The sequence below is a fragment of the Sciurus vulgaris genome (genome assembly GCF_902686455.1).
Source record: "Sciurus vulgaris genome assembly, chromosome: 7".
Taxonomy (NCBI): Eukaryota; Metazoa; Chordata; class Mammalia; order Rodentia; family Sciuridae; genus Sciurus; species Sciurus vulgaris.
In genome coordinates, this window is record NC_136467.1 from 22512312 (window position 1) to 23089027 (window position 576716).

The following is a 576716-nucleotide window of genomic DNA, read 5'->3' on the forward strand; positions in this document are numbered from 1 at the left end:
AAATGGCAGTCAACTGTATGGGATGAAGCCAGCATCCACATGGAAAGGACACATGTTGCTGTTCCAGGCACAGCCTCAGCTGAGGTCTCAGTTAAGAGCCAGCAACTATCACTGGAAATACACATGAACAAACCTCAGATGACTCTAGCCCCAGCTTTCAAGTCACCGTGGCAGATACAATCCCACATAGAGAAGCTCATGCTACCAAGTCCTGCCCAAGTTGCCAATTCTTTGGCAAAGTAAATGTTTTCAGCCAATGAGTTTTGTGGTGGTGTGTCAGTGGTAAGAAATAACTGGAACAGGTTTTGTGTACGTGTGTTTATTTAAAATCATATGATAGAAAATTGTATTTTTACCTTTTTCATTTTAATTTGTAAAGCTCTGATTTCTTTTTTTCTGTGGTTAAGGGTTTGGAACCATACAATGTGATATATATTTCCTTCAAAATCCAGTAAGACACCCTGTGGTATTGCATGCATGAAACCCTTCCATTTCACTTTAGAGGGCATGTGGTTGTTATGCTTACACAGATTACTGGAGCCCTAGAAACTTCATGAAGGTGGATGGCCCCTGCATGTTTGTTTTGGAAAGGGCCGTTTATCTATCATCTATCAGCATGCATATGGCTTATGACATTCTCTAGGGTATTTGTTGCATCCTGCAAGGAGTATAATACAATCAGAATAATAGAGGATTGATGTTCCATGCAATGAATAGACAACCAAAGTCACTGATACACAACCAGAATTGAAATATAGTCTGGGAAAAAAACAAAGATAGTGAAGGCATATTACCATTCTTGCAAGGTAAAGACAAACTTAATAGCTTCATACCAGGGCTTGTATTGAGTTACTCCTGCAAAAAAGGACATTTCTTCTGGAGTCACCCCTAAGTAAGTTTATAATAACTCATTATCATTCTCCAAAAGCCATTAGTTTGTTGTACACAGGCAGTGTTAGTTTACTAGGACCGCCATAACTACCACAGCCTGGGGGCTTAACCAACTGATTTTTTTCCACACAGTTCTGAAGGCTGGAAGTTCAGGAACAAGTTGTCAGCAGGTTTGGGTGTCTTCTGAGGCCTGTTTCCTTGGCTTGCATTTGATTGCCGCATGACCTTTTCTCTGTGCATCCCTGGTGTATCTTTGTGCATCCAAATATTCCTGTCTTATGAAGATAGCAGCAGTTTGGATTGGGGCCTCTCCTAATAGCTTCATTCAACTTAATCACCTCTTTAAAGGCCTTATCTCCAAATAGGCACATTCTAAGCTCCTAGGGGTTAGGGCTCCAACAAGAATTTTAGGAGGATGCAACTCAACTCATTAATATGGGTCAAGCGGGTGAGTTGAGTGTGGTCGTGATGGTAACCACCAACTCTGGATTGTGCAAGTCTGTGATGGGGCACCATGCAAATGTGGTATTGTTTTACTTTTCTGTTTTGGTAGATTTCTGCTTGACTTTTCCTACTTCCTAGTTTCAACTCTGTGAATTAGGGGGTCAGTAGGGTGATTCTTCTAAATAAGTCTGTTTCTATCAACTATGCTTTCAGAAAAGGGACATGGAATGAAAGTCAATCTCAAAAATGTGATGCTAACTCACAATAAGGGGGTGGGGGACAGAAGAATAGAAGTTCATTGGATTAGACAGAGGGGGATGCAGGGAAAGGAGGGGTATGGGAACAGGAAAGATAGTAGAATGAATAAGACATGACTTCAATATGATTCTATATGAACATATGAAGAGTATAACTCCACATCATGTACAACAACAGGAATGGGAAGTTATACTTCATGAATGTATAATATGTCAAAATACACTCTAATTTCATGTATATTTAAAAACAAAAAAAATTTTTAAAAAAAGAAACAAGAGGCATGGAGTGCCTCCCAGGAGTGATTTGGTCTGAATTGCACATTAAATCACTTGTTTATTTTTGTTTACCATATTTCAGTGTACTTTGGCTATTTTTTCAATCTTTCAGAATGACTTTGTGTCTGTTTTGCAATATACAGGATAGAGTTGGATTTGCCTTTGAGATGTAGTCTAAAAATCTTTTTTTAAATACGTGAATACCCATTTATGTTTATTGATATTGACATGTTTGGCTGGGATAATATTTTATGATACTTTACTTTTTTACAAAATCGTAACTATTAACTGAACTTTTCTCCTTCAGGTTAGAATTTTTAATAAGTAATATGTTTTAACATTGGATATAAGTACTGTAACATATAAACACATTTACTATTAAATTATATCTACTTTGAATTATCTTCAGTAAATTGTCAGGAGCATCCTGGAAACTCCTTTCCTCTTCAGGTGGGTATTGAATCCTTGCCAATGGGAATATTCAGCCTCAGTTAGGAAGTGGTTGTAATTAAAAAAAAAAAAAGAAAAGGAAAGAAATAAAGTCAGAATGTATCCTGATGTGCATGTTAGGGTATGTGTGTAGGCATGGGTGTGTGTGGTGGGAGGATAGAGAAAGAGAAGGGAAGAGATATTTCTAGCATTTAAAAAATTATATGATCAATTTAATAATAATTTTTGTGTGCGTGTGTGTGTGTGGTACGAGGGATTGAACCCAAGGGCACTTAACCACTGATCCACATCCCCAGCCCTTTTTATTTTTTATTTTGAGACAGGTCTCACTAAGTTGCTTACAGCCTCACTAAGTACCCAAGGCTGGTTTTGAACCTATGATCCTCCTGTTTCTGCCTCCTGAGCTGCTGGGATTATGAGGTGTGTCACTACTTCCAGCTTTAAGTAATAATTTTTTGAGTAAATGATTTTATAGCATTTGCTGATCCAACTTAGCTTCGACAACGAGCACCTATATATGTGTTAAGTGATATTTTATAATTCATATAGCCTTCTATTTTCTACTTTAAAAATAATCATTGTCATCAGTAGAAGAAGGGGTTGGGGGGATTGGGGGAGGGAGGAGTGGAGGCACTGAGGAATGAAACTGACCAAATTATGTTATATGCGTGTATGAATATGTAGCAATGAATCCCACTGTTACGTGTAATTATAATGCACTAATTAAAAATAAATAAATAACTATGGGCAAAAAGTAATTACGGTCTCAAGACTTTATAAGCCTGTATATCTTTTCTAAATCAGAAAAGTATGAGAAAGAACCAGTACAGTAAATCCACTTTCAACAGGTGGTAATACAAAATAAGAAAGGAGATGCCAATGTCAGGATTTTGAGAAACACCACGTGAACATGAAATTTGGGGTTGCTTGGTCTTTATTAACATTTGCATCTAGGGAGAGTTTCACAACATTAAGTCAGGAGATCGAGTACACTCAGGGTTTTGACTAACTTGGTGTAATTATTACTAACATTGCCTGGATAGGCGACTGCGACTTAATTGCAAGTGGAATCATCTGTCCTGCACTCCTGAGGCCCCCCTGGTGGCCTAGGGGTGTTATTCCAGCTCCTCTGGGACTAAATGCACTCATGTCTTGCTCCACATCCACTCCTTTGACTTCAACATACTTCTCAACAAGAAACACAATCGAATTTTACTCCTCCTTGATTAAATGGAGTTATAGTTGCAAAAATGAAAATCCAATGACCAATTTTAGTTTTAAAGCTAGAAAAGGAAAAAGATGTTATTATCAAAAAAATGAATTTGGAAAGAATTCTTTTAAACAGAGCTAGGGTGAAGTATTTTGGAAAGCAATGTGTTCTATTTGTATGCATATTTGTGTATAAAAAGTGTCCTCCCTCTGGGGCAGGGAGGTGGGGGCTGATGACGTTGCCTCTTGTGAGCTTCTGGTCTACATTGCAGATGCTGGAGGTGACAGAACTCAGTGGCTCTTCCGTTCAGACCCAGGTCTTATTCCAGTTTAGGCTTCTCTTTCTCTTCTTCCATACCTAGAAATACAAGTAAAGTTCTTTATTTGGGCATCAGATTAAACTATGATTAGGTATGTCAAAACTACTCACAAAAACTCTCACCTCCCCCCCTCTTCTCCCCATCCACCCTCCTGTAGACTGTTCCTCCTTTTTCTCCTGAGAAGGAAAGTCATTTACAACTTTTCCCAGAAACATCCTCAGTAACCTCTTTCCACACCCTTTCCCTGAATCAGGACACAACACCTCTGGGACACAGCCAGCTCTCTCACTTCTGTGGGTGAGGACCACAAGTTGGTTCTTGATCCATTGAGTTTGCATGGAAACCCCGCCAGTCTGCTTCTTAATCAGGCTCTGCTAACAGAAGCCATGCAGCTGATGCAATTCAAATGGACTTCATTTATTTTTACTTTAGTCCTGTCCCTTCCCAAGGCAAGGACTCTGGATTTCTAAGAGTTAAGATGTTAAAAAATATATTTAGTTTTATATTTTAAAAAGCTCATAGGGGCTTATTAGCCACAAGAACTATTAATATCCATGCCCTTATATACTTTTTTAAAGACATTTTTGCAATGCTAGGGATGGAACCCACAGCCTCATGCTTCCCGTCACTAAGCTACACCCCCAGCCCCAAGTCCTCCCTGTATTCAACCTGCTGCTGATAGTTCTGGGTTTGTCTGCTCTTCCTCCTGTAGGACTTGTGTATACTAGACTAGTATGATCTGCCTTTTGTCTTGGGTGAATAGTCAGCAACCTTTCATTTTCCTAGAGATAAATATGTTTGAGTCATTCTTGTAAATTGTAATTAACTTTTTTCTTTTGCTTCTCGTTATTTTTTTCTCATGTTACCAAATTCTCAGAGACTTTTTGCAAGTTGTTTTCAATAGCAATGATGGAATGAAATAATTCAAAACACTGCTTTTCAGGTTTGATTAGTATTCTTTTATAAATTGCTAGCTCTCTGAGGGCAAAGCCTTTGACTGTTTTATTCCTGATTGTATCTCTAGCACCTAACACAGTGTCTGCCTCATAGTAGATACTTAATTAATCTTTATTAAATAAAGAAATAGCACTCATAGAGAAGGTCTTGGTAGACCAGACCTGCAGGAAAGCAGTAGAACATGGGTCCCCACAATATAATAAATCATAAAGCCCCAGAGGTCATATAGACTATATTGGCCCCAGGGTCTCAGTATTTCCCCTGCCATTTCTCTTTGAAAGGGGAAAGTATATCTTATGCCTGTTCCACCATTGTGTCTTAGAAGCAGGTAGTTTCTTGTTTGTTTTCATAGGTTCCCATGCAGGTGGAGAACAATTTTGCTTCAGGATGACTCATACTTCAACTCCCAGCTCCTAGTAGATGTTTTGTGGGGTCAGGAGGAGATAGTGGGTTGTGGGTAAATGCTGGAGTCCTCAATAGTCTTTTGTGTTTGGTTCTCATAGCTAAGGAACTACAGCACTGTTTCCAAAGTACTTCTCATAATATTATGGAAAACCTCAGTTTGAAGAATAAGGACATCCAAAGGGAGGAGGAATAGGGCTGAAGGCAAGAAGATAGGACAGGGTTTTGTTTCTGATAGCCAAGGCAAAGGCCAGGAACAACAGATTCCATTCAAACTGCACACAAGATTTGAGTCCCAACTTCTGGCCCACATTCTCTCTCCATGGAGAAGGTACTGGGGACTAATAAGAGCTTGCTTTCTAATGTCTGTTTCCTCCAAAGCATTCTCCTGCTGATGTGGCAGCATGGTGGGATCTTCAGAAGCGGAAGAGGAGAACAGGGAGCCCTCTCTGATCTAGAGAGGGAAAATGGCTCTCCTCCTATTTCAGTTTGGCAGCTGTGAGATAGAGGCGAAAATGAGAGAAGTTTAGAAGATGCAGATGTAGAGTTTGCCCCAAAAGCAGAAAGAAACCTGCTGTAAAGCTGATTCTGGCTACAGATGCAAGACACAGGGGACAAGGCTTCTTGAGGGAGGCATTCATAGGGAAGTCCCCAGGCTGGAACAGGGGCTCCACCCGCGGGCAGTACTTTGACATTGCCAGCCTGCTGGGCCCCATGAGAAATGACCTGGATGGGCAGCTGGAGAAGAAAGGGGAGGGGGTTCTGCACACTCAGGCTGCCCTTTCCAATTCATACATTGAAGTCCTGACCCTCTTCTCTGATGGTCTGGCCAACAGTACAGAGGCCAATCTGTCTTTTGAGTATTTTTTTTTTTTTTTACCTGCAGAAACACTGCCAGCCTGGTCTCACAGGTACAGAGACAAGAAATGAAGGGCCCAAGTCATTGGTCAAGATGGTTCAGGGACTGCCTCCTGGATTCCAGAGGGTGGGGCTGTAGCCCAGAACTCAGCAGGTGGAGCTGCTGTTAGGCAAGGAATGCAGGGCCATGTCCCCTTCCCTGTGACCAGAGGACAGAGCATCCAACCAAAGACGATTATTCTCAAGCTTTCAAATCTGTTGGATTTCCCCTTTGCTTTCAGACTTTTCTTGGGAACCAAGGGGCCTTCTTTCCCCTGCCATTTCTCTTTGAAAGGGGAAAGTGTATCTTATGCCTGTCCCACCATTGTGTCTTAGAAGCAGGTAGTTTCTTGTTTGGTTTCATAGGTTCCCATGCAGGTGGAGAACAATTTTGCTTCAGGATGACTCATACTTCAAGTTTCATCCATGCCTGATTGATATCATATTTAAGATGAGATTTTGGATTTAAAAGTTGACATTGCAAAGACTTTGGTGGCTATTGGGATGAGGTGAATGTATTTTGCATATGGGAAGGACATAAATTTGTATGTTGAATTCTGAACCCCTGGAGTCTCAGAATGTGATCTTATTTGTTACAGGGTCTTCACAAAATTAAAATGAAGTCATCAGGGTGGGCCCTCATCAAATATGACTGGTGTCCTCAGAGAAAGGGGAAGTTGGAGAACTCTCTCACATACAGGGAGAACACAAGTAAAGGAGGATGGATAACTCTAAGCCCCTGAGACGCCAGGAACAGATCCTTCCCTCACACATCTAACGAGGAACCAGTTCTGCCCAAAGCTTGATTTTTGGACTTTCAGTCTCTAGATATGTGAGCTGATGAATTTCTGTTGTTAAGCCAACCGGTTTGTGGGACTTTGTTCCCACTTCCTTAGCAAACTAAACAACTTCCACAAAACCACCTTGAGTTGCTTTATTATAGAAAGAGTTATTATAGACTCGATTCTTAATTTAGCCTATTTTAAGGGCTTTTAAAAATTCATATTTCCTATCAGCTCAGCCTGTTTTGCTTTCATATAGGCAAGGTCTGTGGTTCTGAGTGAAGTCTCTGAGCTCTCACATGTCTGGATTTCCAAAACATGGCGGCATGCTCACGGTTCCCTAGAAATAACACGGAACTGAACCTCAGCTAGAAGATGTCAGCTCTGCTGCCAACTATTTTGGTGGGTTCCTCTATTTTGGTATGACCCTCGGGGGCTTTAAGCTTTCTGGGCCTCAGCTGCCTTTGGTAAAAGGAAAATGTTGGTTTAGATGATTCCTACTCTCCTCTCAGCAACAAGATTACTCAATACTGCAGTAATTGGACAAAACTAAGTCAAGGAAGTCAAGTCACAAAAACTGTTATGGAAGAAGGGAAGGGGGCTGCTCAAGGGCAGCGATCCTTCTTCTTGGGGGATTCTGTAATAACTGGTGTGTGGTGATCATGGTGCACTGTACTCCATTGTATTCAACACGCGGATGCACACACACACACACACCAGTCTTCAACCAGCATTTTCAAAAATCAACCACTGACAGAGCCAGGAAACTAAGGGGACTAAGTAAAGTGCCAGATGAGAATGAGGGAAAATTAGAGCACCATCTAAATAGGACACTTAATTTTGATTCTTGTTTGACAGAAGGGAATAGTGGGCTTGCTATTCCTAGATCTTAAAATATTTGATAGGAAGCTGAAGTCTGGCCTTTACATGAAGTCTCCTGATTTTTAAATATTGATTCCAAACCCAAAATTCCACTATATAGGCCTAATGAAACTCCTCAGTGGGTGAAATTTAGGGGCAGGTGATCACCGTGTGACCCCTGTTGTAAATGGGAAGATACCTACTTGACACAGAACATTATCCTCAATGTAATCAACTAGATAGATGTAGACAGGATTAATCTCAAACCTGAGATGAGTTATAAAAAGTTAGTCAGCTTCACTTGAATTCCTTAAGAAAGTAGTATAGACAATTAAATTGAACAGACCATTTGAAAAATCCGTAGTTTCACTATTTATTTTTAACTCCTTATTCAAAGTTGCTAAAAGCAGCTAGATTGGACATGTATCTAGATTGGACATACATCACTCCTGGTTTTCAGGCCAACTTCCCATACAAGTATTAGATCAATGGCCAAATGACTGTCTGAACCAGGCAAATCAAGAGGACATAGACAGTCATAAATATTTCCTATCTTGGGCTATTAGCTTAAATCTAAATACAGTTTTTCCTCCAAGAATCTGAAGAAAGCTTAATTTTGTTTTCAAAATATTTTCTGTTAACTAAATATAAGTTAACAGAGAAAGATTACTATTCCCATCAAACAGAGGGAACACTATTAAAAGGTTGATTCCTGATTCCCCAAACTGTGGACTGAACTGAATAAAAAATTTTGAGATATTTTCAGTGGACTAATCATCAAACCCAAAAGCTGCTGAGAAAGTAAATCCTCGGTTTCCCTGGGTCATTTAGGATTGGCTACCACCTTGACACATACAACCTTAAAAGATCCACACACAAAGAAACGCCTGAATCAATAACTGCGATCACTGTGCTTTATTTGTCTGTTAGAGGGAGTTCCTGGCATAGAGTAGAGTACTCAATATTTGTGGAGCAGAATCCAGTTACTGGTGATCTCCAGAATGTTGCAATTGTTGGAGATGTCCAGAGCTTTCTAGAACCCCCACACCATCTTGCCCTTGGAGGGATTTTCATGCAGGATTCAAATCACTACATGTCTGTCACTTTTTCCATCTTCCAATGTTTATGTTAAATCACATATAATTTGGACAGGTTTTGCACAGCTTGGACAAGATTATATGTCTTGTCTAGATGGAGGCTCTGCCATAAATGGAAACAAAAGAGAAATCACATCATGGGTTAGGAGAGCTTTTGCAGCAATATGGTGTCACCCGTTACAAGTCTGTACCTCTTTGCCATCTTTGAACCTTAAAGAGGACAGCCACTGGGGAGCTGGCCACGGGCATTTGGAGGTGCTTGAGAGTTCTAACCACACAGTGGTGAGACCCCTCTGAGGTCATCACACCCACACAAAGATGACATGGAAAGGGGATAACCAGGGGACTTTTAACAAGACCCCCTGGCTACATTTAATAACTTATCTATTAAATTTGGGGTCCTTTCTGCTAAGACAGTATTTGGTTAATCAGAGCAAACGTCTCTAATTTTTTTCCTGTTAACACTATGTTTTTCCCTATAAAATTTTATAGATTTGGAGGTTTTACTAGCTAATAAGACTGAATGAGTAGTAAACCTTTCAGGTAAAACCTCCAACAGCTCCTAAATTAATACTGTAATTATCAAAATGAGAGCTTCAGAAGAGATTTTCCCCCAGTCTCTGCAACGCTTCCGTGGGCAGCACTCTGGTGACTCATGCTCCCCCCAAAATACTTACTTTTCTGGGTATCCCAGATATAGTTGTTCAGAACTTCTCCCAGCAGGTACAGAAAGTTCATTAAGATGGTTGTCGACCCAAAGAAGATGATTCTGGCTCCCTGGCCAATGTGTTCCAGGAAGGGGTACACCCACATGCCGGTGACATGATGCACCCAGCACACCCTGCAGTGGAGATGCAGAAGAGACAGAGAGCAGTCACTCTCATGGCAGACTTCAGAGCTGCCAGATCACAAGAACACATGTCCCCATCTAAGTGTTCTTCAGCAGCTGCCAGTCACAAGTTTGGCTTCTGATCCTTGGGAGTGACCAGAAACTTGGTTGTTGGTGGTTTTAACCTTTTACTTTGAAATAAATTTAGACTCTCACACGAGGTGCAAATATGGGGCAGAAAATTCCCATCTGTTCCACTCTCAGCTGGTCGACATCTTGTATAATTCTTGGGCCATCAATGTATCTAAGAAATCAACCTTGGTACACCAGTATTAGCAAAACCACGGATTTATTTGGAATTCCCCAGTGTTTCCATTAATGTCCTTTTTCTGTTCCAGGACCCACTCCAGGATCCCGCCTTTCATTTAAAGGCATGTCTCCTTAGTCTCTGCTCTGGCAGCTCCTCAGCCTCTCCCTGTCTTTGATGACACTTACAGCTCTTGGTCAGGTATTTGCAACTGTTGTACAATCTTTTTAATCTCTTCTTTATATAACGAAACAATGTAGCATGAGGCAAGGCACTGTAATGAGATCTAGGTGGGAATGCGCAGGCATCCTGCCAGACCACCTTCCAGCTCGACATGAATGTGAGCCACCCACGCTGGCAGAACCATCCCGCAGCCTAGCAGACACCAGGCTCCCTGATCCTTGATTTTCAGGTCCCACATTCGTCTCATCCCCACCCCCCATTTTACATATGTACTTGTAATCATTCTATTTGTGTTCTGGAGATATTTTTGGCTCAGTGGGAACAGCAACATCATCAATTGCCACTGCTTTCAAAGTTTAGTTAGACTATTTGAGCCATTGGCTTGGTCCTGACATGACTACTCATAGCTGTTTTTCAAAAACATTCATTACTCTATCAAATGTTGTCAATTTTGAAGACCAAATAAAATATGAATAACTTTAGTATACTGGGAATAAAATTACTTTTTAAACTTCTGTGTTCTGGGGTCATTTCCTCATTTTCCATGATTTTACTCTTTAATGAGTGTACTTACATATACATTACCTACACATAAATTCCTTTGAGGAAGGAAATCTGGGGTCTTAGAGTTTGCACTATTAATGAAGATGACCCTCATTCCCCATGGAAGTCAAAATTCATTTTGGGGTGGTAGTAAAACTCTCTTACTTTTTAACTGTAGAAAGTATATATGTGCATAGCTAAAATCATGCATGTACATACATGTATATGTATATAAACACATGCATGTAAACAGATAAACAATCTATCTGTGGTATCAGAACTTCAGGGCACAGCAATTCCACTCTTAGATATGCAGCAAAATAATAGAAGTCAGGAGCTCTAACACATGTTTGTACCCATTGTTCATATCGGACAGAAGGTTAAAACAATCCAAGTGTACATCAACAGATGAATGAATAAATATGACTTTGGATATGCCGGCAATGGAATATTATTTAACCATAAAAGAGGAATGAAATTTTGATAATGTTATGACATGAAAGAACCTTGAAAACATGCTAAATGGATTAAGCCAGATATGGGGCAGATGTATGTTTCCGCTTATATGACACCTCTAGAATAGGCAAATTCAGAGACAGAAACTACAATGGAGATTACCAGGGACTGAGGGGAGTGAAGAATAGGGAGTTTATGTTGGAGATGATGAAAAAGTTCTGGGTATAGACAGTGGTGATGATTACATGGCAGTTTAAATGTATTTAATAACAGCTGTACATCTACAAATGATCAAAATAAATATTGTGTGATGTATTACCACAATAAAACATTTCATGGGGTAGAGATTAGGGGGAAAGTCTAAAAGGGTTCTTTGCTTGGAGGAGGCAGTCATGAAAGAAAGGTGGAGAAATTGTGCCTTAGGAAGAACAGGCAGTCATTCAGTCATTGAGTCCATCCAGGTCAGCTTAAATCATGTCAAAACTCAAGAGTTGTTGTTGTTGTTGTTTTTAATTTAAAATGAGGGCATGCTAGCAATTTTTGTTTCTTTTAAAGCTAAAGCATTTATGAGACTCAGTAGAAATTAAAATGTCAGAGCTAACCTGTGGGCTTCTGATACATCATGTTTGTTCATAGATCAGAGGCAGTTTTATCTTCCTAATCTTGTATTAACTAATGTTGTGTACCCATCAAGTGGCTTATTAATTTCCACAGAGATAATATGCAATATTCCCCAAATTTAATACCATAAAGCTGTAATTGATTTTTTTTGTAAATCAATTTATGAAAGTATAATATGACTCACAGTAAAACTGTTTCCTCAATCAGGCAAATGGGGACTGATTCAAATTATAAATGCTAATTGTACTTTTTATACTTGTTCCTGGTGCTCAACTCACTTTTGGAAGAATGAGCTCTCATTTGCAGCTTTTGGGGTCCTCTCTGATGCCAGGTCTGAGGTCTATTCTTCAGACCCTATTGTCAATGTACTTTTTCTTATTTGTATGGAATCTTCCTATAATACCAACTAGTATGACACCAATAACCATATCCTAGCCAGCCTTAGATGACTCCTAAGTTTACCCCTCCAGCCTGGATCTCTTTCCTGGACCTCAGAGTTCCACGCCCCACTGCACGGCTCCCTGGGATGTTTCGACATGCTGTTAGCAGCATTTCCAACCTAATCCTTCCATGTCATCATCTTCCCTGCATCTGATTCTGGCACACACCCTGACCTCATCACTCAATGACAAATGTGCCTATTCCACATCTTTCTCTTCCCAGGTTGATGGCCGCTACATTATTCCAGTAGTAGCCTGGAGCAGAAAACATGGAGGCATCTTTGTCTTGTTTTTTTTTTTTTCTCACAACCCACACCCAATCCATCCTTAGATCCTATTGGCACCACTTTCCAAATATTGTCATCGCTTGATATCACAGGGGACTGGCTCTAGGAATCCCACAGAGACCCAATTCTGCAGATGCAAAGTTTCATGTGAAGTGGCATGATGTTTGCAGATCATCTCTGCGTACCCTTCTGTATTCTTTAAATCATCCCCTGATTACCTATAATACTTAATACAATGGAAATGCTATTCCACAGGTTGTTACACTGTATTGTTTAGGAAGTAATGACAAGGAAAGAGGTCTGTGCATGTTCAGAATAGATGCAATTTTCCCCAAATACTTTTGATCTGTGATTAGTGAATCAACGATACAGAGGGCCAACTGTATGTCCAACGTATCACCTTCCCACCATTGCCCTCACCATCCCTTGGGTTCAAGCCATCGCTGCTTCTCCCAGGAAACACTGTGGTACCCTCCATCTCTGCTTTTACCCTCCCTACCACCATTCCACAGTCCAGCTGCACTGGAGCAGCCAGACAGGTCTGGATTCAGTGCGTGCGGGCCATGCTGCTACTCTGCTCAACTCTTGCTTCCTCTCCCACTTAGAGAAAAGCCAGGTCCCTGGATGGTTCTCAAGGCCAGACCTAAGCTTGCTTGGAACTTTCCTAACCTATTCTGGCTCTTGCTCGCTCCATTCCTGCCACACCCACTTCTTGGCCTCCCGTGAGCACACTTAGCCCTGTCTCTGTCTTGTCACTGCCTGGAAAGCTACAGGGCTCCTCCTCCTCCCTGTCCCCCAACATCCCTAGTGCTCTCTTGGGTCTTATAGGTGTTCACCCAAATGCCCCCTTCTCAATGAGGGCTTCCCTGGACACTGTGCCTTAAACATTGCGACCACTCTCCTGAAGCTCTCTATTCTCCAGCCCTTTATTTTTCTCCCCTTTATCGATTGACTTGTCTGGTTATTGTCTGCACCTTGAGCCCAGACGTTTTGTCTTTTGTGTTCACTGCTGTATGCCATGGCCCTTGCACCAGTGTCTGGCATGTGGGATGCACTAAAAAATTATTTGTTGCATTAATAACTGAATAAAGGAACATCAACTGCAACATCTGTGTACTGAGTTTACTATGAAGCAGGCTCTTAAAATATCTTTAAAATAATCCAAAACAAATACAAAGTAACCAACCCAAATCTCTATGCTTTTTGTCACTCCATTTGATTTACGTCAGGGGTAGGCAAACCTTTTCTACGAAGGACCAGATCGTAAATGTTCTTAGCGTTGTAGGCCACTATATGGTCTCTGCCACAAGTAAAGTCTGCCACTGCAGTGCAAAAGCAGTCACAGATAATAGCTAAACAAATGCAGGCCCATGTATCCCAATAATTTTATTTATGGATATTGAAATTTGAATTTTCATATCATGAAATCATCTTCTTTTGTTTTTTTTTTTTTTTTTTTTTGACCATTTAAAAATGTGAAAACAACTCTTAATGGTTTTTGTGTGTGTCATAACACACGCGCACACACACACGATCGGGTGGATTTGGCCCATGGGCTGTCATTTATTAACCCCTAGTTTAGGAGGGTTTTTTTGTGTTTCACTAAACTCCTTTGTGTACATCATGTCATCTAGTCCTCTCAGCAATCCTATGTGTAGCATATCATTCTCATTTTTCACAGTCTCTGATGTGAAAATCAGAGACTATGAAGAATATGTCAAAATTGCCAATGCAAATGTAAAATTCTCAGGTTTGCATCCCGCACAAAGGGCAGTGAACAGCTATTCTGATATGGTGCTTTAATTATCTCCTTTATCTATACCAGCCCCCTACAAAGTACAGGTATCCCTATTTCATAGATAAAGAAACTGAGACCAGACGAAAGAACTTGTCTAAAAAACTGGCAAAGCCAGGAAAGAAATGCACATTTAATTTCTTGTTTTCTGTGTGTACTTGCTTCCCATGAGGAGGCACTTAATACTGCTGCCAAAATGGAAGTAAGAGTTTCTTTCTTAATTTTTTAAAGTTTTTCTGATCTGGGAGTTCATCAAACCATCTCAGATATGGAAGTCCTACGACCTGGGGCTTCACCTGGATCGGTGTGAGGAAGCATCCACTTGTCCTGACAGGCCTCGCTTTCATCATTTGCTTCCGTGATATGATCAGGGTTCAATTCTCTGCACCACGATGACTCACGCCCTTGCTCATTTATTTGTGGAGAGTTCTTAGTTCTTGGTTGACTTTCAATTTCTATCTCATTATAAAGTCTTCTTGTCTTGGTGCCTAAATAAATCACACTTAAGGTAATGGTTCCAAATTTAATTTTAGCCTCAGAAATCAATAACCAGTGTGTGTGTGCGTGTGTGTGTGTGTTTGTGTTTGTGAGAGTGTACGTGCTCAAATATGCACATATTTATACCATGAGACTTCCGAATTATCTATTTTATCAAATGTACCTTCAATTCCATTCACTTTAATGTATGATTTTTAAAAATAACACTTATCCATGTTTCAACTGAGTACTTTGCTAGCAGGGCTACAGAAGTACATGAGATGGACATAACTTCTATCCTCTTAACTTATAGTCTAATGAGGGATCCAGCTGTTAAAGGAGCATTTACAAGTATAGTCAAAATTAAGACAGGTTAAGTGTAGGGGTGCCGTGCACAGGACTGTACCCTGCTTTTTCTTTTAATCTTCCACTTACCATTAGGCTTTCTCTTGTATATTCAACTTCCTTTCAAACTGTTTTCTCATAAATATAAAAATAAGAGCATGTAAAATATAAATATGAAAAAATGTTTGAGAGTTGAATATACACTTTTTACAATGGTTAATATACAACTTCTTACAATGATTTCATGAAATATGAAAAAATGATAAATATGTTCAAATGTCTTTCATTAAAGTGCAACCACAACATCTCCACTGGTGTCAGAAATACTGCTCTGTCGTCCTCTGCAAAGACAAACTTCTCCGAACAGTGGCCCACACTGACTCTGCCTCCTCGCTCTGCACTCACTCCTCCACCCACAACCATCTGGCTCCTTTTCGCCAGTTCCCTTTGTGAGTCCACCCTTCACTACCCCACCAGTAAATGTGGAACTTCCTTAAGGTTGGGTTTCTAACCCGTTTCTCATGTTGTGCATTCTCAGGAGATGAGCTCATTTATGACCACTGCAGAATTCCAATAAATAGATGGCTATTTCACAAATTTGCACCCTGACCCAGATTTCTTCTCTATTTCAGAAAAGATTTTCAACAGTCCTCAAAACACATCGTTCAGTACACCTTAAAGATACCTCAGATTCAATAAATCTAAAGCCAAGGCATGTTTTTCCCCAGACCTCGGGCGTTTCTTATCTCTGAGAATGGTACCACAGTTCCTTCAGTGCAACACAAACACCTGGAATCACCTTTGAAACCTTCCTCTTCTTCATCACATATAGTCAACCCACCATCTTGTCTCATTAAGGTTATCTCACACATCTCTCCAATATATTGATTTTTTTCCATCTCCATCACCATAATCTTAATTTGCATTACAATTATCTTTATCCGGAGAACTGCAATAGTCTAACTTGTCTGTCTCTACTCCTCCTTTTGCCCCCTTTCTATTCATTATCATGGCTGCCACAGTGATTTTTCCAAAACAGAAATCTGAACACATGATATGACTGCCATTGCTTTTTGTTAAAGATGACAAAGTCTGGAGTACCCTTTAGAACGTGGTTGCTGCCTGTCCACGTTGCCCTCTCTCAAGCTTTCTGCTCCTCTTTGTATTCCTGTTACACTAGCTTTCATTTGGTTCCTTGATTTTGCTATGTTTCCCGTCATGTGAATTTTCACATGTTCCCCTTTCTGCTTATGCTATTAGTTACCCAACCCCATAAACTAGTTATTATATTTATATTTTATATCTAAGCTCATCTCTTATAATTGTTAGCACTTCTGTTAGCACTGTTAGCATTTGTGAGGAAAAATTCCTTGATCGACCAGATAAGGATAGATTTTTACAAACTTTTATAGACCTGCAGATCTGTTTTATTTTCAAGGTTCTTTTATAGGTATTTAAATTTGAATGATTTTTATTTGAGCATTTATCCCTTCTAGAGTACAAGTTCTATGGGGCGAGATGTGTCTACTTGTACTTTTCCTGGTATCTTTAGTGCTCGCCACATGCCTGTCATATAGTAGAAAAATGAGCAAGTGAATAAAGTAGTATTTAAGCTATGATGTGGAGATGAGTAAAAGTTGAGCGATAGAAGCAAAGAACCTTCTTGCCAACAGGAACAGCAAGTCCAAAAAGATCCAAGAAAAGGGAATGCTCCGAGATGTTCAAGAAGACATTTTTGTTGAGATGAAGGGAGACAGCACAGGAGGAACAGGCGAGTACCAAACTGTGGATGGCTTTTTAAAAGAATTGTAGACTCTGTCTTAGTGTGGACAACAGAAAGTCTTTGAAGCACATTAAATACATTTAAAATAGAGATTGGCCTAGAAACCAATTTTATCAGAAATGGTGGTGGCTGGACAGGAATGGTAACATTGGGAATGAAAATTATTGGATAAATTTAAGAGATATGTAGACCAACCAGTGTCTATCAAACTACAGTTCAGAAGCATTGGCATGCTGGGGATGATCATGAGAGTCAGTTAAATCTTTAGGAAGTTTGTAAGCTGGTTGACTGGCAGCTTGGATTCAGCCACCATGGGACTATTTACACCAAAGACATGGGCAAACACTATGGATCAGGTGTCCCCTCCCCTGACCCCCAACGTACTGGTTGTTAAGCATTTTCCAGTAACCACAGGTTACAAGCATTTAAAAAATATTTGAGAAAATAGAACAGAAAACATCAGAGGACCCTGCATATAATGACAAAACTGTTTTGCAAAATTTCTATTTCAGATATGTGAACATGATGCATGAACACATACTCACATGCATGCTGGCTGGGTCACAACACAAAAGATGTTTCTTTAATTCATAGTAAAATAAATTAACAGGCACTGATTTAGGAAACAGAATTTAGAGAACTTGATGATTGATTGGATTTGGGCAGTGAGAGAAGTGAGATGAGTCAGGGATTAATCACAGATTCCTGGCCCGATTAGCTGGGTGGAGGGTGCTACCATTTCCTGAGATAGGGAGTGCTGGGAGAGAGCCGCTCTCAGGGGATCATGAGTTCCGTCTGGACATGTGGAGCCCAAAGTCTCTGCAAGATATCCAAGTGGAGATGTCCCGAAGGCAGATAGCAACTTGCACCTGAGGTACAGGGCAAGGACTGATGTGACAGTGCAGGTATTGAGTTCACTGGCAAAAAGATGGTGGTGGAAACCGTCTGAACGGATGGAGATCAACTGGATAAGAGTGTAGAGGTATGAAGAAACTGGGCCCAGGAGAGAACCCGGAAAAAATGTCAAGATTGAAAGGGTTGCTTAGAGAAAGGAGGCTAAAAGGAAGACCAGGAAATGTGGGTTAGGGACATGGAAGCAAGATGGAAAAGTGCCATTTCTTGAAGCCAGTGGACAAATGGTTCATAGATAAGAGTAGACATTCTCCTTAGCACAGAAACTTTAAGAATTAAGAGAATTATCAGAAACCTGGCTTTTGGCCTATAAAGTACAAGTAAGACTTTGTCAGATTTCAAGTGATATATGTATCATTCATATCTACTTTGAATATTGACTGGGTAAAAGTGATAAATAGTACATAAATAATTGACCTTGACAAATTCAGTACTTCTCTTTTTCACATAGTCAAATTCATCTGATCACTCCTATCATGAATTGTGATAGTCCCGGGAGCCCTTGAGGAGCTGTAGTGAGGCAGATGTATCATCCCTTCCTTTTCTGGCTATTACACTTATTTATTCTGGAAAGACACAGTACCTATCTGACCACTGAGAACCTTTCAGTGTTGAAATTATTTTAAAGAGGATTAAAATATTTCTTTACAATTCACATTTAGATAAGGACCTAGGTTATTTTAGAGTTAGGCTATTAGCTCATCAGATACAGAGGATATAAACATACAATAGTAGCTAATAGCCAACTATACTGAATGCTTAGTGACAGGCACTTGCTAAACGCCTTATGTGAGCAATTCTTTGGAGAAGGTACCATTTCACAGATGAGGACTCTGAGACCCAGAGTGATTAAGTCATGGACATGCACACTTTAGCAATTAAGTGCTCAGTCTGTATACCAGGCTTCTCTGCTGCACCAAAGGCTAGATTGTGATGGATGGGAACAGAGCCCTGGAAAGCTTTTAATGTGCTCAGAACCAAAAACGATCTAAGTATGAAATCTCTCTATAACGTTTTTCTTTCTTCCTAATGACTATAAAAGTAATTCAAACTCATTACAGAAAATGTGAGAGATGCAGAAATGTTGCAAAATGCAAGATAAATCACGTTTGGTGAAGTTTTAACACAAGACTGAATGTCTTATAAAACTCAGGGACCAGATTTTATAACTTCCCCTGAGGAGAGGGGAAACCACTGCAGGGATAAAGTAATGAACACTTCTGTCAGAGAAAACAGGAACTTACCTCTTAGAAATGATCACATGATGTGACTGCATTTAACCTACTGGAATTTACTACATTGCATGACAGTAAGTGAGCCTGTGTCCTGGGTGGGACAGATGAAGTGCATCAACTTCTCATCTCCTGGGTCTCTGGGCATCTCTCATGGTACCTCCAACCTGATGCCTGAAGGTTTTTTCAAGGGCAGATGTGACTTTTGGCTTAAATGCTGGCTTTAGACCTGGCAGTCTCTTTAGATCTGATGTCTATTTTAGGGTTATTTGAAAGGTCTCTTGGACTGCCCCCTGAGTATTGATGGCGTGGAGTCTTGGTCTGGCTACATTTTATGGGAATATGCATTCCTACTGGAATTTCTAGAGTTCATGAATACATGCATTTACTTAACAATTTTTCTTTTTCTAAATGCTGGGTTTTAAACCAAGCACCTGGTAAGCATGTGCTCTACTACTCAGCTGCACTCCTGGCCCCAATAAATATTTCTTGATTCTTGACTTTGTGTCAAGTGGGGTGAGCAGCAGTGGGGACGAATGTAATGGGTTTGCCAAGACTCCCAGGGACTAGGACAGGGGACATTTGCTTTGATGGAAGTAGGGCTCAAAAAGTTCTCCCAGCTGAAGTACACAGTAATGTCAGAAAATTAATGAATTAATTCACAGGCTAATGCCAAACAGAGAAATCCAATCTGAAGCAGTTTTGAAATAATTCTCTGGTTCAGTTACAGACATACTTTTAGAAATCTATTTTTCATATACTGTGGGTTTAAGAGAGTTTTTTCAAGATAATATTTTAAGACATAATCATACTTTAATATTCATCAAAGATGACCCACTTTTTTTTTTTTTTTTTCAATGGAACTAGCCCAACAGACCCTGGGGGACAGCTATTGACAGGGCAGGCTTTGGGGGTATGTGTCCTATGTAGTTACACAAAGCACTGTGGCCAGAAAGGTCCCATTCTTGGTTGAATGATCGGGTGTGACCCTCTTGAAATTCTTTAATTTTTGAACAAGGGATCCCACATTCCTGTTTTGCCCTGGGTCCCAACAATTATGTAGTTCGTCTTGTCTCTAGAACTGTGTCATCTATCCTTTAGTAACTTCTAGCTGATCCACACATTTGTTAGGCTACCTTGGATATTAATTAACTTCTCTGAGCCTCAATTTCCCATTTAGTAAACTGGCATAAGCAATATTGTCTAACTTAGAGATGTGACTATCAGGTAGTATAAAGTTTTTAGCATAAAAAACTTACATCAGAGAAAAGAAAAAAAAAAAAAAAAAAAACCAAGCAAATGAAACAAACAAAAACCCTTCCCACTGCTTTCTTAAGCAGAAATATAGACTATTTTCCTGTACTTCTCACATGCAAGAATATTTTCAAGGTTCCAAGTCCCTCCACCCATCCCTGGGGAAAGAGGCAAATTGTACGTGCCTCCCAGAATGAATTCCTGTAATGAGGTAATGAGGGAATGTATTCCTTTCCTGATTCTAAATCACAAATATCAGAGTGATTTATCCAGTAAGGCAGACTTCGGAATAATCAGCTTCAGAATATTTTCCTTTAACACATCTCCTGGCATGTGTCTATGCTGGTTGCAAATGATTTGTTTCCATTGAGGTCTACTCTCTACAGTCTACCTGGTTTTATGTGATGTTTTCCTGGAAATAATTCAATTTGAATTTCCCATAATAAAAACCATGACTATTTTTTCTTAACTTGAATAATTTGGAATTTCTCAAAGTGCACAGGTGCCAAGCATTAACTTGACATATTGAACACCACGGGGAGTATGTGTACTTTTAGAAGAGAGGTGGGGACTCAGCAAGGGACCATTATGGCCCAAGTGATCATCGGAGTTGGCTGCAGCAGGAAGAAGCTACGCATTTACCCTGGAAGGGAAGGAGAAAGACTGTCATCCTACATTCCACAACAGAAAGTCATAATTGTCCAAATTTTGCAAAAATTATCTCCAGCATCTCTCTAGCATCTTCTCTGTCTCCCCCTCCACTAGGTGCTTATATTTAGGACTGTAAACAAAGCTCTGGTTATCCCTGTCACGACTGTATCGTCCTTGACCCTGCCTCCTCTGTGGTCTACCCATCTTTCTCTCTCATTGCCAACTTCCTTAATAAAGAGATCGTTTTCCCGACATTCCTTGAAGCCCTGCTTTTGTGCCAGTGCCCCATGTCAAACTGTAGCAAGGCCTTCTCTGTGACATCTGACATGTATGTCTTCTGGGTGCTACTTCTACCACTGTAAGACATTTCTTTCATTTTTTCATTCGGCAGGGAAGTATCAGGCCGGGAAGGTGGCAGATGTGGAAGGAGCAGCCTGTGAAGCCGCTGTGGTCCCTGACTTTGAGACGAGGTCCAGTCAAGCAGCAACACAGTCCATTTACACCATCATGGAAGTGTGCCCTCACTCGCATGAGGGATAGTAGAAAGATGAGTCACAGTGTTCCTTGTTAATTTTAATTCTTATCAGGATTAGAAATGATTATAAAAATTTCTCAAATGCTTATATTAAAAAAAGAAGAATCTCCCTGCCCCACAAATGGCAGCTCTTAGTCTCCTCCCTGTGCCCTGACCTGACCACCAGAGGAAGCCATGTTCAACTCTTTCAGCTGTTTCTTCAGGTTTTTTCTTACTTATGTAATTCACTTTTTAAAAACTGAGGTATGATTGACATATAAGGTGTATATTATTTAATGCATACATGTCACTGGGTCTGAAGGTAAATATGCACCTATGAGAACATCACCATAAACCATTGTCTGTAAGTTTCCTCTGCGTTCTTTGTGTGGGAGGAACATTTAACATAAGATGTATCCTCTCAACAAAGTTTTCAGGATTGTCATGGTTTGGACCTTAAAGCTCATGTGCACAAGGCTTGATCCCAGATACAGCAGTGTTGGGAGGTGGAGCTTCTGGGACGTGACCAGATCATGAGGACTCTGATCTCATGAATGGATTAATCCATTTATGGCATCATAGTTTCATGAGTGTCAAGGAGGGGCTTTGTCATAAGATCAAGCTCTCTCTCCTAACTTCCTGGCTGCCATGAGGTGAGCCATTTGCTTATCATATATTTCCCACCATCCACCATCACATACCGCCTCACCACGGGCCTAAGAGCAACTGGGCCAACTGGACATGGATGGAACCTTGAGCCCAAATAAACCTTACCTCCTTCAAGCTGATTTTTCTCAAGAATTTTCTCACAGTGATGGAAAGCAGAGTAACACATGTACAATAAGGGATCACTAACTACAGGCACTAAGCTGTAGGGTAGATTTCTAGGACTTGCGCACTTTCCATGACTGAAACATTGGACACTGTGACCAACACCTCCCAGAGTCCCTTCCTCCCAGTCCCAGGTGTCAACCATTCCACTCCGTTTCTATGAAGTTAATAATTTTAAATTCCTGATATAAGTGGGATCAGGTGGTCTGCTGATTTCACTTAGAACAATGTTCTCCAGGTTCATCCATGATTTAGCAAATGAAAGGACCTCCTTTTTTAAAGGCTGAATAATATTTCATTGTTAGCATATGCCATCTTTTATTTATCCCCTCATCTGTTGATGGACGTTTAGGTTGTTTCCAAGACCTTGCTCTTGTGAATGCTGCTGCAATGAACATGGGAATGCAGATATCTCTTTGAGATTCTGATTTCAGTTTTTTTGACTATATCCCCAGAAGTGGGATTGCTAGATTCTATGATAGTTCACTTCTTATTTTTTGAGGATCCTGCATACTTTTTTCCAGAATGGCTGCACTAAGTGGCATTCCTACCCAGAGTGAACAAGGCTATCCTGTACATCCTCACCAGAATTTATCTTTTGTTTTTTGATAATAGTCATCCTAAGAGGTGGGAGGTAATATCTTGATGTAGCTTAAATTTGCATTTTCCTGATGATTAGCAAAGGTGAACACCTTTTCGCACACCTGTTAACCATTTGTGTGTCTTTTTTGAAGATCTATCTATTCAGATCTTTTACTCATTTTAAAATCAGGCTATTCTTTTTTTTTTTTTTTCTTTTTTTGCTATTGAGTTGTATGAGTTCTTTATATAGTTTGAATATTAACCCTTTATCAGAAAATGATTTGTAAATATTTTCTCACATTCCATAGGCCTTTTTGATTTGCTGATGGTTTCCTCTTCTGTGTAGATGAAATACCATTTGTCAATTTTTGCTTTTGGTGTCACATCCAAGAAATCACCGCCAAGGTCAATGTCAAGAGTTTTTCCCTGTGTTCCTCAAGACATTTTAGAGTTTCAGGGCTTACATGTAAGTCACGAGTCCATTTTGGGTTGACTTTTCTGTATGGTGTAAGATTGGGATTCTTTTTCATGTGGACGCCCAGTTTTTCCAACACATTCACTGAAGAGACCATCCTTTCCCCATTGTGTACTATCGTCCCCTGACACTCCCTGCCCCCTACATCCCTGGCACTTGCCAAAGATTTGTTTACTGTAAATGTGTAGACTCACTTCTGGCCTTTCTATTCAGTTCCACTGGTTGAGATATCTGTTTTATGTCAGTACCATACTGTTTTGAGTGCTGTAGTTTTGTATATGGTTTGAAATGGGGAAGTGTGATGCTTCCTGTTTTGTTTTTCTTATTCAGGACTACTTTGGCTATTTGTTGTCTCTTGTAGTTCATTATAAAACTTTAGGACTTTTTCTTTTTTCCAATTTCTTTACAAAAAAAGTCACTGGTATTTTGACAGAGATTGCATCAGATCTGTAGATCACTTTGCATAGTAGATCATTTTACCATATTGAGTCTTCAAACTTCTTTCTATTTGTGTTTCTCAATTTCTTTTGTTAACACTTTATAGCTTTTTGTGTACAAGTTTTTCAGATCCTCAGTTAAACTTCTTCCTAAGTATTTTTTAAATTAAATTAATTAGTATTAAAAAATACTTAGGAAGAAATTAATCAAATTATTAATTTAATGCTAATTAATTTTTTATTGCTAATGGAATTGTCTTCCTGATTCCCCTTTCAGATAGTTCAACATTAATGTAAAGAAATAATGATTTTTACAGGTTGATTTTTTAATCCTGCTGTTTTATTGAATTTAACAGTGCAAAAGGTTTTTTTTTTTTTGGTGGGGGCGCCTTTTAGGTTTTGTACATATATGATTATGTTATCTGCAAGCAGATAATTTCACTTCTTTCTTTCTAATTTGAATACTTTAGAATTCATCTTCTTGCCTAAATGTTCTGACTAGAATTTTCACTACTAGGTTAGTGGTGACAGTGGGCATCCTAGTCAAGTTCCTGATCTTAGAGGAAAGAAAAGCTTTCAGTTTTTCACTGGTGAGAATGATATTATCTGTGAGCTTTTCATAGATGGTTCTTATTGTATGAAGGTATGTTACTTCAATACTTAGTTCATTCAGAGTTTAATGTTTTTAAATCATGAAAGTTGAATCCTGCCAAATGCTTTATCTGCCTCTATTGAGACGATTATACAATTTTTGTCTTGTCATTAACATGGTGTGTCACATTAGTGATTTGTAAATGTGACCACTACCCTTGTATCCCAGGGGTAAATCAACTTGGTCATGATGTATGATTCTTTAAGGTGCTATTGTGTTCATTTGGATATCATTTTGTTGAGGATTTTTGCATCTATGTTCACCAGGGATATTAGCCTGTTGTTTTCTTCTCTTGAGGTATCTTTGTCTGGCTTTAGTATCAGAATGAAGCTGGCCTCATAAAATGGTTTTGGAATTCTTCCCTTCTCCTTTTTTGGCAGAGTTTAAAAGGCTGTTATTAATTCTTCTTTAAATGTTAGGTAGAATTCACCTGTGAAGCCAGATGGTCCTTGACTTCTTTGTTAGGAGATTTTTGATTACTGCATCTGTCTCCTTGATTGTTATTGGGCTATTCAAGCTTTTAGTTTCTTCTTAAATTCAGTTGCAATGGTTTTAATGCTAATAGGAATTTATCCATTTCATGTAGGTTTCTGCATAATTGCTCATGCATAATTGTTGATTATAATCCCTTACACACTTTTAAAAAATTTATTTCATGGCATCAACTGTAACATATCTTCTTTCATTTCTGATTTTACTTGAGTTTTCTCTCCTCAGGTAGTCTAGCTAGGGTTTGTTGATATTTGTTAATCCTTTAAAATATTAACTCTTAGTTTTATCCATCTTTCCCATCCCTTTCTATTTTATTTATTTGTGCTCTAATATTTATTATTTCTTTCCTTTTGCTCACTTTGAATTCAGTTTCTTTTCCTTCTTCTAGTTTCTGCAAGTATAAAGTTAGGTAGACTGAGGCATGTGTATGATGCCAGGGACTGAATCTAGGGCCTTGTTTCTGTAAGCATGTGCTCTACCACTGAGCTACACTCCCTTTCTTTCTTGCTTCCTCTTTTTTTCCATGTGGTGCTAATTTTTGCAAACTTCTGTCTTAGGATTGTTTTTGCTTCATTTTATAAGGTTTGGCATGTTGTATTTACATTTTCATTTGTCTCAAGGTATTTTCTAATTTCCCTTTTGGTTTCCTTTTTGACCTAGTGGTTGTTCAAGATTGTGCTGTTTACTTTCTATATGTTTGTGAATTTTCTAATGTTATTGATATCTAGTTTCATTCCCACTGTGGTCAGAAAAGACACCTGGGATGAAGTCAGTCTTCTTAAAATTTTTAAGACATGTGATCTATTTTGGAGAATTTTCCATGTGTGCTTGAGAAGCATGTGTATTCTGCTGTTGGATGGAATGTTCTGTACCTGCCTGTAGATCTACTTGGTCCATAGTGCTCAAGGCTGCTATTTCCTTACTGCTTTCCTGTCTGAATAATCTGCTCGTTATTGAAAATGGGGTAGTGAAGTGTCCTCTATTGTTATTGTGTTGCTGTTTATCTTTCCCATTAGGTCTGACAATGTTTGCTTTATATGATGTTAGGTATATAACATTTTAGCTGCTATATCTTTCTGATGAATGACCCCGGTTTGTCTCTTATAAATAGATTTTTTTAAAAAAAATTTATTATTTTTTTAGTTGTCAACTCATCTTTTATTTTTTTATTTATATGTGGTGCTGAGGATTGAACCCAGGGCCTCCCACACACCAGGCAAGCACTCTGCCACTGAGCCACAACTTCAGCCCCTTATAAACAGATTTCAACTTAAAGTCTATTTTGTCTGACAGAAGTATAACTCACCCTGCTCTTTTTTGACAATGATTTACTTGGAATATCTATTTCCACCTCTTCACTTTCAAGGGGTGTCAATTCTAAGGTGAGTTTCTTGTAGACATCATATAGTTGGACTTGTTTTCTTTATTCATTTAGCCAATCTATGTCTTTTGATTGGTGAGTTTGAGTTTGATCTATTTAAAAAATAATTCCTGATAGGTAAGGACTTGATACTGCCATTTTGTTGACAGCTGTCTCTGTTTTATAATTCTCTTGTTCCTCTCCTGCCACCTCTTCATAGTTTGATGATTTCCTTTTGCTTAGTATGCTCTTATTGTTTTCTCATTATTATTATCATTTTGTATCCACTATAGGTTTTATTCCTTTGTGATGGCCATGAATCTTGCTTCAAACTTCAATCACGTATGAAAATTCTAGACTTCTACTGACCTCCTTTATGCTATTAACAGCAGAGTTTTGTCTGTTTACATGTATGTCAATATTAGATTTTTTTGTGGTTATAGTTATTTTTAACACATTTGCTTTGTGACTTGTATGCTAGTGAGATTTGTTCTTCCATATGCTTTTGTGTTGCTGTTTATTGTTTGTTTCAATTTGAATAACCCCCTTTACCATTCTCTGTAAAGTGGATCTTGTAGTGATGAACTCCCTCTGTTTTTCTGCATGGGGAAAGACTTTTACTTATTCATTTGAAAGGCAATTTTGTCCAGTATGGTATTCTTGGTTGGCAGTTTTCTCCTTACAGTATTTCACATATATCATCCCTCTCTCTCCTTCCTGCAAAGTGTCTGCTAAGTCCATTGATAGTCTGGAGTAGGGGATGCGTGCAGAAAACTCCTTATAAACAATGATTTGGTTTTCTCTTGCTGCTTAAATTTTTTCTCTTTGACTTTGATTTTTTTGTGTAGACCCCTTCAGTTTCCATCTAATGAGAAACATTTGAGTTTTGTGAATCTGAAAATATATTTCTCTCCCTAGACTTGGAAGTTTTCAGTCATATTTCTTGAAGCGATCTTTCCACCCCTTTCCCTCTCTCTCTTCTGAAACTCCCATTCTGTATGTTATTTCCCTCCATGCCCTTTATATCCTGTAGAGATCTTTACTCTTCCTTCTTCTATCTTTTTCATCCTTTGACTTGGGGATTAAGTTCCAATGACCCGTCTTCAGGTCTGTGAATTCTTTCTTTTACCTGATCAGGTATTCCTGACCTCTTTCCTTATTCTGAAGCATGCTTTGACGGAAATGCTATAGTTACACCAGCCTAACTTGGATTTATGCTACTGTGCTATAGGTTCTCCATCCCTCTATTCTTGCCCTTTGCCTTTAAATTTAAAGCAAGTTTCTTGTAAATGACACATATTTCAGCCTTACATTTTATCTACAATAATAATCTTTGACTTTTGATTGCTATATTTACACCACCTACATTTAAAGTGATTATTTATGTAGTCAGATTAATAAATACCATGTTTATAATTTTTTCCATTTGTTATATTTGGTTTTCATTTCTTTTTTTTTTTTTAATTTCCTGACCACTTTTCTGATTTCTCTGGTTTTAACTGAGCATTGTATATAAGTTGAATTCCTCTTTTCTCTTAGAATACTTCTTTTTTTCTAGAAGTACTTCTTTTTATAATTTTTCTGGTCTGTTCTTTGAGATAGGATATATACATATTTACATACATATATATATATATTTATAATTATTGTCTACTGTTGTACAGTAAGCCTACTAAGTCTAAGTCCATTCTTCAAATAAGACTATATCTCTCCATAGATAGTTCAGGAACCTAAACCAAGATGTTTTAATTGCTTCCTTTCATCTCTTTTAACATCACTGTCATTAATTTCACTATCCAAACACTATAATACCAAAGATTATTATTATTAAATGACACTTCTCTACTAATTAAGAATAAAAAATAAAATATTTTACCTTTATTTATTCCTTCTTAAATGCTCTTCCTTTTAAATTTTTAAATTTAAAAATCTAAGTTTTTGAATTCTGTGATTTCCCTACTCCTAAAGAACATCTTTCAACATTTATTCTAGGACAGGTCTGTGAATGATGAATTCCTTCAGCTTTTGTTTTTATGAGAGAATCTTTTTTTTTCCTTTTTTTATTATTGTAAACAAATGGGATACATGTTGTTTCTCTGTACATGGAGTCAAGGCATACCATTTGTGTAATCATAAATTTACATAGGGTAATGTTGTTTGATTCATTCTGTTATTTTTTCCCTTCCCCCCACCCTTCCCACCCCTCTTCTCCCTCTATACAGTCCTTCCTTCCCCCATTCTTGCCCCCCTCCCTAACCCTAACCCTAACCCTAACGCCTCCAACCCCCCATTATGTGTCATCACCCGCTTATCAGAGAGATCATTTGACCTTTGTTTTCCTTCTTTTGTAAGATAATTTCCCTGAGTATAGAATTCTATTTTGGGGTGGTGGTTTCCCCTAACACTTGTAGTATTTTACTCCATACTCCTTTTGGGTGCATGCTTTCTGATGAGAAGCATGCTATCATTCACATAACCCTCAGTCTTCGAAAAATAAAAGGTATTTTCTCCTCCTCAGAATTCTTTTAAGATGTTTTTGACCTTGGTTTTTGTAGTTTGAATACAAAATATGTAGATTTTTTGGTGCTTAACCTGTTTGGTGTTCTCTGAACTTCCTGGATCTGGATCTGTGGTTTGGTGTCTGTCATTAATTTTGGAAAGTCTTGGCCATTTCGGTTTCAAATATTACTTCTTTGTTCTCTTTCCTCTTTTTATGGTATTTACATCTTGTGTATATTATACCTTTTCAAATTGTCCCCACAGTTCTTGGATTCTGTTATATCTTTTTCATTCTTTTTTCTCTTTGCATTTCAGTTGAGAAATTTTTGTTGATGTATCATCAAACTCACAGATTCTGTCCTTGGCTGTATCTGGTCTACTGATAAGCCCATCAAAGTCATTCTTCCATTCTGTTACAGTGCTTATGATTTGTAGCATTTCTTTTTTTTTTTTTTTAGAGTTTTCATCTCTGTTCTTGCATGTTGTCACTTTTACCATTAAGGTCTTCACATACTAATTGCAATTATTTTAAATTCCTTGTCTGATAACTTGAAATCTGTGCCATATCTGGTTCTGATGCTTGCTTTGTTTCTTCAGACTATACTCTTTTTCTTGCCTATTAAGATTTGCATTTTTTTTTTGTTGTTGAAAGCTAATGTATAGCTGGTACTAGTAACCAATAAATAAACTTTTAGTGTTAGATTTTATATTGCATTTTTACAACTTGTTGGGGGCTGTGCCATGTTGGCGGCACCGGGATGGCGCCTGATCACATCCACAGTGAGGAGGTTAATTGACATAAGCAAACTTAGGTGATTTTCTGGTCCACGCACACAATGTATGCACATGTGTTCTCCAGCACTAATTGCCTGCTCTGAGCGTCTTGCCTAATCTTTGCGTAAGAGGTGTGGCCCTGCTCTCCACCTCCTGGAGGTGATATAAGCGTAGGCAGAGCGAGACAGAGGGATGGACAGCACCCATTAGCAGAAAAGCAGTAGAAGAAGACTCAAACACGAAAGCAGCTAGGAAACGCGCGACGGCAGCTAGTAGGGAAAAACGGCACAGCAGCTAGCAGGCAGCGGCGGAGGGCAGATCGCAGAACGGAGAACTGAGACGCATCACTAAAACACCTTAGGTAAACGTACCCTTAGTTCACAGGATGCAGGACTTTAAGGCATAGCAACTCTCTTCCTCTGGGCTCTAAGCAAAGTCTGTCCTTCTCTCAAGTTCTCTCTTAAGCAAAGTCTCTCTCTCTCTCCTCTCAAAGCAAGTAAACCTCATTTCCTCTATCCTCTATAAACAAGCAAGAAAGCAGTGCACTAAAGAGAAAGATAGAAATGCCTCAGTTTCCACTCCACCACCCATAAGACCCGTGCAAGTTGTTGCTGCAAGCGGTGACAAATATCCATGGATTTTGGAACCGCAAAGAGCCAGCGACACAACTGGGACTGTTTTTCATATTTGCGATAGACCTAGTGCTAGAGGATTCGACTAACATTAGAGTCTTTGCTTTTCTTTTCCCTTTTGTTTCCCTAGAGCTCCTTTTTAAATAGAATTGGTGTCTTGCAGCTCTCTCTCCATTGTCATCTGTTATTATTGTGCTGAAGCTCTGTTCATGTGACAGTAGGTGTGAAGAAAAAGATGTGTTATACATCATATTATTAAATCTTAGTCTTCTAATGGGCCTGTGTCTGTGCTATGAGACAGGTTGACTTAGAGATGCACAGCTGCACTTCCCCAAGTGCATAATGTTTTGGTAAAGTCTTTTCCCCTTCCAATAAGGTTTTTGTTGTTGAGAATGCACTGCATGTATTTCAAAATAATTACTTTTTCATTACACTTGCCAAAAAGCAAAACAATTTTGCTTGAGTTTCAACTGTAGCAGTCATTCATTCTTGAGTCTTTATTAGCTAGCACAACCATCTTGTAGTGAGCACTACATATACATTTGTGGCGCAGGTGAATCAGTGAGTGAAGCTAAGTCCATAAAGAAGATGGTTTAGAATAAACATTACGCAGTGCTTTGACTCAATACTGGTGACTGCAGTAGGCAACTCCTATTTTCTGTCCATTAGAAGAAAATATGTAAATGGGAAAACAGTGATGCCTGGCACACTCTAGAAACAATGGAAGACCTTCCTTCTTCCAAGACTGAGGTGGCTCACTGTTAGCTGTCTGGACATGGAAGAACTACGGGCCTAGCTCTTCCTCCCACATGCTATGTTTCTGCTCCTAGCCACTTATGTTACCCACTGGAAGTTCTCTTCTAGAATCTAATTCTCCCCAGTTTCTAGTCCTGCTGTCTGCTGTCCTTCAAGCTCTCCCTTTCCCTGATCTCAATCTTGTTGCTCCATAGGGCAAGTCCACATTCTCCCATCCTCTACCCTAGAGGTGGATGGGTCCCTCCTGACAACTTCCAGCTGGAAACCTTCGACCCTTAATTTAGTTTAAATTTCTTTTTCAATCCTTTCTCCTTTCCATTATTGCCTCACTGGCCATATGCATTCCTAAATTTCTATTAATTCCTACTGTCTGATAAAGGGATTTTATCTTTTTTAAAATATGTATATAATAGAAATTTTATATAACCCCATGGATATTGTACCCACCTAGCTCATTTGTACTGAAGGCTAAACCTATAAGGGAAAGCCACACAACATCTCATAGAAATTTCACAGACGGAGTAGCTAAAATAGAAGCACTATATACCTAAAAGGTCATAGGTGTTTTAGGACCTCCCAGTCTATAAGAAAGAGAAAGGTAAATTAAAATGAAGAATTATAGTCTTTACTCTCTTGCTGAGTAAGTGGAAGAAATGATATACATAAAGTTGAGCAACAGAATGATGTTTAGCCTCAGTACAATTTTCTCTTGAATGGAGGACCTATTTGAATGACTGGTACTAACTGACTCTACTGTTGACATCAGTGAGAACAAGGCAGGCTGTATAATGAAGTCTGCATACACTTCTATGAACTCAAATAATCAATTCATAACCAAAGAGAGGTCACACTCACCAGAATGCATTTATTTTAGATAATTAAGACAATGAGTAAATCCAAGGGTTGAGCCACTGGGAAAAATGAACACAACATGAACTCCACAAAAATTCATTTGTAATCCTCAATGTTATCCTTACACCTTAAACGATTGAGCTGTTTTTCTTCCATCATTTTCCATTGTGCTGTTAGTGTACAATCACAAACTTGTTTTCAGCTCTGATGAAACAACTGCACTTGTCATTTAATGTTATTTATCCCTACAGCAACAATGTGGGACAGGTGAATTAAGTTATTAAAATGCAAGAAGATCAAAGGGACACTAACACTGCTTAGTGGGCAGCTGCTTAAAGGAAAACCTGAGTAGACATCATGGCTTCCCCAGTGTGGCACCCAGAGACCAGCTTCCTGACTATGCTGGCATGAACAATATTCCATTTCCTTTCGTTAAGCAATGACACTGAGTATTCGGGTACTGTCTATGCTATAAAAGTGAATAACAAAAGAAGGACTGCTACCATGGAAACCTACCTGATGGCCTTTGTGGAGAGCTCCTTGTTACTTGAATTCTAGCAAACTCCACACAATAAAGGGCCGATCAACGTTAGGCATAATGCTTCTATACAAGAGCACTGATTATTAACTTTAATGAATGCCTTGAACATTGCAATCTGAAGCAGCATTATTTTTGTCCAACCTCATTATTAGATAAGCACAGGGGAACTTGCACTAAGATCTACTTTGGATTGCAAGGCAAGAGTCAATTCAAGGCTATCTCGTACTATTGGTCTCGTATAAAAACAAACTATATGGTTGGTTTAAAGATGCATGCACTTAGAAATAAAGTATTAAAAGCAAAGCAAGAAGGCAGATCATTGCCAACTATATTGTAATAGATCAAGCTCACTGAATTTGTATAGGTCAGCTATTTCTTCTACACAGAGGAAAACTCATTTAAAGACTCAGTGTATGTTGATTTAACTGTACCTGGTTTTTCTATGTGTGACTACCTTAAAGAAGGATTTATTTGGTCAAGTCTAGGCAATATTCATTTTAAGTCTATGTGCTGATTTAAAACTCTGATTTTTTTCCATCATTTAATAATTTTTAAAAGTGCACTTAGTCAAAAAGTTAACCAAGTTAACAAAAAGGTCTTTGCACTTAATGGGAGGTAGGCATATCAATAGTAATTCTTTTTTTATAATTTATCTTTTAAATTTTTACAGACTGCATTTTGATTCATTGTACACAAATGGGGTACATCATTTCATTTTTATGGTTATGCACAGTGTAGATTCATACCATTTGTGTAATCATACATGTATATAGGGTAATGATGTCTGTCTCATTCCACCATTTTTCATAACCCCCCTCCATCCCATTTCCTTCTACATAATCTAAAGTTCCCCCTTTCTTCTCTCACTCCCCAACCCCACTCCCATTATATATCATTCTGCACATATGAGGGAAAACATTCTTTGATTTTTTTGGGGTTGGCTTATTTCACTTAGCATGATATTTTCTAATTCCATCCATTTATTTGCAAATGCCATAATATTATTCCTCTGTATAGCTGAATAATATTCCATTGTGTATATATACCACAGTTTCTTTATCCATTCATCTGTTGAAGGATATCTAGGTTGGTCCACAATCTAGCTATTGTGAACTGAGCTGCTGTAAACATTGATGTGGCTGTGTTACTGTAGTATGCTGACTTTAAGTCCTTTGGGTATAAACCAAGGAGTGGGAAAACTGGGTCAAAAGGTGGGTCCATTCCAAGTTTTCTGAAGATTTTCCACATTGCTTTCACTTTCACCCTCTGATGTCAATTCAAACAGCCTATTTCTACTGCTACATTATATTTGAAGTCCTTGCTGTCTCCTGATCTTTTCTACCTGTGAATATTGGGTGAAGAGCCTTTTGCCTCTTTCCAGAGATGGTACAGTGGTGAGGGTGTTATGGGAGTTGGTGTTATTGCACCTGACACCAACTCAGTGTCAGGGAAGGTTTCTTGAGGAATTGACAGCTGACCTGACACTGCAAAACAAAGAATGGTAATGAGACCTGAGGGGTAGGGACAAGGCTCAGGCAGAGAGAGGACTACAAAACTCATAAGTCTTTACAAGAGGAGCTACAGGTAGATGAGGAGAGTCATGATATGTGGAATTTTGAGCCTGCTCCTGCTAGCTATATATTACATTACTGCAGAGCATTATACTGTGATATCCAAATAGAGCCAGGCTCCTTCTGTGATATGGAACTCCTGTTTCCAGCGCTCTTTCTGTCTTTTAACATGTGAGCATTTTATACCTTTAAAATTCCAACTTTAGCGAATCAGTGCAAACTACCTAGGTATGATGAATGGACAAGCAAAATGTGGTATATCTACACAATGGAATTATTATTCAACTCTAAAACTACAGCACGGATGGACCTTGAAAACACTGTGCTAAGTGAAAGAAGCCAGTTAGAAAAGGCTACATGTTCCATGAATTCCAGAATAGACAGATTCATATAGACCAGAAGTAGATTAGTCATTGCCAGAGGCTAGGGGAGGCAGGAATAGAGAGTAACTGCCTAAAGGGTTTTAAGATTCTCCTGGAAATGACAAAATATCTGGAATTAAAGAGTAGTGATAGTTGCACAGCCTCACATATATTCTCAAAACCACTGGATGGTACACTTTAACAGGGTGAAATTTATAGTAAGTAACTCTTATCTCTGTATAAAAAAAATCAAGGTAGAGTTATAGATAGAACAAGTTTGGCAATAAATTGGTAACTGTTGAAATCAGATGACAGGGGTTCATTATACAATTTCTTCCTGAAAATACAAAACAAACAAAACCCCACCTGTCTCACCCACTTTCCTTCTTACATTTCAGTCATTTCCTGTCAGAAAGAAAATAGAAGCTAGAAGAAAACAACTCACTCAGCTGGCCGTCATCAGACCTTAACATTCCTGCACACCTTCTCCTCATTCATTTATTTTTCCATTTAGCTCGTGCTTCAAGCTACACATTCTGCTAAAAGGTGGAGATACAGTGAGGAATGGAAGCAGCAGTCCCTACCCCCAGGACTTTACTGACTGGAAGGAAAACAGACATTTAAGAGTAATTCCAAGAGTAGTTATGGGGAAGAAGAAACATAGACCTAAATAGAGAGGAAATGAGGGAAATTTTCATGGGAATAGGTGAAGTTTAAGGTAAACATGAAAATATGGGAGGGAGTTGTCAGTGAAGGGGGTGGCTTGGAAATGGAGTGAGTGACAGGTGAGGGACAAACATGTATGAATGTCTTGCAGGAAGAAGGAATATGGGATGTTCGCCAGTTAGGGTTTACAAGTGGCTATATACATGTATATAGAATAGACTTATTATGAGGAATTGGCTCAGTGATGATGGAGACTGAGAAGTCCCATCATCTACTGTTTAGAATCTAAAGGTGAAAAAAAGTGTTGATGTCATTCCAGTCCAGTCCCAGAGGCCCAGGAACCAGGGGGCTGGTGGTATAATCATGGTCTGAGTCCAGAGGCTATAGAACCAGGAGCTTGGATGTCTGTGGGCAGAAGATGGACATTCCAGTTTCAGCAGAGACTGCAAATTTGCCTTTCCTTCACCTGTTTTATTTAAGCTTTCAATAGACTGCACAATGCCCACCTGTACCGGTGAGGGTGATCTTCTCTATTCAGTCTGCAAATTCAAGTGCCAACTTCTTCCAAAAACACTCTCATAGACACAATCGGAAATACTGTTTTACCAGCTACCTGGGCATCCCTTAGTCCAGATTCGCAACCACAGGATGTCCAGGGATGGAAAGAAGTTAAATGTGGCTGAATGATAAAGGGCAGGTGGACAAGGTCAAGGGACCAGGCAGCACCAGCAGGCAGGGGATCACCTGGGGCTAGGAATTTCAGCAGTGGAAAGCTCTCCAGATGCTCAAGGTGTTCCACCCCTAGTTCTTTCCCATCTCTGTGAGTGTGGCAAACGAAAGCATCAAGAAGAACCAAGATACATTCTCTTTTTTTTTTTTGGTGCTGGAGATCGAACCCAGGTAGGGTTAGAGTTAGGGTTAGGGAGGGGGGCAAGTATGGAGGAAGGAAGGACTGTATAGAGGGTAAAGAGGGGTGGGAGGGGTGGGGGGAAGGGAAAAAATAACAGAATGAATCAAACAACATTACTCTATGTAAATTTATGATTACACAAATGGTATGCCTTTACGCCATGTACAAACAGAGAAACAACATGTATCCCATTTGTTTACAATAAAAAAAAAAAAAAAAAAGAACCAAGAACCACTGCTCTTTCCCTCAACTGTGGTTCAGGTATGAGCAAAACTGCCTGTGCTCAGGGCAATACCCTCTGTGCCTCACTGCCCAAAGCAATAGAATGCCATGGCAGGTGTGGGAAGGAAGGTGCCTATGCAGATGAAGAACCCAGAACAAGGGAGTTCCCCACCACCCAAGATTCCTGTTCAACACAGGAATCTTGCATGGTGATGAGATTAGTGAAGTCTGGTAGCATGCCTTCTACAGTGAGATTCCTGTTGCTCCTGAGGAACACTGTGTTTACCTTACCAAGCTCCTCTCAACCTCAAGGTCACTTGTCACAGACCTATTCAGCACCTTCTGTCACCCACCTGCATGTGCTGCTATTCCTGCCATGCTGTTTGTAGGCTTCTGCTCATATGCTGCTGGCGTTAGAGACTGGGTGATGGTGGCACCCCACAGTGTCTTTCTATGAGGGCTGTGCCTGACTCATGCCATCCTATATTTAGACCCAACTAGTCCAAAGATGGTGAGAAGAGGCTGCAGTGTCACTACCACAGGAGAGAAGAAAATTTTACATGATGCAAAGAAGAAGTGGGGCCTCCATGACCTGGGTGTCAAACAGGAGTACCCTCCTCCCTGGGATAGGCAGTGGGTTCTCTGTCAGTCAGGTGATCAGCTCTAGTAAAAAGGTCATGGATCCAGCTTTTTTTTGTTATCTGGGTTTTTTTTTGGTTGCCTTTCCCAGATACGGAATGGGTGGCATTTATGAGAGTGCTTCCAGCCAACCACAAGCTGTGATGCTTACACTGGAAAGGACATACATGCCAACATAGCACACGCCAGCTGGTCTGATAGCACGACCACGTGTTCTGGTAATACTGACTTTAGAACATGAACAGACGCCACAGCCCTGGAGCCAACCACAGGGAAAATCAAGGATATTTCTCTTAGAATGCAGATAGTGTGTCTGGCTGCTATCTTGACCTTCTACCAGGGGCCAAGCAGGACTGATGAGTTTGGACTGTTAATTACCCACTGCAGATACTTTTAAAAGGATGACTGGCAGATACACTGCCCTTTTGCATGAGTTAGTTTTGCAAATGGAAGTTTGCCTGAAAGATTTGAGTGTGTATGAATACTATTTTTAAGGGAAGAAAAAAAAAAAAGAATCAAAATATACCATCTATTAGAAGAACATTAAAAAATCCTACATTAAAAAATCTTAATCTGAAATTGAAAAGATGTTTTCTGAACAAGGTCAAAAAATAATTGACAAGATGAATTTAACCTTGATGGAATTATTAAATTCAAGGAAGGACGACTTTAAAATGTCTTCTGATATTATAGCAGGTTGTTCTCTAACAAAATGAAGCTTGCTTTGGATTTCTTCACATTAAGATCAGAGACCAGTGTGGCATGGTGGCAACACCCGTAACCCTGGCTACATGCTTGGCTGAGGCAGGAGGATCGCCAGGAAAAGGCCAAAAAAATTGAAAAGGGCCAGGGTGTAGCTCAGTGGTAGAGTCCTCCTGGGTTCAGTCCCCAGGAATGAAGGGAAAAAAAAAAAAAAAAAAAAAAAAAAAAGAGTAGAGACCAGCAGTTTCTAGAACAAAACCCAAGGAATGTTACAAAGAAGTTTATAAGAAGTTTAACCCAGTCAAAATGGTGTTCAGTGGCAAAGGTAACAAAAAGGAAGTTTCAAAGATGAGAAAAAGAAGAAAAATCTACTGGAACATTTAACATTTAATCCTGTCATAGTCACAAATAAGGCAATGGTAGTCTGCTCAGAAGGAGAGGTTTAAAAAAAAAGTTTGCCTGACAATTTTTTTGCAAGCTATTACTCCTCTAGGGAATGGACAGATCTCAACAGAGTCCTAATGGCAGTTCTTGGAACTTCTCTAGAGGCTGGCAAGAATTTATGAATGAATTGTCACTTCTTTCTTGCAGTCCTCCAGAGAAGCTAGAGGACATAGCTTATCCAAGTCTAAGAACTCCATTTTCTTTCATATCCAATGTTTTTTTCTAGCAGAATATCAAGGGGCTAAGTGACTCACTATCATTTGAAAATAGTTTGTATTTGTACCTGTAAATTTATGCATCGTTTTAACTTACATAGGATTTTTGTACGTAATTCTCAGATCATAAGGATGACTTACACATTTTGTTTTTCTACTGTCATGTGAGAATATCACAGCCCAGGGAGACGTGCAAGGATAAAAGAAAAGTGCTACCAAAACAGAAAAATCCCAGAAACCTCAGACTGGAAAAAGCAAACTATTGAAGTTTTAAATAGAAGGACTGACATGATAGAATTTGCATTTAAAAAACAAACTCTCGGGCCAAGAAGTGGAAAATAGATGGGAGCAGTGTAAGAATGCTTGCTAAGAGGGCCAGAACACAGGGAGGGTGGGAAGAAGTGACCACAGAAAACCTGGGAGCACAGGAAGAGGGCAGAACAACTACCCACCCCCTCGGCCACCAAGAAACCTGCAGATGGACATTGTGGAATGGTAAAATGAAGGTGGAGGAGGGTCAAAGGTCATGCTCCAGGTGCACTGAACTCCATTGACTTGCTGAGGGTTGTCTCCCCTTCCTCTGCCTGGGGCTCTATCCTATTCATAGGGCTTTCTCCTATTCACCCACAAAGGGACAAGTTACAATGTCACTTTCTCTGAGAAGCTTTTCATGACCCTGTAAATCAGGTGAGAGAACCTTCCTCTGGGCTTTCAGAGCTCCACCCACTTCTTCTTTTATAAACAAGTCTTTATCAACTCTAATTACTGCTTATTTCCCTGTGTCCTTCAATAGTGTGGAAGCTTCTAGGTCAGAGCCAAAGCTTTTCCCATTGTTTATCTCCCCCACCTGCACAAGGCCTTACACATGGTAGGCACTCAACAGATATTTATTTGAGAAAGTCAATGAACTTTGTCCTTGATCAACAAGTTCCTAAATATTTCAGAATAAGAGATTTAGAATATTATGATAATAATAATCAAGATGCTTCTCTTACTTAGAAAACTATTGGGAAATGTATAAATCTAAATTTTACATGGTGATTTTAGACCAAGTTTCTCTTGCCATTTCCATTAACCTCAAACAAATGGTTTTTGGCTTTAGATTCTATTGACTCTAGGAGTATAAACTCAACTCTGGTGCAGATATCTCCTCATCTGAATTGTTTATTTTCAATCAGTTTTTATTCTGTCTCCTGGGAGCCCAGCACTGCTTGGTGCTCTGGGAGAGACCAGTGCCTGGGAACTGTTTTCTTCCTGGTTATTGCTGGGTTCCCTAAACCACATAAAGAATTTTGTCCTAATCCCTAGAAACAATGAGAAATCCACACTCTGTAGCAAAGGAGTGATATGCTTATATTTGTTTTTATAAGATCATTTAGTGATCCTGTAAATAGATAGGGTGGAAGGGGGATGCTAGTTTTATGCAGTGGTTTAGGACAGAGATAACTGAGCTTGGATCATGTTGCCCATGGAAGTAGAGCACAGAACGAGGGTTCTAAAAGTATCCTGCAGGTACAGAAGCCAGAAACTGGTAAGCCACTGCCTGCTGTATACCCAAGAGAGATTGAGAGGGTCTCCTAGACTTCTGGTATGGGTAGCAGGGTAGGTGATGGTGGCGGGGTATGCAGGTTTGGAGGTAAGATGGGAAATCAGGTATGACATGAGGTTAGCTTGCAGTTGCTCAGTGGGTGGATATGGAATAGGCTCAGGAGAGTGGCTGGCTGAAGGTCTGGGATGAAGGTATTACAAACATTGAGGGGACTGGTTGGACCACGGAGAATCGGTAGAAACAGAAAAGGAATCCGGTACTGGGTCCCCAAAAACTCCAATATGGAGGTTTAGGTAGAGGTGGAAGAACCATCAAAGGAAGCTAAGGATATCATCATGGGAACTGGGGGAGGTGAAGAGTAGGGAGATTGAGATTGTTATATTACCGAAGTCAGGGAAGAGAGTGTTTGGGAAAGGGAGCATAAAATAGTCACTGAGAAGAGGCCTCAAAGCATTCCATGACTTCCTTAAGACAGAAGTCACTGGTGATATCAGCAAAGGTTTTTCTAAAGTAATGAAAGCTTAAGCCACATTGGAGTGGGTTAATAATAATATTACAGTACATACTCTGTGCACTAGGTATTATCCTACATGCCTTATGTATACTAAAGATGAACATTATTTTAATGATCATGATGACCTTATGAAATAGGTACTATTAGTGTCCCACTTCACTGATGAGAACATTAAGGCACAGAGAGGTTAGATGACTTTGCTCAAGGTCATATGGCAGAAACAGAATTCAGACATGGGTTAATTTTTTAAACCACTACATTATCCTGTCTCTTAAATGTGTGAGAGTAGAGACAATTTAAACAACTCCTGGGAGTAACTTGGCTGAGTAGGAAGTGGGGTAGTTGTTGGATTTCCAAGGGGATGGTCTTGGAAAAGCAATTTTTGTAAGGTGAACTTGAGGACTAAACTCTGTGTGTGTGTGTGTGTGCGCGCGTGTGTGTGTGTATATAAAACATTGAAATCTCTCTCTCTCTCTCTCTCTCTCTCTCTCTCTCTCTCTCTCTCTCTCTCTCTCTCTCTCTATATATATATATATATATATATATATATATATATCTCAGTTGGAAGGATCCAGGAGTGAGACTTAAGTTATAGAAGAATGAAATGATGATTGACAGATGAGGTCCCAGAGAGCTAGGAGGAGACAGGGCCAGCTCACAGAGGGAAGGGCTGCCTGTTGAAAGGTGAGGAAATGCATCTCCTGGGTGAGGAAAGGGTAGGTGCAGAGAGAATGTTTGAAGTCTGGTTTTCTCTGTGGCATAAAAGGCCAGGCCGTCCATTGTAAGGAGTGGGAGAACGAGGTGGAGGTAGACGAGAGTGGACAGAGATATTCACGTGGAAAAATTGCCAAGCAGCATCAAGGACATGCACAGCATCAACTTGGTAATCTGAGAAGACTGAGGGAGAAGAAGGAATGGCATGGTTACGGGTTGGAGCTGGGAGTGTGGAAGGACCATAACCATATAGAAAATGACTTCGGGGTCTCCAGGTATTCCCAGAATATCTGAGAACCAACTCATGTGGGTAGGAGAAGATGAACTCCAACTGACAAATCCTGGGAATTGAGATGGATTGGAGACATAGGCCTTTCCTGTGTGGAAGCCTACTGACCCTGTGCCCCAGCTGATTCTCTGAGTGGCCCAGCACAAGCCACGTCTCAGTGGCTAAGCCCTCAACAGTGCAGATAGACTTCTTGTTAAAAGAATGAGAAAACAACACACTCTCAACAAAGTGCTTATGAAAACAAGCAGATTGGAACAATGGGAAAGCAGTGACATTCTCGACTCTCAGGGGGAAATCAGAGTTCTGGAAATAGCTTAATATATGAACCATAGGAAAATTTCAGAAAACTCTTTAGCATTCTCAATAAGGGTGCAAAGATAGAAATCCCATGAAGGGGGGACAAAACCCATAAGAAGAGCAGAGGAAAAAATGGAATAAATTAGTTTGGTGGGGAAGAGAGATAGAAAGAAAATGGGTCTCTCTCACAGAGCCTCTGCAGACATTTGGGATTTTGTGGCCTAGAAGGAAGGAAAGATCCTTTCATTTCCTGAGCATCCCTACATTCCCATGACGCAGGAGTTCTTTTCTGTTTTGTAGGTGGTACAAATGAGGCTAGGGAAGGATAAGTAATATGCTCAAAGGCCCAAGGAAGAGGAAAACTGATCAAGGAGCCTCTGAATTCAATGGTCTGAACTTCTGCTCCCAGAATAAGTCCCACAGGTTCATGAAGGAAGACATGCAGAAAGCGCTGAGTCTAGGCTTCCCAGAGATTGAGTATTCTTAGAGTATAAACGGAACTATAGTAATGGCCACTGTACTGTCATTACGTGGTGGGCATTGTATACCCATTTTTCAGATTCTCACAGCAATCCTGCCTGAGAAGGATTTGATTTCTTTTTTCCTCAAATAGGGAAACTGAGGCACACAGAGATTAAATGATTTGCTCAAGTATATTAGTTTGATACTGCTGCTATAACTTACTGCACCAACTTCATGGCTTAAATTGACATAAACTTAAAAGTCTGTAGATTAGATGTCTAACTTCAGAGGAAAACTCTCTTCTGTGCCTTTCTTGCCTTCTAGAGATGGCCCATGTCCCTTGCTCATGGCTTCTTTCTCTCCCTTCAAAGCCAGCAATGGAGGTCTGAGTCCTTTCCACCTTATGTCTGTCAGAACAGTCTGTTCTTCCATATCATGTCTCGTTCTAACCATGGCTATGAAAGGTTCTTCACCTCTAAGGGCTCCTGTGGTCCTCTTGGCCAATGCAGGATAATCTTCCCTACCCCAGGTCCTTCAAGATCACACCTCAAGGTCCTTTTGCTATGTACCATGTATGGTAACATTCACATTTTCTGATGATTGGGGTGTGGCTATCTCTGGGGGGTAGGGTGGGCATTATTTTGTCTTCCATATCAAGGTTAAATATGATAAAGGGGCTAGGTCCAGAGTTTATTGACTGCATCATGAAGTCCTGTTGACTGCACCGTCAACCACCCCCCATTTCTACCATCGGAGGCCAAGCCCCTTTGTCTCTCACCAGGATTACTTCTATAGCCTTCCATCTCTTCCCCTGTTCCACCCCTGTTATGGTTTAGATATTAGGTGTTCTCCAAAGTTCATGTTTGAGATAATGCAAGAGCACTCAGAGGTGAAATGATTGGATTGAGAGCCTTAACCTAATCAGTGAATTAATCCTCTGTTGGAGATTCACTGAGTGGTAACTGAAGGCAGGTAGGGTGTGGCTGGAGGAGGTGGGCAGTGGGGGCACGCTTTTGGACTATATATTTTGTGTCTGTGAGTGGAGTCTCTCTCTGCTTCTTGATCATCATGTGAGCTGCTTCCTTCTGCCACACTCCTTCGTCATGATGTTCTGCCTAACCTTGAGCCCTGAGGAGTGGAGTCACCTATCTAAGGACTAAGGCCTTTGAAACGTGAGCCCTCAAATAAGCTTTTCCTCCTCTAAAATTGTTCTTATGAGGTCTTTTAGTCACAGCCATGAAAAAACTGACTAAATCAATTCCTTACCCCAATCCACTTTTAACAAAGTAGCCAAGTGATGCTTTAAAAACATCTTGGGTCACGTAAACTTTCTGTTCACATCTTCCAAGAACTCTAGATTTCATTCTGAATTAAGCACAAAGTTCTTAAAATGACTCACGAGGCCCTCTGTGATCATCTCCAACCCCAGGAGTCTCTGTTCACTTTCCCTCCAACACACTGGCCCTCTGCTTTCCTCAAACTCACAAGGCTTGTTGCTGGAGGCCTGAGTGGAGGGGACGTTGCTTCTTCATTCCACCACCACTCCAGAGCCTTGAGGGGAGGGGATGGCCCGGTTCTGAGATGTCTCTCCCCTGTCTGGAGGTCTGAGAGGAGAAATGAGAAGAGAATAAATGTCTTCTGACTTCAGTACCTGTTGTCCTACAAGTGGCTGCCTCTACTGCTCTGGCTAATCTCAACTTCTTGCTGATCAATGCAGCAAAGCTGCAGTCCAAATGTCCACTTTTGCTTGGGACGCATGTGTGAGATTTGCCGGAGTCTCCGAAGGGCTTCTCCACTGCAGAGTTTCCTGATGCAGGGAATATGGTGGCTGGCTCCACATCTTGCACACTGCTCAGCTTCTGCTCATGGCAGCACACCAGAGTTTCTTATTGCTGGAAAACTCTTCTTGGGTGAGCTATCAAGACAGCTCAGTGGCAAAGCTTCCTCTGTGTCAAGTCAAACCCACAAGAAACTCATTTACCTTTGAGACCTGCAACCATGAGATCATGGGCTGCTCTACCTGTCTCTCTGTCCACATGCCACAGTGTTTTGGTGCACTTTTCCTGTACAGCTATGAGACATAAGAAAGATGGAAAAGTGTGCTTCTTGAATGGATTCCTACCACGGATTCTGTTGGAGCCTCTCAGGCTTGTCTTTGGTGAGCATGGAAGACACTTCATGTCTCTCTTTTTCTCATGTTGCTTCTTTCCACTCCCTAATGGCTCCCCCAGACCATAAATCCAAGCCTGCAAAGACCCTCTCCCCCTTTCCCAGTCAGGCCGGAGAGATTGAGGATGGGGAGATGGTCATGAGGAAGAGCATGGGTGACTCTGGTGATGGGCAAGGGAACAGAGTCCTTTGGTTGTCTCTTACAAACCCCAAGAAAGGCGTCTCTCTTCAGAATGTGACATGCTTAGAACTTGCTCTTTCAGCCTGGGCCCAGTTCTCCAAAGTCAGAAAAAATCAGGGAAACTTTCAAAAACTAGTACAGACATAAAAGTCAACAGGTAGGCAGTTATGGTGGAGTAAAAGGTTCAAGCTGAGCAGAGGAAAATGTCATCTCTGGTCAAAGAACAATTACATGTGGGCCAGGTATGTTTAACTGGTGAAGGAGCATCCAAGTAAATGGGAGGACTTTAATGTGGCCTAAAATTTCATTTTCTTTAAAAATTTTACTCACTCATGACTAAAAATTCTTAGACTTTTAAATCTGAGTGCACTCTTATTTTTGTTTTTGAGAATTTCTTTGTGTTTTAGATAATACATGTAAACAGAAATAATGCATGTTTCCAATAGAAACTTGAGAAAATAGAGACATTTCAATAAGAAAACAATAATAATCCACAATTGCATGGCCTGAAGATAATCAAGCTTGGGGCAGATAAAATTATGAGACAATTTAGGATTGCATCACAAAGGAAAGATCATATTTCATTCTGATTTTGCTCCATTTCCTATAGTGGAAAGTTATCTTATGAATGTATTTGAGATAATGGGGTTTGGAATATGGTATTCATCTAATACCATTAGGACCTTGAGACAATAAAAAATGATATTTTCAAGTCTTGTAGAGAAAGTGAAGAGTGAGTTAGTGAAATATATAAAGAGAAATGGAACTTACAGCATCATAACTAATATTCTCAAATCCTTGAAAAGAAAACATTAGGTGCTCATACTACTGTTTGTTGTGGAGATTCTTAGAAGTGATAATATCATGTATAGGAACTTTTTACCATGAGCTAAGCATTTTTCTCTAGGTTCTACATACAGTCACTGAGTCCTTACAACTGCTCTGTGAGGGGCACACTATCCTTCTCCCTATCTATATCTGATTGAGCTTAAAAAGGTGAAGTGGAGGGGCCAGAATTTCAACCTAGGAAATGGGCTTTAACTCCTAGACTTGGCTGTTTCTGCTGTTTCATTAAAACACAACAAAACCAAAAACCTATATAATACTTTCATCCATAGAGTTACTCTTCATACTGGAAGAGGCAGGCAAGGGAATTGCTAATAATGTAGATTCTGAGCCACACATCTACAGTTCTGGCAGAGCCTAGTGGCTCGTCCTGATTGAGTCAGATAACCTCTCTGAGCTTTAGCTCCCTTCTTTGTGAAATGGGCAAGAATTGCCCATCTCAAATGTCTCCTGGGGGAATCTTAATATAATATTTGAAAAGCACTTGGCATGTTGTCTGCCTCAGAAGAATGGTACCTACTATGAACCTTGATAATTAGTATCACATTAATGACCCAGGGGACCTCTGTATTGTATGCAGCATGAGATTATAAGGATTCTCTCATTTATAAGGGGGAATCTTACAAATAGTATCTGGGAGGTGATGATGGAGGAGAAGTATCCAGGAAAAGAGTTAAGAGCTCTCCACAAAGTGAACAGAAGGATGTTGGTGTCTGAAACATTTGGGCAAGTGGAGGAAGCAGCCTGGTGGATAGGCAGAAGTGGTCATGAGAGGACCTGGGATGGACATGGATGTTAAGCTTGGGAGGTCTGAGACAAGGTTGGGACATGGAGCCATTGAGAGTGGGAACTCAGTGGGCGCATCACTGAGGGAAATCCAGGCATCTCTCCAGGCTTTCTCAAGTCCCCCTTTCCAAAACTAGGAAGAGGATAGCTTCAGATGGGGAGGAGAGAGAGAGCCAGTTAGTGTCTGAGGAAAGGAGTGGACGTGTTGGCCAACAGCCCCAAGATACAGGTTCAGCTCAACCCTGCTCAGGACGGTAAAGGAGACCTACTTATTTTTTAATTAGCACATGATAAGAAGAATGTTTCTTTTTTTCGTCTTGACATGAGGTTCCCAAATGTCCAGTTCCAACACTGGGATGCTATCCAAAGATTTTATATCCAGAAACTTCCTCTGTTGTGTTACTGGTATGTGAGTCCTGAGATAGTCTAGAAGGAAGCAAAAAGCCAGTGCCTTTTTGATAACAATTCAGTCTTTGGGTTTATATAATGTGACATGACGTGAGAGGCATTGTTCAGCTCTTGGCATGGCTATGAATGCCTGGGGCAGAACACCAAAGGAAAATGCCTACTTTGAAAGCTTTCTCAGAACAAATCTGAGGGAATTCTCTGGTTAATGCAAACACACGACCAAACAAGTACCGGTTTGCTGAGGGAGTACACGGAGCTGGCAAGCCTCACTTGGCACAAGAGCGTGAGTAATGCTTCACTGTAATGAGGGATCTTGGGGGTCTATAATGAGGATTGCGTGGTATTTCCCCCGTGCCTCTTTGGAATGTGGGCTGATTGTACACACAGTCGAAGAAAGGCCATCAGAAAGAACATAGTCCTGAAACCTCTGGGGCTTTACAAAATAATTCAATAGCATAAGAGTGAACACTCAGAAACATACCACGGTTCCCAGAGAGAAAAAACTGCCTGTTCCTTTGGTGAGCACATGCAAGTGCAGCGGCATGAGCCTGTATTTGGGGTGGAGGTGGAGGTATGAGAAGGTGATTTTCAAGCTAGTGCTAAAGGCAGTTCTAGGTATGTTTTGGCTTTTGTAGCATCCTCGCAATGGCAGTAGCTCCCCTACTTGATTCTTCAGAAAGGTAACAGTCACTGAATACCAAGTTCATTTGTAAAAAGCATGGATGTTCATTTCCAAGACATAAAATTAGTCACATTTCTTTTGGACTTTTTCTCTTAGATGAAGTCAATACTTAAGGTATTGCATGCAGAAAAACAAAACGAATAAACAACAACAACAACAACAAACCCAACTCTGAAAGTGATTAGGACTCTTTCCTGGTGCTTGCAAATGGTCCTTTACTAGGTAAGGGAGTGGCAAATGGATGAACTTCAGTGCCTGTTGGTTCTGGGGTCCACTGTCTGGATGCCCCACATGGACCCAGCCACATGGTAAGACTTCCTGGCAGCAATTTCTCTTTCTGCTCAGATCTGTAGCATTATGTGATTGTTTATGCAAAGTATGTGAAGTCCTGGACTGACTGTACTTGATTTTATATTTCTAAGCTGGCCAAAGCACAATGCTCCACGGAGACTGGGCCTCCCAAGAGCTCCGGGCTCTTGGCGGGATTAAGTACAGTGGTGGGGTGTTTGGAAGAACATTATCCAGTCCTTCAGGCTTAAAGGAGGGGATGGTGACCCAGAACTCAGGACAAAAGAGTCCCAAGGGACAGATATGCTGGTGGGAAGGATAGCCAAGTCAAGAGAAGTATGTGTGTGTTGATATATGGAAGAAGATGAGGAATTATAAAGAGAAATAAGGAATCCTTTATGTTAAGATAATTTTTGAAGTATTAAAACATGATAAAACTGAAATTAATGTGAAGTAAACTTGCCAGGCAAAATCTCTTATCAGATAAATTTGTTACTTTCGTTATGCCCAACAGACCTCATGGAGAGTTCTTGTGGCTGATCCCCAACATTCAACACCCAAATGACTAAATGCGTTCTATATGTAATAGCTAATTCTGGAACAGGTTTTAAACACATTCAGAAAAATGTATATTTTTCACCCACTTCCTATTAAAGTTGCTGCTCTAAGAGGTCATTTCTTCTGTTCTCATTTCATGTTTGTTGCAACTTCTCCACCCCCACCCCCAACAAAAGCGACAACAAAAAATCCCAAGCTAAAAAGCCCTTAAGCCATAAAATTGGTGTCCAAGAAAAACATTTAGTTTGAAAAAGAGTTGAAAAATGTAGCCTTGGAAGAACCACTGCTTACATGGGATTGTTCAACAAATTCCTGCTGTGTGAGGTTTGGCATATACTTTCTAAAAATATAAGCATCTGGGGAAACGAGACAAAGCCCAGGTCTTGGACCAAATGAGGCACACAGTGTGAATCTGTTAGTGATTATATTCATAATGCAATATGTGCCCAAATTTAGCAGTGCAAAATCTAATACAATATGAAGGCCCAGCAGGCACGGTCCTTACCATAATATATAGCCCACAGAGAAGGTGCATATGGCCGTGAGTCCGCAGCTCCTGCTGGGATACTGATGGTGCGATGTCCTCATCTCGATTAATATAAACGGCAAAACCGTTGTGTGCTGGAAAAGAACAGAGACTAGGTGACACGGATTCTTATCATCGCCTTTCTACAGTTGTTTTTTCTTTCTTTCTTTTTTCTCTAAAGGAAAATGAGCAGTGTAAATTCCCAGGAAAGAGCCAGAGTAGAAAACAGTGTATACAACTTGCCAGACAGGGAGAACAGACTTGATAACATGTACTGAAGCAACTGCTCCATTTTTCTCCTGTATCTTAACTTTTGAAACTTTATTTTATTTGATGTCCGTGATAGGAAATTTTGATACCATAGAAAGATGTAGAGCAAAGAGAACTGGAACACAAGAAAGGAATAAGAATAACCAGAGCTAACATTTTGGGGGGAATGTGTTAGTTTTTTCCTCCTTGGTCATATTATTTATAAATCTTTTAGATCATACTGTGCATGCAATTTAGTTTTAGATTTTTATCACAATATTGTAGCATGAGATTTTTTGTTATTCTATTTTGGAAATTCTTCTAGACCACCAGCCCTGACCATAGCTGCTTAAAACTCTATTATGTGGATGTACTAAAATTTTTTTAACCAATTCCTGTCCTTGGGCATCAAGCAGTAAAAGGTTTCCAATTTTTCATTTATTAGAAATGTCATGATCAATTTTTTTTATAGAACTCTCTGTCTGAAGGTCTAAATGTGAAATTATTTCCTTGGAGTTAAAGTCTATAAAGATTTTAAGGATACTGATACATACTGCCAAATTATGTGTATATCAGCATTGGATTAGAAAACAATGTCAAATTTGCTTCCAGAAAGGTTATGCCAGTTTATACCAATAGTGCATGGATTTATATACCATGTATGAAGGCAGAATCCCAAGAAGTTGAGTGGAACGTCCCCTTGTTTTTTCTGATCCAGTGGTTACACTACGGACTATGCACAAGGGACCAGGATGGAGATGAAATGTATTTACCCAAAAGGTTAGAAGGAAATTCAAGTTCTTAAATCCCTCTGAGATCCAAAACATTCTTGGTACTGGAATCTGGTAGAGAGACATAAAGGTCTAAGACCTTCTTAGATAAAAGTGGGTCAGGATATATCCTTACTCGTCAACTCTGGAGTTTCTTAAAAGTGCAAAGACGGCAGAAATGATTGAAAACTGATCTGTCAGCAGGTTTGCATTTTACTCAGTACCTCCTGAACAGCCATGGATGAATCTTCTGCGTAGGCCACGTTGTTTGCATATTCAAGGAAAAGGTAGGGAATTCAATGTCCTGATTTTCAACGAAGCCAGGTGGCAGATAGGTGTTGGTAGGTCAAAGACATGTTGGGGATATCAGGGTGAGCATCTTGGAAGCCACTTATTGTTTATGTTCATAGGCAAAATAGAAAGAAATGATTTTGAAAGAAATATTAGAACAGTGTACATTTTTATTTGTTTGGTCTCAACATTCTCCTCTAGATAACTGTTCTAAGTGCCAATTCATTAGTAAGTAGAGTGGCATTCTAAGGATATCAGGAGAGTGATCCCACAGTTGGGTAGCTTTATGTTTCTTCATCTTTTATCTTCTTTACTATTATTATTGTTTTGAAACAGTATAATTACCTCTGTAGGGAAGCAGGCAAAATGCACATGTGTGCTAACACAGAAAAAATAAATGCATTTTAAAAAACCATTCTATTGGATTTTTATTATAATCAAGTTACCTCAGATGACACTGGTATGGAATTTCACCAACAGTTTGAGATGGCAACAATAGTTTCACTGTGTAAAATTAAAAATACAGCTAGCAATAAGGTCATATCTTATCAAACCTCACATAGAAAAAAAACCCTTGCAATGAAGACAATGTTGATTCTGAAAACCCATGTGGGTTATAAATGACAATCATATTAGTTTGCGCTCATTCATATTAAGACATTTCTTAGTTCAACCCCTTCATTCATTGATCCAAAATGAATAGAAATGAACCCATTTTTCTACAAACTTATATTAGTTCAAGTGACCAACCTAAATATGCTTCGTTACCCAGTGGTTATTATTTTATCCAGTCTACTGGCTGACAATCAGATAGCACATGGTTAGGATATGCTTTCACGATGGCAGGCAGAAAAAAATCTATCTTAAAAAAGGTAAATCTTTCTAGATCACTTCACCCTTGAAATTGTTGACACTAAAAAGGAGCAACTTGCTCTATCAGTGACATAAACACCAGCAAGGTCTTTTTGTGGCTAAGTGGTAAATCTCAGGGGAAAGTTTGTCCATACCATTCTTATCATTCAGAATTTTCATGCACAAAAGAGTGTTTATCTCCCCTCTAAACATTTATAATGCAAATCATATTTACTTCTAAATAGCATATACTAGCGAGTCAACACAGTGCCAAAGATTTATTGTAAGCGATGCCCTAATACAAAGTTTTATGAACTAAAAAAGTGGTAAAATTTTATAGATGGACTTTTTGAATTCTAAGCAACCATCAATAGCTTAGCTATAACTCCAAATCTGCAGTAGCAAGAGGGATAGTTATTTTAGAACTTCAGGTATGAGGAATCCAGTTTGAATCCATTCCCAGGCAATATTGCTTCAAAAACTTAAGACCCAGTGGAGAAATGGTCAGTTCCATTTAAGACCATCAGCTCCACAAGAATGGGAATCTTATGTTTTGTTCAGTGAGGCATCTGCAGTACTTAGAAAAGACCTGGGCACATAGAAGGAACATGATAAATATTTGTTGAGATTATTTAATATCCTGAACACTCTCCTAAGTGAGTATTATTAACTCCATTCTTCGGATGAAAAGAAAAGCTCAGAGAGGTTAATTATTTTGCCTAAGATCACTCAGCGAGTAGGTCCAGAGAGAGGGAGGGTTCAAAACCAGTTCTGTTTTGAATCTGCCTCCAAATTCCATGTTTTTTTGGGGGGGGGTGCTTTAGAATCATATTTTTAAATACAGCAGAGTTGAATAATCTTAGAATCAATAAGTGTGTGCATAATTGAAGATAACGTACATTGTTTCCCAATAGACCAGAACTATTTTTTGGTTGGGGCTCAGAAGGAACAAAATGGTCTTCACTCTAACAACATGAATTTTCCTCACTCTTACTTCCTGTGGCATATTCTAATCCAAATAATCATAAACGACGAAGTCGGCTACCATAAAGTCAGAATACCCTAGTGGTCTGATGCCTGGAGGTGGAATCAAGAAGCACCTGTTTCCTGACACAATACTACTTAAAGCCTAAGAGTGTTCAATAAACAGAGAAGGATACAAAATCTGGTCACCAGTGGGGGCTCCTAAGACCTGGACTGGATTGTTCTTTGGGTAGTCGTTGCTATGGTTTGGGTGTGGCTTATCCCCAAGGGACTCTATTGGGAAGCTTGGTCCTGGGAGTACAGGTGGACCTTTAAGAGATGGAGGCTTGTGAGAGGCCCTTAGGTCACTGGAGGTACACCCTTGGAAGGGCTGTAGGACCTCAGGCTGTCTTTCTCTTTCTCTCTAAAACTTTTTTTTCCAATAGGAGAATGGTACTCCTGTACTATAGGGAAATAATTTCTTCCTTGGAGACAAAACCAGGTTTTGAATATGAGGTGTGACCAGCCTTGTTGGTAACAGAGCTGGAACCTAGAGTCCACTTTTGTGCATTGACAGGACCTGGCCTCGGGGGGTGTTCTCAGAATAATGGGTGCATCCGATCACCAGGCCAGCTTGCTTTTGCTTTCCTGTCTGTCAGGACATCTAGGTATCCCTAAGGATATCAGGACATCTGATATCTGATATCCCTAAGACAACTAATGACCAAAAAACACAAGGATGGCTGTGTAGGCGTGCATAGCGCGTGCATACGTGTGCATGAGTGTCAGTGTGTACCTGTGTTCTTGGGGACACCCAGGCTGCAGGCAGGCTGGAGACGCGACAGGGCCTCCCTGAGAAGATGGGGTGAGGAAGGGTCTCTATGAGGTACACCACGAACAGAAATATTATGAAAACCTGTCTCAGGATACGAAGAGTTGTATACTCCGGATTCTAACTTGGATGCTTGCTTCCCAACCCCCCTTTTCCTTTCCTTCATTCTATTAAAAATGAGAAATCTGTATTTGGAAATAAAGTAGGAAGAAATTTCCCAGTTTTGAAAATCGGGCCCATTGCATTAGCAAAGTAAGATTTAAAGTGATATTACAGGAAGCAGGGAAGTCACAAAACGCTGGTTGATTCCGATCTTGGGCAAAGTTCTGGGCTCCCCATACAAGTGTAACCACTTGATGAGTTCCGGAAGACACCACATGGGGTGGGGGCCTGGGGAGAATTGGGTGGATCTTCCCTTGGGACAACCATAAACTTAGCATCTGTTGGTGAGGCATTCTCCTCTTCCAGGGAGCCAGAGATGACATCCAGGCATCTAGGAAACCAAACTGATACAGGCTCAGTTGCAAACCTAAATTTTTACTTCTGAAAATATGACCAAATGTTTTATCCTGAAGCTGCTGTTATTAATTCCACTAATAGGTCAGTTCAATTCTGCCACTCCCTCCCTAGGACAGATGTTTCAGTGTCCTGAGTGACAGGGAGCTACCAGTCTCAAACACCATAGTTTCCTTTTCTCCAGAAGTTCAACGGAATCTCCTCTTGTCATAGGACTCCCTCTCCTAAAGGCTGAGGTGCCAGTTTTTTTTTTTTTTTTTTTTTTTTTTTTTTTTTTTTTTTTGGTGATATGGTGGAGAATCTCTCTAGAAAGTTCCAGAACATTTTTGATGATGCCTTTTTGGTGTGGTGTTGGGTGTCTGTGCCTGCCAGCTGCCAAACTGGAGTGAGTTACTTTTACACAGGAGCAGCCTCCTGTTCAAACTGAAGTTAGAAACTGTGACCCAGGGTCAAAAGCTTAGGTTCGGATGGAACCAACATGCATTGTGTGTCTGTGTGTTGCAGGCACTTCCCAATCTTTTTATGGCCTCAGTACTAAATTTGGAATTCATTCAGCTCTAACATTAGTCCCAACAACTATTAAGATATGGCTTTATAATTAGGCCAAATAAATCAAATAACATTACACATTAAACAAAGACACATATATCTTTGCAATTAAGAGCAAACTATGTGTCACAGAAACAGTTACACTAGGACAGTGACATGGTTCACTGGGCTATTATTTTTGCACTTAAAGAGCATTTTTGAACATGACTGGAGGGCAGTAAACACCTCTTGCTAAACCTTCCTAATGACTGTGGCCATGAAGTGCCAAGGGGCTGTGGCACCATTGGGAGTCTCCAGTGTGGTGTGTATTTTCTCTTTATTTTTCAGTCCTGCATCCTGAGGCTACCGAATAAGGAATTGTTTTTGTGAATGGGATGCTAGAAATGCCCCCTGTTGCATCCTAAAATGTAACAGTGGTTTTTAAGGGACCTCTTTTGTTCACTTCTTCCATGACATTTGACAATTAGCATTTGTCCTTTTCACAGACTAGCCAAGACAATCAGACAACGTGGTGGGCTCTAGGCAGATGGTGGACATGCAAGGGCCCAAGGGACCTGCTATGCTTGGGTGGGTCAAGGAAAGACTGCACACAGCAGGGGACATCTGAACTCTGTTTTTACCTGTGACTGGGGATTGACAAGCAGAATAAAGCAGAAGGGAAGGAGTTCATGCATCAGGACAAGAAGAAGTCAAAGTGAGCGATGGTCCACCATGGAGATGTGGCCCATGAGAGAGCCTGAAGGGTGAAGTCTGGCTGGGTGAGGTGACCAGATGCCAAATCACCAAAGGGCCCTGGTGTGCACTTTGCCAAACTGCCTCCTCCGTGGCTTACATTTCTGCCACATTAAGGTGTACAGAGGTAAGAGAAACAGATTTGGATATTAACAGTGGAGGGGAGGTGGGGTGGAGGACCCAGCAGGGAGAGGAGGATCTACCTGCCACGGGGCTCCCCTCTCTGGTCTTCTGTTCAAGGACAGGGCTCTGTGCGCCCCACAATTTTCTTCAGGCCTGTTCTCCAATCTTAAATCTTATGTACTTTCTCAGACTGCTCACCTACAATTTTTCCCTCTTTATTCTTTTTTCTCCATTAATAAGCACCAAAATACTGAAAACAATGTATGAGGAAAAATACAAAAAAATGTGCATCTTTGGGAATACCTATTACAGGCACACATGGGAGTGGGACTTTTCATCCCTCTGCATTGACAATGCTTTTCCCATTAGTAATTGATGCACGTAAATGTAGAATAAATAAGAGCTACAATTTACTTGGTTCATATGTGCTGTTTCTACTTGAAACTTTCAAGAATTATATTTAATTCTCGTCTTTACACAGTAGTTATTTGTACCTCTATTTTATGCATGAGGAAATAGAGGAACAGGGGATTGACTGGCAAAGGTAGTGTCAAACTACTAAATGGTGCAGTCAGCATTTGACTTCAAATCTACTCCAGAAACCGTGCTCCAACTGAGATGCATTGCTTCCCAAGCTCCTTTGTACATTCATTTAATAAATACTGTACTTATTGGACTTGTACTACGGTATCATTCACTATCCCAGGTAACTTAAAATCTACACCAGAACAAAGATTCTTGCCCCTAAGGAACTACTCTTCTTGGAAATGCATTTCAATGAGCCTAATACAAATGTGGAGTCTCTCACTTTTGAAAAGACCCAATTCACTAGGGTTGCATGTATGAGATTCTATAGTAAAAGCAGCTCACTCAATACATGCAAATAATGATTAAGATTATTTTGTGTGATCTCTTTTCTGCATGCCGGCAATGGTACTAAGCACTTTACATGGATTAAAACTCATTTAATTCTTACAATCATCTTTTGAGGTATATTTGATGGTTATTTTTATCATCATCATCATTGATTCCATTTTATAGAAAATGAAGCAAAGAGAAAGTAAGAAAATTGCTCAGGTTTATCCAACTGGAAGGTGGTGGATTTGTGCTCAGACTGCCACAGTTCAGCTGAGATGGCCCTTTGAACCTTGTTGCAACGTTGCTGATGGAACTCGGGGAGAATATGAGCTTAGAGGATTGGTGGGTGGAAGATCCTATCAGGGCAACTCTCCTCTCATAGTGGAGCTTGAGACCAGGAGCCAGGAGTCTTTCCTCATACCCTGACCCTGCCCTGCTGCCATTCAGATTGGCAAGATTCCAGTTGCAGAAGGTTGAATGGCCTCTACTTCATTTTGAAGCCAATCTTCATGCTCAAGCTGGAGGGCAAATCCCCTGGGTGCTGAGGACTTCATATAAGGAGAGGGGAAGGAGTGAGAGAGTAACAGCTAGTCACGGTCACAGAGAAGCACACTCTGGGATTTGTGCAACCTTTTTTGTTTCCGATGGCCTACTCTCCTTAAAAGTATTGTGCAAGCATTTTGTGGGGTGAAGAGTAGAGGGGGGGAAGGAACTGCAATGCTAGATAAAGCGGAGGTGGAAGGTGAGGAAAAAGGGACATTGAACTGGGTGTTCCCATAGTCAGTAACATCTGAAAGCATTGGAATATTTTCTTTTTTCTAATTATTTTCTTATTTATCTTTTAATTATTCACAGACTGCATTTTGATTCATTGTACACAAATGGGGTGCATCATTTCTGTTCTATGTTTGTACACAATGTAGATTCACACCATTTGTGTAATCATACATGTACATAGGGTAATGATGTCTCTCTCATTCCACGATTTTTCATACCCCCTCCCTCTCAATCCCTCCTTAAACCTCAGGAGAAAATGACAAGTTTAGGGAGAAATTATAGAAAAACGGAACTCATTATTAGGAGAACTCTGGAATTAAAAAAAAAAAAAGAAACTAGGATTTTAATGCTAATCACCTATTTCTCAGAAATTATTTTTCTCAGTAATTCATGCATTCAGATATATCAGCACCCTCCAATGTTAAGGGATGGCTCTAAAAACACAATCCTGATCATTTGGTTGCCTTCTTTAATGTATTCCAACTACGTTCAACTCATTTCTTGGCATTGCCTTCAAAGGCCCTGCTAGGAGAGTCAACCTATTTTTCCAGATTAATCTTATGTCACTCTGCACTGATAACTGGTCTTGTTTTGCTGAAAGACCTCAAGTTTTCATGCCTCTGTTCCTGTTCTACTCTGAGTGGAATCCCTTGACACTTGGGCTTTTCTCTTGGTGTATACTTGAAGTCATTTCTGCCCATCAGAGAGCTTTGCTCACCTCTCTTTCTCCATCTTTACAGTTAGCGGGGCCACTGAGGGGTCTAGTTCTGACCAGTGGGTCTCATATTAACAGAAGAGATGTGAACCCTTGAAGATCAGTGTGTTCAAAGGCTGCTCTAAGTTCACTTTCTTCTCTGCCATACTGACCTGGAGCCATGTGTTGCCGTGGAACCATGGATGGAAATGGTCGGATTCCTGCGTCACCACCTGGAGGGGAGCTACCCTGACAATCAACTGGATCACAGCAGGGAGAGTTCAGGGTTAATCTGTTACCTCAAAATAAACTGGCAAATAAGATTCCATATGGTCAAGCCTGTCCCTGAAAAAAATTCCTTATTTTTACTTGTGTTCCCACTACATACCATACTACATACATGGCACTGAAAGGTTTTACATGTGTCTGTAGCTATATAAAAGGTAGAGTAAAGTGCCTCATAATGCTGGCTCCAGTTAGCCTGAGGAAAGGTGACCCTAATGCATTGAAGGCACTGTAAAGAGAAGAAGCAAACCAAACTGACCATGATATGCTCGGCTTTTGTTGAACGAACGTATTAATCTGAATTTCCCTTAAGCAAATCTTATTTTTCCATTAGCTTTTATTAGAAAAAAAAAAAAAAGCCCCTGTAATGGAAGGGGAATAAAAAATTAGTTCCTGAATGCAATGTCAACTAAATTTAAAAAATACATTTATCTTTAAGAGACAAAAATGATAAATGTCCATTACAGAAAGGAAGAGAGCTATTTTGACTCAAATCATATTCATATGGGAATAAGTCACCAAATTAAAGCTGCATATTCACAAAATATGTAGAGGCATTAGTTATTTGGAGTGAAAATGGTAACACACTTCCATGAACTTTTATAATGTCACCATCAGAGTTCTCTGTCACAGTATAGAAGCAAATTTGAATGGTTCTAAAAATGCTTCTTCACTGAGTCTTCAGATACAATGATTTCAAATAGTTTTAATTTACTCTTGTTTGTGATAAAATAAATGTTATTTTGATTGATTGGCAAACGTCTACTAGCAGCAATAAGAGCAATTAGGTTTGACATGGAGACATTATAAAATCTATAACCCAAACCTTTAAAGCCTGATTTGAAATGTCAAATTTGACTTATGAGAACCAGTTATAATCCTGCTTCATGCAAAAAGCATTAGGTTAATCTGGAGCAAAGTACTGTTGCCAAGCGTGCACTGGCATAATTAATCAGGGATATTTCAGAAACGAATCATCTCCAAGAAGTTATTGATTTGCTGTCACGACAAGTTTTTCTTATGGGCTGTGATGGTACTCTGGAGCTGGGATGCACTGGCATGTATTTTTCAGTGACTAAGCCTTGATCTGTCCTCCTGGATTCTTGCCTTCGATGCACTGACATCTGCAAACACTCACATTTGACAGCCTCATGCCTGAGTGTGGTGGCTTCCAAATTGATTAGGATTAGTTCAGAGGGGTTTTGGACTAGTTTGAGTATAATCGAAAGCAGAAAGCCATGAATCTCAAGAGAATGACATGCACCCTGCAAATGACGATGTATTAATAGAGAAATGTGCATGTGCATACAGAGTCAGGCATGTGTATACACAAATGCTCACCAATGTATACAAACACCCGTGCAAGCACAGACATCCATGCAAATACACACCCATGTAAAAATATAAAATCACTCAGTCATGCACACCCATGCAATTACATACCCATGAAAAGAAAATTTGCAAGTACATGAAAAAACACAAACACACACTCATGCACACACACAAATACACATCTATGCAGTCTCTCAGGTACACACGCATGTATACATACACAAGCATATATCCATGTATACCTATGCAAATATACCCACAAGTATACATCATGCATATATACACAAACACACATGTGAACACATGAAGCACACGCTGATGCACACTCACAAACTAACATACTTATGGAATTGAGAAGATTTCAGTTTTAATCTCCAAGGTCATCTCTATCACCTATTAAACAAAATTTAAGCTCTTAGAGAAGCACTATTTTAAACACAAAAAGCAGCTATAACTTATTTTTTTCACAATAATTCTATGACATAAAAGACTCAGAAGAATCCTTAAAGCACAAAGCAGTCAGATGTTCTCCCAAAGATTAGAGAAGAAAGTCAAGAGAGAAGACACAGTTTAACTCACAAGTCAAAACTTTTTCTCCCTAGGCTTTGGTTTTGCAAACAGAAAGTGACAGACTTTCAACCTATAGCAATGTCAATGGTTACAAAAGTGTGGACGGGCAGATCGTCTGTAATGGACTGAAAAAGGCCTCTGGGCAAAGGAAAACAACTCTGTTACCCTACTACATCCAATTCCAATGCCTTTCTCAGTCTCTTCAAGATGTATTTCCCTGCTCCTTCCATACCTTGCTTAAGCTGCCCTGATGATTGTGTGGTCAGTGTCTAGCCCAAATCAATGGGGACTCTAATGGGGACAAGGGCTCTGCTCATGAGTGAATGTAGGGTGAGAACGGGACCAGGAAGTCATTCACCATTAGCTGGTTATGCAACTTGGAACCAGCTGGAGCTCCTACGGATCTCAGGTTCCTCATCTTAAGAGCCTGCAGCACAGAACAGGAGGGGTCCTGTACAAGTTTTGAAAATTTGTGCCCACATCCTTGATGATACTTTTCTGTAGAGTTTATATCTGCCTTTCCTTCCTCATTCCCTCACTGTGTAAACTTTCAGGTTAAGCACAATATATATACTGAAAAGAGCACAAATAATCAGTATTCAGAAGATCAATGAATAATCACAAAGTGAACTCACTTCCATAAATATGGATCCATGGACCGAAAGAGCCTTAAAAGTTCCCCAGGATATACCCTCAGATCCTTTCTTGTCACCACTAATCTCCCCCCACCGAGTTAATCACAATTCTGACTTCAAAATCAGTTTTGTCTGCTCTTAAGAGTCACAGAAGTGAGCCACACAGCACATATTCTTTTGTGTCTTGCTGCTTTTGCTCAGCATCATGTTTGTGAGACTCCCCTGCATTGCAGTGTGGAGTTGCAGGTTTTCATTGCTGAGTAGCATGACTTTGTTTGGACATGACACAATGTACTCATTCATCCTGTCAATGGCACTGACATTCTTTCTAGTTTGGTGCATTTAGAATGCTGTTGCATCTCTTCCTGTGCTTTCTTCTTTGGGTGAACATGTTTGCATTTTTCTCAGGCACATGCTGGGAAGAGGAATTGCGAGGTCATAGGCCATGATCCCAGGTATTTGGCTTTAGTAGATAACGTCAGAGTTTTGCAAATGATCGGACCAATTTACCCTCCCTCTGGCAGTGTGAATTTCACTTATTTTGCACCCTTGCCAACACTTAGTTTTGTCTTTTCATTTCAGTGGTTGTCATACTTGTCCTTTACATTATGGCATTTCTAACTTACACTACCTTTTTACATACTACTCTATGTCAGGTTCTCTAGGAAGCAGAATCGGAGAGGGAATCAGCATGCAGAAGTTTCTTAGGGAGGGTTCTTAGGACCAACACCTTTGGAAGTGAAGGAGGTGTGATCAGCTCAGGAAGTGGACCCATGAGGCAGATGACCCTATCAGGAGCTTCGAAGTGCAGTGGTCCTTCAAGGTGGCCCCAGATTGGGATAAGTGAATCAGGTCTTCATACCCCAGGGTGAACCAGTTTTGGGACATGGGCCACCACAGGAAAGGGAGCCTGCCCTTCAGCAAGGCAGCTCTTTCCAGAAGACAGGTGGTCCAGGAGGGGCCTTAGAGCAGAGGGCAGAAACCTGCATGCAGTACTCCCAGCTGCTGGGGAACTAAGTCCTTCAGTGCCCAAATATGACACCTAAGGTAGGTCACATCACCCACCAAACACAGTTAACACCAAACCAGGTGACACAGTCACTCTGAACTTCTCCTTGTAAAATCCAAACTCCAATGAATGGACTCTGACCATTCCTATTTGCTCTGTGGGGACAGGGGCTTGCCTGTGTGGCAGTGCACTTAGGAGGGGTGGCTGGAGGGAGACAGCCTCTGAGCTCCATGAGGCCACACTACCCAGCTCTAGTTCGATTTCTCTTTATGGCCTTGTTTTGCCATTTTTTTTGTGCACAAACCAGTATTTTAAACAATTTTATTTCCCTAGCCGTATATATTGTCCTAGTCCTCCCCATTTTAATATCATTAATCAAAGATATGTATTTGATCTCAGCTTCAAATCAGCATAGGACTAACAGTATTCTGACATTGTGCTCACAGAGTTCAGATGAATCAAGGAAAACTGACATTTTCATTAGCCTTGGTAGCCTGATGGGGGCAGAGACAAATTTAATAAATTACATATTAATAAAAAATAGTTGTATATATTGGGATACTTTTTCTGAAGCTCAAGCACAGCCGTGGATCCATCCCATCTCGACCTTGGTTGATCCCTAGGAGTCAGGTCCCCATTCTGTGATCACTTAGGTAAACAGAAACATCTCCACATGGGTAGGCATGGGAGGAATGCATGTCTCCTCTCCAGGAGGCCTCCTCATTAGCAGAGGCTGGACCTTTGAGAACGGTGGTCAGGGCATGCTCTCAGCCTGTCTTCAGCCTGCCTGCCTGTCTTCAGTCCCTTGCTCCAGGCATATCTCACTAACCCCATATCCTCTTGCTTTCATGGTCATGAATCAAGTCGTCTGGGAGCCACTCAGGGACTGAGCAGGATGAGGTCAGGGCTCACTTAAATCCTTGAGAACCTTTTCAGCTTCAAGAATCAGAAAGGACACGCTGGTAAGTGGAGAATGAGATACAATGGGGGTGGGGTGGTGGGGAGGGAGAGAAGAATGGGGAAACTTTAGATTATGTAGAAGGAAATGAGAGGGAGGGGGTATAAAAAATGGTGGAATGAGACAGATGTCATTACCCTATGTACATGTTTGAGTTCACGAATGGTATGACTCTACATCGTGCACAACCAGAGAAACGAAATGATGTACCTCATTTGTGTAAAATGAATCAAAATGCAGTCCGTAAAAAATTAAAAGATAAATAAAAAAAAAAAAAAAGAATCAGAAAGGACAAAGGGAAAAAGGTCCAAAGAAAGATTACTATTCAAAAGGTCTAAAATGCAGAACACTATGGTTTGGGTGAACTAGAGTAACAGCCAGTCCCTAGAATACTGGGGCTAGGAATAGGTGATTTGAGGAATATAGAAAAGCTACATGCTGTGCTGTAAAAGGAGAGGCAGCTTCTGGGTTATGAAAGTGAAATGGACTAAAAGCAGAAATTGACTCAATATATGTCTTGATAAATGTGTTAATGTGATCAAAGAATAAGGAATGACTAAAGAAAGCTAGGTTGCATTAGGAATGTCAGGTGTCAGCCATAGCAATGTAGAGAGGCCCTAAGAGCTTAAGAGAGACCCTGCTCGAAATAAAATATAAAAAGGGCTGGGGTTGTGGTTCAGTGGTTAAGTGCCCTGGTTTCAATCCCCGGAAAAAAAAAAAAAAAAAAAAAAAAAAAAAAAGACAAAAAGAAAAAAATCAGGTGTCCTTATACTTCCAGGCACATAAACCAGCAAACAAGTCCTTCTCCAATGGTCTCAGAGGACCTTTTTCTCTGGCCTCAAAACACCAGTGGCCACTGCTCTGGTGAGGAAGAAGCCAATGTGGCTTCTAGGATTTGAACAAAGATGTTGGGCTCCTTCAGATCCTTGTGCAAGGACTGTTTTACAAATGTAGGTGAGGATAGGAGAGGGAAGCGGGGAGAAGACTCTGACAAGAGCTGGGTCACTTTTTTGATTTGTGGGCATGCTCCTTGTAGTCCAGTTCTTTCATTTCTGCTTAGATTGAGGCTTGATCATATTACTGCCCTTCATCAATTTTTTTTTTCATTTTTGCTGACGTATAATTGGCAAATAGAAACTGAGTTGGTGTACAGCTTGATATTTTCATATAAATGTACATTGGGAAACGATTACCATAATCTATCTCATTAACATACCCGTCACGGCTGTGTGTGTGTGAGTGTGTGTAACACTGGAGGTTGACCCTTTTAGCAAATTTCAAGTAGACAATGATTAATTCTTAACAGACCCTTTCAGGGGATTTCTGTTTAACACCTGCAGCAAATTCACCATATTCTCATTCTCATTTCCTTTTAATTCATCACCTATGGAACCTTACAGATAAACAGGATTCTAAATTGCAGGAACAAAGAGAAATGTCACTGAATGATATTTAGATGCCCTAGTGTGGTGAGGGCTAAAGATTAATGAAGCAAATGAAATGCACATTGTAAGGCCTGACTTCACGGTCTCTCAAGGACAGCCAGGAAGGAGCAGGTTCCTGGGACTTCCAAATAGTAAATAGGTGCTTGGTGCTTTTTTCTTTTTTGGTGAGAGGGAATGGGTGAGGATTCTGTAGACTCACTGTATGTGCAGAAGGCATGACCTATGGACTTTGTCATTTTCAGTTCACAAGGAGCACCAGGGGGCACTTAATTCTTTCTATCAGGGTCCCTCTCAGAAATCTTTCTCCTCAGAATGAGGTATATTGTGTTCGGCTCTTGCCAAACCTAAATTGCATCCATGTTAAAGAGGAAAGAGGCTTTAGCACATTCCTTTGGGGAATGGAAACAATTTATTTTGTTTGTTTCTAATGGAGAGGTTCAGCTGCAAAATCACACTGTGAGGTCTGAGAATCTGGGCTGAGGACCTTCAGGCAGCCAGAGGGAGAGCAGGGGAGAGGGAGAGCAGAGGGACAGGGAGATATCAGGTGAGTGGAAACAGCAGGAGCGGCCAGTCACAAAGGCAACGGGCGAAATACAGTTCTTGGATTTACACCAGGAAACACCTTTAGCCAAATATTACATGAGGAGAAGTTGCTTTCGTGACTATTATTTAAAAAAGAAATGAGGTTTTTTGTTTTCAAATTAAAACCTTCCCCCTGTTCCCTACAGCCCAGTGACCAACTACAGTATCTTTCTTTGGGTGCTGTGGGGGTGGTTTTGTTTATCATTTTTCCCTCCTTGTGGCTCCCCTTCTTCCAAAGAGTTAAGGAAAAATGCAAATGACCTGAATGATCATAAATGAAATTTTGGAAAGACTTTCAGATTCCCCCACATGAACAGGGTGATGAGAAACATAAGCACGATTTCTCATCCGCTGGTTCCCTCTGAAAGCTTATTCTGTAATATAATTTATTTCCAGAGGGTGGGCTTGCTCTCCTAACAAGAGTGCAGCATTGTCACTGCAAGGCAGCAAGCATCAGGACATGGCCTCAAGGTTAACATGGGTGGCATAAATAAAAAAAGAAGACACATCTTTCTCAGAGTTCCCAAGCCGGCAATAAGACTGCTGTGTGTTCAGTGATATATGACATCTTTTTATTTTCAGCAGAGAGAAGTATGCTTTAAGTCTTCAAAATATTGTTTGATTGCTTTACAGAAACCAATCAATAACACACAGGTAAAGTTTTCTGCAGGGCACATAAATCCTAGCCTGGGGAGACCAGCTGTTGCAAGGTTCTGGATGGGTTCCAGTTTCCAACTGGGGAGTCTCAAGGAAATGATCCTGAATCTGGGGCTTTGTTTAGATTTCAATGGAACATAATCGGGCGACATCTGGTCCCCCACCTTGTGCTGGCTTGGCCACACTTCATCTGCCATGGCTCTGGGCACCTCCTGCAGGGCTTCCTGTGAGTGCCAAGCACCAGTGCCCTGCCCGTCATCAGCTGCCAATCAGTTTCTCACAGTGGGGGACAAAAAGAGAACTTGGGGCCTTGACGTTGCCTGCTGAGAAGGACTCATAAAAATGATCTTAAAATGCAATTTGGGTCCCACTGCCCCACAAGTTACTGGACACCAGACAAAAGAGAATTACAAAAATAACTCTGAGGGGAGGAAAAGCTAGCAGAAGAGAATAGGACAGGCACTGGAAACGAGCAGAGCGGGCGCAGGGTAATGAGGGTGGAAAAGGGGGAAAGAAGTAATGAGAAAAGGCTAACAATAGTCGAAACTACAAGGAAACACACACACTCACACTAACACACAGTGGCCGTCACATGAAACACCGTTTCCACAGACTGAATTAGCAGACTTTTAAAATAAAAATATTCAGTGACGCAAGGATGAAGGGAAAAGCACATGTTTGTGAACACTGGACACGGAACATCCACAACCAGCTTTGAAAGCAAGTATCTTATCAAAAGGTGCTAAGCCCCTTTCCAAGAATCCTAATTCAATTTCTGTGCATCAATGCTGAAGAAGTAGTAATCAGCCAAAATAAAAGAGACAAACACAAGATAAACACATCCTGCTCAGCTGGGTTTTCCCTAATGCCACTTAAAACAAGCTTAAAGATCTACAAGTAGGGAATGATGTTTTAAAGCTAAGGTATAGCTGCTCAATGGAATATTATACGACCATTAAAAGATATTAAGAAAAATACTCATTTTTCATATTTAGACATCAAAGAACATCGGAGGATACTTATATTATCATATTTACTTTTATAGATCTTATTCATAAAACACTCTAAAAGGAACAAATCATAATGTTTACAGTATATTCCTCCTTTTGTTTCTGTTTCTAAATTTTTCAAAATGTTCTTAAATTTGTGTGTATTCCGTTCTCATTAAAGATAAAAAAATTTAAAAGAATACATTAAAGAAAATGTGGCATGTATCTAAGAAAATATGAGTAAAATTTTTTTTTTTAAAAAGAAAACAGAAACATGAGGAAACAGATCAGGATAATAAAAAATGAGAGGATCAGTTAAGAGAAAGAGTAAAGCAAGCCAATTTCAGATACCAGAAAAAGAAAAAAGAAAAGATGAAGCGAAGTGGAGGGAGATGGTAAGTGGTAACAAAGGAAGAAAACCCAGTGAGGTACCAGGACACACAGAAGAGTAATGGGAAGCTCTCAAGTAAAAGTGGCATAGCTTCGTGTTGGATCCATTTTGCTTTGCTAGGGGACCATTTTGACACGCTTGGTTACCATAAGCAACATCCAGGTGAGCCATGAGAATCTACAATACCAAAAGCCCCAGCCAATGGGCTGACCTGTGGGATGGGCTGAGCTGATTTCCCTTCTTTAAAACACATTCACAGCCAAAGGACCCATTACGAGTTTCAAGTCAGTCCGCTGGGACACAAGTGACCTAACAGATATTCCTTGTGGCTTTCCCCTGCCAATCGATTAGTATCCTCCTGCTTATCTCTGGCGTTGGTTTTAGGAATATTTCAGCCTCGCCATGCAGGTGTGTTCGAGGAGGACTGTGAAGGGGCTGGGAAGAAATGAGAAAGGATGGCGATAACCACAGGTACCGAAAACTCGAAAACATGACCACGACTGTTAGAGTAGCGCAAATGGTCTCATCTGTGGTCCCCCATAGGATTTTCCATCCCCGATTGGCCCTCTGGGAATCTAATGGAGATCTTACTGGTTACTTGTTTCTAAGATCTTCCACTTGCTAAGCTGTAAATCGTTTTGTAAAAAACGAGCCTCCCATTTTCAGTTCTGTTTAGGTGTATATTGGCTCTTTCTGCCTTTGTTGAAGCCTGTGTAAAATCCCTTCCACCATCTTAGGAACCTAGAAGAACCCCTACTCCTGAAAATCCACATATTATCAAGTAGTACGTTAATGTGATTCTTGGCAGCAGTTTCCTTCATTTGAAGGCAATGGCTTCTCAGAATTTTCTTATTTTCTCTCTCTGTTCCCCTTTTTCCTTGCAGTTGAAAAAACTGATGAGATAAAATAGAGCCCTTCTTGTTTTCCAGCTGCTGCTTAAACATAAGGCAGAGCTGTGAGCATTTCAGCGTTTCTCCCACAGCAAATAATTCTTCCTGCCTCTTACTTGCAGATGGAGACTTCAATTTTCCAAAGGAAAAAAGCACCTTGAAAATGATGTCACCCTGTTCTAACAACATGAAGTATTTACTGTTTCCTATGCTACATGGATTATGAGACCCATTTAACCCTCCCCTGGCACAGATTAAATTTTCAAGTGGATTTAATATAGAGATGTTTTTGCTAAGTAATATTAGGAAAACACTTCCTCTTGCAAATTCTTAGGCTGCCTTCTGTTACTTGTTCCATTGAACATCCCGAGCTACGACTGCTGAAAGTCTCTTAGCAGCTGCACCTGGAACCTGTCATGCAATCCATTTTTCAACCGTAGGGTAAGTTCAATACTCCTCCTCATAACTCACATGTTTTCTGAAAGATAATCATTAAGAGAAACTGACCATAAAGTAACCATTTGCTTATTCCAGAATCTAAGATTTTCTTCCCTGGAGGCAATGAAAACTCTTTTAAGTCAATTCATCAGGGGTATGTGCTGTATGGTGGTGATTCTGGTTGGACTCAAACTTTTTTTTTAAAAAAGCTTTGCATGGAAGACAGGTAAGGGTTATCATCTGTGTAGGTTTTCTGAATTTTATTATCTGTATTTTCCCTCTAATAAATTCTGATATTTAACCAAAGCTCCTTTTCAGGGGGAAGCTTTGACCTGCTGAGGCGGAGGCCACTAGTATTCACGAGCTTCCCTCAAATCCAGCCCCTCACAGGCTACTGGGCTTTCCTTCCTCCTTGCTCTCTCTTCTGGAACACCAGATGTCTGTGGGTGACAGTGAGGTCCTCAAGTCATCTCTAGGCTGTTTGCTTCTATGTTTGATACTCAGACTCTCTTTCCTTTTTAATTTCTCTTCCTCCTTCCTTCAGCTAAGGTTTCAAAGAGTAGAAACCAAAGAGAAAGATGTTCTTTTTGTTTGCTAATTTGAATGAGCAAAAGGAAACACGGGGCCACCTTGGGGTTTCTCTGAGCAGGATATACTCAGTAATGAAATGGAAGTTCTTGCAGGAGTGAGATGGGAAGCACAGTTGGAGGGGGAGCCTCTGAAGTTAGTCTTGGATTGGAATTCTAGCTTTGTATTCGTTAGCTTTGTGAGCTTGGGCCAGATATTTAATGTACTTGAGCCTTAGTCCACCCAGCTATAGAATGTGGTTAAGAAAGAACGTCCACCTGATGGTGTTGAATGGGAGTAAATCAGACTCTGCATATAAAGCATTCCTCACAGTAACTGGCACAAGTAAGCACTCCGTGTTTGTGTCCTCATCATTCATCACTCCTGTAGCCTCCCCCTGGTTTCCCCTGGTAACCACAGCACCCCATAGACTCCTCAGTGAGCTTGAGATAAAGTGGAACTAACGGACCCATATAAGGAATCTGTGATTGTGGATGAATGAATGAATGAATGGATGGATGAAATTTCAATTATTAAAAACTGAGCGCAGAGCACAACCTCACTGTCTCTCCTATATGACTATGGTCCAAAAACTCTATAGAAATTTTTCATTTGACCTCCTGGTCATGATCCAAATCTTATGATACTGAAACTTTAAGCAGCTCAAATGCCCTAAGCCTGGAACTAAATTATGATCAGCTCTTTTTTACTCTCTCTCTTTTTTTTAATTAAAATATTTTTTATTTTTACAGACTGCATTTTGATTCATTGTACACAAATGGGGTACAACTTTTCATTTCTATGGTTGTACACGATGTAGATTCACACCATTCATGTAATCATACGTATACATAGGGTAATACTGTCTGTTTCATTCTACTATCTTTCTATCTTCCACCCTCTCCCACCCTTTTCCTCTACACCATCCAAAGTTCCTTCATTCTTCTCTCCCCGCCTCCATTGTATATTGTCATGCACTTATCAGAGAAAACATTCGGCCTTTGGTTTTTTGGGCTTGGCCCATTTCACTTAGCATGATATTTTCCAGCTTCATCCATTTACCAGCAATGCCACCATTTTATTCTTCTATATGGGTGAGCAATATTCCCTTGTGTATATATACCACAGTTTCTTTATCCATTAATTAATTGAAGGGCATTTAGGTTGGTTCCACAATCCAGCTATTGTGAATTGAGCTGCTATAATCATTAATGTGGCTGCATCATTGTAGTGGACTGATTAAAATCCCAATGACGTTTCTCATAGAAATAGAAAAAGCAATCATGAAATTTGTATGGAAGAACAAAAGACCCAGAATAGCCAAAGCAATTCTGGGCAGGAAGAGTGATGCAGGAGGGATCACAATACCAGACCTTAAGCTACTACAGAGCAACAGTAACAAAAATGGCATGGTATTGGCACCTGTACCAGTGGTACAGGATAGAAGACATGGAGACATATCCACATAAATACAGTTATCTCATACTAGACAAAGATGCCAAAAACTTACAATGGAGAAAAGATAGCCTCTTCAACAAATGGTGCTGGCAAAACTGGAAATCCATATGCAGTAAAATGAAATTAAACCCCTATCTCTCACCCTGTACAAGCCTCAACTTGAAATGGATCGAGGATCTAGGAATTAGACCTGAGACCCTTCACCAAATAGAAGAAAAAGTAGGTCAAATCTCCATCACGTTGGCTTAGGACCAGACTTCCTTAACAAGACTCCCATAGCTCAAGAAATAAAAGCAAGAATCAATAAATGGGATAGATTCAAACTAAAACATTTTTTTTTTCTCAGCACAGGAAACAATCAATAATGTGAAAAGAGAGCCTACAGAATGGGAGAAAATCTTTTCCACGTTTCAGATTCAGAGCACTAATCTCCAAAGTTTATAAAGAACTTAAAAAACTTGACACCCAAAATACAAAGAACCCAATCAATAAATGGGCTAAGGAACTGGGTAGACACTTCACAGAAGAAGATATACAGATGATCAACAAACATATGAAAAAGAGCTCATCATCCCCAGTAATTAGAGAAATGCAAATTAAATCACCCAAAGATTTCATCTAACTCCAATTGGAATGGCTATTATCAAGAACACAAGCAATAAGTGTTGGCATGGATGTGGGAGAAAAGGCACATTCATACATTGCTGGTGCAGTTGCAAATTGGTGCAGCCACTCTGGAAAGTAGTATGGTGATTCCTCAGAAAGCTTGAAATGGACCCACCATTTGACCCAGCTATCCCACTCCTTGGTTTATACCCAAAGGACTATCTCTCTTTTTTTAGTGCTCCCTTTCATAAGCCAAGCAATTGCTCCAATGAGATACTGAAGGCCATTTGGCCAGGTGGGGACAGAAGGCAAATACCCATGGATCCTACTAGCCTATATTATCCAGTCTAAACTTTTGGGTCTTAAATTTAAGATCTTTTCCTCAACTGTTTTGAAAATATCACTTAAGCTTTCATTTATCAACTCTATAGTATTTCTTAGCCTCAGTTATGCCAATCTCTCTCCTGTTCTTCCTCCATCCTACTGATATGCTCCTCCTTGATTTTCTCTACCAATCAAGATCATGAAATACCTGCAGGATAAGAAGCATGTAAGAGAAGAAAAAACTTTAAAAACAAAGGTTTTTATGAGTTCTTGCAAAGGGGAATGAGTAAGAATGGAAGGCATTTCTCTCTTTAATGTTAGAAATGGCTAAGAAGAAATCTCTGGATTGGGATCACATTTAATTCAGCCTCACTGAGTCAGGGCAAGCATTACTTCTGTTGATGATTTGAGTCATCATGTGCTGGTGCTTGTTCACAATTCAGAAGGGGCTGAATGAACGTAAGCTTATTGGAATCTCTAGATTCACTACTCTAGAAAACAACAGACCCCAAAAGATTTTTGTCTTTACTTAGATGAGGAAACTTATGGCTCACCTTCTCTGGCATTTACACAGAAAAGGTTCAGTCAAGTGGGAAATATCTTTGCCTTTGTCTTTAGAGAAACTTAAATTCAAATACTACTGATGCAACAAAAGTTGGAGAACCCTTAGCTTTTCTCATTCTTGGTTTCCTCATCTGTCAACGGGGATAATAATACTGTTCTTATGGGACTGTCATGAGGATTAAATTCTGTAAACCTATGACTTGCCATGTAACAGGCACTCAGTACTACTATTTTCCTTTTTCTTCTCTTCCTCTTCATTAACATTTGAAATTCAAATTGGAAAAGGTACAACCCACTGCACTTGGATACACTTAACTTTGAGAGCTGGCAGGAGTGATGAACAGTTACTAGGATCCAGCCTCTCGGTAAAGTGCATGCTCTTAGAACTGTTTCCATTTTCCACAGACATCACTGGGTGTAAGTGAGAACTAGAACTCATGAAGAGTTACCATGGCCCATGCCAATGATTTGGGCTATGGAATCAAGAGAGCTTGTGCATGTGTGAGGAGCTGGGACAGGGCTTATCTGCGTCTCCATGATACTTAGCACAGTGTCTGCCAGACAAGCCCAGATACAAAGGTCAGTGTGTTGGCAAGCCAAAGCAGCAGATTAAAAAACCCCAGCAAAGGCCTAGGGCAAATAACATAAAACATGGCAATTTTATTTCTTTGCTGAGCCATTTAGAGCTGGAAATGTTGGGAGAATTGAAAAACAAACCAACAAACAAACCAACCCCCTCCAAACACAAAAACACCCCCCCAAAAAAATCCCCACCAAAACCAAACTAAACCAAACCCAAACAAAATCAAACAAAGCAGACAGAAAGCCTTTTGCAAAAATGTAGAATCTAACTGTAATAATTAATGCACAAATACACACATAGACACTCCATGTGTTTCCACTGAGATGTCCCAAGATTCATGAGTGTTTTATTTTTGCTAATGAAATTACTTTTTAAAGGTTTTCTCAATTCTTTGGGGAGGCCAGCAAATAAAGGTTCCTTCCCTCCCACCCTCCCTCCCTCCCTCCCTCCCTGGAAATATTCAAGATCACTCTACTTAGATAACAATCCATTTCACACTTTATTTAATTTTAGTGACTCAGGTTGCTATTGACTCCAGAACGGATGGGACCCCAGGATCTTGGAGCACTCCCTGAAAGCCATCAGGCATGGACCAAGGCCGTGGGAGATGCCAGCTGCCTTTGCAACTGACACAGCGACTTCAGCAAAACTGTCATAGAGGCTTTGTCATAATTCTTTCCAAAATAGCCCTCCATCATCAGCGAGTCAGAGGATGGCTTCAATATGCACGTTCCGTGACTCTAGCTGTATTCTTTTGGGGGAAATAAGTCTCAAGGTTAAAATGTTTCCAAAGTCAATTATATTATTTAGGATTTCCAGTTGCTTCCCTCTCATTGTCTGAAAATGAAAAAAGTTAAATGAGAATGGCTTTAATTTTCCCATCCATTACTGACATCTTAATAAGCAATTATGGTCAGAGAAAGTAAATATGACCCCCACTAAATCTGCTCTTTTAAAAAAATGATGCTGTCTTTTCTTCTTCTGATATTCCAATACACAGAGAATGCTGAACAGGGCAAGAAGCTGCTGCCAACTACTGATGGAGGCAAACTCCATGTCGCATATACTTGGGGAGAAGGAGATACTGTATTGGTAGTATATTTTTATTTCACTGGGACCTCTTTCCCATTCCATTCCAGCTAACTGTTCCATTTTTGTCTGCTTGGCACCCATGGAAGATTTTGTTTGGATTAAGGGTTCAATAACTAAAGAAGAACGTGAAAATTGCTGGGTAAGAAAAATGTCTAAACCTATCAAAATGAAATTTATTCATTTCTTTTTGGTGCTGGGGATTGAACTCAGGTCTTCACGCGTGCCAGGCAAGCGCTCTACTGCTGGGTCACCTCCCAAGTCTTCCAAATGAAGACAAAGTCTTCCAAATGATGGCAAATGAAGATCCACTCTTGAGTTTTAAGAAGCTCATTAGCATAAATATGCATTAAAAATACCAGCTGTAGAAATCAGTGTATGGTGTACCCAAATAGCCATACAAAGGAAAGCCACAAAATGATGGGTGGAGGTAATTTGTAGGTATCATTCATCCTATATGTTCCATTAAAAAAGTCCTCATCTCTTTAGGTTGTTCCCATATCATCTGTTTCCCAGCCACTTGTTTTCCCTGCTTTCCTCCAAGCATTAATAACTATGGACAAATGCTGTCTAAATTGAGCAATCTACTTCTAGTTGCTTAGTTATTTATTTCATAACACTTTATTATGTCCTATATTCTTGATTACTTTTCAATTGCTTTCCCTTTACCTACTTGAGATGTTTATTTGACTTATAAACTTTACATATTTACTGAAGCACCTAAGCCACCTTGTATAGAGGAAGATTCTAAAACCATACAATAATACAGAATACAAATAACTCAATTAATAAATGGGATAAGGAAATGAGCAGGCACTTCACAGAAGAAGATCTATAAGCAATCAACAGAAATATGAAAAAATGTTCATTATCTCTAGTAATAAGAGAAATACAAATCAAAACTACCCTAAGATTTCATTTCACCCCAATTAGAATGTCTGTTATCAAGAATACAAGCAACAATAGGAATTGGTGAGGATGTGGGGAAAAAGGTACACTCATACATTGCTGGTGTGGATGCAAATTGGAGCAGCCACTCTGGAAAGCAGTATGAAGATTCCTTAGAAAACTTGGAATGGACCCATCTTTTGACCCAGCTATCCCACTCCTTGGCCTATACTCAAAGGACTTAAAATCACCATACTATAGTGACGCAGCCACGTCAATGTTCATAGCTGCTCAATCCACAATAGCCAGATTGTGGAACCAATCTAGATGCCTTTCAATAGATGAATGAATAAAGAGACTGTGGTCTATATACGCAATGGGATATTATTCCCATTGGAATTATGGCAATTGCAGGTAAATGGATGGAGTTGGAGAATATCATTCTAAGTGAAATAAGCCAATCCCAAAAAACCAAAGGCCAAATGATTTCTCTGATAAGTGGATGATGATACATAATGGGAGGTGTGGGGGAAGCAAGAATGGAGGAAGGATGAATTGTATAGAGGAAAATGAGGGGTGGAGAGGGATGGTGGGAAGAAAAAACAATAGAACATCATTACCCTATGTACATGTATGATTACACAAATGGTGTGACTCTACTTCGTGTACAACCAGAGAAACGAAAGTTGTACTCCATTTGTGTACAATGAATCAAAATTAAAAAAAGAAAATCATGACATTAGGCATCTCTGAAGGATAAACAAACAAATAAACATGTTTTTCAACTATTCCCTGTGATTTTTGAAAGATTAATTATTTGTATCAAAATAGCATATCTCAAAAGTTAACACCACAGTTAGAATAGCTAATATCAAAAAGACCCAAAATACCAAGTGCTGGTGAGGCTGTGGAGAAGAGGGAAGCTTGCACAGAGTGGGAGCAAGTGTAAACTAGGAAGCCGTTAAGAGAAACAGGATGGAAGTGCCTTGAAACATTTAAAATAGAAATAGAACTACCGTATGACCCAGCAATCCCACTGCCAGGTACATATCCAAAGGAGGAGACACCTGTACTTGCTTCCCACACCACTGCAGCCCTGGTCTTAGCAGCCAAGAACTGGAAACTACCCCAGGGTCCATCAGCTGATGAGTGGATAAAGACAATGTGGCCTATGTAGACAATGGAACACGATTCAGTCAGAAAAAAAGAATAAAGTCCTAACATTTGTGACAACATGGATGAAACTGGAGATCACTGTTATGTGAAATAAGTTAGGCGCAGAAAGATATGTACCACATGATCTTACTCACATGTGGAATAATGGCGGTTGTCAGGGCCTGGGGAGGATGGCATCAAGAATGTGATGAGGAAAGGCTGATCCGTGGGCACTGAGCTACAGCCAGACAGGAGCAAGGAGCTTGGGGTGCTGTTCACAGTAGGGTGACTATACATGCCAATAATGAACGGTGCATTTCTAAAAGCCAGGAGAAGGAATTTTGAAAAGTTTTCACCACAAAGAAATAGTAAATGTTTGAGGAGATAAACAGGCTTAACCTGACTTGAACTTTAAGCAATGTACACGTGTATTGAACATGGCACTGTGCCCCATCAATAGGTCTAATTTTGTTTTTGTGTAGCAGTTATAAAAAAATTAAAGAGGACAGAACAACAGGATTTCTAGAAGCATAATATAATCTTGGTGAAAGGATGAGCATCAGCATCATGCCTGGAAGCGTGATTAGGGAAGTTGGTATAAACCAGTGTGTCCTACCACAAGCCTTTGAAATTCCCATAAGGGTGTGAATGCTCTCCAGGATGATCTGCGTAAACACACCCTTACACACACATTGTCTGAAACTATTTATGACCTCTGATCCATCCATTCAGGAACATTGTGGGATGATTCTGCATTTATGGACTGAATTGTATTCCCCCAAATTCATATGTTCAAGTCCTAACCAGCCAATACGCCCATATTCTGAGACAGAGCCTTTAAAAATGGGAAATGAGAGCAAGATGAGGTCATGAGGGTAGGATCCTAATCAAATAGGACTGCTGTCCTTCCGAGAGGATGAAGAGATCATGCTCTCACAACACAAGGACACAACAAGAAGGCACCATATGCAAGCCAAAGAGAGAGGTCTCAGGAGACCCCAACCTGCTGACACCTTGATCTTGGGCTCTAGAACTGTGGGAAAGCTGGTTTCTGTGGTTTAAGCCATGCATTCTCATATTTCATTAGGATAGTCATAGCAAGATTGTAGACTCCTGGATGGAAAAAAACATTTTCATATAGTGAGAAAAGTGTGGTTGGATTGTTGTTGCTCACAGAAGATCACTGGCTGTTCTACACATGAATTATTCTGCATTGTGAGGCAACTGAAAGGCTATTCTATTCAGTTGCACTTTGATAAGATTTTAGAATCAGATTTGGAGAACAGGAAGAGCTCACTTTTAAATTCCTCACAAGGCATCACAACAACTTCAATAATATCTTCCTAAGAAAATAAAACTAGATTTCTTGAGGTCTAAAACCGTACATATCTAAGTTAGCAAGTTAAACTGGGATTAAAAAGAGAAAACAAGAGAATCAACTCAATAATGCATGAGTCCATTTCTTTATAAAGGGAGGGAAGAAAAAGAAAAGCTTCCAAGAGTTTCTACTTCAGTTTGTGTTTATGCATAAAGTGAACAGGCACACTACCAAGATGGCTAGAACTTGGCCTCAAGGCAGGTCTAACTGTTCAGGTGCCTGGGGAAGATTTCCACTTCAATAACTGCCATTGTTTTAAATTTCCCATGATGCCTCTGAGACGTCCACCTGGGTGAAAATTTCCACCTATCCTTGGGCCGCTTTCAATGCCACTCCCTGTTTCATGCAAATTCCAGGGAAACTGAAACACCAGGAGGACCTTGCATATTAAGCACTAAGTCACAGTGCAAGGTGGCTTTCCTTTGATTTTCCCCAGTTCTCACTGTAATCACCAAGAACTGCTATTGCTATTGATTATTACTTTTGTTTACTGTGCCTGCTCCAACAGACTCAGGTAAGGCAGGAACCTACCACTTTCAAAAGGTATTTTCTCCCTGCACAGAAGGGAGCAAGCCTTTGAAGAAGAACATGGTCAGTGGGAGCCCAGTTCAAAGCACTCCCTGATGGTTAGGAAGCCAGAGAAGACTTCAAAAAGGGAAAGGGTCAGTCTTTGATGAATCTAAAAATTCAAAAGAGTTTCTGCTCCCTACCTAACAGGGAGATTCTTCCATACTGAGCTACAGGGAGAGGAGGTGGCATCTACCATAATCCATGAGATTTAATGTCAACAAGGGACCAGGAACTTCAGAACAGAGGACTCAGTGTTGCTGGGGAAGTTTTTGTTTCATTTTAAGAATCTGAAACAGTTTGAAATATTTACTTGAATTGCACATTATGACAGATTGAAAATGACTCTCTCTGTTGAAACATTTAGACTTTCTTTGAAAATACTGAGGACTTCATAGAATAACTACAGTAAATGCATCATCAATCAACATTAGTTCATGGCCACATATCCTTTTGTTGGGGAATAATTTGTTCATAGTCCTGGTGTGAAACAGTATGAATTAGAGATGGCAGAAGTATAGAATTCACTTCCTCACATGGTTGAGGATCCATTAAGTGCAGAATTTGTCCCAGGATACCAACCTGAAATTTGGAAAATGTATTATCACAGAATAACAATGGGATAAGTAAATATTGGTTAAAGTAGTTTGGTTAGTGTGACATTTGGAATACTTTGGACAAAACAGGCATGATCTATGGGTGGTAAGCCCCAAGAATATAACTCTATTGTTTTTATAAGAAAATCCTATGGAATTTTTAGTTCTGAGCATGAAATAAATTTTGGGAATGAGACCCCATTCAGTACTTAGGGAGTGTCTATGGTGCTTACCAGGTGTGACAGATTGTTGAGATGTTTCTCAATGATTCCAGATTCCTGGTATTCATGCCCTCATTTGAGGATTAGCCAGCCCAGTTACTTGCTTCTAATCTACAGTATGTGATAAAAAGTTGACGAGATGTTGCTTCTTCGATTAGGATAGATAGACTGTGAGTTTCATCTTGTCAGCAGGTTTCCTCCCTTACTGGCAAGGTGCCATGAAGCAAGGTGCTATGTTGGGAAGGTCCTCAAGACAAGACCTTAGGGCATCCTCTGGCCAACAGCCCGTGAGAAACTGAGTCCCATTGACAGACATGCACACTTGGAAGCAGATTTTTATCACTTCAATCCTCCAGATAAGTCCTTCCAATTTGACTGCCACTTTGTACCTTAAGAGGCCCTATTGTAGATTAGTTATGTATTGTAGCTAAGTTATGTCTGGACTCCTGACTCACAGAAGCTGTGAGATGATAAATGTGTTGTTTTAAGCTGCTAAATCTGCTAAGGAACAGTAGGAAAGAAGTGAGTATAGACTCAACTAATCATTCTAACCTTATCTATATGTGTTTTGGTTAGCCCATTGGGTCAACAAGACCTTTAATGTTGTTTCAGAATAATTTTATTTACCTTCTTAGATGTCTAGAAAATTAAGAAATGTATTCCCAAATCTCTCCATTCTTATCAAATCCCCTCAACTCTCCTGAGTTCCATCTCTGCAGTTGTGGAGTATTTGTTGGGTTCCTGTACTGTTAGTCAGATGACCCAGATGGTAAGACCCCACTAAGGTCTGGTGGAAGGTATTCAAATAGATGTCTGGCTTGGTCTCCAAGAGAGAACAAAGTGATATGGAAAAGGAATAGATTGGCATGAAGGCTCCAAAGAGAGAGTTCCGTATGGGGGAACAGAGTTTTGATGCAGCTTTGGAGATGGGGAGGTGGAGAACAGAAATGGAGAGCAGATGTAATTTGAACAATAGTTTCCTTTCTTCAAGGCAAACCAAAGGAAGAGCAGGTTGCCTTTCTTATCCAGTCTGCGTACACAGATAACGAAGGAAGAAGGAAGAACAATGGAATGAATTATTAGCTAGAGACCAGGATGGGACTCAAAAAAGGCCAAAAAAGTACAGATTTAAAGTGTAGTGCCTTCTGAGGCTGGGGGAGACATGTGGGCCCACAAAACCAGAAAAAAGGGATTGGAATGAGGGATAATTTATTTATTCATTCGGTGAATATTATTAAGCACCTATAGCATGCATCACAATGCTACTTTCATGGATATTATGGTCCATTCATCTCAGGTCCTAGTCATGGTGCTGCCTCAGGCAAAATCTGAAGAGTTCACTCCAGTTTGCAAATAGTCTCTCAAGATAAGAACTCCGGAGACTTCCATGAAACATTTAGGAAAGTATATGTGCTAGTTTCTTAGGCTGTGCCATGATCTGGATGCCTCCTTCAAAATTCACATAGAAATTTAACTGCCTTGTTAACATTAAAGGCTGGGACCTTCAGGAGGGAATTAGGTCAAGAGGGCTCTGTCCTCATGAATGGATTAACACTGCTCTCTAGGGACCACATTAGTGATTTCAGGAGCATGGTCCAATAAGAGGATGAGTTTGGCTAGTTTCCTCTCCATCAGAGGTCCCTTGTCCTTCCTCCATGTCACCATGCAGCACAAGGTGAGGATGTTGTGCTCTTGGATATCACAGCCTCTAGAACTGTGAGCCAAATAAACTTCTTTTGTTGATAAACTATCCATTTTTGGCATTCTATTACAGTGGCAGAAGCTGGACTAAGTCAGGCTGCTATAAAGAATGCCACAAATTGGGTGGTTTAAAACAATAAAAATGTGTTCTGTCACAGTTTCTGTCACAGGACAGAAACATGAAATTAAGGTGTTGGCAGGGCTTCAGTCCTTCCCGAGGCTTGAGGGGAAGGATCTATGCTTGTCCCTGGCAGTCTTGGCTAGTAGCTGCATCTCTCCAACCTCTGCCTTGTGGTCACAGGGTATTCATTTCTCCAGAGTGTGTCCAGTTTCCCTCTGCTGTTCTCACATAATGTCATTTGCGATGGCATTTGGTGCTCACTCCAACAATCCAGGGTCAGCTCCTCTTAAAATCCTTAATCATAGCGTTTTGCTGTATCAGTCGATAATCACTCTTTTGTCATAATAGGTCATATTCACAGGTTCTGGAGATTGACATGTGGATACTTTTTTGTTGTTAAAAATATTTACACTTTGATATAATAATATAGACATGGAATACATCTTATTCTATTAGAGTCCCAGATTCAGAATGATTAAAATATGCAAGTATTTGTAAAACTATGTTCACACTTTAATATAGACTACTCATAGGAAGTCTTTTGAGATTTATAACCCCTTCTTTGGCATTTTAGTAAGCCCATTCTCAAACCAGAGTACCTGGCTTGAAAACATTGAAAACAGATAAATCAAGTAATTCTTAAAGGGATGGAAAAGTAAGGGATACAAAGACACAAAGAATTGCTTCCTTTTCCAGAGCCAGCCAGGTGAAGAAGACATAGGTGGTAATTATGGAGAGGAGTCACTGAGCCCAGGACCTGTGAACACAGGGTTCACAGAGTGCTGAGCCAGGACAGGGAACCATGCCAGGAGTCATCCTGTGGGGCTGCTTATGTGGCCTGCTTTCTCTGGATAGCCAGTGCTTTTGGAGAAGCCCATGCTCACAGTTTCCTTTTTCTAGACTTTTTATGCATGACTTGCCATGCTATGTGACTCTGATCCCGCTTTCCTGGTCAAAGTCAGGTGGATATAGAACCAGTACTTGACCCAAAGATGGCCTTCTGTAGGCGGGCAGAGCCCTGTGGAGACCTGTTTGTTGTTGCACTGGGGGTGCAAGACATGGATCACGACTGGTGACCCTACTCACTTTCTTTTAGAGGCTTTGAACATGAGACACACAGAGCATCAGAAAACACCAGGATGGGCTGAAGCAAAAGACACAAGAAGAAGTTCCATGAAGACAGTAGAAGCTCCGAGTGAATCAAAGCTATGCAGTGGAGAGGTGGTCTACAACACAGCAGAAACCAGAAGCTCAGGGCCACAGGAAGTCCAATCTAGAAGAGGAGCAGAATGGAAGAGCCCAGGTCTGAGCTTGGTAGGCTACCAAAACTGCTGTTGGGTTTCCAGAACTATTGTCAGATGGAAGGAGCCCTGATCAGTCCTGGCCTTAACAATGACTCATGCTCACTTCTCTATGAGGTCTGGCCATCAGGCTACCTGGTGGAGTCTGTTTTTCTTACTACCCATGTGTCCTCCTACCACATCCATATTGAAACCCAAGTTTATTTCTTTCTTACAACTTGAAAGAACTTAAAATTTGGGCTGCATACTCCATATTGATGTCAATAAATAATGACTGATGATTCCATCAGTATGATACAGACGGTGTACTGAGGAAATAGCTTCAAACAAACCTTTCATCCCCGCAAAAGATGTACAAATCAAAGAACAACTCTGTACTTGGAAGTGACTTTAGGAAGTTCTTCAGCTGTGGTCATTAGCATCTGTGGTGAAAATACTGTAAAAACTGCAAATTATTTTTAGATGACAAATTACTTTGTGGCAAACTTACCCTAATTTTAATGTATTCACAGTGCATAATTGTATTTACTTTTAATAAACACTACCAGCCCCTCTTACAAACCAAAATTAAATATAAATGGGGGCTGGTCATTTCATTTCCCCTTAAAGAATGAACGTGCCCTATGCTGAAAATTAGCATTAGATGATAGGTTGTTCTTTTCCACATGTTTTGGCAAAGTTAAATTTTTAAGTGTTGTCATAATTTCAGATCTATTATGTCCTTGACATGTGCTGTGCCTCCAAATCACCCGTGGAACTTAAAAAAATACAGAGTTGTTATGCTTTGACCTGGGACATGCTGATTAAGGAGGAATCCACTCATGGGCTGGACAGGAAGTGGAGGAGGAAGTGCACCTATTTTTTGCATTATTCAACTCACAGAGTTTGACTGCAGGCTCAGGGATGAGCTGGCCTTGCACATTAGCACAGCCGCTCTGTGGGTGGGAGGTGCCCGCCCCTTTGATTTTCATCAATGATTGCTCTCTGTTTGCAGTAGTTACCCAGAAAAGCTGTTCTCCGAGGGTGGAGGTGGGGGTGTGGATCTCCTCCCACCATGCTCCACAAAACCTTCCAGGCCTGACAAGTAACTGAGAGATGGTCTTTAAGGGAACAAGCTGTGGCTTGGTATCTATAATTATATCCTAAATTTCAGGGCATTGGAGACAGCTCCAAGAAAACACTGTGCATTCAAAAATATGTGAGGAAGTACTGCCCTTATATGTGCCACAGTGGTGTACTCTACGCAAGCGGAGGCTCACTCTATTTCCATACTGGCACTTGGTATCTTCCCTTCCCTTGACACTTACATGCCATATTGGTATGGACTGAGAGCAGGTATTTTCCGCTACTGAAGCATTAGTCCTACAGGTAATATTTTCAAGGCTTATGCAAACTCCCCTGACGTGAGATACTCCCAGAAGACCACAGAGAGGTACTTTTGAGATAGACGCTGCAAGGCGCAGTTTGCCAGCAGGAGAACCCACTGTAGTCATTAGCAACTTCACCTAGGAAGAAGCAAGAGCCTTGCAGACAATATGCAGCAAGGATCTTGTGTTTAATGTGAGGAAAACCCAGAGGAAGATGGAAAGATCAAGAACTCTTGAATCAGATCAACCCAGGTTCAAATCCAGACCTACCATTTACCAGTAGTCTGATTCTGGGGGAGTCATTGAATATATCTTTAGGCAGCCAGGAGTAACGCTTACATGTTCCAGAGAAAGGCTGCCTGGATTTAGAGCCCGGCTCTCGTTTACCATATAGTCCTTATGTAAGTTTCTTAACCTCTCTGTGCATCCGTTTCCCTCCTATAAAATGGGAATAACAATAGTAGTTAGAAATTAACTTTATCCAAAGAAAGGTCTTGCCATTAACCTTGGCTACTAGGAGGTGCTCTCTAGACCCTTGGGATGCCCTGGGTAATAGGAGTATCTTGATTTGCCTTGGGGTTTTGACAACCAGACAGCTTAACAATGTGATTTATGATGGAGGCTTTGGACCATTGCTATCATTTGGACCTTAAATGTTCGGGAAAAGCCCATGTGTTGAAAGCTTGGGAGCCAGTTTATGGAGTTATTGGGAGATAGTGGCACCTTTAGGGCGAGGGACCTAGTTAAGTGAGGTTAGGTTATGGGGTTGTCCTTGAAGGGGTGGTCTCATCCTGCCTCTCTCATTTTGCTTCCCAGCTGCCCTATGGTGGGCATTTATGCTTCACCGTGCACTCCCCACCAGGACATTCTATCTTGCCACAGGCCCAGTGGCAACGGAGACAGCTGACCATGGGCTGAAACCTCTGAAATCATGAGCCAAAATCAATCTTTCCCTGCTTTTAAGTCGATTATCTCAAATATTCTGTCACAGTGGAGAGAGCTGACTGACATAGTCATCTGTATCAGTCCTGCCTCTGGAGAGGAATGGATACTGAAAGTCAGCCGTGTGGGCAGTCCATGGTCAAGTCCTCAAAACCCTGGACACCAGAGCTCAGGTAAGCTCCCTGGCTGACAGTACTCCATGGAGAAAGGACAACTCCAAGTCCCACATTTGGACCCGTCTAGACTCTTCCCTGGGCTGACTTTAATTAGCACCCTTTTCCTGTAATAAACCATAACCACGAGTATACCAGGTTTCGGTGAGTTCTGTGAGTCCTTCTTGCAGATTTTTAAGACTTTATGTGATTTTGGGAACCCCTGAACCAGCAACTGGTGTCAGAAGAAGTGAAAAGTGAAGATGTTCTATGTCAACAGTGTTCCTCTAATTTCAAAGGTGGCTAATTCTTGAGGTTCACTGAAAACCCTGTGCCTTCCTTCCTTATGTGGTTATTGAGAGAATTATATAAGTTTTAACATGTAAAACAGAACGGAACATGGTATGTAAGTTGCCTGGTATATGTTAGCTATTACTTTATGAACTTCACACACCAACATTTACTAATCGTTTTTGCTATTTAGTACTGACTGGGTGGCAGTTGAATAGCCTCAGGTGAATCATCTCACAGCTAACTCTGGAGAGAAAACTGAATGAAATGTAGAGAGTTTCAATAACTTCCTCAGCTAAGTTACTTAGTACGCAAAGTCAGGACTTGAACCCTGATCTTTGTGACCCGAACACAGGCTCCTATGTCCTTAAAGCCTGTGCACTAGCTGATAAGCTACACTGTCTTGTAAAATACCCCTGTTGAAGGCATTCATCAACTGCGCTCTCTCAAGTTTACAGACAATGTTTGCAAGCTTCCAAAATGTTCAAGAGATGAGAATAACAGCTATCAGATTATTCTGGTTGTTTTTCTTGCAGGAAAGAAACCTTTAAAAATGCTACTTTTGGAAAAATCTGGAAGAAGATCCCACATTGGGCTTGCTTCGTTGGCTGAGAACACCCTCATCCCAAACTTGTTTATTTCTTTTCAAAGCAATTATCATTCTGTAGAACTGTAGCTTCTGGAGGGGCAATATTTTTCCTTGATTGGATTTTGTACTGACATATGAAACGAATAAACATTTTAGTCTCTGAATTAGAGTGTATCAAACTCCATTATAGTATCAATAAAATGAAAGAAGCAGTAAATTTAGTGGAGAGCCTCAGGGGAAAAAATTCAAATCACCGTGAAACTCCCATATTCTCCAAATCTTCACTGGAAGTTTGTGTGTGTGTGTGTTTACTACTTTTATATAAATAGATGCCATTTCCTTACACTTTGCTGCTGCACACATTGAAATGTTGTACAGAAAAATGACTGACAAGTCCTGCGACTCTTCTCCTTTGATGGATTACACTAATTATTTATGTCCCCATGGCGCTACCTCTCCCCAACACCCGGCACATCTTTCCTTTCTCCTTCCCTAACTTGTTCATTTCAACCCCCCTCACCAGTTTCTTAAAAAATCTGACTTCTTTTTCTTTCAAGGGTACATTTTGTACTTATGAAAATGTATTATATTAATAGCAATGCTTCGAGTTGTGATAATTCCTCAAATTTCAAGCTGCCTGGTTGCTATGGACACATTTTTTTCACTAGGTTCATCTTTGGGGTGCTCATTCACTTTGAAGAAAACTAAAGGGCTGTTGTAAACCCTGAGTGACCTTTCTGTGATTTAACTGGCAAGGAATGGGTAAGGGCTGGTGCATTTAACTGTCCCCAAATTTCACTACAGATCCTTTGTTTCATTCTGTTTATGTAGTTTTTTTTTCTTTTTAAACCCAGACTCTGGATAGTGACAATACTTATCATGAAAACAGATTTAATAATACCTTTCTGTCTTCCTTGAAAGGTTGTTGTGAGCATTGAATAATATAATGTATGTGAGAGCAAGTGTTTTGCCAACTGTCCTATAAAATGCAAGAGATTATTATAATATTCAGATGAGTCATGTACAGTATTTGGATGAATAACCCAGAGTTCTTGTTCTTTAAGTGGCTTTGGGAGGTATGATTCCCCATTCCCCCACTACAAGTGACAATGACTGCTGATCCTTCACGATGCTAATTCAGTAGTGGTCTTGTTGCAGATTTGTTTCTTCTTTCAGGGTTGGACAATTAGATTAGTGTCTGGGTGTATTTCCTTCATAGCATATTTATTAAATGTAATGATTTCCTGGAGAGTGAATGAAGTTCAAAGCTCAGGCTGCAAGAAAGTCTCCAGTGATAACATGAGTTAGGGTTTGGGAGTCTCCAGCTGAGAGTGTTCATTTGTCAAAAAAGGAGAATTAAATTGTACACGAGATCAATCACAGAATGGACATCCAGATCCCGAACTCACGTCCCCACATCTCCCATCCTGCACAGGTAGAGCTCAGGGAAGTCAGCTCTGCAGCCTGTACCTTGATGCCCATGGTGGTCTTGCGCATGTCGAGTTAGCCACTGAGGACAAAAGCTGCCTTTTCTCCATATTTCCTACTGCTGCAACCACACGGCATGTGTGTACTTAGCAGTGACATTATTAAAGCCCAGGGCCATATGATATATTCCCACATGGTCCAAGGCCAGTCACCCAGTGTGCTGTGAATTCATGGAGTCCCTGTCAAAACATCCTGGCTCCCGAGGTGTCCACGTGCCTTATCATCTTACCTGGCCATCCAGAAGGTCAAGCTCTTGACTGGAAGCCTGTCCCCACTTCAGCCACTGCCCTGCTGGACCCCAGGCAGGAAAAGCACTGTCCCAGGCCATGCTATTAGAAGCTCCACACCTCACCCTCCTTCTCTGAGAAGGGAACTGCCCTGTCCCCCTGTCCTTCTGATTTTGCTCATTTTCTACAGAAAATCCTCCTTACCTCCTTCAGGAACATTTTCTCTACCATATCAATACCACAGAATGTATAAATTCTATCATTTTACCTCATAATACTCTACTAACTGATGCTAGGTGGGATTCTCTCAACTGTCAGCAATTGTTTGAGGGCAGGTGCTGTTTTATTCAGTTTTGAGCTACTAATACTAACCAGAGAAAAGAAACAGGTTTCAACTTATGGGACACCTGTCATGGTATGAGAGGACCTGGCTGGAGCCCTGAAGAGAGAAGGATTTTGATGCCAAAACTAGGCATAGCAGGGAGGAGTGCTATGATTGATTAGTTATGTCTGTGTTGGGAGCAGGAGGGTTGACCTCAGGTATGAACGTCATGTATGTATCCTTACTATGCAGCCTTAAGACTTCCCCATGCATGGATGGGGAGTGCTTTCTCCTTCAAAATGAATGAACATTGAGGGTTCACAGAGGAGACTGGCAAACACAAATTGCAAATGCTTGTTTCTGTTTTTTTCCCCCTTAATATCAGCTCTGTCCAGAAAATCTCTGTCCATTAAGCTTATCTTTTCTCCTAGACCACAGGGGATTTCTTTTCCTGCTCTACCCTCAGAGGAAGAGCAATACTTCTGAACCATAGTCACGGGGCAATAAAAATTCCTTTTTCTTCTTAAGCAAACCATAGAAAGTCTCCTTACTCCACTCTCTTACATCAATATTTTTTTTTAAATTGTATCTGGACACAATATCTTTATTTTATTTATTTTTATGTGGTGCTGAGGATTGAACCCATTGCCTCACACATGCTAGGCAAGTGCTCTACCACTAAGCCACAACCCGACCCCTTACGTCATTACTTTAACGATACATATGTTATCACTGCCTATTGCCAAATAAAATGTACAAGTTAATCTGGGGGGGGGGTGACTTAATCTGAGATACATGAAAGAAGAGATGTCACCTGGTCTAAAGATTCCTGGCATTTTGTAGTCTAGGATACTTTATCTGGTTAGTTTTAACTGGCAGGTCATTCAAAGAAAGATAAGGCTAGGATTCTAAGCAGGTGTATAGTTAAGGGGAAGCACCTTGCCAATTCCAAGAATGCACAGGTTTCTTTTTTGGGAAACTCTTATCAGTGTTATTTTTGAGATTTCACTTAGCATGGCAAGAACATCACTCCCGATGACCCATCCTGGAATGGTTTTTTGAATTGCTTTAGCCAAACTAAGTATTCTAGATATATATCCAACTCTGCAGTCAGTAAGGTATTGGTATCTATCTATATAAGCAACTGTAAATGTTCACACAAAATCAACTTCTTGATTATGAAGTACTGAGAAGAAGCCGGACCTAGGATTATTCTAAGAGGGAAATGGAATGAATTTGTACAGGCCCTGTAGAGTCCTGAACGCCCCCCGCCCAGCCCAGCCTCAGGGACCAACTCCATCTGCCCACAAACTTTATGTAGATCTAGGATGGAAATAATGCTGGCAGTACCCCACAATTCTCGAGTGTCATCCATCTAGGACATCAGATAGGCATGAGGCCCAGGGATAACATTCTGCCTACCACAGACCATACACCCTCGTGTAAGAGAGACATGCACCCCGGGACAAATGCTAGCTTCTTCCCAGGGACATATTCTCAGCCATCATGTCATATAGAGCTCTTGCAGAGGTGCATAACACTTCGAAACTGGTAAGAAGTGGAAGTATGCTGTAACTAGTTAACGGGTGCTAAGTTTACCTTTCTGGCATTTTTGTAATTTTAAAAAAGTTTAATTTTACCTGCAGGTGCTATCATTCAGAGATTTCTTGGGCACACAGTGACTCAACACACATATTTAGGATTCTCCTAAGCCATCCTTCCAATGGCACCAGGTCACTAACTCTAAAGCACATGAAAGCAGTGGCATGCACCTTTATACCCATCGACATCCCATCGACATGGGAGGCTGAGGCAGGAGAGCTACCAGTTCAAGGCCAGCCTGGACAAGGTAGTGAGACCCTGTCTCAAAATAAAATGAAAAGCGCTGAGATGCAGCTCAGCAGTAGGGTGTCTGGGTTTAATTCCCAGTGCTGAAAACAAACAAACAAACAAACAAACAACAACAACAAAAACAAAACAAATAGCTTTTAGTGATGATTGAATATTAGAATAATAATATTTTATAATCATCATCATTATAGATGTATTATCATGTCCTTGCAGGTGAACTTGGTCATGATGTGTGATTTCAGTTCTATTTTCTGGTATTACATAACAACCCTGCCACTAAGTCTGAAGAGTCTTTTCCCATACTGGTGACTGGAATCCCGTGTTCTGTCTGAGAGGCGGCTGCTTTCGCATTTGAGGACCGTCCCTTCTCCTGGACTAAATTCCCCCCACCCCCACTGCTATCACTTGTGCTCCTTCCAAACTGGCTCCTCTGCTTGTCCCTTTTACTCTGCAGGAAGAGAGATGCTGAACAGATCAAAACCTACCCGTGTGATCGGGAATCTGTGGTTTAAACACTCTGTGCTTTAGTTTCTCATCTACATAAGTCAGAGAGGATGACGGGACCTACCTGCTAGGGCTGTCCTAAGGATTAAATGAGTCAATATTTGCCAATTCCTTAGAACAGTGCCTGACGCACAATCAGCACGGTGGCAATACTTGTTAAATAAAATGGGATGAAATGAAATAGAAAGCCCTTGCAGCAGGGCTGCATGGAAATAAGCTCTTGCCCTCTTTCTTTCTGTTCCTTTGTCTCTTCATGGCTCAGTGGGGAAGTGGCAGGACGGTGGCAGCCCAAGTGGGGTTTGCACTTGCGGAACAAGCTGTCAAACAAGTCTAGTTGAGTGGGGGAGGCAGTCTGAGGGGTGAAAGGCTCCAGGAGACTCTAAAATAGTTCAGTCTGCTTGAAGAGGGCCAGGGATTTCACGGAGGGATCTGGGCCAGTTCTGGGCTAAAATAGTGTTTCTGAAGTAGGACCAGGGCTACTTGAGCCTTCAGGGCTCTCTTGAGCTTTTCTTAAAAGTGACTTTAATATTTTCTTTGCACCTAGCACAAGACAGGCTTTAGAGGCTGTGTGGTTGTTGCTATTATATTGTTTCATCTTACTTTTTTAATGTTCTCTGAGGGTAGACAGAGGTTCTCTAGGAAGCTCTGCAAATACCAGGTCAATGTCTGTAAAGGAAAATCTACAGAAATCTGAGTGATTTTTCCAATAAGCTAAGAGCAAATAGGAATGTGTATCATTCACCTGAGCAGTAAGTAACTCTTGGTGGAATTCTTGAAATGAGATACTCAGAGTCTGCATCTAGTCTAGAGCCATGGAAAGATGAGTACCAAGGAGAAGCACTGAGAAACTCCATTAGCAATTTTCCCTTTGAAACTAATCATACAAAATGTGGGGCTTGAATGGTGCTTGCCTGGTTTTCATTTTTTAAAATAATTCCATTTTTATTGTATTTTGTAAAAATTTTGGTTCATGACAGATGGGAGATAAAAAAATACTAAAAAATACTAAACATACTAATAACCAAACTTGAAAACAAACACTCCCTCACCACTGAGAGTGTTAAGTGTGAGAAAAATTCTATCAGTCACTGGTCTAGTGGCAGGAATTAGACAAAGTGGCCAAATCTGTGATTCCATAATTTCATGACCCTGGGGAGCAAGGGGAATCTGTGGTTTACATTAATATAAAAACATGAATTTGATAAGGGAAATTTTTAAGTCTCAGTTTCTTTCTTACCAGGTAAAGGATAAGGTCAAGGGATTCATTTATAGCATAAAACTGTATGGCCACATAATTCCTTACCTTGGGCTTGCAGTGTCCAGTTTAAATCTCAATCACAACTCTGTCACTTTCTACCTAACTGACCTCAGAGATGCAGACCCCCATTTAACATCTATAAACTGTCATCATCTATAACGTGTGAAAGTAATATTTATCTCCTAGGGTTGCTCTGAAGCTGGGGTACGCAGTACTTGTATATCTTCATTACTTTCCAGGCTCAGAGTAATGTGGAACAGTACTACATGTGTTCATTTAATTCTTACAATGATCCTCTGCGGTAGTAAATGGTTTCTGACTATTTTGCAGATGAAGAAACTGAGGCACAGAGGTGTGAAGTGACTTGCCCAAAGTCAGTCAGGAAGCAATGAGACTGGGATTGAAACCCAGAGGGTCTGGCTGTAGAGTCTGTAATATAAGTCCTTATGTCACACTCTTCTCATTGGTAGTTTGATACATGGTTGCTCCTTCCTCATTTAATCTCTTTGCCATCACGGGCGATTTAGGTAGTGGCTCAGTTCTACCTGGAACCCCCTGTGTTACATACACCCAATAATAGGGAGACTTTCTTCCTCTAATTGCCCACCTGCTGAAACATTTCAGAAGTTCTCTTCAGGCAAAACACCCTGAGCCAGATATGGTTAATACACCCAAACCTGGAGTCCAGTGTGTAAACTCCATTGCTTATCTGGTCAACACAGAGGTCACCGTTGGCCAGCTTCTCACTTCATGTATTTGATCATACATTTGTTCAACACTCGAGTTTAAGACATAGACTGTGCGTTAGGTGTTGTGCTAGGACAGAGGAAAGATGAAGATGTAACGGCACACAGAGAAGTGGGTGACATTTACCTAGTAAGATGGACCTATAAATGTGATGTGAAGGTGAGAAAACGAGGAGACAAGATCATGGGTAAAAGAGGTGGGGAGGAGAAGGCGGTCCTCTCTACATTCCTTAGGCACTGCTTACCCGAGCCCAGCACACGGCGGCTCCTCAGCTCTTCCACAAGCAGCCCTATCTGAGGATCTACCTCTGAGGTCACACCCTCAGTCTCTCTCAACAAAGGAAAAGAGCACAGCTTTTTTGAGTAGTGGTGTACATGTAGGTTCTTGGGGTCCCTAAGTTTTTATCATTGATATCTACTGAAAGAGATTCAAAGGGCTTGAACTTCTGTTGGGAGATTCCTCTAGACTAGATTACATGTCCCCTACATTTCAGTGAGTGTGTCTTTTCCTTCTTCAGCATCTACCTCAAATGTCATTTCAAATACACATCCTCCCTGAATCACTGCCGACCCCACTCTGAGCAGAATCATCTGGTCCCCCTTGAGGGTTGCAGCTATATTTACGCAGACTGTTGGCAAAGCCCTATGATGCTCTAAGTTCTTTCAGAAATGCATAGATATCTAGAATTTCTGCCTGCGAGTGGATGCATCTTCTCATCTTTGTGTTGCAGTGCCTAGTGTAACACAGACCCTGGATGACTGAGTTGCTCTTCCCTTGCCCTCCTGTCCTTTCCTGTGTCTGAATGGAAGAAGAAAGGGAAGTTGTAGCTGGTCCTTCTCCATTTCAAATACGAGCTAGTCATGGGGCATTTGCGGGGTCTCCAAGTGGTAATCTTATCTCTTGCTTTTCTCTTTTAGGGACAATGTTCTCTGGTAACAAACTCTATGTGAACAACAAAGCTTTTGCCCCAGAATCTATCTTCCCCAGTGTTAAAATGCTGAGCAATCTCACTCATTACAGTATTTTTTTCAAGGGTTTTTCTAGGGCCAAATGATGCTTGCTAGAGTGTTTACTTCCAAACCCAAAGCTCATGACTACTTACTCTCTTCTTTGCAAATTAAACACAGATTTTAAAGAGCTGGCAATCTCAGGACCTCAGAGAATGGAGAATTCCCACGCTCAGATCCAAAGGATGAATTATGATTGGCTTAGAGCTTGACATATGACCTGGTTCTAACAAATGAGATAAAGCAGGAGGTTGGCTGGGGGAAGGGCTCCTCTTCCAGATTAAAACAACAACAACAACAACAACAACATACAAGTGCCACAGCAGGAAGAAAGTCTTTTCTCCTATGGCTTCTCTTCTGTTGGAACACTGTTATAAGAAAATAATACCGGGAATAACAAGGACCATTTTGTAACCACAGGAAAATGACTGAGGATAAAAGGCCAACATATCACGATGAGAAACCTAGACAAACTTCGGTCTTTGGTGGCACTATTGAGCAACTAAAATAATACCAGCAACACTAACCCTTTGATCTCTTCCTGTGTGAGAAAACAAACTCCTAACTCTCTAGCCATTGGCCGGCAGTTGTCTGCAACTTGCAGCCAGAAGTTCCCTGGTTGATGTGCTTGTGGAAGTTCTTTTTCCTGACTGCCTCATGAACCTGGATCACCTCTTTTTTTCTTTTCCCACATTTTGAAACCCTCGTCTTCATTCAAAGTCAAATTCGATAAGAATAGAAAGTAGTTTTCCAGAGCTAGAGGTAACCTTACATATGATCTACTCAAAAGATGAAGAAACCAAGTGCACGAGAAGCTCAAAGCCTTGGCCCATACACACATACCGGGCACTGGTGCTGGCACCCAGCTTTTGGATTCCTAACCTGAGAGGCCCAATACACTGGAAAGCTGTGAGTTTACTGTACAGCAGTGCAGGCCCACATACCATAGGTTCCTTATAAAGGTTTATCAAATGAATAAATGTAGCCCCACGACATTATAAGCTCCCCAAGGCAAGACTTCCTTATCATTTTGTCCTCAGAGGCCAGCAAAGCACACAACACTCAGGAGATGCTCAAAAATATGTGCCGGATGGAGGAGTGAGTGGGAATTACTAACGGTGCATGATGCCATATTTAAGGCTTCAGGGTTTAGTCAGTTGAAGGTACTGAAATTCAAAGCACTGGATTATTAACGTCAGGGTGGGGACAGTGTACAAGAAGTCAAACTCTTACACTCTGGAGCCAGGCAGTTGGGCTTAGTTCCAGGTCCACCCCATAGGAACAGCAGCATGGTTATGGTAAGTTATTTGCCCAGTCTGAGCCCCAATTTCCTTAAGTGCAAAAGCAAGGATTAGTGACAGTACCTCCTTTCGTGAGGATATTATTATGATTGTCTATTTTCTTGGCAAATATACAATTTCTCCAGGAGGCATGAAAAGGTATGTGCTTCTGAACAGATATTTAGGCTGACTTGATGCAAATGAGTGTCACTCAGGGGTGTTTTTGTGGTTTAGGTGGCTCATTTTTAGTTTGAGGAGGGAAAAAGCTAAGCAGATGGCCCAGTGACACAAAGGACGGGAGCCTACTGTTGCTAGAGGTTGTAAAAGTGGAACCCCGTGGCTGCCAGCTTGGCTGAACTTCAAATGAGTCCCACAAAGAGTGTCACTGGCTCAAAAGGGAGCAGGCGCTGGGTGTGAGGCTCTCTAAAGTGCAATGGGCAACAGGGCAACATCGCTCCTTTCAGGGCAGCCTGACTCAGCGCTGGGTCCCGGCCACAGGCTGTACGGGAAGAGGGGGTCAGGAAATCGCAGGCAGTGCCCCTCATGGAGGGAAGCCAGAGACCGAATCCTTTGAAAACCCCTGACTCCAGAACAAGGACAAATTACCAACAGATGGCATGAGTCACAGAAGCGGAGTCCCAATGAGGCATCCGCAAACGCACGGCAGAGGCCCTGCCCTGCTGGGCGAGCCGGACAGACGCAGGTCCTGGCCCAGATGGCTGCGAAGGTCACCAGGAGGGACACCAGCCGGATGCACTCCACTCCTGAGAAAAGCACAGCCTGTGAAGGCCACCGAGGCTTCCAGGAGCAAATCAACCCAGATGTCCTGGGCAGGTAAAACCTCACACTTCGGGACTTACTACCTACAAGAAAATAAAAAAGGGATGTGGTTCAGGAAGTGCTGACCCCAAATACTTTACACCAAAGGTATCTGAGAAAATGGAGGAAGCAGGAAGGTCATCCTAACCCCCTAGCCTCTTCTACTCTGAAGCAGATCATAATCTGAGGTTGGGTTTTCTGACCTATCTTGAAGCAGGTGAGAAGAATCTTAGTGGAGAGGTGCCCTCCCTATTTCCAAAGCAAAAGCACATTCTTTGTAGACAGGGTGAAGAAGTAGCTGTTTCCTCCAACTGATTATAGTTAGATTATAATCTTTTACCCATTCATATCTCACAACTATCCACTCTTTACACCTAATGTAAAAAATTATACAGATTTACCTGTTTCTTTCATTTTCCTTATGAAGGCTCTTATGACATGAAAAACTTACATACATTTGGATGTTTTTTTCTTGTTAATATGTGTCTGCTATGGGGGCTTCAGCCATGAACCTAGAGTCTCCCTTCAGTGCAAAAGTATCAGAGGGTAAGGGAATAAGACAAGGGGCCTGGGAATACAGCATGCCAGGGAGGCATTTTGCAGAAAAAGGCCACCATTTTCCACCATTTTCCATTCTAGAAGCTGATTTGATATACTTCCTTTCTCACACTCAGATTTAGCTTCCAGTCAGAAAAATCTGGTAGACATGGACCTTTCTCACCTATTTTCCTGATTACTAAACATGGCCACACGCAAAGTGAAAAGCTATCTATACAAACTTTAGATTTCTTTTTTCTTCTTCTACCACCACAGAGATACATAAGCCATAACCTCAGAGACACTGGTAATGAGAAGAAATACTAAATTCTCCTGGGTGGAAAAAGAGAGTTCTCATGGAATGAAGCCCTTACAGCGTCCTGTGAGAAAAAGTCTGTCTTCTGGGTTCCCACAGCACCTCCAGGCACCTACCTCCTCACACTGTCCGCATTGTCCAGGACCTCTCCCCAACCACTACCACTGCCAGAATGTCACCGCATCATCCACCTTAAATCCCCCGTGTCTAGCACATGGTTAACTCTTGGTGGGCCCTCAGTTAATAACTGATGCATACATGCTGGGCTATTTAGTGACAATCAACTCTGCCCCACCTGGTAGAATATTTAAGCTCAGGGAGAATCATCCCTTTGCCAAACCCCAGTCAATCAGATTGAAATTCATTTTATTCTCATTCCCAACTGGTTTTTGCTCCTATTATGTGTCATGCAATATTCAACACCAGTGACTGAGTCACAAAAGACTACTTTCTGGATGAAAGATCTATGCTTTTCTCTCCCAACACCATTGTTAATGTTTGGTTTAGGTCTTGTATTCTAATTCCAATCTATTCTCCCTGATAAAAGAATCCTAATCAGGATCTGAGTAATAACTCACCCTCTTCCCAAAAAAGCATGTGAAAACCTCTTTTTTAAAAAAATTAAAGGACTCAGCCAGGTAATACTGGCTGGCTGAATTCTTTTGTCCCCTTAGTATTTATTTCTCCAGCAATTAAGCCTTTTCTTTCCATATAAAGACAACTCCTAGTCAGTCTCAATCAATATTTCTTCTCTTCTGAAACAAAGCTGTCCTGAAAGGACTTTGATGCTCCGGACCAGGTGGGGGAAGTCTGAAGGGTTTTCTCTTTTCTTAGGGAAAGCCCCTTAGGGGTACTCATGGCATTACCATTAATCACTGTAATCTACCTTTGAAAGAAGCCAATTGACAAAGCTACAGGAGTCAACCTCATGGTTATAGTTCTGAGCAAATTTACTTTTTCTTCTTTTATAAATGTGTGTGTGATGAAAAGATCACAAAAAGAAATCTTTCACCTTTGAAAAGGCTAATTGCCTAGTGGTTTATTTAACAGTGGGAAAAAAAAAATGGTCAAAGTCCAAATCTCTCTCTCCTCACAGTGACACTGTCCACCCCACCAGAATGGCAGGAGTTGTGTGTGTGTGTGTGTATGTGTGTGTGTGTGTGTGTGCTGGCGTGGATGTCTTTGTAGTTTTCAGAATATCTTTACCCACCCATCAAGCACCAAGGACAGATGCCAGTCAGGCTACCCAGCAGTGTCTAACTCAAAATGGAATCATTTTTTAGTTATTTAACATCTCAGTAAACTAGGCACATGATGAGAAAAAGTGACAGTTATCCACACGTGACATGGCAAAGTTAAGGCGCTTCCTCAACTACTCAGAGTCCATCTTTACTTTCTCATCAAACCGTCTACCATTCCCAAATTTCCTGGACTCTGATTTAAGCAAAACAAATTAATCACCCCAGGAGTTGGTTCTGAAACTTAAGAAATTCTAGATTTAAAATTTTAGGTTTAAATGTTAAGATTGAAGAAATGGTGGCTGGGCCATGCAGAGACACCCCTATGGTCCATGTCCCTGGTGATTGTCGTCTAAATCACTACGTGTCTAACAACTTCTGGGCTGCAGAAGATGGAGCTCGGTGTTCAGGAATGGACCTGGGAGTCCAGGAATGAGCTGTGGACACCTCCTCATCCGGGTGGCAGCATCTCCTTGTGCTTCTGGCCTCCAAGCCTGTGGACTGCTCCTTTTGCATTTTGGTTACCATCGTTTGGCTCAGAGAGACCAGCAGGGGCAAGGGGGGCTCCTAGAGCAGAAGAAAGAGGAGGCATGGCCAGCACGTGACTCCACAGAACACCATCTGAAGTTTCCAGGCTCATTTGCTCTGCACATAAATATCCACTGATGTGCGACGTTTTGGATTAGAAATCAAGGGAGCTCAAAGGGTGCCACAGAATGAGACAGCAGCAAGGCAGAACAGAACACAGAAGGACCCTGGGAAGCAGACAATCCTGAGAACAAAATGAAATCAGGAAGCTGGTCTTACTCCATGAAGGGGAAAGAGTGACAACTGACTTAGTGGATGTGGTGACAAACTATGCAACCTACTCAAGACATTTGCCCTTTTAGAAAAGATCACAAAAAAGTCAATTTTTATCTCAAAGGAAAGACATGATTACCTAGATTTTAGAAGGTAGAGGCGTACTGGCAAAGGAGGTATCTGGGGACAGTGGGGTATTTCCCTTCCATCTATTGCCACTAAGGACAGCTGTCCTGCACACACGTATTTGGTGGTGGTACCCTCACTGCCTGCTTGGTGGTTTGGTGGAGGGAAAGGTCTACTGATGAGGAAATGCCACCCTGAGCTGCTCAGTCTAAGCCCAACAGTGTCTGCAGTGCCCATTCCTGGTCCCTCATATAACCTGATCTTCTTAGCCCCTCTCCTACCATACCCTTAATTCTCTCTAAGGCCCAGGAAAAGATGGAATCTCACGCAACGCTGGAAATTAAGAGCTGTGTACTAACTGCTAGTGTTTATGTGAAAATTCCATTAAGCACAGAGAAAGACTTTGAACTGCACTGCTTTTCAAAGTGCCTCCCCAATCAATCCTTTACATCGTTGCTGACATTATCTTTCAAATCCACAAATTATACCTATATAAAATGTTTCAAAGGCATCAAAGGCTCCTGAATGCGTTCATGATTAAGTTGAGACTCCCCGATCCTGGCACCCAAGGCCTTCCCAGTCTGGTGTCTGACTGTATCTCCTTTCATCTTCCACCAGTATGCCACACAGCCAGCGCTATAGGCACATCAAAGAACTCTCAGCTTATTCAGTATTCTGGGCTTTTCTTCTATCATCTATACCTGTGCTATCAAATCCAGTAGCCACTAGACATATGTGGCTAATGAGCACTTGAAACATGGTTGATCCAAACTGACAAGTGTTGTAGATGTCAAATATATACCACATTTCAAAGATTCTGTATAAAAGAATGTGACAGGTCTCATTAATGATTTAAAAATGTCAATTACCTATTAGATGATAATATTTAGGATTTACTGAATGAAATATAATATATGGTTAAAATTAATCCCATGCATTTCTTCCCACCTTTGTTTAATCTTGCTTACATTTGTGACTTGCGTTGTATTTCTGTTGGACAGTGCTGGTCTGCCCACTATGCCCCTGCCTTCAGTCCAGAGAGCCCTTCTGCAACTTGTCCAGGACATCACCTCTCTGTGTCCCATCAGGTCCAGCTGAAGCATCTGACATTATGCCTTCGATGGTAATCACCTCTTCAGGTGTTGGCCTCCTTCCCTCGATTGAGCTCCTTGAAGGCAGACACCCTTTCTCTAGTATTTCTGCATTAGGCACTGCCATTCCATGAATGTCCCTTCATTAAATAAGTGCCCTTTCAAACCTGAACATTGGTGATAGTCATTCATTTATTCTCTTAACACATCTTTAATGAGCTCTTATTCTGCACTGACAGCTATAAAAATGAAATATTATAACCCATTATATTTGTATAATTTATTTCATTTGACACAGTACTATTATGTCCAGAAACTTTTAAGAAACATCTACAGGGTGGGAGTTCCTTAGTTTTTAGTCCTGTTATTTTAAATGAGGAAACTAAAGCCCAAGAAGTTTAAGTGACTTTCCCAAGGTCATGCATATGTGATGTGACAAGGCCAACACTAATTCGAGAATGGGAGATGTGAAAGTTAATTGCCTATTTAAGGAACAACCAACATATCTGGATGGTTGACATGAAGGGCAACAAGATATAAAGCTGGACATAAGCTGAGGAGTTAAACTTTCTCCTGCTGGTTAAGATTTCTCAGATTTAGACATCCCCTTGCCATCTTCAAGAGATTTCACATATTTCAGAACAAACTGAAGCATTATTTACTTAGTATTAAAAATGGATTCTTTTTTTTTTACATTTTTTAAAATTTTATTTATTTATTTTTTCATTATATATTTATTTATTTATTTATTTTTTATTGTAAACAAATGGGATACATGTTGTTTCTCTGTACATGGCGTAAAGGCATACCATTTGTGTAATCATAAATTTACATAGAGTAATGTTGTTTGATTCATTCTGTTATTTTTTCCCTTCCCCCCACCCCTCCCACCCCTCTTTACCCTCTATACAGTACTTCCTTCCTCCATACTTGCCCCCCTCCCTAACCCTAACTCTAACCCTAACACTAACCCTTCCCTCCCCCCCATTATGTGTCATCCTCCACTTATTAGCGATATCATTCATCCTTTGGCTTTTAGAGATTGGCTTATCTCACTTAGCATGATATTCTCCAATTTCATCCATTTGCCTGCAAATGCCATAATTTTGTCATTCTTTATGGCTGAGTAATATTCCATTGTATATATATACCACAGTTTCTTTATCCACTCATCAACTGAAGGGCATCTAGGTTGGTTCCACAGTCTGGCTATTGTGAATTGAGCAGCTATGAACATTGATGTGGCTGTATGTCTGTAGTATGCTGATTTTAAGTCCTTTGGGTATAGGCCAAGGAGTGGGATAGCTGGGTCAAATGGTGGTTCCATTCCAAGTTTTCTAAGGAATCTCCACACTGCTTTCCAGAGTGGCTGCACTAATTTGCAGCCCCACCAGCAATGTATGAGTGTACCTTTCTCCCCACATCCTCGCCAACACCTGTTGTTGCTCCTATTCTTGATAATAGCCATTCTAATTGGGGTGAGATGGAATCTTAGGGTGGTTTTGATTTGCATTTCTCTTATTACTAGAGATGTTGAGCATTTTTCCATATGTTTGTTGATTGCTTGTAGATCTTCTTCTGTGAAGTGTCTATTCATTTCCTTAGCCCATTTGTTGACTGGATTATTTGAATTCTTGGAGTACAGTTTTTTGAGTTCTTTATAGATTCTGGAGATTAGTGCTCTATCTGAAGTATGATTGGCAAAGATATTCTCCCACTCTGTAGGCTCTTTCTTCGCATTGCTGATAGTTTCCTTTGCTGAGAGAAAGCTTTTTAGTTTGAATCTATCCCAGTGGTTGATTCTAGCTTTTATTTCTTGTGCTATGGAGTCCTGTTAAGGAAGTCTGATTCTAGACCAACAAGGTGAAGATTTGGACCTACTTTTTCTTCTATAATCTGCAGGGTCTCTGGTCTGATTCCGAGGTCCTTAATCCATTTTGAGTTTAGTTTCGTGCATGGTGAGAGATATGGGTTTAGTTTCATTCTGTTGCATATGGATTTCCAATTCTCCCAGCACCATTTGTTGAAGAGGCTATCATTTCTCCATTGCATATTTTTGGCACCTTTGTCTAGTATGAGAAAATTGTATTTATTTGGATTTGTGTCCGTGTCCTCTATTCTGTACCATTGATCTACCTTTCTATTTTGATACCAATACCATGCCGTTTTTGTTACTATTGCTTTGTAGTAGAGTTGAAGATCTGGTATTGCAATACCCCCTGTTTCACTCTTCCTGCTAAGGATTGCTTTAGCTATTCTGGGTTTCTTATTCTTCCAGATGAATTTCGTAATTGCTTGCTCTATTTCTGTAAGGTACGTCATTGGGATTTTAATTGGAATTGCATTGAATTTGTATAGCACTTTAGGTAGTATGGCCATTTTGACAATATTAATTCTTCCTATCCAAGAACATGGAAGATCTTTCCATCTTCTAAGGTGTTCTTTAATTTCTTTCTTTAGTGTTGTATAGTTCTCATTGTAGAGGTCTTTCACCTCTTTTGTGAGATTGATTCCCAAGTATTTTATTTTTTTCGAGGCTATTGTGAATGGGGTAGTTTTCCTAATTTCTCTTTCTGAAGATTCATCACTTATGTATAAAAATGCGTTGGATTTATGGGCATTGATCTTGTAACCTGCTACTTTACTGAATTCACTTATGAGTTCTAAGAGTTTTCTGGTGGAATTTTCAGGTTCCTCTAAATATATAATCATGTCATCAGCAAACAGGGATAGTTTGAGTTCTTCTTTTCCAATTCGTATCCCTTTAATTTCTTTGGTTTGTCTAATTGCTCTGGCCAGAGTCTCAAGAACGATATTGAATAGAAGTGGTGAAAGAGGGCATCCCTGCCTTGTTCCAGTTTTTAGGCGGAATGCTTTCAGTTTTTCACCATTTAGAATGATATTAGCCATGGACTTCGCATAAATGGCCTTTACAATGTTAAGGAATGTTCCCACTATCCCTATTTTTTCTAGTGTTTTGAGCATGAAGGGGTGCTGTATTTTATCAAATGCTTTTTCTCCATCTATTGAAATAATCATGTGGTTCTTGACTTTAAGTCTATTAATATGGTGAATTACGTTTATTGATTTCCTGATGTTGAACCAACCTTGCATCCCTGGGATGAAACCCACTTGATCATGGTGCACTATCTTTTTAATATGTTTTTGTATGCGATTTGCTAAAATTTTGTTGAGAATTTTTGCGTCGATGTTCATTAAGGATATTGGTCTGAAATTTTCTTTCCTTGATGAGTCTCTGTCTGGTTTAGGTATCAGTATGATATTGGCTTCATAGAATGAGTTTGGGAGGGTGTTCCCTCCTCTTCTATTTTATGGAATACTTTGAGAAGTATTGGAATGAGCTCTTCTTTAAAGGTTTTGTAGAACTCGGCTGAGAACCCATCTGGTCCCGGACTTTTCTTTGTTGGTAGGTTTTTGATGACTTCTTCTATTTCAGTACTTGAAATTGGTCTATTTAAATTATTTATGTCCTCCTCATTCAATTTAGGCAATTCATATATCTCTAGAAACCTGTTGATGTCTTCGAAATTTTCTATTTTGTTGGAGTATAGATTTTCAAAATAGCTTCTAATTATTTTTGTATTTCAATCCTGTCTGTTGTGATATTTCCTTGTTCATTCCAAATTTTAGTGATTTGGGTTTTCTCTCGTCTTCTCTTTGTTAGTGTGGCTAAAGGTTTATCAATTTTGTTTATTTTTTTGAAGAACCAACTAAGATCTCAATAACACAATCAATAATTTAGACTTAACGGACACTTATAGAATATACCATCCAACCAAGAGCGAATACACTTTCTTCTCAGCAGCACATGGATCCTTCTCTAAAATAAACCATATATTAGGCCACAAAGCTAATGTTAGCAAATACAAGAAGATAGAGACACTAGCATGTATTCTATCAGATCATAATGGATTGAAGTTAGAAATAAATGAAAGAGTAAAACACAGAAACTATTCCAACATCTGGAGATTAAACAATATGCTATTATATGATGAATGGATAACAGAAGATATTAGGAAGGAACTTAAAAAATTCTTAGAGGTAAATGAGAACAAAGAAACATCATATCAAAATCTCTGGGACACTATGAAAGCAATACTTAGAGGGAAATTTATTTCATGGAGCGCATTTAATAAAAGAAGTAAAACTCAACAAATAAACGACCTAACACTACAGCTCAAAGCCCTAGAAAAAGAAGAACAGACCAGCACCAAAAGTAGTAGATGACAGGAAATAGTTAAACTCAGAGCTGAAATCAATGAAATTGAAACAAAAGAAACAATACAAAAAATTGACAAAATAAAAATGGATTCTATACTGATCCACTTAATATTCTTATTAGCCTAAGCAATAATATCCAAAATTGATATACACATATTATTAAAATACAATAATATAATGATAAGTTATTTATTAATACATAACATTTTTAGTATATATAATTAACAAGTAACATTAAGTATAATATTACTTCAATATATATATACTTATATTTTTCCTAATACATAGTAAAATAAACATAGAAGTAAAAAAACATTCTCCACTATGCCCTTAAAACCATTTCACCATCGCTAGGAAGAGCCAGGCCAGTCACTGGGAAACCGCTGTGGACAATGGGGATCCACTACAAGATGTTCACGAAGTGACATAATCTGGTTAGTGTTTTAGATTTCTAGAAACTGATCACCTAGCCTTCAGTTGAAAGGAAAGAAGGCAATGGGCTAAAAGCTCTAGTTAATAGTAAGTTTAGGGAAGCTCTGAGAGCTTAGAATCACATCGTAAATAAAAGAACCCTTAGATTAGGCAGTGTCCTACAGAGTCTGATGTAATGTCCTTTGCTATCTCAGAACGACGAAGTCTTATAGGTGGGGCAGACTGCACATCAAATACTCTTGTACCATATAAACCAGTAAAGTTCTTTGATTGTAGTAGAAGATCATTTTTCTAAAAAGTTCAAATAATACCAGAAACATCCAAATCAAATTATTACAAAAGACCTAAACAAAATCAATCAAATGATCATCATTTTTTTAGTTGAAATAAGAACGATGAATTGGCAATGTCATGGTGGCTGGACCCATTGAAGACACAACTAAACAGTGACATCATCTCAGTCTCCCGGTGAATGAGGGCGCTGTAGTATTAATGACCATTTACATGTGCTGGGGAATTTTAGAACTTTAAGTTGTCAATGTGAACATGCACCTAACATCATAAAACATATCCTTCCCCAATTCCCAACAAGCTGCACTTATCTGTTTGTCATTGAACCCGAGAGAAGGTGGACGAGAACTGATAAAGAGTGTCAGGGATGCTGCACTGGGATCCCAACCGCCATGACTGAGCTGTGGACTCTCCCTTCACAGAATCTACCAGGTGATACAAGTGGAACACAATCACCCAACAAGCTGGTGACAGGGCCACCGTTAGGACTTGAGTCTCTTCAGGCTGATTTCTTTTTGGAGCCAAAGGTTTTCAAATAGCAGTGGTGAGGGAAATTGTAGGAATCACAGCTGCTGTTTTCAAAGAGCCTTAGGCCACATCTGAGGGTCTCTGGAATCAGGCCTTGCTCCTATTGGAGGGCTGGACCCTCTTAGGGTCACATTATGCTTCTGTGGCTGATCCTTCAGATCCTTCTTCTGGCCTCAAATCTAGTTTTCTATTATGGCACTGGTATGATCTAACACTACCAAAACGGTCTTTGCCAGACATCCCTCCAAGCCACGTGCCACACGGTCACAAAAGCCACTTTTGCCTTTTACAGGAATAAGAAATGAACTCTTAGATGAAGAGTGTGTTGGTGTTTCATACTTGACATCTCGAAAATGGAAAGAACACATTTTTAAAAAGCTAGCTCCACACCTACACAAAAAGGCAAATGAAGGTTACTTTTGTTTTCCTTGTTCCCCAGACCACACCCACCTTGGGAACAATTAATCATACTGGTGACAATCATTTATTTGGTGCTGAACTTCCGACCATCCCAAGTCCAAGCCCCTGGACCCCTCTCATTTGCACCAGTGAAGGTGGTTCAGATGTCCCTAATAGCTACTCAGATCCTCTTTCTGGAAGCTCAGCTGTCCTCTCCTTCCAGGGGCTTGTGGCTGGTTGAAGCTTCAGCCTCCTACGTGCTTTCCTGGTTCGGGTGCCAGGGCACCTGCTCCACTCTCATGGTGGTCATGAGAGCAGCAGCCTTACCCAGCCCCCAGTGAAGGGAAAGCCTGACTAGTCAGGTTTTGTATCACTTAACTCCATCTTTAACTTGGCACAGTTGATAAGACCAGAGGTGGCTGTTTCACTCAAGACTAGTCCAGTCTATATGTAAACGGGCCTGGTGTAAAAAATAAAATAAGAGCCCATGAGATTCCACTGGGGGCGGAAAGTAGTCACAGCAGGTCCTAAGGAGGTCACAGGAACACCAAAGCCAAGGGACAGGGCAGAGGTTCTCAGAGTGTGTTCCAAGGCATCTTGGGGTTCTCTGGAGGTAGCACAGGGCTCGATGCAGGGACGAGCATCCTAAATAGAAGACGCTACCTAAAGAATTTCGTTGCTTTAAGTGTTTGAAATCCCTAAGGAAAAGGCAAAGATAAAACCTGGGGAGGTTGAGGAACCTAGATGACAGACAGATAAAGGAGATGGAGCAGGCCAGGGAGAAGAGCTGAGTCACATTAGTACAGAGCAGAGTGGAGATGCTTCTGTTCCTCCTGCAGCTGATTTTTCTGTGGCCCCAGAAAAGTCCTTCTGGCTTGTGCTGGCTCCCTTTGAGGGTGTATCCCTACAACAGAGAGCTTCTGGCCTGCCCCAGTTCCTCCAAGACCTGGTCACTTAAGACAGCTGTGTCTTAGGTTCTTCATTTAAAGAACCTTATTAAAAGAACTTTAGAACACATGAGGATTCTCCATGTGAAAACACTGTAGCCCAAAGAGATCCCAGCTCTTCTGGCTAATCAAAGGCCATGACTTCTATGTGGTTGCTGAGATATTTTAGTCCCTAAAAATTGGCCTGTTTGGTGTTTGCTTTATTTTACATTTTTTGTTTTGCTTTGGTTTCTTTCAACTTTACAATCTCTTGGATCAAAGGGTAGAATTTTCCAGGTTCCAGGCTGGAAGACAGATACAAGGAAACCATCCACTGTTGTTTTCTAAAACCTTCTTCCCAATGTTACCTGGGCCAAATAGGGTAAAGGAGGGGCAGGGGACAGAGGCATCGGGGCAGCCATGATGGCGCCTCTCACTGGGCATCCACCCCACTGGCAGGGCCCTGGCCACGCCTGGCAGGTTCCCACTGCACCTCAACACTTCACCCCTACCTCATCCGCAACAGGCGCTGAGTAAGCATTTGTTGACAGGCTGACTGACTGACTGGCTACAGGTGAAATTCTTGTTTTCTGAGACACACTTCCTACCTCTGAGAATTCCAGTATCTTTGCCAAGATTCTTAATGATAGAAGTTTAGACCGTGAATTCTCTTTTTTTAGAGCATTAGGTTACCTATGGAAATAAGATGTCTGGTGGCCTGCCCTGACATCCCAATTCCCTGGGAGGAAATGAGAATGAGTTACCCCTGGGTCACTCTATTAATATTTCAATGGCCACCTAAGTTAAGCAGGTTTCTATATAATTTTCATAAAATTATGCTAATTCTGAGGCCCGAGCATTTCAAATTCAATAAAAGTTAACTGCCTATATTTTCACTTCTGAAAACCCATGCTGGGATAAAAGTGGGGTAAAAATATTCACAGCAGTTAACAGAGTTATTTGAGCAATTATCTAATGCAAAGAAAAAGATCTCTTGAATGTAAAAGTTGAGGAGCAGGGGATCTATAACTTCCAGGTGAGACTAAGCAGGTGTGAAGCACTTCTGTGAGACAAACGAGCAAGTAAATGTTGAAACATAAGTCAGAAGATGATCAGCTCCTCTACAGTACCAGTTCCTGGGATCAGGATGCTACATGGGCTCTTTGCCAACAGGCAGCTTTCTCTTAAAGAGATCTGGAGCAAATTAAGACAGCAGCAACAACAACAAAAAACTAATAAAATCTATTCCTTTAACTATGGATGTTCTCTTAAAAAAAAAAATAATAATAATCCCAGCAGCTCTGGAGGCTGAGGCAAGAGGATTGCAAGTAAAATGTTCAAAACCAGCCTGAGCAACTTAGCAGGGCCCTAGCAACTTAGCCAGACACTGTCTCAGAATTAAAAAAAAATAAAAAGAGCTGGGGATGTGGCTCAGTGGGTAAGCTCCCTTAGGTTTAAAACCCAGTACCACAAATGTAAAAAAAAAAAAAAAAAAAAAAAAAGTAAACAAAAAAAAAAAGAACTGGGTATGTAGCTCAGTGATAGGTAATCGTGGGTTCAATCCCCTATAGCATAAAAGCAAACAAACATACAAACTTTATGTCTTACTGACTATAAGATGTTTGCAAAAACCGATATGCCAAAAGAGTCTAGCTATATTTCCTTAAAATACATATAAATTTCCATCGATTGGGATAAAAGCAAGGAAAAATGGGACAAAGGCAAGGAAAAAAACAAGAGAAAGTTTCCTGAAGTTTGGGAGAAGTCAGTGAAGTCGACCAATTTTTGAAGTTTGGGGGAAGTAAGTGAAGTTGACCAATTTTAAGTATTTTCCGATATCCAAGACATAAGCAAAAGGCCCATTTTTACTAGATGCATAGGTAAAAAAATCTTCCTAATTATGAACTCATTTGTTTTTACTTTTGGGCAAGTAAACCTAATGTTATCAATACGAAGATGCAGGAAAACATTTTGTGTAGTTTTAGAACCTTTACTCTTATTGACTTCATGGTAACCATGTTGATTTAAGCAGTTTTAAATTTTGACTTATGGTCTTCACTTTTAATTTAGAAGAGGCGAAAATAAATGAGAATCCATGTCATAGTCTTTAGAAGTGTTTGATTACTCAAGGGCAATTATTAAGTAACTGGCAGGGCAAAAGTGACTTCCATTCAGTCATTTATTCATTCAACAGCATTTACTGAGTTCCCCTTATGTTAGAATTATTTGAGACCAAGAAGCACGAGCCAGATGTATTTGCTGCCTCCCAACTCCTTTCCTTATGGGATGCCAAAGACATAAACTCGATTAACTACAAGAAAGACACAGAGCACCCAAAGGTCTAGGAATGAATAAAACATGGTTAGGGATTTAGGGATAAATGACTGGGAAAGGTTATATTTCAGCATGAAGGACCAAGGGGATTTGAACAGGTGGAGGCAGGAGGAAGGCTCCATTACCAGTGAGAGACAAGGGCAAAGGTACTAGGAAAATCAAGGCAGCTGGGAAATGCTCATGTTTGCCAAGAACATGGTACAGATAAAGGATGGTGTTGGAATGAAGTATGAACAAATCTACTGGCCCCCAACTGGAAGACTTTTGGATGCCATCCTGGGGAGTCTTAACTTTATTTAGTAAGTGTGAACGGGCAGTTGTTAAAGGGTCTTGAGTCAGAGAATGGGTTAAGCAATGTGGTTTCAGAAGATTAATGTGGCAACAGTACAAATCAGATCAGAAGGGAAAATGGACAGCAAGGAGCCCAGCTGGGAGAACGGTCCTGCAGTCTAAGAGGCAGGGACTGAGGACATGTGGGATGGGAAGAATGAGAAGGAAACACAGAGATCAAACATGCTACAGACTAGCCCAGGACGTCAGGGAGGAAGGGAAAGGGAACTAGTATTTATTGAGGATCCACTGCATGTGACTCGCAATACTAAATATACAGGAGGAACACAAGACCTGCTTGGTTTGGTGTCATCTGAGTTTATGTTTTTTTTTTTTTTTTATTTGGACATGGAAAAATTATCATGACCATTTTTATTCTTTCAGCCTAGTCTGGTTTGGATATGTTACACCATGATGTTTCATTTTATTTTTTGCAATGCTGGGGACTGAACCCATACAATCGTGTTTTTATATAATTTTCCTCGTTTATTTCTCAAGACAATCTTCCAGTTTACACATGAAGAAGCTGATGATTTGCGAGATGATTTACCTAATGGCATGTAGCTAGTGGGAGGCTGCATCTGGATCTTAATCCAGATTGATACAGTTCCCAAACCCATGGACGTTCGACTATCTCCTGCTTAATGGTAGGCTGTGAAGGGAATAGTATAGTGTTATGGTTTAGATATGAGAAGTCCTCCAAAAGCCCATGGGTGAGACAATGTAAGAAGGTTCAGAGGTGAAATAATTGGGCTATGAGAACCTTAACTGAATCAATGCATTAATCCTCTGACAGGGATTAACTTGGTGGGAACTGCAGGCAGGTAGGCTATGGCTGGAGAAGGTAGGTCACTATGGGGATGCCTTTGGGGTTTATATTGTGTCCTTGTTGAGAGGAGTATTCTTTCTATCTCTGCTTCCTGGTATGACGTCCTGAGCTGCTTTCCTCCACCACACTCTTCTGCCATGATGTTCTACTTCACCTAGGGTCTTAAGGAATGGAGCCAGCTGTCTATGGACTGAGACCTCTGAAACTGTGAGCCCCAAAATAAACTTTTCCTCCTTTAAAATTGTTTGTGTCAGGTCTTTTGGTCACAGTAGTGAAAAAGCTGACTAAAACAGGTGGGTAAGTTCATTAAAATAAATAGGGATGTCATGGAAAGCAAAGGAAGGTAAAAGACACTGTGTTCTGGTTTGGATATGTGGTCTATAAGGCGCCGGAAGCGGAGTCACACTCTCGTTACATATCTGTGAGCCTTCCAAATCAACAGATGCAGGAGTTGAAACCCTGGGACTGAATGGCATTGCCAGGCATGAGACCATAGGACAAAGGTCACAGCTCAGTTGCCTGTGGTGGCCAGGCAGGTCACACAAATGAGCAGGGGACAGGCAGGAGACACTAGGAAGAGATACCTGAGCATGACCTGAATTTTCTCTGGAAATGATTTGCAATTTTAGATAGAAATAAGATAGTTTTTATAATAGTAGCCTATTTCTAATTAAAGCTGGTGACTAGAGTAATTTAATTTTAAAGAAATCACAATTTATTTATTAAAATAGTTATTCTGTTAGAATGCTCATTAATAGAAGAAAAAATTATAAATTGTAATGATTCAGTTTCTGTGTACCTTTTCATCCTAGGAGTGACTTCAAATGAAATTTTTTTTAATGAAATTGGATTTTAACAAAATTATTAGTTTCATACACGTAAGATAACAGCATACTTTTAAGGAGGCATTCTTACTATCCTAAAAACAAATGTAATTCAGATACTATTCTCATAAACATGTAGTGGGGGTGGGAAGAGAGTTAGTACCACATATAAATAAATAAATAAAGGTTCATCAACAACTTTAAAAAAAAGACAGGGGAATGGAGAGGGGGAAAGCATTTTAAAAATCAATACCCCCAAATTTCAAATTCATTTATATTAGAGAAAATTAATTTATTAGTGAGAGCTTTAGTTACAAAAATACCAACCACTTGATCTTTGCTTCACATTTTCAACTGAAAGGTGATAAGCCCTGTAGCTTTCATGGGCCTAAACCGGGGATTCTCAAACTTTGCTCATCATCAAAATTACCTGGACTTATTACCTGAAGGATCTGGGACAGCACAGATTGCCGGGCCACACCTTGGAACTTACTAATTTGGGATGTCTGGGATGGGTTGAGAATGCCTCTACTCAGTGGCCAGGAGATGCCAACGCTGCTGACCTGGGGACCATACTTTGAGAAATGCTGATCTACACACCAGGGGTATGCAAGACAGAGGCTGGCTGGCTTTTGCCATTTTCAGAATTACTGTGGAGCACAAACATCCACTAAGGCTCTGTTTTCTCATGGCACTCTGGAAAATGATTCAACGACATGGCTTCAAACAGAGGTCCAACTTTTTGCCTCATTGTCTGTGTTCTGAATCCAACCTAGTTTAATATTTTGGAAAATGTTACCCTTTTCTGTACTGAGCAAAGTAAATATTTTGTCAGTTGTTAAGGATGAGCTGCAGAGTAAGACCTAAGGATGTATCCAAATTCAGCAGGAAGGCATGGAGCTGCTTTGGAACTTTTTACAGATTGTGATTTGTAATGTATTTCAGGAGCCAGCAGAAATACCAACCACTTGATCTATTAAGAAAAGGCTGAATGAACCTTTTCACAGCAGAATATTTTTTTCCACACCAACTCTCATTATACTTGGCAAAGAAAGGAGAAAAGGGAGAGAAAATGCTTCTCTGTCGATAGGATTTCATATGAACATTGTTCTCATATGAAGAACTTAGGAGCAGAGAGTTTGAAAATTGGAAGAATTTTTTAGCAATCCTTCTGCTTTGACGATTGACAAAACTAAGACCCAGGGAAGGTCAATGTCATTTGCCAGGGAACCAGATGGTGGCAGAGCTGTTGCTGAACTCACAGGCTCTTGACTCCTGGGTCAATACTTTTCTTACCACAACATACCACTTCCCATGTGAAACAAATCATAATGAATTGATTTAAAAACAAACAAATCCCCAAATTCTACCAATAATGTATTTTATGCTGTACTTTCCTTGAAAATTCCTAAACCAGTTGGGGGAACAGAGAGAAGGGAGTCCTGGAGGGGCCTTTACCAACCTTCCTTGCTGAGAACCTCCTAGCTTCTTTCACTATGATGATTTGGGTCTCTTGAATGTACTATGTAGGCTAAGAAATGTAGAAATATTATAGTGAAATTCAGATTTTGTTAAGGAACTATCTGGGGGAACTCTAGGGCTTAAATGTGTCCCCGGAATTCCTGTGTTGGAAACATAATCCTTAAAGTCATATACTGATGGTATTTGGAGACGGGCTTTTGAAGGTAATTGGGACCAGAGAGCATCATCAGGGTGAGATTCACGTGGTACTATTAATGATTTCAGAAGAAGAGGAAGAAAGGCCAGAGTCAACACACTTGCTCTGTCTTGCCATGTGATACCCTCTGCCATGTTATGATGCAGCACAAGGCGCTCGCCAGTTCCAACATCAGCCTCTGGACCATGCATTGAACAAACCCCTATTCTTTGTAAATTACTCAGTCTGTGATATTGAGTTGTAGGAACAGAAAATGGACTAAGACAAGGAGGATACACAGGGGGCAAGTGATTTTAGACATGGACAGTTTTACATATTTTAAATATCAATGAAAAATCAATGGTCTCAGGAGTTGAGGAACTTCTGGGTTGTTCACAACCTATCAAATGGTACAACTAAAGCCTGACCACAGAGCTTTGGGCCTGTAACATGTTGCTACTTCTACCTTATCTTTCTGTCTACTGTAGTACGGTGTATGAGTTAAGCCAGACGATTACATGCTTCACTATGAGTCTAGATCCAAATATATTGAATCTATTCAGCATCAAGAAAGAAATACAGTAATCACAGCAGGTAATATTTTTGGAGTGCTAGGCCGGTGCTGTTCTAAGCACTTCACATGGACCACTGGATCTGATCAGTCATATCACTGAGGAAGATAGAATATTAGGAAGTAGAAAATGGGAATTTGGGTTGAAACGAAAACAAAATGCATGAAATAACAACGACAACAAAACCTATGCTATTTTCCTAGGACATGCTACTGTCTATTAAGTTGATGATCCTAACTTTCCTATGTACATATATGAATACACTGGCAGTGAATTTCCATATCATGTACAACCACAAGACTGGTATCCTAACTAGAATAAGATATACTCCATGTTTGTATAAATGTGTCAAAATATATTCTACTGTCATATATAACTAAAAAGAATAAATAAAAATAATGTGATGATCCAAGTTAGGGATTTAGAAGAGTTGTTCACCCACAGAGCACACTAAATATTAACTATTATCACATGTTTCTCTATTTCTTTCTGTGAAACATAATAAAAAGTTTGGATCTAGATAAAAGTTATGAGCCACATAAGATTCAAATACAGGTAATATTCTCAGGAACCAGCTGCCACTAGTGGAGACCACAGGTCACAGTGTGTTTGGACTAAAATGCTCTTAAAGGCCGAAAGCTACGCCAGAGACCACACTTCTGTTTTTCTGAATGGAAAAACAGAATTGAACAGATTTGTATTGGGCCTTTGATGTCAGGAGCTCAGAGGGTGGATTCAACATGTCCTTGTCAATCTTTATCACATTCAAGTTGGAAGGGGGAGAGAATAAGTATGTCATAAGGGGAGAGCTTGCAAAGACAAAACTAATCACTCAAGCCAGTGGTGAGGACTCACTTCTTTAATAAATGCCTCATCCACTAGCTAAATAAAGGTATATCACCATTCATTAAGATGAAGCAAGAACAAGAATTCTCACTAAGGCACCCATGGCAAGTAAACTGCTTGTAAATTACCTACAATGCTTACTGGTGCTTGCACACTAGTGAGAAACTTGGGATCTCCACATCAGGTCAGCCCTGCTGTCATTAATTTCCTCTCCAAACTGGAAGTGAGAAAGTAGTCACTCTGTTTCGTTACAAAGGGATAAACTGCAATCAGTGAGTAAAAGATGCATGAAGGTAGGTTTCAGCTCTAGATTAAAAACTTTGAAAAAAATGCAAGTATCCAACCATGAATGTGCTGCCTACTAGGATGCTGTGTGTTCTGCAGATGCAGATGATCAAGGAGAGGCTCAGTAAACACTCATAGGGTGAACAGTGATTGGCATGACAATTTTCATTGTCATCATAATCATTATTAGTATTCTACCTGGTAGATACAGGCATCTGTGAGAGTTGAAAATGGTTCCACCAAGAGAGGTCAAATGGCAGCCAAGAGTTACTCTTAGGTCAAACTTGAGTTTGAATCCAGGTTCTGTTTCTGTGTGAGTCAGCTTTCTATTGCTGTGAGAAAACGCCTGAGAAAAACAACTTAAAGGTACAAATATTTATTATGGCTGATAGTATCAGAGTTTCAGTCCACTTGGTTCTATTGTTTCTGAGACTTTGGTGAGGTAGAACATCATGACATGGTGCATGTGGAGGACCAAAGCTGCTCACCACATGGCAGCAAAGAAGCAGAGAGAAAATGTGGAAAAGAAAGAGCCCAGGGATTCGCTACCAGCTCCCAGGACACACCTCCAATGACCTGACCTACTTCTTGAAAGTAGGCCCCACTCCAGCAGTTTCCACCACCATCCAATAGTGCAATAAATTATGAACCACTGATGGATTAATCTGCTGATGAGGTCAAAGTCCTCATGACCCAATTACCTCCCCAAAGCCCCACCTCTGAACATTGCTGCATTGGGGACCCAGAATTCAAACCATGAGCATCTGGGTGACACTCCATATCCGAACTACAACAGTTACTTACTAGTGACTCAGAGTTGTCAATTAAGCCTTTCTACACCTCAGTTTCTGTGCCTGTCCATTAGAGAAGATACCAAATGCTACCAAGTTCATTTATTCATGAATGAATGAATTCATTTATTCTAGGTCCTTATGAGGCATTTGCTGTGGTCTTGAGCACTTTAAAGGGAGTTGAGTGTTGGATGAGTGAGCCAAGATCTTTATTTTCCATACATTAACATTTTGATGCATGCAGTGATTCAGGAAATATGCAAGTAAACATGAATATAATGAATGGACTAAATATTTATGCAGATAGTAATTAATGCTGTAAATAAAATAAGACATGATGCTCAGCTATCCAGGATCATCAAAGATGACTTATCTTACAAGGTGACATAGAAATTACAACCTAAAAGAAGAGAAAGGATCAACTTTGGAATGCTCTGGAAGGGAAGCATTAAAGGTGCCAAGATCACCCTTGTCCTCCCAGTTGGACAGTGTGTGCCAAGTGGGATGGAGTGAGATTTCAAGATGAAGTTGGTGGTGAGGATTAAAGGGGACAAGGTAGGATGATCTGCAGCAGAGTTCATGGCAGAAGGGAGGCCAAGTGTTCCACAAAAGGAGTATTAACTCATAATTCACATTTTAAAATGCCCATAATGTATTGAGGCCCCTGTGTAGTCAGGGCAGCAGAGACCACTACTAATCTACCCTCTGCTATCCCAATATGACCAGGCCTTGCCACAGGGATACGTCTCCATGTCTCTCTGCTAATCTAACGTCCTCAGCCTAAACCCAGCATGATTTGTATTTTAACCACTGGAGAATACAGGATATAGAAGTGGAAATTAATTTGGTCTGTCTGTGCTATCAATTTTTTCATATCACAGTAGGAAGTCAGCTCAGGGTTTCTTGGAGCAGCCTTGGAAGCCTTGAGGAGTGGAGAGTGAGAGGGTAAGAGGGCAGGACTCAACCACTGGCCCCTATTTCAACCAGGAGTTGTATGGGTATCTGTTTCATGTTTTATTTTTCACTGGACGCCTGAGTTGTGTTGCTAAAAATAATCCCGAAGTTTGAAAATCAGCAAATGACTCCTGTTTTATAGACAAGGAAACTGAATCTCAAAGCCTGGGACTGGGATCATCTTTTGACTTATTTGATAATTTTCCCATATGTTTTGCTACATAAAAATATCTATTCTGATCTTAACGGCTATGGACATTGTCTCTGTACAACTCGGTGTTGATCAGTAGGTACTGCCCTTTGTACAAATTAACATCTGAGCTCTGATGTCCTGGAAAGTACTCCTTGTGTTTAGTTTTGACGAACAAACACAAGGCTTGTTTTTGGTGTCCTGAAGTTCACAGAAGTTTCCTCAAAACCAGAAGTTTCAGGTAGGGTCTAGGAGTGAGATTTGAGGGAAAAGGAATAAAGCAGCAATTTCTAAAAGTATTGTAAAAGGCTGGATTACCCTTTCCTCTCTGAGGGGAAACTAAAGCCCAAAGAAAACTTCAGGATTAGAGGTTAGAAAGTAGCAGAGTTTTAGGAAGACGATAAAAGACTGATATTTCAAAATGTTGAGACTGAATAAGGGCTCCTCCAGGACCCCTTTTTAAAGCTACCTCATATAATAGAAATAGCTCCTGTTGTGTTCAAACTCCAGTTAGGGTGTGGGTACCACCTGGCTGTTTTAAAATATTAAGAAGCAAGTTTAGAGGAAGAAAGAAATTGGCAAAGATTTGTAAAGTCAAAGGTTATACGTGTGCTTCAGGGCCAGGAAGTTGGGCAGATTTGGGTCACATGGGAGCAAGTTTCCTATATGGAAAAGAGCAGTAACAACAGAGAAAATATGCTCTTTTTTTCTCCTTTTGACCATGGAAAGCAATACTGGTGGATAGGAAAAGGCAAGCTAAGACATTTCTCAGATTAAAGGATGGTAGTCTCGGATCAGTTACCCTTCCTTCATCACTTAAAGCTGGCAGCTAAAGCAGGTGACAGCAGCATTTTCATCAGGCTGTAAATTTTCAGAAGGTCAAGGTATGCTCAGAAGAAGGCTAAAAGGTTTTTTTTCAAAGGAGAATAAAGGAGATCTAAACACCCGCAACTAGTTAGAAAAAACAAACTGCAAATAAGGTCACTAGTAATCAATGAAAGTTAATATTTTCAATCTCTATAGCTTTCACTCACATTGCTAAAGAGAAGTAAGTGAATTCACAAATGAGAAGACACAATGAGTACCATGCAGATGAGAAACACTCACTCACATTAAAGTCAGAGATGCCCTTCCTCCTGGATTTCAGACTGCAGGGAAATGTGATGTCATGCACAGCAGGGAGGGTTGGAAAGTAGTTTGGTAGTAGTGAGCCCAAAACATGGTCACACCATGCCACCAGCAATTTCATTCCCAGGAATCTCTTAAATAATCAAAAATATGTAAAAAGCTGTATCCATAAAGATGTTTGCTCTAACAGTGTTTGAAAGAGTACAGCGTGAAATTTCAATTCAACTGGATGAGTGAGGACTGAACACCTACCAGGAGCTCAGTGTAATAAGGCAAAGTTCCATCCCTCGATAATTTATAACCACCATTTAATGCCTGCATGCTCTGGAATATTCTGCAACCATTGGAAAGAAGGCTATGGAGACACTGAGATGAAAATACATGTGATACATTAAATTTAGAAAGCTGAGCACAAGCATGTTTACCACTATGTTTTAAGGGGAAAAGCAAAGGAAGAAGCCCAGAAGGAAAAAAAACCCAAATGGTAACAATGATGGAATGATGGGTCATGTTTTCTTTTTCTTTATTTTCCTATGATGTGGTTCTACTGCCTTCTAAATAAAGAACAATAATAAAAAACGAGAAGAGAAACAGGGAAAAATAAATCAGTGACTAAATGAAAATGAAGCTTATGAAGACAGTAACAAGTATACCTAGGAGTTTTTATTTATATAAAAATTGCAGCTGGAAGCAGTGGTGCATGTCTATAATTCCAGCGATTGCAACAGGGGAGGCTGAGGCAGAAGGATTGCAAATTTGAGGCTAGCCTCAGCAACTTAGCAAATCCCTAAGCAATTTACTAAGATGAAATCCTGTCTCAAAATTAAAAAAACATAAAAAAGGACTGGGGATGGGGCTCAGTGGTAATGTGTCCCTGGGTTTAATTCCCAATATAGCTCCCCCCCGACCGAATTCTTTTCATTTTATGTATTTTGCAATTGGTTAATAGAAATCATTTGTTAATTTCATAAACTAGTTTATTTTAGATGAAATATTATGAGGCTTCTAAACCAGAGTAACTGAACCCCACTCATGGAGGTCCTAAGAATCTCACATAAATAAAAGTCACTCTGAAGCATGACCTTAAGTTCTGTATCTAAAAATGATTTACACTAGAAAACTAAGAGTAAAATGGATCACTGAAAAAGAAATGAATCACTGGCTTGAAAGGACATGAAACGAAGATCTACCAATATTTTGGAGAAAATGTCTTGTCACAGGCTAAACTTCACTCCAAAGGTTTGGGATTGAAGAACAGGTAAAAGAATTTTGGTGTCCTAGCCAAAATGGAAACCTGGTGTCCTCTGGTAAGGAACTTCTGCAGGTGCTGGGGCCATGAGGGAGAAAAGGCCAAACTAGACTGAGGCAGGAGATGCCAAATCCAAGGGCAAAGAAAATCCAGTGTGGGGGAGAATTTCAGGAATTCTGAGTCCCCCAAATTAATTGCTCCTATTAACTTGGCTCTTCTCAAGAGACCTGAAGATCCTGAATTCAACTAAGACTGTGACTCAAAAATCCACATGATTAAACTCTGCAGAATCATTTTGTTTTGCTTTGTTTTTTGATACTTCTGTTTTGGAGGCTACATAAAGGCCTTCCTGCATGGCCACTAAAAAGTTCCTGCTTTATTTTTGCCTCAAATCAAGCACATGTGGACTTGAGCTTGTCATTTTATCTTTATACTCTCCAGTGTCACCATCCCTCCTTCATGAGCAGATGATTCCAGGGATCTCAGATGCCTTTAATTAACTGGTACCATAGGTGCTATGAGATGTTAGAACTACAGTCTGGATATTAAATAGGACATTTTTGCATTCTACCTAATCTAGTTTAGATAATCAATTCCCAATTCCCAGTATCACACTCAGGGCCTGATACCTGAAATCCACTCCCTGGGATCAATTTCCTTATCAAACATAGTTCTCGACTGCAGCAACAGAAACTGATGCTGGGCATCATTAAAACAACAACAAAGCAAAATTATTGAAAGACTAAGGGGCTTACAGAACTAAATGGAGTCTGAAGAATGGGTTCTCCCAAAGCATCAGCAGCAGGAGGTCTGGAAGTGTGGATGTGGGAATCAAGCAAAGATCTCACCCACGAGCAGGCTCAAGTCTGATGTTAGAAAGAAATTATGTAAAATTAATAAGAAGTATAAAAACATCGGATTCAAACATGTAGTACTGTGTAAGAGAAACGCCACTGTTGACTTCTCTAACTGGCTTTGCTGCCAAGAGTCATATAACCCTGCCTGAGCTGATTTCATTACTGATAAAGCCATCTGTCAAATGAAGCACCAGATCAGAGGTGCTTTAAATGATTGCTCTCTTTTGGCTTGCTGCTTGTGACCTCTTCCCCACCCCATCCAACCCCCAAGAACCTGGGGACAACATTGGTGGGGAAGCACAAACCACTCCTGCTAAAACTCAACGCAGCCCCAGAATCCTGCCCCACGTAGAGCGCTAGACATCTACTACCCATCAGCTGGAGTCTGCACGTAAGAGGAATCAATTTGCCATTCCTGGTCTGTACTCTATTGTTCTGCTTTCACAGGATGGGATGAATCAGAAAAGCTAAGACATCCTAACAGCACCAGGCAAAGTCTTTTCTGAAAAGAATCTCCAAGACCAGCTCTGGCCCTGCTGCTAAACATCAATTCCACTTGTACAATCTCCTTGGTAACAGAGTACAATGAGTGATGCTCAGTCAGCCTGAAAGTTCTGTGGGATAATTCAAACACATTTGAGGAGCTCTCAGCACGGTGTTCTTCATTCAGTTCTTGCAGGCCTTGCCTTTTGTCCTCCATTCTCCCTGCCCACACACCTGATGACTCTCCCATTGATATTCTGCTGGAATCCTCCAAATGGAACATAATGGAACCTGGAGAAACCCAGAAAAGCCCTGGATCCAATTTGGCTGGTCTTAATAATCAAAAGAGTTTGGAAACAATCATGACAGAACTTTGTATAATTCAAATAAGGATAAGCCAAGGCAGAAAGAGTCTACCAAAGGAAACATTTTTAAAAATGAAACAGGAGTCTTGGCAGTTTCTCTCTTCCAAACCTAACATTTCATCTCACCAAAAAAGATGTGTGTGTAAGGGTCAGACATGGTTACCTATGTCAGAAAGACTCAATATCACTGAGCCTTAGAGCAGGGATCTGCAGGCTACAGCCCAGGCACCAAACCTAGCCTGACACCTGCTTTTGAAATTAAAATTTTATTCACACATTCACTCCTTTGATTATGTACCATCCAAGGCTACTTAGACAGCGTAAGAGTTGGGCAGTGGCTACATGGCTGGCAAAGATTAAAATATTTAATATCTGACCTTTTATAGAAAAATTTGCTTAGCATTATTAATTTCTTTCTTTCTCGTGTAGAGAAGTTCATAAAAGGAAGGCTAGGTGAAGAGGGTTATCAGAGAAGGGACTGCTTTGACTCCTGGAATGTGGCTCTCATCTCTAAGTTACATGGTGACCACAACGGCTGCAGGGACGCTAATCTCCAAATCTAAAAGGGGAAAAGTAAGAGTTTAGTGGGACTCTTCATTCTCCTCCATGATGAGTCAGCTGCCATTAAACAGCCCTCCTGGTTATTCCATAAAACACTCACACATCTATTTCATTTGTTAGTACTTAGCCATTTGCCATAACTAGCTGCAGGGGGTAGAGGAAAATAGAGTTCTGTTGTTGTGGGTTTATTCCCGGCATCAGTATATTCCCCTAAGAGTAAGAATCAGTTGCTGTAAAGAAAGGAGAGAGTGGATGCTGTTAGACCAGCATAGTCTTTGCTACATAATGCTATTTTGTGACATGGTGAGTACCGGGATTCACAGGTAATCCACCTTTTTCCATTTTGGGATGGAAATTTTTAAAGAATAATGAATTTGCATCCTGACATCATAATTACAACTTCTTTCCTCTACTAACATTCATAGTACTGGATATGCATATTAGCCAGTTACATATCAGTGATTGAATTCATTCCTTCAACAGGATTCACAGGGCACCTACCACATCCTAGGCACAGGGTGAGGCCAAGGGATGTAAAGTACAGTGACCCCCTAATCGCTGCCCTCCAGGAGTTCCAACTCAACATGGAAGACAGAGAAGCAAGTATGTACTGGCTCTTTAGGGTGAGATGGTTTCTGGGGAGTGCACACTGGTACATTATGGAAAGTCCATCAAAAGGCTTGAGTTGACTGCTGAAGAACCAGGTGGGAGGAGGTTGCAGGGTAAAGAAGGGGAGCACAGGAATTGCAATATGAGGGAGCAGCACGTGCAGAGACATGCACGTGAGAGAGCGTGAGCATGTGTTGCATGGGGAGCACAGCTATGCAGGGAGGAGGGATAGAGATCAAATAGGCAGAAACCATACCCAAACGAAAGGCACCTTGGCATCAAGATGCCGGATTTCGCAGTAGAATGATATGACCAACATGTTTCACAAGGATCATTCTAGTCACAGTGGGGAGGGTTTGGGTGGGATGAGCAGGCAGGAAGACAGGAGAGGAAACTTCTATTTACCCCATCACGTATTTTTCGCTCATGCTTAAATTAAAGCAGGATCTTGTATTGTTCCTCAAAAAGAGCCATTCACTGGACAGGTAATTAGTAAAGAGACGTGGGTAACAATAACCTGAACTTCATTTACTCCTCGCAGCTGGGCTTTGAAGCCCCCTGTTTCACTTGGGGTGAACGGAGGTTCAGAAAGGTGAAGTGGCTTGTCTGGAATCACAGGCAATGGGTGGCAGAACGGGGCTCACCTTCAGGTCTAAGGCTCCTTCTGGGGCACATTCCAGTCTCAACCTGTCACCCTAAATCCAGACCAGGCAGTCCTTTTTGCATGTTTTGGCAGTGACATATCTTAGTGGCACTGAACATACATGGAGGCTTTTCCCTTCTGTTTCTCTCTCAAGGGTACTTTATTAGGCTTTGGCAAAGTCTCTTAATAGGAAAAATCAAGCATATATTTCATTGTTCTTTTGTTCAGTGCCATGGCAGTTGTTCAAACACACACGAAAAATCTACTTCTCCAACTTTCTATTTGATTATAGTCCATCTTTCATCATTTATGTGAAGAGCCATAAGAATTTTCAAGATGGCCTTGCTAAAAGTCTCAAGGCAACTACATTTAATATTTTTATGGTTTTAGTTGTTCTCGTACATATCTGTCTTTTCAGAAAGAACTTTCCAGATACCTGTTTTTCTCCCTTGACCTCTGTGTTTGAATTAGAAGCTGCCTCTCATTTACGGTGCTGCCCAAGTCAAAACACGTAAAACCCTGGGTTGTGATTGTCAGTTTCCTTCTCTTTTCCTCAGCTAGGTGGTAAGACCCTTGATCAGTGACAGGGTCAGGTTAGCCCATCATACCCACACATTCTGCATCTGGGGATTCAATACCCCAAGGATTAAAAAGGACTGGGAGTGTAGCTCAGTCATATAGCACATGCTCAGCATGTGCTACATTCTGGGTTCCATCCTCAGTGCCAAAATTACATATCAGAAAAAATATATGCCTCAGTACTGAACAGGTATTCACTTCTTTTCCTTATCATTATTCTTTTAAAAACAGAATAGAACATCTATTTGTATAGAATTTATATTGTATTACATATTATAAGTAATGTAGAGACATTAAAGTCTCTGAGTGGATGTGCACAGGTTATGTGCAAATACTGTTCTATTTTATGTAAAGGACATGAGTTTCCACAGATTTTGGCATTCCTGGGGAGTCATGAAACCCTCTGCCCCATTCTGAGGGACAAGTGTATCTATTTATCATGACATGGCCAGAGTCTGGCACAGTGATTGGCACTCGGACTACTGTCCACAATAATGAGTTGTAGATTAATTAATAAACCTCAGTGACAGTGCAACTGAACACACACAATTATGGGTATGCACCAGAATCCCAAGAGCATTCAAAGAATTTTTACTTTCTTGCAATTTTACTGCAAAAAATTAAAAGCTATGGGAACCACCTTGGGTTGTGGTGGTTAGAGGGTCTACACAGGGTCCATTTTGATATTTGGTAAGACTTAGGATCACAAGCCTTTTTAAGAAGCTCAGCCTGAGAAGACTGTCTTTCAATTCCACTTTTTCCAAATCACATCTCCCACTGGAAGCTCAGGTTTCGTGGGTTAAGTCTACGTTGGTTTAAAAGCAGAGAGTCTTTCTGCTTTCTTAAGTTGCTATCTTAAGGAACCAGAAATCATGATGGGCACATATGCCTCAAACTCCACTTTGCTTTCTATTCTTCTTTAAAATATTTTTTATTCCTATTTATGTTTAACTTTTAAAAAATTATTTTAGTTGTCCAAATGTATGGGGAAGTGTGATAATTCAATATAATGCTTTATGTAACGATTGCATCAGCTGCCCAGCTGGGCACAGTGGCACTTGCTGTAATCCCAGCTACTGGGGAGGCTGAGGCAGGAGGATGGCATGTTTAAGGTCAGCCTGGGCAATTTAGTGAGACCCTGTCTCAAAACTAAAAAAAAAAAAAAAAAAGGCAAACAAGGGCTGGAGATGTAGCTCAGCGTCAAAGCACCCCTGGAATCAGTCCCCAGTACAAAAAAATTAAATCAAATTAAATTTTAAAAATTGCCTAACTATGCTGGTGCTTCCCAAAGGAAAAGGCTCTAAGTTCGTTGTGAACAGGACCAAGGAGCTCTCGTCACAGATGAACACTTTCAACACTCTTCACCATTATACAGCTTGCCTTTCTTCCTCGAAGATGCCCTACAGCACCAAGTTTTTATTTTGTGATTTAGTTTTAAGTCCCAAATGCGGTATAGCTATCAAGGAAGGACACGTTGTCACTAACAGATCAAAATTCATCACCTGGTCAGTCACTTGCTCAAAACCTGCCTGGAAGCCATTGTCCTCCAACCTGTTTAATTCATGCCCTGCCCAGTCTCCTCCCTTGTAAAATAGCTCCTCCACTTGGCCTTTTGTGCCCTCTTTTTGCTTTGTTTAGCTCAGTCTCTTCCCTTCTTCTCCTGCTAAGGAGCTAACAACCCAAACACCTTCAGAGCCCAGGGACCCAGCGGGTAGATGTGCAACAGGGAGAAACAGAAAAGTCAGACAAGGCCTGTACCCGCAGAGTGCCCTCGATCCTGAGGGTTCCACTGGTTTCCTGGCATTTGTGCACTCCTGCCCATCCCAAGGCTGTGGGAGGGGGCTGGCTGGATTTGGAGCATGCAATACTGCTGAGCTTCAAAGACTGCAGTGTTGCTGTAGATTCCTGAGAAGGCAGAGAAAGAAAGAAGAATGGGCTGGAACTGGTAGGCAGGGTGATGGTCTTCAAGGAGAGATGGGATCCGTTTCATCAGTATGGTTACCTGAGTTCCCCAAGCCAGCATGGTTTTGCTTTTTGGGGGACATTCAGCAATGAGTCATGACATTTTTGGTTGTCACAAGCTTTGGGCAGGGGATGGTATTACTACTGGGCCAAGCCGGGCTGATGTTAAGCAGCCTGCAATGCACAGGATAGTTCCCCACCATGAAGAATTATCCAGTCCCAAATATGCAACAGTGCTGGGGCTGGGAAATCCCGGGTTAGACAAAGGACATTCTGAACAGTAAGAAAGGGTCAAATGTAGATATTAACTTACTGCTGGACTTGAGAAACAATTCCTACCACATCTCATCAACTTCTGCTTTACTCAGTATTTGCTTATGAAGCACATAGAAAGATATTTCACATGCAAAATTCACTCGATCTTGGTATAAAGTATAAACTAGAGAGACTGGATTAGTCCACACTGGTAATCGCTCTCTCAGCATCCTGCATTCTGTGACTTCTTCACAGCACCAGTCTCAACAAACACTGGTGTGATTTTTATTTATTATGTCTCCCTGGGAGACTGGGAGCCTCCCAGGACCAGGGACTGGTCTCATGTACTTCCTGTTTACTGCAGTGCCCAGCGTGGTGTCCTGGGGTGGGGCAACAGGAATGGAGATGAGACAAGGGACTGTAGAGTCAAACTGCCTGGGTTTAATTCTACGTGCCACTGCTAACTCACTGTGTGACCTCACTGTGTGTCATCTGCTTTTCACCCAGACTCAGTTTCCTTATCCCTAGGTGGGGGATTTATAGTGCCTGCCTTGGAGGCATAATTAAATAAGTTGACACGTGCCAAAGGTTCAACACTTGCCATGTGGCACTTGACAGGGACACATTCTGAAAAATGTATCATTAGGCAATTTTGTCATTGCAAACATCATATCATGTACTTACAGGGACCTAGATGGAGTAGCCCTACTACACACCTAAACTACATGGTATTTATGTATACCAATGCCACAACCCATTGCTTCTAGACTACCAACTCATATATAACATTACACTGCGGAACCCTGTACACAATTCTAACCCAATAGCAAGCATTTATATATACAAACATATATAAACATAGAAAAGGTACAGTAAGAATACTAGAAAATAGGAACTTTTTAGCTCCATTACAATTGCCTGGGACCACAATTGCATTTGTGGTCCATCATTGATCAAAATGTATGGTGCATAATTATAAATATTTGTGGATGAGTGAAGTGTTTAAAAAAAAAAGAGCTAAAAATCTCTCTGCACATTTTTAAATTGGAAAGGGAAAAAACCCATAAAATGCCTTGGTTTTACCTTTGGGGTCTTTAGAAACTGAAGTGCTCTTTGTGATGTAAAGAACATGGAAATATGTTTGTTAACATTTATCTGTAAAAGGCATTGAAAGCTGTAATTGGATACACCTTTTGCCATATTGATTTTACTTCATAATAAATGTTCTATCCAGCTTCTCTGCTGTGTCCAGTTCTCTCCCTATATTTATTGCTACAGGTTAATTTCATTTTTATTGTCTCCTGATAAAAACTGATTTATGGCACTATGCTAAGTCAACCTGAAAAGGAGCTGAAGAGTTGTCTGTGGTTGAATACTAGCAGTCTTCTTCCTGTTATGAAGAGCTACTTTAGGCCACAGTTTTTACCGTCTTTTGTACCACAGGGCTTTTTCAAGCACACAAAATGTTCACATTTTAATTGTTCTGTAATTGACACTTTCTGAAAATCTTCATCTCCTGTTCCTTCCAGTTCCTGATCCCTCACTACTTTTGGTTTTTCCTTTATTTCCTATGTGTGTATCTCATGGATGTCCCCAGGGGGCCGGAAGTGGGATTTCAAATCATTCATTCGTATGTACAATGATTCACTTGACACCCAAGAAAAATTTACTAAGCACCAGTATACTCTAAGCTCTGCTCCTAGCTTCTGGGATATAGCAGCTAACACCTGGTGAGGCCCTGCCCTCCCAAGAGAACATTCTTAAGTGTGGAGGGAGACAGGTAACATTATTATAAAGGAATTCAACTGTATCAGTTTCATATGGCTGTTATAACAAATTGCTATGAATCTGATGGCTTAAAACAACACAGACTTATCACCTTACTGTCCATCTTACGAAGTGTTAACAAGAGAATCTGTTTCTTTGCCTCTCCAGCATCTTGAGGGCCCTTGAATCATGACCCCTTTGCCATTTTCAGAACCATCAAGGACCAATCACTAAATCTTCCCACTCTGACTGCCCCATTCATTCCTGAGATCACACTAGGCCGATCTGGATCATCAGGATAATTTTATTCAAAATTGGTTGATTAGCAATCTGTATTCCATCCAAAATCTTAATTCCCACTTTGCCATGCAATACAACATATTCAAGGGTCTTGGAGATCAGGAGAGCGCCTCTCGGGGCCGTTACTCTACCTTCTACAATGATATGATGGAAAGTATAATTTTAGTATCCTGCTCAATACCTACATAGATATTTAATGAATTCATGTATACACGTGCTTCTTGTCAAATGATCAGAGAAAGAGCTGTTTCCTTTATTGCAGGACCAGCAGGGGTGAGGTGGCTTCCAGGTTAACTACAAGTCCCCCCAGTGCAGAGAGATGCAGGAGCCCCAGCTGTGCCAGGCTCTGGAGGAGCAGCCCCTGGTCTTCCTCTTGCTTATTCCTAGGCAGGACAGCTGTGGCCAGCGTTTCCTCCCCTCCTCTCAGCAGCTCCTTTCCTACAGCTTCCCCAAGAGCTTGCCCACCTTGGCTGCAGCAATTTTCCCACATTACAAAAAGAGGATTCTTTTTTAAAGATCCTAGATAATTTTCTAGGTAAGGACACAGAGTGTTAAAATAGTTGGGGAAAATACCTAAAATGGTTCAGAAAGGTTTCCGACGAGTGAAGTGTGAGATTCGAGATTGTATGGGGTTTTGGATGAAGAAAGAGGATGGCAAGATTAATTTTTAACTTCTGCAGTGTTTCTTCATCTTTAATGCAACTATTTTGTGTGGTGCATGAGAAGCAGATCAAGCCTCCTCACTAAATTATAGCCTTCTGTTCCTAAAAAGGTTTCATAAGAATTAAGCCTTGAATAGGCTATCTTTTCTCCAGTGAATGTTTTTGGCACCTTTGTCTAGTATAACAATTTATGTGGGTTTGTTTCTGTGTCTTCTATTCTGTATTGGTCTATGTGTCTGTTTTGGTGCCAACACCATGCTGTTTTTGTTACTATGGCTCTGTAGTATAGTTTAAGGTCTGGTATTGTGATGAAGCCTCCTGCTTCACTCTTCTTGCTAAGGATTGCTTTGGCTATTCTGAGTCTCTTATTTTTCCAAATTAATTTCATGATTGCCTTCTCTAGTTCTATGAAGAATCTTATTGGGATTTTAATAGGAATTGCATTTTTAAATCTATATAATGCTTTCAGTAGTATGGCTATGTCGACAATATTAATTCTGCCTATTTAAGAACATGGGAGGTCTTTCCATCTTCTAAGGTCTTCTTCAATTTATTTCTTTAGTGTTCTGTAGTTTTCATTGTAGAGATCTTTCACCCCTTTTGTTAGATTGATTCCCAAGTATTTTTTTAAGGCTATTGTGAATGGGGTAGTTTTCTTAATTTCTCTTTTAGTAGATTCATGACTGATGTATAGGAATGTGTTTGATTTATGGGTGTTGATTTTTTTATCCTGCTACTTTGCTGAATTCATTTATTAGTTCTAGAAGTTTTCTCGTGAAATTTTTTGGATCTTCTAGAATCATGTCATTGGTGAATAGTGATAATTTGAGTTCTTCTTTTCCTACTCATATCCCTTTAACTTTTTTGTCCTAATTGCTCTGGCTAGATTTTCAAGGACAATATTGAATAGAAGCAGTGAAACAGGCCGTCCTTGTCTTGTTTCAGTTTTTAAAGGGAATCCTTTAATTTTTCTCCATTTAGAATTATGTTGGTCATGGGTTTTGCATAGACAGCTTTTATAATGTTCAGCTATGTTCCTTCTATCTCTAGTTTTTCTAGTGTTCAGAACATGAAAGGGTGCTGTATTTTGTCAAATGCTTCTTCTGCATCTATTGAGATGAACGTAGGATTCTTGTCTTTAGTGTATTGATGTGATGAATTATGTTTATTGATTTCCATATGCTGAATCAATCTTGCATCCCTAGGATGAACACAACTTAATCATGGTGCACTATCTTTTTAATATGTTTTTGTATGCAATCTGCCAGAATTTTTGCATCTATGTTCAATAGGGATATTGGTTCTGAAGTTTTCTTTCCTTGATATGTCTTTGTCTGGTTTTGGTATCAGGGTGATAAAAAGAGTTTTGAAGGGTTCTCTCCTTTTCTATTTCATGGAATAATTTGAGGAGTGTTGGTGTTAATGCTTCTTTGAAGATCATGTAGAACTTGGCTGAGAATCTGTCTGGTCCTGGGCTTTTCATGATAGCCTATTCAACAACTGGTGCTGGGAAAATTGGAAACCCATATGCAACAAAATGAAATGAAACCCCTATCTTTCTGCATGAAATTCAATTCAAAATGGATGAAGGACTTAAGCACTAGAACTGAGACCCTGTGCCTAATAGAAGAAAAAGTAGGCCCAAATCTTAACCATGTTGGCCTAGGATCTGACTTGCTTAACAAGACTCCTGAAGCACAAGAAGTAAAATTGAGAATCAATAAATGGGATGGATTCAAACTAAAAAGCTTCCTCTCAGCAAAGAAAACAATCAATAGCATGAAGAGAGAGCCTACAGAATGGGAGAAAATCTTTATTTACCACATGCACCTCAGATAGAGCATTAATCTCCAGGATAAATAAAGAACTCAAAAAACTTAACACCAAAAAAACCAAATAACACAATCAATAAATGGGCTAAAGAACTAAAAAGACATTTCACAGAATAAGAAATACAATTGATCAACAAATATATGAAAAAAATGTTCAACATATCTAGCAATTAGAGAAATGCAAATCAAAACTACTCTTGAGATTTCATTTACTCTAGTCAGAATGACAATTATCAAAAATACAAACAACAATCAATAAGTGTTGGTGAGGATGTGGGAAAAAAGGTACACTTATACATTGCTGGTGGGACTGCAAATTGGTGAAACCACTCTGAAAAGCAGTATGGAGATACCTCAGAAAACCTGGAATAGAACCACTATTTGACCCAGCTATCCCACTCCTTGCTTTATACCCAAAAGACTTAAAATCAGCATACTGCAGCAATGCAGCCACATCAATGTTCATGGCAGGTCAACTCACAATAGCTAAACTATGGAACCAACCTAGGTGCCCTTCAACAGATGAATGGATAAAGAGAATGTGGTCTATATACACAATGAAATATTACTAAGCCTTAAAGAAGAATGAAATTATGGCACTTGCAGGTAAATGGATGACACTAGAGTGATATTTGCTAATCAAAATAAGCTAATCCTAAAAAACCAAAGGCTGAATGTTTTCTCTGATACGTGGATGCTTATTTACAATAGGGTGGCTAGGGAAGACGAGAGGTACTTTGTATTAGTCTGAGGGGAATGAAGGGAGGAGAGGGGTGTGGGGGTAGCAAAGATAGAATGAATTGGACATTATTACCCTATGTACATATATATGGCTACATGACCCGTGTGATTCTATATCATGTGCAACCAGAATGAGAAATTACACTCTGTTTATATATGATGTGACAAAGTGCATTCCACTGTCGTGTATAACTAATTAGAACAAATTAAAAAATAAAAGGGTAAAGGTAAAGGAAATAAACTAGGTTAATACTATATGGGAAAACAAATCACTGACTGATATCAATAATGATATAAATATAAAAATCCTACATAAAATATGAATAAATTAATTCCAGTTAAGAAAAAAAATTAAGCCTCGACAATCTAACAAAACCTAGCATCACTGACCCGCCTGTCCCTGATTATATAACACAGTTGGCTGCACGTGTCGCTTCGCCTCACTTATCTGCAGCCATCTCGTTCACCGCGGATTCTTGGCTGTGTTCCTCATGCAACTGTAAGCGCTCAGCAGGAAAGGGAAGGGGTCCATCACTCTTGTCTTGCTTGTACTTGGGGTACAACAGCTTTAGAGTTCTTTGGCCAGAAATTGCAGAGTTAGATTATTTCATAGAGTGTTGCTTGAAAATACTGTAGAAAAGAATTTTTTATTTCCTAGTTGGTTTTTACCTGTGCAGCAAGATATGGGCAGAATCCGTCAGAAAGATTTTGATGTTCACTTTCACTCACGAAGGCCAGCCGTATGCATGCGAAAGCATTGCGATGCACACGTCAGCCGGCCTTCTCTAGAAAGCCTTCTTGTTTCATTTCATATTGAGTTAGATCTTATTAGAAATTACCCTTCCTTTGGACATTTTCATTTTGCTATAGGATGGCCACTAAATCTTCTCACTCTGTCTCTGACAGAAGATCTCTGACCTACAATGTAGTAAAGCAAATCTGAAGCATCCTAAGCAAATCTGAAGCATCCTAAATTAAAGACATGATTCTGCTGACTGAAATTCAAGAGAATAAACTTTCCAGGCAATATGAATGTCTACATTCCTGTTAGTTTTGTTTGTAGAAAAATGAGTTGTGAAAAACTAGAGATGTATTTTCTTTGATTCTTTTCTAATTTTCCCTTAAATCCATTCTCAGGATTAAATGTCAGCACAAACTCATTTATTTTTTACTCTATGGCCAAGAACATTAATAGCCTGAGTTTTCATTCTGCTCTGAGAATCCAAAGAACTGGTCTCACCTCTGTTCTACTGACTGGAGAATCCAACTAATTACACCTCATACACAGATTTGAAGGAGTATAGTGGTGTGTGTGTGTGTGTGTGTGTGCGCGCGCGCGTGCATACAGTGCAGTAATTACAAGAAATCTAAATTGAAATGTTGCTACATGTAGTTAACAATGTTCACTCGGATAACTGCTTTTTGTAAACAGTTTCTTACAAAGTTGTAGCCTGCTGCTATGGAAGCAATGACATTAACAGAAATAACAGTGGTGCCACAAATCTTCAGGGATTTTCTTTTTAATGGAAAGGAAAATTCTAAACTAAAAATACACTTTTTATTTGCAACTATGGGAATACAAACACCAGAAAAACACGAGAGGTCTGTGTAATTGGGACATGGAAGGTATTCTATCTGGTGGTTTTAGAGAAAGGACAGTCATAGGATGGAATCTAAGTCTTAGGTCATTACAAGTGGAGCCAAAGACAAAACAGCTGTATGTACAAAAGAGGAGACATGTTGGAGGGGGTGACAACCTCCCCCACTTGTTCCTGAATATACCAATTTTATGCTGCCCACCCTAATATCTCATGAGTTTATATGATTTATGACATCATGAACCCTGACTCCATAGGGGCAGACAACCACCCACCACAGAGGTATAGTTTTCTATCTTAATCATGAACTGTCAATCTTAATGACATTTATTTTACAGAGTCCATTTAAAGTTGTTCAGGTTTAAAAGTACTGAAATAGAAGAGAAATACCATCTCTTTTATCTCAACTCAAAATATCAATACTGCTTGGACTTCTGAAGCCACATTATTAAGCTCAGTGGCCTCTTTCATTCAAATTGGCCTCTATTAGCACTATCAGCAAAGACCATGAAATGGTTTTCTGCATGCTTGAACTTAATGATCTTATTATACTAGTTGTAAATTACTTATACCAAAATGCTGATTCATAAACTTGGTTACATAAACATTTTTTTTTTTTCAAATAAGAAGCTCTATCCTGTTTTTTCTTTTGGTTTGGTTTTCAAATCTTTAGAGGAAATGCTACTTTTCATATTTATATCCTCTATAAGGCTATAGAGATTTGCACTACAGAAGCAGAGACTTGTCTGTGCTTTTCTTGTCTAATACATATTTGAAAAGAAGACCATAACCTCTAGAATCTGAAAAAGGGTTGGCTTTGTACCTTGCTGTTAGTAGGCATACAGGAGCATCTTTTGCTTACAAAGTTAAGAATGAGTAAAACGAGGATGTTTTCATTCACTTAAAAACTTTTTCATCAGTTAATTGACTTTAGAAAAATATTTATTATTCCAGATTTTTTTAAGTGGGATAATATTATGGTTAAAGATTAAAAACTACCTTGAGAAAGAAAAAAACAAAACAAAACCCTGTCACTTAAAATAGAGCCCAAGTGACCCCAGACCAACATTCCATCAGTGTTGCACTGAGAAGTTGCTTGCTGGCCACTTACAATGAACAGTGAATGACCCAGTTTTAATTTCTGTACTTAAAGCCAGGTCACACATGTGACCGTCAGCCTCCCCTGACCTTTTGGATCTGATGCTACAACTATACAAACACCACAGAGGGAGCAGACACTGAAAAAGAAAGAGAAGTTATGGGACAATAGAGCCATGATAGCGTGGTCACTGAGAGAAGCTCAAGAACTAAATAGACATAGATGATTTCTAATGATCTGAAGAATGAAATTACGTAATAGTTAAACTGTGTTTCCACTGGCAAGTTCATCAGAAGTTGCTTCCTCAAGCACTTTGGCTATCCATAAATTCTCATGATTGATTCTTTTTATTCCCCCTGCAATCTGTATTTTATTAAAAAGCAAAATAACAAAAAAAATAAAAATAAATAAAAAACCCTCCAGCTTAGGGAATTCTTTGTTGTTGGCTGAAAGTCCTCATGCCTGCCCTGGGGTATTCTAACAGCACATTAATGCAATATTACATTAATCAATGGCACCACAGACATATACTATTTTAAAAGAAAACAACTGCAAAATTCACATCTGTGCTGTATGGGCACGTGTGATTCTGACTTGGCAAAATGTCACATTCCAAATTCAGCTATCCTGAAACAAATCCAATTTGTGCACTTTATGTCAACAATAGAAAACACTGATTGAGCAAAGGTAATGTTCTTATGCATTCATCATTTATCACCGGAATGTATAATGTGAAAAGAATGAGACACAGAGCCAGAAAAGCATTCCTTTAAAATTAATTAGCAAGCTTTTAAAGATCCTTATCAAAAGGATGCATGCAAGCAAAGCTGTATAAATCACCCCATGGAACAGCTCTGTGGCTATGAGAGGGGCCAAGCCACAATCACTGCAGCTTTCGATCCATGCCAGACTGTCACCCTCATATAGCTGTTTTTTTATCCAGAAGGGGATTGGAAGAGATTATCTGGATAATTTGTGGAAAGCGGATTTCACGTTTTACTACTCAAGCCTCAGTTCATGGCTGGTGTGCTCTGGGAATGAGTCACAGACAGACTTATTTTCCAGGGAGGCCAATTTACCTGCCCTACTGCACTGGCCTACGCAGGAGTTTGGTGAGCTACATGGGTACATGAAGAGCACCAAAAACTTTGGCCAAAGAGCCTTGCACACAGTGCTTCAGACAGAAGTCTGGTGAGCCACACCTGGTGAAACCAATGGTAATGTGTTACCAGAACCAGAACAAGAACCCACAGGCAAAGAATACTGTCAGAGGGTACATGGCCTGATTTTCATTATAGGACACCCTTTTTCTACTAAATAGACTGGACGATTTGAACTTCCTGGAAATAATTCCTTCTGCTTTCCCTTGTCTTTGTCTCAAAACGTGTATTTCTCTATCTCCTGGATCTCCTTTTGGCTCCACGGCAGACATATTCTCCACCATTCTAAGGATAGTCCTTCTACCCCTGCTCTCACTTTGTATTGTCCACATTGTTCAGGATCGCCTTCTACTGACTGCCTCTAAGGGAGATTAAAGATGGGCTATAAATTCTTTGTCACTCCTCCCATGGAGTGGTGGCATCTAGCTCCTTTCTCCTGGAGAATGAGCTGGGCTCAAGGACTTGAATGACCAGGAGGTGCAGCGGAAGTGCAAAGCTGGGCTTTTGAGACTAGGTCTTCAAAGCCTTGTAGTTTTGGCAAGGCCCCCTGGAATACTGTTCTGGGAGCTATGAGCTGCCAATAAGAAGTCAGACTACACTGCTGAAGACACGGTGGGTGCCCTGGTCAACAGTTTCACCTGAACACAGCCTTCCAGCTGTCCCCATCAAGGCCCACGTCAGCCAAAGACCACAGTACTGATAACACGTGGAACAGAAGGACCCCCACCTGAGCACTGTCCCAATTCCAGATCTACACAATCCTGAGATATAATGAAACAGTTGTTTAAAGCTGCGAAATAGCCTTCCCAACCATGGATTCACTTTCTGCAGTCAACTGCAGTCCAAAAAACAAGTAAGAATTTCGGAAAAAAAAAACTCATCACTTTTGAATTGCATGCCACTCTGAGGATGTCATTCACCTAATTTTACCACCTTGGGTACACACCGTATTATCTCACACCGTCATGAGAAGAAGGGTGAGTACGGTTTAACAATTTTCGAGAGTGACCCCATTTACGCAACTTATCTTAAAGTATCCTGTAACACTGTACTCTTCTTGAAGGGTATTATTACGATTTTTCAATCTTTAGTTATTGTTGTTGATCTCTTATGGTGCCTAATTTGTAAGTTAAATTTTGTGATAGGTATGAATGCATAGGAAAAATATAGTATATATAGGGATTGGTATTAACCTTGGTTTCAAGCATCCAATGGGGTCCTGGAATGTGTCCCTCTGGGATTAAAAAAAAAGACTACTGTAGTATGTTATGCAATAATATATACTGAAACAGAAGCCCCTTTTAGTTTTTCTTTTTTTAAAGATTTAATTCCTACTTTATCTACATATCTGTTCAGTTCTTCCCAGTGTTAAATCTTTCTGGAGGCCTACCACATCAGATAATAAAGCTCTGCTTTCCTTAGGAGTAACCATCTTCTACTAGATTACTTCTAGGAGTAATCTAGACCTTCTGCTTCCATCTCCTCACTGCCCAATCTTTAAAACACAGCCCTCTGGCTTCCACAGTCTCCATTCTAAAATGGCAGAATTTCACAGCTGGAGGGGACCTTAAAGGTCATGTCATTCAGCCAAATGTCCTCTACTGAATTCCCATTCATAATGTCTTTTCTCAGTGGTGGCTGTCTCAACAATACTACAACATCACAGGGAGATGGCACATGGATCCACCGACAGGTGCTTGTTCTGTATTTGGATATCTGAAATGTGAGGAAGTCCTTTACAATTCTACACAGAATGCTGTCTCTTTAAAACTTCCCTTCATTGCTCCTGGTTCTCTTGCTTCTAAGTACAAAGGAAAAACCTAATCTCTTTCATTTGGAAGAACTTGCAAAAGTATAAGGAAAACACAGATTAAGTGACAGTGGGAGAGATGGAGAGAAGAGAACACAGCTTCCATTTCTTCTAGTCTCAAACATTTTTACATCAATGCATCTTAAGATCTATGTGTAAAGTCACAGGTCATTTCGTTATTGCTTTAACTTCTAATAATGCAATTTGACTTGGGTCTTGAGCCACCATTCCATTTGGTCGTGGGGAACAGAATCAAGTAGAGAACGGTACCGTCCAGCCTGGTGCTTCCGACTGCACAAGCTACAGTCCTGGCTGCATGGCCTAATGTCTAGCCACGTGCCCTTCAGTTACACAGCTACTAAACCTACAGCCACTTCTGCATATTCAATCTTATACTTTCCAAAGTTGAATTACAACTTAAACAGTCAAATTAGCGCTCCACCCTTTCTTTTCTTTTTCCTGTGACAGAATCTAAATGCTGAGAGAGCCCACATATATCATGGCATCAGGGAGGGGCATCTTTCCACCAGCCCCTCGGTCCTGCTCGTCTTTCTTAGGAATTTCTATCCATGGTACTTTAGCGCAGACATCGTTTCCGTTTCCATAACCTCCTGCATGGAGATTGCACATCAAGTCTGCTGTTGGTGTTCCCCTATCAGGACACCCAGGCCCTCTGGTCCCCTCCCAGGGTAGCATCTGGGGACACAGGAATCTTAGGATGCTTTCATGCTGCCTGGACACCTTCACCAGTCACTGCTGCTTTTCCACTCCACTGTCATGCTGCTTTCTTCGTCTCCTGGGGCTCAAACCCCAGTCTTTTGTACTCTGGGATTTCCCCCTAATACTTCTTGCCATTCCGTCCCATCTCCAGTGGCACAGGGAATGAGTTCCCAGGATCCTTCAGTCTGTAAAGCACAGAATCTCCTTCTCCCAGCAGCTAAGCAATCATCTCCTTTGGGACAGGAAGGCCTTCAGACATCATCCTTCATTCTCCCCAACTCCAGCACTGATGTCAGTTTGTCAGCTTTGGCTCTTGATATGCAAAGCAAACTTTGAAGACATTTTTTTTTCCCTGTATGTTTATCTTAAGATAAATCCTGTGTTTTTAAAAAAAAATAAATAAAAAACCAAACAAAGCAAAACATCAAAGCTGATTCCTGAGTATCTTTTCTGAATTGCATCACCCAATTTTATAAATCAATAGCCAAGAATTTGCCTCTTTTCTGCAACTGGCCTGTTCCTGAAGCTAAAAACCTGGAGGGGATTCTTCCTACTCTAAATGAGGTAAAAAGAAGGAGGAGGAGGAGAAAGAGAAGGAGAAGGGAAAGGAGAAGGAGAAGAAGGAGAAGAAGAAAAATCACATTGGTTAGGATTTTAAAAGATAATCCCACTATAACTGTATTTGATTTGGTAGTGTTTACTTTATTTCTGAAAACTGTTATTAAATGAAATTGATGGCACATCTTACATCAATGATACAATAGAAATGGGTGGAAAAAAGACATTCAGAGGTGGTATCTATGCAACACAGTACAACAGAGTGGTTAAGAGCAGACTCGAATAGCCTGGATTTAAATCCTGGCTTTTCATTAGCTGGGTATCCCTAGCAATTTCCTAATGCCCCGGGCCCTGTCTCCTCATATGTTAAACAACAGTAACAATACACTCATATGTTGTTAGGGTTAGATGAGCTCATACAAGCAAAACACTTGGGATAGTGTCTGGCACAGGAAAATATTCAGATGGCATCAGTTATTGCTCTGATGTGTTTGATGTGGGAGGAGGTAGAAAAAAGGGGTAAGGATAACTCTACCAATTAGACTTACAACCAACTTGCTGGTTTCTGAGGCAGAACAAGAAGCAGTTTCTCTTTCTTCCGAACATTGGATCTTTCTAGAGAATACAGACTCATAATGGATGGATAAAATGCAAACCTACTTTAATTCCATTGTCTCCCAATCCAGTGGGATAGAAAGGAAACAATTCCCTGTCCTTCACAAAAAAGACTTAGGGTTGTTATTTTTTGCACCACTCTTTGCACAGAAGGGGGTGGTAGAGATGTCCACACCTGTAGATTTCCAATCTCACTGAGAGAAGACCAGTACCTGCATCTCTCAGATAATTTCTGAAATCCCTTCTACTTTGGAGGCCCTCTGAAGCTAGTCCTGTCACCAAATGTGGTCAACTCAGAAACCTGGCTGCCCAATATAAGTAACCTATACCATCCTTTAAAAATGTGTAGCTTAAAGTTGACCATGAATTTCAAGTTAAAGATAGTATTGGTGCTGAAATGAAATTGCTATGTGGCAATGAAGTAACAGAGGAAAGCTTTATCTTTTAGATTTGCACACTTCAGCTAGGCTAACGAATAGTCTGGGGCCCAAACATTTCATGATGAAATAGTATTTGCTTGGGCTTCCTACTACAACTGTCCTATGAGCTCTGCAAACTAAATGATTCTACTTCACTGGTCTCAGCAAGCTAATGGTGATATTTGCTGAGATGGTGGAGCACATCATCATTTGGGAGGAAGACAGTAGTTCAAATTTCAGTTTTGCACTTGTTACATGTGAAATGTCTGGGAGAAATCCAAGTGACAAATGAGGTAGGACCAGAACTTAAATGAGATATATGTGGGAGCATCTTTGAGTTAGGTGAAATATGGGAGTAGGAAGAATCCCTTCCAGGAGAGTCTATCAGAAAAGAGGGGACTCTAGGACTGGCCCTCAAGCACCACAGCCTAGAAATGTTCAGTAGTGGAGGAGCCTGCACCGAAATTAGAGAATCAGCAGCCAGAAGAAAAGCAAAGGCGAAGAAGAGAGATGGAAGGAAGAGAAAGTTGCCCATGAGTTTAGAAACTGCTCAAAGAATCAAGGGAAGTGAGAATACCAAGCATCCATGGAATTGGTCAACAGGCAGTCACTGATGATCCCACCAAACCACGTCACTGGAGTGGTAGTTGGAATTCTAATTTAGAATGGGTTAAAGAGTAAATGAAGCTGGGTGCAGTGGCACATGCCTATAATCTCAGTGGGAAGGAATATAAAGCTTGTCACATCAATGAGTCATTATCTTTATGCCAACGGAAATCATTATGTCATTTTTACAATGATGTTATCATTGTAATTGCCATCCTCTACCCTAATAAAACTGGCTTTAAAAAAATCTTTTCCTTGTTCTCTTCAGTAGTAAATTCATCACCTACCTGCAGCTTCAATGATCAACCTCAGCACCTACCCTACCACCCACCCTAAATGCTCTCTGTGCCCCAGCACCATAGTCCAGATGAACATCATTTTGAATCTCACCAGCATCTCAAAATTATATATCCCTATACACAGCACTGGTCTTCCCAGTTGGGTTCCTTTATTTACTCTGTGACCTTCTTTAATGGGAATCCAGATACTCATACTTAAAAAACCCTATCTCCCTTTGCCTTCACGGGGAAACCATCTCAAGTTCTCTGGCTTGGTGCCTTTCTCTTGGTGGTCTACTTTCTCCACTATTTCCATCTGTCAAAAGTCTATGCTTCCTTTAAGCTTATGAGATATGATCCTGGAAACTTTTTCTGGTCCTTCCAATTTGATGTAATCTCCTTATATTTAAGCTTTCTTGTATATCTCTGTAAATCACATTTATTTGAGAGACCGTCTCATCTTCCTGATTTGACTTTATACTTGCAGAAAGAGACCTTATTTCACTCATTTTTGCATCCCTTGCATCACTAGATGCAACAGCCAGGCATGAAAATTTTATTTAATTAACTCAAAAGCAAATTGTCAACAAATCCTGCAGATGAAAAACAGTTTTCTGGGTATATGTATGCATGCAGAATAAACAATACCCTGGGAACTTAAAAAAGGACTTAACTGGAGTACAGAATCAAGCTTATATGAACACTGAAGCACAGGCAAAACTTATTTTTATTTCTTGCAACAAGTATTTATTTAACTTTTTATTATGGACTATTTCAAATATACATAAAAGTAGAAAGAATAGCTTAACTTCCAACATTCAGCTTCAACAACTAACATGTTCCCAGTCTAATTTCATTGACTCATCATCCTTTCTTCCATTGTTCCTGGGATATTTTATTTTATTTTGATACTGGGGATAGAACCAGGGATGCTTAACCACTGAACCATATCCCTGGCTATTTTTTATTTTTCTCCTTTAAAATTTGAGACAGGTTCTCATTGAGTTGCTTAGGGCCTTGCTAAGTTGCTGAGATTGACTTTGAACTTGTGATCCTCCTGCCTCAGCCTCCCAAGCCACTGGAATTATAGGCATGTACCACTGTGCCCAGCTTCCTGGGCACAAAGCTAACTTTAGGTATCATATTTCACTTATAGATACCTGAGTAAATATCTCTACCAAATGAGACTATGTTTTATGATCTAATCATATATGGAACCCAATGAAGTTAATTCATTACTTAATATGATTACTATCCAGCTTAGTTTGATTTGTTGCAATCATTTTATTTGGAGACTACTGATTTAACAGTTACCACCTATTTCAAGCAAATTAATGCAAGGCATTGACTTTTGAGTTTTTTAGCGTGTGCACTGGAGGAGGTTAAGAAGAAATGGGATCTTCAATTTCTGATTTACTTACTTTCCTTAGTTCATTTTCCTTCCATTTTCTGTTACAGTTGTTTTGGATCTTTCTCATTACCATTTCATGAGAAGGAAAGCAGGTGTGGCACTGGCTGATATTTGTCTCCTAGTATCTCGTGCCCTTCTAAAAGTATGAAAGTATTGGCACTTAAAAATGACACTTCCTAGACTCTCTTCAGTTAGATATTCATGCAACCATGCAACTTTGGTGAGCAAATCTGATGGGTGCCATTTTGGGGTCATGCCCTTAACTGCAAAGAAGCACACTCTCTCCTCTCTTATAATCCCTTTCTAGCAGCTTAAATGCGGAAGTGGCGTGGTGCACTCTCTGGGAGCACACAGAGAAAAAAACAACCTAAAGAATCTAGCAACATCCAGATGAAAGAGCTTGGGGTCCTAGCTGACTTCATGAGAAAGAGTTGGCCTGCTGACTCTGGACCATCAGTGCTGAACTGCTATTTAATCTGTTACAAATGCTCTTCTGATAGCTTAAGATAGAAGGTAAAACTCAACCATGTTGGGATTATAAATGAATGAGAGTTTCAGTTCCCGATACCACAGATAATCACATGTTGTTTGCTTGTGTTTCAAATTGTTGCTGTCAATCTATCCCAGAGCACAATGATTAACTGACTTTAACAATATAAACCATGAGAAACAGCAAAGTGAAAAGCTTGACTATGTTTGCTTCCCTGCAAACTTCTGTTTGATTCCTCCGTTGCTGGTCCGTAGTGATGACAAAGTAAATTAACCTAAACCACACTTTAAAAGTCTGTAACATGGGAATGACAAAACTTGGTAGGAGATTCACTACAGAGGACAAATAGGGCTGTGTATACCAGAGAAGGGAACACTATTCTTGGTACTGTACACAGAAACGTTTAGAAATATCTAGAAAACTATCCTTCCCTTTGGTCCTCTGTGCCCGTAAGTTACAGGGTCTGACATTTCCCAAATATCTGCTAGTGGTGTACACATTCAGGTCTCTGGGACTCTGCCAAAACAGTAAATTTATCACTGGACACTGGATACTGCTGGAATTGAGAGCAGTTTATTTTTAAAGATTATGAAAGAAGCTATGAGAGACACTTGTGGATGAAAAACTTGGGCCTCCACCGAAGGATTATATGGCCGATTTAGAAGAAATGTTAATAAGCACTGTATTAGTTAGGGTAACAGTAGCTGATGTAACACACACATTTCAGAGGTTTTTTTTCTCTTTCTATAACAATAGTTGTTACTAATCTACAGTGAGGCTCAGCTCTACCAATTACTCAAGGACCAGACTAGCAGAGTTTCCAACCAGACAGGAAACAGGGACGGGAGGATGAAATGGAATTTAAGAGGCCAGACCCACAAATGGTTACATACAGTCATCTATTGCAGATTGGTTCCAGAACACCCTCCAACACCAAAATTTTGAATTTGCTCAAGTGCCTTATATAAAATGGCATAGCATTTGCACAGGAACTATGCACATCCTCCTGTGTACTTCAAATCATCTCTAGATGATTTATAATACCTAATACATACTACATGAGTTGTTTTCCTACTATTTTGTTTAGGGAATAATGACAAGAAAGAAAGTATGTACATGTTCAATATAGATGTGACTTTTTCAAATATTTTCAATCAGCAGTTTAATGAATCAAGTATGCAGAACCTGTGGATACAGATGGCTGAATGTAACATCTAATCACATTCCACCACCCTATGATTCCCAGCAAGGGATGCTGAGAAAGGTAGTCTGGTTGGATGCCCAGAAGAAGAGAAATGAATGTGGACATTGGTTAGCAGCCTTTGCCACATGCAGTTAGCCTGGAAGATAATTTAATGAACTACTTTATTTAGCTTCAACTTGAGTACTGGGAGAATATATTTGGAAAAACTAGCTCAAAACCTCTACTGAGAGTGTCTCACAAAAACCCTTCTATGACACAAGAAATAAACTTAGTAAAGATAGATTTTAAATGAATCTGTAAGAAAAAAACTTCCTGAACACCTGAAAATGACTTCAGTAAGTAATAATTGTTACTTAAAAATTTTTTTTTTCATGCCAGAAAATCTAAATATTTTAGTTAGAAAAAGACTCAACCTTGGGTTATTTTCCTATAGGAAAAGAATAAGCACCTTGGGAAAACATTTAAACTTTTAAGGGATGCTCAAGAGTCATTAAGTTCAAGTTGTCTTTTCCTAAACAATGATGTCCTAGTTACTGAATCAACAGCACACAGGTGGCCCAGAAACCACACACACATTCATCACGGCCATCGTCAGAGTCTCTGAGATACATGGAGAAACTTGCTAAGAGGCTGTGAACTATTATGTTTCACTATAATGACATTTCCAGAAATAAAGGGAATTACACATTAATAAAGCAATGAAACTATGCAGGTAACCATGACGACTGCTGCAAATTCAATAACATTTTATGCTCCTGCAGTGTATTTTTTTCTTTTTTTTTTTCCTTTTTATTGCCAGTAAGATCAGAGAAATTATGAGAAAGAACTGAGAAGCATTTATGTCTCAACTGTATGCTGACACCCCCAAAGGTGGCATGGGCATGCTCAGCACATTATAATATGAACTTCACAGGAACCCTGAAAAAGCCCTCCTGGTTCCTCTGTGCATGTTTGTCTTGAGAGACAAAGCTTGGGCCCTTTGTCCAGTGCCTTTAAATGACATCTGGTCAAAGAACTATTTCTCCAAGCAGAGTCCAGTTTCAATTTTTTTTTTCTAAAATACATTTTCCCTTTTGAATCTCCACAAAAACAAATGGTTCATCTCTAGCAGCACGTTCATGGAAGTTTCTGAAGACTCCTAAGTATCTACATCAGATTTTGGAAAATGTAAACAAAAGATGTATAATGGAATTCATGCAGCCAGTCTTCCAGTTTATCAAATCATCAATTATTTGTCTCCTCTCTCAATTGTTTGTTTGTTTTGCCTTTGTTGCTTCTGATGTGTTGACAACCAAGAAGGGACAAAAGGGAAGGATTATTTAAACTTTTTCTTCTTCCTCCCCCAAGTAATTGCTTTTTAACCATTTTCCTGCAAATTCTCTTATGATTTCTCCTTTTTATTTACAGGTTAATATTCAAATCAACATAGAAAAATATCACACTGGGAGACAGTACATCAAACAATAGCCAGAAGTCATTATCACATAGCTGGGGTAAGTTCTGACCCTGCAGAATAAGGGCACAGGCCAGAAACAAGGACTCTTTCACTGGGAGAAAACGAAGGGTCACAGGGTTAGGGTTAAGGAAAAATTGTTCACCTCTCAAATGCTGTTACACACCCTTGTTTTCGACTCAAGTGACTGATGAAGTGACCAATCTTGTTTCACCAAAAAAATGCCACATTGATGAGATTTTTAATTGCTTTCTTTTCAGGCAGGCTTCTTCTCCTCTGGCTTCTCCCCTTGTAGTCATGTTGATGCTTGCCAACACACATGCCAGTTGCTGTCTCCATGTGGTCCAGGAAGGCTTGAAGCTGCCTTCTAGAAGCTCTCTCCTTCTTGGCTTCCCTGATGCCTTCTCCCTCAAATATTCACCCATTCTGTTGAGGGTCCTCCCCGCTTCCTCTCCCTGGGATGGGCCAAAGCTCCGTTCTCAGCCTTCTTCTCTTTCTTCCTAAATCCAGGCTGCCCTTGTGGAAAGAGATTACTGCACAGATACTTAATGTAAAGGACACTAAGTAAAGTAACAAAATATCTTCAGAATGATTTATCAGAGCAAGCAGTTTAGATTGGCAGAAAGTGCCCAAAGTTGGACAAACTTGGATTGAACCTAGGTTCTCTGCTGTACCACCTGTGGTACATTTCTTAACTCCCTTGAGTCTCAGCTCCTCATCTGTGACATGATGATAATGCTTCCTATCCCTCGGGGTTACGGTGGGCATTCACTGAGATAGCATATGTAAGTAGCCCATCCACAGCAGGGTGTAAGAGTGACTTAGGATCCCTCCTCCAGATGTACCCTAGGTGTGCCAACATTATTCCTTGTAAGTCTGTGTGGATTTTAATGTGCATCCAATTACTTTTAATAAAAATGAGTGAATCACAAGTAATCATTTATTTGCAAAATTATTTGATTGTCTCCCCTCTTGATTACAAGCTTCATAGAGTGATTCTTTTTGTTTTGTCTGATAGCATCAGTGGTGAGACTCACCTAAGACACAACGTGCACTCCATGGAGACTTGTTGTGGAAAATGGAGGCATCTGTATTGACGACTCACTGATATGGTCTCAGGGCATTGCTTTTTTAGTGACCAGCCTGTAGCACATGCTCCTTTGACTGACATTCTCCAATATCAGCATTAGCTGTTCAGAACAGCCTCAGACTCCTCAAATCACATCTGCTTTCCTTCCATTACCAGCGTTAAAGATAAAAGTTTGAAGCAATTCAGTAATTGATTTTATTGCCTTTATGTTCTTTAGATCTACCAGGTTTCAAATGTATAGTCTGCCATTTATCATTGTAAATGCACCATAATTCAGCTTCGAAGCAGAGTAAGGAGTTTATGAGCTAGCCTCGAAAATTAATTACCACTTATATAACAAAGTTTTTGCAGGCAAACACATTTCTAGTTCCAAGTAACTGGCTCAAGAAAGAACTTTTCAAACCCAAATTTATTTGCACTTCAGAGTTGTCTAAAACGTGCCAATGACAGACCATGAAAGCTTTACCTTTATAATGCCATTATAAGTTTAAAGACAAATGCAATCTAACGTAAAATGCTTTATGCCTGTCTTTCTCTTCTTCTTTCCTTCCTTCTCTCCTTCCCTCCCACCCTTCCTTCCTTCCCTCCTCTTTGAAAATCTCCTATATTCCAAGCTGCACTGGCAGAAGCAGCTCCAAGAAAGTGTTAAGACTATGACTCACCTCATTGTAATTCTGCTTATAGGATTTATGGAAAAATAATGAGATCCAAGAAAATAAAATAAAACTTTAAAAATCCCACTGACAAGTAAAAATCCTTTCTGAAGGAAATAGAGTTATATAAAAGATTTATATTTTGTTTCATATAACTCAGAGGAAACCCATATCTCCTGTTAACTGCAGACTCTAATTAGTTACAGACCATTGAACTCCATAAATATCTTCAAGGATTAATGATAATTGACACATGTATTATGCTTTTAATCTTCTAAAAAATGGTAATATTAATTCACTTTTCCTAGAATTTAGGGATGGTGCCAATATTTTATTCCAGTAGAAACCAAGGCAGAGACACCACCTCGAAACCAACCCACAAGAGTTAGGTTTGCCTGGTTGTCCCCATTTACTCAGGCTTGCCTATTTGCCATGGTCTCCATTCAGTTCAGCTCCCGACATCATCAAATTGACTTACATCCATTAACCACTTTCCTTAATCCCCAAGATGCCAGAGAGACCAATGACTTCAAAGGTCTTCAACCCTACCTTAAAACCACATGAAGAAGCATGAAAAAAACACAGAGGGTGTATAGGTTCCATCCCAGATGGAATCAGTCAGGTCCTCAGCATGCAGCCTGGATTACCAAGGTGACCACCATTGTTGCAACTCCAGTGGCATGGAGAAAGGAAAACATCATTCAGATCTTTACAGGTAGGGTTGGTTTCTAAGGGAAAGGGGTTTTCAGTGGGGATCCTATTTCTTTGAACCATCTGCACTCGTATAAATACAAATGAAAATAATCTAGAAAGTGTTGGAGAGACAGAGTAGTTCCCCCTTCTCAGCAGTGTTAAGTTCCAAAACCCCAGAGGATGCATGAAACTTCAGATTGCACCAAACTATATACATATATTATGCTTTTTCCTATGCAAACATACTTACAATAAAGTTCAATTTATAAATTAGACTCACTAACAGATTAACGATAAAAAAAGAACAACTGTAACAAATACTGTAATACTGTAATAAAAATTACCTGAATGTAGTCGCTTTCTCTCAGAAGTCTCACTGTACTGTATTTGCCCTTTATTATAGTTTAGATATGAGGTGTCCCCCAAAAGCTCAGGTTTGAGACCATGCAAGAAAATTTAGAGGTGAAACGAATGGGTTATGAGAGCCTTAACCTGTGCGTGAATTTGAATAGGTACTAACTGGGTTGTAACTGTAGGCAGGGAGGTGTCACTGGAGGAGGTGGATCATGAGGGAGGGAGTGTCTTTGGGGTATATATTTTCTTCTAGGTAAGGGAAGTTGTCTCTCTGTTTCCTGTTTCTATGTCCTGAGCTGCTTTTCTCTATCACACTCTTTCGCCATGATGTTCTGCCTCACCTCAGGCCCAGAGCAATGAAGTCAGCCATCTGTGGACTGATACTGCCGAAACTGTGAGCGCCAGATGAACTTTTCCTCTCTAAAATCGTTCTTTTCAGTCTTCTGGTCACAGTGGTTTAAAGAAAAGAAAAGAAAAAAGAAGGAAAAAAAAAAGCTGACTAAAACACCCTTCTTGTGATGATGCCACAGGATACAAAGCCTGTGTGGTGAGATAAGATGAGGTAGATAACCTGACATTGTGATGTTGTGACACTGTGATTATGTAAGGGTTGCTTGAACCCAAGCAGCAAATACCGTGGGAGTAGATCTGATAGTGGAGACAGATTCTGAGTGACTAAAGGGTGGACAGCACATACAGTGAGGATTTTTGACAAAGTGATGGCTCACACCTTGGGAAGGACAGAGCAAGGAGGTGAGCATTTTATCACACTACTCAGAACAATGGGCAGTTTAAAACATATGAATTGCTTATTTCTGAAACTTTCCATTTGATATTTTTGGATGTTGGTTTACCATGGGTAGCTGAAACCATGTAAGTAAAACCAGAGGAAGAGGACTGCCATAGTTTGTAAGAGCTGAAAGCCAAGAAGATGGAGTGCTGTCATGTTAGAACAGGGGGAAGCAAGTCCTAATCTGGAGTTTTGAAAAGACAACTCCTGTTCAACTGGGGGGTCCTGTGCTGTGGTGCCAAAGTTTTTCATAAGAAATTGCTTCACAATTTGCTCACCTACACATGAATAATTTTATATGATTCTAAAAAAAATAGGATAGTGAGATTCTGAATATAGCTTAAAGGTGAAGACACTGTCTGATTATTTTAAATAATGGTAAGTTCTTTACTTTCCTCATATCCTATATATTTATTGAAAATGTAAATGAAAATGTCACCAAGGAACAAGGAACAGTGACTGCTGAGGTCACCAGGCAGCGGGGCACAAGGAGACTCTGGCATGAAAAGCTTACAGGTCTTCGCATTTTGTTTTTTCATTCTGTCTCTTGGTTCCTTTGATCTGAAATCGATGATATCCAATACCAGAGGTCATGATGTCCTCAGGTGCACTTTCTTTCCTTTTTGTCATCCTGATTTGGTCTGAATGTTTATAGCCCCCTCAAAAATCACAAGTTGAAATCTAAATTCACAAGGTGATGGTGTTGAGGTGGGGCCTTTGGAAGGTGATTACGTCATGAGGGTGGGAAGGTCATGATGGGATTAGTAGCTTTATAAAGAAGTCCCAGAGATTCCTTTAGCCATCTGAGGAAACAGTGAGAAGTCATCAGTCTATCACCTAAGAGAGCCCTCACCAGGTCCTGATCATGCTGGCACTTTGATTTGGGCTTCCAGCATCCAGAGATGAGATATAAATTTATGATTTTTATAGGCCACTTGGCTTACAACATTTTGTTATAGCAAGCTGAATGGGTAATGACATATACCTTCTTATTCAAGAAGTTGAGAAACATTTTAGGAAATACATTCAAAATCAATCATATTAAAGTAAGAGGGTCCCTAAATCAGGGATGAGCACTATTATCTAAATTGTATTCTTCAATTAAAAATATTTAAAAGTAAAAAAAGAAAGAAACATGGCCTACAATTTAGAGCAAATCACCTCGAAGACAGATTAATAAAGAAAATAAGGTAAAACAATAGAATCTTTCTGAAATTCCAACACCAGAACTTTTAAAGCGAACTTACCAAACAAAGGCAATTGGGGAGGAGGATTCACAGGCAAATAATCTAGTATATGACACTTAGCAAAACCCAATATAAAGTCACCAAGATGGATTTCAATATAATAACTTCATGCAAAAACTGTTTTTGCAACTACATTACTGGTTTAAACATATTTCTACATAAAATGTGAACAGTTGTGCCAACAACTATAATCTATAATTTGGATTCTTAGTTGCCTATTTTCTTATGTAACTCTACAAAAGTTAAAATGATGAGTCTGGAAGGTTTGGGCTTATGAGGAAAAAATGCCTTAGTTTTAGTGATTCCAGTTTAAACTTACAGAAATATCAAATTACGTATTGAAAACTCCCAGATGAGGTAAAAAGAAACGTCCTGGTAATGCTGTTGACAGTATGTTTCCTTGCTCATATAGATGTACATTTCTCAGAACTGCACAGTGAAGGCTATCAGTTTTGCAGAAGTTAAGAGTGGTCAGAAGTCATGGAGTCACTTGCAGCCTCTTTGGAGAGCTCCAGAGGTGCTGAGTAGGTTTTTTTTTTTGTTTTGTTTTGTTTTTTTTTAATAAATGAAATGTAGAATTTGATTTTGCATAAAAGTCTGAGAGCTGGCTTAAGAGAATATATGACTCTATCCAATTCTCTTTTGCTGTCCTCCTTGGTTGCCCCAACCTCGGGTTGTCTCAGTCTCACCATGGGTATGGAAGGGAGGTCACAAGAAGCAGGAGCTGGGGTACCTTGCAGAGACATAACAACCCTGACTTCCAAGTAAGATTAAAGGGCAGCTTCGTTTTATTCCAGATCCTGAGATGTCAGCCAAGTTCACCAGTATGGGAAGTGCTAGCAGGTGACATTATGCACCGGCATAAATACAGCACTCTGTATCATGGAAAACATAGAGCAACAATTGATGTCAACATCAATTAACGTGTTTAAACAGCAACATCAGTTTACTCTTGGGTGTGCTGAGATCAAGTGATGTTCCCCTCCTGGAGCCTAAACCTGGTGAGTCAGAATCCCATCAATGGGCAGCTTACAACTAAAGAGAGATCCCTCTATCATCTTTTCTTTATTCCCTAATTGTAGCTCCGTCTCTATTTGTACTTCTACTTCATTTTAAAGCTCCATCTCCCCCATTTAAAACTGTAGCCTTGGAGCATTTCTATTTCTTTAGGCAAATGCTTGAAAAAAATCACCTAAGAGAACAACCGTGCAATGCCAATTTTCTCCATTACCTAATTTTTCCAACCTGTTACAATGTGCAACTAATAAAACCAAGAGTGAGCATCATTCCTTATGGATGTTAAAAACTTGTGGTTATCCAATACCAAATTCAGGGCACGAGTTTTGACAATGCTGCAAAACTCTTCTGTAAATCACTTGAAAAATGGCACTTCTAGAAGGCCCATATTTCATTAACTTGGCAAAACTCTGTTTCAAGGTCATTTCCAACTGCTCTTCTTGTGCAGAGCAGCGTGTGTGGAACGGCACCAGTATGGCACCAGGTCAACCCTTTAGTCATTGCAGGAATGAGCTTTCTGTGGAGAGGCAGCCTGCTTCAAAGTCAGATGGGCGTTTGAAAAACAAGCCAAGGAAAGTTCAAGATTTGAAATGTTACAGAAAAGAAGGTCGAGACATCTTTTAATTGCCTACTATCCTTGCAGAAGTTTGCTGTTCAAATTTTTAGGCAAATATTACAGATCTACCCTGTGTGAAAAACAGTTAAAAATTGTGGTGAGTCTGTGCATATGTCTTCAATTGAATATAGTGCCGAGTGCCAAACGTCAACCAAGCTGATCACACTGTAAGTCCGTGTAAAAGCCTAATGTGGTGGAATCTAGTTGCTATAGCTGCAAATCAAACAAATAAATGAGACACCATGGAATGCAGCAAAATATCTGTGGTCTGATTAGTTCACATTTGCCATATGTGTGAAGATTAGCAAATTCTGAGTTTAAGCAAAGTTCTTTGCAATAGGTGCAACTGAGGGGAAATGCTTAAAGCTACACAAGGAAGACCAAGGATAAATATCTTACATTTTGTATGAACTTTTAAGGAATTTCATTAACTTTTTACATTAGGAGAATCTAGAAACTCAGTGTTGTTAGAAGCATAAAGATTCGTCCCAGGGTACTTTTCCTTGAAACTTTAGGTAGAATTTGACACTAACTTGCTACTTATTATATGAGAAATTACAATAATTAGCTCTAGGGATATCTGATGCTATTTTATTTATTGCTGTTTTATTTTATATTCTAGGATTGACATTTATTGGGCCTACTGTGTGCTTTTCACATCCGTGGTCAATCTCATGCATCCTGAAAGCGCTAAGTTTCCCACTAGTGAACTCGGGAGAAATTTAAGCAGACTATTCAATGGAGAACCCTACTCTTACCTCTTAAATCACTTACACTAAACTGTTTTTACAGAATAATAAAGCCAGGAAAAACTCAGAGGTCCCTTGGTTCAGTCCCCCTTTCCAGGTAACTCAAATGTCAGTGGCTATTAGAAGTGCAGTCCATAGAAAGAGTGGCTCTTTTTGGTTAACCTGGTGTGAGAAAAAGAATGGCCACAAAAAGACACCCTATTGTGTGTGCAGTGAGGGCTGCAGAGCAGGCTACAAAGGCATGTTTACTCATGCCAGCCTTCTTATCCTAACGCAGAGAGAGCAGTCATACAAGCAGCGGTGCCTGGATGTATAGGATAGTCAGTTGTATTCCCAGGTCAAATGAATTCCTATATCTGGAAGGGGAAAAAGGGTTTGCAAGATGGTGAAGGAAACATTTCCACTCATCAGGGCTAATCCTTGCCCCTAGGTTAAAAATGTATCTGAATTAGATCATTACATGCAAACTCACTCTCCAGATATGGATATAGAAATGGTAAAAACAGGAAATGGTCACCTCGGTGTAGATGAAAAGGGGTCTTATTTTGTTCTGTTTATCAAAAGGATAACCAATGTTTATGAGTGCCCTCATGTTGGACATGAATGTTCGTGGCAGCCTACTGAAAGATGTCTGGTGAAATATAATGATAATTTATGTTTAAAGGCATCTCCTTAACTGGATGTCAACAAAGCTCAGGAGTCAAAAGTGGTTGGCTGGTGAGTGATCCACTCCCAGCGTGGCCACTCCTGAGCTGTGTGAACTTGGATAAATTATTACCCTTGGAGGCCGGCAGTTAGAGTTCTGCTGTTTGAAGGGTGAAGACTAATCCTGAAAGTTATAAACCAATGAGCTTGACTAGAATACTGTAAGACACTGGAATGGATTGCTGAGAGACTAGGAAACAGGAAAACGAAGTGGCGATCATAACAGTATGGTCTAGATGTGAGGTGTTCCCAGAAGCTCATGTGCGAGAAAATGCAAGAGGGTTTCGTGGTGAAATGATTGTGTTATCAATACACTAATCCACTTGAACAGATTACCTGGGTGGTAACTGTAGGCAGGTAGGGTGTGACTGAAGGAGGTGGGTCCCCAGAGGCATAACTTTGGGGTTCACATTTTGTGGCTGGTGAGTGGAGCTCGCTCTCCCTGCTTCAGGGTTGCCATGACCTGAGCTGCTTCCCTCCCCCACACCCTTTCACCATGATGTTCTGCCTCACCTTAGGCCCAGAGCAAGAGTCAGCTGTCTAGGGACTGAGACTTCCTCTGAAACTGTGAGTGCCAAATAAACTTCTCCTCCTCTAAAATTGAGTTTGTCAGGTCTTTCGGTCACAGTGGTGAAAAAGCGACGAAAGCACATGAAGTACCAGCTTAGGTTCATGTAAAGAAAATAATATCTTCTTTCCAGAAAGTGATACCAGACTGGAGAGTGAGGAAATATGATAGAAATCCATTCATTCACCCAATCATTCATTCACTCAACCATTCAAAAAATATTTTCTGAGCCCTAGCCCTGTTCAGCACTAAGCCAAATAACGGGAATGCACACAGGAAACCAAGACCATGTGCCAGCACCCAAAGAACATCTCGTTCCAGAGAAACGTACAACTAAGTCATAAGTACAGTATAGTGGGTGCTACAGTGGGGGTACCTAGAGGGTAATGAGGCTCATAAATAAGGGATGGAGGAGGAGAGGTGATTATGCAGGAGCAAACAGATGATGTAAGGGAAGAGGCTTACAGTACAGACTCAGTCCGGGGGTCAGTTGGAGAGACAGTGGCAGATGTGGCTGGAGCTCTGTGGGGGCCACAGGTTGGGGGGGTACCGGAGACCTCCTGGAGAAGCCTGACTTGGTGGAGAGGCATAGATGAGCTCAGGAAAGTTATCCAGGACCTCAGTGTTCCCAGAGGACCAGGTGGTTCAGGGACAAACACAGTGACTTAGATTCAGAATAAGTGTCATGAAATAAAAGTTAGGCTCAACGTTTCCGAGTGGATTGTCACACTCTTGCTTCTCGTCACCAACCATTTTTCTATACTTGGATGCAAATCCCATGAGGATGGAGGACACCATGATCTGAAGCTAGTAGAAGGGCATGGGACAATGATTCTGGACTCTCAGAAGTTTCTTTTCCCAATTTTCTAAGTATGACTAACCCAATGACCCCCTCAAGTACCCTGGATTTATAGAAACCAGCCAACTTGGTTACAAATCAACACCTACCTTTCACTGCTGGGTTCTCCATGTCACTTTCTACTTGTTTCCAGTTCCAGCCCTGTTTTAATCAGCTTTGCATCACTGGGACCAAAATACCAGGCAAGAGCAGTGCAGAGAAGGAAAAATTTACTTGGGGCTTACAGTTTCAGAGGTCCAGTCTACAGCTGGCCATAGCTCTGGGTCACGATGAGACAGGGCACAGCAGAGGAATGCAGCTTACTTCATGACAGCCAGGAGGCAGAGTCAGGGACAAAATATAAACCTCGAAGGCATGGCCCCAGTGACCCACCTCCTTCAGCCACATCCTACCTGCCCCACTAATCATCCAGTTAATACATTCATGCGAACTAATTCACTTAGGTCAGAACTCTTACAATCTAATCACTTCACCTGAACAACCTTGCATTGTCTCACACAAGAGCTTCTGGGGATACCTAATATCCAAACCATACCAAGTCCTTAGTCTGTTTTCTCATGAGATCCCTTGTCATATAACCTTCTTTCCACAGTTTCCTGATTCTGCATCAATGAATATGATAGCTGTTCCTGCTGCTCGCCCCACCCCTCTGTCATGACATGTGTCATCTTCACCCAAACACCTGTCTTGACCTTAGGAATCGACCATTCACTCCGAGCAAGGTTTCTGTGTGGTTAAAATTTACTGCTGTCAAAAGTCAACTATCTTCTTACCCACTTTACCAGCCTCAGCCTCTGAAGCAGTTTTAACTCAATAGCACACACGTAGGTTCCTCGATTTAAAACAAAGAGCGCATCACTATGAAATCCCAATATATCCACCCAATGATCCTCACAACCTTAATAATGTGGCTTTCCTACAGCTCATCCTGTATTCACACTGAGTTTAACAAGATGAAATTCACTAGGAATACATTTAAGGGTCTTACATTTGGGTCTAAAAGGCAAAAACTTTAAATCTTAGTTTAACCACACACCAGTCAGGCAAGGAAGATGTAGAAGTTTTATCATAGAGTATAATGAAACTGTCAAACATGTTAATGGAAGTTTGGACAACACTAATAAGCAAGGACAATGACTAAATTGCTTTGCTGTGTATTTGCTAAACCATAGGAAACTGTAAAAACAAACAAGACAAGCTAAGGCAAGGTCAGAAGAGGCTGGGCGTCATGGGGCAGGGTCTATGTACCATTCCTCCGTCGTCATTTCCTGAGTGTATATCAGAGGCTAGATCCTAATGAAAAGCTGGAAACAAATCGTTGCCCTTTATTGGCTCAGCGACCAATGGCGGAATCATAAGTAAACACATGGTAACCAAACAATGCGCTACGTGCAATCAGAGGTACATGAACAAACTGTTACGTGTGCGGCGAGAAGGAACCCACCCAACCTAGGAGACCAAGAACCACTTCACTTGTAGGTGGTTTCTGAGAAAGGAACCCCTACTGCAACTCCCATTCTTTGAGAAAGGTAAACCCAGGAAGCAACAAGGAAAAAGGACTGTGAGGAAGGAGGAGAGAGGCAAGAGGTGTGGAGAGAGCCCGTAGGCTCAGTCCAGCTGGGAGATGACCAGATGGGAGATGATGAAGACGATGGATGTGAGGAGGTGGGGGCAGATTGGGGAGCTACTTGAAGGTACGTTGAACAGGATTTGTCACTAACCGTGGGATTGTGGTAGAAAGAGAAGGTTCTGGATGCGTCTTGTCCTTATTGAGATGGCAACACAAAACAAGTGATAAGATTTAGAGGAAGGGTTAATGTCATGTGTTTTGTCTTAATGTTCATTTCAAGGTCCATGTGTCAAACGCAGTGTGATGTCCCCTAACTAGTGGCACCGAGAAGCAGATTTGGGAACAACCCATGTATATACTGCAGTGATTAAAGTCACAGGGGAGAGTAAGAGCCACTCTGAAGAGAATATGAGAGGGATATAGAGGACCAGTATTCAAATCCTACAGAAAGGATGAAGAGTAGGAAGATTTGGACAGGAGAGGAAAAAAAAAAAAAAAAAAAAAAAGCACTCAGCTCCCTATGAGAGCCCTTCCCACAGGTAAAGCCACCCCTTGGTCATGGTCTGCTGCTGGAGCCCCATCGCTGAGATACTGAATCACAGGCCGGAATGTAATTACCAGGATATTTTTCAGGTATTCCTGCATCACATCCTGTATGGACCAGATGAACTTGAGAACAACAAGTCTAAGATCCTGGGATTCCATGGCAGAAAATTCAGCTTCTTAAACTTCTTTCCACTTTACTTCTTTTGGCAACTACACTGATATGAGCTGAGGATGGAGCATCAATTAAAAGGGAATTGGAAAGGATACAGGTGTGGACCTCAGCCAAGGCATTGAGTCTGTGGCTCATGAATGATCCGTCTGTGGCAGTGAAGAAGGAAGCCAGGGCCTGTGACAGTACCCTCCCGCCACTTCCCCTCCCAGAAATATGAAGACCTAGAGGCACATGAATGGAAAACAGATGAACCAAGTTTACTTTGAAATATCTTTGGATTTAAGGATCAGGGTGGAAAGCATTTGCGTAAACCACACTTAGGGTTTTGCTGACCCTAACAGAACTCATAGACCTTTTGATGAACTAAATACCACTGCTGGGTCTGCTCATCTTTTAAACAAAGCAAGAAAAAAAGAGAGAGTGTAAGCTAAATAATAATATTAGCCTTGAATTCTACACATGCATGAAAAATCAGTTCCACAAAGAGATTTTTGATGGCATGAATTTGCCTTAAAAATTCATTGTCTATTTCACTAACACCCAGATATAATAAACCAACATGCAGAGGTGCTTTTCAATAAAGTTGATTCAGTCTATTATTTACCTGACTTGTAGCTCTTAGATGTTCCACGGATGTGTTCTTTGGAACATAAGTTCGGGCCGTCTCAGACAGCAGTAGCAATATAATATGTACAAAAAGACACCCTGGAGGAAGAGGAGCCCATGCATGCAGGATTTTGCTGCAGTGAAGCTGAGACTGCGTGAATAAAATACAAGTTAGAAAAGAAGTCAAGAGTTTGGGGTAGCCTTCTCTGTCAACTACAGTGAAGGGGAAGAGAGGAAGAGGAGGGGAAAAAAAAGACCAAGGAACAAGATGCACATACAATACTAATATTGATAAGATCAGTTCATCCACACAAAAATATTCACTGATCGTCCATTATGTGGAGGCAGTGCTGTAGAAGCACGAGGTAACTCAGTGAAAGGAACAAAGAGCCCCGGCCTTATGGATATGACAGTCTGCACTCTGCTCTCCCACCGAGCTACATCCCCAGCCTTTGGTATTTTTAATTTTAAGGCAGGGTCTTGCTAAGTTGCTGAGGTTAGTCTCAAACTTGTGATCCTCCTGCCTCAGACTCCAGAGGACCTGGGATTACAGGCCTGTGCCACTACAACCAGCTGATTCCAGGACATTGAAAAATGCCTTTGTCCTCTAGTCTCCCTCTTTCTCAGCTCTTTGTCCTGTATCCTCTTGTCTATGCCCGCTCTTCTTCTCACCCATGACATTGCCCCTTTCCCTTCCCTCTTCCCGCCCCCCGCCCCCATCCTTCCCTTTCCCCATCCTGGTCTCTCCCCATCTCCCCATTCTCCCTCTAGTTTTCTTTGTCTATTTCACAAAATTAATGACAATCTACTCAAACACTAGCTTAAAAATACATTAAACATGTTGGGTTAAAATAAATAAAATGACTTAAAATGTGTTGGGTTGATATAAATAAAAAACGAAATTAAAAACAACTAAAATTGAATAAATTTGTAACTGACTTAAATAGAATAATCAAAAAGTTTTATGTCAAAATTCAAATCTTCAAAATCTAATATAAGAGAACGGGACTTGTTTGAACGAACAATCACAACTGAAATTTCACAATGGAAGAAGCTGACATCCGTCAACTCTGACCTACCACAGCTCACACTCAGAACAGCAGGCAGCATTTCTGAAAGGATCTGCCTCGGGTTGTGCAGCTCCTCTCCTGGTTCCTGATCTTTGGGGTCTTACTTGTTTTCTTTTGGAATTTTAGAAAGGGGTTCCTAAGACATTTTTTTTTCCCTTTCTTTAGGTTTCTTTTATTTTGAAAACTGCCAGGTATCTCATGGTTACTTTAGAAAGGCCAGGTTTTTTTTTTTTTTTTTTTTTCCCTTATGAAATGTTTATGAGGTTTTCTTTCAACCAACAGCTTATTTCATGAAATATCCAATATTAGAGTGACCCAGACTCCATGGGTCATAAAGTTCACAATCTGTATATTCCAGAGCTGGAAACTGTCCACAGAGTCATGCCATCTACCAAAAACATGACTTCAGAGTTGAGCGCCTGCGAAATCAGAGATCATCCAAGTAGCATTTCATGTCTTCTCTTAGGGGAAAGACAGATGTATAAAATCTTGCGTAATTACCAAATGTCAAAATAATATTGAACAGAATAAACAGTTGCCTAAATTAAGGTTCTCTTGAGAATTGGTTACATATAACAAGAACAACTGACAAATCAAGAAGGAAGAGAGGTGGGGCTTAATATTTTTTCTCCCCATAAATTACATGGGGAATGAACGACTCCTGCTGTGATTACAAGGATATGAAGATCTCATCTGCTTTAAGATCTGTGATAATAATAATAATATCTTAACCTTCTGCTGTGCTTTGCATTCTCAGAGGACTTTATAAACATTAATTAGGTCTTCAATAAGCAGAAACATTCATTGTTGGTTTTCCTGATTTAGCATCACTGAAAGTCCACGCTCTTTCTAGAGTTTAGATGTTTATTTATTGCTTTTAATGTATATTTACGCCACTAACAAGGCCTTAAAATTATAATCAGCAGAAGAGAAAGGTTCAGGGCTCTATTTCTACAACCAAGAAACAGGCCAGAATAACAATAGTACTTCTCTGCAGAATGAAAACAGCCCTTTGGGGACTACTCTGCTGGCTTGCAGAATTGTTTTCCTACTTATCTTTCTACATCTCAAACACACCCTTTCCATCCTTTAAAAGTGATCATGTTTTATGTTTTTCTCATCCTGGGCCCCCACAATGCCTAGCAGGGTACTGTGCATATTGTAGGTTTTCAATAAATGTTTGCTAGATTGGATTAAATTAAAGCTCAGCTTCCACGTATTGTATGCCTTGCAAAACTCTGTCTCCCACAACTGTTCACTGCCATTCTCAATATTGTTCAGAGCCTATTTGTTTGCTGATATCACCTCTTTTTTCCTTTTGTGTGACCATCAGTGCTTAAAGGATATGAAAGCAATTGTGACAGTCTTCTAAATATCAAAAGCAAATGCACAAACATCCTTTTAATTGTCAACACTTAGTGAATGCCTAATGGGAGTCATGTGCTATGTGGCTGGGAACACAAAGATAAATGGAGCTTCAAGGATAGAAAAATTTTGGGTTTTTAGATATTGAACTGGTTACAATTAAATGTAATATGTTTATATGTTTGGATTTTTAAGTGTAATAAATTAAAATTCTGTTTTTTTTTTTTGGGGGGGGGGCTATTTTATTGGAGCCTGCAAATAACTACTAGTTACACAACAAGGTCGTATATTTCCGTAACTCTATCCATTTTCTCTTCTCTTCTACAGATACGTTCTAGGATTGGTTGTTGAAGGAAAAAAGTAGACAATAGAATGGAAGCCAAATGACACCTTCTTTGGTTATAATTGCTCTAACTTCTGGCAGTGCTAGTGTAAATTAAGTCCTGTTCTGTGTATCTCAGATACAATGAGTTTTCTTGGATTTGTCTGCCTGTTTTGGGTAGTTGTGTGCTATGAACTGGAGACTGAGCTGATGATGTTCTCTGAGATGGTGCCATGATTCTATACTCTGTCTCAGTTCTGTGGTTCTCACACTAGATTCCGAGAAGTTATGTTTAGCATCTTTAAACAGGGGATGTGATTCTGCATGTAAATAGCATACAGTCTCTCTTGGTTTTCTTTTCTTTATAAAGATCTACACAGACAATGGCAATGCATTGCAAATTTTGAAAAACTGAAACTTTAGTGATGCCTCAATATCCCCCACAAATAGGCTATGACTACCTATCACCCATATGATATGGCTGGTCCCTGCCATGAGTACCCTCTTTGTCCTCCCTCTGATTGAGAGACATTCAAACATTCAAACTCCCTCCGTCCTGTCCCCTTTAAAAGCTTTAGCCTGCTTAATTGAACTTGCTCCTTGGAAGTTCCTCCCACATGGACCCTGCCTGGCCTGACTTGCCATACCTCCTGTCTCTAGAACCTGTGAGCATAAGTCCTTTGATTCCATATGACTCTCCCAGAGGGATTTCCACAGCTGTGTTGGAGTGTTGCTTAAAGATTCCAAAAAGGGAACTTAATCCTCCATTTACAACACAGGCAGGCAAGCCTAGAGAACCATAACTATTTACAGAAATATTGAGAAGTTACAAATTAAGCAAACAAAACACACATTATCCTTCTACATTGTCAGATGTTTTTCACAAAAAAACTAGAAAAAATTATGATTGAATCAGTAGCAAAATGATGACATATTTATAAATTGAAAATATAAATATTAAAATATTTAATAAAATGTGAATACAAATATAAAATTTTTCTCTTGCCTTATTTTATCAAAATCACCAAATATGATTTTATAATGGAAATTATTACAAAATTTGAGCTCAGACAGTAATAATCTAAATGATCCATCAAAAAAATAATCATTATCAAACTGTCAACAATTTGAATGCTTAAATCAAAATATATGCATTAAATTAAAAGTGAAACCTTTCAACTGAATTATTTTCATATATTTAAAAATATTTTCAAATTAAATATTCAAAATCATATTTTAGAATTAAAAGCACACACAGATTATAATTAATAATTACTAAAACTTTAAAATTGAAACAAAGCTGAAAATACTTAAAATCTGATGACACACTTTTTATAAGAATAAAGTGAATCATGATCCCAAGTTTAATGTTCATGTTTTAATTGCTAATTTTGTAAAGAATCAGCATCATGCTCTATGCAAGTTGTATCTATAGTAACATACATACAAAATTGCAGTAATGTAAATTAATATTACAAAATATTCCTCGGTCTCCATGAACAACTTCTTTTTGTCAATAATTCTGGAACCATGAATTGGAACATGAAGAAAAGCAAAGACATAGCCATTCATCTCTGCTAGGAAACAAAATTCATTGTGAAAGAATCTACTGAGCTCATATTCCCTCAGAGGATTTGACATGTTAATTAATTTATCTTTTCTCTTTCCTAAATATTTGTGTCACTCAATTCCTCCTTATGTTTCTAAGTAGTGTTCATCTCCATGAGCAAGAACTTTAACCCATTAATGGTTCAAGAGAAAATTGAGACTGTCAAGTTCAAGTTCCAAAGGTTACATACATGCTTAATAGGTCATTTGTTTGAAACATCAAAAAATTAAGAACAAGAATCTACAACTTTGTGATTCATTCTCCAGCTTGAAGGTAATTCGTGCAGTGTAAGTATATAAACAGGGGCCAAATGTCCAGGATTGTACTTCTACTACACAAGACCTAACTGGTTGTTCTCAGCTAAGACTCTAATGTCAGAATTATTTCACACTTGGTAAGCAGCTTCAGATATCTCCCTTTACTAGTTCATTCATTTAGGATATGCAATAACTCAACATGGATCAAAGAGCTAGAAATTAAACCAGAAACCCTGCACATACTATAAGAAAATGTTGGCCCACACACCAACATATTGGCTCAGGAACTGACTACATTAAAAAGATGCCTAAAGTGCAAGAAGTAAAATCAAGAATCAATAAATGGGATGGCATCAAACCTGGAAGTTTGTTCACAGCAAAGGAAACAAACAAGGAATGAAGAAAGCTTACAGAATGGGAGAAAAATTTTACCACCCGCACCTCAGATAGGGTGTTAATTTCCAGGATATATAAAGAACTCAAAAAAACTTAACACCATGAAAACAAATAACCCAATTAATAAATGGGCAAAGGAACTGAACAGATATTTCTCAGAAGAATAAATACAAATGGTCAGTAAATATATGAAAAAAAAAGTTCAACATCTCCAGCAATTAGAGAAATGCAAATTAAAACTACCCTGAGATTCCATCTCACTCCAGTCAGAATGGCAATTATCAAGAATACAAGTAACAATAAATGTCGGCAAGGATGTGGGGGAAAAGGTACACTTAAGCATTGCTGGTGGGACTGCAAACTGGGGCAACCACTTTGGAAAGCAGTATGTAGATTCCCCAAAAAACTAGGAAGAGAACCACCATTTGACCCAGCTATCCCACTCCTCTATATGTATCCAAAGAATTTTAAATCAGCATACTACAGTGACATAGCCTCATCAATGTTTATAGCAGCTCAATTTATAATAGGTAAGCTATGGAACCAAACTTGATGCCCTTCAACAGATGAATGGATAAAGTAAATGTGGTGCATATACACACAATGGAATATTAGCCATAAAGAAGAATGACTTTATGATATTTGCTAGTAAATGGACCGATCTGAAGACTATCACACTAAGTGAAATAAGCCAGTCTCAAAAAGCCAAAGGTTGAATCTTTTTGCTAAGTGAAAGGTTACCCACAATAAAGGGCAAGAGGAGAAGAATAGATATTCAGTAGATTAGACAAAGGGAAATGAAGGAAAGTGAGAGGGTGTAGGAAAAAGAAAGAGAGTGGAATTAATCTGAAATAATTTTCCTATATACATATTTAAATACACCATAGTGTATCTCATCATCATAAATACCCACAAAAGTGGGGTCATAATTAGAATAAGATATATTCCATGCTTATATAATTATATCAAAATGAATTCTCCTGTCATGTATAACTAAAAAGAACAAGAAAAAGTACCTCTTTCACCACGTGCAACTTTTTTTCCCCCAGTAATTCTGTAACCATGAATTGGAACATGAAGAAAAGTCAAGAAATTGTCAAGTGGTGTATCAGATAGCTGAACTATGCTGCTTTGAAGACAAACTTCAAAATACCCTGAAAATGTTTCTCCTGGATTTTTTTGAGGTACAGTTGTAAAAGCCATATAAAGTAATAATTTCTAAGAATTAATTAATTTTTTGCTTGTTGAGATGAAATATAAACTAGTAGAAAGAGCACATTCCAGGTCAGATAGGCCTTGGTTCAGATTCCATTTCTACCACCCTAAAATTATTGATTCCGGGCAAATTATAAAACTTCTTTGAGCCTCGCTGTCTTCATTTGTAAATGAGATAATAATTCCTTGTCACAGTGTCAGTTTGAACATTCAATGGTGCAACCACCATAGAATGTGGGTACATAGAAGAACCTCCAAAGATTGCAGCCATTGGTACTGATGAGGAAAGAATTGTGGAAACTGGCTATACCTAACCCATTTGCCAATCTAGTATGCATGTATTGATCCCACCATATGCCAGGCAACTGGGCACAGTGCTCCAAATTCAAAGGCTATTGTTTTGCACTAGGAGCCTAACATGTTTATGGGGACAGAGATGTGCATAAGAGAGACAGGGAAGGGGTGCGCGAGCAAACTTTGTGAGGAAGTTAGGGGAGACTTCTTCAGGAAGATTGTAACTATGGCAGTAGGATGAGCCAGAGTCTACCAGAGAAGAACAAGAGAGGCACCTGGTACAGACTGCAAAGTCATGGGGTGACAGAAAGGCTTTTTACCTGAGAAGAGTGAAACGTCGGAAAGGGGCAGAGTGACAGTATTGGGCCCCTTAGGCAGTTAATTTGAACCCGTAAGAGCAGCTTGTAGATTTGAAATCAGCTCAGAGGTGCCAAGGTAATCTGTCAACAGTGTGGCTCCAACAGAACTCAAAGGAAATTCCGGTTCACTGACACATGCCAATTTTGATGGGTTGGCCTAAGACAGGCTGGGTCCAGCGCCCTCGGTAGAGTAGTGTTTGTCAGTACACACCACTTTTCTTAAAAAGTACTGAAATTTGGGGCAGAAGGGAAATGGTTATTTTGGACCTAGGACTCATGATTTCTAGCTCTTCACTCCCCTATAATTTCTGTGATGGGTTGCCCTTTTCAAGAGGAACACCCTGGGACCTACTCTAAAAATTGCCGTAACTAAAACACATGTTTCTTAGCTAATAACCAAACAGGGCTCCATTCCGGAAGCTGAAAAGGAAAAAAATTTCTCTGCAGAAAATACATCCTCACATTTTGTAAAGTGGTGTGCAAACACTTCCAAGTAATAGGCTTGAAACGAGTGGAGGGAACACCACAGGTAGAGCATCAGATAGAACGAGACCACATGGCAAGAAATGGCCGGGGCAAGCAGGCCAGGAAGGGCAGGACTTGAAGAAGCAAACAAGCTCGACCCAGGACACCTCCAAGGGCAATAGCAGCCTTGCTGCTCCTCTGGGGAAAACTGTCCAAGCACGACAGTTGCTTCCAGCACAACCCCCCTGTTGTGAGGTGGAGCTGGAGCAGAGGACTGACAGCCGTGTAGGTGGAAATCGATCTACTGCATCCTTGAGATAATGGCGCAATTCCATGACAGGCCGTTTTTATGTTTGCATGTGGCATTCTTCTCTAACTGAGAATCTCTCGTTATTATCTTCTGAGGTTTGATGGCTATTTAGGTCGATGCCATGGAACCTCTAAGATCAAAGACAGTCCTCAAATAGCTTTTATTTGGTAAAAGGAAGCCGTTTGTTTTAATCCACTCACCATTCCATGATTCAGCCACCCTGGGATAAAGTTATCAAGCAACTTCGGGTATATCATCTCTCTGTCACAGGCATAGATGATCCAGAACACCGCTACGACAAACTGGAAAAAGGAAAAGAAATCTTTTATTTTGAGTTCATTAGCTATCTGCAACATGCAATTTGTTGATTATCTATTGTTAAAAGAACCCAGCAGATTTGAAACCGAGAATCAGCCAGCTCATGGCTGTAGAGATGGTTCAGTTAGTGTGAGAGTTGGGGTGCCTCCTCTCTCTCAGGTCTCCCAACTCTCAGGCAGAGGAAGAGGGAGAGGAAAGAGGCCTGTTGTCAGGAATGGCACCATTTCGGGGCTAACCGAGCTGGTAAGATTGCTCTCGAGAGGGTTTAAGAGTTCACTGGTGGTTTTTCAGACCCCGTTCCCCACTTTACAGAGTAAGCACACATTCAAGAAGCTGTAGCCCTCAACCCTTCCTTTTCCTTGAACCCATCATGTGTTTTAAATTAATCTTCGCCTTCTCAAGTTTCCATTCCACCACGAACAGCACTGAAACCGCTGCTTATAAAATGTCCCAAAGTCACAGTTCCAGCAAATGTATTAATTTATACAACCTCAGCAAGGGCTTTAGCTGCACTGAGAAGCAGGGTATGTGGAGGGTAAAGGAAGATTCCTGGTTCTCTTGGAATAACTAAGAAGTTCATCTGGGTTCCAGAAGTTTGTTTTGGCCCATTAGCAACATAATCATAGAAAGAGAGTAGAATACTAGATTTTTTTTTAACTATTCTTTGAACTAATGGTGAGTAAAGAAGTTCAGATAAAGAAACAAGTGGACCATGGTCTTAACCTTCAGCAGAAGGTTTTAAAGAAAAAGTACATGCTTTTGTAAATGTCAAGAAATAGAGCATGGGAAAGATGGTGGAATGAGATTGTCATCATTAACCTAGGTACCTGTATGAGCACGTGAATGATGTGACCACATCATATACAACCAGAGAAATGAAAAGTCGTGCTCCATTCGTGTACAATGAATCAAAATGCATTCTGCTGTCATGTATAACTAACTAGAACAAATTAAAAATTTTTTTTTTAAAATAGAGCATAGAAAAGAGATACAGTCTAGAGGCATCACAGTGTCTATAAAATGTTCTCAAAATAAAAGAAAATGCTGCAGAATAAAAATATGCAGCATGAATATTAAACAAAAAGTTTTTACTTCATCTTTGAGTCACTCATGCTCCCACATTTTATTAATACAAATAATAATATTATAATATCATTTTTAATAAAATACTTGGTTACACCTGCAAGACTAATAATCACAAGGGTCCCAAAGTTCTCTCACTATGAGAGTTATGACATGGATACTCTTAGCCAAGACACAAAAAAATCACCCTCAAATCTAGGTGAGACAAAAGTTCATTGTTTCATAAAACACAATAGATGATCATCATAATAGGCAACTATAGATTACACACATTGTTTTAATGCCAGATTGGATACCCAGTTATTTACCTTGCTTTTTAGTCAACTATTTCACTGTAGTTAATAAATGCACAAGATTTTTTAAAAAGAAAAAAAAAACTCCATTTTAGCTTAAAGCTAACTACCATAATTTTTCAAGTATAATGAATAACTTGAATTATCAGTAATTTTGAATTATTCACTTCAGATTTCAAATATACTGAATATCCATTGTGACTGCATTCTTAAGGTACATATTTGATAATTACTTTAAATTTTTATTACATTACCTCTCAATATAGTCTCCTTATAGCAGGCTGGAATACAAATTATTGTATTTTTCCTTGCAACAAATAGAGAAATTAAGGTTTTTCTTTTCACTTTAATAACATTTGTTTGTATATAAGTTTTCATATATCATAAATGGAATGGAACCTCAATATAATTTCACTGATTTTAATCCCACTAATTTGGGTGAAATGTAGAAAGAATCTACTATGCATTTAGTTTATTTCTATTCTGTAAAGAAAGCATTTGGTAGGGGAACACACACACACACACACACACACACACACAATGTGTGACACTTAATTGTAAAGCATGTTAATTTTTTTTTCCCTTGAATGACCTTGCAGTTGGTGGTCCGGATAGTTTGGTGAAGTCTGGATTACCAGAGATCAAGGTGGTGGTAGGGGCAAGCAGAGTCAGTGGAGTCAGGATCCTATGCACAGTAGGGAAGGGGAAAGAGCCTATAACAGGGGATAGAGAAAGTAGGTATGATTTTAAAATACAGGAGCTCTGGGCAATAGATAGAGTGGCTAAGATCAGAATAAAGGGAGACAAGAAGTTAGGGAATGACTGACAAGCAACACCCAGAAGAAGAAAAGGATTAGGACCAAGTTCTCTTCCCTCTTTAAAGTGAGAGGAAGCACTTTTCCTGCCCGTTGGAAACATGCTGAACACAGAATGATAGTGACCTGGGGCACTATTGTGGATAAAGTGCAAGGAGGTCAATAAGATATTTGAAAGAAGACTGTCATGAATCAAGATGGTACAACTGAGGTTTAAAGGGATGGTTTTGTAGAGGAACCAATAGGATATTGTCCAGAGCTGTCATGAGATCTATGAAAAAGGAGATTTAGAAAGAGGATCCTGGGGTTTCCCAGTGCTGTGAATTGGGTAACTCTCATAGAAGGTCTGAAATGAGGATGCTATAAAACTGGAAAGAACATCTTCCACTGACCAACTGGGCTTCTAAGCCATTAACGTGGGAAGGAGCAGTGTCATGACTTACACATCAATCATCTTCTAATGAAACACAGTGGACGTTTAACCAAAGATAGTCCTTCCTGTTTTCACTTTCTTCTTGCTGTATTGATTTGGCAACTCCAAGTGAAACCAATCCATTAGGACTGATTTGATGTCTCAATGCCAGGGTGCCCTACTAGGCTCCACAGCAGTTCTACCCTTAGACCTGGACCCAGACTTTACAGTCTAGGTTCTCACAGTGTGGACCCATGAGTCAGCAGCACCCATATCTGAGATTTTGTTCCTATATGCAGAAACCCAGGTCTCACCCTGTTAGGTTCTGACCCTACATTTTAATAGTATCCTGAAGGCATTCACATGCACATAAAAATTTGAGATGTCTTGCATTGTGGGGCCCCCTCCACATTGCGCCTCCTGCCTTCCCAGAGAGCGAGGAGATCCTAGGTTTGGAGGCTTTCTACCCAGAACCTATATTCCTCCCCTTCTAGAGCACACCCAGGTAACCACGACTCTGGAATTCCCTCCATAAATACACACAGGTATGACTCATGGGGACATGGGCCTCCTCCCCTGGTCTGAACCCAGGGTAGACTTTGCAATAAATGTGTGTTTATCTTGATCTGAAAGGGGTAAAGACGTGTCTGTTTCTGTAGGACAAGCATCAAAGTTTCATGAAGCATGAAACCATTCAGTCCTGTGGAGCCTTTGGTGGAAATCCTTTCACCTCTGCTGCATAACATCATTCATTCATGAGAGTGGAATTCCATCCTATTTCCTGCCCTCTCCTCCACACAAAGCTGGGAGATTATACTGTCCTTGCAGCAGGGCAGAATCCTGGAGCCATATTAGAATTCTGCTCACACAGGCTCCTACCCTGTGCTTCTTTCCACCATTGTTTTGACTATTTTAAGTCCTTTCCAGTTCCATTTAAATTTCAGAATCTCAGCTTGTTAGTTTCTACAAATATCCTGAAAGAATTCTCATTGCCACAGTTTGAGCACTGATGTCTTAACATGGAATCTTCCAACCCATGTGCATAAATACATCTCCCTTTACTGATGCCACCTTTTAATTTCTCTCAGCAAGTTTATAGTTTTCAGTGTACAGATATTCACATAATTTGTTGAATCCATTCCTAAATATTTCATGTTTTGTGATGTTATTGTACATCATATTACATTTTGGAAATTCTTTTTTGCTAGACTATAAAAATACAGCATGTTTAAGAATATTAACTTTTTTTTTTACTTTTGCTAAATTCACTTAGTAGTTCTAGTAGCTATTTTGGATTTTCAGTTCCACATAATAAGCAAATAAGGACAGTTTTCCTTCTTTTGTAATTTGCATGTCTTTTACTTCTCTTTACTCTTGAATTGTGCTACCTATGGCCTTTAACACAATGTTCAATAGAGTGATCTAGAATGAGCATCCTCGCCTCCTTCCCTATTGTAGGGAAAGTATTCAGTCTTTCAACACTGAATTTATTTCAAACTTGAGTTAATATCATAGCTGCATATTTTTCTTTGGTGCCTCTTATCAAGTTGAGGAAGACCTCTTCTGTTTTTCATTTACTCAGGAGGTATAGCTATACACACACATATATATACATTTATCATAAGTGCTAAATTTTTTCAGATAGCTTTACTGCCTATCTTGAGATGATCATATATTTTTTCTTCCTTACTCTGTTAATGTGAAGAATGATATCACCTTATTCTAAATGTCAAGACAACCTTTCATTTCTGATCATAACATATTATAATTTATGTATGCATGCTGCTGGATTTGATTTGCTATTTTGTTAAGGTTTTTTTTTCTCCTCTATTCATGAAGTATACTGATCTATAATTTTCTTTTCTCATGATGTCCTCATCTGATTTTGGTAACTGGAAATTGCTGACATCAAAAAGCGAGTTAAGAGTGTTTCCTCTCTTTTCTGAAGGACTTTGTGTAAAAACAGTATTATTTATTTCTTATCCAAGTGATAGACATATCTAGTAAATCTCTCGCAACTTTTCTCGTAGGCAAATTTAATCATGAAGTCATTTTCTTTAATGAAAATAGGACTATTCAAGCTTTCTAATTGTTCTAAATTGATTTTAGTAAATTTCATCTTTTGTAAATTCCTCTTTTTTTTTTTTCTGTTTTTGTTCATTTTATTTTTGGTTTTGGTGCCAGGGAATGACCAGGGGCCTTGGGCACACTAAGGAGGTGCTCTAATACTGAGTTGCATCTCCAGCCCTCATCTAAGTTTTTAAATTTATAAAGTTGTTCTTAATATTTCACCATGGAAATTGACAAGTGCTATAAGTCAGGTATGGTCCCCTGGAGGAGTCAGCTGTTAAAACATTTACTAGTATAACACTCTTGGGAGCTCCTTTCTATTCACCGTGAGTGGCCATTCGTGGCATCCCTAAAGCTCTGTGAAATGACTGCTCAGTACTGGAATTTCAGCCAATACTTCACTCTATATCATGAAGGAATTATAAAGGTTATCCAAAGTGAAGTGATTACCAAGAAAGGGTGAGTCACTATTCTAGGTGTGACACTAGAAGGTCAGGAGGCACAGCTAACTGAGTAAGGTCTTAGAAACAATATTTTACATATAAACACAAAACAGATGGTGGTTTCTTGGCTTCCTACACTGATATCCTCTTCATAGTATGGGCATCAGCAAACCCAAAATAAGTTTGAACTCTACTACCAGGACATGGATATGAAATAAAAATAGTTTCACATGGGCAGGCTAAGTGATACTGGAATGTTCTACCACTGTAAAGAAGTTCCTTCTCGGGCCAGGATGAATGGCCAGCTATTCCCCATCGTGCACCTGTTGCTTCTTTGCTTCCAGGACCAGAATACTGTATTTGAAGGGAGAGTGGAAGAAACACAGTCACTTTCCAGTCCTTCAAGTTTCAAGAAAAAGCACTTGAGTGACAACTAACATTAATGCCCCATACAACCCCCTAGAATAATTGGGAACTAATGCCAAGCAACACCAATAACAAAACCAAAAAACCTGGACACACAGTTTGCCTTTCTCAGGTGGTGTCTGATAGAAGCCTAAACTTCAGCTTTAGCACACTTCTAAGAAGCTTTCCTGATTAGTGGTTTTCTTTTTTTTTTTTTTTTCTTTTAATTTAGAAAGGTCAATGGGAATGCAAAGGATGTTGTAGAGAAATGTGCCATGTAAGGGGCCAAAGAGCTACTCAACTATACACTCACTTATAAGGGCCAAGTAGCATGATGTCAGACTTCCACTGTTGAAGGAAAGAGGAAAGGAGGGGAAGAAAGATGAAGACATCTTTAACATCTTCAGCTTCAGCATTCAGGTATGATTCAATGCAATTGTTTTGCCTTTTGCTATCTCAGTACTCAGACCATCAAACGCTCATAGGAAAAATACTTAAATTTGGGGTGGGGACTGTCGACTTGTTTCTGAGCTTCTTTTCCATGTTTGTTCTTTCCACACATGGACTATGGCTCTGAGGCCATCTGCACAGAAGTCTCCAGTTGCAACTCCTCTTTCCAAACAGGAGGCACAAGGATGGGAATGCTGTGACCTGCTCTGCTCTGATGGTCCCTGTGTAGGGAATGCCTCACTTTGGTGTGGCCCTCCTCCTGACACCTTCACTCTGGGGAGATTTTGAGTCCCTAGGTTGTCTCCTTCTGGCTTACTTCCCTCAACAGCACTCTCAAATGTAGGAACACAGAGTAAAGCACAGAGTCCTCTAAAATGTCAGTGATTTTTGTTCCAGAGTACAACAAGCTTCTAGAACTGCTTTCTAGAAATGTGATGTGAAATTCCCCTCCTTGTAATTGAATCTATTATATTTTTTATGCTATGCATTTTGCCCAAATTACCTTAAAACCAGCATCTACATAAAAAGAGTTTCTAAAGCATATGTCCATGTTATCCCTTTTTTCCCCCCTGACTTTTAGTTACCACCTTTTTGGTACAGCTATAATTTATCCATATTTATCTACAGTTAGGTCCTTAATTATCTCCACTGACTAAGTCATGTGAGTATAAAAACCCAGCTCCTACAAGCGCCCATATGGTTTAGTTCCTGCTTTCCTCTCCAACCTCAGCTTGTGCTCCCTAAACTCCAACTGGCAATTTGACTGTTCCTAAAAATTACTAAGCTCCTTCCTGCTCCAAGGCCATAGCCTTTCCTACAGCTTGTGCCAGGAATGCCATTCCCCCATTTCCATGTGGCAAGATTCTCTGTTCCCCTGGGTCTAGCTTCAATAGCACCTCGGCAGGAGAGCCTTCACAGATCACTCCACTCACTATGGCGCTGTTTCTTATCATGGACCCGGACAGAAAAGAGGCTCATTCTGTTGTTATTATTATTGTCCAACTGCTCATTGTCTGGCTCCTCCAGGAGAAGAGAAATGTCAGAGAACAGGGACTTGTCTGTCTTGTTAGTTGTTTATTCCCCACTGCCTGGCACACAGCGTGTATGTGATACAAATCTGTAAGATAAATGAATAGAGATACTGCTGTTCCCCTTGTGGGCCAGACTCCACATCTCCCACAGGAGCGAGTGTCTCATGACTCCTTCGGTTTTCTTCTATTGACCTAGAATTTCTTCTTCATGTCCCCCGTGGGGCTTTTTTGTCCCCCAGTGTGCAAGGAAGAGAAAGCCTTCTTCCCTGGCCACGTTCACAGTGCGGCCTGTCTCAGATCCTCTATCAGATACTCCCTCTTCCCCTGTTAAAGTCTTCCATCATCCTACAGTAATGCTCAGGACCTCCAGATCAAACTGGAAAACTCTCTTCCCTGAAGTCAAAAAGAATAAGGAGAATGAAGGAGAAATAGAACTGTAATCGATGAAAGTGAGAAATACCCAAAAGGCTGCCTGTCAAGGGCTCAGAAAATTGAACAAGGACTGGGGAAGACACTCTGAGGAAGAAACAAGAGCCTACTGCTCCCTGGCTGGGTGAACAGAACAGAGAGCTCTTACAGGTGGCACTCCTTGGGGACATTCAGTGACCCTTGCTGGGAACATGATGGCTTGGCATGTAGGAGGACGGGGGAAGTGCTCTGATCCCTGTCTGGCTTAAAGGGGTGGAAAGGGGCCAACTGTCCTCTGTAAGAGCGAGGGTGGATATGATAAGGCCAACAAGAGCAGATCAGGGCTAATGAGCCTGAACACACAGCCCGTGCGCACCTGATGAAGACCAAGCTCACCACACTGTACAAAAGGACCATGACAACAGTAAACCAGGGAGAGAGGAATGAGCTGAGTGCAGAAAGGAGCCATCTCCACAGCAGGGTAGTGGTGGAAAATAGATGGAAATTCAGGCTACCCTAGCTCGGTTCCATAGCCGTCTCCACTTCTGTCTTTTTGCAAAGAGCTAGCGCAGGAAGAACTAACCCATTGAAGGATGAGCAATAGAAATAGTATCAAAGTCACCCCCACCCCAGACACACACAGAGACCTAAAGAAGAATATGACGAAAAAGGCAAACGAACAATGCAAACCAAAAATAACGCCAACATGGGTATAATTTATGATCAAATAATTCTCCATTGATGAAGAGAGGTCACAGAAGAAAAATAAACCCAAACAGAAGACAGAGCTTTCAAGAAGCAGGCAAAAATGTGAGTGGAAAGGATTTAAAAAGTAAAACCGAAAGTCATGTTAGAAGCAGGAAAAGAAAAGTCACCTCTGGTGAAGACAGTTGGGGTTGAGTTTTCTGCAGAACTGTGGACTGCATACACTGAGAAACCATCCTGCTGTGAAACACTAGGTGCTAAATAAATTACAGCACATACACTTTCAAATGTACTGCAGAACACACAAGAAAGGAAGGGACATCATTAGGAGCCCCCAAAAAGGTTGGGGGAAACAGAACAGTAAAAATCACAGGAACTGGGACGAGACTGCATGGGAGGCAAATGCCAGCATCAGAATCAGCACTCTGTGGACTGTGCAAAGGGGTAGACCAGAAGGCCCTGGACCAACACAAGGTGGTGGAGTGGCATGAATTTGTGGGCCTGGCTAACAGAGGGGCTGTACCTTCAGCGAAAGGGCAGTCTGGAGAAAGTAGTCTTGGTCAGGTTAAATAAATTGCTTTCTACCTAATTGCTAAGATACTTTAATTTTGTTTAAAAAAATTAATTTTATAGAATTTTCTTCTGCATTGAAAAAATCATTTTTCCTCCTTTATCTTCATATTAATGAAACTAAATGTGATAATTCAGCAAGGTCTGCAAAGTTAAAAACAAATTTCATATCAATGCCAGATTCCTTTAATGGATGCTGCAGTGCCTCTCTGGACCTCCTTCTGGGGCTGACGCACCCATCCCTCCCCATGTGGAATATAAGTTGCTGGCAGTTCTGCTACAAGCCTCACTGGGAGCTGCCCTCGGCTTAGGGAACTGCTTCGTCCAAGGTCATGTTCCCATCTCCAGGGTAGGTAGGTTCCCGCCTCCAAATGCAAGGACTGGCTGATGCAAGGATACAAAGACCCAGCCCTGTTGCCTCAATTGGGGACAACTCTGAGGGGCCTCCCAGCTCTGCACTGTGGGTCAGCCTCCCCCTCTGCCCAGTGATGTCTTGCTTAGTTTCTAACAGGTTCAGTTCCTGGTGCATGGTTCTACATCTGCTCTGGTTTGAATATGGTTGTCTCTTTCATCATCCAAATTCACACATGAGTTTCATCCATAAATCTTATGTTAATAGAATTTAAAAGGTGGGACCTTCATCCAATTATGGTGTTTAGAGGTGGTACCTCTGGAAAGTGGTTAGGTTTAGATAAGGTCACTAGGGTGGAGCCCCCATGATTAAGTTCTGGTGTCTTTATAAGAGGAGTGCACAGACACACATAGACATGCACTCCTGTCTCTTGCCATGTGACACTCCGTGCTGCCTTGTGACTGACAGCGAGTAGGCCACTACCAGATGAAGTCCCTGAAACTTATACCTCCCGAATCATGAGCCAAAATAAACCTTTTTTTTCTTTATAAAGGAGCTTGCCTCAGTTTATAGTAACAAAAAACAGACTAATAACCATCTCAGAGCCTGTTCACAGGGATCCCAGTCTAAGACAATGCCATTCATATAGAAGTACAACAGATGTTTTTAAGTATGAAAACATTTAAAATAAATAACCATGAAGGATAAAAATTCCTTGTAAAAGAAATCCAAAAATAAAAAATAATTTACAATTTCAGCCTGCAGAGATAATCACTGTCAAAAAGGAGGGTTATATCTTTCAAGATCTTTTTCTATTCATGTAAAATGTGTTCCACACATTGTTGTATGAAATTAGGTCATACTACACCCGTTCTTCTGCAATTACTTTGACTTTAAAATATTCATAGAGGTACACAATTTTTCTTAGGTGCTCCATGGAACCCCACTATATGATTGTGTACTCACTCATGGTGTGTGCATTCTTTCCGATTTTTAAAATTTCTAATAATGCTACAATGCGTGTGTTAAGTGCATGCTTTAAATGCACCTTTATGAGTTCCTCAGAGGAATAAATTACCAGGAGAGTTCTGAGGTCCCTGCTGCCCGTTGAGCCGCCTTTCACAATGGCTCCTCTGCAATTCCCTGTGCCCTGCGTCCACTTCCTCTACTCCTACTCTGAGCTATACTGCCCCTACCCTGGACTACTGCAGCAGCCTCTTGGCAAGGCTCACTGGCTTCAGTTTTCTTTTAGCCCTATGATTTATCCTGGCTTTAAAATTAAGTTTGAAGAACTTTTCAGCTAAAAACTTCCAATGGCTGCTCTTTGTTTGCAGGATAAAATCAAAATCCCTTTGTAATCTGGCCCCAAATTCCCTTCCTAGTCCCTTTCTAATTCCTTCCTCAGACTCTGTGTAACTTCTCAAACTCATCACATACTTCCAAGTAGCCATTTATTTGATGATTATAACTGCAGCTAGCAATGCCTTAAAATTTGTTTTTCAAAATCTAAGTCCCATTTACTGTTACTTTCATCGTGCAGTTGATTTCCCTCTCCCCACAATTTTCTTGTCAGAAGGAACTTAGAGCTCCTCCAACTCACGAGGCTCCCTCTACCTTCCAGACTCCACATGTGCTGCCCCACCAACCCACGTGCTCACTTTGTATAGGTGAAAGCTTAATGCCATACCCTCTAAGAAACCTCCCCTGGGGGCCCCCGTTGACCCCTTTGCTTTGCACATGCTCAAGTAGCACATTAGACTTTTCCTTCCTAACACCAAGCATAATTATGAAAAAATGACTGACTACATAATCAATTACTAATTTTTCTTTCCAATGGAAGATAAGTTACATGCTTGCAAAGACCCACCTATCTCCTTTCTGTTCCATCACCACTTCTTGTTGGTGCTTCCTATTTTTATTTTTAAACTCCATTTTGAGGCAGTCTACTCGCCAGAAGCTGAAAAACAGTAGAGACTGTTCCTATGTATCCTTCATCCAGCTTTCCGTGTAAAGTGGTACCACCTTACATAGCCATGGTCCATTTTCAAAACCATAAAATGAACACTGATACAATACTATTAACTAAACTACAGGCCATGTTCTGATTTTACTGCTTTTTAAATGCACTCACTTTGAGCAGGGGGGAAGCCACTGCACAGTGAGATCTGATCACATACCTTTGGGTAACCATGGCCATAAGGAATATACAGAGGCATGACATTACCACAAAGAAAATCCCTATCTGCCCCTGTGCATCCTAAGCTCCCCCCAGCCCTAACCTCTGGCAATAGTTGATTTGTCTTCCATCTGTGCAATTTAGTCATATAAATGTAGTCTTTCTCAGTGATTTATTAAACCTGGCTTAGTCTCTAAAGTGTGTGGGCCAGAGACTTCATGAGGAAGATCTTCCCTGAGAATCTCAACTACCTCAATAATAATGACTTTTATTTTTCTGGTATTATAGATAAAGAAACTAAGCTTTAGAGAATTTAAATTACTTTTCCAGTGTCAGAAAGTTAATGTGGTCAAGCTGGAAAGTGAGGCCAGATTGTATGTTGACAGGGTCAAAGCCTTTAGCCTTTTTAAACATTCTTTGCATATACTAGGTACTAGATACTTTTGAGTGGATTAATAATTGTGTGAGTGAACAAATACCAGAGACTATGTCACAGCTAATTTTGGGGCCCCTAGAAAAGTCTGCGTTAGGTAGCAATGCTAACAATTTTTAGTGAGCCAATGCAGCTAATCATTCTGGTTAATCATTCTAGAAAAAAAAAAAGGAAAAGAAAAATGATGATGCACGGTGAAAACCTGTAATCTGCTCTTCTGGATCAAACATATGAGGCCACAGACAGCAGCATGGAATGCAAGACAAGTTGGAAGAATCTATTCTTGTCTTTGCTAGAAATAAGCATATTTGGGGAACCTCAAGCATGTCAGTAAGATCTGACCAAACACATCTTCCCTCTAGAAAAGTCACATCCACAGGAAAGAGAAACAACAGACTTAGAATATTTGTTGGTCCTAATGTTTGAATTTGCCTTGCACTTTGGATCCATACATTGACTGCCCCAGAAGGTCAGCTTGTGTGGACAGGTGCAGTGGTGGTTTGAGTCTGGTCTGTTCCCACCAAAACTCATGTGAACCATAGTCCCCAATGAAACAATGCTGAGAGGTGTTGGAGCCTTTAAGAGGGATTCATGCTCACAGGAATGAGTCCTAGCTCTTGCAGAACTGGGTTGGTTGCCATGAGGGTGTGTTGTTATACAGCAAGCAGGCACTTCCCCTTAGTTTTTCTCACACATGAGCTCTTCCACACGCATCTGCTTTCCCTTTCCATTTTTTCAGCGATCAAGTGAACTGCCATGAGGCCCTCTCCAGAAGCCAATCAAATGCTGGTGCCATCTTACTGAGCTTCCAGAGCTGTGCGCTAAATAACGTGTTTATAAAGTTTCCAGACTCAGATATTTTGTTCTGTCACCACAAAACACACTAAGACAGGTGCCTATGACCAGATCTCTGGATTCGTGGATGGAGTCCCCAGAGTTACTTCCTGTGTCATCCTTGGACCTATGGGCTGAAACCTCACTGATCATGCCATGTTCCTCTAGTTCCATCTCTTCGCATCTCAGGTTTCGGGCTGGTTCCCCACTGATTGAAACACAGCAATGTTGGTTTGGATGTTTTCTTTCTCACCAGTAGAAGATTGCTTGAGGCTAGCTTCTAGGGTAGCAGTCTTCTTTGGTGAAGAGAGATGTTTGAAGGTTTACTGCACAGCCTAGAAAGCATCCTGGTTAGTAAGGTGGTGTGTGCTGCGAAAGGGGAGACCATGAAGAAGATGAAGCCCAAGGGGGGAAATGACTGTCCACTTTATGGTCATACATCAAGCTACAGACATCGGGGCTGAGAAACACGAAGGTACCACTGCTACAAAGAAGGAAATCAGAAGCAGTTGTGACTTAGGTGGAAAGCCACAAAGATTACAACCAACTGCACAGACAGAAGGAAGAGGCAATCAGACGCTCCAGAAAGACACAGGGTAGTGTATCGGTTTCAATAAATACAAAGGAAAGAGTTTTCTTTAATTCTGCAATGATTTAGGTTAACCCTGATATATGTGACACAACTGTTTCCTGAAAAGAACTAAGTTAAGATGACTTCTGTAATTGAGACGTTGATAGAAGGAACATTTGCAGTAAGAGGCTGGGGTCAACCTATTCTTGACATTAGACATGGAGTGGAAAGGAGTGAAGGACTTATCTTCTAGTTTCATGATGGAAAATGCCCTGAGTTACCTTCCCATTTCAAAAAAAATCCTTTACATTTGGAAATCTAAAAACATTCTTGCTTTGAAATACATGGGTAGAATGTGAAATCCTAATGGACTCCATAAAATATTTAGAAATAAATATGGAAAATACAAGTATTGTGAAATATCATTAATGTATTAATTAAGGAAATTTAAAGGCTTTCATGTTTATAGTAGAAAACAAAAACAAAATTAATAAGTGATTAATACATCTTTTGAAGAATAGCCACTAATTAAAGAAAGAGAAACAAGCACAGAAGATAGGATTGATGAAAAAAAAATGCCCAGAAATTAGAATTTTTTGAAGATTATAGATTAATTCTGGCAAGGATGGCAAAGGAAAAAAAGAGAGAAAATACCAATCAGCAATATTGGGAAGGATGAAATTCCTACAGATACCATGAGAACAAAAACATTAAAAATACTTATGAACAAGTTTGTCATAATTTAAAATCTGATGAAGTAGAAATTTTTATTCAGAAAACACTAATCATTAATTTCAAGAACAAATACAAAATCCAAATAACCTCATAATTATGAGATCAAATTAGAGGTTAAAAATCTTCCCACAGCGTGTATACCAGACACGCTACTGGTTTCTACCAATCCTTCACCTAGCTTTTCCAGAGGATAAAAAGAAGGGACTATGTCCCATGGTACTTTACGAGGCTGGTAAAACAACAATGTAATAATAGAAAGGAATAGTGATAAGAAAGGAAACGATCATTCGTGAACATACACAAAAATCCTAAGCAAAATCTTAATGACATAAATCCATCAATGTTTATAAAATGCACTATATCAGGAACAAGTCAATTTTATCCCAAGGATGCAAAATTGCTTTGATATTAGAAAAACATACATAACACACTACATCAATAGAAAAAAGGAGAAAAATGTGATCATCTCCACAAATACAGATAAATTTGGCAATCATTTATGATAACAATTCTAGTAAGTAAGAAACCCAAGCCTTCACTAGAGGATAAGGCTGGCTGGAGTCTCACAGACCGAGGTCACCCACACACACAGGTACAGTGGCATTTCATCACACAGCACGCTGTTTGGGAAGCGTCACCCTAAACAATCTCTTGCAAAGGTGAAATAGGATCCATGTACAAAAATGTTCAGGGCAGGGTTGCCTATAACAGGCAAAAAACTCAAAACAAGCCCAGTATCTATCAAGAGTAGCACAGATAACAAATTTCCTTGCTGAAAATTCTAAAGACTGGTAAGATCTTTGGGAAAAAAAATCATAAGAGGTTTTTTTTTTTTTAATTTAATTTTTAGTCTTCTTTGTAAATCTGGACCCTCATGTTTAAGTCCATCACTGACTTTCATTAGGAAAAAAAAAAAAAAAAAAAAAAAAATATATATATATATATATATATATATTTATATATATATATATATTTCCAGGCACAGTGGCACATGTCTGTGATCCCAGCTACTTGGGAGGCTGAGGCAGGAAGATTGTTAAGTTCAAGGCCAGTCTGGGCAACTTAGAAGACCCTGTATCAAAATAAAATAAATAAATAAATAAATAAGGGTTGGGGATGTAGCTCAGTGGTAGAGCACCCCTGGATTTAATCTCTAGTACAAAAAAAGAAAAGAAAAAGAAGAAAGGAGGAGGAGAAAGAAAGAAAACAACAAAATATTCACCACCCAGAAAATCTAAATTAGAAAGTGCTGGTGAGAAAGAGAGGGTAGAGCAGATCTGTTTCTAATTTATGCTGTAAAATACTATTAGTTTATTATTTCTCTCAAAACCTTTTTCCAAAACCAAGTCTTTTCTCCTGACTTCAATTATACCACTGCCTTTGTGAACGACTCAAACTCCTTCTACGAGTTACCATATCCTTGGAATTTCACATCAGGCTATACCCACAGATACTGTCATCTAACATAATATTCTCTGTGACATGAGGCCATTTTTTAGGCCAACAGAAGTAAACTGACCTTCTTTGACTACTTGTCATGTGCCACTTTCATTGACCTTCAAAATAACCCAAGTGATTTAGACTTAACTGAGCTCTTGCCTCACATTTCAAAACCAAAGTTTTGACAGTAATTAAATTTTCAATAGGAAGTTATGGGTCCAGAATTAGAACCTGGGTCTGTGTGTCCCCAAAGCTGGTGCTCTTTTGACTATATCTGAAATCTTCATCCTCTCATAAGGGAGATCTCCTCATGAAGTGATCATCTTGGTATTATGGATCTAATAACTAACCCTGCTTTTATGAGTTCAAAGTTAGGTCCATTTTAAATTGAATTCCACACGAAAATAAATAAAGCAAGGCTTCTTTTACTGTCTGTCAAGTAGCAATAAATAAAATAATTAAACAGATAACCCATAAACTATTTTTATTAGTTAGCACTGATGTGTTTGCATTTTTAAAAAAACACACGGACCTTGTGTCTTTCATAAGATCACTTACTAATCAAACTCCTGCTGTCTCTGTATTGCGCTTTTTTAAAAAATAAAAGAGTAATATGGTCTAGTTACAGATACAATTACACTAACATGAATATCCACAGTGTAGCTCTAAGTACATAATAAGAGAGATCCAACTAACCACAACTAGAATTTAAAGTTACCATCTGAGAATAAAATTAAGGAAAATCAAATTTAATATAATCTAATGAAAGTTAATTAGATTATCCTTTTGCAGAAGCATACTATGTTAGAGACTGTGTCAATGAGTGCCCAAATTCAGTGACTCAGGTATAGTATCAGAATGACAGAACACCACTGATCAGAAGACTGCTTTTACAGTAGTGAAGACCATCCCCATAGCAGTTCAAAGGTAATGGGGGATTAATCTGGGGATGGTAAAGCCTACTCAAACAAATTACAGTCTTCCCAAGAAAGGCACGTTAACAGGAGAAACGGGGTCATAATGGTGAGTAGGCTTTAGGTACTGAAGGGCAAGACTGCATCTCTAGCCTTATATAGATGAGGGTCCCTTAGTCACTGAAGAAAGCATTCTGGTCTACCTAGCAAGTCAATCCTATAATGCAAAAGCACACATTCAACACTAGTAATTTGATCACCTGTCCTTAAATCATTAAATTACCACTCCCTTCCTTGATTTCCAGTTCACCCAGAAATCTCCTGGCATCCTTTTGGCTTTTTCAAAGTTATTTTGCCTGCTGGGTGAGCTTGCACAGACTTTAGTCTGCCCAGATATTTTTTCTCATCATAAATGGCTTATCCTTCTAAACTTTAGAATGTAATCATTTAATTTGCATGAGTTCACTAAGAATTTTCAAAGACGGACAAAACCAAGTGTTGAGTCCTTGTCCCAGCATACCAGAACATTCCCAGATGAATCCCCCATTACCTGTGAACTGCTATGGAGATAGGACAGAAGGAGGAAGGCTAAGGTTTTGTATTGTTACTTTCACATTATATACAAACTAGGAAAATCCACCATGCCATGTACGAGTGTACAGTGCTAAGTTGTGTACATAGTTAGTAACAAGAAAAACTATGGAGACACTGATGTATTTGTGTTGTATCATGCAACAGGATATTGCTTCTTTTTTCTAAGGGATTTGCCCTTTAATTTAGAACATGAACATTCCTAACTAAGAACGCATTTGCAAATATAAATTGTGTTTATTTCCCAAACATGAGTAGTTGTCTGAGGGCTTTTCTAATGTTTTGTGGGCTTTTCTTATTATACAAGTAATAAATTTTACTGTGGGAATTTGTGTGGACTTTTGTTTTTGCCTTTAAATCTTCTCTATGATGATGTATGCTGTATACCTGAAGCGGAAGGTGTTAGCAAGCAAAATGGCTCAAAGATGCATATATGCACCCCAAGTGTCAGCAGTCTGTCTTCCTGGAAGCACTTTGAATTTTTTGCCCCTCTTGATATTTGGTGCACCTGAACTCTTGTCATCTGATTACTTAGGGCCTCTCTACAATTGCTGACCAATTATGGTTTTTTTGTGTGTGTGTGACAGAAGAACACTTCTTGTCAACTGAGAGACAGGAGGTTTCACCCAACTGACTACTCTGAGGATCAGCAGTTCAGGAAGGTGCCAGGCTGGGGAGAGATATCATCTGCTTTGATGCTGATCCATGAAAGAAGCCAGGGATCCCAAAGAAAACCAACTTCATGTGGGTGACTATTCTTCCCCTAAAGCTTTTCCTTCTCTCTCCTCTCTTCCTACCCTTTTGCTTGAGACTCTTCAAGTACCAATGCTGCTCATCAATCATTCCTGACCAGATCCAATATGGCAGGCATCTTCTCTAGACAGGTCAGAAGCAGAGCAAGAACTGGCTGTCATGGCCAGGATGGTAGCACTACTCTCCGCAAAGGACTCCAGTCCTCTTCCTAGCACCACAATCTGTGGGGGCAAGTGACTTCCTGTCACCCAGGAACTCTTGTTTATGTAAGATCCCCTTCTGGAGTCAGTGAAATCATGTGGTAATGGTTAATATAGTGACAAGCACTCAACCTATGTTAACTGAATTTGCTAGGTCTGTCAGAGGTTTCTGCATCTTCCTGATTTTCCTCCCCTTTCCAGACAAAAAGGTTAAGAAATTTGCTCTGTTTTGCTTACATTATTATATAAGAAATACCCAAACAGGCAAGATTATTTATAGGAGGCCTTACTGAATAACATCGAGGCCCAAGATGCTCTGGTATTTTCTGATGAACTGATTTGACTTATGCCACCTGAAGTCCTTGTTGAAAATGGGTGGAGATATGAAATACAAATTTAGAAAGAAAAGCAGATTTGACTGAAAACTCACTCTTGATAAAGGAGAACAAAATGACTTTCAGGAATTCTTAGTAAAATATTTTACTGACTAGGCATAATTCATTTGTTAGGATTTTCCTGCTCATGTGGAATGTCCTGGATCATTTCTTAACAAACACATTCTTTTGCAATTGTGTAGCTACAAACCATGCCTTCTTGGAAGCCCAGAGACAATTTACAGATTACACTGGAAGCATTTAGCAACCTTATTTTTTAAATATAGCTGATTCCACTGATAAAACCTTATTTTCATATATTAAAAACAAGCATAATGGTTAAATATGTAATAGCTTGTGAAATTGTTAAAATAAAGAAGCAAAGTAGGAAATATTTTCTTTTCTTATCAAAACCTATACTTTTCAAACTGGCCTGTAAAACTATCAAGCACTGGACTCCACAGTGTGAAAAAAGTTATCAAAGAGAAGCAACGAAAAGCACATATGAACTTGGTCTTCTGTTAAACATCAAGGAAACAGATAAAGCACTGATTTTTGTTTCACATTCTGCCCAATTCTTTTTCTTTTTTTATACATTCTCCAAAATTAGAAATTTTGGTCAGCTCAGGCTGTATGCACATAGCTCAAACGTCTATGAAGTACAGGATGAAAAGCAAAGGTAGGCTTGGCTTGTCAGAAAGTCTGGAATAGTTCCCAAGAGTAAAGCGCTCCATTAGTCTGTGTTTGGGTTCAAATCCCGCTTGATTTACTAGCATCAGGTACTAGCTGCACCACCTCAGGCAGGCAAGCTGTGAAATGGGAACCTGTCCTACCTGTACCTCTAATGGAAACTCCTATCTAATGGGGCTTTGAGGACCAAATTAGGAAATGAGGAAAACCCTTAGCACATTGCCTGGCCCACAGCACACACATACTAGAAGTTAGCTCTTGTTTCTTGGATTTTGGGGCTGTTGAGTTGTTTGTGGGTTTTGACACTATGGGAAGGGAGGTGGCGGGAAGTCTCAGGAAATACAAGTGGAACTACTCATTCAGAGGCTGGAGCCTAACCGGAGGGAACAGCAAAGCCTCTGGGTGCATGGCGTCTTCTTTAGAACTCTAGGTAATGGGGCATGGGGGAGGGGACTGCAGTTAGGGGTTCCTGAATATTTAGACATGAATAACTGGACCAATAAATCTGGGACTGACTTTGGTGCCTCAATGCAAATTTTGTTTAAGGGCAGCCCCTGGGCACCTGCATGCTCACATTATCCTCTGGCCATGGGTGCACGGAGGCTTCTGTTTAGTTATCTGTGCTTATGAAGAGGAAATCTTGCTTGTAGTCGATTTTTAAGGCAAACACAGGGGAGAGGGGGAGCCTCCTAAGATCAAGTGGTGAGGAGATACATCCTCTCTAGTCATACTTTTTAACTTGGGCACATCACCAATTCATGTTTTTGGATTTTTACATCCCTCTCCCATCTCCTCCCAGTGAATGATGGACAAGGTATTAGAGAACTCAGAAAAGCACAAAGCAGATTAGAACTGAGGGGATGCTTCTGCTTTTCTCTGTGATAAAGATCTCTTCACTGTCCTCAGGTTGCTCCAAACTTCACCAGCACAGCCCAAACTCCTTGAACAGATATGTGCCTATGTGTGGATCAAGCACAGATCCAGCCCACAGAATAAACAGACATCCTCTAGAGGGAACTGCAAAAATTGGCTCTTCAGAGGAGTTTAGGAGACAGAGAGCTGGTTTAGTTACATATGAACTGTGATTACACTCTCTCCTCACCATCTCCAATCTCATCTTCCCACCTGAGTTTCTGACACAGTCAGGGTGAATGAAAGTCCTATGGAGACTGGTTATTTGAGGTAAAAGAAGCAAATTATTAACATGGTAATAGCATGGGTTCAACAACAGTTAATAAATCTTGTGTAGCTCCTTCCTTTGGGGAGAGAATGTTTTATATCCAGCTGATGTAACACAGCACTCTGACCCAGCCAAAGTAGATAAAGAGTTATCTCAAAACACCCATGGGGACTGTTGTAATTTCAGGAACAATTTGTTTCTTCTAGGTTGGAACCAATAATTGGGCTGGAGGAATAGAAAGGGATGAAAGAAAGGGATGAGGTAAGGAGAGAGATATGTAGATGAGAAGTAAAATCACATCTTGTTTTTGGTCCCCAACACAAGGACATACACAAGACTCTGGTGTAGGACAAGAATCATATTTGTTTATTAACATACATGCATTATTAACATTACTGAAGATTACTTCTAACTTATATTGGGATCGACTTTCAAATACATTTGAATATAACTATAGAAAATATATCTTCATATTCTGAGATATTCTGTCATCTTTTCGCCTAGCCAGAGTGGGAACTCTGTGAAATGATATATAGGAGTATAATAATTTTCTGTAATTTCTAGGGAGATGGAAAGAGAAAGAAAATTTTACTCATTGAACCCACTTATGTGTGTTTCTAAGTTAGTGGTCTAAAACAAATGCCACCATTTAGTCAAGTGCCTAAGAGATCTGATTTTCTCTTAAATAGCTTATGATGATACTGGCAAAAAATGCAGTGAACATGATATTGGAAGAGAATGAATGGGAAATAGGCCTGTATTCTCTACAACAGAAAATGTCCATGATGAGACTGATCAGCACTTTTCATATCGACACGAATAGAAAATGAATTACCTAAAATTCTACTAGCTTTTACTTACTTTATATTCCATTGTAATTCTCAAAATGTGTTACTTATATGGTTTTTAAAATTTCTGATTTTGTTTGGCAGCAGTATGCCCAGCCCTGAGGATAAAGTATTAGTTTACGCTGTCATGGCAACCTCACGTCCTCTGCTTCCACCTGCTTTTCTGGCCTCCCACGATGTTGGTTCTACCCATATGATGGTTCTGACCATCAAGACCTAAGGGGAAGTCTGCAATCAGAGCTCTGGAATGAGGCATTTGCCTGAGGAAGAGACAAACACCTTAGGAGTGGGAGCTCCCGAAAAGGATTTTATTTCTCTTCATGCCTTGAACACGTATGTGAAGGATGTGATCCTTGGTGCTTTATCTATCCTCTTGAAAATCAAACACCAATCCAACAGTCAAAAGGGTGACTTTATAAAGATGGAAGAGTTTAAAACAGAAAATGCCCAATTCTTAAATAATATACAATACCACCCTGAAACTACCTATCTACAGTCCCACTGTTTTATGAGATACTAAAAATTCTCATTGCTCAAGCTACAGTGGAACAGATTACACTCAACTAATATTGAATTAATATTTAGACATGGCCCCTGATGCAGGGATCAGCAGGAAATGAAACATACAACCTATACTTACCTCGGTTATGTAATTACAGTGTTCTGAGCCTTTCTCCTGGAAATGGGGAAATGTGGCTTATTTTGTTTACTGATCTTGAACAAACTGACATCTATGAACCTTCCCTTTTGGGCAACTTAACTCATATCCTCATTGCTATACTGGGGGAGAGCATATGATTGACTGAATCAGACATCAACTTGGTTTTGCCAGAAAAATATGACCTAGCTGGTATTGTATTTTTAATTTCAGAGGTGAAAAGAAAAGGGGCATTTAAAGGAACTTAAAACATTAGCTAAAGTTAAAAGAAAACAGAAATGGGTTTGATTTTAGCTATCTGTGTGAAAATTTAATAGAGAGATTAGCAGATATTAAGTATATTATTAAGTTAACTCTTGTATTTGTAGTAGGAAGTAAATAATGTATTTTTAAAATATTTCCCCCTAGATATCAAAACAAAAGCAAAAACATTTGTTTTTATTTGCAATCACAAATAGAATTAAGTTCCCTTCCTTTGTGTGTTACATTAACAGATATTAATACTAGTAATTAGTTGATATGCTTGTTTTCTATTTAAGTCAAACTTTTACATTTAATAAATGTGTAATGAAAATATTTTTTGGATTGTAGGGATATGATAATCTAAACTTTTATACATCTCAAAAGTTTTCTCCATGTAGCTTAAACTTAGGTAGTATATCAATAAATGAAGTCTGTGGAGAATTATTTTTTTTTCTTTTGGTACCAGGGATTGAACTCAGAGACACTTAACCACTGAGCAACATCCCCAGCCATTTTTATATTTCATTTAGAGACAGGGTCTCACTAAGTTGCTTAGGGCTTCACTAAATTGCTGAGGCTGGCTTATAAACTCATGATCCTTCTTCTCAGCCTCCCGAGCTGCTGGGCGTATAGGCGTGCACCACCACACCCAGTGGGGAATTAATTTTGAAAATAGTTGCGATATACTTTTTCATGGAGTTTGCCTCAGAGATTTATTTTATTTTGTTGCAATAGTTCCTCCCTTTATTTCCTCCCCTCTCTCCTCCCAGTACTAGGGGCTGAACCCGGGGGCAGTCACTGAGCTACTTCCCTAATCCTTCTTTATTTTTATTTTGAGACAGGGTCTTGTTAAATTGCCCAGCTAACCTCGAACCAGTGATCCTCCTGCCTTAGGCTCCTGAGTAACTGGTATTATAGGCATGCGCCCAAATTAAGTGATAGTAATAAAACAAGAACTTTCTTCCTTGCTAAATATGAACCTTCATGGAGCAAAGTCAGGAGGAGTCACTTGCAAGGCGTTTGACTCTTCCTGAGTCTCCTGGCCCTGAAGGGAGATGCCCAGCTGACCTGGCTCACAAGCGCAGAAGATGGAAACAGCATTTGTACCCAGTATCTGATGGACACAGTTATAACACCCGTAGGAATACGTGGGAATTCGTAGCATTAAGAATGCTTACCATGTGTGCAAATGAGTCATAACAACAGTTGAAGTAAATATCTTTTATCACTTTGGCTGATGCAAACAGAATTCCATAGAGCAAAACATCTAAGCACCTTCAGAGCACCAGGGGAGCAAAGGTCCTAGCTCCAGCCACCTAACGTGGAAGGTATGCAGTCTGGGCTTTGAAACCCTTGGGTCCCGAGGGCTTCCCTGCTCTGCTGCCCTGGCTGCAAGGTGACTGGTTGACCATGCCAAGGGCTCCTTGCTGTAACAGGCTCCCTCTACCTTACACTTCTTGTTAGTTTGCTCCTGGGGAAGCAGTGTTAGCTTTGCTTCATGGTGCAGGCATGATGGCCTTTTGGGTCCAAGTTTTTCCTAGTGCTCTCTCTCCTCTCTCATTCTCTCCTCTCTCTCTCTCTCTCTCTCTCTCCCTCTCCCTCCCCCTCCACCTCACATGCACACACATGCACATACACTTCTCAGCTGCAACCAAGGCAGCAAGACAGGCAGGATTTGTAATTTCTGCACTAATGCATCCTCCAGGAACAAGGTTAATTGAGAGTTGACAGTAATTGCTTTATGTGAGCTTGGAGCACTAAATATGATTTGGTGACCCATGGACCTAATGCATCTACTTCAAGCTCTCTCTTACCTCAAGGATATATAAAAATAATGAAACATTCCAATCAAAGATAATTGGAGTAAAGGTTTGTTTCATTGTGACCTTGAAGGAATCAGGCAGCGTTGCTTGAGTGAACATAGCATGTATCATCTTGATTTGTGTCGATTCCCACAAATGCAAAGCTGGCCTCGATTAGTAATGCTAATGGCCGGAAATCACCACCACTCCCAAAGCCGTGCAACTCATTTCACAGGGATAACCCACGGGAGGCTCTTCTTACCATGTGCAGTTTATTTCTGAACCCTGTCACCCTTTTAAGAACCATTACAAATAATTCTATGACATTATGTGGTCTGGAAGCACTGAAGTTTATCAGGAGCAATCAAACCAAAAATGCCTTTTGTCTCCTGTGTGTTTGTTGACTTTTGTGCTGGCAAGATACCCCTGTAGTTCAAGAGAGTAAGCTTACACTTTCAACCAAAAAACAAACAAACAAACAAAGAATAAGATGAGTATGAAAGTTCCCCTCTCCCCAAACCCTAAATGTGTCCCCAATGGCTATCCAGTGAAGCCCTCTTAATGAAGAACAATTGTAGATTTTCCATAAATTCAATCTCGGCACTAGATTCATTTGTTACTCTGCTTGAAAAATGCACACAATCAAATCTCACCACCTCGCCAGTACATCTTTGTCTTGGTATCACCTTGGGTTGCTCTAGCCCAGATGCTGCCCTGTCCCCGGCCCTGTGAAGGTGCAGATATCCTTCTCTGAGTGCGAGTGAGGGGACCCTGAAGGTTTGGGCCTGGGATAAGTGTACAGTCTCAGAGCAAGCCAGTATGTGCCTGAATGTTTCTGGAATTTGTCTTTCTTATCTGAGTTTAGTCTTAAAGTTATCCATTAAGTAACCATTTCTGGTATTCTAATCATATCTTGTAGAGTTGGTGAAGATTTTATATGTGCCAAACTCTTCTAGAATTATCTAAAAGTTGTTTTTACTTGTGATGAGGACTGTATGGTTTCCATTTCCTTAGGAAACATAGAAAATAGAATTTAAACTCTAATGCAAGGCCGAGTGCAATGACAACTTACTGAGAACCTATAAGAAAATAAAATCTTTAAAAGGGTTGGGGGTGTAGCTTAGTGGTTACATGTTAGGCAAGTGTCTACTTGCCTAACATGTGTGAGACCCTGGGTGTGATCCCCCGTACCACACACACAAAACAAAGAATAAAACTGCAGTGGTATTCTAGACCCTTCTGAGCAACTGCATGACTTCACAATAAAACTAATGGGTCTTGGAAGAAGCCATTTATCAAGATTTGGGGGTATTACCTCAAGATGAATTTTTGCACCTTAGAGTTAGAAATCTGGTAAAAACTGGGTAAACAGATACAAAGTCAAATGACAGAGTAAGGTAGAAACAGTGGAAAACATAAGATTTCCAGAGAACATTGAACAAGATGGTTCTTAATTGGGGAAGAAAGGAAGGAGGGAGTAAGGAAAGAAGGTAGGAGGAGTACAAAGAAAAGTGAAAGAGAAACTTAAGGAAGTTCACAAGAAAACAACAGGCTAGTGACTATAAAGGGAAATGTAACTCACTATGATAATAAGAAAGATTATGAAAAAGGGAAATAGTGACTATAAAATATCAGTGGCCAAGGAAAAAAATGAGTGAAAGAAATCAGCCAAATTGCTTATCTGTGATTTCATCACTATGGCTTCACTTTCTTCTGTGACCACAGAATTCTGATCACCTCCTGTGTGTCGGGTGGCACCGGATGGAGGTATTGGGTGAGAGGCCAAGGCTGGCCCTGTGCTAGGGAGCTTGTCGCCAGGAAAAGTGAACACTGTGCTGAAAATTTGATGCTGTGACTTGTGTGACTTCTGGTTAACAAGGGCAGGAGATGAAGAGTAGTGTTACTCCTCTACCTTCTTCAAAAATATGGACAAAGCAACAAAAATGGTGAATCACGGAGGAAAACATCAGATGTAGTAAAACAAAGAAGCAAATAAAAAGGCTTACAAACTTACACACCATGAAACATGCCCACAGTAAATTTAGGAAGGACACTCAAAGTTGACGAACACCTCAAGTCTTCAGCACAAAAAGGGGCAGAAAACTTCCCCCTAGAGAATGTCACAACCACCCAAAGAACAAATGCAATGAACCTTTGAGGACAGGCCAAAATTTACTCCATAAGTCAGAATGTTCCTGTGGAAACACTTTGACATCAGTTAACAGGAGTCTTGGAGCAAAGAGAAAACATATCCATACGGTGCTCCTATTTTTATTGTATTCTGTTGTATTCTTTCTACCCAGTGAAGTCTTCCAGAGACAATGGAATTCAAGGAAGGGTTGGGATTTAAAAAGAAAAAAAAAGAAACACAGATAAACAAATTATATAGACACACACAGACTTGGATGTCTAGATAATTCTTTTATGCAGAAGGCATATATCTTTACACTTTATGCTAGTGAAAATTTCCTTCTATATGGCTACTCTGGTAGAAGGTATTTGAATTGTATAAGGCAATGCAAAGAAGGAATAGTAAATAATATATAAAGCATTTAGACTGTTATGTAAAGGACCGAACCTGAGAGATCTGAGGGCCCGCAGAGTCGCCTCCAGAAGACAAGCCTGGCCAGCGAGAGGGGCGGTGACTGGCTGTGAAGCTCCCCTTGCCCTTGCGCAGTTCTCAAGAGCTAAGGGCGACCTCACTCAAGGAAAAGCAACTCAGCACACAGAAAAAGATCTGCAGCCACCCATGTGGGGGCCTCTGGGAGCTGAGAGGAGCAGCCATGGGAAGGATCTGGGCAGGACTTCCGACTGCTCCGCCGCCAAGCCTTGGACTTGGTGCTCCTGCTGCCCACGTCAGTAGGGCTTCTGCTTCTCCCAGGAGAAAGATGGCGAGCCAGAGGTCTGAATTTGAACTAGGTAAAAAACTCGCATTGTCCTCACAATTTGAGATATATAAGGATTCTCATTCTTCTCCTGGCTATACACGAGTTCAAATCTAGAATCTTGTGGAGCATTTAAAGAAACAAGGTTCATATGCAGATGTAGGAAAATTAGCACTCTTGTGAAGAAAGTCGAGCTATGGAGAATGGATCCAAACATTAAGTGGCATTTACTTAAGTGATGTTAACTAATGGAAGGGACACCTCAGCACAAGTGCAACACACACACAGTTGACGAGTTACCTTAACAAGAGTGAACTAATGCTGATTTCTCTCTACCACTAAAAAGCAAAACAAATAAACAAACAAAAAACATACCCCCCAAAAAACCCTAAAGTATTTGATCAAAGTACCATACCTTTCAAGTTTTGGGATGTTTAAGAAACTATTATGGGTTAAACTGTGTCCCTCAAAATGTCTTAGGTTGAAGTCCTAACCTCCAGAACCTCAGGATGTGGTAACACTTGGAGGCAGGGCCTTTAAAAAGGTAACTGAGATGAAATGAGGCCAGGAGGGGCAAACTGACCCAATCTGAGTGGTCTCCTTATAAAAAAGGAAATTAGGGTACAGACCAGCACACAGGGGAAGGGATGTAAGACACCATGAGATGGTGATAATCTAGAAGCCAAAGAGAGAGGCCTTGAAGAAACCAACCTCTTGATCTTGGACTTCTAGACTCCAGAAGAAAGAAAATAAGCTTCTGTTGGTCAAGCCTGTCAGTCTGTGGTCCTGGCAGCTTAGTGAACGAATCTAAATCCAAATCTAAAACTCAGGGCTGGAGGGGCAGCTCAGTGTTATATGTGTGCTTAGCATGCACCAAGCTCTAACTTCAATCCCAGCACCAAGGAAGAAGAGCAGGGAAGGAAGGAGGAAATCAACCTCCTCTAATCTGCCTTTTCTTTCCCCCCTTCTTAAAAATCTGAAATGAGACCCAAGTTTGTTTCTGCAGCTAAATGCATTCTATGTCATACTCACAACTCCGACAGGAAAGGCCAACACAGCCAGCATCCAGTCCCGCAGAGAGATGAGTTTCTTGAGCTGCCTCTCTTGTTCTTGGTTCCCACTTCCTCTTGTCAGAAGACTAGAAAGATCAGTCAGCACACAGATCCCGAAGAAGACGGCCTGGATAACCTGCAGGGAGACGACCACCAGAACCCGTCAATGAGCCCTGAAGACGCCCGAGCTGTGGAACAGAAGGGGCGCTGCCCTTTGGCAACACAACACAGGATCAAAACAGATCAAAGCCCCATGAGAGAGCCGGTCCTAAGACTAGGAAACAGGCTATTATAGGTGAGAAGAGTTACCTTAAAAACACTACTTCCATGTGCACTCACCTCAGCACAAGTGCAACACACACAAGCACACACACACCCAAAAAGGCCCCACAGGAAGCAGCGTCCATCCCCATACTGCTGCTTTCAGGATGGCGGAGCATCACATCTGTGGGTTGGTTAAACTGACCAGAGAGGTTCAGCGATTGTCCAAGAAGCAGAAACAACAGGACGAGGGGAGTCTGAATGATAAACAAGATAACCCAGTCTAAACATAAAAAAACTTTCTTAGGCTCTCCAGACTCAGACATTGACCCAATGAAGGCAGTGGTAGAAATTTTGTCTTGAAGTCATTAAGAAATCAATGGAATATAATCATCCAGACCGATACAGATCAATTTTCTGTCAGCAAACTTGAACTAAATGACCTCCTCCTCCATGGATTTTTTTTAGTATTTGTGAAATAAAATCTTTCCAAAGTAATATAAACATAGATACCCAAACCATTTTCCTAACAGGGCATTCAGTATTAATAGCAAATTGAATCACTTCCATGAGCCAGGTTCACTTGTACCTTCTCAAAGAGGGAACCCTGAAAACTACAAACCAATAACGTGGAGTGAAGTTCTAGAGTAGGGATAAAAGTATTGATGATCCAGAGCTGTGAATGGAGACAGGCGACATACTGTAACAGCGAGTGAGGCAAATGATAATTCAGACTATAGAAAGGATAACACGTGTGCTCCCCAGGGTCAAAGTCTTATGTACTTAGCACCGATGGTAGGTTGGGGGGATTTTCTGGGTAATTCCACTAGAAATGATATGTAAAACAATTTTACTCATCACCTCTTTAGAAAACATAACATACTTTAAAAATGTTTTTTTTCCACATGGGCAGTGGAAAGTCTATGAAAGTTTTGTGGATGTTTCCTCACTTAGGACCAGCCTACAGGGCCAGAATAAAGGGTCCTAAAGAGCATCTGAGTTCCATCCCTTCTCTCAGCACAGGAACCCCCATGTTGTCAATCTAGGCTTTCTGGAGCTCCCCAAATCCTGCTGTTGTCAGTCCATTTTAGCCAGAGTGATGCGCTATTTTCCTTTATGACTTAGCTTCATCTTGAGCATCAGTGACTGAAGGTTTATTCTTGTTTTTTCTACAGCCAGAACCAGAGTAGGAGAAGCTGAGGATGTCACAACTGAGAATGACACAGGAAGAGGCACTGGCAGGCATCATGTTTTGATAATCAGAAATAACTTAAATGACTCAGGGAATAATTTCATACTTAGGATATTTCTCTATGTCATTTGTAAGACTTTAGCTATTTGAATCTCTCAGTCAGCTCTACTCGAGTGTGAGACATTGGGGTGCCCAGGCCAGGGAATTATAATCCCCATGCCATTCTGGCCAGTAAACATTAAGGCACCACAGAACTACAATGAGACAGCATTTCTCACCAGTGCAATGATTTGCAATATGATTCTGGCAATGCTGAGTGTTGTAAAGATGTAGAGCAATCAGAAAGCTTATGGTGGGAATGGAAGTCTGGACAACCACTTTGAAGAACAGTTAACAAAATCTAGTCACTTAATGGTGCATATGTGCCTAGCAACTTAACAATGCAGGCACTCCCTAGCGTGTACACATATGAACTAATTACACCCATTGACAATTCATTTCAGCAGTCATTGCTTCAAAAATGTTGGATAAAGATCGTGCACTGACTTCATACAATGAAATTCTAATCACATACCAATTTTTAATTTTCACAACCAAACTAAAAAAAAAAAGGAAAATAATGGCATGACCAAAATAAATCTCAGAAAATATAAATATAAATATGAGGATGCAGGTATATGAATTAAAATATGAAGATTAGTAAAATATGGAGATTAGTAACACTGAATGCAGGTGCCTCTGGAGGGAAGACAACATTGGGAGGACACAAGAGCCTCGACTATATTGAGAACATTTTGTTTCTTGAAGTTGATTATGGACATACTCAAGTTTTTTTCTATTACTCAATTTCACTAGTATAAAATAACTCAAAATTACTTAAAAATAAAGGTTAAAAATGTGGCATCTGTACTTTTAGAAGATAGTTGGCTAGTCTCTTCATTCCTTTCCTTGCAACTCAATTTCCCCTAGATTTAAAGACTGGTTGATCACAGCAGGATTCAGTGAGCTCAAGGGGCAAAGAAACTACTGTATGTAAAAATTCTCCAGGGCTTTTATCTATAGGCAGAGGAAAGAGAACCTTGGCTTGGTACTGATAAAGAGAAATATTTAGAAAACGATGATTTGCTTTATGCATCCTGGGAAACAGGGAAACTTGGTGGTGGATATGTTCAAGAAAAAGTTCTAGTTATAATTATTGCAATACTTTCCAAACACAAGTGAGTTTGCTACTACTCTTCACTTAAAAACTCCAGGATATAGCACCTGGTACCACATTTGCCTTTCCACTGTAAACAACGGGATCTCTGTTCTAAGTACATAAATCTTCTTTTTTAGATGCTGATTTTGTGACTGTTAGTTATACAGGTTGAACATCAATAATCTAAAATGCTCCAAAATGCAAAACATTTTGAGTGCCAACAGGATGCCACAAACAGAAAATTTTACCTTAACCTTGCGATAGGTCAGTCAAAGTACAGGTGCACAATACAGTTCATTCCACATACCCAAGGGGAAAAACAATCCTCCAAGCCCCTTCAGCTGCAATATAAACTATGTTTTGTGTACCAGTTATTAAACACATTGTATAAGTTATCTTCAGACTATGTGTATAATATGTATGTAAAGCATATATGAATTTTGTGTTTGGACTTGGATCAATTCCTCAAGATATCATTCCACTATGTATGTGCAAATGTTCCCAAATCAGAACAAAAATCCTAAGCCCCAAACACCTCTGCTCCCAAATATTTTGAATAAGGGATATTTGAACTGTATTACCAAAAATGGGGGTACATTTTATACTGAAAAAAAAGGTCAAGTCATTAAGAAGATATGATGATCTTAATTCTGCTTATATCTAAATAACAGACTTTCAATAGAGAGAAAAAAGAAACAAGTTTAACCTGAAACTAAATTACTTAATAAAACTTTTTTAGGGAAATGAAGGATTCACTGATTCTTGGGATGCAGATACTTTTATGAAGACTTTTTAAAAAGGAATTGAAATGGGAGGGAACTTGAAAATGAAAAAGGGGGAATGATTTCCTATTTTAGCAGAGCAGAAAAAAAGAATTTCTACAAATATACGCATAACAAGCTAAACGACATTTTTGCCAAATTTGCACGGTTAATAGCACATACGAATGGAGTCTACACTTTCCTATGGCTGCCTCATCGTCTTCTTATTCAAAGCGCCATCTGACACAGCAGTACCCGCATGCTATCCCCTGGTGGCTGCCTCTTGCTCTCTGGCCTCCCTGCTAGTTTCCCTGCCTGCGACTACAGCAGGCGCCCACCTCACTGCTACAGATTTCCCCAAGTGAGAAGGTGGAGGTCAGGAAATGCAGAAGCTGTAAAACTACTGTCTAGTTTCTGAACATAAGGAGACAGGAAATTTGGAGGTTTTGTTTTTGTTTCTTTCTGTCAGGCTGAGGACAGAGCTCAGGAGTAGAGTGCTTACCCAGCCTGTGAGAGGCCCTGGGTTTGATTCCACCACCACTGCCGAAAAAAAAGAAGTCTTTGTTTTTAACTCACATTATCAGAATAAAATCTTTGAAAATTATGAAATAGCCTACTATTCCCTGGAGAATGGACTGACTTTTGGTTATTTGCTTTAGAATCAGTTTGCCAATATTGTAAAACCCCTGTAGATTTCTGCCATTTTTATTAGCATTTGATTTGAGCTGACAGTTAACAAATCTCATTAGAGAACTTTTATCTATGTTTTTCTATTACTTGTGTGTATATCATCCCGTTCACTGCAACTTAAAATTCACTACACTAACTGGATAAAATGCATACGTTGGACAGAGATGCACTAGTGGGTCTTAAGCAGGATTACCTTGAAGTATTATTTGGCTCCAACCATTCTGCAGGGCTGGCATTTCCAAACCATCAACTCAGCATGACACACATATACACCATCTGGCTTTGAGTTCTTAGCAGGCTGGTTGCTCTTATTATTTTACACCCCATGTAGAAATGAAGTGGTCAAATGTATCATATCTCTCCAAGAAACATAAATAGGGATTGATCAGAATGAAAAACAAATTCCCAGGATATTTTGGAATTGCTCAGTGTTCGTTCCTCTAGAAGGTTCTCTACTGTCCAATTCCTTCAGTATCTTTTCTCCATCTCCTCAACTCTTTCTGTCCTGAAATTATAGCTTATTTACTGAGTCACGAGCTTTAGGATTCAGTTTTACAAATATATAAAAATGTACCCCAATTCCATTCATATTTTTAATCTTTCTACATGATGGGTTTTGATCAAATTAATATTATTTTCCTTTCTCCTCTGGGATGCACTAAAGGATTACAATTCTGTTTGCACTAACAGACAAGTCTATTAGATTCCTACCATTCATTCCTGAAGGGACATGATACAGTTTGTTCAGAATTGGTTTTATTTCATTACATGATATCATCTTCAATACACTCAATTAAATTTATTTGTACCAAAACCAGAGTCTACGTATCAAGTTATGTCATTACTTTAATTAGGTGCTAATTTGTATATTTCTGCCTAACTCACACAAGACACAAGTATGGGAAGCAGTGCGTGAAGTAAGAAATGAAATTATTATTTATATGATTTTTAAAGGTCAGAGTGCAACTGTCTTGACCATAGAATTTCTGGTAACTGCTGTGAACGGTGCACCATACTTTGGGCTGTGCTTTCCATAAGATTAAAGAATGCCCTGCTGTCTACCTTGAAGATGATGCTTCGTTTCAGGTTAATTTTAGACACTGGAAACAAGAAGAAACAAGAAGGTGGGACTCAGGGGTAGCAGGGAAGAGTGAAGTGACAAGGATGGTGGAATGAAGGAACACTGGGGAGAGAACAGATGGGAAGGAGGCAGGGAGATTTATCGGTGTCATCAAGAAAGGCCCGGAGGAGTCTCCATATGAAGATAAGAGCATTAATTAAAGGAGAAGTGATAAAGAAGTAATGAAAAAAGCTACCTGGACTCTTCTCGTTAGAGAACATTAAGTGTTTTGTGACATTTAATAAATGTATGTGTAATCTAAAGGTGAGATAGGTAGCCTATATGTAGATTATCTACCTATCTCCATTATCTGCCTATCTATACATACAACATATATAATACAAAACGTGTGAAGGAGGGTGAGAACAAAAGAGGAGAAGGAGAATTTTCCCATGCAGAAGGGTGACTAACACATTTGGAGAAACGGTCTGAGGTCAGCCCTTCCTGTATCTCACCTACAGTCACAAATCATGAGGTCTTTCTAGAACAAAAAAAGTTATTCTGTTTTCAGTTCATAAAAACTTTCAATGAAGTTCTTGTTGGAAACCAACCTAAGCAGCATCTCTGTGCAACGAAGAGCAAATCTGACTGGAGGAGTAAGAAAGCACATGGAAAGAACAGAAGAGCCATAACCAGCAGTGCCAAAACGTGCCCTTCAAGGGACTCCCCTCCCTTCCACAGATATCCAACCTTCTAAGAGAACCTAATACACTCCCTGTCATCGAGATCAACAGTGAATGCCAAAGGTCATTCAGCACCACAAGACAGTGACCCAGGATGGTATCAGGTGGGTGAAGTCTGCAAGGATTTCCTCTGCGTTTCTTTTCAGGGTCTTCCTTGACTAAGACATCTGAACATCCTGTGGCAATTCCACAGCCAGGGGAGTTGATCTTCAGTCCCTTGTAGTCTGTGACCAGTTGCATGCTTAAAGGCCACTCTCTGGAGAAATCCATGCGTTTGAAAGTACATCAGGCTGTCTCCACCTTGCTCATCGACTGAGATGACCCATCGGAGGCACAGCCTGGTGCATTAGCCTCTATGACCTGTAAGGAGGTTAGCCTGACCAAGCCAGTGTGGACCTCCCGCTCTGATGACTGTGTAACTCTATTTCTCTAAATCTGTCATTTGAGTGCTGTGCTTTAACCCAAAGCTTTTCCAAGAGTCCTTCACCACAAACACTTTGGAGGAGATGGACTCACAGCATCATCGAGCTCATGGTTTGCAGAATGTGATTTAGGATCCCTGCCTGTATGAACAGACATTTACCTCATACTGCTCCATCTCATTCCTGAAAATCGATGAAATAAGCCATGAGTCACTCCTGGCAAGCAATCCACTCAGGCAGAAGGAAAAAAGTAAGCTTTGCAGTCAGAAGTAATGGAGTCTGATAAGCAGCTTTGGGAAGGAAGGTTTGTCAATGAAAATTCATCTAGCATCACATAACTGCTTTTGATACATAAGTAGAAAGGAGAACAGCCACCGGAAGCATGTGTTTGGATATGTTTCACAAAGAAATGGGTACAGACATGCCATCTTCCATCACAAGCCAATAAGAGTGTGGCAGGGACCTTTCCACAGATGCCACGGTCATCTGCAAATAATGATAGAAAACTACACCCTGTGGTGTTCTGACTGAATTTTCACAGCCCCGAGGGAGGGTCCTATGCTGACACCCCAAGCTACTCAAAAGTATGAACTTAAAGATCTCCTATAAACTATTGATATTAGCCTGAACCTCTTTTCAACACTGAATTAAACATGCCACTGATTTATTTAACAAATATTTATTGATCACTGCGCACAAAGCACTTAGTAAACAAATACAGAAATGCAAACTGTTCAGTGATGGAGCCCTGTACCACAAATGGGAAGATGCTGGGATGCGACTCACTTCCCTAACTTATCTACATTTGCTAAATAGGTGAAGTTGAGGCTTAAACACAAAAATAGGGATGAGTAGTTATTAGGAGGGGGGAAAGGTGTTGCAACTTTAATAATGCAAATTTGAAGTGTATTAAATTTTCTAACATTGTAATAGGTAATTCGTCTCACTAAGGTTTTACTCATGTGACAATTTATCTCACCGGGAGATCACTTAAATGTCAAAAGTAATCACTGAAGAGCTAGATAAATCTCAACCCTAAATAAAAGAGGGACTTGACCTGAATCAGGATCAGATCAGGTCTTAATTGATAGATGATACAGAATCAGATAATTATATAGAACCTATGCACAATCTACACTCTTTGCTCTTTCACTCTTTATCAGACAATATTTATGATATTAACTCTTGTTCTACCATATTATTTTTTTATATTTGAGTTTACTGGTACAGACCCTGGAAGGGTTGAAGTTAAACATTCTTCTCACCTGTACTCTCGGCTACTGCACCTGTGGCCCCACCTTTAAATTAGGAGTGTTTATGAGTCCAGCATCTTATACATCCAGAAGTGGTGCTAGAAGAGTCCCACCATCACCCAATTTAAGGGACAATGTGAATCTCAGACAAAATTAAAAGTTCCTAAAACATTTAAATATTTCATTAGTTGCATAAAAAAGAAAATATTAAGTGGAGAAGATAATGCAGAACAATGCAAGTGGGGCTATATTTTGGTTCAATCACTTCGGAAAATAAAGGCATTATCTCAAAAGTTAAAGATATGCATCCCCATGAATGGTCTTACCTGTTGGGGGGGTTTCAGCCACATCCCGTGTGGATGAGAAAAGGGTTAACTGCCAGAGGACGATGCTGGCTATAAATCAATCATTTACCCATAAACTTACCTAATCAATAAACACACAAGAGCCAATACTCTTTTTAAATGAGAGGGGGCGGGACAGATCGGGCCTCTAACAACATGGAGTAGCCCACCACTCCTTTATTTATAGTCACACAGGTACAGGGGCCGGGGAGGGGCTTCTGTGATGAACAGGATGGGGAGAAGTTAGTGGAGCCATTTGCTCAGGGAAACTATAACATAACCAGACGGTGATTCCCACACAGGGCCACATACCCCTAGCGATCTGGGACAGTTCTCCATGGCTGCCAGTTCCTGGGAGTCAGGCCTCAGTGTCCCATGGCTCAACCAAGTCTGCCTCTGCTAGAAAAAGATGGTTCCCCACACTTAGCTATGTCTCCTGGAACCCAGAGCCGATGACTAGAATGGGACGGGAATGGTAGGCATGCTTCTGTCCTTTAGACAGAGATAAATTTTTAAAAGTTAGAAGTGGTCCTGTTATTTATTATAGTAGGAAACAATTTCCTAGGTAACACAGTCAAGACCTCTACTAATTTTTTTTCAGCTCTACTTTTTGTATTATTTCTATTTAGTTATACATGACAGTAGAATGCATTTCAACTCATCATACACAAATGGAGTACAACTTTTCATTTCTCTTTAGCATCACACCATTCGTGCAATCACACATGTACATGGGGTAATGATGTCCATCTCATTCTAACGTCTTTCCCAACATCCACTCCTTCCCCTTCCCTCATTTCACTCTGCACAATCCAAAGTTCCTCCATTCTTCCCTAACCCCTCGCTTGTGTATCAGCATCCACTTATCAGAGGAAACATTCACCCTTTGGTTTTTGGGGGATTGGCTTATCTCATTTAGCATGATATTCACCAATTCCATTTTCATTCACCTGCAAATGCCATAATTTTATTCTTCCTTATGGAAATATGAATGGAGTAATATTCCATTGAGTATGTATACCACAGTTTTTTGTATCCATTCATCTATTAAAGGACATCTAGGATGGCTCTATAATCTAGCTTTTGTGAACTGAGCTGCTATGAACATTGATGTGGCTGTGTCACTGTTACTATGCTGATTTTAAGCCCTTTGGGGTAGACTGAGAAGTGGGATAGCTGGGTCAAATGATGGTTCTATTCCAAGTTTTATAAGGAATCTCCATACTGCTTTCAGGAATGGTCGCACCAATTTGCAATCCCACCAGCAATGTTGAGTGTACCTTTTTCCCCACATCCTCCTCAACACTTATTATTGCTTATATTCTTGATAATAGCCATTCTAATTGGAATGAGGTGAAATCTTAGAGTAGTTTTGATTTACATTTTTCTAATTACCAGAAATGTTGAATATTTTTTTCATATATTTGTTAATCAATTGTATATCTTCTGTGAAGTGTCTGCTCAGATCCTTAGCCTATTTATTGATTGGGTTATTTGTATTTTTGGTGTTAAGTTTTTTGAGTTCTTTATAAATCCTGAAGATTAGTGCTCTACCTGAAGTGCATGTGATAAAGTTTTTTTTCCACTCTGTGGGCTCTCTCTTCACATTATTGATTGTTTCCTTTCCTGAGAAAAACCTTTTTAGTTTGAATCCATTCCATTTATTGATTCTTGATTTTATTTCTTGTGCTTTAGGAGTCTTGTTAAGGAAGTCTGGTTCTAAGTCCACGTGATGAAGATTTGGACCCACTTTTTCTTCTACTTTGTATAGGGTCTCTGGTCTAATTCCTAGGTCCTTGATCCATTTTGAGTTGAGTTTTGTGCGAGGTAAGAGATAGGGGTTTAATTTCATTTTGCTGCATATGGATTTCCAGTTTTGCCAGCACCATTTGTTGAAGAAGCTGTTTTCTCCATTGTATATTTTTGGCACCTTTGCCTAGTATGAGATAACTATATTTATGTGGGTTTGTCTCTGGGTCTTCTATTCTGTACCATTGGTCTACCTATCTATTTTGGTGCCAATACCAAGCTGTTTTTGTTACCGTAGCTCTATAGTATACTGTTTAAGATCTTATTTTTGATGCCTCCTGCTTCACTCTTCTTGCTAAGGATTGCTTCAGCTATTGATTGCTTTAGCTATTCTGGGTCTTTTACTTTTCCAGATGAATTTCATGATTGCTTTCTTTATTTCTATGAGGAAAGATGTTGGGATTTTAGTTGGAATTGCATTGAATCTGTATAGCACTTTTGGTAGTATGGCCATTTTGACAATATTAATACTGCCTATCCAGGAATATGGAAGATCTTTCCATCTTCTAAGGTTTTCTTTAATTTTTTTCTTTAGTGTTCTGTAGTTTTCATCATAGAGGTCTCTCACGTATTTTGCTAGATTGATTCCCAAGTATTTTTTTTTTTTGAGGCTACTGTAAATGGGGTAATTTTCCTAATTTCTCTTTCAGAGGATTCACTGCTTATGAATAGAAACGCATTAGATTTTGGGGTGTTGCTTTTATATCCTGCTACTTTGCTGAATTCATTTATTAGTTGTAGAAGTTTTCTGGTGGAATTTTTTGGATCCTCTAAACATAGAATCATGTTGTCGGATTATAGTGGTAGTTTGATTTCTTTTTTTCCAATTCATATCCCTTTAATTTCTTTCATCTTCTAATTGCTCTGACTAGAGTTTTAAGGACTATGTTGAATAGAAGTGGTGAAAGAGAGCATGCCTGTCTTGTTCCAATTTTTAGAGGGAATGCTTTCAATTTTTCTCCATTTTTGAATGATATTGGCTTTTGTCTTAGCATAGATAGCCTTTACAATGTTGAGGTATGTTCCTACTATTCCTATTTTTTCTAGTGTTTTGAAGGGGTGCTATCCTGTATCAAATGCTTTTTCTGCCTCTATTGAAATGATCTTTTGATTCTTAACTTTAAATTTATTGATGTGATGAATTACATTTATTGATTTCCAGATGGCAAAACCAACCTTGCATCCCTAGGATGAACCCCACTTGATCATGGTGCACTATCTTTTTAATGTGTTTTTGTATGCGATTTGCCAGGATTTTGTTAAGAACTTTTGCATCCATTTTCATAAGGGATATGGATCTGAAGTTTTCTTTCCTTGATGTGTCTTTGTCTGCTTTTGGTATCAGGGTGATACTAGCTTCATAGAATGAGTTCGGAAGTGTTCCCTCCTTTTCTGTTTCCTGGAATACTTTGAGGAGTATTGGTATTAGTTCCTTTTTGAAGGTCTTATAGAACTCTGCTGAAAATCCATCTGGTCCTGGGCTTTTCCTAATTGGAGGCTTTTGATGGCATCTTCTATTTCATTGCTTAAAACTGATCTGCTTAGATTGTGTATGTCCTCCTGATTCAGTTTGGGTAGATCATATGTCTCTAGAAATTTGTAAATGTCTTTGAGATTTTCTATTTTGTTGGAGTGTAGATTTTCAAAATAGCTTCTAATTATCTTTTTATTTCATTAGTGTCCATCATGATATTTCCTTTTTCATCATGAATTTATAATTTGAGTTTTCTCTCTCCTTCTCTTCATTAGTGTAGCTAAGGGTTTATCAGTTTTGTTTATTTTTTCAAAGAATCAACTTTTTGTTTTGTCCATTTTTTTTCACTTATTTGTTTCAATTTCATTGATTTAAGCTCTGATTTTAATTATTTCCTGTCTTCTACTACTTTTGGTGATGATCTGTTCTTTTTTTAGGGCTTCTAAATGTAATGTTAGGTCATTTATTTGTTTATTTTTTATTCTTTTAATATATGAGCTCAATGCAATGAACTTTCTTCTTAATACTGCTTTCACAGTGTCCCAGATATTTTGATATGTTGTATTGGTGTTCTCATTTACTTCTAAGATTTTTTTTATCTCCTCCCTGATGTCTTCTGCTATGCGTGCTTCTTTCAATAGCATATTATTTAGTCTCCAGGTGTTGGAGTAGCTTGTTTTTAATTTATCACTGATTTCTAATTTCATTCCATGATGCTCTGATAGAATGCAGGGTAGTATCTCTATTTTTTTTTTTTTTTTTTTTTTTGGTATTTGCTAAGAGTTGCTTTGTGGCGTAACATATGGTCTACTTCAGAGAAGGATCCATGTGCTGCTGAGAAAAAAAAGTGTATTCACTTGTTAATGGATGGATATTCTATATATGTCTGTCAAGTCTAAATTATTGATTATATCATTGAGTTCTATAGTTTCTTTGTTCACTTTTTGTTTGGAAAATCTATCTAGTGATGAGGCAGGAGTGCTAAAGTCACCCAGTATTATTGTGTTGTCACCTATTTGATTCCTAAAATTGACAAGGGTTTGTTAGACGTACAATAGATGCTCCATTGTTGGGGCATATATATTTATGATTGTTATGTCTTGTTGATGTATGATTCCCTTAAGCAGTATGAAATATCCTTCTTTAACCCTTCTAACTTTGGTGTAAGTCCACTTTATCTGATATAAGGATGGAAACCCCTGCTTTTTTACACAGTCCGTTTGCCTGATATGTTTTTTTCCATCCTTTCACCTTCAGTCTGAAGACCTTCACTAACAAAATTATCACTTTAAGTTTCTATTAAGGAATACAATTTTCTTGAAGACTGAAAGTAATGGGTATGATTTTGAATTACAACTAGTGTTAATATACGGTTTTCTCATACTTTGACTCATTTAGAACATTAAAATTGTAGGTTTATGTGAGATTTTAGAACTGAATTCATTGATTTTTTTTTACTAAAAACTTTTTTATTTTTACAGACTGCATTTTGATTCATTGTACACAAATGGGTAGAATTTTTCATTTCTATGGTTGTACACCATGTAGATTCACACCATTCATGTAATCATACATGAAAAAGTTAATATAAAGAATTATCAAGCTATCACAAGAGAATAGAATGTGTAAAGACACTATAAAAGGGCACCCAGAAGCCCTTATCATTTTAAACACAGCAGAACTTCAAAGTGGTCTAATTTGTTAATTTGTATTAGAGAAGGTTGAAGTGAATGGCCCAAAATTAATTTTACATGTATAATGAAAATTGACCAATCGTTTTCATGCCCTTCCTATTCATACCAGAATTTTTATAATGAGAAAAAATAGAAAGCAACCCCAATGTATACATACTTGACCATGGATAAAAATAGAGGTATTATAATATAAAGCAGTGAAAATAAGTTCCTAAAGTTACATTATCAACATGGATGGATCACATAAGCAAGCTGTGGAAGACTGAAAAAGAACAATGTCATTTAAATAAAGTTCTAAAAAAATTTAAAAATTCCAAATATTGGCCCAGGAATATACATGTAATAAGCTACAAGAAAAAGCAAGTCAATGATAATAAACGCTACCCATAGCCCTGTGAGCGTCTCCCCTTCCTATCTCAATGTGATCATAGGAACCTTTTCTTTTTAACCACTTGATTCAACTCTAATTAAGTCATCATTAGTGTTGCTATTTTATAAGTGTCTGACACTCTTGCAGGCTACTTAAGGGTAGGGTTTGGTTTTGGTTCAATAGTGTATCCCTAGAGCTTGGGGTGTAGTGTTAATAAACATTTACTTATTAGAGAATTAATCTCAGTGGTGAAGATAACTCAGTGGAGTGGGAAGGGACCTGACTTGGGACTGGCAGAAGATGGCCAGGAAATGTCCCGGGCCCTGTAAGGAAAGAGACTGGAGAGCTGGATTTCTACTGATCTGCACTGCTATACTGCTATTTATCCAAAAGTGTTCAGAGATCTCATTATAGGACATATAAATGGCAACCGATGGGTCTTAGGGCTTTCAACGCAAGCATAGCAAGACAGGGGCAAGGAGCATATGGGCAGATGGATAATTACAGATCTACCATGGAGCTTGGAATGGATGGACAGAAAAAAAAGCAAAGTCAGAACTGGGACAGAATGAGAGTGCTTGAGTGTGTCACAGGGGCAGGGGGCATGAACATTTGCAAGATGGGAGACTCTAGGTCAGACAGTTCTCAATGAGAAGATCCAGTTAACTCCCAGATGGATGAGACAGAAGTCAGCAAAGTTGGGGAGAAAGAAAGAGTGTGAGAAGTGAGTCTCATGTATAACTATGCTATTGTAAACGCAGGTGCAAAAAAAAGGTTAAAAGAAATTGGAATCAAAATTAAAAAAAAACATTTAAAAAGAGCATCAGAGATTTTAGAAACCTTTTGATATACGATATAATTATAAAATAGAAGTTTATAAAATAATGAATAGCAACTGACTACTTTGAATCAATAAAACTATAAACAATGGCACTTTCTGTTCAGTTACATTACAGTAATGCATCTTCTTTTGATTTGCCACATTTCTGTTCCCATAAACGTACAAGTTATGCTAATCTATAGGAAAAAAACATCAAAAGCCAAAGTTGCATAAGGACAGAAGAATTTTTTTTCAATTTGATGAACATACCCCATAAAATAATAAATTTAGTTTCATCACTTTTACTGTGGATGGAAGAAAGAAGGCAATTTCAAAATTTTCTGGATAAGTTCCAACAGGTATTAATAAAAATGCATATATAGTCTTCTAAAAAGCAGGATTTGTCTGTAAAATTCTTCTGAGAGAAGTTAATTCAGTATTCACACATCAAAGGTCAAATAAAATTGGGAAGAAATAACACAAGAGAGCTCTAAGAATTCACAATACAAAAAATGCATAATTTATGTTGACCTACAAAGTACATGAATTTTGAAACTTAGCAATAATTTCCTCACCAAAACAACAAATAAAATAACTTGCTCCTGTTGGAAATTATAAAGTATACTAAATTTTGTATCAGCACACTAAAATTTTACTAAATATTAAAAATAGCTGGGAAAAACGAATGAAAAACTCCATAGAGTATAACTAAATTTAGTAAAAAATAAAAGAAAATAATAAAATGTTTACAAACTTCTAAGTGATTCTGAGATTTTCCTAAGAAGCATATGAAAAAATCAGAATCATTAACAATAACATAATTTGAAATAATTAATGTAAGGTTTTATCAGTAGGAAATCAAATACTTAAGGCTCATGAGTGGCTAAGAGTTGTATGAATGGATCTGTCTACCACTTGGTGGAGAAAACCCTGATTGCTAACCAGCAAATGGAGCTACTCCCAGCAAATAGTTTCAATAGCTTCTTCATATAGTTCACAATGACATTTTTATGGCAATTTTGCCTGTAGGTAAGGAAGGAAAGTAGGGGGAAAAAAGACTGAGAGAGGAAAGGAAATAAGGGAAAGTTGAAAATCATATATTCTGAAATACATTATTTATACACACACAAACCTTCATTCTTAACATTACATGAAATACTCAACATTCAGTCAATAACTCCTGATCAGAGTGCAGCAGCTGAAGGTTGATGCTTCAAATTGGTTAATGCTGGAAGAAATCTTATAGTTAAAAATATAGTGGGCAAATAAGAGCAAATCTACCCATCTTTTTCTATCATATCTGATACTTGATGCTACAGCTGGACTGGAAATATCATCAAATTCTGTCAACTTTTTAGACTGTCCATAAGGAAGTTTATATGTAGTACATACACCTGCCTCGGTTTTTTTAAAATCTATTACTGATGTTGAGGCCAAGACAAAATGTTTCAGTAGATACACAAAGTCCAACTTTTCTTTTGCAACTTCAAAAAGTTTATGATGTGTTTGATATTTAATTTGAGCATATATGGGCAAATATGAAGGATATTCTGTTAGCCAGAGTGCTCACAGACATGAGCTGAGAAAACTGTTGGTAAGGGCTAGAGACAAAGTACTCCAAAAATGCTCTCTTCAGGAAACACTCCAGAAGCTCTACATTGGAACAGCTTCAGCTCTGATCTTGACTGAGATTTCTCAAGTTCCTTTTTGTAAATGCTTAATAGGACCTTGTGATTTGATTATTTACTACCACTATCAATCATAAGGCAACATAAATGATAAGGTTATGCTATTGAACTAATTTTGATTATGGAATAAACAGACATGGAGAAAGCTCTCTAGGTGTAAATGAGTGCTAAAAGCATGGGAACACAAACTATTTTCTGGAAGGTATGTTTTTCCTAGAAAAATCGGCCTATGTCTTACAGTATCTTTTACTTTAATATTAAAAGCATACTGTACATGATGTACACCACCATTTTAGAAAATTTTATCATCTCCAAGGACCTACATTCCTTTCATATTTTCTGAACCTGTGTTTTCATGTAGTAAAGTCAGAAATCAAGATCACTAAGTCTGCTTATACACTGCTCAGAAGCACCCTTCATAGAGTTCCATGTAGCCAGCTCCAGCGGTGCCCAGACTGTGCCTGGAATCAATCCTGGATAGGAAAGCACCTTAAATCGTTCGGGTCATGAAGACACCATTTAGTAAGAAGACAGTGCTTCTAGTGGTGACTACTGTAAACAGAGTAAAGGCAAATATAAAACATAAAGTTAGTCAAATATGCATCAAAAAATTCATGATATCACATATTTCTCCAAAAGTGCCTAACAATTCTAAGTATCCTCTCAAGGGCGGTTGAGCACGGGCCTCAGTCACTGGAGCTTTCACTTTCTAGGTGCAACTACTACTTAGAGATCTAATCCAGCCTTCTGACTTTCAGATACCATCTCTAAGATGACCACTCCCATTTTTAATTTTTTTTTATTTTTACAGACTTCATTTTGATTCACTGTACACAAATGGGGTACGATTTTTCATTTCTGTGGTTGTACATGATGTAGAGTCACACCATTTGTGTAATCATACATACACATAGGGTGATGATGTCTGTCTCAGTCCACTATCTTTCCTTCCCCCGTCCCTTGCCCCCACCTCATTTCCCTCTACAAATCCAAAGTTCCATCACTCCCATTTTTACATCTTCAGTCAGGACCTCATCCTTGAATTCCAACTACTATATGACATCTGGTTATGAATATCAAATAGGCATCTCCTACCTATGGGGTCCAAAATGGAGCCCCTAGTATTTTTTTTTAAGTGAGATACATACTCGTTTTATTTCAATGCATGTTCTTTGTTAAAATTAAACATGATTTTGAGATACTTGCTCCATTTCTTTTTGTTCCAGTGTGGTCATTTGACCAATAAGACAATGCAGGAAAGAGTACAATGGGCAACCATTTTCTCCGTACTCTGAAATCCTGAGAATTACAGAGAAAGCCAAAACAGATCCTTATTTGAATACTAAATATTTACCATTAATTAGGTTGGTTAGTTGAAAATGACATATTTGGCAAAAAGACTCACAGGCCTTTCCAGTCACACCACCACTTAAAATACAACTGGCCAGTGGCTTGCCTTGCTGCAAGAAAGCTGCAGTTGTTGGTTTAAGGATACACTAATTATAGGTTATATCAGTATACTTGAAAACTATTGAAATAACCTCTCAAAAAAACCTGTCAAATTCTTTAATATTAGTATGTAAAGGATGACTAATTTTTATTCTAATCTTCTTTCCTGCCTTCTGCCCTCCTTTTTTTTTTATTATTATTATTTAAACAAGTGGGATACATGTTGTTTCTCTGTTTGTACATTGGAGTCAAGGCATACCATTTGTGTAATCATAAATTTACATAGGGCAATGTAGTTTGATTCATTCTGTTATTTTTTCCCTTCTCCCCCACCCCTCCCACCCCTCTTTTCCCTTTATACAGTCCTACCTTCCTCCATTCTTACCACCCTCCTTATCCCTAACCCTAAACCTAACCCTAACCCTAACTCTAACCCCTCCTACACCCAATTATATGTCCTCATCCGCTTATCAGCAAGACCATTCGTCCTTTAGTTTTTTGAGATTGGTTTATCTCACTTAGCATGATAGTCTCCAATTTCATGCATTTGCCTGCAAATGCCATAATTTTATCATTCTTCATGGTGGAGTAATATTCCATTGTATATATATGCCACAGTTTCTTTATCCATTCATCAACTGAAGGGCATCTAGGTTGGTTTCACAATCTGGCTATGGTGAATTGAGCAGCTATGAACATTGATGTGCTATATCTCTGTAGTATGCTGATTTTAAGTCCTTTGGGTATAGGCCAAGGAGTGGGATAGCTGGGTCAAATGGTGGTTCCATTCCAAGCTTTCTGAGGAATCTCCATACTGCTTTCCAGAGTGGCTGCACTAATTTGCAACCCCACCAGCAATTATGAGTGTATCTTTTCCCCCACATCCTCGCCAACACCTATTGTTGCATGTGTTCTTGATAATCACCATTCTAATTGGGGTGAGATGGAATCTTAGGATAGTCTTGATTTGCATTTCTCTTATTACTAGAGATGATGAACACTTTTCCATATATATCTGTTGATTGCTTGTAGATCTTCTTCTGTGAAGTGTCTGTTCATTTCCTTAGTCCATTTGTTGATTGGATTATTTGTATTCTTGGTATAGTTTTTTGAGTTCTTTATAGATTCTGGAAATTAGTGCTCTATCTGAAGTATGAGTGGCAAAGATATTCTCCCACTTTGTAGGCTCTCTCTTCACATTACTGATAGTTTTCCTTTGCTGAGAGAAAGCTTTTTAGTGTGAATCTATCCCAGTTGTTGATACTTGCTTTTATTTCTTGTGCTATGGGAGTCCTGTTAAGGAAGTCTGCTCCTAAGCCAACAAGTTGAAGGTTTGGACCTACTTTTTCTTCTATAATCTGCAGGGTCTCTGGTCTGATTCCGAGGTCCTTGATCCATTGTGAGTTGAGTTTTGTGCAGGGTGAGAGATAGGGGTTTAATTTCATTCTGTTGCATATGGTTTTCCAGTTTTCCCAGCACCATTTGTTGAAGAGGCTATCTTTTCTCCATTGCATATTTTTGGCACCTTTGTCTAGTATGAGAAAATTGTATTTATTTGGGTTTGTGTCCATGTCCTCTATTCTGTACCATTGATCTGCCTGTCTATTTTGGTACCAATACCATGCCGTTTTTCTTACTACTGCTTTGTAGTAGAGTTGAAGATCTGGTATTGCAATATGCCCTGCTTCGCTCTTTCTACTGAGCATTGCTTTAGCTATTCTGGGTTTTTTATTCTATCAGATGAATTTCATAATTGCTTGCTCTATTTCTGTAAGGTACATCATTGGGATTTTAATTGGAATTGCATTGAATCTGTACAGCACTTTTGATAGTATGGCCATTTTGACAATATTAATTCTTCCTATCCATGAACATGGGAGATCTTTCCATCTACTAAGGTTTTCTTTAATTTCTTTCTTTAGTGTTCTGTAGTTCTCATTGTAGAGGTCTTTCACCTCTTTTGTGAGATTGATTCCTAAGTATTTTATTTTTTTTTTGATGCTATTGTGAATGGGGTAGTTTTCCTAACATCTCTTTCTGAAGATTCATCACTTATGTATAAAAATGCATTGGATTTATGAGCATTGATCTTGTAACCTGCTACTTTACTGAATTCACTTATGAGTTCTAAGAGTTTTCTGGTGGAATTTCCAGGTTCCTCTAAATATATAATCATGTCATCAGCGAACAGGGATAGTTTGAGTTCTTCTTTTCCAATTTGTATCCCTTTAATTTCTTTGGTTTGTCTAATTGCTCTGGCTAGAGTCTCAAGGACGATGTTGAATAGAAGTGGTGAAAGAGGGCATCCCTGCCTTCTTCCAGTTTTTAGGGGGAACGCTTTCAGTTTTTCACCATTTAGAATGATATTGGCCATGGGAACAACACAATAATACTAGGCAATTTTAAAACACCTCTCTCACCGCTGGATAGATCGTCCAAACAAAAGTTGAATAAAGAAACCATAGATCTCAATAAACAATCCACAATTTAGACTTAACCGACTTATATAGAATATACCATCCAACAAAGAACAAATACACTTTCTCCTCAGCAGCACATGGATCCTTCTCTAAAATAGACCATGTTTTATGCCACAAAGCTACTGTTAGCAAATACAAGAAAATAGAGATCCTACCTTGTGTTCTATCAGATCATAATGGATTGAAATTAGAAATAAATGACAGAATAAAAAAACAGAAAATTCTCCAATACCTGGAGATTAAATAATACACTATTATATGATGAATGGATAACAGAAGACATCAGGAGGGAAATAAAAAAATTCTTAGAAGTAAACGAGAACAAAGACACATCATATCAAAATCTCTGGGACACGATGAAAGCAGTACTTAGAGGAAGATTTATTTCATGGGGCGCATTCAACAAAAGAAGTAGAAATCAACAAATAAACGACTTAACACTACAGCTCAAAGCCGTAGAAAAAGAAGAGCAGACCAACACCAAAAGTAGTAGAATACGGGAAATAGTTAAAATCAGAGCCGAAATCAACAAATTTGAAACAAAAGAAACAATCGGAAAAATTAACAAAATAAAGAATTGGTTCTTTGAAAAAATAAACAAAATTGATAAACCCTTAGCCAAAGAGAAAGAGAGAGAAAACTCCAATTACTAAAATTCAGAATGAACAAGGAAATATCACTACAGACACGAGTGAAATACAAAACATAATTAGAAGCTATTTTGAAAACCTATACTCCAACAAAACAGAAAACCTCGAAGACATCAACAGGTTTCTAGAGACATATGAATTACCTAAACTGAACGAGGAGGACATACACAACTTAAATAAATCAATTTCAAGCAATGAAATAGAAGAGGTCATCAAAAGCCTACCAACAAAGAGAAGTACGGGACCAGATGGGTTCTCAGCCGAGTTCTACAAAACCTTTAAAGAAGAGCTCATTCCAATACTCCTTAAAGTATTCCATAAAATAGAAGAGGAGGGAACCCTCCCAAACTCATTCTATGAAGCCAATATCACACTGATACCTAACCAGACAGAGACACATTGAGGAAAGAAAATTTCAGACCAATATCCTTAATGAACATCGACGCAAAAATTCTCAACAAAATTTTAGCAAATCGCATACAAAAATATATTAAAAAGATAGTGCACCACGATCAAGTGGGTTTTATCCCAGGGATGCAAGGTTGGTTCAACATCCGGAAATCAATAAATGTCATTCACCATATCAACAGACTAAAAGTTAAGAATCACATGATTATTTCAATAGATGCAGAAATAGCATTCGATAAAATACAGCATCCCTTCATGCTCAAAACTCTAGAAAAAACTGGGGAAGTGGGAACATTCCTTAACATTGTAAAGAGCCCCTAGTTTTACCAACAAATCTGTTTCTCCAGAGTCATCCTCATCTCAGTTGGTGGTTACAGTGATGCAGCCCCAAACCCATGCAATTCATCAGCAAATCCTCTTAGCTCTATCTTAAACCATCTTCAGAATCTGACTCTGTACAGCGCTACCACTCTGTCCCTGGTGTCTATCATCACCACCACTCACCTGGACTACTGGAATGGCCTTCCACTGGACTGTCCTCTACCCTACACTTCCTTAGTTCATTCTGGATGGGGGCCATTCACTGCTGCCCATAGTCTTTGAAAGTCTTCTATCACAGGCCCACTAAGCGCTAACCTCCCTGTCCTGCCATTCCCATCTACTCTGTGTTGGTGCTGATTCCCCCCTCACATCCTTCATTCAAAAACTGGCTTGGAGTAAGTCCTTCCCTGTCACTCTGTAAAACTGCAATCTCAAATCCCTAGCCCTCTTTGCTGCCTTTTTAAAATTTCAGAACAATTTTTACAACTCATCCTGCACTAGAATCTAACCAAGCTCCATAAGGGCAGGGATTTTTGTATATTTTGTTCTCTCCTGAATCCCAGGCACTCAACAAATACTTGCCAAATACTTGTGGGTGTATAAATGAATAACTAGACTTTAACTCTTTTTCATTTTCTTGCTTAGAACAGGGGCCTTGCTTAAAGTCATCCAACAATTAACTTTAGAGCCAAGGTCTTCTGACTGAAAGCCCATTCTCTTTACACCACAGTAGGTCAATCACCTTAACTACATGCCACATTCTTACCCACCTAGGGTATGGGTCTGGCTTTATCATTACTCACTTTCACATTCAAAATACCTATTAGTGCATGTCTCACGGGATGAGCACAAAAGAATATTCAATAAACAGAAAGAAAGGAATTTTGACCAGAAAATATGGTAATGGCTGTCTAGACTGTAAGCCCTTCAAGGACAAAGATTATATTTAATGCATTCCTGTATCATCGATTCTTGGTTCAGTGCCCGAAACAAAGCAGGGGGCTACGTGTGACCAAATCAAGGCATAAAACTGCATTAAGTGAACCCTCCCCAGGACTTTCAGTAAAGCTGACAGTACAGCTGAAAAGTGACACAGAATTCTGCCCCCTGCTCAGTCCATCCATGAAGCAGCCAGAACACCTGATAGGATCTGTGCCACTCTACAAAGCTACAGGTGCAATGGACCGAGGCAGCCTGAAGGCTCGCTCTGCAGCAGAAATTACACTCATGGCCAAGGATGCTGTGATCAACTGCAGGTGCTCACTGTGTGCCTGGTGCTTATCATGCACCACCTGAACAGCCTGTAAGATAGGTATCACCCTTTTATCACTTGTGAGTCTATAACCATGAGAGGCAGAGTGACTTCAAGCTTACAGGTGTTCCTCTATCAGTCTGTACAGGATCCAGGCCTGTTGACTTCAATGCAATGCTTTCATCTCATCACACAAAAGCTTCTCTCAAATATGACCAGTTGTATACATCATAACCCATCTGTCTTGCCTCCCCAAGTATAAATACATACCACGGTATGAATAAATAAACGGCAAATGCAAATATTCCCACTCTGAAATTACCAGCCTTCTATAACATTTTTCCAGGTTATTTTACCTTTACTTAGTTCTTAATGTAAACACTGTAACAGGAAGGGATACTTTCAAATGGTTTCAATCTCTGGAGATGTAATTTGAACGTACAAATTAAAAGTCTTTAAAATATTTAAACCTTTTGACTCAATCATTCTATTTTAGAACTGCATCTTAATTGATCATAAAGACTTATGCACAAGAATGCTTGTTTCAGGAGCTTATATTATGTTTTAAAAATCCGGAAATCATTAAACAGACCAAAATGACCTTATTTAAATCTTAAGGGAGTAGTAGGATAGCATATGTTCATGAGACAGCATGATTAATACTTAATCGCAGTTAACAACCAGAGAAAATGCTTATATGATTAAATGTAAAAACCAAGTACCAAGGACAACTAGCTACCTGCAGGTCCACTGGGTGCCAGGCTCTGTGCTGGGCGCATTACTAACCCATCCCACTTACACCTGGCAACACCATGAGCCAGGAATTCCAATAGCCACTATTTCAGAGATGAACCCTTAAACCACAGAAATGCATACTACACACGACATGATCTCAAATTTATTAAAACATGTATAAAAATAATGCTAGGCTGGAGGTGTAGCTCATTGGTAATATTGTGGACCCAATTCCAAGCACAAAAAAAAAAAAGAAAAAGAAAAAGAAAGTAAAGCCTAACAATAGAGGTTAGCCAGGGTGCTTTAAACAACTGATGTTCCCAATAGTATAAAGGAACGTGGTAGGCCGTGATCCTGTGTTCTTTTTATTGATGGCGAACCTATCAGCTGATGTACACTGATATTTTTATCTTCAAGTGGAAAAAGGCATACTTACAACCTAAACTTCTCACTCAGATTGCAATTCACTATGCCTAATTGTTAATACCAGGAGAAGAACGCAAGCTTCGTGTTTTCTTGTATTCTCTTTCTTCCCTGCCGTGACTCTTGCCTTAGAGCTTCTTTCCTATTTTAAAGTGGAATTTATTCTGAGAACTGTTGAGAGCATGTAGCAAACAGCAGGCGAAGGCAGGAAGCTCATGACATACGAGGCACTTGCAGCATCTTCCCTTAGGAATTATCTAACATTGTTTAAACTAGTTGTACTGTTTTTCAACAGAAAACAAAAATAACAAAACCAAGCATTAAATCTTTTATCCGTGTAAGATTTTTAAAGACAGATCTGTGTTTTCATAGCTCAGCTTGAAGATACACTGTGCTTTGCTTAACTATCCTGCTATTCAGGACCATGAACTAGTTGAAGCAATTACCTATGTGTTTGGGTTAATTGATAGGTTTGAGATTCGTTATAATCAGATTAAGTTAAGAAAATGGTTATACTGTTTCTCGTCCTATGAAAACCCACTGCTGTGGTTTGAAAGGGTTCCACCAAAATTCATGTGTTGGAAACTTCATTGCCCCTGGAATAGCATTGTGGGGTAGGGCCTAATGGAATGTTCTGAGGTTAGGAGGGCTCTCCTTTGTGAAAGGTGGGTTGTGAAAGGATGTGGGCTAGTTATCACAGAGTTGGCCCCCTTTTCTTCCTTTTGGCCCACCCCCTCTGTCCTCTCACCTATGACACCTGCCAGAAGCAGGCACTGTGCTCCTGTGAACTTCCCAGCCTCTAGAACTGAGAAAATTCTTTTCTTTATAAACTATTCAGTCTGTGGTATTCTGTTACAGCAACAGAAAATGGACTATGACAGTCATCAAATCACTGTTTTAGGGCATTTCACAGTGCAAGGAACACATGCTGTAAATCAGTTTTGAAAGAAAAAAATATGAAAAAATTAACTGGCTACCTGTGTGCTGGGGTAATTTCTGGAAGGGAACTGTAGAGGTGTTAACAAATGTGGACACTTATAGGACACAACCAGGTTCCTAGACATATCTCTGCCTGTGCTCTGATATTTATTTACTTATGCACTCACCATTCCAAATCACTATCATTTTCTGTAAAAGACTTTATTTTTACAGTTTCAGTTTCTCAGAAAAATGGGCATAAATCACAGAGATTTCCCGGATACCCCCTGCTCCTACACATGCACAACATTATTAACATCACCCACAAGAATGGAACATTTGTGCCTACTCTGACACCTCATTATCACCCAGAGTCCATAGTTACATGAGGGTTTGCTCTTGGTATTGTACTTTCTATGAGTTTGAACAAATGTTTGAGAACATGTATCCACCACTCAGTATCATCAGAATAGTTTCACTGTATGAATAAACTAAGAATCTTCTTCTTTACCTGTTCATCCCTTCCTCCCTCCTAATCCCTGGCAACCTGATCTTTTTACTGTCTCCACAGTTTTGTCTTTTCTGGAAAGTCATATAGTTGGAATCATATCGTATTTTGTCTTTCCAGATTGGCTTCTTTAAATTAGTAATATGCATGTCTTTTTTTCACTCTTTGAGAGTTCATTTCCTTTTAGTGTTGAGTGATATTCCATTGCCTGGATTTACCATCATTTTTTATCCATTTACATAAGAAAAGACATCTAGTTTGCTTCCAAGTTTTAGCAATTATATAAAGCTACCATAAACATTCTAAGCACTTTTTTGTTGACATAAGTTTTCAGTCTTCTTTATGAATACAAGGAGTATGACTGCTAGGTTGTATGATGAGAGTGTGTTAGTTTTGTAAGGAACTTCCAAACTGTCTTCCAATGTGGCTGCACCCTTTTTGCATTCCCCCCAGCAATGAGAGTTCTTGTCACTCCACATCCTCACCAGCATTTGATGATGTCAGTCATGTGGATTCAAGCCAGGCTAATAGGTGTGTAGCGGTATTTCCTTGTTTTAATCTGCACTTTCATGATGACATACAATGTGGAACATCTTTTCATATGCTTATTTGCCATCTATAGATATTCTTTGGTGAGGTGTCTATGAAGGTGTTTGGCCCATTTCTTAATCAGGTTGTTTATGTCCTTATTGTCAGGTTACCACTCTTACTTTTTCACAAGCAGAAGACTAATTCACATGCTTTTACCTCAACCTGGCATGCTTCTCTAATTTTGGTCCACCTAGTCCACTGTTTTTCATTCTTTAAGACCCACCTCTGTTGTTTCCTTGACAAAGCATTGCTGAAGTTATCGGGTGCCAGGGATTCATATCATATATCCCTCTCTTCTTCTGTCTAAGCCATTGTATTTTAGTTTTTGTTTTTGTCTGTCTGCCGTGGAAGGCTGTGAATTCCTTGACAAGAAGAGTACTGTGCTATTCATCTTTACATTCTTAGGTTCATTTGATCTGCCCAGATACTCTGCAGCATTAGGAAAGTAATTTCTACCTTCCAAACTTTAGTTTCCTTTTCTCTTTTTTCTCTCTTTTTTCCAGTGCTGGGGATTGAGTCTGAGGCCTCATACAGGGCAGGTAAGTGCTCTACCACTGAATTACATTCCCAGCCCTTTGTACTTTTATTTTGAAAGAGGGTCTTACTGGCTTTGAACTTAGGATTCTCCTGCCTTAGTCTCCCAAGTAGCTGGGATTACAGGTGTATGCCATTGTACCTGGCTTATTTCCTTTTCTATAGAAGTCACAGGTATTCACTGTCCAGATTTGCCATGAAGACTACATGAGCTCTTGCATGCAGAGGCACCTGGAACCTAGGGTCCTAATGAATGCTAATTTAAATCTGAATCAGCCCATGCATCACTGCAACACACATCACGAGAATGAATCAGAATGGAGCAAAATGCCTATGAACTACACCCCGAAAAATGATTACCAAATGTGTAAGTATAATAAGCACAAATTGAAATATATATATTGTGATCCTCTGGGTTACAAGACCTTTGAGAATATAATGGAAACCATGGCCCTTTTCTTCATTTGCACACATACTCAGTTTTGCATGGGATTTTAGGGATTCTCCCAAACCTCTGAAATGCACTGCTTGCTAAAGACTACAGGCCACCTTATGAGCCCCTACACTCATATAAAAAGGCCAGGTTTATTGGGTCAAAGTAGACTACTAGACTTTCATCTCTGACTGCTGCAGTATCAACTCAATATGATGCAAACAGTTCTGGCTACTACCTTTGCAGCCTGGCAGATACCCCTGGTATTCTAGAATAGCTCTCAACTGCAATGTCACCACCTGGGATGTGGATAGAGGGATCCCATTTTTTAGGACTGGTTTCTGGGACTTAACATTATTATCTGGAAAAGGACTAGATTGAAATAATGCAGGTAAATATTTTCAGACAAAGTCAGGGTGGATGTTAATCAGAGTTAGGATTTTGTCAGAGAGCCCCTGGGCATACAAAATAAGACTTTGTTTCTTTCACATCTCTACTAATCACCCTAAAATATGCTTTAACACTTAATCTCTCCCAGCAAATCACATGATATTTGTCTACATGTTGAGGTACTTACTATTTGTTAAAATCTAACTGCCATGCAGTTCTCCACATCTGAACATCTGAGTGAACAATCTCTGGAGATGAACTGGTAAAACTGACCAAGGGGTTGCCAGGGATTTTCCTGGAGATGATCTTTACCCTAAGGATTATTCCTCCCTATATCATGTTTTTTGGTATCCCTGTACACACTTCAGTAAAATTCACTCTAACCCAAAAGGGCTCCTTCTTAATGTTGTAAAAATGCCTGTCCTATGGTACTCTCAAATTGCACAGTAATTATCTGTTGGTGTTTCTGTTTTGTCATCTACACTGTGAGATCCCCAGGGAGTGGAGATGATGTCATCCATCTTTACATCCCCAGAGACTAACATAGTACCTGCTTATAAAAGCACCCGCAGGGGGAGGACACACATATGACAGACATGTTCCTCAGCTTCAAGGAATTCAGAGTGGGAACAACACACCTCATGCAGTATCATCTAATTTAGACTGGTGGGGGTGGGTGAATGAAAAAGTCTCTCCCAGAGCATGTTCCGTCTGAACTGAGATTTGGAGAACGGTGTGGGGAGAGGAGAGGAGGTGACTGTTCTGAGCAAAAGTAGAGCAGTAGGAAGGAGAGGCACAGAGAGATGGAGGGACCTGCAGTAGTCCCGAGTAAGCACCGTGGCAGGTGGAGGAGAGTAGTGGTGAGCCTGCGATGCAGGAGGGGCCCTGTGATAACTGGGATTTTAATGTTATATTAAAGATCTTCACTCGTGTGCCTAAGCAAGGACAGACCCACTGTCAAGTTTTAAATAGAAGCATCACATGTTTTGGAAAGATCACCTGAGAACAGATATTGGATTGGAAGATAACAACACTGAGGGCAGAGGGGCCGGTTAAGAGGCTGCTTGGGTGAACCAGACGTGAGAAGACGTGGGAACAGAGAAAAGGCAGTGGGGAGAGGAGGGCCAAGGTGGCAGAGTTGTGAAGGATATTAAGGAGGAAGCCTAGCTGGATGGTGTCACTGGCCATGGGGAAACAAAGGAGAAGGAACAGCCAGTGGTCGCCTGAGGTGCTGGGCCCAGTGGAAAGGGTGCCATTCACCAAGGTGAACAGCACATCCAAGAATCTCTTCTTGGACTTGTTAAGTTTCAAGTGTCTTAAAGCCCCTTCAGTGGAGAGGTCCAACAACAAACTTGTTGTTTGTGTGTTTGTACAATCAGCCTGGCCTTCAATCAACTAGCCTTCAAAACCTACAGAATTCTGGTTGTCGAGGAAGTCTTGAGAACACAGGCCTGAAGCTGGCCACATGCGACACCCACAGGTACAGAACAAAGAGAGCCCGAGGAAGCCTGAGAAAGAGTCTGAGAGGGAGGAAGACCCGGAGAGAAGGAAGGGCAAGGGAGCTGCAAAGGAGAAGTACATAGAAAAGGAACACTTCAATAAATGCGAAGGTTGAGAACATGAACTTTTTTTTCACGGATCTGGCAATCTTGTGGTGCCCTTGATGCTGAGGGAAGCTTTGATGAACCTTTCAAGTCAGGAGCCAGCGCGGGGAGTGAGTGGTGCGGAGATATTGTTGTCAGAGAGAAAGAAATATTCTTTCCCAAAGCATGATTGGGAAAGGGAAGAAAAACAGTAGCAAACAGAGGGAATTCCAAGAGACTTCAGCCCTTAGACAGTATGACTCAAGCATGAGTTATTAAATTCTGAAAGTTTTTTTCAATGGAAAATATACTCAGTGGTACCTCCAAAAATATCCCTTACTTAGTCACCTGGATAATATTTTAATCATTAATTTAAAAACTATTAATTTCTGGTGATTGTCAATGATAAAGCAAAGATTTAGGAAGGGAAGCCCAGGATACATAATTTATCTGTTTAGAATGGTCATTTGTATGCATCAATGAATGTGCTTCAGATACTTAAATATGCATAGGTTTCTTCATTCAACTCTGCAATTACTCAAGGCATTAAGTAAGTTTGCTTCTCAATATACTCCGTCATTCTTCCCACACACATCTGCTGCTTTTACGGATATTCTGAAGATTCCATCTGGACAGGACATGCTGTATCGCACCTACCTCAAACCAACAACAAAAAAAACCCCACACCTCCTCCTCAAGGTGAAGGGCACTTCCTCTCTTCCGTTTCAAAATAGAGCTTCTCTGTGATATGCTGCTAAAGCGTGTGAGTCTAAAGGAAGATTCTGCTTCTATGCAAACTAGAAGCAGCTCTCTACTAAAAAGAGGGCACCTAAGTAGAAACAAAGCTAGAGAAATATATGCAAGAACTCCACAAAGAAAAACGCAAACTTTACTGAGGTGAGGTTAGATAAGAAATGAAGAAACTCACTGTGTTCCTGGAAGGCACGATGCTGACAAGTGTCAAAGCTCCCTAAGTTATAGATTATAGATGCATTGTTATCCCAATTAGTAACCTAAAAAACTTTGTGGAAATTTGGCAAGCCGATTCTAAAATTCAATGGGAATGCAGAAGGAATCATCAAATCAGTCTTGAATAAGCACAAACTTGAAGGGCTTACAATCCAAGGTGTGGAGTGTTAATTCACAGGTGTAATCACCAGAGTGCGGTACTAGTGGGAGGAGAGAGGAATAGAAACAGACCCTAATTTACAGCAAATATGCCCCTGGGGAAAAGAATGGATAGCAGTACAGGACAAAATAATACTTGTCTCCTACCTCACACCATTCACAAAAATCACTACCAGATGAATCATAAATGGGAAAGGTAAAATGTCAAAGATTCTTGAAGACAACAGAAGAAAATATTTTCATGATATTGGATTAGGAGACTCTTATCAAAAAAAAGGGGGGGGACCAGAATAATGAAGTGGATTATCAAGTTGGGCTTCACTGAAAGCAAGAACTTCACTTCATCGAAAGATAGCATAAATAGGGAAGGTAAGCCACAGAGAAGGAAAATATACTTGTCATGATAGATGTCTGAAAATGGGCTTATATCTTTAAAAAAAAAAAAAAAAAAAAGACTTCTACAAACCAGAAAGTAAAAGAGAGGCCACTCATTTTATAAATGGATAAAGAACTTTAACAGGCACCTCGCAGAACAGGCTATTCAAATGGGAAAGAACACAAGTGATTAGAAAAAGCCAAATTAAAATCACAAGAAAATACTACCGAAGGCCACCAGAATAGCTAAAATTAGAAAATAAATAACTAAAATGAAACAAAATTTTTAAAACACTGACAATACATCATGTTGCTGAGAATAAAGAATAACTGGATCTCTTAAACACTGCTGGCAGGAATGTAAATCATTAAAACCACTTTGGAAACCTGTCCGGCAGAATCTACCAAGTTGAATATACATGTGCCCTATAATCTGGCAATTCCACTTCTAAGCAGAAATACACATAGAAAAAAAAATATGTAAGCATTTCAATAAAGCATTATTCTTGATATCTAATACTAGGAATAACTCAAAAGTGCAGCAGCCAGATTGGAAAGTAAATTCTGAGGTACACTAAGTGGAATCCTATGCAGCGGTGATAAAGAACAAGTGCCGGCCACACATTACAGCCTGGAGAAAACTCACAGACACATCCTGGGGAAGGAAGCTAGACAGTACAAACCGCATGACCCCACTTCTGTGAGACTCAGGAACCAGCAGCACCGATCCACACTGAGCAAGGTCAGAACAGTGGTTACCTCTGATGGGCTAATGGCCAGAAGGGGACAGAAAGTAGCCTCTGGGGTGTGGGTCACGCATGATAAGTTGACGGGATGGAGGTGACACAGACCTGCACCCTTTGCAAAAGGTTGGTGAGCTATCCCTGTAAGATCTGTGCACTTCTCAATATGTCTGCTATGATTTGCTATGAATAAATAAGGTGGGGTAGTAATACAGTCAAGTTCACTTGAGTCACGGTATTCCACACTGATACACCTGCAGTGCAGGGGTTTAAAAGGCATTTCTAACAATATATTAGAAAGTTGAAGACCTGTGTGAATCCCACATATACATGTGTGCCTGCATCCGGCAAAGGGAAGTGTTAATATCCACACTTACAGTTAAAAGTGTAATTTTATACACCAGAGTCAGATTCTGGGCCTCATCCCAGCTGAAGCTGTTAAGTGAGAATTCTCTGAGCTGCAAACTGCCCTTCTGCATTTTATTCCTAGAAACAGGGGTTAGATCAGGGAAAAGGAGAAGGAGGCATTCTATCTTGCCTATTGCACCATCAGACACCAAAAGCATTGACTGCTATGTCGGAAAATCTTTTCTGTCCAAGTCTTTTCACTTGGTTTTAGGTTTCTCAAAAGACTGTCTTAAATTCAGTGATTTTTTTTTTCTTACATGCTATATTGCAAGTAAGAAATCTTAAAAATTTTTCTCTTTCCATTTTTATAAGAGAAAAATCTGGACTGTGTTTTAAACAAACCTGAATCTACAGCCTCTAATCCACACTTTGCAGAATGCAACTCTGACCTTCCCTCCTCTTTGGAAACACTTTACTTAACTGCAATTGAGAAGCGCAATCCAATATTAAAGCTTTCATGCATTCATTTCATCAAGTCCAAGGGCTCAAGCAAAACATAGAACTCAAGATAAAACAACAGTAATTCGAGCAAATGAATTCTCAGAGAAAGTTTTATGTAACACCATGCCACCAGTCAAATACTTAACTGACCAGGAATTTACTGGAAGCATTTGTTCTTTGTTTCCCTCCGTGCAACAAAATAAAAACCAACACAAGGGTGAACACAGAAACTGGAACACACAAAAGATAAGTGAAGTCAACAATGTTTTCAACTTATCACAATCTATAAAGACATTTTAGCTGATTTCCAAGTTTTCAGAAATTACTTCTAACTCATAGTTTCAAAAGACTATTACAAAATATATCCCTTCCACCTCTGACCCAGAATGCTCTGCCTTTCCCATTCCATCTATGCCATTTCATCCTCTTCTAAGTCTCCAGTTAGACTCCTATTCCCTTGCTTTTCCACCCCTTGGTACAAAGGTTAAAACTCAAGTAAGTAGGGCTGGGGTTGTGGCTCAGTGGTAGAGCACTTGCCGAGCACGTGTGAGGCACTGGGTTTGATCCTCAGCACCACATAAAAATAAATAAATAACATAAAGATATTCTGTCCAGCTACAACTGAAAAGAAAGAAAAAATTTAAAAACACTCAAGTAAAGAAATGCTCATCTTTCCAGATCTAGTCGGTAGGCACATTTTTGCTGCTAGCATTTATGAAGGAAAGTTTTCGTTTACTTTTAAGGACTCACATTTTTACTTATGGTTAAAAAATATCTCTGTTCACTCACATATCACCATAACTTGATACAGCTAGTTTCCACAATCTAGATAGCAGCTGTCTGCTTCCATGGTAATATGCTTTGGATAAGCTACACTCCATTTAGTCTCAATAAATTATCCACTTATATTTTTAATACAGTTAAGACATCCCTCTACAATGAACAAGCTTCTTTATATTAAAATCAATCCTTGACTTTATTTGTGTCAATAAAATACTAACTTTCCTCCCTCAAGTAAACCTTAACCAAATGCTTGATACTATTTATATTTTTTTACTTTCCTAGAACAGTGGCATAAAATTTCACTTTTCTATAGATACTATGAAAACTGATATGTTTAAATTTTTAAAATACAGAAATACCTGAGAGAGGAATATTGACAGGGTCTGGGAAGAAGAATTTTCAAGGTGCTGTGGTCTGAATGTGTGTTCTCTCAAAAACTGTAGGTTGGAACCCAATGCCCAATGTCAGGTCATTGGTGGGCCTTTGAGGTCATGAAGGTGGAGCCCACAGAAGAGACCCCATAGAGATTCTCCCTCCCTTCCACCACGTGAAGACATGGCAAAAAGAAGGCAATCTATTAACCAAGAAGCAGGACCTTGCCAGATACCAAGTCTGCCAATGCCTTGTTCTTGGACTTCCCAAAGACCAGAACTATAGGAAATAAATTTCTGCTGTTTACAAGCCACCCACCCTGTGGTATTTTGTTATAACACCAGACAAAGACACAAGGGAAGTCACTCAAACCTAACCCAACATCAACACTGCTAACCTGGAGTAAGTTTGAGACTTGGGATATTAGTACATATGCTTTCCTAAATGAGAGGCAACCAAAGGTTTACTGGTAAAACTGAACATAACTAGTTGTTTTTTTTTTTTGTTGGTTTTTTTTTTTTTTTTTTTTTTTTTGATTCAGTAATATTTGTGGAAGCCCCTTAAATATGCTAGGACTATTCTTTGTGATGAGAATTTATTTGGAAATGACCAGGACATAGTCCCTGACCTCAATGGAAGAGACAGATAAGAAACATGTTAATCATGTTGGTCTTGCATTCATGTGCTAGGCCTGCCATAATGAACTCCTACCAACTAGAGGGTACGAACAATAAATATCACTCTCTCAGTTTGGGGGGCTAAAAGTTCAAGATCCAAGTGTCTACAGGATGAGCTATAGGGAACATCTGTCCTACGTCTCTCCCTAGGCTTTCCTTGGGTGGTCTGCTGGTGCTCCAAGGCTTGCAGAAGCAGTGTTCTAACCCTCTGCCTTCCTCCTCACAGGACATTTTCCCCATGGGTATGTCTGTCTCCATATTTTCCCTCTCTATAAGGACACCAGTCACACTGAACTTGAGGCCCACCCTACTTCAGCACGACCTCATTTACAAAAATTACATCTTGCAATGACCCTATCCAAACAAGGGCACCATCTGTGGTATGAGGAGTTAGGCCTTCAACATATGAATTTTAGGGAGACCCAATGCAAAAGGGAAGTGGGAGAAGGGAGAGGTGCCCAAGTATACCATAACCATTCTCCAGACTTTGGGGCATCCTGGCAGAAGAGCTGCCATTTCTCAATGGCTTCCACATTCCTACCATCTAGTTCCAAAGTCAGGTGCCTATTCCTCCCAAATGCCCCATCTGCAGGTCACTTGCCCACAGAGGTAGACTCTCAAGGAATGTGTGCTAATGCCTAAAGTGTGTGTGCTGGACGTAGGACTTCCAAAGCAAAGTCCTATGTCAACTCTGAGTTTGCAAAAGACATACTGGGGAATTCAGTACCACATTCCCCTCTGCAAAACGATCCATTTCACTTGTAAAATCACCAATTCAAGGATAAGACTCTGCTTGTGGACACATTTTTTTCTGGAGCTGTGGGAGAAATATTGATATCGTTCAACACTTTCTTCTCAGCAAAACCTACACTTCTGAATGTTTATAGTCAGCTTGGGAAAAGCATCCTGGCTATCATACTCCTAGACAAATATTGTAGCTCAAGAATGTAAGTGATATTATAATTATAATACACAACAGACTTCTGAACTTCCTGGCATGTTGTTCTCCAAAGGCCTATGCTCTACCTGCTCCCCTTGTGCACTCGACTTGAGGGCTGCTCCTGCCCCAAGCCCTAAGTAGCCCCTTCCCATGCCCTTCACATACTGTCTTGGCACCCCCTCCTTGCTTCTGTCCTGCCTGTCCTTTTGGTCCTTGCTTTACCTGGTCTTCTTGGCCTTGGGTGCTCCACTTACCACTTATGCTTTGTTTGCTTGATCACACCCTCAGGACTCTGCTGTGTTCTTCTTGGTCTGTGCATGTTACCCATATTCACACAAAATTTTATGAAAATGTGGCAGTGAGCTGAGAGGCAGGGTAAGAACCCTCCTTAGCTGAGCCAACTTGCTAATATGCCATTTCCCACCCAAGGCAGACAAGTCCCACTTCTAGGGTTCAATTCTAGTCTATTAGTTATGCCTCTTGGACATGCTCAGGTTATTCTATAGTTTCTGTTTCCTCTGACTCAGCACTGAAAAACAAAAATACATGACAAAAAGCCCACAGGCCTTTAGTGTACCAGATGTCATATGTTCAGAGGTCTTTCAACATTAAGAAGTTTATTGAGACAAATGACCACTATCCTTTTGCAGAGATGGCAACTCAGGCTGGAAAGGGGGAGGAAGATGAGGCCAGAAGGAAGTTCCACAGGGGGAATTAAGAGGGGTCAGGTCCTTCATTTATGCCTACACAGGGATTGAGGACACACAAGGCAAAAAGCTTTATATAATAGGCTATAGGCAATGTAACCTCGACATTTCTATTTTTAATTTTAGTACCATTTCTGTTCCCACAGAATGCTCCAGCTGTACAACTCTTAAATAAGGAAGGTCTAAAGGAGGCACTACACAGGCAACAAAGATAAGTCTCAGAAACCAATTCAGGTTGACCCTCACCTCCATGTTTGCTCACCACATGGTTTTTTGGGTGCTCCTCTGTGGTGGGTTAAGATCAAACCAGAAGTCTCTCACCATCAGACCCACCACTATCACCACCAGCAGCAGTGACCGCTATCTGGAACACTGATAATTCCCTCCATTTAGAGTCAAAGATGAAGGCAAATTATTTTGATGGGACAAGTACTTTCCACTGAGTTACCAATAAGAATCCTAGAGAGTGACTACACTTCTTCCAAGACCTGGGTGATACTACTTTAGTGAGAAATTTGGGGTTAGAACTTATCAGGAAGAAGGACATTCAGTAGCACATTTTAGGAAATGTCTATATTTATCACTTCTACCCTGTGAAGGCTATAAATGACCTCAATGAGCTGAAACAGTGTACTTATAAATACAGCCATTTACTTCACCAGGGCAAAAGGAGAATGGACACATATACATCTCACAGTGTGGCTCCTAGGTGGGCTGACTTAACTTAGGTAACAAATGCTCCCTTAGAATCCAACAATGAGTGTTAGGGGTAGAGTTTTTAATCATTTTTAATACCCCATGAATCTCATTATACTTTGCTGCTGTTTCTCAAGCTTTGGGGTCTAATGCCCCCTTAAATTGCAATGCTTTGAAGGCTGGGGTTGCATGTTCCTTGTCATTGAGTAACCATAACTAGCACAGGGGCACAAAGTAGGTATTCATAAAGTGTTCACTGAATAAACAAGTCAGCTAAGAAGAAAGGCTATCGTTTTACTGCCTTTGTGCTGTTTAAATGTATAATTCAGTGGCATCTTCCAAAACAAGGGATTTTCTCATTATGGTGTTTTAGTCAGCTTTTTTCATCCCTATGACCAAAAGATCTGAGAAGAACAATGTAGAGGAGGAAAATTTTACCTGGGGCTCATGGTTTCAGAGGTCTCAATCCACAGATGGCTAACTCCAATCAACTGGATCCAAGGTGGGGCAGAATATCATGGCAGAAGGATATGGAGGAAGAAAGTAGTTCGGAACATGGCAACAGGAAGCAGAGAGAGACAGAGGGAGAAAGATAGGGAGAGAGAGAGAGAGAGAGAGAGAGAGAGAGAGAGAGAGAGAGAGAGAGAGAGAGAGAGAGAGAGAGAGATCTCCCCACTCACCAGGGACAAAATATAAACCCCAAAGACATGTTCCCAGAGACCTACCTCCTCTAGTCACAACCTATTTGCCTACAGTTACCACCCAGCTAATTCCTATCAGTGAATTAACAGATGGCTACACTCAAATATCTATCTCCCACATGCAAGCTAGACATCTGTGCTCATGGTGTATACAAATCTTTAGGACTCTTAAAATAAAGTGAAACTCCAGTGTATGGAGTTTTGTTTCTTTGCTTTATCGTGGTACCTTTGATGAAATACTTGGCTGCCTGACATGGCAACATCAGTCTCCACTCATAATCAACTTTTGTGTTTTATTAAATCAGATAACTGTAAACTTTTCAAAATACAACTATGTACGATGGAAATGAAAAACAGTACCAACCACTATTATTTCACCAAGAACACTTCTACATGTTAAAATGGATGCAATGATGAACGGTCAATACCATCTCCCATGGGGTATGTCTAAAAAATATCCTAAGAGGCCCTGAAATAACTGGCATTTCCATTTGATTGCTCCTGGATGTTTCCGGTCCTTTGGGCTGTCATTCTCTTCTGGGACACTAAGCAAAGAGTCACTCTAAGTGGTTCTCCAGTGCCGTGCCTGGCCAGCCATTCTGGCCCCAGTTTCCTTCATGCTGTCCTCCAACAGGCTCAGCAAACCAGACCTCAACCTACTCCAAGTCACCCTTCAGAGAGAAGCCAGCCTTTAACCCATTTGGTCCCATCATCCCAGGTGGGACACCTACAGAAACTTAAACTGAGCAACAAATATGCCACCGATGGTGACCTTGATATAACATCTGAACGTTTATTACGGTCACAGATTTGACACCTTGGGACCTGGGGGTTTTAGCATGTCTTCCTCCCCATCATTCCAACTTGCCCCATCCTCCAATCAATAATTCCTTGGAAATCATGCTAAAATGGTGGAAGGAAAACAATCTGGTTACCTAATGAGCGTCATTCACACAATGTGGTGAAAGTCGGTGCGCGCTGCCCCTGCAGGCTGCTTGTCCCTACTTGACGGCCGGCCGCTCCATGATTTGCCTGAGCTTTGGGGGCAGTGGTCTCCCAGAAGCCCCTCTAGGGCCACTCCATCACCGTCTTTTCTCACCTGATCCTCCTGAGATGGTACTGACGAGTGAAAGGCGGCAGTCTGACATCTCATTTTAATTACCTACGCTGGTTACTTCAAGGAGTTTAACATCAATTTAACTATAAAGATTAAAAAAAAATAATAACCTCTCAGGCATGCACACAAAGATGATACAAACTAAAGTTTAAGAATTTTATAAAAGTCAGTTTAAATTAATTACACAAGAGAATATGATCACATTACTCTCTTCTGTTAGTGTCTTATAAGTCTTTACAAGAGGGTGTTTTCCTTTTAAAATAAAGGAAATAAAGATAGATACAAGCATTAATGGAGTCTTTTAAAAACAGAAATCCTTAATTAACACATTACCCTAATGTTGACTTCTAATTCCTAACTTTTTCCTAAAGTAAGTAATTTTTTTTAAAATTTGTAGATCAATATGTAATGACTAAATGACAGCTTTTTCTTTTTTCTATTTCCCATGTTTTCGTTTGTGTGTATGTGGCGGGGAGAAGGGCTACTAGGGATTGAGCCCAGGGGCACTCTACCACTGAGCTACACTCCCAGCCCGTCTTATTTATTTGTTCATTTATTTATTTATTTATTGGGGGGGGCGATACCAGGGATTGAACTTAGGGGCACTCCACTACTGAGCCACATCCCTCGCCCTATGTTGTATTTTATTTAGAGACAGGGTCTCACTGAGTTACCTAGTGCCTCCCTGTTGCTGAGGTTGAACTCGGGATCCTCCCGTCTCAGTCTCCTGAGCCGCTGGGATTACAGGTATGTGCTACCATGTCCAGTTGACTTATATTTAAAAGTTGTCCATGGTCACCTGGCTCCATTGTTTTGAGCCTGAGGCAAGGCAGAACACCATGGCACCAAGACTGGGTGGCCAGATTGCTCACCTCAGGGTGGCCAGGAAGCACAGAGGCAGAGAGAAAAAAGAAAAAGAGAGAGAAAGGGGGAGAGAGAGAGAGCGTGTGTGTTATTTTTTATTTTGAAATAGGCTCTCGCTAAGTTGTTCTGGTGGACCTAAAACTTGTGATCTTCCTGCCTCAGCCCCTCAAGTAGTTGGGATTCCAGGTGTGCATCATCATGCCTGGCTTCTGTTTTCTTTATAAAACTAATTGGTATCCCTTTCTGTCTCAATCACATAAAGACAAAACAGTAAAATCAAAAGAATATTTCTCATAAACAAATCTCCAACCATCTCTGAAATCTAAGTACACAATCTAGGTCAATGAGCCACGGAGATCTTTCACAGAACAAAGAGAAGTCCTCCCCAGGTAAATGTTGAGGCTGAGGCCCACTTGGCAGTGGGAGTGGGGTCAGAATCTGGACCTAAGCAGAACAGAAAGCACCAGCCAAAGCAGTGTGCTCAGTGGTGGCAACAGGTCTCCTGGGTTAGTGACGCCCATGTGTCCTGAAAGTTTCAATGACACAGATGGAAGGTAAATATGTTTTAAAATCAGCATGATAGCACTGGCACACAAACGAAATTGTCCTGGAGTGTAATTCACTGAGACTAAGTCTTCCTGAGCAACTGGCTGAAGTCTGCCATTGACACTTGTGCTTGGGTTTGGCACAGGGCCTCCTGAACAAGGCAGGTGACATTCCACAAATCTATGCTCTGAAATCATTCTCTTAGTTAGACAGTAACATTTACATATCATCCCTCCAATTCCTAACAGGCTAATCAGCTGAAAGACCAAATGACATGGTACTGAAGGTGATAAAAACACAAGCATGTCAACAGCACCACGAGAGAGCACTCGGCCAAGTTTGCCCTGCGTACGCACCCCTGTTCTACTGGGATGAACGAAGCCCCTGTAACGACAGCATCTTCATGAAGGCCCTGATCAAGCAAAACCAAACAACAATATCTGGTTAGGGGTACACACTAGCTTAAAAAGGGAGAATATACTGAGTTCATTCTTCAGCGCCACATATAAATAAATAAAATAAAGGTACTGTGTCCTTCTACAACTAAAAAATATATTTTAAAATAATAAAATAAAAATAAAAAGGGAGAATAATAAACACAAAAGACAGAATGGTGGTGACTTCTAGACAGGAGACAAAAATATGGGCTGGGAAAAGCAACCATAGAGGTAAATTATCTGCATAATTGTCCTTAATAACTTATGCACATATCACAATTATTCATGATCAACTTTTCTAAAATCCCTCTCTTGGTTAGCATAAGGAATAATCTATGGATCAGGGAACAGCAGGTTTGCCTTATGCAGAGGAAGCACCTATATTAATTTTTAGAAACTGCTTTGAAAGTACTTTGATCTTCATAATATATCCAGCTGAAAAGCTTATGAAGTTTTCTGCATTAACAGCAAATAAGAAGCTAATATTTACCACTTTGTGGTCAAAAACAAATGTTTCCATCTTTTGGGAATTTTTTTTTTTAAAAGTACTATGTGGTTACTGCCCTAAATGCTAAGTAAAAACTGATTTTTTAAATCAAAAATTCTTCACTGACAGTTTAAGCAAAATGCAAGGACCTAAACAGCTTATTGAGACCCTGTCTCAAACTAAAAAAGATTTAAAAAGAGCTGAGGATGTGGCTCAATGGTAAAGCACCTCTGGATTCAATCCCCCAGTACCAGAAAATTTAAAAAAATTAAAAAATCTTCACTGAAATTCTCCAAGATCTAGAGTTGGTTAAAGTTTTGTTTTTTGTTTTTTAATTATGTGCTTTGGCCAATATAAAGATTATTCTCTGATCTTGGCAATTTCCCAAAGGAATATGAACTGACCATTTTCAGCACATAACTAGTATAATAGTTGTACAGACAAACTGAAATTTTTAAGAGATAGATATTAGCTGCTGAAATGTTTGCATTTTTAGTCCAACCCAAATAAATGAGATGGTCACTGGGAAAACACATAGAAGATGCTAACAAAAATTCAACTCATAGATAAGAACAGTACACCCTGGAGTTTTACAGTCCAGTAGTCTTGGATGATAGTGGCATTTATTTAGCTAGAGAACAATGGGACACAAGCAGATTTTGGAGGTGAAATCGATAATTGTGTTGAGCATCAGTATGAAAAGAAAGTCATAGAAACATACGGAGCTCAGGAGAGAGCAGGGCTCCACATTCCAATTTGGAGACTCATCGTCACCTATTTAAAGCCGAGGTGCTGGGTGAGCTCTCCAAGGCCATGAATGTGGACCAGGGGGAGAAGAGGGTCTAGGGCTGACTCCTGGGGACCGCAACATCAAGGGGTTAAGAAGAGGAAGAGAATCCAGCAAGGCAGACTAAGGAGACGTAGGAAACAGCCGGTGAGGTCAGAGGAAAGCGAGGGCAGGGTCAGTTTCCAGAAACCAAGCTTTAGGAGCATGTTTCAAGAAAGAGTAAGTGACCAACTGGGCCAAGCATTCCTGAAAGTGTACATTGAATGAGGTTCCAGCCATGAGCACTGTGTCGACAGGGTGGCCAGTGACGGTCTTGACTGGAGCTCTTTCAGTGGAGTGGGTGTGTACAAGAGAGAAGGGGGGAGCAGTGTAGACTTCTCTCAAAGAGTTTTGCTGAAAACAGAACCAAAAAAAAAAAAAAAAAAAATAGGGTGGCACTAATTTTGTTGTGTTTAAGATGACAGATGGCCCGGTGTGTTTGTACACTGACGGAAATGAAGCAGTTGAAATGCAAAACTATGTGATACACAAGGGAATGCTCAAAGTATCAAGAGGTGTTCGAGGCCAGGGTACTCATGGAAGTACAGTTCATCCAGGGGAACAGGAGGGAAGGTGGAGTAGCTTCAGATAAAGGTGCATTGATAGATCTGTGTGTTAGCTTTGTGTTGCTGTGGCCAAATTCCTTACTTTGGCTCACAGTATCAAAGGTTTCAGTCCATGGTTGGCTGGCTCCATTGCTCTATACATGAGACAAGGCAGAAGAATATCAAGGTGGAAGGGCATGGTGAAGAAAAGCTTCTCACCTCACGGTGGTCAGCAAAGAGAAAGAGAGGAATGGGCCAGAGACAAGATAGAGTTTGCAAAGGCACGTCGCCAGAGAGCTACTTCCTCTAACCATGCCCCACAAATCTGCAGTTAGCACCCAATTGTCCATTCAAATTATTAATCCATCAAATGGATTAATCCACTGATGGGGTCAGAGCCTTCATGATCCAATCTTTTCCTAAAAGTTCCACCTCTAGATATTGCCACATTCCTTCAACACAGGAGCTTTGGGGGACATTCCAGGTCCAAACCATAACAATTTGATAGTGGGGAAATGAGTAAGAGTCTTCTGATTGGTTTTGTTTTCATACTGAAATAAGCAGCAAGATCATCCTGCTCTTCGGCTAATAACAAAGACTGTTCTCTGAGTAAAAGAGTGAGCTGAGCAAAAGGATCAAGGGAGGGATGCCCAAGATAGGAGGACAGAGAAACAAGTGGAAGGGGCTCTGTGAGATTAAAAGGAAGCTTACTAAAGAATTCAGTACCTGTTGGGCAGCACTGAGGGTCCTCTAAACATCTCTGGCCATAAAGACCACATCATTCCAAACAGCAGGCTTTGGAGACTCTCTTTAATCCTGCTCACCTCCTTGGGTACAGGCAGGGGTAGGTCAGTACTTGGGTTCAATTAAGATGACAGATTTTCCAGGTGAAAAAGATAGAAGATAAAAGCGAGAGAGAGTGTGCTGGAGTGTCCTTCTAAGGGTGGACCATGGAATCCAGGCTGCTCAGAAAATGAGGAAATGAGCGTAAGGCTGGAAGAGATGGTAGGGTTTAAATATTCTTGTACAACACAATGTGTTTAGAAATTCTCCACTGTCAAAGAGCACAAGAAGCCCCACACCAGCAGCAAGCCAAGGAGGTTTCAGGCGATAGGCATTCTCCTAGAAAAAGAATCTCACTTTGCCTGTACAACCGAGGTCTTCTGGGACAATGACTTTCTATTTGTGCCTAAGGTCACTAAAGGCAATTTTAATATATCAAATTAGGTCACATTGTAGTGGCTTTGTGCAGCCAACAGAAACTGGTTCAGATTTATGTTTGTTACAGTCAAGCTATGAGTTTAACTTGTGTTCATATATGGAAAAAAATTAAGTGAATTAAGAGAAAAAAAATCATTTAAAATTATAATACTAGGTGGCCCTTCAGTAAAAACATTAAGTAGGAATAAAGCAATTGCCACTGGGTTGCGGTATCTATGGCACCCTCCTATTAACTTTTAACATACATGGGGTAAGACACTCATGTCCAGACTGAAAGATGTTCTCGCTCTTCTTCTTTTTTTTTTTTTTTTTTCCTGAAATTAAGCCTTCAAAGACAAGGAAGTCATAAATAAACTGCTTATCAGTTATTAACCTAAGGTAACTACTGACCATCCATATCAGCATGGTCCTGGAGGACTCTACCCAAAAATGAAATCTCAGGGGAATTCACATTGTGAGGTACTGAGACCCAGTCTTATTTATAGTGACAACAACACAAAGTTCTTCATCTTCTCTTTGTGTTTGTTATTTAAAATCACAGTTTAAGAACGAGGATTGGTTCATTCTCATACTAGATATACCTCAATTAACCTCAAATTTACCCTTGAAACTGACCCATGATAAAGCATACTAAAAATTGAGATATCATTTGACCAGCATAGACATACCAATTTATTTTCATTCAGGTAAACTGCAATGATAGCAGCAAAAACCTATATTCAGCTTACTATATTCAGGTACTAATTAACAAATGATCCTTAAGTACTCATGAAAGTAGTGCCTCTGCTACTAAACATCTGCTAGATTAGTTTGCTTTAACAGGATTTTAAAAACCTGTAAACAAGTGCTGGGGTGGTAGCTCAGTGGTAGAGCACTTGCCCAGCATGCACAGGCTCTGGGTCCAATCTCTGGTGCTGCAAATAAGATATCTGTAATTAAAAACACACTACCTAAGCTAGATTGTTTTTATAGATGGTCTGCATTAGGGACATTTTAGTTTTTAATTGAACCATCATTTCTTATAAACTGAAGACAACTAACAAAATCTTTAGATTTAACTTGTAATCAGTTTGATGGATCACACAGTTCTATACTATTTCTATTTCATTCCTAAATTTTACATTTTATTTCCTCTCTTAGCTTGTTCAATAAAAAGGCAGAACAAATAAAATGAATGAAAGGGCAAGAAAAGATATATGGGTGATACTTCCTGAAATCCTATATAACTGACAATGTATCTCAATTATCTGATCTCATGAAGATAGCCTGGTTGGGGATGAAATTTTCTAGATCATTTTTCTCCTCCAGATTCTATAGATGTCGCTGTATTAATGGACGGACTCTGCATCTAAACAATATATACTAAATTTAGACAACTCAAAGCCCTGCATTTTTTGCTTTGGTACATAATTTGTTGAAGGGTTTCGTTCATGTTTTGCTTTTCAAGCACAAATACTTATATGATGCCTAATAATTATTTTTGAACACAAAGGATGAAACCAAATAGGTGTCATTTCTTATTTATTTTGCCTGAGAGACAATGAACCTTCCTGACACATATACCCTCTGTGGGTCTTCTAGTTATTTATTTATTGCCCTCAGAAGGGGGAGTTTTCTTCAGTTTTGTTTGGATATGTAATTTTGTCCTAATGGCCACAGGTGATTTTTCCAACAGTTGCTACTAACCTTCCATTCTCTTCACCTCACATTTTCTCTTCCATCATTTTCCTTTTCCTTTTCTTCTCTTTTCACCTCATCCTGTTGCCTTTTCATTTCTCCATTCTCAACCTGGCCATATGCTCCACATCACAGAAGTCATGGCCTTTTTCATTATAGTGAGGACTCTGAACAGTTTTCTAATTTTTCTTTTTTTTTTTGCTTCCTATAATAAGTAACTTTCACTCACGTTTTCTTCATGTGAGATTTCAGGTTGATATCCATTCCCTTTGTCTTTGTTCTGCAGTAAGTTTCAAGGGTCGCACGCATACAGTTGTCTTTTTTTTTTTTTTCCCTATTTATTCAGTCTGGAACAAGAAAATATTCGTCTAATCCTAGTATTTTTATACTTGAGTGCCATTCTTGTCCCAGATCTTTGGTTGAAAATGTTTACACACACAAGTCTAGCACAATTTTGTAGCTTTCTAGAGGCTTCCATGCAAAGAACTTGTGCTTTGTTGAGAAGCATGGTTCCTACTCACAGGCAGCTTCTGTCATTCTGAAGCAATGGAACAGACATGTATCACTCAACCATGGGGACACATTCTGAGAAATGCATCATTATTGGTGATTTCATTAGGATGTAAACACCACAGACAGTACGTGCACAAACTAGATGGTATAACCTATTACACACCGTTGCTCCTGCCCCTAGACTGCAAACCCATACAGCATGCTCTTCCGCTGAATTCTGATGGCAACCGCGACCCAATGTTAAGCACCCGTCTATGCAAGCGTAGCTAAACACAGGAAAGGCATGGTAAAGACACGAGGGGAGAGTGACTCTGTTACAGTCTTACAGGACTGCAGCCTGTCATTGGGGGAACCCCGTTAGACAGTGAAGGGCTGTACATAAAGAACCCAGATATCTCAGAGCACACTGCTGCAAGCTCTTCCTGCTATCAGTCACCTCCAGCACGTTATCTGGCACAGCCTACCTCCCAGGATGCCGTGCACTTCTCAGCTCTTGTCCAATTTCCTTCCTACCCAGCTGTTTCCTGCTTTAGTCAAGCTTGCAACACTCGGGCTGCCTCTCAGGTCTGCACCCTGGAATGAGAAGTAGTCTTTCCAGACACTTTGAGTCAGAAACAGAAAAGAGCTCTATGGACAACATCTCAACTGTTAAAGACTAGCAGATATGGGGTGGGTCATGGATTACATGCTTGACTCCGCCAGTTCTGGCTTTTATGGAACTAGTCTCTTAAATTCTGGAAAAAGGTTGACTATAAATCTAACTTTTTGACACTATTATGAATTTTCCTCCTTTCCATTTAATACCTAAAATTGTAAATATTCATCTCTATAGTAGTCTATATCTACATATCTCAGAGGTCTTACTCTATAGCCTATGCATTTAATTGTTGAATTCTTTATCCTTTCTGAATACTACATTTAGTTAATAAGCAATTGGTCTCTTCCTAAAATGACCACAGTAATATCAACTCACGATTTTTGTGCCTGATCACAGGTACACATATAATAATTAGAATAGCAGACAACATGTATTTATTAAGCACTTAACATGTGCCAGGCATTGGGTTATGCCATTTACGTATTGTCTCATTTAATCCTCACAACAATCCTGTGTGATAAGAACTATTAGTACTCCTGTGTAACCAATGAAACAAACAAAATAGAAGCATTAGGCCTTTCACAAGGTAATACATTTGCCCAGACTCAGACAGCTGCTGAATAGAAAAGATGGCATTGAAACTCAGTTTGATTCCTGAACCCTGGCACTCACCTCATATACTATAAAGCCTAATGGATATATAATAATACTAATTGATAAATAATATGCTATATATAATTCTTTAATTATAATTCTCTAATAAACTAGCAGCATATTTTGCTAAGAAGTCATATGCTAATAATTAACATTTTGTATATCCAACTATAAATTAATGCCTTAAAACATACATATTCCCTTCATCATAAACAATTACCTGCAAATAGCCCGAGACTTCTGTACACATTTGTGGTAGGAGGTTCAATGTAATAATTTTACCTGTGTTCCCTTTGGTAGACTTTTGCATAGTGCATGAAGCAGCTTCCTTACCTCTGGTTTCAAGGCTTAACCAAGGAGGGGAACTGGCAGAAGATGGAACAGAGGGGTCTTTGTTTTGCTCACCTCCCACTCCCCAGGGGATCCTGCACACTGATGAACACTAAGGGTCTCTGCTGCAGGCCTAGCAGTGGTAACCTGCTCTCAGGTGCTAGCCTAGGTTTTTGTAGTGGTGATCTCTATACCCTGCCCACACGTATAAAAATGGTTCCTTCCCTAAAGTCATTCAAATTACCATTTCGAGTATGCCATCTCTCTTTGCTGCCACGACCTGCTCTGATACAGAAATTATTTATTCTGGCATAGAATATGCCTTAATGTTTTAGAAGAGGCTGTTTCCCTATTCTGTGTGGATCCAAATGTTCATGTCTTTTTTTTTATTGTAAACAAATGGGATACATGTTGTTTCTCTGTTTGTACATGGAGTAAAGGCATACCATTTGTGTAATCACAAATTTACATAGAGTAATGTTGTTTGATTCATTCTGTTATTTTTTCCCTCCCCCCACACCTCATTTCCCTCCCCGCCACCCCTCTTTTCCCTCTATACCGTCCTTCCTTCCTCCATTCTTGCCACCCTCCCTAACCCTAACCCTAAACCTAACCCTAACCCTAACACTAACCCCTCCCACCCCCCATTATGTATCATCATTCACTTATCAGAGAGATCACAAGTCCTTTGTTTTTTTGAGATTGGCTTACCTCACTTCCATGATATCCTCCAATTTCATCCATTTGCCTGCAAATGCCATAATTTTATCATTCTTTATGGCAGAGTAATATTCCATTGTATATATATGCCACATTTTCTTTATCCATTCATCAATTGAAGAACATCTAGGTTGGTTCCACAATCTGCCTATTGTGAATTGAACAACTATGAACTTTGATGTGGCTGTATCTCTGTAGTATGCTGATTTTAAGTCCTTTTGGGTATAGGCCAAGGAGTGGGATAGCTGGGTCAAATGGTGGTTCCATTCCAAAGCTTTCTGAGGAATCTCCATACTGCTTTCCAGAGTGGCTGCACTAATTTGCAACCCCACCAGCAATTATGAGTGTATCTTTTCCCCCACATCCTCGCCAACACCTATTGTTGCATGTGTTCTTGATAATCACCATTCTAATTGGGGTGAGATGGAATCTTAGGATAGTCTTGATTTGCATTTCTCTCATTACTAGAGATGATGAACACTTTTCCATATATATCTGTTGATTGCTTGTAGATCTTCTTCTGTGAAGTGTCTGTTCATTTCCTTAGTCCATTTGTTGATTGGATTATTTGTATTCTTGGTATAGTTTTTTGAGTTCTTTATAGATTCTGGAAATTAGTGCTCTATCTGAAGTATGAGTGGCAAAGATATTCTCCCACTTTGTAGGCTCTCTCTTCACATTACTGATAGTTTTCCTTTGCTGAGAGAAAGCTTTTTAGTGTGAATCTATCCCAGTTGTTGATTCTTGCTTTTATTTCTTATGCTATGGGAGTCCTGTTAAGGAAGTCTGCTCCTAAGCTGACATGTTGAAGATTTGGACCTACTTTTTCTTCCATAAGATGCAGGGTCTCTGATCTGATTCCGATGTCCTTGATCCATATTGAGTTGAGTTTTGTGCAGGGTGAGAGATAGGGGTTTAATTTCATTCTGTTGCATATGGATTTCCAGTTTTCCCAGCACCATTTGTTGAAAAGGCTATCTTTTCTCCATTGCATATTTTTGGCACCTTTGTCTAGTATGAGAAAATTGTATTTATTTGGGTTTGTGCATGTCCTCTATTCTGCACCATTGATCTACCTTTCTATTTTGGTACCAATACCATGCCATTTTTGTTACTAATGCTTTGTCATAGAGTTGAAGATCTGGTATTGTGATACCCCCTACTTCGCTCTTTCTGCTAAGGATTGCTTTAGTTATTCTGGGTTTCTTATTCTTCCAGATGAATTTCATAATTGCTTGCTCTATTTCTGTAAGGTACATCATTGGGATTTAATTGGAATTGCATTGAATCTGTATAGCACTTTAGGTAGTATGGCCGTTTTGACAATATTGATTCTTCCTATCCATGAACATGGGAGATCTTTCCATCTACTAAGGTTTTCTTTAATTTCTTTCTTTAGTGTTCTGTAGTTCTCATTGTAGAGGTCTTTCACCTCTTTTGTGAGATTGATTCCCAAGTATTTTATTTTTTTTCAAGGCTATTGTGAATGGGGTAGTTTTCCTAACATCTCTTTCTGAAGATTCACCACTTATGTATAAAAATGCATTGGATTTATGAGCATTGATCTTGTAACCTGCTACTTTACTGAATTCACTTATGAGTTCTAAAAGTTTTCTGGTGAACTTTCCGTGTTCCTATAAATATATAATCAAGTTATCAGTGAACAGGGATAGTTTGAGTTCTTCTTTTCCTATTCATATCCCATTAATTTCTTTGGTTTGTCTAATTGCTCTGGCTAGAGTCTCAAGGACGATGTCGAATAGAAGTGGTGAAAGAGGGCATCCCTGCCTTGTTCCAGTTTTTAGGAGGAATGCTTTCCGTTTTTTACCATTTAGAATGATATTGGCCATGGGCTTAGTGTAGATGGCCTTTACCATGTTAAGGAATGTTCCCTCTATCCCTATTTTTTCTAGTGTTTTGAGCATGAAGGGATGCTGTATTTTATCAAATGCTTTTTCTGCATCTATTGAAATAATCATGTGATTCTTAACTTTAAGTTTGTTGATATGGTGAATGACATTTATTGATTTCCGGATGTTGAACCAACCTTGCATCTCTGGGATAAAACCCACTTGATCGTGGTGCACTATCTTTTTAATATATTTTTGTATGCGATTTGCTAAAATTTTGTTGAGAATTTTTGCATCGATGTTCATTAAGGATATTGGTCTGAAATTGTCTTGCCTCGATGTGTCTCTGTCTGGTTTAGGTATCAGGGTGATATTGGCTTCATAGAATGAGTTTCGGAGGGTTCCCTCCTCTTCTATTTCATGGAATACTTTGAGGAGCATTGGAATGAGCTCTTCTTTAAAGGTTTTGTAGAACTCGGCTGAGAACCCATCTGGTCCCGGACTATTCTTTGTTGGTAGGCTTTTGAAGACTTCTTCTATTTCATTGCTTGAAATTGATTTATTTAAGTTGTGTATGTCCTCCTCGTTCAGTTTAGGTAATTCATATGTCTCTAGAAACTTGATGTCTTTGAGGTTTTCTGTTTTGTTGGAGTATAGATTTTCAAAATAGCTTCTAATTATGTTTTGTATTTCACTCGTGTCTGTAGTGATATTTCCTTATTCATTCTGAATTTTAGTAATTTGAGTTTTCTCTCTCTTTCTCTTTGTTAGTGTGGCTAAGGGTTTATCGATTTTGTTTATTTTTTCAAAGAACCAACTCTTTATTTTGTTAATTTTTTCTATTGTTTCTCTTGTTTCAATTTCGTTGATTTCAGCTCTGATTTTAACTATTTCCTGTATTCTACTACTTTTGGTGTTGTTCTGCTCTTCTTTTTCTAGGGCTTTGAGCTGTAATGTTAAGTCGTTTGTTGATTTTTACTTCTTTTGTTGAATGCCCTCCATGAAATAAATCTTCCTCTAAGTACTGCTCTCATAGTGTCCCAGAGATTTTGATATAATGTCTTTGTTCTTGTTTACTTCTAAGAATTTTTTTATTTCCCTCCTGATGTCTTCTGTTATCCATTCATCATATACTAGCGTATTACTTAATCTCCAGGTATTGGAGAAGTTTCTGTTTTTTATTCTGTCATTTATTTCTAATTTCACTCCATTATGATCTGATAGAATACTAGGTAGTATCTCTGTCTTCTTGTATTTGCTAACAGTAGCTTTGTGGCATAAAATATGGTCTATTTTAGAGAAGGATCCATGTGCTGCTGAGAAGAAAGTGTATTCGTTCTTTGTTGGATGGTATATTCTATATATGTCCATTAAGTCTAAATTGTTGATTGTGTTATTGAGATCTATGTTTTCTTTATTCAATTTTTGTTTGGATGATCTATCCAGTGGTGAGAGAGGTGTGTTAAAATCGCCTAGTATTATTGTGTTGTGCTCTATTTGATTTCTGGAATTGAGAGAATTTGTTTGACGTACATGGATGAGCCAATGTTCAGGGCATAGATATTTATGATTGTTATGTCTTGCTGATTTATGCTTCCTTTAAGCCATATGTAATGTCCTTCTTTATCCCTTCTGACTAGTTTTGGCTTGAAGTCCACATTATCTGAAATGAGGATGGATACTCCAACTTTTTTGCTGTGTCCGTGTGCATGGTATGTTTTCTCCCATCCTTTCACCTTTAGTCTGTGGATATCTCTTTCTATGAGATGAGTTTCTTGCAGGCAGCATATTGTTGGATTTTTCTTTTTAATCCAATCTGCCAGTCTATGTCTTTTGATTGATGAGTTCAGGCCATTAACATTCAGGGTTATCATTGTGATATGATTTGTATTCCCAGTCATTTGACTCATTTTTGGTTTTTGACATGATTTGGTTTCTCCTTTATTTGGCTATTCCTTTAGGGTAGTTCCTCCCGTTGCTGATTTGCATCGTTGTTTTTCATCTCCTCCTCATGGAATATTTTGCTGAGAATGTTCTGTAATGCCGGCTTTTGTAAATTCTTTTAGCTTTTGTTTATCACGGAAGGATTTTATTTCGTCGTCAAATCTGAAAGTAAGTTTTGCTGGGTATAAGATTCTTGGCTGGCATCCATTTTCTTTCAGGGCTTGGTAAATGTTGTTCCAGGCCCTTCTAGCTTTTAGGGTATGGATTGAAAAATATGCTGACATTCTTATTGGTTTCCCCTGAATGTAATTTGATTCTTTTCTTTCACAGCCTTTAAAATTCTGTCTTTATTTTGTATGTTAGGCATTTTCATAATAATGTGCCTTGGTGTGGGTCTGTTGTAATTTTTTATATTTCAAGTCCTATAAGCCTCTTGTACCTGGTTTTCCATTTCATTCTTCAGATTTGGGAAATTTCCTGATATTATTTCATTGAATAGATTGTTCATTCCTTTAGTTTTTTCTCTAAGCCTTCCTCAATCCCAGTAATTCTTAAATTTGGCCTTTTCATGATATCCCATAATTCTTGTAGATTCTGTTCATGATTTCTTACCATCTTCTCTGTTTGGTCAATTTTGTTTTCAAGATTAAATATTTTGTCTTCAACGTCTGAGGTTCTGTCTTCCAGGCGTTCTATCCTATTGGTTATGCTTTCTATGGAGTTTTTAACTTGGTTTATTGTTTCCTTCATTTCAAGGATTTCTGTTTGTTTTTATTTTCAGTATCTCTAACTCTTTATTGAAATGATCTCTTGCTTCCTGTATTTGCTCTTTTAACTGTTGATTGGTGGGATCGTTTAATGCCTGCATTTGCTCTTTCATCTCTTCCTTCAAAGCCTGCATTTGTTCTTTCATCTCCTTGGTTGCTTCCCTGTTTTAATTATGTACATTCTGAACTCCCTTTCTGACATTTCTTTTGCTGTGCTGTCATTGGATTTTATTGATATAGTATCTAGGTTTGTTTGGGACATTTTCTTCCCTTGTTTTCTCATATTGGTCAGTTATCAGTGGGACTCTGAGATATTGCAGATTTCCTCTATCGTCTTATAGTGTCCCTGTAGATTTCCAGTATATCACCTCCCAGCCTTCAGTAGCCTGAAGTCTTGGAGGAACTTGATAATGCAGTGCTTCCGAAGAAAGCTGCCCCTAGCCTGCTACTGGGTCCAGGGCTGGGGGCTGGTTCTGTGTGGAAATCCTCTCACTGGGCAGTCCTGCTCCTAGAAGCTGGCTATAGACAGAGCCTGCCCCTGCCTGAGGGAGCCAGGCTGCTCGGGGAAAGCCTCTCCCTGTCTTGCCTTGGTCCCAGGAGCCGCCTGTGGGCCAGGGTCCACTGCTGGGTTCAGGGCTTGGGGTTGGTTCTGTGCGGAAAAGCTCTCACTGGGAGGGCCTGCTCCTAGAAGCTGGCTGTGGATTGCACCTGCCGCTGGAGAGAGCAGGGTGCTTGGGGAAGATTCTTGCTGCCCTGCCCTGTTCCGAGAAGCTGCCCCTGTCCAGGCCTGCCGCCCTGGCCGAGCTTCACCCAGTGGGAGAGACTCATTCTGTGGCTCTATGTTGGTCCGAGTCTCTCAATGCCTCCCCTTCTTGAATCCTGAGTTCTGGAGCAACGGGAGATGCAGTCACCCTCTAGTCCGCCATCTTGGATCCCTGATATGTCTTTTTTGAAATAGCAACAATGTATAAGTGCAATTACATAGTAAAGGATGTGTAGTGTTATAGCAAATACACTTTCCTCAGACCTCTCCGTGTTAAGGAGCCAGCTTTTCAAGTTGGTCTAATGAATCACTCATGATTAAGCTCAGAGCAGTTTAAGTACATGATGAATGGACTCCACAGGCAGATTCACTTTTGTCGTACACAGAAAGCCACTCTGCTCTCTTCAGCCATCTCAATTCTATACTAATTAAGATGCTCTAGGCACCTCAAGATTTATATTCTACTCAAGTTTGAGCCCAAACCAAATTTACCTAATATCACTGGGTTTTATAAACATGGAGTCAAAGACAGCTAGTCATTTACATTTATGAAATATACAGTGAATATTTTTAAGTCAATGTACTAGACAAGAAAGTGTGAGGCTGGTATTCTTCTACATAGACTATTCTATATGTTATCAGAAGTACAGAGAAATCAATATTCCGAGTCTTAGAGAAGGTAAAAATAGATTTAAAGATCCCTTTAGACTTTAGTATAGCTACTGCACCTCTAAGAATTTATCTATGAAAACCATCATAAATGTATGTGAATATATATATTACATATATTTTTATATTATATATATATTTATATTCACTGGGACAATTAATAGAAACTCCCATTGAAGAATATTCAATAATTAAAACCGATGTCATGAAAGGATGTACAATGGAATGGAAAACCTGTTACAAAGTATTTTAAATGGAAAAAATAGATATGAAAACTATGGGTAGGCTACTTCTGGAGCCGTCACAAATGGAGTGAGCTGGCCCCTGTCATTCTCACCGATCACTAAAAACTCTGAACAGAATGCAAAAGCAGCCACCTGAGGACTCTGAAAAGCGCACAATGGCAGGCGGATTGGGAAGGAAAGTGAAAATGAATAAAGGCCCAGCCGGAAACTTTCTCCTTCCTTTCCCCCCAGATCTGACCTAAGGGCGGACTGGTTCCTGGAGCCCCGCAGCACAGGGAGGCAGAAACTGCGGGAGAAACTCCTCTCCAGCCAGGTAACAGAAAAGGCTCCCGGCGCGACAGCTCCTGGCATGGGGATCTAAAACCCGAAGAGAAACCTAGCTCTCTCTCCAGAGGAAGCGGGAGAAAGGCAGCCCTGATGGGTGGACCTGAGGCGAGGGGCGCCTTCTCGCTCTTTTCTGGCTGCCTCCCTCTGAAGCATCCCCAACTGCGAGGACCACGTGACAGCTGAAATCCTGGGAGGACTCCATACTTCTGGCCAGAGGAACCAAGAGCAAGGCTACCCGAGAGCTGCAGACAAGGACAGAAATCACAGGGCGCAAACCTGGACCAGGTCAATGCATAATCCTGCCTATGTGCTGACGTCTGTCCTAGACACATGCAGGACAGACAGACACAAGCTTCACAGCCGCCTCAAGAACTGAAATACCACACAAGCCAGGCTTAAGTCCCAGACTAACCCCTGAGTGGGGTAAGCTATCGTTAGAACCAAAGAGCTGCCAAAATCTTTGAAAACCCTGCTGGCACGAGAACCTCCATGAGCTGGAACATGAGATCTGAACCTAACCAGTTTGCCAGCCTGCTGCAGTAAGCAAAGAATCAATAGTCTCCCTAAGATTTTGAAAGAATCCAGAATCTCACAATGTATGTTCAAAATGCTCAGGGTATAAGCCAAAGTAACTTGACATACCAAGAGTCAGGAAAATCAGACCAATATTAAAAAAAAAAAATGCAATCAACAGATGCCTCCAAGATGGCCCAGATACTGGAATTATTAGACGGGGACATTAAGGCAGCTCTTCAACAATCCTCCATAAAGATAACCGTGCAAATGAATGCTGAGTAGCAATTTATTCTTGGAAAATAGTGACTGTAAAAAGGAATCAGACGGACATTTTTAGAACTGAAACATACAATACCCAAAATTTTAAAAATTCACTAGATGAGCTCCGTAGCAGAAAGTAGATGACAGAGGAAAGAGTCAGTGAGCTTGAAGAAAGATGGATAGGAATCATGCAACCTGAAACAAGAGGGGGGAGAAGACTGAAAAAAAGAATGCATCCTCAGGAATAAAAATAAAAGATCTGACATTCGTACCAATGGAGTCCTAGAAGAAGAGATAAAAGAAATAGTTACAGAAAGGATAAATAAATAATGGCTCTAAATGGGTGAAACACAGACACAGATTCAAGAAGCTCAGCAAACTCCTATCAAGATAAATTTGTAAAAACATATCCAGATATATAATCACACTGGTGAACATCAAAGATAATGAAGAAAATATTAAAGGCAACAAGAGAAAAACAACACATCCTTACATTCAAGGAAGCAATGTGTTGAACGACTGCAGATTTGTCATCCAAAATCATACAGGCCAGATGACAGGAGCATATGATCTTTCAAGTGATGAAAGAAAAGAACTGTTACCAAAATTTTATATCCAACAAAAATATCCTTCAGTAATGAAAGCAAAATTGAAGGAAAACTCAGAGAATCTATAGCCAAGAGACCTCTTCTTAATAATATAATAGGGTAAAGTGCATGTTTTACTTGAAGTGCTAAACTAGTTGCTTTAATTAGATTATGTAAAGCTAAGTTTGTATATAGTAACCTCTAGAGCAATAATTAAAATAATACAACACTGGGAATACAGCTCAGAGGCAGAGCATATTTTTTAGCATGTGCAAGGCCCCAAAATAGATAAATAAAATAATAAGAGATATATATTTAACTAGCCAATAGATAAATTAAAATGAAATGCAATGTGATAAAAATATTCAAATAATCCAAATGAAGGCAGAAAATAGGAAAAGAAGAAACAAAACGGTAACAAATAGAAAACCAGTACTAAAATGATAAACCTAAATCCAATCATTTTAATGGCATCAAATCAAAATGGTACCTATTAAAGCAATGATCACATTAAATTCAAAAATAAGACTCAACTATATACTGTCTGCAAGAAAAAGCCCCTTGAAGTATATTAATACAGGTAAGTTAAAAGTGAAAATGGAAAGATACATACCACGCAAACACTAATCAAAAGAAATTTGGAATAGTTTTATTAATGTCAGATGTGGAAAATTCCCAGGGAGAAAGAATGAAATTGGTAATGACAAATGAGTCAATTCTCCATGACACACGTTATTCCTACGTGTGTATGCACTTAACAATGTTGTATACTCCAAAATACATGATGCAAAACTAACAGAGCTGGGCACGGTGGCACATGCCTACCACCCAGCCACTTGGCAGGCTGAGGCAGAGGATCACAAGTTCAAGGCCAGCCTCCACATCTTAGCAAGACCCAGTCTTAAAATTTAAAAATAAAAAATAAAACAAACAACCAAAACCTTATAAAACTAAAATGTGAAACAGACAAACACACAATTACACTTAGTTTAATTCTCCTTTCTCAATTAATCAGAGCCAGCAGACAGAAAATCAGCAAGGATACAGAACACCTGAGTCATAGTATCAACAAACTTTATGTAACTGACATTTAAGGAACCCTCCATTCAATAACAGCAGAATACACGTGCCAAGTAAATATGGAATATTCAACATGATAGCCAGGATAAAACAGAAATCAATGAAATTGAAAATGGAATAACAACAGAAAAAAGTCTACTTTGGGGAGAAAAAAAAAATAAAAATTGATAAACCCCTAACCAAACAGATGAAGAAAATAAAAATAAGATACCTATTACTAACTCATATATGAAGTGTGGTTATCACTACAAACCCTATGAACAATAAAAGAAAGATAAGAAGTAGATACTAAAAGATGAAATGGACCAAGTGTTTGAAAGACAAACTACCTAATATATATTTAAAGAACAACCAATGACCTTAACAGTTCTATGCCCTGAAATCAACCAAACTGAATTTGTTATTAAAACTTTTTAACAAAGAAAAATCCTGTGATTTTCCAGTGGTAAATTCTACAAAATATTTCACAAAGAATTAATACCACTTCTACTTCATCTTTTCCAGAGCACTATAGAGGAATGAGACCAGCATACTCTAATACTGAAGCCAGACAAAGATTAAAAAAACTATATATACTGATGAATATTTTTCATGAAAAGAGAAGTTAAAAAGATCTCAAAAACCATTAGCAAATCAAATGTGGCATCTATAAAGAGGACAATACTTCACAAGTAAGTGGTATTTACTCCAGGAATGAAAGACTGGTTCAATGAGTAAAAATCAAGTAATATAATTCACCATATTAACAGAAAAACATATTAAAGCCAAATGAAAATATCAGTAGATACAGTTAAAGTACATGAAAAAATTCAACATCTATTAATTTTAAAAAGAAAACTTAGAGCAAATTAGGAATGGAAGGAAATTTAAACTGATAAATATCAGGAACAACAAAAAAAAATCTATACCAACTCCATACTTGTAAAAGACTGAATGTTTTCCCCTAGGAAGAAACAAGGTAAAGATATGCTCTCATCTCTTTTATTCAATAGTATGCTGACAGTCTTAGCCAGTGCAATAAAACATGAAAAAGAAATAAAAGCTATGCTGATTAGAAAGGGGGAAAAATGTCTCTATTTACCGATAACATGATTGTCTACATTATCAAAAAAAAAAAAAAAATCCCATGGAATTCAACACAAAGCTCCTAGAACTAGTGTGTTTAGCAAACTTAGAGGACATAAAGGCAGCATGCAAAAATCAAATATATCTCTACATGCTAACAATAAACAAACAGGAAGTAAAATTTAACAAACCGGTATTATTTGCTTCACTAAATAGAATACACAGATAGCCAGTAAGTACGTGGAAGTAGGAAATGTAAATTACAACCACAACGAGAAATCATTCCAAACACCAGTCAAAATGGCTAAAATGGACAATATTGACAATATCAAATAACTGGCAAGAATGGGGAGAAACTATCATTCACACACATTTGATGGAGATGTGAAATGGTGCTGCCATTCTGGTTAAGAGTTTGGTAGCTTCTTTTAAACTAAAATTGCAACTACCATACAATCCAGAAATTATCCTCTTGGATATCTGTGCCAAAGAAATGAAAACTTAAGATCACATTAAAAACCTGGGCATAAATGTTCACAGAAGCTTTAGTTATAATAGCCCCAAACCAGAAACAACCCAGATGTCTTTTAAAGCATGAATGGTTAAATGAACTGTAGTATTGTCTCACCATGAAATATTACTCGGCAATGAAATGGAACTACTAATATATGTGATAACTTGGACAACTTTCCAGGGAATTACAGTGAGTGAAAAAAGGCAATTCCAAAAAGCCATATGTGTATGATTTCATTTATGTAACATTCCTCAAATGACAAAATCTTAAAAATAGAGAATAAATCAATGGTTGCCAAGGTTCAGGGACAAAGCAGAGGTAGAAGATAGGTGTGATCTAAAAGAGCTATCTGAGGAACTTTGTATGGTTGTAAGTTTCCACATCTTGGCTGCTTCAATGGCAATTTTCTGGTTGTGACACTACACAACAGTTTTACAAGATGTGACCATTAAGGGAAACTCCATAAAGTCTACTACACGGGTCTCTCTGTATGTCTTACAACTGATGTGGCTCTACAATTACCTCAAATAAAATGCCAAATAAATATAAAAGGATTAATAAAAACAATTTTAAAGTTCCACTCACAACACTAAAAAAAAATAAAATAGGTATAAACCCAGCAATTATGCACATGAGCAATATGTTGAAAACTACAAACACCAAAGAAAGGAACTTTTTTTTTAAGTTGTAGATGGACACAATACCTTTATTTATGTATTTTTATGTGGTCACATGTGCCAGGCAAGTGCTCCACCACAGAGCCACAACCCCAGCCTCAAAAGAAATAAATTTAGAAATCTAAATTGAGATATATCTCATGTGTATGGATTGGAAAAATAAATATTAATATGCTAATTTTCTCTGAAATTTTCTTTAGATTCAGTGAAATAATGCTAAAGAATCCCAGTGGAATTTTTTTATAGATATTGACAAAATTATTTAAAAATTTAAACAAGAAAACAAAGTAATTAGAATTACAAACTTTGAAAACAAGCAAACTAAAAAAAACCAAGTTGGAGAACTTGCACTAGTTGCTGTCAAGACATACCATAATGCTACAACCATCAAGACAGTGTGATATCTAGTAACACACAGACACTCCTTGGCACAGAAGAGAGTTTGGATACACATGGTCAATTGATAAGTGACTCAGGAAGCAAAGGTGAAAGGATAACCTCTTCAAGAAATGATGCTGGAATGACTGCACATCATGTACCAAAAAAAGGGGGGGGGGGGCAGGAAGGGACTCAAAACTACAAAACTTCTAGAAGGAAAATGTGGGGGGCATCTTTGTGACCTCATGTTAGTTAAAGAGTTCTTGGATACATCAAAAACATGTTCCAGCAGGGCGTGATGGTGCAGGCCTGTAATATCAGCAGCTAGGGAGGCTGAGGCAGGAGAAAGGCGAGTCCAAAACCGGCCTCAGCAACTTAGTGAGGCCCTAGCAACTCAGTGAGACCTTATCTCCAAATAAAACACAAAAAAGGGCTAGGGATGTGAATTAGTGGTTAAGGGCCTCCGGGTTCAACCCCAAGTACCAAAATGAAAAAAAAAAAAAAGTTCCATAAAAAAAATTGATAGCTTGGATGTCATCAAAATGATAAACTTTTGCTCTGCCAAAGCCATTACTAATAAAATGAAAAGATAAGCCACAGACAGGGAAAAAAATGTTTGCAAATCACATACTTGACAAAGTACTATTTTTTTGGCATACTTAAAATTTCTCAAAGCTTAATATAAGAAAAGAATTCAACTTCTTTTAACAGACAAAGATTTGGATCCATCCCCCCCACCCTCTCTCTCTCGGTACTGGGATTGAAAACTACAATCCCAGTCTTTTCAATTTTTTACTTTGACACAGGATCTTACTATGTTGCTGAGGCTGCCCTGCTGAGGCTTCCCTCGAACTTGTGATCCTCCTGCCTTAGCCTCCTGAGTTACTTCAATTAGAGTTAAGCACATCACTGCACCCAAATTACATACACCCTTAACAATCTCTCTCTCTCTCTCTCTCTCTCTCTCTCTCTCACACACACACACACACACACACACACACACACGATAAAAATGCACAGGAAAAGAAAATTTAATATCATTAGTCATGAGGGAAATGCAAATTAAAACCAAGACAATATGCCACTAGACACCTATTACAAAACACAGGAAACACCACACCACTCAGCAATCAAGTGGGACAAATTACTGATAAGCAGGATAGCATGAATGAATCTGAAATACATTGTGCTAAGTGAAAGGAAAAACAGATCCGAAGACATGCTGTAGGCCTTACATATTTTTTTAGAAAACAAATCTGCAATTGGTAAGAGTCAAGAGAGGGTTTGACTCTGAAGGGGCAGCAAACATGAAGGAATGCTTTTAGGTGGTTAGGGTGGTAGCCACGTGACTGTCAAAACTTCACAGAGCTTATACCAACAAAAATTTTGGAGTATGTGAATTAAAAACAAATTTTTAAAAACCATGTGTAGACATTAAACTTTCTTTCTAACGTACATATATGATTGAAAAGGCAAATATCAAAATACTAACATTGATATGAGTGAAATCTGTAATTTAAAAAAAAAACTTACTGATTTTCCTGAAATATGACTACATATAAATGTACACACAAATATATATATGCATATACATCTGTAGTATGACTGTTTCTGTGTATGTAAAGTTCTAAAATAAATACCACCTTGAAGCACTAAAATTCTAAAATGCAAGGAAATTAGGGGAAATTAAGATGGAAAGTATTTTCTTCCCTATGGTTTCATATAGATAGATAGATAGATAGACAGATATATAGAGATAGAGACATAGATACACATACATATATGTTACATAAGTTTTTTTTATCTTTTTTCTCTTTTTTTGATGCCAATGTAAAGCAAAAATGTACAAAATTCTCTGTAATAATTATGTAGTTTTTTAATTAAAAATTTCAAATTATAACACAATCTTAGAGAGCTGATGTAAGTCAATATGAAGGGGCAGCTGCACTGTCTGATGTCTTAGAATTCCAATTCCACTCCACCCAGACTACTGATCAAGGTGCGTGTCACTTTCAAAGACGGCTCAGTCCCCACTGCACTGGGACAGGACTAGGGTGCAAGTGAGAAATGAGTCCTTCAACTTCATGGCCACAGGCTTAACAGCCAAAGAAAGCAGTGGTATTACGAACTCTGGAGCAGTAGGACTTTTCCAAGCATGCTTGGATCACAGGAACATCTGATTCAATGTGGAAAATTGTACTATTGTTCAGGCTTCCACAGAAACGTGTCCTTTCAGGGGAACAAAGAGAAACAAATGAAAACCCTCAAGAGCAGCTACCAATTTTGCTAAATGTTATACCAGGCATGGGGGATGGTGAGATGAGAAAAGAGGTGACCTCAGCCGGTGGTCAGATGACTTTCTGTAATTTCAATAACATTTGCAACTAAGAGAGGGAATGGGTAAATATATCACCAACCATTTCCCCAACTCTGACAAAACCAGGCCCCTGCTTTATATGTCTGATCCAAAAGCAACATTTGCAACAAAGGTAAGGAGGATTCTATGCAAAGGATTATCCTTCCCACAGGTTAGGAAAAAAACATGATTTGATTCTTTATGCTTATGTGCACATATAGTCTGAACCTACTGAAGTAAAATGTGCAGTTTCAGCCTCCAAAGAGGAAAAGTAAAAATAAACAAACAAACAAACAACAACAAAATCCCACCTAATTTTGTTCATGAACCTCTGGCCTCTCCATGGCACACTGTGATTATCACTGGCTAAGCAACACACACAATAACATGCAAAAGCTCTTCTCAAGACATTTTATTTCCTATTTAAATTAAGCCATGAACTACAGTCAAAAATGTATTTCGTGATAAGTATGTAAGTAAATGTAAGGCTAACTCAATTGCAAAATTTTGTATACTTATGCACTTCATTCTGCCTTTTCAACATTTTTCTAAATGTCACAAATTCTCATGTGCCTTAAAGCAAAAAAAAGTATCATCCAGGTATACTTGACCATTTCCTGCTTTGAACAGCTCAAGCTCTTCCACATCACAGCCATTATTCATCCTCCTCCTTCTGTGGTTTTCTTACATTCTTTTCCAATAAGGATTTCGATAACAACAACAAAGTACCTAGATTATATTACCTTTAACTTCTCCAGAAATTCCTTCAGCCTGCCAAAATACAAGGCTGTGTCTTTGGCTTCCATAAAATTACAAAAAAAGAAGTATCAACTATAAGAACATTCCTATACATTCTGCCAAAAAAAATAATTAAAGGAGTTATCTATCATGCTACCTGATGTCCTTTATATGAGGACCTGAGTGACAAATAACCCTGAAAAGTCAATGTCTGGAAAAAAATTGTATTTTTCCTGATAAATTATTATGCTTTCTTTATTCCAATGCTAGGAACAATCAGACAATTTCTTCATTGTTACCTCAGCTGCCCTAAAGATTATTTTAATTTGTTTCCCAAGTGTAATAACTACTCCATCTCTGTGCCTGTATCTGTTTTTCTCTTTAATTTTCAAGTTGTAAATTTTTACATGTTTTTAATTATGTCACAGTGAAAGTTACCTTAAATATGTTTTGAAAGTAGGCAGAATTCATATGTGAAGCCTGGCTCCTACATCTATTCTACATTAAATTACAAAATTCCTAGAGCAGCTTATATCAAACCAGAATGTGCATGGAAGTCGCCTGTTGGGCTCAGAAAGATGCAAATTTTGACTCAGAAGGTGTTGGGTGAAGTCAGCTCCCAGAGAAAGTGGCTCATGTGGGTCTCAGCCCACACGTTGAGTAGGCAGGACCTCAGCAACAATAATCTGCCAGAGCATGAATGAAAAACCCAGTAGAGGCGGAATAATGAGAATGATAACTCTCAAACAAACTAGAGCAAATGAGATACCCGGATCTCTGTTTCAATCTTTAAAAATCCAAGTCTCAAATCCAATATCATTATTAATTTAATTTTTAATAACAAACATCCAGTGTTTGTTTATCAAAGAAATTGATTCTGACTCATTTGCTAGGCAGTCTACCACACATATCCAAATACAGTGCTGGCTGACATGTTTTGTTTTGTTTTTTTAATTTTTTTTTTAGTCGTAGATGGACACAATACCTTTATTTATTTTATTTTTATCTATGTGGTGCTGAGGATCAAACCCAGTGCCTCACGTGTTAGGCAAGTGCTCCACCACTGAGCTACAACCCCAGTCCTCGTTGATATGTTTTCTAAAATTCCTATTATTTTTAATATTTTGGGAGAAAACCAGAAAAGAATGCTCATTGAAAACGTGGAAAGGGAAAATTTCCATTTATTCTACTTTTACTAAGCACCTATTAGACTTCAGCTACTACAGCGAAGCTTCAAACTATAACTGCCTTTTTCATTTACTTATTGCTGGTCTTATTTTGATTCTTTTTTATTATCTTTGGCAGCCTGTATGATGTAACTTGGAGAATGATCACAGCTAGGAATAAGGGAACAAGTCTCCATCATTTGAAGAAAATTCATCAGTTATGATATTGACTAAGAAAATACTGGAACATCAGTTTGTTTAAATTTTCCTTTTTTTCCAGCTTGTTTCCAGTTAAAAGTATTCCTTCCCTTTGCCTGGCATATTGCAAACAGTAATTTCTGAAATAATTCACAGTAAAGAAAAGGCCTCACATTTCCAATGTTGTTCAGTGTATAAATTCTCATACTGTCCACATTATATGCATGTCTCCTCCACAGTTTCATGGGTAAAAAGGCAAAAACCTATGTTTTGGCTAAAGCTAAAATTAACCAGTTATGTAATATTTAAGAACTAGTTGAGTATTTTGTTTCACATAAGTATAAAAACAGTTAAATTTTTTTTTCCAGGTCAGAAGCTTTAAAGCCAAATATTTGAGTTTTCCATTGCTCCTATAACAAGTTACCATTTATTTAGCTTAAACAACAATTCTGGAGGTCAGAAAGTCCAAAACAGGTTTTATTGGGTTAAAACCCAGGGCTGTGTTCCTTCTGGAAACTCCAAAGGGAAATCCATTTTCCTTATTCTTCTCAGCTTCTAAACCACACTCCTTGGGTCACCACTCCTCTTCCATCTTCAAAGCCAGCAATGTTGATCTCCCTGTGACCTTCCTCCTCAGTCATATCTTCTTTCAAATGACTCTTCTGTTTCTCTATTCCGTTTCTAAGGACCCTCAAGGTCCTGTGGTAGTGGCCACTACAGCTGTGTTTATATCACTCTTAGAGAATGAGAATCATTCCAAAAGAACCAGAGCCATTACATTGGGTATTGGATATTCCAAAATAATCCCCCTATTTTAAGGTCAGCTGAACAGCAAACTTCATTCCCCTTTGCTATGTCATCTAACATTCACAGGCTCTGGGCATTGAGATGTGAACATCTCTGGGGACCCATGATTCTATCTACCACACCAGAACAGTGTCCTTTTTCCATTTTCTAATTTGAACTTCCCAAAAACCATTGGGTTTTCTTACGGACTTTCAACACTGGGAAAAGAAAATCGTGGGACATAATAGTATAAGATTACTGGTAGCAACAACTTGCATTCCAGTTTTGACTATGAGCTTTGATGTCACTGGAATGATTCTAATATCCAAAGAGCAAGTGAATACAGTTAGAGGCCACTACCATAGAACCATGTGCACCTGGAGACGTTAGCCCACGTTTCCTGACTCCCATTAGAGTAAACTGATGCCATAGAACATGGACTTCAACTGTGGCCATCAGTATTAATGCCCTGACTCAGCATCCAAGTTGGCCAGAAAAAGAGCCTTATTAAAATTTTGAGAAGCGAAACCCTCTTCTAGAATTGCTCCAATAAGCTTAGAATCATTAAAATTGTCAAAGACACTAGGAAACAAAGTTTATTCAGTATTTTCTTAAACTCAAAAAATGTAAAATTAAACAGGTACATTTTAGTAGCCTGATCTTTTCATGCCATCACGGAAGAACTGACAAGTTGGTTGTTTTAACAGCTGCATGATGCTTAAGCTCTAAGGACTCAAAATCCCTAATAAAAAGAGTAACACTTTGCATGCATGCTTTTACAAATATAGTTCAGACATATTTTCTCACAGGAACTCTTGGCTAACTATAATTATTGTATTTCAATCAGGAGCCACAAAGTGTAAAAAGTTTGAAAGGCTGGCTAAAGGCCCTAAACAAACATAGGGCCAAATATATATGTGAAAGTAGAAGTTTTATATCTGAATTTATGGTCTAAATACTGGAATAGAAAAAAAAAAGTATAGTTATGGTGATTATTGGTGTTTAAAATAGGTAAGTCCAATCATCAAAAGTTAAAACAGAAACTTCATGACAGCACATCAAAGTGACTCTTCCACCATTTCATGTCATGCGAAGGTTATGGGAGATGTATTGTTTCTTGTGAGCCTCGTTTTCTAACACATAGGAAGTGATGCCAATGTGAGAAAGCAGTCCTCTCTCTTGGGCTTTCCAACATACTCAATTTCTGAGTATGTTGATCCATTCCCTTGTTCCCCCAAACAGCACCTAAGGCAAGGGCAGGGCTGTGTACTATGTATAGAACCTATGGCTTCTGCCTTAGCAACAGTCAAATGGGCCAGTACTAAGTAAGATCTGACTTAGGAATGGGATAAGTTTTGTTCACATAGGCCCTGAAAGAATTCTGAAAATCTATGTGTGTATTTTTAAATATATCTAAACATCTTTAACTTAAGATTAAACACTTGAAGAAGGGACAAGATTTCTGGTATTCTGCATATGGTACTAGCGCCTTTTATACATATTTATCAGACAGAACCTTAGGTATGCAGAGATAGTTCATTTAATCTATGCAAAATCTCTGCTGCATAACATAATTGTGAAGCCAATTCATATTGATAAGCTAATCAAGCCAATAAGACCTTCTGTCAAAATAACTCCAACTTCAGTTTTCAATCAAATATGAAGACAGTCCTGGTGACAGTCACATATCTTCTGAATGCTAAAAGGAACATACAGAAAAATAGAGACAGAGCCTTGGCATGTGCTCCTCACATGGATGAATGGGAGGAAGAAAGGCAAATGGCCAGAAATTCACATGTTCAGAGGCAGATTAGTTTCAAGAAAGAATTGGAAGTGGAAGATTTGAAAATGAAAACTTTGAACACTCCTTGTGTGCATACGATTACTGGGGAAGAGAAAGTAAATTGTTCACTGACATACAATGTAAATATAAGGTGGTATTCTAAAGTTTCTAATGGCTTTTTTTTTTTTTTTTGGCATACTGAATCTTTGGAAAGTTCTCTTCATCAAAGTTCAAGTTCTCGTCATCAAAATGGAGGTTCAATAGAAGAGATGATAACTGTGCTGGTGTGGCCAACCTTGTGCATAATCTTGTACAGAAAGTTCTAGCATTCCAGAAGTTGGTTCTGCATTTTCTCTGAGTCCTTTAGGACTTCATTGCTTTTGTTTTAACCCTCTGCCCATGCTTGATAATCTGTGTATGGGTGTGTGTGTGTGTGTGTGTGTGTGTGTGTGTGTGACCTGATCTTTGTCACCTTTTGCCCAGTAATTCTGAGGTCCACCCTGTGTCCCTGTAGAAGCCTTTTTGGTGTCAGAAATAGATAACCTTTAAAATAATAGTAACCGGTACCCATTAAGAGTATCATGTTGTGCCAACAGAGGAGCTGCTTATGCAAACACTGCAAACTTGTACAGGAGGAGACACCAGGCGCACAGCCACACTAGGAATACATTTTGAAACTCTCTCTCCTCTGATGTTTCTGGGGCAAGGGTTGCAAGTAAACTACTGACAATGGGCAAAGAAGATAAGTTTATTAGGTGCTTCCTCTGCCTTAGGAGGTGGACTTGGGCGCTTTCAGACGAAGCTTCAAGTAAATAGACAATACCCAGTTTCGTTCCACGCTGCAAGTTTATCCGATGGCGATGACGGGTGCTCTAGAAAGCACCTCGAGGGCGAATACGACTAAGGCCACTCATGATCAAGGTCGTCGGATGCTTTGGGTAGATGATGAATCTTCTCATGTCACCTCTTAGAAGCAAGTCTGTGTCCCTCTCCAGATAGCCCACCGCCTGGCTGCGCCCCACCTCCATTCGTCCCCCAGCTACCAGGTAACGGTGGGTGGTTCCGAAGGTGCCACAGCGGGGACAGCCAGGCCTTCAGACGCCGGGAGGCGTCACTGCGAAGACGCGAGCACAAGGGAAGGAGCACAGGTGCTCGCGCCCCCGAAACACACACGGGCACCGGGCGCGGGGCGGGCAGTTGGGGGGAGGGGACGGCCTTACCAGATCAATGAACGTCAGAAATTTCCAGCTCCCTCCGTAGGTCTGATGCGAGGGCATTTCGATGGCCTTGTAATTGCACAGGATAGAGCAATAGGACAGCAGGATCGCCACCCGCAGCACCTGGCAGGGGACAAGCGCCATGTTCGCGAGAGGCCTGGGCGGGCCGGGCTGCGAGGAGGGCGCGCGGGCGGCGCTGGGCGCGCGAGGGCGGGCGCCGTGGGAACCCGGGCGCGGCGCGAGGCGGGGCGGGGGCTGTGGCGGGGCGCGCGCCCCGCGGGACCGGCGCGGCCGCGAGCTCCCGGGCGACCTGCGCGGGCGGGGCGCTGTTTGCGGGCGCTCCCCGCGGCCGGCTGCGGCCGGGCAGGCGGCGTGGCGTCATCTCTTTCGTCACCTTCGTCATTCTGCTCCTGCATTCGCGGGGCCGGGGAGACCCGGCCGGGGGCGCCCCCTAGGCGTCCCGGGAAGGGGTGGGAGGGCGCCGAGTGGCAGCCGGGCTCGGGAAGTGCGCGCGAGCTGCGGGGATCGCCGCTGGTGGCATCTGCGGGGCGGAGAGGGAGCAGGGGCGGGCGAGGGGGCGAGGAACCTGTATTGCAGCAGGGGACCCCGCTGTCCACCAGCGTTCCAGCCCCTGGGGCGGCTGCTCCTGGCCAGGGCAGGTGCTCGGTGCGGGACGGGTGGAAGTGTCAGCGCTCTCAGCCCCTATGTGACTTATAAACTCTGCTTTTCAGGGGTGGCCTGCTCTGCACAGTTCTGCAAGAGGTTTATCATCCTATCAACATATAACACAAACTGGAATATGAACTTTGGACTAGAGATTTATACACATAAAGCTATAAAGAAAGGAGTGCCAGGTTAGACTGCATTCAGTTCAAAGGCGTGCGGTAATTTAAGTCTTTGGGGCGTTAAACTCATTTTACCCTTTGACTTTTTTTTTTTTTTTTTTTTTTCCCCTGCAGTACAAAACCAGAGCTTAATGGGAGGAAAATAAATTTAAACTGGATTCCCTCTGCCTTCCAGTAAATGTTGTCACTCTGAAGTTGCCTCAGTTTGTGGGCAGCATTTTTTTTTTTTTTAAATCATGATCATATTTCAACCAAACAGATGCAGGGTCAGACTGTGAAAGACCACATAGGTATTTCCTGTGGGTCCATTTAAAACAGGTGTCCTCTCCAAATAGTCTCTGAGTCAGAGAGGATGTGGAGTAAGAAGTGGCTGGGTAAGCATAGCATTAGAGGTAAAGAGAAAGTAGCAAATCAGAATGTTTTCCTGAATTATTTTCAATCAAGATCTAAATCAAAAAGAGACCCACTGAATTTTCTAAATTATCATTGTAATTTTGCTAATAGAAATTGAAATCACAAGATTGTACTAGCAAAAATTGTTCCTCATTGATGATTTATAGTCTTGTCATGTAAAAGTTGGGTCTATTTTTGTGTGTGTCCTTGCTACATATTCATAAGTTCTCACACACACACACACACACACACACACACACACACACACACACAAGGATTTCTTGGAGATTATCTAGCTAAAAGGCCTTGACAAAGTTTTGATATGATATTGTCAAAGTTGGATGTACCTTTCCTAGTTTAGATTTTAGAAAAGGCTCCCTGTCCCCATGACTATAAAATAAAATGATACTTTCATAGTTATTTAAATTTTTTACTGTGGTCAGTTTCTTTTCAAATAAATAATGCTGAAGTTTTGCTTTTGTTGTGTGATTTGCCAACCATGATGAGATAGTTTTATATTTAAAAAAATGAAACATTTGCATAAAGCTTGACTCAAATACTCTTTTATGAGAATATTATTTTATGAGAATGTCAGTCTACAATTTTTATAATTTCTTAATCACTATTTGTTAACATGTCCAGGGTTGCTCGCTTTGATTTTTAGTCCATATCTAACATTCTTATTCATGTTTTACAGGTATTCTTTGTGAAATAATATTATATTTTAGAGTGTAAATAATTCAATAGAATATTACCCTTAGGACTTCATTCAGTGGGTTATTCTCTTTTTAATTTTTTGTAGTTGTAGATGGACACAATACCTTTATTTTATTTATTTATCTTGATGTGGTGCTGAGGATTGAACCCAGGGCCTCACACATGCTAGGCAAGTGCTCTATTGCTGAACTACAACCCCTGTCCCCGTATTTATAAACTGTAATACATTACTTCTAAGTGTGTATGATGATTCCATATTTGATTTAATATATACTATTTACATTCTATAATAATAAGAAATATCTGCATGCCACTTTTAAAATGTTTTTCCTCCTACTGTACCATTAGTGGGATGGAGAATAAAATCCTTGTTCCGTTGAGTTTCATGGATACTAGTAAACATAAGAAACACCGAGGGAAGATTTCAAACCCTATTTTAATTTGTAGTTATTTTAGTGTTCTTACTCTTAAGACTATATAAGGGCTGAGAATACTGTTCTTTAAGTACTTCTAAAAACTAATATAAACTCTGTAAGTGTGTGTGCATGTGTGTGTACATGTTTGGAAGGGGAAGATTTCAGACATATTGGTGGTGATAATACCAGCTAATTTTGGAAATGACAAGAACCCTGTGTCTCCCTTATGTTATATTCCAAGAAGCCAACTTCATGTAAATACAGGTCTCTGCTTTAAAAGGAGGAGGAAGAACTGTGTTTACATACAGTTTTGTAATAATCAGTGTTTATGCATTTCCTTTAGTTCTGCATTTACTTTAGGTAAGCAATTTCTAACTGTCAGTATATTTGGACAAATCATTTATGCCCCTTCACATGTATCTGCTACCACAGGGATAGAAGTTGGGACATGTCCTTTTTCAGAGGTTGGGCATTGGAAAAATCCTCTTAGGATTTCAGCCTTTGAGTTGCTTATTTTTTCTTTATTATAGAAGTAGCATGTTGGTAATATTGAAATAGGAAAAAAATTCGACATTAGCCCCACCCAGAGAAAACACTGAATATTTTAGCATGTTCCTGCAGTTTTTTGTAATACCTAGTTAGATGGGTGTGTCATACTGTGTAACCATGTACATCATTTAAATTTATCTGCCTTACGTTTAAAGAGAATTTTCCCTTATTTAAAATTTGTGAAAATCATATTTAATGATTGCATAGTGCAACATCATATGGACATACCATATTTTGCCTAGAGTTTTCTCTGTTCTTGGATGTTTAAGTTGTTTCCAGCTTTTTAACCACTACAAATACACCGTAATGTCTGCGTTTTGAATGGAGAAAGCCACTTTTTAAGTATTATTTGGAGTTCAAAACCAATTAAGAAACCACACTTTTATAACCTAACACATATACTTGTTCACACCTGTTTATACAGACTGAGGTGCCAAGGAGAGTGCTTTTGCCCTGGAGAGCAGTTGAGAAAGACGAAGCGAAAGAAGTAGGTAAAAAACACTTTTTCCTAAAATTGATGCTCATTATAGCTTTTAAAATTTGCCTTAGATATAAAATGTAGTGCCAATGTATATGATTAGCCAGATTTCTTTTTCTGTTAACCAAAAGAGTTGGGTTTTTTTAGGCCAAATGGCACAGCAGGTACTAGCAGTTTTGTTGATGTTGCTGGCTAGACCGGATTTGCTGATTTTAAAATGGACTGAGTTTGCTATAGAGATCTTTACTAAGGTATGAGATATCTAAATGCTAAGAATTCTATGGAGGTTCATTAAAATGCTTTAGAAAAGGTAGTGTATAGATCAGTGGTGAGTCATTGCATGGATCTCACAGATCTAAAGCATCCTGTGCTGGCCAATGCTCCTTGTCCTGCTTGGAATGTTCTCTTCACATACAGTCAAACCCAGCTCATCCCAAAAGACATGGTGTTTAAGTCTACATCATCTGAGAATCCCTCTTTGGGGCTTATGATCTGGCCTTCCTGTTCAGAATGATCCACCTGCATGGTTCATCGGTGATTCAAATTCTATGTGCATAACCTGTACCAATTATCTCCTTCTCAAAAAATGCCCTCTGCAATTCCTATTTCTGGAAATAGTACCTGCCTTCCATGTTAGAAGCATCAGGTCAGAACCAGCCTCTTCTGTTCAAATATGCTGGAAATATGGCTAGCTGAAGGTCATGTATTTCCAGAATTTTCCCAGGAGAGGATACTTTGTGTTTTTAAATGTTTCCTTTCATACTTCACTTGGGTGATGGTAATGACCAATAGGAGGACCTGCTAAAGTGTTCTAGAGTAACAGTAAAGGGTTGCTAACCCCACCCCCACCCCCAGCCTGGGTGTCAGAGTAATTGCTGTTTTGTTTTGCTGAGTGGAATATTTAGGAATTGGGGACTGGGACTAAATTGCTCTGGGTAGTAAAGAAGAGGTGGATCCTTTTTTCTTCACCACCTTTGGTCTCTATTCTAAATAAGTACTGCACACATATTTAAAGAATATTCCAAAAGATTTTAAAGGATTTTGAATGTTTTCACCATAAAGTAGAGATAAATATTTGAAGAGATAGATATGCTAACCTGATTATACAATGTCTACATGTATTGAAATATCACCATACCCTACTAATATGTACAATTTTTATGTTTTATATATAGGTTTAAAAACTAAATTTAATTTAATAAATAAAAAATGTTTTCAGGTTGTAAGATTAAATCCTGCAGAGACCAGACATATGCATAGTTAAGCTAAATGTAAGAACAAGACTGGGTCTGTGAAAAATGAGAACAAATACCGTTTACTTTTATTCAAATAAAGGCATTCCAATTTAAGTTTTTGAAAATGTTGTGTCTTAGTCTTCTTTCTGTTACCTTAACAGAATGCCTGAGCTGGGTAATTTAGAAAGGAAAGAAGTTTAGGTTATGGTTCTGGAATCTGGAAATCTAAGATCAGATGACTGTATTTGTCAAGAGCCTCGGGCTATTTTATAACATGATAGAAAAATAGAGGGGCAAGTGGGCAAGTGTGGAAGAGGCAAAACTCAAGGAGCAGCAGGCTTGCTTTATAACAAGCCACTGTCACAGGAACTTACCCAGTTCCATGAGAGAGGCATTCATCCCGCTTTAACAACCTTATCACCTCTTAAAGGCTCCACGACAGTGGCAATCAAACATAGGTCAGCCAAAATAAAAATCACATCTGTGTGCTAGTCAGCTAGCAGGTCGCAGGGCAGGACTTCCTGCTGTCCTTTTAAAAGAGCGCCTTTTGACCCTTTTACCCAGAGTGTCTGTGGAACCCTGCCAGCCCTGCTTCAGAGTCATTGTAAACTCCTCATTCTCTTAAAGCTATGAGTACTGACACTGGAATTGACTGCCCTGTTCCTTGATGGAAATGGAGGGAAGCATGAGGATAGGTCATGGAAATTCCTTGTCCTAGCTATGGCCATGTGGATGAGCACTGGCCAAGAAGCTGCAGGTAGAAGTGGTATATGGCAATATATTGCCCCTTAGGGAAAGTCTGGAGAAGCTGCCATGCACCACTTCCACCTTCAGCTCCTTGGCTAACACTCACCATGGGGCCACTTCTGGGAACAGGAGTGTCCAGATTCTTGGTGGCCACAGGCCTAGCCCAAAAAGCAGGACTCCAGGAACACAAAAGTGGGACTTTATGAGTTGGATCATAATCCTCAAAAAGATATGATGGGGTTGGGGATATAGCTCAGCTCAGTTGGTAGAGTGCTTGCCTCACAAGCACAAGGTCCTGGGTTCAAATCCCCAGCACCGCCAAAAAAAAAAAGAGAGAGAGAGAGAAAGAGAGAGAGAGATGTTAAAGTTCTAACCCCTGGTGCCTCAGAAAGTGACCTTATTTGGAAATAGGAACATTGCAGATATAATTACTTAAGCTAAATGATGTAACACCAGAATAGAGTGGGCCCTAATCCAACATGACTAGTGTCCTTTTAGGAAGAGAGACATGCATAAGGAGAAGGCCCTGAGATGATAGGAGCAGGGATTTGACTAATGACAAGCCAAGGAATGATGAGGATAGCTGACTCTTTCCAAAAGCCAGGAGAAGGTCATGCAGCAGATTCTTCCTCAAAGGCCTCAAAAGGAACCAACCCTGCTGACACCTTGATCTTGGACTTTCAGCCTCCAGAACAGAAAAACAAATTTCTGTTGTTTCAGGCCACCCAGTTTGTTATGATGTCTTAGCAAACTAATACAAGGGAGAAGAAAGATATTGGGAGACCACGAAGAGTTCTTACTACAAGTAAATTAGCTAACCTGCCCAAGGTCAATAGTCAAGTATAGTAATTTGTTTTCTGCAACTTTCTCAGGGTGGGATTTTCATTTCTCAATCTACTGCTGTTGCCTTGTTGAATAAACTGCAGCTGGTTTTCCTGCCTCATCCCTGCATCCCACGTCACCCTTATCACTACCACTAGAATTGTCTTCCTAAAAATATGGGTCATATCAGATCACGTCTCTTCTCAAAAATAGCGATTTCCCATGGCCTACAGGAAATCTCACTCCCTTAGAGTATGACATTTAACGTCTTCCATGAGTTAGCTGACCTTAACCCAGTTTTTTGACTTCCATTACTGCATCTCTTTAAATAATTGCATATTCTATTTTCATAGGAATACTTGTTTTTCCTCCAAAACTCAACATTTACTTTTACTAAATGTTCAGTAAAACATTTCCATAACCCTTAGGCACTAATGATTCACAGCACCTCTCCAATTTGTTGAAATTCTACTCATCTCCCAAGGTCAGCTGTGACTGGAATTCGACAATAATGCCTATATTTACATAATTTTTCGCCAACAAGGAAACACTTTAACATTATACTAAATGCGATGATGGCATCTTCTACAGAGGTCTATGCTATCTCCTCCCTTAGGCATCTCTGTACTATCACCCATGCAGCTAGGGCTGACCTGGGATGCCCTCCACAGTTGCCAGGCCATAGGTGAGGTAGTTGGCAGCGAGCACTCCCTCTCTTTTGTAAGATGGAAAACTTATCTCTGATAGTTTAGATTACATGAAACAGCTAATTAAACTATTCCCTTGGGACTCAGACTCTGTCCAAAGAAGGCAAGCCTTTGCAAGAACCAATGGCCTCTGCTTAAAAGCAATATTACAGAAATGTGGAATGCAAGATGATGGGATGGGCTGCTACTTTTTACCATATTAAGCAACTTTTCCCCAAATTAACAGCAGTTGAAATGTCTGTAGTCCATTTATTGGTCCCCTGTGTTAGTCATCCAGAGAGTTAGCTGAAAGTCAGTTTTAGGAGCTAGCATAATAAACATCCAGCACAAAAGAAGAGCTCAATAAAATTAAATGAAGCACCAATGTTTTGTTTTCAGGAGACTTGTGGCTTGCCATGAGAGATAGTGGTAGCATCAGGCAGTCCTGCCAACAGCCACAAGCCAGTTTAAATGACCTGTGAATCTGGCCAACTGAGAGCCCAGGCTACAGGCTACGTTCACTTCTACCCAAGGGAAACCTGTACCTTTGCAGGCCTGCTGGGGCCAAGTCTTGTTCTGACACCTCCAGGAGCTGAGCATCCATCTTCTATTCCTTTCAAAAATTCATCTGTCAGAAAAAGCAGACCATTTTCTTATTCACTTATGGGTTATGAGTGGACAAAGAGATTTGGGAACTTACTTGAAAGATAATGGTGCGGCTGGACCTCAGGCCATGGCTCTAAGGGAAGTTAGAGTCTTCTGCAAGGACTCTGAAATATTTAACTAGTGCAGTCCTTGTCCTTTCCCCATTTTTCCATGTCACTGTCTATTTGATGGCTGGTTCTATAGTAGCCATCTTATAATCATGAGGAAAAGACCAGAGATTTTCAGAGATATTTGCCCTTAGAGCAATAACCTGCTGAACCAACATGATCTGTGGTCGCCTTCCAGACTTATTATGATGTAAGAAAAGCAACTTATTTATTTAAAATGATGTAGTAGAGTGTTCTATTACATGCATCCAAATGATGGTACAAGGAGATATTTTGGGTTATTTTCTGGTGTCCTTAAAAAAGTGCAGAATCATGAGAATGTAAGCCAGTACTATGGAGAACAAGATTTAAATTTATGTATTTTTATGTAACAAACACTCATATAATACTATGGGCCAGGTGCCAAGCTGAGCGCTTTGCAAGTATTAATTCATTACATCCTTACTGAGAAGGGTTGCTATTCTTATCTTCATTTACAAAAGAGGAAATGGAGAAGCAGATTCAATTACGTGAACTTCCCAAGCTCACACAACCTATAAATGGCAGAGCTGGGTATGAAAGCCATGTGCTGTGGGTTCTTGATCATCACACTGCGCTGCACAATCCTACCAGTACATCTCACATAGTAGGTTCAATTCCTGCTCTGCCATTGACAGGCCATGGGATCTAGGTTGTTTCTCACCTGTTACAGTAAAGTTCTGACCTCTCCTCAGAGGCAGCTGCCTTCTCCACCCAGGGTAAGGGCCATATCTGACAGGAACGTGTCAGATCAGTCATAAACAATGCCTACATTTCCTCATCTCTGTGAACCTAATGACGTCTGACTCACAAGGAGGAGAAAATTCTATAGAAGAATTCCAAGAGGCACAAATCTTTTCTTAACAGTTTTTATAGACTTTTCATTTATTGATAATCATTTGTGATCATTTGGCCATGACACTTACTTAAGGGAGGGATCAGAAGTTATCTTTTGAAAACTGGAGCTCTATGTCCTTTGAATGAATGTATCATCAATACCTATTGATGACTATGTCTCCATTATTCCTTTTACATAAATTGTATTTGATCACCAGATTAATCCAAGAATTATATTCATTGGCTTGATGAAATTGTAGAATGATATTCTTTTAAGTTTTGCTTTAGTCAATGAATTGTTTTCTTTCAAAATACTATTTCCTTCTACCTTAAATTGTATTGGAGATCAGACATCACAGAATGACAGAATCTTCTACTTGAAGTAAAGAAGACTACTACTCATGGTGTTTCATTTTATAAATGGTAAAACCTAGACTCAGAAGAGTTAAATGACCACAGTTTTAGGTTTACAGAAAAATTGAGCAGAAAGTACAGAGAATACTCATGTTCCCATAGATGGACATTCTTCAACTCACGGTGGGTTGGTATCCGCATAAATTCATTGCAAGATGAAAATTCCATAAGTAAAAAATGCATTTAATACACCTAACATACCAAACATCCTGGCTAAGCAACACAGTGTCTCCCTGGGGGTGTGGCTGACTGGGAGATGTGGCCTAGCATCATGAGAGAGAATTGTATCACATAGTGCTATCCTGGGAAGATATCAACATTCAAAATTCAAAGCACAGTTTCTAGTGAACATATATCACTTTCACACCATCCTAAATGTGAAATATTGTAAGCCAAACTATTGTTAATTCAGAGATCATTTGTATCTTGTCCCCCTTATCCCTACATAGTTTTCCCTAATATCAATATCTTGCATTAGCATGCTACTTCTGTTAGAATTGATGGAACAATGTCAAATCATTATTAACTAAGGTCCATAGTTGACATTATGATTCACTCTTCATGTTGCTGTGCAGTTCCACAGGTCTGGACAAACTTACAACGACATGTCATACTGAGTGCTAATATTCATATTGAGTGGATGGTGGATTTTGTCAAATGTATTTTCTGCATCAATTGATGTGACCATACATTTTTCTTTCAGTGGTTGATATGATGGGTCATAGTAATTGATTTTTTAAAATTTTGAACAAGACTTTCACATTTGGAATAAATTTTCACTTACTCGTGTTATATAATTCTTTTTGACATTTTTGGATTTTATTTCCTAATAATTTGTTGAGGAATTTTAAATCTATTCATGAGAGAGATTGCCTTGTAGTTTCTTACATTATCTTTGGTTTTGGTATGTTGGCCTCATAAATGAGTTTGGAAATATTCCCTTTACTTCTATTTTCTGGAAGAGACTTTAGAGACTTAGGGTCATTTCTTCCTGAATGTTTCATTGAATTCACTATCAATCCCACCTGGTCTGGTGCTTTCTCTTTTGCAAGATCATTTATTATGTAGTCAATTATTTTAATAGATATAGGCCTGTGGGGTCCTCTCTGCCACTTCCCGCATGGAGGAGGAAAGGTTAACTGCCATTAGAGGATGCTGGCAGTTTTTCTATTACCCAAAAAACTTGTCTACTCAATGAACACACAAGAGCCAATACTGTTTTCATGAGAGAGGGGGTGTGACGGGTCTGGCCATACCAGCTCTGACCTCTTACTACAACAACATCATGGAGTCGCCCAACTCTCCTTTATTTATATATACAGGTAAAGGGGGCAAGGAATGGGAGGAGCTCCTTCTGTGATGGACAGGATAGGGTGGAGTTAGGGGAACCATTCTTCTAGAGGGGAAATTCCAGAAGGACACAGGGAACCACTCCCGTGCAGCACTACATACTTCGCGGCAGTTCCTAGAAGCCAGGCATCTGCGTCACATGGCTCAACCTAGTCTGATTCTGCTAAATAAGGACGACCTATTGAGATAATCTGCTTTTTTCTTCTTCAAGTTTTGGTAGACTTTTTCTTCTGGGAGAGTTAAGTCTGCTTCATATATGTCATCAAACCTGTAGACAGAATTGTTCGTCAGATTCCATTATTCCTTCACAGGTAGTGAAAGTACCTTACAACAAAGCAAGTCCAATTCTTTCCTCCCATCCTTTATAATTTTATCCATTTTATTTCTGTGTGTATGTGTGTGTGTGTGTGCATATGTGTGTGTGTATGTGTGTGTGCATGTGCGTGCAAACGCTGGAGATTGAAATCAGGGCCTTGTGTATGCTAAGCTTGTAGTCTCCCATTGTGCTACAGCTCCAGTCCTTTTACAACATCCCTGTCCTTCATTTCACTTATCCGTAAGCTCTAATCATCAAATGCATTGTTTTTATTTTGAATAAACTATTACCTGTTACACCAATTCAGAAAAAGGGAAAGAAATGGTGTTTACCTTCATTCGTTCCTCCCATAACACTCTTGCTCTCTTTATGTGGGTCCTAGTTTCTGATCTGTGTTGTTTTCCTTTTCTAGGAAGTACTGTCTTAACATTTGTGCAAAGTAGGTTTACCAGCAGCAAATTCCCTCAATTCTTTTCTAAATGAGAAAATATTTCTCTTCATTTCTGCAGGATACACTTGCTGAATACAGGATCCTAGAGGAGTTTATTTTTTCAATACCTTAAACCATTCATTTCATCTTCTTGTTTGCATGGTTTGTGACTTCAAGGTAATTTGATCCAATGTAGTCCCACTTTTCATGAATAACTCTCAAAACAATTATTTATTATTATTTTTTCTTCCTTTCCTTACAAATTTATTTTATTATAGTAATTTATAACCTCTTTGATCCCAGGAAATATTGTTTACCCCTAGTCATTTTTCCTCCTCTCTTCATCATTCTAGAAAAGGAAAACTGAAGATCCATGTCAATCATCTGTGCTTCTCTCAGACAGTCAATGACATCTACTCATCTTTATCCTTATCACTGCACTACTACTGCCACCCCAGCCAGGCTATCCTCTCTTTAATACTTCTTTCTTATGCTATTTATCAAGCCAAACTTTGCCTATCTTTTCTGTTGTTTTTCTCTACTGATACATATAATATGAGTTCTTCAAGAAAGAAGGTAGTGCTTTATTTATTTATATATTAATTTCTAACACTATTTCATTGGTATATTTATAATGAGATAGAAATCATTGTGTATTTACTTTGGAGACATCAATCATATTCTAGCAGTGTTATCAAACAAGCTAAACAATAAAACAAATAAAACATCATGTCCGTAATATATTGAGTGAGACTGTAAAGGATAATTGAAACAAAGAAAGGTATGTTTAGAAAGCAAAAGAGAAAACATTTGGTATATATGTGGTCTTGGTTTTACTGAATGGAAATTCAGCTTTATGTAGTGAGCCTGGTGCAGGGTTGTGGTTGGTAGATGAAATCAGCTTTCCTGACTTGGCCTGTATGTGTTTGGAATAATTAGGGAAATTCATGTTGCTATAATTGCCTGAAGGTAAGCAGAGAGAACTTGGGTAATGAATCAGATGTGATGGCACAGTGAATCCTAGCTGATCCAAGGGAGTTACCTGATATCCCTTAAAGAGAGCTTTATAGTAATGACTATTTTTTTATTTTAGTATTTTTCTTTTTAACTGATATATAATGTTATGGTTTGGATGAAACCAGAAAGCTCAAGTGCGAGACAATGCAAGAAGGTTCATAGGAGAAATGATTGGATTATAGCCTTAACTCAATCAGTGGATTAATCTCTGATGGGATTAACTGAGTGGTAACTGGAGGCAGGTGGGGTGTGGTTGGAGGAAGTGGTTCATTGGGGGCGTGGCTATGGGGACACATTTTGTATCTGGAGAGTGGAGTCTCTCTCTGCTTCTGATCATCATGTGAGCTGCTTCCTTCCACCACACTCTCCTGCCATGATGTTTAGCCTCACCTGGAGCCTTGAGGAATGGAGTTGGCCTTCTGTGGACTAAGACCAATTTTCCTGCTAAAATTGTTCTGGTCAGATCCTTTAGTCACATCAGTGAAAAAGCTGACTAAAACATAATAATTGCATGTATTTATGAAGTACAGTGTGATAATTTAATATACATAAAATTAGAGTAATTAGCAATTCTATTTCTTATACATTTATCATTTCTTTGTGTTTGGAAAATTTGAACTCCTTTTTTCTGGTTCTTCATGACATATATAATAGGTTTTTGTGAGCTATAGTCACCCTACTGTGCTGTAGAACACCAGGGCTTATTCCTCCTGTCTAACTGTATTTTAATACCTGTTATCTCACCTCCCCCCTCTCTCCTTTCACTCATCCTTCCTAGACTCTTGTAATCACCATTCCACTCTCCTCTCTTTTGAGGACTCTTTTAGCTTCCACATGTCAGCAAGAACATGCAGTATATCTTTCTGTGCCTGGCTTATCTCACTTAATGTAACATCCTACAGTTTTATCTTTTTTTGCTGCAAATGACAGAAATTCCTTCTTTTTTGGCTAAATAATATTCCATTGTATTTATAATATACATATCATATATATCAAATATATACATATATGGGTACACATATACACCCACAGTTTAGTAATCCTTTCTTTGGGCAGCATGTTAAATAATATAAATGCCAAAAGTACTTTGGGAAGTTCTGGTCCACAGCAGTTTTAGAGTAACTTCAAAGAAACTGTTGAGCATCTAGGTGGGGTTGGTTACACTCCTTTGGTGTACGCGTTCTGAAGCTATGGGAGCCAGCTAGGAGACAATATCAATGCTATTGCAGGTAAGAATGGTTTGGAAGTGTGGTTTGGGTCTTTCTGGAAAAAAAAAAAAGTGTGGGAACAACATGAACATACATATATGAAACTGTAGACCTCTCAAAAGAGAAGAATGCACCTATTCCATGAGAACATTAATCTGAAACAGTATTTTAAAAATAAGCCTCTTTCCCATTTTCATCCATTAGGAAAGACATCACTTCTCATCAGGAGCACTGAACACAGGAACAGGGGTATAAGTGCTGAGACCCTGACAAGAGGAGAAGTTCCTATTTCATGGGCCAGCAGAAGTCCTACAAGTTCTGAAAACCAAGATGAGGATGTATCTGAGCAGAAGAAACTTGGGTGATATTGTAATCCTCATATAAGATAGACCCAGAGGAGTGGTAAAAGGGCACCTGACAACAAAAAGTATACATTGCTTAAGTAATATATGCACAATGCAGGAAACCATTTTCCCTGTTTTTGTACATCACAACATCTCCAACCTTCCCAACTTAACACCATAGCCATCCAAATATTATAATGAATAGAGAAAGAAATTCATCAGCAGAGATAAAAGACCTGAATAGGAGACCTTCATCTACTCAGGCTGTCCTCAAGACTCTTGGGATCTTGTCAAATTCCTTATAGAGGGCAGGGCTTGGTTTTATTAAGCATCTCTGTCTGCAGCCTCTTACCTGTGTTTAAGACCAATGAGTCCACATACTTAGAATTATATATCACCCATAAATCCTGTTATTCCCTTTGTTTATTGTCTATGTTCTTCTACTATAATATAATCTCCATGAGGACAGAGAGTTTGTCTTCTGTTTATGGACGACTCTCTTGCACTTAGAAAGTACTCAGTTGACATGAAGCGACTAAATGAAAATGAAAGATGAAAGCGTAGTGAGACAAGGAGAAATCGTGTTCCATCCAATGGTCTTGATTGATAGATAGGGAAGAAGAGGGCTGAGAATACTTGGGTCACTGCTGAAATACTATAATATTCCAGAGGAGGTATGATTTCAAATAATCAGTGCTATAGTGGGAACATACTAAAATACTTCCCTATTTACAAAGGAGGTCACTATAACGATTTATCTTTTATTCACACAGCCTAATTTACATTTGCCAAATTCAGTCAGTTTTCTGCAATATCTAAATAGGTGTATAATTCAATCCCAGTACTTCATACTTCCAACAATGTGGACAAACATGTTTTGGACCAATAATTAACTAAGTGGCAGAAACTATTTCTTAAGCATCAGAGAGAACTTCTATTTCCAGAGAAGATATAGGATGTTGGGACAGGCCAATACTTGCACTGACAGCAGTGAGAGAAACCTAGGTAAATTATACATTTACAAGGGAATTACAGAGCTTTAGAAATAAGTACTAAATGAATTAAAATTCCAGAGAAGCAAGAACTTTCCATGGTGAGTTGATGATGTCAATCTTTTTTTCTCTTAGGGAAAAGTGTCAGTTTGGAGATCAGGACAAAGACCAGGCTAAGTTCAGGAAGAGGGATGCATCAAAGAAAAAATGAAAAATGAGCAACTTTTTTAGCAATTATCTGAGGTTTCAGTAATGCACCCGAGATGTGAGAGGCCTCAAACTCAAGGCTAAGACATTTACTGAATTCAGAGGCCAAAACACCTACCCCCAAACCTCTGAAATGCAAAATGAAATTCCCCATAGTTTCACTGTGATAAAGGGAAGGAAGGCGTGGGGGTGGGACAGAAACAACAAAGGTAAGATATGACTCGTAAGAGGGAGTAGGGACTTGATAAAATCCAAAGGTGGTTTTATATGGGAATATTTAAGATTCTAAGCAAAACTACATGCTTCCCCTGACAAAAAGCTACTATAGAAACCCTGGTAATCATAGAAGACTGGAGAAAGCCATGATGGAGAGTCACAGCTTTCAATGTAACCAGCAGTCAAAGAGGAAGGGTCAGTGGTGTGAAAACAGTGACACGTCAAAGAACCAAGGATTTAGTAAAGAAGAGTTCTGTGTTAGTCAGTTTTGCATTATTACAATGAAATACCCAAGGCAATTACCCTTATAAAGAGAAAAGGTTTATTTAGCTCATGGTTCAGGAGGATTAAGTTTAAAATGGGTTGGTTTGGGCCACTAGTGAGGATACCAGATGGCAAAGGTATGAGCATATATCAGAGCAAATAGTCACATTAATAAGCCAAGAAGCAGAGAGAGTGAATGAGGAAGAGACAAGTTCTCTAACTCCACAATCCCCTTCAAGGGCATGCCTCCAGTGACCTAAGGACTTCCCATAGGGCCCCACCTCTCAAAGGTCCACAGTACCTCCCAGTACTGGACACTAGAGAGGAAGTTCTTACTTGTGAACCTTTGAGGAACACCCAACATTCAAACCATAGCAAGTTCAGAAGGGATGACTTGCCTGAAGATGAAAAAGGTAGTATTAATGAGTTGACCATGGTAGTACCTGGTGTTGGAAGAAAATGGTGTCAATGGATTTATTTTTCAAGAATTCATATTGAAGTTGAGGAAGTCAGCTGTCTCACTATGAAAGATGAGATTTACAAATATGGAATGGGGAAAAAAAATAAAGAACCCCAAGTTCTTGGATTGAAATGGAATATGTTCTCATAGATATATAATTTAGATGCCTATGAATATATATGGATATATACACCTAAGTACATGCATATATTTCAAAATTTGTCCATGTGGAGAGTCTAAGTACAATAATGCCCTACTAGCATTGGGTATATCAAGTGTGCAGATCTCAATTTGGATGTAATGACATCTATCAAAAAGAGTAGGGACCCCTTATAAAAACAGCTGATTCAAGAACTGGGGCAGGGAATGTTCGAGATTAGCATGGTCCATCATATTGCTCTCAAAATAAAGAAATATTGAAGCAACACACTGAAATGACACAGGAACCAGTTTTTGAAAGACTGATTTTTAAAAGACTGTACTTTTAAAACTACCAAGGTCTTGACAAATAGGAAAAGATCAAGGAAGTGTTACAGATCAGAAGAGGATGAAGGAATAAAACAACAAAATATAACACGATCCCAGATCATATCCTGAATCAAAGGGAAAAACCAGACATTGTTGGGAAAATGCTGGAAATTTTTAAGTAAGGATTGTGCATGGCTGTTAATGGACTGGTTTAGTAGTAGTTTTTATCAATGTTCATTTTCTGAGTTGAAAAGTTTGGTGATGAATATGTAGAAGAGTCTCTTTGAGTGAAATATCCCCATATCCTAAATATTTAGGAATGATAGGGCATAAGGACTGCAGATTGCTCTCAAATTGTTCATACACACAAAAAAGCTATCATCTGCTTGAATACACAAATCTTGTTCTAACTACCTATAGAAAGAGAAATGGAGCAAACAACTATGAAACAACCGTGAAACCATTATCTGGGAAATCTGAATGAAAAGAAATGGGGGTGCATTTTCAAAATTACTCTAAATTTAAATTTATTTCAAAGCAAATTATTTCCAAGTTGAATTTAAAAACTCAGTGTGTAAGTTTAACAATAGATTGGACACTAATGACTACAGGCCTTGTGAACTGGAAATATATGAATAAGAAATGCACAAAATGAAGCACAGAAGGAGAAAAAGGATTGGAGGAAAACAGAGACAAATGAGAGACAGATACGATATGTACAAGAGATCCAACCTATATACTTAGAATTTCAGACAGTAGGAGAAAGAAATGGGGCAGAAACTGAAGATTTAGCCTCCTCATTAAGAAGTTCAACAGACCCTAAAGCAGGGGAAGTGTAAGGAGAAACACAACTGGGGACTCACATGAAATGACTAAACCTAAGACCAAACCAACCAGGGGGAAAAGACACATCCCCTGCAAAGGAGCAACAGTGTGACTGGCAGCTGCTTCTTCCCAGGGACAAGAGAGCCAGGAGACAATGGGAATGGAAAGGAACAGCCAACCTACGGGAAAACACCTTCAAAAGTGAAGGTGAAATAAAAACATTTCAAATAAACAACAATGAAAGGAAGAAGCAAGAAGCAAATGGAAATGCAAAACTGAGACAATGTACTCAGGAGGCCTGTCCTGAAATACTGAAGGGAGTTCTACTGGCACAAGTAAACATGGAAATTTGGAAATATGGAGATTTAGCAGGAAATGAAGGATGGTGGTTGGGCAAATAAGTGGATAAATATAAATTACTATACAAAACAAGAGCCAGTATACGGAGTTTAGAATAGATGTAAACTAAACGTATGCCAAAACATAGCATGACAGACAGGAAGAGGGTGAGTTAGTGTCTTAAGATTCCAGCAGTAACAGAGAGGCAGCAAAGTCAGAGACTGGCACAAGGGTTGTAATTTCTAGGGCAATCACTCACAAGTTAAAAAAGCAGAACAATAAAATCAGTAGTTAATTCAGAAAACAAAAACATATGCCTAGCCTAGAATTAGCAAGAGCAAAGATATTGAGCCCACATGGATAATCTGGGAAAATCTCCTTGGTTCAAGATGAGCTGATTAGTGGCCTTAATGCCCCTTCACCATATAATTTAACATATGCACAATTTCTGAGGATTAGCAGGTGGAACCTTTTAGGAGATATCATTCTGCTTCCCACAATAGCTCTCTCAGAATTTATCAGATCAAATAGATAAGACAAGTAAATTTACAGAAGATGTTAATAACTCAATTGAATTATTTAAAAATCTATAGAGAACTTTATAACCAACACACAAACATTGGTAAAGGTTAGTCATCACCAGATTACAAATAAAATCTCATCCAAAAGCCAAAAGCATACCCACATGTTATAGCTTTCTCCTACCATTCCAAATTCCTGGAAGTACCCTAAAGACATATGGCAAATGAATATATCTATAACCTCCTTAAGGACACACACACACACACACACACACAGTGTCTCATGGACCAGAAACTATGTTAAATAACTGAAAGATGGAAAATAAACATTAAACAAAATCAATGGGGAAAAAAAAGTTATGGTCAAAATTCATGCAGGGAAAACTTTTATAAAAGAGATTCTTTGTGCCTTGGGTTGACAGATGCAGTTAATGGGGGCCATCAAGAGTAGTGGATGGGCTAATGAGTTGGGGTACTCTAGAATGAGAAACCAGATGAGTCAGCTCTCTGTATGTCCTTTGCACTGCCAAGCCAGGCAGTAGCCTGCAGGTGGGATCAATGTCCAAAACCATAGGGGTCAGAGTGCCACACATAGAAATTACAATGTAGTACATGTCTCTAGCAATAGTATACAAATGAAAAGAGGCTAGGAGTATATATGGCAAGCCAATAGCTAAGAATGCCACTAGGGAACTGGTTAAATAAATTACAACAAGTCCATAGACTGGAATGGAACTCTGTGCAACAATTTAAAAGATTAGAATGATTCTGTGTGCATTGATACAGAAAGATGTCCAACATATAATGTTAAGTAAAGACGCAAGGGAAAATCACACTCAAATATGGATGCAGTTTTGGTGATATATTTACGTGCATGCTTGCATAAAGAGTCAAAACTCTGGAAAGATATACCACCACAATCAGTGACTTTCTCAGAATGACTTAGGGGTGGGATAGAAATATTCACTATTTTCTTCCTTTTGAACAAATTTTTAAATGATGTTTTTGTTAGGGGTAAATAGGTAAAAGTGAAAATCAAGAATTACAGGGTACAAATGAGAACTAAATACTAAACTTGGGTCTAGTTGTTATAGTTTGGATATGAGGTGTCCCCTACCAGGCTTGTGTTAGGCAATACAGGAAGGCTCAGAGGTGAATCAATTAGATTTTGAGAGCTATAAACTAATCAGCAGACTAATCCATTGAATGGATTAATAAATTGAATGGATTACTGGGTGGTAACTGTAGGTAGGTGGAACTTTGGCTGGGGGAAGTGAGTCACTGAGGACATGCCCTTGAGGATTGCATATCTTGTCCCTGGATCCTCTCTCTCTACTTCCTGGCCACCATGAACTGAGTAGCTTTCCTCCACCACACCCTTCTGGAATGATATTCTGTCTCATCTTGGGCTCAGAGCGATGGAATTGGCCAACCATGGACTGTGCCTCTGAAACCATAAGCCCAAAATAAATTTGTCCTCCTCTAAATTGTTCTCGTCAGGTATTTTGGTTACAGCAATGTTAAAGCTAACTAACACACTAGCTCTGATTTTAAATGTTTGAAGAGAAGAAATTTTGAAAGAAAATTTCTTGGATTAGCGCTAGATGTCTGAACTAGTCTAAGTTTCCTATAGATGTTTACCCTTTTGCTCCACTGGTTTTCTGCAATTACCTGCTTCATGGATTAATGGGGTCCAAAGGGTTTTTTTCTCTGACTAGGATTCCAGAGTGTGGTGCCAGAGTCATCAAGCCCCAAACTCAGGGGGCATAGCAAGGTAGGAACCCCCCATCCCCAGCCAACAAATCCAGGAAGCCACGCACATACAACAACCATCGGACCTATCAAGCTATTTTTCAGTCACCTCCAAATACTTGTCCATTGTTCCATGTTCCATTAAGAAAGGCTATGGAAGATGACAGTGTGGGATCTGGTCAAATCAGTTAAGGTGAACACAGTATGGGGATGAGGTGAAAGCGGAAGACATGACAAGGCAGAAGACATGACAAGGCAATCTTCATGTAGCAGGACATTGAATTGCAGGGAATGGAAAGAACATTGGAAATAAACTTAGGCAGTTCTCTTGGAACAGACTATTTATGATAGCAGAAATCCCTCACTGAAAACGGTAGCAAATAGACTACAGCCACGAAATAAAGAAAAGCCCAGAATATACAAGTAAGCATGTCTCTTCCTACAAACCACTATGTATCCTTAGAGCATCACCTTCAAGGCTAACGAGTTTCCTTTCCTTACTCTTTAAAGCTTTGGAGGGATGATTTAAAAGCAATAATAGAGTTTACACTCTTAAAATTGGGGAGCATATACGTACTAAGGAAAAAGGAATTAGATGAGGGGAAATCCATATTGTAGTAAATTTTTTAAATAAATTATTAACTGACTGGCACTTTTAGCTAAGTAAGAGAATCGTGGATTTTCCTCAGCCTTTCCTTTTAAAGAGGTTGTAAAGTTAAGCTGTAAAACGAGTCACAACATCCTGCTGGAACAATGGATGATAAAGTCCAGGCAAATAGCTATTGGCACAAACTCATCTCTCTCCTTGTGGGAAGGGAAATTTCAAGAGTAACTCTGCAAACAAAGTACTTTTTATAGAGTGAAGGCAACACTGTGCAGTAAAATGTGCATTTGACTGGGAAATAGACTACTGGATCTAGGCCCAGTTTTTCTATTTATTGATACATGGAATTGCACAGCTCATCTTGGGCAGTCTCTGGAAACCTTGACCCTCAATTCTTTATCAACAGTTGGAATTGGATAGATCACCTCTAAAGTATGATAACTCTGTTTCTTGGATTTTCCACAAAATATGACAGAGTACACATATACACACACTTCAGTATTTTGCAGGAAATTGATATGTAAGGTTAGAATATTGAGGAATCCAAAGATCTATCCAAGTAATGACTTCAAGTCTACTAAATACAAAACAAAGGACATGGGAATGTGGCGGGGGTGGGGTAAGTGGCCAGAATGAGAACAGAAGGGGAGAGAAAAAAGGAAAGGAAAGGTGAATGAAGGCAGAGAGGGAGTACATTTAAAATGACTTGACACTTTAATTTGAAAAGTAATTATTTTCCAATTAATTTTCAAACTAATGAAAGTATTTTTTCAATTAATATATTTAAGCTGATTGCAGCAGTGTGTGCCTGTAATCCCAGTAGCTCAGGAGGCTAAGGCAGATGGATCAGAAGTTCAAGGCCAGCCTAGCAACTTGGCGAGATGCTGAGACTCTGTCTCAAACTAAAATTAAAAGAACTGGGGATGTAGCTCAGTGGTAGAGCACTCCTGGGTAGAGATGGAGCCTTTGGGAGAGGATTAGGTCCTGAGTGTGGCACTCCTAGTGGGATTAATACCCTTCTAAGAGAGGTGGGAGAAAGACACCTCACTCCTTCCATGTGTGAGGTCACTACGAAAAGATGCCACCTGTGTATCAGAGGGTGGGCCCTCCTCAGACCCAGAGTCTGTTAGCACTTTCATCTTGGACCTCCCCGTCTCAAGAACAGTGAGAAATAAATTTCTGTTATTTATAAGCAGCTCAGTTTATAGTATTTTTATAACAGCAGCCTGAGAAGACTAAGGCAAATGGACCAGTTTTTGAATAAGAGACACACAAAATACTCATATAACTGCCATATTACTGAGAAGACATTTTGAGTGATATGATGATAACATTCAAGTTAAATGCATTCAAAATGCTGTTTTCTTAGTCAACAGAATAAGTGTTTTGTGAGAAAAAGGAAAAGGAAGAGGAAGATGACAAGTGCCTGATTTAAAAAAGAAAACATTTATTTTTGAACACTTTTGAATTTACAGAGAGGTTGCTAAGGTAACTTCTAAAAACTTTCTCTTTTGCAGAAAATACCTAAAACCTGTGCCTTCTTTCTCCTGTCAACTACCTTGTATTTTATGGTACATTTGTAACAAAGAATACAGTGAACTGATATTGACACTTTATAATCAAAGTTCATATTTTATTTGTATATAATTATGGTTTGGTTCTGGAATGTCCCCTCAAGATCCATGTGTTGAAGGTTTGGTCCCCCATGCAGCAATATTCAGAGGTGGGGCTTTAAGGAAAAGTTTGGATTATAAGGGATGTAACTTCACCAGTGGATTAGTCCATTTCATAGATTAATAATTTGGGAGCATTATTGGGAGGTGGTGGAAATTGTAGGAGGTAGAATCTAGATGGACAAATAAAGTAGGTCACTGGGGGCATGCCCTGCAAGGGTATATTTTGCTCCTGGTCCCTTCTATCATTTTCTCCCTGATTCCTGGGAGCCATGAAGTACACAGAGTTCCTATGCCATGTCCTTCTGCCAGGCTATTTCTGCCTCTCTACAGGCCTAAAAAAGTCAACTTACCAGGGACTGAAACCTCTGGAACCATGAGTTAAAATGAATCTTTCCTCCTTCTGTTTGTCAGGTATTTTGGTCACAGCAATGAAAAGCTAACACAGATATCCTTGGTAATAACTCAAAGACCTCTTTCTATACAAATTCAGGACATAATATTGCATTTAGTTCTCACATCTTTTTGAGCCTCTATAATTCCTAGATTCCCACAGCTGGGCCTCTTGACTTCCCCTATGTAAAAGCAACTCCACCCAGGAGCCAGGCTATATATTAAACAGGAGTCTTAATATATCAAACGCCAGTCTTTGTTGAGCTGACCCCATCCTAAAGGCTCCTGCTGAGCTAAGAGGTCTGTCTCCAAGCACAGGCTTCTCTGTGCTCATTCTAGAAACTACTCTGAAATTGAGGCCCCTGTGCTTTGTATTTGTTGCTGCATTAATATCTCCGACTAAACTTCCACTTCTGAGCTCACACCTTTTCAGTACCAGGTTCCTAAGGGGTGGTCTTGTCCCTAAGCCCAGCTTTGCAATGTACCTCTAATTCTATATTTGGGCATTTGCTTTAATCCAATTGAAGATCTCTGTTAATCTAACTGGCTCCCTTCAGAAAACCAGGGGCTTGTTTTTGGTGGCTTTTGAAATCTGCCCCTGACATCCAGCCTACCACCTAAGATCTTGTTTCCCCACAGACACTGATGCTTCCTGTCACTGGGACCCACACACCCCCTGAGGTGATAGTAATGCATTGTGCTATGGATCTCTACTCTCTGCCCAGTTCTCTGAAACTCGTGGCAAGGACCCCCTAGATGAATTTAGTGATTGCTCAGGGACTCTCATGGTTCTTGGCATGTAGAAAGTACTCAATAAATATTCGCCGAGTGAATGCTCAGGAGCATAAGCATAAACCTTAGAACTTGGGCCAGCTTTGACCGGGGCAAGTGGGGGTGTGTGTTTCCCCATGAGGCCCAGCTCGCTCTGCCCATTTTGTATCACCTGGAAACATCAGCATACTCTCCAAATGAACCACTTTTTTAACAACTCATCAACAGGGGAAAACTCAGATTTTATCTTAACTAAAGAAAATTTAGGAATATTAGGGGCTCCTTGCTGACTTAATCTAAATATATGTTACATACTACATTTCACTTTGTGATTGATAAGCCTCCTTTAAGGCTGTAGAATTTATGATTGCTAAATTTGGTCAAGGTAAGCCATTGTTATTGGACATGGAACTGTTATGATACAAATTTGAAAATCAAATAAAAATATCTGGAAAAATCTTGGTTACATAAGGTTTTATTCATTTAGAGATCTTTTTAGTGGTAATGTTTTATTTTAAAAATATGAACAAGGATTTTTTTTTTATTCAACTGTCAAAATCAGATTGGTGATCAGCTAACATGCTTGTAGTAATTTCTATAGCAATTTCATAGAATAGGCTATATTGATAAACACAATCTAGAAGGTGTTTTTTGTCTATTTCATTTATTTTCATTTTTAATCGAGGTTTATTACTATTTTATAAAGTTATTCTTTATTATTGACACCTTTGAATTTAAGTACACTGCAGTCTAGACAGGATACACTTATTTATTCAATAAATAATAAATAAAGGATTTGTGTGCATTATGCTCTTAATGCTATCGATGGATTCCCCACTTACTATTGTCTATTCTTAGTTTATCTCTGATGACAGTGATCTCTGCTATTGTACAATGCCTGTGCTGCCTGCATGATAATTGACATGGTTGTTCATGGTTGTTAAATTGTTCTTTTTGTTTTGGCATTTCACAAATAGTGTTAGAATTGTGTTGATACAAAATGGAGTTTCAAATCAGGATGAGTTTTGCTGTATTACTAGTTTGCCATATATATATATATATATATTTTTTTTTTTTTTTTTTTTTTCTGAATCAGAACCTTGGGGCTATTTTTTAGGAGGTGTATGGGAAAAGAAACTAGAATAGAAGGTTTTATTTAGCTTTGTGAATAGGTTTACTAAAGTGAGGTAGAATGAAGAGTGGACCTTGTCACTTCTCCTGTCACTTCTTTTGTCGCTTAAAAGTAGTGACCTTAAGATGGAGACTGAAATTTCAGGTGGACCTCAGAAAGGGTGATATCTTCTGTCCAACCAGAAAATAGCCATGCATCAGCTTTAGTCATATTGATAGTAAAACAAATCTAGTGTATGTTTGAAACCATCTTGTTTTATTTTTCTACAGAGTATAGGACATAAAGAATACATTTAACTGCAGATATTTTATAACTATATTTATATATTTTAATTAAAAGAATTAGATTAAAATTAAAGAAAATGTATATCTGATTATAGGATATAAAGTACTAAGTAAACCCAGGACCCAGATCTTGGTTTATAATTCTGTCTCCAACACAAAGACCTAAGCTCCTTGGAGAAATGGTTAATACTAGGACAGGGACAAGAAACATACAAGACAAACCTGGAGCACTGTAGAGTGTCATGAACAAAGAAGTGCTCAAGAAAACAAAATAAAGATGGGAGTTTGTCAGAGGGACACAGGGACCAACAGAAAGAGTTCCCAATGGTCAAGGGTGGGGAAATGTGAGCAATAAAATATTCATATTGATACACATACATAATTGAATAAATAACTAACTTTGAGAAAGAATTCCAAATAACTTATAGAGATACCAAATCCTAAAAGAGGTGAGGCATAACCTCCTGCCCTTACATATGTGCTGCACGTAGTGACTTCCTTCAAAAGAGAACCTCATGAAAGGAAGGAAAGAGTCACCTCTCAGTGGAGACACCTTAAGAACGCTGCTTCAGCCACATGACCAAGAGCTTAGCATGGTCAATGTCATTTGATGACATGTATCCTGCATATGATGTGATGAAGATGGTACTCCACCTCCACGTCTTTCCTCCCGCAAGCTCAAAACTGCTGACAATCATGGAAAAAAGAATAGCGTACAAATTCATGTTGATGGAGATTATTGACTAGGATTCCTCAAAATTGTCAACATCATCAGAAGAAACTGAGTCTGCAAAGCTGCCATCTAGAGGAAACAATGGTATCCCGGATGGGTTCTGGAACAGAAATAGGACAATAGGTAAAATCTAAGGATATTTGAATAAGTATGAACTTTAAGTAATAATAACGCACCAGTTGATTTATTAGTTGCAGCTCACATAGTGTAATAATGTAAGATGTGGATAATGTGGTGTAGGCTGAACAGAACCCTCTCTTCCATCATTGCAGCTTTCCTATAAATCTCAAACTATTCTAGAGTTGAAAGTTCATTTGAAAATAAATATAAAAACTTCAAAAAATATTAGGCCATAGTATCAAAATAGTTAGAAATCATCATTCATAAGACTCAAATATTCTAACATGCAAACTAAAAATTACACTTAGAACAAGATTAACGAAAATACAAAAAAAGGAAAAATTGGGGGAAGATCAGAACAAAATAATCAGATAGTCATATGATGGCATGTGAAGCAACCATTTGAAGATGTTAACTTTTTTGTTAATTCATTTTAGTATTAGGGGTCTTTCTTAATTTTTTCTTTCTTTCTTTCTTTCTTTCTTTCTTTCTTTCTTTCTTTCTTTCTTTCTTTCTTTCTTTCTTTCTTTCTTTCTTTCTTTCTTTCTTTCCTGGGTACCAGGGATTGAACCCAGAGGGGTTTAACCACTGAGTCAGATCCCCAGCCCTTTTTTACATTTTATTTTAGAGACAGGGTCTTGCTGAGTTGCTCAGAGCCTCATTAAGTGCTAAGACTGGTTTGGAACTCCCAATCCTCTTCCCTCAGTCTCCTGAGTTGCTGGGATTCCAGGTTTAGGGTTCATTTTGACATAATCATACAAACATAGAATATAATTTGCTCTAATTTAATCCCTGGTATTTCCCCTTTCCCTCTCTTTCTTCTACTTATTTATAGGTTGTTTTAAATCCATGTCTTTTGAATATACATAAAGGTGAGATTCACTATGGTAAATTCATATATGTACATAGGAAAGCTTGTTCAGATTCATTCCACCATTCTCCCCTTTTCCTGTCCTTCCTCCCTCTCCCTCAATCTTCTTCCTCTACTCCAGTGATGATGATGTTAAATTTTTAAAAGTCTAGTTGCACAAGCAAATGCATGGGAAATAATATTGAATAAAAAAGATGATACTGAAATTTGTGTCTAATATGAACAAGTATATTGCAAACACTCAGAAAAATAGACAAAGAATATAATTGGGCAAGACATTTTTTAATTACAAAAGATGCACTTGAAAAAAGTTTAATTAATAATACCAAACGTGGGCAATTGATACTATCCAGCATTTTGTACAAATATCCTAGAGGATTTTAGCATTATATTAAAAAAAAAAAAAAAAAACTTCAAATAAGGTTGCAATATGATGAAAGCCCAGAGAATGACAACCCCGGAAAGAGTCAAAGATCTTCCTGCCTTTGGGGATCTTCCTGCCATAGTAGGGGATTATGAATTTGGAAGTCTAACTCACTACCCACCAAACACCCTCAAGCAAGAGGGATGCAGGTAGAGATCCCTGGGTAGGGCCTTCTGGAATAAATGGTGAAGACTCACAAAGAGAAAACGTCAGGACTTTCCTCCTCCCCCACCAGCAATACTAGCTCAATACATAAAAGTGCAGCAGCCAATTTGGAACACAGAGGATAAAACCAAATATGGAGAAAACTGGCTACCCAAAGGTACGATTGAACAACTCTATCAGCTTGACCATGATCCAGATCTCCTTGTGGCATGAGACAAATAAATAGACCCTTTGCTTTTTAAAATCATTGTGCTCAGGTTTTCTGTTACATGTAGCCACGTGCAATTCCAATAGTTAACAAATAGGGAAAGAGAGTGTAAGCAGGAGCAAACCCTCGGAGGCAATATAGCAATATGTGACAAAAACTTTTGAAGTTCAATACATAGGTATTTCACCTGTTGCACATGTGCATACAAACTCAATTATCTAAATATTAATGTGAATATCAATTATATGAATATTATTTTTTATTAATTTTATGTTCTTACTACTTCATGTCCCAACAATATATTTATTTACATAAGTATTTTGTAATATTTACAAAAATATGATAGAACCATCAAGAAAATAAAATAGTCATGAAAATTTGAAGTTGTAATAATTCACAGGAAAAGTTTCATAAGTGTAAGAGATTTGTTCACAGAAGTAGGAACCATCTGATACTTTAATAATATCAAAATTGTTAATTATAATTTTGCTTACTAACAATAATTATATAATAAAATATGATATAATTATGTAAAAAGTATTACATTTATCAAATAATATAAAATTTATATGAGCAGAAAAATGTAGGGATTTTACTAACCAAAAAGGTACTAACTTTAACAGTACTTAGTTTTTGACATTACATCTGTTATTTTTGTACAGTTTTACATTGATTGAGCCTGAGCTACAGGTTGGCTATTAAAAGTCCCCAAAGGCCCATGTGTGGGTTCCCAATGGCCTGCATGCCAGGCTTAGGCTTCGGTTTGGTGCTCCAGGAACTCGTAGAAGCTTTGAAGGGCGGGGTTTCGTGGGAGGCTTTAGGTCTCTGAGGTCATGCCCTAAAAGGGAATTGTGTGACCTTATTCTCTTCTTTTTTACTTCCTGGCCAGGAGACATGATGTGAATAGTTTTGATACTATTCACAGGTTGCTGCCATGATGTGCTGCTCCTACCCCCTACAGAGGCCTAAAAGTAATGGTTCTGCCTGATCTTGGATGGAAACCTCCAAAATTGTGAACCCAAACAAATGTTTTCCCTTTAAAATAGTTTGATAATTTCAGGTATTTGGTCCATTAATGGAAAGCTGACTAATATACCTTGAATTATTTTTTAAAGCAGAAAATCATAAATATTATTTTTTAATTTTTTAAACTATGCTTAGAACTCAGCCTGATATGAATGTAAAGTCAGTGCATGTAATGTTATTTTAAAAATGGTCATGCCTAGAGTTACTTCTAATGAAGTCTATTTCACTGTGAGATTAGAGTCCAGGAAGCTGTAATTTTGTGCAAGTATAAAGTGGGAACTTGTACACGTTGATACAACTGTCTTTACTGTTCCACGGCATAGAGTCAGTAATGTTTTTGACACAGTCCTTGGAATTTGAACTTCTTAGTTCTAAGTTAGAATTATTTACATCTTCGACTGTGTCTCCACTGTCTCTCTACCCTTGGGAACTGTCGTTTCCTATATGTAAAAGGATATCTCTGGTAATGCAGTCTTTCCGGGAAAACGAGGCAGCTGGGGATGCGGTGCCCCTAGCCAGGAACGCACCGGACATGTTTACCCTTCAGTTTTGCAGACATCCCTCCCTCATCTCCACAATCTTCTACAAGGCAAATAAGCAGCAAATGTGACCATTCCAAACAGCTCTCACATGAAGCCTTGGGATGTGGATAAATTGATTTGCAAGCCACTGCGGGAGCAGCAGCTTTCAGAGCCAAGGATGAATCCAGGGTGACAGTCTCAGGTAAAAATGTACCTGCTTAACATTCAGGAGGCGAACTCCTCCACTGCTTCAGTTCAAGGAACAAGGTCTCCCAGGATGAGAGACTACAGTTCACACGACTGCCTTGGGAGACAGAAAACCATTTGCCAGGTGGAGAGAAACCCAGGAAGAGAACTGTGTTGGCGCACTCTCCTTTCTCTTATAGATCTCAGGCTTTCCTACTGCAAGAGGACTTGCCATCAGCACAGTACAGGCACCTGCTGAGTTCTTTATCCTGGGCAAGCATGAGTTAACTCCAATCTGCCTGGGATGGGAACAGAGAATCCTTCCATCTCTTTCTTCTTTTGTTTGCTTAAGTAGTTAAACAAAAATACTTAGTCTAAAGAAAAGATGTGGAAATGCACAAACAGATACAAGATATTCTTAAAAAGATATGAGGACTCCTTCTCAATATCGCAGTCAGTCTGGATGGAAATATGTGGCAGTGTACACTTTCTGAAGCTATTTCCATTTCTATGAGATCCTAGAATTTGACATAAGTAGCTTCGTGATATGGGCCAGTATTAGTCAACTTTCCATTGTTGAGACAAAATACCTGAGAGAAACAACTTAGAGGAAGAAAGGTTTGTTTGGGCTTATGGTTTTAGAGGTTTCAATGCTTGGTCAGCTGGCTCCATTGCCTTGGACCTGAGATGAGGCAGAACATCATGGCAGAAGGGTGTGGCAGAGGAAAGCTGTCAGCTTACAGCAGACAGGAAGTTGGGGGGCGCTGCTGAAGATGAAATACAATATAATGTTTCAGAGTATAGCCCCAGTAAGCTACTTCCTCCACATAGGTTCCCATCTCCAATAGCTCCTAAGAATACCATTAAATAGGAATGCTTTGATGTATTGATCTATCCATGAGGTCAGATCCTTCATGATCCAATCACTGACCGATGTCCCCAGCTGGGAACATTGTTGTCCTAGAGACCAAGCCTTCAACACACAGGTGTTTGGGGGACACTTCATATTCAAATCATAACAGCCTCTTTTCGAGGATTATCTTCCCAGTTACATATACTAATCATCACTTTCATTTTTGTGTTGAGAGATATGGAAATTATGTTTCAAGATTGATTAAAAACTCAGCACAATTATTCTAAAAACTCATTTTGCCAAGTGGAATGGCCTATGGGATAGTCATTTCTTTAAAACTATGACCAAGTCTTTTGTACAGACTTTACAATGGGAAATGTCTTTTCCCATTCCCACTTCTGCCAGGGCTCTTCCACTCTTCTATGACGTTAGTGGGCCACCTCCCAGCTAGTCATCAGGATAGGAGGTGGCTCCCACACTGGCTCTTGCACCTTCTGTTCCTTTCCACTATGCTCTGAGCTTCGAATTTTATGATTCAAATATTAGATCTTTGGTCCTGCAGATGACCTGACTGAGTCATTCTGTGGCACCCCTGCAAGATCTCACCTGGCAGGTTAATATCCCCTCCTGGTCCCCATTGTCCCCTTTTGACTTCAGTATTAGCTTGATAAGGTATAAAATACAGAGGAGGTGTTTCAGGTGGTAAAATTCTTTTTATTTTAAGTCCAATTGCTTGATGAAAAATCAAGCTTCTACATGTCTCTTGTGATCTTTTTAGGACCATCAACTATGCATACTATTTCATAGGTTGATATTTTAGAATTGGCATAAATGGAACAATATGAGTAACTTTCATTAACAAAGGACTATGCTATACTCTAATAAAATAAAGTAGAACTCCATAGAGACAGAGTTGATTCTAGGACTGTGATAAAAGAATTGCAAGGGAAGTCTGGAATGTTTGGTAAAAATAAGGAGATACTCAAAAAAGATGGGGATACGTCAAAATTAAATAGGAATCAATTCGAAGATGTTTACTAATGGTGAAATTTGGGACAATTTGACCAAAAACAAATAATGATTATACTAGATTAAAACCCATGGAATAAAATAAGCCACAAATCCATACTAACATAAACAGACAATTAAAAAAAATAAATGGTAAGAATGGAAGCTATTCCTCATAGTAGAATTCCAACTAACAAATATAGAAGGAAGGGTGAAAATAAAAAATCACCACATGGCAAATAGCACATTATTTTTTTTTTAGGCAAGAATCATCAGTGGATGCTAGAGTTACTGGATGAAAATATGAAAAACAGGATTTCATGTAGACTCAGAGTATCTCCCTACAAATTACTTTATTGATTACAACAGGAAAAAGAGCAACTTTACAGAAAAGAATTCTGAAGACAACACCTTAATAACGTAATCAAAGTTAACATCACCAGGAACAAGAAAAATCATAGCATGGTCTCTCCCAATATGCGGCACTCAAAAGAGAACAACACCATTTCTTATTCCAAATAAATAACCTTAATTTAATCATGAGAATATGTCTGATAACTGTAAATTTAAGAATATTTCTAAAAAGAAACTGACTAGTATTCAGTGACAGTGACATGAAAGACAAAGAACAGTTCCAGACTTAAGCAGACTAAGGACACATGCCAGTTAAATGCAACATGTGATCAAACTGACATGAAAGGGACAATTGGTAAAAATTTGAGTGTTTTGAAAATTGTTCTATGTAAATGTTAATTTCCTGATTTTGCTAATTTGGTAATATCAACTGTTACTTGGGGAATCTGGGTAAAAGTCTGAAGATTCTTTAGTTCACAAATCTGAAATTATCTCAAAATGTAGAACGAATAAATTAAAAATAAGCATGTAAGAATGAGTAGAAAATTAATTTTGCATTTTCCATTTCACAAGGAATTTGGAGTACTTTTAGTAATCCTGTCAGGTAGTAGCTCTATTTTTCAGATGAAGAAAAAAAGACAGAGAAATCTTAAATCACTTGCTGATGAAATTGCAGAGTTAGTACATGTTGATTTCAGGGCTGCTAAGAGACTGAATGTTCTTGTGTCCCCCAAATTCATGTTGAAACCTGATCTCCAATGTGATTGGACTCACAGGTGGGCCTTTAGTGGATGGGTAGGTCATGAAGGTTGGGCACTCATGATGGGATTAGCACCCTAAAAAGAGATCCAAGGGAGCTCACTGCCCCTTCTACCATGGAGGTCACAATGGAAAGATGGCCACTCTGAATCAGAAAGCAGCCTGCACCAGGTATGGAATCTGCTGGCACCTTGATCTTGTACTTCTAGCCTCCTGAAGTGTGAGAAATATATTTCTGCTGTTAATAAACTATTCAGTTTATGGAATTTTGTTACAGCAGGACGAACAGACTAAGACTAATTCCTTCTGACTCCAAAGATTTAAAAGATAGGTGTCCTTTAGAATTCAATTACATCATATAATCATGTCATTATTCTTTCTTTAAAAATTCATCTTCATCGAAAAAGAGCTTACATACAATAAATGCTATGTTACCTACTTTAAGGGTAACATTTGGTGGGTTTGGCATATATTTGACAGATGTAACCATCATCATAATCAAGAGAGAGAACATCCTATCACCCCCAAAAGTTTCCTTATAAATCTTCCCAGTCGGTACCCCCTTTCTCCTAGCTGCAAGCAATCATGCTCTGCTTTATGTCTCTTTGGATGAATTTGTCATTTTAAAGGTCTCTTACACTATAATCATTTCATTTATACTCTTTTGTAACTGGCTTCCCTTGCTCAGGATAATGTTTTCTGAGATTGGTCCATGTTGATTTTTGCATCAGTAGCTCGTTACATTTTTTGTGCCCTTCCTTTGTATGCACCTGCTACAATGTATTTATATATTCATTCACTGAAGGACATTTGAGTTATTTGCAGTTTGGATCATTATTAATAAAGCTACTATAAACATTCATGTACACAGTTTTTGTGGAAATATATTTTGATTTCTTTTGTGTAAATACCTTGGAATGGGATTGCTTGGTTGTGTGGTAGGTGTGTGTTCACTTTAGGAGGGAGTGTCAAACTGTTCTCCACCAGGGTGTGCCACTTTATATTCCAATAGCCATGAATGAAAGTTCAGTTACTCTGCACCCCCACCCCCACTCAACTTAATGTATCTGGATGTATATTTCTGGTGTTTTGAAAAGAATGCTTATTCTGCAGGTTTTGCAAGGAGTCATCTATAAATAAGTCAAGCAGGTTGTTGCATTGATCAAGTCTTTGCTCATCCTTGTGATTTCTGTAGTATTTTATTATTGAGATTGAGGCATTGACACTCTAACTATGATGGCAGATTTTTCTACTTCTTTCAGTTTTGTGAGTTTTGCTTCAAGTATTTGGAAGCTCTGTTATTGTACATACACATTTAAGATTGTTATAGCCTTCTGATAAACTGACTCACAGAATTTCTGGCAAGAAGATCTATATTCTTTTACAGTCCAATTGTAAGTAATATGGTTGTTTTTCTCTCTTTTTTTCCTCTTTTTTTTTTCTTTTTATCACTGATAATTAGCAACTTAACTATGAAGAGCCTTGGGATGTTTTATTCTTGTGCATATGTATTTATCAAGGAATTTATTGAAATTCTTGAATCTGGGTTTACAGTTTTCATTATATTCACAAAGTTTTTGTCCACTATTTCTTCAAATAATGTTACCCCTATCTTAAGACTTGAAGTACACATGTGCTAGACTCCCTGATATTGGTTCACAGGTCACTGATGCTCTTATCTTTTTTTTTTTTTTAATTGCTTTATTAGAAGTCACAGACATGTAGAACCCATTGCCAAATATTTAAAAATCAGTTGTTCATTTATTTTGTCCAGAGTTCTAGCTATTTGTGGTGGAAGGTTAAATCTGTGACTTGTTACTGGATCAAGGCAAGATATGAACATCTTCTACTTTTCTTTTGGAGTCTCACAAAGTCACTATTCCTTAAGCCCATTTTCCCCCAGATTGACCTGTGTTTTATAGTCTGCACAGAGCTTTATCTTTTACTTTTAAGATTTAGTTCCTTAGGGCAGGCACCTAAATGAGAACCTAGGCCATATGAAGCTAGCAAAATAAATAATAAGTAAAATATAGAGGTAGTCTTACAAAGTAGTATTAAATAAGCCTAAGGATGTGCTCTATCTTGGTTGCCCAATAACCAAACTCTTTTCAGAAAAGGGAATGTTTCGTATTGTCAAGTAGTATTTTATGAGTACTCACTAAATACTTGGAGGGAAAGAGCTAATTAAATAAGAAATGTTTCTGGACCACTTTTGACTGCTAAGATTTCTAACATCACTAAAGTCATATCTAAAGATAACAACAGCCAAAGTAAGTAGACAACATATCATTATTCTATTCCAGAAAAGGGTAATAATATGTTTTACGCGGGATAATTTTGTCCTTCATTGTGCTTATTTCAGTATGTGCTTGAAAATCTTTTATAAATCCCCAGTGTCCTCAAGATGATTGGCATATGGACTCTTTAGGATCTGACTGCATCCTATTTTTCTGGATCTTTCTTTTGACTCCACTTGTATGGTCACTCCATTCCTACCAATAAAAGCATATCCTCTTCTTCAACTGATGAGTGCTAACACATTTTAATGACACATCTCCTCTGGGAATCTCTTTCAGGTTCACTAAGATGCAGTTGGCTGCATCCATAGCTAGTACTTGTATCTACGATCTTGTGTATTGGAAACTCTTGATGAAGGCTGGAAACTTCTTCAATTCATATTATTATCTCCAGATCATAATTCTGTAGCTGATGAATTTTAGTTAGGTAATTGAAGTTTGCTGAAAAAAAAAAACAAAAACAGTGGATTAATGGATGAGGGGATTAATGTAAAACAACTTATTAAGAGACAAGGAATTTCAACTTTGGCATCAAACTTGAAGCATTTGCTACATATAAACTTGTATGAGACAGCAGAATCAGGTATTGTTCTAGCAATCTTGCATTTTGATTTTGGGGGAAGGGGCTTGTGGAATCAATAATAATCATAAATGACATTAATAATAGAATGTGTGAAGAAAGGAAAGGCAGGCATCGATGAGGGTAGGAAGCATTTACTTGTGTCTTGACCTCATGGTGAATTACTTGGCTGGCTAACAAAGTTATCTTTCCATGAAGAGTCAATGTCATCAAGGGAATTTTTCTGGGAGACACAGAAGTAAGGAACTTCATTCTTATCATTGCAGGAACAAAAAAAAAACTTACCAGAAATTTTATGTAGGCAAGTCATGAAAGAAATTATGGTAGAGTCATTCTTTTTGAGTTGTTTTAATATTTCAGGACACCAAAAATTCTGATGTGACTCAATAGACAACAAACTTACAATTAAAAATACTGGTTTTATGCCTGATCTCACTAACTTGTGGGATCTATAAATGAAGAAACCCATAGAAGACAGAAGAACAGTGGTTACCAGCACTGAGTGGGGTGAAGGGAAGATGCTCATAAAGAATATGAAGTTTCACTTAGGAGGAATTAGTTAAAAATATGTATCATATGACATGTGGACTACTGTAAATAATCATGTATTTTATTCTTGAAAATCATTAAAGGAGTAGATTCCAAGTGCTCTCAACATACACACACAAAGTGATAAGTATGTGAAGTAATACATGTTTTCATTAGTTCATCTTACCATTCCACACTGTATATACATTTTAAAAATCATATGTACACAATAAAAATATACCATATTTACTTGTCAACATAAAAATTACATTGTTTTAAAAAGCACAAAAAAACTATGAAAAAATATAGGGCTGGTTTGACCAAATAATTCTGGTTTTAAAAACAATATTTTCTTACTCTATTCATATCCTTAGTCACTTCTTCTGTAAGCTGCCCACAGCTAAAAGGATAAAATTGTTATGCAGAAGAGTAATAAAAGGCATTCTCAGGAAACTAGGCAAGGCTCAAAATTCAATAAAAATTTCTATTCATCTATGCACCCTGATTCCTATATGACAACCCAGTAGGCCAAACAAAGAGCACAGTAGCACACAAATACAAAAGTAACAGCATAAAATAAACATGTATAATAAATGCACTGAGGAAACTAATTCTTCAGGAGGGAAGAGGAGGCATTGAGCAAGCAGTTTTTATCTTGGTTCAAAAGTGAGAACTTGAGCACTACTCTTCTGACACAGATGTAAGTTCTCTTTTCTACATCTTTTACTCCAAGCTATTCATATATTTCTTCAAATGTAAAAAGGGAAGTTCACCATAATTTAATTACTATGTACTAATAGTTAATTGGATGAACACCCATGACATGCTTTAAATGTCTATAAAAACTTATCAGAAAAAGTTTAAAATATTTTATCGTAGTTTTCCAGCATATTCAGATTTTTATTTCTCAACTCAAGCTATTGTTTCATATTGTCTAAATAGAAACATAGATCTTTCTAAAATATTTTAAAATTATAGATATCATAGAAAAAATAATGGCACTCATTCCAGTGGCCTCAATATTATGACTAAGATGTCAAGTCTTATTTTAAAATTTTTAATGTTTACAGGTAGAAAGAAACTCAGTTATGGTAAGAATATTTATACCTCTAAGTCTGTATAAGTGACAAAATTCCAAATCTAATTTTAGAAATGGAGCGTGGCATCACACAATTCTGTTTTGAAAGCACTAGGGAACTGTTCTGTTCTTTTACCAAAGATTGTCACCCTTTTTACATAGTGTGACATCATGTCTTCTCAGAATTAGATGGAATTTAACGTGAAGTGAAGAAGCAGATGTAACTTGTTCTGAAGGCTAGCATTAGACAATTCTCTCTATTCAACAAACATGATAGGAATCATTTGTTGTAAGCTTGTTGTCACACAGCAGCAGAGAAAACAGGGACAAGGAAGGAGTCACAGGAAGGGAAGGAGCATGCCCACTAAGTGCCTTGTGTACCCTTAAGCAAATCACATGTGCCCTTGATCTTCAACTTCTGTATGTAAAATTTATGAGAGATCTTTAATGCTAAGATATCAACATTACAAAATACTGTAGTTTCTGCACACTAAAGACAAACACACAAGACGATTCTCAAGTGTGATTGAAAGGTATCTCTCTGCATCATTCATCTTTTTATAAGAGAGTTCAGTGGGATAAGCATCAAGCAATGGGTTACGGGGAATTCTAAAATGAGTAAGGCTCAATCTCTCTTCTTAAGAAGGGATCTCTTGAGAGTAATCTCATACATTCAGTAAGCACTTCTTCTATTCCAGGCACAGGATGACATTACTTGACTTCATTATATCCTTAACAGTAACCCAGTGTTAAGTTACTACTCTCATGATGTTGATGTTGAGGAAACAATTGAGGAAGGTCAACTGAGATGATAGCAGTCATTCCTCACCTGCACTACTAATGGTTCATAAAGCCGTGGCTCCTGACCCTGTGTGCTGCACCGTTGTAGTAGTATCTTTGTTTAGGCATTGGAATACTTCAAGGCAGAAAGTAAAAGAACTAAGAGTTTCCTCCAGCAAAATGCTCAGAAGTCCGTGAGAAAGAAAAGACTTCCTCAGTTAAATGGCATTTAGTGGAATGTGATAAGGTAATGTCAGAATATTTTCAAATCAAAAGATCTGGGTCAGAGTAGTGTCTGTCATACTAAATCAAGGAAGAAAACTAGATCCAATGTATTGAAAGAACTGGGTTGAGTGTTTAGTAGACAAGAGTTTGGAGACATGTGCAAAATCTCAGATGGTTGTGGATTGTCTTGCAAATCCTGAGTTTAGCAGGGGAAAGTTTCTAAACCATATTCAATAAGAGAAGCAGAATTCGGTTTGACGTCTTTGGATTTGTCTTTGAATTTTGTAATGTTTTTGCCTCCAACTTAGAACACCTCTCTTCCTTGTATATTAATGCAACTAATATACAATTTATGCATTACTCTTATTCACTCAATAGAAACCATGCTTGCTCCCTGGAGAGTTTTCCAGTATAACTTTCCTCTCCTAGGTCTTTCTCTTCTAAATAACCATACTTTTCTAAAAGAAAGATTTTAGATTTTTAGAAAAGCTGCAAGGACATTACAGAGAATTCTGGTATGCCCTTCACTCAACTTCCTTCAAGGTTAATATCTTTTTTTTTTTTTTTTTTTTTTTTTTTCAGTACTAGAGATCAAGAGTCTTGCTCATGCTACCACTGAGCTGCATCCCTGGTCCAATGTTAACATCTTAAATAATGGTGATATATTTGTTGAAACTAAGACATTAACAATGGTACAATGCCATTAACTAAGTTATAGACTTATTTGATTTTGCTACCTTTTTCTACTAATATTCTTTTCTGTTCCAGAATTTAATCCGGGATATTGCATTGCATTTAGTAATCATACATTTAAAATCTTCTACTATGATTTGCTACTCGTGTATTGCTCTTTACTTTGTATTTGAGTAATTAGTTATACATCTGTCCACCTACTCTACTGCAACCCCCTTGAAGGCAGGATTCATGGTGAGTTTATTTTGTTACCCTTCAGTGCTTTGCACTGATTGGATGCTTAGCAAATATATTAGCTGTCATATATAATTAGCTGTCATATATAAAATAAATTATTGAGAATCCTGTTCTTCATTCTCCTGGATTTTCTTTGAACTCATTGACCCTTCATTACCTGGCTGCTCCTCAATTCATGCACTTATAAATTTATGGGCCCAGGGCTCGTTGCCTGGGCCATTCTCTTTTCTTCCTATGCTGTAGGTGATAGCTAAGTGGTCATCTAGTTCTGTGGCATTAAACACCACCAACATGTTAATGATTTCAAATTGTATCAGTAGCCCCAACTTCTCTCCTAGTATCTAGACTCATGTAGCAACTCCCTTCTAAATGGAAACTTGTATGTCTACCTGTATGTGTACCATTTTGTATGCCTCAAAAGTAAGGCAGCCTAAATGTAGCCTCTGATCCTCCTCTCCACCTCAAGTCTGCCATTCCAGCAGACATTCCTAACTCAGGCCCAACTCCTGGGAGTCTCCTTATTATTGTCTTACATCCCTATATTTGCCCTCTCAGAACACCCTATTCTCTTTGAACCAAAGACCAGAATGGCAGAAGAACTTGTCTCATACCCAGGCTTATATTCCATTACCCTACAACTGCCTTGGGCATTAGAGGCCACTGCATAAAATTAAGTTGATACTTCTGGGTTCAGTTAGGAGCCTCAGGCAGAGCAGGTACTGGAGTAAACCATATATATGTACCTAGCAGCTGAGCAAAGGTAAGAGGACAAAAACAGGGGTTGGGGTTGTGGCTCAGTGGTAGAGCACTTGCCTGGCATGTATGAGACCTTGGGTTTGATCTTCAGCACCACATATAAATAAATAAATAAATGAATACATACACAAATAAATAAATAAAATAAAGGTCCAATGTCATCTAAAATAATATTTTAAAAAAGAGGACATAAACATCAGAAGGTGAAGCAAGATGGGGAAAATACCTAAGCTATTTAAACTGGCTGCTCAAGAAAAATGGAGAATAGATAACTGATTACCAGAAGGCTTTGTGAACAGGGGTCTCAATCAAGGCTCTTTTCCTAACATTAGTCCCGTGCTTATTCATAGAGGTTATATTATAAGAACACCAGTGAATGCCTGAAACCAGATAGTAGCACACCTTGTATATATTGTTTCTTTTTCTATAAATAAATGTCTATAATAAAGATTAATTTATAAATCAGGCATAGTTAAAGATTAACAATAACTGCAATTAAGAAAAATAGAACAATTATAATAATATACTCTAATAACAAGTTATGTGAGTGTGGTCTCTTTCTCTCCCTCTCCAAAATATCTTATTGTACTGTACTTATCTTTCTTCTTATGATAATGCGAGATGATTCATTACTTAGGTGTTGAGATGAAACGAGGTGAATGCTGTAGGCATTGTGATGTACCATTGGGCTACGATTGGCCTTCGTATTTGAAACACAAGCACTGTGATACCCCTACAGAGGATTTTGTTGAGATGGTTGCCAAGTGACTAAAGAACAGGTGGTGTATACAGCGTGGATACTGTGGACAAAGGGATGATTTCATCCCAGGTAGGATGGAGTGGAATGGCATGAGATTTTATCCTGCTGCTCGAAATGGCATGCAATTTAAAACTCGAAGAATTAATTTCTGGGATTTTCCACTTAATATTTCTGGACTATGGTTTACAGTGAGTAACTGAAACCATGGCTCATGAAAATGTGGATTCAATCATTTACTTCACAAATAGGTGACAGGCACTGCCCCACCGTGCTAGGCACAGTTCACATAGCAATGGAAAAGGAAATGAGGTTCATGTTCTCATGTTTTTACATTTGAGCAATAGGAGAGAGATAATATACAAGTAAACAGAGAGAAAAAAGAGTTTTTTAGATAAAGATAAGTGCAATAAGGAAAATAAAGAAGACGAGGTAATAGTAACTGAGAAGGCAAGGGAAGGCCACTCTGAGGAGAAAACATTTTAAAGATCGATGTGAGACACTTCCCAATAAAGTGAGCAGCAAGTGCAAATGTAAAATACAACCAAATGACTTGGAATGTTGTAGGAAAACAAACCAGATCAGTGTGGATGGAGTGTAGCCGGGAAGCACAGTGTGAGCTGAAATCAGTGACGAAGGCAGGGGCCAGATTGTAGGGGCTCTCTGTGCCCTGGGAAGGCAGTGGGATCCATGATCTAATGGAATTCCGTAAGGATCGTGTCTTGGTTTGTTGATACTTTGCAAATTGAGTTGAAGATCTGAGTGAAGTGGAGACGGGAGTGGATGAGATAAATCTTCACACTAACTAGCATATCTGACTAGAATAAATCTGAAAAGATAATGAGTCAGCCCTACCTCCCTTTCTCCAGGAGAGCGTTTAGTCCCAGCAGAACCTTTTCTTAATCCTCGTATCAGAACAAAAGGATCAGAAGTTAAGAATGTCTTTCTTGGCGTTGATGTTACCATTGGTAATGAAATTGCTGTTTCAGGCTAATATTAACTTTGTAAGTACTGGCAAATAAATAATTAGTACTTAGTTCTTAAATGATTGCATGGGAGTAGCTAGCTGGTAGTAGGAAAGGAACCACACTTCCTACTTCTACCAGGAGAGTTAGAACATACCAGGGAGATTGGGGGCCAAGACTCAAGGTCATCCTGAGCTGGTGGCAGCATACCATGTTCTTAAACTGGGACTTGGCTTTCCCCAAGGTCCGCCTCAAGCTCCTTCCTCTCCATTAAACCCCTAATAAAGTTAAAAGTTAAATACCAACCTGTGCACAGGTACTCAATTCACGGATTTGAATTCTGGGGAAAAGAAGTCTAGGAAGTGAATCAGTTTAGCAGAATTACTTTGCTGCCGCTTTAAAAATGCTGCTTCACATTACTCAGATTTCAATACCCTAGTTTTCTCTTCAGTTTGTAATTACCATTAGGATTCTATCAACAACAGAGTTTTAGCCAATTATGCTACTGAATGCTGTGTTTAAGAAAAACAATTGCAGATGGCAATCTACTTGGCAAATCTCTTCAATAAAAATAAAATAAATTGATTTGCTGGTCAGTCTGACAAACAAAGCAAAGGAGTGTTCCATTTGTTTCTTATTTAGCGTTGGTCAGTTGCGCACAAGTGAACTGGCGGAGAGACTGCAGTATTTTCCATTTTGTGAAGATTGCCAAGGAGAGTCCATTTATTTCTTTCCAGGACAACCTTGAAAATGTTCGAATTTTCAGCAGATATGGTTTTGCTGAAAAAAAAAAATTGCCCCTAAGTGGTGTCTTTCATTTAAATGGCCTTCTTAATCTTGTTTCTTTTCAGAGATGAGTCTTTTTAGTAGACTGATGTAAGTCTTGGTTTCTACCATAGATCAGCAGGTGCAGAGTCACTCAATTCTACAAAGGATCTGATTCGTCAAGAAGGAGAACACAGCACCCTGGTCTGAAATGCCCATTTAAAACATCATGGTCCACACTTGCGCAAGCCTTCTGGAAGCTCATTTTAATTGTTCCTCAAAGGATTCACAAAGGGGAAATGGACAGAAACTGTATGAGAGAAGTATGTGGGAGGCAGGAAGCACCTCTGGTGTACAGGGGTTGCTAAAGGAGGGCTCATACATGACCACATTTAAACAAGGTCTGGCTGGAAGGTGAGTGTGTGAACACATGCACAGGCACATGTGTGCCTTTGGGCAGTGCAGGGCTTCAATTTCATGCATTTATCATTTCTCAGTCGTAACGTGGAGTAGGCTCTGAGAGAATACCATTCATCTGTTACCCAAACCTAGACTAATAGAACCATCATGAAGGTTATATGAGTCTGGTTTTAGCAAACTCATTACTGATTGAGCATTTTGAATTTTAATGGTAATCTTTATCTAAACAAACTTAAAACTACCGAGGTACCAATCTACACATTGAATTTAATAATCTTAGTGGTTGTAGGTAATTTATCGCTCTTTGAGCAATAAGCATCATGCCCTATGTTTTGATAATCACAGTCAATTCTTCTGACCACTTGTTCTATGCCATGTGAAGGTTACATTTCAGATGGAAGTTTCTAGTAATAGCATAAGAAAATCTTAAATGAATACCCGAAGCATCACTGATTTAGAAAAAAAGCCAAACTGAAGTTTGTGGAAGAAAAATCAGTCAGCATTTAATGGATGGAACAGAGAGTGGAAACATCTGAGAGAACAGTAGGAAACTTCGCTCTGTTTTGAATGCTCACCACTACTCACACCATCTGTCATGCATTTCTCATGAAATAAACAATTTTCAGAAATGTTTTGTCCAGGGAAGAGACATTTTGCATTTTATTGATCGATTTATCCTATGTGGGACTAAAGGTAATGGCATTGAAGACAATTGTCTTTGAAGGAGATTCTTTTATCCTAATAGCTAAGAGTTCTTTTATTTGAAAATATTAATGGAGGACATGAGACGGGGATGCAGATTTTAATAGATAGATCGAATGGGAAATGTGGGGGGGTGGCTGGAAGAGAAAGGAAGGGCTGCCAAGAGCAAATGCTGAATTTCCTGCCGTTTTTATTTCCCAAAATCGGAGTGGCTGAGAAAGGGCAGGCAGAGAGCAGGAGCTGGGGGAGGGGAAGAGAAAGATGACTCTTCTCCACGGGGGTTCCCTTCATACAATTTTTGAACTATTGCCACAATCTGGCAATATTTTTATGCCAGAGGAGAGATGACATTCTCCTCATTATTTACAGTTTTCATACCATGTCTCCATTGATTGCAGAAGTCTCCTCCGACTGTTCCATATGTGAACCTGAGCTTGTCAGTTCTCCCTTCCTTAAGAGTTGAGGGCATTTCCCAGAACAGTCTAATGACAACCTTCAATTTGACTGTTGGTAGCTTGATAGAATTTTTTCATTAATTTTTTTTATTTGTTCTCATTAGTTACTCATGACAGCAGAATGCATTTTGACACATTGACCCAAATGGAGCACAACTTCTCATTCCTCTGGCTGCACATGGTGCTGAGTCACATTGGTACTGTAATCATACATGTATATCCGGTAATCATGTCCGTCTCATTCTGCCATCCTTCCCATCCCCTGCACCCCACTGATAGAATGTTTTTAACATCATGTGTCAAGGGTTTCTTTGATTTCTTTGATTTTTGAATCATTTCATGATTCCCCATCAGTTCTCCTCTTATTTCTTCCATCCTACAAATGCTCTTTTTCTCCCATTGAGGAGAAGAATGTGCGACGTTAGGTGCCAAATGCAGTCTTAGCTTCAGTGGAGTTCCTGGGCAAGTTACTTAACCTCCTGTCCGTCAGTCATATATTAGCTCTTCAGTGCCATGGTAAGGGTGTAATGAGATAATGTGGTTCATATTAGAGGAATGCATGTTTATTCTCTCCTAACACCTCTTTCCTCCTTGTTCCTGTTACCCTGTGCATCTTTCCTGACATGGCTTTCCACCGGGATCCTTCTCCTCCCCTGCTTTCATAGCACAGTCTGTCCCTCATGTGGACAGGGACAACATCTGATAAGACAGGGGCCCTATGGGCTGAGAGGACCCCTCCCCTATCTATTACAGTGTGTGCAAAACGATTTTAAGGCTCCACAGTTTATATTTCATAAAGCATTAAAGAGAAGTAGGAATTAAGTCACCAGAACTATCCTGGCCTTAAAAACTTGTGCCTTTTGACATTGAATTTATCTTTCATCTGCACACTTTCCTGTCTTCTGAGGTTCAGTCATAGTTCTTGCTTTCTTCCTTCATACCTCCACCACGTCTCTCTGTGATTTCATTATCCCTTTGATGTGTGTTAATATTTTTCCTCCCGTGTGACTACCCTCTAACTGAGTATACATTTGAGATTAACAGGGACTCTGGTTAAATACAGTTACCTTGGGCTGTAGTCCAGTTGTTGACTATTCCCCAAAGGACCATAGTGTTAAAAGTTTGGTCCTCAGGTGGTGCTACTGAGAGGTTGTGGAACCTTTAGGAGGTGGCACTTCTGGGAGGCTTTTAGGTCATGGGGCATGCTCCAGAAGGGGCCCTGGGTCCCTGGTCTCATCCTGTTTGCTCTTTGGCTTGTTTATAAAATGTGAGGAGTTTTTGCTCTGCCACCTGCTTCTGCCATGATGTGCTGTCTTGTCAGAGGCCCAAAGAAATGGGGCGACTTGATCATGGACTAGAACATTCATGACCATGACCTAAAGTAACCTTTCTATTTATAAGTTAATCAGCTGGGTATTTTGTTGTAGTAATGAGAAACTGACTGTTATGGGGCGCAACTTAAGAACAGACTGATCACCACGGAGAAGTCCAAATTTGAGAGTCTTTATTAAGCCAGCCGGCTGACTGTCTCACACAATGCCCCAAAAAATGGTTATTGGAAGAACAGCCCTGACCATAGGATTGTAGGGGTTCTTATACCAAAAATCACATCAATCATAAGTGTCCGTTGCTGTGATTCAAAATTACACATTAACATCATGAGATCATCAACAGAGGAAGTAGTGGGTCAAAATGACCCTTACCTAGGTACAAACTAAAGAATGGTTACTAACATCCACATCATCACTGTTCACATGGTACATTGTTTAGGAGCAATAGGAATCAGAAGAGAGCAATTTTTCTTTACATAGGAATTGTCATTTTGTATTGTTAAACATGTCACACTAAGTAACTGATGATGGGTACAGAGGTGGGGTGTTCCCATAGGAGAAGCTTATTTCCTACATAACATGGCGTCTCAGAGCAAAGTGGAGTCTGTTCAGTCATTTCCCTTAGAGTCTGGCCTATAACATTTTCATGGAGCCAGTTCTGTCAGCCCATCAGACTGACTAACGTCTTGCATATCTAATCTGTCACCATCTAGACTGGCACTAGCACTAAACACCATGATTGGCACTAATTTTTTCTTTTGTGTCAGCCCTTTGTCTTCACACCTCACCTAATTCCTCATCCTCCTGTGTGGCCTCGTGTGTGGCCTCGCTTCAAAACATGGTGCCTCCTTATCTAAAACACCTTTTGTAACCACATCTTTTCTCTCTCTCTTTTTTTTTTTTTTTCAGGCACTAAAAAATCCCCAAACACTACCCATTTTCCATGCTATTTGCTCATGGTCTTCCTCTTGGAAACTTCCATAGATCCTTCTAGTCTTCCCCCTCCCTCATTTACTTATAATAGTAACCATAATTAAGTATTAAAAATGCCTTTTTAATTATTACTACATTGTTCAGAAACTTGCCTCTCAGTTGTCTGTTTCTTAAAGTTAGTGCTGAAACCAAGTTTCAAGGTTTCCCAGCCAGTAGAGCCCTGAGATCTGCTTGCTTTTCATTTTTCTCAGTATACACTTTTCCAGAAAGGTTTCTACTTATGTAAAAAAGAATCTTGTAATGGACCCACTTCTTTGGATTCTCCTTGGCCAGTGGTAAAAGGTGTGGGAGCTTGTAGAGCTATTAGACACTGTAAAGGAGAAAGCAGATTTGTTTGTGGTTCTCTGTGCTAATTGACATCAAGACACCAGAGTGATGACTACTTTTTCTCAAAATCAGAGAAACATTTAGGGTTATTCAAAAGCAGTAATATTGTTAATTATTACTTTATGCAAGCAACATAAACCAGGCCCTGGCCAAAGGACAATAACTTAGGTTTCTATCTCTGCTTTCTAACATCACTAAAGCCAAGTGCTTGAAGTAATATTTCTCAAAAGCACCATCTAATGGCTTCTATGCTGTTTGCTACATTCTATACAAGGACTAGCAACTTAGTCCTGTCATTCCTAATAGAGGAAAATACCTATCCTGACATTTTCCTTGGCATGATCTGCATTAGGACAAGACTAATTGGTCCATTTTCAACTAGCTTTCCTAAGTATGAGACTCTTCTCTCTCTCTTGGTCCATTTTCAACTAGCTTTCCTAAGTATGAGACTCTTCTCTCTCTCTCTCTCTCTCTCTCTCTCTCTTTCCTTATAGATTCTCTCACTCACATCTCTCTGATATCCTTTCCTTTCAATGTTCATAGGGCACCACATTTGTGCCTTTTTAAAATTGTGTTTTGGGGTGTTGAAATCAGGTCATGCTCTTTTTCTGTAGACCTGTAAGACGTTAATCTATCCCACCTACCATGGCAAGATTCATTTTCCTAGGGTAGAGCTGGAAGTCCTGCCCTGAGACAGAAACTCTCTCCTTTCAGGATGGCATTAGTGATGGCAGCCAGCGTCCTGCCTGCGTCCATCATTCTGTTCACAATTCTAGATGGAACTTATGTTTTATAGGGTCTTTGGCCTCTCCTTTTTCAATAGGATCCTTACACCTGAAATAGTCTCCTTTCCTCCTACCCTGCACCCTTGTCTCAATTTATTGAAACCCTACCTAGCCTTTAAAAACAAAATCCAGATAAAATTCCCTCTCCCCCATGAGTCTTCAAAGCATTCCTTTAAAAATGGTTTCTTAGTGCTTTGATTAGTAATTATTTGTTTCCTGTGTTACAGAGACATGTTATAGATAAATCTGCCAGAGGAGCTAACATTTTATCTTGCACTTAAAATTATTTCCCCCTTACTTCACTTGCTTTATTCTTTCCCAAAATGTTGATCAGGACATACTGGCATAGTTTTTAAGAAATGATTAAAGTAGATTGATGTATTGGGTTCACCTTTGCCTGTTAAGATGTGGAAGCTAGAGAGTAGAGAATGGGAAGTGAGCAATGTGTGATGATTGAATAAAAATATTAAAACAATATGGTTTGGTTTTGTTTCCTTTAATCTAGTCTCCACATTGTGGTCAGCATGATCTTTCATCAGCCAGTGTTGCTGCTTCTCCAGCCCTGGAAAGTCTTGCTATTGCTCTTTGAACATGTAAACCCTTAAAGGATCTTGTTACGATCTGGTTCTTATTTGCCTCTGTAGCCTCCATTCCACCCATCTCCTCACCTTCAACTTCTTTTACCTCTTTGAAGAGTCCTTACTCCCTCTGGGACTTTCTAAATGCCATTGCCCCTGTAGGACATAACCTGCCTGCCCCTCTGCCACTGTCACTTCCCAGCAAATGCCGACTTACCCTTTGAATTGAAGTTCAGAATCATTTCCTCTGCAAACTCCTTCCAAATATCTAGGACTAGCATAGATGCCTTTATAAGATTCTCTTACAGCTCCCATATTTCTCCAGAATGGATCTGTGTTTTTATTGCCCATTTATCAACATGAACCTTTCACTAGATTAACTCCAGGAGGCAAGACTGTGCCTGTTTTTTCAGCTTGTATCCCAGCATATCCTAAGTCAGCAAGACCTAATTTCATACAAATGAGTGAATACAAATATTTTTCTATCATATCATATCTGTATACATGCTATATATTAAATATATAAGTGTGTGTGCGTGTGTGTGTGTGTGTGTGTGTGTGTACAAGAGGTCTGGTAAGAGATGAAGAGATTAGTCCAGACCCTCAACCTCAAAATATGTTGTAGACAGAGTATTCTGTAAGACTACATCACTTATATCCTGTCTTATGATTTCTACCCTTTTTAGACCTTCACTTATCTGTACAAAGTGTCTTCCTGGTTCCTTTCTGACTTCCTCCTTAAGAATTATTTTTAATGCTGTTCTTCTCCAGATAGAGTTCCTCACTTTAACAGAAGAGCACATTATTCTTTGGTCACAGGGCATCCATTTTGCGCATGATCCCAAACAAATTTCAAATTCCTTTCAACTTAAACTAGACTATAGAACTAATATTTTCACATTATCCACTCTAGTTTTTGTTTTTGCTGTTATTTTACTTCTGCAAACTCCCTGAAGTCTGTCAGAAGGTCTGGGAAATCACTTACTGCCTCATAATCGGGAAAAGTGTGAAAGCTGTACCATGATTACCTCAGCTCATCCTACCTTGGCATTCTTGGTGACTGTGTGAAGAAAGATTTTCCATTACCAAAGGATACAAATTAAACTAAACAAGTAGCACAAAGTATTCTAAAATGTATACAATGATGTTTTTAGTGGCAGTGATTGATGCTTTTCATTCATCTTCTAACCCGTCAGCAAAGACACCTAGGACATCCTTGTCTTGCTTCTGATCTTTGAGCACTGGATGACAGCTCTGAGGAACCTTGCCACAGTGTTCAGTGTCCACTGGAGGCATGCAGACCTAGGTGCCCAGCTCACATAACAGTGAGGTACTGTGGCCAAAATACTTCCTCACTCTTTACATTAATCATGGTCCAACTTACTACTTTGTCAACCACCTGCCAACAACTGGCCCTGCCCCTGTGTCTCCTCAACGTACTTGTATCTCTGGCTTCTGGCCTATCACTTCTCCAGGATCACGATGTATCTCTGGCCTTTTAGTTCAGTGAACTAGACAGCACAACAAGATTATTAGATCTCTCTTAGTGGTGAAGGACCCTTTCTCATATGAGTTATTCTGGGATCTGTTGCCTCCCTGGGTCAGGCTTTGGAGATAGCAGTGTTGGCTGTTATCTTGAATGCCTGCAATCCCTGTGGTAATGGGAACAACAAAATACTTGAAACATTGCCAATGTCCAATTAAAAGCATGCAATATTGAATTCACTGCACTTCACATGAGAGAGACCCCGAGTTTATGCTGCAATTGAAAAACTTTATGATCTCCTGTGCTAGTCTTCAACCTGTCATGTCCTTTTTTGATGATAAATATTTTAAAATACTCCTTTTATGATCCTGAAATAAAAGTGGTAGATAATGTAATCTATCTGGACATTATTTCAAAAAATCAATATACTGCGCAAATTTGAACAGAAAGGAAAATAATTAGCAATAAGTGAGTATGATTTTCATGATGAAAATGCTTAGGAATTAGGATCCTAGAAGCCTTCATAGTGCAGTCAGATGGTTGCACCTATGCACCAAACCAACCTGTCACAACTAAAGGCAGATGGTTGGAGACATGTTTTATTTGGAGATTCCAATAGCAAGGGGCGCTGCTGTCAGAATGTAATTTTCAGAAAAAGTGGTCAAGTTCAAATTAAACAAAGTACAATCTTGAATGGGAAGATTGAGAAATACCTTGTTGCTGTGTGAAATGAAAGCTGCCTCTGGACTCAAATAATATAAACAGGTTTTAAACTAATACAAATATCTTGAGGAACATTGAAAAGTTATGAGGAATGCAAGACAATTCTTTATTGTCTGGCACTGACTTATGAATTGCAGGACATCTGGCATTCCTAGGCCAGTCTAAGGATCCTATCAAAGCCAGGAGTTTCTTTATCATGATGACAACCAAAAACTGCCCTCTCCCAATTTTTCAAATGCCGCCAAAGGGATGGTACCCTATTTGAAGACCACTGCCACAACTAACCAGAGGGAGAAAGAAGAAGAGGTAGAGGCTGTGGAGGGTATGAACTGACATGTATTGGTACCTGCTATTTAGCAATGTCCATGGAGGGGTTTTACATGTGCTTTAACTTCATCTCCAAATTGACTTTCAAGGTAGGCAGCCTGGAGAGGTTAAGTCATTTACTGAAGGTCACATAGCCAGAAAATAATAAGAGGAGCGGAGTTGGAGTCCATAGCTCGTAGCATTCTTGGCTCTCTGGCTGTACAGAAAATGAAGAAATGGTCAATACCACACACAGTAGAGAGGCCCCTTCATGGAAATTTCAAGGGGGTTCCCAGCTGAGCCATGCCAGATGCATGAAAGCCCAGGCCAAGCAGAGAATGTCAATCAAGCTATTCACAGGCTCCAGCTGAGGGAGGTCCTGTCCACTGCTGTGCCGCAGAGTCTAAATCTTGGCCCAAGACCCAGGCCTGGAACAATGCCACTCTCTATGGGATTTTTCTTTTTCTTTTCCTTAAAAAAAAAAAAAAAAAAAACCCTTATTGTTTTCCCTTTTATAATAGAAATAATAAATGCTCGTTGTAAAACATTCCTACGATCTAAAAATGTATAAAACAAGAAATTAAAATTCTGTCATTCCATCCCTCAAAAATAATTGCTGCTTGAATCCTTTTGGATTTTTTTCCTCTGTGCATAAAGATACTAATTTAAAATGAGATCACATTGTAAGTGTTGTTTTTAACTTGCTATTTTTATTTAACAATATACTATGAGTTTTTATCCTTGTCGATATACAGAAAAATGTCTCTTTCCCTTATTTTCAATGGCTACATAATGTACCCTAGGTTCATCAGGATACATCACCCAAGGCAAACAGATCATAGAAAGTTGGTTTTTTGGTTTTATGAATTATTTTTGTTTTTGTTTTTTACATTTTTGCCATTACAAACAGTGCTATAATGGGCATCATTGGGCACATATCTTCATGCAAAGGTACATGTACTTCTGTAGCATAAATTATTAGAAACTGATTTGCCAAATTGTCCTCTGAATTACATTTGCCAAATTGTCCTACAAATTACATTTGTAGTAATGGTACTTGAAAATGTTAATTCCTCACACCTCTGCAAACTTGTTATTAACAATTCTCTCTTCTCTGTTGGTTTTGGGAAAACAATACAGCTTAACTATTTTCAAAATATAGTAAAGTACATGAAAAAGTAATATTCTTCAAATATTTCCATTAAAACGTTCTACCATGTGATGCATGGTGCTCCCTGGAAACTGTGAGTGTGACTTTTCTAGAAAAATAATCTTTACAAATGTAACGAATTTAAAGATCTCAAGATGAGCTCATTCTGGATGACCGTGTGCTCCAAATCTAATGAAAGTGTCATTATAAGAAAAAAGAAGAGAAGACACTGAGGGAAGGTTGACACAGAACAGAGGCAGAGACTGGAGGGATGAAATTACTGGCCAAGGGTGGCCAGCAGTCCCATCACAGGGAGAAGGGCACAAAATTGTTTCTCCCTCCCAGTTTCTGCAAAGAAGCAACTCTTCTGACACCTTGATTTTGAACTTCTAGCCTCTGGAACTGTGAGGGAATAAATTTATGCTATTGTTTTATACCACCATGTTTGTGGTAATCTATTGCAACACGCTACAAAACCAGCATCTCTAGGCAGTTTCCCTTTCACATACACATATGTACAGTACACTGCTTAACATCAATAGGATCAATGTGCACATGGTATTTTGCTTATAGCTTTTTTTATTCAGCAATATATACATATTAATTACAAGAGAGCCATATAATCCTCTTTTAAAAATTCAGATGAAAAATGTTTCAATAAGATGGAATTCACACACCACAAAATTTACCAATTTAAAGCACATGATTCAATGTGTTTTAACATATTCACAAGATTGTGCAACCATCGCCTAAATCTAGAATATTTTTATTGCTCGCACCTCCAAAAGAAACCCTGTACCCAATTACTCTCCATATCCCTTTTTCCCAGCCTCTGACTTCCAATAATCTATTTTCTATCCCTATGGATTTGCCTATTCTGGACATTTTGTATACATGACATCATGCAATATGTGACCTTTTGTGATTAGCTTTTTATTTAGCATAAAATTCTGAAGACCCTAAATTTTAGCTTCAAGCATTTCTATCATTTTCATAACTGAATAATATTCCATTGTACAGATATAACACTTTTCTATCCATTCACCAGTTAATGGCAGTTAATTTTGGATATTTCTACTTTTGTCTATTATGAACAATACCATGAACATGTAAGCACACGTTTTTGTGTGGAAATGTTTTCCATTCTTTTGGTTATATTCCTAAGAGTGGAATTGAGGATTATATGACATTTCTATGCTTCACCTTTTGAAGAAATGCCAACCTATTTTCTACAGTGGCTGTGTCATTTATCTTCCCCCCCAGCAACGTATGAGGTTGCCAGTTTCTCACATCCTCACTGACACTAGTCATCTTCCATTTTTTAAAAATCATCATAGTCACCCTAATGAGTATGAAGTGGCATCTCATTTTGGTTTGGATTTGAATTTCCTTACGACTAATGATTTTGAGTATCTAATTACTTTTAATGCTTCAGAACATTCAATTGTATGTGTGCACTATGATTTATTCCATAATTTATTTAAATGGTTCCCTGCTGATAAGCACGTAGGACTTTTCAAAATCTTCTTGTCATCATAAACAATTTTCAATGTATCTATATACTTCAGTTAGGGAAACTCCTTAGTGTAGACTCTTCTGATTTAAGACAGCTAGTGAGAAAGCATGCTCATTTTACCTTTTGACATGGTTAGCCAAATAGTCCTCCTAAATAGTTTGCTTATTTTCTGGTGGTGCCTGTTTCTCCCCATGCTGGCTAACATAAACAACTCTGAAACCAGTTATTCAAGAAAAGTCATATTTTCTTATTTATTTTAAATCAACTTAAATTAGACTCCGTGGTCTATCCTCATGTTAGGGAGAATACTAAATTATACCCTATGCTATAGTTAGAATGTGTACCCTAAAGTAAGTGAGTTAAAAAATTAATCCCCAGATTTATAATGTTATTTGGAGGTGGGACCTTCAGGGGGTAAGTAGGATTAGATGAGGTTATGAGGGTGGGGCCCCCAAGAAAGCATTAGTGGCTTTAGAAAAGAGGAAGAGAGACCCAAGCTGCATGCTTGCTCATGTGGCCATGTTATCATCAGCAAGAAGGCCCTCACCAGACCAGATATGTTCTCGGACTTCCCAGCATCCAGCACCATATGCCAAATAAGCATATTCTTTATAAATAACCTGGTCTTAGGTATGTTGTTATAGAAACAGAAAACAAACTAAGATGCCCTGATGGGGGATCTCCACAAAACCTCTCCTCCATTCCAAGCCACAAAGTCCCCAGTCCCAAAGTCTTAAAACTATGCCAGGCAGCAGAGAGCTCCCCCCCACTTCCATCCACAGGGCTACCACACAGATGCTATTTTACAAGTCCTTTGGATGCTGAAGATCATGCTACTACCAAACAATACTTGGGAATCTTTAAACGGTGTCAACCTGGGGAAGGGTTTAGACACTCCAGGGTGCTGCTCCAGAGGGGCTCAAGTCTGGGTCACCTCAGGACCCTTTGAAATTGAACTTTCTTTTTTTTGCTCTTTAAACTGATCCCTCTGCTTCTCTTTCATCTGTCTCTATCTCTCTTTCTAGCACCTCCCACTAGTCTATGAGCCAGCAGTGTGGCAGAACCCTTGCCTAGCATGTGCAAGGCCCTGGGTTCCGTCCCCAGCACCACAAAAAAAAAAAAAAAAAAGTTTTGTTCTGTTTTTATTGAGGTTTCTATTGTTTTCCATATTGATTATAAATTATTTTAATTTTTATGAATTTAATAGGTATTGGATTAATTTCTACATATTTAATATAGAAATTTTCAACATTTTATTATTCATTATTATTAAATCTACTTTGCAAATGATCTTTTATTTATACCCATTTCTCAATAAGTACTTGACTTTTTCTTACTGACCTGTAGGCATCTTTTTGTTTTTCTTTGAGTCATGATTTCACTAAGTTGCTGAAGCTGACCTTGAATTTGTAATCCTCCTGCCTCAGCGTCCCAAGTCTCTGGGATTACAGGCATGTACCACCACACTCAGTCTGTGTAGGTACTTTTTATAACAAAGATATTTCACCCTTAAAATGTATTATAAGTATTTTTTCCTAGTCTTTATATACTTGTCAAGTTTTTAAAGGTTCTTTAAGTTTCTAATTTTTTATAATCAACTGTCAATACTAATTCCTTTTTAGTATTCAAACTCAACAGAAGTCAAGAAAACCCTTTATCATACCAAAAAAATATTCTATTAAATTTTGTTTTAGTGCCACCATAACTTTGGCATTAGTATTCTTTATTTGTATATTGAAACTATCTGGATGGTTTGATTGAGTGTGTGTTTTGTGTGTGTGTTTGTGTGTGTGTATGTGTGTGTGTGCTGTATGAGAAAAGAATGCAATTTTTCTCCCATTTTGGCTATCAAATTTTTCCAAAACTATTTATCAGTCAATCCATCAGTTATTTGCTGATTTTATTTATTGTCCTTTTTACTCTCTTACATTTTCTAATTTGTATTGCTGCCATGTATAATTAATTCTATGTATTTCCTTTATTTCTAGCTATCTTACTAAACTCTAGTAATAACAAACTATCATCAATTTCTTTTGGTTTCCTATATATAAAAATAAATAGCATCATCAAAAAAGATAGTTTTAACCCTTGTATAAACTTCAATTAATTTTTAAGGTTTTCTTCATATGGGCTTTCCATGTTTTTTGTTAAATTTATAATAAATATTTTCTAGTTCTTGTTACTGCTGGGAATAGAATAGACATATTCATGTTGGTCTATTTTTCTTATTGTGTATTAGGAACTCTTGTTAAGAAATAATAAAGACTTGTTCCCAGTGTTTCTGCTAACACTCCCTCTCCCACTTTAAAAAATCTTTGGAATGAGTGCACATTTAAAATATATATGGGAATTTTTTTTAGTTGTCTTCTCTAAATTTTTACCAGTTCATATTCACACAGTGTATGTAAGAGTGTCTATTTTCTACTTGCACATTGGGAAAAGGTCGTAACATGTAAAAATTCATCTAAGCATAAGCCTAGTCTTTGAAGAGTGAATCAGGTCATTCTGGCAATAGATTGGCCTAGTTTTCTCCTGTTGCCAGGTTTTGCTTTAACCGTGTACCAGCTATGGACTCTATCTTAGCCATTCCTCTTGATCTGCTAACTCACTCCCGCTTGCAGGAGATGGAGTCAAATACTGACCCAGTAAGTGGAATATGTTCAGGACTGGTTCCCCAGAGACCAGGGCTGGGACCAAGTCCAAGTCCATGGTTGGAAGTCTAGAAGAGACTGTGTATGTATAATACGAAGACCACGTGAAACACTGGGTTCAAAATTTAAATGCCAACACAGCTCACTCCTGAGTATATCAGGGTCTCTCTGACTCGCGCCCAGTAAGAAGTCTAGAGCTGGGATAGTGACTTGATTCTCCAGTCTTCAGGGTCAGGCTCCCGCGACTCTCCATAAAAGTAACTTCTTCCTCAAGCACCCTAATGGAGTCAGACACAGTGGCACCTGCCTGTAATCCTAGAGACCTGACTGGACTAAGGCAAAAACATGAGCTCCAGACCTGGGAAACTCAGCAAGACCTTGTCTCAAAATAAAAAATAAAAAGGTCTCAGGATGTAGCTCCGTGGTGAAGTGCCCCTGGATTCAATTCCCAGTGCCACCCCCCCCCACACACCCACACAAGAACCAAAATGGAGCTCTAGCCATCTTTCAGGAGGATGAAAAGGGGAAGAAGATGTAAATAGAGTGTGACGGCTGCCTTTGATGGAAACTTGTTGGATGTGGGCACAGCACACTCTCACTCAAAGCCCTGGGGTCAGAACCTAGCCACATGGCTATACTAAGTTGTGAGGAAGAAGGCAGCCCTTCTTGGGTGCCTGCACCTAGTTAGAAATTCTATTACTGAGAACGAAGGGGAGAAAGATGATGAGGGGTGATTAGTAATTGCTGCCACAAGCGTCTCCTAGATGAGGTAATGAGCTAGGCTTTCCTTTAACCAACAAAGACAGGTGAGTGAATACATAAAACAAGGTCCTACCTCATGTCTGTGTTTGGGTGAAACATTCAATGCGTGACTGGAGTATGAAAGAAGAGTTCATCAATTGCATGGGCGAGAGGGGATGGGGAGGTTTCAGAGAGAGAAGGTGTTTTAACTAAGTCTTGACAGCTTTTGGACAGGGGCTCTATCAGGAAGAATGTGAGGTTGTGAGAGCACCAAAAGCACAAAGGAGTAAAATGTGTCTCCACAGATACGGAAGCACTTCCATCCGACTGGCAGCTGCAAGGCAAAAGTGGGTGGGACAGCAAGAAATGAGTCTGGAGAAGCAGGCGGGGACCAGGAAGTGAACAGCCAGGCGTGCCTTCCTTAGGAGCTCAGACTATGATCTCTAGGCAATAGGCACTAGAACTGATATACAGAATTATAAGATTGGATTCGAAACCTATTTCAAAGAGTATTTGAAAGAAGTCATATAGAAGAGAAAGAGTTGAAGAAGTCTTTTATTTTTATCCTGGATGTCTGGGTGGATGGGGTATCAGTCAAGATTTCCCACTGGAGGAAAAAACCCCTAACAGATTATCAAAGATAATCTCTTTAGTTAAAGTCAATGGATTATGGAACTTAAACACATCACATCTATGAAATACCTTCACAGCAAAACCCAGATGCGTGTTTATTTGTATCACTGGATACCATAGCCTAGACAAACTAATACAGACACCTAGCTATCACTGATGATGACACCGTTGACTCAACAGGGGTTACAGGATAAGGAAATTTGGTGACTGAGAAAAGATGTGCTTGGCTTGAGACATGGTGAGAGTGAAGAGCTCACAGTACTATGGGAAGCTGGAATATTGTACAGTGTTTAAGAGTGTGTTCTGGATTAGAAATTTAGAATGAGATAGATCAAATCACAAGATGAGATTACACAGGATACGTATGGGAGGAATAGTTAAAAATGCTTACTTATATAAATGAATAAAGTGATTGGGTCAGGGATTTAACACAATAGGGAGTGGTGAGGACTTTGGCAACCGGAGAGCAAATGTCCAGGATCTATAGAGCAACCTCTATTTAGTTCCGACTAATTATTGCTTGCATAAATGTTGGTTGAGTTTGTCAGATCTTTCCAATTTTTGAAAGAACCCAGGAAATTCAAATGAATAAATGCACAGTTTTTAAGTACTGTTTTTTAAATTTGCCTGAAGTATTCTCTAGCCCAAACTGAATGCATCTGTGGGTCCTACCCAGTGTGCGGACCTCCACTTTGAGAACTCTGAAAAAGAAGGAGAATAGATGAATGTAACAGATGGATGTGTGAACCCTGACTTTTAAGGGCCAATAAGAGAAAGTATCAACTTCATAATAATATAAATACTAAAATGAGACCTTGAAGAATAAGATAAAATAAAATAATAAAATGAGGCCTTGAAATATGTATGACAAAAGTGCTATAATGGGATGTGTCCCCCACCCCCCCACAAAAGGCCTAGACATTAATGACTTGGTGGTCAACCCATGGTGGGGTTGGGAGGTGGAAACTTTGGGAGCTGTGACCTGGTGTGAGAAAGTCAGGTCACTGGGACTTGCTCTCAAGGGGATATTGGAATCCTGACTCCTTCCCCTTGCCCCCTCCTCTCTCTGCTTCCTGACGGCTATGTGAGCAGGTCTCTTCCACCACACACTCCTGCATGATGCACTGAGCTGCCTGCCACAGGCCCAAAGCAAGAGGGCCAAGTGACCATGGACCAAAACCTGTGATACCATGAGCCAAAACACACCTTTCCCCTTTAACTTGATTATCTCAGGTATTTTTCACAGTGACGAAAAACTAACCAACACAAGGTGTTAATTGGTAATCAGTCTGTGAATTATTTTGCTAGTATGGCAGAGGCAGAAGGTGAATCATACATGTTGAGGAAAGTTAAGATTGTTCTTTCAAGATTTTTCCTCAGGAATAATTTTTTCCACATAAGTTCTTCAGTAACTCCCTCCTTACTTTCGGCTCTTGAGAACACAGTGTACATTTCTCACTCCTTTTGTGGTTATGGGCTCATGTTGAGGGAATATGTGATTCTACGTTCCTGGAGTATTCTGGTCTTCCTGGTTGCCGGGCTTTAAGGGGTAAAAAATGGAAAATAAAAACAAAGAAGTCATGAATACAATTTATTTTTAACAATATATTATATGTAGTTTTACATAAAGCAAACACAAACAAAAATAATACATTGCTATAGTTTGTGAACAAATTAGGAAGAAATCATTGCAATTTCACATATTTAGTAAAAAATAATAAAATTTACACACAATGCTTATTCTTCTTAAGGCTCTTTGAGGCCTCTGGAGAGCAACAGTTAATCAAAGGCCAAGGATATTTCTGCATCTATACTCATCAACTGATACCGAGAATTAATTAGGCCTCAGTAACACCTGCAGTGTATGTTCTACAACTAGAAAAAGGAACAAGTGTCCCTTGTAATTTAAACTGTGTTTTTCTACGAATAAACAAGAAGTGCCGCTTTGTATTGTGTACGTGTGTGTCTATGCACACACAAATGAAAACCTGTATTTCCTCATTTGTTTATGCCAATCAGCAGGACTCTACAAGCAATTTTCCTGCTCCATGTTCCAAACTGCATTCTTGGTGTCAATGGCAGCAAGAAGCATCTTTTAATTCTTAAGCAATGATTTTTTTCATAGGAAAATCATTGCTTAAGGAGACTGGCCCTAATCCAAGGGAGAGAAAGTTTGCAGCTAAAGAATGAAGTGAAGTCTGAGGCTCATAGATAACCCTGCCTGGTAGTCTAGGTCCCCTAATAAATTTCATGAAATTTCACTAATTGTAGATGAAGATGAGTTAACTTGCTTAAAATGCAAAATCTCAAAAGGAAAAAAAAGTGGTTATTCACATTTTAGCGTCGCTTGGTTGATTCTTCTGTTTATTGCTTGCTGAGATCAGCAGGTCTGAAAGGATAAAGTCTGAGTTAAAGGGAAAAAAGTGGCAATTGTTCTGAGACAGGAGACCCTCCAGAGGAGGCAAGGGGCAGTGATCAGTTGAACTGCTGCTACAGTTTAGATCTTAACTGTCCCTCAAAGGTCCTTTTATTAAAGTCTTGGTTCCTGGCCTATGGTGCTATCAGGAGGTTGTGAAAGTTTTAAGAGGTGGGGCCTAGTGGGAGGAAGTTAGGTCATTAGGGGCGTGCTCTTAAAGAGGATATTTGGATCTCAGCCTCTTCCATTCCCCCTCTTTTGTTTCCCTGCCCTCATAAAGTAAGCAGTCTGTTCTACCATATGCTTCCTGCTGTGATGTACTGCCTAGCCACAGGCTTACAAGCAGTAGGTCGGTCTGACCATGGACCAAAATCTCCAAAACAGTGAACCAAAATAAACCTTCCCTCTTTTTAATTGACTTATCTCAGGTATTTTTTTATAGTATTGGAAAACTAACTAATATAACACTGGACATAAAAACATCAGCCTCCTAGGGAATGGAATGTGGGACGGGGTGTCAGGGAGGTCTGGGTGACTATAAGGAAAGGGGTAGGAGAAAGAGGATAACAAGAGCCAGGAAACTGAGATGAACAGTGGGTAGCAAAGACAACTTTCATCTATATCCAGTCCTACTGCCACTCGACTTCCCTTGTGGTTGGCTGACGAAGTTCTTTTCCTGGTGCCAATTTAGCTGGCAGCTATGAGGGCTGGGGTGGGAAACACTGAGGTTGGGTAAGGGGAGGGATGGATTCCAGCAAAGATGCTGGGCCAAAATGAAAATGAAGAAAACGAGGAAGGATCCAATTAAAATGTCTCACATTAGTTAAGAAACCATGGTAGAGGAGAGATGAATCATCAGACAACTGCCATGGAAATCACTTCTGATGTCTTCAGCTAGTGGAGAGGAATTTTTCTCACATTTGATTTTTCCATTTGGCGAAACTTAAATTAACTCTGTGCATGTATATGTATATGTATACATATGTATATAATTGTCAGTAATAAAAGTTAATTGTACAATTACTCCTACTTGATGGCAACTTGACTTTAATTTGTTATGGACCATTATGTGTGAGACAATAGTTGTGTTATTTCTTGGATTTTGAATGTATTTTCTATAATTGTCACAGAAGAGGAGGAGTTGAAAAACTGATACTCCATTATCTTCAGTATCTTACATCCACATAAAAATTAACCAACTTTCTTTTTTGGATTGAACAATAAATCAAATTTGAAAGAATATTTAACCTTTGTCTTCACACATTCCCAGGAGAGAGGCATCAGAATATCTATTTTATTGCACAGAAAACTGAAGCTCAGAGAGGTAAATGATGAAGTTTTCTAACTCCCAGTACAGTGATAACCATCTGGACCCGTAATCTGGCTCCAGCATCCAGAGAGCTTCTGCTGTACTTCAGGATCATTCTACCACCACAGAGGTAAGAACAGTTTCCTTCTATATGCTGCTGTGCCTCGTTTGGGTACTTATTCCCATGAGCAATTGTTTAGAGGACATCAGAGGAGAGGATCATTAGTAGATAATTAGTAGTAAATTAGTAGATAAGTCAAATGTGAATACACAGAGTGCCACATTACCATTATAACCATCAACTTTTAAAGAAATAAAGTAGAGGATCAGAGCCTAAAGACATGGCTGTTTCCAGGTCTTCCTAGTACCTATGACTGGGTCCAAGCAAAACTTGGCTTCCTGTTTGTTTTGAAAGAGAAAAATTCTTATCACTCCCTTATAACACCCTATTTTATTCTGAAGAAGTAGTAAATTCTAACAAAGCAAAATGTTAACTGAGCAGGTCAGATAAAAATGGAGGAACTGTCAGACAGATACTCTAAAGAAGACCGATGATATTTCTGCATTGTTATTTTTCTTATGCTTCCCAGGGTATGCTAAATTTTTGCAAGAAGTCAGGAGGTTTAGAAACCACACAGAGAAACATTCCTTGGAAAGGGGAACTCTTCAATGGTCTAAGATTACAGATCCTTGAAATGGAATGGTATGCAGTTGAGTTTTCCATTCACAGTTCCAGGAAAAAATGGGATTTTTTTCCCCATTAAGAATACTGTTATTTAGTTATTTTGAAATATACAGTACATACATGTTTTTTCCCTCCTAAAACCACTAGATTTCATAAGTAGCACACATTGGAGTATTGCAACCTTCTCTATTGATTTTAGATCAGACCTGGGGCTCAGCTGTAGAAAAAAATTGCATTTCAAGTATAAAACAGAAGCTGAGGCATCCATCATATGGCTCATAAAGTACTTAAATTTACTATTTATTTCTTCAGAATGACTCAGCCATTCGTATTTATAATAATAAAATCTACACAACAACTGCCAATAAATGTTGGAAAGGCTGAACGCTCCAGATACAATGCAGTAATTATCCTATCCTGACAGAACTTTTCTTAATTCTTGTAAGAAAAGAAAGAGAAAGGTGCTTTAAAACTTCAAAAAAAAAAAAAACAAAAAAACAAAAAAACCCTAGTTTAAAAAAATGTAATTAAAGTACTGTACATTTAGTCAATTTTTCTTCCTTTTGTCCAACTGTGAAACAAGCTCTATGTAAGAGGTTGCTTAGACTCTCTAAACGTCAGTTTACATTCCCATAAATTAAGGAAAAAAGTAATAGTTCAACCAAAGCAAAGGACTATTTCACTTGCAAATGAAAATGCTGAGCTCAAAAGAATTTTTTAAAAAGAACATATTGACTCATATAGGTAGAAAGTCTTGAGGTAGCCTGGCATCTCTGTGACTAGATCTGGTTCAAACAATGTCATTAGGACTCAGTCACTCTCTATGTCTTGGTCCCACTTTCTTCAGTTCAACCCCACTCTCTGGAAAGTTCTCTTTCATGGGGCAAGATGGTCTCTAGCAACTCCAGGTATGTTAGTCAGTCTTTCATCACTGTGACAAAATACCAGAGATAAACAATTTAAAGGAAGAAGGAAACCTCATGGTTTCAGAGATTTCAGTCCATGGCTTCTTGGCTCTGTTTTTTCTGGGTTGTGGTGAGGCAGAACATCATGGCTGGGAGCATGCTGTAGAGAAAAGTTGCTTACCTCACAGTGGCCAGGAAGTAAAGAGATGAGGAAGGGATTGGGGTTCCAACATACCCTTCAAGGACACACCACAATGACCTACCTTCTTCTGTTAGCACTCACCTCCTAAAGTTTCTACCACCTCCAGTAGCATCACCAGCTGCGCTTCAACCTTTCAACACATGAGCCTTTGTGGGACAGTTCAGATTCAAACTATACCACCAAGCTTATATCCAAGTAGTTTCAGAAGGACGTCTTTTTCTCAGTCCCTACATTAGTAGTTCAGTAATTGATGGGCCGTGACTTTTGTAAGAATGACATGGATTTTGTATTTACTTGGATTTCTGTGTTTCTGAATCACAGCAGATATGAGCTTCACTGGTCAGGTCTAGGACATATGCCCACTCTCTTAAGTTGGAGTTGGAATCAGCTCCACCCAAACAGTAGGAATTTGAGAGTAAATGTAGAACAATAGTTCCCCATAGAAAATCTGGGTGCCATTATTGACAAGCAAGAATATAGCATTTTATATAAATGCCAGTCGTTATTTAATTAAAACATCTCCTAAAGACTTGATTTTTTCAATAATGATGTTATTTTGTAACTTGAAACATCTGAGTTTTATCTTGGGAGTCTCCATTTCATTTTGACAAATTCTCCTCTGTAGTCACTGTGGTAAATTCTCTTGCTGCTGATTGCAAAAGAAAAGAACCACTAAGTATTATCTTCTGTGAAAACATTTGAATCCCTCTAAAAGAATTAAGCAAAACTAAGAATACAAATAATAAAGCATTTTAAGTGAGTAGAAGACAATGGTATAATCCTATTTTGCAATTACAGCATACAATCAATGTTTACTCTGGAATAAGAAGTCTACAAGGGAGCACAGATTTTGACTATGTTTTATGGTACATTTGTTATTTGAGTGCTTACCTGAAAACTGGCACTCGGATTTTCAAGTGTTGTATGTACTGGCTAAAAGGTCATCAATCCTAGGTCCTATTGCTGGGCACAAATAAGTTCTAGATTAACCAGCTCCTTTGAATTGGGTTGAGACCACATGACTGTCTCCTCAATCAATGGACAATGGGCAGAGGTAGTACTAGCCTCTTGTAGGTATCACCTTTAAACTTCCTTCATTAATTCTTAAGTCCTATCATGGTATGTGTTTCAGTCAGCTATTTTGCTGCTACAACTAAAGATCCAAACAGAACAATTGAGGAGGAAAAGTTTATTTGAGGGTTCATGGTTTCAGATGTCTTAGTCCATAGTAGGCCAGATCCATTTCTCAGGGCTCAAGGTAAGCCAGAACATCAAGGTCAAATAGTGTGGCAGAGGGAAGCAGCTCACATGATGATCAGGAAGCAGAGAAATAGGTCTCCACTTGCCAGATACAAATATATACCCCAAAGCCACGCCCCCAATTCCCACTTCCTCCAGCCATACCCTACCATTTCAGTTACCTCTCAGTTAATCACTATGAGGGGATTATTACACTGATTGGGTTAAGACTCTTATAACCCAATCATTTCTCCTCTGAGCCTTCTTGCATTATCTCACACATGAGCTATTGGGGGACACCTCACATCCAAACCATGACATTATGTGACACTCTGCCTCTAAGATGGTAGATTTATAAGATTGCATGAGCCTGAATGTCTGAAAAAGCAGGAAATCTGTCAAAAGGAACCCCCGGGGCCCTCTTGGTAATGTTAACAAAAGAGAGTAAACTTCTGTTGTATTAGATCTCTAATTTTGGAGTTGTTCATTATCACCAAGTCTGTAAAAAAATAAAATTTCACTAATTAGTATTACTTTATGTCTTGGCAAGTCTACATAGAGATTATATGAGTTGATGAGAGCAGCAAGTTCCCCTTATGTTTTCTAACCATGGGGAAAAGTAGCTGAAAAACAATTAACTGAAAAAAGTAGCTGAAAAACAATGACTCCTTCATTTATTTTGACTTATATTGTGTAATTATTTCATGTGAAGTTGATGTCACATGCTTACTACGTGCCTACAAGCCCTTGAACACAACACTGTCCTTGGAGCTTTCCCAATACATCCTTCAAGCTTCTACTTCAATTCCTATCTCATTGAATACATCACCACCTACCTCACTTCACAGGCCAGGACCTAGGAATCATCCTTGACTCCAATTTCTCTCTAACCAGGTCCTAGAGACATTACTCTCATCACCTCCATTGGAGTCCAAACCATCTACATTTATTATGTGGATTAGTAAATCAGACTCATTCTTTGTTCTCTTTATTCCAATATTAAATTCACTTTACAGTAGACTAATCTTTCTAAAATGGCAATCTAATCATTTCAGCTTTGTACTGAAAGTCCTTTAATATTTCTCTGTTGCTGTCATCTGAGAATAGCCCAAACTCCATAGAATGGTTTATAAGACCAGGTTCTTTCTTGCCTCTGCAGCTTATCTCTTTTCATTGCCCCCAATACAAAGAGCCCAATCAATCATTACTATGAACAATTCTTATGTATCTGAACCATTCAAAGTGGTGTATTTTTTAAATTCACAGACACTGGAACATTGAAAATAAGATGAATCTGGCTTTTGATGATTCCCAATTCTTTCCTCTGCTGACTTTTAACAGCTGTAGGGCCCAAGGAAAAAGGCCCAAATGCTATGTGTATAAACATTTAAAAGTTTTTCATTGAATATTAGTCAAGTAAAATATATCCTGTCTTCTCATCTCACCTTTAAGGTCAGGCTTAAATTTTGAATCTTCAGGTTTTTCAGCCCCACTGGAGTGTGGCAGTAGTGTGAAGAGAGACGAGCCCTTAAGAACATGTGTGGACACTTGGCACAAAATTCAGTGCATATTCATTTAAACAGACCTCTTTGGGCATTCCCTACCTGGAAACACACAAGTAGCATGATCTGTTCGTGAAGAATATACTCACTTCAGAGGCCCATGCAGTCACTTTGAGTGACCCTATACCACTTGGCCAGGGGAGTCCTTTCTTCTCAGTACTCAGAATGATCCAGAAGGAGGACTCAAGTCTTTAGATGAGAACATCTCGTATTGCTAACAACTGCTTCCCTCGTAGGGAGAGGAATAGTCAGAGGAGGGCCAGATTAGGGCCAGTAAAGTAAGGGTCTAGTGGCCCTTTTGTCTGGTTCTAAGGACAGTGTCTGTCCTCACCCAAGGTAACCACTATCCTGATTCATATTAATAATTTCTTTCCTTTTTATTTATTTAGTTCATTTCACATCTATGTAGTCCTAGAAGCATATCACTTATTTTTAGTGTTCAAATTTTGTAAAAATGATATGCTGAAAGTATTCTTAGGGAACTCTAGCTAGCTATAATATTAAATTTATTTACTTATACATTTATTTATTTTACTATTCATTTCTAATATCCATCCATATTGTGGTACAGAGCTGATGGTCATTCAATCTCAATACCATACTGTATTCCACTATTTGAAAGTTACCAGTTTATTGATATATTCTCCTGACTTTAGATGTGTACATTATTCTTAGTATTTTTGCTCTTTTTAAAATAGCATTGCTACAAGTATCCTTATATGTATCCCCAGTGCACATGTGTGAGACTTCCTCTTTGGCATTTACCTAGAAATGGTTGTTTCATGTTTTCATTGTGATTTCTTTATCTCATGAGTCATTTAGAAACATGTTTTTAAGTTTTAAATATGCAGAAGACTCGTCTTTTTTCATATTATCTTTTAACTTACTTGAATTAGGGTTAGGGAATGTGATCCATGTAACACAATACCTATTCACAGAAACCTAAGAGGGTTTACTTTTTGTCCAAATAGGTAATTAATGTTTATAAATGTTTCACATGTTCTTAAAAAGAATGTATATAATCCTACTTTTTTTACACTACTATAACAAAATGCCTTAGGCTGACTAATTTATAAAGAACACAAATTTATTTCTAACATTCCAAATATAGGATGTCCAAGATCAAGGTGCCTGTAGATTTAGAGTCTGGCAAGGGCCCATTTCTCATTGATGATACATTCTGTGTGTCCTCATTGATGGAAAGGACAGAGGAGCCAAAGGGCCTAAGTAGGATCCTTTTATAAGGCACTAATCCATCAGTGATGGCAGGGATAATTTACTCACTTCCCAAAAGGCCCCACTTATTATCATTACAATACAGATAAAGTTTTAACATGAATTTTGGAGGGGACACATTCAAACCATACCAAGTAGAAATATTTTGTTGGATACAAAATTTTATTTCTTAATGGTGTTGTTGAGATCATCTGTGTTTTGCTTAGAAATGATTGATTAGTGTTTTAAAAAATTAGAGCAGTTTGATGAAATCTCTCACTGTGATCATGGAGTGTCATTTACACCCTTCTTAGGTTTTGAGTCTATTAAATTAGAATCATGGTAGTTAGAATTATTATAATTTCTTGTTGCATGGTTGGATAGAGATCCTCTTTGATGCTAATGATGCTTTTATTTTTAAATCTATTTTATCTGATACGCTTAACAGTCACAAAAGCTTTCTTTTAGCTACTACCTGCCTTATTTTGTTCCATTCTATTATTTAAATGTAGTGTGTTAGATTTCATTACTTTTCTCAATGTTTCTCCCCTCCTTGTATTTTGTGAGTCCTTGTTATGTGACTTGGTTTAGCTAACAGAATTTTGGTAGGGATGATGTGGACAGTGGCTTTAAACATGATTGAAGAACTGGACATATTCTCATGTGTTCCTGACTCCATGTTTAGAACACGACTTCAGAATCTACTGGTCCAGGAAAGATAGGAAATATTTGGAACAGGCTCAGGCTTAGTCTATATATTGGAGCAAAACCCAGGTAGACAAAATCAGCCATATACAAGATGCCCTACAGATACATGAGCAAGAATTTATTTGCATGCCACTAAGATGATGTGGCTGTTACACAGTAAAAGATGGCTGACATACTGTGTCTGATGTTTTAAGAACATTTCTTACAAAAACCTCATCACTGGAATTTTTTTTTTTAAATTGAATCAGGGAATTTGATGGGTTTAATTCTTTCAGATTTATTGGAACTGTTGATACGTTTTGATATATTAATATCTACCAATGGCTTTCACTAAGATATTCTGATTATTGTTTTAGTTTGGATTCTACCCTAAGTATACCCTGAAAAAATGACTTGAGTGCAAGTTGTGTATTTGGGAGGTGACAGCAGAAATGGAGGAACTGACAAAGAGAAACTGGGGGGGAAAAAAAGGCTAGCTAAAAAAAACAAAAAGAATAAAATGAATGATGTGAAATAAGTGTGTGGTCACCACTCCAGATAAATGCAACAAACCATGGGTCATCCTCCTATTGGAGATTTAAAAGGCAACTGCCAAGTCAGTAGCTGCATATCAAGTATCAGAGGTTGTACTCATCTATTTAAGGAAAGATCCCTTGTACAGGACAGCAGTTATGATTGAACTGATCCCTGGGTTACATATCTAGCTGCACATTATAATCTACCATTCTCCATTTCCACCTGTCATGTGGTAGAAACAACAGTAGAAGTTAAGTAGAAACAGAAGGGAAACATTATTCCTATATCTTATAAGTCTCAGAGGACAGTGTTAATATCTGCCTAGCACCTAAGATGTGGTATTGCTTCCAATTTATTTTTTGGCTAAGAAGGTAGCAGTTTCCGGGGCTTCCACTGGCCTTGTCTACAATGACATCACTTGTCCCACCAGTCAGGACACCAGTTAGAGGGCTCTGCCAAGAGCTAATTATATCCATCTTGGTCCTACTCTGAGAGGTTGGCATAATATATATAATTTATATAGGTTGAGTCCATGTACTCCCTGTGTGATATATTTGGTCCAATATTCCATATGTACTCTGTCTCTAAACTACTGAGGAAATATGATGATATTTGGGACCTTCTGGTATAAGAGGAAGTTCAGGCACATTATTTAATTCTAGAGTTTCATTCTGAAGTTCTAGAGTCATTCCTGGTACTATTTTAGGTTAAGTCCTTTCTAAAGTAGATCCTGAGATCAGAATTTGAGTGCAGATGGTCCCAAGAAGAGCAAAGAGAACTAGGGAGAAAAGCAGGGTATAAATGAAAATAAAAGATGTGTTGATGAGTGTGTTAATGAGTGAGAAACTGGAGTTTAATTCTTCTGGAGACCCTCTGAGAATCTATCTCAGTCATTCCGTAGAACAGTTGCACTGAGGAATGAAAAAACTGGTGTATTATTTTGCAATCCTGATCTTTCAGTGGTTGAGAGTTCTTCATTGGGGTGTGGATTCTCAGTTACTTTGACCTGCCAGCTTGTGGATTGAACATGTTTCCACATGTGTTCTTTAGGCAGAAAACACCCCCAATCACAGAGGAGCCACTGGTTAAGGTGGTAAGGAATTGGAGTACATAGGAATTGTTCACCAAGCTATGGGCCAAAACTAACAAGTTTGTACTAAAATTCATGTAGAAATGTAATAAATTTAGAATGCTCACAAGAGCTTTGAAAAAGGACAAAGTTGGAGGACTAACACCTCATGATTTCAAGATTTATAGTACCCCAAATAGGGTAGTTACTGACATCAAGTGAGATATATCAATGGAACAGAATAAACAGTCCAAAAACAGAACAACATACATAAAGAGAAGAGATCTTTGATACAAGTGCAAATTCAATTCAGTGGAGAAAAGATGGTCTTTTCACTAAGTGGTATTCGAACAACTGGATGCCCATGTGCCAAAAAGGAAAGTCAACCTAGATCTATATCTAGCACCATATTTTTTAAAATTAACTGAAAATGGATCATATATCTAAATGTAAAATCTAAAATCAATTACACATCTAGAAGAAAGCACAAGTGAGAATATTCATGACCTTGGATTAAACCAAGATTTCTTAAATGACACCAAAAGTATTATCCATAAAAGAAAGAAATGATATATTGGACTTTGTAAAAATTTAAAACTTCTCTTCTAAAGGGAAGGAAAGACAAGCTTATTGTAGATTTTATTTCTGATAAAGAACTTCAGATTTTATATCTGATAAAGAACTTTGAATACTCAACAATGAAAGAAACTTAAATTTTTGAAAATGGAAGGAAAGATCTCAACAGACACTTTTCTAGGGAAGTATATGGACATCAAATAAGCATCAGAAAAGATGCTTGACATCATTAGTCATTAGAAAAATGCAAGTTAAAACCACAATGTAATTCTGCATACTATTATAAAGGAAATTAAAGGACTGACCATAGCAAGTGTTAACAAGGATGTGGTGGAACAGGAATTCTCATAAACTGCTGATGGAATGTTTGGAAAACATTTTGGCAGTTTCTTAAAAAGTTAAACATACACCAACCACATGATCCAGCCATCTCACTCCTACATGTTTACCCAAGAAGAAAAAGAAAAAAACATATATCCACCCAAAGATCCACACAAAATGTTCACAACAGCTTTATTTGTGAAAACCCAAAACTACAATCAACTTAAGAGTTGGTCAATAGGTAAATGGATTAAAAAAATAGAATATAATTAACAATAAGAAAAAATTAACTATTGGTGCATGCAACAATACAAAACAATTTTTTGTCTACATTGAAAATACTGTAGAGCTTGTTAATATTCTGCATTTCCTAATGTGTGGGTAGAGTCATCTCATGACAATGTGATTATCATTTTGTGATGCTTAGAGTTTCCACCAGGAGTTGGCAAACTTTTAATGTAAAGGGCTGGATAGTAAGTATTTTGGGTTTTGTAGACCAGATGGTCTTAGTCATAAGCTATTCAACTGTGAACTTGTAGTACAAAAGCAGTCACAGACAGTATGCAAATGAATGAGCGTAGCAGTACTTCAACAAAACTTTATTTGCAAAAAGAGGTAGTGTCTGGTGTTGGCCCATAGATGTAATTTTCTGTCCTCTGGTTTAGACCATTAGTACTGGTGTTAGTCTTTCAAACTTTCTTCTATTTGAAGTGTTGGATCTGGGTCCCATTAGCCATTTACTTAATCCAATGATCCTGAAGTTCAGGGAAGACATCACTGAATGCAGCCATGTCTGAGGGTGCCAAGAAGCTTGGATAGTCAGAGCTATCTGGGGGGGTCCTGCAGTGTCTATGAGTAGGTTCTTTATCTCGTAGGATGCTAAAAGTTTACAAGAGTATGGAAGATAGAACATAACCGCAAATTCTTTATCATCACTCTCTCCATCTTCTTCGTGGAAAGGTGGAGTTTATGTTCGCTCCCTTTGAGACTGAGCTAATCCTTAAACCAAAAGAAGGTGATGGAAGTGCTGTTGTACCAGTTCTAAGCCTAAACCTTAAGAAGACCCTAGAAGCTTCTGATTTTGTACTTCTAGGTACCTTAAGCCAAACATTGTGAAGAGAACGCAGGTGAAGATAGAGGCCTTGAGAGCAGAGGGAGAGAAAGAAGCCTAGCCATGACACCATCCAAAGCTAGACTCAGCCTTTCGGTCATCCCTGCCAAGGTATCAGGCAAGCCCCAGGTAACTGCAGACCCAACTAACATTACATGGAATAGAAGAATTGCCTAGATGATTCCAGTCAACCAAGATAATGAAATTGTTTTCAGCAACCAAGTTTAAATGACTGAAACAGGAGGTAAAATCAAGGAATGAGATTCTGTCAGTGAAAAGACTGGTAGATGATTAGATTAGTGATCCTCAGTACAGATTTTGTGAGATGCCTATAGGTGTCCATAGAATAAGAGTATAATGGCTTCCATGTTCAAATAAGATAAAAAATTATTTTGTGAATCAAAATTTTATTGGTTTATTTATGGTAGAACTTCTCAGAGATTTTAACATGAACATTTAATGATAAACAATACTACTATGAATAGAGGAACATAGTAGAGTTGTCTGAGACTTTTTTTAAAGGCACCCTTATTGACCTCCTGAGGACTCAGAATTGCTGGAAGAGATATGTCTAAGTTCTGTCCTGATCAAGAAGTAAAGTATTGGAGATGCTGTGCAAGATGTTTCTAAGGTGTATTTCTAGCTCCACAGTGTTCTGATCTGGAACCCATTATAAAATGTCTCCCTCAGTACTATGAGATCTCTAATACAAGACAGAGAACAAACACATGAAGTTCTTGGTGGATATCCAAACTTCTAATACAGCCTTTACCCTGCTCTTCTCATTATGGAGAAAGACTTTGGCTTTGAGTCACCTGAATACTTTTGACTCCAAATCCTAATCGATACCTTGAAATAAAAATACGTCAGGCAGTCCCTAGTCGCTGAGGATGAAATACAAAACAAACCCCAATTGTGACCTAGTGGAGTGAGACCTCAGCAAAAACTATAGAAACTAAACTTGCCTTTCTTATATCCTTTTGTATCTGTCACGTAATATCCTCCTTTCAATGCTTCTGACTCCTCAAATAAAATTAGGGTCAATGGTCTTTCTTTTTCTTGAACTAACAAAAGCAGAAGTGGAAGAAACACAGCATTATCTAATGTCATTTATCTGTCTTAATTGCTTTATTTTGAATCTCAGCACCAAACTCTTGAATTAGCTGCTTATAGAGTTTGTATTTCTCCTCTGTTTTTCATTCACTCCACAATCTACTACAGTTTGGTTCCCTTCTTTTATTCTCTCTCAATTACTTTTAAAATGACACCTTGCCCTTGGTGTTCACACTGAATCCTTTCAACTCTTAAACTACATACAATGTGACTGAGAGAAGGGACACTCCTGTATCTAAACCTCTAACCCACTTCTTCCCCAAAAGCCCAATACCTGAACTCCAGGCCTGTATTGCTAACAACCTATTTCTGTCTAAATACCACAAAGTATAAGTAAACTTCCCCTAATCCCCAACAACATCCCTTGCTCAAGCATTTATGGATTTAATCCATATTTGTTGAGCACCTATGTTGAGTCAAGAACTTTATGAGGCACTACATTCCAACAGGGATCAGAACTCACCTTGAGGAGCTTATATTGTAGTCCAGTGGTGGAGATGGACGAATAACCAACAAGTATAGGGGAAAATACAGGTTTCTATGGGAGCACAGAGGAGGGACACCTAATTCAGCCTTGCTAGTGGTGATGAGGGCCCAGGGAGGGTGGCATGAAACTTCCCAAAGATGAAAATGATCAAGTCAAGTCTATAAGAATGGATAGGGCATGTAAAGGAGAAGAGATGAGCACCCAGAAGAAGTACTGGTAGGGAGAGTTACAGGGAGGAGACAGAGTCACACCCTCAAGGAATAGCAAGTCATTCTTCATGGCTGGATGGAGAAGGATAGTGGGTGAGAAGCTGTGGTACAGCAGTGTAGATAGGGGAAGAGGTGTCTTTACAGGATCCCAGAGCATAGGCCTCTTCAACACTGTGCAACAATGACAAGCTTTGGTTTTGTGCTTTCTTTGTAGATGGAGTATTTTAAATATGAATGCTATGTTTCTAATAAAATTGAACATGCATTTACCTATGATGGGGCAATTCTATTGAGGGGTATTTACTCAAGAGAAGGGAAAACACATGTTCACACACAGACTTACACCGTTCAAAGTGGACTTATCCACAATAGCCCAAGTGGAAATAATCCAACTGTCCATCAATAGCAGAATGAATAAAAAAAAATTGTGGGATATTTATTCACAGAGATAGCTTAATAAAACAGAACAAACCACCAATACATACAACAAACGGGTGATCTTCAAAATCATGTTAAGCAAAATAACACAGACACAAAAGTTTACTTACTCTGTGATTCTATTTAAATGACATCCAAGAATAGGCAAAATGTAATACGGTGATAGAAATCAGAAAACTGTTGTTTTCAGAGTGTGGTAAATAAGGAAAAGACTATTTTTGAAAGGGACAAAGGGAACTTTCTGGGGTTGTAGAAATATCCTATCATGTTTTAGGTGATGGTTACATGGTATTTTCAAAACTCATTGAGCAGAACACTATGATATATGCATTTTATTGTGTGGTAATTATACTTCAATTTTTAAAAATGTTAAGAAGAATATTTCTTTCAAGAATCTAAAGCTAACAACATAGTTTAGTTTGTACTTACTAAGACCATTCAAGTCTCAAACACTGTACAGTGAAAAGTAATGTTTCTAAAATGCATTTTCAAAGGTATGGAAGAGAAAAGCAAGATGTGAAAAGGTTATTCAAAAAATTCATAAGGCATAAATACTTCATTTGAACTGCAATTTGAATGGATGTTTTAGAACTTTTCAATTCAAAAAGGGAGATATCAGTGATTTCTGGTTTGGTTCTACATGAACTATAACTTGTCACCCATGAATAAATTTATTAAAGAATTGAGAAAAATTTCAAATTAAAATTCATGAAAAATGAAAAAAAAACTGAGAGAAAAAGTCAATAGAAATTATTCTAGCAACAAGAATTAAATTATAGGGGCTGGGGTTGTGGCTCAGTGGCAGAGCGCTTGCCTTGCATGTGAGGCACTAAATTCAATACTCAGCACTGCATATAAAGAAATGAATAAAATAAAGGTCCATCAACAACTAAAAACCATATATTAAAAAAGAATTTAATTATAACAAAATATTTTTCAGATTATACAAAGAGTAAATAATTCATAAAAAGGAAAAATAAGCACTGACTAACCTCTTTATTGTTTGATAATCTAATTACTGAATAGGAATGCAACCTAAGAATTCCCTGGAAAAAATTTTAATTTCTTTCAAATTTGATACACAATACTGACATTAACAGAAGATAAAAAATCAAACTAACAGTAAAATAACAATGTACAACAAGAGCACCAATGACAATCTGGTGAATGAATGTCATCAATGGAAAGAGATTTTTGTACACAAGAAAATTTTCAGTGACCTAAAATCTTACAGCTCTTATAGTTCCTATATAAAAGGAACTTCATTGGGGTTTCTCTGCATTTGACACAAATCCTGAACATTTACTTCTTAAAATTGTTTATAAATTATGAACCAGAAAGGAAACAAATTTTGATTCATCATGCCAGAAAAATGGCTGAATAAACGTTCTTTTTTCTCAACAGGAAGAAAGATCAGAATTTTTGTAATGTGGTCAAGAACATGCAATCAAAATGTAGGACAAATAGAACCATAATGTGGATCAGTAAATTAAAAAATACAGTTCATTTATAAAATAAATTTTATATTTCTCATATTCAAATTTGAATTTTTTCTACTTTTCTCTTTGCAATAAATATTAACTATTCTTCATTTTGTATTATTTTTCCTAAAATGCATCTCCAAAATTATATGTGGACCCACTCAGCCTCTCTTCAGATTGTGTGTTGCTTAAGGGAAGGGACTGTCTTTCCTCTCTGTACCTGACAAAAAGTAGGAATTTAACAAATATATTTATAATTACTTGGAGTGGGGACAGTCTGATACATATAGTGAAATTTTGGTGATGATGGAACAGTTCAGATACAACTGAATCACAGAAAAATATCTAATATCCTTTAACCTTTTAGGGGACAGACTCCAAGTTTTGATAAGATTTATCCAATTCAGCCTTCCTGTAGCTTCCACCCCAGTGGATACACTCAGTGAAAATTATGTAGGACTCTACACTGTTTTATCTATAACTTACTGCTTCCTTTCTGGCTTTATAGTATTTGGGGAAGTATTACAAATGGATAAGTAAAGGTTGAGCTTTTGCTATATATTCAAGTATACTCTGAATAATTTAATTATCTACTTTTGTATTGCAAATAACAATGAAAATAGTTTTATAATAGAATGGAAATCATGAGTTCTTGTAAGTCCAGTTTGCCAGGTGATCAAAAGTTATTTGTTGCTATTCACAATCTGAAATAGAAATGGGAGAAAGAGCAGGATACAGGTTTGCTGAAGAAGCTGCCTGGTCAGGCTTTACCACCATTATTCCATGCAAACAGATGTGATCCTATTTTTAAAGACTTCTGGGAAAAGGAGATTCCCTCACCTCCCTTAGCAACGCCTTCCCATGTTTGACAACACTTGCTGTCAGGGATGCCTGGCTAGAGTTTTTTTTTTTTTTTTTTTTTTTTTTTACGTTTCTATGTATTGGGGTTTTTCTGCATTCTCTTTTCCTCTTTTAGTACTTGTTTGTTCCCTACTTCTTTGCCTTCTTTGCCTTTTTCAGTTAATTTTGTTGGCAGCATTTTTGTTTTTTTGCAAATAAAAAATGAAACTTGACTTGGTCCAAAACTAAAAATAAAACCAAATTTGTAGACTATTATTGGGGTGGAAATGAGTTTTAACTTAGATTTTATACAAAGAGTACACAGGCATTTGATATTCTATCTCTGTATCTGTGTCTGTTATACATCTGTGACCTTGTGTGTGTTGAGGAAAAATATTTTATTGAAGCACATTACATTGTCAATTTTAAATATTTAAACATACTTGTAATTTTGTGCTAATCTTGGGTTGCTTCTTAATGTTCTCCCAAGTGTCTGTCTTTTTCTTATATTGGTACGTTCTCAACTAGATATGAAATTCTAACAGAGGTTAGAGTAGCACTAAACATCTGGGGTAGAGCACCTCTGTCACTTCTTTCCTGTTAGAGTGCTTGGCTCTGAAACCATTTTGTATACTTCTGTAGCTAGACAGTAAAGTGTGAGCACCCAGCTGACCATATGTCATATATGATTGACAGGCTCTGAGAAAGTGTTATTTTGAAAATTGTTCTTATTATGGAGTACCTAACTGCTAGAAATTCCATCGTCAGTGATTCATATAATTGGACCTCTTTCTTCTCAAGCTCTGTTAAATATCAGAACTTTCTGGAATTGTAAGACTTGAATGTACTCCAAGAACCTGGCCCAACATTCCCAAGTAAAGCATTGATTTCCTGGTAAATGGCTGGAAATGCAGATTTTTTTGTAGAGAGAAGATGATCATATATTCCAATGGGTCCTGGATTGTCTTAGTCCCATGCCATCTCTTCAAATATCTGTATTTATAGCTTCACTCTCAAATATGTGGTCACCTTAGCATCCACCAAGGGAAAAATGATTACTAAGTGAAACTGTGTGAGTTTGGGGAAACTCTGGAGCCTTCAGATAGGTATGAATCCCTCCTCTCACACCTGTTTACTGAGTGATCCTGGGCAGGTTAACTTCTCTTACTCTCAGCCTCCTGATGGGAAAATACAAACTCTTAACTGTCTTTTGGATACACCTAGTAATGAGGCAGCCATTATTCTTGATGCTCCTGTTTTGCCCAGATTTGGCACATCCAAACTATTCAAAGCTACCAAATTCAGATATTTTTCTACTCTAGGGTTACTCTCTATCTTGTTATTTGCACTTCATTTCTAATTTTTTCTAAATTTCATGCTTTAAAATTCTTTCATCCCTGTTGTCTAGGTTCTGGCTACTGTAACAAAGTACCATAGTTTGGGTGGCTTATAAACAATAGAAATTTTTTTCTCACAGTTCTGGAAACAAGAAGTCTAAAATCAGAGTGCCATTATTGACAGGTTCTAGTGAGAACCTCTTTGAGGTTGCAGAGTGCTGATTTCTTGTTGTGTTTTCACATGATGGAAAGACAATGAGTTATCTCTCTGACTTCTTTTTGCAAGGGTACTAATCCCATTCATGAAGAGTCCACCCTAAAGTCTATTGATCTCCCAAAGACCTCACCTCCAAATATGAACGTATTTGGGTTTGGGGGTACACATTCAATCCATAACACCAAGAAAACCGATCACATTTACAGTCTGTACCATTATATATAACTTTTTTTTTTCATCTTCCTCTGTTATTGGCTGTTGTTCTCTGTGTTAATTCTGTCCTTCCTCTCATATTTTCCATTTATTGAAGACTCATCTTGTATTTTTCAAGAATCTAGCACGGTATGCAGAACAATAAAGAACTGCCAGATTCATGTTGCTTCACTGAGCTAAAACTCTAGACCTATATACCACTCTCAGTTTCATTCTCAAATTATTTTACCTGAGGATGAATGATGCTAAAATTATTGCCATCTTGTAAAGTGTGAAAAAAATTTTAAGAGAGATCCAAAGATTTTTGAAATGTGTAGGGATTATATCCTTCAGGATTGAAATCCAAAATAAAACAATGTTGAATGACAATTTTTTGGGGGTATAAACTAAGAAAATGAACCTGCTTGAATGTGAAACTTCTGCAGAGCTGAGTTCTATCTCCACGGTTCATTTGGTTCTTAGCCTTCTCACTGGGCCTGCCAATCAAGACACTTTGGAGAGTGCTTTTTTTGGCATACAAACCCTGACTACTTGAAATGAGGCAGATAGCACTGGTGCATTTCGGAGGCCAGACACCAGATGGTAATAATACATTTCAACTATTAGAAATTTGGATCAGAAAGCTAAAGGTGAAGGTCTTATCTCATTTATCAAATGATGTAAGTCATTATTAAATCAGGACAAACCAGCTACCATCTGAAGTCTAATTTTGGTTGCTATTTATAATATACTCACCAGTTCATTTGGCCAGGCTGGTTTATTTAATTGCGTATTGCATGTCACATTCATTAAAAACTCAGGGAGGGCTAGGAAATCACAGCTCCAAGTCAATGAAAACTTTTCTTCATGTGCCAATTGAATGTTAGCATGCTCAAGTTACTTGATGAAATTATGGATTATTTAAAATAATTTGAAACAGAAAACTACAGGAAATTCTCCAGGTAAACTTAGTAAGCTTGGATAGCATGTGTGGGATTTGGAGGTTACTTTTTCCAGAATGAAAGTGAACATATCTGGAGTCTCACAAAAAGAGTGGGTGGCCATGAGACAAATGATTTCTTAAGACACTGTTATCAGAAGAAAAAAAAAAAAATAACTTTAGTAGACGAGGGTATCTGTACTGAGAAGTCTTAATGTGTTTCTTACTAAGAAGTGACTGAGTTTAGCCTTCAAGAACCTATAAAAGATAAAATCTTGGTCACTCTGATACTGACTCCAGAAAAAAGAGAAGACGTAGTCACTTTGACACTGAGAATGTTTTATAGTGACTGTGTTATTAGACTTCTTCATCATTAGCAACATCACCATGGCTAGTACATATGAAGGTCTTTCTATGTTTCAGGCACTATTCTAAGAATTTCTGCCTGTCTTAATTCATTTCATTTTCTCAGAAATTCTATGAGGTCTCTTATTAGGCCCACTGTAAAGGTGAGGACACTGAGGTTACATAGACAGAATTGTATAATATTGGAGTTGGAAGGAATTTTAATGCTTTGCTCAATTCTCAATTTGTAGATGACAACACTTAGGCCCAGAAATCAATACCCTGCTCAGAGTTACATAAACAGTTAGTGGCTAACCACCAATATTTCTGTAAATAACCAGTAAATATTAAGTGCTTACTGTATGCCATCTAACCTTTACATAACACTATGAGACCAATACTACTGTCTCATGTTGCCAGAAAATGAGGCTTCTAGAGATGTTGAAGTACTTACGTTAATGAGGGTCCTGGGATTTGAGCCCGGCCTGTCCTAGACAGCATAACTGTATCAGCAGATTGCCTCTTGAATAAGATCTTGTCTCCTCTCTATGCACTTTCCCCTATACTCTGTGGACTCCAACTTATGCCATAAGCAGCTGCATTTTAATCTGCAGCCTTTTTTGATTTCATGTCAGAGGAAGCACTTCATGAAATCCTGGAATGATCAAGAAAGAGCCCAAATGAGGGGCAGTCTTTTTTCAGTTCAGAAACACCAAAACAGTAAGAGCCTTTCAGTCTGTTAAAAAAAAAAAAAAAATCTGAATGATAAAGGACACACTCAACCGAATATCTTGAAGCTTTCACATATCCTGATACTGATAATCATGCACATTTTGTTCATTTCTGCTTTAATTCAGGCTCACTGGGGGCATTTTGAAACATTGCTGTTACGATTTTATATATGCAATAAACCTAGTGATACATCACTAGATTACAATCTCTTGTTGGAAACTTAAACCCAAATGTAGTTATTTTGATTTTTTTTCCTTCTTCAAATTTCATCCTGGCTATGGAATTTAATATTTCAAATCATCCATTACTTTACTGCTTTGTAAATTAACACATGGTTTATTTAATAAAGGGTGAATGTTAAAGGTATCCATTGGCTATTTGCTTTTAGCATATCTTTTAGGTTTATATATGTATGTAACTATATTTATATCTATATATACATATATATGATCAAGAATGCATACATGATATTTACTTAAAATAAGATGAATATAGATCTAAGATTTCACATACTGAGTTTTTTCTAGTTACGCACACCCAAATATCCCATTGTCTGTGTTAAAGAGAAAAAATTTTTAAATGAGATTTTTAAAGAGCAAAGTAAATTTGAGATTTGCCTCATTAGCACAGAGATGTGATTTGAGTGGATCTTCCCATAAGAGAAAGGTACCCTTTATAGATATTCAGAAGGCTATTATTTTTACTCATCTACTCTGATAAGACAATGAATGTTCTAAGACAAGCTGGGGGTGGTAACTAAGGGCTTCATTTATCTGAAATTAGAAGTGCCCATAATGGGTTGGCAGGACTGTGGGCAGCATTGTGTGTTTCCCAGCTCTCTCTAATTAGCCATAGAAAAATGTGAAGAATAGCACCCACATTATCCAGATTCCCTTTAGGATTTGCTACCTTAAAAACTGTTTTCCTTTGGTTACATTCACTATGTATAATTATGTCTTCAGAAAGTCCTCTGCTTTGGATTCTTCTGTTGCTGACCTGCCACCTGGTTGCATGTCATCCAACAGTCACTCCTTTCTGAAGTACTGAAGGTTGTTTCTGGGAAAGGCTTTTTAAAAATTAATTAATAGTAAATATCTAATTGTCATTTTTCATCCCCAATGTCTGTCCCCATCTCTGAAAACAACCTAGCCCACAAAGACATTCTCCTCTGGCTCCTGGTTGCCTCTCTCATGTCTTCTGACTGGATTTTCTCCTCCCTGTCCGGCACCTCCCATGTCCAGCCGCACTGGCCTTTCGGTTCCTCCCCGCATACAACTGCTTCTTGTCTCAGGGCTTTTGCATTTTCAGTTCCCTCTTCCTGGGGCCCTCTTTCCCTGCTCTGCATCAGTCAGTTCTCAAACCAAAAGTCGACTCCGCCCTACTCTATTAATTTGTTTCCTATCAATTACCTTATTTTATTCTTCTTGCCATTTTCACATTTTTAATTAAAAAAAATTTATAGTTGTAAGTGGACAGCATGCCTTTATTAAATTTAATTAATTAATTAATTAATTAATTTTCTTTTCTGTACTGCTAAGGATCAAACCCAATGCCTCACTCATGCTAGGTAAGCGCTCTACCACTGAGCTACAGCCCCAGCCCCCATTTTTCATATTTTGAATTTGCCTTGTTTATTTGTCTGCCCTCAGTTCCCCACTCAATCAAGAGGCCTCATCTGCCTTCTCCCTTGTATCTCTAGCCACTCAGCAGAGATAAGTCTTTACTCAAAATCCAAACTATGGAGATGGAACTTAGAATACTGATTGTCTCAGGAGTGCATTAATTGGGAAGGGGCAAAAGGGAGTCTTCTGGAATGTTAAAAATATTCTCCTTCTTCCTCAGAGTAATAAGCACACACACACACACCCCAAAATTAATTTAGTTGTGCACTTCTTATTTGTCTACTTTAGAGACCTAAATAAAATTAAAAAGCAAAACAAACTGTTTGGTCATTCCATGAGGTGGGAACTCCAGGCATGACGTCATGAGCTTTGCACCCCTTATGTTTGAGTTAGGTATCTCTAAATGCGTGGCAAAAAAACTTTGCTTGTTGGAAAATAGAATTATTTCCCTTAAGGGATAGATTTAAGATCAACAACAGATCAGGTTGTCTCCCCAAAGTCACATTTTTTTTTTTTTTTTAACACAGGTCTGTTTCAACTATGGCCTTTCCTGTGTCATAAGAGTTTAACTAGAAGAGTCTCATTTATTTCAGTGGCAGTGTGGTGGCTAATTCATGGAGCCCAGAAAAAAAAAAAAAAGATAAGAAAGCCAGAGTAAAATACTAACTTTAAAACTCTGTATTTATTCCACACAATACATCATTGGCACCATCTCTGCTAGTTTCTCTCCACAGTCCCATCCAGGAGAAATGATAGATGAAATTGGAGAGCACTCACTGGGGTAATCTGAAGACTATCTGCTTACTAGTACAGAAGTTTGGACATATTCATCTACATATGCAAAAATGTCAGTGGAAAATGACACACTGAATATATAGTTCCTTTATGAAAAATCTTTATTAAAAAATCATAAAACAATCAACTTGCTAATGTTCCTATATTCCATGAAAATCACTGAGAACAATATTTTATATATGTATCCTTTTCAAATAATGAAATCTTAACTCTGCTGAACACAAAAGATTTTTTAAATGATTATAGTTTTCTCTTGTGGAAGTCTTTCTTAAAAGATCATGGATTTCCTCTTTTTCTTATAAAAAAAAAAGTGTATTACTATAATACACTGGCTTCTCTGAGATTTGGGTTCATGATGTACATTGACACTTGAATAGGACAATCTCAGTGGCTGCTCTGTCACTATCCCAGTAACAGTTAAGTGAATCTGCCCCTCTGTCCATCTCTAACTTCAGCATCTCCCTCCTTGCTAAGTGATTCTCCTCTGGGTCTGAGATAATACACTTCACTAGTATATCCTCTCTTTGATTTAATGCTTTTAATTTGCTACCTTATTTTACATAAAATTTCTAGTTAAGAGCCTGAATCATGGCACAAGTTTAGTGACAAATATTTGATTTTTTTTTCTCTTCTTAGCATTTTTCAAATGGAGGGTCAAATCTACCAGAAATCAGACCAATAGACAGACTAGGAGTAGGTCAGGTAATTATTCTTAGAAATCCCAAAAGTATAACAAAGTATAAAAGACTTCATTGGTTAGATTAAAAAAACTCACACTTTAAAAAAAATATTTTAAGGCTAATAATGAGAAACAACCCTTGTTTCTGAGCATAGAGTATATTGAATTTATATTGCATAGGTTTAAGCGAAAATCTCTATCTTCTGATCATCACGTACTTCTATCCACTTGTCTGGATATACCAACTTCTTTGAAACTGGAAGTTGATGTCTTACCCTGGGAAGATCTTGGAAAAAATTGGTAGGTCCTTGATTAGTGCTGTTCTCTATTTTTCTCCTTTATACTCCTGTTTCTTCCTGCTTCCTTTTTTCTGTCTCTATTGAGTTGTTAGGCGTTCTGATTTGAGTCTTATGGTTGAAAAGAAACCTCCTCACTGTTCGGAGGCCCAGAGAGTGAAGACAAGTCTAGCTCAGACCTGGGACCTATGTCCTAGGCTGACAGAGTAGCCACCTGTTGCTAAGAAGCCTGGGTACTCAAAGCTGCCCTATCCACAGGAACTGGGCAGAGGGATTCCTAATAGCCAAAGATGTTGCTCTGGGGTTTGCCTCTCTGTCACCACATCTTTTTACCCATGCTGGTCTGGTGGAGTTTTGGACCCCTCTGTCTCCCCTCCCACTGAACCTCCTTATATTATCTCCAGTTCTTTGCTTTGTCAAGATAAATCAGGTTGAGTCCTAAATGAGATGTCACTATGGAAAAGCAATCTTATAATTTCTCATAGACAGTAATGACTAATTAAGAGCTTAGAGTATGAAGAGCTTGCAACTTAGAGTTAATTTATAAGGGAAGATTTCTAAAGGCGCAAACCTTTAATCCAAACAGTGACTGTTAAGGGGAGGAACTTCAACTCTTCCTGATTTGGGAGTTGGGAGACCGTGATGAAAGAGAGTAGAATGGAGGTGTGTTGTTAACACAATGCTCCTAAATCGTTATTGTTTATTTTAGACCTACATTTCCTATATCTAAGGTGACATTTTAGGCATTAGTAATCCTGCACAAAGTCTCACTCCTACTGGTTGGTTCTTAAACTGACTTTTGCTCTTTAGTCTTTAAGAAGATTATCCATAAGATATCATTGAATTCACCTTCTTCAGAATGCAGATCAGATGCGAGCATCCCTAAAGTACTCTCTAGAATGTGAGAAGCTAGTTTCACTAGCAGCTTGGTCTGTGAAATGTACAATGTCCTTTCATAAACTGGACAGAGATGGTCTAAGTCAACCAGAGAATCTTCAAGGTTTTTTGCATCTGTTTGTCTCACCAACTTACTCCCTCACCCTCCTTTCTCCATGCAACCCTAGATTCCGGATTCTCCAGCAACACCGCATGCCCTCTCCACCCTTTCCATCCTCGGGACTGGATTATTTACCAGCACATTTTCTTTTCTATCATATTTTTGAAAATGAAATCAGGTTAAAAATATGACACAGGATATCTTTGAAGGGGAAAAAAAGGCGCCAATTTGTCATCAAGTATCCAATGAAACTGGAGGAATGTGACAAGAAGGAAAGAAAGGGGTTCTCAGGCAGCCAGCCTTCCCAGGTTCAATCTTGGAGGCAAAGTATAATGCCATGGTTCTCAAACTTTAATGAGAATGGGAGTCATCTGGAGATCTTATTCATCATAGAGTTTTCCAGGCATGGATATCAAGGATTCTGGCTTTATAAATCTACAGGGTAGCCTAGATTTTTAAGTTTGCATTTCAAGAGGTTTTGCTACAGGTGACCTTTGAAAGACATTCAGGAAAATTCTGACGTGTGAAATGACACATGGTGAGGTGGATGTCTCTCAGTTCTGCCCATCTTCTGAAGCCATGAGGATAAGTACTTTATCCTTTAATCCTAACAGATGTCACTTTCAGTCATAGTATGTCTCTGGCTGATGTCATGGTGCTTCATTACCACCACTTCCCTCCACTTCCCAACCAGAGGACATTAGAGTGGAATAGACCCTGGTCTACCTTAGGATGTTTGGACTTGAATTCAACAAATGGGCATATTTTTCCTTAAAATTCTTTTCAACTCGTAGCAGAGACCTAAGTATTCTTCACACCACGGGAATCAAGACACTGCTTGATTTTTCTCCAAACACCAATTAAAACAGAAGAACAGGGAGTGCGGGAGATCCACCTGGCAGGCAGTTCTAAGTTACTCTTTACTATGACCAAAGGCCATATTCCATGTATACATCAGGACCTCTGAACAGGTAACACCTTTACTGTTGTACTTAATGGTACTATAAATTTTTCTGAGAAAATGGCATGCCAGTTAGTTCATTTTACACAATTTCACAGAGGGATTTATTATAGCAATTTATAAAGAATTTGGGTCATAAGGCATCTGACACATCATCTTGACCAACTGCCTAATTTAAAAGAGTAGAGAAACCAAGGCCCAAAGACTTAGAGACAAAGTAGACATCCATCCCCCAAGTCCTTACAACTCTTTTTTAGTATGACAGTTTCTTCCCTGAGTGCCCCCCCAACCGCTGCCTTCCAGGTCCAGGCAAGACCCATCAGATCACCTGCCCCATACCCAGCAAGTGGTTCATGCATAAGGCTGCCCCAGCTACCTGGAAAGGGGGGTCTTCTCTCCCAGGAGTTGTTAAAACAGAAAAACAGTAATGTGGGATGGCTGCCAAGACTCTGCAGAATGTTTATCCAAGGGCAAAAGGAAGTAGAAAGGTAAGAGGAGCTGAAAGACGGAGAAAGACTTAACTAGTGTTAACAGCATTTGAGCATCAGAATTCCCTGAGTTGGAAGCTAGTTCTTGACTTCTAGCTATGTGAGTCAGTGGAATTCCATTTTCCTCAATCTCATCAGAATTGGGGATTTAACTAGAAAAGCCTTAAACTGTATGTACAAAGTGTTCTGGTAACCAGTCCTCCAGCCTGGGTAGAGCAAGCTCCAGGCCCTAGGGGTAGGACTTAAGCTTTAGAATGATTAAGTATGGGCTCCACTATCTGTTAAAAACAAAGTCCTGGGTCTACAAATATTTAGATTCAGCAGCACTGGGTAATGAAGGTCAAACACCTGCCTTTTATCAAGCTTTCCCAGAGTGAGAGGTGTCCTTACAGTGCCTGGGAAGCTGTTCTGATCACTGCTGTCTCAATCTGTTCTAGCCACACCATTCCCCTTAAGTCTATGAAAATTTCTGATCTTGGATCTCTACCTCGGCTGTTCCTTCTACCTGAAAAACTCCGTCCTCAGGTTATCTCCATGGTGAAAATTTTTCCTCTAAGTCTCGGTAGAAATCTGCCTTCTCCATGAGTCCTACCCTGACCTCCCTATTTAATACTGCAACATAACTATTCCATTCCACTCAAATGTTTTATCCTACCCCCTCCCCAGTCTTTACCTTTCAAAGTCCTCTTCCTCTTGTTCCTGTACCTCCCCTCCTCTCCTCACAGTGCCAGTGCCAGGAAAGCATGGTTTGTCTGTTCACTGATGTCTCCTAAGTGTCTTCAGCACATAGTAGGTACTCGATAAATATTTTCTGAATGAAAATGATTTCAATTCAAAGTGATTCTCTGACAACACTCTGAGAAAAGTCATATTGCCTTGTAGCCATTAATTATTTTCCGTTCTTAATACCTCATAATCCAGATTACCTTTTTTCCCCCTTCCTTCGAAACTGAGAAGTGGTAAGGACAAACGATGAAAGCACAGTTCTGCTTAGTTCCCTATGATGACCCATTGGGTCAGCTGTGCCTGCTCAGTCTCACTTCCCACGGGATTTCAAGGGGCAGCATGCACAGTTTTCTACCAATGCCAGTTTTGTCTTTGGAGGTTTTTTTTTTTTTTTTTGCGGGGGGAGGGGGGAAGGAGTATTTCTGTTGCTTTCTTTATTGTTCTTACATGTAAGCAACACTAAATATGGATGGCATGCTTGAGATACAGACATAAAATATGTGTTATGAGGGAGATTTTCTTGGAGGGGAAAGGCAATGCAATCCTTCTGAGAGATTTCCTAAAGCAGGCTAGTGGGACATGTCACAAAGAGAAGCAGCTGCACCAGACAGTGCTTTCCATCAGAGTCATATGGACATCTGACTCTGGAATAGCTGGTGACCAACTGCTGGTATGGCTGCTTTGGAGGGGCAATGGCTCCCTGTCAACTCCAAGCAACTATTAGGCACATTAGAGACAAGTAACAGTAGTGTATTTACTCAAGTTATTGACTCTTGGAATGTCACCTCCTTTACACGTACTCATATTTTTATTTCCTTTTTAAACTCCATCTAGGCTATCTTTGGTAGATCTTGATCATTTTAAAACAAACTAATCATTTAAAGAAAGTTTCAAAGTTTGAATCCTGTTTTCAGGAATCCTCTTTGGTGGTAAATTCAGATCATCAAAATTGATGTATATTTGCTTTACTTTTTAAATAAAAGCATTTTAACCATCCAATTACCTGAATATCTTAAGAGTCACATTATACCTCCTAATCCCAGCTTTTAAGGAGGTTTTTAAGGTTTCAACCAATATTCATTCTGGTAAAGCAAACTGCCTGCTTTCTTTGCTCAGTTTCTGGGAGCATGGGCAGCTGCTGTATGTGTTGACGGGAAATTGGATTCTTAAAGAAACTGCTTAATCTTCTCTATTAAGCAATTAAATAAAATGGGCTCTGGGAGTATGTAGCAGGTGGGCTTGAAAGTGAAAAAATCACTTTTTGAGTTTTAAATGGATGTTTAAAAGGTAACCACGTATATTTAAAAGAAAATGATAATTGGGGAGTTTTTTTTTTCTTCTCCTAAGAGCTTCCAGTCAAGTGAGGAAAGGATGAATATTAAAAAAAACCTATACAAGGAAAGGAGAAGTTGCCTAAGGAAGTAGGCCGGAATTTAAATGAGATTAACCAAAAGGGTATAGTGAAACATTCCAAATCGTTCCGATTTTTTTCCCGTGGAAAAATATCGATTAAAAAAAGGCATCACCGCTTTTATTTTGGAGAGTCGTCCTTCACAGCAATGTTGCCAGTGCACGGGGATCCCCCAAATACCCTGATTATAGGTCGAAAGAAAAAACAAAACAAAACAAAAACGAAACCAGAGGCGCTATTCTCGCACGGAAGGGGCTGCCCTTCCTTTTGAATTGTATTTATTTTTAATGAAAAGAGAAAGGCATATTTTATATGTCTTGACATTTGGTTCTTTTCTGCAAAATCTGAAACTCGAGACGCAAACTATTCCGCAGTTATTGGTGAAATACCTGCCTTAAAAGCAGAACCACAGTTAATGTCTTTGGCTCGGAATTCCAGAGACTAATTTCCACCCCTCCCACGGAGTCACCTGCTCAGGGGGAACCCCGGCCAGAAAGCCGGGTCGCGCCAGGTCAAATCTTGCGCGTCTCTTGTTTACTCCGCCCGGGGCAGGGCGGCGGCGCGGCTGGGGGTTGGGGGTGGGGAGGGCAGCTCCGGCCCGCCGAGCCCCGGGCGCCCGCTCCGCTTGGCGGTACGCACGGGCTTGGGCACCCGGCTTGGGCGCCGCGCGATCCCCCTGCACCCGCCCCACCTTGGCCGGGAGACCACTCGGAGGAGGCGCTCCAGACGTCCGCGCAGCCCAGCAGCAGCCGCTAGCCGCTCTGGGGAACGGCGGCTTCCTGGGAACCCCTCGCGGGTGCACGCGAGTCCACATAGGGAGGGTACAGGCCCAAGGGAACCCCCGGTGTCCCCCGGGTGTCTCTGGGCGTGGAAGGAAGCCAGACCCTGCCCCCCCGGCCCCGCCTGGGATTCCCTTCCCCCGCACGCCCCGCTCTCCCAGGACTGGGCGTGATTTCACCCCTGTCGTTCCAAGGAAAGAGGAGAGCGCAGCTGGTGGTGGCAGCTCGCCCCCAGCCCCAGGTCCCAGAGCTGCCCACCAGGAAACCCGCAGCTGCTCCTTGTGCCGCTGCCCAAGCTTATTTGAACATCCCAGCGTGGGCGGGTCGTGTTCCCCTAGCTGGGTGCGTCCAGGGCACCCAGGGGAGTGATCCCAGGGAAAGTAATTGGGGATTTCGAGCGCGTGAAAAGTTCGCGTTTCCGCGGGGGCACGGACAATGCTAGTGAAACACTTCGCAACGCTCCAGAAACGGAGTCGGGAGCTACAGTTTGATTTTGTTTTTCTTGACTGATAAAATAGTAGAGGCGGGGGAGAGGGAGAGGCAAAGGACCTGGGGTACCCGGACCAAAAAAAAAAAAAAAAAAAAATCTAAGGACAATACTAATTACATAATTCTGTTTGCTAGGAAAGCAGGGAACGCTTATCTGTGAAATGGGGTAGATGGGGAGCGGGTGGGAAGGAAGGAGGTTTCCACATTCTTAAAGGAAATTCTCAGGCTGCTGGAGCGCCCGAGTGTTTCTGCAAGGCAGGCAGAGACCCGCTCTCCAGGGAGTTCCCCCGCTCCCATCGAGCGGGAGCGCGGCGGCGATCTTCCCAAGCCGAGTGGCGGTAGCAAGGCCGGGCCCTGCCCTCCCGGCCGCCTCCCTCCCCGCTCGCCCAGCGCGCCGCACATCCCTCTCTGCTCGCCGGCTCCAGACTGGTTTTTCTGGTTCAGCCTCCCTCCCTGGGACGCGCTGGGGGATCCGATGACGTCGCTGGCTGAGTCTCTCCCTCTTCCTCCCTCCCTCCCCCCGCCTCTCCCCCGCCCGCCCTCGCCGCGCACTCCTCCTAGTAACTTCTGTTCGGGGAGGCGCTGCCAGGAATAACCCGGTGCGTCCACTGCCCGGGAGGGGAGGCGGCCGCTGCGGCTCCCGCACGCAGACAACTGCGGCCGGAGCCCCGCGGCTCCTGCCCCAGCCTGGCGGCCCCTGCCCCGGACCCATCGTCGTATAGTGTCAGAAAAATAAATATAGGCAAGAGGAGTCTGGGCTGGCGGACGGGATCTCTTTCCTCCCTCCGCGCCCGCCCTCCCTCTGTCCTTAAGGAAATGCTACCAGACACCCCCCACCAGACACGCTCAGCCTTGGCGAGGAGCGGCCGCCGCGGCAGCGAGAACAAGGGCACCAGGGGGGTTTCCTCCCCTCCTCCTCTCCCTCCTCTTCTTCCTCCTTCTCAGCGGTGACTTTCCAGGTGAGCGGCCACCGCGGCTGCGAGGATCCCCCTCGCTGGCTCGGGCTCGGTCGCCGCGTCGCGCCCTCCTCCTGCCCCTGTCACCCGGCGGCAGCCGGGAGCTGACAGCCGCCCGAGGGGCTCGCGGCCCGGAGGCGGGCGGCCGGCGGGAGGCGGGCTGGAGGTGAGGGGGTGGAGAGCGGAGAGCGGGGAGCCGCCGAGCGCTGTCTCTCCCCGGCGGAGGAGGGTCTCTGCAAAAACATCTTCTGTGACTGTGGCACAAGTATTTGCCAAGTTGGGTCTTGGACGTGGAAGCTCCCCGGAGCCTGGAGCAACTTGGAGGGTCTCCCGGCTCCTTAACAATTTCCCTCCGCGCCTCGACTCCGGCTGCTGGGTGCAGCCCCGGGTGCGTGGAGGGCGGACCCGCCACTGGCAGGGAGCAGAGCGGCGGGAATCTAGGTCCCTCCTGGGCTCGGTAAGTGGCCTCGGCGCTGTGTTTTTCCTGCCTCCTTCAGCGTTAGGAGCTTGTTTCACTTTATACTGAAATCGCCTCCGCCGAACTCCGTCGCCCCCTCCTCGGCGCGCGACTCGGCCCCTTCCCGGTCTCCGAAGGGTGAGGGTCGGAGGGGGCGGGGATGGGAGAGACCTCGGGAGGGGTCCGCGCGTTGGGAAATGCGGGGAATACCCTGGCCGAGGATCTATGCAGATGAGGGCAGGCTGCTTTGCGTAATGTCCTGGGGGGAGGGGGCCGCGCGGGAGCGCTGGAGGCAGGAATGTGCCTGGTTACTAATGAGGGACGTGCACCGGCGCGCACCGCCCGGCCACCGCTGCGGCTGCCGCGGCCGCCGGCGGCCCGTTGTCAGGTAGCGGGGGAGGGGGCCGGGGCGCGCTGCGCGGGTCGGGGGCGGCGCGGGCGGCCAGGCTGGCGGCGCGAGGGCCGGGCCGCCGGCCTGCGGCCGAGCGGGCGCTGGGAAGGCTCTGGCTGTGGGCATTTCGTGTCTCCTTTCTCCTCCCGAGCAAGGAAGGAAGGAAGGAGAGAAGGAAGGAAGGAAGCGAGGAAGGAGGGGACTGTCTCGATGGAAGGTTCAGGCGGAGGCGCCCTCGCCTTGCTGGTGCACCGGCCGCAGAGTGGCTCCAGCCGCCGCCGGCTGGACCCGGGCGCGCGGAGACGGGTGGGGGCGGTTTGCATGCGTGTTTGTCTGTGCGTCTGGCTTGGGACCGGGAAGGGACATGTGTGTTTGGGCTATGCACTGTGGGGAGCTGGGTCTGCGCCTTTATGTCTGTTCCCTGAAGTGGGTGGAACGTTGGCCCGTTCCGGGAATGTTCCATGACGTGGTGCAGCCACAGGAAGGGGGTTAACGAGGGGCTCTCTGCCGCGGCGGCTCTGCCGGTTGCTATCAAAGCAGATGTGCTGCTGCTGCTGCTGCTTCTCCACTCTCACCTCCCTTCACCCCCACCCCCTGCCTTTCCATTCCGTGTGTGTGATCCTGGTAGGGGTGAGACAGGAAAACACTGCTTTATGTGCGAGTGTGTGCGTGTGTGTGTGTGTGTGTGTGAGATGTTGTGCGTGTGTGTTGTCTGTCGTATGGGGGGGGGGGGACTCCAGATCATCTCTGACACCCCAGCTGTTATCACAGATCCGTGCGCTTTATACGCATGTGCCTCCTGCGTCTTGTCCCTCTTACATAACACATCCAGTGCAGCAGAGGACTCGAGAAAACGCGACCCCAACCCTCCAAGCCCAAATTGTGAAGGGAATAGAAGGTCGGAAAGTGTCCCTGGGTGTTGTCCTTCAGGGACGTGGCTCCCAGTGGGAAAAAGGCAGAAGGGAAAGAGATTTCTTCCAGTGGCTCTTCACTCTCCTCAGACTCGAAAGCATCTAACTAAAAAGGACTGCAGGAACTAGTCCTCTCTGATGGGAAAGCTTTTTGCATGCTTCGCCAGGGGAAGTGGGCGCTTTAACCTCGGGACTTCACAAGAAAAGAAAGGGTCCTTAATAAGATGCTAGGAGGAGAACTGCAATAATGTGCGCTTGGGCGGGGGGCAGCGGCGACGGATTGGAGGAGACCAGAGGAATCTTCCGATAATAGGTTTCACTGGAAGCCTTAGGACACCTGTAATGGCTTAGAATTCACACAGGAAGCTGTGTGCAACTGACATTGCAAAACCCTTATTCTCTCTGCACAGTTATTTAGGCCTAAAACGAACGTAGGCTTGTTTCCGGTACTTTCATTATAATGGAAAATTTGAACTGATTTTCTCCTTCCTTTTCTGCCATTTTAAAAATAACTCAGTTTATCTTAAAAAAATATTGGTGCTCTTCTCCACCCCCCATGGCTGGACTTCAATAATTCACAGGAGGACTGTGTTTTGCTAGCATCCTCAGAGTCCTAGTCAAGGGCTATTGATTTTTCTCTTCAATACAGTTGCTTTTGCAGTGAATAATCAAGCACAGAAATTACTTGAAATATTAATAAGATTCATTTTAATTAAATTTACAATGATCTCTCCTCCTTGAAAAAGGCCATTTAACTTTATTAGAAACATTTCCTTTAGTGTAGTATTTGGTGATATTTGTCCTTGAGCCAAGCAAGTTATTTTAAATATTTGCATACATATCTATGTAAACACACACACGCACAGAGCAGAATTTGGGAATGTCTGTTATTATGCCTTATAAGAATACCACAGCAAAATCTTAAGCGAATTTTATAATAGTAGATTGGGTTTGATTTTTAAGAGATAGTCCATATAATTTATCAAAACAGAAATGCCCTTCATGTGAATAAAGTGGATATCATTTTCAATGCTAGGAGAAAATTCCAGTGGAATTCTGAGGAGTCATGATACCAGATTACAACTGTACATTTTTATTTTAAGCTGAAAGGGATTTACCAATATCCACTTAATGACAGTGTGATTCGAGTGTCATAATCCCTTTTGACCACTAGGTTTGAAATATGCAATTTATTTCTCATATGCAGAAATATACTACAATGGGGAATCTTTTGAAAATTCAGATAGTTACTTGCTTGGAACATAGGTCAGGTTTTTAAAACAATTTGCTTTTTGGCATCTATATTTCTGTTACAGTGATTGTATTTTATGAGACTGTCAGAGGCTGCTTTCATTTATATAAGGGTATTTAAGTTGATATAAGATTGATTTGGGGACAATTTTGGGAATGGGATGTTAATGATATTAGAAATTTAAAATTTAGCTGATTTTTAAAACTGGTAGATCCTTGTGGAGCTGTTTGGTAAAATACTATTAAAGTAGATAAAACATTTCCATGTTTCTATGAAACATGAAATGTGAAAACTTACTATGAGTGAACTATCACATAAAGAAATAACACTGTTTGACTATATTGCAATATTAACTGGCAGAATCTTTTGATTGATCAGTCTCCTTTTGCATGAGATGTGTTTACAAATGTCCTTGTTACTATGAAAACAAAACAGGACAGCATACATGCAGGCGTTCCCTGGGGAATAATGGTGCATGTGTCTGCTTGAGCTTTTGGCACTTTGGCACTATTCAGAAAACCAGGTTGCATCTTTTATGCTGACTCAATTTAAAATTAGGAATCTTATTTTAAAAATGTCCAATTTTTATAAAGCAGAGCTAATTTCAGCAGCAAAAATAAAGAAGAAATACTCTTTGTGTTGGTTTTAGATTTTTGAAGCAGCACCAGTGATTCACTGATGTTCATTTAAAAGTTTTCAGCACAGGAAAAGCAGCTTTAAACACCTATAGAAAATATTGTTTGGCAGGAGCAAAAGTTTAGTTCATTAGGATGTAAAATCATTGAATATATTATAACGAGGGAAAAGTGGTTCAGATCGCCTAGATTCATGGCTGTGGACAAAACAGGCTGCCAATCTTGTTGATTAAAAAGAAGCAGTTTTCACATTGAGGTACATAGTCAACATCAGCAGGACTCTGTTGGTCTATGCATTAGTCCTGTAGGTGGAGAAATGGTTCACAGTTTAAAATTTCAATGATATGCTCTCTAGTGTATGACGTTATATGTGAATTTGTACAAGTTCATGTTTTGACTTAACCTTAGTATGTAAAACTCGTGAGTTGTTAAAACTTGCAAACTTTTGGAGTTATATTATAAAAAGGAGCAGAGGAAACTTGCTAACTCAACTTAGAGGACTTGATATTTCTTGAGAAACTTCATAGCAGCCAGAATATTTGGTTTGACTTTAACCTGTACATAGGCAGAGTCTTCATTGATACTGAGTAAAACTTAGTGAATATTTCAAGTGAGGACTATACTGTGAAGTTGTGGGTGAACATAAAGGATTGAAGGAAAATGGGAAGGCTTCATGAAATTAAGGTTGTGTGTGTTTGAAGGAAATTATATGAGAAGTAATATTATTTTATATTTGTTCCTGATATTTGATCATAATCAAAATTATTGTTATTTATGTGTTACTTATGGCCACACAAAAAAGTTAAAAATCAATATTTGTAGCTATGAGATACTTTTAAATAATTTGGGAAAATATGTTAGTACTTTATTGCCGTGACACAACTCCAGAATCATAGTGTTAAAAGGATAATATGTCTTTCTTGCTCTGTGCAATCTGTGGTGTCTCTGAGATGAATCATGGACACCAGCATTAGATTGATATAAGCTTATACCCGCTTCATGACTCTTCTGGAATAGAACCAGAGCTGCCTGCCATGTAGGTTACTGTTGTTCTGGCAAAGATGTTCTAATCTTAATACTCCTATGATCCATAATTTGTGGTATTAACTGTTATAACATGTGACTTATTGTATAATTGTTCAAAACCATAGAACTGAGGGGCACTCGACCACTGAGCCACATCTCCAGTCCTATTTTGTATTTTATTTAGACACAGGATCTCACTGAGTTGCTTAGCACCTCAGTTTTGCTGAGGCTGGCTTTGAACTCTTGATCTTCCTGCCTCAGCCTCCTGAGCTGCTGGATTGCAGGCATGCACCACCATGCACTACTCGATTTCCTGTCCTAAAATTTGGGGTTCAACTATTTAGACCCATTTGAAGAAAGTGCTTTGACGAGAAGAGGTGAAAATGATATTCATGTTCCTGAGAGTGATTCTGGCCAGAAAGCAGGTGGGATGTATCCCACCACTTCTGGGTCACAGAATGGTTCAATGTAGGGTCAGGAATTCGTCAGGACCTATGTCTTTGACTTGCCATTCCTATAGTCTCTCCTCTTTTCAGAATATGATGACAGGTGTCCCGTCATTGTTGATCAACGTAAGTCATTCTTCTAGTCATTCAACAAGGGTTTTCTCTAGGTAGGGCCTTGTGCTAGATACCTGGGGTAGAATGATGACTCAACTCAGAAAAGGAGCTTATAATCTCATGAGGCTGACAGATATTAATCACATGGTGAAAAATACAGTTGTTTTAAGTGCTGTGGACGAAACATAAAAGAGTCTATACAACCCCTTCTTGGAGTGAAGGGTCAAGTAGAAAAAGGGGAGTGGGGAGAGGGAGAACATTATATAAAGAGGGAACACAGCAAAAGCCCTGAGGTTGGGGAATGTACAGTGTTTCCAGGAGTTGAAAGCAAGCCAGTGGGGCTGGCGGGCAGATAACCAGAGAGGTGATGCGAGATAAGGCTGGACCATGTGGGCAGGGCCTTGAGGGCGCGTTGACCACACAAATGATTATGCAGCCTGGCATAAGAGGATTGCTCTTGGCAAATCAGGGCATATGTTGTACCTATTTTGGGCCATGTTACAGCTTGATCTTTACAGAGGGAATTTTGGAGGGTGGGTCTAGAAGTTACTTATGTATATAGCACATGTCTGCACACTGCTTCCACATCAATGGCCACTGCTGCTGGGACATTTTTAATGTTGCTGTATGAACTGACTTCAGTTTGACGGACTTACCCACAGGTGAACTATTAGTATTTGCAGATATATGTGTACTTTTTACAGAAGTTAAAAAAAAAAAAAGGAATTTAAGTTTTAAAAAATACTTATTTGGGGTTCCAACAAACTGAATTGGCCAGCATCATTGATTCAATTAATGAATAACTACCAATTGAGAAGTCTTTACAAGGTTGCTGTGTGAAGGAATCGATTAATCTTTGGAGCCCTGCATGAGCTGGATCCATATGTTTCTAAACAACTAGTAAAAGAGTGAAACAGTCAATTCTCCAAATTATTTTTTATATTGTTGCAAATATTAAGGTCTTTGGAGAAATTCAGATTTGATTTTTTACTTTCAATATGATTAGGGGTTAGTGTAAGATGAAATCGTGTATGGAAGTACAAATAAAGGATTGTGGAAATAATAATCTTTTCCTTTGCCAACTGTATCATTTTATTAGTTCATTCCCTGTCTTATACTTTATATAATTAGAAAATAAAAAAAAATTTAAGTGGCAGAGTCATTGCTATCTAGTGGCTTCAAGCTTGGGCTCTGTAGTCAGACAGTAACTGTAAGAGAAGACATTTGGCTTGTAAGTAAACTTTAATAAAACTTAGGAGTGAGAATAGAGCATAAGTGGAATAGAGCATAAGTGGAAGTTGGTTGTTTCTCCCTCCTTCCACTTCTTTCTTTTTCCAACTGGAAAGTTTAGAGGGACCTTATAGGAGAAAGTGATTTTTGATTGGACGCCTTGAAGGTTGAGTAAAACTGCATTAAGCAAAGAGAGAGGAGAGGGGCTCCAATGCAAAGACTGATGAGGTGTAGGAGTGGTTCCAGGCAGGGGAGGAGTCAAGGGGGCTGGGGAAGGTACGTGGTTTCCCTGGGGCCTCAGAGCTCTGCTGAGAAAGCTGGGTTTCACTCAGTGTTTTTGGGCAAAGAAATAATGCTATGAAGTGTGTGTTTGGAAAGATTGTAAGGGGCATAGAAGGTGGTAAAGAGGTGGTCAGATTGCCATGACAAAAAAGGAAAGGACTAGAAGTAAACTGTCGCATGAATAGTTTTCTCTTGTTAATGGATGTGTTAGAAGCACCTTAGAAAGCAATAAATAAAGTGATTAATATATTTTGTTAAGCACTGCCAAATGTGTATGGCAGGTTTGAACAACACTTAAGTACAGAACAGCATTATTACTTTAACCGGCTATATAACTATTTAATATTTAAAAATACAGGTGAAAGTTGACCATCAAACACCAACTTATGAAAATGTTTATATTTAAAGTTACAGGATATTTATACTTTTAGGTGTAAATACACAAGGAATCATTAGGTGATTCATTTAGTTAGAATGCCATGTTTTAATCGATTCCCAGTTGCATCTAAATCATGACAACGGACAAATGGTGGAGTGCAGTGTATTTGACATGCAGTGCTTTGTTTGGCAAAGATTTATTTGGTGGTTTCGTTTTCTCTGGAAAGAAAGCAGATCATTGAAGCTCTTATTTGCATTGTGGCAGTTTCACTTGATTCCAGAAGCTCCGCAAAAAGGTGGGACTTTTGAAAGTAGGCCTTAGGTGAACGCAGACACACCCTCATTTGTATTTGTTCAGGAATCCGTAAGTGTGCATCTGTGTATAGGCATGCACGCGCTCACACAAGCATAAACAAATCTTAGAAAAATCATGTGTTCAACGAGAGAAGATTTTGATGCTGAAAATACAGCCTGAATTCTTATCTAGATAGTTGCTGAAAGTATTTCTTCTAAAGTGGAGATTATGTCTAATTCTATATAAAGAAGATTATAGGAAAGGTAATTTAAGCTGTAACTAGCTTTGTTCACTAAAATGCTAGATTCATTTGAAACAGCACTTTATTTCTTTTGGAAGCCAGACAACTAGTTTAATAGTGTACATATGAAACGCTAATTTGGCTTGTTAATTGGCTGCAATTAAATTGAGGTTATTTTATACTGCTTAATTATCTGAAAATTACATGTGTTGCCCATGCCTGTGTAACTTGAGGCAAAAGCTGGGGGGTATTGTGGGAATGGGGGTGGGAAGGACATAAGGTCTACTTGTGTCTTTGCAGTGAACTTTCTGTGAGAACTTGGAAGCAAGTCTTTCAAGCTTTCTGGACCTCATTTGGAAATGGAAGAGATTGGAACAGATGGCTTCTAGAGTCTCTTCCAACTCATATTCTATCGGTTTATAAATTCTACTTTGTAGTTATAGAGAATTCAATGTCATTTTATTCTGTAATTATGGTATTACCAGGATGAACAAAACACTTAAAAAAATCAGCACAGTGCCAATTTAGCAAATCCATTAGAAGGAAAGGAATTGAGGTTTAGAGAGCACTTGCCCTGTGCCAGGCTCCATGGCAGACACTCTCCCAAATATTAGCTCCCTTAGTGCCACAGCCTTGCTGAGCCGATCTGTTGTCCTTATCTTTATGCTCACACCCAAGGAAACTGAGATTCTGAAAGGTGAACTGGTTTTTGCAGGGGCACTATGATGTCATCAGTAGAACAGGATTTGAACTTGGGGCTATCAGGCTCTGAAGCCATTCCATGCAATCTCAGCAACTGTTGACATACTGTAGTCATTTAAAAAAATTAACAACAACAAAAAATGCCAACCATTTTTATCACTCTAGAGTGTTTTTGCCGCCGGTGTGCAGGTGTGCACGGTGGACCAAACAGGTAGCCTAGGTGTGAAGAGACCGGATTGGAAGTCAGAACAAGGTGAATTCCAACTCCACTACCAGCCAGGGGGAATGTAGAAAAGTCACTTAACATCCCAGGGATTACAGACTGATGACAAATCCTGTTCGAGGGTCATTGTGAAGTTTTGATGAGGATGTGTATATGGATTTCGATGAGCACATGGTGAACGCTTAATGCCTGGTAGCTGTGATTGTTATTAAGAAGAGATTAGACCAAAAGAACTTCAATTGTTGTGACAGTAAAATATTACTTAAACATTTTCAAATGGTCCATCAAACTCTTGATTGAAGTGGTTTAAAAACAATGTCACGATGAGCTTGGTTTTCAACAGCCGTTAACAAATGGAATTGCCAATTGTATTCTTGGATATTTCTCTTTTAGCTCAGATACTGTGTTATACTGATGATGTGAACTAAATTCTCTGGTTCCAGAGTTTTTGATCTAATTCAGGTCTAGGGCCTGAATTACGGAAATTGAACTGTGTAAATCTTAAAAGCCAGAGAATCACTGTTCACCTGTGGGGCCTTGGGTCTATTTAAAGAGTACACCAGGGTGTTTGCCCGACTGCAGACTTTAAAAATATTTTCTATTGAACAAATATTCATAGTTTGGGAAAGGTGCTCTTTTAGAAAACGAGAATTTATTAGTGGACAAAAAAACCCAAAAAACAAAAAAACAAAAAACCCTTGCCCTCATAGAGTTTGCATTCTAGTAGACTAATTTAGAAGCTTTTTCTGGAAAATTTAGTCACTACACTACTTTTTAGTGTTTTCAGGAATCTCTTCTTTTATAATGTGTCTCTCTTAACCCAAATGATGGTTGAAGAAGCACCATAAGACTTACTAAATCACTCCTGAAATGATCTATTTATATATATATAATTATGTATATTCATAGCGAGATATATATTTCATAGTAGTTTTTAAAGAGGTACTTCTTAACTAAATATTATAGCACTACTTTTTTTTGTATTGGAAAGTAAACCCAGGGATGCTCACATGCTGCCACTGAAATACATTCCCAGCCTTCTAAAATTTTATGTTGAGACAAAGCCTTGCTAAGTTTATGAGGCTAGCCTCAAACTTGTGATCCTCCTGCTTTAGCCTCCCAAGTATCTGAGGTTATAGGTGTGTGCCACTGTGCCAGGATTGAAATTATTTTTTATGGTTCAGCTGAATGGTCCTTTATATCTATAGATCAGTTCCTCTTATGGGAAAGGAGAAAAAAAAGATTAACAAATGACACATTTTATTATAGAATGTATTTATAAGCTTGTTAAAGTGAGGAGGTTACCACACATTATATTTTTAATCCTCTTTAAATGAATTTTTCATTGCTTTATTTACTGATAATTTTCATTATAACTTTTCTAGTGGATTAGGATGCTTGTGCTTGTACTAAAGTGACTGAATACAGTACATGACAGGCATTGGGCATGTGGTGGATGTTAATGTTTAAAGTCATCATTCCTAAGACAGATGGGGTGTCTTCAGAGCCAAATGAAGGAAATCCTCAGTGGGCTTACGTCTTGGCTAGTCTTTGCCTCAGTGGCCAAAGTCCATCAATCTGCTCACCCTTAAGTGTCTCTTGCCATTTTCAACTGTTATAAAAAGTCCTCCAGAAAACAGCCTTCTCCCCTGCACACCAAGCAGTCACAAACACCTCTGCCAGCCGTGGTCAGAGACTCCTTGGGCCCTCAACTTCCTGCCTGTTTTTACAAGTGAACAGATGGAGCCATTTGAGGTATGTGAAAGTTGGATAGGGAAGTTTGTAGTTGAACTGGATTCTTACATACAGGAGGTTTTCTTTGGCCATCTTTTTTCAAGATACTCTGAGAAGGAAGGTTGCGTGAAGGTGGCCATTGCTTTTGGGTGTGGGGGTATTAGGAAGAGTTGTTTCTTGGTGGACCCACTTGAATAAATTGAGCATACGAAAGAGAGTGTATTCCTTTCCTCCACTTACTCCTGTGCCGTGGAGGCAAAGAATGGAGCAGGGAAGGCTGGGGGTGAAACTGTCCTGTCATGCAAGCTGGTGGTGAAATCCTGCCTTGGCCACTCGGCAGTGCCCCATGGGAGAGTCTCGATGGCTGGTCCAATGCTCTGTGGATATAGGTCATGGGGAGTTCAGCTTCTAATTATCCATGGAACAATGACCAAACTTTATTTTTCTTTCTTTTTCATTTGGAATAGTCTTGATTCCACTAAGCAAGGGAAAAATCTAAGTTATAAACACTCAATTTATTTTCTTGTCAGTAGCCATGTGTCAAAGTTTATGTTGGGAGAAATATAGACTTTTTGGATAAAATGAGGATTTCAGATGTCTGTTCTGCTGTTGTGATGATGTGCTCATTAAAGCCCACAATGCTTGGCCCGCAGAGGCCACCAGAACCCCTGACTCTAAACCCTGACCCCACTAGTTTATTGCTTGCCTTGTTATTGATTTTCAAAATGATTCAGCCCAAGTGACTGTACCTCGGTTGTATTTCATTGTTTCTTCATCTTTTCTTCATCTGTAAAAGTGAAGCGTTGCCTGTAGCACTGCCTTACCTCCTGGGAACAGAACAGGGTAACACAAGAATTTGAGTGGCTATTTTTAGTGTGTAAAACAACACTAAGTTTTGAGAATGCTTCAGTTATTGAAAAAAAAAGTCTGATATGCAGTGATATATTTGTGACAAGGGTTAGTAGAGTATTCTTGAGATAATTGATTGCTAGTGATGCACTTTATTACAGGGATATGCAACTGTTTGCAGAAAGATGATGGTCAGCTGCTCTGCAATTAGTGTATTTCCTGATGTGTTTAAATTTTGTGTGGGTCATTAATGCATATGTGTAATAAAATATTGAGATAGTAAGTTATACTCATATTCAAGCAAAAGGAGTAAAAAACAACAAAAAGGAGAGAGAAAGAAAAAGAAATAAAGAAAAAGCCCCAAAAGAATCTAAAGGCATTTGTTTTAAGATGTATAATCTGTGTACTTGTTCAGATGACCTCAGTTATATTCGTGATAAACTTGGTGCCCAAATTTAATAAAGTTCAGTCTTTAAAATGGCCAAGTGGCTGAGAATTTTAAATGACCTTTTAAAATAAATCACCTGACAGTATCGAGTACAGCAAATAATTGGATGCTAAGTGTGGAGATTAGATTTTCCAGTGGACAAACTCCAAATTTGTTTAGTCATCAGTTGATTTCTGGCTATGTTTGATGAGAATTTGCTAACGTTAAGCCGAATGATGTCTGAAAATGGTCACATTGGGTATTAACAGTTGATTTGGAAAAGTTTTTAGATCTTAGCAAATCATTCTCATGAATTTGTATGATGAAGAAATTATGCTGATCATTTGTCTTTCTTCTGTTCTTATGAGTGACATAGGCTAGGAGCAATGTGAAGCAAGAAGAAGACAGTTTGAAATTAATAACAAAATTGTGGCTTCAAAGCCTGCTGTGATTACAGGATACTTCTTATAGCTACAAGAGCAAAAGTGCCTCACAGTGTGTCTACCATTTATCATCTCCTTTGAGTCAACTGGTTTTGGTTTAAATTTCATATGCTGCACAGTTGTGTGAATCAAGCTACTGTTCTCATTTCTATTTGACATGTAAATATCTCTAAAAAACTGAGGCAGAGAACGGGGTTTGGATGAAGAAACAGGATTCTGGGGTCTTTTGTGTTCTGCAGATGGCCTTCTGAATACAGTGAACTTGAGTTAAGCCTTGGCATCATCAGGATCTCCCGGACATTTCCTGAGAAGTTTTACCTCTATTCACCATGATAGTTTGTAGTATTGCAATGATGACTTATTTAGTGACTACCTTACACTCTAATTTGAATAATGCAGTTAATGTCTTAGGTGCAAGATCTAATGTGCTGATTCTGATTTTTTTCAACTGGGGGTGAAGTGAAGTCTTTTATGGAATCCTAGGATTAGATAAGACCATTGGAGACATCACCTAATCCCCAGCTGTGTGAGAAATCACTAGGGACAAATCACCCAGGACTGCACTTTCTTGGAAGGGCCTGTTTCCTTCTCAGGCACTTGTGTTTATGAGCAGTTTAGTCCTCAACAGCTCCAAAAACAAGTTTAATAATCATTGTCTTGGATGACAATTCCACGGTTATTTAATGAGAGCAATAATGATGTTCCCCTTACCTAAATATTCCTAATTCTTCCTACTAGATCTCATAGAAACTCATTTTCCTTTTCATTTTATTAATTTCAGGGATCAGGTCATTCATGTCTGAAGTTTATTCCAGGCTATTGATTTTTATGAGTCCTCAAAAAATAAATTGCTTATTTACTCAGCTACTCTTGAGAAGAAGCCTGTTAACAACTGGGTTAGAAATATTTTACAGTAAAGGCCTAGCGATGCTGGTTGAGACTTTGTAGGCAGTGTAACTAGGACAGCATTAGAATGTATAATAGTATAATACAAAGTGATTTTGACATGTATTATTGAGATTCTGGTATGTGTAATCTATATGGGAGTATGCAATATAATACAATTATGAATAGAATATAAAATACACAGCAGAGCATTTTATTATTCTCTTCAAAATGTTTTTGGTCTCCTACATTGAAGAAAGAATTAAGAAAGGGAAGCTATTTTTAAAATAGGCAAATGAGACCATCAGAGGGACATTTAAGAAGCATTAAAAGTGTGCAAAATCACCCCTGGCTGAGGACACAGGACAGGTTTCTTGGCAGAAGGGATACTTCATGGAGGCCTTGACTTTCATAGGCAAAAGGTACAAATACACCCGTGCCAGAAAATGTTGAACAGTGTTTCTTACAGGTGTGTCTGATTTCAGTGCACCATAAAATGCATGTTAAGTGAATGTTGGTGAAAAAAGTTAAAAAGATGGGGATTATTATCTAGGAATTTGCATTCCAGTTTAAAGTATTTGTACCTGAAATGATCAGATGTACTATACTACATTGAGAATTTGGTCCTTGAGTTTGGCAGTTCTGTGATAGTACACAATTAAATGAAATGAAACAAACAGCTAAAAAAAAAAAAGCGTGTGAACATTTGTACGCAGAAAATTCAATTGTATTTATAAATAGATTGCATATAAGACATGTTGGACTTACACTGACATATTATTACATATGCCATCTTTGTCTTTGAAAATGGAAAATCTCAAAGATAATGGCTTTAATCTTGAAGGTAAAGTTAAGGGACATATTGTCACATTCATACCTTGCCACCTATATTTTCTAATTCCTATATTTTGGCTATATAAGTGACATACCATACCAGGGTTGGCTTAAGTGACTATCACAGCAAATTAACCTTTTCTTCAATCAGTAGTTTCCTGTTCATTAAAATGGGAATGTAGAATGTTGGGGAACACTTCCATACATGGACATCACTTGTAAGAATGCCACTATAGAGTATCACAGAGAATAGTTTTTTTTGCACCTTAATAGCAGCTCTGAAGAATATTCTGACTTGAGATCTTTACTGCTTTTAGTATTTGTGAGAAAACTCTCTTGCTTTAATTTGCCTGCACAGAGGGCTTATTAATCTACATAATGAATTGTAAGGGAGGTCGAAGTTTCAGCAGGCATGTGTGTCATGGAGCAAGTGAACCTGTACAAGAAGGAATGTATTAGGCACAAACTGAGAGTGGCCGATTGTATGTTACTAAAACAAAGGTTATCATTTTCTGAGTAGGCACTTTGATTTCTGGAACTCTTCTTTTAATTGTTAAGGGAATTATCGTAGTTTAGAATTAGCTTTAGTTACGCTTTCCGTCTTTGGGAAGTGCTCAGGACTTTGTGAGGGACTAGGAGAGAATGAGAGATACTGTGTTGTAAAAACAAAACTAAACAAAAATCAACTTATGCGGTTCATTCATTTTCACTTTTACTTTAATGCAGGGGAGAACACTGGTGTTTCAATAACATGCATTATTATAGGCCATCTGGGCACTTAGTACTGTTTAAATTTTATTGAGGGCCTGTTCTGATGTGTTCAATATAGATGGAGGCTGAAAAGGGAGATGTTCTGTTAAACACTGGAGTACTACATACATATATTACCATCTGAAGGCTGAGTCAACTTTTACCTAGAGCCTGAAAGGCCCCAGATGATCACACCTTATCTTGTTATTTTCAGAGGAGAGATGAACCCTTCTTGAACCACTGGGAGGTCTTGGGACTTAGTTATAGGGCCTGTACTTTGTTTGGTTATCCAGTCCTGAAGGATAGAGGCACTAGTAATTTATGCTGAGGGCCACTTAATAAAGAGAAGGTTATACTTTTGGGGTAGTTTGTATGAAAAAATAAAGCCACTGGTTTTGGAAATACTGAAGTACAACAGGGGTCTTATTGGAATTAGACTGTGAAGTATGTAGGAAGGTAGGTTTTTCATGAAAGGGTAATTGTACATGTGTGTTCTCGTGTGTGTTTGTGTGTAACACACTTCTCTCTTCACGCCTGTATGTCTGCTCGTTCACTGAGCTCTCTTCCTTTGTGCTTCAGCTCTTAGGCTCTGATTTGGGAAAGTGCTGGCTCTGGGACAAGGCCATCGTACCATATATTCTAGAATAGGATGGGAACCTCAGAAAGAAAGATTCCTGATGATATTATCATTGCATTTCTTGGGTTCCAGTTTTCTGGAAAAGCAACAAATGATTGGTGAATGTTCATTGCTCATTTAAAAAGAATATTACTCAATTTGGATATTGTGAGAGGATAGTAAGAACTCAGCATGCTTTTCTGAATATTTTTAGAGAGGAGGCCAGCTTAAGAAACAGCCTGTTAGAGCCTGGTCGTTTCAAAGACTTTTCAGTGTTTAAGAAAACGTGGAGGCTCTTAAGATAAAGTCCTGGAATCTCAGGCCCAAATGGTACACTAACAATTTGCTGTGACTCTCATATTCTAACGACACATTGAAATGAAACCAAGTCTGTACTAAATAATGAGTTTCAAAGGTTTAACTTGGGAAACTTCAAGTCTCAATTCTTGTAATTGAATTAAATGCTAATGTATCCTATTAGGTTGGAATTGTACATTATAATCACTCACCACAAAATTGGAGCATTTAAATTTTTTCCTGTGGTTTCTAAAGAGAAAGTGTAAACTATGTTATTCTGGAGAACATCCTTTTATCCTAACAGTTTGTGTATTCTTTTTCATGATGTAATAGAGATGTATTTGAAAATAACACCAGGAAACCGAAGAACTCCAAGTTTAGTATTCTGGTTCAGATTTTCAATTATGTTCTTATTCACAAGTTGATTTATTTTATTGCTCTCATACTAGTCTTTATATCTTCAGTCTATACTGAATTTATGGTGGTACTGATCTCATTTAGCCTGTAATTAGGATTATAAAATGGGATAATTTTTAGCTATTCCTTTTGTTCTTTCAAGCACCATCATCAACAATTAATAATAAGCCAGAGAGCATGAACTTTGAGTAAAATCTTCATTGAGCTTAGGTAGTATTTGGGCAGTCACTTGCAATGGTTTGTTAATTAGGCATCATTGATAGATGATTTGAAGGAATAACTAAAAGTATGCTCTAACGAAAAGTATAAGACTGGCTATGTACATTTAATGGGTAAAAGAATGTATGAGAGAAAAAAAGATATGTAGAAAAGTTAGTGTGGGATCACTCAGGAGACAGAAAAGTCACCTCACGGTATTTCCTAGGACTGAACACGTCTAAATCACTTTCATCATCGGGTCCTTTGATAGGTTTGGGAAGTTGACAGATCTTATTTAAAAGGTACTATATACCCAAGCTAAGTAAATAAATTACTTGGATGGATTCTTCCTTTGGCCCCTCCGGGGACTCACAGGAGGGCACTTCTTTACCTTAGTAAAGGACTGCTTTTAGTTCGGAGTAAAGAGTTTAGGAATGGCAAGGATTCAAAAATTTTTTTCAGCAAGATTGAAGGGAGCTTAGCTGCAGGTCTTCACCATGCTTGTTAGTCCTGAACTGAGTGGTGGTTTCAGTTCTGTGAGCTAATTTCTTGATAAAATAAGGACAGAATTATATGTGAAGTAGATGGAAAGCTTTCATATATTAAGTAAATTAAAAATATTCTGTGGTACAATATTTAATTGTGTTACTCAGATGTTTAGGAAATAAAAACAGATCAAGTACTCATTGGTTTCAAATCACTTTCATGGCAGCCCAGATTACCTTTAATATTGCCTTAGGTAGTAAGTGATTGGATGGGGCAATTAACATTTATTAAGTTGTGAAGTCTCTTATGTACTTTTAACATTAAAACTGGAGTAACCTTTTAAAAATGAAGCTTCTTTATCAAGGAGTAAACTTGGGTGATGAACTTCATGGAAGTGTTAAGATGACGATATCTGTATTAATTCTTACATTCTGAACATTTACTGTGAATTTGTAGGTTGCAATCAGTGCACATTTTAGGTTTTGTCATACTTATAAAGCCCTAAATAGATTTTAAAATAATTCATTTTTTTAGAGCAGTTTTGGGTTCACAGCAAATTGAGCGGAAGAGATAGAGAATTCCTGTATGCTTTCAGCCTCTCCGCTAGAAATCTTGCACCAGAGCAGTACATTTGCTTACTATCCAAGAACTTAAATGGACACATCTTGACCATCCAAAGTCCATAGCTTACATTGTATAAATCCCTAAATTTTAAGTCATGTCCTGTTGTGAAATGCGGCTTAGTTCAAATGTTAGAGACGTTGGAACAACATAACACTGGTTCACCGTGCTAAGAACAGGACCACCTCTCTCTTTAGCAAACTCAAATTAAACTATTTCACTTTTTTATTTAGTAATGATTATACAATACCTTTTGGTTTCATTTCTAATTCCTATTGACCGTAAGTCATTGATTCTGTAGAATTACACAGGGTTATAATGTCGTTTGAGGTTTGAAACTAAAGGGGAGACTGGAAATTTAGAATAAAGGAACTTGTAAAAAATATGAATGGGTAATTTCTATTTTAAAATATTCTAGCCAGAAGTTTTGTTGCTATTATAGTGGATAAGTATAAGACTGAAAGATTCTTTGGAGCCTTTTATTAGTTGAGATATGATTAATTCAGGTCCTAATAAATGAAAGAAATTTCCATGTTGCACAACGGGTGTTTTAATAATGAAAGCATCTAGAATATGCGTGGAATATGCTTTTAGAAACGTCTAGGGGGGTTTTCTGACTTTCTTTGACCTCGAGCTCTGCAGTACAGAAATGTTCTTGTCCCTCTTCCCTCTGACAGTGACTTGAAGAATCCACAGTGGGAGACCAACTAGAAAACGAGGGGGAAGCAATTGCAATTGCACCTCCTAAGTGTTTTTCACTTTTGATGATTTAAAAACAGTCCTAATGGGAATCGAGTCATCCTTTGGAAACTACGTTCAAAATTCCGCTAAGAAACTTGCGCAGGGAAAGTGCTTCCTCTCGGCGGCAGGAAACGCATGCCCTGTCCTCACTCCGGAGATGAGCGGTGGAGGCGGCAGCGCGGCAAGCTGCAGGGCGCGCGGCGGCCCTGCTGGGCTGCGCGGGGAGCGCGCGCGGCTCCCGCCCGCCGGCCCGGTGCGGCCTCGGCGGGCCGCGCCCGCGGCCTCGGAGCCGGGAGCCGGGAGCCGGGAGGGCGTGCGGCCGAGGGGAGCCCTGGCCCTGGCCGCGCGCCGCCCACCCTGCCCGCGGCTGAACTTTGGCCCGGGCCGCTGACACCCGAGGGAGTATGAATGCAATGACGTCTCCGCGGGTTTCAGCTGCACAACAGGAAATGCTCTGGGCCTCCCCCCTTCCTGCCCGGAGAAAGTGGGGCTCGCTGCTCCCGGCGGCCGGCGGAGACCTAGTTTCGCCGCCGCAGCGCCCGCGGCTCCGGGCGTCTGCGGGCGCGGGGCGCCGGCACTCCTGAGCACCCCGGTTGCGCAGAGGCTCTCTGGACAGCCCGGCCGACCGCTCTGCGCCGAAGAGCCGGCGGGTCAGGTGGTAACTGGCCTTGGGAACCGCATCCCCTGCACCTCGCTGACGGAGAGGATGCCCAGGCAGGGGCCCCCCGGGGCATCCGGTGTGTGTGGGGGCCTCTCGGAACGAGGCCCACAGTGCTGAATAATGCTGACCTCAGAGGGCCCGAGCTGTTTTCTCGTTGCTTTGACCGAGTATTCAGTCTTTCTTTGCACAAAGCCCTGCACGGAAACCTCTCCTTTAACCCTCCTGCTAACTGCCACCTTTTAACTTTGTCGTGGAGATATAGATACGAGTGTTCAGTGCAAAACACCAGCATCAGGCCCTTAAACACAGAGGCAGAATTCTTACCACAAATGGGCTCAATGTTCAGGGTTTTAGTGGTTTTTCTTTAGATAAGATGGTAAATATTGTTTCAAAAGATAGTTTATCCTCTTGCAAACTTGAACACGGTAGCCCTGGCTTTATTATCCTGGAATTGCAAATGGACTTTTGCTCTTTTTTTTTGCTGTAGGAAGGCTTTTGAAAAATTGAAGACAAGCAAGTCAACACAGGCTTTTAAATAAAAAGTGTTTACATTTGCATTAATAATCTTTCGAGTTATATTTTAAGATTGACCTTCGTACTAGTAATCTATAATTTAGTAATGTGAATCCTGTGTGTCTTATATACTCGCAAGCACGAAAAAGAGGAGGATCAGCCCAGTAGCATTGTGATGATGTCCCTGGTTGACTGATGAATAGGCTTTGTTATGGTAGATTGTTCTTTTGGCCACACAGCCCAAATGCCAAAGTTCACCGCGAGGTCTGCTAAGGTTTCTTATATCAAAGACTTGACAGAGAAGCCTTGATGAAAATATTATTTAATAACTCCTAGTAACCTCGAAAATTGTTCCACATTGAAACATAAACTGTGTTTACATGTTCAAGTTCAAGTGAATCATGAAGCCGAACGCTGACCTAAGCTTTTGTGTTGCCTAAGTACTTTCCTGCAGAAGAAGTCCCTACATGATCATTAGATGTGAATAGCCTACAATTGTCATTTCCCTTTGGAAACTGTGAGCTGATTTACTTTCTAAGTAACTATAAGGTTATTTGAGTAGATTTGGAATAAGAACTGTAGATTTTGAGATTACATCTCTTTTCTTTTTGGGGGGTAGCTTTTTTCTTTTTCTTTCAATGGAATATGAGCCTCCTTTTCCCATCTGAATGTCATTCAAGTTATCCTAGCAAAGTTACTTAGTTATGAAATGTATGAAAACTGTTGGTACAGATATTCTCAATGACCCACTTAAGGAAATAAAGTTGAAAGTTAAAAACCAGGGGTAGTTGGAGCTTCTTGGTATTATGTCAAAGAGAGCCAATTCTATTATAATACATTAGTACTGTGTGTGTGTGTGTGTGTGTGTGTGTGTGTGTGTGTGTGGTGTTGAACATGAATCCCGGTCCCTGGGACATGCTAGGCAAGTGCTCTACCACTGAGCTACACCCTTAGTACACTCTAAATAGTTCAACAGATTCAGGAGCACACAGGATGAGAAAATGTTTTCTAAAACCAGAAAGCACTGTTGTAATGCAATATTAATTTTCTGTATGATTGTCTTTTCCTTTTATTCCCCCCATAATAAAATTGTACAACCTGTTTAAGTGGAGAACTGTTTTAGTGAATGTTAGTTTCATTCTTTGAGGCCTTATTGTATTTGGGTCTGTTTCACTGTGTCTGTTTGCTCTCTTTAAGATTTAACTGCTTCTAAATCCAGCTTGGCCATTTATAAGACTGGTATTATGAAAGTGTTTATTTAGTTGTATTATAATAGAGATCAATTACTCCAGATTTGTATTAACAATAATCCCCAGTTTTAATGCAGCATCTTGTTGGAGGTGCTAAGTAGGATCCTTAGACATATTAATTGAATCTCATAATCACCAGGAGATTAACATGCTGTTGTATAATTCCATTGCGTGAGGAGTACTTCTGGACTGCATAGATTTTGAGTTTTATAATATTAGTCCAAATTCAATACTTCATCTATCATCATGGTCCAAACATAAGTGATTTGGTTCATACATGAATTACTTTGGGGGTTGCATTCTGCTCTTGTGCTAGAATATATTTTGTGCGGGGGGGGGGGGGGGGGGGACAATCATGCCTTTCTGCTAACTGAAACTACAGTTCTGGTTAGGGTGGGTAGAAGAATATCTTTTACCTCTCAGCTGAGAATCTTGCATTTCTTGGAGGAAAATTCTAAAATAAAAGTAATTCTTGATTATGTCTTGGCATTATAATTTGAAATATCCAAAAAAATTTTTAAGAAAAGAATTGATTGTTTACTGTCTCCTTTCCCAGTGAGCTTCACCTCCATCGGCAGTCTTTGTCCTGTCCCCCCTAAATTCCCAATGCTTAGAACAGGGCCCCATCCTGAACAGTTGTTCAGGGCACAGGTGCTGTGGAGCAGTAAAGAGGATCCCACCGTCTCTCATATTTCTGATGCTGTTTCATGTTTCTGGGCCATACTTGTAGAATTCTCTTTTTGTTGAGTGGTTTAAATTCAACCCAAATGAGATATTGTTGGATTTAAAAAATTGAATGTAAAAATATAATAGGTGCTCAAAAAACATCCATTAAATTGAAACATATTCAGAGAAGCAAGATATTTAGCAATATTGCAACCCTGGTGCTTTATTTACTACTGTAATATTTGTAACCCCATTTTTTATCTAAGAGTCGTTTTTAAAAAGCTCAGTAACTTACTGATTTGCTAAAGAAGACATTTAATGAAACTAAAAGAGCAGTTGCTTACATTTTGAATAACTTTTGACTAGTATTTAACCTCAAGACTCAACATAGCAGTTTGAGATAGAAAGGTGAAATGTATATATGTATTTGTTCATTCATTTTCTAACAGAATCTTTGATGCTGCATGTGAGGTTTTCTGAAAATTGGGATTATGAATCAAAAGGGCCTGGCTGTACCTTTAGTGACTAGTATGGTGCTCAACAAGACTGGCTTCCTGGGCATGTGATTTGTGCATTCTTAAGGGTCCCAAGATCCAAAGGCCTGAGTTTGGTTTAATGCTCTGCTGTTACCGTCTTGAAATTTTAAATTTTTGAACAAAGGATCCTACATTCGTGTTTTGCATTGGGTCCTGCAAATTGTGTAGCTGATCTTGGTATTTATTAAATATGTGTGACAAATTGAGTATCTTGGCTATAAAATTTGGAAGCTTAGATTTTACTCCTGAAATTGGTTCAACAGTAAGGCTTAGTTTCTCTGTTTTATTAAGGTGTAGCTAAATGAAAAACAGCCTGAGTGTTTGGGATGCATTCTGTAAAGTTTTTCAACTCAGGGTTTGAGAATGCATGGGGGTTTGAGGAATTCTAAATAACTTAGTGTGGCTCAAGTTTAAAGGACAAGTGGTAGGTCATGAAAAATGGGGATGTGAGCTGAGGGCAGTTCATGCTGATATGGAAGAGAGAGAGAGAGGTATGGGGTGGGGGCAGAGAGACAGACAGAGAGAGAGAGAGAGACAGTTGACCAAGAGAATCTTATTCTAGGAGCCAACAGAGTCCAGAGTTTCCCTGAGGGGTCTGTGCATCAACACAAAGTAAAGCTGAAAGTGCTTTATAATTGGGAGATGACTGGCAATTATTTTTATCTGTCATTTGCTATTGAGTGTGAATGACCACTTATGCCCTCACTCTTGGTAAGTGTAGGAGAGACATTTAAATTAGACACAGAAATTTCTGATAAAAAAAGGATTAGGTTCTAGAATTTCAGAAGTTTTACAGTCCTTTCTCATTCTTTCAGATTAGGATAAACTGCTGGTTTGAGATTAGTTCGTGGGTCTATGTATTTGAAATCTTCCGTAGGAATGGGGTGATGCAGCCTTATTATCATTGTCCCTTCAGAATCTGATGGAATTTTTAATTTATAATGATGATTTAAAAAAACTGAGCCTCAGTCACTTTTCTAGGACCTGTATTTGTGTTAATTAATTTATTCTCATTTAATCATCTCATACTTTAAATTCTTTATCTTTTGAGAAAAAGCTATGAACCTCCTTAGTAGGTGAAAAATCTGAAGGACGGACAGGTTAGGTAGTGTTTTCAGAGTTATATGAGCAGCACATTTTAGAGTTTGCCTTTAAGCTCAGGCAGTCTGAATTCAAATCCAGTCTGAATTCAAATTCCAAACTTCCCTTGTCCATGATTACATTGCCTGCTTCCTTCTGTAACTCAGTACACATTTTCTGGATCAGTGAGTGAATGAATGACTGAATTAGGGGGAAAATGATGAATTAATACCTTCCAGATTAGTAAATCTGAATTTAAAAAAATGTTTTCTTCCTGTTGATGGTAGACCTTCTATTTTTCTAAAGGAAGTTTATTTTTCTGTTATTGCAAATAATAATCTGGTTCCTAAGTAAATATTTCTTGGAATGTAAGATGTATTGGGAGTTTGCTTCCTGGTAGTTGGAGAATTGCCAAGTGAGCTCTTTCTTCAGTGTGGGTCACTAGTTCTTAGTAGTTGGGGTGATGTTGGCAGTGCAGACCTGTGTTCTGGGTGGTAAAACACTGGTATTGCCACAATGTGAAACTGTGAGCCATTCACTGACAGGTAGGACTGTGAGGTAGGATGGAACCAAGGCCAGCCCCAATTGACATGACCTTTGGAAGCCAGGACTTGGGAGATACCAAGATAATGAAGTGACGAATAAGTAGCCCAATACAACAGAAGGGACATTATTCTTACATTTGCAACTTTCTTTTTGGCTGTGACTCTGTGACCTTATGTAGTAGTTATGCAAAATGGGGTTATAAGTCTTATCTTTGGAGGTGGAACAAATTGTAAAAGAAGCGTTTTCGGGGCTTTATAGAAAGGTGGAGCAACTCTCTTTACACTGAACTGAAGAACTGTATTTCATGAAACAAAATTTCCTACTATATAAATACATTTTAAAAGTTATTTATGTCTAAGGGCATAAAAATGTCCTCAGAAAGCTCTCTATTTTTATCCAGAATAGAGTGTTTTTTTAAACTCCTGCACTTGCATATTTTGAATAGGTGAACTGAATCCAGGGGTGCTCTATCACTGAGCTACATCCCCAAATCCCCAGTCCTTTTTTATTCTTTTTATTTTGAGACAGAGTTTTCCTAAGTTTCTGAGAGTGGCCTTGAACTTGTAATCCTCCTGGCCCAGCCTCCTGAGTTTGTTGGGATCATAAGTGTGTGGTGTCCATTTCTGTCTCCTTTTGAGGATTAGAGTCTTCACTGTATAATATCAGTGTCCAAAGTAGATTTGACATGGATTTAATTAGAATTTTTTAATATGACTTGAGAATAGTCACACCAAGTGTGTAAGGAACAATGAGATCTGTGTTAGGATATCTTTTTTTTTTTTTTTTAAATAAATAAATGTACAATTGCCAATACTTTAGAATGCTAGCTTACTAGTCTTCACTAGTTCATGTTTATTATATTTTATTTCTTAAAAGTTAATAAGTTTGAACATGGAATTTATTTGCAGAAGTCAAATAAGAGGATATTTATTCAAATGGGCCTTCAAGTAGTCTACTCATGAATAGACCATATTATAAACCGTATTCATGATGTGTTTCATGAGAGCAATAGGACTCTGGAAAAAAAAAGAAAAAAAAAGAAAGGTTTGTATGTGAGACTACTGTGGATCTAGATTTGTACAGAAGATATTGTAAAGTGTTGCTTATTGAACTTCAGCAATTAAGGTGCATTCCTAACCTATCCTGTGAGAATTCAGCAGGATTGACTCTTTAAAATACAATTATGAATCAAACATTAAAATATAAAGTGCTGAAATTGGTGAAGAAAACCTCATGTCAGGAAGAGAGCAAAGGAGATTATATATTTCACACAAATAAAAGGGTACTTAACAGTACTGTTTTCTAATTTTTCTTTCTTCCCCCTTGTTTCAATTTTGTCTTGTTAAAACAAGAAAGTTGAAGCTGGGTAAATTGGTACATAACTGTAATCACAGCTGAGGCTGAGGCAGGAGGCTTTCAAGTTCAAGTCTGGCCTGGGCAATTTAGCAAGACCCCATCTCAAAATAAAAATATAAAGGACTGGGGACACAGCTCAGTGGTAGACCTCTTGCCTAGCATGTGTAAGGACCTTGGTTCAATCCCTAGTACTAGTGGGTGGGGGAGGAAGAGAGAGTTGAAGTGACTTGTTTTGGAGATCTTTATAATTTTTGAGGTTTTTTTTGTTATTGTTTTCTTGTGTTTTTATAAATGTGAAAGAAAAATATACTCTGAAAATATATTGGAATTAAGAAAGTCTCTGTGAAAGACTTTCAAAGTGTCATTAAACGGGATAGAATAGTTGGACAGGGTAAGCTTGGACTTGATAAGTCATTTCAATCACCACTAAGAAGCTCCTTTAAAAATAAAATAAATTGTATGACTTAAAAGTAAAGTAATATGTAGCGAATTATAGACTATGAAGAAATGCATGAAGGTGCTTACTATAGGTATTTATATTTAAAAAAAATAAAGTGGGAATGACTTAATCTGAGATTCCAGGCTATCTCAGTTAAATAGCTTTTATGCCATCTCTGTTTTCTGAATGATGCTAACCTCTATGTGTCAGTTGGTTTTTATATAGGTTGGTCTTGAGAAAATACATTTCTATACCTTAAGGCTCTTTTATTCCTTTATTTCACCTTGTATTTATGTAATTATATGAATGTGTTAGTTCCCTAGAATCCGGAGAACATTCTGTTGTGTATTGGTGAATAAGAAGTTGTCAGTGCTCTATTTTTACAGCTGCACTCCAGGGTATCACTTTCTGAAGAGGTCAGCTGGGCATGACCTCATGGGCACGAGTCTCCGAGACAATTCTCAAAGAACCACAGGCCTGCGGAGTTGAAAAGCCACTGCAGAGCGTCTCAGTGCTGTGGTGGGGAGGCACTGGCTCTGTAGATGCTGCCCTCAGCTTGTCTTAGAAGCTGTATTCAAAACCAAGTCCAAAGATAAGGGACACAGGAGATATAAGGATATAAGGCCAGGAGAAGCAGCTAGAAGGAAGTGACATCCTCATCCATGGAAATTCTGCGTGCTGCTGTAGTTTTACCCCTGGGAGTGTTTAATGCTAAGGATAAACAGGAAGGTAAAGAGGAGGAGGTTGAAGGAAACAGGTATTGAGAAAGGAAGTAGAGATACTGGGTGTTTCATTTCATTACTTACCTTGTTCTTGTTGAAATTAGAAAACTTTTTTTGGGTTTTGAGAGAGTATATGAAACTACATGATAAATAGAATTTGTTCATCTGATATATGAATATGGATAATTGGGGATGTTCCTTAGCCTTAGACTTCCTGATACTCAATTTGATGCAACTATTGGGGGCAAATATCATTTGAAGTGGGAGGTGAAGCTGGGATTCAAGCAGAACCTTACAAACCTTATTCAGGATTTTGGTCTTCTCCCTAAAACGAATGGAAAGCCATAGAAGTTATCTAGGATTCTTAATAAAATAAGTAGTGAAATACTAACATGTTCTCATCATTTAGAAAATTCTCTCTTCACTGTTCATATGAATAAAACCTGGTAATTTGGAATTCACATGCATGTGGAGTCATTAGTGTCTGTGGAGGAGTGTGTGTTACCTGAAAGTCACCCATACATCTTGCTTCTGCAGAGGTGGCTCTTGCTGTTTCCATTTCAGTCCTTGCATCAAGATCTGCACTCAGAAAATCTTTAGGAAATTTTTAAAAATTGGGCTGGAGTAAGTGACTGTGCATTTTGTGGGTGTGTTTCTTTTTTTTTATTATTAGCATATTCTGTTTTTCATATCAAGTAGATTAATAATCCTGGAGAAGAAAGAATTAGGGATAAAACCAACATTACATCAGACACAAAATTGTTATGAACTTACATTTACTTATATTTAAACTATTAGAGTAAGGGCAGGAAAATAGTTATCAGCTAATCAGATTTGAATTTTTGTATTTTATAAGTTAATAGCTGCTTATGGCAGTAGAACTATTAACCATCTTGAAAGAAAAGCATTTGACTCTAGTTAGATTATAATATTCATTGTATATTGTATATTTATAATATTTATTGTATATTCATTGTGCTGTAGTAGAAGCTTTTTGAAAAAGCTTTGTAAAAGTGGCTTTGAATTATCTAAGTGGACAAGTGCTCTAGTGTCAGTAGGTAATAAGTTGAACATGTGGTTCTGGAAGAGAGGATAGGTTGAAACAGGAATTTGGGAGCCAGCAGTGTGCAGATGGTGTTTGAATTGGGGTAGACCAGACAGCATAAAGGGAGATACTGAGGGTACGAAGAGGGGAGGTCTTAGGGCTGACCCCAGAGCAACTCCAACTTTTAAAGTCCTGGTAGGAGGAAGTAAGTCCACAGGCAGATCAGGAAAGGGTTAGAGAAGGACAACAGTCAACAGGGTCCAGTGTCATAGCAGCTAGGTTAGGGAGACATTTGTTTGTTGGGCTTGTGTGATTAAGTACCACACAGTGAGTGACCGATATCTATTGCCTCAGCCCTGGAGGCTCAAAGTCTGAGATCAAGGTGTCAGGCAGGGTTGGTTCCTTCTGAGAGTGGTGAGGGAGAATTTGTTCCAGGCTCCTCTCCTAGCTCCTGGTGACAGCTGGCAATCCTTGGCATCCCTTGGCTCGTCATCACTCTAATCTCTTCCCGTCTTCACATTGCATTCTCTCTGTGGGTCCCTGTCTGCTTATAAGGACACCAGCCATGTTGGACTAAGGGCCAGCCCCACTCCAGTGTGACATCATCTTAACTAACTACATCTGCAGTGACCCTGTTTCCAAATAAGTTCATGTTTTGAGGTAAGGTTAGGACTTCAACCTATCTTTTATGGGGGACACAATTCAGTGCACAGTGAGAGGACTCAGATTCAATCCAAGAGGATTTCCCTCTTGTGTCCAGCCTTCCAGGGAAGGCAGAGCAATCAAAAAACAGAGTTCACATTCTTACACCTAGTTTAATTCAAGGTAGGCAGTATTCTGTCCAGTGAGTTCCAAATCAGGTGTTTATGGTAGCTGAGGTGAATGTGATGGATGGGAATAGGAAGAATGCCAGATGGGAAAAAGATGGAAAAAACATTTCTTAGAGGAGACGAAATTTGAATTGGGCCTTGATGAATGGGGTTCTGGATTTAAATTTATGGAACATGAGGTAGAGAGGGCATTATGGGAGGAGAAAACCTGCCCAAAGACTTGCACTGGAAAAGTATTCACAGTGTTTTAGAAGTAGGAATCTGCTCTATGTCATTTACCTTGAAAGAATCAGGCACTGCTGCTTTCCCATTATGTAGAATGGATATTGTATGTGTGTGTGATGGGGAGCTCTGGCAAGAATAAGGTTGGGCCCTACATTCAGCTGATTGAGTCAGCAGGTGTTTACTGAGGCCCTACTGTGTACCAGGCACTGTTCCAAGGACTGGAGCTATGTCAGATTTTGATTAGGAATTTAATCTCACCCCCGACACCTCTGCATCAGTCTGATCGATTGATTGATTGAGACAAGATCTTGCTAAATTGCCCAGGCTGGTCTTGAATCTCCTGGGCTCAGGAGATGCTCTTGCCTCAGCCTCCCTAGTAGCCGGGACTTCAGGCATGCACCACTGTCCCTAGTATCAACCACATTTCAACACACAAATTATGGGTAAATCTGTAAGGATTTTCTCTTATGACTGTGACCATTTTCAGACTTGTAAATTTAATAGTAGTAACTAATGATAATTTAGTAGCTTACTCAGAGATAACCACTATTCTAAAGTCTTTACCTAAATTAACCAGTCTTTACGAAAACCATATGATGTGGTTTCCACCGTACTTCATAGACTCTAAGGTGGCACCAGTTATAACTGGTGGCATTGGATGTACCTCTAAGAAAGAAATATTAGACTTCCAATTAATTGAAAGATGCCATTGATAGAAATATGAAAACATGAAAAGGTGCATGCCTTCTAGTTTTGGTGGACAACTTAAATTTGATGGCAAATGGTAACTGTGGTCGAAAGATGAGAATATCTGTGGCACTGAGAAGGTCAATAGCTTGCCCAAGGTTACAGGTGGGTCCATGGTGGAGTCCAGATTTTCATCCAGACGGCTGGCACCAGAGCCCAGTGCTTCCCATTGCCCTCCGTTGTGTGTACTTTGACTGCAAACACTGAGCACTTCGCAGTTGACTCCCTCCCGCGCCATGTATGTAGAGCCTGACAATGTTTTGGGGCTCCAGTCTGATGAAGTTTTGGGAGGAAGAGGTATGTATACATGTGTAACTTGTAACTGATGATTTGACAGATCAGGGACTTTATAGGACTCATCTTTTGTCTGTTGCTTTTTAATCTAAAAAGTTAACAATGGAGGAGGGCCATCGTGGTGAGCCAAGAGATGGAGGGGAAGGTGAGGAGGGCCCAGGACAGGTGAATCTTCTTATGGAAAATGATGCGTCTTCTGCCCGTTTTAAGTTTCACTTCTTCTGAAGGCTGCACTCGGCTCCCCCACCCGCCTTGCTCTAGTCTTTATCTTGAATCTCTCGGTTGTCATCAGAGGTGCTGTTACTACTGTGCTGCTTGGTTTCATTTCCTGTGAAGTTCCCTTTCCTCTGGTCTAAGGTGGCCCTGTAGGTATCTCTAGCTTCCAAGGCTTGTGGAAAAGTGCCCAGATGCTTAGTGCAGAATGGGAAACTGTATTAAATTTGGCTGAATAGACAGTAAGTGGTGAGGTGCAACCTGATTGCTTCTCTTCCTTTTTAATATTTTCCATCTTTATAGCAATATCCAGTGTGTTTTGATACATGGGGTTTTCCCCTCAAGTAGTTTTTATTTTTTTAATCAGATATTGTTCTTATTTCACATACTTGAAACTATCCAAATGATAATATGAAGGAAACTTATCTTTTGAGTGGTCTGGAGGTAGTCCCAGAGTTCCTCCACCAAAGTGAAAGTTTTCCTTTGGGTCCCAAGTCTTGAGGTTGGAGGATGTTGTAAAGTCTGAGAGTAAATCAAACTGACACACACTTTTTTTTTTTCTTTTTCAGTACTGGGGATTGGACTCAGGAGTGCTTAACCATTGAGCCACATCCCCAACCCCTTAATTTTTTATTTTTTAATTTTTTATTTTTTTATTTTGAGACAGGGTTGAGTCGCTAAGGCTAGTCTTGAACTTGTGATCCTCCTGTCTTAGCCTCCCAAGTCACTGGAATTACAAGTGTGCACCACCCGCCTGCCTGGCTGGCATGCATTTTTTGAAAAGCTCAGCAGGCCACTGTGAGTACTGGATTGGTCACCTGCAGTGGTGAGGGGCCAGTCTCTGTGTGCTGGCTGTGCACAGTGCACAGTGCAGGCAATAGCCCAGTGCTCTTCCAGTTTATATCTAAGTACATTTTCACAATTCTGAAATAATTTGATTTTTTTCCCCCTAAATGTGCAGCTAAAACAGCATTTACACAAAGTAGTAGGAATAATCACAACCCCTTACCATGCTTTCAACTCTTCTTACTTCTTCGGTTAGATCTCCAGTTTTACTCTCTGGGTGTTCCCACTAGTAGTGGGTTCTATTGGGTAGTCTTTGAGTCAGGATTGTACTTCGTATTGATGGAACTCAGTTTATTGTGTTAGGAAATTGCACTCAAACATGACCCCAGGGGCCTTACAGAGCTAACTGTAGGGGAGATGGACCCAGGATGAAAACCACCATGGAAAGAGATGTGATGAGTACAAGAGGGTCAGGAGGAAGACATGGATTTCTTAGACAGTCTTTAGGAGCCTTGGGGTGAAAGGAACACAGGTCTGATTACTATAGTTAGCATGTCCTTAAAACTAGAGACAAACAACAGTGGTTGTATATATTGGGATCTGCTGTGGTACTTGTGGAACAAATGACACTAAAGCAGTGCTCTCCAATTGGCCGTTTGCAGTGATGGGCATGTCCTGTATTGGAGCTGGCCAATATGGTAGCCACTAACCACATTTGGTTTTGGGGCACTTGAAATATGAATGGTGCAACTGAGTAACCAGCTTTTAAGTTTTATTCCATGTTAATTGAAAAGTTAAATCTAAATAGTCGCATGTGGCTAGTGGCTACCATATTGGATAGCACAACCAGACAGAATGTGCATATCTCAAAACTGGTATTGATCCGAAATCATAGAGACTTTGATTGGCTTTTACTTTTTAATATATTTTGCAATAAATGAAACATCCATGCAAACCCTAAAATGCAATAAGTCATTAATTAAGAAATGATGAGTAGTCAGTGATACCTCCACACCCTCGTGCATATGTGTATGTTAATGCACACACGGTGTGCAAATGCATATATGCCCATGCACACACAGGCGTACCTGTGTGTACGCACACACACACTTTTTCCCTCATGACTTCTTGGAATAGAGAGAGGGAAAAATAGGATGGTTTTGGATGGCTTATTGTTTTGAAGGCCAGGTAATGAATTAGTGATCCTTCTATTGGGACTTGTCAAGCTGAGCAAAGAAGAATCCCCGATGGAAAGAAAGAACCATCTCTGCCTTCCAAAAAGAACTCAGCCAGAGAGTCTTGGATAATTCTTAGTTTCCTCCTGTATACACTGTGGATAATAATAGTACCTCCTTTCTGCTCAAAAGATAATAAGTATTTGGAAAAACTTCATTTCAGGTTGGTCTTTCCAAATCGATATCACAACTTTTTTTTTTTTATAATCCTGCAGGGCATTTCTTTTTCTCTTCCTGTTGACTATGGTACCAAGAGTTCTGATGATACATATTTTCTCCTTATCTCAGATGCCTTTTGGCAATCACCACATCACTTTAAGACCCACTTGAAAAACTTCTCCTTTTAAAGTCTGACCCAAATCTTTTTTGAGAGTCTTCCTTTCTGAGTCCTAACTGTGTTCTGCTCAGGCTTTGACTCTGACCCTCTCAGTGTGTATGTGCCCACCAGGTCCTGGACTCCCAAAATGTTTCATGTGTCTTTTCATACGCCTGTGCCTTTTCTTCCTGATTTGAATGCAAACTCCCTGAGGAGAGTCAGGCTTTAAACTTTATTTTCTTGACCATTTTAAACTTAATTTTATCTAGTGCTTTGCATAGAGTGGCACTCAGTCTGTGCTGCATTGTGATGGTTCTGTGGAGAACCTGGGTCTTCAGTAAGTGCTGTTTGGCTTTTGATATCTGTGATTTCAAGCTATATCATCCACAGCAGTTTTTCAAGGTGTTTAAAAAAAATCCAGATCTTCAAGTTCTGTATGTGTGATTCTGTAGGTCTGGGATGGAGTGCTGGACCCCTGAATTTTAAGAAGCAAATCTGGTAATTCTGAAGCAGATAATCTGAGGCCTTCTCTTTGAGAAATAATGGTCAGTATATTAAGATACCATTTCTAAGGGCTCTACATATAGAAGATTTTTCTGGCAGTAGGGATACTGCTTTTCAGAAGTATAAGTTTTTTGTTTGGCTTTTTAAAGAAAGGGATAGCAGAAGAAGAGAATTTTGTGGGTAAAGCATTTGTTTAAATGTTTGCCAGGGTCAGTTGGACACTAAAACTATCACATCAGAAGAAGGAATGGATAGTTAATGAAATGATTTCCTTAAACCACCATGATATAAAACACCTATTCAGCCTGCTCTCAGAGCTTGTTTGTCCTCATTTTAGTCTCAGTTTTACCTGCTTGTTCATGGAAGAAGGGCAGTATACAGAAAGCACACAGAAATAGTGCCACTGGTGCAGGATGGCACACTATTGTGAGCATAATAGCTGACAGCCTGAAAATGAAAAAGGAAATGGATGAAATATACAAATGGGAAACAAGACATTTAAAAAGGCAGAATAAAAATGTAGACCCAGAGGGAAGCTGAAGAATGAAGGGGAATGAAGGGGAAAACAGCTGCGTGGAGGCGTTACTGAGAGCTGCCCCAGTGGACAGTGATGACTGGTGGGTCTTTCTTAGAGTGTAAGTTCACCAGGGCTGAGACCACACCTGCCCCATCTGACACTGGATCCAGGGCTCCACGTAGTACCTGCCTCACAGGAGAAGCTCCATAGTGTTCTCAAACCCCATGTTGGCAAATTGAAACAAGGAAAAAGATAAATAGGATTCTGTGGTCATCTGCGTCCATGAGAAGAACGCTGAGACATCTCTGATTAAAAGAGAGGCAAACAGTTTTTGCATTTTAGATCAATGTAGTCTCAGACGTTTTTGTGTGTGAAGGCTTAGTTGACATGCTTAGTACGCAGTTCATTCGCAGACACTCTGCTTTCTAACAATGCCCTTCTCTCCCCTACCTTGGTCATATTGTTGAAGATGAATGTGATGCATTTTTCAGATTAGAAATGCCCATGTATGTGATACATACTAAAATATTTTGACTCATCAACCAATATTCAGCATTCCACTGCCACATATACAAAACATATTTTAAAGCTTTCAAAAATATTCAGATAGATTTCTTTTTTCCTGATGATTGGTTCTTTCATGTTCCAGAATATTTTATTTATTTTTTTCTACATAGAAAAAAATATTACAGTGTGATAATGAAAACATATTTCAGAACAAGAAAACGAAAAAAAAAAAACCACAAAAAAACGCTGACTACTTCTATTGCTCATTCCCTGTTTTCTTGATATTGAGTGACAGCTACACTAGGACATGTAACTTTCTTCTTATAATCCTTTCACTATTATATTATGATAACTTATATAGATAGGAATCTGCATATTTCAATTTGAAGATGTCTCCATTCTATATAGCTCATGTCAAATCATATTTTATGTGGTTAATTATCCTTTAATAGATCATAATGATTTCTGTGGCACATGGTACATCTATTAAAACAGATACTTTAGCATGTGTACTAATGAAGAAAATGTGTATTATATGCTGGGCAGACACATGGGCTCTATTGAGTAAATAAAACCATATTTTGATATTTCTGAAAGCATATACCTGATTTACAAATGTTCTTTTAACTTGCTCTTTAGTAGACTTTTGCTAACTGAAAAAGAAAAATGATTTCATTTTGTTTTAATGACTTTATGTTTTTAGAAACTGGGTCTTGCTTTGTTGCCCAGGCTGGCCTCAAACTCCTGGCTTAAGTGATCCTCCTGCCTCAGCCTCCCAAGCAGCTGGGTGTGTGCTATCATGCCTGGCTAAAATATTACTTTTAATTTTTATATAAAATAGATTAAATAGTGTTTAGTTATTTTGTACTTCCTTTCAGTTTTTAATTGAATGTGCAGAACTTGGAATTTATTTTTCTCAAGGGAAGGAAGGAAAATGTGAGGGGCAGTCTTTTCTCACAGGTATGCAGTTGTCGTAGGCAAAAATTATGAAATAGGGTAAAGTATTTCTTTGACAATAACATCCTACAACTAAGCAAGTCCTCTCAACCCACTGGTTCTGAAAGCATGAAGTTATCAAAATTTACCTCTAGGCTTCAGATTGCTATATTTCATTTCAGTCAAAATTATGACCTCAAACTTTTCTAGTTCCTGAATCATGGATTGCCCTTCCCAGTTATAAATCCCAGCCACCAATGACCTGTGTACCCGATCTGACTTTGGCAGTGGTCTAGGAACTGAATGGAAGGACAGGTGAATCTTGCGCCATTTGTGTTCTCAGAGAGCCTATAGATGATAGCTGATGAGACTCATGCCCTCTAATGCGCTTATACTGGAAGACAGAATAGACGAAAAAGGAGGCATAAACCAAATGCAAAGAAAGTTCAGAGAAAAAGATGAAGACCCGTTGCAGGAACTAGAAAGGATTTCATGGAAGACGTGGGCCTTGTGGAATGGTTAGCATCACTGGAAGCAGAGATGGGGTTGGGAGATGGCATTCCTGGTGGAAATGATGTTATAGATGAAAGTGGGATCCCCTCATAAGGTGTGTGAGAGTTGGATATCGCCAGACTAGGGAGGGCACTACTCACTTGGACTGGATGTAAATGGTGCCCCTGCAGTAGTGCAGCATAGTGGCCAAGAATTCCAGGAGGCCGGAACCTGCAGATCAGGAATCACAAGCAGCCTGGATCACTGGATCGATTGCCATGGATCTTGAATGAGACAGGGGAGTTGCTGTACTTCTTTCATTAGGTTGTTTAACTAAAAGGCCTTCGAGCCCACTCAAGTTTGAGTTTCTGTGATTCTCTAATTCAACCGATAAGAGGGATATGAGGAAGACAACTTTGGGGTGCCTCCAAATTTCAGAAGATAAGAATTATTCGTAATATATAGGGGGAAGTGATTTGAGAAGTTACTAGACTTTAGAAGTTCCACAAGCAGGTTAGTTAATAGGCTGTTGGATCAGGATAGAGGCAAAGTAAGGAGGCCCAAATTAAAGGGCCGAATTCAGAAATTCATGAATCATTCTTGTTTACTGAGTAGGGTTACTGAGGGTGGGCACTGGTTTCGGGTGGTTTTCCTGTCCCACCCTGCTTTTATTGCTGTGATCTTTCTGCCTCCAAATTCTCTAAACAGTTTAAGGTTTCTTCACGACAGCTGATTCTCTCCAGGGGTAGTGGCAAGACCTCTGGTGGTGTTCGAAGGCGACAACCCTGGCATGGCAACAGCTGGTTTTATTTTTGGTTTTTGTCAGGTGTTTGTAAGTTGAGAACTGCCTGTATTCAAACAATGTGATGTGGTGGTGTGTACTGGGCTCCTTAGAACTAGTGGATGTGGTACAATTTAAAGGATAAAAATGAACTCTCCTTAACATCACATTCTACAGTAAGCTTTTAAAAAACCTGGGCCTGCCTTCATGGCTCAAAGAATACGGATGTACTGTGGATCGTTCACAGTCTCATTTCATGTAAAATCTGTCTTGGAGCTTTGACCATGGATGAATTCTGCAGAATGGTCACTCTTTTATGGTGGGTACCGGTTGATGCGTTTGGGAAATCTTATTTTGTAGCCTACCAGGTTATTGTAACACAATTCGTTCTTGTCAAGTTTTTAATGTATCACACAAACAGTATTTATCACAAAGAGAAAACTGGTTGTGGTGGTGCATGCCTGTAATTCCAGTGACTTGGGAGACTGAGGCAAGAGGATTGCAGGTTTGAGGCCAGCCTGGGTAACTTAGTGAGACCCTGTTTCAAAATAAATAAAATTGCTCAGAATAGTGTGCCCCTGGGTTCAATCCCAGTACCACAAAACAAATCACACACACACACACACAACCAAATAAAGACATGTAACTATCCTATTGCCTTCTATAATGTATCAATTTGATTTAAATTTTTCCTTGTATACTCTGATTTTAGTTCACACAACACACATTTAAAATAGTAGAAACCTGATATTGATATAATCCATATTTTCAAAATGTTGTGTAAACATTTCCATTTTGCCAGTTTCTTTATTTTAATTATAATGACTGATCTATCTACTGTTCACAATTTTCTAAAAATTTCCTTATTTCTGAATATTCAAATTTTTCCCTGTGGGATTACATATCAAGTGGTATTCAATATTTTATTTTGTATGATTCCTATATTCAGATTGTTTTCCATTTTTGGATAAAAATTTTAGTAAAAATGTGATATTCCATTCCAAACACTAAAATTTTTCACCACACTGTTGTTTTGGTTTGCATTTTTAAAGTAACTAGTGATACCCAAAGAATTTAAAATGGCCGTACTACAGTGACACAGCCAAATCAATGTTTATAGTAGCTCAATTCACAATAGCTAAACTATGGAATCAATCTAGGTGCCCTTCAACTGATGCATGAATAAAGAAAATGTGATCATTTATATATATATATAAATATATGGAATATTAATCACCTTTAAAGAAGAATGAAATGAAATTCTGGCATTTGCTGGTAAGTGGATGGAGCTGGAGAACATCATGCTAAGCAAAATAAGCCAAACCCCAAAAACCAAATGTTTTCTCTGATATGCAGATTCTAATTCACAATAAGGCTGGAGGCTGGGGTAGGATAGAGTTACTTTAGATTAGGTAGAGAGGAGTGAAGGGAGGGAAAGGGGTATGGAGGTAGGAAGGATAGTAGAGTGAAACAAACATGATTACCTCATGTACATATATGACCGTATGACCAATGTGATCCTACGTGTACAATCAGAAAAATAAGAAATTATACTTCATTTCTGTATGATTATCAAAATGCATAAATGCATTCCACTCTCATGTATAACTAATTAGAATAAAAAATTCATAGAAATAGAAAATAAAAAAGATTAAAAAGTAGTGTTTCCTTTATTATATTTCTTGTTCTGAATTGACTTTTCTAATTTATTTCCTAGCTATGTTTTAAAGATAAGTTTTTGCCAACTCTACACATTCTAAACATCAATTCTTTTTTTTTTTTTTTTTTTTTTTTTTTTTAGTTGTACGTAGACATAATACCTTTATTTTATTTTTATGTGGTGCGCGGATCAAACCCAGGGCCTCACGCATGCTAGACAAGTTCTCTACCACTGAGCCACAATCCCAGCCCCTAAATATCAGTTCTTATTACTTACACTTAGTTCTGTTTCTCAGTGTGATTTAGTTTTGTTTTCTTATTTTCAAAGTCTAAAAATTTTAGTTTAGCTTTGTTTGGGGCATATCTGTTCCTGATTAATTTTTCATGAATGCTTTCAAAGTTATTTAAAGTTGCCATTGTAAAGATCATGTGATTTTGATTATTAGTATTCATGTTGCTTCAGAGTCAACTTGTCACTGGATTGAATTCTTTTAGAATTATAAATTCTAGGACTGGGGTTGTGGCTCAGCAGTAGAGTGCTTGTCTAGTATGTGAGAGACACTGGTTGGATTCTCAGCACCACATATAACTAAATGAATAAAATAAAGGTCTATCAACATCTAAAAATATTTTTAAAAATTGTAGATTCTAGAATCATGGAATGGTCAACTTACAGGGAAATTAATCATCAGTCCTTGTTGCTGATATTTAGAGAATATAACAAGTGGAAAGCAAAAGTAGAATCGTGTCTTCAAATGCATCTACATAAGTTCCCACTTCTTCATTTGGAGGGACCTGTCAAATGTTAGTTGAACTTCAGAGAGGATGAATTTGGTTAAACTCTAAAAACTGCTGGAAGTACAAGTTTTGTATTGATACAGTTTCAGATTTATGTTTAGTCTGCAGGGTTGCTTGCTCCTCATTCCAGAACTCAGTCTGGCATTAGATCTATTTCCTTGTACTTACAGCTAGTTGACTGATCACTCTTCGGACACTTTCCATGGATTAAATCTTCAGAGATTCATTGCAAATAGCAAATTCCTCCCAGATGTGCTTTAGTGTTGGATTTTCTTTTCTTTTTACTTCGTTGTGTTTAAATTATCATCAGGAGAAGAGAAGAGTGACGGGAAAGAGATTGATACCATGGACTCAGAAGGTGTCTTTGGTGATAACACTTTCTTTAAAAATGAATCCAAAGGCACTTGATAGAGGGGTGATTTCACCTTTTGGTTTTGTTTCATTAAACCTTAATACAGACATCAGAACCAGTGTGTGAATGATGGGAACTACTTGAATCATTTGCCCAGAGTATCCAGAGTTCCTAAGAATGAAGGCCCTGAGTGGACACTGTAAACTGAAGTATTATGTTTATTTCAGAATTTCTCAAATTTACTCTTGACCAGAAAGCTCTTGAGCCTGTAAATGACTATTCTTGTTATTACATGACATAGATGAGAGGGGAAATAGTGGATTAAAGTCTACCTTCAATCAACTGCAAACAAGGGCAGATCTTTTGAAAATGTGCTCTCTGACATGAAAAAAAAATGTCTTCAAATCATTGTTTGAAGTGTCTTTGGTGGCTGATCACATTTGTTGGAGCACAGTGCTTAGGTTTAGTAAGCTCAAAGTTTTAAATCTGTGTCTGGATGGGGTCGTGTTCTACAGTAACAGTTCTCTAATACATTTGTAATAAAGGTGAAAACACCAGAGAAAACATCTATCCATTTATTACTCCCATTTTTACAAGGGGACACTGTTAGGAGTTCCAAAGCAGCTTTAGTGTTCAGTAGTTGAGATATTCTGCCCCTCCCTCTCTGACATCCTGTTTCATCACAAATATTTATCATTTGATTCATCAGTTCTCCACCTGCCTGTGGCTGCTGTGGTTGCTTGCTGTCACTCAGCCAAGAGACTGGGGAATGCCTGTCCCCAAGTAGCATGGTGGATCTGGGCAGGGTGCTCAGAGAGTGGGGTGTTGTGCTGTTGGCGCCATGGACTAGAGAGTGAGTGAGCCTAAGTAGTTGCCAGAATCATCAATAACAGGCACGTTGTTGCTGATTGTTATGAAGATATACATACTGTTTGTGGTAAGAAGAAAACTGAAGTATAACAACCTCAACCTTAGAGTGTCGCCTTAGAGTAACTAAAGTGTTCTGGAGGCATTAAAATAAAAGAAAAATTACTCTCAAAACAAAATTACTATTGAAAAGGCCAGTTTGAGGGTCTGGTTAACAGGTCTGAAGAATTTGGTTTGCATGAGAAGTCTGTTTAGTGTTAACTAGCTACTCATTTTTAAAATATTAAATGCATAGTGTATGTAATAGCACAACAGAATATACCATGACATACACCCTTTGCTTCATAAGGGCTAGAATTTTTTTTAGTGGGGATTAGTTCTGGTGGTGGGGTGGGCTTAACCACTCAGCCACATCCCCAGCCCCTTTTATTATTTATTTATTTATTTTTATTTCTTATTTTTATTTATTTATTTATTTATTTATTTATTTATTTATTTATTTATTTATTCATTCATTCATTTATTTATTTATTTTTGGGTGCTGGGGATCAAACCCAGGGCCTTGTGCTTACAAGGCAAGCACTCTACTGACTGAGCTATCTCCCCAGCCCCTATTTTTTATTTTGAGATAGGGTCTCACTAAGTTACTTAGGGCCTGGCTAATTTGCTGAGGCTGGCTTCAAACTTGTAGTCTTCCTGCTTCAGCTTCCTGAATTGCTGGGATCACAAGCGTGCACCACCATGCTTGGTGTTTTTGGACTATTGACCAGGAATTTTGTAGATGGAGGTTATGAGTTTTGGTGCAGAATACTGCACAGGGGAGAAGCCTATCTCATTTTGTTCTGTTGTGGGTAATGTCACATCAACATGCCTTATTATCTCAGTAATGTTAACCTTGTTTAAGGTGGAGTCTGTGAGATTTTTCCATGGTAAAGTCATTACTTTCCTCTTTTTAAATTCTATTGTTTCTCTATTCTATTCTTAAGGAGAGAAGTCTTATACTTCATTTCTTGAAGGGAGGGAATATCTACATGAATGATGGATCGATTTCAGTGTGGACTCGTGTGTTTAATCTATTCTTTGGGTTATCATCCAGTGCTACCACCATTTATTTTGTTGCTCATGAACTACTTTCTAATTTTTATTTTCTAAATTGTATTTTGCTGAGTGCTCTAGTATTACCTGCAGTTGAGGGCAGCCTGTATTACCCACCTGTTCTTTGTTGCCCTTCTCCATATTCACACTCTCAAATTTCCAACTGATAGATTCAGTTTTGCAGCTCTGGTTAATATTAGGACCATTTTCATAGTCACATTTTAATGTATGCACTGTGGGAGGAGAAGTCATAATACAAAACTTCTTGTCAGCAGATTGGTGAATTTACCTGAGAAATTGAGACTCAAGATTATGAGAACGTGTGACTAGGACCGAAAGCAGATTTCCAGGTAGGAAATCAAAATCATTTTCTTTCACTCCTTTGCACTTGTTTTTTGTAGAATGCAAATTGCTATTTTGGAGATGCAAAATTCCCAAAGGAGGGACTGTGTAGATACTGAGTTTGTGCTAGGAAGTCACTTTGTGTTCCTTTTTGAAAGATTCCTTTATTTAATTTCCAAATAGTGAGTATCTGAGCTTTGAAATGTTTTCCAAGTTCAATTTACAGAAGTATATCTATATTTGCAAAATTATTTTAGGTATGATTTTGATTCTCAAAGCTTATTTGAAAAGTAATTATCAGAGTATAGTAATATTAATTTTATTATATCAGAGAAAATGGCTACTATTTATGAGATGTTTTATGCGTTTCACAGTATATTTATTAAGTACGGATTGATTTATATTTTACACATCTCATAAACCCCCCTAGATATGATAAGGTCATAAACACTCCCTGTTAGAAAGGGCAGGGTGGGGGAAGCTCACACTTATATATGTTCTCAAGTTTCAGCATATGGATGTAATAAAAATGAGAATCAGTTTGCCAGCAGCTTCCATTGTGGTAATCTGACAAGTAGTGAGTTCAGAACATGAAGACAACTGAAAATCTGAAATATAAGTGGAGTTAATATTATGCAGTGATTCTTACCTCCATTAGAAAGAGAAAAGCCAGTGATCCCTTCATCTGAACTAACAGTGGGCACAGCTCCATGGCAACACAAGAGCCTAGTCTGTAGAGAGTGTGCATACACACATGCATTCAGAGCACGGGCTGGGAGTGAGTTTGGGGGAGCCCAGCCCTCCAAGTCTTGCCCACACATTTTTATGTATTATAATCAGATCTTTGTGCCAGGAGGCCTGACAGGAGTTCATGTCAGCTGCCCTCTGGTCTCTCACATGAGCCAGCCTGGCTGCCATCACCCACCTCTCCTCTCTCCAGTGAAGAGCAAGAAATTCAAGAATGCTACTGCAAGAAGAGGCTCTTCTCCCTGCTCTTCTTGGAATGCTTTTCTGTGTGTGATCGTGTGTGACCACAGGCTTATTCCAGGGAGAGCTGTTAAACTGTCCCTTTACCTGTGAAGTACAGGTGCTGGAACTCTGGAGTCCGCTTTTCCTCCCTGAGAAGGGGCACCTACATAGGTCCCGTGCTCCTCCGCATTTTGTGAAGAGCCACATGGCTGAGGAGTGACTGGGGAATTAAGCATTTGTGCCAAGACTTTGTGACCCTTTCACAATTCTCATATTTCAAGGTTCTTTTCCCACTATGTGTCACAGCTCCACCCATCTTCAGTAGTCCCACACACCCACCCTGGCAATCCCACCACACTGGCCCAGCAATCTCATCACACTCACTCAGCAGTCCTACCAGTCCTTTGCTCTTCATTTACAGGTACCTGCATTCTTGCTTGACTATTTATATGTCTGTGTACCTGTTCTGTGTCTTAGAAATGATAGAATAATCCAAAAACATTATCTTTGCTGTGTTGCGATTTAGCTGATCCAAGAGATAAATGGACTTTTTTTGCTCTCTTTTATTACACTGAGAATATTCTTTGATAAGATGTAGACCACTTTTGTTCTACCCTAGAACTTGAAGTGTAGTATTAGTGGTTATCTCCAGTAGATTCAGGGATTATGGATCCAATAAACATTCCATGTAATATGGATCTTTACCCTTTTTATTTCACTCTGAAACTTTATCATGCCAAACTTCGCAGATGGCTCTGGTGGTGGTGAAGAGATTACCATAGGAGGCTGAAGAGACAGACAGTGTTATGTTCTGAAGGACACTAACTGCTCCCTCCAGCTCACACTTTGATCTACTTTCTAGTTGAGTTCACATCGGGAAATGACCCAGTCCTTTCCCATTGTTTTAGCTTAACCATTCTTTTTGGATTTACTTTCAAAAATTATTTGCAATTATGATTACCTGTACGTATGAATAGTTTAATGTACTTACTTGTCTAAGTATTTTTGACTTACTACTGTGTACAGGCCTGAACTTAAAAAAAAAAAAAGAACAGATATGTCTGCTTCTAAGATCTAATTATCTGGAAGTGAAGATTGCTCACTGCAAAAAAAAAAAAAAAAAAGAAAAAAATAGAAAACCACACAATATATATTGTGAAACAGTCTGAGATTTGAGAAAGAGGCACTAAGCTTAGCTGTGTCATGAAAGCAGCACTCAGCTTTGCTTGAGAGGCTTGCCAGAGGAGTAAATGCTTGAGCTGCATCTTGCATGCAGGATGGGTGGGAATTTGAGACACAGCAGGGGGAAGGGCATTGCAGGAAGATAAAGCCCTGGCGTGCAGAACCCGAAGACAGGGAACCAGCAAGGTGCTTTTGTGAAGCAGTGAATCTTCCCCTGGTTGGATTACAGGGTGGGAGAAGGAGGAGTGGAGGCACAAGGGGATGATCTGGAGCTCTGGTGGGGGATCAGGTCAAGCAGGATATGCCATGCTGGTGCGTTCCACATGTCTTCTGTAGACAACCAGGAGAGCAGGGTTCTAATTTGCATGTCGCAAAGATCTCCCAGTGAAAATCCTGAGAATGAATTAGAGGAAACCAAGGTGGGTTTGGGAGGTAGGTATACAGACAATTACAGTCATCTTCAAAAGAAAAAATGAAATAAAAGCCTGGACTAATGGTACCATACTGAGACTAGTGCTTGGGAAACAGTTCTGAGTGATCTCTGGAGGAAGGGAGAGAGGTCCCTTGGGTAGGAATGGCAGTTCTCAGGCTGAGGAAGGTGAGCAGGCCTTTGAGAAGAGCAGTGACCTACATTTTGGGTCATGTGTGCATATCTGGTTTTGTAATAAGACCTGTGTTTCAATTTTAGCTTTCCAACTTCTCACCTGTGTATTCTTATGTAAGTGGCTTTACCTATGAGAGCTTTGGTTTCCTGGCCTGTAAAGGTGGTGGGAAAGGTGTAATAATTGCTAACATATTGGCTCTTTGTGATGGGTGAAAGAGACGATCTATATAAAACTCCTGACTCTATGCAGATTTTCAAATAAAGGACAGCTATTATCACAGTAGTGTCTTCAGACAGATCAGGATCTGCATAGATGGAAAATGCAGAGTTCAGAATCAAGGGCATAACAGAGACGGAGTTAGGAGTTAGTCGATGGCACTGAGATGCATGTTCATTCATTCAGAATCATTCATCAAGAGCAGTCGTATGTCAGTGTCTGTGTGGGAACTAGGGAAGCCAAGAGTAAAAAGACAGCTCCTGGCCACAAGAGTCTTAGAGCCTGCAAGACAGGGAAGGCCATTAAGAGATTTTTGAATAAGGAAAGGATCAGTGGCAAATTTTTGTGTGTGTGTGTGTAATATCACATGCATACAGAAAAGAACATAGACAGTTTGATGAACTTTCACAGACCAAACGGATCGTCAGAAACTAGTCCATTATTGGCATTCGGAAACCCTTCTCTTGCCCTTTTCCAGTCACAGCAGAACCGAGGGGTACCAGCCTCCTAACTTTCAGCACCGTGTCTGTTAGCTTTGCCTGGTTTTGTACTTCATACCTGTGGAACCATATGCTTTTCACTCTTGTGTGTCTGGTTTATTTCATTCAGTAGTATGTCAGTGAGATTAAGGCGCCTTGTGTGTAACAATTATTCATTCTCATTACCATACAGAACTCTCCTTATGGATGTAATTTATTCATTCTACGTCAATGAATTTGGATTGGTTTTGGTTTTGGCTATGATAAATAGAGCTTCCACTGGATATTAGAGTACATATCTGCTGGGTGCAGCCTGTGGTGGACTTGCTGGATCAGGGGACACATGGGTATTCAGCTATAGCAGTTTCTGCCACACGCCTCTTTTGAAGTGGTTGTGCCAGCTTATGCTACTTCCAGCAATGTACGTAGAGGTCTGACTGGTCCCCCTGGTTGTATATTTTCATTATTCTCATTTTGGTCATTTTGGTGGTTATTTAGAGGTATAGTCTTATGGTGTTAATTTTCATTTTTTGGTGGTTAATGGCTCACTAGAGCCTCTTTCCATGTGTATTTTTGACTACTGGATACTCTGTTTTATAAAGTGAAGTATTTTGTCCTCTTTTCCATTGGGCTTTCTACTCTTTTGCAAAATCTGTATGATTTTTGCAAAATCATAAATAACAATTATCACCCAGGGCCTACTAAAACTGTTCTAGCACTGGACTTAGAAAGGATAATAATAGTCACACTTCGTGCCCTCAAGAAATATGTAATTTTGAGCACTTTTTCAAAAAGTTTGTGCATAGGAGGAGTGAGATGATGAACAAAGGAAGAAATAGGGAACCGAGAGAACTTTTCTGTTCATGTAAGTCCATTTATACATGCTGATGAGGGAAAGGTGGGTGACAAAAAGAAAAGATTGAGCAGAATCCCCAAGTGGCCAGGTTGCTCTGAGCTCTGGAGAGGGCTGGGTGGAGTGGAAGAAGGTATTTTACTAAGCTTATAGGTAGAAGTTATGCCTTGAAGCAAAGTTTCCTTTAAAAACTTGTTCTTTTATTGATTTTTTTTTGTGTGAAACATAAGACAAATCAATTTGTCTGTGGAAAATGGATAATATTGATGAAGTGGGGACCTTTGGCATGGTCTCTGGAGGAGATGGGGTGTGTGCCGAGCAGAACCTGGGGAATGACGTGCTAACGTGCAGAGGGCTGGGCAGAAGCAGTTCAGTCTAGCAGGTGATTGTCCCTCAGCCACTTTGAGGAGTTGATACCAGAATGGAATGAGCCTTGATCCAAAGGTGAATGGTTTTTGGGATGGGGATGAAGGGCAAGGTGGGAAATGAATTAGAATGCTGGCAAGAGGAAGAATGAAGTGGTTTACAGTGGGGTCTAGACACCAGGAGGAGCAGGAGGAGGAGTGGGAGGAAGGAGGAGGTGGAGGAGGAGGAAGGGTCCAAACTGTCAGAAGGGAGGAGTTGAGAAGCTGAGTGTCACTGAGTTTGAAGAACAACCAACGCAGCATGAAGGTGACCGGTTAGGTGAGGTGACAGGATTGACTCCTGTAGCCTGTCATATTAACCTAAATAATCTGAACTCCCCATCAGGTTTTATGGAAAATCATCAAACATTTAAGTGAATAACCCCTCACAAAGGTCACATTTCAAATTTTAGCTTATGGTTACATTATTAGTAAATAAATAATTTTTATTAAGTGAAGTCTTCTGAAGAAGTTACATTAGAGCCTTTATCTCCAACATCAACCATTAGTTGAGTCAATAAAGTGGTTTGGATAATGAGGGCTAATGGAGGGACCCAAATGGTCAGGTTTGTACAGCAAAATAAAACACTGAAGATAAAAATCTGTTGCTTTGGTAATCTCGGCTGAAAAGGTTGAGCAGCTGCATTTGGAGTCCCAGTTTGTTCCACTCCCTGTTCTCTAGTTGTGTCTTCTCATGGCTACACATTGAAATACATAATAGAGAGCATTAAAATCTTTGGTTTAAATTTAATACAAAAATGTTCTATTTTGTGTGACACTCTCCGTTGAGGTCTAGAGAGTGACGTTGATGTTTTTGTAACACTGGCACATGCTCATTGATAAACGAAAAAGCGTCAATAGGAGGACTATCTAAAGGAATTAGCAGACTCAAAATTCAGTGATTTATGTCAATATGTAGAGAAGTTACCTGGGCAGTTTCCTGAAAAATGTAGGTGTGTGATCTGAGTCCTGGAAACGACCATGTGGCTGTTCTGGACTCACTTAGAGAAGCCCACTGGGGAGCCCCAAGATTCTGAAAGATTGCTCTGGCATGGGGCACCCCACTACCACCATTCTGACCAAAAAAACTAAGTAAATAAGAAGAAAAGGAAAATAGAAGAGAGAAAAACGATGAGAAAATACAGTTAAAGGTAGAAAGAGGTAAAAATCGAAGTCTTGAATTCTCTAGATGTCTTCATTATAGAAGGTTGATTCCAATGGGTACTTGAAAGAATCACACAAATTTTAAGATGGCAAATGGAAAACAATGTGAAGTGTGTAAGATTGCATAGAAGAAAATCAAAGGAACTCTCTATGAAGAGGTAAATGGCCTATAGATTCAAAACTCAAGTATTAAAATTAAAATACAACTATACATCTTTTCAACAACCTTTTAAATTATACTTTGGTGGACATACTACTTGTATATAAGTTTTGGTAATGAAACAGGACTGTTATAAACAATTAAATTGGATTATTTTATTTTTCTCCTAAATATCAACTTATGCCAGCACATCATCAAAGCAATCTTCAATTTCCAAGATTTTTCTTTGGCTCCTGGGATTGTTGTGAAGATCAGTTGAAGTGGAAGGATAGTTTCGGGCACTTAGTGGTGACAGTGTAGTAGAACAGTGCTGAGCACACACTCTGGGTGCCACAGACCCTGGGTTCAGATTACTGCTCTGATTATCCCTTGCTCTGCACCCTTGAGCAACTTAAATGGATTCATCTTCCTCTTCTGTAAAATAAGAATAACAATGGTGTCTACCACTAGAGAGTAGACACCAGAGAATATTGCTGCCCAGAATAAATTAATCAATGTAAAGTACTTGACATAGTGCAAAGCACCTATGGATACTCAGTAGATGTTTACTGAAATACAACTTGTATTGTCAGATTCTTCAAAGTGTCTAAAATAAAAAAAAGACTATTTAAAACAGTGACTATATATAAATATATACTATATGTACTATGTAAGCATATGTACTATATATGTTTATATATACTATCTATGTTTATATATACTATATATATAATTTTATAAAGTTATGGTTCTCTCAAGCCTTATTTAATTAAAATCACTGCATACCTACTTCTCAGTGCAATAAAGTGCTCCATGCTATACAGTGATAATTAAGACATGGCCTCTGTCCTCTTGACCACTCACACTGTGGGAAGTTATCATATTGACTTATCTTCCTTGGGTAAGATTTATACTATGTTGGTGTATAGCTTAGAAATTAATTAAAACTGTATTTTTAAACACAAGTGAAAGATCATCCTAGAAAAATAGAAGGGGAAGCTAATAATTAATCACACCTTGAAATATAATTGAGCATAGCCAATCACCCAAAATAAATGCTGGTATTTTCCTAGAGCTTCATATAGTAAAATGGTTAAATCATAAGTGTGCTATCAGAAATGCTGTCTTCAAGGGATGACTCTACTATTTACTGATTGTGTGACTAGGGGTCTTTGACTAGACATAGAGTCTAGTTCCTTCACTGGAAACAGGCTCATAGTTGTCATGCTGAGTTGTTAGAAAAATTAAACAAGCTAAAGTTTGTGAACATGCTTTATGTTCTATAAGATGTGCACTTGTGCATTTTTTGAAGATTATATAACATAGCACTTGCGGATTTCTGCGATCCATGACTCAGAAACAAACACCTAGAAAAAAATGTACTTTTAATAAGATTACAGAGAACCTTATTATCTTCCGTAGAATTACCTCTAGCCTGATAATGGGTGATTAACTTGCTGCACAGATTATACCAAAAGAAAAAGAAATCTATAGCTGTCAGGTGAAACAGGGTTGGAGAGGTGAGGGCACTGACCGAAGGGCACAATGAACAACTGGGGAGGAGAACTGGGCCTGAGGTTTGTTCCTGCAGCTCCCAGTCCAGTTCTGGACCTGTTTCTCAGTTGAGAGGAAGGCGTGTGACTGTGAAGTCAGACCTGAGTTAAGATCCCTGCCGTCTCTTACTAGCTGGAGTTCAGGCAAGTTTCTAAACCCTCCTGAGCCTCAGTTCCCTCATCTGCAAAGGGGAGTGGAATCTTTTGTGGCAAAGTGCGAGCCCTAGAGATGACATCTGTAAAGTACCTGCTCAACAACGTGGTCACATGATTTTTCCTATGGTCATACATTATCAGATTTCAAGGCAAATTGAATCACACACCTGCTTGAATAGAAACACTAACGCACCTGATCATAACAACCATTCATTGAGGGGACTCTTCGTGCCAGTTTCTGGTTCAAATGCATTACACACATTGATGTCAGTTGCTCACAATCTGATTCTGCGGACACCTCTGCTATTCCTACTGGACCCAGGGAGTGTCACTAACTTGACCAAGGTCACCCAGCAAGTTTATAGTGGAGCAGGTTTACAAACTTGGGCGTTTATAACTCCGGATCTTTCTTCCCTTGTTACTGGATTATTCCTGCTCCTCCCTGACCAACATAGGGATGTGGGATAGAGAATGAAAGGGCTGATTGTTTCATGAGAATTGTCTTTTGAATGGGCTATTTGCTTTTGGATTCAGCCCCATTCCTGTAAAAACTATTGGAAGAGGCCTGCGCCCATCCGTCACGTAACTTTTGAGGCTGAGCTCTTTTTTCCTTTTTTGTGCAATGGGATAATCATGCTTCTTACGATAGTACCAAGCATTTAAATGGAATGATAACTGTAGAGCCAGTCCTGGCACCATCTCCATCTCTAATCTCTACTCCCTACTCAAGTAGCAGACTTGCACTGAGAACAGAGCCCTGGGCTTTGCCTGCTGTCTTTTTACACTTTAAACCAATAGGAGCCTGTGTTACTCAGCATTCTCACGTCTGAAACCAGTGATGTTCTATCACAGAATATATGATTGATCCCTCTGAGAGGGCGTTAAAATATTCACTCACATCTTCTCATTTACTTATTACATGCTTTTATGAACTGTGTTTAATGAAGGTAGGTACATTAAGACATCTGTTTTGTCGTTGGTTTGTGTCCCGTGTCTGGACATGTGTACATAGAACACAGTCCCTTTAAGAACCACTAGCCATCAGCAAAAATAACCGAGAGCAGCTCAGGTTACTGCCAGGCTCCAGAGACTCTTCAGGGGGTCAGGTTGCTTATTTCTCTGGCTCCACAGCAGGGATGTAGGAAGAGCTTTCTCTGTGCCCACGAAGTGGGTATGTGCGGGTCCATGCACATATGTCTGCTCCTTAAGCAAGGTGTGTCCTCAGCTGTGAGTTCTTCTGGGTTTGCCCATTTCTTCAGGACAGGAAGTTTTCTTAGTTGGGCCACTTAAATTGCTTTAAATTAGTCGTGACCCTGCCCCTGGACCTGGGTTCAAGAACCTGTCTTTCTGCTCATCCTTGGGTTTTATACTGTTTCATTGAAGACTAAAAATGAAAAATATATGGAAATCCATCAAAATAAACAAGCATCTCCTATCCTCCAAGTGGCAGTGCGGCAGCACAGGGAAAAAGGTTGTGTGAGGACACACCCTTTCCCTGGACCCCTGTGCTCAGGCCTGTCTCAGCTGGCCTTTCTTCTAGATGAGTGTTTCAACTGACTGGGCATAGCCAAGGGATCAAAGAATAAACGAGGCATAAACAGCACCTCGTGCTCTATAAACAAACAAACAAACAAACAGACTGGACTCCTTAATTAGGCCTATTTTTTCAGTTGTGGAGAAACAGTGAGATATTATAAAAGGCATCACAGTGCATGCAGGGGAACAAAAAACCAACGAGGACCATCTGGGGCCTTGTCTCAGTGATGCTACTGAATTGGGGAGCTGCAGAATAATAGAATCTTAATAGCAAGGGGGATCTGTGAGTAACTTTAAGTCTCTCATTTTACCTAGAAGGAAGGTGAGGCTCCTGAGAGGTTGGGTAACTTACCTGAAGTTACTCAGCTTTTGGAAGTAGCTCTGTACCTGCTGCTAAGTACACAGATCATTCCACTCTATAGTCAAGAGTCCAGATGTCTCCAAGCCCCAATTTCCTTATGGATAAGTGAGCATTTCACTAGGTGGCATGATACCTGCTTTTATAAGGTATCACAAGGATCTGCTGAGTGTGGGTGAGAATGGTTTTAAAGACTATTAAATTATATATTAATATTAAATTATATGTACACAAACACATAAATGACGGGACAGAGGTAATGTCTAATATTTCCTTAAAATTCTTCTTGTTGGAACACATGAGCCAAATCTGGGATTTCTTTTGGAAATATGAAATTCCTAGAATATTATGAGCTCTAGACTTAGAACAATTAACCCAATGGTTTTACGTAACTGCTGGCCTTATTATTACTTTGCTTTTTTTGTAAGATGTAAACAGTAAAATTCTCAACCTATGTTGGAAATTGTCACGGGGACAACTTTAAGACTCTACTTTGTGAACTGAAAAGCATAGAAAGAATGTGGACTGTTATTGCCAAATAATGTTAAGGCCACAAACCTTGTCCACACAGCACATATGGTATAATTAAGGAGTCAGGTTACATATACAAGAGCAAACTCCAACATTATCTCGCATTAGTGTAAGCTAAAGACTATATACTATAGGTAATGACTGTAATGGACCAATGAGTCTTTTTGTTTTTGCAGAATACAAGCAGAAGTGGAATCATCCTTGCAGTTATTGTAAAATTGATCTTTCCCTACAGACATTCACCCAGATTGGCAAGACATATGCATGGTAGTCTTCGTATTCACAGGACATTATTTTCTGTAATAATATAGAAGGTGGAACTTTAAATGTTATTTTTATTGCTCTCAGTTATACCATTTGCACTAATATTATATGTCTGACTTATTTCATTTGGTTATTATAGACTAAGTAGTTGGGAGCTATAATTAATATTATCATTTGACAGATGGGAGGTCAAATGATTTTTTTCTGCCTTCACAGAATATAGATGGCGGAGCTGAGATTTGAAGCATAGAGCTGAGATTTGGCCCCCGATCCTGTGTTCTTGCCACTGTAGTCTTCTGTGCTGTTTTGCCTTGGGGTTTCTTCCTTTCCTTGGCACAGTCACTCATTCAGCATGGACACTGGATTGTATAAAGAGACATTTAGCTAGACATTTTCAACTTGCAATGAACTTACAGTTTTAGAAGGCATACAGAGTGAGTGCATTAATATGTAAACAGTTTAAGATAGGAGATGGACTGTATTAACTGTGTAAAGGTACAGTGTTGGAGGAGCTCACTGAAGGAAGGTACTCCCTGTGGAACTGTGTCATATGATCTGCTCATACTTTTGGGGCTGAATCTCTTAGATGAAATAGCTTGTTCTGTTGATATGAAACCCTTTCTGGTACTGTTAGAGTTAATTTGCATAGGGAGCAAAAACTGCAGGCACATTTTAAGGATGTTAAAAAAGAAAAAAAAAAACAAAAACAAAAAACAGAATCGTGCTACAATCCTGAGACTAAAAGGGAAAACTGACCTTGCAGTCTAAATATGATTTCTGTGCCGATGACTGGACATGAGTTAGTGAACTAGGGACATACCTTCCCAGTTTTTGATACAGTTAAAACTTTAAAAAGATTTATTGTCATGGTATTCCATTAGTGACACAGGAGATGAACTTAAATGTGGCTTCTGGAAAGCCTAATGTTGAAAAAGCAGGCTTTTGCTCTGTTTTGTTTGGCCACCTTGTCTTTTTTGCTATATTACCCCTAATTCTGTCCAGATAATTAAATATATGGTTTTAAATTTAGTGACTATGTGATTATGTTTTCTCCTGTTCTAAAAAGATAAACACAATTGCTCTGTAAAATGTATTTTGGCATTTCTCAATTTTAAGCAGTACTTTGTTTAACCCCTTCATTGCAGCAGACAAGGCAGGAAATGGTCTTAGGGATTTAAATAACCTTAATGATAGCACAGTTTCTAACCCAGGGTAGGGAAGTTCCATTTGAAAAAAAGTAAAACAATTATTTTGCTGTTAGTAAACTTAACAGGCATGGAATTACTGAAAACAAACAAACAAACAAAAACAAAAAACAAAACAAAACAAAAACCCAGAATTGCTGATGGACATAACTTCTTATGGAACTCAATCTGTAATCTCTACTTGGATAGTTAATGTCTGTGCAATTCCAAAATAGTGTCTGCTTTGGAGACTGTCACTGGTTTAAATTTGTCTGAGAATCCTCAATTTAGACTTGATCAGCATAGACCACCATGACTGAAGTCTGTCAATTTATAAAGTAGGGTAAAACCTTATTTCTGGGTGCCATGGCTAATTTTGAGCTATTTAAAAAACACAAGATGCTGTAAAATCAGTGAAACCTTGTTGGTTTCTGTACCAGTTAATGTGAAGTACATTTTCCCCCCCTTTGGCAGAGAGGAGTATGTCTCATCTTATCTTTTTGATCTGCCCCCCCCCCCGCGCCGCCTTTCTTAAATTTTTTTATCATTCATTTAAAAAACAAATAATGAAATTTTAAAACAAAATAAGCTCTGTATTTAATTTGATTTGTTATCTCACACTCTGTGTCAGGAATTAATGGTTGAGTTGTTAGGAATTGGGAACTGCAATATTTATAAGTACCATGATGGAAATAAGTTTCTTCAAAATTACTTTAGCATTGCTCAACTAGGGGGCGCCAGCAAACATTTCCGGTTAGATTATTTAAAGTAGGCCACATACTGTTGACACATATGCACGGGAGAGAAACGTGAGTGCTTTGTGAAATCTTAGTGCTAAAAATAATTTTCACCTGTATTTATAGCAGGGTTTTCAAACTTGAGGAAAGAGATGGAGAACCTACTCACACAGGAAGAAAAATATCTTGTTTACAGTAGCTGGAGAGCTACCTTCCAGAATGAAGGCCTAAATAAGCTCCTGGAGAGTTATAGCAATGTTGCTAAGAGATTTTTGCCAGTTGTGTAGGAGGTTAATAACATTAAGTGCCGAAATAAACTATCACAGAGAAATATCCTATGGCGGATAGTTAACTAGGTAACAATGAGAATCTGTCCATTATTAGGGAAGGTTTGTAATGAAGCCTAACAAGTAGGACACTGTAAGCAGGAAGCGTTCAGGTTCTCAGGCAGAATTTTGGGTTTTGTCACAGCCAGTTGCTTTCTTTGTTCATGGTGCTGGCACATTTGCTTAAAGGAAACTGGGAAGAGAACATTTTTAGATATTCAAATAGAAAAATGTGCCAAAATCCAGCCTTTTCTGATCTGAAAGTTCTGTGAAGGACTTGCTTTGCAGGGTAGCTGTGCATATGTTTTGAGTGGGAGGAAAATGAGAACAGATGACTTGAAAACTATTAAAATGGTTACACATGTAAAAAGTTAATTTCTTCCTCATAAAATTAAAAAAAAAAATCCCAGAACCCAAGATTGCAGTCTGAGTTAACATCTTACTTGCTCAATTAAAATATTCACCCCTAACACTTCACTGATTCCTTTGTTCATTCATTCACTTATTCGTCAAACAATAATGTCTGCCATGTATAAGATTCCATATGTAGTGTAGTACGTGTGATAATTATTTCTATAAATGATCTAACCACTTCAGCATATATAGTAGACAAAAATGTCAGTTTCTTTGGGGAAACTTATAATAAGCTCTGCTCAAAAACACCTTTTAAAAAGATACAGTTGCAGAATTGCGATTCGTGTTATTTTTCTTTTATTTGGGCAGCAACTAAGGCTGTATTTCTTTGCACTGATTCTGTATTGATGTTTGGGTTAAAAAGAGGAATCATTATCTGAAGATTATGTGGCATTTTATAAGATAGTTGGTGATACTGTTTAGTACTTATTAAGTTGAACTAAAATTTACTAAACAGCTTGTAATTGGGGGAGCTTATTTAAACCAGCTATTTGTGGTTCTGTCTGTTGAGGAGCTTAAACTTGCAACTCTCTCCAGCCACTTAACTGCAGCACGTTGACTTCAGGTCTCATGTAAGAAAGTCTAAATGTAGGCTGTTGAATAATCCCTTTGAGGGCCCTGTAGCTATTTTTATGCCTGGATATGCGTCACCAGTGGGTATTTTCTCTGGTGACTCGCTTACATCAGGTCTCCTACCATACATTCTATCAGTGAGTGACTTATGATTGATGGGAACCACGGCTGTTGTTTAGCTTTATCTGTGACCTCAGCGAATGGACAACAGGAATTTCCAGGCTTTTAAATTCTCTGAATGCTTGAAGACAGGGGCTCACGGTGTTGATCGAGGCAGGTAGCAAGTGATATTATTCACCAGTGATGACGGGGGAGGGACAGGAGAAGAAAGGGGAGGGAGAAGGAGGGGAAGGGAGGGGGAATTCCTTTTGTGAACAGCGCAGTTCTGGCTCAGCTTGTTCCTTCGCCCTCCTCTGTGGCTGTGTGTGGGGAAAGGTGCATTTCCGGGACCTGAGAAAGTGGATAGGGTAGTCAGAACCTTGCTTTGGGCAGCGTGGAGTAACTCCAAGGCGTGGGCTGCAGAAGCTTTGGGCTCTCTTTAATTAGTTAAGATTTTGTTTTTCAAATGAGCTCGACTGATCCATGAGCAACTGGACTATTATGAGCATGTTTAAGAGTAGAGATTTTTAATTTAAAGGCTCAGCATTCATAGTCACAGATAGGAATTGAGCGTTGTTGTGTTGAATCTAGCGTGATTGGGTATCTATCTGGAGTTGATTTTTCCCCCCTTACTTGGATGGTGCATTTGATTCTGTGTGTGGAAATGAATTAGGACGAGTGCACAAGAATATTTTCCTGTTTTCTTCCTTGTCCCTACCTCTTTCTTACAGGTGCATGAATAAGATTCTTGACCTCTCATGGGTCTGTCACCAGACTTTAGCAGTGATGTTGCTTTCTCCCAAACTTTGCCCCTCTTCTGACCTTTCACCACCTTCTTTTCCTCCTTTTCCTGGGTATCTTTCCCTGTGCGATTTTGCTTGCAAAAGTAATTCTTGACATCCTTCTGAGTTAAGGTAGACAAGGTTCCCTGTAGATGGGTGAGGTGCACATGTCAGTCCAGGGACTCTGGGTTGCTTGTGTTTACAGGCTATCTTTTCAGTGATTTTTGTTTGTTAATGACAGACAAAATTAAAATACTGCTTTTAGTGTAATACTATTACAACATTTACTCACTTAGGCAAAATTGGTTTTCTGATCTTTTAAGACTGTTTTCATTATGGAAAAAGCATTTATTGATCTTATTTGCCTATTTTATCCCCCTAACCCAAACAAGGGCCTATCCTTTAATGTAGCATATTATCAAGATTAATTGTCACTGTAGCTATTTTCTTAGGGTTTGCCTCCTGCATTCCAAATTATGAAATTATCCCAGAGTCTAGTACCCTCAAACAGATGTGAGGAGTGAAAAACACTTGTGGACAATCTTTTCTGTTCCTAACTCTTTTGCCTTGTATAGTACTATTAAGTGGACATGGACAATTGGAACTATCTTTATAGCTTCCTATAAAAATAACTCTCTTAATGGTAAATATCTATCCCCTGTCAAGTCCTATTGTTTCAATTTTAGATGTTTAAAATGAAGATGACTGAGAAAGAAAAATGAGTGTCACTGTAAACCTCACCTACAAGAAAACTTGTCATTCCATTTGAAACTTGCTTCTTGAAAAAGCAGGATGACTCACAACAATCAATTATAATCTGAAATTTGTGAAAGATTGAAATCCAGAGCTTTGTGAGTTTTGAGTCATTGGTAGTTGAATGAATTAAACCTTCATAATGCATCCACTTAGAATGAAATCATTAAAATATGAGTGCAACCAATTGTTTATGTTTATTTCATTGTACCATGTGTGCCCCAGGTACCATTAGTGACTGACTTTGCTTCTCATAGAGTAACATCATGTGAAAGATACATTTGGGGGTTGGCTCAGATGCCTCCATTCTTCTTTGCCCTATGTTGTGGGGGATATTATTAGAAGCTATGAAAGTCTCTCTTTCTTTAAAGTGTATGTATGGCTTTATGTGGAGGAGTGTGAGGGCAGAACCAAACTCCAAGGAGGGTTATGTATTCTTCATCAGAAATATATTTCACAGAAGATTATAGTTTGTGTGGGAGGGAAATAGCTGCTTGTCTGTTGATTGCATTGTGTTTATTCCATACAAGAGCTATTTGAGTTTAGGCAGAATAACCTCATTTTGATAATCTGATGACTGCTTCTGCTTGGAGAAGAGAATATATATCCAAGGCTGTGAGCTGGTGGGCAACAGTCATTGTTCTCTTTGGCAGAGCTTAGCATGGAATCTGCTTTGGCATTTTTATAACTACATATGCAAGTCTTTTCTCCCAAACCTCCCCACCCCGTTTCTCTGACCATGTGTGGAACTCTTTGTGATGAAGACTGTGAAACTCCAAAGGTGTAAGATCTAATGATATCAGTGTACGATGATGTGTAACCTTAAGTTAGGGCAGAATGTTGGCTCAAAGTGAAGTCTTTTTGCTAAAGCAGATCCTGCATTGACAGCAGATTCCACTATGTACTTGGTTTCTATGGAGACCCTTTTATTACTTATGGATGAGTGTAGTATGAGTGATTGGTGTATCAACATGGCTCATAGCAGCTGATGGAGTTCCTGGTTAATATGTGAAACTTGGCTGGGGGTTTTGCTCAGGAGCAGGGCTCATGGAGGCCCTGAGTTCCATCTCAGCACACACACACATGCACATGCAACACACACACACACACACACACACACACACACACACACACACACACACAGAGTTCTTTCCCTAAAGTTCCTGTTATATTTACAGAGACTTATGAGCGCGATGCAAACATCTAAAAACCATCCTGACACATAGAGGTCCTATGACACTTCATTGTACTTTCTTACAGGCATTTCATCCCAGCACTGCATAAAGAAAAAAGAGGAAGCCTCACAATTCCCTAGAATTAGGATGATAACCAACTGACAGCATTAGAAAATTGAATGATCCACTTATAAAGCTCCTTCTGGGAGGGCATAAAATATTTTGTTTGGCAAATGATTCTTCTACCTGTTACCTGTGTCATTAGCGAGCAATCTGAGTTTTAAGATGCTTTATAGTTCACCGTGGTCACTGCACAGTTGAGGAACTGCAACCCAATAAACAGATGGGCTTTCCATTGCGGATTGCACATTGTATTGACAGCAGCTGAGGACAAGCTCTGCTCACTGGTGCTTATCTGCTGGCACTTAGGAGCTGAAAGGCTCTGACCTCATATGTCTGATGTTGGGAGTGAGTTTGGTCACTCTGGGCAGAGTCCTCCTGCAGCCCTGATAATGGTAAAAAGCTCTGATAACTCATTAGGGCGATGTCTGCAACTTTTGACTGTGTTGCCTCAGTCCTCCTTGTGACAGTGGCCCTCAGTGACTGATGTGTAGACCCACTGAGAGGTACTTGGATTTCTACAACAGGATGTCATCATTTGAGTCAGCAGGGCTAGAAGCTCATGCTGAGGGGTGGCTCTGAGGAAGCCTTTCACAGAGCAAGCGACTGGGAGCTCAGTGAGAGACACAAGTCACTGGGTAGATAATAGTGCATACAGATAAATATTTTTTTGTGGGAATATTTTATTCTGCTCTTTTCACTTGAAAGAAGATAAATTTTCTAGAAGAGAAGGAACTCTGTGTGTCTAACTACCCTGAGAACTGAAAGCAGGATGGAACTTGGGTCCAAGGATTTTCACCAAACACATTCTTCTCATTTTCACTAAAGTTAGATGACATCTTCTGGTTGCCTCAAAACTAAAGGGAGGACAGGATATCCTCTAATAATGTGTGTATGGAATTCTTGATGTCTGAAAGCAGGTTGCTCTGATTATCTACACTCATCTTGGAATTCAATTGCTGCAGAATTTCATTTAAAAATATTCTCCTTTCCATACCTTTAGCTTTTTTTTTCCCCCTGGACATTAGAAATTCTTGATATGGAGATTTATAGATATTTAAATAACCAATTGTCCACAAATGCCTCATTTCCTATAGAATCATAGCCTGACCCCTGTGTGACTAGGTAAGGCCATATCCAAAATTGGTTCCTTCTGTGATTTAATTTTATATGTGTGGAGAGGTATTCATAAAGCCACATGACATAGTTCAATAAAGAATTTACCTTCCTCTAGAGGGAATAAGTTTAAGAAAGTTCAGGCATTTATAGTACCAACTATGAAAAAAGATCTAAGCCTTTTAACTATAAAACATAAGATAAAAATGTTTGCACTTAAGAAACGTGAGTCGGGTGGGGAGTGAAAATAATGGATGGATGTCTTAGGCTTAATCCTAACTGAAGGAAGGTGTGAAGGAGGACTCAGTAGTTTGAGCCCCCGTAGTTTAAGGAATGGGGAGGGTGTCCCAAAAATGGAGTAAGGAAAGGGTAGAACTGGGGAGGAGACATTTTATATAACTTCTCTGTTCAAACAGGGCTGTGAGGGACTTTTGAATATGATTGGGGGCATTGATAAGTGGGGGGAACCACGGCAGAGTCCTGTTGTAGGCTGCCCTTTGCCTGGACAACTGGTCAAACACAGTCAAAGCCCTGGTGGGGCAAAGCGGGCAGGGTGGGGAGCGGTCTCAGTGCTGTGGCTCCATGTCCCCTTTGGTGAAGTGATGGAGCAGACCTCTCTCTCATGGGGAAGGGCCTCTCAAAGGAAGGGCACCAAATGCCTTCATTGGCGTAAAGCTCCCAGGCCCCGGAGAACCTGGGCTTTTAAAGGCCAGTAGTGATCCCTGAGAAGAGAGGTTTCTTTGTCATCTATGTAGGACACATTGGTGACTGTGTCTGGTGGCAAAAGCTTGCCTGTCAGTCCCACTTGAGGCTCAGCTGTCCCCACTGGGAGATTCTGATTCCTTTCTAACTTTTGTTCTTTCTTATTGGTGTCTTTTTTTTTTTTTTTTTTTTTGGAAGAGGTGGGGGTCAGGCCTCACCTCTTGGGTCAGGGTGCAAGTTGTGGGAAATCTTGGTGAGGGTGTTAATTTGGATCCTGGTAGGAATGATTGAAATGTTTCCACATTCTCCTCTATTTGTTGGTGAGATCTCATCTCGGTAAGAGGCAGAGCAAAGAGAGAGTATAAGGGAACTGAGCTTAGGACCTTGGGAAACATCAGACTTTGGGGAGAGAAATGAAATGGGATCTAATAATGGAGACTAAGAAGAGTGTGAGGGGGTAGGCGAAAGCCAAGAAAAGTGCAGTAATAGGAAGGATGGCTTGTAGAGTTTCCTAATAATATTAATTTCATTTATTCAAAATAGAGTGAGGATATTCTGTGTGGGTTCTGTGAATGTGATAGTGAGCCAGATATAGTCTTTGTTCTTAAAGAATTCATTGGAAGTCTGAGGTCACTCTCCATGCTGGGACTGCAGCTTAACCCAGGGGAACAGAGAAAGCAGCCTGTGAGGTGAGACGTGTTTGGAGAGGGTCGGGAGGGTCAGTTGGAGGAGAAGAGACCGTGGAAGCCCAGTGAGGGTGTTACTGAAATGCCTGTGTGGACCACTGTCACTGGGACAGCTGAAGTCAGTTGGGCTGGGATGGTTGAGACTAAGGGACTGGAATTCAACATGAGAGCAAAGAGCCACCCCAGCAGCTGTGAAGAAGTGAAAACATGGAGAGAAAGAAAGGAGTGTGGCTTTAGCATTTGGAGATCTGAGTTGGAGACTGAGGGGAAGGAGAAGGTCCAGTTGGATAATGGGGTTAAATTTGGAATGTGGTTGAATTTGGTTGGATGATGAGGTTTATTATAATAGTAGTTAGTGGAATATTCATCTCTAATTTATTGTTGTCCCTTATGCTCAACATCTTGCTCCTCCTCCAAAAGATCTGCTAAGGTGTATTTCAGTTGCCACTACCATGGGAAGGTTCTGTTCCATGGCACCTGTGGACCACAGCCTCTTTGATGGCCTTCCTGGCTCAAATTGTTCTGTCTGTGGTCAGTTCCTCATTCGGCTGCAAGGTTCATCTTCTTAAAATACCATTTTTTAATAGTTTACTCTGAAGAGCTCTAAACTACACCGGCTACCTACTGCCTACAGTTTAGTGGGTGTGCTCCTTCATAAAATGAGAAATTGCCATTTTCATAGGACTTTAAAATTTACCAAGGATTTTTTATACTTAGTCTCACTGAGTTCTTACGAAACTCGTGGTGGGTGGATGTTGCTCTCTTAGTTCATGAATGCCATAATAGAGAATCAGAAAGGTTCAATGGCAATGTCCAGGGTCCCCTCAGTTCACAAGTGGTAGGGCCAGGAAAAGACACAGGCTTTGGAGTTCCAGTCCAAGGTGCCTTTTAGCACACCAGGGCCTTACGTTACCTAAGGAGCCCATCTCCATTCTCACCCTAGGATTTCTGTTGGCACGATGAAATGAAGTGCCTTCAGTCCCTCTCAGTCTCCCTGTAGTCACTTTTCTGTCACTGCTTAGAAGTTGTGATCTAGGGTTGTCAGCTGAGACACATTTCCTGGCTGATTTTCCCTTAGATTGGGAAAAGCCTGTCTCCTGCCAGGACATCTGGGGAGGCACAGAAAACACTCTGTACTTCCCTGATGTCATCCTCAGCGCCTGCTTGTCTCATATGGAGCTTGGAAAGGGCTGTCACTGACTTCTCTTGGGTTTGTGGATGGCTTTTCACTGCTGCCAGGACTGCCTTTGCTCCTTCAGCTGCTCTCCAGGAAGGTGTGCCCCAGAAACAGGCTGTGAATTTTCTCCTAGAGGAATTCAGGATCTGAATACTTGTTTCAAAATGTATTCTCAGTTGTTATATTAATGGTCATAGAAATTTGTTAGCCACTTAGGCAGAATTCCTTTTGGAAAGTACTGTATACAGAAGGATGCGGAGCTGTACTTTGAAATACATGTTAAAATCAGGAACATTTGTTAGCAGTGCAATGATTAATGAGTCTGTGTTAACGTGATTTTAGAGAACACTCTGTTTCCATCACTTTCTCATTGTACTGAGCCAAAATCATTTGGATTTTGACAGAGATTTTTGGAGATAGTTTTCTGCATCAGAAGTTGAAATTATATTAAAAAATAAGTGTGACAATTGTCTAGAATATCAAGAACTGCCTCCACTCCTATAAAAATTGGTGAAGGAAAAATGACCATAAGGATGAATTCAGTAAGATCCTGCAAGAGGGCCTGGGGTTGCGGCTCAGTGGTGGAGCACTCACCTAGCATGTGTGAGGCCCTGGGTTCGAGTCTCAGCACCACATATAAATAAATAAAATGAAGGTTCATCAACAACCAAAAAATATTTTTAAAAAGATACTGCAAGAGTCCTACACTGCCTTATGGGCTCCACATTAAGCTTCAGACACAAATTGCAACTTGTGCATTTTAGTTGGATTTACTGTGATTAAGGGGTGCATCCTTAAGATGATAAAAGCTAAGGAGGAATAGTTGCAATGCCTTCTCCAAGCTCTTGTTGGCTTCCTCCTCGTTTCCTGCTCACTCGGAATGTTGTATTCCTTGGGTCAGGGGACAATAGCAGAACTCTTCAGGGGGAAGAGATACTTGGCTTTGAATTTTAGTAACTGCTTTCATATGTTGGAATTAAAAGATCAGTAAATGCACGGCATAGGAGTATAAAGGACTCAATTGCCAAACTGCATTTCTTCTTTTTCTTTTCTCTAATGTAACTAAAGGTGTAATGATATGCAACACATTGAAATGAGATAAAACTTTGATTCTGGTAGCAAAGCATTTTAGGGAGGCAACAAGATGTATAAATTCTGAATAGTATTGAGTAGAAATATCCCTCAAGTGAAATTTTAATTCCAAACTGTTGATGTCACATTATTTACCTTCTAGGTAATTCAATTAAAAAGAATTTTATTGGGCTACTCATTGGAAATATTGACTTAATTAATGACTATGTTTTCTTCACTGGGCTTCCTTACAGTTAGCTGGCCAGCTAATAAAAATGGAATGAAGAAGAAATGAAAAATAATTAGATATATATGTACTTTATGAGCTTGTTAGTACACATATTGAATGGTATAATAAATTTAAGAATAGTTAAGACTAGCTTATAGTTTATTCAAAGTATTATCAATAATAAAAGAAACCTGCTAGTAATATATGACAATAAAGAGAAACAAAAAAAATGATAGACTTTGGTAGATATTGTTATTTTCTTTGAAAGAGACCTCACAGGACATATCTTATGATAGTTTTTCAAAAGTGCTTGGTCTTTTTGTGTTTTCCTGCGTTAATTTGGCCTGCCCTGTTGAGTGATTTTTGGTGTCTGGGAAACTTGGTTTGAAATCATTTTAACTTGCTGTGGCCTTAGGTGTTTTTCTGAGGTGCTTTGTGGCCTGTCACCTCCATTCTTGCCCTCTTCACTACCCGTGAGCACCTTGCCATCTACTACCTCAAGTTAATCTTGCACACAGTTATCAGGCTAATTTTACAACAACGTGCTTTTAGTATCCCTCTTTGCTGCTTTAATTCTTTAGGGTTTCTTTTATTGGACACCGGATGAGAGGCAACTTAGGGTCACAAAAGTCGCACAGGAAGTGCCATCCAGAGACCCGCATTTTAATTGCTTGGCCTTTGGACTTGCTTTGTGACTCTGGCAACATCACTGTTCGTCAAAATCTCAAATTTGCATATTGTTGCTAACCGCCTGGAGTTCCTCACTTCCCCATCTTGTTTGTTGTTGGAACAGTTGACCACTGCGCCTTGCTTCATGAAACACTTCCCCCATCTTCCAGGACACTCCACTCGCCAGGCTTTTCTCCACTTTCCCTAAGTGTGGTGGTCTCCTATGGCTTCTGACCTAAAGCCCCTTATTTTATTTATCTGGACTCACTTTCTAGCAAGTGTCAAGTAAGCACATGGTTTCAAATATTATCAATATTCTGATAATTTTCCGAGTTTTATCTCCACAACTCGTATGCTTCCTAAATACGTGCTCTCAGCTCTCTGATCAAAATTGAGATTGACAAAAGGAACTGTTAATGTCCTCCTGCTCAGCTCTGCTTCCCCACCCAACATCCCACCTTCAGTAAATAGGACCACTCTGCCCCATGGCTTTTGCCAAAATTCCAGTAAGTCCTTCCTACTCTCTCTCCAAAATAAATGGTAAGTGTCATGTCTTCTTTCTACCTCTGTGCTGTAGTCCCAGTGCAAGCCACCGGCTTGTAGCCTTGTCTGCTGCAGAAACTGATAACTAGCTTTCATGACTCCACACTCCCCAGGGAAACCTAGTAAGTGTAAGTTATATAATATGTTTCTTTGCCAAAAATTATCATTACCCTCAGAATAAAGTCCATGCTATTCACTCTGGCCTACATGCCTCTCATCTCTACCAGTATTCCCCAGATCCTCTTAGGTGCTGGCCATCTGGCTTTATTCTGTTTCTTAAACTTGGTAAACTTGTTCCTGATTTGGTCTTTTCCCTTATTTTCCTTCTTGCAAAACTCTTAACTTTCATCTTCTCAGTCATGGCTTCTTCTCTTTGCTCAAGTTTCCATTCAAATGTCATTTTGAACAGGCCATCTGTGACCCATGTTTGAGCCCTCCTTCCCTCTCCAGTTCACCTTTTATCACATTATTTTACCCATAGAAATGGAAATTAGAACAGAGACGATCAGTTTAATGGTTGATGTGTTTTTTCATCCGTTCTCTTACCACTATAGACTTTCTGAGTCCCTGAAGGTTACATTTGCCTCTGCAGCTTGAGACCTGAAAGAGGGGATGGTGCATAGAGAGCTCTTGTAGGTATTGGTGGAATTCATCACCTTGAACCTACTTTCCTTCTCTGTCGAAAAAGGTGTCTGAGTTGGGCACAGTGGTGCACCCCTATAATCCCAGTGGGTTGGGAGGCTGAGGTAGGAGGATCACAAATTCAACGCCAGCCTCAACAACATAGCAAAGTCCTAAGCAACTGAGTGAAACCCTGTCCCAAAATAATAAATAAAAAGGGCTGGGGAATGGCTCAGTGGTTAAGCGTCCCTGGGTTTAATCCCTGTTATCTGATGCTCACTCCCCCCAAGAAAACCTAAGGTGTCTGACAGGTGACCTCTGACACTCCCTTAGCTAGCCAGTTTGAATTTTTATCGCATCTCTGAGCTCCTGACCCAGTCCAGTTGACGTCCTTAATGTCCTATAAATGGACCATGTTTATTCAGGTCTGGAGGCCTTTGTTCACGGTCTTCCTTCCTGAGTGTCCTTCCTCTCTTCTTTGCTAGTCACATTCCTCAATTATTTTCTTTTTCTCCTTTTGTCTACCTCTCTCTTACAGGAATGGGATTGTTTTATGGATCCATGTTCTGCCTGTCCTTCTGGAAGGTCAGCTTTTTGAACATGGGGCTGAGTTATAGTCTTAACTCTTCTGAATCTCCATGTCAGCTATAATGGTGCCAAACATGTAGGACATCCTCAGTACATGCCTTGGATTTCAGCAGTTAGTAATGTGTGTGGAACAAAATAGATTTCTTAAAATGCAACCAAAGAGAGATATATCTCTACAACTGGAGGAAAAGAGAATCCTGAAAATGGGAATTCAGACTGATGAGGATGCGGTGTTTTGCAAACATGGGTAGGAAGAGGAGGACTTCTTACCAAAGAAGTTTTGTTAAACATTTTGATTTTATTTATTTTTTTATATGAAATAAGCTTATAGGTAGTTGAAAAGGGCAATGGACAATGTTTTTATTGTTAACTCAGGTGAAAGCTGGATTTGGGTTTTTAATTTGGTTCAGTGTGTTCAGGTATTTGGAATTTAGTGAAGCTCTATGAAAATATCCCACCTACACATTTTGAATATCCTCTTCCTGCTTATCTTCAGAACAGCTTGGTTCTTTTAATAGCAAATGGCTGAGTGGAGGGGAACCATTTGTAGTGGGTAAACTTAAGTACAATGTGTCCTCTACTCCCAGCTGAAGTCATGCTAACTGCTCAGAGATTGGTGCAACTGGGTTTTCTTTTTGATGTTGGTCAGAAGCCTGAAAACTCAGCATTTCAGAAGGACATTGCTCATTCCTTAGACCCTTGGAAGAATTACTGGTCAAGTTTAAAACATTCAGGAACTAGGGAACGTCTCTTCTTTTTATAAGTATGTTGATTCATTATCATCCTTTGCAGATCTCCTCTGAAAATTCTCATGGGTCAGGATAGGAAGAGCTAGTGTTGGAAAGGATCACAAGCTTGTTTGGTCACCTAATAATAGGATCCTAATGTGATGTGATCATGCTAATTCAGAATACACAAATGATAAATTTCTCTCCACCCAGACTAACTGGAAAACATGAACTGAAAATTTAGGGGAACCATATATTCCATTCATGAATCAACTCATTTCAAATAATTCCACTAAATGAACTAATTTAAAAAATTTAGTAGCTTAAAAGTAACTGAGTTGTATATCAATTAGTAGCTGAACTGTATACCAATTATTGGCAAATAGCATTGTCATTCTAAATAATGGCAGTGATTGGATGAAGGCTCAGTCCATCCCAGAATTTGCTGTTTTGAATAAACAGTTTGGTTTCAAGCATCTCTTATGGTCTGGATATGAGGTATCCTCCAAAAGTTCCTGTGTTAATTCAGGAGATGAAATGATCAGATTATGAGAACCTATAACTAGATCAGTGGATTAATCCATTTGATGGATTAATAATTTGAATGGATTACTGGGTGGTAACTGTAGGCAGGTAGGTTGTAGCTGTCCGGGTTACTTGGGGCATGCCTTGGGGATTAAATATTTGATCTTTAACTCTTGCTGCTCTACGTCTGCTTCCTGGCTTCCATGAACCTTGTAGCTTCCCTCTACTGCACCCTCTGTCTTGATGTTCTGCTCATCTCAGGCCCAGAGCAATGGACCTGGGTGACTATGAACTGAGCCTCTGAAACTATTAACCTCAAACAAACTTTTCTTTCTCTAACTTGTTCTTGTTGGGCATTTTGATCACAGTGATGAAAAACTGATGAACACAGCATTCATTTCTTTTGGAAAAGTAGAGATAAGGAGAAATATGCTTCTGCAAAAATGATGTTTGGATTTGGGGAAAATCCCTAGTTAGTAGAGATAAAGGATTTCCCAAAAGGTTGCTGTAGTTTTGCACAGGGAGCTGGGGATACTCATTAGGTACGCTGCCTGCCAGGTATTGAAGGCAGACTGTCTGTTCAAGGTTCCTGTATAGCAGCCTCTTGCTGGGGTCTCAGCTGTATGGTATCTGTAAAAATTATTTGTTGTGTGGTGCTTTAGAATTGGTAATGCAATTTCTTTCTGCTAGTAGGACACTGCTGGTATGGGTGGTGTTCTTGTGACCTTATAGGATCCCATGGAGAATGAACACCTATAGAGATTGGGATTGATGACTCTGGGAATATAAAAACAGTAGATTAGGGGCATCTCAGTCAAAAATTGTGGAAACCAAATGGGAAATTTATGAACTGATAAGAAACCCATTCCTACATGAAATCTGACTTCAACCCTTAGCCTTGGCCACAAAAGGGCCAAAGTGTTCAGTTAGTCCGCTTTTGCTTTTTTTTTTTTTTTTTTTCCTTTCCGAGAACAATTTTAGAGAAGGAAAAGTTTATTTGGCACTCATGGTTTCAGGGACTCAGTCCATAGATGACCTGTGTCATTCCTCTGGTGAGGGTGGAAGGGCACGGCAGATGAAAGTAGCCTCAGGACATGGAACCAGGAAGCAGAGAGAGAGAGCTCCCCTGATCACAAACTAGATATATACCCCAAAGGCACACTTCCAGTGACCTCTCTCATCCAGCCACACCCTACTTGCCTACAGTTACCCCCTAGTTGATCCCTATCGGGGGATTAATGCATTGATTAGATTAAGGCTCTCACAACCCAATCATTTCACCTCTCAACTTTCTTGCCTTGTCTCACACATGAGCTTTTAGGGGACACTTCATCTCTAAACCATAACAGGTACATATGTAATTCATACCTCTGTGTTTAGGTAAATCACAGTCTTGCCCAGCTTTGGTGTGGTAGACTGACTTGAATTTTTTCTTTCTGTTTTTAGGTGAGTGTCATTTAAATGAGGATAGACCCTGTGTATTCTGTGGTTTTCTTCCTGTTGAGATCATTGGCTTGCCACCCCCCAAGATGCATCAGCACCAATCATTTGCTTGTGCAGAGAAAGATGGAATTTATTTTAAAATAAACTGAGTTTGGAAGGTTCTATGAAATCACTGTCCATTTGGATTAGTTTGGGCAGCAGCTGCCTCGGTTAGACATTGTGGCTGGTCATAACTGCTTAGGAAAGATTGTTGCTTTATGGAAGTGATTTCAAAGACTCATTGTTCCAGACATTGGACATCCCTGCGTTATTCATGTCCAACGATACTTGGTCTAATACAGATTAATTACTAAACTCTCAGTGAATAATTAACCATTGACTTGTACCCAAGTTATATACTCACTGGGTTAGAAATGATTTCCCAAACTACTGCAGATAAGGAAGGTTATTCCTGGCTTTACAATGTCCCCATTGTTACCGACTTGTATGTGTGAGAGACATCAGCTGATACCTACGCACTGGTCCAGCTCCTCAGTCAAACCACTTCCTGGGGTTTTCTCGGGTAATGGCAGTGATTCAGAAGATACCGCAGTACTTTCTGAGGACTTCTGCGAGCGTGTTACTCTGGGTCTGAATGACCAGGAACTGTAGAGTTCAGAAGAAGCATTTTTGTTATAGTGCCTTTGAATCTGCTGTTTGCTTTTGCTCAAAGCTGCATTTCAGCTGAATTTAGGGTTGCTTGTCTGTGTTCTTTCAATAATATTTTTAAAAGACATTTATTTTATAGATAGGGGCTAACAGCCTGATTTCTATTACTTAGCCTGTCTATACCTGGGTTGAGTCTGCACCATGCACAGCGCCCATGTGAAGCCTGGGGAGACACAGACAAACTAAGGAGTGGAGGTGCATGCAAGGGCTGGTAGTAATTGGGCAGAGGCGAGATAAAAATGGATGGGGGCCAAATAGGGTGTTAAAGCAAACATATGCCATTGTGCTTTTTGAAATATGTATTTCTGTGATTTAGGTTCTGAGTGCATCCACTGAGTGTGTTCCATAGGAAAATTTTATATTAGAATTTTATTTATAACATAAAAATGCAGGTAGTATTATTGTAAAAAGTTTTATTTTTTTTTCTTATTGTCCTCATTAAAAATAAAATATTTGAAAATTATTTTGGAATTACAAGGTATGTGTTCTTTTTTGGTCTCTTTCAGAACTACCAAAGTTACATTTTGGGCCATAGAAGAAGCAACTAAGACTGTGGTTACCCTAACACCTGACTTGCCTTTTTCCTTCCAATACTTGCAGATCTCTTCCTCCCCTCAATGCTAGATATTCCAGTCTGATGAGATAACGTATAGGAAAGTTTTCAGTATGTGGGAAGGTGTTATGAATAGGTGTGTGTTGTTGCTATCACTGTTTTCATGCATCCACTGCTTTGCATCATCCCATCAAACATACCAGGATCACTTTGGAAATACCAGAGATGATTGTGAATATCTCAGAAGACAAGCCAAATTTCGCTCTTGAACTTAATGAAATTGGATTCTCCACTGGGCCCATTTTAGACAAAATGTTGATTTCATTGTTTCTGCTAACAATGCCCTGAAGGGGAGAAGGTTGAGAAGAGTAGGTAATGGGGGTTATATAAAGGGAAAAGATTCATAATAGGTACATTGCATGGTAATTGTGTAGGACCAGCCTGGTTACCTCCATTGGCATTGGCATTTGTCTTGTCCCTTATCTCTGTGGCCTCTGAGGGAAGCTTGTGTTTAATCTCTGTGAAGGGCCATTTCATATCAGTGTTCTGTGGGAAAAATTGCCACTTTTTTCTGTCTGCTAGGAAGGAAGGTTATGAGCATCTTTTTAGTAGTTGAACACATATTACATAGGATTCGTGGTAGTAGTACACTTTTAACGCAGGCCTTTTTGGGTCACTGTGTCAATAAACTTAAAGATAGTAAAATGACTGAAACATGTAGAATCAAAATTTTGATTTGTGTTAACTGAGTCTTCTGGTGGTGATTCAAGTGCATATTTTTATTTTATTTATTTATATTCATTCATTCATTCATGGTATTGTGGATCTAACCCAGGGACATTTTACCATTGAACTAGCACTTTTGGTTTTTTATTTTGACAAAGGATCTCACTAAGTTGCTTAGGGCCATGTTAAGTTGCTGTGGATGGCCTCGAACTGGCAATCCTCCTGTCTCAGCCTCCTGAGCTGCTGGGATTACAGGCATGTGCCACTGTAACTGGCAACTGCACCAGCAATGCTGCTGGTGATAATAAGATGGTTTTGCATCTTTTTTTTTTTTTTTTTAAGGATTGTGTTAAATTTTAAACAGCTTTAAAAGTTGGATTGTCTTGTTTGCTATTTTAAAAATTGTCAGTTAAAACAAAGGAAAGTAATCAGAGAAAATTCAAACTAGTTTTTTCAGAATTTTAAAAATATTGAGAAAAAAATTTAAAACTGGAAGAAGTATTTCATGCATGTCAGTAGTTTGTAAAGATTAGGATGACTTAGGTATTAGATTTGACATTATTTATGTAAAATCACTTTCTATTTGAGTCAGAAATATATATCTATATGTATTAGTCTATATATGTATTTATGCATGTACATTGATATATATGTATATATGTAATATGTATTTGTTTAAATGAATGAATTTGTATGCAATAAAATGTTGATCAGCCATGATATAATTTTTAATTTTGGTTATATGCTCTTTATTTTTCAGAGAAAATGTAGGTAGAAGGCATGATACTGTTGATTTATTTTTTTAAAGGATCATCTAAGCCAGAATTTCTCAACCTTGGCATTATTGACATTTGGTTCCAAGTAATTCCTTGTTGTGGGGGAGTTGTCTTGTGCAATGTGGGCTGTTGAGTGCATTCCTGGCCAGCCACCAAGTTAAAACCAGTAGGATCCCTTCTCCCCAGTTGTGATAATCAAAGTATCTCCAGACATTGCCAAATGTACCTATGTGAGCAGAAACTATCCCTGACTGAAAACCACTGATCTAGAGTTTCAAAATTATATTCAAATCTTCTTGCCTAAGTATATTTTATTCTGCAAATTTGAATAGATATCTGCAAGCACACCAAAAAGGAGAAAATGCTATATTTACAGAGATGATGCTTATTAATTATGAAAAAGAAGATTTTTAAAACAATTTTGGTAGAAATTTGGGTTGGTGGGGCTGGAGTTGTGGCTCTATCGTAGAACACTTGCCTGGCATGTGTGAGGCCCTGGGTTTGATACTCGGCACTGCATATAAGTAAATAAAATAAAAGATCCATGGACAACTAAAAAGATATTTAAAAAAAAAGAAATTTGGGGTGGGAATAAGTGTTTTATGATTCTCAATTACCATTAAAAAATCCCATTGGCCAGAATTCCAAATATTTTGATTAATATATTACTTCCTTTCTTTCAATGTAGATATATCCTTCTGACTCTGAATTAAATTATAATAGTAATCCGATAGTGTTTACTTAAAAACTTTAATTAAATGGACGTATTATTATGATTCACCATATTGTAAATGTTTGCCCTGATTAGAACATTCTGTATATTCCTCTTGCACATCCTGAAAAGTTTAATTGCCTCACAGATGGGTGTGTGTCTTGATGAAGTAGGGTTAGTGCCACTGGTGTGGACGAGTTGAGTTTTAGAAGTTCATGTGTAGACTTTTGGGTAGGTATTTTAACCCAGTGAGGCAAATAGACATACCTGGTTATTAACTGCTCTAAGGATGTAGACATTTGGCCTAGGAATTAAGTGACTGCTCTTCAAAATGTGTTTTGCTCATGATAGAATATGTTTTTCTACTTGTGAACCATGGGCTGAAGCTTTAGCCAATTAGAGGAAGGTATAGGCAGTATGGTAAGAGGAAGCATTTGTTCTGTTATTGTAGTACATGGCTTCTTGCCATCTTTTATAAAGGCTTGAATATTGTGCACCCAAAGTCTGCTACCCTCTTGACCCTTTGTCAGTCATCTGCTGGACTGTGAAGTTGAGTGAACTGGAACTCAGTAGGATAACCATTGTTCAACAACGTGTAACTCTTGAAAACGGAAATTACTGACACAGCAGTCTTGCAAGGTGATGTCTTTCTAGATGTAAGATTATAGGCAGATGTTTCCTTTCTGTTGAGAATCTGAGCCAGAGTAGAGGAATAAAATGGTAATATATAGGACTTGAAGTTGTGTTATTCAGATGGGTGACCGAGAATATCGGAAGCTCCTTTTTACTTGCTGAAATAAGAACATATGCAAAAATAAATTACCAATTCTAGCACAAAATTTCAAGAATTTCATATGGGATCCTATTAGAATTTTTTTAATTGTTTAAAAATCTCCAGGGAGCCTTCCAGCTCTTGCATGCTATTCCTCTTCTATCAATGCATGAATTACTGAAAGCATATGTTCATTCTTGTATCTGGTGGCATATATGAACTCTTTCATCATATATCCTATTTTTTTTTCTGACCAACTCAGGAAAACATTATAAGAGCCTCATCTAATAGCCACAGATTTATGCCATCTAATCTCTGTATTTATGCCACTGTCTTAAACAAGTCATGTATCAGCTGCAGCTGTTGCTGACCAAAGTTGTCACAGAAGTGGGTGGAGGAAGAGTCAGAGATAATGTGTTCAGGTCTGTGTATCAAAAGATATCTGTTGCAATCAATCTGTGATGATAACAACTGGCTTGTGGAAGGCAAGTCAAGCCAGTTACTTCTTTTATCTTTGACCAAATGTACAGTAGGGCAGATGCCAGAGTGATAGATACCACCTATAGTTGATAAATAAAAACTGGCTGAATATGTGTGATTTCCAGACTTGAGTAGGAAACACCACTAACATGTAGTGTTCATTAGCTTTGGCTACCACCTTTCTGTAAAGCTGTTAATACAAAACTTGATTTTTAATAGCATGTCAAGAAAAAAAAAGACAAATGGGAATGCATAATGGCACAAGAGGACAATGTTTGTTTTATGTTGTCAGTGGGCAGTGATGCTTTTTCAATAGGTGTATTTTGATTAAAAATAATATTTACAGTCAGGCACATATCCAGTTGCTTATTGGAACAGTCCCACTGCTCCACAGAACAGGTTACATATCTGGAGTCAGCACATGCCCACCCCAGATTTCTCATAACCCTCTGGATCTTGTTCTTCAACTTCTCTCATTGTCTAAGTTACAATGGTAAGAACTAAAAGTCTCTATCAGAAATTTATATCTTGATTTTTATTTTCTTTTTCACTTTTTTTTAAAGACAGCTCAGGGAAAGGGAAATTGGTTTTTAACATTAGAAAGGGATAATTAGCCACCTTGAGCTTAGTCTCCTTGCACCTCAACACTGTTGGAATAAAAAGAATTTCTAATGTGGTCAAGTCAAGTCTGGGAGAGACCTGCCTTAAAGATAAAAGGACGGCCCTTTGCACAGCTCTATGTATTGATCCTCCTTCCAGTAATTCTCCTTATCATTAACCTCTGAATACATATGCTTTTGGGATTGGTACAGGTCCTGTCATATACAGAGAATCTCCCAGACTAATTACTGTATTCTACAAACTTAAAGGCATTTTTATATAGTTACATATATGTAGAACTGAGTTATTATCTCCTTGTACAAGAAAACTTCAGAGCAGAAGTGGAATTTCAGGAACTGTTGATTGATGGGAAATAACTGTGCAGCTGGGAGTCCAGGAAAGGAAGTAAAATATGGTTGGATATTTCCTATGTGCCAGTGATCACACTTAGTTATTAATTAATAGCTAACATCTGTTGAACACTTAGTATGTGCCAGGCAGTGCTGCTGTTTGTGCATAACTTATTTAGTTCTTCAGGTAGTTTTTGAGGTAGTTATGGATATTATCTCCATTTTACATTTGAGGAAATAAAGCCCAAGAAGACTAAATAACTTGGCCCACATTCTTGAGATCATCAGTGGCAAAGCCAGGACTAGAATACATTTACAACATGCCTCTTGACCACAGCACCACCCTGCCTATCTAATCTAATGTATTCTTCATTTTACAAATTTTACAAATGAAAACATTGAAGCCCCAAGAGGGTTACTTTGTCAAGGTCACCCAGATGGCCAATGGTGGAAGAAGAATTTGAACCAAGGTCTGACTCTGAAAAGTCTGTGATTTTTACTGCTGGAGGGGGTGGTCTTGGAAGGGCTCAGAAGGACAGCCACAGGGAAGCCTTGCTCCTCTTGTAAAGACAGCTAAGGTTATGGAGAAGCCTGGATAGGTCGTTAATACTTGGTCATAAGGCAGTGGAGTTGTTTACTGAAGCATGTGAAGCCCCTTCTGGCTCAGCTCTGTGCGACAGGAATCATCTGTCTTTGTCATCATTGTGGGCTGTGCTTCATTTCATTCTGTGTGCCTCTTCTCAATGTGCTGGGCTGTTCTATTCCTGTTTATAAATCTTTTAAGTGTGCACATTAAAAAAGTAATTAAATTGCCATTATAATTTATAGTATGCCTGAAGTCAATCACCTAATTAAACTTCTAGAGAGACGAGGTGGTAAGTTCATATGCATTTATTAAGTATTACTGTATTAATTATGCAGGGATTTTGAACTCAGTAAAAGAAAAAAAGCAGTGATAATACTGTTCCTTAAAGTCTTTCCTTTTCTGCTCTTCTCAGTTTAATAATTTGAGATCCTCATTAGTTAGGAGCATGACCATAATGTCTTTTTTTGGTTAACCTTTAATGAAATTAGAATTTTTCTGTCTTTCCCTTAGCATTTCTTTAAATGCTCCTAACAGCATTAATGTGTACCATTCCACATCCTAACTGAATGAGCAATTATAAGTACAAGAGAAAACAAAATATGATTCCACATTTTGTCTTAGTTATAAAAATGGCAGCAGAGGGGATACTTGGGATCTATCAGAAGAGATTTGGTTTTCCTAGGACAATAAGGGCTGTCAAGAGGCTTTTTCTTAGGGAATAAAAAACAGTGACAACAATTACAAAATTCACATAGCCAGACAAAATAGGCCATAATAAAGCTCTAGTTGGAGGAATGCTTATTGAACCATTGTTTGAAAAACTTCTATTTTTCAATTCCAAGCTCTAGCACAGACTGACAGACATAGATCTTTTTTATTCCATGAGAACTGATGACTTGGCTAGTTGTTCCAGCCCTGTGGGAGTTAACTGTAGTTTGTAATGGAGTTGACTGTATTAATTCTTATGAACTTGGGACTGTCAGGGAAAGGAAGATACCAAAGGACATAATTAAGCATCATCCATGTGAGTGGCAGATTCTGTGCAGTGTATTTTCCCTTCATCGTGTTTAGGTTTTTTTTTTTTTTTTTTTTTTTTTTTTTTTTTTTTTGTGGGACGGATGAAAAGAGGGTTAAATTCTCAGTGAGGAAATCTTTTGTTTTTTCTTTTAAAGGCAGTAGTGAACAGAGCAATGGCATTTAACCGAGTTATGTAATGACACATACCTAGAAGTTATTAAGTGCTCAGAAATTGGTGAAATGAACCAGTGTCACGAGTAGATTTCAGTTTTCTTGACCCCCGTCTATTCCTATACCATATGAACACTTTTCTTGGATAATTTCCATTCTTTGCCTAGTCATAGAAACTGAGTGAACCTTTCACATACCTGAAGTGTCAATAATAGTGAAGGAGTAGAATCTGGTTATCAGTTTCTTTGGAAAGATTCATTCTGAGTGTAAGCTGTGGTGTTGGGGAACACCGATGTCTCTGCCATTGTGGGAATAGCATCTCTCCTACTCCCTATTTCTAGGCTACCTGTGGAGTCCTCGACTGAGGGGCTCCAGGCTCTTGGCAGACATAGTCCTGCAGGCTGGTGCGACTAGAAGTGACCATAGGGTAAGAAGTGTCAGTGAAGTAAGGTTTTAATTCCAGGCTGCAGAATTGAGGGGGATGGAGAAGAGAGGCTTAAGAAATACTCAGCCGGGTTAGCAAGCAAAGAAGAAAGAAAGGACACCACCCCCTCCTGCCTGGAGCCTTATTGCTGATCTGTCTTATTGGGTGGCCTTTCCAAGAGAAGGGACAAAGGTAATTCATGCAGGTTTAATTTGAAAATTACTAACACACATATATCCTCTTAATACCATCTTTGTTTATAGCAGTATAAACATTTCTCCACACTGGAACCAAAGCTGCACAAAATATTGATGAGATTTAAATGAAAATTTTGCTTATTAGGGATTGATAGACTATAAATATTCCTTGAATCAGTGCTCAATAGAAAGTGAAAATTTCTGTGGAAAGAAGTGCATCTTATTCCCCATGAGACCCTTGTCTGTGTTAGAAATTGATAGAGACCAATTAGATCAAATAGGTAGGGCCCTCCAAATGTGTGACCCGGAATGCAGGGTTAGATGAATGTGGACATGAGCTGCTGCATTGTGAAAACTTTGAGTTCGTATTTTTCAATTATTTTAAATCTGGCATGACATTTACTGTTGAATTTGACCTCTATGGGAAAAGACTTTCTAAACTTAATATTTCCTCTTTGCTTCTGAGAACTCAATGAAATCTCTAAAATGTATTCATTACTTGGTATTTGCCATGTGCTGTCTTTAAATTTGGTAATATTATATCTTATATGCTTTTGATTCTTCAGAAAGCAGTATTTCAGAAAAAACTCATATGCATGGTAACTATTTGGAGCTATGAAAAATTTAAAGAAGTCAATAATCTTCAAAAAGATTCCAGGTTTTAATATAAAAAGTCTCATGTGTCAGAAACATTTAATAAGGCAGAGAAAAAATTTGGCTTGCATTTAGGATTTATGTTAAGGTAACCCAAACTATCATAATTATGAGTTTATTTAACCAAATAGGAGTTCTGCTATAAGAGGTTCCATATGAATTTATGTGGTATATTATGAAGCCGTGAACAAATACTCTATAAGAAAAATATAACCAAATCTGTTCTTGTCATTTATATACATTGCATTTGCTATAGTAGCAAATCTATTATTATTTTCTTTTTAAAAATTGTTGAAAATAATAACAATTATTTGAGGAAGAAGTGACACTTGTCTTTTACATCTGGAACCCTGTAGAAGAAGTTCGTTTCATCCTTTTTTGTAATTATGTTAGTCAAATGCACCTTTCAGTTATTAGCATTTCTTCTCTGTAATGGACATTACTATCCTGAGAAAAGAATGCAGAACTGCAAAAAGATTCAGGTTAACAGTCTTAACCAAAATTGCTGGGTAGATGTATCAACCTGAATTTATAATCCTAAAATTTCTTAGAAAAGAAATGCAAGTGACAGTCTAAAAACTTAAGTATTCTTTTGTTGTGTTGGTTTAATCATTACAGAAATCAATAGCTCTCAGGATCTTGCCCCCATCTTTCTGCAGCTGTTCAGAATAGCCATCTGTTCTTGCAGGTGGACCAAATTCTAATCTCCAGTAGGGCGGCTGTCCTGTCTGGTCTGCTTACCATTTCTTTCTTAGGAGTCTACTTTGAAATGGAATCCTTTTCTACAGAAGTTCCACACATTGAGTTGTATCTATTTATAATTTGGAAGTGTGGGACTGACAACTTAGAACTCAGATGACATTAAATTGTTTAGAAGGAGAGGACTAATTTTAAGAGCATTTATTTGGTGACTTGTAGAAAAACCAAACTTTTTTTTTTTTTTTTTTTAAGTATGAGACTTGGGACACTACTTTTTCATCTTCATTACTTTTTAGTGACATCCTGATTTTTAAAAAAGTGTATGTATATTTAAAAACAAACCCAAACCCTGTTAGTTGCAAGGTGCTATTCTATATCAATCCAAGGAAACTTACAAGTAATAGTTCATCCAGTGTTTTTGCATCAGATTGATTTATCTGGGACATGACATTCTTCTTCTTTTTTTCCCCCCTGTATAAAAACTGTGGTTTACTCACCTCAAGCCTCCAGTACATATGTCAAAGCACCTCATTATGAATAAATTGCTCCTTACACATCAACCATGTGAGTATTAATATGGGAGGGAGGCCATTTTAATTGATCTGTCAATGAATGGGGTAAGACTTCTTCCTTCCTAATAATATGTAAGGCAGTTTTTATTTACAACATACAGAAACAAAGCAGGCTTTTATTCTATTTAATATTTTCCTTTGTTTAAGGGGCTGAGCATTTGAATATGCCCGTAGTCTTGCCTTCATTTGTTCCTGTTAGTATGAACTTCTTTTATGGTGTTTTTCAGTTATCTGATCTACGCATGGACTAAGTAGATTTTAACTTCTTTGAAAATAGAGCAAAGTCTTCTACGAAACAGTGGTTGACAACTTCTGTTTCTCACATTTCTCATTGTTAAATGAAGCACATAGGAATTGAAGAGGATTTATCTCATTTTTAAAAGTCTGTTTATTAGAAGTCGCAGAATTTGTTAGGAATAAAACCTACATACTACCAGTGGTGGAAATTACAGTCATGAATAGCTTGTGGAGCTTCATATGAGCATGCATAGAAGTAATTTTTAAATTCTGGAAACATGATAGACTACATTTATTTTTCTCACATCAGGAACTCATTTAAGCTTTAATTCCTTTGGTTCTTAGAGTGAGTGGGAGTCACATGAAATCATTACATATACATTTAAAATATGATTGTAGCTCAGAGATTTTTCTTACACCTTTTATAGTTTGGAAAAGTGTAGAAGGTCTGAAGGAGTAGACTTTTGCCCAATTTCTACTTTCCCTTTAAAAGAACTTAGAGGAGAAGAAAGTGTTTACACTTTCTCTCTTGTGAACTTTAACCAAAATGTAGATATTTTATTTTGTTTAGAATCGATTGTTTCTCTGCGGTGACTTTCAAACGATATTAACTCAACTTCTTGCTTAGCAGTACAGCAGTAACCATTTCATTTCTTTGGTCTCTGTTTCAACAAATGTATGTGCATTGAGTCATATTGTCTTGGCTTGGAGCATCTATTATTGGTTAAGAAAATACCTGACTTTTCTTGTAGTAAACAGAAGTTATAGTATTGGTTAAAACATTATAGACAGGAACCTGTGTTTCTAACAGTGTCTATACAGTTCCTTTTTCTATTTCTATAGTGTCAGTGCAGTCCCTGGCCCCAAAGTAGGCAATCACAGGTGACTCAGGAAGAGTGCTCCTCCGGTGTTCATTGAGCACCTGTTAGGTGCCAGGTGTGTTGAGCACAGTCCTCAACTTCCAGGGATTCTTGATTTATAAGAAAGGCTGATATGAACAAACTGCAGGATTCCAGAGGTGCACAAGAGGGTAGGAGGTGAAAGGAGATGCTACAGAGACTCACAAAGTAGCTGAGGAGGAGCGGCCCTCTCAAGAGATATTAACCCAGCTTTGCTGTTTCCTGGCAGTGTGGAAGGTGCTGGTGGTGTTCAGGGTGAACAGCACAGTGTTGACTGGGCCAGAGCTTCTATCCCAGTGCTGGAGACAGCCCCGGATCACTCTTCTAAGTACCAGTCTTGTGGGCATGCCTGGTATTGGGAGTGCCTGAAGGAAGTGACAGTAGAGCAAGAACTTGAATGAAGTGAGGGTACGCTCAGCAGAAGCAACCACATGCATACATGTGCTAGACTCCTTGAAGGAAAGGAAATAACACTTCACAGCGAGGCAGAGGGATGGCGGAGCAGAGATATAAATGAGATATGTCAGGGGTCTTGATGCTTTATGTCATGTTCGGGCCATCGGGTTTTCTGTAGAGGCCTGCTGCCCAAGCCTGTGCTGAGGTCCCCCTTCCTTCCTTCAGTCCCTTCCTCCACCTGCTGTCCTTGCAGTCAGCTGCAGTAACGAAGCAGGGGACCTTCGGAGCAGTGACTGTGAGGCCATCAGGAGGCCATCAGAGGTGCAGGGCCCCAGGGCAGCTGCCTGGGGCGGGGAAGCTCCAACCTAGTGCCAGCTCCACCCGCCTGCAGCCTGCAACCTGCAGACTGGAACTTCTCCCTTGCAGGTCTCAGCAAAGGAGAGGCCTAGGCTGGGGAAGGACAAATCACCCCCAACCCCCACATTAAACCCAGAGTTTTAATGTAAAAATGCCCCTGATTAGGTGTTTATAGCATCTAATCTTCAACAATTAAAAAGAAAAAGGTGTGGGTGGGGTAAAAAATAGCAATACCCACACTCTGAAGTTTTTGAGAAAAACAGGAAACTAATCTTTTTTAACCAGTGATGCCCAGAACTGGTTATTGCAAAGAGGGTTGTTTTTCTAATGCATTGTGGTCAGCACAGCTGTGCCAGAAGTAGAATTCTGCTCATTATGACAGGCGTCTGTGGATTTCTTTAGCTGACAAACCTATAGGCAGGCAAGCATAATTATCAGTGGTAACCTGGTCATTATGGCCGGATGGTGCTTGGAAAACAATTTGCACAAGTCCTGAAAGCCCGTGAGAACATAAAAATAAGAGCATTTGACGAACATGCAGTTATTTCCGGGAGTTGTGAATGACCCAGACCTATGAACCATACAATAGCTTATTGTAGAAGAGCTGTTGGAGGTTCTGTCTTTATTTAGTTTTTTTTTTTTTTTTTTTCCCAAGTTGGAAGACGATGTTTGATGGCAAGTGAAGTTAATTTTTCTTTTTAATCTAATGTGCTCATTAGCTCAAGCTGCATTTTCTAGTCATGTTTTAGACCTTGGTGTTTTGCTGATATTTGCTGGCTGGTGGTAGTTCGATGATTTAAAAAGGAAAACTGAGGTCATGGAAATGTCCCTTGTCCTCGGAATCACACAAATGCACCATTGCTGCTGTGTTTCTGAACAATATAGGAGACACGGCCACAGAGGAGATGGTTTGGACAATTATTGGCTGGACTTTTGTTCTTTGGGGTAATGTAGAATGCTTCAGAAGCAAAGTGAATACAGTAATCCCCTTGATCTGCCCTGTAGCCTTACCCGGAAGGCCAGCTTAGTCTCTGACTAGCCGCTGAGGTTTCCCCTCTACTTCCTGCTGTGGGTTCGGTGTCATCGGGGAGCCCCTGTAGCCCAGAACCCTCCCTTGCAGACCATTTCTTCATGTTGTCTTTTTCAGGATAAAAAGGGGGCATTAGACTCTTGGAAGTTGAGTAATATAACCTAGATTTCATTGCTTCTTTCATTTTCTGGTCGCCAAGCCAAGCATTTGGTTTGTGCATCGAAGGCTTTACGCTTGTCTGTTTGTATCAGACTTTACAGTTGTCTCTGTAATAAGTAAATTACTCACGCTTCTCTATTGTGAAGCTTGTTTTCAGTGCTTGATCCAGGCAGTGCGCCTGAGCTTAGCAATGCCCCCTCTCCAGCTGACTGCTGAAGCAGTTCCAAAAAAGGCAATCATTACTGCTATTGATTTCTGTAGCACCTCGGTCATGTTAGAGTTATTTGCAAGGAGAGGGGTGTCAACTTCTTGCATCTGCCTTTTACATTCAGAACAAAAGTACTGTACTGTATACAAAGTCTACAGTTTCTAGGTGACAGTAATGCTGCCAGTAAAAGGAGATTATTTTTTCCCCCCACTTTTCTCTGGAGATGGCTTTAGGAGGATCCTGGGTAGGAAAGGGGAACAGTAGGCTGACTGGGGGACACAAATTTTCATTTTTTTTAACCCTTTCTCAGAGACAGAGATGAAGGTGCTGAGACACCTGCCATTTCCCCCTTACCAGGATGTGGTAAAAGGTAATGAGATAATGGTTGTCAAGTACTCTCAAATATAGATGACAGATACTTCTAAAAGTGCCAGGTTTAACTGGAAAAAAAAAATCCAACAAACAAAATTATAAAACAAGCATGTTTTTTGTCAGAAAGTCTTGAATTTCAAATGCATATTAAAATCTGAAACAGCCCTGGGAAGTTGTGATAATGTTGAAATGACAGAAAAATGGATTTTTATTACTTTTACTTATTCTCCTTATATGTGCTTCTGCTGTGGTCTATTTTTAAATAAGTTTTCCTACTCAGCTTAAAAGCTGTAAAGACTAGAAGCCAGGCGCAGTGGTGCACACCTGTAATCCCAGTGGCTTGGGAGGCTGAGATAGGAGGATCACAAGTTCTAAGCCAGTCTCAACAAAAGCGAGGCAGCGCTAAGCAACTCAGTGAGACCTTGTTTCTATATAAAATACAAAATAGAACTGGGGGTGTGGCTCAGTGATCGAGTGTCCCTGAGTTCAACCCCTGGCAACCCCCCCACAAAAAGAAAACCTAAAGACTAGAGATATAATTTTTTTTTCATAATGTTAGAGACTGATTGTACCTTTGACACTATTTCCTTCAAATAGCTACACCAAGACTGAACAGAAGTATAAAAGTCTAAAAAACTTGGGGAGGGTCTTGAAAACAGTATCTGATAATAGAGTGCTGAGTGCACACTGTGCCCATAGATTGATCTGTGTTGCTGAGGGGTTCCCTACGATGAAGTTATAAGTACAAGAAGCACTTGTCCACTGGACTAATGTTTCCTCGGGTCTGTTGAGTTGATCCCGAGCGTTTCCTGTGTATTTGTGATTTTTATAGGGAGACACAGTGAAAACTCTCTGTACTGCCCTCCTGTCCTTTCTAATGGGCAGCTGGTGATCCACAGGTGAGGCCCATCTGTGAGAAGGTTGTGGCTGAAGGGCCGTGTGTAATGAGCAGTCCTTCCTGTGCTGCGCACACACCGAGAACGTTCCCTGATTTCTCAGTCAGCATTTCTAACCTACCCTAGAGCTAAATGGAGACTCCTCCTCTCTAGCTTGGGGCCAACTTTTACCTTCGTTCAAAAAAGTTTCTCTTGAGAGAGCTCACCGCCTGGGCTGCTGCCCCTTCAGCCCACAGACACCCGTACCAGGGGACCCCTCCCCGTAGAGAGCTCGGAAGCCTCCCTTTTCTCTACTTTCTTTGGAGCAGCCCCACCTCTCCTTACCGTTCCAGAAGAAAACAATCATGGTGGTGAGAACTGAATGACAGTCGGGCATGACTGTGCCCAATTCTTTCTTTTAGTGGAGGAAGGAGGGGGCCACAAAGAGGGGATGTTTTTTGCTTGGGCCATGGAGCCATTTGTGACAGAGTGGACCTAGGTGCTGATCAAAGGCCCTGCTTGCATCCTTTCTCATACATATAACCCAGGAGGCCCCTTCCTGGGGGAGACTATAGCTTTAATACTAGCTGACTGTGAGCCTTTCAGGAGCTTGCTCCAGCTCGCCGTGGTCCTTCGATGCAGGTGAGGAATATGGCTGCTGTTTATGGACATGCTTAAGAAGCAGGAGGAGCCCCCTAGAGCAGGGTTTCCATTCATGTCGGGGGTCCTGCAGTTCCCTGCCTGAGAAAACTCCTTAGGGTTTGATCCGGCCACCTGCCTAGGTACACCAGGAGCACAGTGTCATGTACCAAAAGTTAGTGCAGCACAGTTTCAGTGCTACAGGGTTTCTCAACCTCAGCACAGTTTGACATTTGGGTCAAAAAATTCTTTGTTGTAGAGGGACTGTCCTGTGCCTTGTGGACTCTTTACCAGCATCCCTGACCTCTACCAGCTAGATAACAGTAACACAGCCTTTCCTCCTCCCAGTCTTGACATCCAGAAATAACCCCAGACATTAGTCATTGCCCCTTGGGGGACAAACGTGCCCCAGTTGAGAACCACTGTAGGCTAACAATAAATACGAGTATCACACATCCACTAACCTGAACCAGATTTTTATTAACAATATGAGGTTTGAATTTTAGAGGCCAGAGTAAGAAAATAAGTGTTATGGTTTAGATATGAGGTGTCCCCCAAAAGTTCATGTGTGAGAATGGAAGATGCTTAGAAGTGAAATGACTGGGTTAGGAGAGCCTTAACCCAAGTGATGCATTAATTCTCTGATATGGATTAACTGGCTGGCAACCATAGGCAGAGAGGATGTGGCTGGAGGAGGTAGGTCCTTGGGGTGTGCCTTTGGGGTATATATTGTGTCCATGGTGAGGAGAGCTTAGTCTCTTGCTTCCTGACTGTCATGTCCTCAGCTGCTCTCCTCTTCCATGCCCTTCTTCCATGATGTTCTGCATCACCTCTGGCCCAGAGAAAGGGAGTCAGTCATCCATGAACTGAAATCTTTGAAACTTTGAGCCCCAAATAAGCTTTTTCTCCTTAAGCACTGTTCTTGTCAGGTCTATTTGTCATAGTGGAAAAAAAAAAAAAAAAAAAAAAAGCTGACTAAAACAGTAAGAGTCTTGAGGGTTAAATTACTAACTAGTAGATATAGTGGATGTCAACCCCAACTAGGGGACTTCCCCTGCTGGCCTGTGACAAGAATTCCCTTTTCTCCTTCTGCCCTCAATTCCAGGCCACCACCTCTTTAATGTTTCTTGCTTCTGGATTCTCTTATTTTCCTTACCCTCTCTTCTCTTCTGTTGCTGAAAATAACTGGACCAACCCTGCTGCCTCTGACAAAAGACTAAGTCACTGAGAGTCTTCCTGTGAATGCCCCTGGCCCATCCCTTTGCCTTGGACAATGTGTCTTACTGCAGTTAGTTCCTTATTTACTTCTTAGTGTTATACTTGGGCTTTTGTGGCCCATGTAGGAAAAGGCAATTTCATACACTAATGACTCAGGTCCTCAGTTTGACTAATTGGCAGGAAGCTATGCCATCCAAGGTTGGCAGGTTTTATGGTACTCTTATTACACTGCCTTAGGCTAATTCTAAACCAGGTTATATAAGCTTTTGAAGCCTGGTTTGGGATGCCAACCACTATTTGTGACACTGATTCTCAAGGCAAACATATTTCAAATTTCAAATAGAAAGTTTAAAGGTAAACATTTGGAAGGTGATTTTTTTTTTTTTTAAGTCACCCAGTTGGAGTTGACATCCACTCAGTAATGGACTAGGAATATCTACTATTTGGGGACAGAGAAGAACAGGATTAATAGTCCAGTTCACACCTGTTGTAAGTGAGGCCTTCCCCAAATCCCCAAGGAGACCCTCTGGGTAGCCAGCTTAGAGCCCCCCATCCACTACCCCTTTCCACAATTCAGTCCTAGGCTCAGTGGACAGACAAACTGGATCAGCTGTGACTTGCTTCTCTGAAGTGGAAAAACTAGGCATGTGTCAGTTTCATTGAATTCCATTTGGACATTCTCATGTGTATAATCTTTGTCAAAGGTAGTCTACCAAGATAGGGAAAGAATAGCTTCACTGTGGATCATGCTTACCAACTGAAAGAAGGTAGTAAGAAAGTACTTGAAATCTTAGCAGGTTTTAGAAAAAGAAAGACAAAAGTTATATATTGTACAAATTTGCAATTAAACTAAGGGGGCTTAATTAATTGAAAGGTAAACACAAAATTCCTTATTTTTTGTTTCTACATCAAATTTGTGAAAGATAGGAATGTTTATCTTTTTAGACTGGGAGAGATTCAGAAGGGATGGCTGTTTCAAGACTTGAGAAGGCTTTCCTGTTCTGATGATCTTTGATACTTTTTCCATTTGCCTCTTAATTTGTGCAAGTTGTACAAATGGATGCAATAGATGAAGTGAAAAATCTATTAATCTAGAATGAGAGATGGTGGGTCAATGACTTATTTGGAGAAGTTTCTAGAACATCTCACTGATTTTGAAATTGGGTTCAGGATGCCCCAAGTCATCTGATAGTTGTTCAAGTGAATTGTTTTAATCTCTTCTTCATGAAAGGAGGAATATTTAAGCACCCAAAATTCAAAAAGCTTACAATTAGAAGAATGTTGCTTTTCTCAAATTCTGTAATATGGCTTCTGATTACATAGTGTGCCTTTTGCTATGACATCTACACAGGAACAACCTGCTTCTTTCTCTCCTCCTCCTCCTCCTCCTCCTCCTCCTCCTCCTCCTCCTCCTTCTTCTTCCTCCCTCCCTCCCTCCCTCCCTCCCTCCCTCCCTCTCTCTCTCTCTCTCTCTCTCTCTCTCTCTCTCTCTCTCTCTCTCTCTCTCTCTTTTAGTGCTGGGGATTGAACCCAGGGTCTCATGCATGCTGGGAAAAGACTCTACCTGAGCTAGACCCCACCCCTTTTTAAGTTTTCAAATTTATTGTGAGACAGAGTAAGTTACCCAGGATAGTCTTGAACTTATGATCCTCCTGCCCCAGCCTCCGAAGTCACTGGTATTACAGGTTTTTGCCTGGCTAACAATCTGTTTTCAGTGTCCATCCTTCAATAGCCTGAGCTCCAGAAGGAGAAGAATCATGGTTTATAGCAGCAGAGACTTTTGTTGAATGATTTTTTAAATTGTGGGGAGATCTATCACGAACACTTTTAAAGAAAAGTTAAATGCTACTTTTTGATAGAAAAATTAAATAAAGACATTTTCCCATGATGAAGTTAAAACAAGATTTAAAGAATATCATGAAGCTTTTATTTCTTTCTTGGAAATTGGTGATTTTTATTTAAGCAGAAGGAAACAGATTGTATTTTCTAGAGATAGGAGCATGGCCTGCCCTCCAAAATTAATGTAGTGGAACATGAGTATACAAAGTCTTCCCAACCCATCAATTTTAGCCTTACTTGAGAGTAATGAACACTTTTTAGTGCCAAAGTAAATTAGGACAGTGAGCTGGGTGAAACAATACTCTTGAGCTACATAAGAAAGATTTGGATTTTGTTGTCAAATTTAGAGCAATGACATTCATGCGGAGTGTGAAAGTGTTCTGTCATTGAATCAGGACCTGAGGGAACCAGCTGCACCTTTTGCCACAGGGGCGGTCATACCAGCTCAGACAGTAAGTAATCAGGAATGGTCCAGTATATTAAGCTATCTTTACTTTGGTTCTGGTGATTTATTTGCCAGGTCAGAATCATTAGGACTAGAAGCGAAAACTGGGTGCACGTTACTGCAAGGTATTTGGATTTCTTCAACCCAAGAAATCTTTCTAAATTGCTATCATGTGTTTATTTTCAAGAACATTGGTTTAGAGTTAGTCTCAAGGGTTAAAAAAAAAAACAAAAAAAAACTATCTTTAGCTCTTACCGTGAGGCCACAGATAAGTTCCTGAAAACTGTGAAGCTTTAAGACCTCTAAGGGTGGGCGGTAATAATTGTGCCTGTCTCATAAAAGATTAAATGGGAAACACACATAGATAACTTAGTAGTTTCTGGAGCACAAGGACTGGGTGAATGCTGGTTTTTAAAATTTTTTTCTGATGATGTTTCAAACTCTATTACTGTTTCTGGACCTTTTCTTAAAGTTGTCAGTAGTAAGCACAAACTTTTAAGCTTGCTTTTCATGGAAATCAGGGCAACCTCAACAGACTCCAGAATGCCCAAATGATCTGCTGCATCTTCTGAAGAAATTAGATAATGCCTGGGTATATGTGTGTGCTTACATATGAAAGGGCCACAGCCCTATGTCTTGCCAGTCTGTTATACAGGCTCCAAATCCTATTTCCAGATATCATTTGTTCAGGCCTGTAGAAGTTGCTGCTGCTTCTCGTTGGGGTTATTTTCCTCTCTCTTCTCTTACTTTAGACATAAAAGCAAAGGGACCTGGAAAACAATAAACCAAACTTGTAAAAGACGTTTGAACGTGCTTCTCTTATTCTTGTATTGAAACTAACCTTGTAAGTCATTTTCTGAGTTCTAACGAAGCACTTCTTTTCCTGAATTTTGTATCCCATGAATAAAACTGGGGTTTCAGTTCTAATCATGTGACCTCTGTGACACTAACACTTTTCAGTTGGTGCAGCTTCTTGCTTACTCTTCAATGTGCCTGTTTCCTTGTCACAGGGTAGCTTTCAGCATGAGAGCCACTTGGGGCATGACCCCAGCCTGAGCAGGATAGTTAGTCTTTGGGTGCTGCAGAGTGAGAGGCCAGTGCCTTCCTTGAAGATCCTTAGGAATTCTCTTGGTGCACTCACTAGTTACTTGAAATTGCCAGGTTTAGGAATTTCCTCCTATCTTGATGAATTAAAGGTTTCAAAATTTCTGAAACAGGGTAGTTTGGTCAGCCTCTGTTGTAAGCATTATCTTGCACAAATTAAACTTGATTTTAATATTTTCCACTGGAAGTTGTCATTATTGCATTGATTTAAATTCTGTTTAAAATAAGGGGTTTAAGTGGCTATCTGTAAAACGTTTTGTTCAGGTTGAAAATTACTGATGAAAGTTTACCGTTGCCTTTTGGTAGTCTTATTTTTAAGATTTCCCATTTTGTGTGATTTCTTAGTAATTCCTTTTACGGCAGAACAGCATAGTCCTGTGATTAAAGGCTCCCCAAGTCCATAAATCAATATTAGTGGTTAGCTAATTGTTGAGAATTTAAAGTTTTACTTAACACAATCAAGTCATAATTATCTCTCCACTGTGGCCAGAATTTAATCTAGTAAAATCTTGTTACAACATTGTTGTTCCTCAGCCCCCGGTCTTTTTATTAAAGGTCTCTCAATTTGGAAAATTTAAAAATGCTCAAATCTCTTCCATCTTGGAAGCAAACTAACAAACGATATAACCGATAACCCGATGGCTTTTCCAGCTGGTACAGTTCCTGTCTCAACTGCTCCACAGTCTTGATGGCTTTCTTTAGCGTCTATGAGTAGCCTCTCAAGTTGAAAATTCAGTGAAATCTTTTAAGTCTTGGATCATTCAACTTGTTGTGCTCAAATAATTTACTTTTTTGCTCTGCTTGGTTCGGTGAGGCTGTGACCTGGTGATCCCATCGATTTTTAGCTTCTTTATATGCTGCTGTGCTACTTTTCTCATAGTTCAGCCCTTTGACCTCTTACTGCTCATGACTTTTCCTTTTCTTGGGGACAGGGAGTACTGGGGATTGAACCCATGTGAACTTTACAACTGGGCTACATCCCCAATTCTTTGTATGTTATTTTGAGGCAGGGCCTTGCTTAATTACTAAGGCTGGCCTTGAACTTGCAGTTCTCTTGTCTCAGCCTCCAGATGGCTGGGGTTACAGGCATTCATTACCGTATCTGGCTGCAAACTTGGTTTTTTTATTGTCTACCTGACAAACGTGTGTTTGTCACTCAAGATCCAGAGTTTCCACTTTTGGACCTTGCTTTGACACCCGCCCCTCTCCCACCTTCAGACCCGGCTATCACTGGTTCTATAGCACTTTCCCTACTTCTCCACCAGGTATTCTCTGAGGTTAGCAAAACAAAACACATTTGTACACCTTTGCAAATACAGCAGAGCTTATGATGTGTAATTGGCAAATGTTGAATGGGTTGACAGATAACAGAAATAACCAATTAAAGAGATTGAGCTAGGAAATGAAAAAATTATTTCACCAGGAAGGAGTGTTTGTTAAGTGCTTAGATATTAAAAAAAAAAAATACTTCTTATAGTTTTATTAAAAAAAAAATACCTGCAGTCTTATTGATTAGATGAAGCTTCTAGGACTCTAGAAGAATCCCTTAGTTCCCTTCATAGACTCAGGGCTGAGTTGGTGCTTTCACATGGTTTGAATGGAAACCTGTTCATGGAATTGTGGCCTCAAGTGCAGCTGTTTGAGTGACTTTTCCAGATATTTCTAAAAGCATTTAAATGGAGAAAACAGAGCCCAATTATTTGCTTGTATTTAGGTACGATTGTTTCCTAGACACACTTCCTTTCCATTTATTTACATTTTCACATCAGGATAAGGGGATGACATGTATGCTTCCATTCATGTGGGTACAAAGTATTGAGAACCCTGACTTCATATATAGAGGTGATACCCCTCCATGCACATAGGTGAGACTGCACATGTGTGCTAGTCTTGGCCCTTTCTAAGTGTACCTCTGAGTTCATCTTTTGGTGGCAGTACGTTTGTTGCAGTGTACTGAAGTACTGTTAGGAAGAGATTGTTATTGGAATCCTTAAGTTGTTGGGATTAGCTTCTAAATACATGCAACAGGTATCTAGTTACCATGAGTTAATTCAGGTTATTTTTAAAAATGAGAAATCTCAGCTGTGAAGACTCAGCTGTGACTGTCCTGCATTTAAGATCCATTTCTCTGGCCTGCAATGCTAAACCATTACAGAGTTATGTTATGTAACTCTGTTTCCCTTTGGCATTCATAAAAATAAGAAGCGTGTTTCCTGAGCTCATCTCACAGTGACCAAAAATTTTAAATACATGAATAAAAATTCCATTTGTTTTTTTTTAATATTACCAGACTTCACATAAGATTTGTAGTTTTGATATGTTTTGGAGTCTGATACTGGCTTGGTAGTCTTTGATGAGAAACAACAAACAAAACATCCTGTTTTTATAATATTCAGCACAAATCCCAGGGGAATTATTACAGAAATAGCTAAGGTTCTTCCTATACCAGTTAGCAGTGTTTTCATTTCCATTATTTAAGCTTTCTCTTCAAAGTCATTTTCAAAAGTGTGACTAAAACAAAATCGATTTGTATCCTCGGGCACACTAAAGCCCTGCTAAGTGCTAATTGCCCAGGGTTTTTATAAAGGGTTTGAAGATAACTGAATACCTACTACTAATGTCGCAGTGACCACTTTAAAATTGCAGATGTTTGTAAAACTGTTGTTTTTGTTGTTTTGCTTCCATCTCATGGTTTCATCTTTTAGAGACTTACCGGGTTTACTTTCAGTGTTTGCTTATGTTAAAATAAGTGAAATTGAATAGAAAAGATATTTTTTCAAGGGTTGTAATACAGCTTTAGGATGGGCGAAGGAGCCAGGATGATGATTCAGAAACTGAAAATAGCTCTACATTTTATGCAATCAAGTAAAACTCTGTACCTTGGCATTCCCCACACCGGATTAGCAAGGAGTTGGAAGTCATTCCGCCCCCAGCATGCCATTAGGGGTGACATGCTGGGCTATGACAAACTGCTGGCTTAATGGAGCATGTGCTGCTGGAAGTGTAGGCCTGATTGTACAGGGTGGATTAGAGTTGAGTGACCTCAACTCATATTCATTTCCTCTAAAAGGGAAGCCAACAAGCCCCTCTGGGTTCCGACGAGTGTCAGTGTGGTGTGGCTTCTCATGCTGGAACCCAGGCCCTTGGGCGGCACACGTGTGTCATATTTCTGCTTGATGCTTGCTTTTCCGGAAAGGCCATCACGCCACTTCATCCATCCCAGGTGGAGACCATGGAAGGGAGGGATTGATTTTTTTCCTTTGTCTTCTCTAGATTTTTGTCCCCATCTTTACTTGTTCTTTGCTTGTTTTTGTATGCAGAAAGGTGGACAAGGAAGTGAGGGATGAGATGCTTGCTGGGCTAACTCCGTTTCTGTTGACTCAGTGGGTAAACTGCTTTGGGTCGAACCTCCTGGGTCCAAGAGCTGAGTCATGTTTGTGACTGAGACCTTGAAGCCCTACCTTAGGTACTATTTGCTTTGCCCTGCCAAATCAATAAAGCTGTCAGGTTATAATTAACATGTGATACGACTCTAATTAAACAGAATGGATGGAAAATATCTGGGAGGATAGTAGCAATGGAACCACGATGTTTGCATTTAAATGACCCTAATTACCCTGTAGACTTAAAGCCCTCTTGAGGTGAGTGGAGAAGGCCACATCTCACTTAGCTGTGCTGCTTTGAACAGAAGCTGCCAGCCAGGAAGACCAGAGTGCATTCACTAGCATCATGGTGTCCAGTTTGGCAGACAGAGGTTGGCAAATGTATATTCTTTTCTCTCTCTTTTCCTTCTTCAAAGAAAATTAAATCACAGCCCTGACAGGAGAGGGTAAAATCTCTGAGAAGACCTCCCCAGTGCTTGGAATTTACAGACTCCACCATGGTCCTGTTCGCTATTGTCCTAAGGGCAACACACTCCCCTGGGCTCTGGGGCGTCTTTGGCTGCCTGCCAGCCTCCCAGGGCCCCTGGCTTTGATGTGTGGTGCAGGCTGTCCTCAGGCCAGGCTGTTGTTGCTTGACCTGGGCTTCACTCACACTGAGTGCCAGGAGGGATGTCCTGTCTGCAATGTACATTTCGACAGCCCCAGTCCTGTGGCAGAGGGTGTCTGCCTTTGTGTCAGCCACAAGTGGCGGTCCCCAGCCGCTCTGCTTAGCTGTGCTGTCTTATGGTGTCTGCGGAAGAAGGGTTTGCACCCAGCCTGTCCTCTGCGGGAGGGCCCCTCTCCCTTGGGGAACACTCAAGCTCTGCCAGGTCCGCTGTCAGTCTAAAGGGCCTCCTTGGCAGGGCTCCCAGCCGACCCGACGAGTTGAACAGCTTCCTCTGGGGACATCGCATTGACCTTCATTTGATCTAGGCCTGGCAGCCCTGCTAGTGAGGACATCAATTCTGGCTTGGAAAAATCTTTCTAAACTGAACCTTGTTTTAACCATGGTTCCAGCATGTAGTTTGAAATCTGTGCTTTGCAAATTTAACTCTGTAATGTCTGGTGGATTTCCTTTGGTAATTCTAAAAGCTGGTGGATCCATGATTTCAAAGGGTGATAGGAAAAAATGGTATGATGACCCCATAATTAGACAAAAAATATATAAACCTGGGTGAGAGGCCGAGAGATAGAACTTACCACTGATGATCTGTTTTCAGGAGGGCCAATGCAATTCATATAGAAATTACCTCAGAACAGGAGGATTCCAAGTTCAAGGCCAGCATCAGCAATGTAGGGAGGTCCTGTCTCAAAATAAAAAAATAAAAAATAAAAAAATAAGGGCTAGGGATATAGCTCAGTGACTGAGAGCCCCTGGGTTAAGTCCCCAGTACCCCGCCCAAATTTTTGCTTCAGAAAACCAAAATCAGTATCTGCTTCTTGTTTATGTGACACAGTCCCTTGTACTATATCATGTATAGGATTAGTAGTAACACTTTCTGCAGAGAGAATTTTCTTGCCCTTCCCTAGACATGTCTCTTCACCAGGTTATTTATTTCTTTGTATTAAGTTTTTCATGTTCCAAGAATTTGTTCCCTCTTGTTTTTTTTTTTTTTTTCCAAAAGCACATTCTTTTCATAATGAGAGCACATTACATTTTTTTGGCAGTCTCCTGTGAAAATGCTTATCAGCTCTTTTTTGCAAAGGATGCAGAGCACAGTCTGCTCGACCCCATGACCTAGTTAGGGGAGGACACCTGAAAGGACTCAGAAAAGAAAGAGGAAGAGATTTGTAGAAGACAGACTTCATGGTCTTATTAGGGCATGCTTGTTTGCAGTCTCTTTCATGTTTTGCAGTCGTTCATGGGTAACACTTAATTTAGCATCCTCATATTTATATCTTTTTCTTCTCACTAATGATTGTTTGTGCATGTTTGTATTGAATGGTAGGGGGCGTAACTCCATCCGTGCACCATGAATCTGGGGACTAAGCACAGATGTCATGGTACAGGTATCTTGTAATGTTTAAGCCTCAAGATTTTGGAATCACAAAATTTTGCCATGATTTATTCCCCAAGTTTTGACTTCTCTGGTAGGGACAGGAAGCGCAGGGAAACTTGGTAGGACAGGAAAACATTTGGGATAGTAGCTATGCTAAATGATGGTCACGGATGAATTTGGTGGTTCAAAAGACTCCATGATGGAACTGGAACCAGGTGAAATAAATTTGACTTGACCTTGGAATTTCAAAATGTCCTGATTCTCTCTCTCTCTTTTTTTTAAATTTTTGTTAGTTGTCGATGGACCTGTATTTAATTAATTTATATGTGGTACTGAGAATTGAACCCAGTGCCTCACACATGCTAGGCAAGCGCTCTACCACTGAGCCACAACCCCAGCCCCTGGTTCTCTTTTAAATGCTTCCCCTCCTTCTTGCAGCTTGCAGGTACCCATGCTCTCTATAATTTTCTTCAGTAAAAATAAAGTTTCAAGATTGAATTCTGATGTTTAGATAGACTTTTGGAATCCTCTACTGATTTCCAGTTAAATCTATTGTGCAATATATTCAACATATTGTGGGTTGGCAGGAAAAAACTCTCAAAGGAGGTTAAAAAAAAACTAAGGTATAATTCATTAATACTTTCATTCTGTTTCTGGATATGTTTTCTTCCAATTGTCAGGCAGTGTGGGAGGATGGGGAAGAGTAATGCTGGAGTTGAGGGTGTTGTGTGGGTATGTGCCATGCAAAAGTGTTTTATAGGAGAAAAAAGTCTTTATTTTTGTAATAAAAGTAAGATCCAAACACTCTCAGGAACAGATTATTAATTCTACTGCAGGAAAAAGTTATGGTTCTAATGCTCTTGAAGTTGTTAATCATTAAAGGCATATGTTAATCAAAGGCATACATATGCATAAATATATATACAAGAATGGTAATTTTGTACTCCTAGGCTGAAACCTAAAATGTCATTCATAACACTGCTGCTGCTGCCAATAGAGGAAACTTGCATCAGACGACAGCAAGACTACCCATTCTGTACTGTATGGGATGGTCTCATAATCCCTAATATTAAACAAGGCTGGAGTTCCCTTCCCCTGGTTAAAAGGGAACTCTGGTTGAAAGCTTCCCATGGTAATCCAAGACTGCAAGGCCAAGTTCTCTGCAGCTTTTGTTACTGTAGCTCCACGGTTGCCCTTGGTGAAGTCTAGCTCTTTCTGTGTCCCCACAGCCCAGCCCTCACCCTGGGGCTGCCCACCTTCCTCTTGCCCTGGGCAGTGGCTTGTAACTCCTCTGGCGCCCACTGAACTCTTCCTGTTCTCAACTCCTATTAATCTTAGAATCCTTGCCACACATTTTAGCACTTGGCACTTATTTTTTTAGAAACACGTTTTTTGCATGTTAGCTCAGGGCTCGTGTCATGTACTTCTTAAAATTCCCTGTAACAACTATCACCGTGTCAGGTACTTGGCACATATTCTTAATTGGCTGATTATATCTGTTGTCTGGAATCTTGCTTCTCCAAGTGTGTCCTCTCACCAGAGTATTGGCCTCACCTGGGAACTGTCTGGGTTCACTCAGACCTTACTGAATCAGAACCTACCTTTTAACAAAGACCACTGATGACTCAGACGCCTGTTGAAGTCTCACGGAGTACTTTTGAGATCCCCGTAGTGCCTGGCTCTCCCTGTTGCAAGCGTTTACTTTGGGGGGTTGAGATATCTGGTTGTATCAGTGAACTGCTTGTCCTTACTCTAACTGTGATGCCTGCTTAGCCTTTGTAGCATCGTTACGTTTAGATGTGGCCAGAGCGCTGTGTTAAAGGCATCCGGACTGCATGTGTATTCAGACTCAAGACAACCTGGAGATCCAGATCACAAGTATCTCTTTAAATAGCCTCTCTTAAAAATCTTAAACTAAGAAGCAGAAAGTATGATTTCCTTTCCCTTAGTTACCTTCCCCCACCCCCTCCACTTAAAGTGCTTACACCCACTCAGCATGCTATTTTGAACTCTGGGAAAGAAAATTTGTGGGCATCTTGTAGTCTTTCAAGAAATAAGGCTTAAATATTTTCTACGTGTTTCTATCTTCAGGAAAATGAAGAAGCACATCACTCATGTCTGAGTTCAACTTGACACCTATGTGACTTTCTACAAGTGGACAAACACAGCTTCCGTTCTCCTTGGTACCTTCACAGGGACAGTCAGCTCCTTCTTTTTGGTCTCCCCTCCCCTCCCATCTTCTCCCTCCCCTCTCCCCTTCCCTTCCCTTCCCTTCCCTTCCCTTCCTTCAGTGTCTAGAATTTTCATGCACCAAGTAGGTTATCTGAAATAGAAGATTCCCTAAGTTCATTCAATCAAGGATAATAACAGTTGAATTTAATTAATATGCACAACAAAATATAAACTATTTTCAAATTTAAGTTTTAAATATTTTATTATGATTTTAAGGAATTTACATTTATTCATTTTCTCTACCTTTGATTCACATCTATTTCACAGGAGCAAAATAGACATTGCCAGGGGTGGAAAGAAGGGGGGAGGGTAGTGGGTACAAGGTCATTTAGGACATTCTGCTATGTCTTAAATGCACTAAGGGCTTTGTCATGACAGTAAGGAGCCACCAGGGAAATATAAAATGGTTGGTGAGGTATTGTTTTCTGGTGGTGATGTGTTCATAGTTTATTTTTACTTATGTTGTTTTTCTTTTAAATGTATGGCTACATATGGAGGGCAAACAGTACATTTAATTAAAAATATAATCTGAAAAGAGTGGAAATATAATCTGGAAAAAATGTATGAGAATTTCACGCGTACACATATGCATTTAAGAGCATATCAAGAAATGTTTGGAAAAAAAGAGAACAAGCAGTAAAACATTGCCAACAATAAATCCAAACTATTAGCAGTAGTTTGAACATGCACACCAAGCTCACGTGATAATGTGCTTGAATACTGTCTAACACAATGCAGTCACGTTACATTTACTCAATCTGGGTGAAAGTTCCATTTTAAATATGTAGATCAAGGTAACAAAGCAAGAGCCCAGAAACAGAACTATTAGGATACAATGTACACATGCAAAATAATAGAGCAAATTTATAGAAAGATGTGTGAAGGATGGTTTAGTAAATAGCATTGTGTGTAATTGGAATTTGTCAATAATATTTGAATATATACTTAAGCTATAGATTTAAATACATGCCAGATACATTAAATGGTTAAACAATAATTTTACAGAAATCAATTCTTAGAAACGTGTGAGTGTGCATGTGTATATATGCACATGAATACATAAAGGATTCTTTAAAAGTTTAAGAAAAATTTCACTAAATGTAAAATTACATGAGTAAATTTTGCATTAAAGGTAAAAAAACAAAATTATTTTGAAACTAAAATAACTATGATTGACATTAAAATTTAAAAAGCAACTCTGAAGTGCCATTTATATTAAAATACACCACAAAAATATTTCAGTCACATCCAATGGTGAGAAAACTTGGTGGAAGTGGAATACTTATGCTGGTAACATTATAAGTAATTTGAATCTCTTGACATCATTATGGATGTCATTTTGAAGCCTGGGAAAATATTCCTATCTTTTAATAATTCTATGTTTGATAATGTTTTTAAGGACAAAATAGTATATTTGACATTGCAAATAAATAAAATCATGTGACATGTTCCCACATGTAGAAACAACGACGAAAATGACATGCTGTGTGGAATATTATGTGGTTAGTAAAAATGAGCACCGTGAAAATTACAAAGAAATGAAGAATTTGATTATGAGCTATTATATGAAAAAATCAGTATGAAGAATTATATGTGCATTATGTAATTATATGGGAAATATGCTATCAGTGGGGCAAATACTAGATTAAGATTTTAAAAGTGAAAATAATTCCATTTGAGTGATAGGATTAAGTATCTTTCTGGCTAAAAATGTCTTCAGTTGTTATTTTTTGTTAATGGGGGAGATAATATAAATAAGCAGACAGCTATACTAACTAGCCAAGGGCATGGCTTTTCAAGTGGTACTTTGAAATCCTACTAAAATATTATCCTTGGTTTCCTTATTCTCCTTGGCCAGGTTTTCACTAGGAGGCAGCTTGACTGTGACCGTGATGTAGAGGGTGGTGTACAACGTGTGGTTTGGGGCTCTATTTTCTCCTACTCTGTGGTCGTTGTTGTCTTTCCCCTTTCCTTTCTATCCTAAACTGAGAAGCAACTTTAACACAGTTGGTGCCCAAGATGCTTGTGAGAAACAAGGCTGAATTCTTGTCTGTGGGAGCCCAGGCTCCAGAACGTGGAGGCACGCAATGTAGAGGTAGTTAGGAAATCTGCTTCCAGTCCCGAAGCTGTGCTGACCTTCCGAACCTCAGTTTCATCCTCAATAAAAGGAGCATGTTTGATGACCACGATGGGTGATTCCAAGCAGACATGACTCACTTTACTGCAGGGTGTCATTTCCTACCCTAAAGGGTTCCCCAAAGTGAACTTCCTGTGTTCCATATTACAACAGACCAGTCTACTTAACTGCTTCCAGGGAGTGTCTGGTAGACTTTGAGAGGGTGGTTCCTGTGTCCTACCAGGGAAAACCACTCAGCTAGAGAAAGCTACAAAAGCCCAGCATTGTGGATACTTCTGATGTATTATAAGTCAGTGAAATAGACCAGTTGGTGGCCAGCATGATTAAATAGTACCTAATGACAGATTACTCCATTGTTTAGACCATGTAATTGATGGAAATGCACAGTGGAGATGTACTCAGATTTTTTGATGGAGCCCAAATACCATTGATTAAGTACCCCCCAGCCACCCATCCCTGTGTGGAAAGCAGACAATAGAACAAATTAAAGGGAAGGAAGTTTAGTCTCAACCTTTCATCAGGCTATAAAATTACTTGAGGTGTTACCTTACTATATAGTATAGAAATTGTAAGCAGTCTACCATCAATGTCAGGTGTGATTGCTCATTTTTAAAATGAACCTTTCTCAGGAAATGTTACATTGCATTTTATATACCTGAGGATTACCTGATAACCAGTCTTTTGTGTTGATCAGTGGCAGTCATTTAACTGAATCATCCATATGAGTGACTAATGTATTTCGTACTTGTGCTTTTGAACTTTGATATGAACTGACCATACTACTGCTTTTGGGCACTTTATAAATGTTGAAAATTTCCTAAGTCGTCTGAAATTACCACTCAGACAACCTTCGTTATGTGGAAATGAGATCATAATTGTCACTATACAGGTGAAAAGCCTTTTCACATAGTAGCTTAATGACTGGCTACTCTCAGAAATTTAAGACCTTTTCTAAGGCAAGAATTACATCGTTAAGAAAACAGAACTTTACCTAAGACATGAACAAGGACTGGAAAAGGGATGGTAGATTTAGATTTTTGTGTGACATTCTACATTGAAAACTCAGTGAGAGAATACTTACAGGATCTTCAAGTTCATTCTGCATCATTAGGGGGAAGTGTCCCAGCTTGCTCTTGCAAAGTGACTAACTAGAAGAAAAGTTGTTAAGTAGTCTGCTAGCATTGGCAGGTATTCAGAAATGGTATTATGAAGCTTGCTGTACTAACATTATTTGAGAGAGCCTATGTAACTTTCTGTAAAACTTCAGAAAAAATAGAACAAATGGGAAAAATATATGTGTTGTGCAATTTTGCAGCTCATTGTTTAGATGATTGTATTTGTTGATTCGGTATAATTTCAAATAGCCAAAGAATGGGCTGGGGCTATAGCTTAGTTGCAGAGCACTTGGCTAGCATGCACAAGGCCTTTCAACAGCACCACAAACCAAGAAAATAAAATAATAACCGTATGTCATTTGTCTTGTCTTACTAATGGCAAGAACTCTGGAATAATAATTAAGACTCTTTATCTCAGTTAATGAAGAAGTCTTTGGAGAAGATATACAAATGAGTTTCCTAGATAACTGTTTCTTGAAAAAATCCACACATAGGTTTTCTTGGAAATTAAACCACATTTCCCATGACTACTATAAATGTAACCTTTTTGAGCAAATAGTAGAAGTGTATAGCTGATATATTTCAACCTTTCTGTTTTCTAATACTAAGATGAACTATTAACTAATTTCATGAAAGTGTGTAACAGGGTTGGGGGAATGGCGGTCCATGGTGAATTCCAAATTGCATAATTAAAAACTCATGTATTTATGACTTTGAAATTTATTTTCAAACTTCCAATTGAATTTCATATTGCACTTGAATATGGTCGTGTTTGCTTTTTTAAAATCTTAGTGGATTTTAACATACTAAGTCCACCCTAGGGAGTCCTGATTCAGGAGTAATTGGAAACTGTATTTTTCTATCTCACTCTCGGACTCAGTCCCCCAGTGGTTATTTTAGGCTCTCCCCAGTTGGGATATTGCTTGCTTTCTCTTGAATCTCCTATTGGAGCTGAGATAGTAATTTAATGTTTGAACTTCAGACAAGGTGCTTCTACTGGTAAAATGGATAGAATAAAATGGTACTGTTTAGAAATCATAAGTAAGCTACTTGTGGGTGGTTATTGGAGCTTAAGCATTCTGTGGGACAGGTATCATTCTCAGAATGATTTGGAAATTCTCGCTAGTGAATTCTCTCCAAGACTGCTTGACCATTGTTATGTTTAAATGATGGAGCTAGGTATTGGTTTCTAGAATCAGGTCTTAATAGGTTTCAGGAACTGCAACCTACACATTTTCATTGTGTCAGTAACTTATAAGAATGAGGACAATTCCAGAGCAATAATTTGCATCTTTTCCTCATCTCTGATTTTAATATCCTGGTATTATGTAGCCATCATTTCCATGTGCCGATCAGTGCTGAAAATAAACTCTTCCTTCACATCTTAGTTGCTCCGTTGCTTGAACATTCATTTTATCCCAAACTGTAAAATTTAGTGTAGTTGAGAGGTACTTTTGTTATTTTATAGTTTTAAATAGCTCAGTAACTTAGGAAAAGATATAATAATAGTCTTGATTTGATTTTTGTGTAACAATGTGTAGTTCAATAAAGCTCCTCTGGTTTAAATGTGGTTTTTGTTTTTCTTTTTCTTGTTAGGTGGAGTCTTTGCAGTTTTTAAAAGATGGTGGTAATCAGATCTACTTGAAAATTAAGTGAATTGATTTGATTGGAACACTTGTTTACCGATTGTTTGACATTTGGCCACTAGGTAAGTGAAGTCCAGTGCCTTCCATGTGGTTTGAATTCCAAGTTCTGGGAAGGGTTTCTCAAGCACAATATTCAGTAAACTTTCTGTGAAATTTTGACAGTGATTATTTGTTGCCTTCCATGCCTGCGAAAGATTAGATGTCTGATGGGGTATTCCCTAAATGAAAATATTTGTATGTCTTTATTGCAGTTTTAGAAATTGTCTGATTTTAGCTGAACATTGAAAAATGTTATTTATGTTTTTAAATTGATTCTTTTATTTACTATTTTATTTTATGTATTTATTTTTGGTGCTGGGGATCAAATCCATGTGCCTTGCACATGCTCGGCACAAACTCTACCACTGAATTACATTCTTGGCCCTTTTTATTTATTCTTTTAATGATGGTTTGCTTGTAATCTTGAGGTGATGTGAGAATATCAGATTTTACTTTGAGATTTTCACGTATAATTGCGTCTTATCAGATTTGAATCCAAGGTATCATGAACTTTTTGAGTAAATGAGCATTTCATCTTATTCAACCATTCTCCTTTTACCGAAATTTTGCTTTCTGTGATAAGAACAGACATCTTTAAAGCAACGTTTTTATTAGTGCATTCTAGTTATACGTAATATTGGAGTTCATTTTGACATAATTGTACATGCATGGAATATAATTTGTTCCACTTTAGTTCCATGCTTCCTCCCTGACTCCCTCCCTGGAACAGACGTCGTAAGTAAGGACTTGGCTCAGTTCAGCGCTCTTGTTACTCTGGATGCTGTGGAAGCTCCTGAGGTAGAGAACCAGGAGGAGTTCAGGCTTTTAGCAGATGATTGGTACTGCCAAGACAGAATTTAGTGGGAACAGGACTTTGGCTACTGTTAAAATGTCAGGATAGTAAAGCCTACTCTGTCAAACAGATTTTTGGCATCAAAAGTCTAAATGATACTGATTATCAGGCTTGGAAATTTTTTATTTTAACTCAGGCAAACCCATGCTTAAATTAACCCTTTATGCAGTAAGAGATGATTTGGAAAAAAAAAAAAATGTTTTCCTAATTTAGGTCAGACAATTTGAGTTTCTGAAAATTCTGGTTTTTTTTTTCCCCCTTCATGATTCTAAAATTGTGCAGCTTGTTACTTAATTTTCCTTCAAATAAACTGGAGCTATTTTAAAACCTGATGAGTGATAATGAATAAGATAGGAAAGTGTCTAATCATTTGGTGAGCCAACTTCCTTTCAAACCAAACCAACCAATAATGTCTGCTTAACTATGAACATCTTAAGTCTTGATGATATCAGATGGTGTTTCTGTGACATTACTGTACAGTTAATGCAGTGCTCACAGCTGCCTTTAGCTTAGTCTAAAATCATCTCCCTGGAGGCAGCTACCCTGGAACTTGATTTGTTAGTGTAGCTGTGAGTGTCCAATGGGATCAGAAACATTCAATGTCCTTTTCATTTTTCTTGAAAAGTTCACGATTCAATACTTATTTGTGACCAAACATTTTCATTGTTAGGGACACAGTGCCATTTGGAAAAATTTGGGGAAGTGATTGAAGGGGTATAAGACAGATTAAATTTAAAAAATCAAAAAGAGAAATGTTTAAAAAGTTCAAAAGCAAAGCCTTCATGTCTTCACTAGCTATGTTACATGTTAGGAGATGCAAATTAATACTCTGAGCCACTAACTTAAATGTCTTTGCCACGTTTAGTTTTCTATCTACTCACAAGCTTGGCTTTTACAGCGATTCCCAAAGTATACTACAGTGCTAAAGTTAAATTTCAATTGGTGGCACCTAATTTAAATTATGTGCAGGGTCAGGCGGTTTTGTGAGTGCCTCCTGAGAATGGACCTGGCTTGGATATGGAGTGCAGATGGCCCTCCTGCTCGCTGCACTGATCTCTGGGCTGCTCTGCCTTAGTCAACTCACTGGCCACTCTGTTTTAACATAATTATTGTTCTGAGTTAAATGAGGATGCTACTTAATTCATAAGCATTTTATATGGAATTGGTAAGCTTTTTCGTGATGTGTATGGTACATATAACCAGCATCCTCTTGCCTATTTTATCAGCGAACCTGGCCATTAGCCTGTGTGAGGACATTTTTTTGCCCAAACAATAAAATTTTAAAATTTGCCCAATTTCTCCCACCACAAATTGGTAGCAAATAGTTTGTAAAAAAAAAGGAAAATCCTTAACCATTAGAATGTTCTTTTTATGGTGCTTGTTGTAAGATTGTAAATACAAATTATTTTATTTTTACAGTAATGCACTTTGCTTGTTCTGCTGTTTTCCTTCTAATGCTTTTGACTGGTCTTGACATTGTTCATTTAGGATATTATTAGTTGGAATCTGGTCCCTAACCATGTGCTCACATTTAAACACTCTCATTGCATTGGTTGTAGCTGTTTAGGAATTATGTAAGAGGAACTTCTTAGGAAGGAAGGTACAAAACTTTTGAGTTCTGTGATCCAAGATCTGAGCTATAGATGCATAATCCCTTCTAAGTAAGAATTAAGAATCCCATATTCATTTGAGAGTATTGGGTTTCAGGGTAGTAATTAACTTGCTGAGAATTACATAGTTATTACAGTTAGTAATTTCTAGTCAGAAATTATTGAGATCTTACTTGAAACTAAAAAATCCAAAATACATAATTTTATTTTCTGTGGAAATTGCTATATCTTGTGATCTCCTTGCCCTCAGTGTTCATCCGTCCATCCCTTCCTTCTTTTCTGCTCTGTCTTTATGTGTTTTCTTTCTTGGCATCACTTACCTCAATTAGGAAAATAAAAGGGAGGAAAACTTCTAATAATTCTATTTGGACACATTTCATTTGGTCTTATAATGATTTGATAAGGGTGCAAATTAGATCTGCTGTTACCTTTGGGTTTACTAGAACTACTCCTGCCATCAGATAATTCAGAGTAGATCTTAGAAGTGTCTAAGAGTTGTAGGTAGCCATCAGAATATTTCCTTTTATAGAGGGACATTTTTATGGCTTTTCAGATACATACAGTTCTTCTGTTTGTATTATAATGTAAAAATATAAAGGATCCATAAATATGGAGGAGAGTAGCTATATTTATGTTTGGGGATTTACAAACTGGTGTGGGAATGTGGACTCTGGGCCCTGCAGTTTGTTCTGTCTTCTTACAAAAACTGCTGCCCTTTGATTAGCTTTGGTGCATACGTGAGTGGAGCCCATGGCTCTCAACTTCTTGATCTGTGTGGTTTCATTGTTCCAGACTTATTTTCTGAAGTTCTTCCATAAATTGCATTCCATTCTTGAGGTGGCCTGCTTTGTTTCCTGGGAATTTCTCTTGACTACACCTTCATTCATTCATGAATTCTGACGATGTATCCATTCAGGTGTTGATTTGTGTCCATAGTGCAGTGAGCAAGCATTAATTAAACCCAAATGAGCAAAGCACAGTGTGTCCTGTGGCCATCTGAAATCCTGGTTGCAGACTGCTCTCTTATCACTTCAGGACTTGTCCTTCTGTCCATCCTTCCTGTCTCCCTCCTTTGACTTGCAGTGTAGAATGACTGGGGGAGATGGGGACACCTTTTGGTTTCCTCTCACTCATCAAACAAAACTTACATAGTGAAACCAGGTGATCATAGGATCGTGGCTTTTATGATGCTGTGCATTAGCACTCTTGGTAGTGGCTTATCATATATAAATGGTGTCTGTATATATTATATCATTTGAGAAAAATACTGTTATATAGATATTACGCACACTTTATTTTGTGTTAAGAGGAAATGGAGTCTGGGGCGGGTGTTATTGTGCTTGAGTAATTTACTCAAAGTCACAGTCCTAGTGAGTCACTGAGCCAGAATTGAACCCTGGATTCTTCCAACTTCAGACAGCATGTCATGATTATTGAGAGGTCACTGGTCTAGTTGACTGGTGGTGACCAAATACTGGAGCCTGGTGGAAGTGGTTACTCTATTCTCTCTAATATAATTCACGTAAGGAAGTAGAAGTCATACAGAACTTTGGAGAAGAGTCACATTTCATAATCTTGGGAACTGTGAACCAGCCCAGAGTAGTGCACTTAATGCTGTGGTGTAAGAATGTGAATTCTTGAGACCTTTGACAGGTATGACCTGTCTGAGGTATTACCTGTTAAGATTACCCAGTCATCCTCTTAATCTGAGCATCTCAGAATCACTAGCAGCATCCTTGTAGATTAAGATCAGCCTCTTGAATCTGACTCTCATGGAAGTTACAGTTTTTACCATAAATTTCTAAATTGGATAAGTTCCCCACAAAGAGATTTTCATTTTATCTTTGTACTTGATATCATTTTGACTTCTTATCCATGAATTTCCAAAGATAAACTATATTTTATGCTTTACCTATTATTTGCATTATTGGTTAGTGCACTTTACAATGTCATAGTCTGGTTAATTCTTTTCTTTTGGAGTTACTTACCTTTATATTTTATTTCATCTGCCTTCAGAATCCCCTTAACACTTCATATTTTTCTCAAGTCATTTTTTATATGTATTTTTGTGCTTGCACTTTATGGCAATGTGAGATAAAAAACCTCACATAAACTAATTTGCCACAAAAAGCAAACACAAAAATACATATTTGCTCAAGGGCAAAAGTAGGTCTTTATTTTGTTGGTCTCCTCTTCAGCTTGAAAAAAAAAAAAAAAAACCAGCAATTAAAAAAATAGTGGCTATTCAATAAATATTTATTAAACTTAACCATATATTTGATGGTGAGTTTTCTTTGAAAATTAATTTTGGGCCCTGAAAATTGCTATCCGGGCACATATTTAATTTTAATTCCATTAGCAAAATGAATCAGCAAGTCTGATGCTTATTAAATATCCAGAGCAGAGTCAGAAGAACAAATTCATAATTATTTTTAGTGTTTTTGTTTTAATGCAAAAAGCTGCTCTTAAAGTAGAATAACAACACCCTTCCCCACTAAACCAAACAAAGGACAATAACACTAAAAGCCCCGCTTTCCCATGAAGAGCATGTTGTGTTCTCCTTGCCTTAGCCATGGCAATAAAAATAATTGCCCTCTGAAAAGATACAGTGGCTGTGAATGTGAGGGCTTCTGGGCCTGGTGTGCGGGCAGTGTGAGGCAGAGCCTGCTGTCTTGGGTGCAGGATTCCGGGGTACATTTCCTTTGACCCATGGAGGGAAGCCCTTGCACAGTTTTTTTTTTTTTTTTTTTTTTTTTTTTTAATTGTAAACAAATGGGATACATGTTGTTTCTCTGTTTGTACATGGAGTAAAGGCATACCATTTGTGTAACCATAAATTTACATAGGGTAATGTTGTTTGACAGTTTTGAGTGGAAGAGTGGCACCATCAGAGCTGCACGTTCGGAAGATGATCTACAGGGCTGTGTTGGGTGGCTTGGGGGTGGGGGTAGGGGTGGTGGTGGTGGAGGGGGCACAGCAGACCCTGCGAGAAGCAAGGAAGTTACTTAGGATGCACTTACATGAATTCTCTCTAGAGCTGTCACCTCATGTTGTGCCCTTTACATCTCCTCCCACACTGACATCACAGACAAAGGCACTCATCCCAGGCTCAAGGAATTCTTCCTGCCTGAACTTCCTGCTCTTCCCCTGCTTCCTCAGCTTTTGCATAATGGTGTCCCCTGTGACTGTGTTCAGCTCTAATTGTTTTCCTCAAGGTTCTCTAGATACTTCCACAAGTCACTGCCTCTGGTAATTTTCCCTAGGTCCTGTGCACACAAAGGCACAGTGCCCACTCCTGTCCTTTGTTGGAAACTTGCCAGTTGGACCTGGAATACCTTCTAACCCCTTGACTTGACCTGGTGAGAAATCAGTGTTGCAGGTGTGAGTTGGAGTGATAGCAAAAAGGACTGTCTGGTCACAGACCACAGGACTTGAAGTGTAAGGAAGCCAGGGAAGTTTCCCTGTTTGGGTCTGGGGGGCTGTGCGTGTAGGTGTGCGTGTACATGCCCATGCGTCCATGAAAGTGCAGACATTTGTGCACAGACTCTGGGGATGGCGGGATGTCACTAAGGACTCCAGACTTTTGCCTGGGAGTTAAAATTTACTTGTAATGGAAAAAGAGAGCTTTGGAGAGAAACCTGTTTAGGGAGTGGTATGATGAATTTGGTTGTACACCAGTAGTGTTCGAAATAAAAGCCAATAAAAAGCACATATTTTAGTCTACTTTTTCCATGAGCACTTATAGTTGAAAAGCGGAATTTGCTGGAAAACTTGAGTGGACTTCCCGTTCCTGCCGTTCTTTCAGCTCCTTCAATATTTCCCAAGAGCATAGGACAGTTTTCAGGTTTTCTCAACCCTTACCCTGCCCAGTCTCCCCAGTTCACATCCTCAGGAACGTGTGTACCTAGGGGTGTGCTCTCAACAGCCAGAGGTGTGCCTTTCAGCCTCCTACAATAACAACAGGCAGGGAAACAGCTCCCTTTTCCTTTGGAGGAGCAGGATCATCGCCATCTCACGACTTGCTGAAATAGCACAGCAGAGGAACACTTTTTGGCAGGCTGCAGCATCTAGGGAATGTGCAAACACTCCCATTTCTCTTTCTCTGTGATGTATTAGACTGAGTCAGTCTAGCTCAGGCAAGCAGAGGGATTTTTATTTGAGCACTCAAATTGAAAAAAAAAAAAAAAAGTACTAGCTGTTTCTGTTTGAATTCAAGGTTCTTTTTTTTTTTTTTTTTTTTTTTACAACCCGTGGTATTTCTAACAACAGAAAACCTTGGGTTCTTAAATTTGATGGTAGCATAGCAGTGATTTGGTGGGTTCCAGTGGAATCTACCCTTTTCCTCATCCATGGAGGAGTTTTAAAATTTCAGAGGAGATATTCCTGATTAAATCAATTTAAGAGCATATAATGATCCTGTAGTTATCATTTGTCATTATCTTGTGTACCAATGATTAAAATAAACGTTTAATAACTATAGGGCAGTAAATATATTGTAGATCTTGAGCCATAAAAAGATTTCCATTAACAGAATGTTTTGTGCACAAATAAATTATTCATTGACTGTAGCAGATCTTGATTCTGTCATCAACCTTAAGTGGAAATTTTGAGAACACCAATCATCACAAATGCCAACACTCTGTTGGCTTGGGCCCTGATCCTTCTTACATGGAACTTGAGCTTGTTTGGATATTTGTAAAAGCTTTAGTTTGGTTAAATTCAATGAATATTTATGGCTGTTCTGCCATATGCAATTTTGCATTCTGGTGCTATAGAGGAATACAGTGATGAATATGTGTGCATTTTGGCCTTCAAGTTGCTTATAAGCTCTAAAAGAGAGAAGAGACTAGAGAATATCTGCCTTGAATATAAGAAAGCTGGAGTAGTGCCCCTGGAGAAGTCTGTATGAAATGTTTTGTGAAGGGAGAGGAAGAAAAATTAATCTATTTTCTTGTGGATTGGTGGAGGACTGGGGATCAGGAAGGGTTTCCTGGGAAAGCCTGTGAAGATGGGCAAGATTTTGACAGGTGGAAAGAACGATATTCACATGGATAAGAGATGGGGTGGATAATATTGGTGTAACTATGGAATGAAAAGTAGCAGATTATGTTTGGGATACAGCTTTGTTAAGTGAAGAGATGTGAAAGAAGAGAAGGGGAAGGTAGTATAGTCCAGAGAGTACAGAGGGCCTTGAATGTAATTAGCATAGCAGTTTGATAAGTGTTAGAGGACCTTGTCCCACCTTTGAGGTACGGAGTGACATGTTGGGGTTGTAGTTTGTGTGATTTTTTTTTTTTTATTTTTTTTTTATATTACCACAGACAGCATTGCAGAGGAGAATTGGAAAAACTGGAGGCAGATAAGTTAGGGAGCTCTTGGGGTAGTCATTTTGAGCAGTAATAGAATTCTGATCTAAGATATTTGTAAAAGTTATACAAAAGAAGGGGCAGAGGGGAGAGACACTGGAAATGAATTTATCTATAGGTTTTAGGATTGGCTATGAGGAGTGAGAAACAGGAAGGAGATAATGTCTTCCGTAAATGTTTGAGCCAGTTAACATTTATGGAAAGCCAGCCAGGTGCAAGACATTGTGCTGGGTGTTGAGGTATGTATTGAGAAAAACAAGAGGGGTCCTGCTCCCAGGTAGCTGAACATTCTCTTTGGGGATGTAAGATACGTATGCGGTTAACTAAAATTCAAAGCAGACTATGATCAGAGCAGTATTAGGAGTTGAGCGAAGGCTGACTTCTGCACTGGAAAATCAGGAGAGCGTTTGGAAGAGAAGATGCTTCAGCTGGGCCTGAAGTTCAGATATAGAATTCCAGAGTACTTCCTCTATCCAAAATGTAGCTGGAAAACTAAGATAGGCAAGTCTCAGAGAAGATAAGGGAGGAGGAGCTTGTGAGAGAGAGGAGCTCTTGTTGAGCGTCCAGTGGATGTCAGGCCCTGATCTGGAAGCTCCGTATGCATGGGAATTATGTTTGGAGTATGTGAAATTACAAAATTGTCAACATTGGGATCTAACAAAGGGTTAATGGTTTCTGCAGTGGATCATAGTGGACTCGGAAGCGGTTGCAGTGTAAAATTAAGACTGGAAATGTTCTCAAACTTATTTTTTATACTGAAGACATAATTAAATACATCAGTGAGCAAGAAGGCTGAAGTTTTTCTTAGTGATTTCACCTTGTTGGGTAAAGTTTATATAAAACTCAGTAGATCTCCGCATCCCGTTGATTCTTAGAGGCCATCACTTGAGAATGTGCTAGTCCTGAGAAGTCCTGGCAAACTTTAAACAACTGCACGAATGTTGGACGCCCAGATTATTTTCTCACAGTAAAACATTCTATGCTTGCTCCCAGCTTCCCTCCTCCTCCTGCCTCTCCGGCCTTCTTCCTTTTGGGCACCCAGCTCATAATGGTGAGCGCATTTGCCACTCCCTTGGCTGAGGGTTGGGGAAGTCCTCGGGCTCTCCTTGGCTCCTGTCCCATGTGGAAGGAGATTTCCATGGGGAACAATCTAGGGAAGTGCCTGTGTGCAGGCACACACACATGCACTCACACGCACACACACCAGTTCTCTTCCTGTCCTCAGGGGTATTTATGTGCCAATAAGTAGACAGAACACACAGTCAGGTACCGGCACATCGTGTCACACCCCAGCCTTTAGAAACAGGGCAGCAGTGGAGCCAGAGTTAGAAGGGATAGTGTTACTAATTCAACCTGTAGAGTAATAGGAGAATTTATTGAAGAAAAATTCAGAAATTGCTTCATTAAGATGAATTAGCCTATTACTATAGAATGTAAGGGATGAATTTTGTGTTGTGGTTTTGCTTAGCTGATATTTGTTACATGTTATTCTAGACAACTCGGCACAATGAAAAATCATTCACAGAGATACCCTAATTATCACAAAGGGGTATTTTGTATTATATCAGACTATCTTGTAAGAAATTTTAAACAAAGAGGTGGAAAGGAATGGTAGAATGGAGCATAAAACAATTGCTCCTTAACCCCACGCATGCACAAAACTATATGAACACGGTGAGTGTTTTTCAATCACCTGTTCATTTATCCTTTTACTTGATTACTGAACTCACCCTTTGTCCCAGACTGGGGGCTGGGAAATAAAAGACATGCAAGACTTAATCTTTTAATTTTTATTTTTTTCAAACACTTAATAAAACACATCCTTCTTAGAGGAAACTAGCCAATATAAAATTTCCCGGTTTTATAGTAGACAGCTTGTTTGAAAATGCATTTATGAGGTGAGTATCATGTACTAATGTTCTTCCCCCATCATTTGTGTCCTATCTCTTGGAACCCTAAAATATGTTCACACTGTGAGAGTTCAAAATAGCTCTTAGATGAATGGGAGTGGGAATCCTCTGCCTTTGGAGGAAATCACCATGTGTTCTCAGCTTCACCTGTTGCATTGGAATTGCCTTTCCCTGAGAGCTGGATTGGCAAGATGTTTTATCAGGCTGCTTTCTGTCTCTTATCTGAAGCCCTGGGATAGATGGAGTCAGTGTTTGCTCCCGTGCACGTGTGAATATCCCAGGGAATTCCCCAGTACAGGGGCATCTCCCACCTTTAGGGGCACTGACAAGATCTTTTCAGCCAATGATCAATCTCAACAGTCTGGGAGACCTCACCCAGTCTCTTGAGGTTATGATTATACCTCTGCTTACCTCATTTTATAGTTTTCTACTCTTCTTCCAACTGGTGACTGTGGATGACAGATTTGGACCTTGCAGGATTTATCTGATTTTTTATTTTGGCTGATTTGTATTGTATGAGTAAACAATGTCTTCAATCCCTTCCCCTCTGTGCTTTGTAGCACATATCTGGGGATATTTTGTCAATTATAACATACCACCAAGTTCACCAATATTTTAAATAGTCAGTAATTCATGTTGAACTAAGAGACCTATGGGCCTGTGTCATAGAACTCTTCATCTTAAATTGTTTTCTTCCTAAAGCAAATAAAGATATATTTGCATGACATTTGCATAAATGGCAATAGTTTTCATTCTGCCAAGTATAAATTTTGAGTTTTGTTGAAGAATATATTAACATGTTTTTGTAGATTGAATAAAGTGTTTTAGTTAAAGTATATGTGGATTTAGAAGTTATTAAGAATATTTTAAGAACACCCTAACCTAAATTTGGAAGTTTTTGTGTTTTTGTGTCCCCGACCACACCCAACCCTATGCAGTGGGGATTGAGCCCAGGGTTTCCTGCATGCTAGGTAAGTGCTCCACCACTGAGTCACATCCCTAGCCCTTTTTAAAATTTTAATTTTGGAACAGGGTCTCCCTTAGTTGCCCAGGTTGGCCTCAAATTTGTAGTCCTCCTGCCTCACCCTACTGAGTAACTGGGATTATAGTTTTACACTGTGACTAGAATGATTTTTTATTTCTGATGAAGACAAAATGTTTATGTGATTTTTTTAATTCTAGAGAGAAGATAATTAATTTCACTGTTGTATTATTTTCTTAATACTGTATGTTTTCGCCTTCATTATCTTTGAAAACATTTGCCTTCTTTCATCTTAAATCTGTTGTCTTGGAGGAGAGAATGGAAACTGGTCTGGCATGTATATTTGGATCATTCATTCACTCATTCATTCTCTCATTCATTCACTCATTCATCCATTCAGGATAGGGAGAGGCCGATTCCTTTTATTCTTTATTCTAATAAATGCAAGTTAGGGTATTTTTAGCTGGATACTAATGGGGATTACTAAACAACATAGAGAACTTATGGTTTCAAGCAGAAAATCAGTATCTTTTTGGGAAATACCTAAAAGCATCAGTTTTACAAATTATTAACTAATTAATTATAAAATCATTTTGATTATTTACAAGTGAAAGGGATCTAATCTTTTCAAAATAGCTAGAACCATATGTGTCTTGCAAAATATGTGTGTTGTGAACCTTTAACAGGTGACGGGAAGACTTGAAGTACTTGGTTACTTAGCAACTTTTTATAGGTGTAGTAAAAATGGAGCTGTACAGTCTTCATGTAAGCTTTTATTCTGATGCTATTTAAATGTATACATAAAGGAAATTTCTTCTAAATTAAGTAAGGAGCTAATTTCAGATACTGCAAAGAAACTTCTACATCAGACTCATTTTATGTTTTTTGAAGAAATATTGTTTTCAAGGAACATTCCAATATATAGCATATAAGATACAGATCTATTCTCTTAGGACTTTACTTAGATTACAAAAATGAGCTACTGCATGAAGATAATGTAATAGTTAATTTGAAGATACTTATTACTATATATTAAACATTTATTAGAATTAGAACTGCTTATTGTTTTATTTTACATGTGCCCTATTTTACATGCATATGTTTGATGCATTTTGGAAATCTGATGAAAAATAAAATAAAAATAAATTAATTCCATTTTAAAGTTGGCACTGTGAATTATTCTTCAGAACAGATGCACTTAGTTAACATTTTCTGCAGAACACATTTTCAAATCTTTTCACTCATGATAACATTATTACTCAAACCCTTTCTTAGATAAATTAGAGAATTAAGTTTAGAAATGTTATGTATTGTTTCTGTACTGTTTAAATTAGACATGCTGGAGTTTATATATTTAGGAATAATATATCAGATAACATAAGGATGATTCTTGACAATGCAATGGTACTGTTTTGTTTTCTAACATTTTCAAAGTCTTATAAGTGACTTCTTTTTTAAAAAAAATTAATTTTTTCTAATTAGTTATACATGACAGTAGAATGCATTTATGCATTTTGATAAATCATACATAAATGGAGCATAATTTCTCATTCTTCTGATTGTACATAGTGTAGGATCCCATTGGTCATGCAGTCATATATACACATGAGGTATTAATATCTGTTTCACTCTACTATCCTTCCATACCCCTTCCCCTCTCTTCATGCCCCTCTACCTAATCTAACATACCTGTTCTTCCCTAGTGCCCCTCCTCTTCATTGTGAATTAGTATATGCATAACAGAAAAAAACATTCAGTCCTTGTTTTGGGGGGGTTTGGCTTATTTCAGTTAGCTTGATATTCTCCAACTCCATTCATTTACCAGCAAATGCCTTAATTTCATTCTTCTTTAAAGCTGAGTAATATTCCATCATATATATATATATATATATATATATATATATATGTCACATTTTCTTTATCCGTTCATCTGTGGAAGGACACCTAGGTTGGTTCTATAGTTTAGCTATTGTGAGTTGAGCTGCTTTAAACATTGATGTGGCTGCATCACTGTAGTATGCTGATTTTAAGTCCTTTGAGTATAATCTGAGGAGCGGGATAGCTGGGTCAAATGGTAGTCCCATTCCAAGTTTTCTGAGGAATCTCCATACTGCTTTCCAGAGTGGTTTCATCAATTTGTAGTTCTACCAGCAATGTATGAGTGAACCTTTTCCCCTACATCCTCGCCAACATTTATTTTTGCTTATATTCTTGATAATTGCCATTCTGATTGAAGGGAAATGACTTCTGCATTGAATAATTTCAATGTCTTGGCAATAATGTTAGCAGCAGTGATGGGGAGGGAGTAGTGGGTAACTAGAAAAACCATTGGTTGCAATGTCCGGAATCCAGGGTTCTTCCTGAGAGCCTCAGAATAGCTTACAGACCACGGGCAAGTAACTCAACCCTCCCTATTTCAGCACTATTGATTTTAAGTGTATGTACACACATACATTTACACATATATGTTTATATGTAAAACCAGACTTCTGTATATATCTGCAATATCTCTAAAATTCTTTCTCCACACAAATTTTTAAACAAACGTTGATATGGATTAATGTAAGTCAGTTCCTTAATCCAGATGTCTAGGAAACATCCTTCCTCCAAACTTCCAAGTGGGACAACTCTCCTCAAAACTTTCATTGTGCTCCTCATGTAAATTGTTGAAAAAAACTTGCTACAAGATTTATCTGTCATCTTTAAGGACTGGATTATGAACAAAAATGTGAAAGGGGGCTTTCCGAGGCCTGCTTCATTCTCTTTGGCCTCCTTTGTCCTTGCATCTAGCAGGCCTTAATTTTAGTAAGTCTGGTAGGGAAATGCCCAAGAAATGTGGAGTTGGTGCAGAATATGGTAGCCAGGAACCTTGGAGGCAGGAAGAAGACAGACCAGAGAGGAAAGAAAAGCCAAGCCAAGTCAGTGGTTTTGTCTGTAAACATGGACTTTATGGTACTCTCTTTCTCCTCACTACCAGGATGTGTTAACTAACACTCACTAATAATCAGCTATGGTTTTACATTTGGCGGAAAAGGGTAGAGGATTCTCAGATGGACAAGGAAAGACATACCAGTTGCTTCCCTCACCCCTTGAACTGGATCAGAGAGCATCATGTTACATGACTACAAGGTATTCCCAATGAACTTTCTGAGATTAAAGAAAAGAGTAGAGGAAAGAAAAGAAAAGAAAAAAAAAAAAAAACCTGATGGAAATGCTTAATGTTTTCATGACAGTCTTGGAGGAGAACTGGTTATAAGCCAAGCTTGGTTTGGACCTTAAGAACACACAACTAGGGACAAGGTCATGGCAGCCAGTATTTGTTGGGTCTCTAGGAAGACTTCAAATAATGGCTCACAAACATTCTTAATTTGATCAGTGATGAAATCTTTATTTGTAAAGAACATGAAATTGCCAGGAATTTCATGTGACCTATTCAAGTTGTAGATTTGATAGAATAATTTTCTGGCTCCTTTTTATTATTTCTGAATGGTCATTAAATCTTCATTAAAAAAAAGAATTTGAAACATTCTGTTAGTGAATTTTGTATGGGTCATGTCTGACAAGTTTGTTTACTTTAATTGTTTGCAACTTTAAATTTTAAGCAGATAGACTTTAGATTTTCTACTACTTTTGCTTTAGTCTGTGTTGGGAGGAGGTGTTTTTAAGTTTCTAATCTTCAAAAGAAAAGATACAGATGCAAGATCTTGATTTATACTCATTCTTGATTTATACTCATTGACCTAAAAGATTTACATGTAAGATGTAAATGTATTCAAAGTATACAAAATGTCAATAGATTTTCATAAAAATGTAAATTAGGATATGTATCAAATTTCAAAAAAGGTTCTTTTATAAAATATCCAAAGTTAAAATAAATCTATGTTATAATGAACGAACAAAACATTTAAATCCAAAATTATTTAATAGCTTCATCTTTTTAATGTATTTTCTGGAAATTTAATTAAGTTCTCTAATTTTGAAGAAGTAAAACTATTTACAGATTTAATGTAAAGTTTTGGTTTGGATGTTAATATAAAGAATTAGCATCATGCTTCATGCCATTGACATCATCACAAATTTAAGAAAAATTGTTTAATTGCAAAATGTTCCTCAGGCACTGTGTATGATTGTTCCAAATACTGCACTAGTTCATTAATAATGCTAGAAGTACTGATCAGAGCACTAAAGGGAATAAGAAGCGCGATGCTTGGCATGACTGTAGTTTGTCGTGCTAGAGTCTGCTGTGTTCATGCCATCTGAGAGCAATGACTAGGTACTATGTTTTCTTTAACCTAAGCATTAAGGCTGCTTAAATCTCTGCTTTTGAAATGGTATTGAATTCCACATCCCGCAAACCTTCAGGGCATTGAAACTCAGTGGGTGTTTGTCTGTCTGTTTGTTTGTGTTCTTGCTTGGTTCAAAAGAGGTTGGACTCAAGACTCCCTGGGGAGCCTCAAGAGTTATAGTCAGGTTTTAGGGTTATGGGACATCTGAATACCAATAATGAAGGTGTCATGTATTTTTCAGTACATTTATTTTGTTGTCTTTGTGGTCTGTCTGTGGAATTTCTAAAGCACAGAACCCAAGGCAAGAACCCTTCTTGTCTGGCGTATGGGCAGTACTGCTCCGAGGCATCTGGGAGTTGCGTTCTTGCTGTGGACACAATCTGAGGTGTTCCTTCCTGAGACACTAGGGGGAGCTGGCACAGGAAGGAAGAAATGGCAGATGGTGTTGTGACTGGCTGTCAGACTGCCTGTGGGCTCCTTAAGTCTCCCTTACTGGAGTCCTAGAATTACTTGGTTGGGACTTTTCAAGGGGACTGGAGGTCCTGTGTGAGCAGGTGGGGCTGGAACAGGAGCTGTGGTTAATTGGTGTTAATGCCACTGCATATGTATTTGCCTGTGGCTCCTGGTGCCTGGGAGTGTTTGAGTAACTCATTTCCAAGTCAATAAATGCTCCCTCCCTTGGATAGGGAGCAGGGAGGACACATATCCCTGTAAATCTGTTTTTCCCCACATGGCTCAAAGCACAGGCATAGTTTCATTTCTCTTTGCAAATATTCTCTGTGGAGTGAAGCCCGGGACATAATCACTAATCTTAGATAGTTGAAATCATAAAGGGATTTATTTTTCACTTAGATTGGGGCTCTTAACCACAGATGGACAGAATTCAGAGAATTTGGTTGAGGAAAAAAAATAACATTATTTTTTCAGCAGTCTCTGAACTTCAGCACTGCTTTTATTTTCAATGTAAGCCACAAATGACAGTGATGACTTTGTCATCAATGGAAATCACAGATAGTTTTATATCACATTCTTATGGAAGCTAATACCTCAAGGTGCCTTTATGACTACTCAACATTAGGATGGATATTAGATATAGGTTATATCATGTTTCTAATTTGTTAACAAAGAATCACATGTATTACTATCCACACATTTGCTTAAAGGTTTTTTTTTTTTTTTTTTTTTTTTGAGATAACTGTATTTCATTGTCATTGGTTCCCTTTATAATGCAATGTTTTTTTATATACTTTAAAACATTGTGTTCTGGAGGGGTCCACAGGCTTCATCGAACTGTAAAGAGGGTCACAGAAGATTGAGAAACTCTGATCTAGATGCAATCCTGTGTTTTTCTGCAGAAAATAAGACCTTAGAGTGTGTGCGTTACTCAAGGTCTTATGGCAGAAGAGGAATTAAAAGCAGTTTCCTTCCTGTACTGTGTGACCGTCTGGAGCCTCAGCCTTGATCTTAATGCCTGAGGAATGAGCACCTGCAGCAAGCACTTTGGTTATGATGAAGGCCAAGTCCTCTTCCCTCTTTCTTTGCATTTCGCTGGCCTGTGGTGGCTTCTTCCCATCTCTCCTTTCCAGATCTGGCAGTGGTGGTCAGGTGTGATGATCTCCGGCTGTGTTTTCTCTGATGTCCCATAGCGTCACAAGGCATGCTGTCCTACAACCCACTGTGGAGGTCAACAGAAGACATAAGATACTTACCCTTGTGTGTCAGTTCTCCATCACTGTGACAAAATACCTAAGATCAACAACTGAATGGAGGAAAAGTTTCTTTTGGATAATGGTTTAGAGTTTCTGTCCCTGGTCAGCTGGCTCCGTTGTTTTTGGGCCTGTGGTGAGACAACATAGTGGGCCAAAGCTGCTCTGCTCATGGTAGCAGGAAACAGAGGAAGGAGCCGGGGTCCCAGTAGCCCTTCAAAGACCGGTCCACAGTGACCTCACTTCCTTCCACTAGGCCCTACCTCCTTGTAGCTGGTGGCCTTTGAGGGACATTTAAGATACCAATCCTAAACTATGATTGCTTGATCCAGTTTCAGTGGTGATATTTGTACCCTTACCATCCTTTTACTATCAGGGGAAAAAACTTTCTGCCTACTTGGTGGACTTTCTTAATTTAGAAACTCTCGTCACATTATTTCCTCCTCACTTTTAGACTAATATATGCCTGAAATACCAAAAGAAAAATCTAGAATTAGTAGCTAACCTTTATAGTTCACTTCAGAGGTATCATTTATAAGCACTATACAATTCCCTTAATGATTCTGACAACATTATTTTTAATTCCCATTTTACAGATAAGAAAACTTAGATACAAAGAAGTTAGGTAACTTGTCTGATGTCATTTATATATTTAGTAAATGGCAAAGGTGGAATTAAAAGCAGATATTGCAGCTCCAAAGCCCTTTATCTGGCCAGGGTGCTACATATCCAGTTATTACTGGAATGCTACATACTACCATTGTCCAGTCTGTTTTTCTTTGGTTTTAGGAACATACATATCTGTGATGAATTTTTTGATTTTTTTTTAACATGGTCCTAGGAGGAACTCTCCCTAGTCACGCAGAGCTGTCTCTGAAAGGTGTCATTTGGTTCAACATCGGTTCAGCTTTAATCCCTTGCTTGTATGTATTCCAGCAAGATGGGGGAAGGACAGACACGTTCTTACCCAAAATTTGAGTAGTGCTGCAGAACACCAGGTTTGTGTTGCTAGGTGTCAAGGATGTGACGGTTCCTTGATCTTTGTTTCAAAGCCTTCCCTTTGGCAACATTGGCCAGTTTGCTTTAAAAAATATATGTGGATTCTTGTGTTTTGAAAAAAAAAAATGTTTGTTAGTGTTTCTGTTCTTGAACACTAGTTGACATTTTGCCAACTAGTTAAAAGTCTGCAAGTCTGAGTGGTGGAGGAGCCAAGTTTGCTGTAACTGGTTACCCCAGATGGCCAGATTCTGCTGTGTACCAGTTAGAGACACTCAGTGGTTGCACACGGGGGATTCTGAGGTGCACTGTTCCACTTATTTTTGCCAGGCATGTACAGCACATTATTTGATAGGGTGAGACAGATGGCATAGCTCAGACTTAAATGATGAGGGAGGAAAGAAAGTGAAAAAAAAAAAAAAAACCAGAAAAAGGGCATTTGATTTTCTAATTCACATTTCGGAAGTGAATTTTAGCTCCTGTGATTGACTAATAAATGCAGTGTTGCTATAAGACTTGAATCCATTAACGTCTGTTTGAACAGCTCGAACTGAGTAATGGGCAGGAGGCAATCTTTTCCCTCATGGATGCTGTCCCGAACTTCATGGGGTGTCCTCCAGTTCTGAAATGACTTGGGACATTGGAAGACATCAAAAATAGATCTGGAGTTTTCACAGTAAGACATACTGCCATCCATAACAATCAACCCAGAGAAGTCCTCAATTTTTTAAAAGCTGAAATATGTATTTATACATGCAGATGTATAAATAACAGAGAAAGAGAACGAGGGAGAGAGAGTGCCTGGTGAAGTAGCTGTGATAAAGGCAATTAATCAGTCTTCTTACAGCTGCTTCCTGACATTTCTGCAAATTGTTGTGGAAAAATTAATGAAGGTTAGATCAGTAATGGTTTCAAGCTTGGCCAGTGGAAAGTATGACAATGTTTCCATCAGCAATTAAATTGGGCTGCTTTCTCTTTTCTATAGGGGAAGTGGTATGATGTGTATTCTCCACAGGAAATGGAAAACGGCGGCTGAACTGTGTGCAGCACAGGTATGCCGGAGCCCCGGGAGTGCTCCAGCCAGTCGCCTTGATTGACACCACAGATTTGCCTCTTCTGCCGGAAGGATTTTGCTGTGCAACACAGAGAAATCCTTCTTTTAAAAAGACAGTGAGAACGTTGGGATGCTGTTGAACTGCCATCTCAGAAATGCAGGTACACAATGCATCTAAACTTTGGGAGCCAGAAAGTGGAACTTATGACAAACAGAAAGTGAAACTCACCTATCTAATTTTATTTTTCAAGCTGAAGTTCATTCAGTGCAGGCCCGGTTCACATCCTGTGTAACCCTGTGGGATTTTCCCCAGTATTAGTGAAAAATTTTCCCATAGGGTAACACAGGATGTGAATTAAAGTAAACACTTAACAGGCATGATGAAAAGGAAATTAGCTTTCTAAATGATCCTTTCACTGTTAACATCCTGAGTAGTTATTAGAAACATGGGTAAGGGTCACTTCAGTGTCTCATTATCAAGTCGTTACATTATTAATAGAGTATATTAATCTTCTTCCTTATTGTATATGAAATGCCTTTCCGTATATATGAAACCAAATCTCACGTGTATTTTTTCCTTTTGAAAAAACACTTAAAAGCCTAGCAAAACTCAGTGGATCTGTGGTTCTTCACCTTTTCAGAGGGAGAGGTTCATAGTTCCATTTTGAGGCACATAAAAGCTCCTGATCCTTTTTCCTGGAAAAAATGCACGTGGATACAACATTCTGTATATGATTTTTAGAGTCTCACACATTTCTTAAATGACATTGTACCCTGGGCATTTCTTAATGAATTTTGAAAGCTTTTTACAGGCAGATAGAAAATTATAGCCACAACCATAGTATGTTAATTTATTAAAAGTAAATATTTTAAAAGACATACTTTTTAAGAAGCTTTAACTATAGCAATAATGATTCTTACTCTTTTCTACCTGAAATATTCCTTGTCTTTGGGAGGGAGCTCAGGCATTGCACAGAACATATGAAGTAATACTTGAAGTTGGTGGTGTGGCAAGATAAAAGTCACTCTGGTTGTCCTGCCTTAGTCTTAACATCTTTAAAACAGGCCAGCAATGAGATAAGTCCCTTGTGTCTGGAGGACAATCGATGCTCCATATGTATAAATTCCTTCTCATCTTCCCTTCCCCCATTGAGACTTAGTTTAAATGTCACTTTCTCACACGTTTTTGCAACTCCTCCAAGTAGCTTTTTTTCCTGCTTTGTCTGCAGTGTTCCTCTATATCTTTGTGTATTTTTTTTTTTTTTTTTTTTTTTGCTTTTAAAATTGTGTTAGCATTCATTTGTTACATCTGAAGGTGTGAACTTTGAGGATCTTATACTTGCTGGTAATGTTTTATTTACCTCTGTATTTGTTGTATGCAGCAAAGTGCGTAAGAGGCACAGGTACTTCCTATTTACTAAACCAGAAGTAATAGGCTGATGCTTATTAGAAATGAAATATTTTAGATTTGAGCTTGTGATTGTCACTGGGCTGTAACTGCTAATCATCTCCAAGTGGTCAAAACATCAGTGTGCAGGTTAAGTGAAATTAGGGAGAGGACAGAGCCTAATTCTCAAAGTGTATCTTTTCTGCCTCCGACTACAACTGCAGAATATTCTAAACCTGAGACATCATATTTTGACTAGATTTCAGGCCAATTAATTACCAAATGATAGTTTTAAAAGGTACTTTTGTATTTCTGTGATATATTGACCAAATATCCAAGTCTCAGAAGAAATGTGGGCCCCTAAAATCTTAAAAGTTTATTTTTAGAACCTGGGGTCAGAGGATAGCTTGGAGGACTAACTGATCTGCTTGTCTTTGGATAATTTCGGAAGTCCTCACATGCCCTAGTTATTACTTTTCAATTTGAGTGGAATATAACTGTGGCCTGGCCTCAAGTAACTGTCAATCAAGTATTCAACTCTCACGCCCCCTCCCCTTCTCTTCATATTTCCTGAAACTGTTACAAATATTTTTTATAAAAAATTCAAATAAAAATTTATACAGAACCAGATTGTCTTGTACTTGAACAACTTAATGGCAGTAGACTCTTTTTTTTTTTTTTCTGTGTTAAAGATTAATAGCTTCCAAGCAGTAATTGATGATTTAGAGCCCAGAGTGTTTGGAGTGATATGGCGCCAGGGAGGGCTTGGAAGAGGGAGATGCATCCTTGGCTGTAGGAGGTCTTAGAGCAGATCTGCATGGGAGCAATAGCAGCGTGCCAGCGTGAGATAGGAAACTGCATGGAAGGGAATGGTATCTGGTGGCCTGGGCGGGTCCTTGACACAGAGGGAGAAGCTATCCTCCCCAATATGCAAATATGCAGAGTGATAAGAAACCTGGGGTGGAACACAGGGGAGGCTGTGTTTGATGAGATCAAGCCTGTGGAAGGGACTTGAGTGGGGACATGATGTTTACAGGAGGAAATCTTCCAAGGATCCATTTCTCAGAAGGTGTCCTGGTCATTAAGTGATGCACAGCTGTGCTATATATCTCTGTTAGGCCTAAATAAACTCGGATTCAGTGTGTCCAGATCACACTTATCTCCAACACCTGCTTCTCCTCCCGTGTCTCCATTAAATCCCCACCACTAGCTTGTCATCTGAGCTGGAATCATGAACCCCTCTGACTCTTGCTGCACCAGGGGCAAGTTGCTTGTACCCCTTCGTGCTCCAGGATGAATCTGGATGTCTTGACCTCATTATAAGAAGTGCTTTATTATCTAGACCCACTTTTCAGTTTCTCCCTCATTCCTCAAATCTAGCTATTATTCTTTACAAAACCTGCACTGCAGCCATACCCACATTTATTTGTTCCCAGAATATACTTTGTGTCTTTGTACTTCATGCATTTACGGTAGCTGTTTCCTCTGCCTCTAGTGTCATTTTTAAATTTCTCTATTAGGTGTATTTCCACACACATTGGATGTGTAAAGGCTATCCCCATTATGCAATTTCTTCCTGCCTCCCTAGCCCTGTCCCCAGTACCCTTGGTCACCTCCTCATTCCTCTTCCAATAGTGCTCTCTCCACGCTTGACCATACATATGTATAAAAATATTTTCCATTTATCTGGCTCAAGGCCATAGACACTGATGATTATATCTTATTTAACATGTTTCCAAGAACCAGCATGGATGTGCTATTAAGTCAGTAAAGTAGTAGGGCAAAGATTACAAAAAGAAGGTGAATACATGGCTTATTTAAAAAATATCAGATCTGATGAGGCAGGCAGGTAGAAATGTCTTATGGTTTATAAGTCGAATTTAAAACTATGCTATTTTTATATCACCAAAGGGGCAAAATAAAGGAAAGGTAATTAAATAAAGGTGTGGGTCATCAGTTTATATATAGTAATGAAATCTTGAATGTGAGTGATATTTTCTAGAATCCAGAATATTTAGCAACAGAAACTGGAAGCTATAGATGAAATGAAAGATTTTTTTCAGTTAGAAACTAGATTAGAAAAACAAAGAATGTTTATCTCTGAAGTGAAATAAGCTCTTCTAATGATTTTCATTGCTTTAAAGTAATTATGCTACAAGTATTAATAATAGCCTACCAATGGGTTCTTATTATTGCATGTATCTGTTCATGTATATGTGTATATTATTATATATAATACATGTTATGTGTATATAATATATATATATTTATATACACACACATATAGCTAACTGCTTAAAATAGAAAAGTCATAATTTTTATTAGTCCTCGTTTAAAGCTCTATAGCATTTATAGATCTTAGAAACAGTTTATATATCCATCAGTAGATTATCAAGTGAGACAAGTCAATAAAATCATACAACTTTATTAACAAAATAAACATTTTCTTTTAAAGTGTTAAATTGATCTTCACCTATATGATGACTTTCAACCTCAGGACAATTGACAGTCTTTGAACTCCCAGACACTTCTTAGTCTGTTTTCCATCATTACAACAAAATACCTGAGGTCAGGTACTTTATGAAGAAGAGAGGTTTATTTAGCTCACAGTTTTGGAGGCTGGATGTTCAAGCAATGTGGTGCTGTCTCTGGCAAGGAACCTGATTACATTACATCATGACAGATGGCATCACCGTGAGAGTACATGTGGAAGGAAGAGATCACATGGTGAGACAGGAAGCCAAAGAGCCATAAAAGTTGCTCTATTTTATAGCAACTATCTCTGTCAAGAACTAATTGAGGTCCCATAAGAACTATGTTAATCGCTTCCAAGGGCGGTGCCCTTAATAATTTCCCCACTAGGTCCTTCTTCTTAAAGTTTCCACCACCTCTCATGTTGCCCAACTGGGAACCAAGCTTCAGCACCTCTGGGGGACACATTCAAACTATATCCAAACCACAGCAGACACACTTTTGGAATTGTAGACTTTGCTAGGACTAAGTGTTTTGTTTCTTTCCTTTTGGTTACTTTCTATTGCTATGTCTTCAGCTTCAATAGCCTTTTCATCTGCGAAGTATAATCTGCCATTAGCACCTAATCTGCTGCCCAGAGTATTTTTTGTCTCAGATTTTCAGGTTTTCTTCTCTAGAAGTTCAACTGAGTTCAAGAAGTTCCTAGCTTCTTGAACTTCTGGAATGCAGCTAAAATATCTTTGTCTCTTTTCCTACTAATTCTCTATCTGTGTCATTTCGGAGGTAGAAAATTAATTTTTCTCCTCTACATGGATCAACTTCTTTGTAGGCCTGATAATTTTAGATGGTGTAGCGGAATTTGACCTTACTGAGTACTAGAAACTTGAATTCTTAAAAAATATGCTTACGCGTTCTTGTGGGGCAAGGTGAAGATTCTTGGAGACAGTTTATTCCTTTCAGATCTTGCTTATAAACCTTGTTAGGTAGAACTAGGGAGGCGTTTAGTCTAGGGTCAGTTCTTCCCCACTATTGAGGCAAGAGCCTTCTTTGTACTGCAAACAGTGCCTCACTTACTATTGAGGTTTTCTGATCTACCTGTCCAAGAGGCACTATTCCTGGCCCTCTGTCAACACCTGGCACGTGCTCTCATTGCTTTCAGAATGTTCTTCCCCTGGTGTGGGTAGTGCCTCATATGCACACATATTCAACTGATTGCTCCTCAGTTGAATGCTTTGTCCATGGTCTTTGAAACAGTGTTCTCCCTCATCTTTGGCCCTGTGGTCTTTAACCACTTTGTGCTCCCTGGGCTTCTGGCTCCAGACCCTGGTACCACACACAGAGACTCTGGTCTCTGCTAGGGGTCTGCTTTCTGTGCGTGGCCTGAAAGTTCTCTAGGCGGTAAGCTGGGAAGACTGTTGGGCACACCTCATCTGCTTCCCTTCTTCCAGGGATCACCATCCTTTGTTCCCAGGTGGCTGGTCATCTCAAGAGCTGCTTATATATATATATATATGTATATATATATATATATGTATATATATATATGTATATGTATATGTATATGTTTATATATATTGTCTGTCTTTAGAGTAGTTTTCAAGCGGAAGGGTAAATCTGGCTCTTGCTACTCCATGTTGATCTGAGGCTGAATGTGGGACTATTTTGGTATTTATTTTCTCATTTGTATAATATTCGTTAGTCAGAAGAACTCAAGGTGCCGTTTGAGATTGTAGGATTAAAGGATTTAAATTAAAGTACACATCTAACCCATCTAACCCAGGGAGAGAAGTCAGTGAAATCTGTGTTGCGAGAGTGTGTTAGAAAGTTTTTCATCCCACAATGTGAGTATCATTGGCTTTGCCTCTTGTGCACCATTTACCCATTTAAATACTTAAATATTTAAGCTAAAAGTTGTCTGATTTAAATTCAGTTGTGAATTTTGTGAGACTTCAAAATGATGGCTCTTTCTTCTCCTTATTCCCAGTCTGACATTCTTCAAAGCAGCCACATTGTGTGAGGGGGGAGGAGGAGAAAGACTTGTGACATGCAAGAAATTTTAGCCATGCACAAAATGATAGGGTTTTGAAGATGTAAATAACGTGGTTTGGACAAATCCACCTACTTACTCCTATTTGTATAAAGCCAGGTTTCCTAAATTGATCTTAAGTGATCATTTTGCTTTCACTAACCTCTCTGCATGTGCAGTGGAAGAGAGCTCCCATGTGTTGTATTTTTAATGACCTGTCTTCCAGTGCGTCTGAGGTCATTCCGTGGTGGAATGCTGTCAGCGCGCTCTCTCCCTACCCGGCCTTCCCTCCCTGTCTCTCTCACCACCCCCCCAAGAAAACAGACATCGTCCAGAGAATTTCCTGATGTACTGTTCTTTGAACGGGATGACTTTTGTTTACACAGGGAGCTAGACACTAGATTCTTCTTTGGAGACTGTCACAAACACATTTCCACATTGCCTTGTCTCTGTGTGGCACACATATGCACCACTTCCATTGCCTGGGAGGCATGGAGATGAGGAAGAATTCCTGAGAGACAGAGCTCTTATCGACCCACTTTAAATATTTAATGTTGCGAAAACATCCTCTTTGCTCCTCACTGGTTTTTTTTTTTTTTAATTCTTCTTTGAACACCATGGAAAAGAAATCAGATTGAAGACAGATCATGGAACCTTACCCACTCTGCCGTCTTTGACCTGTTTTCCCTTCCACTCCATGTGTTCCCTGTATCTTGCTTCATATTTGCATTATTCTTCCTGGCAGCATGACAAATAATTTATAGCCCCAAAGATGTGGACTATGCCTGTATGACATTACTGAATTCACTTTTTCAATTTGCCATTTAAAAAAAAAATAACAGTAATATGAAAAAATAACTTACATATATATGTATATTCATTGAAAAAATATATATCTCAACATTTACCTGTCCCCTTAGTCATTCTAATTTCTTTCACTGTATAGCAATACTCAATTACCAGAAACTCTATTAGGTGCCTTATTTGCATAATCTCTGGTCCTCACAACATCCTCTAGGGTCAGTATTGCTATCCCTATTGGAGGTGTGAGGAAATTAGCCCATAGAGGGTCGTTGATTTTTTTAAGATCACAACCTTGGTAAGAAGCAGAGTGATGTTCCAAACTGAAGCCTCAGTCCCATTCTCCTAAGAGATTAGTAACCTATCCTGGTTTTGCTAGTAATGATGATTGTATTTAGTAGATAAAACATCAGAATCGTAGCTAAGTAACTCTAAAATAAAATGCTTACTAGGAAACCTTCATTGAGAGCCAGTGTGTGCCTGATTGTGCTCTGAAGATGATGGATTGCAGAGATGAGCGGAGCCAACTCCTCTGAGCTGAGGACAGACAGAGGGAGCAACAGTTATGCAGCAGTGTGCTCAGCCCTGTGTCTGAAGGGTGCCCGTGCCCGGTAAGGAGGGAGGACCCTGACTGTGTGGGCAGGGGGTGAGCAGAGTGTTCTCAGAAAGCTTCAAGGAAGGTGTGGTGCCAGAGTTGATTCCTGAGGGAGGAGGAGGTAGGAGTAGGATGACCTTGACCATGTCTGGCAAAACTTAACTTCAAACTAGAGACCTAACCTCCATCTAAGATAAGGCTAAGCTCAGTCTGCTTACCAAGCCTTCATGCCACAGATTTATCCCTTAAATGTATGAAGCCAACCATGATGTACATTCACTACCTCCTGTCAAGCCTCCCATATTACTTTTAAAAATTTGTTCTAATTAGTTTTACATGGCAATAAAATGCATTGACACATCATACATAAATGGAGTCTAACCCATATTACTTTTTATATTTATCTTAAGCACATAATCTATGAAAGATCTTATACTAGGATTTGTGTGGGTTACCAAGACAAATATAGTTCAGTCTTTTAGAGTTTTCCACTTACAAGAAAAAGAAATACATCCAGATGTTTATGAAAGAAATGAACATGCAAAGAGTTTCAGAATAGAACAGAAATATACTATGGCACATTGACAAGGGAATGATCCCTACCAGCTGAGAAATTCACAACATCCATGCATCCATCTATCCATTCATTCATCCATTCACCTATCCATCCACCTATCCATCCATCCATGCAACAGATGCATACAAAACATTTATTGTATTCCAGGTTTCATTGAATAGCTGGTACATGAACTGGTTCTTCTGTCTAGTTAGGTTTTAATAGCTTATGATGGAGGTGATAAGGAAGGTCTGCCAGGCAGAGCTCATAGCCTGAGCAAAGGCATAAGGATGGAAGAGGTTGGTATGCTTGAGAACAGTGATGAAGCCCTATTTATTTCTACAACTGAGGATATTGGAGTAGATGTGGTGGAAGTTTGGGTTGGATGAACAGCTAAGAGTAGATTCTGGAGGATCACAGTGGTAGATCTGGGTTTTGGAACATGGTAGATTTGGTGGAGCTGGAAGTTTTGGAGCAGAAAAATAATGAGATTAGAGATGCACCTTTAGGAACCTCATTTGGGTGAGGGAAGATCCTGAAAGTCAGGAGATGCTGTGAAGCTGATTACTCTAGTCAGTTTGCCTAAGACTTAATCCCATGGGCTTTGGGCCTGGTCTCCAAGGCAGCTCTGCTCCAGCCAGTGCTCTTCCTGGTCTTGTGCAGAACCTCTGTCCAAGGAGTCACTTTGGCATTAGTTCTGCAGCCTCTCTCTGCCACCCCCATAGTCTTGCAAAGTTTTTGGCTCCTGGATAGTCTTGGATCATTAAAATTATGACTATGATACCACCCTTGGCAATTCACAGGCTGAAGACAGTATTCTTAGCAAATACAAGTTAGGACTTTTTATTAGAACATGGATAACTAGCTATGGATATGACAGTGTTTCTATGGAAAACGTAATGAGTAGTTTACATTAAGTCAATGTACAGGGACTTTACCATGCCTGCATTCAGCCACAGTTTTATACCCTGTCGGTCTTTTGATAACACACACACCCCACTTCAGGCCAGCCATACGAGACTCTCTGCCTCTGAGACATATTCATCTAGATGCATTGGTTGTCTGCAATGCAAATTAAATATGGAGTGTCCTTAGAGCATGCAAACTGGGGTTCATATTTACTTAAATTAAATATGAAGGGCAAGTTGGCCTCAGCTGACCTTTCCAGACTTATGGTTCTGAGATCTTCATACAAAACTGTGGAGTACTAGTCAAGCTGACTGTTTGCCTCCAGCTTAGTCTTCGCCAGGCCAAGGTTATTGGTGCACTGTTCCACCTCCCTGGGTGGCCTGGCTCTTTAATCCCTGCATTTCAAAATCCTTCTAACTCAGTATTTCCAGGTATATCTAATACCACTATCCTCTATGAAGTCCTCCTCGATTCCTCCAACCAAAGATACACACTTCCCTCTTTTAAATTATTCTAGTAGTACTATTCACAGAATAAGAGCGGGGGATTGCAGTGGGATGTACCTGGTTCTAGCGCCAGCTCCTTGTAACCTGTGTGACCCTGGATGATTACATGATCACTACAAAACTTACCTAAAAAAAATGGGAGTAATACCATTTACTTCAGGGTTGTTTCCATGATTAAGTGAGATAATGCATGCAAAAAGGTAAGCATAAGATTGTCACATGTATGTGTCCAGAAAGTTAGAAATTTTTGTCTTTCTTCTCTGGGAGTAGTAAATTTTAAGGTCAAGCATCATATCTTGTTTATCTTTGTGAGCCCTGTCCATGACTAGCTCAGAAGCTATTGCAATGCCTTGAATGTAGCAAATATTCCACATTTATATTTCTTTAGAAAGGAGATAATTGTGATTGCTAAACTGGAGAATTAACTGCCCACAAAAATGATAGATGAAAGCGGTGACCTCATGTTCTGGTTTGCCAAGGACAGTCCCAGTAGTGTCTGTGTCCTGAAAAGCTTCTCCCCCCCGTAACGGTGAAGATTTCTTCCTGTAAAACTCTGCCCTACTTGGCAAGGCCTGCAGGAGAGCAAACGAAGGCGGGATTCCGTGACCTGTCTGCCCCTCTCTTGCACCAAGAGGGAGAGTAAGCTCTGAAAAGGTCCTTGTGTTCTGTGGGGAGCCTGGGTTCTGACCACTGGGCTCTGGGAGGCTGGTTGGAAGGTCAGGTGGAGAGCAATCCAGAAGCTCCTGGAGAAGATCTTCATGGCACCTGCTTCTCGGCCCTCTGTGAGAGGCACAGGCTGCCCCCTCTGCCCTGAGGCTGGCTAGAAGTGGCCCAGGGTCACACACCGTGCACTCCTGGCCCCTTAGACTCTCTAAGGACACCTGCTGGCCTTGCCAGCCCACCGGATTACTCCTCTGTTTACACTGCATCCTGTTGTTTAGTGACCTGGTGTGCACTTAGCATCATCTTGACGCACAAATACTCAGGACCTCCTACTAGGCAAAGTTACATTCTTTTGTGCAATGTTAAGGGATTTTTTTATTGATTACTTCTTTTTTTCTGTTTTTTTGCTTATTTCATCACTTGAGGGCTAATATTTTGATAGTAATACCCCCGGAGTCCAATTTAAAGATTAGATATTCCCCATCCATCTTTCAAAAAGTCTATTCAGAATAATTATCTAGCACTTACCCTGCGACAATTTCTGTGCACAGAGGTGGACTGGCCAAATACTCAGGTTGGAGCCCTTATTGGGCTGCCCTGTTTTCTTAAAGGATGTCAGCTTTGCCCCACCCCCCACTGCCCTGGGCCATCTCTTAGAACTGTGGATGAAGTCTGTGTACCACTGATGCACTTGTGTGTCTATAGACCCCGGCACGTATACCACAGAAAAATGTTTAGCATCTTAATTTTTCCTTAATCCCTTAGCAAAGTTCAGTTGAGAAAAATATGCTGTCCATTTGTTCCCCCAGGCAGGGGTCACTAAAGATCTCTGATTGTCTATGTTGGTTCAGCACAGTTTCTTCCTCAGTTGAATCCACATTAAGGCAAGATGTCCATTCTTCACATGGCTCTTGGACACCACCCTCCCTCTCATCTTGGCCACTCCAGCTTCATTACCTGCCTGGGCCCCAAAGGGACTAGAGTTGTGGACTTTGATGTTCTAAAATCTTAATATCAAGCTTGATCACAAGAGCATGAACTTATTGTTGCATGTACCTTCCAAACCCTGCCTTTGTGGGACCATCAGGCTGCCTTAACACTGGTATAATTCTTTTTCCTGAAATTGAGTGGAGCTGGCCATGCCATGCCACGTGTAATATTCATTTATAATTATTCACACGTCCTTTGAGCTCTTCACCACCAAGGCGTGATTGTTGAAGCTGAGAGCAAATTCTTTCAATTAAAATGTATCCATGTTGGATAAAAATAAATTGGTGTTGTGCTTCCACGGGCAATTAAAGTTTGAACTGGAGTTGGTTACACTGGGGTTGTTGTAAACTCGCTTGCAAACCTCATAAAATAATTAAAGAAGGTTGTGAAAATAGGTACGAATAGATTTTGATATTCATACCGAGGGGCTCCTGCAGCTTAGAGGTTGAAATTCACAGGTTTCTATGAAAAGGAGAAGACTTGGTTCCTTGCCTGTACTTCCTGTACATCCTCCCATCCCTCAGGAATTGGGTGCATGAAGGGGCGACATTCCAATATGCCAGCTGCCAAAAAGAGAGGTTCCCTCTCTGTGACGCCAGCGATGTATTTGTGGCCCTTGAATGTAGGAAGAGAAGAATCGCTCATTGTTCCTGCCTGCTTTGTTCTGTTCTGGTTTTTTGCTGCACACCCATGGGTGACGCTAACTGAGTATATTTTCAGTGTAAGCGTCTGTGCTCACTTGAATTTAGGCAGGATGTCTTTGTGTCCTGAGTTACGTGTGTATGTGTGTGTGTCTAGTTGTAGGATTGTTTTTTTTTCCCTCCGTGTTGGTTGTAGCTGTGAAAGATGCAGACAGCAGTTGCTTCACAGTTAATCCCAAGCCTTCATGCCCACAGAGTGTAGGTGAAGTCTTTTTTTACCCTCTTCTTCAACTAATTATATGCCTCGCCTATGCAACTGTAATTATTTCTCCAGCATCTGCGAATCCTATGTCATTTCTCTTTTAAAATATAGTCAGAAAAATAGCAAAAATAAATCTATTTTGAGAGCTTGTGTGGTGGAGCCAACTCCACTAAAGGAAAGAGATCCTCAGGGTTGGAGCGGGAGCCCTGGCGCTTCAGCACCTGGAGCTTCCAGGTAACGATGGAAAAGTGGCACAGGCACTTTGTGCCCCACAGGAGCTTCCACTTGCACTTGAAAGATCTCTTTCTGTAAGAATTAAATGCACTGACGGTCTGGACTTGGTCAAATGGAGACTTTTTTTTTTAAATCAAACTTTACATTCAACAGGGCTTGCTGTGGTGCCCTTAAAAGATCCTGCGTTCATTCTTGGTATACTTACTGACTTTACAGAAAACAAAAATTCCAAATGTCTTTTTCATCCATGCACTTGATCAGTCTTTAAACTCAATTGACCTTAAATCAACAGAGATATTAAAGCATCAGAATCAAAGTTTTATGCTGTCAAGTCTAACTGAGCTACAGACATGTGACAGGAATTTCCATCTTAGTGTTATAAAAATGTAAAATTCTAAAGCAAATCGCACAGCAAGCAGACTGGGTCATGCTCTCTCTACCTCTTCTTTGTGTATTGCCAGTAAATTCTGTCTCTGTTCATGATTCTCCCCTCTCTTTATATTCCCTTATTAGAAGGTGATTCCTTTTTGGAAACTTTTGGCTTTGATTAGGATGCATTCTTTTAGTGACGTCCTTTTTCATCCTTAGTACTGGGCTTGGGTATATTAGGACTAGGAAGGCAAGCATCGACCTGTGAAATTAAGTGAGTTAGATCTGTGAACAATGCCTTGCATACAGTGATTTTTTTCCCCTTTATTACTTCATGACCAATACCTATATTTTCTACACTGGTTCATTTGTATGTCAGGGAACATCTTGGAAGTTTCTAGCATGTGTGGCACCAGGCTGACTGTTCTCCCAACCTGTGTCCCATCCTTCCTGGGCTTACACTTAAGACCACAGTTCCCAGACTCTCCTGCAGTTAGAGGAGCCATGCGGCCGAGTTCTAGTGACTGGACCTGGGTGAGAGTCCTACGTGCGACTTCCTGTCCTGATGCCTAACCCTCCGTGGTTGACCCTCCCTGTTTTCCCCTTCCTTCAGCTTGAGGCCTTGAAGGTGCTTGCAGTCCTTGTTACAGATGGTGAAGTCATAAGCTTCAAGGATCCTAGTTTTTTAAATTATGCCCAGAGTGGAGCCACCCAGTTATTGGATACACATATTAGACAATTATTGTGAAGGAAGTGTTAAGAATTTTGGATTTTGTTATAGCAGCTAGTGGTACGTTAACAATTACAGACAGAATCCCTGTCTCCAAGGCCTCCCCTTCTAGTCTGAGACAGATTATACAGTGTGATGAGTGATTAGGAGAAGTCTGCCCTGTGGGGTCGTAGGAGAGGAGAGGGACTGGGGAAGGCTTCAGGGAGATGGATCATATTTAGACTTAAAGATGGGTTGGAGAATGGACACACCTTTTGACCCAGTTATCCCACTCCTCAGTTTATATCCAAAGGACTCAAAATTAGCATACTACAGTAATGCAGCCACATCAATATTCATAACAGCTCAATTCACAATAATTAGATTGTGGAACCAACCTTGATGCCCTTAAACAGATGAATGGATAAAGGAACTGTGATATATATGCACAATGGAATATTATTCAGCCATAAAGAAGAATAATATTATGGCATTTGCAGATAAATGGATGGAATTGGAGAATATCTTGCTAAGTGAAATAAGCCAAGCCCAAAAAACCACAGGCTAAATGTTTTCCCTGATAAATAGATGATGATATATAATGGGGGAGGGGGTTGGGGATGAGAGAAGAATGGAGGAACTTTGGATTACGTAGAGGAAATGAGGGGGAAAAGGAGTGGGGGAATGAAAGATGGTGGAATGAGACAGATATCATTACCCTATGTACATGTATGATTACACGAATGATATGAATCTGCACCATGTACAACCATAGAAACAAAAAGTTGTATCTCATTTGTGTACAATGAATCAAAATGCAGTCTGTATAAATAAAAAATAGATAAATAAAAAAAGATGAGTTGGAACAAGCTAGGAAATCCCCAGAGCCATGAAAGATCATAATCCCAAATTAGTACTTAAGTTATGGCTAGAAGACTTGTGATGGAGCATCTATAAAACTGATTGAGAAGGTCCTTGGGGTTAATATTCATGTCATAAGATCCAGTGATTGCCATTTTAATATTATTTTCCTGTGCAGCTGTGCGTCACACTATGTCAGAACACATTCTGGAGAAGTGCATCATTAGGCAATTTTGTTGTTTTGCAAACATTACAGAGTGTAGTTATACAAACTAAGACTCTGCCACGTCAGTCCATGACACAATCTTATGGGATCATTGCCGTATATGCAACCCATCATTGACTGAATGCAGCATATGACTGCGTGGAGATTCATTCGGTTCTTACAATAACCCAGGAAAGTAACAGAGTAGGAATTATTGTGCCCATTTTATAGATGGGGAAGCCAAGGCCCACTAAGGTAAAGTGATTTATCCAAGGGTGTATAATCAGGAGGTGAGAGGTGCCATGGATCAATAGAAATATTTAAGATTCTGTAGTAAAAGTGAATTAACTTAGAATCCTGTCCCTGGCTTTTACTGCCTCTGTGACCTTTGGCCTTATCTAACCTTCTCAAGTAAGAATTGAACAAGATAAAGTATTTTTAAATGTGCTGATAATTGCTTTAACCTCGTGGGGTTCTTTCTTTGCTATTACAGCACCTCTTACCTACAGCTTTGCCTCCGTGGGGTCCCGTGTTACCATGTTTTTGGATATAACCACTGCTTAACCTCAAACTTGGTGAGACCCCAGGGCATGTCCTCTGCCTTCTGATCCACACAGGCATCAGAGCAGAATGGAAAGGCAAGCTTTTGCTGTGTTGTCCCCCCTGCTGCGTCCTCCCGTCTCTCCCTGAGCTACTCTGAGTGCTCAGCTCTCCCCATGCCACCCAGGGGGGTGACTCCTGCAAGACTCAGTCTATTCACAGCGGAGAGGTTTCTCTGTAATTATCATTATGTAACTAGTCTTTGTCAGGCAATGCCATTATTTGCCCATTAACATTAAGAAGCAACAAATGATAAAATGATGATTCCTCTACAGCTATTGTTGGGTAGAGAACAGCTTTCCTGAGCCATTTGGATTAGCCCAGCAAGAAACACACTGCCCCTCATAACAGGAGTTTATTTCCAGTCAGAAAATCTAATTGGTTCTTTGAATTATTTCCACAGACAGAAAATGCCCTCCATGGATTTTGGGGGATTCCTCTTCTGAAATATCCCCAATTTTCTCTTTTTATTCTGTTTAACTTTCCTTAGAATGCTAGAAGGAAGCCATTTCTGAGATGTCATCTCTTTCTAAGTAGAGAATGTATTCTTTTGTAAGTTTTCCTATCTGAATTTACTCATTATGATCCGTGATCCGTTGTGCCTTTTTTGTGTCTGAGCATATGGGCGTATGTAAAAAATGGAGGCTAAATACTTAGAAACTTGAGCTTGGAAAGGAATCAGATGTTTCCTAGGGAAGCATCCATCAAGTCTGCCAGTTAGAGTCTCACCTTATTAAACTTGAATTCTGTATGTCTCAGAGTAGAGGTGGAGGTGCTTAATAAGTGTTAATAATGACTAATATCATATCACAGATGTTAATTGAATGTTGATAAGTATCTAAAAATTGCAGTAATAGAGACACACTCTAGCAGCCAAAAGCAGCGATTCCTCTTCCTAGGGTTGAATTCCTCAGACGCTGGTGAGCAATGAAGACAGCTTTTTCACACTGGTCAAATGCAGACATTTGCAGTGATTTCTCTGCTGCCTTGCAGCTCTGCTGCAGCCCAGACACCGAGTCTGAAGTAAAGAAAAATATTTGCTGCTTAATCTAATTTCTGGAAAAGTTCTCAGGGGGAAAAAAGTAAGGTTTTTCAACATTCTGAGGATGAATAGCCTTTAGTAATTAAGTAATTCCCCAAATTTGAAAAGATTCTGTGATTCCTTGTTATTAAGTGATATGTATATGGATTTTTGTTCATAAATGGAACAAGGTACAATTCTAACTCTTCAGTGATGTTGGGTATCTGTCGCAGGCCTGGTGCTGATGTAGTGTTCCTTGCAAGGGACTGTTTTCACTCACTAGCTGGATCTTAGCCCAGAGGCTTCCCTGCTTTCTGATGTCACCAGTTTGCTATTCTTCCGCCTTGAACTTTAAACACAGTTTCACATTGCATTATGGAAGTTAGTTGACAGTACTCTGATGTTTGAGACTCAGTGATGTTTTTGGGAAAAATGTTCTCCACAAGGGTTAATTTTTCAAATAATTTGTTGACTTGGAAGCTGCCCATGACAGATCAGAAATGGACTTTTAGTCTTAATTCTTAAGATGTCTGGCAGTTCTTCCAGGAAAGATGATTCCTGATGATCTCCCTCTCTTCGTGTTTCGGGCCCTTGTAAAGGAATGGCCCTTCTGAAATTGACTAGATCCACGTCCCCATCTGTCCTTTAAGGATGCCTAGGTGGTGCTGTGGACTGCTCTGTGCTTCTCCTGGGCTACACTTAGGACCAGAACCACACTTTCTTGATGACAAGCTGAGAAATAAGTTACATTTTATAGTTAGCCATTCTGTTGTAACAAACAAACAAACAAAAATGAACAGAAATTTTTATAATAGTGATATTCTCTTTAATAAGTTTTACTTTATGAAATATAATAAATAAAAAGTTTGCCTTTTAATATTTTCATGATATAAATTACACTTGTGTGAGACAAAGTCTATAGATAGGGACATGTTTTACAGGCAAAATCAAATAACTACTTTCAACTAATGAGATATACCTGTTTTTCTTAGAACTTAAATAATAAAAGTCAAATACCTGCTTTGGCAAATATAATGTTACCTCTTATCATAGATATTAATGTGAGAAATTTAACTGCTGTTATGTAAAGAGTGCCAATATTTATTTATTTATTGGTGCATATTAATTATTCAGAATAGTGGGTTGTATTGTGGCATATTCATATATGCATAGAACTTAATTTGATCAATTTCACTCCCCAGTACTTCCTCTGTCCTCTCCCCTTCTACCCTCATCCTCTTCCTCTACCTAATGGTCTCTCTTCTAAAGAATGCCAATAGTTTATGACATTTAACCAGTGCCAGCTGTTGTCCTGAATGATTTACATGTGGCATCTCATTTAATACTTGTAATAATCTTCTGGCATAAAAAAAACATAATTGTTCCTATTTTATGATGAGGAAACACAGATGTTGGGAGGGTCAGTAATTTAACCAAGATCTCAGAACCAGTGAATGATATGTTAGGATTAAGAAGCAGTTCTGTCTTAATTCCAGAGTCCACATCACCCTGACCCAACCTGCATGGGATCACCCTCAACATTCAGGAGCAGAATTGCTTTTCATTTGCAAGGGTGGGTTATGCAGAAAATTGCAACCCAGAAGAAAGACTGTACAGACTTGTTATTCCTGGGCTTCTCATTTTCTAAGATCGAAGAAGACGCAAAAAACATCCCAAGCTATTTTCACCAAGGTCTTCTAACCAGGGTGTGTGTTTGATATGTTTGATGGCAAGAAACAGATGCCTGCCCAGTTCGAAAGCAGAAAACAGAAGCTGGTTGGCTCCTGATCCCAACAGTCCAGGGCAGTGTGCCTTCAGCCAAGCCTTAGCCACAGCCTTCAGGCTCTGCCTTCTTTTTGTTGAGCTTCTTTACTCTGTCCCCTCAGTGGTGCCATCAGGCTGGCTCCCCTGGCAGCAGGTGCAATGGCAAAAGAGATTCTCGACATCCTCCCCTCACCACACAAGCCCAAGGGCAGGGGCAGAACTTCCTGGGGCTTCGTGAGCTGAGTGTCTTCCTCCATGTTTGACAGGCACTAGATGCTGTTACCTAGAAGCCCACGTAGCCGTGTGTATACCATTCTAAATTGTGAGGTTCGTAGCAAATCAAAGGATTTTCCAGACATGGGTGTCCAAATATGTACTATTTGGACACACCAGACGTATATGTACACAAAGGGAGAACTGTTACTTTGCCTACAGTTTGGGGTGATAGTGAGTGAGATTCACTCACTTGTTTTGTGCCTGCATTAACTTAAAGTCTGAATTCCTGTGTCTTGAGGAAACTCGGATTTGTTGCTTTTGATAGGTTACAGCTCATTTCTTTGTTCCCTATAAGAAAGGAATATGAAATAATTTAGAACTGAGTTATTTTAATTCTATCTGAATTCACTTGTGTAGATAAAGTGTAATTAATTCCTTAAAAAATTGAAAATAGGGCTGGGGATGTGACTCAGTAGTAGAGCACTTGCTTAGCAGGTTTGAGGCTCTGGGTGATTGGATCCCCAAGACTGAAAAAAAAAAAAAAAAGAAAATTAAAAATTCCCCATTCAGAACTTGTAAAGTGTTGGGTTAATGAGTCGATGTGAAAGTGACTGCAATTTAATGAATACAGTGAATACAAGTTTGCCGATGGGTGTGTACCGACGTTTTGGCTGACCTTGGTTAGCCACAGCGTAGTCACATTAGTCTACTGTATACAAGCTTTCAGACTGGTTACTGTGTTGGTAGACTTAGGGCTCTCAGGGAAGCAGGAAGTATTAGGAATCAGGTCTTTGAATTTCTTCTATTTCTTCTCTCAGCAAGAACACTGCTTTGTTCATTAGTAACACCGACAACAATATCCATTTGGAGATTTAAAACTACTTTAACTGTTTTTTGGTTATTTAATATTGACAGGTACCTTTCACATGTCATCTCAATTTTGAGTCACGCATAGAGTGGTGTAAAAGTGCGGCCAACACCTTTATGGTTACAATTTTACATAGCAGGAAACTCAGCTCAAAGTACGAGATTTGCCCAAAGTTGGTCCAGAGCAGAGGGATCTCTGTGTCATATGGTCCATGCCAACAGCCTGTGCTGGGAAGCTGGAGGCCAAGGGACAGACTGTTGCAGGTGTGATCTTTGAGAAATTACTCTGTTTCTTACCCTTTCTAAGAATCAGTTTCTTCATTTTCTTCTCACATTACAAAGATATTATGAGGCTGAAATTATAAGTTTTGAATAGACAAGGCATTACTAAGACTTTTTTCTTTATGTTGGATTGCTTGTTTTGTATTAAAACACATATTATAATCTGCTTTTTCAAAAAACTTACACCCATGTTCAAATCAGGGAGCAGATGCTGCAATAATATTAGTTTTGGCACCTTGTCTTAATTCCGCAATGAAACCAGAGCAAGCCTAATAGATACTAGAGAATATATTAAATTATTAAGTACTTAATTTGGTCATATTCTCTATGTTTTATTTACTTTTTTGTTTTTATTTAGTTTTCTCCATTTCTGCTTGTTTTGAAGAGAATCTGTGAATAATGAAGATTTTTTTTTTTTTTTTCCCAGTGCTTGGGGGCCAACCCAAGACCTCCTGCATTCTAGGCAAGTGCTCTACCACTGAGCTACCACCTCGGTCCTGAAAATTTTTTAATAAGTTTGCTTCAAGCAAATTATTTTCCCTTTAGTGATAGATGAGAAAGAATGAAAGTAAGATTTCAAATAGCATTAGTTAATGTGGATTTACTGAATATCGTGTGAATTGAAACCATTTGTAGGCCTGCAGATTTTGGCTAGCTGTTTTTAAAACTGAAACCAATGCATTTTAAAAATTATTATGATGTTTCAGGGTAAGTAATTCCTGGTTGTATTGTTTAAATTATGTTCTTCAAATTACTTAAATAGGTGTGAAGAACATAGAAAGTAAGGCATTATGCCCATATTAGATATTGGTTGATGTTGACTGAAATCCAAATTAGGAATTCTAAACACACATTCTTTGTATGAATTTACTTGAAAAGAAAGATCAAATTAAATCACATGTAATTGGTTAATCGAAATGACATTGAAAATGGTTTTCAGGTCCTTTCTTTACTTCATTGTTTAAAATTTCAGTAACACTTCGAATAACTGCTGCTTATGCCTTAAAAGGAGAGGTTGAGTTGAGACTTGAAATGCTTTCTGATTAAATGGATTCAAAACTTACTAATGTCTGTGCTTCTAAATCTGATTTTTAACCCCATGGATATTCAGCAAACATAAAATCTTCATCCAAACCCTTCAGTATACTGTACCAGATTTGTATGTAGGATCTGCCAATGTAATTTATCTGTGTCCAAGAATATGTCAGATACATTTACGATGTCTCCTACTGAGCTTTGACAGTAGCTGGAAATTTGACCATGTCTCAAAGATAATATAATTTGACCGTATTATTTCCATATTATTCATATGCAATTTCTTAGAGAAGAAAAAAATAATTCCTGTTTCTATTGAGTTTTGTTCCATGTACCTTTTCTGTTGCATTTGCAACATCTTTTCTTAGAATCAATATAGTTGAAGGCTGGAGGAAATGACAAATATTCAGTAAGTTTCCATTACTTTTTATGTACCTGGAATCAATTAGTTTTCACAGTTGTGCTGTCCAAACACGATTAAAATAAACAAATAGGTTCAGTTTTGGAAACAGTTCCTACCTACATTTATTATGTCTTTTGCAATAATTCCCTATTTTTGAGATGTGTGTATATGTGTACACATTTAGTGTGACTCTGAGACAATTGGAAATGAAGGTGGAAATAGTACTTGAAAGTAGAAATGATGTTAGTGACCAAAACACATACTTAGAAAGCTTAGCTACTTCCTACAGAAAGGGGAAAAAAAAGTAGATTTTAGCTTTCCAGCAGCCAATTTAAAGAGGGCCACCAAACAGACTTATAATGGAGTGTCTATAAAGCTAGTTTTATGTAGAAATAAATTTCTTCCTGAAATTGAGACCAGATAGGTTTATCCCATGTCTTCACTTCAAATAGACATTAAATATTGTAAACCACCATGGTTCCTAATTGTTAAATAAACATCTTACTTTTACCACCATGATAAACAATGCATGCTGTAATTATTGTGCTGGAAAAGCAAATGGGGTACAGAATCATGATCAATTCCCTTTGATAAATTATTGATTTAAACACTGAAAAAAATCACCTCAATCATCTAAGACACTATAAAAAGTGGATATTTGGCCATCAATAAATATTTATTAAATGCCTATAGAATGAAGCACAAAATGATTATTGCCTTATTCTGTTTTAAAGAGTTATATAGAATTATGATTTATGCATTTTATTGTTGACAGGATTCTTTTTTGATTCCATTATCTTGTAAAAATCAATTTATCGAATACCCCCTGTGTTAGTTTCCTGTTGCTGTGCAAAAATACCTGAGAAAAATAACTTAAAGAAAGAGAGATTGAGTTTGACTCATGTGTTTGGAGGTTTCAGTCCAATGTTGGCTGGTTCCATTATTTTGGGCCCATGGTGAGGCAGAACATCATGGCAGAGGGGCATGAGGGAGGAAAGCTATCAGCTTATGGTGGCCAGGAAGGAGAGAAAGAGGGAGGGAGGGAGAGCAGAGAAAGAGAAGAGAGAGAAGAAAGTGCTGGGGACAATATAATCCTTCTAAGGCACACCTCAGTGACCTGCTTTCTCCAACCAAGCCCCATCTCCTACAGTTTCCTCCACCTCCCAGTCATCTATTCAATTATGAACCCATCAGTGGATTAATCCATAGATGAGATCAGAGCCCTCATGATACGATCACTTCCCCAAATTCCCACCTGTGAACATTGCTGTCTTGGGACATGAACCTTTGAGAGACATTCCAGATCCAAACTATAAAACTACTATGCCAGACATCCAGGTTACAGTGGGAGGAATGAATGTTCCATCTTATGGGTGAAAAAAGGAGAATTGGAATTGAATTGTCCAAGAGCACACAGCTACCAGAGGTTAAAATAGGTCAAGAAAATAGATTTTCTGGCTTAAAAATCCAGTATTCTCTTCATTGAATCTTTTGTGCTTCACTCAACAATTTTATGGTCTTTGTGAAACCATGATAAATTGTCAATACTGAGAAAATTTCATGTAGAGATTTTCCTGGCTGTGGGGGAATGCAACCAGGTGCTCCTCCCTCATGCCCTTCCTCGTGGGTGCAGGGGGTTGGTTTCAAACCAGACTTAGGGCTTAGGTGGGGACCAGGCTGGTCTTGAGTGAGCCCTTGTCATCAGAGCTGCTTCACACTCTAGATTGACTGTGTAACATTGGGGTCACCAAGACCCAGGCTAAGTCTCTAAGGGCATTGATAACCCATAGTAACAAGAACACTTGCCTGCACTACTCTGCTGAGTGCTTCGTGCTCACTGAACTCTCACCACTGGCTGAGGCAGGTGATATGTGATATCATTACTTCCCTTGACCCTAAGCTTCCTGTGGACACATAGGGCTTCTTCTGTGATTTAAAGTTAGCAGTGTTGTGCCTTGCACTCCACACTGTTCTGTCTTCTAGAATCAGTCATCAGGTTAGTGTGTTCTCAGAATCCAGAGTGTAGCAGTTTTCATGACCGACCCTGAGGAATGACTTTTAATGTCTCGAAGGCCATCATGACAGTATGCCTTGCTTGTTGGGACCTTCTCTGGGACAGAGGTAGAAGTCTGTGGCTATGTTGCCTTAGATGCTTCAATTTCTGATCCACGAGCTCCCTTTCTTTTGCCATGGATTGCCATGATCTTCACATTTACAGAGCTGACATAAATATACGTAGAATCAGCATCAAACCTCACAGGTCTTTAGCAATGAAGATAAAACACTCCAGTCAATCAAGAGTTAGGGGAAGTAAGGGAGAAATTGGAGAGATCAAACTAAATTAATATTTTTGGTTCACATCTTGAGTGATGAGGATAGAGGGAACTGAAAGGGAAGGAAAGCAAAAGAAAATGAGGAAGATGTTTTACAAATGAGAAAATGAAAATGATTTATTATTATTATTTTTTTTTTTTTTGAGACAGTATCTCACTGTATTGCCCAGGCTGGCCTAGAACTCCAGGCTCAAGTGATCTTTGCCACTCAGTCTCCCAAGTAACTGCGAGTTACAGGTTTGACCACTATACAAGATACTCTTTTGAAATGACTTGATAAGAAAGTTTTCTTATTAAGGCTGTTCCATGCATTCATTGCTCAGGACAGATGATTTTTTAAACTCATCAAGTCCTCAACCACCTCTACCTCCCCCTTCCCTCAGACAACCTACCCTTCTAATTTTTGAGATAAAAACATCTTAATGAAACTCCTGAGCTTCTTTTCTCTCCATTGGGAAGGTTACCATGCTTCCTTCCCTCCAGTCTGAAGCAGAAAAGCTTCCCATTCTTTCTTCCGCAGCTGACCCTTTTATCTTGCTTTCAAGCTCCCTTTCCTTTCTAGGTTTTCCAAGAGTTTATGCCATTAATTATCTTGCAACTTGTATTGTTTCTCCCTAGGTCTCAAAACAGACTTCCTCTTGATCTTGTTTCTTTTTCAGCCTACCCACTTGCAGAAGTTGACCTAGAAGGAGCTGGAAAGAGCTGGGATGGAGGGTTGCGCTTTCTAAAGCCGTCCTCTGTGATCGTCTGGCTGCCACTGTCTGTCAAAGTTCCTTTACCTTCTGCCACCACTGTTCTTTCTCAGCTGCAACATCTGTTGCCTCCTTCCATCTGATGATCCAGTCACGCAGCCTGTTTCCCAGCATCCCTTGTTCAGTCTATGGCATGATGATATGTTCACATGAAATGCCTTTCCTTCACTTCTGTACCTGCCATATGAAACCTTCCTGTGAGAACTCACATGGTGTTTCTTAAATATAATGTTGCCAAGCACAGTCTCTCGTTCTGTATGCCCATAATATTATTTTGTGCCTCTATTACTTTCACAGTTTGTTGTTTATAATATGTTTTCCTCATTGAGATAGTAAACTCTTTAAAGGCAGGAATCTTGTCTTATTTATCCTGAATTCCACATATATGCCTTATTCTTAATTTGTATCTGGAGTATTTGAAACAGAAATTATGGATATATTGGGGTTCTTTTTTGGTCAATGAGACAATAATATTTGGATTCAAACTCAAATAAATATGAAAATTGCATCCCAGTGAAACTTTATTTCATTATATAGGTACGTAAGCTTTGGGGAAAAGTGTAGTCTGACTGAGTGAATGGGCCAGCAGATGGAATTCTGGAATTGTCCTTCAGAATTTGCCCAATAAAATCTTTTAAAGATCCTGCTTCAAACAAGTTTTTTTAACCTTAAACTTTGTAGGCAATGATATATTCTAAGATGAGCCTGAAAAAATGAAGACCATTTAAAGTTTATCCAAGTGCCAATGACGACTTAAATAGCCAGCTAGCACAGGCAATTGTGAACTTTCTCTGTTATTTCCTTTGGGTAAAGCATTGCTTCAATTTAGATCACTCCCCTCTATCTCTCCTACCTGATTGTTCAAGCCCTTTTTGATCGAATGGTTTCTTAAACTCTGGTAACTACTGATGTTCTGGTTATTTGCTATGTACAGTGGTCACATATATCTATTTGTAAAACCCTGAGGGATGGGATCTGCTTGCCCTCTATGCATCAGAGGTCTTGGGGCAGTGTTGAATCAGGGTTTGTTTTTTGATTCCTGCAGTTGTTTGTCCCTGCCCTGGCAGGAAAACCAATTTCCCCAGTGCTTGAACAAATTGTCAACAAAATATAATTGAGTCTTTCAGCAGTACAGTTAGTAGACTTAGATAAGACCAGTCTGGTTGGATTCCACATGTCCTAGACTGTGTGTTGTGTTGATTCTCTTTGAGGGATCTTTATTGTATGTAGACCTAGTATAAGGGGACTACAGAAAATTTCTTTCTTTCACATCTGAGAATCATTTGTAGCAATTTAATGAGATGTGATTTAAGTTTTCAGCTATGCTTTCTTTGCTTTAGTATTGCTTCCATTGTTAGGGGACCTCTTCCCTCAGAGATGGATCTTCTTCAGGCAAGGTCGGCATATTTTAGAGTACTTATGAATGCAGCACACATTTTATAATTTAATTTCTCCATTCTCTCTCTTTACATAATCCACAATTAACCTTAGTCTTAATCTTTTTGCTAGTCATGTCACACTCAGGCATAAAAGGAAAATTGAAGAAAGAGTCAGGATGTTATTTATGTGTACCAGTAGCAAGCAAATAGTAAACATAAGGACCAGGAAAGATAAAACTTGAGAAAACAATATATTGGAGTTATGACTTTGTTGTGTCAATCTTCTCACTTCATTATAGTTGTCAAATAAACCTCCTTTGGTTTCATCCCTATTCCTCTAAATATTTAGTTTAAGAGCAAATATTTAAGATGGCAAGAAGTAGTTATTTACCTACCATCCTAAGATTAGGGAGTAGAGTAGAGGGAATTGAAAGGAAAGGAAAGCAAAAGTAAAATGGGATAATGTATCAAAAACAAGAAAGCAAAAGTCTTTTTTTTTTTTTTTTTTTTGAGATGGGGTCTCACTATGTTGCCCAGGCTGGCCTTGAAGTCCTGGGCTCAAATGATCCTCCCCTCTCAGCCTCCCAAGTAACTGGGACTATAGCATGAACCACCTTGCCCAGTTACTAACAGGATCTTGAATGTCCAAAACATCATTTACTTGGCCCTACCCTTTTTTGAAAGCAATGCAGCACACATCATTCTACAAAAGAACCTGGGGAGATGGGATTGTCTCATCCACAGCCTGCTGGGTGATGAACCAAGAGGCTTAGTTCCAATGGCTATGAGTGAAGGAGCTGTCCTTGCTTTTGGGAAGGTAATCTTGTGACTCTACTTAAAATATTTACTTTTAAAGTTTATTATTATTATAAGAGCATAAGAAGCTTGATAACAGAAAACATCTGATGCTAAAAATTGCTCATGAATTAAGTCATTGCTTTGGTTTGAGACACTAACTCATGTACCATTTGAAAAGTTGGCTTATTTGACACCGAATTTTGCTTTTATTTATTTTGGAAAGAACTTAAAATTTTCATTAAATTCATATTTATCTCTTGTAAAAAATGGTAAATAATTCAAGGGAGCATTAGTGTTTTGCTATTGTTATCTTCTGTCTCTTCAAAGTACAGATTATAAATGTCTTTATTCATTCAAAGTTCAAGATGGTTTATTCTTTACTCTTCATTCTTTCACTCATGCAGTTGGTTTCTGTGATAGGACCAGACTTATAAATGTTCAATAAGAGGAAGTAGCAAGGACAGTGGAGAAGAACTGACTTGAAAAGTTGAAGACCTAAGCTATAGCCCAGACCATCCTGAGGCGCTATGGGTCCCTAAGCAAGACTTTCAACGTCTCTGGTTCTCACCTTTTTCATTGTTAGCAGAATTTCATTTTGAAATTCTTTCTCAGTACGAAACACTCCCTATAATTTACAATAAACTCAAAAAAATTAAATGATGACTGAAGTTCATAGTTATTTATATGCTTCCAAACAAATTAGCCCAATATATGACTTATTCAATGTCAAATATGTGTTCAAGAAACCAAACCTCAGTAATAACTCTGACCGTGGGAAACATGGCATGTGTTTGAGAACACATATGGAGAGAACTGGCATTGCCAAGACCAGAGGAGCCCAGCCAGGAGGCAGAATGGGGCTGTGGGGCACTGGCGGATCCTGAATATCAAAGAAAATCATGTTATGTTCAGTGGGCTGTAATTGACTCGGAGAGATGGCTAAAGGTGCTTTTGAAAATATAATCACTAGCAGATAGTAAAACAAAAACTAGTGTCTCCTTGGTCTTTACCTAACCCTACAGTGGGATTAACTAGAACACCTTACTTCCAAGCATCCTGATGAACCCAGTGTTCCAGCACATGAAAATAAAGTAGATACCACTGTAGAGAAACCAAATGATGGTCTTGTACTTTTATTTCATCGAGCAATGCATTTGTCTCTACAGCTAACATTGCAAGCTGTCTACTTTTGGATATGTAGTATGTGTAGTTTTCTTTAGAAAGTTGGCTCAGTGGCACTGCTTCTGAGTTAGCCTTTCCCGACTCTCTTGGTAGGATTCTCCCTTGTGCAGTGTTTATATTTATGTCAAAACACCTAAAATATTTTGTTGATTTGACTTTATTTGTTCACATCTCCTTCTTAACTCTTAAATATTGTGCTTGTCCTTTTCTTTCTTGTATTTGGTAAATTTAGCCCATTTTCTGGCATAGAGTAAGCATTCAATAAATATCTAAAAGTGTCATAAAATATTCATAACCTGAGCTAAGGAGGCTTGGGTGATAATCGGTAATGTACATGATGTACTTGCTTGTATGTTGGTTTCACTAGTTTTAAATTACACAGTGCTTTGTCTCTGCATTCTAGAAAAGCAGCAGTAAACCAAAGGAGTCATTTGAAAAAATGGTTTCTGTGGTACTGGGAATCAAACCCAGGGTCTCATGCAGGCTAGGTGAGCACTCCACCACTGAGCTACGCCTCTGGCTTCTAAAAATTTTGAAATTAACAAATAATTAGGCATGTTTATGGGGCACTTTGTGATGTTTCCACACATGTGTGTTGCCATTTCTAGTAGCAGAACCCCACACAAAATGGCAGAGTAGACTAGTGTGGGCTTATTTGCCCAGCTTCCTCTTGGGAAACCTCCAGGGGAGACCCTCTTCCCAGATACCTTCTTGACTGTTCCAAGCCTTCTGCTCTGTCTCAGTAATAAGCTGTCCCATGTTCCAAAGTTCCCACTTTTCCCATCCCTTCCCATATCTCTTTAAGCACTTTTCTCCTTCTGTACATTCCAACTCCCTCCCCAACCTCTATCTTCATATTGAAACTCTTTATAAAGAGTTGGTCATCACACTGACTGACCTGCACAAGTCTGTCTTCACTTGTCCTCTCTAGCACCTTCAGTCTCCTTGTACTTGTCCAGTCTTGCCACTGCAAAGTGGAACAGTGAGTCATGAGAACCTTTTTTGTTGTTGCTGTTGTTTGGATAGAGGGGAAAGATGTCTCTCTACCAAAGGCTTGTGAAATTGATGGTGTGTGTCTTGAACATCAGTTTCTCTTTTAGTGCCCTTCTTCCATCTTTAGCCACTACTTTTGAAGCTTTTCCACTTCATCGTTTACTATGAAACTAAAGTGCAATGTCCTTTCTCTAGTGGCCAAACACCATTGTCCATTCTTTCCAACATGTCATGCTTACCCCTCCCTTTAACTGAGATATGTGGGTGTCACGTCTTCTTTCCAGGCCCTGTTTATCAGTTTTTTCTAGAGTTTATGCAAAGAATAATTGGTTTTCTTATTGTGATAACTTCCATCTAAAGTATAACTGGTTTATATTGTCAGATCTTCTCCTAAAATTATGATCTAGTGCGTATTTGTTGGCGATAGGCAGTAGCTATCTTGCCTGAGAGGTTACCCAGTGAAACTGTAACTTCTTGCAAGATTCACCTAAGAGTCATATTAAGCCATTAAGTCATAACTTGTTTTAAAGTAATTTGAAGTAGCAGAGAATGGAAGTGAAGAAGCCTGCCTACAAAGATATTTTTAAATTATCTTTTACCTATTATTTGATCTGACCTTTGGTTAGTTTAGTGATACATAATACATATCTAATGCCAGGGGCATTAGTTAGGTTTTCCTCTCAGTGACCAAAATAAAAATTACTTAGAGGAGGAAAGGTTTATTTTGAGCTTCTGGTTTCAGTGGTTTGGTCCACTGTCTGTTGACTCCATGGTGGAGCATCTCCATGGAAGGGCTCAGCTCATGGCAGCCAGGAAGCAGAGAGAGGATGGGAGGATCCAGGGACAAAGTGTATAATTCCCAAAGCTATCCCCTCCACCTTGCTACTTCTCCAGCCACACAGTTACCCCTAGTATAGTAGTCCTTTCAAATTATTAATCCATCAAATGAATTAACTCCCTGATTGTTACAGAGCTCATAGCTAATCATTTCACCTTTGAACTTTCCAGCATGCTCCATCACATGAGCTCATGGGGAACTCCCTGTACTGAAACCATAATGCTAAGGATTTTTTTTCTTCCTTCAAGAATAAAAAGGCTGAGACCCTATTGGAATAGAAACAATGAAACTCCAACTTCCCAAGTGTATGTTACAAACAGGAAGATTGAGAAATATTTTCAAGCATTTCTCTATAAACCTGCAGATCAACAGAGAGATCAGCCTCTACTTAATAAGGTGAAAGATAATTTTCACCTCATATTTAGAAATGCATTTTAAATAACCTGAGGATATTTAACAGGATTTGTTAACACTATTTGTGAAAACTTACTAGTTTTATGAAATATTAAGCCTTCACAGCCTGGTAATTTCTTATGAATCTAATACCTAGAAGTGAAGTTAAAGAATTGATGAGCTCTCCTCTTTTATTGCGTAGTTCAAATAGCATACCACGTGAACTGTTGATTTCTAAGGAACATAAACATGAGTTGCCATACCTCATTACCAAAAGCTGTTTGAGAAAAGATTTTTCTTTTATTTTGATGAAGGAACTGATGCACAAAAAATTGCCTAAAAGTAATGCAAAAATAATTTTCAGAAGTGGTATTGCCATATCTTCATTTTTATAGTAACACTGACTGTCTTCCTTGTATAGGGCATTACTGATTCCAATTTGCAACAAAATGATTTTGGGCGAATTTGCTCAAATCAGTATCTATCTTGTTAATATCATTGGATGGACCTTTGCCTTAAAAATCACACTAATTATCTGGAAGATTCTACAAGATAAAAGATACACATGACTTTATTATTGATCCTTTTTTGCTTTTCAAAGCAACTCAAACATTAAAGAGGTCACAAATTTTAAGCCGTGCAATTATAAGTCTGTGGAACCAATTTCCAAATTCTCTTATTGGTGAAAAGAGGAATCTCCAATAATTTAAAATTCCAGAGGTCTGAGAATGTCACGAGAGGAGTTGTTCCCATTTCAGCAGCCATCGTCCCAGGATGTAAGACTGGAAATGAAGAGTGAGAACAGCAAATATTGCCCCAGTCTCGCCGGGTATGACGGGGGGTGTCCCATACTCTGGTCTGTGGAGGCTACTGGCAGGAATGATCATCTGATCTGCTCCTGGTACTGACCTACTGAGAATTAAGCTTCCTTTCCCTTCTTGCCTACTAGTTCAATGATTATGGACTCACTAGTCAGATGCTGGCATGTTGTCACTGTATACTGCAAGGGTTCCCTTCCCCACCAAACTAATAGCTGTTTCTTGGCCCATTTATGTCTTGGGGGAAATATTTTGGGGAATGCAAAATAGCTCAGTGATTTATTCTTTTATTTTTCTGAAGGATGACATGTTTTACTTTAGCTTAGGTGATATTACTGAGGTACAGTTGTTATTTTTCCTCTAGAAGCACTTTTATTTTATTTTTTAAAAGAGAGATGATATTTGGTGTGTTAAAATACAGAAATAGTTAATTATCTTAGAAAGCATTGTATCCTTTTTTTGGAGGCCATCACTATTCCTCCAGGGGTGATCCACCATGTTCCTTGGTGTTGGTGGAACTTTCAATTTGGAGAAGAGTGGAACTTGTCAGGTGTCATTGTGACTGCTAGCAAATGGCTGAGTTGAGGTAAGAAGAACAGAGTTTTAAAAAGAAAACAAACCCAGCTTTTGCTTAATAACTTGCCCTTTGCAGAAACAAAATCTTATCTGACCACCCACATTCATCTGCGTGCTGACGTGATTCTTGCTTCAATTGCAGAAGCTATTTTGGCACCTTTTGTGTCTTTTGAGGAACCGAGTGGGCCTACATGCTTACCATGATTCATGTCTCCAAGTGCACAGGGTGTCCCAAAGCCCTACTTCAGGGATGTGCAGAGAAGAGGAGGAATATGAAAACAGACTACTTCCTTTAAGCACTTCAAATGCCTATCTGAAGTGATACTGAAGGAAGGCACATTTTAACTGTCATGTCTTAATTCTTTAGTTCTTCTGACAAGGGTGTTGGAAATAACTTGTCAGGAAGCAGAAGCAATGTCTTTTAAAAGAAACAAATATACAAGAAAACCATCTATGGGTAGCATAGTACTGTTTTATTTGGGGGGGGGCTTTAAATTAAGAACTAAACCATCTTAAGATGGTTGACTGATTAAACTACTTGGATGAAGTAGTTTGATCTTCCATGCATTTTTTTGCCTTAGTCTTGTAAATATTAATTCCAAGTATGAGAAAGTCTCTTTCGTCATGACTTATTATAGAGACTCAGGATTTTACTTTAGTTAGTTTTGGACTCCTCATTAAGAAATTAATGTAGCACAAAACATACCTGTTGAAAAAAAAAAGAATTTACTACAAGGTTATCTGAGAATCGTACCATGAAATTTAGTTTTTGATGGTCTGAAAGAAGCTACTTGTGAATCTCAGCTTTAAGGTAGAAGAGTGAGCAGGGACCAGGATGACATAATTTGTAGTGCCAAGACATTAAGTTTTAGCATTATTTTTGTAATTATATTCATTCTCTCTGTTACAGGCACTTCTCCTTTAATACAACTATTTATGCAAAAGATTTACAGTATGTTAAAAGAAAAGAAATTTTTTTCTTGAAATTTAAAAAAAAAAGTGCTTGGGAGATATAGTCCCAAATTTTCTTCCCTAAAGGCAGATGGTTTTTGGGGTAGAGTAAGCATGCCTGATAAATTCATCGTCGTTTAAATCTTTTTATTCACTCTTCAGATCCCCAGAAGTTGTGCATTTGTTCCTGTGGAGAGAGTTGGCATCTTGGAAATCAAAGACGGTTGTGATGCAGTTTATTGATATGAGGATAACAGGTTAATAACTAAAATTCATTGTTTTTTCTGTTTTTTTTTTTAATATTTAACTTGAAAAGCAGTTTTGTCTACCATGAACTCATATAAATTGACTTTGTCATCAGATCAGGGAGGAAACAGTGTATATTCCACTCAGAGAGGAAAATGTGAAAGTTGGGTTTTAGTTTGTTTTTCACCATAAAACAGTTTTAATCAGAACCTTCTTAACCTTCTCTCCTGGGAGAAAATTTGTTTCTGGCAGAGTTTATTTCCATGTGAAATCCTACTTAGTAAATCCTAAGTAATCCTTACAGTAAGAACTTTGGATATGATGGGAAAGCAGACCCCGAGAAAAGTGCCATCAGTTGTAAAGAGTTACACAAAAAATTCATGACAAAATATTAAAAGCAGCATGTTATCATCAAAATGTCATAAATATCTTAATTAAATTTGCAAACTCTACACAGTTCGGCAACGATGTCCGAGTTGCAGCCCACTTGGAAAAATACAGTTCAGTGTTCCATTAGGCTTTAAATATCAAATTAGATTTTGAGTGTGTCACATTAGAGGGTGATCATCACAGTGTTTGTGCTTTTCTCTAAAAGTTCTCAGAACTGTTTGGCAGAGTTTCATATAATAGACAGTATTTATGCTCATATTGGCAACTTGCTCATTTTAGGAAGAACTGAGGTTGTTAAGGGGGGGGTGGTTATTAAAAGAAGCATTTATAATGAACTTGGCTCTCAGGAAGGTGCCTTTTAAAAATCATCCTGTGGAAATAAGTCTGTATTCAGCTGGACGCTGGCACTGGGCAGACTTTTTTGGTAAAGTCTGTTTTCTGCTTTCCGGTGCCCTCTGAGCCCGTGTGTTTTGGGCAGTGGTGGGCTGTGTGTCCCAGTGAGTGGTGGGACTGTTAGTGTTGAGCCAGGGGTGTCCTGACACACTCATGTCCTTCTTAAAATATTTAACAACTGACCTATGGCTTTTAAACAAATATATAGAAGTTTCTTCTAAAATGTCATCTGATACATACTATCACAAGGCACATTTTGTTTATAATACCACAAAATTCTTTTAAAAATTACCAAATAATGATTTAAATTTCAAGAAATGCCTTATTATTAAAATATTGCAAGCAGGGAAGGCAGGTTTACCAGTCATTTTATTCCATTATTATTTAGGATGTTATTATTTGATGCTCATTTGATTTTTGCCACCAGTAAAGTAATGATTAATTTCCTGAGGTTAAAAAAAAAAAAAAAATTTCTGAGATACTGTTTTTCTAAGCAAAAGGTCCCAGATTGACAACCCTGGGTACTGTGGGTCTTTATTTGCCTGCAGAGCAAACCTTCCACGCTGCCAGCCCCACCCAGCTGCTATCCTGAAGAGACCTTAGGGGACATCCCTGCTGCTGGGCCTTCCCTCCTGGAACCTATCTGAGGAAATGATTTAGCTGGATACCATATTTATTTGAGTGGGACTATCAAGAGTGGCCAAAGGAGAGGGTGCCCTTTTAGAAACAGGCAGCTCTTCCATGCAGAACCGTTTCCATTTCTTCTGTTCCAGTCCACTGAACTAGATTTTTCAACACTACCCACCTCTGAGAAGTGAGGTGAGACCACTAGATACTGCCTGTCCTCATCCTGCAAGACACCAGTGGGCTGTAGCACCATCCACAGGAAACCCAAAAGTCATACCACTGAGATTCATCCTCACAGCACTGAAAAATATTAGGGAAAAATTTTAATGTGCATGTGCAACTGTGTTTGGAATACTGTTTCTTTGTTGGCAATGGGTGCCAAAAATGACTTTGCGTGGGTTTGATTACCATAAAAAGAAATCCCAGTGAATAAAATAACTAACTCCTTTCTTTTCACATGAGAATTACTCTCATATTGCATTTTTCAAACATATCAGTCAGTTGGACACAACTGGAATCTGCTTTTAACATACTGTTAGAGAATGTGAAAACTGAATTGAGTTTATATGATCATAAGAGAAATAATGTAGGAGCAATTAACCACATTATTGTAGAAAGTAGGTCTATATCGAGAAAATTAAACTAAAATTGTGGTATATACAGTGGTTTATTTGGTGATTTGTAATAATACCCTGGGGACCAATGAAAATATTTCCTCAGTGATCCATTTAATGTAGGATTTCTTCTTTAATCCACTTACAAAAATGTTTTCCCATGTATAAGCATTTTCATACATTTTAATAATAAAGTGCAAACTCGAGAATTTGTGTCATTTTTAGAAGAATTAGGTCACCTTAGTAAAAGTGTCACTTAGCAAAAAGACATCATTGTCAAACCTTGGATTAAACTTTTGAAAGCCTCATGTTTTCACAATGAATTTCTTTTCCTTTAAATTGAGGAGAGCAGCAAACACACTTGAACATGCCCAAATCCTGCCTGAGTTTAAAGAAAAAGACACGTCATACGCAGTAATAGATCTACGACACACGTGATTTCCATTGCAGATTTTTTTTCAGTTTCTAAGATAAAGCAGCTGTAGATAAGCAATTAGTAGAATAGTCCACATTTATATTGGTTCATGAATAGGATGAGTAAATTCCCAAAAGGACCCATCAACTCATTTCTCTCCCACATGCCTTTCTCTGTATGTCTCTGATACTCCAAGGAAGTGGTTTTTGTGGGTAGCAGTTAGGTAAAGGGTCCCCAAAGGTAGTGGAAGTGAGAATAATGTGAACTTGAATATGTTTAAAGTCTAATGTAAACGGTTCATGTGACGTGGAAATGGTATCCTGCTCCCTAGCATGATTCTTAAGCCTTTCACTCAAATGAAAGGTTAGAGGCTGCTTTCAGAGGAATGTGTATCACAGGGGCCCCTGTACTGCTGGGACCTCCAGGTGGGACTTCTTCCTGAAAGACCCAGGAGGAGGAATCACAATCTGCAGTGTCATCTAGTTTCTGGAGTCAGTGGTGGAACATCGCAGGTAGACTTTTCTTAGAAATTCTACCCGACTTCAGTTTCAAAGGAAGAGGGTTTCCTGACAAAAGCTATTTGCATAATTGAGTTATTCATTTATTTATTTATTTTCTACAGAGATCCAATTTTGAATCTTACAGGTTTTCTGGATAATAAAGGCTGTTGTGGTATAGGATGATCTTATGTTAATCTTAAAAGTGGTTTTTATTTTTATTTTTTTTTTAAGAAAATAGTACACAGGATTTTTTCTGATTAGCCTCCTTCTAAAAATTAAAGCCAACAACAGTTAGCTTAATGTTCTAGTAAGTTTTGTTCTGACAAGTAGATATCTGCTTTTGAATTTCATGTCAATCAGGTTTCTTCATCTACTGGTCCATTCTCTGACAGGAAGATATTGTTGGTTTTGAATTTTATTTGGTGCATCTTTGTTACTTAGTGAGTAAGACGTATGTGTGTTCAGTTTGTGGTGTAATGGATTTAATTTATTAATGTAACACGTTAAGTAAAATCTGATTTATAAAAGTATTACCTCACTGCTACATGAAAACAGTATATTCTGTTTAACCATTTGTTGGATATATTATTCTAGTCTTGTTTTTAAATAAAATTCTATGCCCTTATTTAACTTGTTTTCATAAGCAAAATTTTACATAGGATCAACCAAAAGATAGGAAGTGGGGGATATGTATTTTTTTTTTTTTTTTTTCAGGACTGGGGATTGAACCCAGGATTTTTCTAACACTGAGATACATCTCCAGCCCTTATTTTTAATTTTTTAAAATTGTGAGACAGGGTCTTGCTAAGTTGCCCAGGCTGGCCTTGAACCTGTAATACTCCTATTTCAGCTTCCCTAATAGCTGGGATTACAGATGTGTACCACCATGCCTGGCTACTTCTGAGATTCTTATTTTGCTTCCAAGTGATGAATTTTAACCAAAGGAAAATAATTTCTTGTGAGAATTTATCATATGCTCACAAAGAGTTATCCAATTGATACTTACACAAGTATACTTTGAACTTTATTTAAATTATGAACTTTTTGGATTTCTAGGAAGTGGCATTTTGAGGCCATTTTCAAATATCCAAAATTCTTATGCAATCTCCCAGCACCTTAAAAGTTGAGGCTTTTCAAATGTTAACATGAAATGAAATCACTACAGGATAATATTATTGAACATGTATTATTTTAAGTTGTAATTTGACCTAATGGAGGATGGAGTTGAGACTTCCTAGGCTCAGAGGTCAGCCCACTTGGGTTGAATTCTGGTTCTGACACAGCCTCCCTAAGCATCATCCTCAAGTGTCACATGGATGCAATGATACCTCTAGCCTAGTGCTGTCGTGAGGACCGAGTGTTGACCCAGAGCAAATGCATAGCACATGTGCATTGTGATCATGGATTGAGTACCCCTCACCAGACATTCTTAGAACCGGAAGTGTTTTGAATTTTGATTTTTTTTCAGATTCTGGAATATTCGTATATATGTTATGAGATAACTAAGGAAAGGGACTCAATTTTAAACATGAAATTCATTTATGTTTCATATACAGCTTATACACATACCTTGGGGGTGATTTTTTTTTTTTTTTTTGGTTCCGTGGATTAAACCCAGGGGCATTTAACCATTGATCCATGTACCCCAGTCCTTTTTAAAAAATTATTATTATATATTTTGAGACAGTCTCTCACTAAGTTGTTCAGAGCCTCACTAAATTGCTGAGGCTGGCTTTGAGATTGTAATCTTCCTGCCTCAGCCTCACAAGAAACTGGGATTGTGGCATGAACCACTGTGCCCACCCCCTTGGGGGTAATTTTATATAATATTTTTATTGTTTCTGTGTTTTGACTGGAACCCATCCCATGAGGTCGGGTGTGGAATTTCCCACCCGTGGGAAATCATGTTGATGTAGCATCACACTAATGCTTAAAGAGTTCACATTTCAGAGCATTTCAAATTTTGGATTTTCCAATGAGTGATGCTTAGCTTACATTAGTAATTAAACTATGTACCCAGATCAATATCAGGATAAAATAGTAAATATGAAAAGTAAATTAGAAATTATTTAGTTCAAGATCTGAGTCCTACTTGAGAACTCAGCCATGTTTCTTTTTTGAATCAGAAATATACTATACTTCCACTTTAAAGGGTGTTTTTCACCTCCAAAAAGTCCAGCAGAAATCATCTCCCTATGAACTTCAAATATTTAGTTAGTTAAACACAGATTCCACCACTTTAGGTTCAATATTGTCTTTTTTTTTCCTTACTACCTCATTTCTGGAATCGATCGAAGTAAATTTGCATTGGAATACTATGAGGCCATGATTTTTCATCCAGAGGCAGGCTGGGAAAAATCTCTGTGGGGAAAAACTAAAAATCCAATAGAGAGACTTTAGCAAACTGAAGTTAATGTTTGTGATTTCATTTTTTCAACAACTGCTCTACAAATCTATGGTGCCTCATAGCTACTAGCAGAGGGAACTTGTGCTTACAGACAACATGCCACAATATCTGGGAGCTCCTGATTTCTCACCCAGAAGACTCAGTGTTCCTGTGGGTATGCCCATGTGCTCTCCTCCTTCCTCACTCTCATCACAGTAGAGTTCTGTGTTAGGGAGCAAACTGGCCATGGGAAGAAGCAGTGCTGACTCTAGTCTGGGGATCAGCGGTGACTCTACATGGTGGCATCTTTTAATTAACCAGTATTCACAGTCAACTTTTAATATCGGGACAATTAGAACTAGGCTGATCACATCAAAACAAACAGGATCTTTTGATAGTCTTATATTTTAGAAGCAATTTCTGTGACTTTTTAAATGTTTCAGTTAAATTTATTTTTAATCAAAACACAAGAATTCTACATACTAATGGACTAGTATGTGGTGTTTCAACGTGTGTGTACATTGTGTAACACTGAAATCAGGTTAGACATTTACTGTTTCTTTATGATGAAAACTTTCAAAATCCTCTCTTCTAGCTTTTTGAAATTTATAGTACTTTATTGTTATCTGTAGTCACCCTATGATACAAAAGCATACAAAATTTCTTCCTCCTATTCAGTGTTAATAGTCATTGATCACCTCCCCCTTTCCTCCTCAGCTCCTGGTAACCACCATTCTACTCTTGACTTGTATGAGATAAACTTTTTTACCTTCCACATATGAGATCATGGGGTACTTTTCTTTCTGTGCTTGGCTTATTTCATTTACTATAATAACCTCCAGTTCCATTCATGATGTTGAAGTAACAAAATTTCATTCCTTTTTATGGCTATATAATAGTCTGTTGTGTACCACAATTTCTTTATTCATTCACCAGCTGGTGAACACTTTGTTTCTATTTCTTGACTGTTTTAATAGTGCAGCAGTGAACTTGGTAGTGCAGACGTCTCTTTGACATACTGACTTTAATTCCTTTGGATATATATACCCAGTATATATTGATATTGTTGGATCACATGTAGTTCTACTTTAATTTTTTGAGGAACTCCATACTCTTTTCTGTATGGCTATACTAATTAACATCCTGCCAATAGTGTGCAAGGGCTTCCTTTTATCTCTACATCTTCATCAGCACTTCTTATCTTTAGTCTTTTTTATAGTAGAGTTGAGGTGAGTTCTCACTGTGTTTTGTATTTTAATTTCCCTGATGGTTAGTCATGTCTAGCATTTTTTGTTTACCTGTTGGCTATTAGTATTGCTTTTCCACTTTTTAGTTGGATTGTTTTTCTACTATGGATATTTCAGAGTGCTTTATATAGACTGGAAACCATCCTTTGTTGGGTGTATTGTTTGAAAATACATTCTCCCACTCTGTATCTGTGTCTTCACCCTGTTGATTGTTTCCTTCATTTTGCAGAAGTTTTTAAATTTGATAGAATCCCATTTGTCCATTTTTGCCTTTGTTTTCTGTGCTTTGGCATCCTTCTCCAAAACAGTCCTTGTCCATTCCGGTGTTCTGAAGTATTTCCCTGATGTTTCCTCTAGTAATTCCTCTAGTATTTTCATAGTTTCAAGTCCTAGATTTAAGTCATTTTGAATTGAGTTTTACAAGTGGTGAGAGGTAGTAGTCTAGATCCATTCTTCTACATGTAGATACCAAGTTTATCCAGCACCGTGTATTAAAAAGACCATTCTTTTTCCATTGTGTATTATGAAGACCTTTGTCAAAACTCTGTATGCTATTGATATGTGGGTTCACATCTAGGCTCCCCATTCTGTCCGTTGGTCTCTGTGCTGCATACATGTTAATACTATGCTGCTTTGACTCCTACAGCTTTGTCATATGTTTCGAAGTCAGGTAGTATTTTACTCCTGCTTTGTTCCTTTTGCTTGAAATGGCTTTAGCTATTCTGTTTTTTTGTGTTTCCATATACACTTTAGGTTTGCTTTTTTATTTCTGGGAAGAATATCATTGGCATTTTCATAGGGATTTCATTGCGTCTGCAGGCTGCTTTAGGTACTATGAACAGTTTAATACTATTCATTCTTCCAGTCCATGAACATGGACTATCTCTCCAAGTTTGTGTGTCTTCTTCAATTTCTTTCATCTGCAGTTTACATTTTATAATTTTTATTGAAGAGAGCTTTCACCTCTTTGGTTAAATTTACTCCTAACTTTTTTAGTAGCTATTGTAAATGGAATTATTTTCTTGAATTCAGTTTCACATAATTCACCATTAGTTTAGAGCTACTATGACTTTCTTTATAATGTTTTCTCCTTGAATAAGATTCTGAGCCCGCACAGTAGAGGAAGCACTGATTGTGGTTACTTTTCCTGTTGAATATGAGGCTTTATGTTCCAGTGGGGTGCATTCTAAAGCAATCCCTAGTTGTTGTTTTAGGGCACATAACATTATCAGTCTTTTATATAATGAACTGGAAATTGGAATTTGTATGGCAATGCCATGGTGTAATGTAACAATTTTTCCTTACTGCATTTATTTTGTTCCCAGGAAGCGTCAAGACAATCATGCCCATGAAAACTCTAAACCATTCAGGTAATCGTTGCATTTTTTTAAACTTTCCCTAAAATAGGCTTTTCTTTCCATATTATTTTGTTTAGATGCATTCCTCAGTCTTTTCCAAAGTTCTGTAGAAATCTTTGATTCTTCCATCCTTGATCTAACTCTACTAATTACTGTTTTTACATTATATATGTTACAGTAATATAGTACATAGGATATTTTATACTAATATATTTTATAAAATAGGTTTATATATTTATGATTATATTTTATATTTATGTTGTATATTAATTATGCAATATATTGAAGTATGTATTTTATAAGCTATAAAATATATATCTTTTTAGAGATAGGTAATACACTTTCTCATGCAAGTCTTAAAACATGGTTAGGATTAGTGTAAGTTTTTAAATGAAAATTTTAAAAAATCTTACGATTTTATAAATGATATCTATAAAGAGTTTTCCTTCAAATTCTATTTTCTTCCTTCCCCTCTCTCTCCCTCCCTCTCTCTCTCTCTCTGTCTCTCTGTCTCTCTGTCTCTCTCTTTCTTTCCTCTTCTGTTGATTGAACCCAGGCTTCTTGCATGCTAAGCACATACTCTACCACTGAGCTACACTGACAGTCCTCAAATATCTTTCTAAGTAAATTTAAGGAGTATTTATAAAGGGTTGACCAAAGTTCAAACATGGAAGAGATGAATGCTCATGACATAATGCTGTTTGAAATTAACACTCTTTAATTGTGAAATTAATTTTATCAGCTATAAAAAGAATTCCTTGGAATGAACAGCATTTTTAATTTGTCTAATTTCAGGATGACCATTTAGGTTTGGATTTGGTTTCTTATTTGATGGCTGTTATAACAATCTCTGTGTTTTCTTTTCCTTCAGGCCATTTTATCTTAGAGAAACTGGCAATTGAACTTTGCTGTAGTTGATGGGCAAAATTTCTTCCAGACTATTCATCATCCTAATTTCATCCTAGTTGAAAACATTCAGATGCCATAAGAAATCTTTGTAGATTTGCACTTAAGTTTTGGATGGACGTTTCTATGATGGAGAGAACTGTGTTATAGCCTGGTAAAAGGACATACCAATCTAATGCCTATTGACTACGGTGTGGGTGTGGGGGGTTCCAAAGAGAAGGGGCAGTCAGCCAGCTTGCAGACACTCTGGAACATGGGAGCGCCCAAGCTTTAAAAAGCACAGCATTGAGACACTCCATGAGTCTGCACGGCTTTCAGGTGAAGTAGCACTTAAGACCTTGCGCAACAAAATGGACACTGGGGACACAGCTCTAGGACAAAAAGCTACCTCAAGGTCTGGAGAAACTGATAAAGCATCAGGTAGATGGAGACAGGAACAATCGGCTATTATTAAGATGAGCACTTTTGGTAGTCAAGAAGGACAGCGGCAACCACAAATTGATCCTGAGCAGATTGGAAACACAGCATCAGCACAGCTGTTTGGTTCTGGGAAGCTGGCCTCACCCAGCGAAGCAGTGCAGCAAGTCACAGAGAAGCAGTACCCACCGCACCGTCCGAGTCCATATTCATGCCAACATTCACTCTCTTTCCCTCAGCACTCATTGCCACAGGGGGTCATGCACAGCAACAAGCCACACCAGAGCCTAGAAGGCCCTCCTTGGCTTTTCCCTGGCCCTTTGCCATCGGTCGCCTCCGAGGACTTATTTCCTTTTCCTATACATGGCCACAGTGGTGGTTTTCCTAGAAAAAAGATTTCAAGTCTGAACCCTGCTTATAGCCAATACTCCCAGAAAAGTCTCGAACAGGCAGAAGATGCTCACAAGAAAGAGCACAAACCCAAAAAGCCCGGCAAGTACATTTGCCCTTACTGCAGCAGAGCATGTGCCAAACCAAGTGTTCTGAAAAAACACATCAGGTCCCACACCGGTGAGCGGCCATATCCATGTATACCTTGTGGTTTCTCTTTCAAGACAAAGAGCAATTTGTACAAGCACAGGAAGTCACATGCCCATGCAATTAAGGCAGGATTAGTACCTTTCACAGAGTCGGCTGTATCTAAATTGGACTTGGAAGCTGGTTTTATTGATGTAGAAGCAGAAATACATTCGGATGGTGAACAGAGTACAGACACGGATGAGGAGAGCTCTTTGTTTGCTGAGACTTCTGACAAAATGAGCCCCGGCCCACCCATCCCATTGGATATTGCTAGCAGAGGTAGCTACCACGGGTCCCTAGAAGAATCACTGGGAGGTCCAATGAAGGTGCCGATTTTGATTATCCCCAAAAGTGGAATTCCACTACCTAACGAAAGCTCTCAGTATATTGGCTCTGATATGCTACCAAACCCATCTTTAAATACTAAGGCTGATGACTCTCACACAGTTAAACAGAAACTTGCACTAAGACTGTCAGAGAAAAAAGGACAAGATTCTGAGCCATCTCTCAACCTTCTGAGCCCGCACAGTAAAGGAAGCACTGATTCAGGTTACTTTTCTCGCTCAGAAAGTGCAGAGCAGCAAATAAGCCCTCCCAATACCAATGCAAAATCTTATGAAGAAATCATCTTTGGAAAATACTGTCGGCTTAGTCCAAGAAATGCACTCAGTGTTACACCCACAGGTCAGGAGCGGGCCACCATGGGACGGAAGGGCATCATGGAACCATTACCTCATGTAAACACCAGGTTGGAAGTCAAGATGTTTGAAGACCCAGTCTCGCAGCTGATCCCCAGCAAGGGGGAAGTGGAACCGGGTCAAACAAGCCTGCTGAAGTCCACTAAATTCAACAGCGAGTCCAGGCTACCCCACACAATTCCGTCGTCAGTCAGGAATGAAGGAAAACTTTATCCTGCTAGTTTCCCAGTCAGCAACCCAGTTCTCTTAGAAGCTCCTGTAGACTCTTCCCCCCTTATTAGAAGCAACTCGATGCCAACTTCTTCAGCAACTAATTTAAGTATTCCTCCTTCTTTGAGAGGAAGCCATTCATTTGATGAAAGGATGACAGGGTCCGATGACGTGTTCTACCCGGGCACTGTAGGGATACCCCCTCAGCGCATGCTAAGAAGACAAGCGGCATTCGAGCTGCCATCTGTCCAGGAAGGGCACATGGAGGCCGAGCACCCTGGCAGGATGTCCAAGAGTCTCACCAGCTCATCCCTCAAGGAAAAGAAACTGGTTCCTGGGGACAGGGTTGGGTATGACTATGATGTCTGCCGGAAACCCTATAAGAAGTGGGAAGACTCGGAAACACCAAAGCAAAGCTACAGGGACATTTCCTGCTTCAGTTCTTTAAAACATGGAGAATATTTTATGGATCCCTCGGTGCCAGTGCAGGGAGTGCCAACCATGTTCGGAACCACATGTGAAAACAGAAAACGCAGGAAAGAGAAGAGTGTGGGGGACGAGGAGGACACCCCCATGATTTGCAGCAGCGTCGTAAGTACTCCCATGAACATCATGGCTTCAGATTATGACCCCAAACTGCAGATGCTGGAAGGAGTAAGGAGTGGATTTCCCGTGGCTGGACTCGAGAATCCTTCACACAGTCACCCTGAGCGCTTTGACCCCGGTCGACCCCAACTGCACTCTGGAAGTCCATCCCTGGGATCCGAGGAGTCACTTTCAGCCACGGATCCTGACAAGATGTCAGACCCAGGGGGCAGGAAACCGCCTGGAAATGTGATTTCCGTGATTCAGCACACCAACTCACTGAGCCGGCCCAGCTCCTTTGAAAGGTCCGAGTCAGCTGAACTTGGGACTTGTACCCAGGATAAAGCCCCGTCCCCATCGGAGACGTGTGACAGTGAGGTTCCGGAAGCCCCCGTGAGCCCGGAGTGGGCTCCCTCTGGGTACAGTGCAGAAAGCGGGGGGAAGCCGACCCCGGCCCCGCAGGCCCAGCAGCCGTCCTATCACGCGCAGCCCAGGTTGGTTCGCCAGCACAACATCCAGGTCCCTGAGATTCGAGTCACCGAGGAGCCTGATAAGCCAGAGAAGGAGAAAGAAGCCCAGAGTAAAGAGCCTGAAAAGCCAGTGGAGGAATTCCAGTGGCCCCAGAGGAGCGAGACCCTTTCCCAGCTCCCTGCGGAGAAGTTGCCGCCCAAAAAGAAGCGCTTGCGACTCGCAGACATGGAGCACTCCTCAGGGGAGTCCAGCTTTGAGTCCACGGGCACCGGCCTCTCTCGCAGCCCCAGTCAAGAAAGCAACCTGTCCCACAGCTCCAGTTTCTCCATGTCCTTTGAAAGAGAGGAAAGCGTTAAGTTTACTGCCCCTCCTAAGCAGGATGAGTTTGGGAAGCATTCCGAGTTTTTGACCGTCCCTGCTGGTTCTTACTCATTGTCTGTTCCGGGCCATCACCACCAAAAAGAGATGCGACGCTGCTCCTCAGAACAGATGCCGTGTCCTCACCCAGCGGAAGTCCCAGAGGTTCGGAGTAAATCATTTGATTATGGGAATCTGTCCCATGCCCCTGTGGTGGGAACATCAGCCTCAACGTTATCACCCTCCCGGGAGAGGAAGAAATGCTTTTTGGTGCGGCAGGCTTCCTTCAGTGGCTCCCCAGAAATCGCCCAGGGCGAGGCCAGCGTGGACCCAGGCGTCAAACAGGAGCAGATGGAGCAGCTGCACGCTGGCCTCAGGGCCGCATGGCATCACGTGCCGTCCTCTGTGCTTCCGCCTCTTCCGCCAGATGACCCAGGAAAGCAGGTGGTGGGTCCTTGTGCCCAGCTGAGCTCAGGGCCGCTCCACCTGGCCCAACCACAGATCATGCACATGGACAGTCAGGAATCTTTGAGAAACCCCTTGATTCAACCCACATCCTACATGACAAGCAAGCACTTACCTGAGCAGCCGCACTTATTTCCACACCAAGAGACGATTCCATTTTCTCCAATTCAGAATGCCTTGTTTCAATTTCAGTACCCCACTGTCTGTATGGTTCATTTACCAGCTCAGCAACCTCCCTGGTGGCAGGCACATTTCCCCCATCCCTTTGCTCCCCATCCTCAGAAGAGCTACAGCAAACCTTCTTTCCAGGCAGAAATTCATTCTAACTATCCCTTAGAGCACGTTGCAGAACACACTGGGAAGAAGTCTGCTGATTATGCACACACGAAAGAGCAAACTTACCCGTGTTATTCAGGAACATCAGGGCTACACTCAAAGAACCTGCCTCCAAAGTTTCCTTTGGACCCAAGCAGTAAATCAACCGAAACTCCCTCCGAGCAGGTTCTTCAAGAAGATTTCGTCTCAGCTAATTCTGGTCCTTTGCAATCCCTACCGGGCACAGTGGTTCCTGTTCGGATCCAGACACATGTTCCGTCCTATGGAAGTGTCATGTACACAAGCATTTCTCAGATCCTTGGGCAGAACAGCCCTGCGATTGTCATATGCAAAGTTGACGAGAATATGACCCAAAGGACACTGGTAACCAACGCAGCCATGCAAGGGATAGGGTTCAATATCGCCCAGGTGCTCGGGCAGCATGTGGACTTGGAAAAATACCCACTTTGGAAAGTACCTCAGACCTTACCCCTTGGCTTAGAATCTTCCATCCCCTTATGTTTACCTTCCACCTCAGACAGTGCCTCCTCTCTTGGAGGCAGCAAGCGGATGCTCTCTCCTGCCAGCAGCTTGGAGCTCTTCATGGAAACAAAGCAGCAGAAACGGGTCAAAGAAGAAAAGATGTATGGGCAGATTGTGGAGGAGCTCAGTGCTGTGGAGCTGACCAACTCAGACATCAAGAAGGACCTCTCCCGCCCCCAGAAACCCCAGCTGGTTCGGCAAGGGTGTGCTTCTGAGCCAAAGGACGGCTCGCAGTCCAGGTCATCGTCCTTCTCCTCTCTGTCGCCCTCCTCATCTCAAGACCATCCAGCTGCTGGCGGGCCCTCAAGGGAGCCATTCCCGCCCAGCAGGGAGATGCTCTCTGGTTCCAGGGTCCCCGCTCCCGGACAGAAGTCCAGTGGGCCTTCAGAAAGCAGAGAGTCTTCAGATGAGTTGGACATTGATGAGACAGCATCGGACATGAGCATGAGTCCTCAGAGTTCTTCACTGCCAACCGGAGACAGTCAGCAGGAAGAGGAAGGGAAAGGCCAGAAACTGCCTGTTGGCATGCTGGTCCACATGGGCTCTGGCCCCAGTGGGAATGTGGCAAACTCGACTCTTCTTTTCACTGATGTGGCAGATTTCCAGCAGATTCTTCAGTTCCCCAGTCTGCGGACAACTACTACCGTGAGTTGGTGCTTCTTGAATTATACAAAACCCAATTTTGTGCAACAGGCCACCTTCAAATCCTCGGTTTATGCTTCATGGTGCATTAGTTCCTGCAACCCAAATCCATCAGGTCTGAACACCAAGACCACGCTGGCTCTTCTGAGGTCCAAGCAAAAAATCACCGCAGAAATTTATACTCTGGCTGCTATGCACAGGCCTGGAACCGGCAAGCTGACATCATCCAGTGCTTGGAAACAGTTTGCACAGGTAATGGATACTGTTTTAGAGAGCTCTTGTGTTGTGGATCTGATTGCTGAGCGGACTGCACGGTGAAGGATGAAAGCTTAAAAAAATGCTAGTGACATTAAGATCAGATTTGAGGCAGTCCTCAGCAACACTGGCCTTATCCAGAGGTCAAGAAGCCACTAAGTGCACTTGGACCTCAGGGTCCCTGGGAAAGTTCCAAAGAAGGAAAGTATTTACTTCATCCAGATGCCATTTACTTCTCCCACCAGGACTAATTCCTGTGGGTCCTTCTCCTTTCAGACCTGTGTTAGTGACCTTGCAGATCTGTTTTATTTTAGATGTGAGGAATTCTGGGAGTTGTGATTTGGGAGTGTAGGATGGGGAGTGGATGTTGAAAAGAGATTGGGAAGGAGTCATGAAGGGGGTCAGAGCTGAAAGTGGCAGATGTCAGAGGACTTGTTCTCACTGGCAACACTTGTTACTAAAACTTATTTTTTATTTTTTTTTGAGCCAGGGATTGAACCCAGGGCCACTTAACCCCTGAGCCACAGCCCCAGTCCTTTTTTGTATTTCATTTAGAGGCAGGGTCTCACTGAGTGGCTTATTAGCACCTTGCTAAGTTGTTGAGGCTGGCTTTGAACTTGTGATCCTCCTGCTTTAGTCTCCCAAGCCACTGAAATTTCTGTCTCTCTTTCAAAATTTACTGTCCCAAATTAGTGGCTGGTTTGTTCCTATAGGAACACTTGACTGCCTTACATGTAAAACTATAAAAATAATAAAAACAGGCATTTTTAAAATTTAGGCTAAATTAATAATGTAGCAAATAGAGGATTTAAGGTTATATTTTCACTCTGTCAGTTACTAGCTTCCCTTCAGTGACTTTGGAAATGACTTCCTTAATATAGGTTTTTCTAATTGCTACTTCAAAACAAGTGTCTTCTAAGTCTTAATTAGTGTTGCACAGAATAAGTACTAGCCGTGTATGTGTGCTTTCACAATGTTGAGTTTATTCTGTGGAAACTGTCACTCTTTATTTTATCCCAAGTGTCCCTTTTTTTTTGTCTCCAGCCCTGTCCTTTTAGTTTGGCATTTAGCTTATTTTCAGAGATGATGGAAGTGTGGGATGTAGGGGCGATTGTGCCTGAGAGAAAGCCAGCAAAATAATTTTCTCTTTCTGTCCTACAGATGAAACCTGATGCAACCTTTTTATTTGGTAGCAAACTAGAAAGGAAACTCGTGGGAAATATATTAAAAGAAAGAGGGAAAGGAGAGCTTCATGGAGATAAAGATGTTGGATCCAAGCAAACTGAGCCTATCCGAATTAAAATCTTTGAAGGAGGGTAAGGAAATTTAAGTGCAAATGCAAAATGTTCAGCCATAAGTTGAAGCAAAGGGCCCTGTATGTCTGTCTGGAAAAAATAACCTCTCTTCTGAGTGGAAGCTCAAAGCCAATCCCATTTCCAGTCGTGGTTCTGAAGTCTGGCTGAAAATAGGCAATGAGTACTTTTAGGACTTGCTTTTAATGAACATACCCCTGCTGTGTATGGTTTGAGCCTCTGTCTTCAATTTTCACATCCTGATTTAATATGAAATCTACTAAATTGGTAGACCCTTGATGTCATTTAAGTTTATTCATTCTTTGATAGCTTTATGGGCATTTGTGTTATTAATGGACATTTTTATTCTGTTCTTACAAAAATGAAACTGTGCACACTCATACAGACTCCTAGAAACTAGTTCACTTGTTCTCTTTTATTATTATCTAAGCTCCAGACTTTCATGGGATTTCACCAGTCCTCTCAGGATCTTTTTTCTGTTCCAGGATCCAAGTGAGGGTACCACTGCATTTAGTTGTCTCCTGTCTTCTCTGGTTGGTGACACTTTCTCTGTATTGAGGAATTTCTTTTTGAATGTTGAGTTCTAAGCCAACTGAACTCAAATAATAAGGTTCAAGGATTTTTTTATTGTGTAATTATGAAAAAGTACACATATATGAAATTTGTAGTTTTAAATCCGATAGAAATATATCTTCAGCCCAGTTCCATGAAAGGAAAACCCAGACTTATGCTTTCAACTTTCAAAAATTTTTAAATACTTTAACCACATTTGGGAGATTATGATGTAATTAGCCTTACCTCTCCAACAGATCTATAATTTACATATTTTTGCGAGCATGAGTTCATTCCAATTATATTTGGAAGACAAGATAATGTTGTTTGTTTGGCTATAAAGCATTTGACTGTTCAGTGAGATGAAACATCAATCTCTCACATGGTTTTCACAGGTTGGAGATGGATTGCTGCTGTTGATTCTCCCTCAGATTTTGCCCTATTTGGATACCAGATATTTTCACCTCTAAAACCATAGTCGAATATAGTCATGAACCCTCATCTTTTAACATAAATGAGAGAAACATAGATTTTATTTTTCCTCAGAGACTTTAAAGTCCCTTGACTCAATCGACATTAGTATGCAACAGTCCTCTTCCACTAGATTAGTGGATCTGCCCTCATATCACTAGATTAGTGTCACCCTTGCAGTTACTGGGTGTACTGGGAGCCCCCTCCACCACCCAGGACACGGTGAAAGGGTGTACATGAGCATTGTATTGCTGCATTTCGATGATCCAAATGGATTGTGCCCATCTGTCATTTCCTCCTCCTTTCCTTGTCCCATGTTATCAGCCAGGTCCCTAACACTTCTTCATCTGTGACCTGGTTTCTACCTGGTGGTAACCAGGAGTTCATCCCAAACAGTGTGTTATCACCTCTTTATTTTCTTGATTCCAAAGTGGTAACTTAAGAAGGAAAAAAAGTATTACTGACCAGATTTTCTAAGTGTATGTTTCTTATATTACCTAACTGGTAGGTTTAATGATTTAGTTAAACATATCTTTAAGTAATTTTTTTTTCAAAATACATCAGATATCCTATGAAGTAGATTCAAAGGTGTACAGAAATGTTTTAAGGTAGATATTTTATTGGTATAGATTCTTCTAATATACAGTTATACCGAATTAAGCAAGTTAATCAGCTAAGATCTAGAAAATAAATTCTATTATTTGGAGATAAAGTGCATTTCTTATCAACTATGATGATGGATTACAGTAAGCTTGAAGTGTCCTTTCCTGAGGAAAATTAGCTTTCTGTTAAATTGTTTTATTCTATACCCATTAAGCAATGTCATCTAGTTAGGAGCATAGAATAGAGAAATTGAAAGGTGAAGGGTGTCTTGCATTTTTTGGATTTGTTCCACTTTATTATAACATATAATGTGAAATAAAAGATAAACTTTAAGCAATTTTGAAGAACCAGTTTAAATGTAATTTTTTTGTAAGGAGCAAAATGCATAAAAAATTGATTATTAATACTCTTGAATCTAATTATCTCTTTCCTCAATTGGAGCTTACCAAAATGCACATAATGTTAAGATTAAATAGCATCCATAGAAAAGTTGGTATTTAAGGATGTGAATGCATTTTTTTCCTTTAAAAGTCTTTCAATGAATTGGACAATTAAAGCTGAACTTGCTTTTATTCCTCTTGATGGATTAGCTAGGATACAATAGGCAGTTTGCAATCCTCTGAGAATGTATAAAACCATAAATCTAGTTCCTTTAAGTAAATGTACAGTGGAAAAAGAATTTTGCATTTAGACATTACAAAAAACACCTGGAAAAAAAACTTTCCATAATGGCATTAGAACCATAATTCTGGCCTAGCCTCGATTTAAGAAGTAATGTTGTTTGTTGATTTATTCAGTAGAACCTCACCTATTATCTATCATGTGCTATTGTGTTCTAAACAAAATGGATGGTAGAGCATTGGGTGTGTTTCCTCCCTTTATTATCCAAGGAAATATCTAAGACTTTGTTCGTCCATCTGATTTGGTTGAAGTAGATGACCTCAGATATCCTTCAGAGCTCTCTGTGAAATCCTTCTGGAAACGAATGCAAATTTTATTAAAAATAGAATCTCTAGTTTTTGTTATGCAACAGTACCTTCAAGAAGCCAGTTGAAATTTAGACTCCACGTTAGTACAGTTTCATGGTCCCTAGGAAGAGCAGATCAAATCTGCAGACAACAGTTGGTGAGCTGAGCTCAGCCTGTGTACACTAGAAATTTCTGAGGCACTCTCGTGCCAGAATTGTAAAAATAGAGTAGAAACTTGCAATGAAGAATTCTATTACCAGTTATACTTCTTTTGGCAAATGTAAAACAGTGTGTGTACATGTACATTTTACATGATGTAATGTTAACTCATGATGCATGATGATTTCTACTATGTTGATATGCTTTTGGGATGTCCCTTCTCTGAGGACTGTACTAGAATCCAAATATAATAAGGCACAGGTCTGCACCTCTTTGGGGCTTCTAGAAACCCACTGGAACATCTATACCCTAAGTCTATAAATTAATACATAATAGCAGAACCAATTCCATTTGAATCCCATTAGAATTATATTTTGTTTATAGTGCCAAATCTGTTATCGAGTTCTTCCAGGCATTTTACTGCATACATTTCCCAGGTTTTGTACAAGTGAAATTGAATAATTGTAAAATACCCTCATAAAATTTTCCATGTAGTGATTAACTTTTGGTTTGATATATAACATACTAAGAGTATTTGAATACACTGGATTCCCCTTTTGAAAACAGGTATAAGTCAAATGAAGATTATGTATATGTCAGAGGACGTGGACGTGGAAAGTATATTTGTGAGGAATGTGGGATTCGCTGTAAGAAGCCAAGCATGCTCAAAAAACACATCCGCACTCATACTGATGTTCGGCCTTATGTATGCAAGTTATGTAACTTCGCCTTCAAAACAAAAGGTACAAATCTGATTTTGGGGGAGGAAAAAATACTTTTCTGATGACTACTTTAGTCTTCTGAATACTATTTTGTAACTCACATTTATCAACAGTAAGATGGCTTTGTGAAAATATGACTACATGTAATGTATTTTGTCCCTCTTGTCGGTGATCAGAGGATGCATGTGAGACTGTGAGGCTCCTTTTATGACTAATTAAGAGCTTTAGACTTAGGACCAAGCCAGTCGTCTCTGAAGGAAGTGGCTAAGAATTGCCTGGGTAGCTATTACTTCATGCTGGAAATGTTATGTGGTCTAGATAATACTTACACCAGTATTGAAATTGTGCAGGGAGATAATACATGCAGAGGCAATTGAAAAGCAAAGCAGCAGCTGGAAAGAAAACATGTGCCCATGGTCAGTTTCAAGATTATAAATAATGTAGAGATCCGCAGACTCCCAGGTGGGCCCCTCCATCCACAGTTGCATTAATTATGCATAGAAATCTGATAGCTTCCACTCTGTATATTTATCAGCACAGAGACAATTTCTTGCTCTAAGGCCATGACTCTTCATCTTAGAGAACTTACCTTGAAATAATATTTTTATTTCAATTTAAAAAAATCTGTTTTAAGAAATAGATTTATATAAACATATTTTACTCAGGAAGATTGCTTCAGTTTTCATCATCTTATAAAATCATGAAAATATTCATAAGCCTGCTGTTCTCAAAAGAGACAGTAGTGAATTAGAGGTTGCTTGATTTCTGTATATGGAAATATGTTTGACTTTTGGTCTAACTTATCCTGCAGACACCTCCTCACCAACCTCACATCATCTCTAGTTCCTTAACTCTTCAAATTTGCCTACCGAGTTATCTACTTCCTTTTCCATATAGGAAGATAAATATCAAATAAAATAATCTTCAGTATAGAAATGTATCATTTCCTCTTATAGCCCCCAATCCTAAATTATTATTATTGATTTGACAGAAGTAAAAATGTATAGCCTCTCCACATATTTGTTTCATCTTTATTAAAAATGTAATTTATACTACAGGTCTGCCTTATTTGAAGATGACAGAAAGGAGAGCATTCATTTACACTTCAAAAGAAATAAACATAAGGTCCTTTAAATAGCATCCACCTTTGCACAATCAAACCTTTTATTTAGAGCTTTACAGAGAGATTCCCTAGGACATAAGAAAATGAAAACATTAATTTGGGGACATCCTGCAAGTTCACTAGACATTGCAAATGACATGTCTTCATTGGGCATATGAGTTGACACAGGCATACATTAGTTGTGTGAAAACTGGATGAAGAAGTGACACATTTCTAGATATTTCAAAACATCAAATTAAATCTGGTTCTGAACCCTCATCCCAGAATTTTAGCAAGAAATGATTTATTTCTGGTCACGGATGGAGTTTCCTTATCACCCTTTGGGAGTGTGCAAATGTCTCAGACCCTTAGAATTGAGTAAAACAGCCTGGGAAACCCCACCAGTTTTTACCTCCATCTGAAGGGCCTGTTTTCCAAACCATGTTGTCATCATTGTCATTGTTGTCTGAACACAGATGCATCCCAGTTGTAGGGACAGTCCCTTCCACTTGCCTCCGCCACTCTCTCTCCCCGTCTCTGCCCTAATCCACTCCTTCAGAAGCTCATGACTTCAGCAAACCAAAGCATGGGTGGGATCATGTCAGATTCCTATTTCTAGCTGTGATCTTGCTCTGCAGAAGGGAGCCCAAAACTCTAGTACCTCCTTGGAATGCATGGAGAGGAAACTATAGTAGAAGAGAGACACAGATTAAATCTAAATACAGTCATCCTCAGCATCTGTGGAGGATTGATTCTAGGACCCCCACAGATACTAACCTCCAAGAATGCTCATCCCTTATATAAAGTTAAAATGGTATTATATTTGCATGTAACTTATGGACATCTTCCTGTATACTTTAAATCACTTACAGATTACTTATAATACCTAATGTAATATAGATGCCATGTAAACTTTTATTTTAATATATAGTATAGGGAATAGTGATAAGAAGAAAGTTCATACATGTTCAGTATAGATGCAATTTCTTTTTCTGAATATTCTTGTTCCTTGGGTGGTGGAATCTACAGATGGAGAGGGATGACTGTAAGTCATCTCAACATGTTTAGCATCCACAACTAAAAACACACCTGGTGTACTTGTCCTCTGGCAGATACTGATGATTTCCATTCATTTAGTAAATTTACATGTTTAGGAATTGAAATGTCTGTTAAAGTTTGGAGCTCTTTAAAAATTGTAGATATAATGTTTTTGATAAGAAGAGCAATGGGGGCCTGGAAATATTTCTGTTTGGAGTTACCAAAATTGTACATAAAATTCATAGGCATGTAAGCAACATGTAGATAATAAAATAAGTAAAATAGTAAACATGGTATGCCAGTTTAGAATTGTGACATAATGTTAATAGTAAGCTAAAAACTACCATAAAGGGGACAAACTATTTCATCAATGTGAGTTTCCACCTAGATTTCAGGGAGCCTGCTCTTAAAAATAAAGCATTTGTTGGTACATTGCTAATATATTATCAAAAGGCACAGATAATAATATAGCCATTTTCATCAAAGTGGATGTAAATACTCCTTAAAACTGAATTGGTTCCTGGATCTGTTTTGATAAGTTGCATGGTATATCATTGTATATATTACATTCATGTGTGTGTATGTTTGTGTGTGTGAGTGTATATGTGTGTGTATGTATTTATTCTTTTTCTTCCATAGATCTTGGGTCAAGAGTGATTGGATCAGTGTTTTTCAAATGTTCTCATGTTCCCTCTAGTAATTATGTAAATCTAAAGAGATAGCGATATAGGTATGTATATACATACATATACATTTAAATATGTAGACACATAATTATACATGTCATCATTATAGCATATTCAATATGAAACGCTTCCTTTTTCCTAGAATGATGGAAATCTCAATCTAAATAAAAAAGGGAAAGCTACTGTTCCAGAAGTTCAGAAACTACTGACATAAAGTTCATACACCAGCCAGAATGGTACTAAGTGCCAGGGATAATGCTCCCTGTAAGAGTTAGCTAAGCAGATCTATGGACCTTTGAATCCATCTACATGGTTGCCTGTCATAACAGTTTGTGTGTTTTTTCTTATGACTGGTGAGGATCTTTGGAGGTTAACCTATAGTCCATCAGTGCCAAAAGGTCTGGGGTCTGTTGAATGTGTTGAGTATATTTCCTTCTTGAGGTTTTTCCCACCTGTTTGACCCAACTTTTGTCCACACCTGTGGAGTCCTGGGACCCTGGCCTTTTTAGTAGGAGTTAGATCCCTCCCTTTTCAGGCAGGAAAGTCTCAGAAACCCAGTCTTGCTACTCTTGAGAGGATGTGACCCTGAATTTCCATTCATCTTTTAGAATAAACAAAACCTGAGATTGGGCCAAAGCTTTCCGGGACTGGTATCTTTAGAAATCCAATTGTTCTGAAGGTTGAAGTAAGGGGTAATCAATAGAAACAAATCTGTATTCTCCCAAATAAGTTCATTTCATGTTGTATTTTGGAATGATCATTACATTTTGGTAACCAATCAGTTTCTCTCTTTGTTTGGCTGTGTTTTTAGGAAACCTAACAAAACATATGAAATCTAAAGCACACATGAAAAAATGCCTGGAGTTGGGAGTCTCAATGACATCAGTGGATGATACAGAAACTGAAGAAGCAGGTATGTCGTAGTTGAAGTGACTGACCCCCTCACGGTGCACACTGAAGCTCTAGGACTCAAGTGGTAATATAAGTTTAGACATTTTAAAAAAATGATTGCTTTTCATTTTATTGAACACTAAATATAGAAAACAAATATGACATATTGAATTGCTTAAAACCTGCCAAGGAGAAATAAAAGCATTTCAGTTGTGACTCTTGAGGAAGAAACAAAAGGCCTTACTGTGAACATAGTTCTGTCTAGAACTCTGAAGGATGTATAATGCAGATGATTTTGTGATAGGGATTTAAATGTTATCATGCATTTTGGAAAATTCAAAAAGCAATGTGTTGTTATTCCTGTTAAGAGAAAATCTAGTGGAAAAAAAAAATCCATCAACCTCAATAGGGAACCTGGGGGTGGTTGAAGCCTCCTGAGATGTACCACGTGTCTGAAAGTTGTACCTGAACCTGGAGGGACAGGTTGTTCTTCTTGTCCTTTGGCATCATCAATAACAACGTATCAGTACCCATTTGTTGAGGGTTTTCTATGGGCAGGATGATGTCTGAGCTATAAGTCCTGCTTAGGAGTCCTGATCGTAGGGTGAGGATGAAACCAAACTGATACATAGAAAGACCAGAGCCGGTGCAGGTCAAGAACATGCCCAGTAAGAGTCAGAGGCGCACAGAGACATCACTGTCTCTGGTGACCAGAGGGCTAAGCAAAGCTTTTAGAAAGGAAGAAATAAGCTCCAAACTTTGTCATGTGGGTCTTGACCTCTGATGTCTTTGTTTAAATGTTTCAGAAAATATGGAAGATTTGCACAAAGCAGCTGAGAAGCATAGCATGTCCAGCATTTCAACTGATCACCAGTTCTCAGATGCCGAGGAATCGGATGGTGAGGATGGAGATGATAATGATGACGATGATGAAGATGATGATGACTTCGATGACCAGGGAGATTTGACACCAAAAACAAGATCAAGAAGCACCAGTCCTCAGCCTCCTCGATTCTCCTCCTTGCCTGTGAACGTGGGCGCAGCGCCCCATGGGGTGCCTTCAGATAGCTCCCTGGGGCATTCTTCACTGATCAGCTATTTGGTTACTTTGCCCAGTATTCAGGTGACTCAGCTCATGACACCCAGTGACTCCTGTGAAGATACCCAGATGACAGAATATCAGAGGCTATTCCAGAGCAAAAGTACAGACTCGGAAGCAGACAAGGACAGGCTAGACATCCCGAGTTCTATGGACGAGGAGTGCGTGCTGTCTTCAGAGCCGAGTTCCTCCCCAAGGGACTTCTCCCCTTCCAGCCGCCATTCCTCACCAGGCTATGATTCGTCCCCCTGTCGAGATAACTCACCAAAGAGGTATCTGATACCCAAAGGAGATTTATCACCCAGAAGACATTTATCACCCAGGAGAGACCTGTCACCCATGAGACATCTGTCACCAAGAAAGGAAGCTGCATTGAGGAGAGAGATGTCCCAAAGAGATGTTTCACCAAGAAGGCATCTGTCCCCCAGGAGGCCACTCTCTCCTGGGAAAGACATCGCAGCAAGAAGAGACCTGTCTCCCAGAAGAGAGAGAAGATACATGACCACCATAAGAGCACCATCTCCCAGAAGGGCTTTATACCATAACCCGCCATTATCCATGGGGCAGTATTTGCAAGCAGAGCCAATTGTACTGGGGCCTCCTGTAAGTATATCTTGCTTTCTCTTTCTAATATACAAGTTGCAGCACAGTGGAGCCCCCTGATGACATGCTAGTATGGCATTTATTGTAACATGGTGTGGACTTGGTTGCTGAGAATAGCAGAAGACATTTTTGTCACAGCTCTTGTCAGTAACCTGGCTGTGGCATTACTCCAAGCGCAGTATTGCATCACAGCAGTAGTGCATTTCCAGCTGGGAACAGGTGAGGCCTTTTGAAGGCTTCCTAAGCTTAACTAACTGTAGACGCGAGCTGAAACCTTTTCCTGAGTAAAAAAGGTGAAGCCATTGGAATGGCTGACTGCGTAACCACTCACAGGGGCTCGTAGGTGTCAGTGATCTGCACTCTCCACCAGATAAGAACTCTGCTTCGCCATTATACGTGGCTTCCAACATTATTTTCTAATATACTCTTTACCTTGCCGGGTAGGAGTGGACATGTGAAACTGGCCAGCCCCCGGCGAGGAGAGAGTGACATACACCTTATGATTACAAAGCAAGGGCATGAACATTTCAGCTTTTCTTGCTGTTAACCCCACTGGGTGCACTTGCTGAGTGAGAGCACAGGCCCAAGAGAATGGGAAGTCAGGAGAGCCAAGGGAGAATGTTCAAAGACTTCTAGCACAGGCCCTTATTATAAATGAAGGAACAGCAGCAGGGGTCACAGACTACATTTAAGCAGCTCGTTTAATGCAAATCCACAGATAAGCTCCTCTTCTGCCTGGTTCCCTGGCATGGCAGACAGTGATGTCTCTTTCTGCTCTGCGAAGGATATGAAAATGAACTCAGCATAGACGGAGACGTGGAGACATTTTTTTGCTTTAAGCATGTTTTTAGTTTCCTGGTCTCTACTCTCTGTTGTACTCTTGGCTCAAGTTTTCTCTCCTGAGCATTAGGACTCTTCTTCCCAGCCAGTGAAAGCCCTGCCAACACCCCGCTCATCTCATCCCTGCCCTGGTGGCCAGTTCCCTCCCCGTCTTCACTTTCTGCCACCCTGAATCATAACACAAGCTCAGGTTGTCATTTTTAAACTCTAGGAAAGCTCCCTGCTGCATTCCACTCCCCCCATCGCCAGCAACCTCTTGTCAAAGCCTGAGTACCATCTTCTTCCTGGTACAAATCCTGCAGAGACATGCACAGCCATCAGGAAGTCATTTATTTGCCAAGCCCATAAATTAGCAAGCTAAGAAAAAGAGCTACATTTCTACAGGTTTTGTGTCTTGGCAAAAGTGGAAAGGAGGGATTTTCTTCCGTTTATGCCACTGCAGCATGAATAGAGAGCAGTAAATCCCTTGCATTGTGGGATGGCAGGTCTGGGGCGGGTGTCAAATGCTGTCTCTGATAGAGACACAATCCTGCTGGCAGGGTGGAGTGGAGGAGCTTTGTCCTCCGTCCCCGCTGGCTCTTGTTCCAGCATCAGCCAGGTGCATTGAGACCGTGCCTGTGGAAGGCTGTGGAGCATATTTAGTGAACTGCAGTCATAAAAAGCAAGCTGGTAGTGCAAGCATGCTGTGGTTATTAAAAAAAAAAAAAAAGGCAACCCACAATCAACTCAGGCAAAGGAATTGAAGGAGTGGAGCAAGGAAATGCATCTGATTTTTAAATATGTGCTCAAAAAGTTGTTGTTGGAGGGAGATTGGTTTTATTTGTTGCTGAGTTTGACCCAGATTTTCAGTATTTGTTTCTTTTGCTTCATTTTTTTTAAGCAGCTCACCTGAATATTAAGTAGAGTTGTTAAACTTGACCATTGATGAAGGCTTGGTCTGTTGCCTAGTTACTTCTCTTCAGAGATGGATAGCCTGCTGCTTGTGTGTGTGTGTGTGCACACTTAGTGATACATTTATCGAGATGAAGAAGATTAGGAGAAAAATGTTCTTTGGATCCATAAGGTTATCAGTCTTGGGGCATGGACCCAGAGATATAAAACTGGGTGTCACAAGCATGTAAAGCCAAGCATACAAAACAGGCAAGGAAAACCTTGATGGTGAATATAATCAAATAAGAGTTTTATGTGATAAAACTATCATATAAAAAAAACAGGAAAGGAGGACACAGGATTTCCAATTTTGTAAGCTCTCTTAGTCTATTTTCTGCTGCTCTGACTCAATATCACAGACTGGGTAATTTGCAAAGAACAGAGGTTTATTCAGCTTCTGATTCTGGAAGCATGGAGGTCCAAGGGCAAGGTGCCAGGGTCTGCTCAGCATCTGGTGAGGGCCTTCTTGGTGCAACACAGCAGGGCAGAGGATGTTACATGGTGAGATGGAGCATGCTTACCAACCCAGGTCTTTCTTCCTCTTCTTATAAAGTCACTGATACAATCATGAAAGCCCCACCCTAATAACCTCATTCTTTTAAAAATATCTTTTTTGGTTGTACATGACTGTAGAATCTATTTTGATATATTTATATAAGCATGGATTATATCTTACAATGAGGGAATAGACAGACCTGAGAATCCTCCATCAAGCAGAGATAGCGGTCCCCAGAATTTCCCATTTGATGCTTTCTCACACTCTTTTTAGGGACAGAGGAAGACTTTCACCATTCTCTGCTGTGTGAACAAGGTTCCTGTGGTCAGAGCAACATAGACCTGACAGTAGCACGAGAAGCATTTCTCCTGATTGCTATGTTAGATGAAGGCTTCATCCTCTCATAATTATGAAATATCAAAAAGAATGATACAAAAAATAATCCTCTTTGATGGACATTCTGTTAGCAATGCCTTTTCTTTTGCTTAACATTGCTAGTAGTGGCGGTGGTGTGAAGGGACCTGGGAGCCCAGGGTGGCATGCTGATTCTGGCTTAGTCTGGGCTTACAGACCAGGAAGCAGATTCAGAAGACACAAGACATCTCACTGAGATTGCTACCACCCTGCCATTTTTGCCCTAACTCCTTCTGGTTTGTCTTTATTTTCAGAGAAGTGGGATTAAAAGTGAAGGGTCTTTTATGCATTCATTCAGTAAATATTTTGAGAATCTATTATGTGTGACTCCAAGATGGAATAATGTTATAGTTTCACCTTAACTTTCTTTCTTTTTTTTTTTAGATCAAATACATTTCCTTTTCCATCCTTAAGTTTTGGTAGATAAATTAAGGAAAGAAAAAAAGGAAGAAGGAGGGAGGGAGGGAAAGAAAGAAAGAAGGAAGGCAAGAAAGAGAATGAAAGGAAGAAAAAGTGTGTGATGCAGATGAACATTGTGTGCAGTGAAACCGTCACCATTCAGTCTCTCTCTCATGGTCTGTGTGACCTTGGGCAAGTCACTTCACCTCTTGGTCACAGATAAATCTGTCTGTGGCAGCCAGGGAAGTGGACTGTGTAGATACCTGTTCCCGGAAGAACATGCCATTTAGCTGTAAGGAATGAAGTGAGCTGACAGCCCCCGGCTGTTATCGCTTCAGGACATTGGCAGGTTTCAAGCCAAGGCCACTTCCCTGCAGTCCCTGACCAGTGACCCAACACAGATCAGTCACCCCTCCCTTTGCATTTGCATGAGGTACCCTCCTGCTCACTGCTGCCCGAGGACTCTTGCTCTTCTATCTCCCTCCTAGTCTTCCAGAGGGACCTATTGACACCCTGTAGAAAAGATGAGTGACATAGTATATGTGGTGCAGGGGAAATAGGTGATAAAGCTGTGTGTACTATAGGCCTATGATATGTACACCTACATGTGTGTGCACGCGCACATACCCCTAACATAATCCACAGTTGAATTCAATATTCAGTTTTCCATGACAGGATCTTTCTTACTGATGTTTAAGTAGGACCAGAGTTTGTACTCTACATTGTGATTATGTCCGAATTACAGAGCAATAGGATTGCAGAGTTAAAAACCAAAGTAGAGAAAAACATACATTATGCTAATTTGTTTGGAGGGTGCAGGAGAATTACATGAGAAGAGAAGGATGGGTGGAAGTGCCAGACACCCTGTGGAGCAAGGGAGACGGTGATGTGGTGGAAATTACACGTACACTCACTTCTGTGGTTGTCGTTCCATTTCTGATCAGGGCAGATCTGATGTGAACCTTTTATTGTTAAGACAAGATCTTATTGGATTTAGAGCATTGAGTGAATTCTAGTCTTAGATGACACAGACCATCACTCCCTTGGTGAGCCTGGAGCTGGGATCTCAGACAGCTTGGGGGAATGGCACTTATCCCCCCACTGGCCTCTGCCAGCTTCCCCAGGGCCTCCAGTTCTGCCTTCTGACAAGGCATGTGCAGTGGATGACACAGAAGAGCACCCGAGAGCAAAATGGAAAAACAACCCTGCTCCACTCTATTTTAAACTTTAAATCTGTGGAAACTGTGATTAAAAGAAAATTCATTTCATTATCTTCACAGATTATTATCACAGGTATTAAAGTTTCTCCTACCTTAACTGTTGTTCAGTGAAGGAGACCAGAGCAAATGCAAGAGAGATTTTGTGTGTATTTGCATTTAAATGATTCTTTCTTGTACCGTAAAATTCCCACCTTTCATAGCTTATGAGGTCCTGGTGATTACAGGGTTGATGATTACACCATTTCACCTGCATTTCCAGAATGAGTCATTTGTTTCTAGCTTGAAAAAGGTGTAACCCAGAGCAGGCTAAACGCCAAGCATGGCACAGAGTTGGGGAGATAATGCATAATTTATAGTTCCTGGTCCCGTCTTACAATCTAAATAGAACTAGTTGAGTCCTTAATGGTATAGAGCATACCTTGAGTTTTAGTACAAAGCTTCCGTGAAATGAATTAGAATTTCTTTTGATCTCTCTCCTGCATTAGTACCATACTTGACAAGTTTATGTCTGCCTACCTTCAGTTCTCAAAATAAACAACAGAGCCCCCTTTTAAATGACAGTCCATTAACAGAATGAATCATAGTAATTAATATCTGATAATCTCATTAAAACCTGATAATATGACAGTCTGAGCTGTACTTAGCTACAGAAACAAATGTAGAAAATAAATTCTTCATTTGCAGGACTGAGAAGAGGAAATCTGGAATTTGGGCCCCAAATTTTAACTATCTCTAATTCATTAAATCCCAAGAAGACATTTAAGTGAAAATAACATCAACAAAGGATTTAAGACACAATCATATTTGGTTCCCAGCTATGTATTTGAGTATAAATTGTTAACTCTCTGAAATATTTAGTGTTAACAACCTCTTGGATGCATAGTTTTCTTATAGAACTGGCAGTGATATAAGACTTCAATAGCCTTGATTTGGGAAGGCTATTTTTGCAGAGGCTGGCCACTGAACAACCCTTGAGCAGGAATTTAGTCCTTTAGACCAATGCCTTGCTCGCTGGAGGAAGCTGTCTGAGTCCTACCCATGGTCTTGTCATCCTTTTTGTGGAAAACTTTTTTAAAAGGCCAATTTTCAGGCTTTTAACTCTTAATCATACACATCAACCCTAAGACAAATCTTAAAAATCAACTCAATGTACAAACAGATGGCACTCTTTTTATTTCCTGTTGAATTTAAAACTGTTTATTAGTGATTTTTGCTTGGTAAACTTTTTTGTTCCTGGTGATTATTCATTGTTTTCTTTTCATTCTCTCTTATGAAGAAAACAGAGCTAAAGTGTGTCTCTGTACCCAGTGGAAAATACTGAATGCTGTGTCACCTTACTGTTGAAAAACAGAAGTAACTTTTCACAGGTTGACACCTTCTTTCAGGGTCTAGAAGGAGAAATCTGTTTTGTTTTGAGAAATGAGAAGTTGATAAAGGTAGTGCATTGACCTGGGAGGGAGGAAAGGAGGTATACGCTTGACCCAAGAAGGGAGAGCGGTAGGATGTGAATTGTGTGCTCTTTGTTTTCCTGTGCAGAACTTGAGAAGAGGATTACCTCAGGTTCCTTACTTCAGTCTCTATGGAGACCAAGAAGGTGCTTATGAACATCAAGGCTCCAGCCTTTTCCCTGAGGGTCCTACTGACTATGTCTTCAGTCATCTTCCACTCCACTCTCAGCAGCAAGTGCGAGCTCCTATCCCCATGGTGCCAGTTGGTGGGATCCAAATGGTCCACTCCATGCCACCGGCCCTTTCCGGTTTACATCCTCCACCCACATTGCCTCTGCCAATGGAGGGCCCTGGGGAGAAGAAAGGGGCTCCCGGGGAGCCCTTCCCCAAGGATCCCTATGCTCTCTGCAGGCAGCAGGAGAAGCGAGCGCCTCACATTTTGCAGTCATCTGGTCTACCGAGCACTCCCTCCTCTCCTCGGCTACTGATGAAACAGAGCACTTCGGAAGACAGCCTAAACTCAACAGAGAGGGAACAGGAGGAAAACATACAGACTTGTACAAAAGCCATTGCCTCTCTCCGGATTGCCACCGAAGAGGCTGCTCTGCTTGGGGCTGATCAGCCAGCCCGGGTGCAGGAGCCCCTCCAGAAACCCTTGGAAAGTGCACACGTAGGCATTAGACACTTTAGCGGGCCTGAGCCAGGTCAGCCCTGTACCTCAGCCGCCCACCCAGACTTGCATGATGGTGAAAAGGACAGTTTTGGTACTTCACAGACTTCATTGGCTCACTCCACGTTTCACAGCCAGAGTCCTGTGGATGAGAAACAGGTGGACTTTCACAGCAGCAAGGAGTTCTCTTCAAGCACAGACGAAGGCCACGAGCCCTCATCAGGGAAGAGTCAGCTACATTGATCTAAGATGCATGGAGACTTTCATTTCCACATTGGCCCCCTTTTTTGTTTTTGTTTTGTTTTTCTAGAAATAGAGATAATCGAGTTTATAGCATGCCTGTCCTAAGTTACAGTAGTTTGCTATTATATATACTTTTGTTATTTCAAAAGAATTAGGTAAATTACCAAGTCATCATGAGCCTGACCAAAACAAAATTTGAAATTAACCTATTGGGTCTGGTACTTTTAAAATTGTACAGATGTTTGTGCCTTTTCTTTACTTTGCTTATATTCTTATAAGCATTTTTTAGCAGTAATTTGTACATATTTTAGAATTTGTGTATCTGCTTTGTAATAAATGTAATTTCTTTCCTTTTTTGGACACTTGGATCTAAATGATGTAAAGCAAAACAGCATCAATATATATGTGAGGTTGCACTAAAACATATTTTTATATGATAAAAACTGAACAGCTTTTATGTACAGCTCTGATTCTGTAATACTAATATTTATTTACTTTGTTTCATAAATTGTACATTTTTTCTTAAATGTTGTGGATTGCTTTTCTATGTGAAGCATGGGATTTACTGTTGCGTAACTAGAACAACAATGTACATTGTAAACAAGATATTTAAACTAGAGTATCTTATTCTGCACTTATGCATTAGTTACAAAAAAAGATAAAGGATGTATCAGTCAGTTCTTAACTCTTGTAAATTTTTTTGTCTCTTGTTTGCTGGATTGACTATAACTTAAGTGCTGATTGTGATTTTAAACTGATAGTACCGTAAAGCATTAAAGTAAACAATGTGCTATTGTGAGTTTTTTCAAAGCTTTATAAAACAGTTATAAATAATATTAAAAGTATTTGGTCTTATGTGAACATGTTGATCTATATACTCATCTAAAAATATGGGAAAACATTCCGCCCCATGTAAATATGTACAAGTGCATCACTGGTACAATTTTATGTAACTCAGCTGGACACTAGGTTGCCACAGACCTATGCTAGGGTGTCTTTAAAAATTAAAGTGACAAAGCACATGGGACTGTAGAGCTTGGTTATCGGCCGGCCCGGTGGCTTGGCAGGCAGTGCTGTGCACTGCCCTTGGAGGAGACCTGGGCTTAGAGATCTCCCTGGTCCTGGCTGCACAGGATGGTGACTGAACTAAGACTACGCAGAGGGCCTGCGCTTGGACACCGAGGGTTGGATGTGGAAGCCGGGAAGGGCGTGGAGACCTCTCCCCATCTCTCCCGGTCAGACTGACCGCAAGGTAACAGGGTTAACATCTATCTGCATTAGGGGAAGTCACCTTCCCCTTTGTGTAGGGGAAGAGTGTCACACTCCTGGCTATCTCAGGGGGAATGTTGAAAATAAGATTTCAAGGAAAAATAACCCACGGGAGGATGACGTCTGTTGTATAGAACATTCAGAATGGCTTTGGAATAGTGCTAAAGATGGGAAGAGCCTTCGTAGGTCCCGAAGAGCAGAGCGGGGGGAGGGGTACAGCAACATGTGCACACACACGCACACGTGTGTGCACACACACACAATCTGGGTTACCTTTGTGCTACATAGTGGATTATAATTCTGTGAAACCAAGTTTGTATATTGAATTACATTAAGGAGTGTTCTTTAAAAAGAGAAATAAATGTACAATTACATGCTCGAGGTGTCTAGTTCTTATGTGTTGTTTTACATTATAATTTCTCAGTTTTGTTTCTACATGAATTTTGATGCTGCTGACATACCATCTGTGCTTTTAATTGTGAGGCTCCGCCCACCCCATGGCATGCTGAGTGCGGATGCTTTTAATAAGTGAGAGGCAAGTCACTGGCTTCCATTGGTCATCTGAGTAGGACAGATAGTGGCCACTAAGGTTTGGGCTCTGGAAATGGATACACCTAACCTAAGCCTGGGCCTGAGCTGCATATATCATATCTGAATAAAGCAAATGATTTTCCTTTCTGCCTCTTGTCTTGAAGACTTATCTGAAATGCCACTGGATAAAACTTGCCTTTTCTCTTTTTTCTTTCTTTTTTTTTTTCTTTCTGCTGGGGAGACTAAAGTAAAAACAAAACCAAACCTGAAATATACCATAAAGTCACCACACATCACAGTTCTTTATAAGTATAGAACCCTTTTATGAAGAAAAGCAGAAGCTCATCAAAGGTCAAAAATCTCAAATTAGTAGATTTACAACTTACCTATTTCATTTTATGAGTCAGACTGACTTTTTAAACTATGTTTTACAAAGGTGAATTAAAGGTCAACACAACCAGCCTGCCTAGTATCTCTTTACCCAAGAAGAATCCTTGATTTGGATGATGTAGGGCAATTTGTGTGTCTTAGTCCTCTTTGACAAGTGTGTTGGTGATCCGCAGCCATGGTAACTCACCCTTTGCTTCCTCCTTTGCCTAATCCAACACTCATGAGTTCGCTCATTCATTCACAGAGTTTTGTGTGCCTCCTATGAACTGATAGATAATGGGCTCTTAGAATCAACCAGGGACTATTCCTGCCCTGGAGAAGCTCAAGTAAATAGGAGAGACACCTACGTGAGCAAGTGTGTAAGAGACAACGTCAGTGCTGAAGTATTGTGCATTTGGCATTTTGTAATCACAAAGCGAGCAGTTGACCCTGCTGAGGATGGAAGAGGGAGGTTTCATTCCAGAGTCATGGAACACAGGCTTAGAACAGTATATTAACCAGCTCCATCATCCCAAGTTTTCATCACCTACCTTAGGACAGTGTTCTGCATGCTAGGTGCATAGTACTGCACAAAACAGATGAAGTCCTTGCCTCCCTGGAGTTTATATTCTAGTGGGGAGGGCATTAAATGAAAGAAGTAGGAAAGCACGTATTAGATGATCCAGAATTTGTGAAATAGTAAATTAAAAACAAAAAGCAAGATGGAACGGGCTCCCAGGGCACATAGCTGAGTGGTACATGATCAAGGTAGAAAGGAACAGCCAACTCCAGTTTCCCAATCCAGCTATAATAAGTGGGGAGCCAAGGAAGTGTCGCTATGGTTGTTGATGTTATTATAATTATTATTCTTTAGGGAAGAAACTCCCACCGTGTGAAGATAATGGGTATGAGGGAGAGAAAACAGAGGCAGGGTGGCCAGCTAGGTGAATGACTAAGTGACATCACTTTCATGAACATAAACACAGCAACAATCCAAACAGATGCAGCAGGGCTGCAGAAAGAAGTAACAGTTTCGCTGAACAAAGAGAAGCTAATGATAGCTGGAGTGCCTTGGTATTGTGGATGAAAGATACGATGAGCTTTTAATGCGGGCAACAGAAGGAGAGTGCGGTCATTAACCCACAAAAGAAAGTGGATTTGTACAATATGTAGGTAAAGAAATGAGCTGCTCTTAGCCATTCATAATGAAAGGCAGGAGACTGGTTTGCCAGTTCTTGTCACGCAGTGTGCTGAAGTGGATGAAATCCCTCGGGCCTGCAGAGGGGTGGAGGAGGAGGTTTGAGGACTTTCAGAGGTGGACCAGGGATGTTAGAGGCAGCGAGCACATATGTGCAAGGCAGCCCATTCTCTGTGCTGAATGCTAGGGATACCCAATTGTGTGATTATCATAAATTCTCTGATAATTTCTAGAAATCCAAACCTGAGGAACCTCTTTTTTGTTTTTGAGGGAAAAAAATAGCCAACACTATTTGTGGAATTATTTAACAATAGTATTTACCTAGTAGCATGATGGCAGCCTTCTTATGAAACAATTAATTAGAGACCTTTACACTAACTCGTCATTCACAAATATCTTCAAAGCCTAGGTCAAGGAAGTTAGATGAATGAAGTTTTCAAAGTGCCAGATGAGGTTCACTGAAGAACCAAGGCTAACCCTGAAACCTCCCAACTCTCTCTCCAGGCTTGCTTAGAGAACAGTTCCCAGTGATTTATGTTCCTCTTACTTAGATCAGCATTGTGATCACAACAATTTACAGTAAAATTTGCTAGGGTTGAATAAGCTCAGAAAAATACAAGAAACACAAGGTCCATTTCTGCCCTGGGTTGCAAAGGTGGTTAGTAATTTAGAATATATTACTAAACACAACTGCAGCTACCTTGCCGCAGTATAGATTTTTTTCCCCAAGGGCTGCTTGGCACCATATAGTGCATGATGAGTTCCCTGTGCTTTGGGAATGGGGAGAAACAAGTTTACTTGCTTACTGGTATCTACCTGCAGTAAATAAACCAGGGTTGGCCATGTGACAGTACTAAAGAAAATGACAGAAATTATTTGGCCTTAAAATGTGCCCGAAGATTAACAAAGAGAAGGTGTCTACCTTTGATTTTCTGGAACTCTCTATGGATCACTTTATGTATGTATACCCATTGCTTAGCAAAAACTAGGGTCACCTTCCAAAATAATGCTGGTCATAAAAACAAATTGAACCAACAGATTTTCTGTCCCTTCATTAAGTGCCTGCCTGTGATACATTTCAGGGTCAGCAATTGATCCCTGGCATGTTTTATACTTAACAGTAAGTTTCAAGTTTTATTAACTTGTTGAAATACAAGTTTAATAAATATGATATGATATGAATAAAATTTCATTTCAGCAAAACAAAAATAGGATGCTTAATAGTGATACATTTTATTGATTCATTAAAAAAATCATGTTAATGAAAAAAAATTTTTAAATAAAAATATCTATTAAACGTGCCTAAATCTATAAATGATCAGGTCATATTCTCCAAGGCAAAATGAAAAGGTCCAGAAGTTTTGTGAATAATTAAGAGAGAAAAAAATAGGAAAAATCTAATGGGAGCAAAGCACAGGATCACCTGAACAACTGCTGGTTTCTGTGTCCCAACAGAAAGTGTGGCAGCAGGAGTCTGGGGCCCTTTACTCTGAGCACTTGAATTGCCAGTAAAAGCTGATAGAAATCTGTATCCTCATACGTATCACTCATTAACAACCAAGTGTCATGGCTCAAGAGTCATGTGATGCATTAAATACACCTTGAATATCTCCACTCCTAGGGAGACTGTGTTTTGAGTTCTATGTCCTATGGTAAGATGCCAACATTCAATTCTAGGAATAACCTGTCCCATGATTTGAAGGTAGGTGGTAGTGTTAGATTTTGCAGGCTCAAAATAGTTTTCCTTGAGTTACTGTCTTACCATTGTACCATGTAGGAAAAACTACACACACTCGTGCACATTGCACACGGTCAAAGACCCAGTCTTTTAATGAAGATAGCATCCCAATACAAAAGTAGTTGTAACCAATAATGATAAGTAACATGTGCTTGCCTTGTTTTGTGGGTTTTGTTTTGTTTTCTTGCAGTGTTGAGGATCAAACCCAGGGCCTTGTGCATACTGGGCAGGTGCCTACCCCTGAGCTATACTTCCAGTCCACTGGTTTTAAGTGCTTCCGTCTATTTGTTCATTGAACAGCCACAAAACTGAGAGAAGTAGTTTCATTAAGAACACACCTAGTAAGTAGGCAAGTGGGCAGTCAGGTTTTGAAGCAGTGGAGACCAATAGAAGCTTCTGTTTGATAAACATTGTTCTCTATCTGCACTTTCCAATACAAAATACCCTCTAGCAACATGCACCTATTGGCAGTTGAAATGTGGTGCATGCAACTAAAAAACCTGGATTTTTCATTTCAATTCTATTTTAACTTCAGCAGACACATGTGGTTAGTGGCTCTTGAGTGGCAAAGCCACTGGAGAAGCTACATATGTACCCTCTAGGGATGTTGTGCCTGGCATCTCTGTAAGCATTCACTTAACTGAAAAGAAGGAGCTCCTATCAGGTGCCAGCTCTGTTCTTCATGCTGGTGACATAACACTGAACAGCACCCAACAAAGCAAAACAGAAATAAAATATCTACCATCATAGAACTCACCTTAGGGTTTCTGGTAATGCATTCTTATTGGTTACTTCTCATTCTCTTGAAGTTTTGAACTTTGGGAATCATTCAAAGAGAAACAGCAAAAGCATGCTTTTCTGAGGAGACAGACAATTTCCTAAAGTCAGGGTGAAAATGTGTCACAGTCTCTGAACTGATGTGGGCTCTCCCCCTCCGCCTTAATCCAAATGCATATACTCCCCTGCAGACCTAAGGAGAGGGAGTTGGGGCTGGGTTCACCAGGGTCAATGACTCCACCCTACTGCTTTGAACAGCTAGTTGAGGTCTTGAATAGAGCTGTGTGACCATGGACTGGAGGTCTTGCCTTGCTTTTCTGTTGACCACATGTAAGTAAACAGCATGAAACTAAAAGAAAAGAGTAAATCTAGGTGTTTTGGCTTGAAGTCATATTGTCGATCTACCCTTTCTTCTCCCATAGTAAAGAAGGACCTTCCTCTGCCTGACCTACCATGCAGATTCCTCAGTGTTATGGTTTGGATGTGAAGTATCCCCCAAAAGCTCATGTGGGAGACATTGAAATAAAGTTTAGAGGTGAAATGATCAGGTTATCAGAGCCTCAACCTACTCAGTACATTAATCCACTTGAATGGATTAACCTAGTGTAACTAGACAGGTAGGGTGTGGCAGGAGGAGGTGGATCAATCTGAAACTGTGAGCTCCAAATAAGCTTTTCCTCCTCTAAAATTGTTCTTATCAGGGCTTTTGGTTGCAGTGGTGAAAAAGCTGACTAAACACTCAGCAAGGAGCCCAGGAGGAAATCCTTCTCTTTTTTACCATTTATCAATGGTCTGAGTAGCCAAACTCATGGACAATCATGCTGGAATTTGCCCTTCTTTGGAGACACTCCCTATCACTGAGGACCCACCGTTTGCCCTGAACACATTCTGTGACTGTTATCCTCTTGGAACCAGTGAGACTATAATTCAAGTGATATCCAACTGAAATAAACTAGAAAAAGAAATTAAATTAAGCAACTACATCTCATCTCAAAAACTAGATCATATAACCTTTCTCAGAGAAAATTAAGCCCATCAGAAAATATGAGTGATTAATTTTGCTCATCTCCTAAGAAGCATGTATAACCAGTACCTTCCTTATGCATAGGAGAGAAGTTAGTTCATTACACACAGTGGGATGTATGTTAGAACTTAATATTCATATGGAATTCATTACACACAATGAGCTTTAAGATTTCATATTCCTATGGAAGCCTATTTGAGAAGGGATGGTCCATGGCATATTTCTCAACTCAGTTCAAGTCCAGTCACATTGTTAAATTGGGGTTAAGGGAAATAATATGTCCAGTGCCACAAGACAGCAACAAACTCCCCCAAATTGACAGAGCCTGCAATATGAAACTGTCCCAAATAGACACACTGCCTCTGTAGCATTTACCAGAGTAACCTTAAATTCCCAAATGTAGAACTCTTTATATGTCTTATATTAAAGACCAAATCAATTTAAGTCCCTAATTTTCCCTCCCTTAATTTCTTACCCTCGTACTACCCTCACCCAGATGCCCAAAATTTGGCAATTCAAATGTGTTGGGAGTTTCAGGCAGGATCTGGCCTTCCTGCCACTCTGCTGTACAGGCTCTTACTTGAGAAAGAAAGTGTTCACACAGGAACACAGGGAGATTGGGAAGAATGTCACATGCCCTACCGATCTGCCTCCCAATCATGTGCAGCAAATGTCTTAATTAACCCTGATTAGAGAACTTCTTGATTTCCATTCTGAAATAAAGTGCTTCGTTTCTATGTAAATCTAAACCTTGAGGTATCTTGGAGGAAAACCTAGACATTCCTAAGACAAAAGAGATATGGCTAGATTTACTGTGTACCATGTAGATAGATGTCATTTAGGTGATAGCTACCCATTAGTTCATTTATGATGAGAATCATAACCAAAGAATTGGAAGAAATGTAACATACAAATTGCCCACAATTACCCAGCTCAGTTTCAAACCCAGGTCTGCCTGATTCCAGAATCATCCATTCTGGTATTTCATGATTTGTTTGATATTCATTTATAGCTGCAAGATTTCAAAGGAAATCCATGACCCATTCAAAAATATATATTGACTGAGCACTCTGTCCTGTGATGGACAGTAGGCAAGAATGCTATGGAGCCAGAGAATAAGATGATAGCACTGCAGCTTTAATAAAGAAATCATTGCAAAGTGAACATGGATTTGAGGCTAGTTGGTCTTCCCTGTAAGAAGGGATTGCCAATCTGAGCTGAAAGTGTGTGTGGGTGTCAGAGGCCTGAGGGTATTTACCAGGGACTTGCAGAACATAAAAGGGGTCATGAGCCCAGGGAGACCTCTGGAAAGTTCCCATGGCAAGTGAGAGCAGAACATGTTGTGGGGGAAATAGGACAAGTTCTGCACAGAAAGAGTACAGATGTGGGGTGAGAGGCTAGAAGAGGGATAATAAAACATATAGCTGACAGGTGAAAAAGGATCCCATCTTGCAGGACCTTGAAAATCGTTTTTAGAAATTGAAAGATGCTACTTAGAACAGTGGTGTGACGGGATTCGTGGTTTAGTGAGTCAAAGGACACTATCCTAGGCTACACCATCCAATGTAAGAACTACAGGGGCTTTAGACGACTTGAAATGTGACTGGTCCAAATTGACATGTTGACTATCTCCTTAATTTTTCATCATGATAACATGTTGCAATATTATTTTGGATACATTAGGTTAAATAAAATTATATTAAAATTAATTTATCATCTTGCTTTAAAAATATTTGTACAAGAAAATCAACAACTGCAAATGTGGCTCACATTGTATTTCTACTGGATGGTGCTGGTGAGATAATAGATCTGAGATCATGAGAGAGGACACTAAGCTCAGCCTGGCTATAAAAGCACCTGAAATAACATAGAAGTGGGTGAGATGAAGGAAGGCAGGTGGATTTGAAACATCTGGTGGAGACAGAATTGACTGGATGATGGTGTATGTGTTTCAGGACTCTTGGAAGAGAGAAGAGCGGTGGATATGGGTTAAAGATGATATCTTTCCCCAACAAGGAAGAGGGGCAGGTTCAGGAGAACCGTGATCAGTGTGGTAACTCTCTTTGTGAGTTTGAAGGGTCTATGGGATGACTGAAAGTTCCAGGGAGCACTTGGATCTGTGGTTCTCCTGAGCCTATATCAATAACAATACTCTACACAATTAATTTTGTCATATGCCAGACATATATTATCTCATTTAATCCTTACATGTATTAGTTGATAACAGTATGCCCACATTGTTTTCCTTGTTTTTTGTTGCTTTACAGCAGTGGTTCACAATCTTATCAAATTTAATGATTCCCTTTTCTTAGTACATATTTTATAGTTTTCCTTTGATATAATATCAATACATAAAATTTCCAAAATTTCAATATAATATTTTTAAAAAATTTTGATTCATTGTACACAAATGGGGTATAACATTCGTTTCTCTGGTTGTACATGAAGTAGGGGCACACCATTTGCATAATCATACATGTATATAGGGTAATGATGTTTGTCTCATTCTATTATTTTTCCTTACCCACATACCCCCACACCCCTCGTTTTCCTCTATACAATCCATTCTTCCTCCATTCTTGCCTCCCTCCCTCACCCTATTATGTATCATCAACCACTTATCAGAGAGATCATTCAGCCTTTGATTTTTGGGGGATTGAGTTATCTCACTTAGCATGATATTCTCCAGCTCCATCCATTTACCTGCAAATGCCATAATTTTATTCTTCTCTATGAGTGAATAATATTCCATTGTGTATATATGTAAGGATGAAATGACAAGAAAGAAAATATTACCTATTTATTTAATAGTTAAATGGTCCTTATTACAGCTAAAATTTAGAGTGAAAATGTAATGAAAAAGTTAGGTGTTTGCATCTCTTCATGGATCACCATACATATGACAATTACATATTAGCACACCAATATATCGAATGGGAAGTACCACAAATAATGTTTGTCATAGTGATGTGATTTTCTAAAATGGTTAAAAAAATACTTGGAAAATTTCAAACCAAACAAATGAAAACATTTCCTCTGTTTACACAGTGCATTCCCTCAGAAGAAATTTAGTCTGCAGTCAGTTCTCCTGTAATGCTTGTTTTAAATTTTGTTCCAGTGCAATTGATACAGTAGGAAATACTTTGAGCATAACACATGTACTTATGCATGGCTGTTTATTGATAAACTCTAGGGGAAGGAAGAAAACAGCACTCAGCTGAAGGAGCCACGTGGGAATACAGCAACACACACACACACACACACACACACACAAACCCACTTCAGGATGTGCTGGCCACCTCATTTCAGCACAGGAGTTACACGCTGCACCTTGACGTACGTGGTAGGTGTTGTTAAAACTTTCCATCCCATTTCAGATAACTTATCTCCACCCCTTCACAATAACTCACAAACTATAGCTCCGCCCGTTGCCCGCTGCCACTAGCAAACTAGGTCTTTTTCAAGCCAAGTGCTGTATTAATTCTAATACTTGTGTATTTCTTAACCATTTAATTCATGTAAAACTATACAGCCATTTTCACTGACGTCCTCTTTTTTTCTGCATGTGCCACTGAGGAAGTTTCTGAGTGTTTCCCTAACCTCGTTTGCCTCATCAGCTGTATGGTGTTTACATAGCGCGGTGATTTTTTATTTTGAATACTCAGGTCTTCTTAGAGCAAAAATGACATATTAAAAATCTTTGCAGCTCCAATTTTCTTTACAATCAGAATTGAACTCTAGGTTCACAAAAATGTACGTGAAGTTTTCATTTCCACGAGTGTCTTGCCTGGAGGGGCTTCAAATTGTTCAAACCTCTTCTCTTCTACACGTTGCTAGGATGCCAACATTCTAGAACTCTCTTTACCAAATGCCAGTGGCACCCTGCAATCCTGGCATCAACCAGAGACTCTGTAAATTCCCAAAATGCCCTGGTGGGGGGTGATATTGACATATTTGAGAACCACCAGTTGGTCTGAAGCTGGAGGAAGTAGATAAAGATAAATAGAAATCAGTCAGAAGTGTTTGTTTCTCCTAAAAAGCTCATCTTTAATACAGAATCGAACATTCTGACTGCTATGCCTAAGAAAATGTCAGAAAGCATTTGATGATTTCTATAAGCATATCCTGAGTAGTTGCTGACACAAATATATCCAGTGTGTTAAGACTGTTACTCTTTAGTTTAAAATTAATGATGGCAGTCATTGCTTCGTTTCTACTATTTGCTACTGTGACTAAGATGATCAGGTTCAAGTCCATATAAAACAGACCCCAAGCTCACTACTGTTCTGTTACGCCACTCTAGCCTCTCAGTCCAACCACTATGTTTAGGTAATTATAGTAACATGGAGGGTTTATAAAACTTACCAACATGCAAACAATGCTTTACATACACAGATCTTCAAATGGGTTTCATGATAACTACATTTTAGATTTTTTAATAGATGCATAATAACAGATTTGTAATAACTACTTATTTTCATTCCCTCATAAACCTTACTGAATGTTCCAGGTTACTCTCTGCGCTCTCTGTGCATTTTTCCAATTGAATTTCCATTTTACCCGTTGAATGATGTGCAGCTGGATCTAATCTCAATTTATACAAGTCGTGTGGGTTATTCTAATTGCAAATTTAAATCCAAATTACCTATGAAATATAAGTGCAAAAAAAGAAGAAAGATTATATCTATGACTGCTAAGTTAAGTGTGTTGGAAGGACCTTAATAGGGAAGAGGTATTATGAAAACAGCCATTGAATTATGTGTGGAAAATTAGAAAAATATAATAAAAATAAAAAATGATTCTGCCCCACAACTTGTTCTTAAATGTCTTTAAGTTCTCATTCCTCTTTAAATAAAGTGGAATTGAAATTTAGGCATTGTGTGTTGGTGGACTGTAATTAAGCTACCTCACTGCCAGACTGGTTCTCCCATCACTAATCCATCCTCAACTAATCATCCTCAAGACAGAGGGTGCACTATACTACCCCAAAAGATGGCAAACATATATGCATCTAAAAATTTTTAAGTTAAAATAAAAATCTTAAAATATTATGTGTCAATTTTCGTGATCTTTTTACCTTTTTAAATTAACCAACCATTAATTCTCATTGCACTGTGTGAGGTGACTTTTACCAGGCATTCACTGCATTTCTAGAATTTGGGGCAGTAGAGCTAAACCACAACAACTAAAATTGGGATATTTACAAATAAGGCAAACTACACGGACATATATCACCTTTTGTTTTCCTTTGTGGCTTTGGGTCCAGTATGAATGATTGTCAGAAATAAGAATAACTTCTCTGTTCTATCTTCTGAACAAAGAACACAAAACGAGACAAAATCTAAGGAAAATTCCAAAATGAATACTTATTAACTGTTTTCTCCTCCAACCTTCTCTGTTTCCACATTAATCATCTTTTACAGGAGATGGATGGGAGAGATTAATGAGCTGCACCTTAACTTAAATTGAAAACATCACCACAGAAACCTTCCTTTCACATTCCTTAACCATGACTGAGATCTCAGAATTAAAATAACTATTTTGAGGCCAACCAGTAACTATAAACACCAATATAAACAAATCCTGCCCACTGAGGAAGGATGACAAGAATGAGCAGGAATGGTATTTTGGAAGGCTGATTTATTTCTTTCCAAATTTATGCCAGGAAAATCTCCCCCCGCCCTTCCTAGGCACACTGCATGCCATAAAACATTTTGGAATTAGACATGATTAGGATAATTGACATTAGGCCATCTGTTTACTTTCTATAAAGTTCCAGGAACAAATATTTTTGCTGATTCCTCAGTTAAATATGGTATGCAAAATCTTGAAGAGAGGGAGATCCTGAGAGGTGTGTGTGGGATGTCCCGGGAGCTCAGTCTTCCACCTCTCTCTAGTCTCCCTCCTGTCAGAATGCTGCTTGCTTCCAGATTCAGAGGACTCTGCAACTAGGGATGTGGTGACAAGTGGCAGGATTTGGATTTGGAGGAGAGGCGCTTTTTGTGATGTCCATAGTCATCAGTACTCCTTGAAAGAATGGTAAAAGCCATCGTCCTTGACATTCTCAGATGAGATCTCTTTTTACTAACCCTGGATATGTAGTGGGTTTTCTATTTAAAGTAGAAATATTGCTGCTTGTCTTTGTGGCCTCCCTTTTAAGCCAAGATTAGGAAGAGAATGGCAGTATGGCACCTGAACCCCTTCGGCCCCTTCCCATCCCCATGGCAGGGAATCAAACTTGGTCCTCTTTTTCAAGAGACAGCATCAGGTAGTCAGTGGTCTGAGAGGCTCAGGAACCCCACTACACTGAGTCAAATCTGAGCTTTGCTACTTCCTTGGGGCACTTTGGGAAGCTCACACTAGAACAAATAGTCCCAACACTTCAGTGACCTGGTGCCCCACAGTCCATTACTTACCCATGAGAGAGGCTTAGGATCAGCAGGTATGTCCCCTGGGAGAGATGATTTACAGCAGGGCTTGGTACACTGGGCCCTGAGGGCTGCATTAGGTCTGTTGCACTTTTTTTTTTGTTGGTACAATCAATGAGTTAGGGATGCTTTTAAATTTTTAAGTGACCACATTTTTAAATCGTGATATCGATATCTAAATAATATTTTCATTTCTGCTCTGGGTCCCTCAAAGTCTCCTTCCTATTTGAAATTTTATATAGAGTCTGCTGCTCCTTAATTTAGTGACCTACACTTCATCTCCTTTATGGTTTTGCCATCTTCACAGGAAGCTTCCAGAGTCTCTTGGTTAGTGTAGAGTACATAGGGCAGCTGGCTGGAAGCATAGCACATCGTTTTTCCCTGTGTTCTGGTAGAAGGGACACACCAAACCCCCAGGGAGGATGGAAGTGAAGCCCAGCTGCTTTCCAGGAGGAAAAAGAGGTGAGATGAATGTGCAGTTAGTGAGACTCTGGCGCTGCAGATCCCTCCACTTCTGTCCATCTCAGCATCAACCCGCGTGAAGTGGGAATAAGAAAGGATTTCAAAGCCGATTGAATGAGTTGTGTGAAGTGCTTGGAACAGGCCTGCAAGGTGCTCTATGGGAGTTCACTATTCTCTCTCTGCCCACAGGCGAGGAATCTAGATATTCATCTGGACACCCACTCTTTCTCATTCCCATGTATTCCATCAATCATTGAATTGATCTTGGACCACCCAAAGTCCCTTAAATGTGTGCTCTCTTTTCCAGTATGACACTGTTTTAAAATACAGATTTTACTATGACTCAGGTATGGTGAGGTCAACAGATCAGCAGACGGCTGCCACTGGAAAGCTAGTTGGTTCTTCACAGATCCCAAGAGGAAGGGCATGCCCTTCAGTGGGAGTCACACAGAGATGCACCAGGGCTGGACAAGAGGGGGATGGAGGGGAAGCATGGACAAAAATTTATATTGTGTTTTTTGTGGGAAGAAAAGAGCAAGACTAGAATTGGCTGCTTTGAATCATCTCAGCGGGCTGAGATGGGGCTGCCTCTGCTAGTTTGGCTTTGAGACCTAGAGGTGACTATTGCAGGTGAACAGTGGTCTGCTAAAGGTGGCAGTTAGGGGGTCTGCTTGCAGGCCACGGTTTGCTATCTCTAGGAATTGGTTAACTCTGGCAGGGGTGGTTCCTCCAGGGTCAGCAAAGCCTCATGGGATGTGAGCATACAGTATCAGAGTACAGCGTAAAGAACTAGTAAGACAGACGGCTACCTCTCTGCTGGAGTGCTTGCCGTGCCTTCTAACTGCTGTTCTCTCTCGCAGCTTGTGAGTAAGCTTCTCTACAGGCAGAGTGACCTTTGAAAGGTCTACATTTGACTGTGTCACCAGCCGGCTTGGAGCTATGCAAATGTTTCCCAATGCCCTTAGGAGAAAGATCAAAGTCCTTCCCTGGCGGCAGGGTTCCAGCAAGTCCGGCAGGTTCCACTTCCGCTCTGCTCTTGCCTTCACTGTCCTGGCAACTCAGGGTCTGCTCTGTGCCTTGTTCTTACACCAGTTGGGCTTTGCACCTGCCTTGTTTTCCGCCTGGGAAGCTTTACCCGCTCTGCCTTCTCTCCTCCTCTTTCTTTAACACCTGCTTCAGATTTCAGTCAGATTCCCTTGCTCAGCAAAACTTGCAGGCCCCCCACATTGTGTGATGCTTGGGTGGAGAGGGGTAAAACTGAAAAATACCTACCTCTGAGATCTGGCTATTGTGAGTTCAAATCCCACTCCATCATTTCTCCCTGATCGACCTTGAATAAGTTATTGAATTTTCCTAAAATTCATTTTTCCCCTCCCTTAGCATAGGGGTAACATTAGGAACATTATATTGAGTCTGTTGTTAGAATTAAATAAGATAATACATATTTAATGCTTAACAGTTTCCAAGACTTAAATGTTTGACATTATTAATCTTTCTTAATAAGTCTCAGAATTCTTTGCAACCTGAAACTTTAGGAAGCTACTAGCAATTAGTCAGGATTCAAATTGAGAACATTTTCACCTCTCTGATTAGGAGAATAGCTTAATTATTATCAATCACTTCAGAAGGTTAATATAAGCTAATTAATAATTTAGGTACTGTTATAGAAATGGCATTTGCTCACTGTGGAGTCCAAGTTTTTCTGCTTATTTACAAAGGCACATACTATCATCTTTTTTATTGACTGAGAGTTCTGCATATGGGTAACATGGTACAGAGGAAATAATTAACAATTAATGGAAACAAATCTAAGGGCGTGATTATTAACTTGTCCTTTCTCTCCCTTTCTGCAGATGAAATTTCATTTTGATTCCTGAATTCTTTCTAATAAAGTCTCACTTTTTTCAGAGGGAATTTGAGGAGTGACAGAACTGCCCCGTACTTTAGTGGTTGTGGTGTTGACAGATTGCATGCTTTTGTTCGCATGTATAGAGCTGTACCCTAAAGAGGTGAAGTTTACTTTTCATACAAGTTATACCAACATTTTTAATAAGAAAAAAAAAGATTAGATTGCTAATTCTGTTTTCTCTCAAGTTTAGGAAATATTAGCAGTGAAATTTTATTTTGCATTAGTGAAGAGATCAAGAATAATACATTTGGACATTCACAAGGCCATGATCCAATGATGACTTTAAGTTTAAAAATTAATTACAAAATTGTTCAGTTACACTTAAGCACACATTGTCCTTGCCTTGGAGGTAGAGTACAGCATGCCAGAGTGGGGTAAGAAATGGTATCCAAAAAGGAACTTCCAGAGACTGCAGTTTCACCTAAATGCACTGATTTACAGATTTTTTTTTTTTTTTTTTTTTTGTAAAAAATGGCAAGTGTGCCCTTCCATGGTCTAATTGCTGCAATATTATGATCGAGTATGAAAGTGCAAATTGGGCTATCACATCACAGGAGCGTGCAAGCTTTCAACACCAAAATGACTTACAGCCTGCTAATTAAATCTTGCTGCAAATGAGATTTCATTCTTATTTTTATGGGTACAAAGTGATTTGTTGTATTTGCTCAGCTCACATCCCTGGTGAATGCAGAGAGTGATGCCTTCTGTGGTGACATATGGCTCTTTGGGAAGTACGAGGCATCAAGTGAACCAGAGGTGCAAAAATCCCAAAGCCCCAAATCCCAAAACAGAACAAAACAAATGCTGAGAGAAAGTGGCCACCACCCAAGGCAGGTGCTGCCATTGCTATTTCTAACCCTGTCCTTATCCCATTGGGGAAATCTTGCCTCTTACCAGCATGAGTTCTTTTGCTAGTTTAAAAAAAAAATTAATATTTTAGTGGAAAACCATCCATCCCGTTTTTTCCCCCCTTCGGAGTAACCTGCTTTTGAACTACTGATTGGTTATATTTTGCATTTATTAAACTCTGTTGAATCCTTTACTATTTTTTTAAAATATTATACTAGATATTTGGAAGGCAGGGAACTATTCCCAGCACATTTTCTTATTTCTGTGTCCTTTGGATTTTTCATATTAACTAGGTCAACCTAGTTCAGATCATCAGAATTACTTGAAAAAAAATCTTTCTATCCAACTCAATCATTAGTACTTCTTTTAACTCCTCTATAAGAATACTCTATAATTGATGCTAACTAGCAACATGGTAATATTATGTATAAAATTCCTGCCACAAACTGGAAAAACCTATGGGGGGAAACAACAAATAGTGAACAGATTAAGTAGTTTGCTTCATTATTTGTTCTAATTAGTTATACCTGACATCAGAATGCATTTTGATTCATTGATTCTGATGTCATGTATAATTAATTAAAACAAATAAAATAAAAATTCAGGGTCTGAAGGCACTTACACATTTATCCAGTTATTCAAAATATTTCTTTAGGACTTATCATATGCCAAGTAATGTTTTCAACCCTGGTGCTATAGCAGTAAACAGGATGGATGAAGTACTGGCTTTTCCTTATGAAATGTCTATCTGAGCAAGTATAACAGACAAGGAAAGAATAAACATGGCAGGTCCAGAGAGCAAACTGAAATAGAAAAGCACAACTGACGATGTGCTTTTTAGGCAGAAGGCCTTTCTGGGGAAGTGATGTTTGACAAGACACCTGACCACAAGAGTGACCACATAAAGATGGGAAGAGCGTTGAGGCAGACAATGTGAGCCTGAAGGGTCTGGGGTAAGAATGAACTTGGCATGGTCCAGGAGCAGAAAGCATGCAGGGTGAGTGATGGTTCCATGTGGGAGGTGCATTAATCAGTTTTGAGTTACTATAACAAAGTACTTGAGGCAGGCTTCTTAAGAAGAAAGAGATTTACTTAGTTCCTACTTTGGGCAGTTCAAAGTTTGAGATTGGGAGGCCCCATTAGTTCAGTCTCTGGTGAGTCAGGTGGTTTGTGTTGCATCGTGCTGGGAGCACGTGTGAGAACTAATCTCATCCTGAACCCAGAATTAGAGAGAGGAGCCAGGCTGACTCCTCTTTATAATCACCCTCTCTCTAGAAGTACCTTAATCTCTTCAGAGGGCAATGCCCTATGTGACCTACCTCCATCTGGCCTCACCCCCCCCCCCAGTGGTCCACACTGTTTTCCAGTACTGCCACCCAGGGAACCAAGCCTCCAAAACATGAGTCTTCGGAAGGACACTTAAACTTTATGCAAACCATCACAGGAAGTGGGTGGAACCAGCATAGCTGAGAGGTGGGCAGCCGCTGGGCCACTTGCAGCAATGTAGGCTGAGTGAGGAAAGTCAGATTCATTTTTGGGAAGTGGAAAACATTTGGAGTACTTTTAGCAGGACAAGGATAACCTTTTTAAAAAGTTTGTATTTGAAAATAATTTCAAACTTAAAAGAAAATTTAGGTAAAAAGTTTATCTTCATTATCCATTACTCAGATTCACTTCTTATTAACATTTGGCCCAATGAGCATCATCATCTACAACCTTTAAAACTTTTTTTAACCTCTACTACTTGTGAGTAAGTTGCATACAGCATGGCTCAATCTCTAAACATATCAGTCTGTGTTTTCTAATAAAATGGCTATTTCTGAAGGTGAGGGTTAATTTCATGTGTCGACTTGGTCACAGAATGTCCATATATTTGTTTAAATACATGTTTAAATATGTTTCTATGAGAGTGTTTTTGGGTGAGATGAGCATTTAAGTCAGTAGACTGAATAAAGGAGATTATCTTTCCTATAGAGGGTGAGCCTCATCCAATGAGTTGAAAATATGAATGGCATGAAAAGCCTGGTCCTCACAAATAGAAGGGAATTCTTCCCGGCTGAAGGTTTTGAACTGAGAGATCACCTTTTGTCTGGTTGATGAACTCAAACTGAAGCATCTGCTCTTCCTGGGTCACAAGACTGCCAGTCTTTGGGCTGAAACTCACTGTTGGCTCTGCTGGGTCTCCACCATGCTGACTTACCCTGCAGATCTCGGGCCTTGGCAACCTTCATAATCACACAAGCCAGCTCTTTATCCCTTTCTGCATGTATATGCATCCCACTGGTTCTGTTTCTCCTGGGAACTTTGACTAACTATGGACCAATCATTAACATAAGTAAAATTGAGCATTAATGTAGTACTTTTATCCAATCTACATTCTGTATTTAAATTTTAACAATGAAGTCAATAATGCCTTTGATAACATTTGTTTCTCTTCTGGTGCAGGATCTAGTCTATAATTACATATAGCATTTAATTTTCATGTCTCTTGCTATTCTTTCATCTGGAACAATCTCTCAGCCTTCTGTCTTGTTTTTATAACTATTCCTGGTCTTGAAGCATGCAGCATCCTCCCTCATATCCCCACACTTGCTGTGACCCCTTCCTAACAGAATGATCCACATTTGGGGTTTGTCAAACCTTTCCTCTTGATTAGGTTCAGTTTATGCATTCTGGGGAGAAATAACATGGCGCAGATATTGGTTCTTCTCAGGGACCCCCTTAGAGGCACACGATGTCTGTCCGCCCCTCATCTGCCATATTGATTTTGATCACCACTCACGGCGTTCTCAGCTTTGTGCACCATTTAGTCACTACTAATAAGTTTTCTCCTTGCTACTGATAAATAACTTGCAAATATCCTGGTTCTTGGCAAAATTGACTCTGGGGTTTAGGACATGTTAATGACCCTTGCCTAACTGAATGTTTACTGGAGGTTTGCAGTTGATTTTCCATCAATGTTCCTGCCACATTGACAGCATTCTGCTGTAAACACGAGTCTTCCCTGGCCCCCATTCTTTATTTCGTCATTTAATACTGGGAGGAATGTGTGGGTTTGTATTTTTAACTGTTTATGATTAATTACTTCCCATAATTATTTTATTTCTCAAATTATCACAGTAGGAGATCCTTTACACTGTTTCCTGTGTCCTTGTGACAGGTTCCCACCATTTTTGGGTGGGGGAGGTATTTCCTTAATTTTTTACATAAAGGGATGTTTCCATGTCTTAGTGTACTTCCTGAACCACAGAACTGGAAACAGCCATCTGCTGAGAGTCCTGATGACTTTCAGTGGGGCCTGATGTCAGAAGTCAAGGTCCAAGTGATAGGTGTGTTCATTTTGTCACTGAGCATGTTTCACTTTTGGGTTCTTTTAACAAAGAGAGCCGGGAAACGTGGTGTGTGCGTGTCCTTAACCACGTGTGTGTTAGATGCAAACATAACCACAAACAGACTGAGAAATCATGACTCCATGTCAACACCTCAGTTCCAGTCCAACCTGTCAAGATGTTAGTCAGGGTTCTCTAGAGGAACAGAACCAGCAAGAGGCATGGTTATAAAAAGGAGATTTATAGATTGACTTACACAGCCAGAAGCTGGATAATCCACAGTCCGTCTGCAGGCTGCAGAGCTGGAGAGCTGGAGGAACCGGTATCTGTGCAGTCCAAGATGCTGAAGCCTCAGAACAAGAGGGATCAAAGATGCCACCCCAGGATGCTCCCCAAGTCTGAGACCTAAGGCTCTGGAAACCCCCTGGACAATCACTGGCAGAGTCAGTTTTGGAAGAGTGAAGGAGAGAGTCTGATAACCTCAGGCAATTGCAGCAGCAATCAAGAACCCATTCAAGAAGATTTGAGCTTGCATCTGCTAATGCTTCTTTCAATTTTTATTCCATCCAAGCCATCAACCTATTGGATGCTACTGCCCATGCTTAGGGGAGGGTCTCCACTTCAGTTCGCTATCCCACATGCCAATCATTCCAAGACACACCCTCATTGACCACCCAGAAACCTCTTAATCTTGGGGCATATCTTAATCCAATCAAGTTGACAATTCAAATTAACCATTACATAGGACTTTTTCTTGCTCTCAGTGAGATAAATAGGATGTCTAAAGCTCCTTCTGGCTGCTCTACAGACAGCACACTGTCAGGTGGGCGGGCGAGTATGGGAGCGGAGACACCCCTTCTCAGCCATTACAGCGCTTTGGGGAAGAAACGATGGGGACTTGGGAGGACGGCATTGTGAGAAATGATCATAGGCCTCGTTTTAAAATCTAGATGGCAAGGACAGGTCATGTCGTGTGAGAAAAGAGTAAAAACCTTAAATTATGCCTAGAGATTGAATGTGAGCTACAGGTCCAATTCAACTGGCAGAATTTTCAGTGGGGCTGATCTGACACTTTCAAAGAACAGAAAAATAACTTTCTTCAGAGGATTCCCTGCCGGATGTGGAGTGAGCACATGTTTGCAATGAGCAATGAAGTCCTTACAAACCTAGAGCCTATCATTAGGAAAATCTCTTTAAAGTCAAACATTTAAAAACTTCCTTCAGGCACCTTGGGAAAGTATTTAGGACACGGAAATCATAGAGGAGAGACTGTGTGGCCCAGGGAAATATGCAAATGTCTCACTATGAGCAAGTCCTGGGGAACGAGGATGAAAACCAGACTGCTTTCCAAGCATTCCTCCATTTTAAAGAACTGACATCAGCACTGTTCAATGCACAGTCCAAGAAATGACAAAAAAAAAAAAAAAAAAAAAAAGTCAGAAATTGCAAGCCCAAGGGCTAGGGAGATAGTAAAGTGCTTGACTTGCAAGCACAGGGCCCTTCAATCCCCAGCACCGCAAAAAGAAAAAAAAAAAAAAAAGAAAAAGAAATTGCAAGCCCCCTGTTAGAGCAGCTGGGTACTGTGCCATCACAGGAAGAGACGAACTGGCATCCTCCAAGAGCTGACCACCTTCATTTTGCTTCCGGCCATGCTAATAAACAGGTACTTTCTATACAAAGTCATCCTTGGGTCCTTTATGATGTGTTCAGCTTTTGTTTTCTGCTTTTATTTCTATGGATCATCTGAAGCATTTTAATGTTTCTGACTGTCCCCCACTGGATTATTTGTGTTACTTTTGTATAACATGGGTATTTACTCTCAGATTTCCTCCTTCACTCCCAACCACACCCTCACACCTTCCCATGTCCCCACACAATAACTCAAAACAAACACAAGCTTCCAGAAGGCAGATCTCAACTCTTACCCTCTTGCTTGACCTTATTGCTTGTTTCCTGTTTTGCTTTGGGGTGGGAATGTTTCAAGTCACATAAAGAAAAATGATCGATAATTTATCTAGTGATTCATTTGATCCTCTAAGCAGTTGTGGGACTGTCAGATCCATGCTTGTTTTCTGATGCAGACCTACCAACACACCTTGATCTGCTTCATTTACTATATCTGTTGTTCCCATGAATGAATTCTTGCAGCAATATCTAGATATATGCTAGACACAAGCTTATCTATACATCCACCTGATTTCCTATAGCGAGTCCACCAAAGAATTTCAGCTATCCAAGTTTCCTAAGTCCTAATGGACAGTTCCAATGGATGATGACACCGTAGGGATAGCTTCCTGTCTCTCTTTCTAGGGCTGCCATGCTCTGTACCTAGTGCAAAATCCCCATGGTCTATCTAAAAACTCTGAGCAGCATGGAACTTCCTTATCTTGAGCACTCAACGGCTCATGGAAACAGCACTTCCTGCATTACACAAATAGGAAACATGGTAAATATGATTTATTTAAGACATTTCACACAGTAGTTTGTGCATCCCTATGTCCCCAGACAGTCTGCATGGCTTCTGATCTCTGTTCATTGAAGCATTCAGGTCTGAGATGCTCTCACCAAGAAAATGCAAAGGAAGGATCTTTAGGGGAGGAACAGATTCTGATGTGCCCACCTTCAATCTCTTGAGAAGCTGATCGGGGGTTGTGATATGAAGAGGAAGTCAAGGCAAAGGAAACAACACAGAACTTGCAGCCAATTGTTTTAAAATTGCAAAGTCTGTGGGAATATGATTTCTTACTCCTTTTCCCATTATAGCTTTATTCCCTGCCTACTTCCCTCATCCCCCTCCCCATGGGATGAAATGTTTAAAACTTTAGGAGGCGAGAGATTTTAACATGCATTCTAAGGGAGTGCTATTAAACAGATCAAAATTTGAACCCCCAGACCCAAAATATCATACATATGTGGGAATAATAAATAAGGATCTTACATTGGGGGAAGGGGACTGTGATTTGCATATGGATTGGTTTTTTTTTCTCAATATTACATTCAATTTCCTGGTAGCAGTTGTGAGAGAGGTGTTACCTGGAATTCTGCCAAATCAGTCTTAGGCAATTTGTGACGATGACTTTAGGTCATAGTCCCAAACTGTTGGCAGGTGTTCTGGGCTTACCCTTACTTAGGAAGCCCCAGTTAATCCAGTTTGGTCCAATCTTTTCAGTTTAGTTCCTGAAGATCCTTTTTATGCTCCTGGACCAGAGAAATTAGCTAGCTGAAGCTCACGCTTAAATCCCTCTCATGCATTAATTCTAAAAGCTGTGGGAATTTTTTGAGAGCTCTTCACATGCCTTTTCAGTGCATTGGTAAAAATAAAGGGAAGGTGGTGTAGAGCAACTTATTGTCAGGAGCTACCTGACCAGGATGTAGTATCTCTATGTTCTTCTGCTTGGGCTGATAAAACACAATACCAAACACTGGGTGGCTTAAATGACAGACACTTATTTCTCATAGTCCTGGATGCTGAGAAGTTCAAGATTAAGAAGCCCCTGCATTCAATTCCTGATGAGGACCCTCTTCCTGACTTGTAGAGTACCATCCGCCTCTGAGATCAGCAGCATAAAAGCCCTGATCTGTCTTCCTTGTCAGTTAAGGGCACTAATCCTTTCATTAAGTCCCCACCCTCATAACCTAATTATCTCCCAAAGTTCTCATCTCCAAATACTATCACATTGGAGGTTAGGGCTTTGCCATGTGATTTTTGGGGGGTCTGGGAACAGGGGACACACTTCAGCTTACAGCACTATACAAATTCTGGAAGAAACCTCATTAATGGTTTGATAAAATAATTTAAAAGAAGTATCTGCCATCTGGGAAGGTAAACACCCTTGGCAATTATACTTGCAAGAAGTTCAAGAGCAATAGAACATTCCATTGCTCTTATCTGAGAAGGTGGCTGGAATTCCCCAGGATCCAGGCTATTCATCCAAAGCTCAATGGCAAAAGATGTTTTTTTCACTGAAACTGTGACTCTCTTTGGGGATGGTTCAGCCTATGAGACAGCTGTAAGAGCTGTGTCTGTCCTTGTTTCAGGAGTGGGGACCCAGGAGAAGGGCTGCTTATCCCTGAGGGCACTGGCTCTTCCTCCTGCTCGGCTGCATGTTCTCTGATGGTCTCAGTGCATCATCCTTTAGTGCTAGGGCTGCCTTCCTAGCTACAGCACTGGCTCCCACTTCTATCTTCCTTCTTACTTGCAAATGAATGCCACCCTCCAAGCTCCAACAAGACCCTGGTCATCACTCTCTCTGTAGTGGTGATTAAGAACATCAAATATCATCTCAAAAAGATACTGCTTACCCAATACTCCTGATATTCCTTGGGTCTTCATATGGTAATATCCCAGCACTTTAAATTGTTATTACAGCTGAGCCCCACTTCAAATTCTGAGTTATTTTCCTCCTATCACTAAATAAACACTGAGTTGCCTCTTCACTCCAATCCAGCTTTATCAGGGTGCCCACCTTCTTCCATGCCGTTATCACCGCAAATGATGAGATCATCTGTCTTGTGCTTGCCCATCTTTCATGATCAACTGCTATCTTAAACCAAATCTGACATTTCTGAATAGGGTTTTGTGTCCCTATATAGTGACATGGTGGTCGTGTATTGGGAAGAAATAAGGAAGTTATATATCTTTTCAAAATATTTTTATTCTTATTAATATCCAGATAATGTCACCAGCTCATTTCTCTGGGGTCCTCTGCTCAGAGGACTGTTGAACTTATCACACATGAAAGAATAGTTATGGCAAGTCTCACAAAACCTCCCCCAAGAATGTGAAACGACCTAGAAATGTGGAGGAGTCTTTCCCTTGTCCAATATTATTGGAACAGCAGAAATTCATGCTCCATGTTCTTTTCTGTCCTGCTCTCTGACCAGGTTCCATAATTTTTCACACAAGAGAATGTCTTTTTCTTCTATTAAAAAAATTCATGGATCTGAGGAAAATGTTGACTGAGAAAATATTGCAATAACTGAAAGCTATGATAAATTCAATAAGGTTTTCAAATGCATTTGGATTTTATCAGTGGCAAGATCATCCAGATACATTTGAAAGATGATAAGCACACATGAGTAAGATATTATTCAGGCTACAGGCAAAGATTGAAATGCGCAGTAGCACTTGATAAATATTTGTTGAAGACATTATCTTTATTACTCTAGCATATCTGTCCTGTTCAAACAAACTATTTACCATTAATTTGAAAAATAATAAGATTCACAAAACATGTAAATCACTCAGAAACATTCTGAAATTCACTTTTTTTATCTTTAGATCTAATTGAACATTTTTCTGATGACCTGAAGTATAATTGCATGGCCTCAAATGAGCCCTGGAATATTTAACAAAAGGTCCCATGATTGGGAAACTTCGCTTTCTTTTACAAGTTGCGCATCGTGGGAAGTGGGGCCCAGATAGTGGTCCTCAAACTTTCTCTTCACCCTGAAATCCTTCATTCAAGGTCAGTGTTGCTCAGAAGCCCCATGTATAAGCCACATCCTAGTGGGAGGCACTCGTTAAGGACATGGTCCCTGCTCTCTTCTGGTGTTCTCTGAAGGACATCAGTGATCCTGGGGCTGCTCGGAGCACAATTTGAAACACACTGACCACAGCACTAGGACTTGGGATGTTCTCAGTTCTGCTAAACCCTGGCTCAGTGATCATTTATGAATCCATTCCCCAGTTCTCAGTTTCCTCACCTGATAAGGGAGGAATTGAAACTGTCTCTCCAGACCTGTTCTAAGTCCTCAACTCCCTCACTTGAGCTTATACTTTGGATTTCTGATTTCCTTTCCCTAAGAGGCTGAGCTTCCCCCTCAAAGCAGGGTTTTTCCCTGGTGAGATGTGGTCACTGGGTTCCTAGGGGACCGGGGCTGAGGTGGGGGTCACACAGGGGCTGCACATGGTCACACTGCTCTGTGGCTGCCTCAGGAGGAAGTGACTGAGAAGGAGCCTAGAGCCTGAGACTCTGCTTCGTGGAAGCCAGAAGTCATGCTGGAGCCCTGGGTAAAGGAAGGGGCCACTTGACGAGCTCCCTTCAAGATCATGACCAGGAAACCAACAGCTGAGAGCTTGTGTCTCACCTGGTGGTGGCCTTGAGTTCCTCAGTCCTCTCCTGCCCTCCCCCGAATTCCTCCTACATTCAAATCTTTTCCTGTGTGAGGAGCCGGATTCTCACTTGTAATGATAATAATAATTTTAATATATTCCATGTGCCAATCATTACTCCAAGACTGTTCACATGGGCTGACATTATAAAACTCACTTTCATCCTCACTTGACAGATAAAGAAACTGAGAGCTACAAAGGTTAAGTTGGTCCGCTAAAGTTACAATATTAGGTATTGTAACTCTTATTTGTAAGGCTTAGGAATAAATTAACTCAAATGGTGATTGGATACTGAAGTCGAATCAGACAAAACATGAAACTCTGGTATAACTGGATCTGGATATGTAATAGGTACTCAAAATATGTCAGGTATTATTAGTTCCCCAGTTGATAAGAAACATACTGGGCTGAAACCTTTGGCCTCTATTTGTAAGGCTTATGCTGTGATTACCTGCACAGGTAGGGTTGACAAGGTCAGTTAAGCAAAACCAGCTGTCCATCAAAATGCTTCGTGTATGATGTTGGTGATGGAGATATATTATTTCAGAACTTTATGCCTGAATTTGTCTCTCTGAGGCCACATACACTGAGCAATAAAGAAGAGGTCAGAACTAGTAATAGAATTGGACTAGTATTGCAACTAGTCTTCAACATATTCCCCTGAAGAGAAGGAGGGAAAAGATTCCTGAAAACTCCAGATTATCACAACCTGTCCTGCACTCTGGGGAAAAATGAACTGTCTGGGCTCCAACAGATCCCCTTTACATCTGTCAACAAAACTACTTTAGAAATCCTTTTTATGCTCCTATAGAACACAATGTATTCTATCGCAGCAGCTCTGAGCAGTTTATTTCAAAACTTGCTGTAAGATTATTTTATACAAAACTAATTTTTCTTCCAGGCTTTCATGAAGGGGGAAAAACACCTCTTTAAATAACCATATTATTATTGCTCTTTTCATTAATAGAAATAACAAGAACACCACGCAATAAAATATTTTTCACGTATTCTCTTGTTGATATTCCTGACAACCATCTGAAGAAAGTACAGCAAATTAGAAAACCTACTTTGTTTTCTTGACATATTCAAGGTATTAAATCTTCACTTGTGTGTGTGTGTGTGTGTGTGTGTGTGTGTGTGTGTGTGTGTGTGTGCAATGTTGGGACCCTTCATGACATTTTACTACTTCCTTCTATTTTTGGACATTTGACCTTTGAATCTCCTCCTGTCCTCTCCCCACCCACTGTCACCCCCTTAATTGAAGCTTCCAATGCTTGCTATTTCATGTCTTACAACAGCCTCCAATAGGTCTTTGACTCAGGTCAAAACAGATTGTCACTCATTGCTGTCAAAATCCTGTTCAGCCTTCAAAGGTTCAGATCAACTTCTAAGAAGCTCATCAAATTTCTCCATCAGAATTAATTCTCTTGTCACTCAATCTCATTGCCTTTTATTTAAAGCTCTTTTCATGTTAATGTACAGTACGCGTTGTGTTCATAATGCCTGTGAATATACCTGTCTGCTTGCCCAGAGGAAAGCCCTTTGAAGGCAGAAGCCCTGATTTCACCAGGTGTGCAGTTGCTCTCCTCCTAGTGTAAGCTTTCCACTCAGTAATATTGCACCATTGAAAGGATTAAAAGTGCCATGTCAATAAAGTGCTCTCAAACAGTGCATTACATTTTTAGGATCAGCTGCTCTTATTGTATAATGCCAGTGACATTTTCAGTGGTAGTTATTCAGTAAATATCTTTTGTGTATTCACTTGTGTTTCACCAAGATCATTTTATCTGTCCAAGCAGCAGAAACCCTCCTTTCCCCAATATTTCAGGTTCATTCCCATGGAAATCTGTTTCTAGAGCAAATATGGAATCCAAAATGTTCTAGATCTTTAGAGAAATATTTAGAAGGAATAAGGAAGTTCAATATTAATTGAGGCAATTTCATTCATGGGCCTCCTCAAATTAAGCAAGTTGTGGTTAACTTGGAAAGTTCTCAAAGGTCATACTTAGAGTTGAATTTGGAAAAATGGAGTCAAGAATGAGAGGGTAATGCAATGTCAAATTGTCAGGATAAAGAGAAATCTGCCTTTTAAAACTGTGTTTTAGAGAGCACCGGTTATTGTTTTCAAGTTGTACACAGGAAATTTCAAAAGGTGTTGACTCCAACAAAAACAAAATGAAGTATTACTTGGGAACTGGCAGAGTAAGTATAAGAAAGAATTCCTTGAAAATTGGTAGAGAAACTTACTAGGATGAAATCTCAAGTCTCTAATCTTCCCTCTGAACTATATATTTAATGTTCAATTTACCTATTGGATATCTACAAGTGGATGCCTAATAGATACCTTCCATGCAGCAGGCCCATTGCTGAATGCAAAAATAAGACAAACAGCTCAAGAGACAAAAACGTCACATTTAGTGTGCTTTGTTCTGCACATTAAAAAGAGGAAATAACGTATATATACATACACAGATGCATATATACACTTGTATGTGTTTGCACATTTTCCAAAAAGAACCAGAAAACAGATGGTTAATATGTTTAACTTTACTAGGTACAGGAGTGAGATAAAGAGGACTAGGCTAGGAGTGAGATTTCTCTGATGGCTTTGATTTTTGCACCATATAAAGGTTTGTATACTATCAAAATATAAAATTGAACTAAAAATGGATGAAAGGAAGATGTACCTTAAACTTAAAAGGCAACTGTATATCAGATTTATTAAAAAATATAGAAAAAATACTTAAAATTACTTTTTAACACAATGCTCTGGTCGTACAATTTATGTGGGAAATATTTTAAAGAAAATAATAGTTGCAAAAAAACCCCCAAATTTGAACTATTAGGTTTATCGTGGTTGAAATGTTGATGTAATGATCCGGTAATTATTTTATAAGTACTGAATGAATAAATATGATGTTGATGTTCTGGAAACTGTGGGTCTTGCTTTAGTAAAAGGGAGCTATAAAAAGGGCACAAGGAAGAAGAAGATAATGCTATTTGATTTGAATTCAGGATATCAGTTTGAAGTGATGACTTATAAAATTGTATTTTTCTGTCTATCCACAGAAAGGACAGAAATGGCAGAGTCCAAATCTGAATTATTCAGTTGTGAAGGCACAAAATTAACCTGAAGTATTCAGTTGTGTCAAAAATACAAAAAGGTAATCAAACCTTGGGGAGGACTTAAAAGAAATAGAAGGAGTTCTACTTCCTTTTTTTGTTTTTTGTTTTTTGGAGGTGGGTACTGGGATTTGAATTCAGGGGCACTGGGCCACTGAGTCACAGCCCCAGTCCTATTTTGTATTTTATTTAGAGACAGGGTCTTACTGAGTTGCTTAGTGCCTCTCTGTGGTGAGACTGGCTTTGAACTCAGGATTCTCCTGCCTCAGCCTCCTGAGCTGCTGGGATCACAGGTGTGCGCCAAAGCATTGATGTCTTTCATCAATGTTGAAAGGCATATAATTTACCTTCCTCCTTTAAACAACTAAAAACTGAATGAAAAAATATGATACAAAAGTATTTTGATATTGGACAAAAGACATCAAGGACTTGTTCTTGAGAAAATCAGAAGAGTGTTATGATTTGGTTTTTAAATGTCCCCCAAAGCTCATGTGTTAAAGGCTTGCTACCAAAACCTGGCTCCCAACTGATGGTGCTAATGGGAGGTAGTGGAAACTGTAGAAGCGGGGGCTTAGTTGGTCATTGGGAGCATGTCTTTGAAGGGTAAATTGGTACCATAGCCAAGGGTACCATAGCCAAGGCCATACCACAGGTTTCCTGGCTACCATGAGGTGAGCAACTCCTTTCCACCCACTCGCTCCCATGATATTCAGCCTCATCACAGGCCCAAAGCAACAAGTCCAGCAAATATGTACTGCAACCTCTGAAACCCTGAACCAAAATAAATCTTTCCTCCTTTTAAGTTGTTTATCTCAGTTATTTTGTCACAGTGATAGAAAGCTGACTAAGAGAGAAGGGGAAGCCAATGGAGTCCGGGAGTCTCATTGAGTTGAGGATAAAGGGATCGGAATTTAGGAAGACCAAGGCAGTGAGAATTTTCAAGGAAGGCACTAAAGGAAGGACTTGCACAGAGAAAGCCCCAGAGATTTAAAGAGGATGCCTCAAGGCTTTAGCAGAGTGATTCTCTGTGCATATTTGAGAAGAAACTATCCAAGGTCAGAGAAAGAAAGACTGGAAAGCAATAGACTGACAAATACCTAGAGCTCACTTGGGGCTTAGAATATTTTGTGCATCAACTAACTAAAAGGGAAAGACTTCATAACATGGGATATTGGGTAGAATTTTCAGAAAAATACCATAATGGTTGGGATAAACTAACCCTAGTCTAAAGACTACAACTTTAGAACTTACCCCAACAAAACTTTTCCATAGTGACATGATGAATACAATTGATTTCAAGTGAATTAATTTCATACCAGAGCAAGTTGGAACAATGTCGTAGTTTAGATATGAGGTACTCCCCAAAGCTCTTGTGTGAGACAATGCAAGAATTTTCAGAGGTGAAATGATTAGATTATGTGGGGTGTGACCTAATTAGTGGATTAATACATTTGATATGGATTATCTGGGCAGCACCTTAGGCAGGTAGGGTGTGACTTGAGGAAGTAGGTCACTGGGGGTGTGCCTTTGGGGTTTTCTTTTTGTCTCTGGTGAGCGGAACTCTCTGCTTCCTGGTTGTTGTGTTCTGAGCTACTTTCCTCTGCAATGCCCTTCTGCCATGATGTTCTGTCCCACTTAGGGCCCAGAGCTTTAGAGTCAGCTGACCAGATACTAAACCTCTGAAACAATGAGCCAAAATAAACTTTTCCTCCTCTATGTTGTTCTTTTCTTTTGGTCACAGTGACAGAAAAGCTAATTAAAACAGACAATATTCAAAGGAATACAACAGAATACAGCACTACAATGTTCAACATGAATAAAAAATGGCTAGCTATACAAAGAAATCATACACTATAACCCAGAGTTAGGATAAAAATCAATACATATTTTCCCCCAAATGGCTTAGATGAGGGAACTTACACAGACCTTAAAATACTACCTCAAATGTGCTTGGTATCCACCAGAAGGTGAAGGAAAACATGAATGTAATGAAGAGAGAAATAGAAGATATAAAAAGACCACATTCTAAAAATGAAAAATATAATATCTGAAATAGAAAACACACTAGGTGGGATTAATGTCTGATTACATACCACAAAACAAACGGTCATATTAAGACAGAAAAGGACAAACTAATCAATTAGTTTTAGAAAAGTGATGAAAAAAGCGGAAAAAAAACATGATAGAAGAGAAGAGGAAGAAGAAGGAGGAGGGAGACAGAGGAGAAGAAGGAAAAGAAGAATAATACCAACAGGTCAAGACAAAAAATAACAAAAGTTCCGCAGGCTATTTGATAATAGCAAATAGTATAATATACATGCAACTGAATTCTGGGAAGGAAGAAAACAGAAAAAAACATTTGAAGACATCATGGCAAAATTTCACTAATTTGATTTTTTAAAAGCCTATAAATAAGCCCACAGATGGAAGAAACTCAACAAAACCCAAAGAGAATAAACCTAAATAAACCACACCAAAAACTATTATCATTCCATTGTTGAAGCCAGTGCTAAAGAAAACAGTGTTGAAAGTGACTAAAAATAAAAACGTACATTATCAACAGAGAAACAAATGTAAGAATGACATTAGTTTTCTTGTCAGAAACCATGCAATCCTAAAGACAATAAAGTGACAGAACCAAAATATTGGGGAAAAAAAATCCCCCTAAAATTCTATACCCAGCAAAAATCTATCAGGTATTAAGCAAATTAAAAAAAAAAAATTGAGAGATTCTCCAGCATCTTGGAGCAGGCGCCCCAGTGAGAGCCTTCCTTCACAGAACCAAACTTCAAGTCCCTGAACCAGGGCGGCGAGTTCCTGCCCGCAGGTTGCGTCAGGGACCAGAACAGGGCAGCCAGGGACTTCCCAAGCAGCTTGCAGCCTGGCCCCCTCTGGTGGGAAGCGCCTTTCCAGGCTAGCTTCTTGGAGCAGATCCCCCAGTGAGAGCCTTTCCACACAGAGCCAGCCACAAGTCCCCAAGCCAGCGGAGACCTCCAGCCCACAAGCAGCCTCTGGGACCAGGGCAAGGCAGCCAGAGACCTCTCCAGGTGGACCTGCCCCCTAGCCCCCCCGGCCACAGGCTTTTTCCATGGGGCGATCCAAGATGGCGGACTAGAGGGTGACTGCATCTCCAGTCGCTCCAGAACCCAGGATTCAAGAAGGGGAGGCATTGAGAGACTCGGACTAAAATAGAGACACGGGGTGAGTCTCCCCCACCCAGTGAAGCGCTGCCCGGGCAGCAGGCCCGGATTCGGGTGGCTTATTAGAGTAGGGTAGGGCAGCTAGACTTCCCCAGGCAGCCCTGCCCACTCCCGCGGTGGCTCCTCCCACAGGGCCAGATTCTCCAGCACCTCGGAGCAGGCACCCCAGTGAGAGCCTTCCTGCACAGAACCAAGCTTCAAGTCCCTGAACCAGGGCGGCAAGTTCCTGCGTGCAGGTTGCATCAGGGACCAGGACAGGGCAGCCAGGGACTTCCCCAAGCAGCCCAGAACCCTATGGCGGGAAGCGCCATTCCAGGCTAGCTTCTTGGAACAGGCCCCCCTGTGAGAGCCTTTCCACACAGAGCCAACTCCAAGTCCTGGAACCAGTAGTGGGCTAGGGGCAGCTTTCCTTGGAAGCACTGCATTATCAAGTTACTCCAAGAATTCAGGCTACTGAAGGCAGGAAGGTGATACACTAGAAATCTACAGGGACATTATAAGCCAATAGAAGAATTCTGCAATATCACAAAGTCCCATGACATCTGACCAATATGAGAAAACAAGGGAAGAAAATGTCCCAAACAAACCTAGATACTATATCAATAAAACCCAATGACAGCACAGCAGAAGAAATGTCAGAAAGGGAGTTCAGAATGTACATAATTAAAACAATCAGGGAAGCAAATGAGGAGATGAAAGAGCAAATGCAGGCATTAAATGATCGCACCAATCAACAGTTAAAGGAACAAATACGGGAAGCAAGAGATCGTTTCAATAAAGAGTTAGAGATATTGAAAAAAAACCAAACAGAAATCCTTGAAATGAAGGAAACAATAAACCAAGTTAAAAACTCCATAGAAAGCATATCCAATAGGATAGAACACCTGGAAGACAGAACCTCAGATATTGAAGACAAAATATTTAATCTTGAAAACAAAGTTGACCAAACAAAGATGATGGTAAGAAACCATGAACGGAATCTACAAGAATTATGGGATATCATGAAAAGGCCAAATTTAAGAATTATTGGGATTCAGGAAGGCTTAGAGAAACAAACCAAAGGAATGAACAATCTATTCAATGAAATAATATCAGAAAATTTCCCAAATCTGAAGAATGAAATGGAAAACCAAGTACAAAAGGCACATAGGACTCCAAATATACAAAATTACAACAGACCCACACCAAGGCATATTATAATGAAAATACCTAACATACAAAACAAAGACAGAATTTCAAAGGCCGCAAGAGAAAAGAATCAAATTACATTCGGGGGAAACCAATAAGAATATCAGCAGATTTTTCAATCCAGACCCTAAAAGCTAGAAGGGCCTGGAACAACATTTTTCAAGCCCTGAAAGAAAATGGATGCCAACCAAGAATCTTGTACCCAGCAAAACTTACTTTCAGATTTGACAAGGAAATAAGATCCTTCCATGATAAACAAAAGCTAAAGGAATTTACAAAAAGAAAGCCAGCATTGCAGAACATTCTCAGCAAAATATTCCATGAGGAAGAGAAGAAAAACAACGATGCAAATCAGCAACGGGAGGAATTAGCCTAAAAGAATAGCCAAATAAAGGGGAAACCAAATCATGTCCAAAAACAAAAATGAGTCAAATGACTGGGAATACAAATCATATCACAATAATAACCCTGAATGTTAATGGCCTGAACTCATCAATCAAAAGACATAGACTGGCAGAATGGATGAAAAAGAAAAATCCAACCATTTGCGGTCTGCAAGAGACTCATGTCATAGAAAGAGATACCCATAGACTAAAGGTGAAAATATGGGAAAAAACATACCATGCACATGGACACAGCAAAAAAGCTGGAGTATCCATCCTCATTTCAGATAATGTAGACTTCAAGCCAAAACTAGTCAGAAGGGATAAAGAAGGACATTACATACTGCTTAAGGGAAGCATAAATCAGCAAGACATAACAACCATAAATATTTATGCCCTGAACACTGGCTCATCCATGTACGTCAAACAAATCCTTCTCAATTCCAGAAATCAAATAGACCACAACACAATAATACTAGGCGATTTTAACACACCTCTCTCACTGCTGGATAGATCATCCAAACAAAAACTGAATAAAGAAACCATAGATCTCAATAACACAATTGACAATTTAGACTTAACCGACTTATATAGAATATACCATCCAACAAAGAACGAATACACTTTCTTGTCAGCAGCACATGGATCCTTCTCTAAAATAGACCATGTCTTATGCCACAAAGCTACTGTTAGCAAATACAAGAAGATAGAGATACTACCTTGTACTCTATCAGATCATAATGGATTGAAATTAGAAATAAATGACAGAACAAAAAACAGAAACTTCTCCAATACCTGGAGATTAAATAATACACTATTATATGATGAATGGATAACATAAGACATCAGGAGGGAAATAAAAAAATTTTTAGAAGTAAACGAGAACAAAGACACATCATATCAAAATCTCTGGGACACTATGAAAGCAGTACTTAGAGGAAGATTTATTTCATGGGGCACATTCAACAAAAGAAGTAGAAATCAACAAATAAACGACTTAACACTACAGCTCAAAGCCCTAGAAAAAGAAGAGCAGACAACACCAAAAGTAGTAGAAGACAGGAAATAGTTCAAATCAGAGCCGAAATCAACGAAATTGAAACAAAAGAAACAATAAGAAAAATTAACAAAATAAATAGTTGGTTCTTTGAAAAAATAAACAAAATTGATAAACCCTTAGCCACACTAACAAAGAGAAAGAGGGAGAAAACTCAAATTACTAAAATTTGGAATGAACAAGGAAATATCACAACAGACACGAGTGAAATACAAAACATAATTAGAAGCTATTTTGCAAATCTATACTCCAACAAAACAGAAAACCTTGAAGACATCAACAAGTTTCTAGAGACATATGAATTACCTAAACTAAACGAGGAGGACATACACAACTTAAATAAATCAATTTCAAGCAATGAAATAGAAGAGGTCATCAAAAGCCTACCAACAAAGAAAAGTCCGGGACCAGATGGGTTCTCAGCCGAGTTCTACAAAATCTTTAAAGAAGAGCTCATTCCAATACTTCTCAAAGTATTCCATAAAATAGAAGAATAGGGAACCCTCCCAAACTCATTTTATGAAGCCAATATCACCCTGATACCTAAACCCGACAGAGACACATCGAGGAAAGAAAATTTCAGACCAATATCCTTAATGAACATCGATGTAAAAATTCTCAACAAAATTTTACCAAATCGCATACAAAAATATATTTAAAAGATAGTGCACCACAATCAAGTGGGTTTTATCCCAGGGATGCAAGGTTGGTTCAACATCCAGAAATCAATAAATGTCATTCGCCATATCAACAGAGTAAAAGTTAAGAATCACATGATTATTTCAATAGATGCAGAAATAGCATTCAATAAAATACAGCATCCGTTCATGCTCAAAACACTAGAGAGAATTGGGATAGTGGGAACATTCCTTTGTTGGGGGCTGTGCCATGTTGGCGGCTCTGGGATGGCGCCTGATCACATCGGCAGCGAGGAGGTTAATTGACATAAGCACACTCAGGTGATTTTCTAGTCCACGCACACAATGTATGCGCATGTGTTCTCCAGCACTAATTGCCTGCTCGAGCTTCTCGCCTAATCTTTGCGTAAGAGGCATGGCCCTGCTCTCCGCCTCCTGGAGGTGATATAAGCGTAGGCGGAGGGAGACAGAGATGCAGCAGCCATTACCAGAAAAGCTAGTAGAAGACGACACACGCGGGGCAGCAGCCAGAGGGAAAAACAGGCTCTAGCAGCCATTAGAAGCAGCCAGAGGAAAAGGCACATGGCGCAGCAGTAGCCAGAGAAGAAGACACGCCACAGCAGCCATTAGAAGCAGCCAGAGGGAAAAACACAGCAGCAAGTAGGGGCAGCTGCGGAAGGCAGATTGCGGAACAGAGAACTGAGACGCATCACTAGGGGACCTAAGGTAGACACACCCTTAGTTCACAGGATGCAGGACTTTAAGGCGTGGCAGGCCTCTCTCCTTCTAAACTCTAAGAAAAGCCTGTCTTTCTTTCAAAGTTTCTCTCTTAAGCAAAGTTTCTTTCTCTCTGATAAGCGGGGTCTCTCTCTCTCTCCTCTCAAAGCAAGTAAACCTCATTTCCTCTATCCTCTATAAACAAGCAAGAAAGCAGTGCACCAAAGAGAATGATAGAAGTGCCTCAGTTTCCACTCCACCACCCATAAGACCCGTGCAAGTTGTTGCTGCAGGCGGTGACAAATATCCATGGATTTTGGAACCGCAAAGAGCCAGCGACGTTCTGTAACATTGTAAAGGCCATCTACGCTAAGCCTATGGCCAATATCATTCTAAATGAAAGCATTCTCCCTAAAAACTGGAACAAGGCAGGGATGCCCTCTTTCACCACTTCTATTCAATATCGTTCTTGAGACTCTAGCCAGAGCAATTAGATAGACCAAAGAAATTAAAGGGATAAGAATTGGAAAAGTGGAACTCAAACTATCCCCGTTCGCTGATGACATGATTATATATTTAGAGGAACACGGAAAGTCCACCAGAAAACTCTTAGAACTCATAAGTGAATTCAGTAAAGTAGCAGGTTACAAGATCAATGCTCATAAATCCAATGCATTTTTATACATGAGTGAGGAATCTTCAGAAAAAGAAATTAGGAAAACTACCCCATTCACAATAGCATCAAAAAAAATAAAATACTTGGGAATCAATCTCACAAAAGAGGTGAAAGACCTCTACAATGAGAACTACAGAACACTAAAGAAAGAAATTAAAGAACACCTTAGAAGATGGAAAGATCTCCCATGTTCTTGGATAGGAAGAATTAATATTGTCAAAATGGCCATACCACCAAAGTGCTATACAGATTCAATGCAATTCCAATTAAAATCCCAATGATGTACCTTACAGAAATAGAGCAAGCAATTATGAAATACATCTGGAAGAATAAGAAACCCAGAATAGCTAAAGCAATCCCCAGTAGAAAGAGCGAATCAGGGGGTATTGCAATACCAGATCTTCAACTCTATTACAAAGCAATGGTAATAAAAACGGCATGGTATTGGTACCAAAATAGACAGGTAGATCAATGGTACAGAATAGAGGACACGGACACAAACCCAAATAAATACAATTTTCTCATACTAGACAAAGGGGCCAAAAATATGCAATGGAGAAAAGATAGCCTCTTCAACAAATGGTGCTGGGAAAACTGGAAATCCATATGCAACAGAATGAAACAAAACCCCTATCTCTCACCCTGCACAAAACTCAACTCAAAATAGATCAAGGACCTTGAAATCAGACCAGAGACCCTGCATCTTATAGAAGAAAAAGTAGGTCCAAACCTTCAACTTTTTGGCTTAGGATCAGACTTCCTTAACAGGATTCCCATAGCACAAGAAATAAAAGCAAGAATCAACCACTGGGATAGATTCAAACTAAAAAGGTTTCTCTCAGCAAAGGAAACTATCAGTAATGTGAAGAAAGAGCCTACAGAGTGGGAGAATATCTTTGCCACTCATACTTCAGATAGAGCACTAATCTCCAGAATCTATAAAGAACTCAAAAAACTCTACACCAAGAATACAAATAATCCAATCAACAAATGGGCTAAGGAAATGAACAGACACTTCACAGAAGAAGATGTACAAGCAATCAACAGATATATGAAAAAATGTTCAACATCTCTAGTAATAAGAGAAATGCAAGTCAAAACTACCCTAAGATTTCATCTCACCCCAATTAGAATGGCGATTATCAAGAACACAAGCAACAATAGGTGTTGGCGAGGATGTGGGGAAAAAGGTACACTTATACATTGTTGGTGGGGTTGCAAATTAGTGCAGCCACTCTGGAAAGCAGTATGGAGATTCCTCAGAAAGCTTGGAATGGAACCACCATTTGACCCAGCTATCCCACTCCTTGGCCTATACCCAAAGGACTTAAAATCAGCATAATACAGAGATATAGCCACATCAATGTTCATAGCTGCTCAATTCACTATAGCCAGATTGTGGAACCAACCTAGATGCCCTTCAGTTGATGAATGGATAAAGAAACTGTGGCATATATATACAATGGAATATTACTCCGCCATGAAGAATGATAAAATTATGGCATTTGCAGGCAAATGCATGACATTGGAGAATATCATGCTAAGTGAGATAAGGCAATCTCAAAAAACTAAAGGATGAATGATCTCGCTGATAAGTAGATGAGGACATATAATGGGGGGTAGGAGGTGTTAGCGTTAGGGTTAGGGTTAGGTTTAGGGTTAGGGATAAGGAGGGTAGTAAGAATGGAGGAAGGAAGGATTGTATAGAGGGAAAAGAGGGGTGGGAGGGGTGGGGGGGAAGGGAAAAAATAACAGAATAAATAAAACAATATTGCCCTATGTAAATTTATGATTTTTAATTAAAATAAATAAATAAATAAATAAAAAGAAAAAAATTGATAATGAAAATCCAAGAGAATTTACCACCATCCAATTTGCACTAGAAAAATGTTGAATAAAAATCTCAGGTAGAGTCAGGCACAGTGGTGCACACCTGTTATCCCAGCAGCTCAGGAGGTGGAGGCAGAAGGATCTTGAGTTCAAAGCCAGCCTCAGCAATGGCAAGGCACTGAGCAACTCAGTGAGACCCTGTCTCTAAATAACATACAAAATAGGGCTGGGGATGTGGCTCAGTGATTGAGTGTCCCTGAGATCAATCCCTGCTACCAAAAAACAAAAACAAAAACAAAACAAAAACAAAAAGTCTCAGATAGAGGCAAATTCCAGGTATACTGTTGGGTTTACATAAAGCAATGAAGTGTACTAAAAAATGGAAAACACATAAGAAACCTCTTCCTGTTTTTACTTGCTATAATTGACTGGTTTAAGCACAAATTGTTGTTATTGTGTTTATGATACATATAGAAATAAATTGCACACCGATAATTGCACAAAGGGTTGGCAGGGGGAGGTATGAAAGCACGTTGCTGGAAAGTTCTTTACTATGTCTAAAGCAATACCATGTTATTTGAAAATAGACTGTGATAAATTACAGGCTCATCTTGTAAACCCCAAGTCAACCACTAACAAGCAAAACAAAGAAAGCTGACATTTCACAGTAATCCCAATCAAAGAAGTTCCTGCTAATCACATTTTTAGCAACTTGAACATCAATAAGAACAATTAAAGTAATGGTACATTGCTTTAAAAATATTTCAGTTTGGAGAGTGAGAGAGAGTGGTGGGGGGGGATGAATGAGAAAAAGGGAAAGTTTTATTTATGTGTGTATTTTGGTCTTTCTTTGCAAAGGCATGCCAATTAACCCATGTGGAAGGAATCAGGAACAATGGACTTTTTAAATAATTATGTTTGTAAACCTCAATGAATAAATGATAATAAGTGAATAAACGATGCTTACAAAGATAATTAATGGATTAAAAAACCACTACTTGAAAGGTTTTGGAGGAACTGAATTTCATAAAGTTTCAAATTTTAAGTCAACTGAATATTTATTATTTATTAATCAAAAGGGAAGAATTTCCTTTGAATGGAGAGACCTGACAGAAACGACCATACATAAATAAACAAACTTAGTTTCACCAGAAAGGGGCAAATTTGCCTGATGTACCTGATGTACCACAGAGTGAGATGTAAGGGGAAGCAGCCATCACCACACTTTTGAAATCCAAATCTAATCAAGAGACATTAATGGGGAAAATTCAGCATGTGGGACATTCTGTAGCAACTGCCCTGAATTAAAATAAAATTAAAAAAACAGGGGGTTTCAAGATGGCGGCCTAGAGGGTGGCTGCATTTCATGTTGCTCCAGAACTCAGGATTCAAAAGAGGAGATATTGAGATGCTTGGGACCAACTCAAAGCAGCCGGGTGACTCTCACCCGTTGGGAAGGCGTCCAGGATGGGACGGTGGTCCCGGAACGCAGGAAACTTTGTGAAGTAGAGCTGCCGGCGAGACGCCCCTCCCCCCGCTGGAGCAGTGAACTCGGACAACTGGGAGCGCCGTAATGGAGGCCGCTCGGCACAGCGCTGGGACTCGGAGCAACCACTGGGGCTCCGGCGGCTGCCCAGGGGAAGAGTGGCGAGGAGAGCTGTGTGGACTCAGGACACCGGGGCCTGCCCTGAGGAGGAGGAGGAGGAGCGTGGCCACTTGGATTTGGAGTGACTGCACCAGAGCTACAGGCGGTTGCCAGAGGAGAAGCTGCGTGGCGAGCAGTTTGGACTCATAACGACGCTTCTGAACCCCGGGGCCTGCCCGGAGGAGTAGGAGGAGGAGGAGGAGGAGCGCAGCGGGTCCTTTGGACTCGCAGTGACTGCATTAGCGCTCCAGGCGGCTGCTCAGAGGAGAAGACGAGTGGTGAGTTGTTTGGACTTAAAGTGACAGCTCCTGAACACAGGGGGGCTGCCTGGAGGAGAAGCGTGGTGGGACGCTTGGTCTTGAGTGGCGCACCAGATCTCCGGGTGGTTGCCCAGAGGACCCGTGCAGCGGGTCACGTGAATTCAGAGCCACTCAGAGTGACCGCTCTTGAACACCCGGGGGGTTATCTGGAGAAGGAAGAGGAATGGGGAGGGTCACTTCGACTCGGAGTGATTGATTGCCCAGGGCTACGGGTGGTTGGTGGAGGTGGAGGCACGCAGTGAGTTTCTTGGACTCCTAGTGACCGCACCGGCATACTGGGCGGCTGTCTGGAGGAAGAGGCGTGTGGCGGGTCTCTGGGATTCAGAGCGATTGTACAGGGCCCCAGGTGGCTGCTCAGAGGAGGGGCCGCATAGCGAGGCGATTAGGTGCAGAGCAGGGTCCCAGGATCTAGGAGGCTTCTTGGTGGAAGAGCTGCACAGAGACAGGCTTAGGGCGGAGCGAAGGTTCCAGGCCTGCGGGCAGATTCTCTGAGGAAGGGCAGCCTAAGGACAGTCATCTGCAAAGGGTGAGGCTCCCAGGCCCAGGAGGTAGGGCCGGGCCCCTGGCAACTTTGCAGAGGAAGGCAGCCCAGCCCAGGCGGTAGCTGTAAATTGAGGGGAACCTCTAGGAGGGAACTGACCAGTGAGACCTCCCCACCGGGTGAGTCTTCCCTGCTGGGTGAGGTTTCCCCACAAGGACGGTAAAACCAGAGACTCAGGCCCAAACAGGCCTTGCCTCAGCCCACAGCCTAGGTCCCCTTTGGATGACCAATGGTCAATGAGTGGAGGCACCTCTGCCCACTAGCAGGGATTATACCCCACCTGAAGGCCACCACTCCTAGAGAGGCAGCTTCCTTGTGGAGCACCGCATTATCAACTTCCTCCAAGACTTCAGCCTACTGAAGGCTAAGGGGGGATATATATAGAAATCTTCAGGGACATTGTAAGTCAATAGAGGAAATCTGCAATATCTCAGCGGTCCTCTGATACCTGAACAATATGAGAAAACAAGGAAAGAAAATGCTGCAAACAAATCTAGATGTTACATCAATAAAACCCAGTGACAGCATGGCAGAAGAAATGACAGAAAAGGAGTTCAGAATGTACATAATTAAAATGATCAGAGAAGCAAACAATGAGATGAAAGAGCAAATGCACGCACTGAAAGATGAGATGAAAGAGCAAATGCAAGCATTGATTGATCGCACCAATCGACAGTTAAAAGAGCAAATACAGGAAGCAAAAGATCATTTCAATAAAGAGTTAGAGATATTGAAAAAAAAACAAACAGAAATCCTTGACATGAAGGAAACAATAAACCAAATTAAGAACTCCATAGAAAGCATATCCAATAGGATAGAACACCTGGAAGACAGAACCTCAGACATTGAAGACAAAATATTTAACCTTGAAAACAAAGTTGAACAAACAGAGAAGATGGTAAGAAATCATGAACAGAATCTACAAGAACTATGGGATATCATGAAAAGGCCAAATTTAAGAATTATTGGGATTCAGGAAGGCTTAGAGAAACAAGCCAAAGGAATGAACAACCTATTCAATGAAATAATATCAGAAAATTTCCCAAGTCTGAAGAATGAAATGGAAAATCAAGTTCAAGAGGCTTATAGGACTCCAAATACACAAAATTGCAACAGACCCACACCAAGGCACATTATAATGAAAATACCGAACATACAAAATAAAGACAGAATTTTAAAGGCTGTGAGAGAAAAGAACCAAATTACATTCCGGGGGAAACCAATAGGCATATCAGCAGATTTTTCAATCCAGACCCTAAAAGCTAGAAGGGCCTGGAACAACATTTTTCAAGCCCTGAAAGAAAATGGATGCCAACCAAGAATCTTATACCCAGCAAAACTTACCTTCAAATTTGACGATGAAATAAAATCCTTCCATGATAAACAAAAGCTAAAAGAATTTACAAAAAGAAAGCCAGCATTACAGAACATTCTCAGCAAAATATTCCATGAGGAAGAGATGAAAAACAAAGAAGCAAATCAGCAAAGGGAGGAATTATCCTAAAGGAATTGTCAAATAAAGGAGGAAACAAGTTGTGTCAAACAAATAAATAAATAAAATTTAAAAAATGAACCAAATGACCGGGAAACCAAATCATATCTCTATAATAACCCTGAATGTTAATGGCCTGAATTCATCAATCAAAAGACATAGACTGGCAGATTGGATTAAAAAGAAAGATCCAACAATATGTTGCCTGCAAGAGACTCACCTCATAGAAAAAGATATCCATAGACTAAAGGTGAAAGGATGGGGAAAAACATACCATGCACATGGACTCAGCAAAAAAGCTGGAGTATCCATCCTCATTTCCAATAATGTGGACTTCAAGCCAAAGTTAGTCAGAAGGGATAAAGAAGGTCATTTCATACTGCTTAAGGGAAGCATAAATCAGCAAGATATAACAATCATAAACATCTATGCCCCAAACAGTGGCTCATCCATGTATGTCAAACAAATCCTTCTCAATTTCAGAAACCAAATAGACCATAACACAATAATACTAGGTGATTTTAACACACCTCTCTCACCACTGGACAGATCTTCCAGACAAAAATTGAACAAAGAAACCATAGATCTCAATAACACAATCAATAATTTAGACTTAACGGACATTTATAGAATATACCATCCAACCAAGAGCGAATACACTTTCTTCTCAGCAGCACATGGATCCATCTCTAAAATAGACCATATATTATGCCACAAAGCTAATGTTAGCAAATACAAGAAGATAGAGACACTAGCATGTATTCTATCAGATCATAATGGATTGAAGTTAGAAATAAATGAACGAGTAAAACACAGAAACTATTCCAACATCTGGAGATTAAACAATATGCTATTATATGATGAATGGATAACAGAAGATATTAGGAAGGAAATTAAAAAATTCTTAGAGGTAAATGAGAACAAAGAAACATCATATCAAAATCTCTGGGACACTATGAAAGCAGTACTTAGAGGGAAATTTATTTCATGGAGCGCATTTAATAAAAGAAGTAAAACTCAACAAATGAACGACCTAACACTTCAGCTCAAAGCCCTAGAAAAAGAAGAACAGAACAGCACCAAAAGTAGTAGAAGACAGGAAATAGTTAAACTCAGAGCTGAAATCAATGAAATTGAAACAAAAGAAACAATACAAAAAATTGACAAAATAAATAGTTGGTTCTTCGAAAAAATAGACAAAATTGATAAACCTTTAGCCACACTAACAAAGAGAAGACGAGAGAAACCCCAAATCACTAAAATTCGGAATGAACAAGGAAATATCACAACAGACAGGATGGAAATACAAAACATAATTAGAAGCTATTTTGAAAATCTATACTCCAACAAAATAGAAAATTTCGAAGACATCAACAGGTTTCTAGAGACATATGAATTGTCTAAACTGAACGAGGAGGACATAAACAATTTAAATAGACCAATTTCAAGTGCTGAAATAGAAGAAGTCATCAAAAGCCTACCAACAAAGAAAAGTCCGGGACCAGATGGGTTCTCAGCCGAGTTCTACAAAACCTTTAAAGAAGAGCTCATTACAATACTTCTCAAAGTATTCCATAAAATAGAAGAGGAGGGAACCCTCCCAAACTCATTCTATGAAGCCAATATGACCCTGATACCTAAACCAGACAGAGACTCATCAAGGAAAGAAAATTTCAGACCAATATCCTTAATGAACATCGATGCAAAAATTCTCAACAAAATTTTAGCAAATCGCATACAAAAACATATTAAAAAGATAGTGCACCATGATCAAGTGGGTTTCATCCCAGGGATGCAAGGTTGGTTCAACATCAGGAAATCAATAAACGTAATTCACCATATTAATAGACTTAAAGTCAAGAATCACATGATTATTTCAATAGATGCAGAAAAAGCATTTGATAAAATACAGCACCCCTTCATGCTCAAAACACTAGAAAAAATAGGGATAGTGGGAACATTCCTTAACATTGTAAAGGCCATTTATGCTAAGCCCATGGCTAATATCATTCTAAATGGTGAAAAACTGAAAGCATTCCCCCTAACAACTGGAACAAGGCAGGGATGCCCTCTTTCACCACTTCTATTCAACATCGTTCTTGAGACTCTGGCCAGAGCAATTAGACAAACCAAAGAAATTAAAGGGATACGAATTGGGAAAGAAGAACTCAAACTATCCCTGTTCGCTGATGACATGATTATATATTTATAGGAACACGGAAAGTCCACCAGAAAACTTTTAGAACTCATAAGTGAATTCAGTAAAGTAGCAGGTTACAAGATCAATGCCCATAAATCCAACGCATTTTTATACATAAGTGATGAATCTTCAGAAAGAGAAATTAGGAAAACTACCCCATTCACAATAGCCTTGAAAAAAATAAAATACTTGGGAATCAATCTCACAAAAGAGGTGAAAGACCTCTACAATGAGAACTATACAACACTAAAGAAAGAAATTAAAGAACACCTTAGAAGATGGAAAGATCTTCCATGTTCTTGGATAGGAAGAATTAATATTGTCAAAATGGCCATACTACCTAAAGTGCTATACAAATTCAATGCAATTCCAATTAAAATCCCAATGATGTACCTTACAGAAATAGAGCAAGCAATTATGAAATACATCTGGAAGAATAAGAAACCTAGAATAGCTAAAGCAATCCTTAGCAGGAAAAGTGAAACAGGGGGTATTGCAATACCAGATCTTCAACTCTACTACAAAGCAATAGTAACAAAAACGGCATGGTATTGGTACCAAAATAGAAAGGTAGATCAATGGTACAGAATAGAGGACACGGACACAAACCCAAATAAATACAATTTTCTCATACTAGACAAAGGGGCCAAAAATATGCAATGGAGAAAAGATAGCCTCTTCAACAAATGGTGCTGGGAGAATTGGAAATCCATATGCAACAGAATGAAACTAAACCCATATCTCTCACCATGCACGAAACTAAACTCAAAATGGATTAAGGACCTCGGAATCAGACCAGAGACCCTGCAGATTATAGAAGAAAAAGTAGGTCCAAATCTTCACCTTGTTGGTCTAGGATCAGACTTCCTTAACAGGATTCCCATAGCACAAGAAATAAAAGCTAGAATCAACCACTGGGATAGATTCAAACTAAAAAGGTTTCTCTCAGCAAAGGAAACTATCAGCAATGTGAAGAAAGAGCCTACAGAATGGGAGAATATCTTTGCCAATCATACTTCAGATAGAGCACTAATCTCCAGAATCTATAAAGAACTCAAAAAACTGTACTCCAAGAATTCAAATAATCCAGTCGACAAATGGGCTAAGGAAATGAATAGACACTTCACAGAAGAAGATCTACAAGCAATCAACAAACATATGGAAAAATGTTCAACATCTCTAGTAATAAGAGAAATGCAAATGAAAACCACCCTAAGATTCCATCTCACCCCAATTAGAATGGCGATTATCAAGAATACGAGCAACAACAGGTGTTGGCGAGGATGTGGGGAGAAAGGTACACTCATACATTGCTGGTGGGGCTGCAAATTAGTGCAGCCACTCTGGAAAGCAGTGTAGAGATTCCTTAGAAAACTTGGAATGGACCCGCCATTTGACCCAGCTATCCCACTCCTTGGCCTATACCCAAAGGACTTAAAATCAGCATACTACAGAGACACAGCCACATCAATGTTCATAGCTGCTCAATTCACAATAGCCAGACTGTGGAACCAACCTAGATGCCCTTCAATTGATGAGTGGATAAAGAAACTGTGGTATATATATACAATGGAATATTACTCAGCCATAAAGAATGACAAAATTATGGCATTTGCAGGCAAATGGATGAAATTGGAGAATATCATGCTAAGTGAGATAAGCCAATCTCAAAAAGCCAAAGGACAAATGATATCGCTAATAAGTGGAGGATGACATATAATGGGGGGGAGGGAAGGGTTAATGTTAGGGTTAGAGTTAGGGTTAGGGAGGGGGGCAAATATGGAGGAAGGAAGTACTGTATAGAGGGTAAAGAGGGGTGGGAGGGGTGGGGCGAAGGGAAAAAATAACAGAATGAATCAAACAACATTACTATATGTAAATTTATGATTACACAAATGGTATGCCTTTACGCCATGTACAGAGAAACAACATGTATCCCATTTGTTTACAATAAAAAAAAATAGAGAAACAAAGAAACAAAAAAACAATAAAAAGAAAGACAACAATAAAAATATTTTAAAAAATACATAGTTGTTGGTGCTGGGGGTGGAACCCAGGCTTCAGTGTGCCCGAGACAAGTGGGACAGCCCAGCCCAAGTTGTTAAAGGATCTAAATAGATGTGACCCCAAATGCAATGTGGCATCTTGACTGGGAAACTGAGGCTCTCCAAGTGCAAACAGCTTGTCACATCTCAACAGGGGAGAGGCAGAAACAGGAAAGCTGGTGGCGCTCATCTCCAAATCATGGATACTTCCTTTTTATCAGTATTTGTGGATCTTTCCAAATTTGGCTTAAAGAGGAGCATTTTGAATAGCAGTTTTGAGAAATGCCATGTTCACAATTCGCTCTTTTCTTTTTTTGACCACAGAACAACAGGTGTCACAAATTTCAAGGCACTAGCTAGATCACAGAAGAGACAGGTGATCGATTTTACCCTAATGGGAAATAAGAGGTAAATAGAGGAGCTCTTTCGACCTAAAGATAGATCCAGAATATGAGATCCCTCTCTCACCCTCCAGGGCTCCACTCGCAGGTACCTAATTTTTAGAGACCAGAAGGAAGGTAGTTAATGTGAACCAGAGAAAGTATTAACACAAGAAGCAGAACATTTAACAGGAACAAAATGTATCTGTAACCCCTGTCTCCATATTTAGCTCAGCCACCATCCATCACTTGCCGGGGAAGGCATGAAAAGCATCGGGTTAGTGTTGAAAGGAGGAGAATGTGAGGGGTATACTTGGTAGCGAGGCTTGGAAGTGGGAAGCAGCGAGGAGCTATATATTGTACCTGAGCTCAGGCACGCTGGTGCCAGCTTCAAAAACGGATTGGAGGATAAGAGCTACATTTTTAACATGAGCTGAAGCCTTTTGAAGTGTGAGTGAATGAAATGAGATGTGTGAACATGCACAGACCCGGTCCTTCTGTTCCTCCTAGGAAGCTCCCCGCCTGCAGATCCTCAGATACCCGCAAAGGAATAGACCTTCCGAATGAGGACACGCTGTGGGGTTCCCTGTCTGAATGGTGTGGGGCACAAAGGAGATGTCATCCTAGTCTCTGGCCGGTTTTAGATCTCAAGTGACGGGGCTTCCTCCGGTCCATGATGGAGCAGCCTGGGCTGTCAGGGACGCATCTCGACATCCCCGGCTCGTTCACAGTGTGGATGAATCTGTGAAACACATTTGGCTCCTTGTCACCTCTTGATGGTTGCCTGCCATTCTCTGCAATATTGCAGAGCTCAAAAAGCTGATGCTGGCACCCTGCAAGCTTTGCCTGTGGGGGCTTCGCTTGGACTAAAATCTCCCCTTGGAATTTCATTTCCCAGGAGATCCAAATTAGGAGCCAAGTTGCTAGATGCAGAATCATCTCAGTTCTCCAAGATTTGGGCTTTCTGAGTAATTCTGATGAGAAGCGTGTGCACAGAGCATAAGCATATGGGGAACAAAACTCTGCATGTTTAGGAAATGGGAACACTCAATTCTTGTATGTGCAAGGACTGATCCAAATGCTAATAGCTGTTTCTTCCTGAATACAGTGTCCCAATTCTTCTGTCATACACCACTCCTTTAATGTAATCAGAATTTCCTTTGTTCACTCATTAAGATGTGGAACACAGTACTTTTTTAAATTCTGTGTATGCTATGTGACTCTTCTTCAATAATATCTTCTGTGCTCTAGTTGTTTTTCTATTCAGAATTCTAGCAACAATAAGGCCAAGGCCACCCATTCCCATTAGAGACCATTTTACTTTGCAGATAGAGAAATGAACACTTGCTGTCAGTGCTATGTGTGTGATGGATGAAATGGGGACCAGATTTCACAATTGCTGACCCCTGGGATGATTATCACCCCATTGCCTTACCTCCTGAGAGGTGCTCTTAAAACACACACACATACACAACCCTTCAGTAAAGCTCCTACAAAGTTAAAAGGGAAAATGCAGACATTAAGGGTGCAGTCATATCCACAGGGGGAGGATCATTTCCAGTTTTCCTCTTTCCCTGCAGAATCACAGGCTGTGGGGGCACCTCTTGAGACTGTGGGCCACAAGAGATCCACCAGGAGGCTGAGCAGTCTCACTTGGAACCAAGTCAGGTTGCCAGGACCAAACAATACATTGCCCTGGTATTTTTGAACAGTGCAGGGCTCCATGTGGAAGTTCAGCTGGTGAGGGGAATGTTGCCTTACTGAAAATAAGGGCCATTTGGAGGCTGACAGCAGATGAAGAGTGGGAACCCCCCAAATGAGCAGGACAGCAGCATCTGAGCATTCACCAGAATAAGCAGAGGTGTCAGGAGCTTCTTCTGGTGACTGGTCTTGCTCTGAGCAGCTGCCAACTTTGGAAAAATGTAAAGGTTCAAAGAATGTTCAGTTGAGAAGAAAAATCTGTTACCAGAGGGTCTCCTTTCTCTTTATAGGCAGATAGAGACTGTGAGAAGCAACCTCCTAGAAGGATTCCAGGAGGCATCTGGGAGTTTTCTTGCTTACTCATGGTGGGGACAGATGTGTGCACACTCAGTGAGATGCTGGAGTGCTTGTGGTAGATGGGACGAATAGGCAGCAGCTTCTAGAAGCGAAGCCAGAAGTTGGAAGAGTTAAGCAGTTCCAGGAGCAGTCGTATGAGTCGTCAAGGGTTGGGGTCTAGCAGACACGTGCTCCTTTCAGGGTTCTGCAGTGACACTTAGCTCTCAGGAGGACAGTTTGCTTGGACAGTGAGTCACTTGGCCTAACTGGGACGTAGTAATCTTCCTTTCCCTCTCATCTCTCCTTCTGCATTCTTTGGGTTCTTTTGAGACTCTGACTCAGAGATTACTGACTTTGCCACACATTAACATAATTCAGGACATTGAGAAATATTGATTTCAAGTCCTACCTACAGAAATTCATACTTAATTACTCTTGGGTCAACCTGAGCGTTAAGTATCCCCAGATAATTCTAATATGTGCCCATGATTAAAAGTTCCTATTCACTCATCCGCCAAACAAAATGTAGATTTAAAACTCTGAAGAACCCTGTACAGCTCAATTTTGCAGACTTCTGTGTATGTGCACATATACGAAGGATTCTGGCCAAGGACCATTCGAGTTGACGTCAGCAGCTTTCTTCACTAGAGTTTTCTTGCTCTGGTTTAGTTCACATTCTGCTTATAAGCCCGACTCCATCTCTATGAACCCATATCACATACTAAAGGCTCTGAATTCTGCTAGTGTATGAGATAATCTCCATCATGATGTTCATGGGAAACTTCTTTAAAGTTCCATTTAGAGATTTTTGTTTGTTTTGATTTGCAGTGCTGCAGTTTAAACACACGGTCTCACGCATGCTAGGCAAGTGCTCTACCATTGACTTACAGCTGCAGCACTTTAAGGGCCATTTAGGATTCATGCTGCCTCTTTAGGCTGTGAAAATTGCAGGCTGTAGGTTATCAAAACTACCTAGAAAGAATGTCCTTAGCTCAAGATTTCAACCCTTTTCTTAGTCTCTGATTTCCCTGAGATTTCCTGGGACACATTCAAGGATGGAACAATTCCACAGCCACATTATCATTTGCCATTTAAACCCTGGGTTATCATCAAGGCATGTCCTAATCTTTAATGCATGCAACAAAAACACAAACTGTCTCTTCCTTTATCCCTGCTGTGTGGTGAATAAAAAATGCATACAGGGGAATCAAGCAATCTTAGTTTTAGCTCCATCTCCAGTTCAATAGCTGTGTGACTATTGGACAATCTTCATTTCTCCATAAGTTACTTACTTGTAAAATAAAGAGAGTGGACTAAAATTGCTGGTTTCCAATCTTTTATTTCTCTTCAAAGGAAAAGCAACCTTTCTTTGAGAGCATGCTTGCTGCAAAAGTCAACATGTAAAACTGATGGCCTGGAAGCTCAATGATGTGGGACTGAGAGGGAGCACTGTGACCCCTCAGGTTCCTTCGTTTCCTCCCTTCACAGCTACTCTACCCTGAAAGGGATTCTACAGAATTGCTGTGACAAGTGGAAAGTCTAAAGTACACAGAACAACTAGCTAAGGTATATTCTGCTTTTTCATTTTCTGAGCATGCATGTGTGCACACATGCAAGTAGGTGAGAACACAGACATACATGCACATGCACACAGAGTGAGCAATGGGCTCAAGAGGTAGCAGATACCGTTAGACCAGGAGAGAGTAGGACTTGGAAAGGAGATATGTACCCTGGGCCAGTGGGAGAAGGAGGTTCTTAGGAGTGCATTGTACATACTTCTGGGGACCACAGGAAAGGACTGCAGGAGAGAACCACAGGATTTGGTGACTGTTGGGCATTTGATAGTCTAAAGGCTCAACAACTTGTAGCAGAGGGCATTCCCATGGTGATGACTTCATGAAAGGGATTCTGGGTCATCTGGAAAGTTCAATGAAGAAATAAGCTGGAGAGAGCTAGTGTTACTCTGGAAGCTCATGTTCAATGAAAGTCCTTACAGTTCATTGGAAGTGCCATCTCCTGGTCCCCTATATCCCAGGCAGGCTGGAAATTTTTGCACAAGTTATGTATCCTTTATAATCAGAAATAAAAAATAGCACATCTCATCATTTTTCCTGGACCTCCTGGATATTTCCATAACTCTAAATGCTTATCTCAGAGACAGATGCTTAATTATCAACTGATATATTTGTCTCTAAAATATCTTATGAAATTTTCTTTGCCCCATACAAATGCTAATTCAAATTCAGAAGGAATTTCAAAAAATAAGTAAATAGGGTTAAACATGCATCTCCTTAAAGTGGACATACTATCTTTAAGGAAAAAAGCTTGCTGAATCTTGGATGCATCAAATATTTCTGGGCCAAATGAAGACATCCATGATTTCTCTACTCTTGTTAGAGAAAAAAGAAGGCTTGATTTTCATGCTGTACTCTTAAGTAAAATCAAAAGCCACCTTCGGACTATATCTTTCAGAGATTTCATACTAATCATGCTTTCTAGTCCACAAGGTGACCTGTGCCTTTCACCTGATGAAATTGTTGATAGCTGTCATTCGAGTAAGTGGATTATTAGTTATCAGTGTCAACACAGTGCCCGGCACCCATAAAACAACAGTTCAACAAACCAATAGGCTTTATGCCAACAACAGTAGTCTTAAAGTCTTGCTAGTTAGGGTCTTAATTGAAATCAGAAAAAAACTTGC

The 576716-nt window shown here is 39.5% G+C and overlaps 2 protein-coding genes across 19 annotated transcripts; one reads left to right on the forward strand and one right to left on the reverse strand.

The window, feature by feature from the left end:
- Window positions 1-1858: 1858 nt before the first annotated feature.
- On the reverse strand, window positions 1859-255554 carry AIG1 (androgen induced 1). Of its 3 annotated transcripts, XM_079146898.1 has the most exons (7): window positions 255447-255554; window positions 255140-255259; window positions 188270-188425; window positions 160756-160857; window positions 48335-48450; window positions 9521-9684; window positions 1859-3885 (listed from the first exon to the last, which is right to left on the reverse strand). In XM_079146898.1, exons 1-7 carry the CDS (start codon window positions 255537-255539, stop codon window positions 3848-3850), a joined length of 789 nt encoding a protein of 262 aa, XP_079003024.1. In that variant the 5' UTR covers window positions 255540-255554; the 3' UTR covers window positions 1859-3847. The 3 variants fall into 3 exon arrangements, with proteins under 3 accessions (XP_079003024.1, XP_079003022.1, XP_079003023.1); XM_079146896.1 differs by lacking the exon at window positions 255447-255554 and having other exon boundaries at window positions 255140-255402; XM_079146897.1 differs by lacking the exons at window positions 1859-3885; window positions 255447-255554 and adding an exon at window positions 6049-8946 and having other exon boundaries at window positions 255140-255406.
- Window positions 255555-343548: 87994 nt separating this feature from the next.
- Window positions 343549-526193, forward strand: HIVEP2 (HIVEP zinc finger 2). Of its 16 annotated transcripts, XM_079146804.1 has the most exons (13): window positions 436034-436185; window positions 437832-437923; window positions 442821-442932; window positions 461604-461833; window positions 468811-468969; window positions 493222-493316; window positions 501203-501247; window positions 502107-507675; window positions 508840-508994; window positions 512312-512487; window positions 516104-516205; window positions 516990-517885; window positions 523721-526193. In XM_079146804.1, the coding sequence occupies exons 8-13, from the start codon at window positions 502492-502494 to the stop codon at window positions 524543-524545; spliced, it is 7338 nt and encodes a 2445-aa protein (XP_079002930.1). In that variant the 5' UTR covers window positions 436034-436185; window positions 437832-437923; window positions 442821-442932; window positions 461604-461833; window positions 468811-468969; window positions 493222-493316; window positions 501203-501247; window positions 502107-502491; the 3' UTR covers window positions 524546-526193. The 16 variants fall into 16 exon arrangements, with proteins under 16 accessions (XP_079002935.1, XP_079002927.1, XP_079002931.1 ...); XM_079146805.1 differs by lacking the exons at window positions 436034-436185; window positions 437832-437923 and adding an exon at window positions 383807-383881; XM_079146798.1 differs by lacking the exon at window positions 493222-493316.
- Window positions 526194-576716: the final 50523 nt, after the last annotated feature.

Excerpts from the sequence above, each read along its gene's own strand:
- HIVEP2 (XM_079146809.1), top strand. The coding sequence starts at position 502,492 with ATGGACACTGGGGACACAGCTCTAGGACAAAAAGCTACCTCAAGGTCT. Across the intron at positions 508,995-512,311 it reads ATTAAAATCTTTGAAGGAGG|GTATAAGTCAAATGAAGATT; the intron begins GTAAGGAAATTT and ends TTTTGAAAACAG. Across the intron at positions 512,488-516,103 it reads CTTCGCCTTCAAAACAAAAG|GAAACCTAACAAAACATATG; the intron begins GTACAAATCTGA and ends CTGTGTTTTTAG.
- AIG1 (XM_079146898.1), bottom strand. The coding sequence starts at position 255,539 with ATGACGAAGGTGACGAAAGAGATGACGCCACGCCGCCTGCCCGGCCGC. Across the intron at positions 188,426-255,139 it reads TTCTGACGTTCATTGATCTG|GTTATCCAGGCCGTCTTCTT; the intron begins GTAAGGCCGTCC and ends GTCTCCCTGCAG. Across the intron at positions 9,685-48,334 it reads TCTGTGGGCTATATATTATG|GGTGTGCTGGGTGCATCATG; the intron begins GTAAGGACCGTG and ends TCTCCACTGCAG.